This window comes from Nothobranchius furzeri, chromosome 12, assembly GCF_043380555.1.
Source record: "Nothobranchius furzeri strain GRZ-AD chromosome 12, NfurGRZ-RIMD1, whole genome shotgun sequence".
Taxonomy (NCBI): domain Eukaryota; kingdom Metazoa; phylum Chordata; class Actinopteri; order Cyprinodontiformes; family Nothobranchiidae; genus Nothobranchius; species Nothobranchius furzeri.
In genome coordinates this window covers 52,578,006-53,008,005 of record NC_091752.1, presented here as the reverse complement: position 1 = coordinate 53,008,005, position 430,000 = coordinate 52,578,006, and the positions used below count along the sequence as shown (strand labels likewise).

General features: G+C 42.3%; 1 protein-coding gene and 2 long non-coding RNA genes across 5 annotated transcripts; 1 reads left to right on the top strand and 2 right to left on the bottom strand.

The window, feature by feature from the left end:
- Positions 1–10,238: 10,238 nt before the first annotated feature.
- Positions 10,239–389,149, bottom strand: cacna1ia (calcium voltage-gated channel subunit alpha1 Ia). 3 transcript variants are annotated; one of them, XM_054750503.2, is made up of 37 exons: positions 388,949–389,149; positions 284,664–284,927; positions 193,417–193,529; positions 169,518–169,651; positions 153,744–153,841; positions 146,501–146,660; positions 133,982–134,330; positions 133,776–133,868; positions 125,699–126,023; positions 123,458–123,843; positions 108,246–108,397; positions 107,629–107,814; positions 104,626–104,743; positions 104,376–104,531; positions 104,002–104,092; positions 102,974–103,128; positions 101,101–101,757; positions 100,694–100,794; positions 95,991–96,114; positions 95,741–95,809; positions 94,204–94,382; positions 91,615–91,741; positions 90,824–90,949; positions 89,210–89,299; positions 88,880–89,072; positions 87,324–87,475; positions 85,054–85,163; positions 76,956–77,089; positions 76,646–76,716; positions 68,842–68,920; positions 64,023–64,144; positions 60,413–60,868; positions 26,364–26,513; positions 20,347–20,484; positions 12,292–12,508; positions 11,891–12,135; positions 10,239–11,171 (listed from the first exon to the last, which is right to left on the bottom strand). In XM_054750503.2, the coding sequence occupies exons 2-37, from the start codon at positions 284,908–284,910 to the stop codon at positions 10,446–10,448; spliced, it is 7,029 nt and encodes a 2,342-aa protein (XP_054606478.2). In that variant the 5' UTR covers positions 284,911–284,927; positions 388,949–389,149; the 3' UTR covers positions 10,239–10,445. The 3 variants fall into 3 exon arrangements, with proteins under 3 accessions (XP_054606478.2, XP_054606479.2, XP_054606480.2); XM_054750504.2 differs by having other exon boundaries at positions 20,347–20,481; positions 388,949–389,081; XM_054750505.2 differs by lacking the exon at positions 20,347–20,484 and having other exon boundaries at positions 388,949–389,081.
- Positions 52,305–52,973, bottom strand: LOC139062168 (uncharacterized). Its single transcript, XR_011515754.1, has 3 exons — positions 52,915–52,973; positions 52,638–52,731; positions 52,305–52,516 (listed from the first exon to the last, which is right to left on the bottom strand). It is a non-coding gene; the product is annotated as an uncharacterized lncRNA (long non-coding RNA).
- On the top strand, positions 53,111–53,856 carry LOC139062167 (uncharacterized). The gene is made up of 3 exons (XR_011515753.1): positions 53,111–53,246; positions 53,430–53,523; positions 53,645–53,856. It is a non-coding gene; the product is annotated as an uncharacterized lncRNA (long non-coding RNA).
- Positions 389,150–430,000: the final 40,851 nt, after the last annotated feature.

Sequence of the window (430,000 nt, the reverse complement as noted above, 5' to 3'; positions counted from 1 at the left end):
TATAATTAGTTTTTTTGATTCTTCACTTACTTTTTGTGCTTTTTTTTGCTTCTTTGTGCTTTTTGCTTTCACATCTTTCACTACGTTCAGCTCATTTAACAGTTTAGCTTAGTTTCAGCTTACTTCAGCTATTCAACAACTTCAGCAATCCGTTTCTGAATTCGGCTTATGCTACTCATTTCACAGTTCAACTAAAAATTAAACTGTTAAACTAGTCCTACTCAAACAACAAGTGTTTAGACCTTTTTGCTGTCCAGATTTTTAAATAATGTTCAGATTTCAGTTTTCTGCTGTTTAGGATTGATTTGTCCGGTCTTCACTTTTTGTGATTTATTTACATTTTGGTGCTTTTTGCTTCTAAATCTTTCAAAACATTCAGCTCATTTTAACAGTTTTGCTTAGTTTCAGCTTCAGCAATTAGTTTCTGAATTCAGCATATGATGCTAATTTCACAGTTCAGCTAAATGTAAAAATTAAACTGTTGAACTAGTCCTACTAAAATAACAGGTGTTTAGACATTTTACCTGTCCAATTTTTTTAGACAGTGTTCACAGATTTGAGTTTTCTGCTATTTAGAATTAGTTTTCTTGATTCTTCACTTACTTTTTGTGCTTTTTTTGCTTCTTTGTGCTTTTTGCTTTCACATCTTTCACTACGTTCAGCTCATTTAACAGTTTAGCTTAGTTTCAGCTTACTTCAGCTATTCAACAACTTCAGCAATCCGTTTCTGAATTCGGCTTATGCTACTCATTTCACAGTTCAACTAAATATAAAAATTAAACTGTTAAACTAGTCCTACTCAAACAACAAGTGTTTAGACCTTTTTGCTGTCCAGATTTTTAAATAATGTTCAGATTTCAGTTTTCTGCTGTTTAGGATTGATTTGTCCGGTCTTCACTTTTTGTGCTTTATTTACATTTTGGTGCTTTTTGCTTCTAAATCTTTCAAAACATTCAGCTCATTTTAACAGTTTTGATTAGTTTCAGCTTCAGCAATTAGTTTCTGAATTCAGCATATGATGCTAATTTCACAGTTCAGCTAAATGTAAAAATTAAACTGTTGAACTAGTCCTACTAAAATAACAGGTGTTTAGACATTTTACCTGTCCAATTCTTTTAGACAGTGTTCACAGATTTGAGTTTTCTGCTATTTAGGATTAGTTTTCTTGATTCTTCACTTACTTTTTGTGCTTTTTTTTGCTTCTTTGTGCTTTTTGCTTTCACATCTTTCACTACGTTCAGCTCATTTAACAGTTTAGCTTAGTTTCAGCTTACTTCAGCTATTCAACAACTTCAGCAATCCGTTTCTGAATTCGGCTTATGCTACTCATTTCACAGTTCAACAAAAAATTAAACTGTTAAACTAGTCCTACTCAAACAACAAGTGTTTAGACCTTTTTGCTGTCCAGATTTTTAAATAATGTTCAGATTTCAGTTTTCTGCTGTTTAGCATTGATTTGTCCGGTCTTCACTTTTTGTGCTTTATTTACATTTTGGTGCTTTTTGCTTCTAAATCTTTCAAAACATTCAGCTCATTTTAACAGTTTTGCTTAGTTTCAGCTTCAGCAATTAGTTTCTGAATTCAGCATTTGATGCTAATTTCACAGTCCAGCTAAATGTAAAAATTAAACTGTTTAACTAGTTCTACTAAAATAACAGGTGTTTAGACATTTTACCTGTCCAATTTTTTTAGACAGTGTTCACAGATTTGAGTTTTCTGCTATTTAGAATTAGTTTTCTTGATTCTTCACTTACTTTTTGTGCTTTTTTGCTTCTTTGTGCTTTTTGCTTTCACATATTTCACTACATTCAGCTCATTTAACAGTTTAGCTTAGTTTCAGCTTACTTCAGCTATTCAACAACTTCAGCAATCAGTTACCAAATTTAGCATATACTGCTAATTTCACAGTTCAGCTGAATGTAAAAATTAAACTGTTAAACTAGTCCTACTGAAATAACAGGTGTTTAGACATTTTAGCTGTCCAATTTTTTTAAACAGTGTTCACAGATTTGAGTTTTCTGCTATTTAGGATTAGTTTTCTTGATTCTTCACTTACTTTTTGTGCTTTTTTGCTTCTTTGTGCTTTTTGCTTTCACATCTTTCACTACATTCAGCTCATTTAACAGTTTAGCTTAGTTTCAGCTTACTTCAGCTATTCAACAACTTCAGCAATCAGTTAGCAAATTTAGCATATACTGCTAATTTCACAGTTCAGCTAAATGTAAAGATTAAACTGTTAAACTTGTCCAACTGATATAACAGGTTTTTAGACATTTAAGCTGTCCAGATTTTTATACAATGTTCACAGATTAAAGTTTTTTTTTCTTGCTATTTAGCATTATTTTTCTCTATTCTTCACTTACTTTTTTTGCTTTATTTGCTTGTTGGTGCTTTTTGCTTCTACATCTTTCAAGACATTGAGCTCATTTGGACAGTTTTGCTTTGTTTCAGCTTCAGTTAAGCTGTTCAGCAGCTTCAGCTTACAGTTTCAGCTATCCAGCATTCAAACAGCATTTGTGCAATAAATGCAATTTTTCTAGTTTTCTGTTTTGTTTACCTCGGCTACAGGGGTTTTAACAGGAAATGAAGTGCGTTTTTTTTCTGCACGTGACTTTTATTTTGAAAGTTTCTGGATGCTTTTGTGTTTGACTTCCTGTCTGGCCTGATCTAAACTGTGCAGTTTGATGTGTAGCGCTTAGAAGTAGACTTGAAACGTAATCTCTTCGCTTCTGGGACAACGTTACACTTTGGTGCCGGTGGAAAGGAACCCGAATGGCTTGATACAGTAATTCCTTTCATTTTCAGTTTCTATCTATCTATCCATCTGTCCATCTGTCCGTCCATCTCCGTCCATCTATCTATCCATCTGTCCATCTGTCCGTCCATCTCCGTCCATCTATCTATCTATCTATCTATCTATCTATCTATCTATCTATCTGTCTGTCTGTCTGTCTGTCTGTCTGTCTATCATCTATCTATCTATCTATCTATCTATCTATCTGTCTGTCTGTCTGTCTGTCTGTCTGTCTATCATCTATCTATCTATCTATCTATCTATCTATCTATCTATCTATCTATCTATCTATCTATCTATCTGTCTGTCTGTCTGTCTGTCTGTCTGTCTATCATCTATCTATCTATCTATCTATCTATCTATCTATCTATCTATCTATCTATCTATCTATATCTATCGATATCTATCTGTCTGTCTGTCTGTCTGTCTGTCTGTCTATCATCTATCTATCTATCTATCTATCTATCTATCTATCTATCTATCTATCTATCTATCTATCTATCTATCTATCTATATCTATCGATATCTATCTGTCTGTCTGTCTATCATCTATCTATCTGTCTGTCTGTCTGTCTGTCTGTCTGTCTGTCTGTCTGTCTGTCTATCATCTATCTATCTATCTATCTATCTATCTATCTATCTATCTATATAAATAAATTGCTTTTCATCTTGAGTTGACTACGAAGCTCATGTAAGACTTACCCCGGCTTTCCACCAGATGTGTAAACGCTGCATAATTTCCGCAATGTTAAAAGGAACCCGGACTATTAAGTCAAGTTTGCTCTAAAACATATACAAGTAAAAATGTGGCATACAAACAAACCAAATGTTTGCCCTTAAAGTAATATTTAAATAAAGTCAATTCAGCGGGAGGCCACCATTATTATTTACTTACCAAAGAATTCTGGGTAGTGATGTCACATGGTCGCAACACTTAGCTGGTTCACACGGCTGACAGTGTAGAATACAATGAAAGCAGCTTTGGTTCAGCCTTTCCAGTTTGAACCTGAGAGGCAAGTGGGTAGCGAGGAAGAAAATAGCCAGTTGACAGAAAAAAAAATGAAGACCAGAGATGTAAGGATGCAAGAGTGGGGCTCAATCACTGGTGCACTTGCAGCGAATGGATGCCTATGCTGACGAAGATAGAGAGAGTTTGTTGCAAAGGGCTCAATTTTATAGTAGTAGCTATCCACGATATTACTGAAACACATAAAACATTCACAAAGCTACCTTCATTATATGTTATCACAAAACCCCCAATGTTCTTTATCATAAAGTGAAATAACGTTATTCCACTATGTTCTGATACTCCGTGCATCACTGTGCACCAAACCTTTCAAGCAGTTTGCCTCATTTAAGATGTTCTTTAGGCAGCAACTGCAAGCCTCCATGGGTTAGTGCAGGGCTTCCAGATGCAAACCAGCTGACTAATAGGCAGAGGTGTGGACTCGAGTCACAAGACTTGGACTCGAGTCAGACTCAAGTCAGTATTTTAATGACTTCTGACTTGACTTGATAAATTCTATAAAGACTTACGACTTGGCTCGGACTTGAACGCCAATGACTTGCGACTTAAATTGACTTGCTTCTGTTGACTTGATGATGACTTGAGCAACATTTCATATTTTAGCACAAAAATGGCTCGACATGGACAAAAATCATAAATTATTCTTCGTTCTGGGTTTGATCTTGTTCTGTTAAATGCAGCAGCACTTTGTTTATAATCAGTTCCAGTTGCACTTCCTGCTTGTTTGAGCAAATAAATGAAGCTTTAAGAAGCTTTATTTCTGGAATTTATTTATCATCATTGCCATTAAATTGAAGTTGGACAGATGACTTGATAATGACTTGAAAATTCAAAGTTAAGGACTTGGACTTGACTTGGAATTCCACATCATTGACTTTGGACTTGGTTGACTTTGACTTAATACGAGACTTGACCGGAAAGACTTGTGACTTACCTGTGACTTGCAAAGCAGTGACTTGGTCACACCTCCGCTAATAGGCAAGTCAAAGACAGCAGCTACACTATGAAAATCACAAGTTCAGTGAACTTCACCTTACTGTTTTATAAATCTAAATATATATAAATTGCTGCAGTCTACATTTTTATTTATTTATTATGGTCTTACAGGTATGCATCATATCACCAGTTTACGTGGTGGATGCACGGCTGGCTAGGGAGAAGAATCCGCTGAGCCATCCCATCTTGTGATTTTGGTCTATCCTGAACCAAGTGGCATGTTTACAGGGTTTGACATGGAATATTGTTCATGTAGAGGTAGATGGGCAAATTTTAATGACATGTAGTTAACAGTTTAATTTTTTGTTCTACCACATTATCAATACCTTGACAAGTCAGATCTTCAGACTAAACGCTATATTAGAAGTGGGCAATACAGCAAAACATAGCAGTTTCTAGCCAAGATTTTTTTTCACATAAAACTACAGAAATAAGTGTCCTCAAAATATGTTTCAACTAGTAACTAATACATCCAGTCTAATAATAATAAGTCATAATAATATTTAGTGATACAGCTTTTTTTTAAATATTGTGAACACTGGCATTGTTACAATTCTAAAGTAGAGCACAGCAAAAATTAATATATTATCAGCATATAACATGCTTTCCAGATCTCATATTTTATATTTTTTAGCCCCATTGACATCTTGTTTGTTGTTTATTAAATGTTTTTGCATAACGATCTTCTCGTGAGGAAAGCTGTGGACACTTATCACAACCAAAAGCAGCACAACGTGTCATTGTAACACTTCTCTGTAACAACAGCTAAGCTAAATGAGAACGCCAAAACTAATGTCTGCAACCAATTCGTGTCATCATCCCACAATGCCCTGTGCGCTCGAAAACATGGCTGCCCCTTTGACTTAAAAGTAGTTTGAAAACAGCTAAGATTGAGTGACTGACAAAGCATTTTTTAAGTTTATAACTGTGTTTTCATGTAGCAGAGATACTTTGTAACATCTTTAAAGCAATGTGTCTTTATAGTCGGTGTTCCTTTTAATATAGCTAATAGCCACGGTTATTTTGGATGGGTGTGTTTCCACTGGTCAGGAAATGGCACATCTTGGAAGTGTTCCAGAAGTGTAGCGTTGGCTCGATTCATTACATTTAGGCTTTGGATCTGATTTTTATGTGCCAAGCCTCCAGAATGAGAGCTGTTTAGCTTAGTCGAACGTCAAGGTATATTGGAAAAACAATGTTCGACCGTCTCCTATGTATTGCCCTGACATCGTGGCCCTACAGATTTAGCAAGTATGCCATCTGAAAACAGAGTGATGTCAAACAAAAGTTTTTTTTAGAAAATTTCTGTGGATATTTAAAGTTAGTAACATATATAATTTGTTGTGAGTCAGGTTTTATCGATTTTGTTATTGTTACTCAGGATCGCGTTGTGTTGAGGCAGCGCAAGTCCTCAAAAAAAACTGTTTGATTTTACTGTTGTCTTTTGAATATCTGACAAATTTGGTGAGAAGGTGGCTCTATTGTGCTGCTTCTTTCATCGTTGTGATGTCTAGATCTCACCCGTAGCACCGTTCATGACATGACACTGAAGGAGAATTTCGCCATAGAAGGCAGAATTGCTTTGAGGATATGAATGGTCTCTGAAATTATTATATTATTATACTTCATTAATATATTTACATTAATATTTTCTAGCTGTAGTATAAAGCCAAAACTTTAGAAACAAATCATAAAGCAACTGCAGTTATTGGTGAATTTGAAATTAACTTTGGAGAGCTGTAGCACAAATGTACTGTACAAAGGCACTCTATCCCACACACAGTCGTTGGTTCGGCGCATTAATGTGTATAGACACAGTGCAAAAGAAAAACAAGAGGCAGTAAAAAAAATCTTCTTTGCATTTTGTCTGTGCACCACCAACTAGTACACCCCCCCCCCCCCCCCCAATACACCGGAGTCCAGTAACCCATTTGCTCAAGATGTACAATTGGAGTCGATCTCTTCTCCCACTGATCTCCGAGAGGGCAGGGGTGCTACCCAAATACGAACAAACTCTTACAAGTTAAAGAAAAATCAGACAGTAACAAATTCTGTTGTGGTCGGGGAGATAAAAATCACATTGACATCACTTTCTCAGGGCATGCACATAGAACATTTATTGCTGAGTAGTCAGGTTTAACCTTTGATGCCATATTCATTGACACAAGGATTTGTCTCAGAAAGATTGGTTGATATATCTTTGAAGCTAAACAGCCCTTGGTTGCTTAATGTTTTCATCTTTAACCTTAAAACATCAGGAAACCTCGTTGACAAACAAGACACTTCAGGAAAAGGCAATCACTTCACCTGAAGCTACTAGCGCACACACACACACACACACACACACACACACACACACACACACACACACACACACACACACACACACACACACACACACACACACACACACACACACACACACAAATATTAAACACCAGGTGATCAAACATAGTCATCAAAGTGATTTTGCATGATAAAAGAGGTCAACCCCTAAAACTTTCTCATATCATTTCATATTTAAGCAAAAGTTTAAAACTAAGACAATGGTCAAAAATCTAAAAGTCAAACTTTACAATGAGCACTCTTTTGGATGGAGTAATTCTTTCAATGGCTGCAACAAAACTATTTTCTTTATGGCCCCTTCACACAAGAGGAAAAACTTGATAAGGCATAAATACTCATCCGGGATTTGGACAATGTTCGCAGGGTCATGGATCTTCACTTTCATATTAGGAATACAGTGGGCTCCCATTACATGAAGTTTGATGGGTCCACATTGGCGTTTAGCATGCACAAATCATTGGTATCAAGGTTGTAGTTGTTTATTATGGTAGCAACAGTGTCTAAGGATCCTTGGTGGAGAATGAAGGTTTCCATGACACAAGACCCATCCATTGGCATTTTTTTTGGTCGTAGAAAGTTTAAATCAGTCCTGTCAAGGCTACACCCAATCACATCATCAGAGCCATTATTGTGGTATGATCGTCTAGTCCATTGGTTCCCAGAGTTTGAAAGTTGAAAAGTTTTGGGACCACTGTGCTAGTACATAGCTGCATCCTGATATGGTACAAAACGTGGCATGATTGTTGTTGTACTGCTGACATATAGAGAATGGGGAGGGCTCAATACAGCATTCCAAGGAAGCAGAAATAGGAAGCTAAGACTGTGTGTGCTAACAAGCTGTGTCATGATTGTTTTCACACTGAAGGAGGCTTTTTAAAGATGTGGGACACTGAAAAATAGTTTTTTGATTATTTTGTCTGATTATAATTGGTCACTCTGAGTTGCAGGCCGAACATGAAAATAGTCTCCTACACCTACCTGCTGCATTAGCTTCTGATAGAAAATAGACGGTGAAATGCTAGGATTCGACAAATTGATGTCACGCTATCACTTAACATTCACAGACTCACCCAGTCTGGATTGCAACCGGTAAGGCTGTTGTTGGTTTAGGAAAGAAACCAGTAAAGAGAACATCTCGGCTCATAGAAACTAACCATTGGCATTAGCAACTCCACCACACAGCAGAGCTCCTCCAGGCTTGCGGTATTTGTGGAGATAAAACATACACAAAATAAGGTTCCAAATCCTGCCATCTGAAGCTCAACTATAATGTGGCTCACCTCTACTTCCTGAAAATGGCACAACCCCCCCTGGATGACTTACAAGGCATTCGTACTAAAGACCACTGCAAATTCATTGAATAAACGAGTGTTCCAAGCCTTAAAAAAACTGCTACTATTCATTCACATTTTAACAAGTCATACAGGTCGCGAGGAGGGTAGCGGGGTCCTAATCCAACATGAAGGGGCCCTTAAATGTTGCAAAGCTTTTATAAATGTTAATTTTGAAATAATGAAATATGAATCAGTTGCTACGACATCTTGTGTGTGTGTGAAGAGAATGGAGAATTGATGTGTGCATCAAGGTATCATTTTTAGATTAACCATACCGTATTGCAATCCCAGAACCATGCTTAAGGAACACTAAGGTGCCCATGATCGATATGTTGTGATCTAAAGCTTTCATTGTGATGATTTACGTTGCTCATTGTTTTCAGTGACAAGGCTACGAGCAAATAAAGTTCCCTGTGTGCAGGAATGCCTGTGAGCAAGTGCTGAGTGAATATGGCTGTCCCCATCTCTGGTTGTCCACAGACTCAACAGCTAGAAAACAAGCAAACAAACAAAAAGAAAGTCCAAGTGTTCCCATAGAGAATGTACCACAGGGAACAATCACCCAGTGCACATGTCTCTTTGAATTTTTTTTTGCTTTGTTGTTTTATACAACGTCTTTGCCTTAAAAAATGTTATAAAACTGGAAGCCATTTGCAGACAAAAAGTCCCTAGACCACAAGTCGAAGACACTGCCTGGGTTAAATAAATCAGGACAAACTAATGCAACAATTGCATGTGCCTATTCTCTTTTCTACAAAAATAGTTGGAATAGGAATCACGTGGTTTATCACCCAACATTGACATCTTGTTACACATCTGTATATAGATTAAAAATCTTGGTTAAATGCAATCCCATCATGCAGTCAAGCTCTCTTGCAACACTTGGTTTTGTCCGTTCATTTAAAATCCATAAAGATGGTGATCGGAAGTGCAGTAAAAAAAGAAGTGTGCTTGAGGTCTCACCGGCTGTGAGTCAAATTTCAGTGCACAAAAATAGTTGCCCCATGCACACACAGCCTTACCTTCGGGTCAAATGTATTAAACTCTATTCACTGTCCCTCTTCTTCACACTAATTTCTCTGCGTTCGCGAGTTAGAGATGATGGAGAAAGAAAAAAATAAGCAATTTCACGACTCACTCCATGCACGGTTATACCTCCTCTGTCTTGCAATTTCTTTTCATTTTCCGCTACCAAAGAAGTTGACAGACCTCCAGCGCTGAGACCTCTCTTCTCTTTCAAAAACACTGAGGTATGATGCAGTGATGAAAATGATTTAATTCATGCCTGTGATACCTGAGGCTGTGCTCTCACACAATGACTATGAACTTACATTCTTGAACTCTCCCCCACCTGAAATAATGCTTCAACCTCAACAGAAGGTCTTTGCAAGAGCTTAAGGAAACTGTTGTTTCTGTCTGCCAGAACAGATGGACATTAGATCTACTTTCTGCTTTTCCAAAGAAAAACAGCCACATTTCCTTCTAGCTTACCTTCATGCATTACCTTTCAGAAGTCCCTCATGACAATTGTGAACAGTGTGACTTTCTGTTCTTCTGTTTTTTATGTTTTCAGTCACACTCAACTTCAGCTCCTTCAAGCTTATTGTATCTACTTCTCCTGACTTCCTGATTGGACCTAACCTCCTGGTTTTCCAGTTTGAAAAGGACCTTTTGGGGGTCTTTCAAAACTAGAAGGTAGAAAGGTCTCTCTTCTGCTCGTCGGCCTTAAGTAGGTAGGCCACCATAACCATCATCAAGTCAATTCCCCTAGAGAGCACAAACAGGACTTGTGAGAAATGTAAATAAAGAGGGCAAGATGAGGGCTTGGTTTTGGAAAACAGAGCATTGTGTCAATAAACCTCTCTCTCACTGATGGAGCAGAGAGGGTCGAGGAACAGCAATGGGTTTAGTTCCAAGAAAGTAAAGTAGAAAGAGAAAACAATAGGTTTCATCTATTTTTTCGACAAGACCCTATTGTTGTTTGGCTTGAGCTCTTTCCTTTCAAACCATGATCTCCATCCTCTATCTCCCCTCTTCTTCCTCCTCTTCTGGTATCAACTATTACTCCTGTCCAAGGGTTGGCCAAGAAGCCTTGGGGGTCCATAAGCTCCAGGCCAATTATTTCTCTGTGGCCCTCCCTGACCCGTGCAGACAGCAGCATTCCTCCTTTGTCAAGGCTACCTGTACTATTGCACTTCTTTACTGGCCCTCCAAGGCACACAAGAGAGCTGGGTGACAGCAGGGATGTCAGTGACAAGCTGCTCAGTGCCTCTGACAAGTGTTCACTGTTACCCGCCTGGCTGGAGCCACAACCACCGATAGACGATCCAATGCCTATGCCCAAGTCTTCATCTGAGGGGTCGATGGAGTCGTCACGGTTGTACCCAGGGCTTGTACTGCCACGCCCGCTGCTCTGGCTCCGTTGGTGACCCCTGGTGGCCAGAAGGGTTACAGTAGACTGGGAGTTTGGCCTTGGCTTCATGGTCTGACCTGAAGAGGAAATTATAATTTCTTCTTCAGGCTGTGAGTTAGGCTGTTTGGTTGACAAAGAAGCTGTTGGCAACTCCAGGTTCTGTGGTGGTGAGACACTAAAGCTCAGTCCTTCTTCCAGGGTGGTCTGAAGGCTACCCTCAGAGCTACCAGTGGCAAGGGATGAATCACTGTGGGATGGGAACTAGAAAAAAAAAATACAGAAAGAAGGAGAAGAATGAAGATTAGCACATAATCTCAATGCTTTTCTAATATTCAAAGTAAATTCAAAATACTTTATTAACTCATTCGCTGCAAGCCGTTTCCTGATCGCTAACGGCCTTCGCTGCCAGCGTTTCTCACCGTTTTTACAGTTTTTTTAAGAGTCACAGAACTTTGCACGCTAGGATGATGTTGACACCAAAACAACCAACACAAAGAGGAGACTCATCAGGAAGAATCCGCATGGTTCGAGCGTTATCCGTTCTTTCATAATCCATTGTTGAATTGTGATCGGCAGACGCTTTTCCAGTTCGAGCCTCACTTTTTTTTACAGGAACGGCCCAAAACGATCTCCTAACACATGGATGTTCTGCTTCCTGATCACGTGACGTGTGACATATGCGGATGAAGATCGGCTTCAGGGCTGAGATGATTGTTCACTCAGCGCAGGGGCTTGTTCCGATGCTCAAACAGTAACAAAATGCAAATGACGACTTTAGTCGTCATTAGCAGTGAATGGTTGGATTTAAAATGATGACTTTAGTCATCAGTGGCAGTGAATGAGTTAATCTCATAAAGAACTTAATCATGAATATAAAAGGTGCAGTAGCTCTGTCCTTTATGTGAGCATGTGATAAACCACATTTTTGTGTGTGTTTTCTTTTGTATTTCCACTGTTGTTTAGCATGTTTTCTTGCTTACTTGTGCACAGAGCATCTTCTTATGAGCTACATGGGAGCGGAAGGAGGCCCACGAGTATGGGGAGGTCAGCCTAAGGCCTCTTGACAGACGTAGACTCCTGCTGCGGGCAGGTGTAGGGACGTTTGCACCTGAAGAGTGAAAGAACTCTGCAGGCAGATGGAAGAGGGTAGAAATACCACTTGCTACGGCTCCTCCTCCATCTTCTTTGCGGCTTTCCTTGTTGTTAATGCTGGAAACACCACCTTCTGCAGAGAACCAAAATGCTTCATTAGTCTAGAATTTATGAATAATTGTTGCAACACCAATATACATTTAAATGTGATTTTCTTTGCTAACACATTTTAAAGAGTATTCAGTTATTTGATTCCACTGGAAAATTCGATTTGCATGGATTCACTAACCAGGGCTGCTCTGGGGTGAGCACATCTGCCGTTTGTATGTTTGCATTTCCATTTCTTGTAGAACAGTCTCCGTGTCAGTACCAGTGCCATAGGATTTGTTATGTAGGCTCGTCCCCTGCGGCTGGTTCTGTACCACGCTTTGAATCTGATGAATTCCACCGTGACCCGCTTCACCATCAGCCTCTTCAGAGCTGCGAGAGTCACTGCTGCATCTTCCCTGCAAAATTTGATTAGGGAAGGACTGTATATGTTAGTAATTTCCCAGATGCAGAAAAATGTCAAAAACTAGAAGGGTTAAAAAAATCCTGTTTGAAAAAGCCACCACAAGGAGACTGATGTCCAACAATGTCAGTGCAACTAACATCTAATGGCCCTTAAACATCAGTATCAGCTCCACTCCGTCTGGACCAGTGTTCTCATTTAGTAGCCTTAGATTTTCCCAAGTTCATTGTGATGTCACAATAAGGGACATTTTCAAACAGCATGTAGATGCATATGGTTCCTGAAACCAAACTCACATAAACAGAGAGACAGTTTGTCTTCATGTTTGGAGTGTTTGTAGGCATAGATCCAAAGCAAAAAAAAAAAAATGCAAAAAGTAAATTTTAAGATAGAATAAAGACATAACTACAATGTGAATCCTCAACCAGAATGTGCATGATTCTTGCAGAGTCTTTTTGAATAAGTTAGGCAGGTACTAAGAACACAGTTGACTCTACATAAGGTGTAATAGCATTAAAAACATTTGTAGGAAAATTGTGTTTGACTGGGCGAAGCTAGTGGCAATTAATATATAAGGGACTGATGTGCACCAGCATGGCTCAGCTGTTAAGAGTTTAAAACATGACTGTGCATTTATGTGCAGCCCTGCACCTTCTGTATTTTGTTAGCATGTCATGATCTTCATGCATATGCATGACACACCCTTGCAACAACAGTGCTTCATGCCTCAAATCAGGCAGTTTGTTAACTTAAAGTGGACTTTATCCATTTTCCTTAATTTACCGGAGATTAACCTCAAACTTATTTTCACTAAAATTATTGATTGCAGATACTTGCTTTTTGTCTTCAAGAAGCAAGATCAATCACGACAATTTGATTCTGAAAACTGATTTTCTTCAGGTGCACACCCAGATGACAAAAAACTAAACTTTGATTAAATAAATGAAAACATTTGAACATCTTTTTTTTCAGACTTTAATTTTCTTTTGTGCTGACCTTGATTTACAGCCACAGATAGTGATTTTTAAGATTACTACGGCAATGTAGAGCCAAGAAGCTGGAAGAAAGACGGATTATAGGGGATGGCTACAGGGAAGCACGGATCAGGTGTGTAATTATTGTAGAGGTAACACTGAGAAAGGTGAAGCAGATAAGTTCAAAAGGGAGAAATTGAGTTAAAGAAAAAAACTAACTGGGAGTCAATAGTGACTAAGGAGAGCAGAATGTAAAGATTTATTCATGAGGTGGTTGAAAGAGACCGTTGCTTCTTCAGAGACAAGATAATTACCCCGATGCCCAGAGAGAAAGACAGGATGAGGCCTTTGGACCATAAAGCTTATATCTGTAAATTACAGAAGAGCCTACAGTGTGGCCATAAAAACAATTTAACCTTTCGCTTCTCTGGGAATGAGATTCAGTCTGTATGCCAGTTATATTGATCTCTTTCCTGAGTCTAAAACTAATGTTCACACCCAGATGATCAAGTAGTATCTTTAATTCGTCATCTGATATGTAACATAAAAGGGAGGAATATTTTTTTACATGCACATTTTAGGTATTTAAAGGGGACATATACTGATTTCAAACAAATTAGAATAGTTCTATGATCAATTAAAACATAGTTTTTTGTATAAAATCCCAAAACACTTTCAGCAGTTCTAGCATTTTTGGTGCCTTCCAGAATGAGCCATTTCAGGGAAACAAGCTGCTGGCCACGCCCACTTGAGCCCTAATCAGTGCAGAAGTGAAAAGTTTGGACATTAGGGAGGGGGTTGGAAAACCTCTGCTCCTCGCTACGTTCTAACAGGTGGTGATGGTGGTGGGGGGGGTGCTCTATGCTAATTTTCTTCGTCAAACAGCTCGTAGAAACATACGATTCCTGAAACCAAATCTGACAGAAAACAGATAGATGTTTTTGTTCACGTTTGAAGTGTTTACAGAGGCAGAAGAGACCCACATGGCTGCACAAAAAGATGCAAAATGTGAAATATGTCTCCTTTTGTGCTTTTTAAATACTTGCAACATTTGGGGGTAGTTCCTGTTTTTGGTTTAAGAACAAATGGATTTGACCTTTGAATGAGAAAAAGACATTAATAAGCTTCAAAAATGCTATTGACCTTTCACCCTGCTTTGTTCTTACGTACTGTCATCTAAAGCCCCTTTTAGAGGACACACCATGCCGGCAAATCAGCATAATACTGCCGCCACGGTGTGTCTCATGAATGCACCGTTGCAGCATGGCGATGTGGGAACTTTGCGGCATTCGTGCCACCGCGCTTGGAAGTAATTGTAACGTGATGAAGGAGCCATTTCTATCCTCTAACAACTGTTCCCTTTTGACACAGTGCCAGAGTGCATGAAACAGCCTCAAGGTCATGCATTCGCTTCTAAACTGTTTACGTTCCAGCAATGAAGACAGAAGAACGAAGAATGAACTCTTTTCTTTTAATTAATCAAAGAATTCTATTTTAATAAAGCTAATCCATCAAAGTGTTAGTCAATATAATAAGATGTGACCAACCTGTGAAATCAAAATATTAAGTACTTTATTATGATCCTATAGAAATAATAAGTACTGTGACTTTAAGTGTTCCAACATGACTCATTTCACGTAGTGTTAAAAGGACATAACACATTCCTTTCACTGATCCAATCAGAATCTTACAGATCTGACGGAGGTGTGCTTCTGACGGTGTTTGGTAATTTTCATTCCACAATAAACCATAACATCCGAGGTATAAAACTATGCCACGTCAACTCTAACGCCAGTTCAAAGTGTTCCAGAGCAAGCAACGGAGTGGCCAATCCGACCTTTACCTCTTCAACCGAAAGAACCCATGACAAGCTGGAAAATCCAGTTGCTATAACAACCAGCGGCAACAACAGCTCCTTTCAGAATAAAAGCTCCACCGACCCAGGCTGGGTCTGAACAGACACCAATAAAAGTGTTGTGTGCCGGAGGTAACTCAAGACGGTCCTGGTCGGAACTGCGGCTTCTTCTATCGGCCCGGTTTCCAGAGAGGGTTCGCTGGACCTCGATATTCCTGATCTACAGAGGACTTCCACAAGGGAGGTAGACCCGACTTGATGGTGTCTCATGCGTTTCTGAAACTAACCAAAGCTTATTTCAAAACAACATCTTCAGTTCCCGTCAGAACTAATCGCTTCTTCAGATTTGCTGGTTCTGATTGCATCACACGTCATCCATTCACCGTCTCATCCATTTTTAGTTACACTATACATTTAGTTTAAAGTAAGTCTAGTTTAATTGTTAGTAATAAAATTCTTAACTTTTAAACTTGACTCTCTCTACTCTGTGTCTCTGAGTGAATACATAACGGTTACATATTCTCTGCAATAAAAGATCCCATCTTCTGGTTTAAATAACCCTCGATCCGTAAGGAGGATTTCATATATACTATGGAATCCCACGCCGTACGGCTCATCAAATAAAATGTAATAACCTCTTGTTACCTTACATAATATTACTGCAACGCTGGACTTGTGAATGCATTTTATGCCTTGGCGCAACAGAGGGCAGTGTCATGATCACGTGGGGAGTTACTGCTGAGCTCCTGATTGAAATGTATTAAAAATGAAAGTAAACATGGGGCGTACGTTTTGTTTTTGTAATCAGAACCAGCTGAGATGGAAAACTGGAGCAATACAGCACTTCCAGAGCTTTTCTCCGTTATAGCTGGAGCTCAGATCACCAGAGAATGCACAGGGACTGTGGAGAACAGACACCTTTAGGAGTTGCTTGTTAAAATACCTTAATGAGAGTGGTTTAAATTGCAAAACAAAGCAAATTATGTCTAAGCTTCTTAAAAAACCGAGTCTTGACCCCTCTCTCCATAGCAGCTTCAAACCCATCTCTAAGCTTCCGTTCATCTCAAAGATCTTGGAAAAAGTTGTGGCTAAACATCTCACAGCTGCTCTTGATGAACATAACATCAATGATAGCTTCCAGTCAGGTTTTCGTAGAGCTCATTCTACTGAAACAGCTCTTCTTAGGGTCTCTAATGACTTTCTGACTCACAGTGATGCTCTGTTCTGGCCCTGCTGGACCTGACTGCAGCATTTGACACTGTTGACCATCACCTGCTACTGGAGAGGCTGACAGACTGAGTAGGCCTATCAGGATCTGCTCTGGAGTGGTTCTCCTCTTATCTCTCTGAGCGCTCCTTTTTCTGTGGCCGTCTCCAAGTTTAGGTCCTCCACCACCTCTCTTACCAATGGTGTCCCACAAGGTTCTGTGCTCGGGCCTCTGCTCTTCCTCCTCTATCTGCTTCCTCTTCAGCACATCCTGAGCTCCTTCAAAGGAATCTTCTACCATCTTTATGCAGATGACATCCAACTGTACATCTCCTTTAAGCCCCATGAGATGTCTAAGCTGCAGCTGTTACACACCTGCTTAGACTCTATCAAAACCTGGATGGCTGGGAGCTTTCTTCAGCTGAATGAAGATAAGACTGAGATCCTCATCTGTGCCCCAGACAAGCTGGTTCCCAAAGTCAGAGACTCTCTTGGTCAGCTTGCTTCTCACACCAAACCTTATGTCAGGAATCTTGGCGTGACCTTTGACCCAGCTCTCACCCTGGATTCTCTTTTCACGTGTCTGAGCAGAACCTCCCTGAATAGTCTACAGGTGGTTCAGAACGCCTGTGCTCGGCTTCTGACCAAGTCCTCCAAACACACCCACATCACCCCGCTTCTCCTCCAGCTTCACTGGCAGTCAGTCAACTTCAGGGTCCATTTCAAGATCCTGGTTCTGGTCTATAGGGCCTTACATGGACAAGCACCATCTTACATAGATGATCTTCTTAGTCCCTATACCCCCAGCAGGTCCCTGAGGTCCAGTGATCAAAGCCTACTGGTTGTGCAGCACCAGGCTAAAGACCAAAGGCGACAGATCATTTGCTGCTGTGGCCCCCTGACTCTGGAACTCTCTCCTCCTGAGCCTGAGATCAGTGGACTCAGTGGTCTCCTTTAAAAAGCAGCTGAAGACTCACTTGTTCAAGCTGGCTTTTGTATGACCTTCTTCACCACTCTCTCTTTATGCTGCTCTCCCCACCTATTCCACCTTCCACAGGATCCACTGATTTCCCTCTTTCCTATTCACTCTCTCTCTTTATTCTGCTCTCCCTACCTATTTCACCTTCCACAGGATCCACTGATTTCCCTCTTTCCTATTCACTCTCTCTCTTTCTTAACATAATTTTTAATCACAAGTGTCTATTTTTGCTCATTTTTAAATATATTTTTAAACATTTTCTAAATGCTTTTTTATATTTTTACATTTTTTGTTTTTGTGAAGCGCCTCGTGATTTTTATCTTGACAGGGGCTATAGAAATGATATTTTCTTCTTCTTCTTCTAAGATAAACAGAAGTCTGAGACCGCCCCCATACCACCTTCATGCTGCCATCACCTAATCTTTTGTAAAAAGGACAGGATTTCGCACAATTACCGTCACAGTCTGACCACTTATAAACAAGCTAAGGATCTCTGTTGCGGCAAATTGGCGGCATTGTTTTCTAAAAGAGGCTTAAAGAGACAATGTGTAGTTTTTACAATTAATTTCTGGAAATATCAATCAAAATTTTGTTGAAAAATATTGGTGGCTTCGTAACATATAACAATAAAAATCAGGTCTAAAATACATGGGACTGGGTCTAAGTCTCTGGATGACGCCATGTTTCCTTCTATCGGAGCCCATGGGGACAAAATGCTTGTAACAAACAGTTACAAAACTTTCGCCGTTCTTAAACGTTTTTCTATTACACATTTGCATCCACTTGTTGCCAGTGATGAAAGGGAATCTGATGTGCTCGTTATTTTGCTGAAGTTTGCACTTCCCTGGGCTTTTTGACCCTAATGGGCATCCATTGGTAAGGTCTTACTCCAGCACAAAAATAATGCTTGCTTGCAACAATTTAGGTATCTACTCCCCCCTATCTCCAGGAAAAATACACACTGTCACTTTAAGAATAGGCAGCTTCCAGTTGACATAGGTAGACAGCTCAAGTTCCTAGGCAACATAACAGCTCATCCTGGAGCTGACAGTCCCCTGAGAAGATCGTACTGAAGAGGCCCACGAGTGCAAGAGGGCTAAGTATGCAGAGCTCAGGTCAGAGTACCAGAACAGCGGCTGGAGAGTTAGCCTTGAACTAATCGTTGTCAGGTGCAGAGGCTTTACAGGCCACTCACTGCTGCAAACCCTCAAATTCCTTGGAGTGAGAGGACTGCGATTGAAAAAAAAAAAAACTCACAAGCATCTTAGAGGCCACAGATAGGGCCTCTGGCTGTGGATCTGAAGGGGGGATTCGTGGAATAACAGGCCACTTGGACACAAACTGGTGACTGATCAACCCTGGCTGGGTCACCTGAGTGAGGGTGTATGGAGATTAAAGACCCGAAACACCCTATGTGTTCTTCACTGATGACGAGTTGCACCAAGTAGCACAAGTATATGTATTCAAATTCAAATTCTCTGTGCAAATTTAAAGGCGCCTGAAGTTTGAATCGCGGTTTTTTGCAGATGATGTGGTCCTGTTGGCTTCATCAGAGGGTGATCTCCAGCTCTCACTGGAGCAGTTCACAGCTGAGTGTGAAGCACCTGGGATGAGAATCAGCTTTGTTAAATTCAAGATCATGGTCTTGAGTCGGAAAAAGGTAGAATGCCTTCCATGGGTGAGGGGCGAGGTCCTGCCTCATGTAGATGAGTTGAAATATCTCAGAGTCTTGTTAATGAATGCAGGAATGATGGAGCAGAAGATCCATAGGTAGTTTAGTACTACGTCTGCAGCAATGTGGGTGTTGTGCTGGTCTGCCGTGGTCAAGAGAGAGCTGAGGCAGAAAGCAAAGTTCTTGATTTACTGGTCATCTACATGCATTCACACCCTGGTGGTGATGAGCTACATTGTTGCCACATCTGCCCTACGGCGCACTAACAGAGGCGAGGCTGCTGTACACAGGCACCACCGGTCCCTCCGAACACCACCAGCAGGCAAGGTGCGTAAAGTGTCTTGCCCAAGAATGGTGACAGACTGAGCAGGGCTCGAACCTGCAAACTTCTGGTTACAGGGCGAGCACTTTTGCCACCGTCGCCTAATTTAGACGAACCCTCCATCATCCCATATGTTTCTGTAGAGCTTAACTGAAGCCCAGCGAGCAGTTCCAACCACCACCATCTTGTCTGGCTGGGGAGAGGAAATCTGGGCATCTCTGCTTAGGCTGCTGCCCCCGCAACCCGACCCATGATAAATGAAGGAAAATGGATGATGAATGAAGTAAGAATTGTGGTCAAATTTGGGTACTGCAGTCCCTCTATCAAAATACTGTACATGAGCCGCCTCCCCAACTTGAGTTTTGTGAATTTCATGGTGGTTGCCAGTTATGGATCAGTGCCAGGAGATTCTAGATGATCAGACACAGCAAGTTGATAAGTAGAGAAAACAGTTCACTAATATAAAGCTGCTGGTAATTAAAAAGTAGCTAGAGATATTTTAGAGCCAACCATTTTATTCTAATTCACTGTTAGCATTGTTAGCTCAACATTAGCATCTTGCCTCCTTAAGCCTATGGAGTAAAACAGTCTAAAACTTTTACTTGCTTTTACTTCATTCTTATACTCTAGGGCCACTCATTCTACACGCTTCCATTCTTTCTACAACCATGCTGCTTTTTGCCAGCGGGTGTCGATTTACAATTGCTGGCGCAGCAGTGCTTGCTGGTGCTGATTTAGCAATCTTGTAGCAGGACTACGACCACCTTTAGCCTTTTTTAAAGGATAAAAGCATCTGCCGAATTCATTATCATAAACAAAGCCCACCTTGCCCTCCTGGGCCAGCAGCTGATAGATCGAATGTTCATCCAGGCTGAGGTCATCTGGCAAAGCGGGTGAGGAGGACTTGTCTGAGAGTTGCTCCGACTTCAGCGACGCCTGCTCAATCTCTGCCATTCTGATCTGCTACAAAGAATTCTCTTCAGTTATTAGTGATTGTAGAAGACATAAGAGTACCTCCAGATTACATCAATGCACAAAAGGGTGATTTTTAGGACATAATTCAATTGTCTGTTGTTCAAACTGAGGTTATTCAAGGGATATCTACAAAAAGAAATATATTGTTCATGTTTGCACATAAACTCATTTCAAAATATAATTAAAGCTTTGATGTAGGGACACATCTGTCCAAAAGGCATGGGTAGAGTTCACCACTGGCCACTAGGGTGTGCTGTGATCAAACCTCGAGGGAAAAAGGTGTCTTCAGGTGCCTGAAATCACATATATGCGGCTATCCCTGACTACACTACTGCTGCTTCTCATTTGTATTGCTGCTGCTCAACCATCACACTGCTGTCCACCCATACTACTGTTCGACTTGTATCTGTAAGTCTTTGCATGCCTATTAAGCTAATGTAACGGTCACATTGTCAGTATGCATGCTAAGCCGCACTGCATTTGTTTACGTGTTTTATCGCATTGCTTAGCTTTAGCCTTTAGCCCATGATGCTGCTTCACGCTGCCGTTAGCTTCTGCTCACTCAGCTTTGTATGTCGCCATTAGACATTGAGGAGTGCATTTCTTCAGCATGTTGAGGTATTTAAAGAAAAAACTATGTTGCTCGCAAGCTTTGGAAAAATAATGACATCATAGTAAATCCAATATTTCAACATATAGGTTATTGTATGCATGTTTCAGCAAACACAATTTGGACGCATAATGTGATTTGTCCAGTAACTATTGAATTGTTTATTTTCAATGACGACACATTTTCTTTCTCTCTCGAGCAACGGCTAAGCAATAATCTAATATCAGGTCTCGTGTGCCATGATGCATTTCTGAAACGTTACTCTTCAAGAGTCTGAGCAATAAATAGCAAGAGAAAGATAATGTGAAAGGGGTATTTAAATGGGGTGAAGTGGGAATCAATGAGCCAAGGCCAGCTAACAATAGATTAACACATGCCGATAGGCCAAAAAGACAAAGCAGTTCATAAAACAGGATTCACGGCTGATGTGAGGCAGCAAATCATCACTGCCACAAGTGCTGAGCTAGAAGAGAAGTGATGAAGCAAAACTCAAAAGCAAAGCAGAAGCACAGCAAAGTAGCTAATTACTTTAAAACAAAAACTGTCTAGTGTTTTTATTTTTATTTTGAATCATTCTCTCATGTTCACTTACGCTACTGTGTGCCATAACCCTACCTGTGACTTCAGTCTCAGAGGTGTGATATAAATAGCCTCAACAAAGGTCACCAACAGGTATATTTATCAAGAGGTAATGGAAACTACGATCTATCTCCCTGCATTCTTAGCTGTGCCTCTATCAGCAACACAATGTGGAAGGAGATTCTGCTCCCAATGTATCTGCAGACATATTAACCAAGGGAGGTACGTTTACAACCTTCGCCACTCTAGAAATATACAGATTTAACCAATGACAAAATGTCAAAATGGCTGAATTAAAGGCAACTGTTTCCTGCATACTCAGGTGACGTCTGCAGGAAAAGATTTTATGTTCAGACTAGTGGTGTAATGGTACAGTCAGTTCATGAGTTGAGCTGATGCACATTATTAGGTTGACAAAAATTGAATAGCTACAAAAACTGACTGGGTTTTGTAGGAAAGCAGTGACCTTGACAAGAACTTTCTTAGCATTTTAAAGATGCAACGTGTAAGAATGAAGTAAGAATGCCATCATGTGGTCAAATTTGGGTACTGCAGTCTTTTTCTAAACAGTCACTTTCTCACCCCCGTTCAATGAGTTTCATGATTGTTGCCCGTTACAGAGTCGGTACCAGATTGGCTTGAGGTCCTGCGCCTGCTGATGATGTCACATTATGGCAAATGCACTCGGCTTTCATACATACGTTTTGGAAAAACATCAGCAGTTTTGTTAATAAATTAGTGTTTGTTACCACCTAAATGTTTTCTTTATAGTTGTGATTTGTTAATAAAACACCATATTATTCTTGTTTCGTCACCTGGTTACATAAAGAATGTGAAACTACATTAAACCAACATCAGACTGCCAAAAGAGACAACAGTTGTTATATGTGAAGCCATATATGTTTGTATACATGTGCTATTTGTCTGTATATTTCCTTTGTTGTTATGTAAATACATCCATTCGTTCATTCAAAATGTTGCCTGCTGTCTTTTCAAATAAAGTTCTTACATTTTATTTTGCCTCATTTCATCAAAACCAAGAGCTTTTGACGGTCACCGTTTATCAGTTGATATCTTTGCTTTTATTTTACATTTACTTTGGAAATTCAAACATATTTTCTATGAAAAGTGTCGATTTTTGGACGACATGACTACAACCGCAAAGACTACAACCATAAATTTGTTCTGATCAATCACAATTTTCCTTTTTCAACGTGCTAACATATCTTTTACGAACGTGGTATTGTAACTTCCGTAAGTCTTATGTTGAGCCAATCATCTACTGTGACGTAAATGGCAGACACAGGACCCCGAGCAGATCTGGTACTGACACCGGATCAGCGCCAGAAGCATGTAGATGACAAGCAAAGACGAGTCAAACATAGGAAGTTGATAAGTAGATAAATGCATTTTCATATCTGGTGAGAGCACTCGAGTCTTTTACGATAATGAGCACACTTACTATGGTAGTATGCCTCAATTAGAGGGAGTGCGGTTGTTTGCCGACTCATTAAAGGAAGTCAAACTCCATGACTCACTCATTATTAACTTCACACATACATTTCACTGTAATAATGAGTTTCTAACTCACCGTTAGAATTGTTAGCTCAACGTTAGCCTTCTTCACCCGGTGTTAGAGTAAAACAAAAAGATGTCGTGGCTTCTTAGGGGTACAAGAAATAATCTGAAAGAAGAAAAACTGACAACCCCCCAGAAAGCTAAAAAAAATCCGTTTCGATGTAACCTTCCTTCCAACATGATTGAGACCTTGGACTGTTTTGTGATTATTTCACTGTAAAATTCTTACATATTGCTCCTTTAAGGATGTTCCATGAAACCAGACTTTTAGCAAAAACCTTATTATAAATGATAGTAACAATTTCAGCCTTGCATGCACGTGGAAACTGCTTTTCAAGAGCTTTCAAAATTATATTTATCAAGAGCGCGTTCCGCAGCGGGAAAAACTTCTTGAAATGACATTGTTGTGTTTTCATGTAGACAGCGATGACCCAGTCCTTTAAAAACTTCATAGTTCCACACCTAACCTAACCCATGACCTATTTTTACTCTCTGTTTACAGTTTGTAGCTGCGTGCATGCTTTGCACAAAGCCTTCTTTTATTTTTAGTACGTGTTCATGGTGGGGTTACAGTACCTCATACAGGCCTGACATGGCTGACAGTTTTGCATGATGCGTTATTACTCTTTTTAGTGAATAAGGCTCTTTTTAAACACAACAAAAAACTGGATGAATGTTTTATTTGAACCCATAATGTACAATGCCCCCCCTTTAAAACAAAGACACCTCCATTAAAGCTTAAGCAATGAAAGGCTGATGTGGCTCTTTGACTCACAAACACACCTCATATATGCAAGTCAGAGAACATGGGGAATGGGCACAGAACCACAGAGAATCAGATGCAATAAATCAGCAACTTAAACAGCGGTAGGCAGAGGAGTGAACGTCCACATGGAGAGAGGACACATGTAAAGGAGAGGAGGAAGACGGATGGTTTGACAGCGTCTGCAGACATGCAGAAAGCACGGCTGACAGGTGAGGAGTTGTGGATTCCAGTTACCTCTTCCTCTGAGCTGACCCACTGCACTTTGTCATTGTGAAGAACAACACTTGCACAGGACAGGATGTTTCTGAGAGCATGTTCAATGACGTACTTCCTTGTTTAACAAGACTCTTTAGAAAACAAGTTCAAGTGAAGGAGATTGTTGGCGTGCTTTTGCAGGCATACATTATCCAGAGTGGTTGTGTTTGTGTATGCGTGCAGAGGGCCTCATTAATCCACAGCAATCTACTTATGAAAAGCTGATTTTATCTCAAGCTGATCAGGCTAATTGGGGGTCGTCATTACTGTAAAATAACGGATGAGCTGACCCATAAAATAAAACAAGAACTTTCCGTACAGAGTGCTCTGCAATGAACGAAGCCCAGCAGAACCTGGGGCAAAAGAATGTTCATATGTATGACCCTCACCTGCAGGCAGTTGGATCTGACACATCCAGTTTAATCAAGTTTATGTGTTTCTTCTTTCATGAGTGAGTTTGTTTAGAAAAAAATGTGTACGTGTTAAGAATGCAGCAGGGTTTAGCTCCACGGTTTCTGATGCAAGTGTATCCTACATATGCATCCTCTTGTTCCGATTTTTTTTTATATCTATTCAAATATTTCAGATAAGCAAGCAAATAACAATACAAACGAAGATAACACTGACCCGAATAAACACAAAAGACAGTTTTCAAATGATTACTTTATTTAGTAAGGGAACAAAACTACCTAAATCTAACAAAAACAAAAGAGGTTTGAATTTAGAAGTGGCGATTGTTGTTTAGTGCTCTCTTGTTTACAGTGGAGATGCACATTCCAGTATCGGGTGGGCGTGGCCTAGGGATGATAGCCTACAGGAGGGGTCGGTGTTCACTGACAATGTTTCTGTTTTAAAGCTGGCTTGTTTTATAGATTAGCCAATGCATCTTTAAGTCATTTATTTTTAAAACAAATTTAACTGCTTCTCCTTCTTCAACAGTGTACTGCGGACTACTAGCCTGGCAAGCCAGACTAAATAAATGTATTATTTAGTCTGGCCATGCTCCATTGACGGCTCTCGGTTGTGGGGCGGGTTCTACTGTTGTCTTTCAAATGATCTCCGCATTCCACTGGACAATGAATGTGACATACTCTTGTTTCACTCTGTTGCATCATCCCACCCACCAGGCATATAGAGTGCCCTGATTGGCCCACAAAGCGGATAAAGCTCTGTGATTTGTTCACTAAGCAGATAGAGCACTATGACTGGCCCACCATTATGGACCAATCACAGCTCTTTGTGTGTTTGAAACCCCTCTAGAGAGCTGTGATTGGCTAGCCAGAGTCCTGGTAGGAGCTGCTGAGGTTCCCATGGAGCATGCCTACCAAACTTTGCAAAGCAAGAATTTGGTCTAGTTCACTAGGCTAGTGGACCACCCTTGCTCGTGATGTCCACCCATGCTTGAGCTGTCGCACACGGTGTCACAACCTGTCCTGTCTCCCTACTCTGTTCAGTCCTGTCTAATTCCTAATTGCTCCCACCTGCCTCTCGTCTCCCAATCATTTTAGATCCCAGGTCCTGGTGTATTTGAACCCTCCCAGTTCTGTGTTCCTTGTCTGTTCATCATTTCCATGTCCTGTGCGCTTCTCATTAAAACCTCTTTTCATGATCATTCTGACCTGCTGGCCTTTTTCCCCATGCATTTTGGATCCTCACCGCAGCTGCTCGTCTCTACTTCACCTGTGCGTTGTGACACATAGCCAGATGAGATATTTGCATATAGAGGAGGGCTTGCCAGGCTGATGCTTAGCTTCTTTAATAAAAATGAAGGCTAAACAGACTAATACATATATCTTACAAGTTATGCAAAACTAGGGGGTTACATGATCGCCTGCAAGAATGTAAATTTTAAAAAGAAGGGGAAAAGTCAAAGATCTTCAGAAATTTTTGGCAAACTTCTGGGAATGGCCTATTTATAAAAATGCTATAAATTTTGGTTTCATGGAACAAAAGACTGAAGAAGTAAAGCAAACCTCCAGATTTAATCTGTAAGCCACAGAAGGCACTGAAAAATGCAACTCTAAACGTGAGGATGTGTCTCCTGCATACATGTTTGTGTTTATGTGGTCAGGATGGTACCTCTAGGGGCTTCCCTTTGCAGTCTTTGCAGACAGGTGGAGGAGAGGAGTAGTGGTGGAAGACAGAGCCGGAGAGGTTGTCGATCATCAGCATCTCCCCCTCTAAAGTGTCCTTGATAAGGAGAGATACGCTGTCCAACCACTGGCTTTCCTGAAACACATACACACACACGCGCATACACGCAAACACACACACACAGGACACAGGCCGGCAGACCAGGATGCACAAACATGTGCACACGCGAACATGCGAGGACAAAAAACACGCAGGGAAATGCATACACCATTGAAAGGGTTATTAAGTGTTCTGTGTGCACAAGAAAGTAGGCTTCTGGCATTTCCTATCTGCCCACAAGATACACAGTTATTGATAAACATAGTTACACCTGAAAAAACACATCTCTAAAAATCCTGCACAAAATATGAGAGGCACCAAACAACAACTAATTCAGCTGTACAAATATATTTAGTGTACCAAAGTGTGTAATATGTTGCAAAGGACTACCGGTACTTGAGTAAATGTTCTGTTTTCATAATCATAACAGTGTTAAACATTCACACTCTGCAAATATTTGAAGAGTTGGGAAGCACCTCACTACCTTTGATTGCTGATTTTTTATAGATGAAAGCAAAAACAAATAACTGAGGATTTAAACAATTTAAAGAGAAAAAAAAAGAGCTTTTATGCAGTCACAACAGCCACATAAATCAGGACACGCTCATCTACCATCCATTATCCTGGTTTAAGTTACTTAAATGCAACAATCATTGCAACAAGGGTTGGGAGGAAATATAAAAAATAAAAGCAATGCAGTTTTAAATATTGTCCTTTAAATTACTGTGAATTACACACACACACACACACACACACGCACTCACACACACACGCACTCACACACACACGCACTCACGCACGCACACACACACACACACACATATATATACATTATGTATATATATATGTATATATATATATATATATATATATATATATATATATATATATACATATATATATATATATATATATATATATATATATATATATATGTGTGTGTGTGTGTGTGTGTGTGTAGTGAGAGGGTAACTGTAGTGCTTTTAAGCTTGATATGTTACCTTTACTTATGACCAATGTGATGTGAATTTCCATATAAATATGGAAATCCAGTCTGATTGGTCTTGAATGTTTAACCAGAAGATTTAGAATTCTTTGTTTATTCAGGGATTGTAGAACACTTCATCTTGCTTCAAGAAAAGAGTCAGGTTTATAAAAAGTAAGAATTTATTTTCCAAACAATTAAAAACACGACAAGTTCACTAATATTACTGTGATGGATGGATCTAGGTGGATGGAATGTGATGTATGGTGACTATATGTGAATGTGATGTTATCAGAACTTTCATATCTAGAAGAACTGAGTTCTCGGAGTAAAAAGGGAAAACATTTGGTTTGCATTAAGCTATGAAGTTGATTCTTATCAAAAAGGCATCAGACGCTATCTGTGTGTCTACCTCAACCTTCGGAAGCCCTCTTCAAGGATCTGAAGGTCAGGGAGGTCAGATGACCTCTGGGCACCGAGGTGTGTAGAATAACCGCAGCACCGACTCCAGTCCAGAGATATTTTCAGGTCACAACAGATGGATGCCCAAATTGCTCTGGGTTAAAGAGGCTTCGCTCCGCACGGCCGTTCCGTAGCGTTCTCTAGAACTAACTCACCGTCTCGTGAGCTCAGTTTTAATATTCTCATGTTAGGAATTCTTGTCCAATCGGAACGTGCCCTGTTGAGGGATATTTCCAAGAAAACCTCAGAACATCACACCGTCTTTGAGATACCGGATGCTCTGATTTGGGATGAAGAAATATCTATGTGTCATGAGTTTAACTTAAATTTTTCCTTGTGTCTGAGTGCAGGTAATGATTGCCTTGTCATATCAAACATGACTGATTACCATATTTATAAATCATTCAATGTAACAATTCATTTAATTTCACTTTCAGTAGTTCAAGCACAGATCAATTACCCTTATTGATTTAAGCACAGATTAATGAAGACATTATTATTATACGAATGATTAACTCATATAAGCTGAAAACAGCCACTCTTATAACAGTCCAGTCCGGCCTAGTTAACCAAGCAGGCATGGCACAGAGTAGGTTGTTAGCTGGAAGACAAAAATTGCACTGCACCGTCAGATTTCGTTAGGGTTAGGGGTACATTGTTTAGGGCAGTGGTTCCCAACCGTATTTAGCCACGCACCCCCTTCTATGTCCCGACCATGTCGACTCACCCCCCGGCCCCCACATCAGGGCATGGCTATATGTATATGTATGTATATATATATATATATATATATATATATATATATATATATATATATATATATATATCAGACGTCAAGCTAAACAGACAGGGTTAAGAAAATATGATCGACCTTTTCTCCATCACTTTCATTTTTTAAATAGTAATTAATAAACATTCAATACCATTACAATTTCCTTTTATTTAATTTTAAATAAATATTTAGAGTGCCCAGGTAGCACATAAACAATGCAATTTAACGGTTTTCTTAAAGTAGGAACGTTTAACCTGTGCGGCCAGAGCGCTCTCCTTTCTTCTGCTCTGCGTAAACCTGAACTGATCACCTACTTGTGCGTAATCAAATGTCTATAGGGGAAAATATGGAAAAGCCATGAGGTTCACTTTTGCCTCAGACCGACTTATTGCTGTTTTATGGTGTTGCTGAATCTGTGATCCGCTGCCACGCGGACTGGAATAACAAATGCTGCAGTAACATGAGCTGTAGTCAGGTTCATGACTGGCTCCACTGGCTGGAGCAGACCCGACTTTAATACGTCATCCCAAAATAGAAGCTAATAGAAGGCAGTAGGAGAAAGAGACAGGAGAGATGCGCATGCGCTGACGGCCGATTACCGGACACAGCAGCGTTTGAAGCTGATGGCAGCTCGTTAGCAAACATTCACAAACAATTCAGATGCATTTTTGCCTAATTTAAAAACTGACAACGCAAAAAAATAATCTGGTAAGTATAACTCGCTCAATCTGGAGGTAAGTGAAGAAAATTTAGAAAGTTTACAGAACTTTATTGACGGAGTTTTCGAGTTATTTGTTATGGGTCCGAAGAAATCAGCAGGTGAACCTGAAACACCTGGGACGAAGCGGAGCCGCCCTCAGGACTCGCCTGAGGCCTCATCTCCCCGGAAGGACATATTGGAATTATTAGAATCCATAGATAAACGGCTTCTGGGATTTGAGGGGCGTCTTCATCTGCTTGAGGTTCTGCACCATGAGTTTCAGAACCTCCGCCAGTCCCTGGAATTCAGCCAGGAGCAGGTGGAGCGGCTCGCTGCTGAGAACGCGTCTCTGCGGGAGTCCGTTTCTTCCCTGGAGGAGGGAATGACGCGGATCACCCAGGACAACAAAACTCTGAAGGAGACGGTTTTGGACCTTCAGGCCCGTAGCATGAGGGATAATTTGGTGTTTGCAGGTCTGTCGGAGGAGGTGGGAGGGGCCGAGGACTGCGAACGCACTGTTAAACACTTTCTCCAGACCCAAATGAAGATACCCGAAGAAACGGTAAAAAACATCACCTTCGACCGAGTACATCGCCTTGGAGCTAAAAGAGGGGACAGCAGACGACCTCGTCCCATCGTGGCTAAATTTGAACATTTTAAGCAGAAGGATCTGGTTAAAAGTCACGGAAGAGAGCTCAAAGGCAAAGACTTCAGCGTTAATGACCAGTTTCCTAAGGAAATCCTGGATCGGCGCAGAGTTCTCTTTCCGCTGCGTAAAAAGTTTATCCAAGATGGGAAGAGAGCTGTCATCTCAGTGGATAAGCTTTATGTGGATAATAAACTTTACAAGGAGCGAGGAGTGACAGACTGGCTGTATTAGCCCAACATCAGGTCAGACCTTTATTTTTCTTATCAGATTCACTGGGTTTGAGCACGTCAGTAATAAACAGCTGCTAGATCCGTGTTTTAGATGATGAGTTCACCTGTTCATCATCACCTCACACCCCATCACCTTTTCTTTTTAGTTCTTTCTTCTTTTTTAACCTGTTTCTGTATTTTCCTTTCCTCTTTTTATCTGCTTCTTTACACCTGTATGGCACAACCACACAACTTTCCAACACTGCGTCAGACTCCACACACACACACACACGCACACGCACGCACACACACAGACACACACATGCACACACAGACCCACACACACACACACAGGAACACGCACACACACACACACACACACACACACACACACACACACACACACACACACACACACACACACACACACACACATGGATATATTTAAGTCACAACACAATATCATAATTTATGCGTCAAATAATACAACCACAAACACTGTTGAATCCTTATTATTATTTACTTTTCTGTTATTTATTAACATACTATTTTATACATTTAGATACTTATTCCATCTTATTCACATGAAGGCGTCATATTTTAGCTACTCACACACACATCTATGGGTGCACTAAGATTTGTCTCATGGAACGTACATGGAACTGGCTCAAGAGATAAAAGATTAAAGATTTTTGATCAGTTAAAAAGAATGCAAGCAGACGTAATATTATTACAGGAGACTCATAGATCTGCCACATCGGCAGATGAACTTAAAACACCTGAGTTTCCCAGCATGTTCTCTGCCTGCTATAACTCTAGGCAAAGAGGGGTAGCTATTTTAATACACAAAAACATCAATTTCACAGTACTGGACACAGTTTCTGATCCAGAAGGTAGATTTATAATGTTAAAAATAACTATACAGAACCAACGCTTATGTATTGTGAGCATATACTGTCCAAATATTGATGACCCTCCATTCTTTCATAATTTTTTCTCTGTACTCTCCGAACACTTGGACTGTCCACTTATACTTGGAGGTGATTTTAATTTTTGGATGCATTCCTTAGACAGGCTCAGTACAGCTGGGACTCGGCGCAATTGGCAATCCACTTATATAGTTAAACAGTACATGAGTGATTATGGGCTTTGTGATGCATGGCGATCTCTTCATCCTAACCGTAGAGAGTATACTTTTTTCTCACACGTCCATCACTCTCACTCACGTTTGGATTATTTTCTAGTCAGCAGCTCATTGCTGGCTGACATTTCAGACACTGAGATACACCCTATTGTTGTCAGCGACCATGCTCCGGTTTCTTTAACTCTAGTAAACAAGAAAGCAATCCCACCAAGCAAAAACTGGAGGTTTAATACATCACTGCTTAAAGATGAAGGTTTTATAGATTTTTTTTAAAAAGGAGTGGGCTTTATATTTAGAACATAATGACCTGCCTGGAACATCAGCATCTATTCTCTGGGAGGCAGGAAAGGCAGTGATGAGAGGTAAAATAATCTCTTTCTCATCACATAAGAAAAAAACAGAAAATAAACGTATCCAGGAGTTAGAAGAAATCATTAAGTCTTTAGAGACATCCACAGAAGAAGAGTTACTGAGCAAATTACGTAAAGCTAAATTAGAACTTCATGGAATTATTGACAAAAAAACACAATTTTTAGCACAAAGACTACGAATAGAAAACTTTGAACATAGTAATAAATCCGGTAAATTTCTGGCCAGCCAATTAAAAATTAATAAAGAGAAAACTACCATATCTGCTGTTAAAGACTCAACTGGGAATATAGTTTATGACCCTGAAAGAATAAACAACACTTTCAGAGACTTTTACCAAACTTTGTACTCACCACAGATAAACCCATCAGATGACGAGATCGATGAGTTCCTTGATAGGATAACACTTCCTAAATTAACAGACAGCCAAGTTGCAGTCCTGGACTCGCCACTAACATCAGCAGAGCTCCAGGAAGCCCTTAAATCCATGACTAATGGGAAAGCTCCAGGTCCAGACGGGTTCCCAGCAGAGTTCTACAAAGAATTCTGGACCATTTTGGCTCCAACATTTTTCAGAATGGTGAGGGAAATCGAAGAGAGCGGCAGATTACAGCCAAACATGAACTCAGCCAATATTAGTCTCTTGTTAAAACCAGGCAAAGACCCAGCATTTCCAACCAGCTATCGCCCAATTTCTCTTATTAATGTTGATCTCAAAATAATTTGTAAAGCCCTGGCAAAAAGATTAGAGAAGGTAACCCCCTTCTTAATACACCCTGACCAAACTGGTTTCATAAAGGGTAGACAGTCGTCCACTAATTCGCGTAGATTACTTAATTTGATAGATTTCTCTTACAGTAGAAACATAGAAACTAGTATATTATCTCTAGATGCAGAAAAGGCTTTTGATAGAGTTAACTGGAAGTTCTTATTTGCAACTTTACATAAATTTGGTTTTGGGAACTTCTTCATAAACTGGCTACAAACATTATACAGTTCGCCAATTGCACGTGTTAGGACGAACGACCAAATATCAGCTAGCTTCTGTCTTCAGAGGGGGACCAGGCAGGGATGCCCACTCTCCCCCTCACTGTTTGCTATCTTTATCGAACCACTAGCAGCAGAAATTAGGCAAACAACAGGTATTAAAGGGATAAAGTGTAATAAAATAGAACATAAGATCAGTCTTTATGCAGATGATGTTTTACTCTTCCTCCAGAATTCTCAATCGTCTCTGTCTCATTCAATAGAACTGATAAACTCTTTTTCAAAAGTTTCAGATTACTCTATAAACTGGTTAAAATCAACAGTTCTACCAATTAATTTCTCTTTTGTCAATTTACTTAATACTCAACTGGAGTCAGGTAATATCACATACCTGGGAATTAATGTCTCTCCCAAGTTAGCAGATCTAACCAAATTAAACTACATCCCACTTTTAAAGAAAGTGGAGGATGATCTTGCTAGATGGAAATCCTTACCAATATCACTGATGGGAAGAGTTGCTACAATTAAAATGATGGTCTTACCCAGAATAAATTACTTATTTTCAATGATCCCAAACAAACCACCAGCTGACTGGTTTAGATCTCTGGACTCCTCAATTACCAAATTCCTCTGGCAGGATAAACCTCCACGAATTAGCTTAAAAACGCTTCAGAAGAGCAAAGACAGAGGAGGACTGGATCTACCCAACTTTTATTATTATTTTTTAGCCAACAGGCTGCAATATATACCAAGATGGTTGCAAGATAACCCACTAGATGAGTCCTGGTTAGACATAGAACAGACAATTTGCAATACGATAGAGCTTTCAGACTTACCATTTATTAGCTCAAGCGTAAGAAAACATGAAGGCTTCAAAAGTATTAGTATCAGCACTTCTCTGACAGCATGGTGGGAGTATCTTAAAATGACAGAGTCTTCACTAGTACCATGCAGACGCACACCTATCTGGAATAATCCTGATATTTTGCAAAATAATAAAATGATGAACCTTCTGGACTGGAAAAATAAAGGAATCCTATACCTGGAAAACATATATGAAGGATTGGACTTCATCCCATTTAATAGAATAGTCTCCCAATTTGGAATAGAAAAGAATAGCTTTTTAGAATACCACCAAATCAAATCTGTAGTCAAACAAAAATTTAAGCTCAATAAAATAGAATTACAAACCCCGCCAAGGGTTTTAGACTTCTGCAATCTCAAACCCCCTAAACTACTGTCTAAAGTATATAAGACACTGTCCAAAATAGACGATAGAATAGCAATCCCTATTGAAAAATGGGAGGTGGATCTATCAGTCAGCTTTGACCAGAACTTCTGGTCCCAAACTTGTTTAAAAACTTTTAAAATGATCAGACACCCCAATTTACAATTAATTCAGTACAAAGTTCTACACAGAGTACACTATACAGGTCATCGGATGTTCAAGATGGGGTTTGTGTCGTCTGACATCTGTACACACTGCACAAACAACATTCCTGACAATTACGTTCATGCACTGTGGTCCTGTCCACCTGTCCAGGAATTTTGGGGTAGAGTATGTGAAGACCTGTCAAAGTCTCTGAAATGTCATATCCCAATCACCCCCTCTCTTTGTTTACTGGGAAACCTGGATGATGTCCCGATTGAAAAATCTTTGGTTCACATGGTTCTGACTGCCATATGCATCGCTAAGAAAACTATCCTCTTGAATTGGAAAAATAGAGAAAATCTCTGCATTAACCAGTATAGAAATCTTTTGTTAGATCATATTGCACTTGATTTAGCCTCTGCTTCCACTTCAAATAAATCTCTCTGGGCTCCTTTGATCGGTTCCATCACATAGCGGTGATGGGGGGCCGTTGATGATGTCCTGCGGGATGATGTGGGTGGGGGGGTGGAGGGTCTGAGTTTGGAGTATCTGGATGTTCCCTGGGGATGGGTTCACTGGGGATGTCTGGCACTGGGGGGCTGTTCCCCCCCTCTGGAGGTGCTTGGGTTGCCTCGGGGGGTGTACTGCTGGCGGTTGTGAGTGGGGCCCCTTGGAGGTCTTGGCGGCGGCCATGGGTTACTGCCTGGCGGCTGCATTGCCCCTGGGTGGGTCTGGGTGGGGGCCTGGGGGCTCGGGGTGTTGGGGTGGCCGGCCCCGTGTGGGGATCTGGGCTGGGCCTTGGGGGTCGGGTCCCTACATGTACGCTGCCGGGAAGAAGGCAGGAATACGCAGAAGTACCTGGCCCGGGTTCGGGGGCGTAGGGCAGGCCCTGGCTCCTCTGTTGTCCCATCACAGGGGAGGGGGAGGTCCAGGAGGGGGAGGACCCAACCTTACCTGGATGTCTTATGTCTTATATATTCTGGAAGTTGTGCAAATGCAGGGATGGGCATAGATATTCTGCTGGGGTGGGGCTGGGTCGGCTCCCTCGGGCTCTGTGGGGCTCTGTGATGCTGCTGCTTTGGGCCCTGGCAGGATGGGCTGGGGTCTCCATGCCCTGGGCGGCGGTATGACAACGGAGGTGCCTATTGGGGTCAGTGGGGGAGCTGGCTCCCTGGAGGGCTAAGCCCTACCAGCCATTCCTCCCCATCCCCGTTTATTTCTCTCCTCCTGCTCCCTCACATCATCACACAAACATGCACATAGGACCTTGGGGGGTGGACAAGTCGAGGAGTGCGGGTATGGACCCCATTTCCGCATTCCTGTGGCTTCCTGCCCCCCAATTTTATTTGCACCTTATGCACTTCCACCGACGACATTCCACGCAAACATACACTTAGGGCCTTGGGAGTGAGCACATTCAACGGCACTTGGCAGGGGGAGTTCTCAGCCTCCTCCCGAGTGCCGGTGCCCACTTCGAATTTTAAACTGCATTTAGACACCAAGGGCTGTGGGTGCAAGTAGGGTGGTGCAGTGGCATCAGCTGGCATAGGCCAGAAAATGCCCGCACTGCCCGCTCACCACAGCAATAGAATACACCTCATTAACACACAACACTATGTTGGAGCAGGTGGAGGGAGACCAGGGGGTCTTAGCACACCTCTGTTGTTGCTTGGCTGCCTGGGGCTGGAGACTAGGAGGGAGATCTGGCCGTCTGGTTGGGGTCTGGGGTGGTGGGTTGCTGTGCTCGGCGGTGGGCGGGGGAGCCTGCTCATCAGCACCCCAGCAGAAAGGGTCAAACTCTGGTAACCGGTGGTGGTTGTACCCCATGTGCAGCATTACCGGGACCAGAGTGAATAGGGTGTGTATGGGGAGCATGAATGGGTGTCCGGCGTGTATTTTTGTAAGTCTTTGGTTGTATGTGCATGTGTGAGCATGAGGGAGGGAGTGTGTGACTGTGTTTGTGTATGACTGTATATGTCAGGTGGGGCCTTTGACTCCTCCCTTCTCCTGGGACCTCCTTTGATGATATAGATCTTCGTCTCCCCTCCCCCCTGTCACACCTGGTGGGGGTGTGATGCCTTGGTCTGCCTGAGTGTTCGTGGCTCCCGGGTCAGGGAGTTTAAGATTTTTGGCATCTGCCTGATCAATCCCGGTGGCGGCCTGGGGGGGTCTGGGTCCCTGGGCTCTGCTGGGTCCCCGGCGGGGGTGGTCGCCCCTGGGTCCCGGGTCGCTGGGTCCCGGACTCGGCCGGCTAGGGGGTGGGAGGCTGCGGGCAGGCCTGAGGACTTGCCGCTGATATCTCCCGGGGCTCTGCCGGCTGCTGGTTGTGGCCCCCCGGGGCGATCCTCTGTGCCTCTCGAGGGGGGCGGGGGCCTTTCTGGTTGCGGGCTCCTTGGGGTTCCTGTGTTCTGGGGCAGCGCCTGGATCTCTGGGACTTGGAGCTCCCCCCCGTCTCCTACGCGTCTTTGGGGGGCAGATCTGTGGTCCCTCACACTCTCTATTGGACGCTCCTATAGATAAACCTTACATAAACAAGCGCGTGTACACACACAGGTGCTCACATGGTGCTCTCATAAGTATGGGCTTGGGCACGTTCAACACATGTCTTAAGACTATGGTGGGCACTCAATGCACTGTGGTATATTATCGTGTGACTGTTTAGTTAAACAATGATTGATTATATATTTCTTCATCAAGTTGACGCAGTGATAGCTTGATTTTGTTATATTGGTGTTGTGTCCCATTTTTTTGTTATGTTTTGCTTTTTTCTCGTCTCATTTTGCAGGTCTAGAAGCAGACTCTTGTTCATTATTGTTTATTTTTGTTGAATCCCCCCCCCACCTAACCCCCTCTCTCCCCACCTTTTCTCTTTTCCTTTCTCTTTCACCTCTGTCTCTGTGTCTGGTCGAAATTACAAAGCATTCAAAAACAATAACAATAAAGTTTTAAATATCAGGTGCGACATTAAAAGCAGACTCTTTGATGCTCCACCTGAGACATTAAAAGCAGATGCTCTGATGCTCCACCTGAGAGTAAAACTGTAAGGCTTGTTACCAGCATTCAGACATCAATTCTGCTTGCTTCACAGCCAGACAGGACACGTTAAAAAAAAAAAAAAAAAAAAAAATAGAAGCTAACATCTTAATTTGACCTGGAATGAAAAACGTTGTTATAAAACCTCCTAAAAGTTTTTATCACAGAGGAGGCAGCGCTCATTTCTGTCTTCAGTCTGACGGCGCGTCTGAGTTTGCGCAGCGTGCACGCTTATTGAATCTGTGTGTGTGTGTGTGTGTGTGTGCGGCACAGCTCCATGAGCCGCTCCAGTCACCGCGTCTCGTTATTGGCGCTATTTAAACCAATGTTGTAAAATTACTTCTGCCCAGCCCAGATGTGCTCACTTGTGCACCCGTGAGCCATGGTTCCGCTGGAACACGTCTGACCTCTGACAGACGCACTCTGAACTTCAGATCTTCAGCGCGCTGTTAATAGCCTGAATGGGAATCATTTCTTGATTTATTTTGTTACATCCACAATGTTCTGTGTGTGAGGTTTACAATGTCAGAACACCTGCATGAGACAGGTGTTAATTACAATCTGCCAGAATGACTCACCACCTTCAGATTTTTCCAACACAGTTAAAAATGATCAAATACGGAACATATCGGCGTGCGCAGGCCAGAGCGCTGAAGCTCGGCGCATTGTTATTATGAAGCTAGGGCACATGTGGAGGACACGCGCGCAAAAATATACTTGTTTTCAATTACATTTACTGGGCCCACTTACGTTTTCTTAGGCCCACCCACAAATGAGTTTCTGGCTACGCTAATGGTGACATATGACAGACTTCTCTGAGCTCCGCAGCTATTACACTTTTCACCTCACGCACCCCCTAGTGGCAGCTCGCGCACCCCTGCACCATACTTTGGGAATCCCTGGTTTAGGGGAATTATGGGATAGATAGCCAACATAACGCAGAGACACACATTGCCCGAAATTTATTTATTCATCTTTCGAGTGAAAAGTGGAAAACAACCAAGTATTCCAATGGTATTATGAAAGTAGCTGTATTCTAAAAACCATGTTTTAAAATGGTAATTAACTGAATACAGTTACTAATCTTTGGTATTCTAAATACATGTTTTCAGTTACTCCTCAACACTGTACACTGTAAACTGTACATACAGATATATATATATATATATATATATATATATATATATATATATATATATATATATATATATATATATATACATACATATATGTGTGTGTGTGTATATACATGTATATATGTGTGTATATATGCATGTATATATAAGTATATATGTATAAATGCATATATATGTATATATGTTTATATATAATATATATATATATATATATATATATATATATATATATGTTTTATATATAGAGAGATAGATATATTAGTGGTGTGCATCTCTACCTGCCTCACGATTCGATCCGATTCCGATTATCTGCCCAAAGATTCGATTTGAGTCTGAAATGCATCACGATTCTTCACACAAAAATTTTCATTACTTAATAAAAGCAGTAGAATAGTTTTCAATTTCTTTTTGATTTTGACATCCCTGAAAAACAGAACATTCATCTATTCACTATAGTGAGCAATAATTTTTAAAGTGTGCTGCCTATAATTACTTAAATAATATAAGAAATAATGTTTTCGGTAGAGCAGCTTTAAGATAGAATATTACTGAACTTAAAAATAGGAAACAAATACTGTGTTAAGTGATTCTTTCACATCCAGGATCCCAAAACCAAAATTAGCCCAGACATCCGATTTAAATGTAACGGGTACATCTTTGATTACTGGTAATGTTGGCCCTGTATCCCTGTCTGCCTTTTCTGTTTTAAATTGGCGCTAGGGCAACGCAGTGCGCATGTCATTGCAACTCTGCCCCCAGAAGTAATTATAAAACCTCAAAACTTTATTGTCCTGCATAGACATAGACCAGGGGTCGGCAACCTGTTCCCATCAAAGAGCCATTATTACCCGTTTCCCACAGTAAAGAAAACACTGGGAGCCACAGCAGCTGCAGCGTTGTGGGCGGGGCCTACCCTCAGACAGCAGAGAGCTGCTAACAACAGGTGACAGCAGCCGGTACCGGTCGCTCGTGTACATCAAAGTTATCTTTCATAAGACGATAATCAATAAAATGATTTATATAAAGAGGATCCAGAAGTTGTGCCTACAGTATTTTGATATTTTTCACCCTGTTGGTGGTTTTACTGAGCAGGTGCCACTTTTGTCATACGTTTAGTTTAAAACATGTTTAGACTGTTCAGAATACAAATCCAGGCTCTGTCACGTTTTATTGTTGTAATTAAACTTTGTAGGTGGGGAAGGTCAGAAAATGATCCGATCCATTTGTTTTTCCCTCATTTACAGTGACGGAGATAACGGCACAGTGCGCCTGGCTCTGGTGTTAATCAAGTTTAATTTTATCTCTTTGCAACAATTTTCACAAGAAAACAGAACAGTTAAAAGTGGGGCTTGTGTTGACCAGACAGTTCCCGTATTTGACCGTTTATTTTGAAGGAGAAAGAATAGAAAGAATTACCCCGACGCATGCAGACGAACTGACATTTTATTCGTTATGCACATCGCAGATGTAGCTAAATCACCCAAGAAAAGATTCCCATATGAACATCTGAGCTGGACACTGCTCAGTGCAGCTCGCTGTCAGCATGTACTACATAAGGTCCACAGCGAGCTGAAGATGTGGAGAGGGGCTCGGAGCGCGTCGCAGAACCAGAGCGCATGCAGGAAGATTCCTCCGACTGAAGCGAGACTTGTCTCTTAGAAAATGTTCCCTGATGATGAAACTTTGGCTGAATAGCGCTTGTTCCTGTCTCCAATGTGGCGACACATCCAGGAGCCGTCTGAGGAGAATCCCAGAATCTCACATCCTCGTTAGCTCAGAATGCGCCGATATGATCACGCACAAGCGTGACACATCAACCTGGTCTCACAGTAAGATTAGGTTGGAACTGTTCAGGTTCACGCAGACAATCTTTACATTTAGAATTAGCATACAGATGTAAATTTAATGCAGTAAAGTATAAAGCATTTTATTTAAATATCCATTCATTATTTTTACAAGCACAGAGAGCTGTATCAGATGGATGGAAGAGCCGCATGCGGCTCCAGAGCCGCGGGTTGCCGACCCCCGACATAGACATAGGGAGAAAATCTCATTATGTCACGTTGCTGCATCGATGCGGAATCGTGCACGGCTGAATCGTGATGCATCTTAGAATCGATCATTTTTCCCACCTCTAATATATATATATATATATATATATATATATATATATATATATATATATATGTACACACACACACACACACACACACACACACACACACACACACACACACACACACACATATATACATATGTATATGTATATGTATATACAGTGGGGCAAAAAAGTATTTTGTCAGCCACCGATTGTGCAAGTTCTCCCACTTAAAATAATGACAGAGGTCAGTAACTTACATCATAGGTACACTTCAACTTTGAGAGACAGAATGTGAAAAAAAAATCCATGAATTCACATGGCAGGATTTTTAAAGAATGTATTTGTAAATCAGGGTGGAAAATAAGTATTTGGTCACTTCAAACAAGGAAAATATCTGGCTCTCACAGACCTGTAACGTCTTCTTTAAGAAGCTTTTCTGTCCTCCACTCGTTACCTGTATTAATGGCACCTGTTTGAACTCATTATCTGTATAAAAGACACCTGTCCACAGCCTCAAACAGTCAGACTCCAAACTCCACTATGGCCAAGACCAAAGAGCTTTCGAAGGACACCAGGAAAAGAATTGTAGACCTGCACCAGACTGGGAAGAGTGAATCTACAATAGGCAAGCAGCTTGGTGTGAAAAAAATCAACTGTGGGAGCAATTATCAGAAAATGGAAGACATACAAGACCACTGATAATCTCCCTCGATCTGGGGCTACATGCAAGATCGCATCCAGTGGGGTCAAAATGATCATGAGAACAGTGAGCAAGAATCCCAGAACCACATGGGGGGACCTGGTGAATGACCTGCAGAGAGCTGGGACCACAGTAACAAAGGTCACCATCAGTAACACACTACAACGGCAGGGAATCAAATCCTGCAGTGCCAGACGTGTTCCGCTGCTGAAGCCAGTGTATGTCCAGGCCCATCTGAAGTTTGCCAGAGAGTACATGAGAATGTCATGTGGTCAGATGAAACAAAAGTAGAACTTTTTGGTATAAACTCAACTCGTCGTGTTTGGAGGAAGAAGAATACTGAGTTGCATCCCTAGAACACCATACCTACTGTGAAGCATGGGGGTGGGAACATCATGCTTTGGGGCTGTTTTTCTGCTAAGGGGACAGGACGACTGATCCGTGTTAAGGACAGAATGAATGGGGCCATGTATCGTGAGATTCTGAGCCAAAACCTCCTTCCATCAGTGAGAGCTTTGAAGATGAAACGTGGCTGGGTCTTCCAACACTACAATGATCCCAAACACACCGCCCGGGCAACAAAGGAGTGGCTCCGTAAGAAGCATTTGAAAGTCCTGGAGTGGCCTAGCCAGTCTCCAGACCTCAACCCCATAGAAAATCTGTGGAGGGAGATGAAAGTCTGTGTTGCTCGGCGACAGCCCCAAAACATCACTGCTCTCAAGAAGATCTGCATGGAGGAATGGGCCAAAATACCAGCTACTGTGTGTGCAAACCTGGTAAAGACCTATAGTAATCGTTTGACCTCTGTTATTGACAACAAAGGTTATGTTACGAAGTATTGAGTTGAATTTTTGTTATTGACCAAATACTTGTTTTCCACCCTGATTTACTAATAATTTTTTTAAAAATCCTGCCATGTGAATTCATGGATTTTTTTTCACATTCTGTCTCTCACAGTTGAAGTGTACCTATGATGAAAATTACTGACCTCTGTCATCATTTTAAGTGGGAGAACTTGCACAATCGGTGGCTGACTAAATACCTTTTTGCCCCACTGTACATATACATATGTGTATGTATGTATGTATATATATATATATATATATATATATATATATATATATATATATATATATATATAACGTATAAAACTACAGCCTAGAGGCTCTTTTATGCAATGTCAGGAATTCAGCACTGTAAAGTACACATATGGCAGGAATGGCCAGTCACATGTTAGCAAGTATCAACAGAACCAACAGATATGCTTTTAGATTGTTCTAATGGGAAACAGGCTTCAACAGCAGCGGTTGTTTTCCGCTTGGTCCTAGTGCTCAACCAGTGTCTGTTTCATATAGCATAATGTAGGTTTTGGATGATAACAAGTGCAGGAACAAAAATTGGCTTTGGAAAACGTGAGGAGGACATGTCCCCCCAACGCCCCCCACCAAAAAATACAAAACTCTTTCCATGGAACCAGATATTGCCCTTTATGAATAAATAGATCCTTAATAATAAAACTCCAAATACTCATTAGCCATGTAATATAATAATTTTACTATCAAAGCACTGAGCACTGAGTGTGGAGCAATTATGTTTGATATATCACCTCAATTAGGCTGTTCAATACGATGTTGAAACAATTTAAGATTTAAGCATTTGCCATCCGCTCTGAGTAGAATCCGGTTTAAAGTAATTTAGATGGAATCACTCAGGGCTTTTCTGAATGAATTATAGGATTTCTGCTTGCTTAAATCTCATCTGCCAGATTGGTTTCTGCAATAAATAAATAAATAAATAATCTGGAAAAGGCAGCTACTTTTAAAATATTATCGTGTTTGTTGCCGTGACTTTATATTTCCAAGTGAATTTAACCCACCATGCCTGGCTGCAACACATTCCTAACAGCCCAAATAACTGTATTACATCAGCAGATATTTCCCAACAGATGCCGCAAAATAAGGTCACTTCTCTTCAATCCCCACATAAAGCCTGTTTTCATAACACAATTGTGCAGCGCTGCGTTTTCAACTATACTTAGATCCGTTATGCAAACACACATCTCATATGACTCACATGGCTTTATTACATTTAGTCGTGACTTATGTGTTCAGATACGAAAGGGGTGAGGAATCCAAGAGCCGACTTACTGTACATAAATATACAGAAAATCCTTCTGCAGAAACGGACTAAATAAAAGCATGCACACACACACACACACACACACACACACACACACACACACACACACACACACACACACACACACACACACACACACACACACACACACACACACACACACACTTCCTGTCTCACTCCTACAGACAAGCCTGAGATGGTCTGTTATGTGTAGGTGGAGAGCTTAATATAAAAATAATGTTTGATTGACTGTGGTGGCCTGTGTGTTGGCCCCCATTAATAACTGTATTAGTGGACAACAATAGGGCTCGTCTGCAGGGAATGGAGGCTGAGAGAGAGAGAGAGGAGAGCTGAAATTAATTACTGTGTCTATCTGACTGTCACTGGCTCAGTCATTATCTCTTCTCTTCTGTGTGTGTGTGTGTGTGTTAGTGAAATTTTCCCACATATTCTTCTTAACTGCATCTGCAATACATTCTTAGTACTTCACCAAACAGCTAAAAGACCTAAAAAGCCCCAATAAGAATATATTAGTCACAACTAGGGGCAGCAGTAGCTCAACAGGTTGAGCGGGTTGTCCAGTAATCGGAAGGTTGCAGGTTCGATCCCGGCTCTGGACAGAGAATTCTGCTGTTGTGTCCTTGGGCAAGACACTTAACCCACCTTGCCTGCTGGTGGTGGTCGGAGGCGCCTGTGCTCGGCAGCCGTGCCTCTGTCAGCGTGCCCCAGGGCAGCTGTGGCTACATTGTAGCTCATCACCATCAGTGTGTGAATGTGTGTGTGAATGGATGAATGATACACTGTAGTGTAAAGCGCTTTGGAGTCCTTACTCTGAGAGGCGCTATACAAGTGCGAGTCATTTAATAATTTAATTTAGCCCCGACACTGCTAGAGCGACCCAGTCACCTGACCTCCACTCTTTCTCTCCTCATTTAACATCCTCCGCTTCAAATCTGGGAGTAAAAATGGACCCGGTTATGAAGATGGACGCTCAGGTCAACAGCACAATCAAGTCCTGTTTCTACCACCTTAGGCGAATTTCTAAATTAAAGCCCACCCTGAGTGTCCGTCTTCTAGAGTCAGTGATTCATGCCTTCATAACATTCCGGCTAGACTACTCCAACTCCTGTTCATACGGAATCTGCAAAGTTGCTCTGTCCAGAGCTCAGCTCATCCAGAATTCGGCAGCACAGTTTCTGACTGGAGCTGACAGAAGACAGCACATCACACCCATTCTTAAAACACCACATTGGTTGCCTGTTCTGTTCAGGATTAACTTCAAAATCCAGCTACTTGCATTCAAATGTTTGAACAGGGCATCGGTTTGACCACTGCTGCTAACCACTTAAACATTCTCCCTCTCCTGATAATAACATTTTACTTTCATTAACATAGAATGTGCTACTACTAGTTTACCTGTTGAATTAACTATAAATTCACTCAGAAAAGACAATAAATCTCTTACTAAGAGATCACTATGGCCCATCTTACTATGACCCATCATCCTAGATAGATTTGCTCGTGTTACTTTCCCTGAGTTAACCAAACTAGTTAACTCTATGAAGACCTCTGCATGCCGCCTCTTCATCTTACCCTCATCTTTGTTTAAAAGTGCATTTCAGTCCATCGGTCCCAGCGTGCTCTCCATAATTAATGCTTCTCTGGTTTCTGGTCAGGTCCCTGCTTACTTTAAGAACGCTGTAATCCACCAACTTCTTAAAAAAACAAGTCTCGATGCCTCTCCCCATAGCAGCTTCAGACCCATCTCTAAACTTCCGTTCATCTCCAAGATCTTGGAAAAGGCTGTGGCTAAACTACTCACAGCTGCTCTTGATGAACATAACATCTATGATAGCTTCCAGTCAGGTTTTCGTAGAGCTCATTCTACTGAAACAGCTCTTCTTAGGGTCTCTAATGACCTTCTGACTCACAGTGATGCAGGGGACTGTTCTGTTCTGGTCCTGCTGGACCTGATTGCAGCCATTGACACTGTTGACCATCATCTGCTACTGGAGAGGCTCAGAGACTGGGTAGGCCTATCAGGATCTGCTCTGGAGTGGTTCTCCTCTTATCTCTCTGAGCGCTCCTTTTCTGTGGCCGTCTCCAAGTTTAGGTCCTCCAACACCTCTCTTACCCATGGTGTCCCACAAGGTTCTGTGCTGGGACCTCTAGTCTTCCTCCTCTATCTGCTTCCTCTTCAGCGCATCCTGAGCTCCTTCAAAGGAATCTCCTACCATCTTTATGCAGATGACATCCAACTGTACATCTCCTTTAAGCCCCATGAGTTGTCTAAGCTGCAGCTGTTACACACCTGCTTAGACTCTATCAAAACCTGGATGGCTGGGAGCTTTCTACAGGTGAATGAAGATAAGACTGAGATCCTCATCTGTGCCCCAGACAAGCTGGTCCCCAAAGTCAGAGACTCTTGGTCAGCTTGCTTCTCACACCAAAACTTCCGTCAGGAATCTTGGCGTGACCTTTGACCCAGCTCTCACCTTAGATTCTCATGTCAGTTCTCTTGTTCACTCCTCATTCTTCCAACTCAGGAACATTGCTAAGCTGAATCCCATTCTGTCCCGCTCTGAACTTGAGACAGTTCTCCACACCTTCATCTCCTCACGCTTAGACTACTGTAACTCTCTTTTCACGTGTCTGAGCAGAACCTCCCTGAACCGTCTACAGGTGGTTCATAATGCCTATGCTCGGCTTCTGACCAAGTCCTCCAAACACACCCACCTCACCCCACTTCTCGTCCAGCTTCACTGGCTGCCAGTCAACGTCAGGGTTCATTTCGAGATCCTGGTTCTGGTCTATAGGGCCTTACATGGACAAGCACCATCTTACATTGGTGATCTTCTCAGTCCCTACACCCCCAGCAGGTCCTTGAGGACCAGTGATCAAAGCCTACTGGTTGTGTAGTGCACCAGGCTAAAGACCAAAGGTGACAGATCATTTACTGCTGTGGCCCCCAGACTCTGGAACTCTCTCCCCCTGAGCCTGAGATCAGTGGACTCAGTGGTCTCCTTTAAAAAGCAGCTGAAAAGTCACTTGTTCAAGCTGGCTTTTGTGTGAGCTTCATCACCCTCTCCTTGTTCTGCTCTCCCCACCTATTCCACCTTCCTCAGGATCCACTGATTTCCTTCTTTCCTAATCACTCTCTCTCTTTTTTTACATTTTTTTAATCACAATTGTCTATATTTTGCTCATTTTAAATATATTTTTAACGATTTTCTAAAGTCTTTTATATATTTTTACATTTTTTTGTTTTTGTGAAGCGCCTCGTGATCTTTATCTTGAGAGGCGCTATAGAAATAATATTTTCTTCTTCTTCTTTCTTCTTCTACTAAATAGGGCTTATGCACATCCCACTTCCGCATTATGCTAAATGGGTTGCACCACTTTCTTCCCATCCACAGCCCAGTTTGAGCTACGATAGCGGTTGCTAACCATGGCATTGTGTTATACACGTTCTCCAAAAATAAAAGTTTCAGATGTCCATAGGATATGCCGAGCGACTTCTAAAACTCCTGCCACAAAAATGGATAAGGGATTTAAGCTGTACGCCTCATCCTATATTTGCAACTACAAAGGTATGTAAAATTAATGTTTATGTTAGCTTTGCAGCTAGTAACTTAATTTACCAATTCAGTTAGGAATGTCGTAACAGATCAAAATTTTCATCAATCTGTGTTTGTTATTTTCTTGAAAAGACTCTTGTATAAGCACATTGTATGCTTTTAAAGTTTTATTTCATTTTTTCCAGTATCAAACAAAGACAGGGTGACCAGAGCTGTCAGTATCAGAGCAGAATGTCACAGAACTATCCACAAAAGTGAAATGAACCACAAGCTGAGAGTATGCTAGATGTTAGGAATGGTTGGGTGCTCGGTTCGGTTCCAGTTCCTACCTGTTCCAGTTCGGGGACAGTATTAATCAAGCCTCATGTTCTATATCCATATTTTTCACAAACTGTCATCTCTTGGGAAGTGATGAAATCTTACGGAAGGGTTGAATTTGCCAGACATTGGGGTGTTGTGGCACACAGCAGAAATGGTGTTATCGTGCTTCAAATATTTAGTCGGCTGAGATGAACTCATGTTAAAACAGCTGTTAAAAGTCCAGCTAAAACTCCTAATACTAGCTAGCAGTGTTATCGGCAAGCAAACCGTAAGTCCTCTGTAGCGTTTTCCGGTTTGTTTGAGTGTCTTTCAGCATAAGGCCCATAGCATATCTACTAGGAAATTGCAATGCATGCAGCCCTAGAAACACTACTTGGTATAAATTGTATTTTGTGTGTGTGTGTGTGTGTGTGTGTGTGTGTGTGTGTGTGTGTGTGTGTGTGTGTGTTCTCCGCTCTGTCTTCTCGATAACCAGTGAGTCGTGGTGGATGGCTGCTTATACTGAGCCAGGATCCTCTGGAGGTTTCTTCCTGTTAAAATGAAGTTTTCCTCTCCACGATCGCTACATGCTTGCTTGGTATGAGGATTGCTGTAAAGACTCTTGACACAACAAGTCACTGACTTGATGCAATCTGCATGTTTCCTTATACAGGAGATGTTTAACTAATTCACATTTTGCAATGAAATAATTGGAATGTTTACTTCGTGAATTGCCTCGAGATGACCCGTCATGATTTTGTGCTATATAAATAAACTGAACTGAATTAAATTGATACACTGCTTTAGATATTGATTCAGTGTCCTAACACAAACATGTCAGCGTATCGATATTTTCTTACATCTCTAGTAAATAAACAAATAATTCCATGTAAATCATGTGATGGAGATCTGAGGCTGTTGACTGGCAGCAGTACACTTTGGCCTTAGCTTCTCTCTGACTCAGCATTGTCCTGGTAAAGTATTATCTTTTATGCAAAGACCGTTAAGAAAGCAATCTATGAGGGGGATGGTAATTATTTATAACTTTACACTGAAACACGCTTTAAAATTAATGAAAAGTAACCAGAGCAGGCAGAAAGCAGGAGAAAACTAAAATGAACTCTGGCTTTTAGGTAAGTTTATTCTGCAGATTTTACTGGGATGGAGACATAATTTACTGCTACAGAGGATGTCAAGTTAGGGTTTGAAGGTGCTAAAAAAAACTTCCAAGAGATCTGCTCTGTAGCATTGCTGGGAAGGCAAATTCAAACTCCTGTTGGACTGCAAATCAGGCTGGGGAATGCAGCACAGACTGTGGAGTGGTTGTGCGCTGCTGAAGCGTGCAGCAACACCTGCACATACATGACTTTCATGGAAAAGCCATCAAAGGAAAACCTGCATCCCTACCAGAGTTGAACTTGCGAAATCAATCCCAGGCAAAGAGGTATGCACACTGAGATCAAAAGCTAAAATGCGGTCTTGTTAAGAAAAAAAATGTTTCTGTTTCCTTCATCTTCTGATCAGGACGTTTCTTCTCATGCAACGTTTTAAAATGAAGAAAGAATTTGTGCCCAAGTTTTTGCATGCCATGAGAAATCATCAGATCATATCTAAAGAACTTAGTTTTCGTTTTAACGGTTTTAGTTATTTGAAAACGTTGAAGAAACCATGAATTGTGAAAAGATGATGGCATAAATGTGTAGATAAATGGATAGACTGATTTTAGGAATCCAAAGTATTTGTTTGGGATCCTTTATAATAGTTGGGTAGAAGGAGCCAGATTACTGCAAACACATGCACATAAATATTATTGAAAAATAAATGGTAAACAGTGTTGGGAACGTTACTTTTAAAAAGTAATTAGTTATAGTTACTGATTACTTTGTCAAATAAGTAACTCAGTTACTAACTGAGTTACAAGATCATAAAAGTAACTAATTACCAACTAAAGTAACTACTTAGTTACTTTTTTCATTAAAGAATGCAAGAATTACTACAATAGTAAAATATAAATGACTAATGACTGAACATAATAAAATGTATGTCCAAATGTTTTATATAAATCTGAATAATTTAAATAAATAAGCACTTAACAGGAGGAACTACTAATAGGAACATTACACTAATCTAGACTATTAAAAGGTCACTGTGTGATATTTAACAAGACCCCAATCAGCTAAAATTTAAAATTGCAAATAGAAACACCCGTAAAGGTTCCTGAGCCTTTAAATGGTATCTCGGTCTAGTTAAATTACAGAAATAAATGTAATTTTGCACAGTATTCTAATTTTTCCAGCTTCACATAATTGTGTGTTTTTAGCAGCATTTCATTTGCTGCTAATCTAGTAATGGTTAAATAAATAAATAAATAAATATCCTTTAAAATGACACTAGAAGAGGCACAAGCCTGATGGAGGACTTAAATGTACTAACTTGGGTCAGACCCAACCACAGAAGAGCTGAAGCTGGGTGGTAAACACTCACAGGTAGTTCTGATAACACCTGAGCTCCATGTCGTCTGAGACTGATGCATCAGTGTTACAGCGGGACTAAAGACATGATCAGAAACAGGTTAAATCTGGATGATCTAGGAAGGTAGAAGATCAGGACGTCTGAGCGGTGAACAGGTGAGTGGACCTTCGGGACGTCCCGCTGTCACGCTAAGAAGGGCACGGCTGCAGATCCACACCTGCAGCCATAGATATTCATCACGTCTTCCTCGTTCTTCACGGGCCGTGATGCTCTTAAACATCTGCCTCTTTAGCTCCTGATCAGCTGATGACAGCTTCAACACACCGCGCTGCTTAATGCACGCATTTTCTTATCAGTAACAAACGACGTTTTGATAAAAGAAGACGTAATTAATTAGTTTGCTCGTTACTGAAAGAAATATTTTTTATTAAAGCGGTTATTTTAAACGGAGCTATGCCCGTCATTGCTTTGTTGTGTCTCCAGCAGCAGCGACTGAGACAGTGAGAACACTGAGGGTCTCCGCCCACCCGGCCAATCATCATCATGCTTGTAAGTGCGTTACCGATACCTCTCTCTCCCTGGCTGCAGCTGAAGTGTGCCGGTCAGAAAGCCTCACACTGCTGCTCAACGTTGGACAAGCACATAGTAACGCACAACCTTCCGTCCCCAGTAATGGTAACGGCGTTGCAACGGCGGGAAAAGTAATTAATTAGATTATTCCGTTACCTATAAAAGAACGCCGTTAGAAACGCCGTTATACTTAAACGGCGTTACTCCCAACGCTGATGGTAACGTATTTGCTTAATTCACCTTTGCCTGAACATAATACGATTACTTATTTAAGGAATCAGGACTTTCACTGCATATAGAGCAAATGTGAAATATGTTTCTGAATCTCTCATCAACAGCTGATGAACCACAACAGATTCCTTTACCTGACAACACAGACCCTGTACAACCTTATGCAGAGGCAGAAATGACTTCCCTCATTAACCTTGACGTTTCTGACACAATGGAAAGGCTCAGAGGAATCAGTGTTCCTGATCTGCTGACAGAGATGAACCTTCCAGACTCCTATCAGGGTCCAACAGCCAGATTCTGTCTGTGTGGGGCTCATCAGAAGCATTGGAGCTCATTTAAACTTGTTTAATGGCAGAAGAAATGCATAAAGGCAAGTCATCCTTTAAGTTCACATCTTTCTAAAGAACATATGTGCATTTTATTTAGTTTCTTCTAAAAAAAAAAGAGGGAAGACCACTTTTGGTTAAGTCATAGCAGGAGGAGAAGGGGTTTATAGGTTATGCTAGACATATCAGTGTAAAAATGTTCATCAAAGAAATGTATTTTAGCTCTCCTCAAACCAGCAATGCTGACACATTTGTACCTTTGATACCTTTGATGTGATGAAATCCAGACTTAGCTTTTTGTGCATGAATATAAAATAATGAAAGGCTATTGTTACCATTGGCTCATCAACAACTATCCCATCAGCATGCTGCCATTACAGTGGATGAAGAGCCCCGTTATAGCAATACTAAAGAGTTTTTAACACTTTAAAGAGACGATGTGTAATGTTTACCATTTAACTCTACAAATATCTATCTAAGTGTTGTTGATGCCCAGTTGTTGAAAAATATTGGTGGCTTCGTAACATGTAACCGTAAAAATCAGGTCTAATTTACATGGGAATGGGTCTAAGTCTCTCGTTTGATTTGATTTGATTTGTAACAAACGGTTACACAACTTTCACCTTTTATAAACGTTGTTGTAAAAATTTGCCTCTTCATTCGTCGCCAGTGATGAAAGGGAGTCTGTGTTTTGCTGGAGTTTCAACGATCTGAAAATTGCTCTTCTGGGGATTTTTGACCCTAATGGCCAACTGTTGAAAAGGTATAACATTGAACACAAAAATATCGCTTGCTTGCAGTGATTTAGGTATGTACTGCTTCTGTCGTCAGGGAAAATACACACCGTCATTTAAAGTTGTATCAGTTGGCTCGTGTTAGCTCTTTGTTAGCGCTAGCTACACCAGGCTGCAACAGGGGCTGTGTCTCAATTCAGGGTCTGCATCCTTCGAAGGACCCAGCCCACCCGGCCGACGTGGGCTGCGTCCTCCGTCGGCCGGGTAGACCGGATGTTAACGGCTGTGAATTTGGACAGGCCTAGCCTTCATGAACTCCCTCGGCGAACGTTCCGTCGCCTAGCAACCGTGGAACTGCTGGGCAGAAGGAACCTTAAACGATGGAGCTCGACGTTTTATTTAGCTTTTTAACCCCCAGAAACCCAAATTTAGAAAACAACTGCAAAATATTTTTAACCTTTCACATGTTGTTCTAGGAGGCCAGATAAACGGGCCTATTTACACATTTTAACAGCCAATAGTGTTGCAGAACTGAATAGGACCTATTAGCAATGTAAATGTGGTTTTAAAAAGAAAAAAAATGGGGAAGGTTTATTTTTGTAGACTTAAATCTGATGTTGTGATACTACAACCGTGGGTCTCTGGGGGTTAATCATTTCCTTGACTGTTGGAGAGCTAATTCAGAGAAAATACTTTAGACTAGCTGAGCCTGAGCAAAGATGTGATAATAGTTTTTAATACTTTCTAAGGGTCTTAATTTGACCAAAACCGATTTATCACCTTTTAAGACTTTTCAAGACCCAGCGGATACCCTCTAGTAAACAATTCTCATTTGTAAACAAAAATAAAATTCAAGAGTTTAATGCAGAACTGATTTTATTTAGATATTTCTTTTATATGTACATGTTTAATCTTCATTAACCATTTTTTTCTAGCAAAGTAAAAAGCTGTCAAAGTTCTTCCTTCTCTCCTGTGCTCTCTGCTGCTCTGCAGCCTCATGTCCTCCCAGATCAGCTCCAGAAGCTCATCGCTGGCACCTTCCCCTGGATGCCCATTTTCTCCAGAATAGTCTTAACAAACATGTAAGAAAAGAAACAGGAAGAGAAAAGAGGACAACGGGTTATTCCTTTCATGTTTTCGCAGAAAAAAATATACTCAAACGAGTTTTTAAAATATGAGATGTTATTGTACCTCCATGCCACAGCTGCCGAATACTTTGCTCCGGTGATCATGTGGTCCATCTCCGCCCTAAGCTTAATAAATTCCCTGGTTTTCTCTTTTGGTCCTAAAATACAAACTTCTATTAAAATCAGGGGGAAACGTAGTGGGAGAAGTACGACACCGAGCGCGGCCGAACATACGAGCCGAGACCGCAATACAAGCACTTTTACTGTAACATTTCTAACTAAAATAACGTTCATGTATCACAAAAAGTCCTTAAACTGACAGTTTTCAAGTTTATACTTACATTTATATGCGCAATCCTCTCCGACAGCTCCCGCTTCACTGTCCGCCATTGTTTTTAAGGCTGTGTCTCAATTCAGGGTCTGCATCCTACCTCGGCCGGATTCGTCGGCCGGTTACGTCACAGCGCCGCGACTCGGCCTGTCCCAATTCGAAGACTCCTTCAAATGCGGTCGACGAATGCGGCCTTCTTTTCGCCTGAATGAAGGATGGGTCGGGTGTATCCTTCAATAGGTAGCATTTCCCAAGATGCCTTGCGGGCCGGCCGGCAGAAAAACTTAAAAACAATGGCGGACAGTGAAGCGGGAGCTGTCGGAGAGGATTGCGCTTATAAATGTAAGTATAAACTTGAAAACTGTCAGTTTAAGGACTTTTTGTGATACATGAACGTTATTTTAGTTGGAAATGTTACAGTAAAAGTGCTTGTATTGCGGTCTCGGCTCGTATGTTCGGCCGCGCTCGGTGTCGTACTTCTCCCACTACGTTTCCCCCTGATTTTAATAGAAGTTTGTATTTTAGGACCAAAAGAGAAAACCAGGGAATTTATTAAGCTTAGGGCGGAGATGGACCACATGATCACCGGAGCAAAGTATTCGGCGGCTGTGGCATGGAGGTACAATAACATCTCATATTTTAAAAACTCGTTTGAGTATATTTTTTTCTGCGAAAACATGAAAGGAATAACCCGTTGTCCTCTTTTCTCTATCTGTTTTATTTCTTACATGTTTGTTAAGACTATTCTGGAGAAAATGGGCATCCAGGGGAAGGTGCCAGCGATGAGCTTCTGGAGCTGATCTGGGAGGACATGAGGCTGCAGAGCAGCAGAGAGCACAGGAGAGAAGGAAGAACTTTGACAGCTTTTTACTTTGCTAGAAAAAAATGGTTAATGAAGATTAAACATGTACATGTAAAAGAAATATCTAAATAAAATCAGTTCTGCATTAAACTCTTGAATTTTATTTTTGTTTACAAATGAGAATTGTTTACTAGAGGGTATCCGCTGGGTCTTGAAAAGTCTTAAAAGGTGATAAATCGGTTTTGGTCAAAGTAAGACCCTTAGAAAGTATTAAAAACTATTATCACACCTTTGCTCAGGCTCAGCTAGTCTAAAGTATTTTCTCTGAATTAGCTCTCCAACAGTCAAGGAAATGATTAACCCCCAGAGACCCACGGTTGTAGTATTACAACATCAGATTTAAGTCTACAAAAATAAACCTTCCCCATTTTTTTTCTTTTTAAAACCACATTTACATTGCTAATAGGTCCTATTCAGTTCTGCAACACTATTGGCTGTTAAAATGTGTAAATAGGCCCGTTTATCTGGCCTCCTAGAACAACATGTGAAAGGTTAAAAAATATTTTGCAGTTGTTTTCTAAATTTGGGTTTCTGGGGGTTAAAAAGCTAAATAAAACGTCGAGCTCCATCGTTTAAGGTTCCTTCTGCCTTCTGCCCAGCGGTTCCACGGTTGCTAGGCGACGGAACGTTCGCCGAGGGAGTTCATGAAGGCTAGGCCTGTCCAAATTCACAGCCGTTAACATCCGGTCTACCCGGCCGACGGAGGACGCAGCCCACGTCGGCCGGGTGGGCTGGGTCCTTCGAAGGATGCAGACCCTGAATTGAGACACAGCCTTTGTTTTTCTGCCGGCCGGCCCGCAAGGCATCTTGGGAAATGCTACCTATTGAAGGATACACCCGACCCATCCTTCATTCAGGCGAAAAGAAGGCCGCATTCGTCGACCGCATTTGAAGGAGTCTTCGAATTGGGACAGGCCGAGTCGCGGCGCTGTGACGTAACCGGCCGACGAATCCGGCCGAGGTAGGATGCAGACCCTGAATTGAGACACAGCCAGGGTTGCTTACAGCAGCTGTAATCCTGCTTTCGACCAGCAGGGGCAGAAGCAGATCATATGACCATCAAATGTCTGAAATAACTCAAGTTACTTTATCAGTTTCAGTAAATCTAAACATAAACTAATGTTTAACTAGAAAAACTGAAGCTAAACTAAATAACTAAGAAAAGTCATAAAGACTGACCGACAGAGCAGAGACTAAACCCTAACCCCGATTTAAAAAAAAGGGGTTTATTTTGTAAAACTTAAAGCTTAATCATATGAGCGCTGGGTGGGATTGAGAGAGAGAGAGAGAGAGAGAGCGAGAGAGTGTGTTTTTCATCCTAATCTATGTAATGATTGATGGGAATGACGTTGACACGCTTGTTCAAAAGCTCCAGAACGTTTGTTCTGTTGAAATGTGTTTTGATCCCTCGCTGCATCACTAGACAGTACAGGATCAGGATAGGAAAAGAGGGGGAGGACAGTGCCTGAGTGTTCTCCCTGGTCCGCATTAAGTTCCTTTTGTCAGCTAACACTGGACTAAAAATGGCTCCATGCAGCCAAGATTAGCTCCAAAATGGTGAACGACCTCCCGACAATGGGTTGAGTCATCAGCATGTTGCTATCCATGTGAAAATCTCACACCATCATTACAAATCTCATAAACGAAGCATCTACTGCTGAGTGGCATAAGGATTTACCTAATTTGTAAATTCACTTGATCTGATATAAGCTGAGCAGCTAAAATAAAGCATAGATGACCAAAAAGTGGCTGTTATGGCTTCAAACATAAATAAATAAATAAACAAGTGAAGCTGGATAATATTAGTTCAGCAGTTAACTCTTTATACCTTCTTAATGCAATTTTGTTAATAGACCTGCTTTTATGCAACATTGCAGCTACGGTGCAATCAATTCCTTTGCCTTTTACCTCCAACACTCTCAAAGATCTTAAACAAAATAAAGTTCATAAGATAGTAACTATATTAAAAGTACTAGCTAAGGGGAAAGCCTGTAATATGGAACTTTCTGTGGATGAACTAAAGCGTTGCTATCATGTAAAAACAGAACCCACTCAGGCTAATCCATTATAGAGTTACTGAATGATGTCAACATTACATTTACTGTAAATTAGATAAATTTTCTATGATGAATGCTAAATCCATAAGCTAGGTATTTACTCACTAATGTTCATCATAAGATGAAGTCTATATGAATCAAGTGTGTCATAACTGCTAATAATACATTTTTAATATTTTTGTTATTAATGATTCTAAGTAGGACAAATACTCTTGACTTAATACACCACATTTCTACATTTTATGGGGAACACACCCTGTTGAATGGAAACTTGGTGTCAATAAGTGAGCATGCCTTTCAACGTAATGCTAGCAGATACACTCGAATACGCTCCTGATGCTGAAGTGATGGACAGCTTTGTTTTTTGCTGGTCTGGGCTGATAACGTGTAATTAACATAATCTGTCTCTATAATGCCAACACGCAATTTATTTACTCATATCTGTTATTACTTGTTCAGCCGCTTGCAAAAGCTCACACAGTTTTGAATGAATACGGCATCATAAAGGCCAAGGAATGCTGCTTTACTCAGAGTTGTAGTATTTATGCAAACAATTTTAAGTGAACTTTACATTTAGCCAACCTTAAAGAGCAAGTCACCCCCTACTAGATTCTTACTCCACTCCCTCTTCATGCTTGAAAAATGCAACAAATTATGTTGCCTAGCAGACCGAGAGGGCAGAGCCATAAACAAACACACACACATGGTGTGTCTGAATCCAGGGGCAGGATGCTTGTGAGGAAGTATTTTGAGGTCGATTACATCACAGCACAGAAAGTGCGTGTGTGTGTGTGTGTGTGTGTGTGTGTGTGTGTGTGTGTGTGTGTGTGTGTGTGTGTGTGTGTGTGTGTGTGTGTGGTGAATTAAACTTGTCATTTGTTTTAGGGACAACAGAGCATTTTTATTAAGCTTAGAGGTGAAGAGTGAAGTTGTTTACTCATGACTTCAATAGTTTATCGTGTGTTCTGCAGTGAAAAGTATTGTTACATTCAGGGATTTACACAATTGACACGTTTTTAAACAACAATCAAAAATAGTTTGTGTGAAGAAAATACATTTTATTTTTTATCTTTTTATCTTTTTATTGCCTTTTTGCCACTTATGACCTCTGATTTTCTCTTTTTAGGACTGCAGGTGTCCAAGGTCAGGAGAGGCTTTACCTAGTGGTCCTCCTGGGAGAGAGGCCTTCTACTGTTAAGTTAATGTTATTTAGTTGTTTGATATTTGAACACATTTATTAAAAGAAATACTGACTGATAACTCATTTGATCATTCCTTTTATCACCAGTTTTATTATTACAGATGTTTTTGAACATGTTACATGAACAGAAAATGAAAATATGGTAAGGAGACAAGATTATTGGACCAGTTATGTACAGTTAAAGGAGGATTAACCTGAGTGACTCTTGCTGGATCATTTATTTGAACTGAGTGAGTACGAAGTCTTTAACAATGCAGCTGGATCTGCTGCAGGAGGATCCAGGTGTGGATGGAGGGCTGGAACAGACCCGTGGCTGGACGTTTTTGGTCAGAGGAACATCAAACAGGACGGTCTGCAGAGAGAGCTTTGGGACGCTTCCTCTCACTGTCCACTCCATCGTCCATCTACAGGGACTGCTGGGCTGGCTCAGACGACGGCTGTTGCATCTCTAAGATGTATTCAGAAATATGAAATGTGGAGATGGTTCATGGATCCACTGGTATAACAATTGTGACTCTTCAGCAAATAAAACCACAGTGTTGTTTTTAATAGAGGTTCCTACATAAATGACTTGCCTGTTAACAGTAGTGGTGGTTTACTGGTACCTTCTCCAGGACAGAGCACCGCTGACCTCCTCCACACACGTCTTCCTCAGGCTCATTCTCCAGACCCACAGCTTCACCAGCACAGATGCAGATGTGCAGAATAGTGCATGCTGACCTGTAAAAAGGGTTTTTAAATTGAAAAATATAAAATAAAACATAACCTACAGTACACTGGTTCTGTTCTGTTTAAAGAAAAGCAGCAGGGAATAGTTAAATAAAAACTACAGAGAATTCACATTTTTAAGACAGATCTAATCATTATTAAGATAAGATAAGTCTTGATAAGAACAACTTTATTTATCCCGAGGGAAATTGTTGTGTCATGTACATGCTCAAAGCAGTAGGAGAGACAGATGAACAGGTGAAACAGATATGAGATATATGATATATACAGTAAAAATAGTGTACAGTAGTATACAATAGGATAGTGCAAGAGAAATACTCAGATAACTCAACAAAAAAAATACATGACTGTATTAGGCTTAAGTTGAATAAACAAATGCACATTGAAAACACTTCAATGCTATTTCATGAAAAAACCTGTTTTTAAAACATTTTACCCTCATTTGATGCAAAAGTAGTAAGTAGTTCTAAGGTCCAATTCACATTAGAAAACATCCTACTGCATTCAACATTTATAATGCATTTGGTTTCTATTAATTACCCACATATTAATACTCTGTAGTAATGTGTTGTGTACATTTAACCAGTTCAGTCTGTAGCTTTAAACATAAATAAAACTATCTAAAGTTAACATGTAAGTCCTGACAGCTTCTAGAATAAACTAAATGACTTTACCTGAAAACGGTTGTGAACAAACACTGGTGATGGAGGTAAGCTGCTGTAGCTCCTTAAAGATTCCATCTCAATTTTCGCCAGCTTTAGCATTTTTCCTTTGCGTGTAGCTGCCGCCACGGCTGTGACGGGACCTACGGGCTACCGTAGAGGTGAAGGCTAGACTGTCCGAATTCAGAGCTTTTGGGTTCTGGTCTTAGCGGTCGAAGGACCCGGCCTTGCTAGACAGGTGAGGACCCGTCCTCACAAGCATCCTGCCCCTGGATTTGGACACACCCACAGACTCACAAAGACATTGTGACATCATAATGTACCAGCTAATGCCATAGTGTACCTCTTGGCCAATAGCAATGGCAGATTTAAATTCAAATGCAGTGCAGAGTTTTTACCTGAAGAGGGCGCAACACTGACAATGTTAGGCAGAATATTTAAATTTTAACTTCGATGCACTAAAGTGCCAAATTATTGATGACACTTGTCTACAGCATGATTAGACACTTTTACCGTACATAGATCATCAGGAAAAAGAAATGCTGATTTGGGGGTGACTTGCTCTTTAAATGTTTTTATTGGTTAGGGTTAGAGTTAGGTTGGGGTTTTGACCTCACCGTGGGGCATTAAACACCAGGTAACGGGGTCATGAACAGTTCTACAGAAAACAACTTTACTTTTAAAAAGCCTGTCAATGGCAGAACAGCTACTAACAGCAAAAAACTGACGTCAATAAATAATATAAAGTAATATAGCCAAATGATGGACCAGGCTCAGGTAAACGATTTATTAGCTATGCTAAAATAATTAATTGGAAACCTGCAGGTAACCCTTTCATGCATGAATTATGAAATCTTAAACCAGGATTTTTCAAACAACTTTTTCATTAATCTTTAGGTATGAGTGAAACAAATTTAGACGAAAACGTTTAATTTACTAGTTAATTAACTCGGTGGACAGCATATATTCTGAACATAAAATATGTTGGCTTGACTCACTAGAGTCCAAAGGGAGGGCTCAAAAGCAACAGAATCTTCAACAGCTGTGCTTAATAGCAAAAATAAACCCGAACTATTTTGAGTAGCTGTCCACTGTAGTGGCCATTATGCATTAAAAGGGTTAAGTCCCGCCTCCTCCGTGCATACAGTCAGAAAAGTTACATATTTAAAAACTATGATATGATTGAAATAATCATTTTTTTAAGTGTTGAGTTTGTATGATTTACATAGCTTTTGTGTTTGTGCTACATGTTCAAATGTTTGTATTGTGTGTTATTTGTGATTAGCTATAAGAGTCAAAAGCTGAAAGTTTTAAACCAATGGTCTAATTTGTTCCATATAAAAGTGCTTTCCAAATGCATGAACATGAATAAATGTTTTCATTACAGTTTAATATCAAAATTTACAAGTAATTTCTAGAGACCAACAGTTTATGCAGAGGAAACGAGCTGCTGCACACTTAAAATGTTCAGAAAATGTGTCTGAAAATGATCAAATGAGCTGTGGAAGTCAGCATTGGCATGCTCCACTGGCTCATGCTGCATTGCATTATGGTCTATTTTAACTGCTGCAGCATATGACATTTGTTCATTGTAGTTTTCAAGGTCTGGATAAAGATTACGTAGGTTAGTGCACTAGATAGTGAACATTTCAAACACACTCCGCCGTTACCGTGTTCATGCTCTTTATCCCTAACAAGCAGCTTCTTATCTACATGTTTTCTTCAGAGGAGTCACATAGCTGAGTGAGCTAAAATAGGTGTCCTGTAGTTTTACATTATACCACATCTGAAAAGAGACTAACTGTTGAGTGTTGTCACTTATAACTGACTACACAATCATTTGAAATCAAATAAAAAAAGCCCAACAGAGCTGATTAAAAACCATACCTGTGTACGCGTCCTTATCTACTGACCAAAAGCATACATGACAGGCCTTTCACACTATCATAAGCATTTCACTCCAAAATACTCACACACACACATAAACAAATACTCACTTGTGCTGGAGAGTACGACGACCTGTTGGAGTCACAGGGGTTGTATGGTCCCCTGTGTGCAGTGGTGACTACGTGTTGCAGCCTCCTTACTTCTTCTCCCATCTCTCCTCTGGGACCTCCTCTCTCTTTTCTCCTGGCCACACCTCCAGGCGCCGTTCCAACAGTGATTAGTCCTTTGTCCACCCCCCCACCCCCACAACCGGGGGCGCCCATGCAACAGAGGGTGCCCTGGGCCAGCTCCAGCTCAATTTCTGCATCCATCTCCGCCTCCTCTTGGGCCTCCTTGTTGGAGTCGTCCAGGTGCTTCATCAGCACGGCCACCACCACATTGATTAGCACAAACTGGGCGGTGAGCACAAAGGAGACAAAGTACATGGGCGAGATAAACTGAAGGCTCGGATTGCAGGCATAGTCCACATCAGTGTTATGGTCAGGTGGGCACTCCCGCAATGTGTCCTGGTGGGGGGAGAAGATGGGAATGGATTAGAGGTGCTGCAGTAATATAAGAATAAGAGTTACATTCAGCAGATCATTTGAAATGGTGCAACTAATATGAGGCTATAGTCTTGTTCTTAAATTCAAAAGTTCACAAAGTTCCAAGTGTGCGTTTTTCTGAGTTACATAAAGAGGTTGGACTGTACTCTCTGCAATTCACCATATGACAGATGCGTGTCATGGCGGAACACAATACTGCTATACGAAGCAGGAATGGCACTAGAAGAAGAGTTGTGCTCCAGAAGTAAATCCTTCAAACTAAAACTTAAGATCTCAGGTTATCTATAGTACTCTGAGGCAGTTGTTGAAGTTTATATAACATCTATGATTGTTACCTCTTGTCACTTAGATGTGTCAACTGATACCTTTATAGACAGCATTGCATTCTGGGAACGTTCCAACTGCCTGCATCGACTTATAAAAGACATGCAAATATAACAAAAAAAAATCGTTTTATGATGCATGAATGGGTTTGTAGTTTGGAAGCTTGAAGCTCTCCTACCCACACACCGGTGTAATGCCATACACTCCTGTCCACTCTATGTTCAGAATCTGTGAACAACCGCTGTGAACACATCTGCTTTGCTCTTGGGTCAGCAGTGGCGCAATGGGAAGAGTAGTTGCCTGACAAGCGGTCAAGAGGTCGGTGGTTTCATTCTGGATTCCTCACCACATGTTTGAAGTGTTCTTAAGACACTGAATCCCACGTGACCACCAATCTGCTAGTGTGTGTGTGTGTGTGTGTGTGTGTGTGTGTGTGTGTGTGTGTGTGTGTGAATTGGTCAATGTGACTTGTAGTGTGAAGCATTTTGCAGCATGTAATGCCCTAACATTGAGAATCACAGGTTCCCAGAATGAATTACGTCACATTCTTGATACAAAGTCAATAGAGCTTGTGCAAACAAACCATCCTTGTTGTTCTTCTCGTGTAAATGACACTGTGTAGGACTACTTCTATCAAACACTTAAGCAAGGTGTTTCCTGTCAGATAATCACTGGCTTGTTTTTGACATCACCACAATAAAGGCTGCCAAACTTTCAGTTTGCTCAGCCTGCTGCAGTATCACAGAGGTTTCATATAAAGGGGAGTTATTATGAATTTTATCTTCAGGTACTTCTAAAGTTGATACAAAACATTTTCATGAAGTTCTTTGCACGAAATCCCTCTCACATGATGCTATTTCAGCAGTTTTATTCTTGACATTTTTCCTTCCATAATGAGTCGTATCAGGGCTCTGTCACTGAGAAAACAAGCTGAAACTGGCCATACCTACCCCTCCCCTGCTCAGGCTGCTATTAGCTGAGAAGCTCCGATATCTGGGAGGGGCTTGGAGCAGAGCCGTCGCTGTTCCTCCAGCAGCAGCTGTCTTTTACCCAAGAGGTGGTTCTATTCTACTTTCCCTGTTTGTGACATCACAAATGGGGACGTTTTTACATGGCTTGTTTTAGGCAAATGGTTCCTAAAATGAAACACTGACATGGCACCACAAAACGATGATAAAGGGGAAGTTTGCACATCTATGTTCCTTTAATAGTGCAGTTTTTTTGTCCATGTTGAAATACTCCTTTGACACTGAGTTAGTCTGAAGGCAGGTGAGTTTCTCGTCACAGCTGACATGACCTAAGTCCAACAGCTCATTGTTATTTAATAAGAACCTAAAATAATCAGTAAAACTGCTTTATTTTATCACAAAGCCTAATCTATTAATTTAACTTCAAGAATTTTTAGTCTTCAAATAATTTGACTTATTAAATGAATTGTTTAAAACTTAATAAAGGGTTGCAAAAATCATGCCGTGCACATCTGGCTGAAACGGCCCAAACCCTCTGGCGATGCGAGGTAAACCGTGAGCTACATAGCTCTTAGCTGGACACCACATGACCATGTTTTAAAACACGCGATGCGTTTTAGGCTAATTTGGCTTTCGATTATTCTAGATACACGAATCAGGATCTAAACAAAAGTCTATGTTTACATAATGAAGACAACAGCAGTTCCTGATTTATAACAGCATGTACAATTAGCATAGATTAATGCAAACATGTATCTATGCTAATGACATTAACACTGATCTATTAGCATAAATGAATGTTTACCTGATATAAATACGTCATTTTTCTCTTTCGTGCCAGAGAATGAACTGGTTTTCCACTCTGGTTAACATCCACAGTGGACTTCTGTCACAGTAAAACTAAAGTGACAAGAATTTTCTGGAGGAAGAAAGCGTATCTCACCCGGGCTGTGACCGCACATAACAATTTTATCTCTCCGAGCTGAAGCAGGTCTTTTTTTATCTAATTTGACCTGACATGTACACATTGTGCTCCTTCTCAAAAACATCTCCAATTTTGGCAAACATGCCCTCTCTCCATCTTATTTCTTTACACATTTCAGTTCTTTCAAATAAAGCAGACATTTTCTTACACTCAACCCCCGTTTCTTTCTCTCTTGTAGTGTTTTCCCATTATGTTTTTCATTTCTGCCTTCATTTTCCCTCTGGTTAGGAGAAAGCATACTAAGTGGCCCTTTTAACCCCTCTCCCCCCTCTTTTATTTCCACTCTTGTTACAGTTGGCTGGCGCTTTCCTTCCTTGTCACTGCACTTTCTCTCTATATTTCCCCTCTTCTCCATCATAGGTGCATCACTAGTTCTCACTGAGCATTACTTGCTTTTTACAGAACCTTAGCAGGTTCCTCTCTCACTGCTAAGGTTGTATTTTAGGTGTAAAATGGCAGAAAGTCTCTTTGAAGGGAGCATCTGTGGCCGGCTGGGCTTCTGGGCGTTTACTACTATCTGCTCTGCATGAATTCAGTATTTTCCAGCCGCTTCAAGCATAATCTCTATTCCTTACATAGCATAGATATATGGAGAAGAGAGAGTAGTTGCTGATGGATTCAATATGGAACAGTGTATTTACATACCAGGCAGCCATCTCGCTCCGCTTCATTGAGGAGGGATTCTTGCCTGAAACCACCCAATTTTTCCCACCATTACGTTTTACTGAATAGCAGATTCCATGCCATTGTTCTCGGATCCTTTCGGATCCGTTTTTCCCAATCAATCAAACTAACACGACACTGCCTGCCATCAATTCTTGACGGGATGGGCATGTACCTTCATGATGCCATTCCAGTTGTCGCCCGTGGAGACTTGAAACAAGGTAAGGAAGGCCATGCCAAAGTTTTCAAAGGTAGCGTGACGACTCATACCTTCACATGGGTAGTCTTCATTGCAAACTGTGAAAAAAAGAGAAAGAAAGGTTGGTCAGCTTACAAAGAGGAGCGATATGGGGGAGATAAGAAAAAGGGAGGATTAAAAGTTGTAGCGTTGTGAAGTTTATAATGGTCTGCCCTTAACAGCTGCCCCTTCATACAGTAACATCACCAAGGTCGGACGCTTGGTTCAGTATGTTTACATTCCAGGCGAAGAGACAGAAGAACAGAAGAAGAACGCTTTTCATTGATTAATCAAAGTACTTTATTTGTGATAAGCTAATCAAAGCATATGTTGATCATTAATAATCAGGTGAATGATCTGTGAAATAAAGATGTCATGAATTATGTGTTTAAATGAATAAACAGGGCTGCACCAGACAGACTGATATACATTACCATGGAAACGCATGACACATTATTCTCAACCAATCAGAACTTTTGTCTGTCGTAGAGAGAATCTGGGATGTTTACTTAATGTGTCCAATCCGGTTTACTAAGATCGGTAAACAATTAGGAGATATAAAAGAAGGCAACACCATTTTATATTCAGTTCCACGTTAAGTTCCACGTTAACATCAGCTCTGTTCGATCCGAGCTCCCAAGGAGTTACATCATACTCTCACATTGTTTTCAGCCAGCTCTCAATCCATCACCGCAAAGAGGAGTACAGGCTGGCCAGCTGTATTTCCTGTTTTAAGCTGAGAACTGTCAAGCTGGAGATTTCCGTTGTTTGAATCAACGAGACGACATTCCTTCAAAATAAGAGTGAACTTGCTGACGCCTGCCGACTACTACCGGAGCTATCCTCAGACGGGCGTTGTGTGCTGCGACCGCTGTTTCACCAGCTCCAGTACAACCGAGGTCTTAGGACCTGGCAATTCCTTATCTACACGGGAGACTCCATATACGGTACGTGGTCACGGCAATATGGCGGCTCATGTCAGCTTCTAAAGCCTCGTGGTAGCCTAGTCATAACAACCAGATTCGCTACGTCAGCCTAGAGATTCTGAACAAAACACACACACACACACCAACACGAAACATCTAAATCCATATGCATTCATCATTGAGACAGTCCTGGTAGATTGTAAGAATTTATAATTATAGAAATTAAAGATTCTTAAACGATCCCAACTCTCTCTCTTTTCATGTCTCTCAGTCAATACAGAGTGTTTAAGTAAACTCCCTGATGATAAAAACAACCACTTCTGATTGATTACTTAGATCTAATTACAGTGTATAAATATACAAAATCAGATAATTAAATTATCTAATTACAGTGTATAAATATACAAAATCAGATAATTAAATTATCTAATTACAGTGTATAAATATACAACTTCAAATCACTACAAAGTCAAAAGAAAAGGAACTGAAGACGTGTGAGTTTTGATGGTTAGCTTTGAAACAACATTGTTCTCCAAATCGAATGAATGTGTGAAACCTTTCAGCCGAGCCAGCAGACACAATCTGTCATCCAGTCAATAACAATGTATTTGTTTTGGAGCTCTTATCAAGTTAAAATCCTGAGATCTGTGACACCAACAGGTTGCTTCCTTTAGCTTCTAAGCAGCTGCGGCTCTAGAGAAAAATGTTTGTTCATAAGATTCACTCTTTGAAGTTTAGTAGGAATGTTTTAAGACAGCTTTTATAGCTTCAAAACTGTGACGGTGGTTTGAAATGCAAATTAATGACAGTGGCTTTTAAAGGACTTAAAAGTACAGGAGGAAATTAGAAATGTTTTTTGTTTCTTAATGCTCTGATTGAACTGACAAAACTGAGGTAAAAATATTATTATATTCATCAGTATTGTCTAATTAATGCATAGAAAAATATTTCATTACATTTCCGCTCTTCTCACTTTTTCACACTTAACCGTCTCAGGCTCAAAATAAGTTTTGATAAAAGGACGAACAACTAAGTCCTTCAGGGGTACTTCTGAGTTAAAAAATGCTCATGACATACGTATGTGGAGTAACCAGGTAGGTTTTAACGATGCAAATTTGCGACGCCTGCCTCCAGAGGGTTAAATGTTTCTGATGAGTCAAGAAATTATAATAGCATAGAAAGTCGGAGTAATTACAAAAAGCTGCTTGATATAATTTACTACAGCTAGGGCAAATCTGCAAAACAAGCTAGCTTGAAACTTTTTTTCAAACAACATAACATACAGCTATAAATATTTTGTGGAGTATTTTGACCATATTTGTATTTAAAAGACACCCCATGGACCAGTGCTGTCTATTGGAGCCTGGTTCAGGAAGTACAAATCAGCTGGAGGAGAAAGCAGCTTCAGACATCTGGAGTCTTATTTGCTGATATTATTTCGCCTCTGATTGGATAACAGCAACGTGACTCTACCTCTGAATCCATTTGGTGTGCAACGTTGATGTTATATCTCCACAAATAACACCATCCTGAAGGGGTTCTGCAGTGTGGTGGAGTTGCTAATGCTAATGGTTAACGTCTCCTAGCCAAAACGTCCTCAGCTGTTTCCTAGATGCTAAACCAGCGACAGCCTTCTCCGTCGCGAGTCGAGATGGGTCAGCGCAGGAATGTTAAGTGACAGTGTGATGTGGATCTGTATACAATAGATGTAGTGACTATCAAATCCCACTTTTAGTCACCTTCGGGTGCGGGTGGAGGCAATGACTCGCTTCAACAATATTGTCCAGGCAGAAAGCGGGTTTGGGTTTATTGTCCCATTTATTGAATATGATGATGATCACAAGCTGGGTCCACAATGGCTATTTCTTGTCCAGGTTTATTTAAATGATGAAAATTATAACGGCAAATTAGATGTGGCGTATGGAACCAAACGAAGCGGTAAAAACCGTGTGACCTCCCGTCACCCAGAAAACGCCAGTGCACTGCCACCTCAACACCTTTATAGGCTCCGCAGTGCCACCAGTGGTCAAAGGAAATACAAACCATAGTGCAATAAACTGAAATGTACATAAAACATTATCAAAATAAACTTAGACCATAAGATAATCTAAACCAAAACAATATTGGCTCCTACAATAGATATACAAGACTATAGATAATAAGTGAAAGGAGATGTTACATCTCAATTTTCAGTGTTTTAAAAACTGTTAGGTTTAGTGTTTTATTAACGTTTACATATATATATATATATATATATATATATATATATATATATATATATATATATATATATATATATATATATATATTTACTGTTGGAATAACTTTGAAGTGACAATGTGTAGTTTTTACCATTAATGTCTGGAATTATCTATTGAAATGTTGAAAATGAATTGAATGATGCACAGTTGTTGAAAAACATTGGCGGCTTTGTAACATTTAACCATAAAAATCTAAACTAAATGGGGGTGGGTCTAAGGGTGTTTTTCAATGCCTAGGAACCTTGCCTTGATGTCTTGGCTCTGCCACGGTTGCCTAGGAGATATGTCATCAGGAGCAGCCAAGACGCGTTCCATTGTTCATGTTCTACCGAGGCATGTGTTCTCCGTTTGTTAGCCGTGTAGCTAGCTGAGGAAGGATGCATGGGAGGTGTCTTGTAGCCTAGCCTTGGTCAAAAATTTCCCAGAATACACCGCAGTATTTTCAAAAGGATGGCAAATGAGAAGCAAGCAGCTACTTCTGGGGCAAATTTCAAGTTTAAAAGGAAGTCAATTAATTTAAAATATTTCTTTTAGTTCCAAAGAAGTTATTTTGGTTGGTTAGTTGCTTAGTAGTAGCATCTTCAGTGGCTAGTGAGTAGTAACTCGCCTATATATTTAATTTAACAAATATATACACAATTTAAAAAGTTAAAGGCTTGCTATATATTTATATTGAAACTTATACGTATAAAATATAACATTATCTCTAGTGTCACGTGATGTTAAGTGACCGCCGTGGAAGCTGCGGTCACGTGATGGAAGTCTGTTCCATTTAACCGTTTTCTTTGACCAAGGAAGGACAGTGTCCTCATGAGCAAGGCACCTGGCCTCACAAGGCCAGGTGCCTTGACATTGAGAAACGCCTAAGTCTCTGGGCGACGCCATATTAGATGGCACATTTCCTTGTACGTGAGCTCATGAGGACAAAACATTCATTCACGGATTTGTAACAAATGGTTGCAAAATTTTCGCCACTCATAAACATTCTACACATTTACCTCTTCACTTGTTGTCAGGGATGAAAGGGAGTCTGATGTGCTTGTCATTCTGCTGAGGTTGATTGATCCGATAAAGTATTCATTTGAAAACTACGGTCCCAGGGATTTTTGACACTAATCGTTGGCAAGGTCTTCCTCGAGCACAAAAAGATTTAGGTATGCACTGGCCACTAATTGCCAGGAAAAATATACACAGTCGTTTTAATTATTAAATGTGTTTTTAATACTGTCAGAATAGCCTTTTGTTATGCATTATTATTAATACAGGGTAGCATATAAATTAGGTGTTTTTAGTTTTGTATAGGATATCTTCCATTTTCAAATGTTTTTTTAATATTGTTTTGTTATTATTTTCTAATACTGTGCAGAAAAACCCAACCAGGGACAGGAGTTGTAAATTAGCTATAAGCTCTGAATGCATTGCATCAGATGCAACTTGCTCTATGTTGGTCAGTAATGTCCCCGTCAAGTAAAGATTCAGTCAGTAAAATTAATTTACCAATACTTGAACAAATGGACACAGTGTGTACTGAAGTAACAAGCTTTTCAACAAAATGTCACACAAACTCACCAAGTTCTCCAAAAAGCTCTACTCCTAAGGCGGCGTAGATGAAAAACAGTAGCATGAAGAGCAGGCCCAGGTTACCCACCTGCAGCACACAAACACAACAGGAACAACTCTTTTAAAATTCTCATCCTAAATTATTTTAAAAACACACAAATCACACAAAAATGTTTCTAACAGCATTGTGACATGGTCTCATGCTCTGGTTATTTTACGCACATGACATGCTTTTAGTACAAATAAATAGTCTATTGAACCGTCCTTATTGCTGGTTAATTTATTGCTCAATGGATCTGCAATAAATTATGTATGGTAACATAAAATGATGCTTTCTATTAATGAAAAAAGCAGTTTAAAAACATACAGGTTCAAATTCCTTTTTTGGAGATATAGCGGCCACACAACTGAATTTGACAGTTTATTGCAGATATGAATTATGATGAGTCCTTTACTGGTTAATACTGAACAGATCAGCTCAGAGTGTTTTCATCATGCTGCTCTTGTCTTATCCAATTTGAATCTGTAAACAGCAGCGCTGCTTCTTGAGAGGCTTTAACAACCCAACCGCTCGTGCTTTTATGAATTTTTGAGTTTGGGGTTTTGGGATTTGGCTCAATTCCACCACGAAACTGACTTCTATTAACCCAACTTAATGGAGATGAAGATGTTAGACAGCAAACACTCAGGGCAAAAACTAATCCCATTACAGGGAAATGAAACATTCTGCCAACGGCGTTGTTATTCTCCGCTGAGAATGAGGACAAGCTCTGACCACAAGTGCTGGCTGCTTCTACCTATTCAAGAAAACAAAGGTTTAAGATTTCACCTAATTTTACAGGCAAATATGCTGGTTGATTATTACTTTTCATTAGTACTGAGATACTTGTAATCTTGATATAGATTCCATTGTGTCAGTGCATGGCATCTGTTTAGCTTCAGATACAGGAGTTGCCATTAAATGAATATAGAAAAATGACCTTGTTCATCAGCATCTTTAAATTAGAAGAAATAAAAAATGTTTTCTGGCATATAAATAAGCAAATACGGCATTAAGATGTCTCAATTGGGGGGATACAAAGAGCAAAATCAGTTTATACTCAGCAACAATGACAATAAAATCACCTAAAAGAAATGGTCTGATTTTGACATGTTTATGTTTATGTATTTAGCAGACGCTTTTGTCCAAAGCGACTTACAAGTGATAATCGGCATTTTGCCCTTGAGGCTAACAACAACAATAACAACAACTTGACATCAATCACGGAGAGGAGGGAACATAATTTGGTACACATGAAGACCAGTTATGGGTATGGGTATAGAACTGGCGCTTTGTGATTTATATCTGTGAAAGGCGCTATATAAATAAACTTTTACTTACTTACTTACTTACTATATAACTGGGAAGAGACCACGAGGGAAGACTAAGCTCTCAATTTACCGGTCGATACGTTCCTACCCTCACTTATGGTCACCGGCTTTGGGTAGTGACCGAAAGAACTAGATCGCAGATACAAGCGGCCAAAATGAGTTTTCTGCGCAAGGTGGCTGGGCTCTCCCTTAGAGAGGGTAACATGAAGAATTGATTCGGGAGGAGGGAAGAAAGGCACTTCATAGCTACTCTCCCACCAGGAGGGCAGATTTGCTCTGCAAAAAAAATAAATAAATAAAACACCTCAAACAGATAAGCAACAGACAGCACAACACAACATCACATGATAATAGGAAGGTGGGGGGTGGGGGGTGGGAGTGGCTGGGATCCTGTTTCCCCAGCGAGAGCAGCCATGTACGGCGCTCAGCCACTGTAGCCACAGGTGGGAGGGAGATCTTGGGAGGAGCGCAGAGCACATTGACTCCTGCAGGTGGATGACCTTGCCAGGCTGAAGTCCACCAATCCGAAGGCGGAAGCATCTGTCTGCATTTGTTCGTGGGGGTTGTTGTTGGCATCTCAAGGCTGCCATGGCATCAGATTTGGATAACAAGACTTTGTTAGGGTCAGGCTGAGATAATTTTCCTCTCTGCCTTCGGTCTTTAACCGATCATTCCAGTCCTTCAGTGAAGCCAATTTAGGTTTTTAAACAGGTTTTCTGCTCCAAAACACATGACTCGAATGATTGCATCACCTTCACAGTGTGTTGTCAGGTTCACGGTATTACATAATACCCAGAGTATTGAAGATGGACCAACCCAGGAGAGGACTGTCAAATGGTACCATGTTACTAACTCCATTTGTTTACTGGTATGAAACTCTTTGGAATGAACTATGAATTCACTGTTTACATAAGCTGCCATTGACACCATAGCATGACTCACACTTGTATAGCACCTTTCAGAGTCTGAGGACTCCAAAGCACATTACACTACAGTGTATCATTCATCCATTCACACGCACATTCACACACTGATGGTGATGAGCTACGATGTAGCCACAGCTGCCCTGGGGTGCACTGACAGAGGTGAGGCTGCAGAGCACAGGTGCCACCGGTCCCTCCAACCACCACCAGCAGGCAAGGTGGGTTAAGTGGCCCAATGACACAACAGCAGAATTCGATATCTGGAGCTGGGATCGAACCTGCAACCTTCTGATTACTGGACAACCTGCTCAACCTGTTGAGCTACTGCTGCCCCCCATAGTGTTTTATTGCCCGGTTGTAGTGGTGATGGGTTACCTCCTGAGGCAGCTGAAGAAATTCAACCAGCCAGAACTGCTCTACACGACAATCTTCGAGTCCATCCTCACCTCCTCAATCACCATGTGGTACGCTGGAGCTACCACCAGGGACAAGAAGAGGCTGCAGCGTGTTGTACGCTTTGCTGAGAAGGTTATTGGCTACAAACACCCCTCCATACAGGACATGTACACCTCCAGGACATTGAGGCGTGCAGGTCGAATAACAGCTGACCCGTGTCCCCCTTTTTGACTTGCTCCCATCTGACAGGAGGCTCAGATCCATTCGGACTAGAACCTCTCGCCACAAGAACAGTTTCTTCCCCTCTGCTGTTGGACTCATGAACAACAATCCTAGGGCTGCCCACTCCAGTTGATGACCCGGTGTTGTGCTTGTACCTGAACTGATCCGCTCTGATTAGTACCTTTACCTTCTTGCATGTAGCAGCTATTTCTCTAAGTATTGCCACTTTATATTACTATTTTGTCATGATTATATCCCTATTTCCTATTTTTTCTTATCTCTTATGTTTATCTTCCTTTTTTTGCACCAAGTACCAAAGCAATTTCCTAATGTTATGATTCTTGCACATATGGCAATGAAACTGTCTGATTCTGATGGCTTCCTGTAGACTGGCACCAAAACTGAGAAACATGGACCAATGATAAGTGGTTTTAGATTATTTACTGTAATGGATATTGGTGGTGCATTACTACAGGTGACCATGGTGCACATGTATGACCTGGTCAAGGGGAACAGGTGCAGCTCATGATATTATGATATTAAGACCCCCTAGGAACAACTCAGTATCTTCTCAATAGATCCTTACAGCACAATGACATCACTCGTTCATACCTTGGTACAGTCCATCCATCTATCCATTTTCTACACTAGTTAGTGTTTACTGAACAAGAGGTACTGTTGACCTTAATCATCATCATCACTAATGTTGTAGAAGTTTGTTGCTGAGTGCCACTAGTCTTCTCACATCAAGTACTGTATGTGGCCATTTTTTCTGTGGGAGTTTTCTGAAGCCGTTGTTTAAATATCAATGCCACCCAGTCCTGTTTGTTGGAATGAAACACATTTGCCAGGTTGCCTTTTTAGTTTCACCGTTCTGTCACCGAAGGTAAAGCTAGTCACCAGGTATGACGCTTCTGCTCTACTTTTCAGCATCTCTACATTCACACACATCCATTTAGATACAAAAAGACCTCCTGGAACTTTTTAATTAGCCTTAGATTAAATTACCTCCTTGCATGCCCGTGGGACAGAGCAAAAGACTGGGTGTTAATGAGAGAGGGATCAATAGAATGGAAAAGACAAGGAATCTGCTCTTGCTCACCACTGACTGCCCTCTTCTCACCTCACCACCTGGTTCCATCTGTTTGATTTATGTTACTTTTGCTGGTCAGTGGATAATCTGTGTGTGTGTGTGTGTGTGTGTGTGTGTGTGTGTGTGTGTGTATGTGTGTGTGTGTGCCTGTATAAGAGCTTCTGTGTCTTACATGTGTCTTTTCTAGACAACATCTGGTGTTTAAGGGCTTGTTATGATTTTCTCACTTGCTTTTCTCTTCGGAGACAAAGGTGAAAGGATTCACCTGCCTGTGGAGGCTGTCCAGTGTGTTGTAAAAAGACCAAAGTCCTTACGCTTTTTGTTGTGTATATGCAAGAATGGTGTCCTAATTACTGCTAGTGCTCTACAAAAACGTCAAAAGCTCTAACTTCAGCTATGTAGATTGTTTGCTTTATGTATTCACAGGCAAATCCACGAGAATGTGAGTTAACACGGTGATCGTTTACAATAAATGTGTGAGTGGAGTGATCCCAGATGTTTCTATCGAGGGGCATTTTTTGTCAGAAAACCAACTGCTGAGAACCTAGTTGTAGTTTGCTTAACTGACAATCAGCTGAAACATGAAAGGCAGGTGATAATGTTTTTGCCTGGGGTTGTGTGTATGTCTATAGAGGTTTAGAGATTTTAAACCACTGGACACATTTCAATAGCTCTTTTTACAAAGTGATGCTGTAATTTTTCCGCAACGCTGTGGCGGCATCAGGGAGCCTTAGGTTGTTTTGGTCAGATCGTGGCGGTAATGTGGTGCAACCGTGTCCTATTTTACAAAAGATTAGGCAATGTTGACATAAAGAGGGTATGGGGGTGGTCTCTGAGCTGCAGCAGACATCCGTTTATCTTAAACGTAAGATGCTTTATATTCAGATTGAAACCGTGATCGTTAAAGAGACAATGTGTAGTTTTTACCAATAATCTCTGGAAATATCCCTCAAAATGGTGTTGAAATGAATGAAATGATGCCCAGTTGTAGAAAAATATTGGCAGCTTCGTAACATATCTCCATAAAAATCCAATCTAACATACATGGGAGCGGGTCTAAGTCTCTGGACGATGCCATATTAGATGGCATGTTTCCTTCTACGGGAGCCCATGAGGACAAAATGCATTTACTGATTTGTAACAAACGGTTACAAAACTTTTGTCATTCTTGAATGTTGTTTTTCACATTTACCTCTTCACTTGTTGCCAGTGATGAAAGGGAGTTTGATGTGCTTGATCTTTTGCTAGAGTTTGCACTCCCCAGAGCTTTTTGACCCTAATGTCCATCCATTGAGAAGATCTTACTCCAACACAAAAATACTACTTGCTTGCAAGGATTTAGGTATCTACTGTCCCCATCTCCAGGAAAAATACACACTGTCACTTTAAGTATTTTTGACAAGCCGCTCCTATAGGTGTCTGTTTCCCACAGTCCCGGTGCAGCCTCTGGAGATCTGAGCTCTAGTTGTAACAGAGAGAAGCTCCTGGAGAGCTGCACCGCTACAGTTTATCATTTCAGCTGATTCTGTTTACAACAGCAAAACTTTCGACCCTTGTTTACTTTCATTTTCAATATACCATATTGACCCGAACATAAGATGAGGTTTTTTTCATTGAAAATAATTTTAAAATGTGGGGTCGTCTTACAATCGGGGTCCAACCATTACATGCCCGTAACAGCAGAGGGCGCCAGGCTGCGTGTTCTCAACAGGAGAAAAAAAATGGAGACGAGAGTTCCGGAGAAGAGTGGACCAAAAGTGGGGCAGGTTATCATACTAAGGCAGTTATGTGCATTTTAAGATGATGGTGGTCAATTCAGCAGAGCCGTGAAACATTGAATACATGGATGAATTGGATGGCAGCGAGGATGACGTTCTGGGAGGAGTCGGCAGGTGTAGCGATCTGATGGCACACCGGGACCGCAGCAGCATGAGTGAGTACATCGAGGCAGTGGGCGTCTAAATAAAAGCCTCATTTGACTTTTGATTTCACATGTCAGCAAAGTTCTGATAATCTGCATTAAAATAGTATTAAATAATAGTATAAAATATAAATCAGTAAAATAGTTTTTCTGCTTTTTTTTCAATAAAAATATTTAATATAAAAAGTGATTTTTTTATTTTTTTGTCCTTTCCTGAAGATTAGCCTTGGAAAGGAGGGTCGTTCTATAATCGGGGTCGCCCTATTTCCGGGTCAATACGATAGTCACCGGCCGGAGCTCGACAGTAACTCCCCACGTGATCACGACACCTCCCTCTTTTCCGCCAAGGCCTAATCGCCTTTTATAAGACAGACAATTACCGCAATTTTACAGAATGAATGCCGCAAAAGTTCGTGTATCACCATGTTGGCATTGCGAGCTTATAAGACACACGGTTGCAGTAATAATAGGCTGATTGGTGTGTCCTGTAAAAGGGGCTTCTGAAACAACTTTTGGAGTATATCCAATTCAAGACTGCTGCCACAGTTAATTAAACATAGTTGAATATAGTAACGATCCTTTTTCAACACAGTATGATTGAAAACGGATTCGTGAAGTGACGTTCACAAACAAATGTTTTGAACAGCTCTTCAGAGTGAACGATGAGAGCTAAGCTGAGTCCTTCTAGTCCACCCCACTTGCTCTAACGGACATCGGGAGGATGCTCCGCTCATCCAACCCCCTCCCGGGCCTAGAACTTAAAAACCACATTTCCTGTGTTGTTGTTGAACATAAGTTGCTTGTGATGTCTAATGTGAAACACAGAAACGCCTGTGCCATCTCTGACCTGCTTTCATAAGTAAATTAGTAATGTTGTAATTGCCGCTGGGATACATCTTGTTCTGAGAAACACTGAATTAACTGCCTTGCATTTGCATGTCCAAAACCTGCTTTAATGTCAACGATATATAAACATTAGTCAGGGTAATGCTAACCCGAGCTACTCCTAACATCCTTGTTGGACAAGATGAAAACAACAACGAAGGATGTTGGAGCAACACCCACATTCCAGGGTGAACTGGTGACACCCAGGCAATGAATGAGTGCCAGATAGACCCATAAGTTGTGGTGCTTGTCATTGTAACCATTCAGCACACAGCTCATTTAATATTCATGTGCTGGCTGAGTGGGCGGGGCATGTTTTCACTCACATATAAGCACAGGTCTAATAGACAAAACAAAGAAAACAATCCAGGCTTGCTACTGCTTATAGTGCTACGCCCCACTTCGGTTCACGCAGGCTCTTCTTTGGGGCACTGCTGACAGTTTAGATCTTAGATCGCAGTGAAACAACGCTGTCATAAATCCCAACCAGGGAGGGATAATCCGCTGACGTCTCTGCTGCCCGTCGGGAACTTTGCTTGACTTCACAGTGTCCCCTCAAGGAGATTACAAGAGATTTCACCACTAAACCGTTTTGTTTGATCAAAACAAAAGCTCTAATATTCCTCACAAAAGCGAGCTTAAGCTGAGTCTGTTTAGCAGATGAACTTTAAGTGCACCGGAATAAAAGGGGATGGCCTAGAAACCAAGACGCCGAGGACAGTTCACCGCCAAACGACCTACAGACTGGCTTAGGAACGGTTTCTCACACACTCTGGTCACAGCGGGAGTCTGGGTACTTCACACAGTGCTGGAATTTAAAACAAGACAAACGATGTGCTTGTGCATGAGGGTGAGCGTGTGCACATGAGGATCCATTAGAGTCGCCTGAAGGCCAACAGAAAACGAGAAGTAGGGCACGTGTCTCCTGACTGAGATGGGTAAACTTCCTTTTGAGGAATGAGGCCTGTGAGAGACGGACAGGTGAGAGGGTAAGAGTTGTACCTGAGGCAGGGCTTGGACAACTGTATCCAGTAAGGCTCTCATTCCTGTTGCCATCTTCAGTAGCTTCAGCACTGAGTCAGAGAAGAGGAAGATTCAAACAAATTTACAGGGAGAATCTATAAATTCTAATTAAACATAAAACATTAAATTGAGAAAAAATGTCTTTAAATTGCAACCTTTTCAACATACTTCCATACAGGTAACTGACCTATAAAAACACCCATTTTATCACACTGCCAAGTCCAAATCAATTTTCTATTTATAGCAGGTGGGGTGTGAAAAGGACCTCCAACGCGAGCAGCGGTTATACCTCGTGCTATCCTCAGAACTCTCATGATCCTGATGATGGTGGGGTTGATGGGCAGGGCAGCGCTGATCTCAATCTCCTCCAGGGTGATGCCCATCACTGACAGCAGAACAATGGCCAGGTCCAGCTGGTTCCACCTATGAACCCAGATTAGAACAGTGCTGAAAAAAGGCCTCAAACCCAAACATGGCAAATGGAGACAATAGCAACAGAGCTTTGACACGTTTTTAGGCAAACATGAAAAAAAAAGAGGTCAGAGGTGATGGAGTTTGTTATCTTGATAGCTTTTACCATAAATCAAAACCTTTTGTGTGCATCTGATTGTTCATGACCTTTTCACATTTCTATACAGCAGTGTATGCGTAACGTTCTGCTATAGAAATGAACTTTTCATTGACTTTTTAATTTTTTTATTGTACTGCTGTTACATTTTTTGTTCATTCATATTTTTAAAGAAAAGAAGACAAAGGATATTTCTGCAACTCGGCTCAACTCAACAACAACCGTCACCAGGTAATGCTAGTGATGTCCCAACCAAGCCCCCACAATGCAGCTCTAAAATTGAGGCAAACCCGGAAATGAAATAAATTGCAGTTCCACCCTCATCCACTAGGGGCTGGTGTCAGAAGCGAGCAAATCCTCATTGACTCCCATGTTAAAAATACCAATTTCACAGCAGTAATAAACATGTTTACAGCCTGGTACCAAAACATGTTTTTTGTTTAAATTATCTAGTTTATACTCATGACAACTCTGAGGGGGGTGAATTTTTTTCTCACTCTTCTGTTTAAGTGTATTAAAAGCCTAAAATTCTGTATAATTAATGAGCATCAGACCCACGTGACCACTGAGTTAGCTCCGGGGAAAGGCCTCAGTAGAGCCTCGGTCTGGCTTGGAAACTGTTCCGGCATTTTGAGTCTCTGTGTTTGTGTATTCTTTTTTGGATATTTTTTGTGCAAGTGTTGGACAAAATGACTTGCTGTGGCATTAATTGCATTAATAGAGAGTCCAAGGAGTCTCCACTTCATTTTTTTCGGTAAGTAAAATTATATTTATGTATTTTAGGTCACTGCCGAGCTGAGCTTAGATTTTAACATGTACTGTTTAACCATAAAATTTAAATGTAATAGGGTAAAACCCAGTGCATTTAACATAATACTGCACTTTAGAAAATGGGTTAGAAATATAACATGTTGGTGGAGCTGGGTTCCGACTATCGGCTTGTGGAGCTCTCGGGAGACCGATGTTTTCCACCCGGTACTCCCCTCCCCGCAGCTCGGCGCATCTCTGTCTGATCGCGGCTTCTGTTTGATGCGCGGGCTGATGGTTTGTGGAGCTCTGGGATGGAAACCTTTCCACCCGGTTGTCCCCAGCGGCAGCTCTGCACAAGGGCGTCAGTTTGTTTTCTCAATTGCTGGGGACAATAACCATACACTTGAGTGGGGTTTAAAAATTGCTGGGGACAATAAAGTAGGCTAGCACAGGGGTCGGCGGCTCTGGAGCCGCATGCGGCTCTTCCATCCATCTGATGCGGCTCTCTGTGCTTGTAAAATAATGAATGGATATTTAAATAAAATGCTTTATATTTTACTGCATTAATTTTACACCTGTATGCCAATTCTAAATGTAAAGATTGTCTGCGTAAACCTGAACAGGTCCAACCCGGTCTTACTGTGAGACCGGGTTGACGCGTCACGCTTGTGCGTAATCATAGGCGCTTCCTGAGCTGGAGGATGTCAGATTCTGGGCTTCTCCTCAGACAGGTTCCTGGATGCGTCGCCACATTGGAGACAGGAACAAGCACTATTCAGCCAAAGTTTCATAATCAGGTGAGGCAGTGTGAGTGTCCTGTCACAACGTCCCGATAAATAATGCACCCTGGCTACTTGGCCAAGGGGTTGTCCCTTTGGCTGACTGGTTAGAGCGTATGACTCTCACCCGGGAGTCTGGTGATCGAATCTCGCTCGGGCCCTCGTTTCTCCACCTTGCCACATATTGACGGATAAACTCAAGGATGTTGGTTGTTTTGAAAGAATTACCCCGATGCACATGGATGAGCTGACATTTTAATCTTTAACGCACATCGCAGAGGTAACTTGATTCCCATCAGAACATCAGAGCTTTATACTGGACACTGTATTCAGCGCGGCTCGGAGCGCCCACGGTGGACAGTGAGCTGAAGATCTGAGGGGTTCGCAGCGCAGTACAGAACCACGGTGCATGCGATAAGATTTCCTCCCACTGAAGCGGTCTGGAAACCCGGTCTCTCTGAGGGATGTGTCACTTGGAAAAATGTTCTTTTTATGAAATTATGAAACTTTGGCTGAACAGTGCTTGTTCCCGTCTCTAATATGGAGACGCATGACGCATCCAGTCTGAGGCAGAATCGACTCTTCAGCTCATAAAGCACATGTAGAGACATTTGATTACGCACAAAGTTTATGTGGAGCAGAAGCGGTCGGGCCACGGCAGGTGAAATGTTCCTAGCCTACATGAAGTGTAACATTAATATGTTACTGGACACGCTGGTCTGGTTGGTTAGACCATTGTTTGAAGTGGAAAACACACACACACACACACACACACACACACACACACACACACACACACACACACACACACACACACACACAAACACACACATACACACACACACACACACACACACACACACACACACACACAAACACACACACACACACACACACACACACCAATTAAAATAATGCTGATAGCGTGGACTAGCAGGTGATGGTTTACGTATTTAAATGATGATCAGGCTGCTGTAAAATGTAATCTCCATCCACATCCAGGCACAATTATCCTCTATTCTTTCTCTATTTGCTCTGCTCTTGTCTGGGCTGATGCGCGGTGCGCCTAACTAGCGGCTGTGATGCACATTTTACACATTTGGAGAGCTGGGCTGGATGCTTTGCTTTTACTGGAAGATGGTCCACTTAACGCACGGGTGTAGACTACATATTAATGACAAATGAATGAAAATTAAATTGTGGGGTTTTATTTCATATTTTAGAAATTAAAATGACGGGGGAAAACATTTATGACGTCTTTTTAAATGAAATTTTCTAGCGCGACCTGCCTGCTTCACTTAAGTCACTGCTTATTAAGGTCCATCCAAAATGACCGTGGCCCACCCAAAAATGAAAACCTGGCGCAGCGCCTGTTATTAACCTCTGCAAATTGTTGTTCTTCACTTTATCAAACTTAGACTTTGTACAGCTAATGTCAAGATGTAAAATTATGAATTCAGTCGAGCTCTTCCGTCCCTCCCTCTCCTGCTCTCCTGGAAACCCGACATCGGCTGTCAGAAGCGGGAGGTGAAGAAGGAGAGGAGGCAAACAGAGTGAGTGCCACGTAAAGAAACCAGACTGGTGTGGAGGTGAGCAAAACAGAAGGAAAAGTGAGGGTGTTGAATCTCCCACGGGTGCGACGCCCATGCGAGCGACCGGTACCGGCTGCTGTCATCTGTTGTGAGCAGCTCTCTGCTGTATGAGGGTAGGCCCCGCCCACAACGCTGCGGCTCCCAGTGTTTTCATTACTGTGGGAAACGGGTAATAATGGCTCTTTGATGGGAACAGGTTGCCGACCCCTGGTATAAGATCTGAGCTGGTAAAACAAAAATCCTCATCAGCAGGCATTTTTTAAAGTGGGGGGGGGGGGGGGGGGGGGGGGGACACAGCTGCCAATCACAAATTTTGCCGGGGACATGTCCCCGGCGTCCCCGGTTAAAATGACGCCTATGGCTCTGCGCATCCCAGATCGCAGCGGCGCTTGTCTGCTGTGCGGCTGCCGGCTTGTGGAGCTCTCGGGAGACCTCTGTGTTCCACCCGGTTTTACCCAGCGGTCAGCCCGGCGTTTCTCTGACTCAGAAGCTCTGGTGTTGTGCACAGTTAACTCCGGTTGTAGCTAGGTTGCTACCTCTATTAGCTTAGCTCCCACTTCCGCGTTAGCTTTGGGTTAGCCAGGGTTAGCTTCCGGTTAGATTGTAGCTAGTTCGACCGGGTGTCGTCAGTTGATCACAGCCCTACAGCCCCACCCTCAGCTCCTCCTCTCTTCCCTTTTTTGGAATTGTCTGGGCTTGACCCTGTAACACGGTCAAAATGGCGGTGGTGGCCACCTCCCATTTGGCCTCAAAAATGTGATATTGGAGCCTATGGAAAGGAGATGTCCAGTATATTTATGTCGATGGTCCCAACCTCATCACATATGATGATCAGGGTCCTGAACACAGTACTTACATATCAGATCTGTATGGTGACCCTATGGGAATCTCTATTGTTGACCTACTCTCTCCGGTATTGCGTTAGTTTCACCCCGACTTCACACTGGAGGAATCAGCGGTGTGGAATAGCAGTGGAGTGGTTTAAATCACGTGCACTGACACAGCTGTCTTTTATTTTGAAAAATACTGGACGTTTTACGCTGAAACCGTGTGGTTTCCTGTCTAGTTTTATGATTACGGGAATTGACGTGTCCCAGAAGGAGCTCGTGGCAAAAATAGAACATAGAGTTTGCATGGGATTTGTTGTCTCGTTGAACATCATCAGACGACCTTTCTGGATCCTGGTCCCATGTAACTCCTGTTTGCAGCAGTGTTTAAAAAACACAGATCAAAGGATCCATAAACCACATTCAAGAACACAAATAATGTTTATAAAACTCAGTTGTGATCTTTAGAGATGTGTTTTCTGGAGAGATACACTTTTTTTCTGTGCAGGATTCCACAGAAATTCGGTGACTGATGTGAATAGTTTTATTGAGCTTGTGGTTTGCTGTCTGCAAGTCTGGGCTGTTTGGGTCACAAATAAGGATTGAATAAATAAAATAATGTACTTGATTCATAATCTTAAAAAGTTGTCATCCATGGATTAGAAGGAGAGCCGTTCAATCTCTCAGCAGGATGCTTGGGCAAAATACTAAAACCCCAAAGCTGTCCCCCAGGATCCATGCAAATGAGAGCTCACTGCTCCTTATGATTGGGTCAAAGTGTCTATTATTTGTTTGTTTTAATCATGATGGTCACCCATTTTACATAAGTTTTTCCCCCATAGAATGGTAAAAATAAAAATGTTACAGTAGTTTGTTGCAAGCACTTAAAGCAGCAGCTAATGACCTGAAACCTTTCCAAGTAGTCTGAAACTGATATCAATGTGTAAATGTTTATAATATTGTGTTAGCAGTAACCACAAAAAATTGGATGGCTCCACTATAGTCTTTGCTCTGCTGTGACTAGATGTTAGTCTATCAGTCCAGTTGGAATTAAAGAGCTATAGGCAGTTTTGCTAGCTTTTAGCGCCCCCTAGTGTCTATTATTAATTCACTGTTGTTATACCAGCAATGAAACTTATCTCCTCACTGTGAGTTTGTCTTTTTACCACCTTAATCTAACTGCTGAAATGTCTCCTCAGCCTCCATTAGATTCTACAGGAGTAATACATCACTAAATCAAACAAATCAGCTGTGTTCACAATCTAATACACGCAGGAAACGTGCTGGAACCAGACTGCTGTGTCACCATTTCAAATCCATTCCACTCCACACTCCCTCCACCAAGAGACCGACTGGCAACTCTGTGTAATATTCTGGCCACAGGGTGCGGAGGGGTCTGAGTGACATTTTATTAACCTTGTAGATGGTGAGTTAAGCACATATTGGCTCAAGAAAAGGATTTAAACATGTGAAATAAGTTGCTTAGTATCTCTTTAATCTCTATCCTAAACTGAGGTCAGTAAACGTCTACAACAGGTGAGATATTCATTTATTAGAACCTTTCCAAAAGGTGTGGGACACATGTTTAATAAATAAATTTGCAGTGGGATAGTAGGAATGAATGCCTTGCAAGTCTGATTCAGGGATAAAAATCTCAGATGCGCTTGTTTCAGGAACTAATAGAATGCCACATCAGAGGAGAGCTTCAGACGTCAGGTTTTGGTGTCTTATTTCCTGATCTTTGGACATCTCACCTCTGATTAACTAACAGCAACACCACTCTACAACTGACTCCAAAGTTGATGTTTTATCTTCACAAATAACACAAGCCTGGAGGAGTTCTGCTGTGTGGTGGAGTTGCTAACGCTAACAGTTAGCTTCTACTAGTCAGGACGTTCTCTGCTGTTTCAATCAACAACAGCCTTCCCCGTCATCAAGATGGGTGAGTCCATGAATGATAAGTGACGGTGTGATGAGATCTGTCAGGCTTCTCAAATCTATATAGGGAGCCCAAGCCACGCCCATCTTCTGGACCATGGGTCCCTGGAAGAACAAGGAAATAAATGCAAGTAAATGAAGTAAAACACTATTTTCTAATCCTGTTAGTTAAGTGCCATGGATTTCACTTATGATGTCCGTGAACTTTAGGTTTTGTGTGACTTGTGACTAAAAAAGAACCAGATATGGTGAGGGGCACAGGAAAATTGTCTGTAATTTCAGCAAACTTCAAATCCTTCCTTCAGGAGGAAAGAACCATAAATCTGGCCACAGGGTAAGTAGCAGCTAAGCTAAGAGATTCTGTGCTGACATCATATATGTAACGTGCTGACGTCTGACTTTTAGTCATGATAATTATGAACTTTTACAAGCTGATGAATTTCCAAGTACGTGACAGAAGTGGTTGAAACACATATCATTACTTTTCATTTAAAGTGAAGTATTACATATATGTGATCCGGGGCATAAGGCAAAGCGTATTAGAGAACAACTATTTTAGCCCCATTCACTTGCATTCATTCATCTTCCGGGGACCCATGAGACGGTCGGAAAGGGAGGGGACTTAAGATCTCAGTCTAGCAGAAGCTAATTCAGGAGATAGGTGTAGGAGACCATTTTCATGTTGAGCCTGCATGTTAAACTCAGAGTGGCTGATTATAATCAGAAATAATAAATAAAAATGTTTTTTTTTCCAGTGTCCCACACCTTTAAAAGGACTTTAATTATGATCTCAACAAAATGTATGCAAAATAATGAATATAAAAAAGGAACACAGCAGTAGTTTAAGAAAATGTTCTATAACATTCCGCACTATACTGGAAAACCTTTTGACATTTAATATGAACAACCCTGCCATATTTGCCTCTTCCCAAACTGTCGGACTTCTGGCAAATCTCGCATTTTCCCCTTTTCTTTGCTCTGGAAATCACATCACCCGCCTGTTCAGGAGAGCAAACGGAGAGAGCAACATGTCCGTGGCCACGTTCTCCATCATACCAAGAAGACACACATACCTGCGAACTAGCGTTGCCTGTAGCCACACAGGTCACACAGCTACTGTGTTTGTGTGTTAATCTCTACTCCATTGACCCAGTTCCAAAGCAGAAAGTGACCCCAGACTATAAATCACACCATGGGCAAAGATGGTTCACGGCTTCTACATAAAAAAAGACAAAGCGCTGGCAGATAACTGATGGATTCTCATGACATCATCCATCCATTTCTCACTCATTCGTCCACCTCTTTTATCTTTGATCAACCCTGCTTCCCTGTCATACAGCGTCTCGTTTACTAACCATTTCTTCTCATTTCAATTACGCAACTAAAATGTGTCAATGGAATGAAACTATCATTATAAAGTGTAAATTAAATGTGTTTTCATCTTAATTAGACATTTCAGATCCAAAATATATACAGTATATATATATTTTTGTGTCAAACTGGTGTGTTTTAATCAGGAAGTTTAAACAAAAATGGGTATTATGTGAGTATGATGAAGGAATTGGAGGTGTAGAAAAAACACATGAAGAAATAATGGGATTAACCAACAAATTTGAACAAAATTATTGGAATTACTGGATGCATTAAGGGCAAAAAAAAATCACTCAGACTGATTCAATGCCTTTTGTGATGCTTTTCATGTATGAAGCACTCGTCTAAATTTTTATTAATGTTTTTATTGCATCTGTGAGTGCCTATAATTAAAAAATACTCATATTAGATTGTATGAATAGTAGAATCATGAAAAAACAACAACATAAAATCCTTCAGATCCAATGTAATCTATGTGTGTATTACAGAGGGATCCTGAAGCTTTGTTGTGTCTGAGACATGCTTGTGTAAACACTTCCACAGGTGGGGACACACGCTGCACCTGTCTTTGAAGAAGCGTCGGAATCCAAACGCGATGAGCTTCAGCACCGCTTCCAGCACGAACATTGAGGTGAAGAAATAGTTGCAGTACTTGAGGGCGAGATCCAAAGACTGAAAGGAGAAGCAGCGAAAAGGAAGCATTTGTGAGTGTTTGTGTGTATTTAACTGTGCTAGCAGCATCAGCGGGAAGAAACGGCAAACTGGAATCCTTCCAGTTGTTTCTGGAGTCAAACCAGAAGTGCTTCAGGCCAAATCAGTGCATGCAAACCCTCAGACATCAGGTCGCCTCACAAACAGTTGTTTTAAAGGTGAGCATTCAAACATCAAAGAGGCAAGCATGCTGTAACTGTTTTGGAAAAATAAAATCCCATGTTTGGATCCTGTTCCTGCAGAGGAGACGGCGCCTTCTAAAAAGCTGTCTTGTAGCACGTGGGAGGCTGCCAAATGTCAGGATCATGACAACCACAGCCAGACCTGTGATATTTATCTGATGCTTGGTCAGTTTGAGAAAGCACGTCCTGTTTTAAAGGTCAAATGGGTGTCTCGTCTCTAGATAATCACTTTTCTCTCCTTCACCAAAGTGCTGTCAGGCTTTGGAGCCTCCCTTCGCCACACAGAAACAGACGGATGAACAGCTAACGCACCTCTGTCAGAAACAAGAGAGCAGTCACCGCTCTGTGTGGACCAGAGTGACTCACGGCGCTGGGCCTGGATGCTGAGTTGACTAAGAAGGAGTATCGTGCAACGATATGGCTCAATAAAAACCATGACCTGGTCACACTGACACCTGCAAAATGCAACCTGCTGAACTGTAACGGGAGCTGAAGGGAAGTGTGTTTCTGCATAAATCTTATAAACAAGCATCATCTTATCTGTTGTAGATCGCTCCCTGAACAGCCTCTGTTTGGTAAAATAGCTTTTACTCCCCTCACGACTCATGAACTCATGTTGAAACCAAATTCATCCTTTCATGTATTGCTGATGTTTCCACCAGCTACACATGTTCACAGCATTTAATTCAAGAGTTAATAAACGTTTGTCAGACATGATAATACTAAGACATGCATGCTAAAACTAACCGATGCATGAACTGCTCTTGCTCCATCCTACCATCGCTCATGAAAAAGACAACAAGATATTTTAAAGTCCACTTCTTGAGGCAGAGACTCACTGACTGGACACAACCTGGAGAAAGGATTCCACATTTTCCTGTCTTATGATTGAGAGCAGCTGACTCATCCTAGCGGATCTGTGAACCGTCCCAGTGCATGCTAACCCCACTGAACCACATTGATCTGCACAGAGTTGAGATCTTGTCTTAAAGAGGGCATAAGCTTCTTCTCATTTCAATTACGCAACAAAAATGTGTCAATGAAATGAAACTATCATTATAAAGACTTACAGACTTTCACTGTCTTTACAAAGATTCATGATGCAAACATCTCACATCTGATTGGCTAACAGCAACATGACTCTACCACTGACTCCATTTGCTTTGCAACATTGATGTTTTATGTCCTTAAAAAACATGAATCCTAACCCTAAACAACACAAGCCTGAAAGAATTCTGCAATGTTGTCGGGTTGTTAATGCTAACAAGTGGCTTCTATTAGCTGAGACGCGCTGTCCTCTGTCCTGGATGCTAAATCATCAAACGCCTTCTCTGTCACGAGTCAAGATGGTCCAGGATGAGACCATGATTGCTAATGTTCATTGTGATGTAGATCTGAGTAGCTTTCTCTAGTCCAAGCATTTCTCGTCTATTTTCTTTCAGCAGCTATGCAAGAAATAGGGGCAGAGGACCATTTTCACGATCCGCCTGCATGTGAAACTCAGAGTGACTGATCATATTTGAAAAACAACAAATTTTATATGTTTCTCAGTGAACCTCACCTTTACGATCCAGTCCATAAACCGAACTGGTAACAAGGGACAGCCCTGCCTGATTCCAATCCAAACTGGGAACAAGCTCAGCTTGCTTTAGACATAAATGCTGCTTTAGTTGTGCAGGGACTTGATAACAGGGACACCCTCTACAGAATGCTTCATGAAACAAGGCTGTGCTGTCCAAGCCCACTAAACACACAATAGCCAAACTGTCAATGTTTACTAGTCCACTGGCATACCTAAGAGACATCTGCACCTGGTAAAAATCATAATTATTAAAGACCTTTAAAAACAAAAACTTTCTCCAAAACAAGCCAAACGATCCTCCTAGAATCACACCTAGTCACCAAGCACATGTTGTCACAGCTAAAGGGGTGTCCTTACCCGAGGCTGATTGTAGTGCTCCAGGGACATTGTGATCACGTTGATGCAGATGATGAAAGTGATGATGAGGTCCAAGTAATGGTTTGTGCAGAGTGTGTGGATCATCAGACGCATGTTGCCATAGCTGGAGTAGTAAGGCAGCTTCTGAGCCTCTGTTGGAAAAACACATCATCACTATTATGATCTCAGTTAGAGATGGTTCCAAACTCTCCTGGCTCTGCTTTTTCATAAATATTTAGGGGTCGAAAATAAAAGAAAGAAAGAAAGAAAACAATCTTATATATATATATATATATATTGATATATTTACATATGTATTACGGGGGCAGGCTGCACAGTGGCACAGTGGTTAGAGCTGTTGCCTTGCAGCAAGAAGGTCCTGGGTTCGCTTCCCAGCCTGGGATCTTTCTGCATGGAGCTAGCATGTTCTCCCTGTGCATGCGTGGGTTCTCTCCGGGTACTCCGGCTTCCTCCCACAGTCCAAAAACATGACTGCTAGGTTGATTGGTCTGTCTAAATTGTCCTTAGGTGTGTGTGTGTGTGCATGATTGTTTGTCCTGTGTGTCTCTGTGTTGCCCTGCGATGGAGTGCACCCCGCCTGATTGCCTGTTGACTGCTGGAGATAGGCGCTGTAGATTTTTTTTAGCTGTAGTCAAAAGTAGCGTCTGGCAACAGCGCAAACATCTTTTATTTTTTAGAAGAGAGGTTTTTAGCTCTTCTACTTGCTGTTTTAAAGACATTCAAGTCATTTAGAACAGAGGAATGAGCCGCAGCGAACTCCGCCGCTGTCTTCATTGTTTATGAGAAACTGAGCGTCGCCGTGTGTGATGTCTGCGACCGTGTAGTTTTTCAGCTGTTGTCAAAAATGGCGTCTGGCGACAGAGCAAGCACCTTTCTTTAGAAGAAAGGCTTTTAGCGCTTCTACTTGTGGTTTTAAAGACGTGTTCAAGTAATTTAAAACAGAGAAAAGAGCCACAGCGAACTCCGCTTCAGTCACCACGTTCGATAAACTCGGCATTATGGTGTGTGACGTACGCTACTCAGCACTGATTGGCTTGGTTAGAGTTCCCAGACCCTTTCTCCGTGCAGAATGAAACAGGACGAGTCTGGCAGGCCAGGCTAGAGACTTTCAGCACAGGAACCACAGTTACTGTGAAAGACGTACGGAAACTGGACTGTGTCTGCTCCGTACCCGATGTAAATGGGAGGTGAGCTGCTGCAATATTTAGTTTTGTTTTTAGATGTAACACTGATCCTCTGCCTACCCCTTTCATTGTACCATTACTAATTTTGTATAATTAAAGTATTTAGGCTCATTTTGCTTGTTCTTTGGAACTGACCTGGAGTGGTTACAGTTGGATATTATTGATTGGTTGTTTTAATGTTTTGAAACAAAATGTGGACCATTTGAAAGCCCTGCAATTCTTTTATTAAACCCATTTGATCAGTTTACCTGTTGTTGTTTTCTTTAAATGCAAAATCAGCTTTTAGTCATTTTCATCTAAATTCCCCATCTCCTTTCATTTCTAATTTCTCCCCGCTCGTCTCTCTCTTACTCCTCCTCTTCTTCTCCATACGCCGTTGCCGCTTCTCCTCTCGCCTCTTGGCCTCCTCCACCTCCTGATGCTGACGGCACTTGTGGAAGTTTTCCACGACCACGCCGACAAACATGTTCAGGACAAAGAAGCTGACGATGAGGAGGAAGGAGATGAAATACAGCAGCATCCATGGGTTGTTGTTCGTTATCGGCTGGAGGTGGTTTTGTGTTAATTTAATGTTAAATGATGTGATGAAAAGGAGAAAGAAAAGACATTAGAAATCACAGGAAGTTTAGATTCTTACCAGTGAATGGAAAAAGCTTTTATTTTAATTCAGCAGTTTTTTACCTGTTGGTCGACACCAACTGCATCCAGTCCGTGGTACATGATGTTGACCCAGCCATCTTTGGAGGCGAGTACGAACAGGGACATCAAAGCCTGAATAAAATATATTGGACACAAAATGTTTTAAAATTAGTTCCAGAAAACAGATGAAAAAAGAAATCCAAGTTTCCAAGGCCAGTATGTACAGTGCACTATGATAAGTTATGATTTCCTCACAGATTCCTCCTGTTTCTTTTCCACACATTTAAATATTTCAGATTAAAGGTCGACCAATGTTGACTGTTTTCTTTAATTGCCGATACCGATATCTAGGAGACATGGGCTGATATGTACTGCCAATTTTTATGGGCAGAATTTCACGACCGATCTTTGCGCACTGCTCAGTGATAAAGTCAGACACCTAAATAAAGTTAATGCTGAGCATTTGTTATGCATTTTATTAGTGAATGTAAAAATACATTTAAATGAAATACTGCAACAGCACTGGGCTGCCTGTGGATGTGCCTGACTTTAAATGGGCTTAACCAATGACAAATGTATAAAAATTGGTAAATATTATCGGTCTACCCCCATTTCAGATCAATAAATGAACTTCAGTATCAGACGAATAACATTTCAATAAATTCTCTAATAAATATAATTTTGTTGTTTTGGGTTCTTTTGCTCTTATATACCTTATAATATAATACATTTTTATTTATTCATTTTTGAAAAACAAAAAACAACAGAGGTTAGATAGGGCAATAAGAACAAACAAGATACATAAAAATTTGAAACAATTCTAAAGTCTAGGCCTAAAGGGAATAAACTTGTTTAAATAAGTGGGTTTTGAGGTGTGCCTTGAATTGTGGAAAAGAGTCCGTATTTCTAATGGCAGAGGGAAGTGAGTTCCAGAGCCGGGGAGCAGAGCAACTGAAAGCTCTGCTCCCCGTGGTGGTAAGGCGAGCTCGAGGTTGAACCAGATGAAGTGCAGATGAGGATCTAAGAGATCGGGAAGTTGTTGCAATAGTTAGTAAGTCACGTAGATAAAGTGGAGCCATGCTATGTATAGATTTAAATGTAAGTAGTAGGATCTTGTATGTGATCCTGGTTTCTATTGGCAACCAGTGTAGGTTTTTCAAGAACAGGAGTGATGTGATTTCTTGAGGGGGGTCCCAGTAATGATGCGTGCTGCAGAGTTCTGGAGAAGTTGGAGTTTATGAAGGGATTTAGTTGGGAGACCAAATAGAAGGGGATTACAGTAGTCGACGTGAGAGGTGATGAGGAAATGACGAAAGACGTGTTGCTTTTTGAGATCTTTTGGTTGACTTGTTTGAAGTCGGACAGATTCTATATTCAGGTGATATTATCAGACTTGGGTGTGTCCAGTGAAACCAAACTTACCCTTCCAGATAATGTACTTCATTATGGTTAATTAATGAATACCACTGGTCCACATTGGTTGGGATAGTTTTTATTACTTAATAAAAGATCATTTGAAAACGGTATGTTGTATTTACTTTACTTATCTGGGTCTGAAATGGAAATGGATCTGAAATATTGAAGTAATAATACTACTACTACTACTACTACTACTACTACTACTACTAATAATAATAATAATAATAATAACTTCACCTGCCCCAAGTTGTCAAAGTTGTATTTGTGATGGACCCACTTGTAGTTTACTTGCAGACAATCAGATTTGTTTGTGATATTTTTGACATCAGGGCCAAGACAGTAAAAGAATTTGCCTTTAAACAGCTGTCAGGAAAAAAAAAACAATATTCGATTAGATCATGTAACTTATGCAAGACACATTCATTAGTTGCTTTGCGCTACTTTAAGATCTAAAACTGAAATGTTGTGATATAAAAAAGCAGAAATTTAATTAAAGACCAAGTTCACTTATTGTTTCAATATGCAGTGGACTCTACCAGAAGACAGCAGCATTTTTACTTCCTGAAATTTGGATATCTGTGTTCTGATTGGCTAACTCTACCACTGACTCATTTTGCTTTGCAACATTGATACTTTATCTCCACAAATAACACCGGCCTGAAAGAGTCCTGCCGTGTTGTTAGAGTTGCTAATGCTAATAGTTAGCTTGTGCTAGCTGAGACATGCTCTGCTCTTTCCTGGATGCTAAACCAACAACAGCTTTCCCCGTCTTAAGCCGAGATGGGTGAGTCCATGTATGCTAACTTGACATAACAACATTCAAATGTCAAGCTTTTATAATTGGAGTGTTTCTCCGGCTTTTTTCTATCAGAGACTAATGCAGGAAAGAGGGGTAGAAGACTGTTTTCATGTTCTTCCTGCATGTTAAACTCAGAGTGACCGATCATATTTAAAAAATAACAATGTTTTATCAGTGAACTTGATCTTTAACAAAACTTATTTTTGTTAAAGCTAGTTGTTCCTCTCACCTGAACTCCCAGAATACCAAATATGATGAAGAATGCACAACAGATGAGGACAATGTTGCCAATAGGTTTCAGGGAAGTGATAAGAGTCTCCACCACCAGCTTCAGCCCCGGCGCTCTGCTAATAACTCTAAGGAACAGAAGAAAAAGACCGTAACAATCTATAAAAATAAACAGAGCCCTGTAGAATCTAATATTTTACTTTCCCCGTCTCCACACATAGTTCGGATTGATGTGTATCATTGGTCTGTTATCACAGCTTTCAAACGGTGCTGATTAGATGAATTATTGTTCGCAGGGGAAAACAAAGCTTTAGGGAGAACACAGTTATTCAGTTAGGGCTAAATTACGTGTTTGCTGTTGCAATTATTAAATAAACTGATAAATAAATGGATGTTAGGGAGTACTCTGTCACAGAGTCGCACCCTGCTTTCATTTCTGAAAAAGTTTAAAATTTCTAAGGATCAAACTGCAGGCGTTGAGGCCATAATTCAAAGGCAAGTTTGAATTAATGACTGAAAAGCCTGAATGAATGATCGTAAATAGGGACTGTTGTTACCGTCTGTGTGGACTCTAACGTGGGTTCACAGCTAATTCGTCTTCAACCGCAGACATATTCAGAGTTTTGATTTACTTACAATATGTTCATAGATGTGTTATTTAGTTAAGCGTCTTCGATAATTAGCTTTAGATTTAAGTGACGATGTGTATTTTCCCTGGTGATGGATGGAAGTACATACCTAAATCATTGCAAGCAAGCAGTAAATTTGTGTTCGAGTACGACCTTACCAACAGATGCCCATTAGGGTCCAAAATCCCCAAGAGTGCTAATTTTGAACGAGCACTGCGTCAGATCGTTCAACCTCCAGCAAATCAGACTCCTTTTCATCACTAGCAACGAGCAAAGTAGTAAATGTGTAAAATGATGATTATGAATGGTAAATGTTTTGTAACCGTTTGTTACAAATCAGTGAACACATTTTGTCCTCATGGACTCCCACTGCATCTAATGTGGCGTCGCCCAGAGACCTAAAACTGCTCCTATGTATTTTAGACCCAATTTTTGTAGTTGTATGTTGCAAAGCCGCTAATTTTTTAACAAAAGTGCATCGTTTTATTCATTTACAACAACATTTTGCGGGATATTTGCAGAGATTAATGGTAAAAATGCCACATTGTCTCTTTAATATAAAAGTTTGCCAAAATGTAATCCAGTTAGGGGATCCAGAGCTTCACTCGTCAAACGTTCGTAGAAATATTCCTATAATCCAACCTATGAATGACATTTAGACCTTGATTTATGAAACAGCGGTGGACACTCGTATGCATGTTCTTCTGCAGTCATCTGATGGTGAAACCCATCTGTGCATACGCAGGTGCTCGAGTCCTTTTATGCTAATTTGAATACAGAAACGCCCTCCATTAACCGTATTTGGTCACACCATGTCCTCAGCTCATGACGGGATTCCCTGGGTTCTTCCCGAAAAAAAAAATTAACAAAAAAAAAAAAAAGAAAACGTTTTTGACAGACAGATCAAGCAGAGGACATTCTGGAGGGTTCTCATAGTTGTAAAATAGAAAATGGACTGGAAGTGGATTTGTGCGGTTCGTCTGATGCTCCACAAAGGTCCCAAATCACAGCATAGCTCCAGAAGGGTCTCCTTCGGGAAGCAGATCAGTGTGCTCACGGAGGACATGTTGCCTTTGAGTTCAAGTTCTGCCAAAACCTCCAATAACAATAATAAGTAGAAACGATCTTTGATATAACACCTCTCAAAATAAAAATCACAAAGTGCTTCACAAGGAATAAATAAGCTACAAATGATTAAAATATCATGAAAAAATGGGAAGAGTAAAACTTGTGATTAAAAAATAACACAATGTCAGCCATGCTGTAATGTCCGATTCCCGTTGGTCACACGTGTCTTTTATAGGCTTTAGCACCAGTTATGTTACACAGCTGTTTTTCCTCTCATATAATTGTTTATTGGGTAAAATACTTTGTAGATGAAGAACATGTGTGGATGATAAATACCACACAATGTGTAACATAGTTCCTACACAGAACATACGCACAGATCTGTGTGTGAGTACGGTTGATAAATGAGGGCCCCGAGAGCGGCTGTGTGACGTGTAAAGCGGCGTCCAACGACCAGAGGATGCATCCTTTTTCACGGCGCTCTGTGGGACTACAAGGTGGCGTGAATGATATCGTCGTTGGGGGATTTCTGCCACATTTTTCAGCGTTGGAAAAAAGTATGAGGTTAAAGCAGCAACAATACTGTATTTTTTTTTTTTTTTTACATTTTGCTTCACAGGCAACTCTTCTGGTTTTTACAAATGCAGTTTTTTTTTCTTACGTGTGCTGATGTCATTTCCTACTGAGTTACAACCAATCAGCGTGTTTTAACCACAAGTCCTCTACCAACCTCGAGAACAAACCCTGGTTCAGTTCCTCCTTTGGTCCCTGAAATGGCCTGTAAAGTGGTCTATCAAGGTTTGATAAAATTACCCTAAAGTCATGAAAATGGCCCTGTTGTTTCACTTGAGAAAAAAGTTAAAGAGTTCAAAATGCCTGGCATTTATGTGTACCTGAGGGGACGCAGCGTTCTGAGCAGTCGGAGAACTCGGAGCACACCCAGGATCTTTGCCCCTCCCGCCATGGACACAACAATGTCAATGAGCGACACAAAAACCAGGAATCCATCCAGAACGTTCCAGCTGCTCCGTAGATAAGCCTTCTCACCCATGTAGAAGCCCATAGAAACAACCTGCAGAGGAGAGCATGGTGAGTAAGAACGATACAAAAACACAGACCGCACATGGCAAATTCACATATAACACAATGTTGTGGGTTGTCAAATGCAAAACATAGAGTTGGAAAAATCATGAGGAGAGGCGGTGATAGGTGGACAAAATGGCCGAACGACTCGGTCATAGAGGATCCAAAACTATTTCCTCCATGTGTATGTGTGTGTGTGTGTGTGTGTGTGTGTGTGTGTGTGTGTGTGTGTGTGTGTGTGTGCACATGTCAACATGAGCAGCACATAGATGCAACACTTTCAACACAGATTTTATGTCACACTCACACATGCTGCAGAAGAGTTGTAGTTTCCTCGTTCACAGATGGACATTTTTCTTGGAAAAGCAGCAGTGGGAGCATTATGCCTGCTTAGGCAGAAATCCGCCACTGACATTTCAAGCTGTTTGCCAAGTGTTCAGTAAAGCTTAAAGGGACCTTTGGGGTGCAGGGGGGTGGGGGTACTGCAAAACGGTGAAGGATCAGTGCCTGGACAAAATGCCAGGCACTGATCCTTCACCATTTTAAAATTAAACTGAGCATGGAGCATCTTTTTCAAGCTTTGTAAATATGATTTAGCATTAACAGCTTCCTGTAGCATCTGCATGACATTTACTATCAGAAACTACTCCTTACATTTAACAAAGGACACGCTTTGCATGAAAAATGTTTTCAAAGAGCTGACCAAATCTCCAACCCTTGCTGCGTTTGTTTATTCGGCTCCATCTTGTACACAACCCTAAACTCTGAGACAGAATCCTGCAGAGGAATTAGCGCTACTCAAACAAATGCTTCAGCACACATTATGGAGATACACATGATTCAGACACGAGGGGATACGTGTGCTGCTCGGCCAGGGGGCCGACAAGTCCGTGACTGGTTAATAATTGATTTTCAGAGCGCATAATTGATGGCCCACTTACGCCAGAATCTTTCCCAGAGAAAACAGACAGTGAAGGAAGCCGGGAGGGGAAAAAAAGATAAAAGGATGGTGGAAAGGACTGGTGAGAGGAGGGGTGCCGTGAAAAAGCAGACTTAAAAAAACCTTTAAAGGAGATGGAGTGTTGGGAGACTGCTGGACTACATCTATGTAAGGCTAGCTGCTAATTAGTAACATTGCCCATTCTCCAGAAGAACTGAAGGAATGGAGAGATGGGAGGAGGGTGAGCTTTGAGGAGCAAAGACCAGCCTGGCAAAGAGCAACCTGGACAACATGGGTGGAGATGTAAAAAACAAAAAACAAACAAACAAAAAAAAAAACAGGCAAAAGGCCTCTCGGCGTGGGGCCGGTGTCGGCAGTAAAAAAAGAGACAGGTGGTAAAACGTTACCTTGAGAGTCATCTCGCCCACAAATATGGCAGTAAAGATGTAGTTGGAGATGGTGAGAAAGACTCGTTCCTGTACAGAACAGAATGGAAATGGAGAGACGTCTGAGTGTCATAAACGCAAAATGAGCCTATCAGGTCTTTTAAACCTTCTTTACTCCACCTTTTAGATAATAAAACTGAATACAGCCTCTGTGGACAACCCGTTATGACATGAGAATTCACACAGAGACAAGTATTTTAGGTGGATTTACCAAGCTGCCTTGTAGTATCTTGGGTCTCTCCAGAGCCACTGTGATGCAGTTGGAAAAGATAAAAACCAGCACTATGTAGTCAAAGAGCTTATGGGCGATGATGGACTGACACATCTGTCTGAACCTGAAAGGAGAGAAGAAGCATTCAAACAGACAATAAGATTGTTTATAACCAAAAGAAAATGACTGTAGATGAGTACCCTGCTTAAAGAAATGTTTGGATTGATTAAAGTGAATTTCTACGTTAATTAAAAACAGTTTTACTGCCTGCTTCACACTCGGCTGCAAAACGCTTCAGCAAAAGTTAGAGATCATGGTACGATGAAGCCAACAGGACCACATCACTTGCAAAAACCAGAGTCCCGATGCTTAGGCCACCAAAACGGATCCCCTCACCACCTTGGCTGCACCTAGAAATCAGGTTCATAAAAGTAACGAACAGAATTGGAGACAAAGGGCAGCCTTGACAGAGTCCAACTCTCACCAGGAATGAGCCTGGCTTACTGCAATGTTGACCAAGCGCCGACACCGGTCATACGGGGACCTAACGGGCCGGGTAACCCATACTCCCAGAGTAACCTAACAGGATCCCCTGAGGGACACGGTCATCTGCCCTCTCCAAATCCATAAAACACATGTAGATTGGTTAGGCGAACTCCCACGCACCCTCCAGGACCCTCCTAAGAGTGTAGAGCTGGTCCAGTGTTCAATGACCAGGATGAAAACCACGTTGTTGCTCCTGAATCTGAGGTTCAACTATCCGGTAGAGAACCTCCTCTCCAGAACCACTGAATAGATTTGATGAGAGAGGCTCAGGAGTGTGATCTCCCCTTAGTTGGAACACACCCTTCAGTCCCCCTTATTAAATAGGGAGACCGCCACTCCAGTCCACCAATTCAGCAACACTTCCCTCAACTTTGTAACTAGTTCTCCTGAGGAAAAACACAGGTATACTACAACTTATTTTGGAACACACACAAGCCACAGTCAAGGGGACAACAGCACAGATCTGCACCCCTGAATGACTGAAAGGCTCTGCTTTTTAAAGGCTTAAGCTGTCTGGTTGCTGAGTTGTTTCAGCTGCTGCTGAGCAGCAGCATGCCTCTCTCCAAGGTGCTGAACGGGAGAGCAGGTAACAGAGTGGCAGTTTGCACAGGCACTGTCCAACGTGCTGATCTCAGGAGCAATCGCGGGGGCCATAACACTGCGTCAACTTCTGCGGGTCTGTCGCAGAGCCCTTGCGTCGACACATAATGCCATTGCTTTGTACTGACGCAGATGGAGAAGTATAAATCAGGCATAAATTCCACAGGCAGCACCATTAATAAGCTAGCTGCTGTTAGCTCCTCACCTTCAGAAATATGTGTCTACAACTGCAAAACTCACTAACTGTCAGGTTCGTTGGCAGATCAGAAGCGTGACTGAGAGTTCTGTTGCCCAGACGCGGAGAGACGGAGATAACCGGCGTGGTTATCTCCTGAAGGTGTAGTTTGGAAGGTTTTGAGGGCTGGCAAGCCTGGAGACTCGATACAAAGTCTGGTGAGAACGATGACTGAGCAATGAATGAAACGCCGGCACTTCCTTAAGTAGTGTCGGCGTGATGACGTCAGTCGCCACGTTGGTGAAAGGAATGAATGGAATGCAGTCAGCTGGAGGAGTTCGTGACACTAACATGTTTTTTAAATGGTATTGGCATCAACAACTTGTACATTTTTATTTAGGGAATGCACAGCTTAGCCTAACTTGAGCTAGCAGTTTGTTTGTTTCTACAGCACAAGTTAATTGTTGTTTCTATTTAAATAATTAACATGTTAGACAAAAAATTACTCCTGTTTACGTTAATCTAGTTCAAAACAAATTATATTAACATCCCTCCCAGAAGCCTCCAGTGTGCAATGCTGTACTGAGACTGCAGAATAGTGGGATTTGAGACAAATCCACAAAGAAAAAAGGGAGCGGGAGGGCCGATGGCACAAAGAGATGGGATATCCAGAAGAGATAGTGAATATGCATTAGAGCGAACTGAGCATGTGATGTGTGTGCTGCCAAAAAGCAATTAAATATCTCCAGTTGTGTGTTTATTGGAAGGGTTGAAAAAGAAAAGAATGAAAATGGCCAAAATGAAACAGAGAAAACACATTTAAATGTTTTATATTAAAACACTCAGATGTGTCTAATTTATCCTTTACTTGCAGGTTTGAAGTCATCGCTATAAAGTAATCCATAACTTAATGAATATTGGGTTATTATAGATTTACCCCCTGAGGCCTGTTTGGCTAAAAGAAAATAAACTTGTTGAAAAATGTTATTTTCTGGGAGAAAAAACATAAAGCTAATGGAACACATCTGTGGAAGCTTAGCAGACTGTTTATTCTATTGATGAGGTTAAAAATACGAGGTGGTAATCCATCATTTTAATGGTGTGAAATAAATGTTCAATGTTTCAAATCAGCAAACGAATCTGGATATCAGACCAAAAAAATTACTGGCTAAATACAAAATTTTGTAAGGATAATTACATTTATTAAAGGAAATACAGCATCCAAACCAACCTGGGTCGATGTGAAAAAGTAATTGCTTTCTAAACCGGTAACACCCTTGAGTGTAAACACTGCAATCACACACTTGTGATAACTGGTAATGAGTGTCTTACTCCACCCACACTTCCTGTTTGAAGAATGCACCAAAAGGAGGTGTTGCCTGGCAGACTGAGAGGGCGGCAGGTACACAGACAATGCTCTTCTTGGTCAACAGTGGTTTTAGAATCCCCTCTGATTTTAACCAGGGGCTGCACAGCAAAGGGACAAGGCTGCCCAATTCCAAATAGTACTCAAAATGTGTCAAAATTGTCCTTGCTTTCCCCGAATCATGAGGACAGATCTGATGTATCCTCATTGACAAAGGCTATCCCAGCATTCTTTCGAACATGAGATTATTTATTTTGTGTAATGCTGGCATTAAAGGCAGCACAAAATTAAGGTTTTAAATGTTATATAATAATATCTGTGGGTAAAAAAAGTAAAAAAAACCTACAGTGCTTGTGTTATTGGGGGTTCTTTGTTGAACATTTTTGTTCTTTGAATACATATTTTTGTCAAAAAACACCAGAAAAGTACTTAACTTCTGTTTAGCACCATCATGGTTGATAGGCAACAAGATGCTGAGGTGGAAATAAATCAAAAGGCTAGACTACCCAAATTCAATTTTGCTCTTTTCTGGTTCAGGAGTCAAGAAAACACCTAACCTAGTTTAACCGGGTAGGATGAGTTCTCACGATGGCCCTGAATTTGGACGGAGCTGATAGCTAAGTGAGCTAGGTCAAACTTTTTTCTAACTTTCTTCTGGGTTCTTCCATCCTTGAAATGTCCTAGGAGGGGGCTACTTCATGCCAGGTCGATGCTTTTCATCTAAATGTAATCAGGTGTGGCTAAGAAAGCTGAACTCAGCTTTCCAAGTAATGTGAAACAACAGGTAAGTCATGAATTAACAATGGGGCCAGTTAGTATTTCACACAGATCCTTGGTGGTTCGGGTAGCTGCTTTTGCTTGATCATCATTATTAAAACTAGGGAGTTTTTGCTCTCGATCCGATTCTGAGTCATTTGATTTTGATCAATACCGATACCGAGTCCCGATCCCATAGTTTTCATAAAAGCATTAACATAATAAGAAATAAAACCCAAATTGGGGGGAGTCCAGGGGGTGAAGAAAGCATCAAAATAAGAAGAAAACACATCAAAATTGTCTTAAGTTTCACTTTCACTTTTAAAAAGTACACCGATTTAAATAAAAGTTTATATTGTGAATATACTTAAAAGCAGCAGCATTGCTCTTATGTCAGGTTGTTTACTCCCTCAGTATGCAGCTGTGAACAATGTGTGTTCATGTGATAGAGTAGGCAGGCGGAGTCTTCGGCAGGCAGGGTCACTTTTCTCTGCATAACACCTGTAGCTCCAGTGCGTAGCTCCAGTGCTGCAGAACTAGAGACCCAGATGTTTTGCAGTTTGTTGGAAATTTCTCTTTGTTTATCAGTGTAACCTTCTGTCGGCGGGCTCCACGTTTTGGTCTGACTTCACTGTGGTCTGTGACTGTTAGAGGTAAACTGGGGATTAATAGAGACCGTTGATTTGCTTTGTTGATGCCCGAAGTGAAAAGCCTACAGTGAATGTAGCTTGTTTGAAGGCAGCAAATCATGGTGCTGTCCTTTCCAGCATGTTAAACACCCAGTTTGGATACATTACAAGTGTCTGTAGCTCAGCCTTTGCTGTCCGGTTTAAAATACCACCAAGCTGAAGATACTTCAGCTCTCGTGAGGAGACACGGTAGCTGAGTACTTGCCTGCTGTAAATTGTGTGATGTTACGGTGTTGTTTTCATACAAGAAACAAAGATTGCCGATGTAGAGGGACTTATTGAAATTAAAACTAAGCCATTTTTATTCAATTTGAAGATCTGTATCTAAAGATGAATTTAAAAAGTCATGTTTGTTTTAAAAGGTTCAATCCGATTTATTTCTCTCATTTCGGATTCTTTCAAAAACATGATCGGGCCAGATTTCCGATCACGTGATCGGATCGGAGCTTCCCTAATTAAAGTACTTTCTTACATCAGCAATCAGTTCGACCCAAACTTGACACTACATGATGCGAGAAAATCGACCCTCATTAACGTAGTTGTTGTAGAAGAATCAATAACAATGTCTCACTTGTTCCGAGGGGAGAAGAGGAAGATGGACCAGTCCTCTCTTGTCTCGCACCAGTCGGGTCGGTACACTTCTAACATCTTCTGGATGCGAAAGCACAAACTCTGCAACAAGTAAACATCATAACATATCACGAAACGTCCATCTTGGCAGAGACGCTCACAACTACTACGTCTAATTAACCTCATTTTACTTGTTTGCAACGAGAACAATGGGAGTTTTCAATGGAAGCATGCTTCTTATGTAGAGCACATACAATCCTATACAAGAGAGCGAGGGATTATTGTTTGTGTTCAACGTTAGAGCTAATGGTTTGTTTGTAGCTAAATGTGTTTACAGATGCTCTCATCTGCATCAGTGAATTTGAAAATGTAGTCAGGAGCAAGTTGCTCTTGCTTATGCCTACATACGTAGTCAATGTCATCGTCCAGGTCCTCCTTGTCCTTGCTGCGTGTGTTAACCTGGGGGAAGACGTCAGTAAGCAGGCGGCTCTCTGGGGTTTCCCCTCTAGTTTGCTGCCGTTTTGGAGGTAGCGGGAGGTGTGACAGTGGGGTCTTCCCATTACAGTCCTGGTGAACCCTCTCCAAGTCCTCACTGCTGCTGATTACCAGTCCCCCAGAAAGGCTCTTCTTCCTGCGGTGGAGTGGGTGATGTGGATCAACTGGAACCTGCAGCACGTGAGGTAGCTCCAGGGAAAGAGCTCGGCGATCCCTCCGTGAGGCTATGCATCCATGGAACTCCGGATGGGGAAGTCGAAGACAGTTTGGAGGAGATAGAAGAGACTCCTCCTCATCTGGCTGGATGTGATGGAAGAGGTGATGGTGAGGTGACGAGGAGGCACGAGGACCACGGACACGAAGGCTTCCTCCAACCACCCCTCCAAAACCCCCGAGCCCGTAGGCGTAGAAAGGCCTGGTGGAAGTGGGAGTGTAGCCAGGACTCGCAGTGGGAGACGAAGAGGAGCAGGGTCGGCCTCCGAGGCTGCTCCAGCTGGAACGGCGGGTCCACAAAGGGTGAGGCTGGGGAGGGAGCGGTCTGCCCCAGTTGTGATAACCTCTACCTGGATACTGAGAGGCAAAAGCTTTGAATGCTCATGAAAATCATTTCATACAATTACAAATAATAACAGTGTTTTTTAAAGAGCAAGTCACCCCCTACCAGATTCTTACTCAGTTCCCACTTCGTGTTTGAAAAATGCAACAAATGCTGTTGCCTAGCAGAACGAGAGGGCAGAGCTGCTAACAAGCACACACACTCACGACATTGTGACATCATAATGTACCAGCTAACATCATAGTGTACCTCTTAGCCAATAGCGGAAGTATGAATAACACTGATGTGTCAAAAGAATGTGAGACAGGTCTAAATCAGGCATGATCAAAGTGCGGCCGGGGGGCCGTTTGTGGCCTTCTGACTGACTTTGTGCGGCCCCAGGTTGATTTCTAGAGTGGTGGAATTTTATCAATCAGGCAGTCTGTTTAAAGTAACACTAGTTTTTAAAACTTTAGGCTATTAGTGGGTTCTAGTGACTGTGTAGGTAGAAACATGGCTTGCAGTTAGCTTTTTCATTTTGCCGACTATCAATTAAAAGCACAAGAAGAAGAAAAAGAAGAATTTAGCTTTTTTTGGCATCATGGCAGAGCCTGGAAGTAAGGGTAATTAGGGTAATGTCTTTGGAGATTAAGCAAAGAGCTAAAACAGAGTGAACATTGGCACAACCTCCATTAGTTTGAGGAAGCTAAAGGAGGCTATAAAATCATGGACTGATGGTGACCTGGCTTTGTTGCTACTGGACTTGTAAGTAATACTATTTTTTTGCCAAACAGTGTGGATCTTCTCACTTTGTGGTTTATTTTAGGATTAGTTAGTTGTGTTACCATTAGCTCATTTTTAGCGCTAGCTGCAGCAGCTTGCAGCACAGTTGTTTACGGCAGTTGTAGTTCCGCTTTCAACCAGTAGGATAACAAATTAGGAAGCTGTTTAGTGTTACTTTAAACTTGATTTTACATTTTAATGTCCAGAGTTTTACTGTCTAACTTAGACATTATTGAGCATACAGTTAAAATATGAATTTTTTTGTGGCCTGTGAGGACTTTTAACTTTCAGATTTTGGCCTCTGTCTTGAAAAAATTGGACCTGTGAAAATGCTTGCAATTCCAATTAAAACAATTGCTTTCTTAGTCACTAAGCTTCGGCCAAATACGTAAACATCTCATTATTTCACTTTTAAATGCACCAAAGCTAATGTAGTTAGTAATTATCTTTACAATCCTTTTTACTTACCACAGCTCTCCTGTCCAAATCAGCCCTGCCAAGAGAAATAACGCTATTCTTCCTGGAGCCAAGCGAAAAGGTCAACTTCTCCCCAGGAAACAGACCAGCGGGTAACATGGATGGGTCCAGGTGCCCATTAGGGGTCAGGGTACAAATCTTTGGGTCTGCAGGAGAAGGAAAAAAGGTGGGGAGGCAAAGAAAGAAAAACAATGATTGTGTTTAGAGACGGTGAGTAGAAAGTGGAAAGAAGCTGTCAAAGCAAGAAAGATAGATTATTAAATAAGCCCCTTGCCTCCCTTTGTTTGTGTTTCCTCTGCTGCTGGAGTGAAAATGGAAGTCTCTCCATCACTGTACACAATAAATGTCCTAAAACAATGTTACAGCCACTTCCAAGGGCCAGAGGAAGGTTTAATTTACAATAAATTGCCTTTCTGAAGGCAAAGAGAAACTCATAATAGCAAAACAGGGGGATATCTGCCCGTGGTTTACCCATTCTTGAACATATACCATAGTTTATGAACATTAACGTTCCAATTGTGCTTTTCTTTTGTGCACAGTGACATTTAAAAGATGCATTTTGAGCTGAGGAGAACAGTGATCAGACCTCATCAGACACCTCCCTGGTGAGTGGCTGAACGCTGCTCCGTGCTGCAGAAGTTGGGCTGATTCTGAGTGTTTAATTCTGCCACCACAGCAGATGAGAAAGTTACACACAACATGAATTACATAAAGTTTGTTGGGCTCATAGTACAGCTTGGTAAAAAGAGCTTAATAAGATTAGCTGTGAAAATGTTTGTTCCTCTGAAGCTTTAGATGGAAAATGACAGATTAAAATGTTCTGATTAAAATAACGCAGAAATGGAGGCAAATAGGAACATGAACATACTAAATTGCTCGGTCTGGTTGGTTTAGAGATTTATGCAAAATACTGTCTTTTGTAGTGAAATGATATATTTGATATTCTGAAGTATTTAGAGTACGTCGTTGAAAAGTGGCAGTCTTTATTCTGCAGCAAAAATCCTGCAAAGCTTTTATACCTGAGAGGTGCAGGGGGTCCTTCTGCTTATCATTCTCGTCAAAATTACAAGAAGACCTGTCATCGTCCGAGTAAGAGCGGTTTGCATCACCCTGTTTGAGTGACAGCAAGAGAAAACGAAATGGGTGAGAGTGAGAGACGGTGGCATCAGGACAAATTAAAAAGAGTCAGAGAAGGAAAAAAGTGAGCAATTACAAGATAACTTAAGCAGGAACTGCCACTCTTTTCCTCCTCTTATTACAGAATTATCTGGAGGACCAGTGCCACCTGGTTTACACACACTCCTCTAAAACACGTCCATGCACAGAGAATAAAAATAAAAGAGCACATTGCAGGAAAAGGTGGACATCTTCTTGACACATTTTCAGTGCACACCTCAGCTTGGAAACCTTCAACCAGGATGGCAACCAGTAAGTTGAAGAGCACATAGTTTCCAAACGTCATGAGGGCCACAAAGTAGAGAGCAGCGAAGGGAGAGGTGGACGCCATGCCATTGTACAGAACCATGTTCCAGTCCTCCTGAGTGAGAATCTACGACCCGCACAGAGTGGAGAACATTTTGTTTGTTGGTTTAACAGAAAGGCAACATCTTCAGCATATCCCTAAAGTGGGTTTATGTCGTTACCTGAAAGACTGTGACGATTGCCCAAAGCAAGGAGTCAAAGTTCTTTCTGTCGGGAACTGTGTCTCCTGCCTCAGTCTTCAAACTGAACTTACAGCCAAATATGTGCATTCCCAGGATACTGAAAAACCGTAAACATGTTCAGTAATCACAGCTGAAATCACATAAAAACAACCAGCGATTGTTTTCAGACTGTAAGTAATATCCCAAAAAGTTTACATTTTGGATTAATAAAGCATTTTTACTGCAAGCATTAAAGGGATATTTCACCGCTTAGTGAAATTCAATCTGTTGCCAATATTCCCGAAAGTTAGATGAATGGGAAAAAGCACCCTGTAGCCAGCCCAGTCATTCCCTAATCTGGCAGAATTTGGTTAGCTTTAGCTTAGCATAAACAATGCGAGTGAATGGTAACAAGCTAGCATTTCAATAATTCAAATTCAAAAAGACACCTACTTCCATATACACAAATGGGTGACTATCAGGCTAATCCAATCCAATGCAATCCGCCTTTATTTGTCTATCACTTTATACACTGTTGACCAAAGTGCTTCACACAGATGAAAACACACCGACATAATTAAAAACTGTAAAACATGGATATTATATTCAAACATACAAAACCATTGTAAAATAAATAAAACATAACACTGCTTAAAGGCAGGAATGGATACGAATAATCAGTCAGTGTTAAAAGCCAGGGAATAACGGTGACTCTTGAGGAGCGACTTAAAAACGACCAGAGAAGATGCCTGTCTAATATTGCCTGGAAGCTGGTTCCAAAGTCCAGGCGCGGCAGTGGAAAAGGACCTATCTCCTCTTAGCTTTAGCCTCGTTCTTGGAACCACCAACTGCTGCCGGTCAGCCGACACTCAGTGGTCTCCTTTAAAAAGCAGCTGAAGACTCACTTGTTCAAGCTGGCTTTTGTATGACCTTCTTCACCACTCTCTCCTTATTCTGCTCTCCCCACCTACCACCTTCTTCAGGATTCACTGATTTCCCTCTTTCCTATGAACTCTCTCTCTCTCTCTCTTTACATTTTTTAATCACAATAGTCTATTTTTCTAATTTGAAACATATTTTTAATCATTTTCAAAATAATTTTTTATATTTTTAATTTTTGTTTTTGTGAAGCGACTCGTGATTTTTATCTTGAGAGGCACTAGAGAAAATATCTTTTCTTCTTCTTCAACTGGTGATTTGGCTCATACGGCACGAGCTTGTCCGATAGATAGGAAGGAGCCAGTCCATTCAACAATGTGTACGCCAACACCCGTATTTTAAAATAAACTCTAAAAGCAACTGGAATCCAGTGCAGAGAATCCAACACCGGGGTGACATGCTCATGCCTGCGAGAGCCAGTAAGCAAACGAGCCACAGCTTTTTGGACTAACTAAAGTCTATTGAGACAACTCTAACTCACCCCAACATAAAGACTATGTATTATGCTTGGTGCATCTTTGTGATGTCCGTTCTGTGTTTTCATTTTTTGTGATTCTTCATCATACAAAGGTCAAAAAGAGCTTATTTTATCCTTTGCCAGTTTTTTGAAAGAACAATGTAGTGAGTTGCACTAAAAATGGCAGAGCACATGAAAGGCATGAATTTTACATGACTTTTGAGGGAATCACAGTAGCAGGTATCTTTAGAGCCTTGTAGCAGTAGCTTACATCCATGTTTTGTAGCAATATCATCCTACATCTAAATCAGTTCCTGTCATTTCTTCATGTTTCGTTTTATGTCCAATTGCAGTCACAATGATTATTTAGGTCACCAAGTAAAATTAGGATCAATACGGAGTGATTTTTTTTAGTATTTTTTCCAAATGAAATGCTAGCTGTTACCATTCACTTACATTGTTTATGCTAAGCTAACTCTAACAGAATACTGCCAGATTAGGAGAATGACTGGGCTGGTTATAAAATGCTTTTTCCCACCGATCTAACTCTGGAAAATATGACAACAGGATACATTTCACTTAATATCCCATTTAACTAATTCACTGCCATTGACGACTAAAATGATCACTCGCATTTTTTCACTGTGTGGGCATCGGAACGAGCCCCTACACCGGGAGGACAAACATCTCAGATCTAAAGCCGATCTTCATCCATATACATCACACGTCACGTGATCAGGAAGCAGAAAAGCCATGTGTTGGGAGATCGTTTTGGGCCGCTGCTGTAAAAAAAGTGAGGTGCGAACCGGAAAAACACTCAAAAAGCACGGATTCTTCTTGATGTAAGAGCTGAGTCTACTCTTTGTTTTGGTTGTTTTGGCGTCGACATCATCCTAGCACGCAACGTTCTGTGGCTCTTAAAAAAAACAGTAAAAATGGTGAGAAATGCTGGCAGCGAAGGGCTTTACCGATCAGGAAACGGCTGGCAGCGAATGAGTTAATGTTATGCTCACAAATGTCATTTTTTCAGAATGACTTTTTCTGGCACCAAAAGCTTTGTAGAATTTAGTTGAATGATGGCATAAATTTATTAAAAAAAACACAAAAACATAACAGCTTAATATCAAAATTACTATAATGTTCACTTTAAGCCAGTATCTCACGGAGATGCAACCGTCTGAGACAAAATATGAACAACTGTAAAAGTCTGAAAACTGGTTCCAATAATTTCTGATATTGAATTTTAATGCCAATTTCAGCCGATATTAATGGTAGACTGATAACATCGAGCATCTGTAGTTTTAAGCCTTCCTCTTTGTGACTTTGAATGAAAGGCCAGGATGAGGGGTAAACGTGTGAGTCGGGGTAATTCTAGAAAATACGCTCAGAGATCAAAGTATTAATTAGAGCTTAATGCACAACGGTAAACTAACGGTAACCAGTTCCAGTTTAACTAAATGTTTAATGACAAAAACCATTTATCTCCAGATAAAACAACAAAGACACACATAAACTCGTCCTGTTCTCTGTATTTAATTTCATCCTATCTCTGTACCATGTTAATGGATTTTCTCTCTACTGTATGCTACCTGGGAACATGGCGTTACCTGAATATGAAGATAAAGAGCATAAGCAGCATGCAGAAGGTGGCCACGTTGTCCATGGTCTTCATCAGCACCACAAGCTGCCGTCTCAGTGCAGGCATGAACCTCACCAGCTTAATGACCCTCAACAGCCTGAACGTCCTGAGCACTGACAGACCGCCATCTGCCTGGCCGATGATCTCACACACACTGGGTTGTGGGTTATCCAACGGGTAGTTACATGCACACAGAGACATAATGGAGGATGTGGTGAAATTGTTAAACTTGGTGGTGATAACTGGTGGAAATAATATAATTCCTCATTATTCCACATAGATATTAGTCCTACACACAGTCAACATTTAAAATATCTCCAAAATCATTTTAGGACGAACTATTTTATATTATTTTAACTTCTGTTAGCTGGTAAGAGTAACATTATTGGTTCTAGGAAGACTGCTGTTTGGAAAACATTTTAGGTTTTATAGAGAAGAAGAAAGTTATAAAAATAATAAATGTTCTTTGTGACTGACGAAAACAAATGATGGGTATTGGTGTTACGTAACCAACCGGGACAATAGCAAAATAAATAGCAACAGCAGAAATTTAAAGTAATAAAAGTCAAGTAAAAAAAAAAAAACCTGATGATGACAATGATTCCATCAAAGATGTTGTAGGGGTTCCTCAGATATTCAAAGAAGCCAAAAGCGGTGAGCTTAAGTATCATCTCCAGGGTGAACATGCTGGTGAAGACGATGTTACAGATCTCCAGAACATTGGTCAGCTCCTCAGGCTTGGTGGGGAAACAGGAGACAGGAATCAGAAAAGGCAATTATTAGTTTGGTCCTTTAGAGTAACTTTGGTCATTTATTAACAGCTGTGATTCCAGAACAAGGTCAAAACTTACAGCTATTGCTGCAGATGTGCGCGTTTACTACATGGAATCAGGTGATTATTTACCAGTGGGGATGAAAAAGTTGATTGAATAATTTAATTATAACATTTCCCAAAGCAAACTAAAAGATTCCATCCTTGGTTTAAATCATACATGCCGCTCGATGTGATGTTTCACAGAAACAACTATTACCTATCCAGGTCATCACAACATGACAGCTTTGTACAGATGACTCAGGAGTTCCTGAATAACGTTTAATTTACACCGAGCGCTGAACGGACAGGGCTGGTTGCTGTACAGCTTCTGGACTGACTGCCATTCACACCGACTGCAGTTCATTTACTGAACATAGTTTGCCCCCGCAGGAGCTCTAAGTAACTAGAAATTAAACACAATACATTTAAAGATATATCATACATTGATTTTATAGGCCGGTAAAAAAAAAAAAAAAACACAGGCTTTATTTTGAAATATACAGATTACACCTTGCTGACACACATCTGGCTTCTCGTCTGGTTCATCTAATTTCTTTAACTTTGCGAAAATCTGCTTCTGGTATTCAGAAACGATAGGATCCTTGTGGAAACAGCCTGGAGCTCCAGATATGGAGCCACAGCGCACAGCAGCTGGCGAGAATGCTCTGATTGGTCTCTGTGTTTTTTGGTCTTTGTGAAAGCCGTATGCATTCTGGACCAAACCCGTTCCACCAGGGCCAGATTAACACTTTGTTGTGCCCTGGGCAACAATATTCAAGGGCCCCATCATCACGACCCAAGGATCACCATAATGTGGTCACATACAGAATATTTTACTGTAATATGCAGTAAATATACTCAATACTTAAATGCCTGACATCACGTAACCCGCTCAGGGTAACCTTTGACCCACCTCGTGTGGACTGACCAATGAGGAGAGGGTCTTAACTTGAGGCCCTCTCTTCATTGGTCAGTCTGCATGAGACTGACTCTCAACTGCTCTCAACTGATGTTCAAAGTCATAGGCAGCGAAGCGTCTCTGTGCAGCGCAAAAGCCCGGGTGGACAGTTTGTTGAATATAGGGTGATCATATTTCCATTTCCAAAAAGAGGACAGGGGATCTGTGCCTATGACGTCACACTATGGTAAAGCCACACAAACCACGTTGGGACCCATTTTTTTGTAAGAACTAAAATTAATATCAGATTCTGCCAATAAAAGGGCTCTAAAACAATTCATATGTAAATATTTAGCATATTTATTGCAAAATCTCATTTTTCTGCTTTAGTGCTGCAACAAGGTTTTATTAATAATAAATAATTATACCTTTTGTTTTACTACAGCATCGGTAAACTTTCTGTGCACAGATTATTAAGGATGCTTGTTTCAGCTGTGAGATTAGACGATAGGGCCACTGAAAAAATAATTTGTCACAGACTCCATGGAAACTTTCAGATAATCCACAAATAGTGGCTTTCAAATGGTTTTGTTACTTTTTGCAAGTTTATAAAAGAAGCAGATGAGACAGCGTGTCTGATAATTTAGTTTTTCATCTGATAATATTAGAACATGTCAGCGATGTCTGAGGAGCTTTTATAAACACTGTATAACTAACACTCCTGGAGAGGGTATGGATTACACAGATGCTTCTGGGGAGGGGGGTGGGGGGTCATTTTGCCTTGGCCCCCAAAATGTCTTGAAACGGCCCTGGGTGTGTGACTGAGTTTTGAATTGTATCAGATGTATAAATATGACATGTGTATAACTTATTGTTTTATACAGGTAAAAACGTGTAGTGGAGATAAATCTACCTACATTTTACTTTTCAACACTTTGTTTTGTTTTCTTGTTTTTATTTAACTATTTCCTGTCCTGTCTGTCTCTCATCTTCCTGCATCTCCTCTAAACTCTCCAGAAAAACTGCTGCCTGGATTCTTACTTTTTCACCTCACAAGTTACTTTTGAGCAGATCAAAGGGATCTCCTGACCGCAAAGCGGAGAGCGCGTTTCGATGCTGCGTCAGTGAGGTGAAATCACCGCAGCACAGGTGATGAGCTCCGCAGTAGCAGAGCGCTTCAGGCGTAAACAAGACAGAAAATAGAGAACATGTGCGGACATGAACGATTGTGTGCTAATTATAGTTTTTTGGTTGCGCCACTTTGAGAATGGGCCGTGCGCTGGAAGCAGCAGCCTGGAGCGCTGCGCAACAACAATTAGCGCTATATGTGCTCTCTGCTCAGAAGAGTCCATGAATGATGTAATAAAACTTTTTTCCGGCTCCCCTGGATGTGTAGGATATACAGCTCCCCCATAAATCGATCCCTGCTCCTGGATGAAAAGCCGGACATTTTCATCAATACAAGAACCCCCAGTCCGGACGCCCGGACAGAGAGTGAAAAGTGGACATGTCCAGGGAAAACAGGACGTACGGTCACCCTAGTTTAATATAAAGCGGGAGATTACAGATACAGTATTTTGCTCGTGCCCTTGCTGCCCTGGGCCCTTTAGAGTTCGTGGGCCCTGGGCAATTGCCCAGTTGCCCATATGGTTAATCCGGCCTTGCGTTCCACATGCTGTAAAAACGAGGGGTTAGCCATGTTTCTTTCTGCTGAAACAATTTTACAATGAGACCAACTGATGCCAGTTCAAGCTTCACTGGTACCAGCCATCAGTTCCTCAATAATCATAATTTGGTCATTGTTTTAAAGATTTACACAGCAAAATGATCCAAACCTCTCTTTGACGAATGTCTGAACTCAAAGAACTCCAGGTTAAAACTGACTGTGAAAACAACACAATGAGGGTTAAATGTCTTACAAATAGATCTGCTGCAAACGTTGCAGAAACCACAGAGGATAAAAAAATCAATAAAAATAAAACAGACAATTGTGATGCATCCCATCTCTGAGCTGAAAACACTCTGCCACTCAAACTGCCAATTAGTGGATGAGAATCCGTCTCCACCTGGAAAAGCAAATGAAGGATATTTTCACAACAATCAAAGGAGAAGAACAGAAGAGAGAGGGGTGGGGTAGAAAAATGTTTTCTAGCACATGTTATGATATGAAACACATCAGCAGGAATGAAAGGAAATGAGCTCGGAGAGTGCGTTTCATCTGTGTTGCATATGAAACATGAGGAGAACAGAAGAGCTGCTATCTGGCACTTGGCTTCAAACTGCATACATATAGAAGCAGCAGAGTGCATAAAACAGAAACGCACACTCACAAGTCACTTCTGGGTTTAGGTCTATTCGTATGTGCCTCTGCATGATAAGACAGGCTTTATTCAAGTGTGCTTTCTGTATGAATGTTGTGTTTGCACAATATGGATTCGGAAAAGGGTAGAATGCCTTCTCCGGGTCAGGGATGAGGTCCTGCTCCAAGAGGAGGAGTTTGAGTATCTTGGGGTCTTGTTCACGAGTGAGGGAAAACTGGAACGGGAGATCGACAGGCGGATCGGTGCTGCATCTGCAGTGATGCAGGCTTTGTACCGGTCTGTCGTGGTGAAGAGAGAGCTGACTCAGAAGGCGAAGCTCTCGATTTACCGGTCGATCTACATTCCTAACCTCACCTATGGTCATGAGCTTTGGGTAGTGACCGAAAGAACGAGATCGCGGATACAAGCGGACAAAATGAGTTTCCTCCGAAGAGTGGCTGGGCTCTCCCTTAGAGATAGGGTGAGAAGCTCGGTCATTCGAGAGGGGCTCGGAGTAGACCCGCTGCTCCTCCACATCGAGAGGAGCCAGTTGAGGTGGCTCGGGCATCTGGTCAGGATGCCTCTTGAACACCTCCCTGGTGAGGTTTTCTGGGCACGTCCAACCGGGAGGAGACCTAAAAGGAAGACCCAGGACACGGTGGAGGGACTATGTCTCTCACTTGGCCAGGGAACGCCTTGGGACTCCCCCGGAGGAGCTGGCCCAAGTGGCTGGGGAGAGGGAAGTCTGGGCCTCTCGCCGTAGGCTACTGCCCCCGCGACCCGACTCTGGATAAGCAGATGAATATGGATGGATGGATGGATGGATGGACAGACGGATGGATGGATGGATGGATGGATCAGATGCTTTCACTGATACCCCACTTTTCCTCCTGTTGGTTTCCATTTCAAAGCCAAGAGAAAAATAGCCAGCATGCGCTGCCAAAGTTAGTGAACCATGTCAGAGAAAACAACATTTCCAGCCCCCTCCCCTCCTCTAATCCGCTTCTGCTTCCAATCTATCTCCATTTCCCTCAGTTCTCCAACCCGCCTTTTCTTTCCTCTCCGTCTTTTTCCGAGTCTCATTATCAGGCTGACCCATCTCATCCCAGTCAATACCGTCATGTCAATCAGAGGAACAACAGGAGAAGAAGAGATGAGAAGACAGTGGGCAATGTTAGAAGGGGGGCGTGGGAGGGTTGGGGGGGGGGGGGGGGCTGGAGACAAAAGTTATCTGTTAATCTAAGAACTGGTTTTAATCCTACAATAAGAAGCAGGAAATTAAAAACAGATCTAGAACACGTCCTAAAGCTCTGACAAAGGACGAGTGATGTTTTGTTATTGACAAACCTGTCACAACTCTGGCTATCTGAGTGTAACTCTGACAAAACGCCATCATCACTCCCTCATCTAGCATTATTCGTTCTGTCTTCTCGACCATTACCCGTCGTTCCATGGTTATTCCCCCACCGTCCTCTCCCGTAAACTTTCTAATCTCCCCAAAGTTTTTATGTCCAACAGAGGTTTGGTCCTCTCGTTCTTCCACGCAAACACTCAGTCAGCATCATGTTGCTTTGATATGAATGAACAACCTGGTGAGATGCAGTCTAGGAGAAACTTCATAAATCATCGCACTATTGAGAAGAAGTCGATGTCAGAGACTCGTGAGTTCATTTCTTTAATGAGCCGCTGTAGACTACATCCAGCAGAGGTTATGAATTCTGCTAAAGGGATAGCTCAGAGCTTCTCCGGAGGGCTTCTGTGGGATGGTAATAATGGCTTGTAGTGTTTTTTTAACATATTTTTTATAGTTTAAACCTGTAAATTACTAATTTTTTAGGATAAAAATGAAAAAGTCTAAACTGAAATTTCTAAATCGTTTTTCTTTATGCGAAGCCTTAGGGCTGACACACGTCTCCTACAATTTGAATGAATCTTGTGCTCAAACTTGGGCTGGATGACATAAAAAAATAGTATATCAACAAAAAAAATGTTTACGTGCTTTTGTACGTGCAGCCCTGGCCATTTTATTTTTGGCATTTTTATTCTTTCTCTGCCTCTTCTCGCTGAGACATCTTGCTGCCTCATGCTCTGTTTTGGTTTGAGAGAGGAGGGCCTGGTGATGTAGCGTGCCGAGTCTGCGGTTTTGATTGATTAGGAGTAAGTAGTGAGTCTAGTATGCTGCTACCTGATAGGTTATAATGAAAAAATGTTATATTGAAAATAGGAAACTTTTTTATTGAAGTTTTATCGACCCACAGGTCTATTGACAGATATTGAACAATTGAATTATCGTCCAGCCTACTCAATCATTAAATTATTCAGCTAATGTTGAATTAATGCGAGACAGGAGGTAAGTCCAAATTCAGAGTGTGCACCCTTCTAAGGGTGCATTATGATACAGTGAAGCGACAAGGCTTTTCTCCAGATTTGAAGGACGTATCTGGTGCATCCTTCATGTCCTTTCCCAAGATTCATTGCCAGCCAGACAGGAAATGTTTGTTACTGCGGGAGAGGATTAAAGTTTCATATATTAGAAGTCTGGCATTACAAAAGTTAATAGATAAAAGCCGTCGTGTTGCAGATCCCCCGTTGGTATATCTATCCAAGGGGAGTTTGGATTAGGGTTAGGGTGATATGATCAGCATTTATGTCCTCTATGCTTAGAATATTTACATCAGATTTCACTGCCGAAGACAACTTTATGTATTGACATGACATGTGACAACCCTACAAGGTGATGTGGCAATCTTAAAAACACTATTTTGTAAATAGAATTTGCACGTTTTGGTCATATCAAATTAAAAAATGTTTGTTCATAATTAAAGGGGACATATTACACAAAACTCACCTTTTGCATCAATTTGTGAAAATGTGAAATCAAAAATCTTTCCATCCATTTTCAGTCCGTGTTTGTGTTTAGGAATTACAACAAGCTGTTAAAACAAATTCCAGTTTGTGATGTCACAAATGGGGGAATATTTTATAGTGGCAAGTGTATGAGAGAGCTGCTCCTGGAGGAGCAATGATTCTACTCTGAGCTCCTCCCAGATATTAGAGCTTCTCATCTTATAGTAGCCTGAGCGGGGGAGGGGTGGGCATGGTTTAACATAATGGCTCATTATGGGAGGTACTGGAAATGTTGAAATAAAAACTGCTTATACGTGAGAGGGATTTAGTGCAAACAACTTCATAAATATGATTTTGACCATTGGGTTTTTATAACTTATTAAATTCATATCATTATGTGTTTTCTACAGTTTAAAATCGTGTGAATTTAGAAAAAAAAAACATGAACAATTAGAAAAATAGTTCTGTGAAAGTTCCAGGCACATACAATAATCAACTACTCAGATTATTAAGTCAAATAATAAAAAGATGATTATTTTTTATATTGATATGAGTAAAAATACACAAGAAAATTAATGTAAATTACAACTTTAAATGTTATATTCTTCATTCCTGTTGAACTGACTGGGATTTTTGGCATTCTCAGTTTCTTTTAATTTAATATTTCACACATTTTCAGTATTTTTTTCTCTTTTTGTGGAAACATTAAAGGTAGAAAGCCCAAATAAACTAAAATAGTGTGTGCCCACAAAATCCAATGTGTGTTTCTGCATACAAACATATTTTGATATGCAAGCAGCCAAAACGGTGGTAAGAAAACTGCTGTGTAACTGCCATTGCACCGCCGATCTCTCCCCCACCTTCCACTCGTTTATTTTTAGTCTTCGGAGATGAGAGGAAGAGAAAGCAACTACTCTGTACACTGTCAGAGAGTGACTGGGTGGATGACAGAGGGAGAAATGGGGAGGCGGGTGTGGAGGGGGGTGTTAAACTGTGGGATGTAAAAACAGATTCAGAGAGTAGATGAGCCTCTTGGGGTAAGGAAGGAAGGATAGCAGGAAGGAAGACAATGAGGAACAAAGGGATGAGTGGGGGAATTGCAAAGGAATGGTGCACAAAGGGGTTTAATGGAGAAAATAGAGAAAGTGAGACAGAAATAAAATGAGAAAGAATGGCGTATTCTGAGGGAGGGAAATGAGCTGTCTTATGTAACAGCTTGTGAGGCTTTGCCTGCATGTGTTTCTGTTGGTGCATTATCGCAGCAAAAAAAAAAAAAGACTTTGGGCTCGCACTGATTGGACAAAAAGAATTCTGCTTGAACGTGAATTCTTGGCAGGCGTGTCCCACTCTCGCTCGCAGACACCTGCCTCGCCTGCTTCGGAGGCGCCTGGCCAGTGTTAAAGAGCCAGTTCTGTTTTCTCTGCTGCTAGGCTAAATGTTTATACCTCTGAAAGGAAAACGCGTGGCACTCATGCTCCACTCCCACGCTCATCTGTGAGAATTTCATCTGCCATTATATTTCTTTCATGTGAATTTTGCTGGAGTGAGAGGGGAGCAGGAAGCGATCACGCCAACACACTCTGTTGACACTGTGGTACTGTATGCCAATCTAATTGACTGCAGTGCTCCAAAACAATCAGTCTCTCTGCTGGTTCACAGCTTTCTGAGTGATCACACAAATAAATAGCAATACTGTCTCATAGAAAAAACACGCTGCAATAAAACCAAATGTAACGGGTCAAAAACTGAATCTGGAGCGTGCGTATCATCACTCTGCACAGTCATTCTGAAAAGTAACAAGCTCTCTGTATCAATAAAGGACTAAGTCAAATAGACTCTCAGTAGGCCTGGCGTTCAGAACATTATGAAGGCAGAACAAAAGAAAAGAGTGAGGAGAATAATGTTTACAGTGGGTACGGAAAATATTCAGACCCTGTCGATTTTTCACCCATGTTACATTGCAGCCGTTTGCTGAAATCAATTTAACTCATTTTCCCATCATTAATGTACACACAACACCCCATGTTGACAGAATGTTAGAAACTTTGGCGGATTTATTAAAAAAGACAAACTGAAACATCACATGGTCCTTAGTATTCAGACCCTTTGCTGTGACACTCATGTATTTAACTCAGGTGCTTTCCATTTCTTTGATCATCCTTGAGATGGTCCTGCACCTTCACTGGAGACCAGCTGTGTTTGATTATACTGACTGGACTTGATTAGGACAGTCACACACATGTTTATATAAGATCTTACAGTTTATGATGGATGTCAGAGCAAATGAGAACCATGAGGTCAAAGGAACTGCCTGAAGAGCTCAGGGACAGAATTGTGGCAAGGCACAGATCTGGCCAAGGTTACAAAGCCATCTCTGCTGCACTAAAGGTTCCTAAGAGAACAGCGGCCTCCATAATCCTTAAATGGAAGACGTTTGGCATGACCAGAACTCTTAGAACAGGCCGTCCAGCCAAACTGAGCTACCTGGGGAGAAGAGCCTTGGTGAGAGAAGTAGAGAAGAACCCAAAGATCATTGTGGCTGAGCTCCAGAGATGCAGTCAGGAGATGAGAAAAAGTTGTAGAAAGTCAACCATCATTGCAGCCCTCCACCAGTCAGGGCTTTATGGACCATCAGAAGTCTCTCTTAAGCATAGGCGTCATTTTAACCGGGGACGCCGGGGACATGTCCCCGGCAAAATTTGTGATTGGCAGCTGTGTCCCCCCCACTTTCAAAAAATCCTGCTGATGAGGATTTTTGTTTTACCAGCTCAGATCTCATACCAGGGGTCGGCAACCTGTTCCCATCAAAGAGCCATTATTACCCATTTCCCACAGTAATGAAAACACTGGGAGCCACAGCAGCGCAGCGTTGTGGGCGGGGCCTACCCTCAGACAGCAGAGAGCTGCTCACAACCAGGTGACAGCAGCCGGTACCATGGGCGTCGCACCCGTGGGGGATGCAACACCCACACTTTTCCAGCTGTTTTGCTCACCTCCACTCCAGTCTGGTTTCTTTAGGTCGCACTCACTCTGTTTGCCTCATCTCCTTCTTCACCTCCCCTATTCTGACAGCCGATGTCGGGTTCAAGGAGAGCAGGAGAGGGAGGGACGGAAGAGCTCGACTGAATTCATAATTTTACATCTTGACATTAGCTGTACAAAGTCTGAGTTTGATCAAGTGAAGAACAATAATTTGCAGAGGTTTATAACAGGCGCAGCGCCAGGTTTTCATTTTTGGGTGGGCCACGGTAATTCTGGACGGACCTTAATAAGCAGAGACTTAAGTGAATCAGGCAGGTCGCGCTAGAAAATTTCGTTTAAAAAGACGTCATGAATGTTTTCCCCCGTCATTTTTATTTCTAAAATATGAAGTAAAAACTCCCAATTTAATTTTCATTCATTTGTCATTAATATGTAGTCTACACCCGTGCGTTAAGTGGACCATCTTCCAGTGAAAGCAAAGCATCCAGCCCACCTCTCCAAATGCGTAAAATGTGCATCACAGCCACTAGGCGCACCGCGCGCTCCGTCAGCTGTCAGCCCAGACAAGAGCAGAGCAACTAGAGAAAGAATAGAGGATAATTGTGTCTGGATGTGGATGGAGATTACATTTTACAGCAGCCTGATCATCATTCAAACACTTAAACCATCACCTGGCTTCTAGTCCACGCTATCAGCATTATTTTAATTGGTGTGTGTGTGTGTGTGTGTGTGTGTGTGTGTGTGTGTGTGTTTTCCACTTCAAACACTGGTCTAACCAACCAGACCAGCGTGTCCAGTAACATATTAATGTTACAATTAAACAATTTCACTTCATGTAGGCTAGGAACATGTCACCTGCCGTGGCCCGACCGCTTCTGCTCCACATGAACTTTGTGCGTGATCAAATGTCTCTACAGGTGCTTTCTGAGCTGAAGAGGCGACTGGATGCATCATGTGTCTCCATATTGGAGACAGGAACAAGCACTATTCAGCCAAACTTTCATAATTTCATAAAAATAACATTTTTCCAAGTGACACATCCCTCAGAGAGACCGGGTTTCCAGACCGCTTCAGTGGGAGGAAATCAACCAACATCCTTGAGTTTATCCGTCAAAATAAACAGTCAAATGGAAATATCTGTAACCTGTCATTTAACTCTTTTGCCTTCTTGTGAAGATTGTTGCAAAGAGAAACAATTAAACCTGATTAACCCCAGAGCCACGCACACTGCACTGTAGTCCGTGACTGTAAGGGGGAAACGATTTAATCGGATCAGTTTCTTTTCAACATGGTTTAATGTAGTTTCATTCAGTACAAACTTTAGTTGCACCAATCTAATGAGACAGAGCCTGGATTTGTATTCTGAACAGTTTAAACATGTTTAAAACGGAGACATGCGTGACGCGTCTAAAATTCGCACCTGCTCCGCTATTATGGAAATTAAACTAACAAGATGAATAACATAATTATTTTAGGCACAGACAACATCCCCCACACTTTTGAAAAGCTTGCAACGCGCCTGGTCGCTCGTGTACGTCAAAGTTATCTTTCATAAAAAGATAATCAATAAAACGATTAAATAAAGTGGATCCAGAAGCTGTAGCCCGTCTCTGCCTTCAATAATATTTTACTGAGCAGGTGCCACTTTTGTCATACGATTCTTTTTAAAACATGTTTAGACTGTTCAAAATACAAATCCAGGCTCTGTCACGTTTGATTGTTGTAATTAAACTTTGTAGGTGGGGAAGGTCAGAAAGCAGCTCAGAAGCGCATATGATTACGCACAAGCGTGACGCGTCAACCCGGTCTCACAGTAAGACCGGGTTGGACCTGTTCAGGTTTACGCAGACAATCTTTACATTTAGAATTGGCATACAGATGTAAAATTAATGCAGTAAAATATAAAGCATTTTATTTAAATATCCATTCATTATTTTATAAGCACAGAGAGCTGCATCAGATGGATGGAGGAGCCGCATGCGGCTACAGAGCCGCAGGTTGCCGACCCCTGTGCTAGCCTACTTTATTGTCCCCAGCAATTTTAAGCCCCACTCAAGTGAATGGTTATCGTCCCCAGCAATTCTGACAACAAACTGACGCCCTTGCTCTTAAGTGCAAGACACATGAAAGCTCGCATTGGGCTTGCTTAAAGACACCTGAAGAACCCCGAGACTGGGAGAAATAAGATTTTCTTATCTGATGGTCTGATGAGACCAAGATAGAACATTTTGGCATAAATTGTAAGGTAAGTGTGGCACTGCTCATCACTTGTCCAGAAAAGTCTCCATGGTGAAGATAGAGGGTGAAGCATCATGCTGTTGTGGTAGGGCTGCTCAATTAATCGAATTTTAATCACAATTACGACCTGAGTTTTGAACGATTATAAAAACAAAACAAGCCGATTATTTGCTCCTCCCGCTTGCGCTGCCCTGAGTTGCAAATGAAGCGCTCCTCCACAGTGTTGCCAACTTGGCGACTTTGACGCTATTTTCATCAGCTTTTCAGATCCCCTTCTTGACTTTTTAAATCTTAAAAGTACCTAGCGAACGCCTCAGAAACATCTCTGGTAACCCTTAGCTACTTTCTGGATAACTGTCGTTGACATTTCCTGCAGGTTAGCTAAACACTCCGCCTGTGCTCCGGACCGTTCTTCAGGACATTAGGAAAGGGAATGATGTAGTGATGTGTCAGTCGCTAAAGAAACAGATCTCGGAGCCGGCTCCTTGTTGATGTAACCAGAGCGAGTGACACACACCGCACCTGCGGGCTCCTGAGCCACTAAAAACAGCTAAATGTGCGCATGCGGCACGCTAAACACACGTGCAGCTTGCCCCTGATTGCTGTGAGACCGGGTTGGGGGGGTGGGGGTGCAGCTGTGGTTGGGACAATTATTACATTAACTGATGGACCTGTAAATAAATAGTTTATAAATAAGGTAGAAATAAGTTCCTCACGCTGATAAATAATAACTAATCTCTCTGAGGACACGGTGCTAGTGCACGCTCCTACAGCACCTTGACACGACTCAATAAATGTTACACAAAATTTAGTGAACATCAATTTGCATGTATTTGTTATAAATGCCACTGTATAATTCTTGCTGTCAGTATTTGCAAGATATTGGTATTTGGGTCTGTACTGGTTAGACTTAAATGAGTTAAACCAAGGTCTATAGCCCTTGGGTCATAGACTATGAGCTATAAGTATATTGGTCTTTTTATACTGGGAATCAGGAGTTATTTTAGTGATCATCTTGTTTCTTATTTATTTTTGCCCTGATTGTGCCCTGAGCAATTTTATGACTGAATAAAGACAAATAAAATCAACGTAAATTGAAAAATCATCCTAAACAATCGAGATCTCAATTTCAGTCACAATAATCGTGATTATTGTTTTTGCCATAATCGAGCAGCCCTATTTTGTGGGGTTTTTTTTTAGCTGCAGGGACAGAACGACTGGTTGCAATCAAGGGAATGAGGAATGCAGCCAAGTACAGGGATATCCTGGACAAGAACCTTCTCCAGAGTGCCCAGGACCTCAGACTGGGCCAAAGATTTCACTTCCAACATGACAATGACCCTAAGCACACAGCTAAAATAACAAAGGAGTGGTTTTACGGCAACACTGTGACTGCTCTTGAATGGCCCAGCCAGAGCCCTGACTTAAACCTAATTGAGCATCTCTGGAGAGACCTAAAAATGGCCGTCCACCAACGTTCACCATCCAACCTGACAGAACTGGAGAGGATCTGCAAGGAGGAATGGCAGAGGATCCCCAAGTCCAGGTGTAAGAACCTTGTTGTATCTTCACCAAGAAGACTTGTGGCTCTAATAGCTCAAAAGGGTGCTTCTACTAAATACTGATCCAAGGGTCTGAATACTTAGGACCATGTGAGTCCTTCAAGACTGATGAAAACCATTTCAGGTGACTTCCTCTTGAAACTCATCAACAGAATGCTAAGATTGTGCAAAGCAGTAATCAGAGCAATGTGTGGCTATTTTGAAGACATTTGAATGTAAAACATGTTGTCAGTTATTTCACCTGTTTTGGTTAAGTACATAACTCCACATGTGTCCATTCATAGTTTGATGCATGGACGTAATTTTGGGGGGGGGGGGGGGGGGGGGCGGGGGGGACATGTCCCCCCCACTTTTTCCAAAGTCAAGCTTTGACCCCTGCACTTTTTACCATACAAAAACAATATTACGCTATATTAAATTGACACTGGTTGAGCTCTAGGACCAAGCAGAAAACAACCATTTGTGTTGAAGCCTGTTTCCCATTAGAACATACTGTAAAGATCCCCCCCCCCCCCCCCCCCGTGTCCCCCCCACTTCTAAAGTGAAAATTACGTCCATGGTTTGATGCCTTCAGTGAGAATCTACCAATGGTCATGAAAATAAAGAACACGCATTGAATGAGAAGGTGTGTCCAAACTTTTGGCCTGTAATGTATACATACAGTACGCAAGTGATGCACGTTCACGAACGAGTGGTATTGTAGCTGTAATCATGGAAAAAGGGAGGGGGGCTTAGTTGCAACACTTTTCCTACCTCTAGATGGTGCACTTTGAAAAAATACTCCAGATTTTTGCTTTAACTGAGGTATTGGGAGTCAAAAAGTGTGTAAAAGGGATGTGGTGGAAATCTATAAAACAAAGTTGTAATTCAATGGAGACCAAAAAAAAAAAAGACCCACACTTCTATAACACCTTTCTCAGCAATGACTTGAGGTAAGTCATGGATTTGTTGGAGTATTGTCCTGTCCCATGAGACATTGCTGGTCCAAGCTGCAGCTACAGAACAAACAACATAACATTTGACTCTAAAATACTTTTGTTTACAAAAAAGTTCAACTTAAAGAAAGATAAGTAACTTTGCAAACCCAAGCTGTGATAAAAATGTCCTAACCGAGAGAAGAGGCTTCCTCCAGGCCACCCTTCCAAATATGAAACGCTCTTTTTCCAACTAAACTGTCATGAACTTTAACATTCACCATGCTAACTGAGGCTTGTAAGAGTCTGAGATGTAGCTCTTGGGCTTCAAGCAGTTTTCTGAGCTGTACATGATCTGACCTTTTGGGTAAATTAGCGCTATATTTGTTAAATAAAAAAATAACATGGAATCACATGTCTTATGACTGCTGTTTTAGTTATATTTTAATCTATCCGATTTATTTCCAGATAGCACAGTGCTGTTACACGTAGGGTTATGAAAAATTACAAAGTAGGTGGCCAGATGTCTACTGATTTTAGCTTGTGTGTATGACAAGTCAGAAAATATACTGCATCCCAAAAAAAATTACCGCTAGGAAAAATCTGATCTGGATTGATTCAAGATTGTAAAAAAATAGAGAAATAAAACAAACTTCCACTTCCTTATACTGGAAAATTGTGACCTGTTTATTACATTATGGGATGTGTTTAAACATTTCCAGACAATTACAGGTAAACTACATTTTCCAGATATCTGAATGTTACTCATTATGAATTTGTGAGTCGATGTCTAACGTTCTCTACTGTTCCATGAGCCAGTTTCTGTGACCAACAACCGTGCAAACCTACGGTGCCCGTCTGGTGACATTGAGGAAAAGAAAATAACTTGTGGCTACGAAATACTTGATGCGTGATGTTGCTAAGTCATTGCCACGACTTATGAATGCATTCCCACAAGATATTAATGCGTTCCCACAAGCTATTAATGTGTGGCCACGAGATACTTAATGCATGGGAATGAGTTATTAACTCGTGGCCATGACTTATTAATGTGCTCCTACGAGATAGTTAATGTGCAAACACGATTGCACCACATTACCGCCACGGTCTGACCACTTATAAACGACCTAAGGCTCCCTGATGCCGGCTCAGCATTGCGGCAAATTGGCGGCATCGTTTTCTAAGAGGCCTCATGAAATGAACTCTAAAGACAATAGTTGATGAGAACATTGAGTTTCTTACCTGGTTGTGATGCTCAATGCCCATGCTGATGGTGTTGATGAGAATGGCGATCATAATGCCCCGGCTGAAGTACTTGCTCTCAACAATGCCCCAAAGTTTCCTCCTCATACCTTTCCAAAGGTCTCTACACCGTCCAAAGCACGTCCTCCTCTTCTTTCTCTGTCCACTGTCCTTTTCTAGGCGATCCTTCTCTTTGTCAGTTTCCTTCACAGCATCCTCTTCACTTTCTTCACCGTTAGCTGAATCTCCTACGGTCTGTGTACCTTCTTTCAAAGATAAAGCACAGACGGAACAATCCTCTGGGTTGTCAGGGACAGACAGACTGATGGAGTTGGCTTGTGTCTGAGAGCTGTGCTCCTGTTTGTTGTGATGTGGACATTTGCTTGCTATGGGAACACAGCAACAGAAAAGTGTAAGTCTTTTCAAATCATGTATCTCTTTTTTTTACTGTAGAGCAAAGCCAATAGAGGATAAAAGGTGTTTTTAGGTACAGACATGTTCAACACAATATTTTAAATCATCCTAGGTCTTTGATAAAGCAAGCTAACTCAAATAGCCCCTCTCCTCTCCCTCGTCTGAGTCAACAGGGTCTCTGCTGGCCTGGCCCTCAAGTGAGAAGTTATGGTCACATGCCAGAAAGTGTGAATTGGTGTGAAACTGTCCGTCGAGTTGAAGCTCGAGACCTTGTTTTCTGCACTTTTTCTCCTTTTTTTTTTTGACGAAAATGGCCTCTTGTATTCTTCTCAAACTACTGATCATCTCTTAAAGGACAGTACAAATCAGAGGCGTGGACTCGAGTCACATGACTTGGACTCAAGTCAGACTCGAGTCATTATTTAAGGACTTCTGACTTGACTTGATAAAATGTTATAAAGACTTACAACTTGACTCGGACTTGAACGCCAATGACTTGTGACTTAAAATGACTTGCATCTGTTGACTTAATGATGACTTGAGCATATTTGACATTTTAGCACAAAAGTGGCACGACATGGACAAAAATCATAAATTATTCTTCGTTCTGGGTTTGATCTTGTACTGTTAAATGCAGCAGCACTTTGTTTATAATCAGTTTCAGTTGCACTTTCTGCTTGTTTGAGCAAATAAATGAAGCTTTAAGAAGCTTTATTTCTGGAATTTATTTATTATCATTGTCATTAAATTAAAGTTGAACAGATGACTTGATTATGACTTGAAAATTCAAAGATAAGGACTTGGACTTGACTTGGACTTCCACATCATTGACTTTGGACTCGACTTGGACTTGGTTGTCTTTGACTTGGACACTACTCGATACTTGACTGGAAAGACTTGTGACTTACTTGTGACTTGCAAAGCAGTGACTTGGTCACACCTCTGGTACGAACCATATACACAAAGTAGTCTAGTGCACGATTCAGACCAACACAGGTCTAACAACCCCAAAGAATGTAAGAAAAGAGTTAGCTTGCATTAATGACGCACTCAGCTAAACCAAAAGTTTAAATTAAGGGTCCTTTCCACTAGAATTGACAAAGTCCCATGCAGGAGAAGTCTTAAAAGTCAAAAAACCTTAAATTGCACCACGACCAGCATACCCTGCTTTACTGAGAACCTCCAAAAACACATTTGATGACATTATATAAACTTATAGCCCATGAATTAAAGTGACAATGTGTATTTTCCCTGGCGATAGGGGGGGCAGTACATACCTAAATCATTGCAGGCAAGCAGTATTTTTGCATTCGAGTAAGACCTTACCAGTGAATGGCCATTAGGGTCAAAAATCCCTGAGAGTGCAATTTTCGAACAAGTACTTCATCAGATCCTTCAACTTCCAGCAAAATGACAAGCACACCAGACTCGCTTTCATAGCTGGCAATGAGTGAATGTGGTAAATGTGGTAAATGTTTAAAACAACATTCATGAATGGTGAAAGTTTTGTTATCACTTGTTTTAAACCAGTAAATGTGTTTTGTCCTCACGGGCTCCTGTAGAAGGAGACATTGGGTTTAAAATGGCATCGCCCAGATAATTGAACCCACCCCCATATATTTTAAACCTGATTTTTATGGCTTGGTGTGAGAAATATTTTTCAACATCATTTTATTCATTTTCAACAACATTTCGAGGGATATTTCTGGAGAATAATTGTAAAAACTTCACTGATTCTCTTTCAAAGATTAAATTCATATCCAACATTCACACACTTCAGAGCATTACCGGTGCTAGACATTACATCCACGAGACATTCCAACTCACATTTTGGATGCCTGTAATGATGTTGCTCTCTGTTCACATTCCCCCCTCCTCTCCTGTTCCCTCGGCCTCCGGTAGGCGGTGGGGGCTTGCCCCTCAGAGTGTAGTAGAGAGCCGCTGATCTCCTCTTTGCCTTGCGAAGGACATGGCAGACGAGCTGGAAGAGCTCCTCATAACAATCTCCTGGCTCTGTCATGCTGGCCAAGGTGGAGGAGGACAGGCACTGTGCCCTTTGCTCCTGCATCAGCTGGTGTTCTCGCTGCTTGGTTTCTGAGAACTGGGTGGCGATGACCACCAGGCACAGGTTGATCATGAAGAATGAACCAATCTGGTAAAAGGATGAAAAGTTAGATCATGTTTGACGGTAGAACAGTAAATAAATAGCCGGCGGATAAAGCAGCATGTGCTTTATCCAAGAAGCATGGAACTCGAGAGGAATTGAGATTATCTAATGACAGATTTGTGCATCAGATTTACACAGCATACTGATTCCAGTTATATGTCTCAACGCTCAATAAGAAATGTTGCACACATGCTAAAGGTCTCAGAGGTCTGGCCTCCCACCAACCAAAGCTGATTGGAGCAGAAGGAGAGACAGCACATGTCCACAGCTTATCAGCGTCTGGCTCTCTTTTCTTTTATTTGGGTTAATTCTTCGACTTTCTAAATAGACGGTCATGTGGGAGAATGTATAATAGACAGATTACTTCTGCAGTTGTTTCGTTTCTTTCTGTTGGTAAAAGTAACAGATTTGATTAAGTGGTCGCACACAACTCAAACTAATCAGTGTCTTAATGAAGTCCCACAAATTCTCTGGTAAACCAGTGATTTTCATAAATGACCAATGGGAAAGCTCTTTAATAGACCCACCCACGTTTAACTAATGAAAAAGAGTAAACTGAATTGATTTGTGGCAGCTTGTCTCTGGTTTGGTTATGGTGGTAGCCAAAGCCTGACACTGTTAAGCTATGTGTTAGTTTACATTTATTAGGACTTGGAGCTCCCCCCGTCTCCTACACATCTTTTGGGGGGGGGGGGGAGTGGGGGGGCGGCAGATCTGTGGCCCCTCACACTCTCTATTGGACGCTTTTATAGAGAAACCTTACATAAACAAGCGCGTGTACACACACAGGTGCTCACATGGTGCTCTCATAAGTATGGGCTTGGGCATGTTCAACACATGTCTACAAAGCATTCAAAAACAATAACAATAAAGTTTTAAGTATCAGGCGTGACGTTAAAAGCAGACACTTTGAAGCTCCACCTGAGAGTAAATCTGTAAGGCTTGTCACCAGCATTCAGACATCAATTCGGTTTGCTTCACAGCCAGACAGGACACGGTAAAAAAAATGTTTACATTCATTTTTCTGTGAAAGGAATAGGGTTTGATTTTCAGTTTAGAACTTTTAGTTATTGAATTTTGATCTGATTTTCAACACCTGACCTATCATCACACAGCAAAAAAAGACAAATACCTGAATAATTAACAATATTGTGCAATCTTCAAATCACACACAGGTTTATGGTTGCTGTGCCCAGCTATTTGAAAAACAAACCGACATCCTTGTGCACACCTGTTCAAGCGTGAAACAGCTGGAGCAAAAGATGCATGGATACAAAAACCCAAACCTAATGGCCTTGGACTTTCATCCGTGGTGATCAAAGGTACATGGCAAGGTGGAGGGCAGAGTGGGCAACTCTTAGATATTTATGGTAAGAAAAAGAGAGAAAACATCGGCGGGAGGCTTGTGACGGGAGGAGAGATACCCATCTGTGGCGTGTGGGTCAAAGTGGGTCTGCAGGTGCATGAGGCTTTGATTTCCCTCCAGGGCTTGCATCTGTGTGAATGTCTACTCTGTGATTCTGATCAGCAGACAGCTTAATGCATAATCAGATGAAGGGGGGGCAGTCGAGTCATCATCAGGTGATCAGAGCATTATGCATGCACACACAAATCAAAATGCCAAACCCAGCATAGAGCACATTGCTGGTATGAACTTCATCATTGCTTATGTCACACGTATCATTTAGTAATGTTCTTCTTCCTAATAATTGCCCTCTCAGAAGCAATGCAGCACTCAGACGGACACTTCTTTTCAGTCTCACTCTTCATTGTGCCACCGATAAAGGAACTCACTGTAGATAGCACACTTGCTTTATGTTTGACATCGGTGGAGGTCAAACTTCTTTTTCGTCTCACAATTTTTGTAACTGTAGACTGTACCGGCTCAATTACCAGTATTGACAGTTTGTACTGTTCAGGAAACATCTTGAGCCTCTTGTGCACAAGTTGAGAAGGTTTCTAAGGGTCTAAAAGATGTTTCATTTCATTATCAAAAAGCAATTGAGAGCCATTTGCCCAGACTCCTTAGGCAAACATGTATAACTGTAACCAAAATGTCCAACCAAACCACTGTCACTGAGTTGGGCTAAAGGACATTGAGACTCATTGATAGTCATGAATTTCAAGATTATGAAAGAAAAAACTAAATAAGTAAAACTTAAATATCCTGTAAAATATACTGTAAATGGAGTCTGCTCCACCGAATGCAATAATTACATCTCTGTGTTACAACACAGATGTTTGTACTGCCCTATTCATTCTTTAGAAATCTAAAATATGATACTGAACACATAAAAGTGTTTTCATTTTTCATAAAAAAGGATACAAAAGAGATTAGTGCAGTCAAGGTCATCAAACTCTCAAAAATTTCTCGGCGCTTCCAAGGCGTTCATTTAGGACTCCAGAAACTGAGTAGCCAAAAATCCTGGAGCTTTAACTCATTAACTGCCATTGACGATAAAAGTCATCATTTTTAATTCCAACCGTTCACTGCCAATGGCACAGTCTCAATACTCACACTGCACCCTGCGGTCTTTAGCAAAGTGCACTTGGAGAAACTGTGCAGGAAGGCTTCGAGTGCATAGTACACAAGTGTGCAAATAATAGCCAAATTGAAACAGGGAGCATTGAGTCATTGATCGCAAGGCATGCCGGGATGCTGGTCGCTGTGGTACTTTGTTTAAAAAACCTTTATTAACAACTTTCAAACAACCAACCAAACAATTATTTGAAAAAAAATTACTTTTATTGCTGCTTTGTCTAAAAGTTTTAGAGCATCAACTAATCGTCCTAAAATGAACTAATTTCATTAGAAAATACATGTTTTCAGAAAAGGAACTTGAGCCTTTTTTCCCCACAGCAATGGGCTGTGGGTAATACACTTCATCCAAGTCGCTGCAGACTTAGATGAAGTGCGGATCGCTGGTGCAAGAGGTTCGTGATCAACTTCCACACTTGTGAATTGGGACACCCTATGCACTCGCACTCCCGGTCGGGATCACGCAATTTAAGGGCGCAAGGGTGGAAGTGCGAGTATTGAGATTGGGCCAATGACTCCATTTGCATTTTTTTCTGTCTGGGCATTGGAACGAGCCCCTGCACCGTGAGAACAAAACCCAATCCCAATACTCGCACTTGCACCCTTGTGCCTATCAATTGCACGTTTCCGGCCAGGGGAGCGAGTGCGTAGGGTACCGATTCTCAAGTGCAGAAGTGTACCACGCCCCCATTAGACCCTTAATCTGCACTTCACCCAAGTCCGCAGTGATGCGGACCTCGGGCAAGGGTATTACCCACAAGTCATTGCTGCAAGAGAAAAGGGTCAAGTTCCTTTTCTGAAAATATGTATTTTCTAATGAAAATTAGTTAATTTTAGGATGATTAGTTGATGCTCTAAAACTTTTAGACAAAGCAGCAATAAATGTAAATTTATTTCAAATAACTGTTTGGCTGTTTGTTTGAAAGTTGTTAGTGAAGGATTTTGAAAAAAATAAAATAAACCACAGCAACTGGCATCCCGGCATGCGTCGTGATCGATGACGCAATGCTCCCTGTGACGCCTCAAAAGGCATTTATGTCATTTATATTTTATGTTTCATTAAAAGTTATTCATTTATGTGTATTTAAGTTATAAAGAACAGTGACTAGATTAAAATGTTAAATGGGAAGATTTTATTTTTAAGGTGAACTTACTAATAACCTCACTTCCTGCTGGGTTACCTTTATAGAGCTCCGGACTCCACGTGACTCTCAGTTAGTAGACGCCATATTGGCAGTCAAAAAAGGTAAACAAACACGGATCGTAAACATGAAAATGAACGGGATTGGCTTGGATTTTACTTCGTCGGAGTTTACTTCACACTTTAAAACCGAAGAAATCGTTTTATATAGTCAGAAATTAAATAGACTAAACATCTCCGACTCTTACCGTGCCCCTGGGATACTTTTAAAAAATGCTAGAAGCTGTTGGAGCGGACTTCTTACCGGACCTGGCCAGGGAACGCCTTGGGATTCCCCCGGAGCTACTGCCCCCGTAACCTGACTCCGGATAAGCGGATGAAAATTGATGGACAAATAACAGATTTACATGTAAGTAGTTTAAATCGAGTGATGTTTGAATGTATAAACTGAACACCAAGAGAAATCACTAGTCTGATTGTTTTCCGTGAATAAAATAAATTTGTCAGGCAGGAGCGTCTCAGGATCTGTCTGAGATTTGTCTCGGTGAGACAGATAATAGCAATCCAAAGTGCTTTTTATGTGTGATCTGACAACTGATCAACCATTGCTTAAAAATTAAATACAGCTTAGCCGTTAATTGCTGTGATCATAAAACACGTAAACGGCAGCACGCAGAACTCACGAGGCAACGTTTTACGTGATGTTTACTTGTTGCTATGAGTAATAAGACAGAAAAAGCCACGCCAAAATAAGTTTAGGAAGCCCACTAAGATTCGTAATAAAAGCATTTAAAATAAACACCATACACATTTGAGGAAACGTTGGTTTAAGTACCTGATATGAAGTGGTCGCTGCATAAGCGAAAACCTTTACTCTCGGGGTCCCACAGTTTCATTTTAGCCCGGTCACTAGCGAGTTTTATTACAATGATCCAACATTTGCGGCGCTCCGGATCTTGGGGAATCCTGTAGATGGCTCATTCCTTATGTCGTCTGCGTCTGTTCTGCATTCTGGGGCACAACAGGAATCTACCATATTTCCCATTTGATTGAGTTTTCTGACAATAACAAATAGTCCAGCTGCGGGCTTCTGCATGCCAATATGGCGCCGTTTCGATTTGAACTGTTGCATGCCGGGAGAAGTGACGTCAACTCCCGGAGATCTATAGGTTAATTTCCTGTTTACTTCCTCTTCCTGGCTGCTCTGAGAGGGAGAGTGGCATGCGGTCATGCTCTGAGGCTTATCCACAGCCATCCACTTGGGAATATTGTTCAGGCAACGCCGTAAGTGTTTATACTCCATGATGAAGATGTTAAAAAAGCATAAATGGCTGTAGTTGTTAAAAAAACAAAAACAAAACATGTTAAAAGAGGTATTTGTCTGATGGTCATTTTCTTTGCTCAGGTTAATACAAGTATGTAAAGTCGTATTTTGAGTTAGTTTGTGAGGCAATATTTATGCAAACATGATCATTTATTCTATTCTGTATTTCTTTTCAATTACAGTTTTCATCGCTTGTCAAATGAAGATTCCAAGAGTAAAAGGTCAACCCTACGCTGACTCCTGTATTATTTGGCAAATGTTTAGCTTGGTGTTTACTCAGAGTTGCTACACTCTGCAACAGGACACTACACTCCCTGTCTCAATTCTGCAATTATTTGCACACTTGTGTTCCACGCACTCGAAGCCTACTGCACTGTGTGAGTATTGAGATTGGGCCCAAGCATCTCAGCTCTAAAGCCGATATTCATCCGCGTACGTCCCACGTCACACAATCAGGAAGCAGAAAATCCATGTGTTAGGAAGTCGTTTTGGGCCACTGCTGTGAAAAAAAAGTGAGGCGCAAACCGGAAAAGCTTCTGCCAACGAATTATGAAAGAACAGATAACGCTCGAAACGCGCAGTTTTTCCTGATGTAAGAGGTGAGTCTTCTTTTTGTTTTGTTAGTTTTGGCGTTTACATCATCCTAGCGCTCAATGTTCTGTGACTTTTAAACAAACTGTGAAAATGCTGGCAGTGAAGGGCTTTTCTGATCAGGAAACGGCTGGCAGTGAATGAGTTTTAAAGGAAAATCAAGAGAACTGGTGTATTTCTGTCGAGTAAATGCAACTGCTGAGGAATGGATCGTTTGCAGCACTGAAGCAACAGTTCTGGAAAAAGGTTAGAGAACCATCAAGCTTCGTGGGTCTCATGCTGAGATTTGGATGCCTTTTGTCTTATTAATATGAGATCTGTCTCTAGATCAGATCATTCATTGGATGTAGAGTCTATATGAAGCTGATTGCAGGAAAAATCAGGCAAGACTGACTATGCTGTCATGTGACATACTGCCAAGTCTAAGATCAGATCAGTCAAAATGTGAATTCAGGTCATAGGAGTTGACTTGAATCTGGATTCATAATAAGTTCACATCAGACTTTATTTCAAATAAAAAAATAATCCTAGAGGGAAATTAATGTTGCTGTAACTCATTCTTGGGCCATGGCTTGTCCCATCGAACCCGGTTTCTAATTTAAATTAGCATTTTAGACCCGGGCCCTTTTAAAAGTGATTTATAATAAACCATGTACTCCTTGTATAGATTTCAATGAGGGAACAATACCTACCAAATCCTTTATATTTAGACAATAATTTGATGAACTTGTCCCCTTTGAAAGTTTTTTTTATTTGCACTTGCATTTCTGCGTTTCACCTCCTCTTGCACTGTTGTTTAGCTTCACACTTCTCTCTCGCATGTTCTTAATCTCATTTTCAAACTTCATTTTTAATTTACAGCAGCATCTCTATTTGTTCACCTGTTGGAAGTAAAGTGCAACATTTGGGACCTCAGCTGTATTTTCTGTTGCTGCACAGAGGGACTCGGTTCTTTTACAGTCAAACAGAAACAGATGAAAGCTCCATGAAGTAATATTGAAATACGATCAAAGGTGTTGGGAAATTAAAGTAGAAGCTGTGTAAATATGACGTCTTTATTTTCTCTCTTTATTTTAAGGCATATTACAAGTTGCTAGCACTGAGATCCATAATCATTCAATGCTGTCCTGGTTCAACTCTTGATCCACATTGAAACCTCATTGGAACCTCTGCAGCCCCTAGCAGTGATCTGGCTGGCAAATCACAGCTCTCTAGAGGGGTTTCAAACACATAGAAAGCTGTGATTGGTCCTTAATTGTGGGCCAATCATAGCGCTCTATCTGCTGTGTTAACCAATCATGGCGCTTTATCTGCTTTGTGGGCCAATCAGGGCCCTCTATTCGTCTGGAGGCCGGGATGATGCAACACAGTGAAACAAGATGGCGACAGCTCATTTGAAATATTTTTTAAATCAATTTTTGACTATTTGGACTTGGGCTTTATTAGAAGCAGGAGCAGACAGATGTATTAAAGTTATTTTGTTAGAAAAAAGGATGCATTTTCTTCAACTGCAGACCGCCTCATTTACTGAAATCTATTGCCGTGAGTATGTCACGTTGTTCGTTGTCCAGTAGCACGCGGAGATCGTTTGAACGACAGCGGTAGAACCCACCCCACGATTGAGAGCCGTCAATGGAGCATTACCAGACTAAATAACATATTAATTTAGTCTGGCTTGCCAGGCTAGTTTTATGATATATCAGGACTTGATGGGTTTTCTTCAAAAAACACATTTATTTATTCGACTTCTTGCCTCTGATTAGACAACAGCGACGTGACTCTTCTACTGACACAACATAGATGTTTTACCTCTACAAATAACACAAGCCTGAATGAGTTCTGTTCTGTTGTAGAATTGCTAATGCTAATAGTTAGCTTCCACTTGTGGATATGCACTCTACTCTCTCCTGGATGCTAAATAAACAACAGCGTTCCCTGTCACAAGCCAAGATTGGTGGGTCTATTAATGCTAATTTTATTATGTGATGTGCAACTGACCGGTTTTCTAATCCAACATTTTTTTACAAACTAAAAAAAGTAAAACATGGTTTCTTAGTGAACTTGGTATTTAATGTTTAATCCTCTAATCATGCTCATGCTTTAACAAGTAAAAGTATAGTAGAGGTTTACAAGTTTACTTACAATAATGAGTAGGATGAAGTAGATGAAATTGTAGAAGGAGTGTGCATCCATCACATAATACATGATCTCCACCCAGCCTTCTAAAGTAATCACCTTGAAGAAAATAGAGTAACAGATCACTCACAAACTTCTTTAAAGCACCACAGATCAACACATCATGACAAATACTGGATTTTAGCAAATATTCACATGTAGTTGGAATGTACCTGAAAAATTACTATCCAGGCATAGACTATGTTGTCAAAGTTAATGGCCCCTTTGTGCGGGTTACTGTTCCCAGTGTGGCACCGAGTGTAATACTGGTTCCAGTTGATGCACAGACCCAGTGCTTCACCAGCACCGCTGCCGTTGGCCACCATCTCAGGACTCAGACCCAAAGACTGTCTGTGCAGAGCATCTTCCTTATCCAGACAACAGACACGTCCTCCTTCACGCCTTGCTGGTACGTCAGAACATGACATGATGCCATTGTCTGAAGCGAGGGAGCAGATGAAGGGACGCTCATCATCTTCCTCTGGTCTGTAGTACGGAGCCGGAAGGGTCATACCGGAGGGGCTGGGGTAGGAATAAAATACTAAGTCAGTCAATGTTTAAATCAATAATCATAAATGTCGTAATTCAGGAGTTTCATAAAGATTTCAGCACCAAACAAGCAGGAAAAATGAAAAGGAGAAAGTTGACAGAGTGCTTTCATCTGAGCAAAACCCCTAAAGTATGATGAATAATGAAGAAAGTGAAAATGATCCAGAAAGTCCTGGGACTGGATCTCTCACTCAGACATGGATGTTCCTCTTTTTCAGTTTTACAGCAGTTTACGACACTCTCACTGGATGCTAGAGTATTTTTGGATTTGGGCTTAAATCTCTGTGTGTTTGAGCGTTTTGTTCAGTATGAACAAAAATAAGTTGATGATTTTGCTACAGCTGATACTGCACAGAGTTTCAAGGTATGTGACGACTTCAGAATGGAACTTTTATCAAAGGGGCCATATCATGGAACAATCCGCTTTTTGGAGCTTTTTACCATGTGGTATTAATTCCTCATGAGAAAACAATGTTTTTTGGGGGGGCTGCATTCATGCATTTTCCTGTTTCAGCTGCAAATTTAGAGTTTTACTTTGAAAATTCTGTAAAGAGTTAATGGAAACAAATCTCATCACCACACCCAGCTCCTCTCCCGGAAGCTAGTTTCTGATCTGATACCTGTTTCTGCTGGCCAGCACACGATAAGTGGCTTAAGCTGGATTTATACTTCTCCGTCAGCTCCAAAAGGGAGAGACACGCACGCACGGAAGGAGACATTTTGCCCTCATACTTCTGTCTTCTGGGGAGTGTGGCAAAGCAATTCCCCGCCAGGACAACAGAGGGCGTAGCGCTGTTCTGTGGTATCCTGTCATGCATCGGTCCAAGTGCGTTTATATTGTGTTTTTTTGTATATAAGAGACTTTTTAACACGGACAAATTTGTCTCTCATCCTCCTCCACCTCTTCATGCGCTCGCCACCTCTAAACCCACGTTTCCTGTCATTTCCGTCCACAAATAAAACGGTTGCTGCGCATCTTTTCACTCCCCCAGTCACGGGGGAATTAAACATTCCTATTTTTAGAGTTTCTTCGCGAGGTATTCTTCAAGCTGCTCCATGTCTGTCGCTAGTTATCCTCAGCTCTGTTTATGTTTTTGAGAGTGCAATGATGGCGGTGGAGACGACAGCGGTGCCCTGACCAATCACAAGCTTGCATTCTCCATCTCGACGGACGGATGTTTAGAAAAGAGAGCTCGGCTCTGTCCGTTCTTGCGAGGGCTTTCCAATAGGCCCGCAAGGACGTATAATGGCGTTGCGTGTCCCCGCACTGACGCAGATGCATGACTCAGGCTTTAGGCGACTATTGCCATGTAGCAGACTTGGTCCAGTGGTTCGATTGCTGGGCTTCCATGCAGTATTTCACATCCCGGTCCGAGCAGTAACTTATTTTTCTTCCTGTCTTTAGCTACATTTACCCGTATTATGTTTTCAACCCTTTCTTGGTAAACTGTTTAAAAATAAAGACTAATCTTATTTTTTTATACTTTATTTGGCCAGTGTGAGTCAATTTCCAAGCAGCATTTTAGTTGATTTGCTCTGCTTACCTCAGTAAAAGATAAATGACATCTCAGTAGGGCCAATGGCAACCTTTACACAGATTCAATACACACAAATCTATATTGAGCACAGTGTGTTTCAAAAGGACTTCTAAGTAAATATTTGGTCTAGTCTCCTTCAAGCAGAAATAACAGGGGAGTTCTGTCACTTGAAGCAATGACAGCTCAGCTATGGTGCCCCCCCACCCCCCCCCACCCCCCACCCCCCCCCGCCTCTATAGAAGATGCAGACCTCACTTGTCTTGGACTGTGATGGGCAAAGATAATCACAGCACATCAGCACACCAGTTCCTCAGCTGCAGTGTGTTCAGAGTTGTGGTTTTTTAATGAGTGCCAAGAAGTCGTGCCAGAGGGAAATCTGCACTGAACTTGGACACCAACTGTATATTTCACATTTTACGGTCAATGCCCACATCATTCTGGTGCCTTCTGAGTAAAGATGATGTATGTTAAGAGTTTTATTAGCATAGCTTTATTTATGTGTAGGCTGTAAGGAGATGCAGGAGAAAATAAATGAACCCAATGGGGAATTTCAAGATAAAACAAAACGAAAAACAAAAATAAATAAATAAATAAATAAATAAATAAAACTGAATTCATCACTCAGCTGGTCAACAAAGCCTAAAAATCATTAAAGGGTGTTTACGGTCATACAAAACATTCTTAATTAGCAGAGCCATTGCTGAGCATACACGTTAGAGCTAGAAGTGAAACCTCTGTTTCTTACTTTAGCAGAAATGTGTCAGGCAAAAGGTGAAAAAAAAACCATCCCAGCATTTATTCTGGTTCACTATCATTCACTTCAGGGAATGTACACATAAACATAATCAATACAAATATTATCAATTAATGTTTGAATGGTCTCAGTTTGGAGAAACAGCGAATTGTTCTGACCGGACTGATGAGCTAACAGCTAGTCATGCTAGTGCTAGATACCAAAAGGATTACTTTAATATTAAAGCAACGTCAATCCTGCACAAATCGTTGTGCGTTATTTGAGTGGTTTATAATTAGCATTTACATGAGAATATAATAATAATAATAATAATAATAATAATAATAATAATAATAATAATAATAATAATAATAATAATACATTTTATTTATAATGCACTTTACATTACAGAAGTAATCTCAAAGTGCTACAGAGCATAGGGGACAGGTATAAGGTACACAGCTAGTTAAAAACAGTTAATATTTCAGAATGCTACCAAGTAAAAACAGTCCCCAGAAATAGATAAAACCCATCTAAGAAGTTATTACAGTGTGTGTGTCTCTATATATATATGTGTATATATATATATATATATATATATATATATATATATATATATATATATATATATATATATATATATATATATATATATGGCTGCACGGTGACGCAGTGGTTAGCGCAGTTGCCTTACAGCAAGAAGGTTTTGGGTTCAAATCTTGCGTTTTGAAATTGCAGTAGAAACTAGCTGTTAGACAATCAAACCAGTCAGTCTGTTTCTCCAAAATAAAGCCAGTTTAAGTTTAGTCCCACATATATTCCAGTCAGGTTTGTTTTTTAAATATAAAAAGACTAATAACAAAATGTACGAACATTTTAATTTTGAGCATGCAGCAACGGGCTAGGAACACGATTCAATGGAACATCTGGAAGAACTGATCTGAGATGATTTGCATATAAACAAGGAAATGATTCGATTCTTTACATGGAGTGGGCAAACTAAACGTACTTGAACCAGCTACAACCTTAGTTGTGCGCTCTCTGCCTCTTGCTCCATTTCTCATTTTGTTTGTTCTCATTTTTCCCCAGATGCTTTTCATCTCTCCCTGATTTATACATCAAGACAAATATTGCTGATATACCCGTCTAATCTACTACAGGCACACATACACTGCAGCTGTAACGGCTTCCTGTCACAGTGGGATGGGCATTCATGAGAAGCTTACAAATTGTGCACTAATTTGCAACACAGCAAGAGTGAACTAAGTATGCCCTACACAGGAGTTACTGCCAAACAAAGGGTGCACTAAACAGAACCTCTCTCAAAAAAGATTGCTGAGTAAATTTCAAGTTCAATTCAGGTCTGAAAGAGAGAAAATGAGAAAATAAGTAGTGGAGCATGAATGAAGGTTGTTGCCCCCCCGCTGATGGCTTGGCATTGCACAGCGTGGCACGGCGCAACCTGGCATCACACTGAGAACACACCTGCCAATGGAGAGTGAGGTGGAGCTAAGGACTGAGAGATGAGTGCTGAGGGAAAAAGGATTTTCAGAGATACGAGGGACAGACTCGTCAGAAACACCCGATGGATAATCGGGGCTTATGCTAACAGGTTCAAAGACGTATGCTTGGTTTTAGAAGGGAATGAACATAAAAATGTCTGTGAAACCTCATTTAAATTCTGTTAGGTTTATACAAACGTATAGGCAGTGCATGAATGTGCACTGATATCCATAAATACTATGTCTGAAAGGAAGTTGGACAAAGCAGAATTATAACAAGGTTCTTTCTCCTCTAGTCATGTACATAAAAAAAACGCTGTCGTCCTCTTCATCTATTATAGCACGGACTTTGGCCGTATACACAAGTATATTATTACACTCCATGAACATTATTGTGAGACTAAAAGTGAATTTGCATTTATACTAATGCAACACCCATAGATCAGAAAACTAAATCTGACATCAGACAACACAAAGAATGTTTTTGATTCTAAGTGGCTAAGCTGCTCAAACTGGCCCCCCAAAAATTAGATGACTTATAAACACCCTTGGCAGTAGTAACTGCAACCAAGCACCAGGGGGCGATGGTGGCAGAGGGTTGCAGTTTCCCACCCAGTCTGTCGCAGTTGTTTTGTCCTTGGGCAGGACACTTCTCCCGCTTTGCCGGCTGGTGGTGGATGGAAGGATTGGTGGGAATTGATTGGAACTTTTTCATGGATGTCATTTATTTTATATATTTCTTATTTTTGCATTATAATTGATGTCATTAAAGCCATACTATGCAAATATTTGTATTTTTTAATTTATTTTTTTTTGAGCCAGTATGTGCTTAAATGACCCTTTACAATGTTAATGAAATGTCACTCAGAATAACACATTTGCAACTTCAGAGCGCAGGTGCTTTCTGTTTCACATACCTGGCACTGCAGTCTGGTCCTGCATGTTTTCTGCTTGTTTTAGATCATGAACACAGCTGATCTGTTTTATTTTTTTCTCTTTTTTTATTTCATTCAAAATAAAAACAAATAAAACATATAAACAATAAGAAATACATAAAACAAATCTAATTTGAACGAAAAGGAGCAGAATGAAGAAAAAACTTCGTATAATTTCTGCCCTCTTTTCCAGAAGAAATAATCAATTTATATACAATTTCCATTTGTCAGACACACACACAGATTCATTTAAAACCTTTTCCTGTTCTAAATTCCAGTGTGATCATGATCATTGATTTAATTTACATTTTCATAATTATTTAGCACACTCAATTTGGTGTTTGTTTGCTTTAGTGATGAACCACTTTTGCAGACACTAATGAAGGCCGAGGAGACATTTTAGCTGTTAGACTAAGGTGTTAAAAAGACAAACGCACAGCGAGGAGATATGTTTTCCTTTTGGTTATTAGGAAGCGCTGAAAGCCAGCCAAAATATTTTGTGCCTTTAACAAAGAGTCCAGCAGTGTGTTTGTTCTTCTTCACTTCTTGAATCTGATTAGAACAGAAGCCTGATTTATGCTTCTTCGTCTGCGTCAGTGCGGAAACACGCAACGCCACTATCCGTCCTTGCGTAGAGCTCCGGCAGGCACGCAAGTACGTACAGAATCGAGCCCACTTTTTTAAACATCCGTCGAATGAGACGGATTACGCAAGCTTGTGATTGGTCAGGACGCCGCTGTTGTTTACAGCGCTGCCATTGCAAAGAGAGCCGAGGATAACTAGCGGAAGACACGGAGAAGCTTGAAGAATACCTCGTGAAAAAACTTTAAAAATAAGAACGTTTAATCCTCCCGTGACTGGAGGAGTGAAAAGATGTGCAGCAAGCATTTTTTTGTGGATGGAAATGACAGGAAACGTGGGTTTAGAGGTGGGGAGCGCATGAAGCGGTGGGAGAATGAGAGACAAATATGTCCCTGTTAAAAGTCTCTTATATACACAAAAAACACAATATAAACAAACGATCTCGGACCGATACATGACAGGATACCACAGAACATCGCCACACCCTCTGTGGTCCTGTCAGGCAATTGCTTTGCAACACTCTCCAGGAGACGGAGAAGTGTAAGAGCAAAACGCTTCCGTCAATCCGTGCGTGTCTGTCGCTTGCAGAGCTGACGGAGAAGCATAAACCAGGCTAGAGTGTGATGTGTTGTTTTGGTGTGCCTATGTTCAACCAGTGTATTTAGTAAATAGTAAGCAAGTTAATTTTATTTATTTAGCACTCATCGCAGACATAGAATCACAAAGGGCTTCACATTGATCAACACAAAATAAAACATAAAATCGTAATGATCTTAAAACTGAAATTTAATAAAATCAGAAAAATTAAGTGATAAAATATAAAATTTCATAAAACAGATTAAAGATTATTACACATTTTAGTTAAAAATAAGAAAATAGAAGGTTTAGGTAAAAGCAGCTTTAAATAAAAGGGTCTTTAGCTGTTTTTAAAGGTGTCCAGACTGTCAATGCTACGTAAGGATAAAGGAAGATCATTCCAAAGTCGGGGTGCAACAGTCTGGAAGGAGCGATCACCTCGGCTTTTATATCTTGACTTTGGAACTTCTAGAAGGTTCTGGTGTGTAGACCTGAGGGCTTGGGTTGGAGCATAAGGCTTTAACAGTTCAGTAATATAGGGAGGAGCTTGACCATGTAGAGACCTGAAAATTATAATCAGGACTCTAAAATGAACTCTAAAGTTAACGGGTAACCAGTGCAGAGACATTAGAATAGGAGTGATGTGAGCTCTTCTCTTTGCTCCGAATGGTAAATGGCCTGTATTTGATATAGCGCCTTCTAGAGTCCTGGGACCCCCCAAGGCGCTTTACAACACAATCATTCACCCTTTCACACACATTCACATGCTGGTGGGGGGGAGCTACAATGTAGCCACAGCTGCCCTGGGGCGCAATGACAGAAGCGAGGCTGCCGAGCACGAGCGCCGCTGGTCCCTCTTACCAGGCGCACAGATAGGGTGGGGGACGGGGGGATCTGCCCCACCCCCCCACCCCCGATTCAGATCGACCCCGTTCCGTCTCCGCACTAAGGCCAGAAAGAAAACAAAATCGGAGGTTAAGCGCTTGAAGCTCCTTTTTCCAGTTACACTGAATGCAGCATGACGTAAACAAACACCGACACCAGAGGCACAAAGGTGGTTTCTGCTAGGATGCAGGATGAAGCGAAAAAGGCAAGCAACGATTACTGCGTATTCAAAAAAGACCAACAGTGTAAGTAGGCGGGACCGATCTGTGTGTTTATGCATGTTGGTTATAATTTCAGTACATTGTTGTCAGTGTTGGGACTTACTCGTTAAAAGCGCCAAAGCCTCATTGCTGACTTTAACAAGTCTCATCTACAAATATGATCCTTCATGAAGTTACTACTTTACATCAGAAGATAGTGGAGATGTGGAACCTTCAGGCTGAGCAAAGTTTGGGAGATCTGAGTTTGAAAAACGCCTCCCGCCGTGAGGCTCGAAATCGGGGAGAGGAGGAGATGTGCGCAGCATGAAGAGCACAAATATTAGATAAAGTGTATAATTGCTGGCAGGTCTGGTCTTTGTTGACTGATCACTTAAACGATAAAAACACGGCTAACGTGACAGACGTAGCGACAATGTAAAAAAAAAAAAAGCCGTAAAAAGGGGCAAATGCCGATGCGTTATGTATAGAAGTCAAAGTGTGCCACATAATTATAAAAATAAAAAGTTAACTATAAAATTTAAAAAGAGCTTCATTTATGTATATATAAATTAAAACTTTCCAAATATAATGAACATTTCTAAATAACGTAAAAATACGAAGGAACATCTGTTGGTCAGGCTGAAAAGTTTGGGAACTACTGCTCAAAGTGATATGTGAATATCGTTTTTCTTATTATATTATATGTGCAGTTTTCTAGGGCTTTTATGTTTTCTGTAAAGATTGGTACGCTTAAAATCATTTACTGGTTTGCATAAAGCATGAGGTTTTGGTTAGTAATTGATTGGGAGAATAACAAATGACTGATTTGGATAGTGTTGATCAGCCAGAGCTTTGTTGCCAGCGTTCCACTGCATAATGGCTTCTAACTCTTATATAAAAGTGTTAGTTATTTCGTAAAACATTGGATGAAATGACAAAAACTGACTGAGCTCTAGTTAAGGCTCTTGCAATAGTTTGTTTGTGCATGTGTAATTGCGTGTGTGTGTGTGTGTATATTGGGGGCTGCACGACTTAATTTTTTTTAAAGTCGACAGTCAAGTAATCGAGTCGACTTTGACTAGTCATTGATGACGTCATACATCTGAAGCAGCATGGGGTGGGGGGTCGGTAGGTTCGTTGGAGTTTTTGACTATTAAAATTGCACCCACATTTTCAAAGTTAAACACATCTCTTTTAACAACGGTAGTTTCTGCATCTATACTGCTCCGCTTCAGCCCTCTCCCCCCTCCCCCTGCGCAGCGGCCGCAAACTCACTGATGCGCCTGCAGCCTCTCAGAGTTGCTGCTGCTCTAAACATTAAAATAATTATTTCATTTTCTGTTCCTCACTTCTGATTACCCTCAATGGTGTCTGTTTGTTGCAACCACCAGGTACAAAAACTAACTTGTTTTTATTTGACTATTTTTCTGTCCTGTCTGTTTATTATCTTCCTGCATCTCCTCTCAATCCCAAAGAGAAACTGCTACCTGGGTTCATTTATATTCACCTTATGAGTTACCTTTGAACTGCAGTTCTAAAAGATCTACCGACCGCAAAAACAGTGGAGTGCCGCTGCTCGTCGGCTGCATCAGTGAGGTGCGTCACCGGAGGACAAAACAGGTGATGTGCTCTGCTCCACAGCAGCGAAACGCATCAGGCACAAACAAAAGACAGAAAACATAAAAGGAAATGAGCCGACATGAACGATGGCGTGTTGAATTTGTTTTTGAGGTGGCGACACCTGATTTGATAATGTTACTGTAGCCGTGCTCAGGACGCAGATGTCTGGAGCGCGTCAACGATCAGAGCTTTGCATGCGCAAGCTGGTTAAGGTTAGGATGGGGGTGAGAGGAAGGTTAAATTGCAAGAGGGAAAATGTCACAATTTCATTAAATGTCCGTTTTACCGCGGGTGTCTCGTCACCTGCTGTCTTTTCCGAGGACTGCATCTTGTCGGTCATTATCACGTGACAGCGACTAGTCGATGAAAAGCCTAAAAAGTCACTACAGCGCAGTGAAGTTGACTAGTCGACTAGTTCATACAACCCCTAGTGTATATGTGTTTGGAGGAGGGTACATTGGAACTTTGTCCCCCCAGTCTGAAAATCCTATCTGCGTGCCTCCGACCACCACCAGCAGGCAAGGGGGGTTAAATGTCTTGCCCAAAGACACAACAACAGCGACAAACTGAGCGGGGCTCGAACCTGCAACCTTCCGATTACAGGGCAAGCACTTAACTCCTGTGCCACTGTCACCCCTGCCTTGGTCCAGAGTTCTGGACCAACTGAAGGTGGTTAAGTGCTTTTTGTTAAAACATGAAGAGTGTGTTACAGTAATCTAGACAGGAGGAGATAAAGGCATGGAGAAGCATTTCAAGTTCATGTTTAAAGCAGACTGTTGTACGAATACACACAATGACTTATTTTCCTGAATCAATATTTCTGTAAAGCTTATATTTAAAAATTTAATTTAAATGTTTGCATGATTATTTCTTCTTATTTCTTTCTTATTTAAATTTTTATACTTTTTTCATCCAGGGCGAGCAGCAAATTAAGAATTTTATTGTATGGGAAAATGCGTTTCTACTGTTCAGATGACAATAAAGGCTTCTTGAATCTTTTATTTTTATATTTAATTCCACAAGTCTGGTATTAATCAGGCCCGGGTGTGGTTGGTAATCTCCAAATCTAGATCATGTGGTTAATCACAAGTTATGGTTTAACTTCAATGACTTTTTCGACTTAAGTTTAACTCAGAAAAAGCTAAAACAGAATAAATTCGTAGGGAGTGAATATTCTTTACGGTGCACTGTGTATAAGGACGCTTATCAGACTTGTTAAAAAAATCTAAAACTATGAGATCGATACTGATGAAAACAAATTATTAGGTGAAGTAGGAGGGTATAAAACTGAGTAGAAAATGCTGCAGCTAATGGCCTCAAGACTCTTAGCCCACTCCATTATCACTCCTTAAACATAAGCCTGTTACTTAGCATAATAGTCCTCAAGCACCAGCACCTTTCTAATGAAGCACTCCAGCCCCATTGATTATCCAAAATGATAGGATTAAATAACAAGCTGCGAAGGTCTCATTGTGAGATGAGTGCAAACATTCAAAAACACAAATCAAAAGTAGGAGTGCATGCCGTCACGCACAGTAGAACTAAGGAAAATACTTTTTTAAACTGACCCTCGTCTTTCATCACATCCATGATGAATGAAGAAAAGTGATCAAGTAAAGAGCACATCATAAAGTACTTTTGAGAGGAAGCATTAGTTCGGTCTTGTACTTCTAGACGGAGAACATCCACAGCTCGTGGACGCGTGTCTCCTTTCTTCTGGATATGTGATCTGCGTTTTGTAGAAGCAACATCAGCAAAAGCAGAAGGCTCCAAAGTACAGAAGGCTCATACGCGTCTTAAAGCCTGATTCGTGCTTCTCCGTCAGCTCCACAAGCGACAGACACGCACGGATTGACGGAAGCGTTTTGCTCTCATACTTCTCCGTCTCCTGGAGAGTGTTGCAAACCAATTCCCCAGCAGGACAACAGAGGGCGTAGCGCTGTTCTGTGGTATCCTGTCATGTATCGGTCCAAGATCGTGTGTTTATATTCAGTTTTTTGTGTATATAAGAGACTTTTAACAGGGACAAATTTGTCTCTCATTCTCCCACCTCTTCATGCGCTCCCCACCTCTAATCCCCCATTTCCTGTCATTTCCATCCACAAATAAAACTCTTGCTGCGCATCTTTTCACTCCTCCAGTCACGGGAGAATTAAACGTTCATATTTTTAGAGTTTTTTCGCGAGGTCTTCTTCAAGCTGCTCCGTGTCTGTCGCTAGTTTTCTTCGGCTCTCTTTGCAATGGCAGCGCTGTAAACAACAGCGGCGTCCTGACCAATCACAAGCTTGCGTAATCCGTCTCGTTCGACGGATGTTTAAAAAAGTGGGCTCGACTCCGTACGTACTTGCATGCCTGCCGGAGCTCTACGCAAGGACGGATAATGGTGTTGCGTGTCTCCACACTGACGCAGACGGAGAAGCATAAATCAGGCTTAAGTCCACATTACAACAGACACACCCGGAATGGGCCTTTAATTCAAGTCAGCTGAAGCAAGCATAAAGAAGAAAAAGGCAAATGCAGGAAAACACTGGTGAATGTCACTCAGGTACACGGACACTGTGGGTGATGTTATGAGGTGGCATAAATATTAAGGCATGCAGCTGGGAGCTAATCATGTTCATGGCTGGAAAAGGAGGATCTCCTGTCACAGTTTCTTTGTGGTTTATGAGACGGATGCAAACACAGGAAGCTGGAAACGAGATGGATAAAAGCGGAGTTCACACTCCAGTAAAACTGTAAGCATGTCTGGATGGATTGTTATAACTATTTAATATGGTGTAGTAAACTAAAGAGGGAAAACCTTTATGTTTACATTGATATTGACACTCTTTAAATAACTTCTGCTTGGGGGAAACAGTTAACATGGGGGTCTAGAGTTAAATGTTACCAAAATTTGCTAATAAATAAAATTGTAAAGAGCCAAAAAAAATCAATAGTAACCATAAAATTATTTGTAATATAACCTATGTATAAATGCATACATCTAAATTCATGTGCTGAAGTTTATGTTGCATTGTAAGAGTTTTAGGGTGAGACTTTCTTCTAAAAACATCAACAGACTTTTTCTTAATTACTTATTAAAAAATATTAGAATCTTAAAACCCATCCTCCTCTGTTTCCGACTGCTTGGATCCTTTACTATCTTATGCAACTGAACCTCAGACCCTAATAAATCAGTCCAGACATCTGTTTTCACACAACGTTTTGATGTGGTGATGCTGCATTCAGGAAAATGCAGATTTTAATGAAGGCACACGGGGCAATCCTGTATCATGAGGGGTGTGGGGCGATCCTAATTCAGCCCAAGACACTTCCAGAAGAAATGGGATCACTGCTCAGCAAACATGTTGATTTCATGTAAAGTTGGTGTCAAGGTTTTAAAAAATGATTGGGCAGGAACCTCAGCCGCAAACTCCTTCAGTCTTGGGCATGATCAAACTAGCTGTTAGCATGTCAATCCGGCAAAAACGTAGGTAATTTAAAGGGCAGGTAGAAAAATCTGTTATTTATTGTCAATCTTTTTTTTTCCAACAGAACATCAGGCACACACAGGCTGACATGTTTTGACTCACATGGTAAAGTTCTCTTCCGTGTAGCACCGGTTTCTCAGAAGCCCCGCCCACAACTGCACGCCGATGATGCCAAAAATGAAGAAGACGAAGAAGCAGAGCAGCAGCACGTTGCCCAGCATGGGAAGAGTGTCAAGCAGCAGGTTCACCAGGATCCGCATGCCTGTGAGGAGCAGCGGGTGAGTTGATTAGAGGCAGGTTAGCACTTATGACTCCACCAATGAATCAGGCATGTTGAAGCAGAGAAACAACTAAAACATGCATTCTCAGCAGGTCTATTGCACACACTGGTTTTGTGGTAAATATACGCTTTCAGTATATTTATGTAGCCCTGGATGTGAATTAAAAGAAACATCTGGTCAGTCTTGAACTTTAAGATTTGATTTATTTGATTCTACACCTGTTTAAGAATCTTCAAACATCTGTTTTGTTCCTAAAATTATTAGATGAAATACAATTTAGCTAAAACTTAAAACTCGTGCTCTGTGTAATAACTAGCCATAGCGGAGTTTTGGAGGCGACATAAAAAGGTTGTTTTTGACGCCTTTTTGAATTCATGAGCGACATACCCCAAAGTTCAATCTTTAGGCCGCAAACAACTTTTAAGATCACAGACTCACAGAACTGCAGTGAAAACAGATCAAACGGTAGCTGAAGGCCGGTAGGGAAACAAAAACACAAAACCCACATCTGACGCAACAGTTTGAAATGAGATCAACAGCTTCAGAGCAGATAAATCAGTGACACTGACGTGCAGTCAGGCTACAAGAAGTAGTGGTCCTGATGAGATGAAGCTCAGCGGCAGAAACAGGAGCTCATTCCCCGTTGAATAATGATGACCTCATTTCCTGCTGATGAGCCTGTCTCACTGTGATGACATACTGTATTGTGATTAGAGGAACATAATGGTACCTGATTGGACTAATGAGAGAGCGAGGTGAGACCTTTTGATGAGATCACACACCGACATCTAAGAAAGGTGGGTCTCCTGTCACTGTGACAGTTCATATTTAGGTGTGTATGTCTTTGTTTGTGTTTATGTGTTTTAATTCATGTAGAACAGCTCAGTGGTTGGTTAATGTCACAGCAACCAACCTGAACCATAGCAGGGTGAATGACAGAAGAACGGCTGAGAGACAGAACAGAACAGAACAGGAAAGATGGTGGTGGTGGCAATGATGATGATGATTAATGGATGTTGATGATGATGATGATGATCATGGAGGTGGTGATGATGCTAATGATGATGATGCTAATGATGATGATGCTAATGATGAATGATGATCATGGTGATGGTGATGACGATGGTGATGATGATGGTGGTGGTTGTTGCTAGTGGTGGTGATGATGATGATGATGATTGATGATGATGATGATGATGATGATGGTGGTGATGATGATGATGATATTCATGGTGGTGGTCATGATGTTGATGGTGAAAATGGTAATATTGATAAAGATAATGGTGAAGATGGTGGTATTGATGATGATGGTGGTGGTTGTTATTATTGCTGGTGGTGATGATAATGATGATGATTGATGATGATGATGATGATGGTGGTGATGATGATGATGATGGTGGTGGTTGTTGTTGCTAGTGGTAGTGACGATGATGATGATGATGATGATGATGATGATGATGATAATCATGGTGGTGATGTGAGGATGATGAATACAGTCATAATGATGATGATAATTAATATTTTGATGATGATGAGGTTGTTTATGTTGGTGATGACGATGTTCCTGATGAATGATGATGATGATGATATTCATGGTGGTGGTCATGATGTTGATGGTGAAAATGGTAATATTGATAAAGATAATGGTGAAGATGGTGGTATTGATGATGATGGTGGTGGTTGTTATTATTGCTGGTGGTGATGATAATGATGATGATTGATGATGATGATGATGATGGTGGTGATGATGATGATGATGATTGATGATGATGATGATGATGGTGGTGATGATGATGATGATGATGATATTCATGGTGGTGGTCATGATGTTGATGGTGAAAATGGTAATATTGATAAAGATAATGGTGAAGATGGTGGTATTGATGATGATGGTGGTGGTTGTTATTATTGCTGGTGGTGATGATAATGATGATGATTGATGATGATGATGATGATGATGGTGGTGATGATGATGATGATGATGGTGGTGGTTGTTGTTGCTAGTGGTAGTGACGATGATGATGATGATGATGATGATGATGATGATGATAATCATGGTGGTGATGTGAGGATGATGAATACAGTCATAATGATGATGATAATTAATATTTTGATGATGATGAGGTTGTTTATGTTGGTGATGACGATGTTCCTGATGAATGATGATGATGATGATATTCATGGTGGTGGTCATGATGTTGATGGTGAAAATGGTAATATTGATAAAGATAATGGTGAAGATGGTGGTATTGATGATGATGGTGGTGGTTGTTATTATTGCTGGTGGTGATGATAATGATGATGATTGATGATGATGATGATGATGATGGTGGTGATGATGATGATGATGATTGATGATGATGATGATGATGGTGGTGATGATGATGATGATGATTGATGATGATGATGATGATGATGGTGGTGGTGATGATGATGATGATATTCATGGTGGTGGTCATGATGTTGATGGTGAAAATGGTAATATTGATAAAGATTATGGTGAAGATGGTGGTATTGATGATGATGGTGGTGGTTGTTATTATTGCTGGTGGTGATGATAATGATGATGATTGATGATGATGATGATGATGGTGGTGATGATGATGATGATGATTGATGATGATGATGATGATGGTGGTGATGATGATGATGATGATTGATGATGATGATGATGATGGTGGTGATGATGATGATGATGATTGATGATGATGATGATGATGATGATGGTGGTGATGATGATGATGATATTCATGGTGGTGGTCATGATGTTGATGGTGAAAATGGTAATATTGATAAAGATTATGGTGAAGATGGTGGTATTGATGATGATGGTGGTGGTTGTTATTATTGCTGGTGGTGATGATAATGATGATGATTGATGATGATGATGATGATGGTGGTGATGATGATGATGATGATGGTGGTGGTTGATGTTGCTAGTGGTAGTGACGATGATGATGATGATGATGATGATGATGATGATGATGATGATCATGGTGGTGATGTGAGGATGATGAATACAGTCATAATGATGATGATAATTAATATTTTGATGATGATGAGGTTGTTTATGTTGGTGATGACGATGTTCCTGATGAATGATGATGATGATGATATTCATGGTGGTGGTCATGATGTTGATGGTGAAAATGGTAATATTGATAAAGATAATGGTGAAGATGGTGGTATTGATGATGATGGTGGTGGTTGTTATTATTGCTGGTGGTGATGATGATGATGATGATGATGATGATGATGATAATGATGGTGTTTATGTTGATGATGATGATGTTAATGATCATGTTGACGAGAACCATGGTGGTGGTGATGATGTTGATGGCGAAAATGGTGATATTGATGATGATGATGATGATGATGATGATGATGGCGATGGTGGTTGGTGTTGCTGTTGGTGATGATGATGAAGATGATCATGGTGAAGATGATGGTGGTGAAGATGATGATGATAACCATGGTGGTGATGATAATGATGATGATTGATGATGATGATGATGGTGGTGATGATAATGATGATGATTGATGATGATGATGATGATGGTGGTGATGATGATGATGATGATGATTGATGATGATGATGATGATGGTGGTGATGATGATGATGATGATTGATGATGATGATGATGATGATGATGATGGTGGTGATGATGATGATGATATTCATGGTGGTGGTCATGATGTTGATGGTGAAAATGGTAATATTGATAAAGATTATGGTGAAGATGGTGGTATTGATGATGATGGTGGTGGTTGTTATTATTGCTGGTGGTGATGATAATGATGATGATTGATGATGATGATGATGATGGTGGTGATGATGATGATGATGATGGTGGTGGTTGATGTTGCTAGTGGTAGTGACGATGATGATGATGATGATGATGATGATAATCATGGTGGTGATGTGAGGATGATGAATACAGTCATAATGATGATGATAATTAATATTTTGATGATGATGAGGTTGTTTATGTTGGTGATGACGATGTTCCTGATGAATGATGATGATGATGATATTCATGGTGGTGGTCATGATGTTGATGGTGAAAATGGTAATATTGATAAAGATAATGGTGAAGATGGTGGTATTGATGATGATGGTGGTGGTTGTTATTATTGCTGGTGGTGATGATGATGATGATGATGATGATGATGATGATAATGATGGTGTTTATGTTGATGATGATGATGTTAATGATCATGTTGACGAGAACCATGGTGGTGGTGATGATGTTGATGGCGAAAATGGTGATATTGATGATGATGATGATGATGATGATGATGGCGATGGTGGTTGGTGTTGCTGTTGGTGATGATGATGAAGATGATCATGGTGAAGATGATGGTGGTGAAGATGATGATGATAACCATGGTGGTGATGATGATGATGATGATGAGGATAAAAATGATGACGATGATGATGACGATGATGTTGATGATGATGGCTGTGGTTGTTGCTGTTGTTGGTGGTGATGATGTTTGTGGTGATGATGATGATGATGATTACTTTGCTGCTGCTGCTGATGATGATCATCATCATCATGGTGGTGGTGATGATGGTGATGTTAATGATGATGATGATGGTGAAGATGGTGGTATTGATGATGATAGTGATGATGGCTGTGGCTGTGGCTGTTGTTTGTGGTGATGAAAATGATGATTACTTTGATGATGATGATGATGATGATGATGATGATGATGATGGTGGTTTTGGTGGTGGTCGGCAAACTTCATGTGATCATCACAACATTTTCTATCAGACTGAAGCATCGATGAGCTTCAAACGGCACAGACTAAACAGGTTCGTGACCGTGAATTGAGTAAAATTTTAGCCCAATGGGGTTTTAAACTGGAACATGAATACTCAAAAAGACGTTCTTCGTGGCTTTTTTCTGCCATTTAACCAAAAATCTAACTTATAGAAAGGACATTTAGAAAGATTTTACCTTGTTATTTTTAGGGTAAACTTAAAAAAACTGTGAATTTTATCTTTTAATTGAGTTTAAACCTGTCCTTCATCTTTAGCTGATTTATCTTGTCAAATGTTAATGGAAAAGCAGCAGCAGCACTTCTAGAGTCTACGTGTCACCAGTAGTGGCTGGAGGCCAGTCTAAATGTCTTTGTCCCCCTGGGGTTCTTGTCGTTAGGCCCTTTGCTCCATTAGGCCTAATTGGCTGGAGAGAGAGAGAGAGAGAGAGAGAGAGAGAGAGAGAGAGAGAGAGAGAGAGAGAGAGAGAGAGAGAGAGAGAGAGAGAGAGAGAGAGAGAGAGAGAGAGAGAGAGAGAGAGAGAGAGAGAGAGAGAGAGAGAGAGAGAGAGAGAGAGAGAGAGAGAGAGAGAGAGAGAGAGATGGAAGGATATGAAGGGTGAGGCTATGCTGGAAGTAGTTGTTAAAATAAAGCAGAAAAAGCACCTAAAACGTATTTGTTAAACCTAACAAAGCACCCAAAAATAACTTAAAGCTGTTTGCCCGTCTACTCTACCCATCTTGATTTCTGTCCAGCCCTCGTGACTGTCTTGTTTGCCAACTACTGCTGTTGTCAAATAAAGATGGATGCCTCCTCTTGCGCCACAGTAGTAACACATTTATAGCTCCCTGCCAGTGCGTTTCACTTAAGATCTCCTCTCTTCTCTACCATGTTTGTTGTCTTTCCTCCAACTGTTCTGTCTAGCACTGCTTCCACATTGCACCAATTTCCTCAAAAACAAAATCTAACACAGCAGCATGCATGCTCACACACGCGCCACACGGCTATTATCCACCAGTTTTGAGGCAGGGTTACAAATTGAGGTGTGTGTGGAGGTCAGGATGTGTTCATACTGCCTTTGTACTTGTGGGCAAAGCATCAACCGAACTAAACTCAGAACAAATAGCCTTATCCCCTCGTTTCCTCACCTCAAATGGGGTCACAAAAAGAGGGACAGACTAAGAGTGGCGCACAGCTAACTGATAGCAACACAACAGTATGAATAAGGTAGCAGCACAGCATAGAAATACATGAAAACATTATGCACATGTCTGCTGCACGTCAAATATCCTTCTACACACAAACCGGAGCATCTAGAGATTCATACTGTGATGCATTACCATCTTCAGAAGAGCAAAATTGTTCAGAGCCTGGACAATTTTCTCTGGAACACCAAACACACTTTGCTGCATCCAATCCAACCACTTTGCTAAGTGCTTCTGCTGCCTCAAATATTTGACTGAACAGGTTCCTCCTTATTGGCTCTTCAGAACGGAGGTCTGTTTAACGGAAGGGGGTGGAAAAACAAACTATTTATATTTGATTTAACCAAATCTGCTGAAACAGCCAGGAAAATAAACACACAAGTGACAAATGTTCTAGTTCTACCATAAAGAAATTTGAACTAACATAATAAGATGCAAGCAGCATTAGCTGACAATATTAAAGCAATGAGTCGAGTTTGAACTTTGCCCCACCTGGCTAATTGCAGACTTGAATGATTCCAAGCTGCCAATTACAGCAGTAGGACAAATGAATCAATGAGCCTCAGAAAGTTTGTCCAGGAGCTGAGAAGTAAATGAGAGGGATGGGGGTTCAGTCACATGCTGAGCAGTGAAGCAGCATTAATGGGTGGTTTGTAAATATGATAAAGCTGTGACCCAGGGTTTGAGCTCACTTGGTGATTAAGCACATTATGAAAATTTAATCAGGCCCACCAAGAAAGGAAGTTGGCTCGAGGACGCAGGAAGGCAGAAATGTTGTACGAATGAAATTCATCTGCATGAGCTTTCATGAATTTGTAGCTGATGTGAAATGACAGAACGTATGAAAGCACATGTTGGGGTGATGAATCATGACAGAACTCAGAGTAAGGCATGGTTTGGATTTTCTGCAGTGGTTTTCTGGGAAGTAGCTGAGTAGTTATTAGCTTACCTGAAGACAGAGTTTGAAAGAAACATTCACTTGTACAAGACAAAACACACACACACACACACACACACACACACACACACACACACAAACACACACACACACACACACACACACGCACAACTCAAAACAGCAGAACTGCTCTTACTCGGGACTCTGTTGATGGCTTTGAGGGGCCGAAGGACTCTCACAGTTCGGATGGCCGACAGGTTGATGTTCTGTAGATCAAGTGAGTACTCTACCATCCTGGATTTATGATGAAAAAAGACAGAAAGAGAAAAGGACAACATTATACACAGGGTCATTGCCCTATATGATCCCCATGACATAAAATATAAATTGAATTATGACTAATTAGAAACATTTTCTAATGTAAAAGGCAATCATGACACTAACTAAACCCCAAAATAACTCTTTTTTTGCTAACTAACTGTACAGTTAGGTCTTTACAAATGCAATCTTTCTGTTTCTGTGCATTTTTGACATGTTTGTGTGAACTTGATTAAATCTAGAATCTAGGTCTAAACCCGTCTTAGTGCTGCCCCCTGTGGCAGAACTGCAACTACTGCATTTTAAACTTGTGATTGACTGGGGCTGGAACAATTTCACTCATCGGTACAGTCTCCTCCCACTCCCCCTCCCTCCCAGGATGGAAACGCCCCACACTTGGCCATGCCACTCTGTGCTTCCTGGCAATGCCCACTTTCATAGCATTTTTCAAATCTTGACTGGGGTGGAGTTACACTTTCTGATGGTGCACAGTACCTCTTTAAAGCTGCTTTTACCTAAAGCTTTAATTTTTTTTAACTCAAAATTTGTAGTCATCTTTGACTTGTTTCATGGTATTTTAAAATGTTATGACTTAATTTTTCTGATTGTAATTTATTTCTGTTTTAAGATCACTATGATTTTATGACTTTATGATTTTTTATCTATGTATGTAAGTAAGTAAGTAAGTAAGTAAAAGTTTATTTATATAGCGCCTTTCACAGATATAAACCACAAAGCACTCTACAACATGATAAGTGAAGCACTTTGTGATTTTCTGTCGGTGATGAGTGCTATATAAACAAAATTTACTTACTTACAACCTTTAAACCCACATTTTCTGTAATGTCCTGACATGAAAAAAATGTTTCCTGCGTATCTTTGTACTCCTTCAGCCACAGGTGAATAAACGTTTATATTGTCAGATTTTTTTCGCGAGATGTTCTTCAATCTGCTCCGTATCTGTCACTAGATGTGTTCATAAGTAAGCTGTTTCCTGATCTCTGTCGGATATTTAGAAAAGTGGGCTGTCCTCGCCCGTCCTTGCAGGCCTGTTGGAGAGCCCTTGCAATGATGAATAATGGCATTACATGTCTTTGTACGGACGCAGACAGAGACGTATAAACCAGCCTATAGAGAGACTACTGCATGATTGCAGGACTGGAATTTTTGGGATAAGACCAGTGGAACCAGTCTGGTTTCAAATTATTTCTAACCATGCCATGCCTCTGAGGTTAGCCTCCATGGCATGGATACACTGCCCCCACATCCAACCAAGGACCCAGAAATAATACCCCTTTAATGATAAACTGCCAAGACCTCTCAACAAATGAAAGGCTTGTTTATTAAAAAAACTGTTAAAATGTTTTAGTCATGCTAAAGGATGACCTTGCCAAGACCCTGCAGACCATCCATGCTCTGTGGGAGTTTTTACGTTCTATAGGATCACCATCCAACAGGAAGGAAGCCTAAATGGCTTATTCAATTCAAGATGACATTGAATTCTCAACTAAAATAGACACACAATTTGAAATCAGTGGTCAATTTGAAAACTGTGCCCTGCCAGAGTGAAATAACAAAGTATCATGACGGTGAATAACATGAAAGAGATGAGAAAAGAAAGCCATAAAACGAGATTCATTCTATCTTAAGTGTTGCCTGCAGGATGATGTGTCTCAGTCAGAGCCTGGCATCTGTTAGCAAGTCATTTCCACAACACAGCTAAGCTGTTTGTGCCCCAAAACCAGAACCACTTTCACAGGAGAGCAGTCACAGTCCGCCGTGTGTGTGTGTGTGTGTGTGTGTGTGTGTGTGTGTGTGCGTGCATGCGTGTGTGTGTGTGTGTGTGTGTGTGTGTGTGTGTGTGTGTGTGTGTGTGTGTGTGTGTGTGTGTGTGTCTAAAAGTGTCTCTTCGAAAGCGCCGTCAAACATCAACACAGTCACAGCTCAAGTGCACGAAGGAGTCGGTGTGTGTAATGAATGACAGAATAAACGGTACTTTTTGCACGTTTGGAGTTGCAATTAAGCACAAAACGTAATGTGCCGAGCATTGTCGGGGCAGCAGGATACCAACAACTGTCACGAGCTAATGACACGGAGAGCTTGTCGGCCAGCCTTGACAAAACAAGCTCACAGAGGCAGCCTTATGAACCATGTCATTTACAGTAATGTGATGCTTTATTGATCCCACAGGGAAGCTCCTTCCACTTGCCCTTCACAACCTGCAAAGAGACACTTGAGTAGGATTAGTTCATCATTGGCACTTTCTTCATGTATAGTAGAAAAATATCATAACATTGGGATGAAACCTAAAGGTGAAATGCTCTTTGATTCCCCCACCTACACCAACAGTCTTCATTTAATTTAAAGAAAATAGTGGCGAAAAAAGCTATTTTGTTGGGATGAAGAAATGCAATAGACCATTTTCTACATTTCCTTTCATCCAGCATCACTCGAAGGTACAGATTCGCCACACAGAAGCCTGATGAAAATGTCAAAAAGAGAGACGATCACAACAGTTGTTTGGGGCTGGGCTTTCCTGTCTGGGTGCTGTAGTCTTATAAAACCTGCATAAAAGACACAATGATCTTTATCCGATGTAATGGTTATGTGTGGGTTTCTGGGAGCACAAACAGGATGTTTAAATGTTGAAAGGAAACTTTCAGGCAATTAAATCTTTCACTTTAAAACAATATTTGATTGTTTATATGTATTGGCTGGCAACATTTTAAAGTACAAATCCACAAAAATCAATATAAATGTACACAGGACCTGTGCTTTTCAATTCATTTTGTGGTTAAATGCGTGTGTTACTCTCCAGGGGTGTCTCTTCCTGTGCACATCAATCACACCACTGTGTTTAGGGAAAGTAATTAGTGGACTGCCCCGAGTGTCTTTTTCGTAATTGGTCTCCATTTTTCACTGTTTTTTATGACACTTTTTCCTGCTCCTATACGACAACATGTCTGTGTGTTGAGTGTGTGTGTGTGTACAGGTTTACAGGGCAACGCTTGAGGGTAAACCTAAGGCAAACCAAGTGAGGAGAATGAAGAGACACCTTGTCCAGGAAGGGAAAAGAAATTGGGTTGTGACTCTGGAAACAGAAGGTCTGTTGTGCCCTAACATCAAAATCAGAAGCTTCAAAGGCTTATTACTGGTTTTGTGGAAAAACTTTCAACATTTGATATGTTAAGTGATATACCTGAATGTTGGCATTGATTAGATATGTTTTAACCTTGAAGTGACTAAAGGTCCCTGGTTTGTTCCTGGGTTTTGGCACCAATTGTTGAATTCTTGGATCCTCAGGGTCTGTAGCTGGCTGCAGGGCCGACCCCTAGTCCTCCCGCTTCCTATGTATTCCAGGTTAGGTACGCCCAAAACACAATTCGACATTTTACAGTTACTTTTAATTTTATTTAATCAACAATCAAATAAAGACTTTAAGTCAGTAGTGTGTACAGCAAAAGTACAGAGAAGTGGTACTGGTAAATCACACGGGCCTGGGCTCCTTGAATAACATTCAAAAAGTAAGGACAGTTTATCCTACTTAATATTGAATCCTATACTAGGCCTCACCCACTTACAGAGTTGCCCTTCCCTTTTGCATCGGTGTAAAGTGTCACGACGTGCTGCGGAGTGGAGCGAAGGGATGAGGATCCAGACGCGGGAGGAAGACAGGCAGACAGGTAGGAACGTGTAAACAATAATTTTTTAAAGAGCACGCTGGACAACTGAAACAATGATCCGACATGAAACACAGAACAGAAGGGGTTTAAATACACGAGGAGCGGGAGCTAGGGTGATTGGGAAACAAGAGGCAGGTGGGAGCAATTAACGGAGACAGACTAAAACATAAGGGGAGACAGGACAGGGTGTGACAGTACCCCCCCCCCCCATCCCCCCCCCCCCCCAAAGGGCGGATCCCAGACGCCCACAGGAACAAGGAGCAGGGCGGGAGGAGGGGGACCCGGAGGGAGGGCCCAGCGGAACCGAGGGACCGATGGAGAGGGGGCAGGGACCAGCAGAGTGGAGAGAGCATCGACCTCTAGAGTGGATAAGGCGACTTCAGAGACGACTTAAGAGGCGACTTCAGACGAGACGACTTCAAAGGCAACTTCAGATGAGATGACTTCAGAGGCGACTTCAGACGAGACGACTTCAGAGGCGACTTCAGACGAGACGACTTCAGAGGCGACTTCAGACAAGACGACTTCAGAGGCGACTTCAGACGAGGCGACTTCAGAGGAGACGACTTCAGACACGCCGACTTCGGACACGTCGACTTCAGAGGAGACGACTTCAGACACGTCGACTTCAGAGGAGACAACTTCAGACACGTCGACTTCAGAGACGTCGCTTCAGAGACGTCGGCTTCAGACATGTCGGCTTCAGACACGTCGACTTCAGAGACGGCTTCAGACACGTCAACCTCAGAGACGTCTACTTCAGAGACGGCTTCAGACACGTCGACTTCAGAGACAGCTTCAGACACGTTGACTTCAGAGATGGCTTCAGACACGGCGACTTCAGAGACGACTTCAGACACGTCGACTTCAGAGATGTCTACTTCAGAGACGGCTTCAGACACGTCGACTTCAGAGACGACTTCAGACATGCCGACTTCAGAGACGTCAACTTCAGAGATGGCTTCAGACACGTCAACCTCAAAGGAGACTTCGACCTCAGAGGAGACTTCGACTTCAGAGGAGACTTCGACTTCAGAGGAGACATCAACTTCAGAGGAGGGGTCGACTTCAGAGGAGGGGTCGACTTCAGAGCACGAGGAGGGGTAAACTTCAGAGCACGAGGAGGGGTAAACTTCAGAGCACGAGGAGGGGTAAACTTCAGAGCACGAGGAGGGGTCGACTTCAGAGCACGAGGAGGGGTCGACTTCAGAGCACGAGGAGGGGTCGACTTCAGAGCACAAGGAGGGGTCGACTTCAGAACACGAGGAGGTGTCCACTTCAGAAATGGAAGGGGCGTCGACCACCATCGACTTCTGGTCCGGGGGCGTCGGCTTCTGGTCCTTCGATTTCTCAACCAACAACCTCTGGACCGCCAGCCTCTGGACCGTAACCGTAACCGTCTGCTTCTGGTCCGGGGGCATCTGCTTCTGGCCCGGGGGAGTCGGCTTCTGGCCCGGGGGAGTCGGCTTCTGGGCCCGATCCGTCCGCTTCTGGGCCGGAGGCAGAGCCGCTGCGGGAGGAGCTGCCTGGACAAGCTGGACCGGATGCGGTGTGACCTCCGGGACCACTGCTGGAAACCGTGCAAGCAGGGAGGACACACCATCCAGCTGACGCTCCTGGAGGCTGAAGGTCCGGTGGAGCTGGGCCAGCTCAGCCCGGAGACCGGCGAGCTCCGCTGGGTGGACTCGGGGCTCGCTCTTCTGGCTCTGAGATGAAGGAGCTTCCGGCTGGATGGAGGCCCTCTCCTGGTGGTCCGAGGATGTAAGAATGTCCAGGTGAGACTCCTGATGGCTGACAAGCTGGCGGATCCGGCCAAGCTCCGCCTGAAGCTCTCCCAGCTGGGCTGCGGATGCTGCTCCTCCACCTGCAGACAACGGGGGTGCCAATGGGACCGGTGATGGGACTGCTGACCTGGCCGGGGGCGGGTCCAAGGCGCTGCGTCGGGCAGGGGCAGCGGCGAGTCCGCAGCTCCGCGCCGGGACACAGGGCTGCGGTGGAGCTCGACGTTCTTCTCCACGCCGCGGACCAACTCCGAGGGAACAGACCGCCAGGCTCGTGCCCATGAAACTGGAGCGATCTGGCAGCGGCTCCCGGTCCAAACTCGCCTCCGGTTCTGGGAGGACAGGGAGGAACGCTGCGGCCGAAGGTCGGCGATGGCGTCTTCAGCGAGGCGAAGAAGGAGGGGGGGAGACCGGAGTGGAGCGAAGGGGTGAGGATCCAGACGCGGGAGGAAGACAGGCAGACAGGTAGGAACGTGTAAACAATATTTTATTAAGGAGCACGCTGGACAACTGAAACAATGATCCGACATGAAACACAGAACAGAACGGGTTTAAATACACGAGGTGCGGGAGCTAGGGTGATTGGGAAACAAGAGGCAGGTGGGAGCAATTAACGGAGACAGACTAAAACATAAGGGGAGACAGGACAGGGTGTGACAGTACCCCTCCCCCCCCCCCAAAGGGCGGATCCCAGACGCCCACAGGAACAAGGAGCAGGGCGGGAGGAGGGAGACCCGGAGGGAGGGCCCAGCGGAACCGAGGGACCGATGGAGAGGGGGCAGGGACCAGCAGAGTGGAGAGAGCATCGACCTCTAGAGTGGATAAGGCGACTTCAGAGACGACTTCAGAGGCGACTTCAGACGAGACGACTTCAAAGGCGACTTCAGATGAGATGACTTCAGAGGCGACTTCAGACGAGACAACTTCAGAGGCGACTTCAGACGAGACGACTTCAGAGGCGACTTCAGACAAGACGACTTCAGAGGCGACTTCAGACGAGGCGACTTCAGAGGAGACGACTTCAGACACGCCGACTTCGGACACGTCGACTTCAGAGGAGACGACTTCAGACACGTCGACTTCAGAGGAGACAACTTCAGACACGTTGACTTCAGAGACGTCGCTTCAGAGACGTCGGCTTCAGACATGTCGGCTTCAGACACGTCGACTTCAGAGACGGCTTCAGACACGTCAACCTCAGAGATGTCTACTTCAGAGACGGCTTCAGACACGTCTACTTCAGAGACGGCTTCAGACACATTGACTTCAGAGATGGCTTCAGACACGTCGACTTCAGAGACGACTTCAGACACGGCGACTTCAGAGACGTCTACTTCAGAGACGGCTTCAGACACGTCGACTTCAGAGACGACTTCAGACACGTCGACTTCAGAGACGACTTCAGACATGCCGACTTCAGAGACGTCAACTTCAGAGATGGCTTCAGACACGTCAACCTCAGAGGAGACTTCGACCTCAGAGGAGACTTCGACTTCAGAGGAGACTTCGACTTCAGAGGAGACATCGACTTCAGAGGAGGGGTCGACTTCAGAGCACGAGGAGGGGTAAACTTCAGAGCACGAGGAGGGGTGAACTTCAGAGCACGAGGAGGGGTCGACTTCAGAGCACGAGGAGGGGTCGACTTCAGAGCACGGGGAGGGGTCGACTTCAGAGCACGAGTAGGGGTCGACTTCAGAACACGAGGAGGTGTCCACTTCAGAAATGGAAGGGGCGTCGACCACCATCGACTTCTGGTCCGGGGGCGTCGGCTTCTGGTCCTTCGATTTCTCAACCAACAACCTCTGGACCGCCAGCCTCTGGACCGTAACCGGAACCGTCTGCTTCTGGTCCGGGGGCATCTGCTTCTGGCCCGGGGGAGTCGGCTTCTGGCCTGGGGGAGTTGGCTTCTGGCCCGGGGGAGTCGGCTTCTGGGCCCGATCCATCCGCTTCTGGGCCGGAGGCAGAGCCGCTGCGGGAGGAGCTGCCTGGACAAGCTGGACCGGATGCGGTGTGACCTCCGGGACCACTGCTGGAAACCGTGCAAGCAGGGAGGACACACCATCCAGCTGACGCTCCTGGAGGCTGAGGGTCCGGTGGAGCTGGGCCAGCTCAGCCCGGAGACCGGCGAGCTCCGCTGGGTGGACTTGGGGCTCGCTCTTCTGGCTCTGAGATGAAGGAGCTGCCGGCTGGATGGAGGCCCTCTCCTGGTGGTCCGAGGATGTAAGAATGTCCAGGTGAGACTCCTGATGGCTGACGAGCTGGCGGATCCGGCCAAGCTCCGCCTGAAGCTCTCCCAGCTGGGCTGTGGATGCTGCTCCTCCACCTGCAGACAACGGGGGTGCCAATGGGACCGGTGATGGGACTGCTGACCTGGCCGGGGGCGGGTCCAAGGCGCTGCGTCGGGCAGGGGCAGCGGCGAGTCCGCAGCTCCGCGCCGGGACACAGGGCTGCGGTGGAGCTCGACGTTCTTCTCCACGCCGCGGACCAACTCCGGGGGAACAGACCGCCAGGCTCGTGCCCATGAAACTGGAGCGATCTGGCAGCGGCTCCCGGTCCAAACTCGCCTCCGGTTCTGGGAGGACAGGGAGGAACGCCGCAGCCGAAGGTCGGCGATGGCGTCTTCAGCGAGGCGAAGAAGGAGGGGGGGAGACCGGCCGGTGATCTGAGGAGAGGAACCGGAGCAGGCACTCCCAAGGTAGAATCTCCCGGCTGGATCCATCAATGGGTTCTGGTCGGATCATTCTGTCACGACGTGCTGCGAAGGGGTGAGGATCCAGACGCGGGAGGAAGACAGGCAGACAGGTAGGAACGTGTAAACAATATTTTATTAAGGAGCACGCTGGACAACTGAAACAATGATCCGACATGAAACACAGAACAGAAGGGGTTTAAATACACGAGGTGCGGGAGCTAGGGTGATTGGGAAACAAGAGGCAGGTGGGAGCAATTAACGGAGACAGACTAAAACATAAGGGGAGACAGGACAGGGTATGACATAAAGACTGGCTCAGACCAATCCCATTCCCATTATTCATGGAAAAATGTGGATTCCATGGATGCCTAATTTGGGTGAAAAACAGTTCCACCCTCTTTAAAATGGACAGATTGTCCTCACAGTCTGATAGAAAGTTGAAATCCAAGGCTGTGTCTCAATTCAGGGTCTGCATCCTTCGTCGGCCTTCTTTTCGCCTGCAAGCAGGATGGGTCCGGTGTATCCTTCAATGGTTTACATTTCCCAAGATGCCTTGCGGGTCGGACGGCAGAACTTTTAAAAACAATGGCGGACAGTGAAGCGGGAGCTGTCGGAGAGGATTGCACATATAAATGTCAGTATAAACTTGAAAACTGTTAGGTTAAGAACTTTTTGTGATCCATGAACGTTATTTTAGTTCGAAATGTTACAGTGAAAGTGCTTGTATTGCGGTCTCGGCTCGTATGTTCGGCCGTTCTGTGTCGTACTTCTACCGCTACGTTTTCCCCCTGATTTTAATAGAAGTTTGTATTTTAGGGACAAAAGAGAAAACCACGAACTTTATTAAGCTTAGGGTGGAGATGGATCACATGATCACTGGAGCAAAGTATTCGGCAACTGTGGCATGGAGGTACAATAACATCTCATATTTTAAGTTTAGTTTTTTTCTGCGAAAACACGAAAGGAATAACCCGTTGTCCTCTTTTCTCTATCTTTTCTCTTCCTGTTTTTTTTTTCTTGCATGTTTGTTAAGACTATTCTGGAGAAAATGGGCATCCAGGGGACGGTGACAGCGATGACCAGCTTCTGGAGCTGATCATGGAGGACATGAGGCTGCAGAGGGAGGCAGAGCAGCAGAGGGCACAGGAGAGAAGGGAGAAATTTGACAGCTTTTTACTTTGCTAGAAAAAAATGGTTAAGAAAGATTAAACATGTACATATAAAAGAAATATCTAAATAAAATCAGTTCTGTATTAAACACATGAATTTTATTTTTGTTTACAAATGAGAAATGTTTACTAGAGGGTATCCGCTGGGTCTTGAAAAGTCTTAAAAGGTGATAAATCAGTTTTGGTCAAATTAAGACCCTTAGAAAGTATTAAAAACTGTTATCACATCTTTGCTCAGGCTCAGCTTGTCAAAAGTATTTTCTCTGAATTAACTCTCCAACAGTCAAGGAAATGATTAAAGATCTAAATAAAACTCCAAACTCCATCGTTTAATGTTCCTTCTTCCTTCTGCTCAGGGGTTCCACGGTTGCTAGGCGACGGAACGTTCGCCGAGGGAGTGGCGGGAATTCATGAGAGCTAGGCCTGTCCAAATTCACAGCCGTTAACATCCAGTCTACCCGGCCGACGGAGGACCCAGACCACGTCGGCCGAGTAGGCTGGGTCCTTCGAAGGATGCAGACCCTGAATTGAGACACAGCGTAAGTGTAGTGACCCAGCTCAGCATTCTATCATTACATTAAATAACAACCTCTTTCATTTTAATTCACTCAATTTACAGGTGACACCCCCTACCAGAGTCTTATTCCACTCCCATTTGAAAATTTCAATAAATGCTGTTAACTGGCAGACCGAGAGGGTGGAGTCGCTAACAAATACACACACACACAGGCTCACAACAACATTGTGATATCATAATATGCCAGCTAACATTCTAGGTTACCTCTTAGCCAATAGCGGTGGGAGATTAAGGCCCTGTCCACACGTAGCCGGGGATCTGCCAAAACGTAGATATTTTTCTACGTTTTGGCCAGTCATCCACACGAAAACGGAGTTTTTTCACACGAAAATGGATCTTTTTAAAAACTCCGGCCAGAGTGAAGATCTGCGTTTTCTCTGTTTTGGGTGTCTGCTTGTGGACAGACAAAACCGGAGTTTTAAGGTCCGCAACGTCACTTTCCGTGACAAAAAATGCTGACATCACGTGTGCGACCTGTGTTTACACTAGCCAACATCATGGAAGCCCTCAGAGCTGCGCTCACTTTATCAATTGTCCAAGCGCTTTTTGCTTGTTTGTTTCTGCAAGCGGAATTACTGCTCCTTGCGGAAGACCACAGACGAAGGACGAGGTTAAGAACGGGGGAAGTACTGCCGCCTACAGGTCTGGCATGTCCTTAACAACGTATTTATCCGGTTATGTGTGGACAGAGTTTTATTTTTAAACGAGGTGGTGTGGATGCAAGTTTTTGGAGGGGCGGACAGTCGTTTAAAAAAAACCCGGCTACGTGTGGACTAGGACTTAAATTCAAATGCAGTGCAGAGAGTTTACCTGACGACGGCACAAAACTGACAGTTTTAGGCAGAATGTTTAAATTAGAACTAAGATGCACTGAAGTGCCAAATTATTGACTACACGTGTCTGCAGCACAATTAGACACTCATTTTTATAGTTAATCAGCAAAAAAAAGTTGATTTGGGAGACTTGCTCTTTAAAGACTTTTTTATGACTATGTCCAGGCAATTCAATGTTTGGGCCTTTTTCATTTAATTTATATCCACAGACAAGCTTTTGAAGTCAATTCATTTAAAGATAACAACCACAACCTATCAAACTTAAAAAAACACAGAAATGTCATTATGTCTTTATTGTAGTCAAAGAAACCAGCAAGAACATCACTGTTAGTCAAAAAGACAACCTCTGACCAAAATATTTTGTCTGTCTTTAACATGAAATCCATTTTAATGAAAACTTACACTGATTTAGAAAAAGTCAGTGGCTAGTAAGGCTGTACGTTTTTATTTTATAAAGTATGAAAATTACAAAACAGTCCGAATGACTGTCAGGGCAGTTCTACTGAATAGTTGAAACCATTTTTTTCTCAGACTTTGCCAAATTTACCCCTTAAAGTATGCATATACAGCCCTGTCCTGCTCGTTTCTCGACATTTTTCCTCCATAGGCATACATTAGAATAAATATGGATGTTACGACTGACTCTGAGTTAAGAAGAATCGTGATTTATAAATGGAAGCATCTCAGTGTCATATTCAAGGAGATATGCAGCAATATTTCAGTTTTACTGCAGAAACCAGAGATGGAAGGAAAAATAAGCCTCGCTCTGCTGGATTAGGCTGATATAAATACATGCAAGACAAAATCAAATAGATCTCAGAGGCCAGTTTGGATGGCAGAAGGGTGTGACGGGTACATGACGCGACAGGAAAAAAAAAGAGTCGAAGAAGGACAATGAAAAAAATGAGGTTACAGACCAAATGTTTATAACATAGTGTCAGCTGTGATTTGGTCTGGCCATGCTGATGGTACCCTTAGCAATTAGCTAAAATGGTAATCTAATGTCCACCGGCGAGGGAAAAACAAAGACAAGAGATGTTCACACAGATGCAGACATGTTTTAAACAGTCTAAAGTAATAAACAGAGTCTGATACGTTAAACACACACATTCTCACACACACACACACACACACACACACACACACACACACACACACACACACACACACACACACACACACACACACACACACACACACACACACACGCACACACACACGCACGCACACACACACACACACACACACACACACACACACACACACACACACACACACTTTTTAATTCAGCGGTTGATTAGGGCCTGTTTTGGGGCCTTGCATCAGGATGAAAACCAAGGGCCAGCATGTGTTTTTTGACTACTGGTCCTGCTCTTTGGAACGCCAAGCCAGTAACTCTAAAGTCAAAATTTCTTAAGACGTATCTATTTACAACTTCTTTTAAATGATTGTTTTACACCTATGCTGTTTTATTGTGCCTGCTTTTTTTGTACAACATTATGTGATTCTTTTCTTGAGAGGTGTTTTATAAGAAAAGTTTTACTCACTTACACTTTTCACAAGCAATTCAATTCATTCAGATCATACCATACTATACCATACACTACCATACAAAGCACATTTAAAAACCGAATGACAGCTGAGCAAAGTCCTGAACATAAAAATAGAGTACAACAAAGAAAAACAACCCAGTAAAATCCAACATAGTAATTTCAACTGTCAACTGCAATGAAAAAATAATGGGCTTTGAAAAGGGTTTTGACTAGCCTGGCCTGCCAGACTTGTCCTCTGTTTAATTCTACACAGAGAACCAGTCTGATTACCAGAGGTGGAAAGTAACAAATTACATTTACTCACGTTACTGTAATTGAGTAGCTTTTTTGTGTTTTTATACTTTTAAGTCATTTTTAAAATATGTACTTTTACTTTGACTTCAGTATGTTTTTTAAAAGAATTGTAATTCTTTTGTCTGGCGACAGCACAAACATCTTTCTATAGAAGAAAGGCTTTTAGCACTTCTACTTCTACTCAAGTAATTTAGAACAGAGGAAAGAGCTGCAGCGAACTCCGCCATGTTTATGGCAAACTCAGCGTTGTGGTGTGTGACACATGCTGCTCAGCGCTGATTGGCTCGCTTAGAAGTCTCAGGGGCTGGGGTTATTTGAAAAGGAGAGTTTCGAGAATAACTCACTCTCACACTCGAAGCGACGGAAACTGACGATGGGAAACCAAGCGTTTGGGGCTCCCGACGCGTCGGAAACAAACGCTGGCTCAGCTGGAGGTGATGTGCTGTGCCAGAGCCTCAGTTTCCAACGCCCGCAGTAAAATGGAGATTTCACAGAATTGTGACCTTTACCTTCTTGCGTAACTTCCCCCTTAAACATGGTTAACGGGAAGTTTTGAACAAGAAACAGGGTTAAGGTTAGGATGGGGGTGAGTGAAGGTTAAACAGCAATAGGTTGGAGGTTAAATGTTGATGAAATGTGTGTTTTACCGTGGGCATCGGAAACCGATGCTCTGGCACAGCGCGTCGCCTCCCGATGCGATGCGGCTCCCAATGCATCAGAAACAAAGGCTTGGTCACCCATCATCAGTTTTCGCTGCTTCGGTGTGTGAGAATGTGTTGCTCAGACCCATTGTTTCCCATAAGGAAGCACGGGTACCCCCCACAGGGCCTCTCGCGTCCCTCGGGGGGCCCTGTGGGGGGTATTCTGGGAGTATGGGGTACCAGGCCCTCTGATACGGGCTGTTAGGTCCCTGTATGACCGGTGTCAGAGCTTGGTCCGCATCGCCAGCAGTAAGTCAGGCTCATTCTCAGTGAGAGTTGGACTCCTCCAAGGTTGCTCTTTGTCACAGATTCTGTTCATAACCTTCATTGATAGGATTTCTAGGCACAGCCAAGGTGTGGAGGGCATCTGTTTTGTTGGCCTGAGGATCAGGTCTCTGTTTTTTGCAGATGATGTGGTCCTATTGGCTTCATCAGAACGTGATCTTCAGCTTTCGCTGGAGCAGTTCGCAGCCGAGTGTGAAGCAGCTGGGATAAGAATCAGCTTCTCTAAATCTGAGACCATGGTCTTGATTCGAAAAGGGTAGAATGACTTCTTTGGGTCAGGGATGAGGTTCTGCCCCAAGTGGAGGAGTTTAAGTATCTCGGGGTCTTGTTCACGAGTGAGGGAAAACTGGAGCGTGAGATCGACAGGCGGATTGGTGCTGCATCTGCAGTGATGCGGGCATTGTACCGGTCTGTCGTGGTGAAGAGAGAGCTGAGTCAGAAGGCAAAGCTCTCGATTTACCGGTCGATCTACGTTCCTACCCTCACCTATGGTCATGAGCTTTGGGTAGTGACAGAAAGAACGAGATTGCGGATACAAGCGGCCGAAATTAGTTTACCCCGAAGAGTGGCTGGGCTCTCCCTTAGAGATAGGCTGAGAAGCTCGGTCATTCGGGAGGGGCTCGGAGTAGACCCGCTGCTCCTCCACATCGAGAGGAGCCAGTTGAGGTGGCTCGGGCATCTGGTCAGGATGCCTCCTGGACGCCTCCCTGGTGAGGTTTTCCGGGCACGTCCAACCAGGAGGAGACCTAAAGGTAGACCCAGGACACAGTGGAGGGACTATGTCTCTCACCTGGCCAGGGAACACCTTGGGATTCCCCCGGAGGAGCTGGCCCAAGTGGCTGGGGAGAGGGAAGTCTGGGCTTCTCGCCTTAGGCTACTGCCCCGCCACCCGACTCCGGATAAGCAGAAGAAAATGGATGGATGGATGGAAGGAAGCACGGGGCTGGCTGGTCAGGCTAGGTTTTGACAGGAGTAGAATATCTGGTTAAAGATCAATGTTATTTTATAGGGACCTGATATGAGTCTGTCTTCTTCATCAGTCTCTTGGTATTGCTGCTAAACCTTAGGACTCACATACTTTGGAGGTTGATTTTAGTAATTTTATGAAACTCTAATATTTCAACAGATTTTTTTTACACCCTAAAATCTTCAGAGCATCCCTCTTTTATTTCAGTAACTAAATAAAAATTCTTCCTTTTTACTGAAGGGTTAAGACTTTGATTTTCGCTGGAAAAAAAAGCAGTGCTGCACTATCCTATGGCAGCAACTGATTTACATCTTCACATCAAGACTAATAAACTCACTTAGACACGACCGACTGTCTCATTCCATTAGATCATAGCAGGTGTTGGAGCAGATGTTTTCTTGTGTGTGTGTGTGTATGTGTGTGTGTGTGTATGTGTGTGTGTGTGTGCGTGCGTGCGTGCGTGCGTGCGTGTGTGCGTGTGCTCATGCATCAGTCTCTCATGGTAACAGAAACGAATGCACCAACGTTATGCTAGCACAGCATGTGACTGTGAGTTCCTTCAAAAACTATTTCACTTTTTAGTTGGATTACACGAGTAATAATACACCTGGTAATCAACTTTTAAACCCACACCAACCAAATTCTGTTGTAATAAGAACACAGTTTATACAAATCAGAATAAAGAACGTACTGCCTTTAACCAGTTTATACAAATCATACAACTCAACTTTTGATTTCAGAAGGTCAGAAGGCAAAATTTGAAGCAGACCCTTCATAAATGCAGCAGCATGAGTTTTTATGCAATATATTCTATAAATTTAGTTATTAATCTCAACTGAGAACAAACTGTTATACATATCTATGCTCTTCCAGTCTTGTTTTACGCTCTTAAAATTTCCCAAGAGACGAGAACAAAAGATGGGCCATTGTTCCAAACAGCACACATTTAAAATGAACTAATTTAAATCTAACCATGTTGACCAGAAAATGTAATCAAACAGCCTTAAACATCAGAAGCAAGGTCCCTGCAACCAGAAATGAGCTGAAATGTGCAAGGAGGACGGAAGACTAATAATTAAACAGTAACGTCGTAAAAACGCTGAGATGAAACACTTACCCTGCCATGACGATGAAAAAGTCCAGTCGGTTCCACGTGTCTCCTAGGTAACAGCGACGACCAAAGATCCCAAGAGCCACCATCTTTATCACCATCTCCAGTGCAAAGAAGATGTAAATAAATGCATCAAAGGCCTGTGGAATCACAGAGGGAGATAACTGAAGTCAAACTATTGGCTCAAAACATGTACAGAACTCCTCATTTGTTTCATTCTTCTGATTTAATTTAGATTATCTGTAATTATTAAAAGAAACATACTCAAAACTAACATTTGACTGACTAAATCTGAAAGCTGTGGCCCTCTAGCATCCTGAATTACATGTCTATATCCCAAGGCTCTTCTCTCCCCCTCCTGACCTCATATCAATTTAAAACAAACCTCCAGCTACCATTTTCGACATATTCAAAGGCAATTCTAATGCTTGTAGTACAGCAGATTTAGGGGATTTACTCTTAATTTCACAGGCGCTGTCGAGTTAGTTCTTTTCCAGAGAAGTGCCTCGTGAATCACTACAGATTGTCCTCTAAAAACACCCTAACAAGCTGTTGGATGATGTTCCAGAGTGATGTGCTTTGATGTGTTTGTTCTCTTTGGTAGTGCTCATAAAAGCGTTGTTGTTCACCGTTAATCTGATCTGAGTAGCTCATGTTTCTCTGTAGCCAAGCATCGAGAACTGTTTGCAACCAAACTATTTTAGACAAAACAAGCGGTGCTCTGCCTGATCTGGTCCACCAGCGCAATGCTCAAATCACGAAAGAAGGAAGAAATGAAGATAAAGGGAATTGTCCAAGTCAGACATTAGAGTTTCGTGAGCGATGGAGTGAGACAGACGTGAACAAATCTTTGCCTTGTCCTGCACTGTCAGTCGACTAGCTAAAGAGACGATTGTATTTATGGAACCAAATATTCTGGGTGCTTTGCCCTGGGCTGAATTACTGCATTTGCTGCCTTGTTACATATTCCTGCATCAAATTATTCAAACTGCTACCGCTTGACACAGTCATTGTCGAGGCCTACGGATTCAAATGAACTCATAGCTGCTTGGTGAAAAGCCATTTGTCAGAGAAAAATACACACTGTGCAGCGGAGCACTTCAAAGTGGATCATTTATTCAGTCCTGAAGTAGCATATGCTGTGTAATAAATGTTCCCCCCTTTACATTTTGAATCTAAATATTACACATGCCCAAAAAGCATATCCACATAATAATAAGAAATAAAATCAGAAACTTTCTGAAGAGATTAAGACCTGCATCTGCCTGAAATAAAAAAAAAACACTAACAATAATAGAGTTTAGAAATTAGGCCCCAAACAATTTTTTACTGTGCAAAAAAATAAGGTTCACAGATAAAATTCCTTCAAAATTATTTCTTTCCACCCCACGTGTCAACCTCTTTGAGTCTGTTTGATGTAGGAGGTGTGACAAGTTAAGAAGTTCTTTTATTGCCAGAAAATATTAAAAAATAAAAAGTACACATGCATCAAATATCAGTCAAACAAAACAGAAATGCCTAAATTTTGATGTATGAATTGTATGAAAATGACATATAATTGAATTAAAAGTGTTTGTGTACCAGAAAATTTCAAATAAATAAGTACAGTTGAAGCACCTTAAATTAGAATGGACAACATAATCACACTCAGATTGATATTTTATTGCAAAAATCTTTAAAATAGCTCTGGTGCTCCTGTTTCAGGAAGTCTAATTCAGCCAGAGGGGAGGCGATCAGAACACGACAGGATCTGGAGTCTTATTTCCTGGTATTTTGACATCTTGTCTCTGACTGGATGACAGCAACACGTCTCTACCACTGACTCATAAATATAGCCAACCTGAAGGAGTTCTGCTGTGTGGTAGAGGTTGTAATGCTAATGGTTAGCTTCCACTAGCTGAGACATGCTCTGCTCTTTCCTAAATGCTAAATCAACAACAGCCTTCCTGTTGTGAGCCAAGATGGGTGAGTCCATGTATGTTCATTTCCAATGTGGCAGGCAAGTGTCAGGCTTTACTAATCCGAGTGTTTCCTCATCTATCTTCTATCAGTGGCTAATGCGGGAAATAGGGGTAGAAGACTATTTCCACATTTAGCCTGCATGTGAAACTCTTTGTGAGTAATCATATTTAAAACAATAACAAGTAAAAAACATTTTTTTCAGTGAACTTGGCCTATAAAAATGTTGAAATCCAATCGAGTAATGTAAGATTCATTCATTCAATAGCCTCAGGTTGCTTGCATGTAGGGAACATAAAACCACTGCTGGGTTTTAAACCTGCTACTTTTTTGCAGAATTGGCTTTTCCATATGTTCCATTCCAGTCACTTATGATGTGGACAGTCATGCACCCCCATACTTTTACAAATGCTGACTTTTGCACCTTTCCCTATTTATAGAAGAGCTGTCTCATTTTTACAAGCAGAACCCAGAGTTCATTCTCTCCCAAAGCAAGCTAAACCCCTAATGTGCAGCAGCAATATGCGACTTTACATGACTTTGTGATAATGATGGAGGATTTTCAACTCCTAATTGGGTCACAGGTGGGTTACAGTGACTGGAGCGTGTTGGTTTGCTACGCAGAGTCACTCACAGGTAGGAAGGTCGCAGACATCCAACAGTTTTTTCCAGCTTTTGCCTTAGTTCACGAAAATTTTGAAGACATTTTGACCCTCCCACTGTCCTAATAGGTGTGTCCCTGCAAGGAAAGTACACCATTGAGCAGGGTCGATGGTTTATCCCTTGGGTCCATGTGGCAGGGGTGAGGAGTGAGCACCACCTCACCCTTGCCACGTGGACCCAAGGGATAAACCATCAACCCTGCTCAATGATCAACTCTCCTGGCGGGGTCACCCATAAAGACAGTGGGAGGGTTAAAGAAATATATATATATATAAAAATGATACATCTCTGTCTGTTCAGATCACTTATGGATGGGATGGGTGTTACATCCACACCCAAAGTCTGGTGGGAATACTCCAGCACCAACCTGTTAACCATGGGATTCCTAACAGGTCTTGATAATAAGAACAGGCTCTCATCACAACAATATCCACACCAGACAGGACCAAAGATGCAGACTGTCTAAACATCCCGACCCCTCGTTGACACTGGATGTTTGTTTGTTTTTATTAAGATCCCCATAAGCCACTGTTAAAACAGTTGCTATTCTATCTGGGGTCATATCGTCAAATTAACATGAGAAATGCATCAACACTGGGCTCACAAACAAACAATCAATTTCCATCTACAAAATTCATCTCCACTATTAGAATACACAACAATACAATAACAAAATATAATATATCTCACAGCAACATATAAACACAATTTCCCCATGCACAATAGACAACAAAATTTACAATTAAACCATAAAGTAAATAAATCATTTAATTCATATATTCTTCCAACTCGTGTCAAACGGGTATGAATAAATAATCTCCACTCCACTCCTCCAAATCACTCCTTTGTAACTGACCCCTCAAGAATTGCGGTGAACCATTCCATTCCACCGTTGCTCTATAAAATACTGACCTTTGAATAAAATGATTTTGACTAGCTGGCAACGTAAAACAACCATCAGCTTGGCATGTAGCGTGATGGTGAACATCCTTAAACAATGTCAGCTGATTAAAAAAAATATCTGGTGTTTGTGTATTTGTAATATTCCTCCTTACACACATCCATGCCAGTTCAGTATGCATATCCTCACAGCTCTTACTAAATGAACAGTTCAGAATCAGCCGAGCTGCCTTATTTTGTCGTCGTCGTCGTCTTCCTCCGCTTATCCGGGTCCGGGTCGTGGGGGCAGCATCCCAACTAGGGAGCTCCAGACTGTCCTCTCCCCAGCCACCTCCACCAGTTCCTTCGGCAGGACCCCAAGGCGTTCCCGGACCAGATTGGAGATGTAACCTCTCCAACGTGTCCTGGGTCGACCCGGGGGCCTCCTGCAGGCAGGACATGCCCAAAACACCTCCCCAGGGAGGCGTCTAGCAGGCATCCTGACCAGATGCCCAAACCACCTAAACTGACTCCTTTCGATCCGGAGGAGCAGCGGTTCTACTCTGAGTCCCTCCCGAATGTCCAAGCTCCTCACCCTATCTCTAAGGCTGAGCCCGGCCACCCTACGGAGGAAACTCATTTTGGCCGCTTGTATCCGTGATCTCGTTCTTTTGGTCATAACCCAAAGCTCATGACCATAGGTGAGGATTGGGACGTAGATCGATCTGTAAATTGAGAGCCTGGCTTTCTGGCTCAGCTCCCTCTTCCCCACGACAGATCGGCTCAGTGTCCGCATCACTGCAGACGCTGAACCAATCTGCCAGTTGACCTCCCGATCCCTCCTACCCTCACTCGTGAACAAGACCCCGAGATACCTAAACTCCTCCACTTGAGGTAGGACCTCTCCCCCGACCCGGAGTTGGCAAGCCACCCTTTCCCGGTCGAGAACCATGGTCTCAGATTTGGAGGTGCTGGTCCTCATCCCAGTCGCTTCACACTCGGCCGTGAACCTACCCAGCAAGAGCTGAAGGTCAGAGCTGGATGAAGCTAGGAGGACCACATCATCCGCAAAGAGCAGAGACGAGATTCTCCTGCCACCAAACCCGACACACTCCACACCATGGCTGCGCCTTGAAATTCTGTCCATAAAGGTTATGAACAGAACCGGTGACAAAGGGCAGCCCTAGCAGAGTCCAACCATCACTGGGAACAGGTCCGACTTAGGCCCTGTCCACACGTAGCCGGGGATCTGCCAAAACGTAGATATTTGTCCACGTTTTGGCCTGTCATCCACACGAAAACTGAGTTTCTTCACACGAAAACGGATCTTTTTAAAAACTCCGGCCAAAGTGAAGATCTGCGTTTTCTCCATTTTAGGTGTCTGCGTGTGGACAGACAAAACCGGAGTTTAAAGGTCAGCAACGTCACTTTCCACGACAAAAAAATGCTGACATCACATGTGCGACGGCACACGCTGTGCCAACAGCATGGATGCCCTCAGAGCTGCACTCGCTTTATCAATTGTTCAAGCGCTTTTTTCTTATTTGTTTTTGCACGCGGAATTACTGCTCCTTGCGGAAAACCACAGACAAAGGACGAGGTTAAGAACGGGGGAAGTACTGCCACCTACAGGTCAGGCATGTCCTTAACAACATATTTATCTGGGTACGTGTGGACAGATTTTTTTTTTAAACGAGGTGGTGTGGATGCAAGTTTTTGGAGGGGCGGATATTCATTTAAAAAAAAAAACAGCTGCGTGTGGACTAGGCCTTACTACCGGCTATGCGGACCAAACTCACGCTCCTCTGATAAAGGGATTGAATGGCCCTTAACAAAAGGCCACCCACCCCATACTCCTGGAGCTTCCCCCACAGGGTGCCCCTGGGGAAATGGTCATAAGCCTTCTCCAAATCCACAGAACACATGTGGATTGGTTGGGCAAACTCCCATAACCCCTCCATCACCCTTGCTAGGGTATAGAGCTGGTCCACAGTTCCACGGCCAAAATGAAAACCACATTGCTCCTCCTCAATCTGAGATTCAACTATTGATCGGACCCTCCTCTCCAGTACCTTGGAGTAGACCTTTCCAGGGAGGCTGAGGAGTGTGATCCCCCTATAGTTGGAACACACCCTCAGGTCACCCTTCTTAAAGATGGGGACCGCCACCCCGGTCTGCCACTCCACAGGAACTGTCCCCGATGACCAGGTAATGTTGCAGAGACGTGTCAACCACGACAGCCCTACCACATCCATAGCCTTGAGATACCCAGGACGAATGTCATCCAGCCAAGGGGCTCCGCCGCTGTGTAAATGTTTGACTACCTCAGCAACTTCTGCCCCAGAGATTGGACAGTCCATCCCCAGGTCTCCCGGCTCTGGCTCGCCCACGGAATGCGCGTGGGTGGGATTGAGGAGCTCCTCAAAGTATTCCTTCCACCGCCCGACTATAGCCCCAGTTAACGTCAGCAGCTCCTCATTCCCACTGTAAACCGTGTGAGCGAGTTGCTGCCTCCCTCTCCTGAGGCACCGAACAGTTTGCCAGAACTTCTTTGGAGCCAATCGATAGTCTTTCTCTATGGCCTCACCAAACTCCTCCCACGCCCGAGATTTTGCCTCAGCAACTGCCACTGCTGCACCCCTCTTTGCTATCCGGTACCCATCTGCTGCCTCCGGAGACCCATAAACCACCCACGCCCTGTAGGCCTCCTTCTTCAGCCTGACGGCTCCCCGAACCTCTGGTGTCCACCAGCGGGTATGGGGGTTGCCATCACGAGTGGCACCAGCCACCTTGAGACCACAGCTAGCAACAGCCGCCTCAACAATCACAGAGTGGAACAAGGCCCACTTGAGCCCCATTCCCACCTGTACCGGGTCGGCCCGGGCCAGGAAGCGTAGGTTGTTTACATATCTGGGTGGCCTGGAATTTTCCCGGGCCAACCAAGGCTCATTCTCAGCCCTCTTCTTGAGGGGGTCTGCTTCAGGCCGACCAGGGCCAACACACCCACTGCTGACAGCAAATTCTCACCTTCCATTAGAGCAAGCCTCTGATTGGTGGGTAGAATAAGCCCACGTGGGCTTAAGGCATGCTCAATTCATTATCATTCATTATCATGCTGATTACCCAGAAGCTGAAAGTGTCTCTGACTGCATTCCTTGCATACCTAAGCAAGGATGTGTGGAAACAACCGGGCCGGGCTGGGGCCGACTGGGGCTACCCGGCCTGGGCCGACCCGGTACAGATGGGAATGGCCCAATGAGTCGATGTCCTCCACTGCTCTCGGGATGTGATAAAAGCTCTGCCGGAGGTGGGAGTTGAAGACCGTCTTGACAGGTTCTTCTGCCAAGCGTTCACAGCAGACCCTCACAATGTGGTTAGGTCTGCCAGGTCTACGCGGCATCTTCCCCTGCCATCTGATCCAACTCACCATTAAGTGGTGATCAAATGACAGCTCCACTCCTCTCTTCACTCGGGTGTCCAAAACATTCGGCCGCAGGTCAAATGATACGACTACAAAGTCTATCATCGACCTGCCACCTAGGTTGCCCTGGTACCAAGTGCACTGATGGGCATCCTTATGTTCGAACATGGTTTTCGTTATGGCTAAACTGTGGCTTTCACAGAAGACCAATAACGAAACACCACTCGAGTTCAGATCAGGCAGGCCGTTCCTCCCAATCACACCCCTCCAGGTCAAGCTGTCATTGCTCACGTGAGCTTTGAAGTCCCCCAACAGGACAATGGAGTCCCCTGCTGGAGCACTATCTAGCACTCCTCCCAGGGACTCCAAAAAGGGTGGGTAATCTGAACTGATATTTGGTGCATAAGCACAAACAACAGTCAGAACCCGTTCCCCGACCCGAAGGCGCAGGGAAGCTACCCTCTCGTTCCCCAGGGTAAACCCCAACGCAAAGGCAGAGAGTCTTGGGGCTAACAAAAAGTCAACCCCAGCCCTCCGCCTCTCACCCGGAGCAACTCCAGCAAAGGAGAGTGTCCAACCCCTCTCAAGGACTTGGGTTCCAGAGCCAATGCAATGTGTCGAGGTGAGTCCGACTATATCTAGCTGGTACCGCTCAACTTCTGCCACAAGCTCCTGCTCCTTCCCCACCAGTGAGGTGACGTTCCATGTCCCAATAACCAGTTTCCTTGCCTGGGGACCAGACCGCCAAGGCTCCCGCCTCGGTCTGCCACCTGATCCACACTGCACCGGACCCTTCATGTTCCTCCTGCGGGTGGTGGGTCCACAGTTGGATGAGCCCATATATCCGGTTTGGGCTGGGTCCAGCCAGGCCCCATGGGCAAAAGCCCGGCCACCAAGCGCTCGCTCATGGGCCCCAACCCCAGGCGTGGCTCTAGGGTGGGACCCCGGTAACCCTCCGGGCCGGGTACTCCGACTATTTGTTTTTACATCCATGAAAAATCTTCGGAACCATTCTTTGTCTCACCCTTCACCTAAGACCCATTTGTCATGGGAGTCTCTACCAGGGGCACAAAGTGCCCCAGACAACATAGCTCCTAGGATCAATAGGTCACTCAAACTCCTCCACCACGATAAGGTGACGGTTCAAGGGGGAGCCTTGTTTTGTGCTACCTGTAATTTGTTTAAGTTAGCTTCCATAGTAGCCACCCAAATTACTGCACAAATGTCCAAGTGACACATAACAATTGATTCAACCAATAATCTTCTACTTAAATATGGAATACATTCCTAAATATTACCTTGTTTTCCCCCATTTTAATTAAAATCTGTTTCACTTGACTATTCCAGCTGAGCGTTTCATCAATTATTAGACCAAAACGGATGTGCGGCTTTCGCAAAGACCAAATTTGCTGAGTCCAATCAGAGCATTTGCACCAGCTTTGGTGCGGATCTGGAGCTCTGAAAAGTTTCTGCATGGAGTCTAATTTTTTGGATGGTGCATGCATATTATCATGAAGTAATTACAAGGCAGACAGGAAGTGAGATGTGCGCTAGTGTGCTAACCCTAACCCTACTTCAAAATAAAAGGTGTTACAATTATTCTCAGGCTTTTCTTTATTATTGACAGGAATATCATAGTTCATGGTATTTCCACAGGTATGTTTAGTATTATGTAAAATTTCTAACATGAGCATGATATTTGTTGCTCTTCCATCCATCCATCCATTTTTAGCCGCTTATCCGGAGTCGAGTCACAGGGGCAACAGCCTAACCCAGGATACCCAGACTTCCCTCTCCCCAACTACTTCAGCCAGCTCTTCTGGGGAAATCCCAAGGCCTTTCCAGGCCAGCCGAGAGACATAGTCCCTCCAGCGTGCAGGGGCGCCTCCAGAAAATTTTGATAGGGGTGGCCAGAATGGGTCAAGGAAATTTTTTGGGGTGGCACACTAAATATGTCCTTGTGGTAACTCTGGGAGAGTTTAGCCTGTGGCGATGTATTGCATTGTTCCTTTATTCGTTTTTATTCAAAAAACAGTACGTATCTGTAATGATTACACCTTGTCCTACCATGCCTGTCATGTTTGTTTTTTTCCTTTCTGCCAGTCCTCCTGTTAATCAGCTTCACCCAGTTCACCTGAGCCCTGCCTGAGTGTCTCCTTGCTTCACTTGTAGCACCTCCTTTTAAGCAAAGCTCAGGCTCTGTCTCCATGCCAGATTATGGACAGCCTTGTGCCAGTAAAGACTCCAGCGATATTTTCAACCAAGCCTTTTGACTTTTGACCACGTTTTCTGTCCACAGATTCTGCCTCCCTTACCCCTCATGGACACTCTCGCCCATCTGTCATCTGGACCCCGACCTTGGCTCTAACTTTGACTATTGATCCCTGCTCAACCCCTAATAAGTATTGCTGATTTATGCCTGTTTGTGTATGACCTTGCCTGTATCTCACTCTGACAATGGATTTTTGGATACTTGAACAGCAATTTTCTAGGGGTAGCTATGGCCACCCCTTGGGGGGCGCCCTTGCCAGCGTGTCCTGGGTCTTCCTTTGTGTCTCCTCACAGTTGGACATGCCTGGAAAACCTCACCAGGGAGGCGTCCAGCAGGCATCCTGACCAGATGCCCGAGCCATCTCAACTGGCTCCTCTCGATGTGGAGGAACAGCGGGTCTACTCCGAGCTGCTCCCAGATGACAGAGTTCCTCACCCTATCTCTAAAGGAGAGCCCAGCCACTCTTCAGAGAAAACTCATTTTGGTCGCTTGTATTTGCGATCTTGTTGTTTCAGTCACTCCCCAAAGCTCATGACCATAGGTGAGGGTAGGAACGTAGTTCGACGGGTAAATCGAGAGCTTTGCCTTCTGGCTCAACTCTCTCTTCACCATGACAGACCGGTACAACGCCCGCATCACTGCAGATGCAGCACCAATCCGCTTATCGATCTCACGCTCCAGCTTTCCCTCACTCGTGAACAAGACCCAGAGATTTTTAACTCCTCCACTTAAGGCAGGACCTCATCCCTGACCCAAAGAAGACATTCAACCCTCTTCCGACTTGGTGCTCTTGCAGGAACAACATTTCAGAGAGGTTCAGCACAAAATCCACATTTGGTGTAGGCAGTTGGTTCATTTGCTCTACACTCGATGTAAAGGGATCAGGTGGTCCAGCACGTAATAGCAGGCTCTAAGAAGCTGGCAAAGCCACACATAACACCATAAGTGTTTCTATGGACCAGAGGTTCCACAGGTAAAGTGGGAGGGTCCACCAAGAGAAGTGGGCTAAGATGCTGTGGGACTTCCAAGTTCTGATGGACAAAAAGGTGAGGGTGGTTGATAAACTACAGAACAAGGCAGCAGTGATGGAGGTAGCAATTTGAAATGAGAGTAACATCAAGAAGAGACACAAGAAGCTGGAGTGATGCCAGAAGCTGAAAGAGGAAAAAAAATGAAATTGATGAAAATCAAAACCTAAGTGGTCCCATCCTGTGGTCCCAACTGGACATTTAGCTTAACTCTAGTGAAAATCAACCATGCCTACTAGTGATCAACTGCAGAATAAAAATACAAAACCAAGATAAAATAAATGCAACAACTTTCTCATTTTAATTCTACTTTGAGAAAAGAACTAAATGGCAAAAAGCATTTTAAAAGGCCTGCTAGTGAGGAGATAATTTCACTACCAAGTCTTTAAAAAGTCAAATCTACCTCAGTCGGAGTACGGTTGTGTGTAAATAGGAGCGATGTTCCGTAAACTCTACCAGACTACGTGGAATTCGATAAGAGAGGAGAAAACCTGTTTCACATGATGTTGAAATGATGTTTGGATAAATAATGCATCCTGCATGCTTCATGTGTAATCTGACATTGACGGCGACAGTCAAATTCCCATCATTCTCTGCTCACCGTAGAGGGAAATGAATTCATCTTAGTTATTTTGTCACCACCGCCAGCTTCCTCTTCAGTCAGGTTTCATCATCAGCGTGATTTGTAAAGAGGATAAGGGCGTCTCATGACGGACCCTTTCATGGTTTGATATACGAGTCAGTTGAGAAGCTACTTTACATGCTGTCATTGTGCTTCTTATTAGTCAGGAGGAAAAGGACGTGGTAAGTGGGTCACAAGGACAGCAGTGGTGGGCCATTTCCAAAAGGAAAACAAGGTTTTTGATGTGTGTCTCACTGTACTCGAGACTGACAAATTAATGATACCCCGAGGGCACTCGCTTCGTTCTCCTAGACGAATAGGACAGGAACAGGAACTAAAAAATTCCTGATTAAAGCGTTAATGCAGCTGATGTGCAAAATTCAAATTTCCATAGAAGTTCATTTTGCTATAACATTACAGAAAAGGCCTGTTGTAATGTGTAAACTATAAAAAGTCTAATGAAGAAGAAGAAGAGAATATCATTTCTATAGCGCCTCTCAAGATAAAAATCACGAGGCGCTTCACAAAAACAATAAATGTAAAAATATAAAAAATAATTTAGAAAATGGTTAAAAATATATTTAAAATGAGCAAAAAATAGTCAATTGCGATTAAAAAAATGTAAAGAGAGCGAGTGAATAGGAAAGTGGGAAATCAGTGGATCCTGAGGAAGGTGGAATAGGTGGGGAGAGCAGAATAAAAAGAGAGTGGTGAAGAAGGTCATACAAAAGCCACTTTGAACAAATGAGTTTTCAGCTGCTTTTTAAAGGAGTCCACTGAGTCCTCTGATCTCAGTGTTACCCCGAGTTTCCACGGGAGCCGTCAGCAGCACGTTACTGCAGCAGCACGTCTTGCTCGCGTAAGCTGCTGCTTGGCCCTTCCCACGAGACGCGAAGCAGCAGGGGAGCAGCTGTCACCGACCGAGCACGAAGTCACACGAGTGAATTCGTCAGTAAACACGACAACAAGCAGGAGAAAACTACAACATGGTTTGTGTTTTATGTTCTGTCCGTTTCATAATCGCCAATACGCAGTAGCGGTTTTAGGCACGGGCAGACAGGGCAGTTGCCCGGGGCGGCATTTTTTCATGACACAAAAGGGGCGCACAAGCGCTGAGTAAAACCAAAAAAAAAAGGAAATCTGCGCCGCACCGAGGTTTTCTATTATCTGTCATATGACAGTGTCTGGATTGGAAACAGCAAGTTGGCGCCCCCTGCAGCTGCAGGCGCTCCTGCTGACTGAGAACGTTCACGTGCACCGTGTGTCTATGAAGAACAGGAAGGGGAGGGGTGCGGCGGGGGAATTCACCTCTGCGTCTTTCCCAAATGAAATGAGCGTGAAGGGGCTGAATCAACTGTATTAACATGGCTAAAGTCAATCACATCACATCTTAACGTTCTTCCATATTTCATTCATAATATCATAAACACAGGCCTATCATTCTTTCAGGTTTCTCTGAATTGTGTGAAATGGCCGAATAAAAAAAGGAAAAACAAAACGATTTTGTGGTCCCCCCCCCCCCATCAAGGTCAAATAGTTTAGTCCTGACTAAAGGAAACTTATTGAGTTAAGAGCCAAACAGAAGAGATGAACATAAAAAGGCTAAAACCACCAGGTGCCCCATTCAGGGGGAAAAAGGAAAAAAGAGGAGAAAGATAAAGGTATGCTCTCATGATGCATGTTTTCAATTTTTTGAACCAGTTAACTGGGATTTTATTGGTTAAATGTGGTCAACTAATTGCTAACAGAGCTAATAGGGCTGAAATATTGAAACGCATATTCAAATGGTTTGAAAAAAGTCCTTGAATCGTTTTTTACTGATTCAAGATTTGTTAAATGCTCACTGCAGCCTGTGGCCTGCCTGAACAACAACAAACACATGTTGATCATGTTCACATAATAATAAATAAAACAACTGTACAAGCAGAAGAAAACTCCCCAGTCACCACTAACTATCCTGTTTATTTATTGCAGATGGCTGCACTGATTATTTTTACATGATTTGTTCTGTAAAAGTTGGCATTTTTGGTAGTCTACAGTTTGTTATGTCAGTTTAAATTACAATTTCAGAGGCAATTCTAAAATATTATGGATCATGAGATCTATTGGAGATCTACCCCAACTTTTGGACTGCTCTGCCAGTCACTGTGGCTCAAGCTGAGAGGAGCTTTTCAAAACTTGATCAAGTCATACCTGAGGTCAGCTATGTTTCAGGGGCAGCTCACTAACCTGGCTCTGATTAGTATCAATCACTCAGTAGGGGAGCAGATTTCATATGATGACATTATTGATGACGTTGCATCAAGGTTAGGTTTTAATTTTAGTTTGTGTTTTCTATTCTAAGTTGTCTTTAGTTTGTTATGTGTGAAATATTTTTGCTATTTAGAATATTTATTATCTATTATGTTCATATATTCTTAATATTTAGTTATTGTTTGCTTTTGTATATTTGATTCTATATATTTTGATACAGTATATAATGTATAGTGCTTTACATTCTGACAACTTCATAGTAATTAATGTAAATATGTGCAACTTAGAAAAATGAATTTTCAATAGTCGTTCTAATAAAACATGCCTGTTTGTAGAAAACATGCGTGTGTTCGTGCAGGTGGTGTGGTGTGGTGGGGTGGTGGTGGTGGTGGGGGGGGGGGCGCTCAAAGGGGGCCTCGCCCGGGGAGTAATTCGATGTAGAACCGCCACTGCCAATACGGACCTGAAAAACAAAGGAGACCGCTAGCTAGGTGATAACTTCTCACGGGGCCGCACAGTTGGTAACCTTTTTTAAAGTAAAGCAACCGGAAGGCAGTACGTTCTTTATTCTGAAAATCCCGGAAGCTTCTCTCAATTTCCGCGTCCGATTTCCTGTCTTTCCTTCACCAAAAATGTCGAACTTGACCCGTTTCAGAGGCGTCGCGCGTAGAAAATAGAACCGGCGCGTAAAGGCCGCGACATGCTGCTCCTGAGACGCAGCCGACTCGCGCTGCTGACGGCTCCAGTGGAAAAGGCTCTGTTGACCACAGCGGTTCCTATCAGCAGCTATGACGTGCTGCTGCAGTAACGTGCTGCTGACGGCTCCTGTGGAAAGCCGGGGTTACGGTTACCAGTCTGGCCAGTGAAAAGCAGGAGCCAGGATCATCCAGCCCTAGTGGCTGCTGAGGAGCACAGCTGAGCTGCATCTGGTTGATTGCCAACACCTGTATAAAAAGGCTGTGCCTTCAGTAGTCTGGGAGGCAGCAGTGCAGGGGTTCTGCTGTCCTCCCGGTTTTGTTTGTTGGCAACCCCTTTCGTTTAGATTCGTGTGGATGAGTTTTAAACTTTGGTTTAGTTTTTAACTCTTAAGTGAGAAGTTTTGGATGATCCAGTGGGATCTTTTTGCTGTTTGGTTTTAAGGTTAACTTTGTTTGTGGCAATTTTACTGACCTCGGTTTTAAACACCTTTCGTTGTGGTAAAGCTTTTAAAATAAGGTTTTACCAGGTGTTTATAGTCAGTGGATTGTTTTGGAACTTTAATCAACATCAGGATTTTAAAACATCTTCTGTTCGGTTAAGCTTTTAATACAAGTTTTAACCAGGTGTTTTATAGTTGATCATTTGCTGTGTAATGTTAACCTTTTTCAGAGTTTTAGGGAGTTCTGTTTGTTTAGCATTATTTTTACAGTGCACCGTCGTCATCTGTTTGCACGTTTTTAAAATCTTTTTGTTACAATAAAACCCTTTTAATATCCACTGTCCAGTCTTATGTTACCCCCATCCTTCACTTTTTAACAACACCTGTCGGGGACGTAACACTCAGGCTCAGGGGGAGAGAGTTCCAGAGTCTGGGGGCCACAGCAGCAAATGATCTGTCACCTTTGGTCTTTAGCCTGGTGCTGCACAACCAGTAGGCTTTGATCACTGGACCTCATGGACCTGCTGGGGGTGTAGGGACTAAGAAGATCACCACTGTAAGATGGTGCTTGTCCATGTAAGGCCCTGTAGACCAGAACCAGGATCTTAGAATTCAATTCTATTCAATTCAAAGATACTTTATTAATCCCAGAGGGAAATTAAAGTTTCAGTACACACAATTCAGAGATCAGACATACATGGGCAAGACACATGACAAGAATTGGTAACTGTGCTCATTCGCAACCCTGAGTCGCGCTACCTTAATAGAGATAAGAGGGTTACATGAGGATTGGTTCAGGTGGAGGGGGAAAAAGGCACTTCAGAGTTACCCTCCACCGGGAGGGCAGCTTTGCTGTGCAAAAAAAAAAAACACCTCAGACACATATGCAACAGACTTCAGACATCACACAACATAAGTGTTCACTAGGTGGGGTGGTGGGTTTGGGACTATCCACACTTCGGCTCCTGCAGGCACTAAAAGCAGCACATGCCACCTCAGTCTGAACAGGGGGAGGAGCATTGAGGGTTGGAGGGTTGCAGTGACCCTGGAACGATTCTGCAGCCTTCCCGCAGTCCCGCCCAGGCTGGGATAGGAGACAGAGTTGAGTTGCCATAGTGACGGCACATTCCACATTTCTTCTGAGGGGGGAGTTTTCGTTGGAGCCTTGCAGGCTCAAGGATGCCAGATTCTGATTAGAACTTGTTTTGGGGCCAGACAGAGATAATTTCCTGTCTTAAAGTTCCTTGGTCCTCAACCTCTCAAAATCCCAATAATGGACATTAATCTATCCCAATCCGTGCTGATTCGTCCCCTCTATCCTTTGTGCCAATAAATGAATCTCGGCCAAATTTCCAAGCTTAAGATTCATCTCGACAATTATGGGAGTCTGTGAATTCACAGCACGGTGCAAACCATCTCTGAGCTCCTGGAGCAGGCCAATATTCCTCGACAGCTCGCAGCTGAACCCTGAAGTTGACTGGCACCTAATGAAGCTGGAGGAGAAGCGGGGTGATGTGGGTGTGTTTAGAGGACTTAAAGGACTCTAAAGAGATCAAGGATCAAAAGAAATGTTTGTCTCACCATACCAGTCTCATTAGGATCCACAAGATCACCACATCGGTGAGACAAATGCACAAACAGGCTTAGGTTTAACCCAACGTCCATATTTAGACACTTCCACTCACATCATAAATGATGTCGATGTGCCTTTTCACAAACTCGTAGAATTACAGGATTTCACCCAAACAATCATCAGAGATCAAGCTAGTCATGATTTGCACCATGGTGCCATTTAACCAATCAGTGGGAGGCTATAACGCGCCATCTTGCCACAGGAGTCCCCCAGGACTCTGTACTAGGACCTCTTCTCTTTGCCATATACACCACCTCACTGGGTGAGATCATTCGATCACATGGCTTCTCCTACCACTGCTATGTAGACGACACCCAGCTCTATCTGTCATTTCCACCGGGCGACCACACTGTCTCTGCACGAATATCAAACTGTATCTCTGACATATTAAAATGGATGAAATCCCACCATCTCCACCTCAAGCTCTCTAAAACTGAATAACTTGTCATCCCAGCAAAACCATCCATACAGCACAATATCTCAATCCAAAATGACTTCCTATCTCTGGCTCCTTCAAAGGCAGTTCAAAATCTGGGTGTTGTGATTGATGAACACCTGACCTTCAAAGATCATGTTGCCTCTGTTGCTCGTTCATGCCGCTTTGCGCTGTATAACATATGAAAGATCAGACCATACCTAACACAACATGCCACCCAGCTTCTGGTGCAATCTACTGTCATCTCCCGCCTCAATTACTGGAATGCCCTTCTAACTGGTCTTCCAGCCGGTACGATGAGACCTCTTCAAATGGTCCAGAACGGAGCAGCACGTGTGGTCTTCAATCAGCCAAAAAGAGCACACGTCTCCCCTCTGTTCATTGAGCTCCACTGGCTACCGCTAGCAGCACGCATCAAATTCAAATTGCTAACACTAGCATACAAAGTCTGAGATGCTATGGCTCCCATCTACCTGAATCCTCTTGCAAAGGCTTACATCTCGGCCCGGCCGCTCCGGTCATCACAGGATCGTCGGCTAGCAGTGCCTACACCACGCTCAGGACAATCCAGACTCTTCTCATGCATCATTCCACAAATGCGGAATGACCTTCCAAGAACTACCAGAACAGGGGCTTACTTTTCAATTTTCAAGAAATTCCCGAAGACCCTGCTTTTCAGAGAGCATCTTCTAAACTAGCACCCTCCCTGCACCCGTCCCCCTCTCTACCGTCCACTCCTTGTTCCCTCCTCTCCATGATTGATGTCAAGTTGTTGTTATTGTTGTTGTTAGCCTCAAGGGCAACATGCCGATTATCACTTGTAAGTCGCTTTGGACATAAGCGTCAGCTAAATACATAAACATAAACATATTGGTGTGTCTGCAGATCCAGAAAACTACTCAGTCTCCTCTCATGTTTATGGTCATATCTCTAAAACTAACAATGGTAGGTTTATGAAACTCTCATATCATCAGACTGTCTAGTTGTGCTAAATAAGGATGCATGTGTAATAAATGGTAAACTTAATAAAGATGGTGAAATCATTGCATGAAATCAAATCTGCCCTATTTGAGCATACACACTGAACAAATAAAAGAAATTATGAATTATTTGGGTAAAATCTGTTGTTTATTAAGACATAATCTTAATATTGATAGTAACAGTAAAAATAACAATTCTGATATTTAATATATTTTGCAGTTTTAAACTAAGATTTCTGTGGGAAATGGAGGACAGTTATTGCGCCAACCAATCTCGCCATCAGTGATGATGATGAACAGGAGGAAGATGACATTGAGGCAGATCCTCAAATTAATTTTTTTAAATAATCTATATTTGATCAGAAATAGTATTATGGCAATCATGGCAAATTGGCTAATGTTCAATAAATTTTCTGTAATATTCCGCAATAATCTGTTTTCATAAAAAATATACTATATTTTTTTATATATTCTGTAAATTGATTGGTAATATAATATTCTAAAATGAGCTAGATTATCCTGAAGTGTCTTATAATAATATATACTGTTTAAAAATAATGTTTATTTAAATTGTTTTGTATTTATTTGGGAATTTCTTTACCAGGACAGGGCCAACGTCCATATTTGACCACTTCATTTTCTCAGATTTTCTGCATGACAATTTTTTTTTTTGAAAAATACAATTTGGTTATGGACTACAATAATACCCTGGGGTTGAAAATATTTAAAAAAAAATGAAATACTTAAATGAGTGTCCGATAAAGGGTTAAGATCAGTAGCCTCAAATCCAGTTTTACTGTGCAAATAAATAACATTTGAATCAAGAAGATTCTTGATGTGTAACCAATGAAAGGCTCTTAACGTCACACACCGACTTCTGTGTCTCTTCGGTGTTTTACAGTAAAGATATGATAAGTTATAAAAATCCTTCACTTCCATTTTGAAGACAAAACTCAAACTCTTTTTAAAATTATGGCAAATTGGAGCTTTAGAATGCAAACGCAGCACTGAAATATCCCCTGGGACCAAATACATTTCTTCTTCTCCGTTAGCCATCCACCTAGTTTGCCATTTGTTGACAAGTGATGATGACAATGGGCGTGTTGGAGATGAGCCAGTTCTGCGCAGATTAGATCACCAGTGACCGATGCGCAGTGCATGACGGTTAGATTTGTGTCCGACTTGACGCCGACTTGCTCTGACGTCATGCATACGTAGGCAACAATAACCTCATGAGATCAAGGCGGCTGCTGATTTTGGAGCCAGGCGCTGCAGTTGCTCTCCACCGGCTGCAAAACCTGGGGCATGACGGGAAACGCCTGGCTCTCACCTCACCTAAGATCTGATTGGTTCACATTTTGATCCAAACATCCGGTGGTAGAATGCAAAATGTTAGTAGGTCACATGTATTCTAAAAAACATGTTAAGTTAATGATGACAACTATATAGGCCATAAAAAGAAATGTTGATTTGTGTTCTTTTGTCATGTTTTCTATGAGCGCACTAAACCTACAGCTGATAACCTTTACTTATTATTATAGTCAGGTCTCCATATACAATATATGATATCCACAAGCACGTGAGGATGTGTTTTGGTTGCTAACAAGCACCAGAATTAAAATGAAAAATTAAACAAGTATGAACTCTAACGCGATATCTTCATCCATCGTCACCCGCGAGCTACACATGTAGGGAAATCTGTCCGACTTAAACGCCGACTTTCAGCCACCCCCCCCTGCTGCGTCCATCTGCTCCCGTCTGTTTTCCAGGCGAGGCGCTGCTCAACTCGAACAAGCCTAATGTTGGTGGACGGCTGGTGATGAGTTTTACCCATAATGCACTTGGAGATGATTTTGGAGATCCTCTTGGAAATTTGCAGGTCATAAAGCTACATGTGAGAGTAAAAGTGAAGCCTATCATGCAGTGTTACAACCCCTACAGGTGTTGTTAAAATGTGAAGGAGGGGGTAACATAAGAAACATGACAGTGGATTAAAAATGGGTTTAGTTGCAAAAAAAGTTTTTAAAACAAGCAAGTAAACAGATGGGGAGCCTTATTAAAATAATGCAAAATGGAAAATTCTCTATAAGGTTAACAGTTAAAAGACAACTTATCAACTATATAAAACACCTGGTTAAAACTTTGTTAAAAGTTTCATCGAACTGAAGGTGTTTTAAAAACACAACAGAGTTGATACAAGTCTTAAAACCAAAACAGTCAACCAAGTTGACATCAAACAAAGAACCCTGTGGATCACTCAGAGTAAAACTTTAGAAATTAAAACTCATCAAAACCGAAGGGGTTTAAAACAATCTGGGGCCTGGAGGACAGCACGACCCCTGCACTGCTGCCTCTCAGACTTCTTCTTCTTCACTGAAGACGACAGGCTGTACGCCCAAAGGGCGCATTGCTGCCACAGCAACCTTAAACCGACAGCCACTCCCTTCACAGCCTCTCGTACACCCCAGCTCGAAGAAAACGAAGCAGAGCCCCAATCATGACCCGGTCAGACACTGCCAACAGGGTCCGTAAGCAGGGGCGGCGTTAGGCCCAGCTACTTGGGCTCAAGACCCGAATGTTTTATGAAAAGCCCCGGATCTAAATCATGGAAGTAACATGCAGTACCAAAGTCCAACAGAGAGGGAGCAGCTGGCAGTAGTTTGTATACAGCCTGCCTGAGCCTCCACCACTGAAGAAGAAGCCCTTCAGCAGCCGGCTTCTTCTACACTCTGCCTGAAGCGCATGTGTGAAAATGGACATAAGGACGTTTTTTAGACAAAAAGTACAACGACAGAACCCCAGCTTTGATGAGACTGGTGTTGACTCAGGTTTGTGAGTCTTATTTGAAAATATTTGTTGTGCTGCTGGTTTGCCTAAAGTTAGCTTACTATCAGGTAAAGTTGTTGGAGAAAGAAAGGGAATATTTACTTTCATCTCACACTAAACACTAACATGAACAATAATCTGCCCTGAATATGCTTAATATGTAGCTTCAGATTAAAAATTATGTGGTACAAGACAAATATATATGATGTTGACTAGTGCGTGTCACGTGTGTGTGTGTGTGTGTGTGCGCGCGCGCGTGTGTTAAGCCCCTGATCTTCTTCAGTCCTAAATCCGCCCCTGTTCGTAAGCCCAACACAACCGTCCCCGCAGCCCCTAGACAGCCGAAAGAGGACCTCCTCTCCTCATCAAACAACCAGCACCGCAACAGAACATGATCCACTGTCTCCCATTCCCCACAAGCAGAGCAACCGTCTGGATGCCTTCCCACCAAAAACAAGCCTGCCTTCAGGCAACTGTGGCCCAGCCTCAATCTTGTTAAAACCACCGAGTCCCTCCGACTACACTCAAGAGTCAACCCACCAACCCCTACCCAGCTCTGCAGCCTATAATAAGAGCGCCCTGTATGCTCAGCATCCCAGGAGGCCTGCCACATCTCCATGGAGACTCGGCCAATCACACAGTAAATGTCCGACAATCCAGCCTCCACCTCCAGGTCCACCTCAGCCCTGCCAAACGCATCCTTGGCTTTGCCTCCCAGACTGCTGAAGGCACAGCCTTTTAATCCCAGGTGTGGGTCATCAGAGAGAATCAGCTCAGCTGTGCTCCTCAGCAACCTGGAAGAGAGGAGGAGGAGGGGCGGTGTCAGGCTGACCACCGGGGCTGGGTGATCCTAGCTCCTGCATCCAAAGTAGCGGTAGGCTGGTATCAAAGCACCAAAGAGGACTCAAATGCAGAGCTCACAAAGTTTAATAAGCTGAAGGGATTCCTGGCAGTACAGCACAACTGAACAAGTCCAAAACTAACTGACTACACTCACACAAAGTGTTACTGAGAGCAGGTTCACTTTACTCAACTGAAGAAGACAAACTGGCAAAGGAATCTGTTTGCAAAGAAGCATAAATGGAGAAGCCAGGACACAGGTGCAAGACATAAGGCTGATTAGTGAGGAGCCTCAGGTCGTGAAGCTGCCTGTAATGAGACAGGAAGTGAATACACAAAATAAAACAGGAAGTACCAGAAGTACAATAAAACCAGAAACATGACTGCAAAGCATTCAACCTACAGAACCACCCATGACAGGCTGTTGCCCATAACATGCAGCACAACATTTTCTTTAATATTTTATACAACAGTTTATACCTACAACATCACTAAAGTCAGCTGGCCTTGTAAAGTTTTTAGCAAGACCAACTGAATCCTGACTGGTGCAACCTACATTAGCCCGAAATTAATCGGCATTAGAAGAACTTTTAAGAATTCGTCTCTGAACACAAATTATGGAAGTGTTTGTTTTTTCCAGCATACTAGGTTAGTGTCAGAGGTGCCGTTCCCTCTCATCTGCCTCATTGCAGCTGAGCCCCCACCCCCAACCCCCACCCCCCAAAGCTGGAGCTGGCAACCCACCCTGATATAAGCTGAGAAGCTCAACTATCTTTAAAAAAAGCCTTAAAAATGACTTGGCAATATTTCTACAGATTCATCTACAAACCTGATTGTTTCTAAGTATTGACCAAAGTCCACACCTCTGCAGATTCTCAGCAGTATTGAGAACTTGGCCCAGAGTTGTCAAAGTTTCAAAAACAAACAAAACCTCATCCTGTAATAATGTACACACAAACTGTGTCTGTTGCTTCCAAAATGGGAATATCAGATTTCTCCGCGGACCATAGATACATTTTGGACCAATGCTAACTATCCAAGCTCTGTCAGCAAAAATCCCTCCTGTTGCCATTAGCAACCACCAGAACAGGACCTCTCATACCTCCTGGGGAGATAGTCTGCTTGTTAGAGAGACAAAAATTGAAGGAGGAGATTTTGGTGAGCATTTCAAAACCGAAGCAGAAACAACAATTGCAAACTGATGGTGCAGCAGTAGTGAATCATTCAAAGTCCGTTCACTGGGAAGAGAAAACTGGATAAGATAAATGATCCCTTTTGTTGTTTAGCCTGGAGGGCTTTATTTGGTATTATAATCCACCCTAATGTGCTGTAGGCGATGAGGTGTGGCGGAACAACAGCTTCTGAAACAAAGCAGCCACAGAAGCATTTACAAGCAGGTCACAGCAGAGGGACTTTTAATGCCAGTGGAGGTTAAACATCGACAACCAAAAGCACACGCGGCAGAATTAGGTCATCTGTGTCACACCCCTAAACATTCTGACTTCTATGAAAAGCAATTACGGTCCCAGAGGGATAGAGACTTTCCTCGGCCAACTGGCAGGAACACATTTCCCACATCAGCTAAACGTGGCTTAGCAATTCAATGGGGAGAAATCAGCAACAGGAAAAATAAAATTGTCTAATTTTTTTTTTATATTATGTGGGTTTTGGGATTCAATACCAATTTGTTGACGACTTATCCCCAGTGATGCTTTGATACATAATCATTTATGTTAAAAACCAATACTGAACCATGAAAATGAGCTTGTGTGAAGATAATAGTTTAGATATTCCATGGTGGGATAATGAGAAGATGTTAACAACTGTCTTAACTGTTCCCAGAAGCTGAGGTTTAATTCTGCGTGGATTAACAAGCTATTGGCTAGTTCAAGTTGAGTGAATTCCTGGCATCAAAAATATACAGCTGTACATTTTCCTAATACACTTTTATTGAGAGTACAAATTAGGAACCCTGCTCCAAATGGCCTGAGCTGCAACACGTGTTCCAACTAGCTCCCGTCCTACCAACAAGCTCAGGACAAGAGGTCAACTTTAATGTGCCGGCCCCCATGAGACTTGAGCTGGGTGCTGCAGGACTCAAGGATCCCAGTCCTAATGGAGGGCTCTAAAAATAGCATCCACTCAAACTTGGTGGTGGTAGAGTGATGGTTTGGGACTGCTGTGCAGCATCAAGACTTTGCTGTAACCACAAATTCTACCAGATCCAGCTGAATGGGAAAATCTGACTTTTAGTCCATTTGTGCTGAAACCCCCCCCCCCCAATGAGGCTGGATTTGAACAGATAGAGATGAAAAGACACACACATTCTTCGTAGCAGTTGTTACCTGCAAGGGTGGAATGCCCAGTTAGTTCTTTCATCATTTGAAAACAGAATGTTGTATTTGCTCGTGTTATTTGGGTGTGACGTAACAAAGCAAAAATAATCTGTAATGGTGAAAGTACTTACAAAATGTGGTTGCTCCATAAGAGAGCTACATAAACCAGCTTCAAATGATCCTCACTACGTCTGTGATATCCAGGAACAGCTGTTGTGGAGCATGAAAGGCTCTGGCTTAGATCATTCCTAATTAGAAAAATAATGTGCAGCAGAATCTAAACTTCAGCCTTAATCTTGACTAATTCTGTGGCAAGTTTGAGTTACTGAGTTACTGTTCCTCCTCTGCAGGTGACAAAAACCACACGGCAGACTTTATTAATACAAACCGAGCTCCAATTCCCTCCTCAGAGAGCCGGAGAAACATATATAAACATTCCAGGAGGGAAAAGTCTATCTGAAGTGTGTTTGAATCACAGCTTGAAGACCACCGACAGGAAGAGGAGTGTGTTCCTCTGTAATCACTTGGTTTTGTTCTCTCTCTTCTCTGTGGGGTGATGTGTTGCTCTGCACACACACACACACACACACACACACACACACCTAGAGGTCCGCCTTACCTGCAGGATCTGGCAGCGGTCCGAGGTGCAGTCGATGTTCTCACACGGCTGGTACATGCCCAGAGTCACACAGTTGAGCAGGATCACCATGATGCTGATCCTCTCGAACCACGTACTGACAGGACGGGAGTTAAGGAGGAATTCAGGTCATGAAATACAACACAGGGTTAACGAGTGCAGAAATGTCTGGTTACATTAATTTTTCTCATCTCTCTGAAATATGATGCTGAGTTTTCTCACTTTGGTAGATTTGCTGCACTGGGATTACACAACATATGAGCCAAAAGCACTTTAGATTGTCCCCTTGAAGTATAACATACATTTATTCTGCTGATGTTTTGAGATGTAGCATGTGGAAATGTAGCTTTTCAGATGATCAATCACCCATCCACTGTTTTCTACTTATTCAGAGTTGGGTCATGGGGGCAGCAGCCTGAGCAAAGAGGCCCAGATTTTCCTCTCCCTAGCCACCTAGTCCAGCTCTTCTGGGGGAATCCCAAGGTGTTTCTTGGCCAGCTGAGAGACATTGTCCCTCCAGTGTGTCCTGGGTCTCTGTTTAGGTCTCATCCCAGTTGGACGTGCACGAAAAACCTCACCAGGGAGGCTTCCAGGCGGCATCCTAACTAGATGCCCTCGCTACCTCAACTGGCTCCTCTCAACATGGAGGAGCAGCAAATTTACTGAGCCCCTTCTGGATGGCCAAGCTTCTTGCCCTATCTCTAAGGGAGAGCACAGACATCCTGTGGAGAAAATTAATTTCAGCCGCTTGTATCCACAATCTCGTTCTATCTGTCACTACCCAAAGCTTGTGACCATATTGGGGTGGTCTTCCGGCTCAGCTCTCTCTCCACCATAACAGCCCGCTACAACGCCCACACCAATACAGACGCAGCACCAATCCGCCTGTCAATCTTGCGCTCCAGCTTTCCCTCACTCATGAACAAGACCCCAAGATACACACCTCCACTTGGGACAGGACCTCATTCCTGACCTGGAGAAGGCATTCTACTCATATCTGACTTTTTTCAAGAGACCCAATCCTCAGGCCAGCAATATGAATCCCCTCAACACCTTGGCTGCATCAACACTGCTAATCCTTCTGAGCGTTGAACATTGGACATCTAGCACAACAAATGGTTTGAGAATTTACTCAGTAATTGAAACAAGGATAAAACAAACTGTGACATATCTGGGGTTGGCTTTTTGTTAGCCCCGAGACTCTCTGCCTGTGTGTTGAGGTTTACCCCGGGGGACAAGAGGGTAGCTTCCTTGCGCCTTCGGGTCGGGGAACGGGTCCTGACTGTTGTTTGTGCTTATGGGCTAAATATCAGTTCAGAGTACCCACCCTTTTTGGAGTCCCTGGGACGAGTGCTAGATAGTGCTCCATCAGGGGACTCCATTGTCCTGCTGGGGGACTTCAATGCTCACGTGGGCAATGACAGCTTGACCTGGAGGGGTGTGATTGGGAGGAACGGCCCACCTAATCTGAACTCGAGCGGTGTTTTGTTATTGGACTTCTGTGCAAGCCGCAGTTTGGCCATAACGAACACCATGTTCGAACATAAGGATGCCCACCGGTACACTTGGTACCAGGGCAGCCTAGGTCACAGGTCGATGATAGATTTTGTAGTCGTATCATCTGACCTGCGGCCGTATGTTTTGGACACCCGAGTGAAGAGAGGGGCGGAGCTGTCAACTGATCACCACCTGGTGGTGAGTTGGATCAGATGGCAAGGGAACATGCCGCGTAGACCTGGCAGACCCAAACGCATAGTGAGGGTCTGCTGGGAACGCCTGGCAGAAGAACCTGTCAAGACGGTCTTCAACTCCCACCTCCGGCAGAGCTTTGACCACGTCCCGAGAGCAGTGGGGGACATTGAGTCCGAGTGGGCCTTGTTCCACTCTGCGATTGTCGAGGCGGCTGTTGCTAGCTGTGGTCGTAAGGTGGCCGGTGCCAGTCGTGGTGGCAACCCCCGTACCCGCTGGTGGACACCAGAGGTTCGGGGAGCCGTCAGGCTGAAGAAGGAGGCCTACAGGGCGTGGCTGGTCTGTGGGTCTCCGGAGGCAGCAGACAGGTACCGGATAGCCAAGCGGGGTGCAGCAGTGGCAGTTGCCGAGGCAAAATCTCGGGCATGGGAGGAGTTTGGTGAGGCCATGGAGAAAGACTATCGATCGGCTCCAAAGAGGTTCTGGCAAACTGTCCGGCGCCTCAGGAGAGGAAGGAAGCAACTCGCTCACACTGTTTATGTTCATGTGACATCGACAGATGCAATACGACTAGAAGAAGGAAAAACACACTTTGTTGGTTCTGTCTGATAAACTGAGATTCTGAAGCAGCGATTAATTCTTCGCCAATTCAGATGGATCAAAAGTGCTTCATACTAAGCCCACCAGCAGGTACCTTCAATTATTAAAAATGAAGAATAGAAAATCCTCCTTGAACCGTCACCTTATCGTGGTGGAGGAGTTTTAGTGCCCTAATGATCCTAGGAGCTATGTTGTCTGGGGCACTTTGTGCCCCTGGTAGGGTCTCCCATGACAAATTGGTCTTAGGTGAAGGGTGAGACAAAGAATGGTTCACAGGATCTTTCATGGAAGTAAATTCAAAGAGTCGGAGTACCCGGCCCAGAGGGTTACCGGTGTACTACCCTGGAGCCAGTCCTGGGGTTGGCGCCCAAGAGCGAGAGCCTGGTGGCCGGGCTGTCGCCCATGGGGCCCGGCCGGGCCCAGCCCGAACTGGATACATGGGCTCATCCAACTGTGGACCCACCACCCACAGGAGGAACATAAAGGGTCTGGTGCAATGTGGATCGGGTGGCAGACCAAGGCGGGAGCCTTGGCGGACTGATCCCCGGACAACGAAACTGGTTTTTGGGACATGGAACGTCACCTCACTGGCCGGTAAGGAGCAGGAGCTTGTGGCAGAGGTTGAGCGGTACTGGCTAGATATAGTCGGACTCACCTCGACACATTGCATTGGCTCTGGAACCCAAGTCCTTGAGAGGGGTTGGACACTCTCCTTTGCTGGAGTTGCTCCAGGTGAGAGGCGGAGGGCTGGGGTTGGCTTTTTGTTAGCCCCAAGACTCTCTGCCTGTGTGTTGGGGTTTACCCCGGGGGGTGAGAGGGTAGCTTCCCTGCGCCTTCGGGTCGGGGAACGGGTCCTGACTGTTGTTTGTGCTTATGGGCCAAATATCAGTTCAGAGTAGCCACCCTTTTTGGAGTCCCTGGGACGAGTGCTAGATAGTGCTCCATCAAGGGACTCCATTGTCCTGCTGGGGGACTTCAATGCTCACGTGGGCAATGACAGCTTGACCTGGAGGGGTGTGATTGGGAGGAACGGCCCGCCTGATCTGAACTCAAGTGGTGTTTCGTTATTGGACTTCTATGCAAGCCGCTGTTTGGCCATAACGAACACCATGTTCGAACATAAGGATGCCCATCGGTACACTTGGTACCAGGGAAGCCTAGGTCACAGGTCGATGATAGACTTTGTAGTCATATCATCTGACCTGTAGCCGTATATTTTGGACACCCGAGTGAAGAGAGGAGCGGAGCTGTCAACTGATCACCACCTGGTGGTGAGTTGGATCAGATGGCAGGGGAAGATACCGCGTAGACCTGGCAGACCCAAATGCATAGTGAGGGTCTGCTGGGAGCACTTGGCAGAAGAACCTGTTAAGACGGTCTTCAACTCACACCTCCGGCAGTGCTTTGACCTCGTCCCGAGAGCAGCGGGGGACATTGACTCCGAGTGGGCCTTGTTCCACTCTGCGATAGTTGAGGCTGCTGTTGCTAGCTGTGGTTGCAAGGTGGCCGGTGCCAGTTGTGGTGGCAACCCCAGTACCCGATGGTGGACACCAGAGTTTCGGGGAGCCGTCAGGCTGAAGAAGGAGGCCTACAGGGCGTGGCTGGTCTGTGGGTCTCCGGAGGCAGCAGACAGGTACCGGATAGCCAAGTGGGGTGCAGCAATGGCAGTTGCCGAGGTAAAATTTCGGACATGGGAGGAGTTTGGTGAGGCCATGGAGAAAGACAATCGATCGGCTCCAAAGACGTTCTGGCAAACTGTCCGGCGCCTCAGGAGAGGAAGGCAGCAACTCGCTCACACTGTTTACAATGGGGATGGGGAGCTGCTGACGTCAACTGGGGCTATAGTTGGACATTGGAAGGAATACTTTGAGGAGCTCCTCAATCCCACCTATGTGCATTCCGAGGAGGAACCAGAGCCGGGAGACCTGGGGATGGACTGTCCAATCTCGGGGGCAGAAGTTGCTGAGGTAGTCAAACAACTACACAGCGGCGGAGCCCCAGGGGCAGATGAGGTTCGTCCTGGGTATCTCAAGGCTATGGATGTTGTAGGGCTGTCATGGCTGACACGTCTCTGCAACATTGTGTGGTCATCTGGGGCAGTTCCTGTGGAGTGGCAGACCGGCTTGGTGGTCCCCATCTTTAAGAAGGGTGACCTGAGGGTGTGTTCCAACTATAGGGGGATCACGCTCCTCAGCCTCCCTGGAAAGGTCTACTCCAAGGTACTGGAGAGGAGGGTCCGATCGATAGTTGAATCTCAGATTGAGGAGGAGCAATGTGGTTTTCGTCCTGGCCGTGGAACTGTGGACCAGCTCTATACCCTTGCAAGGGTGATGGAGGGGGCATGGGAGTTTGCCCAACCAATCCATGTGTTTTGTGGATTTGGAGAAGGCTAATGACCGTGTCCCCAGGGGCACCCTGTGGGGGACGCTCCAGGAGTATGGGGTGGGTGGCTTTCTGTTAAGGGCCATTCAATCCCTTTACCAGAGGAGCATGAGTTTGGTCCGCATAGCCGGCAGTAAGTCTGACCTGTTCCCAGTGAGGGTTGGACTCCACCAGGGCTGCCCTTTGTCACCGGTTCTGTTCATTACCTTTATGGACAAAATTTCTAGGTGCAGCCGTGGTGTTGAGTGTGTCGAGTTTGGTGGCAGGAAAATCTCGTCTCTGCTTTTTGCGGATGATGTGGTCCTCCTAGCTTCATCCAGCTCTGACCTTCAGCTCTTGCTGAGTAGGTTCGCAGCCGAGTGTGAAGTGGCTGGGATGAGGATCAGCACCTCCAAATCTGAGACCATGGTTCTCGACCGGAAAAGGGTGGCTTGCCAACTCCGGGTCGGGGGAGAGGTCCTACCTCAAGTGGAGGAGTTAAAGTATCTCGGGGTCTTGTTCACGAATGAGGGTAGGAGGGATCGGGAGATCAACAGGCAGATTGGTTCAGCGTCTGCAGTGATGCGGACGCTGAGCTGATCTGTCGTGGTGAAGAGGGAGCTGAGCCAGAAAGCCAGGCTCTCGATTTACCGGTCGATCTACGTCCCAATCCTCACCTATGGTCATGAGCTTTGGGTAATGACCGAAAGAACGAGATCGCGGATACAAGCGGCCGAAATGAGTTTCTTCCGTAGGGTGGCCGGGCCAAGCCTTAGAGATAGGGTGAGGAGCTCGGACATTTGGGAGGGACTCGGAGTAGAACCGCTGCTCCTCCGGATCGAAAGGAGCCAGTTGAGGTGGTTTGGGCATCTGGTCAGGATGCCTCCTGGACGCCTCCCCGGGGAGGTGTTTTGGGCATGTCCTGCCGACAGGAGGCCCCTGGGTCGACCCAGGACACGTTGGAGAGGTTACATCTCCAATCTGGTCCGGGAACGCCTTAGGGTCCTGCCGGAGGAGCTGGTGGAGAAGGCCGGGGAGAGGACGGTCTGGAGCTCCCTAGTTGGGATGCTGCCCCCGCGACCCGGACCCGGATAAGCGGAGGAAGACGACGAAGAATTGAAAATAATCTGTTTATTACACTGTAAATCACTGTTCGTATAGAAGCTGTTAGATCAGAAAACACCGGATTCAATGATCATATCTCGTCTTGACCAGACTCAAATGCTAACGGCTAGTCTGAGTAAGGTAACACATTTTATATTAAATATTTACTTAAATTTTATTTTAAAACGATAAAAGATTGTTATTGGTTGCTATTTTTTTTCAATGGTAGTGGTTTCCTCTGAATTTATTTATATTCTATTCAAAATATGCTTACATGCTAAAAAGGTCCTATGACTAATTTGAAATTACACAAATTAAATAAAAAACAAACAAAAAAACATCCTTATCTACTTTATTTTACTCTAAGTCACGGCTGTTAGTGAAAATGATTTCAGTTCTTATCTTTGTATTTTTAATCCTTCCAGTGCTATTTCAGCTGTTCAGCTCTATGATCTTCTCATTAGTGATGTAACGGAATGAAATGACTGTGTTTTTTTACGTCCTCTGCACAAGACTAGTCTGCATGAGATATGGTCTCAAGGTCTCATGCATTCCTTCTAACCTGCTCATTTTCAGCTCAACAGAAGAATGAAGAATGAACTATTTTCTTTTAATTAATTAAAGAACTCTATTTTAATAAAGCTACTCCATCAAAGTGTTAGTCAATGAATAAGATGTTTCCGATCTGTGAAATCAAAATATTAATTACTTTACTATGATCCTATAGAATATAATAAGTAATATGACTTTAAATGTTCCAACAGGACTCTTTTCACGTAGCGTTAAAAAGACATAACACATTACTTTCACTGATCCAGTCAGAATCTTACAGATCTGATGGAGGTGTGGTTTTGATGGTGTTTGGTAATTTTTCATTCGACAATAAACCATAACATCGAAAGAATAAAACTATGCCACGTCATCTCGAACGCCAGTTCAAAGCGTTTCAGAGAAAGTGACGGAGTGGCCAATCCTGATCTATACTCTTCAACCGAAAGAACCAATGACCAGCTGAAAAATTCGTTGCTATTCCAACTGAGGCAACAGTTCCTTTCATAATAAAAGCTGAACCATCAAGACCCAGGCTTGGGTCTCACCAGACGCCAACAAACTGTTGTGTACCCGGAAGTAACTCAGACGGGACTGGTCGGCAACCGCTGCTTTTCCTACCAGCTCGGTTCCAGAGAAGGTCCAAGCTAGACCTCGACATTCCTGATCTCCAAGGGGACTTCCACGAAGGGTAGGTAGACCGGCAAATGGTGTCTCATGTGTTTATGAACCTCCTAACCCAGCGGTTCCCAAACTTATTTAGCCGCGCACCCCCTTCTACGTCCCAACCATGTCGATGCACCCCCCAGCCCCACATCAGGGCATGGCTATATATGTGTATACATGTGTGTGTGTGTGTGTGTGTGTGTGTGTGTATATATATATATATATATATATATATATATATATATATATATACATATATATATACATATACATATACATATACATATATATATATATATATATATATATATATATATATATATATATATATATCAGATGTCAAGCTAAACAGTCATTCGACAGACAGGGTTAAAAAATATGATCACCCTTTTTCCCCATCACTTTCATTTTTTAAATAGTAATTAATAAACATTCAATACCATTACAATTTCCTTTGATTTAATTTTAAATAAATATTTTGAGTGCCCAGGTGGTACAAAAACAATGCAATTTAACGGTTTTCTTAAAGTAGGAACGTTTAACCTGTGCGGCCAGAGCGCTCTCCTTCCTTGTGCTCTGCCTAAACCTGAACTGATCACATACTTGTGCATAATCAAATGTCTATAGGGGAAAATATGGAAAAGCTATAGCCATGAGGTTCACTTTTGCCTCAGACCGACTTATTGCTGTATTATGGCGTGGCTGAATCTGCGATCTGCTGCCACGCGGACTGGAATAACAAATGCTGCAGTAACATGAGTTGTGGTCAGGTTCATGAGAAGTCACTGCTGGAGCGGACTCGAATTTCATAAGTCATCCCAAAATATAAGCCAATATCTTAATTTGACCTGAATGAAAAATGTTGTTATAAAACCTCTTAAAAGTTTTTATCACGGAGGAGGCAGCGCTCATTTCTGTCTTCAGTCTGACGGCGCGGCGCGTGTGCTTATTGAATCTGTGTGTGTGTGTGTGTGCGTGCGTGTGTGTGTGTGTATGTGTGTGTGTGTGTGTGTGTGTGTGCGTGCGTGCGGCACAGCTCCATGAGCCGCTCAAGTCACCGCGTCTCGTTATTGGCGCTATTTAAACCAATGTTGTAAAATTACTTCTGCCCAGCCCAGATGTGCTCACATGTGCACCCGTGAGTCCTGGTTCCGCTGGATCGCGTCTGACCTCTGACAGACGCACTCTGAACTTCAGATCTTCAACACGCTGTTAATAGCCATCATTTCTTGATTTATTTTGTTACATCCATAATGTTCTGTGTGTGAGGTTTACAATGTCAGAGCACCTGCATGAGACACGGTGTTAATTACAATCTGCCAGAATGACTCACCACTTTCAAATTTCAACACCATTAAAAATGATCACATACGGAGCATGTCGGCATGCACAGGCCAGAGAGCTGAAGCTCGGCGCATTGTTATTATGAAGCTAGGACACATGCGCACTCGCAAAATGTACTTGTTTTCAATTACATTTATTGGGCCCACTTACTTTTTCTTAGGCCCACCCACAAATGAGTTTCTGGCTATGCTAATGGTGACGTATGACAGACTTCTCTGAGCTCCGCAGCCATTACACTTTCCATCTCGCGCACCCCCTAGCGGCAGCTCGCACACCCCCTAGCAGCAGCTCGCGCACCCCCGGGGGTGCGCGCACCACACTTAGGGAATCCCTGACCAAAGCTTAATGCAAAGATATCACCTTCAGTTCCCGTCAGAACTAATCGCTTCGGATTTGCTGGTTCTGATTAACATCGCACGTCATCCATTCACCGTCTCATCCACTTTAGTTACACCATACATTTAGTTTTAAAGTCAGTCTAGTTTAAGTGGTTAGTAATAAAATTCTTAACTTTTAAACTTGACTCTCTCTTCTGTTGTCTCTGAGTGAATACGAAGCAGTTATCCAATTCCTGCAATAAAAGTTCCAATCTTCTGGTTTAAATAACCTACAGATCCGTAAGGTGGATTTCATATTTTCTGTGGAATCCTACCCCTTATGGCTCATTAAATAACCTGTAATCTAATTCATTACAGTGACACCTACTGTTCAAGAGGACAACACAAGCAAACAGTATGCTCTCTAATCATTTTTATTTCTATTTGATAACTAAAGCAATTTTTTTTTTCATATTATAAACGAGCCATTGCAGAATTTTAGCATTATACCTGATTGTTGTGCGTGGTGAGTCAGGTCGTATGAAAGTGTTTAGTTCTTTCATTAGTTTGGTCATAATTTATCTGCTATGTCATATAATTTCCCTCTGGGATTAATAAAGTATCTTTGAATTGCGTTGACTCTGGATGAGTTTGAGCTGCTTGTGTATTTCACAGTCAGATCCTAGTGGCCACAAAACACAAATGTGTGAAAACATACAACCTTGGAGCCCAGCATAACCTTCACCTCACAGTACAGCCGGATGAATAATAACAACCACTGTTCTGCTTGAAATATTAACACAGCAAAGTCCGCCAATCAGTAGGTTCAGCCAGGCTGTAAGATATCCATGAATTCACTCTATATGAACACATTTCTGATTAAACAATGCTAAGAACAGAAAGATGAATGATTTCAGTCTGATTCAGAAAAAAAAAAAGTTTTCCTGGGGACATTTTTCTTGTTTGTTTGTTTGTTTGTTTTTTGGCAGAAGGCGGAAGTGTTGTCTAACAAAAAACACCCTGAGACAAAAAAGAAAACTTTCATCAATCGCTGTCTCTCCATATTCCTCTGAGGTGAAACAGAAACAAACAGCCAGCCTGCCTAGCAACCAATACCATTCTTTAAAGGGACACAACCTTTTCTTATCTTTAAATCGTTTCCTTGAGCCAGTATGTGCTAAAATTACCCTTTACATGGACAATTAAAGGCCACTTAGACCCCCGCCATCCTCTGTGGCCAGAATACGCACTTGCCACTTCAGAGTTCTGGTCCGGTCTGTCGGATGTAGAAAAAAAATGAGCTTACATACCTAGCACTGCAGTCGGCTTCCAGCATGTTTTCTGCAAGTTTTAGCTCACAGCTGACAGTTATCAACTGCTCCTGTAGACACTAATGAAGGCTGGGGAGACATTTCAGGTTTCAGATTAAGGTGTAAAAAGATTAACACAAAGCGAGAAGATAGGTTTTGCTTTTGCTTGTGCTAAACAGACACTAGGGGGTGCTAACAACAAGCCAAAATAGCTTCTTAATTCCCTTTAAGTTACATGTACTTTTACAGTTTTTCATGTTGGTCCTCAATGTTGTTTCAGTTTCCTTCAGCTCACGTCACACACACACACACACACACACACACACACACACACACACACACACACACACACACACACACACACACACACACACACACACACACACACACACACACACACACACACACACACACACACACACACACACACACACACACACACACACACACACACACACACACACACACACACACACACAATTTTATTTTGTGAGGAAATGATGGACAGTTTCACCCTGATGGTGCAAACAAATGCAGAAGTGCTTTAGATAACTTCAGCAAGCAATGATGAATCAATCACGGTGAAAAACGAGTGTGCATGTCTGTGTGAGGGTGGTGCAACACAAAGCATGAACAGGCAGGACATTTTAGTGAAATCTTAATGTTGCATGCTGCAGATCTTTACCACCTTGCACATCCCCGGTGTGATCCCCACCTCCATCCTATCTAACTCAACAGTCTCAACAGCATTTGCTCTGACACGTGACGTGACTCAGCGCCTGTTTGAGTCCACTTTCTTTGTCATACTGACCCCAAACTGTTCCCTCCCCCAGGAAGCCAAAGCAGCAGGCGTCTGACTCACGCCCAGCTGACTCCGGAGCACCGGCTGATGCACGGTCATGTCACTCCCTAATCGTGTGGTGCCGGTGTTAACAGAGACTGACATTAAGAGCACTCTGAGAATGAAGTCAAGGGAGGCATGCTGTTATTAGCCTTTTATTCGCTTGTTCTTTTAAAGCTATTAAAACATTATCCACCTAAAGATGCCTTCCACATGAAAGCCAAATGTTTTTAACATCTTCTTCCCTAGCTGTTTAGTCTGCTCAGACAGAATCCCCTTCTGTCTTTGTTCCCTTCTCAACTTTCTTCCTGTCTTTTTCCTGACGTCTTCACCTATTTCTAGGCCCGTCTTTCCATGTCAACAGAGATTTAGTCAGAATCCTGACCTCCTCTTTCAACCCATTTTTTTCTGCATGGGGCCTCTGATTCTATCAAACTCACCATCTCCCCTTTTGACAAAACATTTCTGGATTCTGACTTTATCTTTCTGTCCACCGACGTGAAACAAACAAATGGGAGAAATGCAAAAAGCAGAAAAGCATTTTTGTGTAGACAAAAAAATCAAAAACTGGAAAATCTTGGGCTCTGATCCAAGCACAATTTATTACCTGAGTGCATTTTTATTTATCCCACCTTGATGAAAATCCCCTGCTGTCTGCAGCATCCTCATGTCTCCCAACGCTGTAGAGCTTGATGAGAATCTGTAAAAGGCTCCCGGGGTATGATGTACCAGGCCCTCTGATGCGGGCTGTTAGGTCCCTGTATGACCGGAGTCAGAGCTTGGTCCGCAATGCCGGCAGTAAGTCAGGCTTGTTCCCAGTGATAGTTGGACTCTGCCAAGGCTGCCCTTTGTCGCAGATTCTGTTCATAACCTTTATTGGCAGGATTTCTAGGCACAGCCAAGGTGTTGAGGGCATCCGTTTTGGTAGCCTGAGAATCAGGTCTCTACTTTTTGCAGATGATGTGGTCCTGTTGGCTTCATCAGAATGTGATCTTCAGCTTTCGCTGGAGCGGTTTGCAGCCAAGTGTGAAGCAGCTGGGATGAGAATCAGCTCCTCTAAAACTGAGACCATGGAAAAAGGGTAGAATGCCTTCTCCGGGTAAGGGACGAGGTCCTGCACCAAGTGGAGGAGTTTAAGTATTTCGGGGTCTTGTTCACGAGTGAGGGAAAACTGGAGTGTGAGAGCGATAGGCGGACTGGTGCTGCATCTACAGTGATGTGGGCGTTGTACCGGTCTGTCGTGGTGAAGAGAGAGCTGAGTCAGAAGGCAAAGCTCTTTATTTACCAGTAGATCTACGTTCCTACCCTCACCTATGGTCATGAGCTTTGGGTAGTGACCGAAAGAACGAGATTGCGGATACAAGCGGCCAAAATGAGTTTTCTCCGAAGAGTGGCTGGGCTCAGCCTTAAAGATAGGGTGAGAAGCTCTGTCATCCGGGAGGGTCTTGGAGTAGATTCACTGCTCCTCCACATCGAGAGGAGCCAGTTGAGGTGCATCTGGTCAGGATGCCTCCTCAACACCTCCCCGGTGAGGTTTTCTGGGCACGTCCAACCAGGAGGAGACCTAAAGGTAGACCCAGGACACGGTGGAGGGACTATTTCTCTCACCTGGCCAGGGAACACCTTGGGATTCTCCCAGAGGAGCTGGCCCAAGTGGCTGGGGAGAGGGAAGTCTGTGCCTCTCGCCTTAGGCTACTGCCCCGTGACCTGACTCCGGATAAGCGGATGAATATGGATGGATGGATGGATGTAAAAGGTTTAACCAGATAAAAAAAATGTATGACTTCTGTTTAAAATGTATTAAAAAGCCATTAAAAGAACAATAACACATGTATGTGTGTGTCAATTAAAGCATGTTTCATTTAGTGAAATAAGTTGTTTTAACAAAGTGAAGAAAATAAGAATCCCACCAGCTTTGTGATTCTTCTGATTTATAATGCAGTGGAGGATTTTTGCAAAACATAAATGTTGCATAAAAGTTTAACTCTGATTATTTCTATTGATGATGTCATTGTGACTAGGGATGGGTACCGAATTCGGTACTTTTTAAGGTACCGACCGAATTCCATAGAGCTCCAGACCCCACGTGACTCTCAGTTAGTAGACGCCATTTTGGCAGGAAAAAAAAGGTAAACAAACACGGATGTAACCATGAACATGAACGGGATCCGCTTGGATTTTACTTCGTCGGAGTTTACTTCACACTTTAAAACCGAAGAAATCATTTTATATAGTCAGAAATAAAATAGACTAAACATCTCCGACCCTTACCGTGCCCCTGGGATACTTTTTAAAAACGCCAGAAATTGTCGGAGCGGACTACACCGGACCTGGCCGGGGAACCCCTTGGGATTCCCCCGGTCGGAGGAGCTGGGGAGAGGTCTGGGACTCTCGACGCTACTGCCCGCTCCGACGCCAGAAGCTGTCGGAGCGGACTTCTTACTGGACCTGGCCGGGGAACCCCTTGGGATTTACCCGGAGGAGCTGGCTCCGGCGGCTGGAGAGAGGGAAGTCAGGGCCTCTCGATGCTACTGCCCCCGCAACCCGACTCCGGATAAGCGGATGAAAATGGATGGATGGACAAATAACAGATTTACACGTAAGTAGTTTAAATAGAGTGCTGTGCTGTTTGAATGTATAAACTGAACGCCAAGAGAAATCACTAGTTAGATTTTTTTTCGTGAATAAAATAAATATGTCAGGCAGGAGCGTCTCATGATCTGTCTGAGATCTGTCTCGGTGAGACAGATAATAGCAATCCAAAGTGCTTTTTATGTGTGATCTGACAATTGATCAACCATTGCTTAAAAATTAAATACAGCTTAGCCGGTTAATTGCTGTGATCATAAAACACGTAAACGGCAGCACGCAGAACTCACGAGGCAACGTTTTACGTGACATTTACTTGTTGCTATGAGTAATAAGACAGAAAAAGCCACGCCAAAATAAGTTTAGGAAGCCCACTAAGATCCGTAATAAAAGTATTTAAAATAAATACCATACGCAGTTGACGAAACGTTGTTTTAAGTACCTGATATGAAGTGGTCGCTGCATAAGTGAAAACCTTTACTCTCGGGATCCCACAGCTTCATTTTAGCCCGGTCACTAGTGCGTTTTATTACAATGATCCAACGTTTGCGGCGCTCCGGATCTTGGGGAATCCTGTAAATGGCTCATTCCTTATGTCGTCTGTGTCTGTTCTGCATCCTGGGGCACAACAGGAATCTACCATATTTCCCGTTTGATTGAGTTTTCTGACAATAACAAGTAGTCCAGCTGCCTGCTTCTGCCTGCCTAATGGCGCCGTTTCGATTTGAACTGTTGCATGCCGGGAAACGTGACGTCAACTCCCGGAGCTCTATAGTACCGACTGAGCACCGATTCACGTAGTTTCAAACTGTGCCTCGTTTCGGTACCCGTCCTTCATAACGAGAACTTGCCAAGACAGCTGCACATGCGCAAGAGCGTTATGTCGTCGCTCACTGCGAGCCAGTTGTAAACAGAGCAGCATGGTAGAAAGAATGCACGCTAAAGCTTGGGTCCACTTCACTAAATGTGATGGGTAACTGGATGATGATGAAACCAGCAACAACGATCTAAGTGAGACATCCTCATCTTAATCTGCTCCGGTAGGTAAATAAAATGTTTAAGATAATGTTAGCTTGATATGCTAGCTTCTGTTTCGCTAATAGTGTGTTCGCTTTCTCCTCGGAACTCCGAATTTCTGACTGGAAGAACATGAACGCGCTCTGAAGTTCGGCTTGACTTTACTAAATGCGACGGGTGATTGGGTGAAGACGAAACCAGCAACAATGATCTAAGTGTGAGGCATCATCGTTTTAATCTGCTCCAGCAGTTAAATAAACTATTTAAGATAACGTTAGCTTGATATGTTAGCTTCCATTGCCACCATTGTTATCAGCTAATGGTGCATTCGCTTTCTCCTCGGAAATTCATCATATGGTATTTCTTTTGGTGTGACTGCAAAGTTTAAACCTTTCTTTAATATGCCCTCTTCTGCTTCTGTTAGTTTGTATTGTGAAATGTTACATACCCATGAGTTTGGTGTGGAGTTATCTTGTATTTCCTCCCTCTTTTTCTTGTTTATGAGTTTGTTTAACTTCTTTATGTGTCTTCCTTTTATTTTGTGAACTCTTTTTCCTGTTTTTCCATCATGTGTCCTTTAATTAGTTCCTCCATTTGTTTATCGAGTTTCTAATTTCTTTTTAAGTCCAGGTATCTTCTTTCCAGTTCATCTTCTACTTGCTTCTGTTTGGTTATGACGTTTCTTATCCTCTCCTTGAGCAGTGCTCTCTGTGCTCTTTCGATTACATTTTGTGCTGTCTTGGTCTGGATCGGTGTTTTCAGCTGTAGGCTTGTGGGTGTGATGTTTTTGTCCCGGCATCTTAAACAGAAGCGAAGGTGGTTTCTTAGACGTGCATGTTTCTGGTGTAATCGCTCTAAACGGCGGAAGTCCTTCGTTCCTTGTTGTCCGTATTTCTCTTTGAACATCTTAGGTGTGTTCTTGCTGTGTCTTGTTTCTAATTCCAGGTAACAGGTAACAAAACCGTTTCTGTGTTTTAAAAAAAGAACAATAGCATGGAATTAGAAACAAGACACACCAAGAACACACCTAAGATTTCAGGAATTGTTCATTTAAGAGGGCATCCCTGCAAGAAATGAAGATTGAACCAAATTTGTAAGCTCTGCTTTGGTGTTTGCATCTGCATGTTTACTCATTGTGCGTACATGTGTGTGTGTGTGTGTGTGTGTGTGTGTGTGTGTGTGTGTGTGTGTGTGTGTGTGTGTGTGTGCGTGCGTGCGTGCATGTGTGTGTGTGTGCATGTGTGTGCGCGCGCGCGTGTGTGTGTGTGAACCCCCTCGGGAACAGTCCCATTCAAACTGAATCAAAATGACATCCAGCTTCTAACTGTGGCGGCGAAGCCTTTCCCTGCCTCTTCTCCTAATGAGAACGCAGCATGATAGGTCACACGCTGTTGCACATATTCACACACACTCCCGTGTACTCACCCTAAACCTGGACTTGTAGCACCGTTGTCCTTTATGCAACCGACAGTGGCACACGCATCCTCATGCTCTTGGACTTATTTAGACAGCCACTGTCCCATCGAGTTGGGTGCGTTTTAAAATTTTGTTTTTGTTCAAAGTGATAGAGCGCTTGAGTGTCCCACCGCCGACATCAGACACTAACGCTTCTCTTTTTACTCATAAGTCCTGGATCTTGCCCTTCCTTTTCTCCTTGTCACTCCCTATCTACCTTTCCACAAGTAATGTGGAACTGAGGCAAATTGCCAGAGAGCTCCACACCCTTTGATATTTTTTGAGATCACATTTTTCTTTTATGCTTCTAATTTTCTTGTATCTTTCGGAGCGTTGATCGATGTTTCTGTCTGGGTAGCCACAAGCTGATTTTCTGTTTGGCCTTCTCTCCACTTGGCCTTGTTAATGCTGCTCTCTCCTCCCTTCTTCAGACTATGCCAACTCTCTTTCTTTTTTTTTGCATTTCAGATTTCCTTTTGAGTCCTTGCTCTGCCTCATCTCTCTTCTTGTAATCACAGGATTTAACCTTTTCCATCAACTGTAAGTCGTCACGTGCTGAAAGCGAGAAACTTATTGTCCAGTGCTCAACGTTACTGTATCCACGCAACCAACCATGCAAGTACTTACAGTTAACCTTTAATAATGACAGGGAGCTGTGTTCAAATTGTTCCCAACAAACCCTTTCCTCTGCATTTCCGTGAGATAAAAAAAGCTCCCCTGCCAAATGAGCACCATCTGAAGAGCTTGGAGTGAAACGCAGCGTATTGGTTCTGTAAGTGCTGCAGTGCTTGTCTCAGCAAATGTAACTTTCACATTCTTTTCCCAAGAAAAGGCTCGACTTTCTCTCGCTTAATTTCAAAATTCAGCTGGAGTTTTGATAAGTTGCAATTTAGCAAATCCTACCAGAATTAAAAAAAAAAATCCTTGCAGTGTGCTACACACATTAATGTTTTCCAGAACAATAGCTTTGTAGGGTCACCAACTGTATACGTGCACTTTGACTCGGAGTAAGGATATCCTAGAAGCAGCAGTGTATCAGAAACATGCTGGCAGTTTATCCATGGTGTGAAGCCCATGCACATCAGTCTGAAAGGTCATCCAAGCCATGTTGGTCTCATGCCTAATCCACCACTCCATCATGCCATCCGTGTCATGTTAGCGCTGTGTGATCCTTTAAAATGTAACTGTTCCATTGTGACACATCCGAACTAGTCATGTCAGGATGGAGCCTGTGGCGTGGTGAGATTGTTGGGATGCATGATCGGATTGCTATGGTGAGGGTGCCGCAGAGCAAACATGAAAAATGAAAGAGAAATATACTATACATGTACTTGAATATACTACAATCTTATTGCACTTGCCTTCATTCTAAAGAAGTTGTTCCAAATTTGCCACAGTCCTGCAGTCGAAACCAAACAGTAACATCCTGCATCACTTAATAAGCTGCAACATGTACACGAAGTGGTATGGTAAGTGATTTAATAATGATGTTTTCTAAGACTTGTATCATATTTTCATTTGAGCCCAATGGACCTAATGGACACTGGACGTTTGCTACTTACAAGTAGTGTTAATAATCATTTATTTGTCTTGGACTGTCATTTATCTTTAATGTGGTGAGCCAGGTCAGACTTTCATGATGATTCATGAAAAACTTGAAGGTTTGAGAGAAAAAAAAAACTCTTGATGAGGGTGTGACAATTGTTCAAGCTAGCTGGTCCTAGATTTAAACCACATTTACCTCTTTGCTGTTTAAAAAAGGCAGCTTTGGGTGTCTAATGTAGCAAAACAAACGTCTGGGCCATCTCCGATCTGCTTTAGTGAGATAATAACCACAGAGCAACGATTTGTTCTGAGAAAAGCTGGTTTAACACGATCAGTCTCATCACATCCGCATTTTCCAACACACTTCAGCATCTGCAAATGTTGGTGGAGGTTATGCTAGCCGCAGCACCACATTAGCCTGAGTTGTTGCTGTAGCAGAACGTACAGGCTATATTCTGTCTGAAGAAATTCCACACTGATCCCTCCTATTGAGTTGTGTGGATTCTGTGCAGTCTCTTGCTTCAGGCTGCATCATAGAGCCATCAGGGTAAACTAGCCAATCAGCATGAAGCTCATTTAATAATCATGTCCAGAATGAGTGAGCGGGGTTGAAACATCTTACCACTGCTCTTCCTCCTCTATCTGCTCACTCTCCAGCACATCCAGAGCTCCATTAAAGGAATCTCCTACCATCTTTATGCAGATGACATCCAACTGTACATCTCCTTTAAGCCCCATGAGATGTCTAAGCTGCAGCTGTTACACACCTGCTTAGACTCTATCAAAACCTGGATGGCTGGGATGAAAGTTTTCGTTTTTGGATTCTCATGTCAATTCACTCTTCCCATCTTCCATCTCAGGAACATTGCTAAGCTGGCTTTGGTGTGACTTCCTCTTAATTCCTCCCGACTACCTTCTCTTCATGCTGTTGTTTTTACCAGCTGCATGATTCTGATACAAATCAAGACCCTCATGAAACACAAACCTTTGTCCTGTAACCAAGGCAACGGGAACAGACAGGTTTCAGAAACCTCCCATGTGTGTGTTAATATCTGCTTATCTGGTCAAATCAGGCAGATGAATGTCACCCCACTGATTATCTGCATTAAGTTGTTCCTGTTGCAGAGATAAACACGTCACTGATTCAAACCAATGTTTCTGCACATCTAGTAAACTTTTAGAGCACTGGTAGCAAAAATCATTGGTACCTGGCAGAAACTCTTTAGCAGCAATAAAGAAAAATCTATAAGCAGTGGTAGCTGTTAATTAGACCTGCACGACACTAAAAAGGATTTCCTCGAGTATAACTCTGCCTCAGCTCAAGCATGTTATTAGACTGGCCTGTGTAAATAGCTTGAATTCATTCATCATTGTCATCAGATGAATTGTCTTATTATATATTTTTTAAAACACCTAAATTATCCTCTTTGTTGTTTTTAGAGGAGCATGATGAAGGGCTGACATCTATTGGTAAAATGTGGATAATGCGGTCCATGTATTAAAACAAATGAGTTCGCCCTCAGACCTCCCCCATCCCTATCGTGAGTTTCATGGCTTGTTGCAGTTATGAATCAGCACCAGAAGACACTGGATAGTGAGCAAGAACGTGTAGATAAGTAAAAAAAAGTAGGGGTACTAGAAATAGTGGTGCGTTTGATTTACCTCTGAAGTCGGAACTTGGAACCGGGAATGGCGTCACACCCGAGTTAACTGCATTCTGGTCAGAATGCCAATATGGCGACACACACCTCCCAAGTAGCCATTGTTTGTAGATTTCTCTCAACATATTTTCAAACTGTACATTCAACATGCAAACACATCTTTTAGTATGTTCAGTTTAGAGTTGCAAGCACTACATTTAACATTGCTTTTAAACACACTCTTTTAAGTGTGTTTTGTAAAACAGACACATTTCACCCAAAGTTGCTGTCGTTGATAAAGAGAGCTGCCATTTTGGATGTCGAGGTCGGAGTTCTGAAAATTTTCCAAGTTTTCCGCCTGGGAGGTCTGACTTGCGTTTCATTTGATTTTCCCTGCTCGGAAGTCGCCATTTCCGAGTTCCGTGGACAAATCAAACGCATCATAACTTCTGAGCTGCTCCTGTTTACTGGCTTTGGTTTTTGTAACAACTCTGATGCTTTTTGCCGACCAGGGTCAAATCACACATGCCAGCGAAAAAGTGTTTTCTGGCGCAGACTTGGCAACTCTGTGGGTTTACATTTGATTAGCTCTGGAACCAGGAAGTATGGCGGCAGAGCAGATAATAAACATTTACTACTTCCCTCTTCTGTTTTTTTAAAGGAGAAAAACTGACAACTCCTCAGCTCACTGAGAAAAAAATCTGTTTCAATGTGACCCTCCTTCATTAAACTGTATTTGTTATTTTCACTATAAAATTCTTACATCTTACTTACTTTAAACTTTAAGAATCTACTCTTACTAGTGCTCCCGTTTAGAGTAAGCATACAGACCCACTGCAATCACACAACTATAGCAAAAATATTGTATTTGTTGCAAGGGAGATGAGGTTTAGGAAGCTGAATTTACACTTTTCTTTCACAGAAACCAGAAACATAGTGGGAGCTCATAAACCAGTTGTCACTATAGATCCAACTTATTTGACAGCAGGGCCGCCGTTAGTGATCCTGGTCTGCTTGAAAGGATCTTTTTATTTTTCATAACGTATAACCGGCGCCCTGTAAGTCTCGGGCCCTTGAATCATCCTAAATCCTGGGGCACAATGGAGGTGGGCACTCCGCGTTGTGCCCCAGATTTGGAGAAGTGAAGTGATCACACAGGATGTGATGTGACGTGATGTGATGTGACGTGCTGTGCCACTGAGCGCTTCTTGGAAAGTCACACGATAGTCACAACATCACGCGGGACTTGAGAACAGGGAGCAGGAAGTGACTATTGTTTAGACGTGATCAGACTTGCCGTCGTGTTTTGTGAGACTCTAATTCCAACACATTCCACGCATCCCAATGCAGCGTTACACTGACGCGATGGGATGTCCGCAGCCAGGGCACCAAACAAGCTCATTGTATCTTACCCTAACCGTATCCTCTTATGTAACCTTCCCCTCACCCCTATCCTAACCTTTACCATCTTGCTAGCGAACACGTTAGTGATGTGTCGATCGCTCTAAAAGCCGGCTCTATGAAGTGAACGGTGGGAGCCGCCTCGTCATTGGTCGGGTTTGGACCGAGCCAACGCGAGGGGGAGGTTTCAACTACCACGGTGGAGGTTAAAAGCAGAGGGTATGTGTAACCTCCCCCTCGCCAGATGGTATGTTCTAACGTTCCCCTTGGGCGGCAAATACAAACATTCACAGTCAGAATGCATGGGAAACAAACGCTTGATCACAGTGAGAGTAACGTTTTAGGTAGCAAGAGGGTTAAGGTTAGGGTGAGGGAGAAGGGAAGGTTATGAATAGTAAAACGTTAAGGTTTAGGTGCGGTTAAACGAGCTGGTTCAGTGCTGCATCAGCGGATATCTAATCACATCAGTTTTACGCTGCATTGGGATCTTTACATTACTGTATTTTTACAACTCTGTTGCTGTGAAGCTCGCACACAAGAATTTCACTCGCATGTACTGTACCAGTGTACCTGCACATGTGACAATAAAAGTGATTTGATTTGATTTTGATTTGCAGTTACAAAAGGGAAAAAACCCTTTTCGCACATAAGTTACGAAAAAGGGCACTTTTGGCGTCAGGGGTCTGACGTGGAGGGTGGCTGACCAAGCGTTTGTTTTTGACACGCTGGGAGTGAGAATGTGTTGCTAATTCATAAAAAATGGGGAAGTAAGGTATTTATTAGAATATTTAAAGATCATTAGTGCTTTAAAGTTATCAAAACTGCGGCTGTGTTCGGGCGGCCGGTTGAGTTTGTGCTGTAAAGCTGTTCTACGTTGTAAAGTATTTCACAACATTGTAAACTGCCGCGTCACGGTGCTTGAGATAGAACTGGCGCCCATCTACGGTGCCTAGACACGGCTCAGCGCAGCGTTTCTGGGACGCGGTGCCCCCTGTGTGTCCACTCTAATTAACTATAATAACTTCTATTTTAAATGACAGTGCGGGTGCGACACATCTGCCTCTGGTGTGCCCCAGACTTAACTCTTCCCCGCTCTACAACGCTCATGGCTGACTGTCAACGGGGATGATGGGAAAATGCTACTTTTATAGCAACTCTGAATGTTTCAGGCAAAAAGGTGAGAAGATACATTTTTTCCCTGACTAGCATGATTTCTTCCTCTTGATAATTTGAACAGAGCTTTTTACAACAATATGTTGTTGTTGTTTTTCTTCTTCTACTTGTATTGCCCTCGTCTATTTACATCTCAGTTCTGTGTTTGATAGAAATCATTGGAATCTGAGACATTTTTGTTTAGAGCACACTGAACTATGCTCACGTCTGTTATTTTGTGTGTCTGTCTGTTTATATACTTATTGGCTACTTTATCTATTTGTGGCGTAGATTCAACAAGCTACTGGAAACATTTCTCAGAGGCTTTGGTCCACATTGACATGATAACATCAAACAGTTGCTGCATATTTGTCGGCTGCACATCCATGATGTGAATCTCCCATTCCACATCCCAAAGATGCTCTATTGGACTGAGATCTGATGACTGTGGAGGCCATTTCAGTGCAGTGAACTCATTGCTATGTTCAAGAAACCAGTCTGAGATGATTAGAGCTTTATGACATGGCACATTATTCTGCTGGAAGTAGCCATCAGAAGATGGGTACGCTGTGGTCATAAAGGGATGGACATGCTCAGCGACCCAACTCAGGTAGGCTGTGGCATTGCAACAATGATCAATTAGTACTAAGGTGCCCAAAGTGTGCCAAGAAAATGTCATCCTCACCACACCACCTCCACCACCAGCCTGAACTGTTGACACAAGGCAGGATGGATCCGTGCGTTCATGTTGTTGATGCCAAATTCTGACCCTACCATCTGAGTGTTGCAGCAGAAATTGAGACTCATCAGACCAGGGAACATTTGCCCAATCTTCTATTGCCTAATTTGGGTGAGCTTGTCTGAATTGTAGCCTCAGTTTCCTGTTCTTTGTTGACAAGCGTAGTACCAGGTGTGGTCTTCTGCTGCTGTAGCCCATCTGCCTCAAGGTTCGACACGTTGTGTTCAGAGATGCTCGTCTGTAGCTTAGTGAACTAGACCAAATTCTTGCTTTGCAAAGTTTACATTTATTTAGTCTGGCTTGCCAGGCTAGCTCTTCTGCATACCTTGGTTGTAACGAGTGGTTATTTGAGATACTGTTCCCTTTCTACCAGCTCGAACCAGTCTGGCCATTCTTGCCTGACCTCTGACAAGGCATTTTCGCCCACAGAACCGCTGCTCACTGGATGGTTTTTCTTTTTCGGACCATTCTCTGTAAACCCTAGAGATGATTGTGTGTGACAATGCCAGAAGACCAGCAGTTTCTGAAATACTCAAACCAGCCCGTCTGGTACCAACTACCATGCCACCTTCGAAGTCACTTAAATCACCTTTTTACTCCATTCTGAAGCTCGGTTTGAACTGCAGTGGATCGTCTTGATCATGTCAACATGTCTAAATGCATTTAGTTGCCACCATGTGATTGGCTGATTAGCAATTAGCATTATTATTTATGTATTTTAAATTTTTTTTAATAATTACAGACCTGAACTGATTTTTTATTCAGCTAGCCCATCATTGAATGGATTGTGTGTTTTTCTGCAGCTGTCACTTATAGAGTGAACTTCAGATGCTGTTGCTGTTTAATCAAGTGTTTCATGTGTTATTAAAAAATACAGCTTTGCGGATTAAAATTCCAATCAAATATTGAAATATATTTTGCATAAATATATGTAATTCTCTAAGGGATTACAGATTTTTTTTCTGGCTATTGGTAATTGTGTTCAAATTTCTACTTATGAGCTGTATTTGTCTGCATTTACTGACAGAGGAGGATTACATATTCCATCCACCATATGAAAGCTAATGGTATCTATCCATGCGTGTGTGTGTGTGTGTGTGTGTGTGTGTGTGTGTGTGTGTGTGTGTGTGTGTGTGTGTGTGTCTCACTGTCTCTCTCCTCTCATATCAGCTCAGCACAGCAGGTGCCGTACTCCAGTACATTGCTGCTGCTAGTGAAGCTGAATGCATTGCAGATACCATGGGAAATACAAGCCACTGGTTTCTGTGCCTGTGTGTGCCTGTGTGTGCAAGTGTGTGAGAGCCAGATAGAAGAACATGACTCAGTGAGATAGAAGGGGGTAAGTGAAAAACCGAAAGAAGGAATCCATCATAAATGCAGAACATACTTGTAAATCAGGGATTTTAATGTAGAAGAAGGGTTAGGGTTAGGGTTAGGCAGAGACTTGAAAGCAGGGACACTGAAAAATATTGGAGAGTTCCACAGGTTCGGAGGACAGTTGTTCATGTAATATACTCACCAGGCATTAGTTTGGATTCGACACAGGGTCACATGTTCGGAACAGAATGATGGAGAGCAAGAGGAAGAAAAAGCAAAGTGATGACAGGAATGTGCTGCTGACATCCTCAGAGACGACTCAAGGCAATGATCTGACAAGCGGCCATCCTCAGCACCTCATTTCCCTCCAGCCATCTGTCTCCATGTCTGTAACGTGTTTGAAAACCTATCTCCAGTAAAAGCCTTGTCTTTTTAAATAAATAAATGAAGGAAGAGTCACTTTATGATTAATAACTCATGAGTTTTCAGGAAACACTGGTGTCAATCATACAGCATGCATCTCCAAACTCAGGAGCATTTTGAATCGCTTTAGTTTTGTATAACGACTTGACGGATCTCCTGCGGCGGAGCCATCTGCTCTGTGATCTCTGCACTGTTTCTCGCCACCGCCGTACAGCTGCCAGGACAAGAGGAGAATGTCAGGAGAGCAGCTCTAGACATTGTCTGCTCATCAACAGACACTAACAAGTAGCCACACTTCATGAGCTCTCCTCAGAGAAAAGACAAACCAGTTGCAGAGAAAAAAAGGAAAAATCAAACCTGTAATTCATGCAAATACTGGTCAATGAACTGGGAATAGCCATCAATTGGGTTTTTTTTTTATTTTAATTTTTTGCAGCTAAAATTTGCAGCAAAGCTACCTAGCTGTGCACTTCCAAATGAGCAGGTACTGATCCTCTCAACCTTTAATTCTGCCAAAATAAACTGTCTAACATGTAAAACAGTTGCATGAACCAGTGTCCTGCTCTGAATATTTATTGGCTTTTTAATTTAGTCAGAACTATCTGCAACAAGTAAGATAATAATACAGGTGCTGGCCAGTAAATTAGAATATCATCAAAAGGTTGAAAATATTTCAGTAATTCCATTCAAAACGTGAAACTTGTACATTATATTCATGCAATGCACACAGACCAATGTATTTCCGATGTTTATTACATTTAAATTTGATATTCATAAGTGACAACTAATGAAAACTCCAAATTTGGTATCTCAAAAAATTAGAATATTCTGAAAAGGCTGAATATAGAAGACACCTGCTGCCACTCTAATCAGCTGATTTACTCAAAACACCTGCAAAGGCCTTTAAAAGGTCCCTCAGTCTTGTTTTGAAGGCACCACAATCATGGGGAAGACTTCTGACTTAACAGCTGTCCAAAAGACAATCATTGACACCTTGCACAAGGAGGGCAAGACACAAAAGGTGATTGCTAAAGAAGCTGGCTGTTCGCAGAGCTCTGTGTCCAAGCACATTAACAGACAGGCGAAGGGACGGAAAAAATGTGGTAGAAAAAAGTGTACAAGCTCTAGGGATAACCGCACCCTGCAGAGAATTGTGACGACAAACCCATTCAAAAATGTGGGGGAGATCCACAAAGAGTGGACTGCAGCTGGAGTCAGCGCTTCAAGAACCACCACGAGGAGACTCATGAAAGACATGGGATTCAGGTGTCGCATTCCGTGTGTCAAGCCACTCTTGAACATGAAACAGCGCAAGAAGCGTCTCGCCTGGGCCAAGGACAAAAAGGACTGGACTGATGCTGAGTGGTCCAAAGTTATGTTTTCTGATGAAAGCAAGTTCTGCATTTCCTTTGGAAATCAAGGACCCAGAGTCTGGAGGAAGAGCGGAGAAGCACAGAATCCACGTTGCATGAGGTCCAGTGTAAAGTTTCCACCGTCAGTGATGGTGTGGGGTGCCATGTCATCTGCCGGTGTTGGCCCACTCTGTTTCCTGAGGTCCAGGGTCAATGCAGCCGTCTACCAGGAAGTTTTAGAGCACTTCATGCTTCCTGCTGCTGACCAACTTTATGGGGATGCAGACTTCACCTTTCAACAGGACTTGGCACCTGCACACAGTGCCAAAACCACCAGCACCTGGTTCAAGGACCATGGTATCCCTGTCCTTGATTGGCCAGCAAACTCGCCTGACCTTAACCCCATAGAAAATCTATGGGGTATTGTGAAGCGGAGGATGCAATACGCTAGACCCAACAATGCAGAGGAGCTGAAGACGACTATCAGAGCAACCTGGGCTCTCATAACACCTGAGCAGTGCCACAGACTGATCGAGTCCATGCCACGCCGCATTACTGCAGTTATTGAGGCAAAAGGAGCCCCGACTAAGTATTGAGTGCTATACATGCACATTCTTTTCATGTTCATTCTTTTCAGTTGGCCAACATTAGAGAAACAAACATTTTTTCATTGGCCTTTAGAATATTCTAATTTTCTGAGATACCAGATTTGATGTTTTCATTGGTTGTCACCTATAAATATCAAAATTAAACGTAATAAACATCGGAAATACATTGGTCTGTGTGCATTGCATGAATATAATGTACAAGTTTCACGTTTTGAATGGAATTACTGAAATATTTTCAACCTTTTGATGATATTCTAATTTACTGGCCAGCACCTGTAGTTCCTTAAAGAGGTCCTTCACTCATGTTTTAATATATCTGCAGTGGTGTCTGGTGGGAAGAAATACCTTGTAAATCATACTCTAGGGAATAAAAGCTCCGGTGCGCCTGCTTCAACAAGGAGAACTCAGCCAGAAGAGAAAGCAGCTTAATACGGCAGAATTTGAATTCTTTTTTCCTGATGTTTGGACATCTCAATCCTGATTAGATAACAGCAAGATGACTCTACCTCTGACTCTCTTTGCTCTGCATCGTTGATGTTTTATCTCCAAAATTAACACAAGCCTGGAGGAGTTCTGCTAATGGTTAGCTTCTACTTGTCAAGACCATAGACATCACAAATGTAGACTCGATGTGAACTGGTGCTGCCTATTGGAGCTGCCATAGTGGCCGGCCGCCATATTGGATGGGTCTCCATTTGCCCCTAGTGCCTTTGTTTCTACTGGGGAAGGTGTTTACTAAACTAAAAAAAGACATTTGTGATGCTTTTTCACAAACATATCTTGTATGGTATTATAGGTAAAATAGATGCAAATAAGTAAAACAAATAAAAAAATTGAAAATACCAACAGGTAGGCTAGAAAAGTCAATGGTAATCCTACGTGTTCTATTTTCAATAATAAGTGTGCTAGTTGTTGCAACCGTAGGCTGCACGGAAAAAAATAAAATAAACTGGCATAGTTGCTTACTCTGTGTTGACACTAGTGGGGTTTGAAGAATGAGGAACCCATCCAATATGGCGGTGATGTTACGCTCTCCAGCACCCAATGACACGTTGACATACTCATGTTTTTGGACAAGAAGTTCTCTGCTGTTTCCTGAACACTAAACCAACAACAGCCTTCCCGTAGAAAATCAAGATGGGTGAGTCCATGAATATTAAGCAGTGTGACGTAGATCTGTCAAACCTTTCAAAGCCTACCGTTTCACGCTCTTTTTCTATCAGAAGCTAACAGAGCTAGGTGTAGGACACAATTTTTCAGATTCAGACCTCTTTAAATATTCAGAAGGATGAAGTGAAAATATATTTTGCTGTAAACACATGAAAAAAAAGACTTTAAATGCACCTGTGATTCAAAAGGCTGGAACAAATAATTAAAACTTTGATTAGAAAATTAATCCTCAAAAGCAAATGCAATCATTTTTAGGCCTTGTTTAAACAGTGGCTGCATTTTACACCATGCGTTTCAAAAGACATTTATTCCATAATTAGTTCACTACGTCAGAGTAATGTTGGGAACTTACAAATGATTAAAGCTGTATGACATCACCAGATGTACCCTTCTCAATCTGAGGTGTAGAGAGAAGAAAGGAAAAGTCTAAAGGGAGCTAGAATCTCAAAAATAAGTGTGGAGACACATTTTCTCTAAATCTTGGTTTGGTTTAATAAATGTTTAATATTTAATACATGTTGAAGAATAAATGTAGTTCTGATAAGAACTGGACTGAAGGCAGTTCCAGTCAATGATTTCACCACCCCAATGCTGCGTTGTACTGCACCAGCCACTGTTCACTATGACGTTTTCACAACAACTGCACAATCTTGACAGAAACATAATAATAACACTACAAAGTCTTTGTGGAAAGCTCAAGACACACACACAGCTCCTCCGGAGGCACATAACACAACTCAAACCAGCATATAAATCTGAATGATGTCATAATCTCTGCTCTGAGGCTTCATTTATTCCACGCTTCCTGTCTGAGGCTAAATATAAGTGGAACTGAAACATGGTCCCTCAGTAGCCCAACTGTTTTAGCTAAAAGGAAATAAACTGCAAGATGGGAAATTAAAAACAGTTTTCTTCTTTTCATGGTTTGTTTCAAAACGTGACCCATTTTTCACTCAACCTGTCGACGTTTTAACGGAGCGGCTGATCGCTGAACCCGTCTGAACTGACAAAGAGGAAGGAGGATTCCCAGATCAGTGAGAGGAGATAGGGATGAGGAGGATCCAGCTGTGAGGAGAACGCTAAAGCCTTCATCTCTCTCATCTCTTCATCCATATTTCATCAGGGGTCTAATGGGCTGACATGATCTTTACCACAAACATGAGAAGAGAAGGGGAAAAAAAGATGGAAACTAAAAAGCAGGAAACAAGATTAGACTGACTGTGACCGATTTAAATAAACTAGTTTTTATCAATAATATTCAGCATTCATCAACTCCATGTGGCTTGTAGGTAGATATTAGCATGATGCATGTTTACATTTAAAGAAAAAAATGAAATGTGAGGAAGAACAGTGCATTTTTACTCTTATTATGTACCAAATGAGTCCTTTCTTTGATGTATACATACAAAGAAAGACTTTAAGGCATTCTAGATGAAGAATCTGACTCGTACACTAGCCTGCTCTTCAAATCTCTGGGGTTTGACTTGAACTTTTAGATTTTCTTTCTGCTCTCTCCGTCCAGCAAATCGATTTGCTCATGATGAGGCTCCCTGAATGTGTGGCTCTAATTGCAGGCATGGCGAGTGGATCCCTGAGCTTCACGTGTGTTTCATGAAAGGAGAGCAAACAAGCTGAGAGAGGCAGAGCAGACGAACAAGGTGACACAGACGAGGAGGTTTTGCTGAGAATTTAAGATCCAGCGTTGTCGGAACAATCTTCTAGTAGAAAGATGGATGGTATTCTTGTTGTTATGCGTTTCATTCTCATTTTAGTTTGGTTATTTCATAAGATCTGCAGCTCTTTGTTTGTTCTCCGCACATCTGTAGGATCATGTCAAAGCACTTCTGAGCAAGTGTGTATTACTGTGTCCAAGAATGTGCGTGTTAGGCCTAACCCGTACCGCACACACAAACAACTAGCCTTGTAGCGCTAACATACAAGTAGTGTTTTTGATTTGTTGCTGCTCAGACACACCTGGTTGTAACTGCTAAATTATCACCTCAGCCTGCATCAGGCCCTGCAGGAGCTGCTAATCACTCATTTGAATCCAATCTGCAGTTTTCAAGCGAAGAAACATCTAAAGTGGGCAGGAATCTGGCGCTCGTGGTTGCAACATGGAAATAGCATCTGAAGAGATCTGGAACAGATGTAACAGCGGTACTGTGTACATTTGAGAACGCATCATCAGACCAGAGAAAAAAGGTTCAGGTTTCATTCAAAAGACTATGACTAAAAATGTGTCAGAAACAAATGGCAACAAAAAACATTCACAGATACAAGTGCCTCTGAGAGAAGCACCCTGCAGGTGGAACCAGATGTTTCAAACAGGGGATTCACCGGGATAACTGCTTTTTGCCATTCCTCTGCAGACCAATCCTCTGACTTGTTTAGCACAATATTATCCTGCTCACAATCATTGATTTGAAAAGAAGTGGCCTCTTTACTGTCCTTCTTAACAGGTCATTAGTTGCCATTACTGAACAAGCTCTCCAATGGTGTTGCTCCAGTAACACATCTGGCATCTGTACAACAGAAATTTAGTTTTATTGCTAATTGTCAAATCGTTCTTTTGAGATGTGTTCTTATTGCCATCATGAATCTTTTTTTGTGACAAATAATTGTTTGCAGATGAAGACGAAAAGGAAAAGAAGAGAAAAGTTTCTAAAAAAAAATGAAATTATGACTGAAATAGACAATTCCATCAATGGATAAAAGACAACAACAAAAATCGTCAGTAACGAAAATCCTATCAGAAAACGAGAATGTTGGGGAGGAGCAGACGAAAGACCCAGCCAGCAAATGGAGGAAGGGCTAGATGAGGAAAGACCCAATAAGAGTCTGGAGCTTCTGGAAACAGTTGGATGATTTCTGTCAAACAGGATAAAATGCCCACAGCTGGGAGGATAAGCATTAAATCTGAAAATATTTTACTAGGTGAGTTCACATCTAGGGTTTCCCCTGGTTTTGAAGCCACAGTTAGCAACTTTTTCATATTTTTAACTCATTCACTGCCAATGACGACTAAAGTCGTCATTTGCATGTTTTTACTGTGTGGGCGTCGGAACGAGCCCCCGCACCGTGAGAACAAACATCTCAGCTCTAAAGCCGATCTTCATCTGCATACGTCACACGTCAGGAAGCAGAAAATCCATGTGTTAGGAGATCGTTTTGGACCACAGCTGTAAAAAAAGTGAGGCGCGACCCGGGAAAGCTTCTGCCGATCACAATTCAACAACAAATTATGAAAGAACGGATAACGCTCGAAACGCGCGGATTCTTCCTGATTTAAGAGGTGAGTCTTTGCTTTGTTTCGGCGTCAACATCATCCTAGCACGCAACGCTCTGTGACTCTTAAAAAACAGTAAAAATGGTGAGAAACGCTGACAGCGAATGAGTTAAAACATTTTCTTTAGCCAGAATATACTAAAATGACCCTTTACAGGGTTAATGAAACGTCACTCAGACCCCCACCGCCCCCTGTGGCCAGAACGTTGCACTTGCAACTCCTGTGTGGTGAGCTGCCACCTGTTGGACTTAGAAAAAAATTGACCTGACACACCTGGCGCTGCAATCAGCTTCCAGCACGTTTCCTGCATGTTTTAGATCGTGAATACAGCTGATTTGTTTGACTTACTGATGAATCACTCCTGTAGAAAGTAGCAATGGCTGGGGAGACATTTCAGCAGTTAGATTACAGTGTTAACATAGACGTCGTTTTTGCAAAGTAAATTTTTGGTTGAGCAATCGGACCAAGCGGAAAACAGCAGCTTGTGTTGAAGCCTGTTTCCCCCCTGGCCCTCGTGCCGGTTGTGTCCCCCCGACTTCTAAAGTCAAAACTACGTCCATGGGTGTTAAAAATAAAAACGCACAGCAAGGAGATAAGTTTCACTTTTGGTTCTACTAAACGGACATCAGGAGAAGCAGTAAACGATATGGCAATACACTGTTGCATGACCTTTGACCTTGGTCTATGACATCTGCTGATTAACATAAAACAAATAATGTACCAGCAGAGAGATTGCCACAAGCAGCAGATTTAAGACCTCTCAGTGAGAGACTAAGCTGTAAAAGGTTTCATTTACATTCTATGAGATCCTATGGCACAGCTCTTGAATGGAACAGTTAGTAATGCAAACATGTCCCACGATCCGTCTCAGGGTGATGAGGACGTTAAGTCTCTTTTGACACTTTCCTATTGATGTGCAAAATCTCCAACACCAAATTTCAAAGCTTAACGAATAATACAGTCAGAATTGCATTGCAATGATCATTTTTGGTAAGATTGTATGTAAATGCTGCCCATTGCCGATGCTAAGAGGCATCGCTCAGCATACACAGTGAATATGTTCACCAACACAACAAACTTTTCCTGCCAGCTCATTCCTTGTCCTCTGTAGTCTCTGACGGCCCATAACACCCAAGCAGCCCATTCCTCTTCCCTCTGTTTAAGCCAGAGCGGCTCAGAAGTATGGAATGACTGGCATCTGACATGACAGACACATTAAATCCTCCAATTTTATCCCTGATTCATTTGAACTTTGATTCCTAAATCCAGAAAAAGAATTAAAAAGTGTTTTTTATTTAGAATTTTTAGACACCGGGTGTTTTTAAACATGCCTGTAGTCATCACTTTGATGTTTTATGATTATTTTATAGAACAATTTTTTTTAAATTAAGAATATTGTATTTTAAGGTGTTTTAACTTTAAAGGTTGAATATGGAGCACAGACACCAAAACAACATATAGTATTTAGAGGTTGTAGTTGCAACCATAGGACAATGTTCCCAGCCATTGGTATGTCAGGTTTACTTCAGATACGTGAAGTGACAAGCCAGCACCCTGTTAAGCAACGAATCGTGCAAGGTAAGGACTAATTTCTCCTAATACGTTTATTTCACAACAGCATTAACATTAGAACATCTTCTGGGCTTAGAAGCAGCTATTTGACTAGCATTTTCCACAGAACCAGCCTCACTTGTTTTACCGCAATGGTGCCCTCTGTTGGCATGTAGATGTAAACATAAACCCAATGTCGTGCTCGTCAAAAATAATATTCGGTTTTTCTTTAATATAGCTTTTAACCCTCCCACTGTCCTATGGGTGTGACCCCACGAGGAAAGTGTACCATTGAGCAGGGTTGATGGTTTATTCCTTGGGTCCATGTGGCAGGGGTGAGGAGTGAACACCACCTCACCCCTGCCACATGGACCTCAAGGGATAAACCATCAATCCTGCTCAATGGTCAACTTTCCTCGCGGGGTCACCCATAAAGACAGTGGGAGGGTTAAGGAAATACTGTATCTTCATTCTGCAGACCTCTAAACGCCCTGTGGCCGTAGTATTTTGTTAACGGATTGCTTTTTTGTTCAGTTGCTACATATTCAACCTTTAACATCCTGAGAATTAGATTTAATGATGATCGTGACATGTTAGCTAATAATCTGGTATTTTCATGAATCAGAATCTAAAAACTTGCGTAGACGAAGATCATTCAAGGATTGTTTATCGTTATTGTTTACAGGTGTTATCTTAGTTGATCAGTTCCAGAAGGTGTTTCTGGTTTGGCAATCAGAAAACACAACCCTTATTGTTCAAACGACTTCACAGTGGATTTAGAGTTTTAAAAGCTTAGACTATGGTTGCCTAAACTGGGAGAATACCATTTCTGAATCAAGCCAAACCTTTTAATCGTGACCCTTCATTCTTACAACCAACAGAAGAGAGACACGGAGTATAAAAATTATAGAACTGCTTAAAATTCCAACAGCAATAAGCTTAACATTGCATTAACATAAAATCCCATTACTTTTGGTGATTTCCCCTCTTTCCTTTTCAGCTTCTTCCTAAAGTATTTGGTCTCTTCAGAGCAGCAAAATGCTGGTAATACAAATGCACATCCTCATTACATAAGAACAGTATTTCCCATTACATTTGTGTATCTTGGTTCATGCCCGAGTATTTGACTAATTTTATTCTCTGTTTTTTTATAAGGATGCAGAAACTCGGGGCTTTAGGACTCACCCAGTGAATAAATAATTTCACCTAACTTTTAAGTCGACAAAGCTGGTTTATTCTCTCTTTCAATTCGAACCCTCCGTTTTAGTCCTTGTTTGACTAATGCAATATTAAAATACATTTGCTGCAAGACTGAACAGAAGCAGACGAAAGAAAAACTCAATAATGCATAGCACTAGCTTCAGGTGGAAGCTGGTATGAAATTAAAACAGTGAATTTAAATGCATATTTCACATCTTTCGAGGTGTTTATTTTAAAGTTCAGGAACAGTAATGTTGTTAAGACCATTTGAGAATAAGCAATTAGCAAATTTCCCCACTGTGGGATCCATAAAGGTTAATCTATTCCAGGGATTCCCTAAGTGTGGTGCCGCTAGGGGGTGTGCGAGGTGAAAAGTGTAATGGCTGCGGAGCTCAGAGAAGTCTGTCATATGTCACCATTAGCGTAGCCAGAAACTCATTTTTGGGTGGGCCTAAGAAAATGTAAGTGGGCCGAATACATGTAATTGAAAACAAGTATATTTTGCGAGTGCGCGTGTGTGTCCTACGCATGTGCCCTAGCTTAGAGGTCTGCATTGGAATTGGGACCCAACACAAATCGGGAAAGGTCGGCTAAAAGAAACAGTGCGGGATCGGGATGAGTATTATGGAGTCGGCAACTGATGTTGAAAAGAAGCTGAAACAAGGTCTTTATTACACAAAAACCAAAGCAAGGCAAGTCAGACATTTGGAGGAGTTTCTCTGTGTTAATATTTCTCATTCAGGTCTCTCTTAGAAAAGCGACCTCGATCACTGCCTGATTACAGAGGAGAATAGAATATGAAACGTCCTTGATTTCATTACCCCTTTAAGCACCACACAGTAGCTCCTTTATGTATTTTTTAAGAATTTTATGGTGTAAGTAGTGAGGAGTTATTTGAAATCACATGCGCCGAGGCGTCACTGGTGATCCTGGTGACGCATCTGCGTTAAAGGGTTAAAAACTAAAAGAAAACAAAGTGCGTCAATCCTGACCAATGTGTTAAAAGACGTGCAGGATCTGATCAATTTGTTTTTCCCTCATTTACAGTCACGGTAAAACAGTTAAAAGCAGGGCTTGTGTTGTGTTGACCGGACAGTTCCCGTATTTGACGGTTTATTTTGACGGAGAAAGAATAGAAAGAATTATCCCGACGCATGCAGACAAACTGACACTTTATTCGTTTCACAAATCGCAGATGTAGCTAAATCACCCAAGAAAAGATTCCCATCTGAACATCTAAGCTGGACACTGCTAGCGCAGCTCACTGTCAGCGCGTACATCAGGTACACAGCGAGCTGAAGATGTGGAGAGGGGCTTGGAGCGTGTCACAGAACCAGAGCACATGCGGGAAGGTTCCTCCCACTGAAGCGAGCGCTTTCCAAACCCGGTCTCTCAGAGAAACTTGTCACTTAGAAAATGTTCCCTGATTATGAAACTTTGGCTGAATAGCGCTTGTTCCTGTCTCCAATGTGGCGACGCATCCAGGAGCCTGTCAGGAGAATCCCAGAATCTCACTCTTCAGCTCAGGAAGCGCCTATGATTACGCACAAGCGTGACGCGTCAACCCGGTCTCACAGTAAGACCGGGTTGGAACTGTTCAGGTTTACGCAGACAATCTTTACATTTAGAATTGACATACAGATATAAAATTAATTAAGTAAAGTATAAGCATTTTATTTAAATATCCATTCATTATTTTACAAGCACAGAGAGCCGCATCAGAAGAAAACAGAAACTGTAATGGTATTGAATCTTTATTAATGACTATTTAAAAAATGAAAGTGATGGGGAAAAAGGTTGGTCATATTTTTTAACCCTGTCTGTCGAGTTGGTCTTGGGGGTGCGTTGACATAGACATAGAAGGGGGTGCGTGGCTAAATAAGTTTGGGAACCACTTATCTATTTTATAGGAAGCCTAAGTCACTTCCGCACCATGGGGTAGGGTTAGCTCCCTGGAAGAATGAAAATATAATGCAAATCAATGGGGTTAAAAACGCTATTTTCTAATTCCGCTTTTATTGTGCCATGGATTTCACATCTGATGTCTGTGAATTTTAAAGACACATTTTGATACCAAGAACGCACTAATTTTAGAACGGGGAGGAACGCTATTTTAGGTTTTGTGTGAAAATAAGTCCAGAACTACAAATGCGCTTCACGAAAGTAACATCATCGAACCAGACACGGAGACAACTGAGGGAAAAGAGCTGTAAGTTCAGCAAACATCCCACAAGAGGAAAGAACCACCATAAATCTGGTCATGTGGTAAGTAGCAGCTACGTCAGGGGAGAGGACATTATGTGGTGACGTCACATATGCGCCGTACCGATTTCTAGTGTGTAGTCATGCTAATTCCAAACTTTTACAAGCTGATAAATCTCAAAGTACATGACTGGCATGGTCGAAACACCCATCATTATTTTTCATTTAAATTGCAGTACAACATATGTGTGATCCAGGGTCTAAGGCAAAGCGGATTACAAAATAGCGTTTTTAGCCCCGTTGACTTGCATTCCTTGTTTTTGTTCTTCCGGGGACCCATGATGCGGAAGTGACTTAGGCTCCTTATTGTTATGCCTGCTGCTTTCCTGCTAAGGGGTCAGGACCATGGACAGCGCCATCTCCTGGAAGTTCAATGAGGAGCAGTTAAATTACTCCTCTATGGAAACACAAACAAAACTAATCTACATTTTAAATAAAGTGAAAGAAATGTCAAGGGTTATTTAAACAGAACTAACTTGAAACTAACTCAAGGAGATGCAATGTAAAATAAAGGAGAACATGATCCACCAACAACCAATTGACTAGATTAATGAAATGCTATTATAAGCTGGACTCTCACATAATCTAATGATTAACCCACAGGTTAAATTACTTAATGAGCAAAAGAGAGGTCCAACTAAACTAAAAGTTTACAGAGTTGATACGTCTGAAGCATAGGTTCAAGTAGACCTTCTGAGTGTCAAGCTGCCATCGATGCTGCTAAAACGTTGACGTGTCATGCCCCAGTGCTTGCAGATCCAGATTTAAACTAGCCCTTCATGCTTAATCAATGTCCCTCTGGGATTAATAAAGTATTTTTGAATTTAAATTGAATTGAACTGAATTGAGGTGGACACCAGCATTGTGGGCGCTGGGGTTGTGTTACTGCAAAAATATGGGGATGATGATGGCCATCATCGTCAGGCTTCTTCTTCTGGCTCTTGGAGAGTACAGACGCTTTTTTCTCCTCTCCCTCCCTGCTCCTCCCAAGGCTCTCTGTCCTGGCTGACCGTGCACTGTGCTTCTCTGCATATTTTCTGGAAACTGAAAAGTATTAAAATGGATCTGGTCAGTTGGTCTCTCAACGCGATTGACAAAATCTTTTCAACAGTGAGAATGGGAGAAGAGGCTCCTGGATGCCCCTCTGGGACAGAGCCAGCTGGGTATATCATGGACTCCAGGAAACAGTGGAACTTGATCTGCCTGTCTCAACTGTCTGTAGAGGATTCTGAAGATGTTTGGATATTCGTCGTTTTGGTGTCGGGATTCCTGCTGTTTGGCCTGAGCGGGTTACCATAAAATTAACGAGCTTTCGAGGAATATTGACTTAATCACAGAGCTCAGGGATGAAATGCATCATACTGTAAACTTACAAACTCTGAAAGGCCATTTTTCCCTCCCCCGACTCTGTCCTCATATAAACCCTCTTGATCTATAAAGATAGCGTGACTCGTGTTGCGAATGACCACAGTCACCAATTCTTGTCATGCGTCTATGTATGTATGTCTGATCTTGGAATTGTGTGTACTGAAACAATTGAATTTCCCTCTGGGATTAATAAAGTACTTTTGAATTGAATTGAACTTGAATCCAGTGTGTTACTCCTCTAGGAAGTGCAATAACTTGTAACATCTAATACCACACCACACCATCCCGCCTCGGTCTGCCTTCCACACTGCACCGGACCCTTCATGTTCCTCCTGCAGGTGGTTGGTCCACAGTTGGATGAGCCCAGGTATCCGGTTCGGGCTGGGCCCAGCCGGGCCCCATGGGCGAAAGCCCGGCCACCAGGCGCTCGCTCATGGGCCCCAACCCCAGGCCTGGCTCCAGGGTGGGACCCCGGTAACCCTCCGGGCCGGGTACTCCGACTCTTTGTTTTTACGTCGATGAAAGATCTTCTGAACCGTTTTTTGTCTCACCCTTCACCTAAGAACCATTTGTCATGGGAGACCCTGCCAGGGGCACAAAGTGCCCCAGACAACGTAGCGCCTAGGATCATTAGGGCACTCAAACTCCTCCACCACGATAACGTGACGGTTCAAGGAGGAGCTTGAACTTCATCTGAAAATATCTGAGCTAATATTTTTAGAGCAAACTTACTTCGCTAAATAAAGTCCTGTAGCCACGTCTGATTCACTTTGTGAATGTTTCAACTGATGAAAATTTCCTTGTGGGGATGGTAGCACAGCAGGAGATTGTGTTCCTTTCTTTATTAATTACTGTGTGGCACTTTCAAAACTGTTATCACACACACACACACACACACACACACACACACACACACACACACACACACACACACACACACACACACACACACACACACACACACACACACACACACACACACACACACACACACACACACACACACACACACACACACACACACACACACACACACCAGGAGACTAGCAATTTGTCCTCATATACCCCTTACTCATGATTGGTTTGGGCCGGAGTGGGCATGAGGCTCAATGAAGAGCCAAGACATAGACTCACCTTAAAGGTGATGGGTTTAGTAAAATGCTAAGTGCTCTAGAACTCGTATTTGCAGGATTCAAATCTGTTCTATTTTGGTCGGTGGAGCCCACTCACATTTCAGAATTGAGATTTAACTTCCATTATTCATTCACAACACTTAGCAATGGCATTTGCTACCATTAAGCAGCTCCCACCTCTCACAACTATCATTTGTTTTAATTTGAAGCTTCCCACAGCGCTGACCCTCATTCTCAGTTTCATCGCAGTCATTATAAGAGTCAAGCAGCCATTTCCTTATTTGAATGGCCCCCAATAATCAGTCTTCTTGAGAAGGGCACAATATCAGAATGTTTCCAAGTTTCTAGACCAAACTGCTGCACCAACATTTTCAAAATGGAGAGAGAAGGTTTACTCACCACACACAAGACCACTATCACTTCATTTACAATTAGATAGCAAGAGCTCAGAGCGAGAAGGGAATAAACAGAAAGGAGAGTGAATATAAGATGCCATTTCTCAGTCGTCAAGGTGCCCTTATAAAATGTAAACCTCTATTGCTACTGCGGTGTCATTCAGTGGTAATCAAAACTGGAGTGTGTCGGCATCAGGCAGCTGTCAAAATATTAAAAAATAATAAAGCACCAATGATATTTCTTGATTACATTTTCTATGTAATAAAAGAACAAATAAACCTGCATTAATATTAATCAGATGTTGTGTCCTGAGGAGCCCTCTATGATGGAATCAACAGTTATGTTAGGACTAATATGAATGAATGTACACTCAATAAATGCCACTAGTAAGAGCATTACCACTAACAAATGCCTTCAAATCCCAATTTTGCTTTAAAAAACCCACCTGAGCATAGAAAGGTTATGATATGTAACTTGAACAATTTGTATGATGTTACGTTACACTGTTTCTTCTTAGACTATTTCATGTTATGTTACACCTCATTACGTTATGTTACGTCACATTATGTTGTTATTTAATTTAATTCCATGTTACATTACGTTATGCTGTTATGTTGTGTCAAATTATGCAATGTTACGTCACATTACGTTATGTTACGTCACATTACGTTATGTTACGTCACATTACGTTATGTTACGTCACATTACGTTATGTTATGTTACATTATTATACGTAATTTTATGCTGATGTGACAGGGCGAGTGTCACCGTATCCCGATTGATCACGTGCCCCGGCTACTTGACCAAAGGGACGTCCCTTCTGCTGACTGGCTAGCACGTGTGACTCTCATCCGGGAGCCTGGGGATCGAATCCTGCCCGGGCCCTCATTGCTCCACCTTGCCACACTGCGTTACATTATGTCATGTTGCATTACGTTATTTTGTGTGAAGTTACGTTATTTCATCTTATGCTATGTTACATTACGTTATGTTATGTCACATTACATTGTGATATGCTATTCCATCTTATCTTATCTTATGTTACATTATGCTACATTAAGTTACTTAATGTTACATTATGTGATGCTTAACGTTACTTTCACAGCAAAGTAATTATTAGAACTCATATTCTATAGATGGTTGGAGTTCCGTTTTTACTTCTGTTTTTAAAGCATTTGTGTTCTATAGCAAACATAAGTTAGGGCCCAGACCCCTTTAATGGGTCATGAAACATAGAGTCGGGTGTTGGCATCATGGCTATGCAACTATCAAGCAACAGATAATTACGTATGAACAAAACCTCACTTTAAAATGGGGAAAATATTTTTGCTCATAAGTCATTAAGTGACTGTTGGTTTGGCTTTATTAAAACTTGGAGTTTCTTGTTTAGTTACTTAATAACAGAACATATTTTCTGGTTATTTGCAGAACAAATATTCCCCTTGAATTACTTCTTTATAAGCCACGTTGTCAAGATCTGCTCCTTCTCCCTCTGATGTGTTGTCCTGGCTCTCCTCGTTAAGTGTTTATTGAACTCACCTGCCCCTTGTTATCCTGCCCACCTGATTTCTCTTGTGTGTTTAAACCCTCTTTTTGTGCTCATCTTCGTCAAATCCTCATCTTGTCTTCCCCTCATGTCATCCTACCTACTATTATTCATGTTAAACATTTTGCCAGTTTGCCTCTTGTTTCTGCTCACCTGCATTTGGGTCCTACTGGAACCAGCTCTACATCATGACAGTTTCATTTTGTTTTATGTTCTGCCTTCTCATCAGTTTTTTCAGTTCACTCAGAATGACTTGCATCCCATTCATATATAATTTGTTCTTTTATTATTTGTAGCCCTTAGCTTTCTATGTTCCTTGTCAAACAGCCTCTTGTGTTCCAAAGATTTTCAAATGAATCTGCTAAGATTTTCATTCTTAGAATCACAAAACATAATGACTTTGTATATTTTGGACTTGGTGAAATTTTTGCTGCTCTGCATTTTTTGTAGTAAATCCAACAAAGTTCTCTGCTTTCTCACCATAGACAGAGACATCATCGCACAAACTATCAGCCCACATTTTAGCTCCAGCAGATCCAAGGTCAGTGACTGCAGCTCTACTGGTTCCACTGACATTGATAGGCAGTGGCAGTGACTGCACCCTGTGGGAGCACAACTATCCAGGATGCCAAGTTCAGGTATGCACAAATGAGACATGCACATGCAATGTTACACATGCCTACAAAGACCTGGTCGCTAGGAATACATTTGCTCAAGCATCCTTTTATATGAGAATACTGACATTCAGGATGTGTGCAGATAAAATATCTGCATTGAATTAGTTAAATTTGTGGTTGATGTGAACTGAACTCTGATGAATGTTAAAGTGAGCGCGTTCATTCTAGCGTTTGTGAATGAGTTTATGATGGGAGCTCTCCCACAGTTTGAGAGTTGTGGACTGAAATGGTAGCAACAACTAGAAAGTGCCAGAGTTCTGAGGGTAATACCTCGTTGCAACATCTAGAAAACAAACTATGGATTAGTTCCTTTTTGGAAATGTGACCTTAGTTAAAGGTGTGGTTACTCATTTATTCAATACATTTGCAATGTTCTCTAGTGTAAACGAGTGCCTTATGAGTCATTTAAACAAATAAAAAAGCTTTGATGCTCCTGTTCTGAGATGGAGAAGTTTGCTGGTGCAGAGGAGGGCTGAACACAGCAGGATTACCCCAAAATTCCACTACCTCCGCTCCGCCCCCACCTTCCGCAGCCGCTCGCTTGTGAACTCAATTTTTACTGGTACCCGCTCTACAATGGCTCCACTCCGGAGCGGAGACCTGAGGTGCGCAAACAGGCATGCGCGGGATTTTCGAGATCTTGCGATACAGTCCGAGCAATAAACGTGGAAGTTGTATCCAAACACCCGTTGTGTGGGAGAAGCATCGAAATGAACTGTTTAATCTGCCCATCATTTGTGTTGACAGATCAGCAGTGTTTGGATCAGGTTTGGATCAAGAAAGGGCAACTACTTTGATAGTGAAAACTGTATTGATGGCTTATTTTTGTGCATTTAAAGTTCAGCCGCCATTGATAGTTGTTAAAATTTTTAAACCTGTGCATATGAAACAAAAAACGCTTTTTGTTTATCGATTTATTGTGAAATAACGGAAGTTGTGCTTGCTCCCTTTCCTGTTGGGCGGTTGTGATTTCTGTCCATTGACTGCGGAGGTGCTCTGGCGTCCGGCAAAAATAGAATCGATCCTATTTTTGCCAGATGGCGGAACGGCGGGTGGCGTACTGCGCCGCACGGCCGCAGTAGTAGAACAGCTCTGATTGACTACAACAGAACCGATTTTGCTGCGGAGTTCGTGCTGGAGTGGAGCGGAGGTAGTGGAATTTTGGGGTTACTCATTATTATTAATGATATTCACACACCTCGTTTTTGATTGGCTAACAGAAGGTGTTCAGCCATGTTGCAAAGTCACTATCACAAACACACTCCGCTCTCTCCTCACTGCAAATCTTCCTGTGGGTGGGCGCAAACCATCATGGGCGGAGCCATGAATGCAAATTTACAGTGTGACATAGATATGTGAGGATTTTCAAATCCTAGTTTTCTCCAACTATTTTCTATCACAGGCTAATGCAGAAGATTAGTGTAGAAAACTGTTTTCATGTTCAGCTTTAATGAAAAACTCAGAGAGACTGATTATAATCAAAAATAATAATTAAAAATGTTTTTTCTGTGAATTACACCTATAAAACATATGGATAATGAACTATGAGCTGAACAAGTAGTGCTTTGGTCTACTTTATATATAAAACACGCATTCCCAACACAAAAAATAACTATTTTCTTTTTGACACTGTTGTTAGCCATCCGATCATCTCAGCTAGTGCCACATTATATATAAACTCAACACATGCAAAAAATAAATAAATAAATATATAAATAAAAACGTTTACGTCATTTCAGAATGTATAGTTCTTTTAGCTGTGATAGCCAACTTGACTGGGGTTGACTCCAACAACAAATAACAATCCAATGAAGAGTTTTCTAAAAGTTTCATTAAAATTCAGTTAGCGGTTCAAAATGTATTTTTCTAAATGACAGACAGTTAGCTCCACTGAAGATTGTTTGATTCAGTGGCAAGTTTGAAATAGGGATTGGCAATACGGTCCAGAATCAATATCACTATATACTGAGAATTTAACCTCGATAACAATAAATGGATAATAACTACATGTATGTGCAAAAAAAACATGGGGCTGTCACGTATATTATGTTGAGTCATGTTGTCGTGTGACTGGAGGTGGTACAGCTTCTTAAAGGGACATGAACCCCAACACAAACTCATTAAATCATTGGACATTTAAAGTAATTAACCATTAACATGCTTATCAGTGATCAAACAGCATTTTTTGTCATTACTAGCACCAAAGAAATAGAATGCCTCTATTCCCATTGCACCGATTTGACCAACAGCTTCCTGATTGATTTATGTCATGCTGACACTTTCTCTTTGTCAGTAAATCGCCTTCCATTTTATTGACTTTTTCTTGAAAAGAGGAGCTCTGGCCAGAGAGCCCAACCAACACAACTGTGTAGGAAAAGAGAAGCAGAAAGCAATGATGTGTTCTTTTAATTGCATTGATGTGGAGGGAAATTTATAGGTCAGTGTCTGGGATGCCACTCAGTGTTCATTTGGTTTTGTGTTTTATGTTATGTCATGATTGCAGGAATTTGTATGCAACCACTCTTGTTTAAACCAAATTTGCATAAAAATATTCATCACTAACCATATGCTACATATTTTCTTGTTTTAATTTCCTCTGGCATAAAAACGCACTTAAAATATGCTGTGGGCATGTTTATTGACAGCAGAATTAGATTAGATGTAAAACATTTTAAACATGTTCAGGAAAAGAACTTATGCTGTGCATTTCTATCACGATTCCATTATCATCACTGCACTGAAAACAACAAGGACACAGGAAAAGTGTGTGTTGGGGATACGAATGCAGACAAAAAAAATGCACCAGTACGATTTACATAGACATGTACTTATTGTTTACTACTGATTGAGTATCTAGTACTCAGAAAAACAAGGTCAGTCAAATGTCCAAGTGCTATGCATTTTATGTTGTGAGTATTAGTAGCTCCAACACATGATAACCGCTAGGCTGGTTTAAGTCCTACCTGTCTGATAGATTTCATTTTGTAAATGTACATGACAAATACTCCAGGGTTACTTATGGAGTACCACAGGGTTCAGTGCTTGTAACAATTCTTTTTACTATATAGGTATATATATATATATATATATATATATATATATATATATATATATATATATATATATATATGCTTCCAATTGGTAAAATCATTAGACAGCATTGGATATACTTCCACTGTTATGCTGACGATACTCAGTTATATTTATCCATTAACCCTGATGAACCTAATCGGTTAGGTAGATTACAGGCTTGTCTTGAAGACACAAAGAATTGGATGATTCAAAACTTTCTGCTTTTAAATCAAGACAAAACTGAAGTTCTCATCTTTTGACCCAAAATTCAGAAAAGGAAATTGCTTTGTCAATCACCTGACCTGAACAGCATTAAATTAGTCTCCGAGAACAAAGTAAGGAACCTTTGACCATGACATGTCATTCAAATCCCACAATAAATAGGTTTGTAGGATTTCCTTCTTCCACCTTTGGAATATTGCTAAGATTAGAAGCATCTTTTCCAGCTTGTGGCTATTGGTTAAAATCTGATGTTAGCCCCGATCTGGACAAGTGGGGGAGTAGACAGAGGTGGAGTGTACAGTCGGTAAAGACGGCTTTCCCTTGCCCTGCCTCCAACATGCTTCTACCTAAAAGGTTACGCTATCTAGAGTAATCTCTGTAGTTATGCTGGTATAGGCTTAGACTGCTGGAGGACATACAGACCACTTTCTTTAACTGCATTATTTCCTGCTATTTCAGATGTTAACTTTATTTTTCTCAAAGTATTTTTCTCCCCACAACAAGCTACAATGGTGTTCTGCTGAGCTGTGGCAGCCTCATGGTGGGGGACATCGGCTTGAACACTGCTACTAACCACTTAAACAATCTCCCTCTGCTGATAATAACATTTTCCTTTCTTTGACATTGAATGTACTACTACTAGTTTTCCTGTTCAATTAATTGTAGATCCACTAGGATAAATACAATGAAGTTGATCTCTTACTAAATAGAAAATTTACTATAGTAAATATTTCTTATAAGAAATCACAATGTAACCATAGAAACACCACTTTGTATCTATGGTGTGTGTGTGTGTGTGTGTGTGTGTGTGTGTGTGTGTGTGTGTGTGTGTGTGTGTGTGTGTGTGTGAGTGTGTGTGCGTGTGCGTGCGCGTGCACATGCGTGTGTGCGCGCTCTGTCTTCTCGATCCCCAGTGAGTCGTGGAGGATGGCTGCTTATACTGAGCCAGGATCCTCTGGAGGTTTCTTCCTGTTAAAAGGGAGTTTTCATCTCAACCTTTGCTCAATGCTTGCTTAATATGAGGATTGCTGTAAAGTCACTGGCGCCAATCAGTGACTTGATGCAATTTGCTGGGTTCCTTATATAGCAAACTTTTTACTGATTGGCTTAATGAACTGACCTGTTTTGGACTGTTTACTATGTGAAGTGCCTTGAGACGACTCTTGTTGTTATTTGGCGCTATATAAATAAACTTGAATTCAAATTGAATTGAATAATGCCTATCACTGTGTATTTATTATTATGAGTGCAATTAGTTAAACGTTTTTCTACTAAGGTGAACTAGTTCGACTTTAAGAGGTCAACTACATGCCAACAGTGAATACAAAAAGTCCACAGGACGAAAAGTGCTGCTTTAACGTAGATGTTGCACCAGTAAAGTGCTGAAAGATGCAATCCTGGACCTAATCCCACTGAATGCCTTGGGTTCTGGCCTAAATCCCACTAAAATCTGTAGAGGTCAAATGTGTCACTATAAAAAGACTTCAGTAAGAGTTTATGCTTACACAAATAGGAAAAAAGATAGATAAATAACTAAATTATATATATATATATATATATATATATATATATATATATATATATATATATATATATATATATATATATATATATATATATATATATATATATAAAGTATTTTGATTAAAATTGAGCAAAACTATAAAATTAGCATTTCCTTTTAGTTTAACTTAATTAATTGAAATGCTCTACCTAGAAATAGTTTTAGTTTGCTTTGGTATGAAAAAAAGTCAACTCAATTTTGTTATTTTACAAACATTAACAGCAAAAGGCGGGGCTGCGCAGTGGCGCAGTGGTTAGAGCTGTTGCCTTGCAGCGAGAAGGTCCTGGGTTCGATTCCCAGCCTGGGATGTTTCTGCATGGAGTTTGCATGTTCTCCCTGCGCATGCGTGGGATCTCTCCGGATACTTTGGTTTCCTCCCACAGTCCAAAAACATGACTGTTAGGATAATTGGTCTGTCTAAATTGCCGTTAGGTGTGAGTGTGTGTGTCCCTGTGGTGTCCTGCGATGGACTGGCTCTCTATCCAGGGTGTACCCCGCCTTCTTGCCCATTGACTGCTGGAGATAGGCACTCACTTCACTTACCCCCCCCCCCCCCCCCCCACACACACACACACACACACATGTGACACCGCGTGGACAAAGCGGGTTCAGAAGATGGATGGATAAAACCAGAAGGCAGTTTTAGCTCGATTGGTGATGATGTAAACTAACATGTTAGTGTGGCATTTTGAACATTTATGTAGAACTTAAGTTAGGACAGAAGTGTTTCATCTCTTCTACTTTTCAGTTTGGGAGCTACGGTCAGTTTCGTATTAGAACAGGAAGAGTTTAGGTTCACAGTGGCTGTGTGGAGGAGCAGCAGCTGTCCCACAGGGAGGAGGTGGGTGGAGGGGAAGAAGAAGGACATTTAGTGGTAGAGTCCTGTTTCTGTCAATCAATCAGAGGAGAGTTGTCCAAATATCAGAAATAAGACTCCAAATCCTGCCGTGGCTTTCTGCTAGTTCCTGAAACAAGCGCATCAGAACTTTTTTTCCTCCAAAGTATGACTTGTCAGGCATTCGTTTCTACTGGAGACCACTGCAAATGTATTGATTAAAAGGGTGTCCTTCACCTTTAAAATTTAGGATGGTTATCTATTGGGGTAATTGCATATATACCATGATTAGCTGTCCTAACTTAAGTTCTACATTAATGTTCAAAGTGCCACAGGTACTAGAAAAAAAGAAACACAAAAAGAGAAAGAGGTTGTTGATGATTCAGGGGCATCCAGCAGGCTGTTGACAGGTGTCAGGAGATCTTTTACTTGGTAGTGGTGGAAACAAATAAGCCGATCTCACTGCCAGTGCTCCATCAATCTCTGGTGGAGAAGGGAGCATCTTTTTACCTAAAATCTCACACAGCATTCTGGCAAAAATAAACAGTCAGGCACCCATCTTCAGTAAACTCAGCTAGCCCCAGGATTCCCAGGTTCTGTCGCCAACTGCATCCCTCCAAATCCAACAAGTTTAGCCGTGAATTTAGCATTAGCTTTGCTAGTGCTGGGGCAGATTTCTTCAAGGTCCTTCACATGCTGGCTTAAGGTTGGTTGATGCTTGATGCGTCTGCGAGGTCCGCACTGCTCCGCGCGGCCCAATTGCGTCATTTTAACAACCACGCCCCTCCACCGCATCTCCGCACGGCCCAAAATTTCCGCAACGCGCACCTAGGAAAATTTCTAACCACACGGACGGACGGACGCGGAAAAACATGGCGGACCGGCAAGAACTAGTGTGGCAGAGGTTCGTAAATACAGACATTTGTATGATTCAGCTCTCAGAGATCACCGTGATCAACATGTTAATAATTCTTGGAGAGAAATAGCTCGCACTGTCGGAAAAGACGAGGACGCTGTTAAAAATGCTGGAATGCCATGTTGTAAACAGTAATTTCTACTTCTACTATGGTGTAGTGTTGGATGTATGCTGTAGAGCTCCATGCTGCCCCCTACAGTTTGGGAGAATATTGGCTCACCGCAGAGACGAGCCGCACGGACCATAAACGCTGCGAGTTGTGAAGCGCGTTCCATCCGCGAGCCGCATCACCAAGCGGAAAGTGAATGCGTCAAGCATAAACCAAGCTTTAGGTCCTCTGTAGCTAGTTCGATTGAGTTTAATCACCATCCATGTTCCTCCACAGCTGATCGGACATCATCTATTTTAGTTCCCAATGTGGTAAGGGAAGACCTAAAATTGGCTGCAAGTTTTTCTCGGTGTTGCTCCAGTTGCTTGGAGATCTCCGCAATTTTCACAGCTGTTTCTGGTTTCTCCCTATCCCCGGTTTTACCCCGCTTCAAGCTCATTTCCATCAACCAAGTAGTGGAAGAAAAGGCAGAGTATCACACCCGAGCTGGGTAGAGAAAACGTCACCGTGATTATCGAATAAATATTTAGAAAAGACGAACGGGAGCTACATGTCTCTGTCTGCTCTCGCATCCTCCTTTTGCTGGAAGTCGGGCAATTAATTGAAATTTAGGGACAGTAACACAAAACGACCTGCAAAACCTGGTGTTTGGTCAATGAGCCAGTGTAACAGATGGTCACAAATGGACAATGTCCTCGGAAATTTACAAGTTCCCTCAGTACAGTAGGCATTTTCTGATCAATCACTTATTGAGCCACAAAATGGCCACAGCCCGAAAAAGGTGTTGAGGCAAGAATCTTGTGTGTGGAGGATAAGAAGGGTCACCGTGTCCAGGATTCACCATACAGAGTGTGTTTAGTATGTTCAGTTTCCACGTGTCAACTAGAACTTTATTCATGTGAGATGTTTGATCAAAAAGACCTTTTGGTGCACAGAAACAACCCAGGTAAAAAAGCATGTTTGAAATTACTCAGAGTCTGAAATTTAAATGAGAAAAGAATCACAGAAATATTTTTTAAATAATGTTTTGCTTTCTGTTGGATTTGCAATCATTCTCATTTAAATGTGGGAAAATGTCCAACAGGACACAAGCAAGTGCCTTTATCACCCCCACCCCCTTCCCCATCTCCCTTGTGTGCCAGGATACGAAATTGTAAAGAACTGAGCTGTCAGGTCTCATTTGTTGGAGAAATGGTGCACAGAGTTTTTTTTTTTTTTTACCTGCAGAAAGCTGGTTGTTTGGTGAGTTTTGATGAATCATCACGCAGGTTTTTTTTGTAAAGGGACACAGAAAGTGTGTGCATAGGTTGGAGGTTTGTAGAGAGAGTATTTGAATCAGTTGAAGCATTTTTAAAACTTTAATAAAACCTAAAAACTGAACAAAATGTTTGCTGAACAATTTAGAGGTAACCCCAATGCTCCAGACAGAACGTTTTGGAGTTTGACCTATTGAGAGTATTTTTCTAAAACTCCGGAGAAATCATTTTGTTTCCTTCAGCAGACAGAAACATCTCTTACAACCAAGAGATTGTGTCTGTGTGTCACTGTGTGCTCGCCAGAGTGCCAGGATAAACTACCATCTTCTTTCCAAAGTGAAGGGGATGGACGGAGTAATGAAGAGCTGAGGGTAAGTACATGTTGTCTGACCTGCAGAAATAGTCATGCTGTTTGTGCTCGGCAGCAGACGCCTCTGATCACCGCCAGAACCACAAAGCGGACTTTTCCTGACACTTATTTAGAGTTCAGGCAAACCTTTAGTCTTCCCCACAGCCCTCATTACTAGATCAGTGTTCATCAAACAAATCATCAAAGAATTATCAATTTATAATAATAATAATAAAAGGAAGTGCAACTAAAATTAGGTTTTATTTGAAGTGGAATTTTTTAATGTTGAGTTCAAACCAAATGTACAAATGACTCAGACCATCTCTGAGTGTAAAGCACAGGTGTCAAACTCCTCTTACTCAGCGCCGAGTTTAATTAGCAATTTGCCTACTTTGAAGCCCAGAAATGGATGTTAACTGCTCGGTAATCTGTTCGCGGCTGACAGAGAAAGTGCACCAACCAACTTCCAGACCGAGATGATTTAACTCCAGTTTAGCGACACGCTCAAGTCAGAGTCTGACTCTGTAGCTGCTGCAGTTTTTATTTTTCTCCCCGATACACCGACCCAACTGTGTGGTCAAGCTGCTCAGATTCTCGTCATGTTCAGCAGCACAAACCTATGTAAGCAACTCTTTCCTCTTTGATGAAGATGAACAGAACAACACAAGAGTCTCACTCAGAGCCCAACTCCAGAGATGCAGGTGTCTGGTTTGAACAGGTGAGCATCAGAGTAAATCAGAGTTGAGCAAACTGAGCTTGAATTGTTCTGGTTTTGATACACTTTTTCTGCTCAAAAGCATGAAAGTTAAAAGATGAGATATTGCATTTTCATTTATGAGCTGCTGCACAAGTGATCCAACCAATGAATGTAGTGTGTTGGACTAGAGAAACCACTAAAACGTGCCCTCGAGACCCGGGATTGAATAGTCCTCGTATACATGGTACCAGGGCAACCTAGGCTGCAGGTGATTGACTTTATAGTTGTATCACCTGACATGCAGTCGTATGTTTTGGACACTCGGGTGAAGAGTGGAGCGGAGCAGTCAACTGATCACCACTAGGCTGTGAGCTGGATCAGATGGCTGGGGACAATAGCATGCAGACATGGCAGGCCCAAATGTATAGTGAGGGTCTGCTGGGAATGCCTGGCAGAAGAAGCTGTCAAGATGATCTTCAATTTCCACCTCCGGCAGAGCTTTGACCGTGTCCCAAGAGCAGTGAGGGACACTGAATCCGAATGGGCCCTGTTCCACTCTGTGGTTGTTGAGGCAGCTGTGGCTAGCTGTGATTGCAAGGTGGCCAGTGCCAGTCGTGGTGGCAACCCCCATACCCGCTGGTAGACACTGGAAGTTAGGGGAGCTGTCAGGCTGAAGAAGGAGGCCTACAGGGCATGGTTTGCCTATGAGTCTGCGGAAGAAGCAAACAGGTACTGGACGGCCAAGCGGGCTGCAGCTGTGGTAGTTACCAAGGCGAAAACTTGGGAGTGGAAGTAGTGTGGTGAGGACATGGAAAAAGACTATCGATTGGCTCCAAAAAGGTTCTGGCAATTCATCCAGTGCCTCAAAAGAGGAAGGCAGCAACTCACTCATCCTGTTTTCAGTAGTGATGTGTTGCTGATGTCGACTGGGGCTGTAGCAGTATGGGAAGGATGGATTTTTGCTAAGGGCCATGTGGTCCCTGTACCAGAGGAATGTGAGCTTGGTCCGCATAGCCGTCAGTAAGTCTGCTTTCAGTAAGGGTTGGACTCCACTAGGGTTGCTTATCACTAATTCTGTTCATTAACTTTATGGACAGAATGTTTAGGCACAGCCGTGGTGTGGGGGTGTCGAGTCTGGTGGCAGGAGAATCGCCACCTCCAATTCTGAGGCCATGGTTCTCAGATGTCTTGCCAACTCTGGGTCGGGAGAGTGCCTCTGCCTCAAGTGGAAGAGTTTAAATATCTTGGGGTATTGTTCACAAAAGAGAGAAGAAGGGAGCAGGAGATCAACAGGTGGATTGGGACAGTGCCTGCAGTGATATGGATGCTGATCTGATCTGTCGTGGTGAAAAGAGAGCTAAGCCAGAAGGCAAGGCTTTCAATTTACTGGTTGATCTATGTCCCAACCCTCATCTATGGTCATGAGCTTTGGGTAATGACTTAAAGAACAAGATTGTGGATGCAAGCGACCTTCCTCCAGAGGGTAGCTGGGCTCAGCCGTAGGGATAGGGTGAGGAGCTCGCACAGTCGGGAGTCATCCAAAGTAAAGCCAATGCTCCTCCACATCAAGAGGAGCCAGCTGAGGTGGTTTGGGCATGTTGTCAGGATGCCACCTGGATGCCTTCCTGGGATGGTGTTTGGGGCATGTCTGGCCAGCAGGAGGGCCCTGGGTCGACTTGGCATTCTGCAGGAGGAGGTGGTGGAGGTGGCTGGGGAGGAACTGTCTGGGATGCTCCACTTGAGAAACTACCCCCATGACCCAAAACCAAATAAGCGGAGGAAAATGAAGGAAAGAAGGACTCATCAATTTTGACTAATGACAGGGAAGGCTGTTGTAGTTTAAGTGTCCGGGAATCAGCAGTGCACATCTCATTTAAGCTAACCTTTAGCATTAGCAATGTCACCACACAGCAGAACTCCTCCAGGCTTGTGTTATTTGTGGAGATAAAAAAAATAATCCATAGAAAAGTCACGGGTAGAGTCACGTTGTTGTTGTTATCCAACCTGAGGTGAGATGTCCAGATATAACCTCAGCTGTGATGTGGGAAACATTTAGGTCAGAGAACCGATAATTTTCTTCTCCCAAAGAATGACATACAAAGCATTCATTCCCACTAGAGACAACTGTATATGTATTGATTCAAAGAGTCATCCACAAGTTAAAAAGAAACTCATATACACTGTAAAAAAAGATTTTCAAGAAAGTAAAAAAACAACAACTTTGTTTTAAAATTTTTATCATAGTTTTAATCCCAAAAATACATCTGCAAAAACAACACGACTTGACACAAAGGTAAATATTCTTAATATTCTTAATACTAGATATGATTTAATATAAAATATTCTTAATCCAGCAAATAAATTTGATTATTTTGATAGTTTTGAGATTTCCAGCCAATCAATTTTTGCTTACCCCATGGTCAAAAAGTTATTGTTGTTGTTTTTTAACATTTTTTTTGCTTAAAACTAGAATATTTGATCATATTCAAGAACATTAACCTTAATTCCAGAATTGTTGTTTTTGCATATAAGGCTATCTTACTTTCATGTGTATCTATTTTTGCTGTGTAGTTGTTCCATCAATAAAAAAACAAAAAGGAATTCCATAATTTAAACATTATTGAATTAGTGATGTTTTCTGCTGAGCTTTTTTATTAGGTAAGAATTATTATTATTATTATTAGATTTAGAATTGGATGAAGGAATACAACTAAAGTTAGAATTAAGAATAAATGTAGAATTAGAAATAAAATTTCAACTAGATTGAAGAACTGAAACTGGAACAAAATGTGGAAGAAATAGTAAAACTTCAAACACAACTAGAGGAAAATTGCAGTTAAAGTTGTAAATAGAATCAAAAGAAATAATATAACAAAAAATGGGAACTAGTACTACCATTAGAAGAGTAAATTCTACAATTGGAAAAAGGACAATGAAGCAGATTTAGAAAAACAAAGTCCAGAGGAAACGTCTCTGTCTGTCTACATTGCTTGGTTTTTTGTAGACATTTCATTCTAGTTTTCTTGGTACCTGAACGTGCTAAACTCCACTTCTGCTGTTGAGAGATTAAAATGACATCAGAGTTCAAATGTTGCCTCCAAACAAGGAGGTCCACTTCTCTAGCAGGCTTTGTTTGGTGTTATTGTTTCACTTTCACGTCACTTTATGGCAGCTTAGTTATTGCTGTTCCTTCCTGTTTGGACTTCTTCCAGATCTATTTTACCCTGAAAACAACAAGCCAGTATCTCTTTTCCTGCCACCTCTATTCCTTCACATCACTCCTCCTTTCTTTTTGTTCCAGACCTGTTCGTCTGTTCAACAATGAGCCGTCTGAGCTGGTATCAGGGAACTTGTTGCTGTTTCGCTAGTGGCTCAGGCTCTAACTTGTTCAACGGAACAAGATGGCGAAGTTTCACAAGAAACTTACCAAGTCAGCTGCTGTGTGTGTGTGTGCATGCGTGCGCGCGCGTGTGTGTGTGTGTTTAAAGCTGTGCTTTAATGACCTAAGCCTCAAGGCTCATTGGAGCAGCAGATACCAGCAGTCAGCTAATGTACAAACATCTGAGTGCTCTCTCTCTCTCTCTCTCTCTCTCTCTCTCTCTCTCTCTCTCTCTCTCTCTCTCTCTCTCTCTCTCTCTCTCTCTCTCTCTCTCTCTCTCTCTCTCTCTCTCTCTCTCTCTCTCTCTCTCTCTCTCTCTCTCTCTCTCTCTCTCTCTCTCTCTCTCTCTCTCTCTCTCTCTCTCTCTCTCTCTCTCTCTCTCTCTCTCTCTCTCTCTCTCACACACACGATTTTATCATTGGCCAGAGGAGGGGCTTTAGCATCCGCCCTGACAGATGCCACCCACACATCAATATCAAAGCTGATGATGAAAGCAAAAAATACACCAGGGAAGGATTTGTGCTGAGTATAATCTATATGTATGTAACATATATCTGACAGTACGGCTTATATGTATATATGAGCCCAGGAAAAGTGTGAGCTGTGTTTGTTTGTGTGTGTGAGACAGTGACGAAGCGTGGTCATTTCATATGGTCCTCTAGTGGCCACTCAACCTTTCCTCCTTCTTTGATCATCTCCCTCTATTATTTTACCCAAACATAATGCCACTCCCTTTGTTTTCATCATGTCCCTCTACCCGTCGCACCTCCCCAATCCATCTGATTGTCTCAGTCCCTCTCCAGCTGACACAGCAATAAAAGCAAATCAAGGTGAGAGGTCACGATAGAAGACTTAGAGGAGTTGTCATGTGGTGAGTGTTGAATGTGTGCACTGTGGATACATCACATGTCCAGCGGGTCAAGGTGTGCAGATACAATAACTAAATCACCAAGGTGTGAAGCGAGTCTGCATGTATAATCTGACACTTTAGTGCAAAATCCATCTGGCCTTTTAGTAACACACACACACACACACACACACACACACACACACACACACACACACACGCACGCACACACACATGCATGGACAAATGGAGTAGATGGAGTGTTTTTTTGTTATGTCTCTACTAAATAATTAAAGACTATTATTGTTGTTTATTTTTCTTTTATAAAAAGCAAGCTGGAAAGCACATTTACATGCCCGCCGTGTAAAATAATTGCATTTACTCTGAACCGCCTGCTGCAGCTCACTTTGATGTTGACAAATTGTATTTTTTATGCATTCACAAAATGTACCAGAATAGCCTGAAAGCTTCTGAGGAGTTTGAACACAAGTGCAATTATGCAAAGATACAACATTAAATAACACATGTAAAATACGACAGAAGGGAGTATGACAACTAATTTAATTAAATGGACTATTATTATACAACCATGAAATTTTAGTTTCATTCTGAATTCGGTGTGCTCCTTCTATTAGATATAACGCAGGTTTGTCAAAATAAAAGACCCAATATTATAGTGTAGAGACGTTCAGCAGCTTTGAAGCGTCTTGCTGTATAAAAATAATAAAATACCATCTTACTTATCGTGGCTAGTTTCTCAAATGGTCTCAGTCTGGAGAAGTTGCAATAGAACTGATGAGCTAATGTCTAGTCGGAGCTAGGGTTGTCACGGTATGAAAATTTAACCTCACGGTTATTGTGACCAAAATTATCACGGTTTTCGGTATTATCGCGGTATTTTTTAAACGGTGTTGCATATGTTCAGAAAGCATTGATAGTCCTGTTCTACACAAACTGAAATAGTTCTGAAAAGGTTTAACAGTGTTTATTAAACCTAAAATAACACAAAGCCTTAGCAAAAGTGCAACTTTTCACAAGTAAAGGAACAAATAGCTTATTTTTCTGGAACTTGTTACAGTAGTCAGTGCAGGTTTAAATTATACAAATCCAAACATTCAAAACATAAACAATATGTAAACAAATCAAAGAAACACCACTTGTTTTCTCATATACTTGTTTTCTTCATTATCAAAATGAAAATCTAAAACTCCAGTCCACACTTGACTTGAGCACTGTACAAGTCAACCTTAAAAAATATGTATTTAAAATAAATATCCACTTTAAACAAATTACTAAAATAACTACTACACTATGTAATCAAATCCAAATGTTCAAGTATAAATGGCATTGAATAAGTAAACAAATCCATGACAAGGAACTAATTGTATATTTCTCTTCATCATCAACAAATAAGATGCTTCATCCAGCAACAGGGTGTCCGTGACACGGTTTAAATGCTGGCAGAGGGCGCTGCGGCTGCAGTCTATAGTGACTCGTTGCATTCTCCCTCAACCAAAAGTCCTCACGTCATGCATTTCAGCTAAAATGCTAATGTTATCTTACCTTGCACTGGCTGTGGAGACGTGGGTGATCGTCACGCAGATGTGCCATGAGATTTGAAGTGTTGCTGCCTTCTGCAGACACTTGTTTCCTGCACGTTCTGCAAACGGGATAGCCGTCTTCTATTAACTGTCCCTCAGCATTTTTCAGAAATCCCAAATATGCCCATACTTCCGATTTAGTCTTCTTTGAGGGCTGATGGATGTCCTGGGCGCTGCCGTCGCCTCCTTCGGCCATTATTTCAGCTTCAAAGTTTTGGTGCCGTTGCAAATTAAAAAGTGCGTGTGCGCGCAGCGGGAACTTCAGCTGAAGCGACGGTGGCTGGTAAGGGTCATCGCGCCGAAACCGCGGCCACGGTAAACCCACCGAGATAATATAGTTTTTTAAAAACTGGACGGTTATTTTTATTGTCAACTTTTTTACCGGGGTTTACCGCTATACCGGTTACCGTGACAACCCTAGTCGGAGCACAGAAAATGTGAGATGAGATGAAAATGCATGAGAGTTATCTTAAAGCAACTAAAGAATAAAGAGTTGTAACACTTTAAGCTATTGCTTTTATTCTGGTTTCAGTGGTTCTTGAGCCATAAACCTGCTGCCCTCTGCTGACCAGAAACAGCACTTAACACTTTTGTGTTTTGGGTAGGAACACCATGTGGGAGGTCTCTACCTGCTTTACGGTAATAGCTGTTTACTGGGCGAGTAGCTAATATAAAGGCTAGCAGTTAGCTTTTTCAGTTCACTGACTGTTAATAAAAAGCACAAGAAGAAGAATTTAGCTTTTTTGTTGGCACCATGGCGGAGCCTGGAGGTCAAAATATGAGAGTAATGTCTTTGGAGGTGAAAAAGAGCTAAAACTGGGGTAAATATCGACATGGCCTACACTCATTTGAGGGAGCTGAAGGAGGCTATGACATCACAGGCTGATGGTGACCTGGCTTTGTTGCTAGTAGACTTGTGAGTAATAGTAAGTTGTATCCTGTAGTGTGGATCTTTTTACTCTGTAGCTTATTTAGTAGTTGGCTTGCATTAGCATTAGCTTGTTGTTAGCACTAGCTACAGCAGGCGGCAACAGGGATGTTTATGACAGTTGTAATTCAGCTTTCAAGCAGTACGGAGACATGGGAAATGTGTTGAGTGTTCCTCAACACCACTACTCTCCATAACTTTACAGAGGTTCATGCAATGTCACCACTTTTGTTTCAAAACGACTTGTTTGTTTACAAATATAAATATGAACAACAGCACCTAATTGAAGCCGGGAGGATGAGCAGGAACGGGTGTGCTGAGGAGAAACAGGTTTACTGCATGGACACCCTCCTCGGGTGGTGTTTTGGGCATGTCTGGCCGGCAGGAGACCCCCGAGACAACCCAAGACATGTTGGAGTAAGTACATCTCCAATCTGGCCTGGGAAAGCTTTGGGGTTCTGCCGGAGGAGCTTGTGCAGGTGGCAGGGGAGGAACTGTCTGGGATGCCCTGCTTGAGATGCTACCCTCGCGTCCCGGACCCAGAAAAGCAGAGCAAAACGAATAAAGGACTCACTGATTTTGAATCACGACAGGGAACGCTGTTGTTGTTTTAGCATCTGGGAATCATCAGCAGACATCTTGTTAAGCTAACCGATAGCATGGCTAGTGACTGGGGAGCCGAGGGAAAACCAAGAACGAAACTAAAGAAAAACACGTAATAATGGCATGTTTGTTGAAAATCTAAGGCAGTGAAAAGATTTCTAAAATATTCTTTCATGAACTATTACATTCTGTAAATTCTAGCAGCCCGGCGGTTGGCTTTGAAGTACTGAATGATTTAATGGTATTTCTCAGAACAGAGGATGTTCTGGAAAGATTTAGATTGGACTCCCATGATTGTTTGTTTTTGAGAATCCATCTACCTTATCAGCTTCTGTTGGATGAATATACCCATCAGCTGCGTTAAACATGTTAGATACTCACAGGAACATGGATTAAAGAGAATTCACAAGGCTCAAGACTACCAGTTTTGTTTTTAAGGATTTCAGCAATTTGGCCTTATTTCACAACAATTAGAATTTTCTCCTATAAAAAAAGTTCCTTTTCTGCCTTTTAAAGGATTAAATGTTATCCTTTTAATTTATAACTTATTTAAAGATGACAATAAAATCTTCTTTGTTTCAATTCTAAGACAAAAACAATTAGTTATAAAACAAAGTTGGAATTTTAACGTTTTACAGTATTTTCAATTAATTTAATTAATTTTCAATAATGCATCAGTCATGCAGCTTTTTCCAGAAAATCCACATTTTCTTGTTATGCATCACTTTTCCACTTCAAAATGTTTCAAAAAAGTATTGAAATGTGTCTTTTTTTCTTAATTAAAAGAGAACATAAAACTTGTTGTTGCAGGTTCATTAGAAAACAAAAAAAAATTTATTTTACTTAATTTTTTCCACCACAACAATATCTGCTCATACAATAAAATATTTCTTCAGCTTCTCTTGTATTTATACTTCATTTAAACCGCGTCATTGGAGAATACTGAGGGGAAACCCTGGTATTTGATTAGAGCCAGAGGAAAGAAGGGTGTACGCTAGTTTTACTAAGACCTTTTGTTTCTTTAGTCCTGATCTCTGTGTCCCTCTGCCCTCCCTCCCACTCCACGTCCCTCTCCTTCAGGTCTGAAGCTGCAGTCACCAGAGCAATTAGAGACTTCATGTTCCTCTTCACTGTCAGGAGGAGGCAAAGGACACACACACACACACACACACATGTTTTAAGCACACTCCATTCTCTGTCATCCTGCTCTGACAGGCACTGGGCTAAAGTTCCCTCTGCCACTCTGCTAACTATCTCCCTTTTCTCCTCCGATGTCTATTCTGCTGCATACTGTCTTCTTCTCAAGCGCTGCCTTTTCAAGAAAAGTGCTAACTAGCAATCTCTCATTCCTGCCCTGTTTCTCTTTTTGAGCAGCTCTCCAAGGGCTATCATCTCCAACTTCTGTTTTACTTATGTCCCTGTCTCAACTGTATAAGTTGCTGCCTTGCCCTTCATTCAGTGTCTTGCTTTCAAAAGCTTTTCACTCAGTCTTCCCTCTGAATCTGCACAGTAATTACTTCCTCTTATCCACCAGCTTCATCGGCTTTCTTTAAATTGGTCCCTGCTAATTACAACCCTACACATTTACCCAACTCCTCATCCGTACTCTTGCCATGGTTACATTGGCTGTTACCTCGTGTGTTATCCCCCGATATCGCTGTGTAGTTTGACTCAAGTGAGCATCAGTAAGCTGCACATATTGTGTTTCATGTAGATATGTATTTAACGCCTCCTGGTCTGTGATCCAACTTCAGTCAACTCTGAGTCAGATTAGCTGGAAACGCAGAAGAACATTTAATAACATTTGTTCTTTGCTCATGCCTTATTAGATCATTTTCTTCCAACCATGATTTCGGGGGGCAGCAGTAACTCAACAGGTTTAGCGGGTTGTCCAGTAATTGGAAGGTTGCAGGTTCGATCCCGGCTCCGGACAGAGAATTATGCTGTTGTGTCCTTGGGCAAGATACTCAACCCACCTTGCCTGCTGGTGGTGGTTGGAGGGGCCGCTGGCGCCTGTGCTCGGCAGCCTTGCCTCTGTCACTGCACCCCAGGGCAGCTGTGGCTACTTTGTAGCTCATCACCATCAGTGTGTGAATGTGTGTGTGAATGGATGAATGATACACTGTAGTGTAAAGCGCTTTGGAGTCCTTACTCTGAGAGGTGCTATACAAATGCGGGTCATTTATCATTCATTTATCATTTAGATGTGATAACATGTCCTAGCTTCATCATTCTTTGAAGGCATATGTATTTTTTCTTCAGTATAGAAAACACAGTGTCTTTTAATCTCTCAGGTAAATATCAGCTATAGACCAAGCGCACTCTACATCAGTCTCTGCCTTTACATCTAAATAAATGGAGACCTTTCATGAGTCTCATTCTCTGCTGTCCTTTAGTCAGGCGGCTACACAAATACGAAAACCAAACCTTTGGCAGGATTATAGAAAAAAAAACGTCCTGATAAAACGTTATGATGACGTTATATTGACTGATTACTTGATGTATTTGTTTATATTTTTATTTTTGACCTTTAGTATTTGAGCACTTACTGATTTTCACTTTTAACTTGTATTTGTTTAATTGATTGATTTGTAATTTTAACTTGCTGAGGACTGTTTTATCTGTATTATGCAATTTCTGTAAAGCTACCTTGAGAGTCCTGAAAGGTGCTACAAATAAAATGTATTATTATTATTATTATTATTATTATTATTATTATTATTATTATTATTATAGAATGACTGTGTTATAAAATACCCCCCCAAGTTCTCCAAAGCAAACTAGCTTCATTTAGCTTTAAATGTTTGTTGTAATCCCATGTAGCCGGGTGTTTGGCCTGCCATCGAAAGATAGATGAAAAGATAAAGATCACATCCAAAAAAAGTGGAGATTTAAGATTTACTCATGGGCGTGATAAAACCGGGGTTTTAAGTTTGATAACGTCACTGCTTGTGCCAAAACTGCTCTGACGTCATGTGTGTGACTTGTTCACACCCTGCTGAAAAAACCCACAGTAAACCAACATAGGCATATGTTAGTATTTGGTGCTGGTTTAGATGGCAGACTGGCATACAATGTTGGTCCAGTATGCTGGTCCAACATCCCATCACCAGTGCCTCATGCTGGACGAGCATACCAGCACCAAACCACAACATATGGTGGTACCCAGCTATGCTGGTTTTTCCAACAGGGCTCTCACTTGTTCTTCTTATCCAAATGGGTTCGAGTGAAGGTAACAGGACTTCTTTGGTTTCTTGAAGACGTTTTGCTTCTCATCCGAGAACCTTTGTCAGTTCTGACTGGAATATGGATGTGTCAAGCCTATAAACTGTAGCTATCTGTTTTTGATTAACAAGTTGAAACTACCTATGAAAACCCCTCCTGCCTACCCCCCTAGGAGATGTTGATATTATTAAGTCCTATTGTGTTTGAATGATTACATGCAGCTGTCTTTTGTTAATTATGTGCTGAAACTACCTATGAATACCCCTTTTCCCTCCTCCCCGAGGAGGAGGGGTATTAAGCAACAATGTTTTAATCATTAAGTAAATTATTTTCTAAAGGTGCACTTGATATGAAATCCTCACCCAGTGTTTGATAACCCAACCACCCAACCTGTGTACAGTAAATAAACTATTGATGTCCTTTCATTTAAATCATGTGGAACAGCACAGACAAAAATAATTAAACATTTGAAGAAAGGATGGTGTAAAAGGCACAGGAAATCATGACTTCCTCTGGTATCTATCAGCAATTAGAAAGCAATTCTGCCTCTTGGTGCAAATCAATTCCTGCTCATTCAGTCCCAGCTGATATGGGTGTCTCATCACCAAGGAGTGACACAAGAAATGATGGGTCAAACCAAAGATCTCCTTTCTGACCTTCACAGCCTGTTTTTGTTGTGAAACAAACTAATGCCACTGCCTACAGAAAAGTTTCTAAGCAAGAAAGCATTCCAGTGAGCACTGTTGGGACCATCGTCAGGAAGTGGAAAGGACATCATTTCACCATGGACCAGCCATGGCCAGCTGTTAAATGCTAGATTTAAGACAGAAGACTGAAAATAATCACTATAGCAGGTACAACTGTTTTAGAGAAAACAGTAATGCACACAGCGTGGCCCATGTGGAAGCAAAAGAGTCCATCACAGGAGAAAAAGCATGTTCAAGTACTTTTCAAATGTACTGACCAACATTTTGCCAAGCCTGGAAAATACTGTGATGGTGTGGGCTCACGCCAGCCAAAAAGTTTGGTGTCGGTAACATCATGGAGGGGTAAAAGGGAAAAATGTACCAAGATGTTATTTACCATCTATTTATCAAACAAAGCAAAGACCAGGGTAAAGGTTTTGTTGAGACTCTGAACCCAAAACACAACTAAAGGGACTTTCAGTAGATTTCAGAGAAAGAAAGCTAAGCTACTTCAAAGGCCTCAATCAATCACCAATCAGGAAGGGCCTATATTTAACAATGTTTGTGTTGAAAAAATTGGTCAAAATCACACCTGAGCAATACACATGACTAGTTGCTCAGCACATGTTGAAGCTTTAATTACCAACCAAAACTGTTGTACAAAGTATTAAATCCATTTCAGTTAGCGACTAAAACACCTTTTCCTTGTCCTTCTGTTTAATTCATTGTTGGACATCTTTGCGTGTGAAGATTGCATGGGTTGCTACCATCATCTTAGAAGAATTTCATGTGAGGTTTTAGAAAAAATTAAACAAAACACACATTTGTGTGACTGATCGGTGTATTTTTACAGATTTTTTTTACAGTGTAATTTGGTCTCATTTGACCTGTAAAGACTTAATAGTTTGTATTCACATTGTGACAGAATGATGTGAGCACTAGTATATACTGAAGCCTTTAGAGAAAGGGTCCCTAAAAGTCTGAGGGTGTATGCAGAGCCACCTCCTCCACTAAAGAGGGGGTTTCTGGCTAGTTGCATAAGTATGCTCATTTAATGTCTTATATAAGGCTCAGGCATCACAGCTGGGTCAGTGAAGTGACAGATTCTCTAATCAAAAGGACTAAAAAGGCCATGCGATTTTCTGGCCTCCTTGATATCGTAATGAGTCTTATTGGTCCCCTAATGCACTCATAAGTATTCATTACCAAAAGGTAGACCTTAAAGCCCACAGAGCAAGCAGGAAAGTGACTCAGTAGAAAAACATACTGATGATCTATCAAAAAGATGAATATTCATAAACATCCCTGAGTGACTCACACCGTCCTTGCACTTCCTACAAGTCTGAAAGTGTTTCCAGGGTTTATAATCACTGTTTGTTCTCTTTCATGGGTGATTATGTTTTGTGACACATCCTCACTCGTTTTCATTCACAGTCAGTGACTGTACAGCAAGGTACTGTTATCTCGACATCATAATTTAAAAGATAACTCATTTTATTATCAAACTTTCTCCTCCTTCATGGATTCAGTCTGAATCATCTGATGATTTTTTTTATATAATCAGAATTTTAAATGAATTTTTATCTTTAAGGCTTTACAGACGGATGAAACAAGAAAACAAATTCTGAATGGTAAGGACAGACTGAGCTGTCACGTCTGATTCATTAGTAATTCTGTCTGTTGGCAATGTAGCTTCCAAGCACAAGCTTAGGCTTGTTTCCTTTTTATGAGTTTATTTGAATAATGAATATCTTGTTAATAGTTTGCTGTTCTTCTTGGCTGCCTCAGGTAAAACCCATAAACATTAAATTACAAACTAATATAAGCTTTAACTGATTTTTCTCAGATTCGTACCTCAAATTTAAAGTTTTAGTTCTGAAGAAGCAAAATACATTTGGGTTAAAATTATACCTCACAAACTGTCTTTTTTCAGTGTTATAGGAATTAGGTGCTAACGTTTAAATTTACAAAAGCTTTTTGCTCCTAGAGAAAAGGCCATAATTACACATACAGCTCAAATACAAATGTACCTTTGCCTAAACACACTAGTAGATGGTGCAAAAGGCTCTAAAAGGTCTTTAAACTGGACAAAACTAAGGGGATATAAATATCCTGATCAAATCTGACTGCAGCTGATTGTTACTCTTTGCCAGAATAGAAAAAAGGATTTGATTTGTCTGTCTCTCCATACTTCCTGGTTTCTGAGCCAATCAAATCTGAGCCTGCGGGGCTGCCATGTCTGTGTCAGCATTTGATATTTGGCATTGGCCAACAAAAAACAGCAGCATCATGGAAATAATGGAAGCCAACAAAAGGAGCGGACCACAAGTAATTTTCTGTACTCCTAAGAAGCTATGACATTGTTTTGTTTTGCTCTAATATCGGGTAAAGTAGGCTAGAGGCTAACACTGAGCTAACAATGCTAACGGTGAACTTAAGGAAATAGTCAGCTCTAAAACTGTCTCAAGCTAGTTTTTAAATCACTAACATATTATATTAGAATGAAAGTATTAATCTACTTATCAAGTTACCAAATAAGACTCATTGTCACTCATCTTCGAATCTTCTGGCGCTGATCCGTAACTGGCAATGGTTGCTCTGAGTGGACTCTTTTGTTATCATACATAGACTGCAGTACCCTAATCTGAATACTGGATTCATTCTTACTTTATGCACCTTTAAGATCCGAAAACTCTTCAAACTAAGTTATTTTCTTTGTGACCACATAACCAAGTCTGGAGGAAGACAAATTTGGTAAAATTATCCCAAAATGTCCAAGAAGTACCAGCAAAAATCAAGCTTACCATGAACCTGCAAAAATACCAAACTGACTGTCTAGACTCTATGGGCTGTGCAGTGGCACTGCACACATTGAATGGAATAAAAAAATAACAGTTTCCTCCAAAAGTCGTTATTTTAAATCCAACCATTCACTGCTAATGACGACCAAAGTCGCCATTAGCATTTTTTTTTACTGTGTGGGCATTAGAACGAGCCACCGCACCATAAGAAAACTTACCTCCCAGCTCTAAAGCGTACGTCACACATCATGGTGTGTTTGGTGGCATAACTGAAGCGTCAGCGGAAGCATAAGCCCCTGTGTCTCAGCCCCTCTGGTGTGAAGACACTCCAGGGTAAAGACATAACTGTCTACCTGCGCGTGTCCACAGAGCAGGTACACAGAGCAAACAAACTTGACCCAGACCCTGCTCCATCGACACCTTGCAAAATGTGCCATTATCCTATACCTGTGATCACTGGCTTCAGAGGAAGGTCACACAGAGAAAACCGCTTTCGCAACCTTCAAAACCTCTGCTCACTAAAACCAACTCCCCCCGAAGACATCCACCTGTCTATGGAACTGTGGAACTGCCAATCAGCTGTAAACAAAGCAGAATTCATTACCGCATATGCAAACCACCTGTCACTTGATGCACTGGCTCTCACTGAGACCTGGATCAAACCATGTGACAATGCTACCCCATCTGCTCTCTCAATTAACCACACTTTCTCCCACACTTCTCGTGCATCTGGCCGAGGTGGTGGAATGGGCATGTTAATTTTCAACAAATGGATATACAGTCAGTTGCTACCCATCACTGAATACAACTCCTTAGAATACCATGCAATCCAGGTAACTGTACCGAAAAAATTATTTTTGGTTGTCATATATCGCCAACCTGGTCAACTCGGAGACTTTCTTGATGAACTCGACACCCTGCTCTCCTCCATTCCTGAGCACAACTGTCCCACAATGGTCCTTGAAGACATGAATATTCACCTGGACAATCCCAGCTCATCAGGCTTCCTGTCAATAATGTCACCATTTGATCTAAAACTAGTACAAAGTCCACCAACTCACAAAGCTGGAAGAGCACTTGACCTCATTTTCACCAGAAACTGTGTCATGGACACAATCTCTGTCACACCGCTGCATCCTTCCGATCATTACTTCATCCGTTTCAGCTCGACTCTACAAGGGAGGTCCACTGCTTCCTCCCCAATGGTCTCATTCTGCTGCAATCTCCACAATCTGAAACCCAACCACTTCTCATTTCTTGTTGCCTCCACTCTTCCATCTCCCAGCACATTCTCTGCTTATGAAGTGAATGATGCCACCGAGTCACTCTGCTCCACACTCTGCTCTTGTCTGAACAACTTGTGCCCTTTAGCCACTAGACCTGCTAAATCCTCTCAGTCGCACCCTTGGCTAAATGATACCCTCCGGTCTCTACACACCAATCTTAGAGCTGCGGAACGGAAATGGCGCAAAACAAAAGATCCTGGTGATCAATTGAAATTTCAATAATTACTGTCCTCATTCTCTGCCAGCATCACTGATGCAAATAAAGCTTTCTACACTGACAAAATTCTCAGCTCTACTGACTCTCAGAAACTATTTTCAACATTCAAAACTCTGCTCAACACTCCCTCTCCACCTCCAACCAACAATCTATCAGCTGACACCTTTGCCTCATTCTTCACTGACAAAGTGGCAGCTATAAGCAAACAGTTTACTCAACTGGCCACTCCTGAACATTCGCTACCACAAACCCCTTCTAGCCCAACCATCTCAAGCCCTACTGCTTCATTTTCCTCTTTTTCCCTTGTCAGTGAGAACTGTGTGTCCAAGCTTCTCACGTGCAGCCGCCCTACATGCCCACTGGACCCCCTTCCGACTAAGCTGCTCCAAGCTATGGCTCCTACAGTTGCCGCAGCAGTCACACATGTGATCAACGCTTCACTGACATCTGGTACATTTCCCACCTCTCTCAAGCATGCTCAGGTTAAACCGCTGCTAAAAAAACATCTCTTCCTCCAAATCATGTGGAGAACTACAGACCTATCTCTCTCCTCCCTTTTCTGTCCAAAATCATTGAAAGGGCGGCTTTCAAGCAGATCACAGAATACTTCTCTCAAAACTGTCTGCTTGACCCTTACCAATCTGAGTTCAAAAAGGGCTCCCCCACTGAAACTGCTCTGCTAGCAGAGACGGAATCCTTAAAAGAAGCTAGAGCAACTGCCAAATCCTCAGTGCTTATCCTGCTCGACTTATCGGCTGCATTTGACACTGTCAACCATGGCTTCCTTTTGTCCACACTCTCTACCATGGGCATCACAGAGAAAGCACTTGCCTGGTTTGAATCGTACCTCACAGGATTATCATTCAGTGTATCTTGGCTTGGACAATCCTCTACTGTGCACCATCTTGCCACAGGTGTCCCCGAGGGCTCTGTACTAGAACCTCTTCTCTTTGCCATATACACCACCTCACTGGGTGAGATCATTCGATCACATGGCTTCTCCTACCACTGCTATGCAGATGACACCCAGCTCTATCTGTCATTTCCACTGGACGACCACACTGTCTTTGCTCAAATATCAAACTGTCTCTCTGACATATCAAAATGGATGAAATCCCACTATCTCCAACTCAACCTCTCTAAAACTGAACTACTTGTCATCCCAACAAAAGCATCCATGCAGCACAATATCTCAATCCAAAATGACTTCCTATCTCTGGCTCCTTCAAAGGCAGTTCGAAATCTGGGTGTTGTGATTGATGAACACCTGACCTTTAAAGATCATGTTACCTCTGTTGCTCGTTCATGCCGCTTTGGGCTGTATAACATACGAAAGATCAGACCATACCTAACACAACATGCCACCCAGCTCCTGGTGCAATCTACCGTCATCTCCCGCCTCGATTACTGCAATGCCCTTCTAACTGGTCTTCCAGGCTGTCCTGTGAGACCTCTTCAAATGGTCCAGAATGCAGCAGCGCGTCTGGTCTTCAATCAGCCAAAAAGAGCACACGTCACCCCTCTGTTCATTGAGCTCCACTGGCTACCGCTAGCAGCACACATCAAATTCAAATTGCTAACACTAGCATACAAAGTCCGAGATGGTACGGCTCCCATGTACCTGAATGCTCTTGCAAAGACTTACGTCTCGGCCCGGCCGCTCCGGTCATCACAGGATCGTCGGCTAGCAGCGCCTACACCATGCTCAGGACAATCCAGACTCTTCTCATGCATCGTTCCACAAATGTGGAATGACCTTCCAAGCACTACCAGAACAGGGGCTTCCTTTTCAATTTTCAAGAAACTCCTGAAGACCCTGCTCTTCAGAGAGCATCTTCTAAACTAGCACCCTCCCTGCGCCCGTCCCCCCTCTCTACTGTCCACTCCTTTGTTCCCTCCTCTCCATGATTGATGTCAAGTTGTTGTTATTGTTGTTGTTAGCCTCAAGGGCAACATGCTGATTATCACTTGTAAGTTGCTTTGGACAAAAGCGTCTGCTAAATACATAAACATAAACATAAACATCATGTGATCAGGAAGCAGAAAATCCATGTGTTAGGAGATCGTTTCGGGGCACTGCTGTAAAAAAAAGTGAAGCGCGAACCGGAAAAGCTTCTGTCGATCACAATGCGACAACGGATTATGAAAGAACGGCTAACGTTCAAAACGTGCATATTCTTCCTGATGTAAGAGGTGAGTCTCCTCTTTGTTTCCGTAGTTTTGGCGTCTACATCATCCTAGCGTGTAACATTCTGTGACTCTTAAAAAAAAACAATGAAAATGCTGAAAAACGCTGGCAGCGAATGGCTTTTCTGATCAGGAAATGAGTTAAAGAGCAAATCACCCTCAAATCAAGTATTTTTTGCTGATAAACAATAATAAATGACGGTCTAATTGTGCACTAGACACGTGTAGTCAATAATTTGGCACTTAAGTGCATTTTAGTTCAAATTAAAATAGTCTGCCTAAAACTATCAGTGTTGCACCATCTTCAGGTAAAAACTCAGTGCACTGCATTTGAATTTAAATCTGCCATGGCTATTGATTAATAGGTACAGTATGATGTTAGCTGGTACAGTAAGATGACACCATGTCCTTGTAAAAACAGTGAAAACACAGAAAAACGGCTGGCAGTGAATGAGTTATTTATTTAATACTTAAAGAAATCATTCACTGCAAAAAAAAAATAAAAAATTACTCATTATTTGGAAAATGATTAGTAAATCTGAGTTTTAAAAAAATCTGAGGTAAAACACCAAACATTGCAAAGCAAACAGTCAGTGGGTCATGTTTCTTTTAGCCAGTCTGAGGTGAGATGTCCAAGAATCAGGAAAAAGATTCTAAAACTCCAAGTCAACAGAAGCTATCTCCTCCAGCTGATTTCTCTGTGCTGAAACTGCTGCATTCATTCATTCATTTCTACTAGAGACCACTGCTAATGTGTCTAAAATTTGAGTGCCAGACAATTTTCACATTAAGCTTGATTGTAAGTGACTAATCATGTTTCAAAAATGACAATTAAAAAGCCTGTTTCTCTGTGGACTAGGTTTTTTAATTCAACTCTGATGCCACAGCATAAATATTCTCAGCATCAGCCTGTTTTTTAAATAGCTTTCTATGACTAACATGTGTGTGGTCAAACCAAAAATAAGTGTATCTCCTAAAATGGGCACAACTCACAATATTGGAAAAAGTTGTGGCAGATCAACTGATTACTTTTGTGGACTACACAACAGTTTTGACAAATTCCAATGTGGTTTTCGTAAAAAGCATTCAACAGAAACAGCTTTGCTTAAAGTTTCCAGTGACATCACGATGGCCGCAGACAACGGGGGAATTCATAGTAGTATTGTTAGAACTTTCTGCAGATTTTGACTCTGTTGATCACAGCAACCTAATTAACAGACTGCATGACTCAGTGTGGATCTCTGGAACTGTTCTAGACTGGTTAGATCGTACCTTTCTTAGGCTATGTTCACACTGCAGGCCTTGATGCTAAATTCTGATTTTTTGAGTAAATCTGATTTTTTGGTGTGGTCTTTAAAACCATGACTAAAATGAGACATCAAACTCTCTCAAGTGTGAACGCTTCATGGCCCCAAAGTGATCCGTGTGTGCAGAAGACAAGAAGTCACACTTAGTGGAGCCAAAACCAGCAGCAGCGGAGTTGTGACGTAATCCTGATCCTGTGGTTAAACTGTCAGTGGAAACTTTCACGCCTGTTAATCCTTCCGTTTTGGGCTGGAAACTGTTTTAAAAACTGTAATCTATTTTACTCATTGTTCCCGCCATTTCCCTAAATTATTATTCACCAAAAAAGTTCCGGTATTAATTCATTCACGGAGAATCGCCTTCTCACGAAGACACCCCCCCCCCCTTCACAGACATGGAGACCGGTGAGACGCTTCACTCCAGCAGCACCTCCCGTTCACATTATTTCTTGTATTTTTAATTCCTAAACTTAAAACAGGATGTCCAGACAGACTCCTGAACCCTTCTGTCGGCATTTATCCTCAGAAACATCCACACACGAAGCTCATCTCTGCTGACTCAGTGACGTAGGAGATGGATTTAATGCGACATGACCGTTCAGACTGCAGTCGCTTTCAAAAACATCAGATATGTGTCGGAAGTACTACATATTCAAGTGGCACGGATCGCTTTTTAAAAAATCAGATCTGTGCCGTTCAGACTGTCAAAATCAGATACGGATCGCATGTTGGGAAAAAAGCTAATTTGAATGCGCTTTTGCCTGCAGTGTGAATGTAGCCTAACAGAAGTTACAGTGTTTGTATAAACCAAATCATGTCAGATTCTACCGATCTGTTTTGTGAGGTACCCCAAGGCTCTGTTTGGGTCAACTGTTGTTTCTACTGTACGTACACTCTCTTGGACAGATAATTGATTCTTGTCATGTCTCTTATCTGCATATGTCTCCCATATGCAGATGACATTCAACTGTACTTTAAGGATTTTGAGTTCTATAAACTGTCTGAACTGCTGTCAGCTATCACCAGCTGCCTGGAAGATAACTTCCTTCAGTTGAACTCTGAGAAGACTGAATGTCTGATCATTGCCCCTGAGAGCATGGTTCCCCTGATTAGTCAAAAACTTGGTAATTTATCTTGTGCTGTCAAGATGAACTTAAGAAATTTGGGTGTTGTTTTTGTCCAATCAAAATATCTTGAAGGTCACTAAAAAACATTGGTTCGTAACAGTTTTTATCACTTAAAAAATATTTCCAAACTATGAATGTTGGTGTCAAAACATGAAGTTGAAATGGTTATCCATGCCTTTATCTCCCCCTGTCTGGATTACTGTAACACATTCTTCGCATGTTATAACAAAAAAAAGCTCTTGACCGCCTTCAGTTAGTCCAGATCTCTGCAGCGAGGCTCCTAACTAGAGCAAACAGAAGAACACACATCACTCCCATTCTAATGCCTCTGCACTGGTTACCCGTTATTTTTAGAGTTCATTTTAGAATCCTGACTATAACTTTTAATGCTCTAAATGGTCATGCTCCTCGCTATATTACTGAACTGTTAAAGCCTTATGCTCCAACCAGAGCCCTCAGGTCCACACACCAGAACCTTCTAGAAGTTCCAAAGACCAGATATAAAAGTTGAGAATCAGAATCAGATTTATTTATTGCCATGTAGGTGAGAGGCTCATGTTTCAGTGGCAAGGTGTAAATATACATTCAAGGTACAAACCTGCACTCAAGGTACAAACATACATCTTTTAAATCACTCCTTCCAGACTGTTGCACCCGGACTTTGGAATGATCTTCCTTTATAGCATTGACAGTCTGGACACTTTTGAAAAACAGCTAAAGACCCTTTCATTTAAAGCTGCTTTTATCTAAATCTTTTATTTTCTTATTTTTAACTTACATTTGTAATAATCTTTCATCTGTTTATGAAATGTAAAAATTTTATGACTTTATTTTTTCTGATTTTAATATATTTTTGTTTTGAGATCATTATGATTTTATGACTTTATGTTTTATTTTGTTTTGATCAATGTGAAGCACTTTGTGATTCTATGTCTGTGATATGCTCTATATAAATAAAATGTACTTACCTGTTAACTTACAACTCAAACAAAGTAAATGGTTTACATGTGTCTTTGTGGACATTTAGGTCTGTTATTGTGCTTAATGCAACTTTTACAAAGTACCAGGCCACAAATATGAGTAAAGCTGCATAATCATTTTGAAGTCTATAATGGTTGACATGGTTGTACAGTGAGTTTTTGGGATGAAACCTAAAGTCCTGGTAGGCTTTACATGGAAATTTGAGATCCGCTCAAGAGTTCTAAAGACGATGAAGGCAAAGAACAGCCTCACCGCCGAATGATTCGTACAATTTATATAAGACTTTGTAGATAATAGATGAGAAATAGCAAACTACAAAGCACTCACTCGGATAAAACGAGCCCGCAGTAAGTGATGATGGAGACATAAAATGACTACTACATTATCTTAAGAGCCCCAGTTTTTGCAGAGCAGTAGGTCTGAGTTAAACAGACATTAAATGAGTCTCTTAATATCATTTCAAAATGTACATCCACAAGAATCTGATTCTTGCAGAAATGTATTTGTTCCTGTTCATATGGATGTGAGCAAAGTTAGCCTCAAGAATGCATCGAAGAGTGATCATTTTTGTCCTGTTTTAAACAAGTGCTAAAAGTTTCCTTTTCACCATTTGAATTTGGAGGATTAAAAAAGTAACCTTGCAAATTCCCAATCTTTAAACTATTTTATCATTGGGAAAAAATTCAAAAGAAGTATTTTTTTTAGCTTAGTGATTTTAGACTTGTTCATAGCAGATTAAAGCTAACTGATGCAAATTACTCATCAAACAAGCACTGTAATTTTGAATTGAAAAAAATTTAACCCAACAAAGTGTTGCGTTCCATTCCCTGCTCCTGTGTTGGTAGTCAATTAGTTCCACCTGCCTCTTGTCTCCCTGATTACCTGTCCTGTATTTAAACCTTATTTGTTCCTGAGTTAGTTGTCAGCTTGTCTGTTTTATCCTCCATTTACCCTTGCTCTGTATTTGTCCTGGTTGTTGTCAGAGAACATTAATAAAGGACTTTTATTTTACCTCTACAGCTGGCTCTGTGTGCTCCAACTCACTCCTGATTTTGGATCCAAACACCCCACCTCGAGATACAAAAGTGCTTTCTCATGGAAACATAGAGCTGCAAACCACTCACAATACAATTTGAGCGATAGCACATAATATGATCATTAATTTTCACATTTGAATGCAGGAGGCCCCTCGGGCTGATTCTATCTGCCAGTCAGTGGCTCTCCCTAATGGTAGATGTGATTTTAAACCGGCCAATCAGCCGGCAGTGGGGTGTGTTGGCCATGTTCAGCTCCAGGCAGACTGCCTCGGGAAGAGGGCTGAAAAGACGTCTGGTTGCATGCGGAAAAATCCAAGGTTGAGAACACTCCGAACCCGGTCCAGGCGGAGTGGAGCCAACCCGGTCCAGGCGGAGTGGAGCTGATTCTAGTGTGAAAGTGCCATGAAGGTAGAATTCTGTACTTGTGGCAGCTCTAAGTTTCCGTACCTTCATTTTTCGTTATTTAATTTATAAAACAAAAATTCAGACTGAGGCCTGGATGACCGAAACAATCCAAGAGAATTGTCCACAAGAAATAAAAATGAAATATATATTTGACAGGTCCTCACACTTCTTGTTAGCATGATGTAACGGAATGAAATGACTGTTTTCCTCCTAAAAGTCATTTCCCCCCTCTCCTCAGGAAAAACTAATCTGCATGAGATATTGTTCAAGGTCTCATGCATCTGCTTCTAAACTCTTTTCCTTTCCAGCGCAAGAGAAGAATGAAGACAAAGGACTCTTTCTTTTAATAAATCAAAGAACTCTAGTTTTAATAAGCTAATCAAAGTGTTAGTCAATAATAAAAATGTGAACCTATTTGTGAAATGAAAATATTAATTACTTGATATTATAATCTTACAGAATATAATAAGTAATATAACTTTAAATGTTTCCACTAGAGACTGATTACACAAAAGGTTAAGCCACATCACACATTGCTTTTACTGATCCAATCAGAATATTCCAGATCTGACGGACGCGTGGTTTTGGCGGTGTTTGGTAAATCTGTCATCTTTTCATTCGACCGTAAATCAAAACATCCGAATTATAAAACTATGCCCACGTCATCTTTAACTCCAGTTCAAAGCTTTCTAGAGAAGTTGTTGGAGTGGCCAATCCGTAACTTTACTCTTCAGCCGAAAGAACCAATGACAAGCTGGATAAAATCTGTTGCTGTTCCAACTGCTGCAACGGTTCCTTTCAGAATAAAAGCTGAACCATCACGACCCTGTTTTGGGTCTTGCTAGATGCCAATAAACTGTCGTGACCTGGAAGTATCTCAAGACTGGTCTGGTCGGCGGCTGTGGCTGTGCTACAGGCTTCGGCTCCAGAAAGGTCCAAGCTGGACCTCTACACCTCCTGACCTAGACGGGGACTTCAGCCAAGGGTACGTAGACCAACAGAATGGCGTCTCAGTGTGTGTTATGAATCTCCAAATCAAAGCTTAGTGCGAAGACATCACCTTCACTCTCATCCAAACTAATCGTTTCTTCGGATTTGCTGGTTCTGAACAACATTCCACTCTACACCATTCTCCGTCTCACTTCACCTTAGTTACACCGTACATTTAGTGTTTAAAGTTAGTCTAGTTTTATTTTGTTTAGTAATAAATCTTTAAACGTTTTAAAACTTGGCTCTCCTTCTTTTGTCTCTGAGTTAATATGAAGTTGTTACATAATCCCTGCAATAAAAAGTTCCAGTCTCGTCTCGTCTTGTCTTCCTCCGCTTATCCGGGTCTGGGTCGCGGGGGCAGCATCCCAACTAGGGAGCTCCAGACCGTCCGTTCCCCGGCCACCTCCACCAGCTCCTCTGGCAGGACCCCAAGGCGTTCCCGGACCAGATTGGAGATGTAACCTCTCCAACGTATTCTGGGTCGACCTGGGGGCCTCCTGCCGGCAGGACATGCCCGAAACACCTTCCCAGGGAGGCGTCCAGGAGGCATCCTGACCAGATGCCCAAACCACCTCAACTGACTCCTTTCGAAATGGAGGAGCAGCGGTTCTACTCCGAGTCCCTCCCGAATATCCGAGCTACTCACCCTATCTCTAAGGCTGAGCCCGGCCACCCTATGGAGGAAACTCATTTTGGCCGCTTGTACCCGTGATCTCGTTCTTTCGGTCATTACCCAAAGTTCATGACCATAGGTGAGGATTGGGAAGTAGATTGACCGGTAAATCGAGACCCTGGCTTTCTGGCTCACCTCCCTCTTCACTACGACAGATTGGCTCAGCGTCCACATCACTGCAGACACTGAACCAATCCGCCTGTCGATCTCCCGATCCCTCCTACCCTCACTCGTGAACAAGACCCCGAGATACTTAAACTCCTCCACTTGAGGTAGAACCTCTCTCCCGACCCGGAGTTGGCAAGCCACCCTTTTCCGGTTGAGAACCATGGTCTCAGATTTGGAGGTGCTGATCCTCATCCCAGCCGCTTCACACTCGGCCGCGAACCTACCTAGCAAGAGCTGAAGGTCAGAGCTGGATGAAGCTTGGAGGACCACATCATCCGCAAAAAGCAGAGACGAGATTCTCCTGCCACCAAACTCGACAGACTCCACACCACGGCTGCGCCTAGAAATTTTGTCCATAAAGGTAATGAACAGAACCGGTGACGAAGGGCAGCCCTGGTGGAGTCCAACCCTCACCGGGAACAGGTCCGACTTACTGCCGGCTATGCGGACCAAACTCACGCTCCTCTGGTAAAGGGACTGAATGGCTCTTAACAGAAAGCCACCTACCCCATACTCCTGGAGCGTCCCCCACAGAGTGCCCCTGGGGACACGGTCATAAGCCTTCTCCAAATCCACAAAACACATGTGGATTGGTTGGGCAAACTCCCATGCCCCCTCCATCACCCTTGCAAGGGTATAGAGCTGGTCCACAGTTCCACGGCCAGGACGAAAACAACATTGCTCCTCTTCAATCTGAGATTCAACTATCGATCGGACCCTCCTCTCCAGTACCTTGGAGTAGACCCTTCCAGGGAGGCTGAGGAGTGTGATCCCCCTATAGTTGGAACACACCCTCCGGTCACCTTTCTTTAAGATGGGGACCACCTCCCCGGTCTGCCACTCCACAGGAACTGCCCTCGATGATCACGCAATGTTGCAGAGACGTGTCAACCACGACAGCCCTACCACATCCATAGCCTTGAGATAAGTTCCAGTCTTCTGGTTAAAAGTACCCAAAGTTCCATAAGATTTATTTCATATTTACTATGGAATCTCATGTCTTATGGTTCATTAAATAGATTTAAATTAAATTTTCACACATGACCATATACTATTTGATTATGTCAGTATGTCTGCCCTGATAAAATTTGGCTTTACATTGTAATTATGGTTACATGATAATTTCTAAGACTGCTAAACTACATGTTTAGTACATTACTCAAAAAACAGCTCTTTGAAAGCCTCTGTCATAGTGCAGGTGGTTAGTTCAACTATAATAATAATAATAATAATAATAATAATAAAATGATAATAATTATTATTATTATTATTAGTAGTAGTAGTAGTAGTAGTAGTAGTATACATATTGTAATACGTGTAATATAATTGTTAATAATAATATAATAATAATAATTGTTATTATTTAATTGTTGTTATTATTATTAATAAACTTTTGACCATTTCATGATTTTATAAAATTTTAAATCAATCATTTTCAGTAAGTGGTTTGATTGGATAAAACCAGATTGCATTAACTTGCATTCTTTCAGGGCTTCAGAAGGTTAAGCATCAGGATCTTCTGCCAAACTTGTTTCAGTTATGAACAGTAAATATTCTGTGGGTAATGTCATTTATGTGAATGGCATTGTCCTCTAAGAATGTGACACCGAACCATCCCATAACTCAATTAAGGTCCCAATTCAAAAACTGTGTCCTGTAAGTCTCCAACACCAGCGAAAAAGTCAAATGAAGCAAAACACACATGCTCTTCAGTGTGTGTGTGTGTGTGTGTGTGTGTGTGTGGACATGTGTGCATGCAATTACTTTGTAAACCTACAGCAGTATATAGTCCGTGAACAAAGGGGAGAAACATGTATTTGCTTTAGCACCATCTTCACCATTTCCATGTTATTTTGCCCACCTCAACATTGAACATGTGTGAGGGCTGCCGAGGTTCATGTTCCTTTAAGATATTAACGGGTTGGGGTAGAGTCATGCAACTCGACTAAATCCAAAATATTACGTGGTTGTTAGGGTGGATCACATTTAGTCAATAGATGGGGGGTGGGGTGGGGGGGCACTATTTCTCTGACCTAAAATTTGCCCACATCACAGCTGAGCTGTAGACGGCAGGTTTTGGAGCCTCATTTCCTGATATTTGCACACCTCCCCCGGACTGGATACCAGCAACACAACTCTACCACTGACTTGCAACATGGATGTTTTATCTCACAAATAACACAACCCTGGATGAGTTTCTGCCATGAGGTGGTGTTGATAATGCTAACTGGTACTAGCCGTCTGCTGTTTGCTGGATGTGAAAACGACAGCCTTCCGTGTCCTGAGTCAAGATGGGTGAGTCTGTGAACGTTCCATCACAGAGTGATGTAGATCGGTCAGGATTTTCATTCCCTAGCGTTTCACTGCTCAATATATTGGGATGTTGATTTGAGACCACATCACCCAGTCCTAATCTGAACATAAATCAGCAAAGTAAGAACTTAGTGAATACTGTTTCATTTTTGTGTGTGTGTGTTTAACTTTGTTCCTTTTTTCATGCAAATTTCATCCACTTATTTTAGTATTGAATAGTTGTTGTTTTTTGTGGTTCTCCTGGGTTTTTTTATTGTTGGGCAGAAAATTGATGCATGCTTTCTCTTCAATGATTTTGGTAACATTTGATATTTAGTTAAAGAACACGGTTTTGAGGAATGCTGGGAATCATAATAATTTCCAAAGTCTGTGATGGACTGGTGAACGGTTCAGGGTGTACCCATTGACTGCTGGAGATTCTCCAGCCCCCTAAAGAGCAAACGAATATCGATAACGTGACGACATGATCTTCGGCATTCGCTGGAGCGGTCCGCAGCCGAGTGTGATGCAGCTGGGATGAGAATCAGCTTCTCTAAATCTGAGAACATGGTCTTGATTCGGAAAAGGGCAGAATGCCTTCTCCGGGTCAGGGATGAGGTCCTGCCCCAAGTGGAGGACTGTAAGTGTCTCGGGGTCTTGTTCACGAGTGAGGGAAAACTGGAGCATGAGATCAATAGGCGGATTGGTGCTGCATCTGCAGTGATGCGTGTGTTGTACCGGTCAGTTGTGGTGAAGAGAGAGCTGAGTCAGAAGGCAAAGCTCTCGATATACTGGTTGATCTGCGTTCCTACCCTCATCACGAGCTTTGGGTAGAGACCAAAAGAATGAGATCGCAGATTTTAAGCAGCCGAAGCGAGTTTTCTCCGAAGAGTGGCTTGGCTCTCCCTAAGAGATAGGGTAAGAAGCTAAGTCATCCAGTAGAGGCTCGGAGGAGAACCGCTGCTCCTCCTCATCGAGAGGAGCCAGTTGAGGTGGCTCGGGCATCTGGTTAGGATGCCTCCTGGACGCCTCCCTGGGGAGGTTTTCCAGGCACGTCCAACTGGGAGGAGGCCTAAAGGGAGACCCAGGACACGTTGGAGGGACTATGTCTCTCACCTGGCCAGGGAACGCCTTGGGATTACCCCGGAAGAGCTGGCCCAAGTGGTTGGGGAGAGGGAAGTCTGGGCCTCTCGACATAGACTAATGCCGCCGAGACCCGACTCCAGATAAGCTGAAGTAAATGGATGAATCGATGAATGAATCGATGGATGAGATGAGATTCCAGATGTTGCATCACAAGTTCTAATTTATTATTGCATCTTAATTTTTCACATAACATGAGCGTCAGGCTGCAGCTACATAAAAAGTACATGTTAAGTGCAAGCTACCGTAGAAGATGGATGTGAGAGAGGTCACACAGTAAATGTCACTCCAGTCCCTTCAAGCCTTCCATCTCCGTGTTGCTGTCTCTCCTTTGTCTCATTCGGACCCCAGAGAACTGAAACCCAAGGAAGAGGAGCGAGAAAAGGGAGGAAGACCAAAGAGAGAGTGGAGATCATTAGTATTAACATTAGTGCTGGGATTTATTCTGAAACCAATATCTTTAGTATCCTATTGAGATGTGTTTATTTTAAGAACCGTTTGGCTCACTAATGTTTGCACCTCTTTTAAATTCCCTGAGGTAAATGGACAGCAGTTTGCTTTCTGTACGAAGCAGAGGCTCATTAAAAAGTGGAACACTTGAATTATTGCACAACATAAAGACGCGACTGCAGATTGTGGAAGACGAGAAAAGGGAGGAGTTTGTTTTTCTAAAAAAAAAACGTGAATGAATAGAGGAACGCTAATAAAACAGGCATATACAATGAAATGTCAGACAACGATTAGGAGAATAAGCATGAGTTAAAAGAAAATTGAGTCTTACTGTGAAATAAATATTTATTTTTTATGTTTTTTTTTAATGAAACATCTGCAAAGACATCAAATCAAGTGAAACACAACAAAGGCACCTTGTGGCCAAATTTGACAACAGAAAACAGAAAAGGTCAATGAAATGGAAATAATTTAAAAAAAATATCTGCAGGAAGCAGAAACGGGAAGCTGAGGGGCAATAAGTGATGTGTCCCAGGTGTGAGTCCTGTCCTCAGCTGTTGTTTGGAGCAAAGCCCAACAACACCTCAGCTATCCGTCACCATGGAGATAATAAGCTGTCAGGGCCAGAGAGGATCATGGGCCACAGATACTGGTCACTCCACTCAAACACCGCCAGAACCAATCAAGGAGGAAGGGAAGGCGGCGAGCTCATGTGAAGAGAGATGGAGTTTATGCATTAAACAGTTTGGTGTAAAAAGGGCTGGCAGGAAGGAAAAGGTGATCAAATGATACCAATTAAAAAAAAACTGAGCGTAGGAAGGAAATGTGCACACAAATGCAATCATGTTTAGATGATGAGCAAGTGCCTTGAGCCAGACATCAATCAATGTTCTTCTTCTACACGAGTCGTGCACACATCTGAAGTCTTTTACTGTGTCTGCCGCTGCAAACTGGAAGTGATTTTACGTATTTGATGAAAGAAACTGAATTGTTAAGAAATACTCTCACTTTACAAATGTAGCCACAAGTTCAAAGTCTTGGCCTATACAGCCAGTGCATCTCAGGGTGCATGAAAATGTCTACGACTCGTCAATTTCTCGAATACCGAGCTGAGAGTCGATGTCGTTGAACATGAGAGTCAATCACAACACATAGTCTGCATTTGAAATAGCGCCTTCTAGTGCTCTGCAGCTCCCCAAGGTGCTTTACAACACATTTAATCATTCACCCACACACACATACATTCACACGTTGGCAGGTTAGGGTCAGCTACAATGTAGCCACAGCTGCCCTGGGGCTCACTGATGGAAGCGAGACTGCCGAGCACTGGCACTACCGGTCCCACCGACCAACACCTGCAGGCAAGGTAGGTTAAGGATGTCTAAAGACACAACGGCCGGGACACATGGGGCTCAAACCTGAACATGAGTCAGGGCGAGCATTTACTGGGGCCACCATTGACCCAATTAATGTGCAAGATATTTGCTTTAAAGTGAGAATAGCTATTTATGGCTTGCTTTTAGCGCCCTCTAGTTTAATAGAAACAAAACATGTCTCCTTGCTATGCGATCGTTTTTTTAACACGTTAATCTAACAGCTGACATGTCTCCCCAGCCTTCATTAGTGTTTCCAGGTGTGATTCATCACTAAATTAAACTAATCAGTTGTGTTTACAATGTAAAACATGCAGGAAACGTGCTGGAACCAGACTGCAGCACCAGGTATGTAAGCTGAATTTATTTCTAGATCCACAAGGACTGGACCGGCACTCTGAAGTTGCAAATGCAGTATTCTGGCCACAGAGGGCGGTGGGGGTCTGAGTGACAGTTCATTAACCCTGTAAAGGGTCATTTAGCACATTCTTGGACAAGAAAATTATTTTAAAAAATTAAAAAGTTGCATAGTATCCCTTTAATATTTAGTACTGACTGTCGTAGTCAGTCATGTTTATTTATTGGCCAATTATCTCAGGAACCACTGATTAGATGTTAATGTAAATCCTGGAGAACATCAGTGTCTGCACAGACAACATGACCAGGGACAGCTGCATCAGACGAGAGAGGTTCAGGCACTGTTGACCGGTGTGGCAGGGCATCCAGTACATCACCCGCTATGGTTTCAGCAACTTATCAGCTGCTGCAGGGGCTTGTTTCTCTGGCAGAGGAGTTTGAACATCTCTGTCCACCTTGAGGCGACACCAAAAGCAGCTCCATCACAGCCGCATTTCCACAACAGCAACACCCTCATGGTAAAAAGAGTGTAATTTGAGGCAAGTGAACCCGCCGAGGAAGGCTGTGGACAAATGGGGACAGATCAACTGGATGGAATTTTCCCAGATTTTTAACCATTCCCTGTCCTTCTGTTCCCATATTTTCCCCAAACTCCTCTTACCCTTTCCCAGGTGGCATTAGAGGCTCCAACACTGTGTCTTGTGTCTATTTAGAAACATTTCATAAATTGTTTGATTATAATTTCTGTCTTTTAGTATGTGTGCCTCACGCTGAGTCGACAGTACATTTAATTTTGACAATGACAATAGGTTTGATTTGTGTTTAGTATGTATAGTTAGTTTATCCAAAGGTATGTTCTGCTTTCATGTGCAAGTGTAGGAGTTAGGATCACAGAATCACAATAAGCACTGTCCAGGGTCAATAAATCAAGATATTCATCTGTTCTGATGAAGATATTAATGAGTCGGTTTGTTGTAGAGGAACTTGACTGACATTGAATGGTTGATTTTAAATGGTCGCTTGTAAATAGTTATGCAGTTTATGAAACAAAAACAGTGTCCTCTAGCTGTGTCTGGTCTGTCCGTGAGCGCTAACAGATTGCACAAAAATATTTTGAGATCATGCATGAAGTTTTCCCAAAGCAAACTTCAACACCATCATTTTTCAACACTAAACATGTTTAGTTTTAGATTGCTGGCAAGTAGGTTTGGGTGATGCTATTTCAATAAAATATGTATTATTGCAGTTTTTTTTTTCAAACAAGGAGGCTGGACCAAGTTCACTTGTTTTTTTTTTTTAAATACATCTGCAGTGGTCTCTAGTATAAACAAATGCCTTGTGAGTTGAACTCTGTAGGAAAAACTTCTGGAGCTCCTGTTTCTGGAACTAGATGTTGGAGGAGAGGTGAGCAAAAGACGACAAGATTTGGAGTCTTATTTCCCGATATGTGGAAATCTCACTCCTGATTAGCTAACAGCAACGCGACTCTGTTACCGATTTGTTTGCTTTGCAATGATGATGTTTTATCTCCACAAATAACACAAACCTGAAGGAGTTCTGCCATGTTGTTGAATTGCTAATGCTAACAGTTAGCTTCTACTAGCCAAGATGCACTCTAATCTCTCCTAGATGCTAAATCAACAACAGCCTTTATCATTATGGACCAAGATGGATGAGTTCACGAATGCTAATTTACATAGAGATGTACTGGCTTTTTCTGTCCCGAGCGTTTCTCCATCTATTTCCTATCATCAGCTAACACAGGAAATAGAGTTAGAAGGGTTTTTTTCACATTCAGCCTGCACGTGAAACTCAGAGTTAAATCATGGTTTCTCAGTGAACTAAATCTTTAAATGTACCAAAAACACAATGCCTTAAAAAAATAAATTATAATAATAATCTGAATTACAAGCATGACCTAACAGAAAGCATGAATCTCCATCATGAGTAAAAGTCAGGTTATCTGAATGAAGGTAATTGTGCTTTCTGAGGCATAATGATGTGAGTGAAATGTCTTGTTATCAGCCGGACTTTTGGAATAAATCACTGATGAGGGCTGATCTTCTCTGCATTACTGAGAAACGATGCTGCAGGCAGGCTGAAGAGCACAATAACTGTTATTCTCCGCACCCAGACTTCGTTTTTCTTTCCATTCAGCAGATGGATCAGGTGCAACCTTTAATAAGAATTGCACTTTAAGAAAGACCGTGATGTGTCATTAAAGCTACATCTGAAATGGTGAACATACTTTTGTTTGTGATCAGTGACAGTGTAAATTTAATCAAAAATTAAAATAATAGTAAGTAGAAGTTTGAGCAGCGTGAATTAAACAGCAGTTTGCTGGTTTGCTAGTATCACAGCTAATGAAAGGACTTTTAAATCAGTCTTTAATGTTTGTTTCCAGTGTTGGGCAAGTTACTTCAAAACTGTAATGCATTATTTATTACTTGTTACCCTCATTTTAAAGTAATTCATTACATTACAATATTACTGATTTTAAAATGTAAGGCATTACACTACTTTTGCATTACTTTAAGTTACTTTCACCAAAACAACTTCAGTATGAATCTAGTAATGTGACGCTCAGTGAGCTCATGACATATATGTGGAAGGTGATGTGGTATCTGAGCTAGGATTGCTGTTAAAAACAGTCAGATATAATAAAGGTTCTTTAAAATGATTGTTTATTAAATAAAAGCAACAACAATCTGTACTCTCAACACGCTGCCATCTTATATTAACTGAGCAGGGAGTGAGGTGGTGGGGGCTCCAAGCCTATATTTGCCTTGGTCCCCAAATGCCTTGATACGGCCCTGGATGTGGGACTCACTTCTGGGGTGATCTGATTCTATCACATGTATAAATATTAAATGCTTACATATTATTGCTTTTCACTGGTAAAAATGTGTATTGGGGATAAATCTACCTACCTTTTTCTTCTTTTTTTTCTTGGTTTTATTTGAATAATTTCCTGCCCTTTCTCTCTCTAACCTTCCTGCATGCTGCATGTTTTCTCCGTCTTCCAGAAAAAACAGTTTCCTAGACTTCCTACTTTCTAACGATCAGCCAAAGGGATCGTCACATGCGCGGCGCTCCAGCAGTAATGAGTTGAAATCACCGGGGCACAGATTATGAACTCAGCTGAGGCAAAGCACGTCCGAAAAGCACAAGATACCAGAGAATATGCGCTGATATGAACGATCGCAAGTGAATTATTTTGTTTTAGTGGAGCGATTTTGTGAATGTTACAGCGGCAGCGTGCAGGACGCAGCTGGAGTAGTTGAGCCGTTACCGCTGCGTCCTCTCTGCCCACAAAGCTGAGTCCATAAATGACGTAATATATGCAGGTCCTGGATCGTTTTTCAGGTTTCCCGCAATTTGAATTTTTAAGGAACACATCTTGATTCTGGGTTTAAAAATGCATTGTAATTACCACGTTACTGACAATTGTACCGAGTAAATATTACCATTTTCTTTCCCTGTAATGCCTTACATTACCACATTACAGCAAAAAGCAATGCATTACAGTAATTAATTACTTTTGTACCACATTACTCACAACACTGTTTGTTTCATTTGTCCCACTTCTTTGCAAGGCTTCATAGCAGATAGCCATTTTTAAGATTCAGTCACAGACATCTGATCATTTACCATAGGGAGAATGTGACAACAGCTGACATATTGAGGTTTATTGTGGGGATGTACTGGATTAATAAGGAATGGTCTGCATCTGAAGACACTTTTTTGCTTTCTAACAAATATTCTGATATTTGCCTTTAGGATGGGTTATTTATTTCTCTCAGGAACACTGTCCCAGCCGAGAGGCAGGTTACACAGGACCAAAACAAACAAGATAAGCATGCACGTTTCTGCAGGGCACATGTGGTATTTTCACATCTGGCTCAGCCCCGTATGCCCTTGGTTGGGTTGGCCCGCCAAGTAACCAACCAGTAGTCTTTCCAACATAAAGATATATTTGTTAATTTCATTTTAAAAGTTGTTTCTGATCAGATGTAGTTGAATTTTGAGTCTTTCACTACTGTTACTGACAGCAAGGGTCCCAGTTTGAACCCTGCGGTATCCCCAAAGCAGATGTGAGAAGCCTGATGAGAAACCACCCATCCGCACACAAACCATTCTGTCACGTAAATAAGATCAATTTAGGGCTTGCCCAGAAATTCCCACATAATGCTGAAGGCGATGGAGCAACACTTCGTGGTCTACAGTATCGAAAGCTGCTGTAAGATCCATTAGGACCAGTGGCACTGGACTGCCACCATCTGTTGCTAGAAGAATATCATTAAAGACCTTGATTAGGGCAGTTTCGATACTATGCAACATTTTAAAACCTGATTGGAGGGTCTTTAAAATATCAAAGTCCTTAAAGAAGTCCATTAGATGAGTATAGACACATTTTTCAAGCATCTTACCCAAAAAAGGGAGTTTGGAGATTGGCCTAAAATTCACTGGTAATGAAGCATCCATCCCAGGTTTTTTTAAAAGTGGGTGAATAACTGTTTTTTTTTTTCTTTTTTAAATCTGTCGGTACAAAACCAGAAGCCAAACTGTTGTTGATTATGTGCAAAATCAGTGGTGCAACTGTTTGAAAAACTTCCATAAACAAACGCAGGGGTAAAATATCTTCTGGTGACCCACTAGGTTTAGCCTCTTTTAACAAACTGGTGAACTCTGCAAGTGATACTGGATGAAAAGAGACCAGTCGTTCCTCAAAAGACATAGAGGAGCTTAGCACACTAGATTTAGGCAGGGCGTCTCTCAGCATATACACCTTGTCGATAAAAAATTGAAGACAACTGTTACACACAGAATTAGAGGCCTGTACAGGTGAATAATCTGCCACATTCAGCACAGAGTTTATAGCTGCATACAAAACCTGTGGTGTGTTGGCATTAGCATGCACAAGGTTGGAATAATAGGCAGTCTTTGCGGATTTAACAATTTCCTGATAAGATTTCCAACTTTATCCAAGGGCCATTAAAGATACTTGCAGCTTATCCTTTTTCTACTTTCTTTCACACCTCCTGCATTTCCTTCTCGCAGCCCTGGTATATTCAGTAGACCACACATTAGCACCATGAGTTGCCTTTTTGGGTGGAGAGGCGCAATGGTGTCCATAATGTCCTTACAGGACTAATTAAAATAACAGAGCAGATCATCCAAAAGTGACCAGTAACCTACATAAGGCTCAGCTTTCTGGGTGTCACCTAGGCCTGACAGGTTTAGCCACAAGGCTCTCTAACCCGAAACCGCCAAACCCATCACAGGTCCACAGCCCTGGACTGCTCCTCTAGAGGAGCGCAGGATGAGATCATTCACCACAGATTTCATCCCATAAAACTGGGTTAGGCGCCCCAGAGTCCAGCTGATGACCCATTACCTCCAGGATTTCTCCTTGATAAGCTGACTAGAGAGTAACCGCGTTGAGGGAACATACAGATTGGCCAGCATATTTGTACATCCTCTGAAAAATGGATGCCGTGAGACGATTCGTTTTAGATGGGAGAGAGATGCTGGATGGTGCTGACAGGGATCTGTGGTTGAGGTGAAGGTGGTATGCCACTGAAGGCTCCACCGTTGGGGGTTTGGCCAGCCCCAATTCCCCCATCCCATGCACCTCCAGTTTAGAGCATCCCTTGGTGGGGAGTTTGCTCTTAAATGGGCTAGACCAGTAACGGCTCATTTCTCTCATGCATGCTGGGACAGCCAGCAAGAGCTGCTTGGGTGAAGTGGAGTATAGTGGGAGCCTCTTACCATCATACAGGTCTCGTTCCACACCCTCTGCCCATTGGGCTGCCGGCCACTGAATGTTGAGCTTTGCCGCTGCTTGTCTGCAAACCTCGTACAGGTCGGCATCCCCCTGTCATGCCACCAGTGCCGCTAGACCGCCTGGAGTGTTGAGCTGGGAACGTGGAATCCTCTTCCTCCCCTTCCATGTCCAAGTCGAGGAGGTCTGAGTTTGCATCACCTCCAGCCTCGTCATCACCCACATCGAGCAGCCTGCTGTCAACCAGCCCCTCGAACAGAGGTGGTAGCAGGGGCTCCTCTTCCATCATATCTGCCCAGCTTGTGGAGGCTCTTGGCTGATGGTTGTCACCTGCATCTACAGGCATGGCCGAGCCGAGGCCTGGGTCCCGGCCTTTAGCCACTGCCACTCTAAGCCTCCTATCCCTTATCTTTTCCGGCATGGAGGAGCAGTGAGGGCATGTCTGTGGGTTAGCCAGCAATGCCTGGGTATGAGCAGCACCCATGCAGGCTATGCACATAGGATGAGGGTCCCTGCCTGAAATAGAAGCCCCACATGACGGCGGGCACAGGCAGGATGCAGCAACTTTAGACTTCGGTTCCAACCCATCAGTCGGGGTAGGGGTGGAGGCCATAGCTGGAAATCTGACTTGTCGTGACACGTTAGCCTGAAAAGCGTTAGCAAGCTAGTTAGCAGGTCTAAGTATGCAACTAAAGCTATATTTTATATGTAGGGCAACTCGTCATGACACATTAGCTGCAACAAAGTAGCTCATTAGCAAGTAAATGCTAAATAAGCACAGGACAAGCTCACCTCAACGCGTTAGCTTGAGCCACACTCGCTAATGCTACTCTGTCAATGACAAACGAGTCGCCGTGGGAGCAAGTCGCCGTGACATGGTGGCTTTTCCTAGTGAAGTGTGCCAAGTAACTTAGAAGCACTTACTCAGCTCAAATCCAGACTGTGTTGGGACTGCGTTCGGCGATGTATCCTAACGGTACGCCCGGGAACAGTTAAGCAGCTAACCAAAGATAGCCTGAAAATCGCTGAGGGAGCAAAGTGAAGTTTTTCACGGGAAGAAAGCGAGAATGAGTAGGAGGGGTTGGTTGACCATGTATATACTGGGTGGGCGGAGCCTTGGAACGGCGCAACCGTTCTGTCAGGGACAGATGTGTTGTCATTGGAGCTTCCGTAGTTGGTCACGCCAGGGCGATTCCCCATAGTGAAACACCGAACGAAGTTAGAAAAAGAACTGGATTATTAATAATCACTTTCGAATTATGAGGAATAAAGTAAGCCTGACACTGGGTCTTATGCTCATCATCTAAAAAATAATCTGGATTTTTTTTAAATGATCACTTTATTTAGTTTCATTTGAGGCACAAACATCTCAATGTGGTGTACAAATAACAGCTGTAATTCCTGCAAGGCTGGGGTAATCTTTTCAGTTTTTTAAGCTCATAAATAAGCGTCAGCTTGGCATTTGGTTTTATTCCAGATCTCTAGTGATGGTGTACTGGGCCAGAGCTGTGGAAACTATGCCACTGCCAAGGAATTTCTGGACTGTGCTGTAGATTTATGTCTGTGCAGAGACATACATCTGTTATTTAGTTGGCCCAAAAAGACATGACACAAACAGTGTAAAAAGGAACCAGCTCATTGGGTAACACTTGGAACAATTCCCTTATGGATTAGATTGCATTTAGACAGGTGATTTTTAAACACAAAAATGACAAAGTTGATCTAACTCAAATTTTTAGATGAAAGTGATTACATCAAAAATTTTGAGTTAATGAAACTCAAAAATTGTTGAAAAAACACACCTTATTTAGTAGCTTTAGATGAACATTTTTAGGTGAAGTGAATACTTTATTGTTAACACATTCACTGTCATTGATGACAAAAGTCGTCATTTGCATTTTGGAACCGTCAAAACGAGCCCCTGCACCATGAGAACAAAAATTCCAGCTCCAAAGCCCCACGTAGGGATGAGGGAGTACACCACTATCTGTAATTGTATCTGCATCTGTTCAACCATCTAAATTATCTGTATCTGTAGCTGTACTCGGAGTGGGCGTGACCTAACCCAGAAGTGGGTGTACTGTAACCGGAAGTGGGTGTGGTTTACATAAAAACATTATTTTAAGTCTGAAATTGATATGGATTGATCGGAAGTTGCTATGTGTATTGTTTATTTGAAAACTATTTACAGAGCAGCCTCAGAACTGAGGTTAAATGTTTTTGATCACAATAGTAAAGGAACTATTACAGAACAAGTTTTTCAATAAAGTCAGAACATTAATATATAAGTGCATGAATTAATACATCTGAACTCATGCAGTAGGAACTAGGAAATATGAAATACTAGAACCAGACACATATTTTTTTATTAAACAGATTTTTTTCTGACGTTCTTGACATTTTCCCCACACAAAGTTAAACAACACAATGTTGATTAAGGGGTGTGTGTGTGAGAAAGAGAGAGAGAGAAAGAGAGAGAGAGAGAGAGAGAGAGAGAGAGAGAGAGAGAGAGAGAGAGAGAGAGAGAGAGAAAAAAAACCCGAGCCGAGCAGAGGCAGTGACCGACGCAGCACGAGCCATTTTCAGCTCTGTCTTGTCAAATGCACCACGTATGTTACGAAGAAAGTAACTTTCAGTATTAAACCGAAAAAGAAGCGAGCTGAAGAAAACCTAGGGAGTACTGAAGAAACGTGAGCAACAGTGAAGCAAGCACAGAGAAATCCGTTACTGTATGTGTGTGTGTGCGTGGATGGGCCGGACTGAGACTGCAGAGTCGTATGTGTAGGGAGGGCATGATTACAGATATTTACGAGTTTTACTCCTTTCATGCTCGTATTCGTCAAAACTGCTTTATCCCTCATCCCTACTGCGTACGTCACATGATCAGGAAGCAGAAAATCCATGTGTTAGGAGATCGTTTTGGGCCACTGCTGTGAAAAAAAGTGAGTCGCAAACCAGAAAAGCTTCTGCCGATCACAATTCGATAACAGATTATGAAAGAATGGATTAAGCTCGAAACGCGCGGATTCTTCCTGATGTAGGAGGTGAGTCTACTCTTTGTATTGGTAGTGTTGGCGCTGACATCATCCTAGCTTTCAACTTTCTTTGACTCTTAAAAAAACTGTAAAAACACTGACAAATGCTGACTGCGAATGAGTTAAGTACGTACATTTTACTGGGTATTCTCTACTTTGCATTCTTAGTTTATAGTACTAATCTAAATCACTTCTGGTGCAAGCCCCTAGTGGATGAGGATGGAACTGCAATTTTGGCCACTTCTATGTTGGCTTCAGAACATGCAGAACAAAATGGCCCTTTAGGTATAAACTACAAAATAATTAATAACAGTAGATCGGCACAGCTTGGTCATTCCTTTGACCAACCTACTCACCTATGACAACATGACACAACAAAAATTACCCCATTTGTACCACTGAACAAATTACTAACTAAGAACAACACAACACCCCACAGAAAACATGCTTAAACAAATACAACAAAATAACTAAAAGCATGACTACCCTCAATGCACCTCACCCACCAGTTATTTATTGTTCCTGAAATCCACCAAAATTGCTTGTCCTTGGTTGCTGTTTTTATAGGTCCACTAAACTATTAGAAAAAAATGTATTTCACCTACTCAAAATATTTCATTATTTTCATCATCATTTGGTTTACAGTGTACTTGTTGAATCATGATGATGATGTTCAATGATCAAAAGTATTTTTTTATATATTTTCAAGGGATTATATCGTGCAAATTTAGAGATGTACAATATATCAGCATCAATATTGGTATCAGTAAATGTTAGCCATTTTTTAACATATTGATCCGATAAGTAAAACTGAGCCAATATTAACAACCACACATTTTTTCCATCTTGTGTCTGTTTGTGCATCTGTTTCAGAGAGTAAAGAGTGTGATTATGTGTAATTGTTTAGTCATATGACATATAATACACACACACACACACACACACACACACACACACACACACACACACACACACACACATATGCACGAACAGGCCACACACAGGACATTTTATTGGGTACACCTGTCCAACTGCTCATTAACGTTAATTACTAATCAGCCAATCACATGGTGACAATGCATTTAGACATGATCAAGACTATCCACTGCTTCAAACTGAGCCTCAAAACAAGGAAGAAAGGTGATTTAAGTGATTTTGAACGTGGTATGTTTGTTGGCGCAAGACGGGCTGGTCTGAGTGTCTTAGAATCTGCTGATCTTCTGGGATTATCACACACAACCATCACTACGGAAGAGCCAGTCTACTGTTTTTCATCACTATTGTAGCTACTGTGCTGCACACAGATGGAACCAGCTTCCTTATGACCTCAATTGTACTCCAGCTTTAGTAACTTTAAATAAAAATTGTAAACTTTCATGCATTCATCAGACTTTGATTGTTTCCTATGCTGCACCTTTTGCACTGTCAATGCTCACCCTTTGTTTTTTTTTTTTCAGATTTTTTAAAATCTAAATTTTTTTGTGTATTTTATTTGTGCTGCCACATTATTTTAATGTTCATGCTATTCACGCTAATTGAAAGAACACTGAATTGTCTCTGTGTGAGAAATGTGCCATACAAATAAATCTTCCTTGCCTTCTGATATTGGTCATTAGAGAAATATCTGCTTATTAATGTCTTTACTTTTACAGCAAAGCATTTAATGTGTCATATCATAAAAGCTAAATCTAATCTCAGTAGACTAGTTTAATCTTCTCTTCTCACCAGCTTATTTTTTAAATGTTACTTTAAAAATGCTCGTTGGTCAACATTTGAAACACACAGCTGTGTGTGACAAGGATCTATAAACACCAGCAGGTGATAATAAAAGATCCAACAATAAACCGTGTTTTGAAGGTTGTGAATGCAGCTTTGTGCAGTGCCCCGCCTCACTTTAACTACCTTACTGCTAATTAAGAAACACATAAATCGGTACATGAGCTCATGACATTAAACTAATCATTTGACTCTTTCATGTTGAAGCAGAGAATTTTATTGGAAACTGAGCACACAACGTTTTTATCGGTTGTTGGTCTCCCTGGATCCAATTCCACGTTTTACTCACCCCCGACCAAAGAAATGATGTCAAATTACAGCCCAGCCACTTTAAACCATGGAAAGTAGGTCAGGAGCTCAGTGTGTCCATACCAGTCAGACAATGATTAAAAAAAAGGCAGTGATCAGATCCTCGATCCAATACCCGAGATCTGTATTCCAATTCACAACACAAACATCAATTTGAGCAGATATTAATGAATATCTCTCTCACACACACACACACACACACACACACACACACACACGCACGCACGCACGCACGCACACACACACACACACGGAGAGAAAACTGGCACACCCAAATGTGTCCAAGCATTGCTGACTGTACGTCTAACAAACTTACTTTGAGCAGATTCAAGGCTGACCGCTGTAACAAGGTTGCAGAGCCACAAGATAAAAGCTGTGATTTGATGGAGGTTTGGTGAGAGGGTCAGTGTGAGGGATGATGGTGCAAATGGAATATACTGAAAACGTTACACACGAATACAATTTTAAAAATGTATGAATTATCTAACCAAAAGGACACTAAGGGTTAGTGAATAAGAAAACAAAACTAGAGGGGTGGAATGTGAAAAAGGAGTGGAACCCCTCTAAGTCTATGGTGATGCAGAGGCTCTGTTTAACGCTAGCTGGGCGCGTTCCAATGGTGGCTGAAAGGATATGGGCTGGAAACCATGCGAATGCACCAGTTTCGAGGACAGGTGGTCTGCTTGAGGCAGAAGAAGACCACGGGGGCCAGCTCAGGGAAGGGCACCACAAGGGTGCTGAGGTCACTGCCGATGCTGGCATCATCACCTGGCCCCACTTCCTCAATGATGTCATCAGCCTGCGCCGAGCAGTACTCCTCGTTCTGCCCTGGCACTGCCGAGGAAATGATCATCAGCGGCACAGGACACTCCTCGGTCGTCATTGCAACCCAGATGAGATCTGAAAGGCAAGGTAAATTGAAACTGGTTATAAGATTTAGACACGCTTACGTGTGCATCTCAGGTAAAACATCTGAACCGCATTCTGAGATGTCAGAAAACTAAGAAATGTTTTACTCCTGTAGAAGCAAACAGACATTTAGCATAACCAAGAAGAAACTTAGCACTTGTAAGTCGCTTTGGACAAAAGCGTCTGCTAAATACATAAACATAAACAAAAAACACCACACACACACACACACAAACACACACACACACACACAGAGAGAGAGAGAGAAAGAGAGAGGTACAACAGCTGAGAGTAATTCAGTGTCAACAGTCATTGCACATTCATTGACGACTCATTTAACCCTGTTGCAGAGTTGTTTCCAGGAAATAGCTTTCCATGTCTGACCACTTAGCTTATGAATGGATTCACATTTATCTATGAGTACAGCACACACACACACACACACACACACACACACACACACACACACACACACACACACACACACACACAAGTACATACTGTCTGAGATCCAGTCTACAACAGCGGTTGTCGAGGGGATTTGCTCACAAGGACGTGTTTGTATTTGACTGATTGTTCAAAGTATGAAAATGACAGCGGCTGTGTTATTTTGGCTCAGCGATCTGTCAAGCAGGTCAGACTAAGTTAATATTCACCACCAACCTGGACTTGTGTTTTTTTTTCTTTTATCTGGCAGACAACAAATGCATAAGGCAAGCAGCCAAAGGAAGGTTGGACATATGCAAAATCTTACACTCATACCCACACACCTTCTTGCTTTCTCCTACACAAACAATTGTTTGCCAATATCAAAAAGATGCTGCATTACCATCATTCAGCGTTGCAGATATTTGCTCTACAAATCCAAGCAGATAACAGGCGTAGGTGTGGTTTCCTTCTGCAGCACCAAATAATAATGCACTTAATCACATTTAGTACCAGTGGGAAAGCGGACTCGGTTTTTGTAGGCTAATGATATTAAAGGCTATTCATAACAAGCTAAGGAAACACGACAGCCATGATTTAATGGAGCATATTTCTAACAGCTTCAGAGATAATCCTCTGATGAGATGTAGAGCTAGGTGGATGTAGTGAAACTGAGAAAGTCACCCACGGTAACACACCGATACATTAACTGCCTTGTAATCCCTGCCTAGTAAAAGGCTCCATCCATTTATTACCTCACGTGTTGTGTTTGCGCTAATGAACGCCCGTTTGGTCTTTTAAATGGGCTTCACCATGACAACAGCTGCTTCCTTTGGCGGCAGGAAGTTTATTCTTCCTCTGTTGTGCTTTATTTCCCCTGACAAACCTCTTGGTGAGACCCTGCAGCTATTACTAGCAACAATAATTTATTGGGAGACAGCTTTACACAAAAGGTTGTGTGCATTCCTGCATGTATGTCATTGCTTTTTTTAACGTTACAAGATGAAAAAAACAATAAAAAGATCAGATTTTCATTGAAAAGTCTTCATCTAACTTCCTGTCATTTCAGTGAAAGTGCGTGACACTCTCTGAGTGAGATAGCTTTACGCAGAAGGCTCGAAAAGATGTCTCAGCACTGACACACGCACGCCGAAGACATTCACACCTTCTCAACATGCACACTCTCACACATTAGCACCCATAATTAGGATAGCGGATATACAGTCACTCATTTAGCTGCACTAGCAGCTGAGGCCTGTGATGAGCCCCGGAAAGATAGGCTTCCCTCCTCCCACACACGTTCACTGCGACAGTCGCGGACAGACACCGGATGTAAAAACAACAAAAAGAAAGCAAGCACGGTCTGAGAATTGCCCTCCTTATTGATCATTTCATACAGCTAAAATGCATGCAAATGAAAAGATTTTTGGTTCTGAATTTTTGCTCGAAAACATCAAGAGCTTGAATTCTTTAGATTAGAAAGGTTAAGACTCGGACTCAGCATTCATTGAAGGACAACTTTCTTCATAGTTTTAAATAATTTTCTTGAGCCAGAATGCGTTAAAATGACTCTTTACATGGCTAATGAAACTTGACCCAGACCCCACCGCCCACTGTAGCAACAATAACGAACTTGCAACTTCAGAGTATCCGGACCAGTCCCTGTTAGTCTTAGTAAAGTGGCTAACCACCATGCTAGCACTCCAGTCTGCTTCCAGCACATTTCCTGCATGTTTTAGATCGTGAACACTGCTGATGCAGTGATGAACCTCTCCTGTAGAAACTAATGATGGCTGGGAAGACATGTCAGCAGTTAGAACGCACAGCGAGGAGAAGAGTTTCACTTTCAGTGTACAACAGTAAATAACTGACTCCAGAGGGTGCTATAAGCAAGCCAAAACTGCATAAAATAGATTTTATTTAAAGGAATGCATACCATTCAACCTTTTTACGTGACAGTGTGTATTTTCCCTGGTGATAGGGGGCAGTAGATACCTAAATCATTGCAAGCAAGCATTATGTTTGTGTTCAAGTAAGACCTTACCAACGGATGGCCATTAGGGTCAAAAATCGTTGGGAGTGCATCCTCCAGCAAAATAACAACATCAGACTTCCTTTCATCACTGGTAATGAGTGAAAAGGTAAATGTGTAAAAGAATGTTTATTAATGCTGAAAGTTTTGCAACCATTTGTTACAAATCAGTAAATGCATTCTGTTCTCACGGGCTTCCGTAGAAGGAAACATGGCATCTAATATGGCATCGCCCAGAGACTTAGACCCACTCCCATGTATTTTAGACCCGGTTTTTATGGTTATACGTCATCAAACCACCAATATTTTTAAACAACTGGGTATCTTTAAACTCATTTACAACAACATTTCAATGGATAATTCCAGAGATTAATGGTAAAAACTACACATTGTCACTTTAAAGAAGTCATATGCTCGGGTTTTTCAATAAATGTGCTGAATGAATGCCTTGAATTGTTTCCAGTGGACTTTTCTGTTTCAGGAAGTAGAAGTTAGTTGGAGGATTAGGATTTGGAGTCCAACTCATTAATAATCATGATATGCAAATGTATCACCTCTGATTGAATAACAGCAGCATGACTATTAACCTTGCAATGCAAGATGAATTCCCTTGTGATTTGGAGTTTTCCAAACTCAGGAGAATCCTTCTTGTACCACTCCACTTGAAACTGTCCGACTTCCGGTGCAAAATATGCCGATCCAATCGTGTGTCAGCACTGTGCAGTAGGGTGGGAGTAAGTTTTGACAATAGCATCTAGCGCCCGGCTGAGCAAAACCAACACGGCCGCGCTGGTTGTTGCTCGCTTTAGCAGGTTAAAATAACATAACAGTGTGATTTAAAACACCCTTCAGGGTTTCCCCCAGAAAACGTCATAAGCCTGGTTGCCCAGACCACGAGGGTGGTTGGGAGGTAGGGCTACCATCCCTTGTCCGTGAGAAGGGGGCGTGGCTACACATAGAGATCTGGCTGCTGCCAGGTTACATGACTATACCACTGAACGACCTTCAGATTATGGGACAACCGCTCAGCCATGATTGCTTTGTCTAATTTTCTCTCAGTGTGGCTTTTTCTGACCCAAGTGTTTCTTTTATCTATTTTTTTTGGTGGCTACAGCAGGAAATAGGGGGCCAGACCATTTTCATGTTCAGCATGCACGTGAAAACTCATCATCATATTTTGAAAATAACAAATATAATTTGTTTCTTATCTCTTATATTCAACACTAATTTGAGGTATGGTTGTTTTATGAAAATCTTGAAAACAACACATTGTGGAATCACCCAAAATATTGTAACATGTCAGATCAGGTATCACTTAGAGAATATGTTCTAATTCACCATAAATTACACCTCTGCAGTATTTAGCTCAATTCCAGTAAACCTGACTGTAGGAAAACCAGTTTTACATTTGCTAAAGTCAGTTAATTGTGGTTTTCATCTTGAACTTGCTCCATAGTTTTTAAAGTTTTATATAAACAGTTGATGATGACCTTTAAGTGGTTCAGTAGTATGACTTACTCATTAGGTCAACACGATTAACTTTGACATATAAACAACAAGCATATGTGATCAGTTCATGGTCAGAGTTTGTGTTTAGGATGACTCTTGACTAGTTTGATGTTTTGAACTCAGGATAAGTGAAATAGTTGTAAGAGCTGTAGCATTTGGCCCTAAAGGCTAAGTGCAAGTTTAAGGTTCCTGTGCAATCTTGTTGCATCTAAAGAGTGTGTTCTGTTTAACTCTCAACTTCAACAACTACAAACTTCAGCACTAAATTTGTACACTTGACAAATGATTTTAGATCAGCTGCTGTAGTCATTTTCATTTGTGTCGACGCCAAAAGGTTATGAATGTAATATAGTTATCACTTTCTGCCAGTGCCAGTAAAATCAATTAAAACTATCACACGCGCGCATGCACAGACTCACACACACACACACACACACACACACACACACACACACGGAACAGAAAAGAGAGATGTCAGTGATCTGAGAAGCCATGCAGACCTGTTTGGCAGTTTTATGAGTCTACTCATTTTAAAACACCAGATTTCACCAAGTTCTAGAAATGAGATTCTCAGGTTATAAATCAGAATTATGATTCTGGTCCTCATCATTTTGACTCAGTATCGTAGGATCTTCAGAAACATCAAAGGTTATTTCTGTACATCATTTCTTTCTGCGTGACCTTCTGCTGAGGTTCACTTCTCTGACACTTGACTGATGGTTCTGGGTATTTGGCTCTAAAGAACTGAAATAATCCAAATGCAGCAGACCAGGTCCATCTCATGATGTTTCTTAGGCAGATGAGCACCAACTAACCATACAGCAACAACCGTTTGGTTAGGTATTTTAAGCAAACTGTCATTAATGCATGTTTTTTTTACCATTAATAACATACTTTTATGTTTATGTTTTTAACAGACACTTTTGTCCAAAGTGACTTACAAGCAGTGTTGGGAGTACCGCGGTACAAAAGTAATTAACTACTGTAATGCATTGCTTTTTGCTGTAATGTGGTAATGTAAGGCATTGCAGGGAAAGAAAATGGTAATATTTACTCGGTGCAATTGTCAGTAGCGCAGTAATTACAACGCATTTTTAAACCCAGAATCAAGATGCGGGTTTCCTAAAAATTCAAATTGCGGGAAGCCTGAAAAAAGATCCAGTATCTACATATATGACGCCATTTATGGACTCAACTTTGTGGGCATTCTATGAGCAGAGAGGACGCAGCGGTAACGGCTCAAATACTCCAGCTGCGTCCTGCGCGCGGCCGCTGTTATATTCACAAAAGTGTTCCACCAAAACAAAGTAATTCATTTGTGACTGTTTATATCAGTCCATATTCTCTGGTACTTCATGTAATTTTCAGCTGAGTTCATAATCTGTGCCCCGGTGATTTCAACTCATTGCTGCTGGAGCGCAGCGTATATTAAGCTTTTATTATTTATTTTTTATTTTTTTGCGTTTGGTAGATCCCTTTGGCCGATTAGTTAGAAAGTAGGAAATCTAGTAAACAGTTTTTCTGGAAGATGGAGAAAACACGCAGCATGCAGGGAGGTTAAAGAGAAAAAGGGCAGGAAATTATTCAAAATCAAGAAAACAAAACAAAGTGCTTGAAAAGAAAAAAGTAGGTAGATTTATCCCCAATGCACATTTTTACCAGTGAAAAGCAATAATATATAAGCATTTAATATTTATACATGTGATAGAATCAGATCACCCCAGAAGTCAGTCCCACATCCAGGGCCGTATCAAGGCATTTGGGGACCAAGGCAAATATAGGCTTGGAGCCCCCACCACCTTACTCCCTGCTCAGTTAATATAAGATGGCAGCGTGCTGAGAGTACAGATTGTTGTTGCTATTGTTTAATAAACGATCATTTTAAAGCACTGTTATTATATCTGTTTTTAACAGCAACCCTAGCTCAGACACCACATCACCTTCCACATATATGTCATGAGCTCACTGAGCGTCAGATTACCAGATTCATATTGAAGTTGTTTTGGTGAAAGTAACTTCAAGTAATGCAAAAGTAGTGTAATGCCTTACATTTTAAAATCAGTAATATTGTAATATAATTAATTACTTTAAAATGAGGGTAACAAGTAATAAATAATGCATTACAGTTTTGAAGTAACTTGCCCAACACTGCTTACAAGTGATAATTGGCATGTTGCCCTTCAGGCTAACAACAACAATAACAACAACTTGACATCAATCATGGAGAGGAGGGAACAAAGGTGGATGGTAGAGGGGGGGATGGGTGCAGGGAGGGTGCTAGTTTAGAAGATGCTCTCTGAAGAGCAGGGTCTTCAGGAGTTTCTTGAAAATTGAAAAGGAAGCCCCTGTTCTTGTAGTGCTTGGTAGGTCATTCCACATTTGTGGAACGATGCATGAGAAGAGTCTGGATTGTCCTGAGCGTGGTGTAGGCACTGCTAGCCGACGATCCTGTGATGACCGGAGCGGCCGGGCCGAGACGTAAGCCTTTGCAAGAGGATTCAGGTAGAAGGGAGCCGTACCATCTCGGACTTTTGAACATGAACACTGTCACATGTGAGCTAAAAGCCATCCAAGGGTATGTTGTGACTTTAAAGAGCAAGTTACCCCCAAATCAACTTTCTTTTGCTGGTAACCTATATAAATGAGTGTCTGATCGTGCTGCAGACACATGTAGTCAATAATTTCACACTTAAGTGAATCTTAGTTAAAATTTTAATATTTTGCCTAAAACTATCAGTGTTGTGCCATCGTCAGGTAAAACACCCTGCATTACATTTTGTTATAGAAATTTTATATTTCATTACTTTAGTCCTATTAACAGATTTATTAACTGAATGCCCAGAAAGCATTCACGAACACACACACACACACACACACACACACACACACACACACACACACACACACACACACACACACACACACACACACACACGCACACACGCACGCACACATACACACACATTCTTGTCCTCCCACACATACACACACATTCTTGTCCTCCCACACATACACACACACACTCACTCACACATGATCCACTCCCATTCCTTTCTTATCTCTTTGCTTAAACAAACTCTGTGACCAGCTGTTCAGCAGTGTTGGGCAAGTTACTTCAAAACTGTAATGCATTATTAAAGTAATTCATTACATTACAATATTACTGATTTTAAAATGTAAGGCATTACACTACTTTTGCATTACTCTAAGTTACTTTCACCAAAACAACTTCAGTATGATTAGGGTTGGGTACCGAATTCGGTACTTTTTAAGGTACCGACCGAATTCCATAGTACCGACTGAGCACCGATTCACGTCATTTCAAACGGTGCCTTGTTTCGGTACCCGTCCTTCATAACGAGAACTTGCCTAGACAGCTGCGCATGCGCAAGAGCGTTTTGTTGTTGGTCGCTGCGAGCCAGTTGTAAACAGAGCAGCACGGTAGAAAGAACGCAGGCTAAAGCTTGGGTCCACTTCACTAAATGTGATGGGTAACTGGGTCATGATAAAACCAGCGACAAAGATCTAAGTGAGACATCCTCATCTTAATCTGCTCTGGTAGGTAAATATAATTAGCTTGATATGTTAGCTTCCGTTTCGCTAATGGTGCGTTCGCTTTCTCCTCGGAACTTCGAATTCCCGACTGGAAGAACGCGCTCTAAAGTTTGGCTTCACTTTACTAAATGCGACGGGTGATTGGGTCAAGATGAAACCAGTGACAACGATCTAAGTGTGAGGCATCATCGTTTTAATCTGCTCCAGCAGCTAAATAAACTGTTTAAGATAACGTTAGCTTGGTATGTTAGCTTCCATTTCTACCATTGTTATCAGCTAATGGTGCGTTCGCTTTCTCCTCGGAAATTCTAACTTCCCAGTAGGAACAATCAAATGAAAAAAGACGGCAAGATTAATGAAGATACACAGTAAATTTAGTTCACAGTAAAGATGTTTGCTTCAGTTTAATTACCAGTTTAAAAAATACAAACAGTTGAATGTTATTTATCGTGATATATATCAAATATTGTTATATATTGAGAAAAATATATATTTAATTATAAAAGAGAACTAAAATAATAAACACTCAAAAGTATCGAAAATTGGTACCGTTAAGTACCGGTATCGATTCATAGGTACCGGGAATTAGTACCGGATCGATTCAAATGTCAAAGGTACCCATCCCTAAGTATGAGTTTGGTAATCTGATGCCTGGTGAACTCATGACACATCCGGTGGTAGGTGATGTGGAGTCTGAGCTAGGATTGCTGTTAAAAACAGTTCTTTAGAAGGATTGTTTATTAAATAAAAGCAACAACAACCTGTACTCTCAGCACGCTGCCATCTTATATTAACTGAGCAGGGAGTGAGGTGGTGGGGGCTCCAAGCCTATATTTGCCTTGGTCCCCAAATGCCTCGATACGGCCCTGGATGTGGGACTGACTTCTGGTGTGATCTGATTCTATCACATGTATAAATATTAAATGCTTATATATTATTGCTTTTCACTGGTAAAAATGAGTATTGGGGATAAATCTACCTACTTTTTTTTTCTTTTCAAGCACTTTGTTTTGTTTTCTTGATTTTATTTGAATAATTTCCAGCCCTTTCTCTCTCTAACCTTCCTGCATGCTGCACGTTTTCTCCATCTTCCAGAAAACCCGTTTCCTAGATTTCCTACTTTCTATCAGCCAAAGGGATCTTCACATGCGCGGCACTCCAGCAGCAATGAGTTGAAATCACCGGAGCACAGATTAACTCAACTGAGGCAAAGCACATCAGAAAAGTACAGAATACCAGAGAACATGCGCTGATATGAACGATCGCAGGTGAATTATTTTGTTTTAGTGGAGCGATTTTGTGAATGTTACAGCGGCCGCGCGCAGGATGCAGCTAGAGTATTTGAGCCGTTACCGCTACGTCCTCTCTGCCCGCAAAGCTGAGTCCATAAATGACGTCATAAATGCAGATACTGGAACTTTTTTCGGGTTTCCCGCAATTTGAATTTTTAAGAAACGCAGCTTGATTCTGGGTTTAAAAATGCATTGTAATTACTGCGTTACTGACAATTGTACCGAGTAAATATTACCATCTTCTTTCCCTGTTATGCCTCACATTACAGCCAAAAGCAATGCATTACAGTAATTAATTACTTTTGTACTGCGTTACTCCCAACACTGCTGTTCAGGGCATTTGCCCTGGGCACTTGCCACTAAATCATGATTTGGTTGTATGTGTGCCTTATTGATTCTTGTCTTTCTCTCTAGCTGCAGGAAATGGGTTTATTGGTAAATATGTTGATAAAATCCATGACACATTTTAATTCAAATCTGCCCCCGCTATTGGCTAAGAGGTACACAATGATGTTAGCTGGTACATTGTGATGTCACAATGCTGTTGTGAGCCTGTTTGTGTGCGTTTGTTAGCAGCTCCGCCCTCCTGGCCTGCCAGACAACCGCATTTGTTGCATTTTTCATTGTGAAGTGGCCTAATCTAGATCCTGTTAAACATCTGAGGAAGGAGCAAAAACATCAAGAGAAAAAACTCTACAGACCTCAAACATGCTGAACATTTTACTCACACATATTTTTTCACTTTATAGCAGTGGCCATTGTGGGTTTAGCTCTCTTTAACAGAAGTACACTCACAGTGTTGTCATTGTAAATGTAAATAACAAAGATGAAAAAAATCAAAACAGCAAATACATTTGTGTAAGATAATGCAACTCCTGCATGAATAATCCTCTGTATGAATACGAGTGAAATCATTATGGAGATGAGAAATTAAATTCTGCACACCTGTAAAAAAATCATTGAGTTTTTCAAAGAAACTTTGAGAGATGAGTTGTTTCGGGAAATCTAAATATAATTTATTTTTTGGTTCTAACAAAAAATGGTATGTGTGTGAGTTTTCTCTGGTTCTCTTTACTTCCCACAGACCAAGTAGGTTAAGTTAGGCTAAGTGGCAAATCATCTTGTCCCTAGATGTGCGTGAGTGAGTGAGTGAGTGAGTGAGTGAGTGAGTGAGTGAGTGAGGGAGTGAGTGAGTGAGTGGCTCAATGTTTGAAACAGACACTTGCTCCCCATGACTTTATCAAAGATATAACAGAGTAAATGGATGAAGACACAAAACCAGTGCATGCACTTTGCTGTGTACGAATTCCTAACACATCTCACCCAGACAGCCAACTTAATGTACAGTACCTGGCATTAACTCAACCCTCCCATATTCCAGTCAGAATTGACAACGTTACTCAGATGAGAAGTGAAACATCTTCAAGAAACCAAAGAGGTCCAGTTGGCTTTGAAGCTTTTGGATTACCATGACCTGGATGACTGAGAACCTTCACCTCCATGGCTTTAATTAATTTTCTCACTTTATGAAGGTGACTCGGTTTTATTAGCTGTGAATACACACACCTGACTCACCTAACTACACATAGCTCACTAATAAAAAAAAAACAAGAACGCTGAGTGTGTGAGAAAAAGTGAGCCATGTCCCTGAAAGTTAGCAGTGTCCCAAAGGTTGTGTGTGTGTGTGTGTGTGTGTGTGTGTGTGTGTGTGTGTGTGTGTGTGTGTGTGTGTGTGTGTGTGTGTGTGTGTGTGTGTGTGTGTGTGTGTGTGTGTGTGTGTGTCAGGAGATACATGACGCACAATTGGTTCCTCTGACTGCAGACAGTACTTAATGCTGTTAGAGTCACTCCTGGCCAATAATACCTGAAGAACAAGAAAACTAAAAGACCAAGTTCACTTGGTTTCTCAACATGTGTGCAGTGGTCTCTAGTACAAACGAATGCCTTATGAGTCAAACTCTGATGCTCCTGTTTCAGGAACTAGAAATGAGACGGATTAGATTAGAGGTGAGCTGAACACGGCAGAATTGTGATTCCTATATTCCTGATATTCTGACATCTTGCCTCTGATTGGCTATCAGCAACACAACTCTACCACTGACTGGGCAGCAGTAGCTCAACAGGTTGAGCGGGTTGTCCAGGTTGCAGGTTCGATCCCGGCTCCGAACAGAGGACCCTGCTGTTGTGTCCTTGGGCAAGACATTTAACCCACGTTGCCTGCTGGTGGTGGTCGGAGGGACCGGTGGCGCCTGTGCTCGGCAGCCTCACCTCCGTCAGTGTGCCCCAGGGCAGCTGTGGCCACACTGTAGCTCACCACCATCAGTGTGTGAATGTGTGTGTGTGAATGGATGAATGATACTGTAGTGTAAAGCGCTTTGGAGTCCCTACTCTGAGAGGCGCTATACAAGTGCGGGTCATTTATCATTTATCATTTATCTTCTCTGCAACGTTGATGTTTTATCTCCACAAATAACACAACCTGCAGGAGTTCTGCCATGCTGTGGAGTTGCTGAGGCTAACAATTATCTCCTACGAGCCAAGACCAGCTCTGCTGTTTCCTGGACACTAAGCCAACAACAGATTTTCCCATCAAGAATCAAGATAGGTGACTCTACGAATGCTAATTAACGCTGTGACCTAGATCTGACTGGCTTTTCTAATCCGAGCAATTCATTATTAATTTTCTATTGGTGGCTAATGCAGGAAATAGGGGTAGGAGGCAATTTCACACCGATCACATTTAAAAATGAACAAGTAAAAATACTTTCGTAGTGAACTTGGTCTTTAATGATAAATGTTGAACGATAATGATGGTTAGTCTGACCATCTCTCTCTCCTGCTCTCCCCAGCCTACACCCCCCTCAGGCACAGTGCCAGGCCCACCATAAGGACTGTTACAACCTGGCCAGAAAATGCTCTCAACAAATTACAAGACTGCTTCACAGAGACAGACTGGGACATTTTTGGACACCCGGACCTAGAAACTTTCACAGGATCAGTACTGGACTACATCAAGTTCTGTACTGTAAATGTGACAGTGGACAAAAGTATTGGGTTTTTCCAAATCAAAAACCCTGAATGACCAGCGAGGTCCGCTCACTCCTCAAAGTCCGTGATGCCACCTTCAGGTCAGGTGACAGAGCTCTGTACAGGGCTGCTCGAGCTAACCTGGAAAGGGGGATTAAAAAAACCAAGTCAGACCACAAAAGTAATATCGAGTCCCACCTGTCCAGCAACAACACACGAGTGGTGTGGCAGGGAATGCAACATCACCAACCACAGAGGCAGCACTACGAAAACTGAAAACCTGAGTGTGCAGCTGGCAGAGGAAATAAACTGCTTCTTTGCCCACTTTGAAACACCACAGCAGCAACACTCATCTGTTTCAGTCCTGCTACCATCCTCATCCTCACCTAGTTCTTACACCGCTCCACTCACTGTAACGGAGCACGTCAGACGTGTGCTCCTAGCAGTGAACCCCAGGAAGGCGGCCGGTCCAGACGGAGTACCTGGCAAAGTACTAAGAGCATGCGCACAACAGCTCAGTCTCATCTTCACCAGCCTCTTCAACCTCTCACTGGATCAGGCAGCCATCCCGTCCTGTCTAAAATCAGCCACAATCATCCCAGTACTGAAGAAGTCTCCCATCTCCAGCTTGAATGATTACCGCCCTGTGGCCGTCACACCCGTAATCATGAAATGCTTTGAGAGACTAGTCCTTCAGCACATTAAGGATCACCTCCCCCCAGAATTCGACCCCCACCAGTTTGCATACCGTGCAAACAGATCCACAGAGGACGCCATTGCCACAGCCCTCCACGCTGTGCTGAGTCACCTAGAGCAGCAGCAGAGCTACGTCCGAATGCTCTTTGTGGACTACAGCTCAGCCTTTAATACAATCATCCCGGACATCCTCATCAACAAACTGGTCACTCTTGGCCTCCCTCCTCTCACATGTGCCTGGATAAAGGATTTCCTCACAAATCGGCCCCAGACTGTGAGACTCGGCCCTCATCTCTCCTCCACTCGCACACTGAGCACCAGCTCCCCACAGGGCTGTGTTCTGAGCCCCTTCCTGTATTCTCTGTACACCCACGACTGCAGTCCGACCCACAATAACACTCTCATCATCAAGTTTACTGATGACACCACGGTGGTCGGACTCATTTCGAAGGGAGACGAGGCAGAGTACAGAGAGGAAGTCCTGAAGTTGGCAGCATGGTGTTCAGAAAACAACCTGTCCCTGAACACCAAGAAAACAAAAGAGCATATTGTCGACTTCAGGAGACACAGCACCGACTTGGCCCCCCTTTACATCAACGGGGAGTGTGTGGAGAGGGTCCACATTTTCCAGTTCCTTGTGTCCTCTCTCTGCTGACGTCTCCTGGGCAGAAAACATCTCAGCGGTCATCAAGAAGGCCCAACAGCGGCTGCACTTCCTGAGAGTCCCCGGGAAGTACAAACTGAACTCCAACCTGCTGCTGACCTTCTACCGCTCGTCCATTGAGAGTCTGCTAACCTACTGTATCACGGTATGGTACGGCAGCTGCACCAAGGCGGATAGAGTGAGGCTTCAGAGTATGGTAAAGACAGCACAGAAGATCATCGGCTGCCCTCTCCCCTCCATGATGGACATTTATTCCTCCCGCTGTCTCAGTAGGGCAGCAAACATCATCAAGGATAGCTCCCACCCTGGCTTCAACATGTTAAGACTGCGTCCCTCAGGGAAGCGCTACAGGTGCATTAATACAAAAACCCACAGACTCAAAAACAGTTTCTTCCCCAAAGCAATAACCACGCTGAACTCACACATGCACCGATAACACAGCCCCCCACTTCCTACTTCCTCCATTGACCACCACTATTTATACCAATTATATGTGCAATAATTGTATATACATAACACTAATACTGTCCATATGTATATAGTGCTGCAGAACTGTACCCCTCACCCCCACCCCCAAAGATGTTTTTTTACACTGAGTAGGAGATGCTCTGTATCTCACTTTACACCTGTATAGTGGCAATAAAGGCATTCTACTGTGGGGCAAAAAAGTATTTAGTCAGCCACCGATTGTGCAAGTTCTCCCACTTAAAATGATGACAGAGGTCAGTAATTTACATCATAGGTACACTTCAACTGTGAGAGACAGAATGTGAAAACAAAATCCATGACTTCACATGACAGGATTTTTAAAGAATTTATTTGTAAACCAGGGTGGAAAATAAGTATTTGGTCACTTCAAACAAGGAAAATCTCTGGCTCTCACAGACCTGTAATGTCTTCTTTAAGAAGCTTTTCTGTCCTCCACTCGTTACCTGTATTAATGGCACCTGTTTGAACACATTATCTGTACAAAAGACACCTGTCCACTGCCTCAAACAGTCAGACTCCAAACTCCACTATGGCCAAGACCAAAGAGCTTTCGAAGGACACCAGGAAAAGAATTGTAGACCTGCACCAGACTGGGAAGAGTGAATCTACAATAGGCAAGCAGCTTGGTGTGAAAAAATCAACTGTGGGAGCAATTATCAGAAAATGGAAGACATACAAGACCACTGATAATCTCAATCGATCTGGGGCTCCATGCAAGATCTCATCCCGTGGGGTCAAAATGATCATAAGAACGGTGAACAAGAATCCCAGAACCACATGGGGGGACCTGGTGAATGACCTGCAGAGAGCTGGGACCACAGTAACAAAGGTCACCATCAGTAACACACTACAACGGCAGGAAATCAAATCCTGCAGTGCCAGACGTGTTCCGCTGCTGAAGCCAGTGCGTGTCCAGGCCCGTCTGAAGTTTGCCAGAGAGCACATGGATGATACAGCAGAGGATTAGGAGAATGTCATGTGGTCAGATGAAACCAAAGTAGAACTTTTTGGTATAAACTCAACTCGTCGTGTTTGGAGGAAGAAGAATACCGAGTTGCATCCCAAGAACACCATACCTACTGTGAAGCATGGGGGTGGGAACATCATGCTTTGGGGCTGTTTTTCTGCTAAGGGGACAGGACGACTGATCTGTGTTAAGGACAGAATGAATGGGGCCATGTATCGTGAGATTCTGAGCCAAAACTTCCTTCCATTAGTGAGAGCTTTGAAGATGAAACGTGGCTGGGTCTTCCAACACGACAATGATCCCAAACACACCGCCCGGGCAACAAAGGAGTGGCTCCGTAAGACGCATTTCAAAGTCCTGGAGTGGCCTAGCCAGTCTCCAGACCTCAACCCCATAGAAAATCTGTGGAGGGAGTTCAAAGTCCGTGTTGCTCGGCGACAGCCCCAAAACATCACTGCTCTCGAGAAGATCTGCATGGAGGAATGGGCCAAAATACCAGCTACTGTGTGTGCAAACCTGGTAAAGACCTATAGTAGTTGTTTGACCTCTGTTATTGCCAACAAAGGTTATGTTACAAAGTATTGAGTTGAATTTTTTTATTGACCAAATACATATTTTCCACCCTGATTTACAAATAAATTCTTTAAAAATCCTGCCATGTGAATTCATGGATTTTTGTTCACATTCTGTCTCTCACAGTTGAAGTGTACCTATGATGAAAATTACTGGCCTCTGTCATCATTTTAAGTGGGAGAACTTGCACAATCGGTGGCTGACTAAATACTTTTTTGCCCCACTGTGTTCTATTCTATTCTATTCTATATACAAGCATAACAAGAACTTAAACAGGACTTGTAAAATTTCTATTCTGTGATTAAATTGCATTCAGTAAATCAAAAGATGCATTTTATCGGCAGCCACACACAGGGAAGCCAACAGCAATGTCTGGCTTTTTGACAGCACTATAAAATCACCCTCTAAATGTGATAAATGCTCCTCTCACATATCGGACAAGTTCATAATCTCCACCTCTCTTCTTTACGTTGCCAACACCTTAATGTTTGAGCCACAGCTGTAATTATATCTACATAATTCTGTCTAAAAAGCCTTTGAGGCATTTAGAAGTACCTCCACAATATGGCTGCTGATACACTTCAAATGAGAGTCTAAATAATTATTAGTTTTTGCTTTTTTCTGTTGAAAATTAACAAATTTAAAATGTGGGCTTCAAAATTTTAACAGGGTATTTAATCAGGACCAGCTCAATTAAATTCTACAAAATATGTTCAATAATTAGACAACCACACCCAAAAAGTAAAAGTAAACACAAGCATATTTTCTGTAAATTTGATTTTTTTATTTTTTATTTTTTGCTGTTTATTTTTTTAACATTGTCTAGAGAGGCATTCGTGGGGTTCAGTGAATCGTAATCTTTGTGATTTGTTAGATCACATCTTTCAAACAAAAACAAACAGAATGGTAATGATTAAAACACTGATTACACTGAACAGAAATCTGTGGAAAAATATGTAAATTATAGACTGAGATTGAAGCTGTGCCCTCCATAATCCTCTCACAGATTATTCTGTTCATCGTTAGCTCATTCTTGAAATGGTGACAAAGCAACCTTGGGGAAATGTAGCTCCTCACTGCTGAGTGTTTTAAACTCAGGCTGTTAACATCTAGACTGAAACAAAACAGTTTTTTTTAAGGGGACACATTAAGACTTTTTCTCGTGATGAAACTGTACAGTTTCTATAATAAAAATGTATTCTGCAATTCTCATCTATCCTGAGTAATGTTGTGACATTGGACAGTTATGTTCATGAAGTCATAATAAAAAAATGGGCTGATTATTATCTCTTTTTTCAATAAATCAGTTATTTGTCAAGATTGCATAATTTAAAAAAGTACTCCTTGGTTAGGCACTGAGTAAGTAATCATCAGTTCCTCAGGACATACTTGGAAGGAGGCTTCACTTTACTTTAGGGGACACAAAAGTAGTAGGTAATGGGTAAGTACTCAGTAGTGATTTGTTCCTCTTCTAACTAACCATCTTCTATCTAACCTTTAGTCATTGGTTTATTACTCATTACCTCCTAAATTGTTTCCTAGTAAGGAAGAAGGGTTTTGTGTCCTTTATTGTAAAGTGTTCCTGAGTCGTCTCAGGGCTCTGTCACTTTAAGAAAGACAAGCTGGAGCTGGCCATGCATACACATTCCCCACTTAAGCTGCTATAAGCTGAGAAGCTCAGACATATAGGAGGGGCTCGGAATAGAACCGCTGCTCCTCCACCATGCACCGTCTTGCACATATGAAGTGTTTCTACAGGGAACCTAAGTCTCCTCCCTTTCCGGTTGGCTCATGGGTCCCCGTAAGAATGAAAAAAAAAATGAATGCAAGTCAACGGACCTATGAGAGCTATTTTCTAATCCGTTTAGCTTTATGCCCTGGATCACACGTGTGTTTTACTTCAATTTAAATGAAAAGTACCGTGTGTTTCGACTGTGCCAGTCACGTACTTAGAGATTTATGAGCTTGTAAAAGTTTGTAAATAGCATGACTGCAAATCAGACATCAATATGTTGCATATATGACGCCACCAGCTAATCTCCTCTCCTGAAGCATAGCTGCTACATCTCAATTAGCCAGACTGATGGTGGTTATTTCCTCCTGAAGGAAGGATTACAAGTTTGCTGAACTTCATTTTTCCTATTTGTTTTTAGCCTGATTGACTTACATACATTTTTCCATTCTTCCTGCAGATGGGCGTGACTTAGACTCCCTATTCTATTTTCCTCGTTTTTGTGGCGTCACAATAGGAGACTTTTTGAAACGGCTTGTTTTAGGCAAATCATTCCTGAAAAAACACACTGACAGAAAACAGGTGGACTGATTTTTTTATGGTTTGGAGTGTTTCTAGAGAATAAACAATAATATGTCCCCTGTAAATTGGCATCTTATTTTGTAGTTCAGTTCACAGAATGTTTTATAGGGCATCTGTAACCTTACATCTAAATTATTTCACTAAACACCAACAGCACAATAGAGTGGTTTATAATGCATGGTTTATTTATTATTTTTTTGTCCAGAAGAGACAAAACATGTCAAAAGCATTTCATTAAAATGGCAGGTTACGCCCGTGAAGAGACACTTAAAGATATTTCAGTTATTAAGTGACATATGGGTGTCTAAACCATCTCCTTTTTCCAGCAGCATTATCCAGACTCTGCAGCGGAGCCATATTGGACCAGACATTTGTTATGGATCACAGACCAGCCAGTTGGGCACAATTATTCTCACAACCATATGGTCCCTGTGTAAGAAACACTATATTCGTTCATTCTGAAACAGCAAGTGAAAAAGGTAAAATGGATTTTAACAAGCTGTCATTTGCATAAAAAAATGTGCAGTGTTAATTTAAAGATGAGGACATTTTTTGGCACAGAGATGACACACTAAATCTGTCCAGTACAAATGACAGTAAACTGTGGGAAATGAAGTGAGTGATGCAAAAGTTTTCTAAAAGAAATGTGATGAAGAAAAAAGCCTCTCTTTTAATATTAAAAAAAAAAGTCAAGTAGAACAGTTAATTAAGTTTCTAAACCAATGCATGAATTAAGGATTCCCTTTGATTCCTCTTTCAAACATTTTCCTTTGGAAAGGTTTTACTTCCTGTTTTTGTTTGTCTTCCCCGTCTCCTTTCACATTTCCGTTACTTTAGTTTTCTCTCACCTCCCTCTCATTTTGTGATGAAAAAGACACTGAGCATGTGTCAGAAAGCATCTTTGGAGAGTTGCTGCCAGTGGATTACACTAAAGCAGAGTCTCCATCAGTTTAAAATGTTTTAACAGCCTCTGCTCTAATATATGTAATGGCTGACTGTGAGTACCCGAACAGAACACCGTACACAATGAAAAACGTTTAAGATTTTTATTAAAATCCTTAAGTAGTGGAGGTAGGGATATAAGAGCTGGTGGCTCAGAGATATTACCCAATGGTTGACCCGAGTGGTTGTGCAGGAGGATGGTCAGAGGAGAGGCCAGGGTCAGAACCAGGAAGACAACGAGCAGAGTAATCCAAAATGGGGCAGCCTGAAGCAGGAGTCAGGAGACAGGTCCAGGGTCAAAATCCAGGAATCAGAGATGGGCAAAGGTATCCAGATGGGGCGAGGCAAGAGGGGAAATCCAAGGAGCAAAAACGTGATCAGGAACAAGGAGTCAGGCTTGAGAGGAATGCTGGATATTTACTCACACGAGGCTTTCTATAATATGGCAGGGAGGTGGTTGGCTTGGGTATATTTAGCAGGTGAAACAGGTGAGTAGCATGAGCTTGATTACTGGGAGCAGGTGTGACGGATGAGTCTAAGGAGAGCAGGCTGTGGTTGTCATGGAGATGAGGGCGGACAGAGCTGGATCATGACAATATACTGGACATTTAATTTCCATGGGCACGAATTATAAGATTTTGTTTCCAAATGGGAGGTTCCCACCACCGTGGTTTTGACCATACCACACGTCTCGACACGCCCAGACAGTGTGGTCTGATCAGCTCATGCTCTACGGTCGTAGATCAGTGGGACATTAGCTTCATGCTAACATGAACAGAGTTTTCCTAACCTAACAGATTCAAACTGAAGGTACCTCTGGCCTGCTTATTAACTAAATAATAACTAGGTAAGCTGACCGAGGATATTGGGCGTCCCTGATCTACAGCGGTCAAAGATCTGCAAGGCTGCTGTTGTCGACGCTCCCAGTTCTGGCTGTCGATACAGAGCCGGGAGCCAAATGACCTAGCGGCTTTACGGTAAACGCATTGAGTTTTCCCCCATTCAATCAGCAAACTAGTAGCGAGAAAAATGCGGTTGAGCGACTTTAAAGTGAAGCAGTGTCAATTAAAAGATCTGCGGTGTGTCTGTGGTCTCCCTCAGAGATCCACATGTGACCAACATGACCACAAACCTCTTATCGGAGCGGTCCGCAACGCCTGGCTGCACAGAGAGATGAGCAGCAGACAGGAGAAGCCCCACTAACATGTTTGACACAGCATTTCCTCCCATTCAACCAGCAAAATAAAGTACAGAAATATACTTTTACTTACTGATAAAAGAAGCAGAAACTGTTTGGATGATTTGTTAGTGCAGTCAATAACCACAGCTTGCCCTCTTCTTCCAAATAATTCCATGATTAACAATCAAACACAAACAAACACACAGACAAAAATTAACATCAGAAAGACTAAATGGTCGAGCTTCTATTAACGTGAGGCCCGGTTTGAGGCCTTTCCCCGGAGCGAGCTCTGAAGTCACGAGGATGCTCATTAATCATTCAGAATTTTAAGCATAAAATTATACAAAAACAGAAAAGTTATAAAACATTCACCCCCAGAGTTGTCATGAAGGTAAACTAGATCTGTTAAACCTGAAGTGGCTTTTTGAACCAGGCTGTAAACATGTTTTTTTATGCAGTGAAACAGACATTTTTAACATGGGAGTCAATGAGGAATTGCGCGCTGCTGGTGTCAGCCCCTATTGGATGAGGGTGGAACTGCATTTATTGCCACTTCTGTGTTGGCTTCATGTTCATCCCAGGATTATGGGGGCCTGCAGCAAACGCAAAAACGATGTTTCAAACAAACACAAGTCACGCGAGGCAGCCATGATGAAAAACGCATACACATAAATTTAAGCAAATATGTTCTGGCCCCAAAAACATGACTGTTAGGTTGATTGGTCTGTCTAAATTGTCCCTAAGTGTGTGTGTGTGTGTGTGTGTGTGTGTGTGTGTGTGTGTGTGTGTGTGTGTGTGTGTGTGTGTGTGTGTGTGTGTGTGTGTGTGTGTGTGTGTGTGTGATTGTTTGTCCTGTGTGTATCTGTGTTGCCCTGTGATGGACTGGCTCTCTGTCCAGGGTGTACCCCGCCTAATTGCCCGTTGACCGCTGGAGATAGGCTGAGCTTCAGACGACAGGTTGTGGAGTCTTATTTCCTGATATTTGGGCATCTCATCCTGGATTGGATAACGCGACTCTACAACTGACGCAACATGGATGTTTTATCTCCGCTAATAACACAAGCCTGGAGGAGTTTCTGCAATGAGCTGATGTTGATAATGCTAGCAGTTAGCTTAGCTGAGAGGTCTGCTGCTGATTTCCAGAGGTTAAAACACCAACAGCCTTCCATGTCATGAGTCGTGATCAGTGAGTCCATGAATGCTAATTCACAATGTGACTTAGATTTGAGGGGACATACATTTTCAAGTAACAGTCTCTTTTCTATGAGAAGCTAATGCAGGAGATAGGTGAGGGAGACTATTTTCATGACCAGCTTGCATGAAAAAACTCAGTATGACTGATTATAATAGAAAATAAATTATTAAACATTATTTAAATAATTTTCACTACAATACCGTGGACAGCCCTCCTGTGATGATCCTACCATCTTGAGTCTTTTCTCAGTTGAATGTAAAACCACCTAAACCCTGCAGAGGTGCAGAGTAGGCACTTGTGAAAAAGAAGCCATCGATGATAAATGAACACTACAAAGCTTAGAATGAGAGACCATCTAAAGCCTCAGGAACCGTGTGCAGGTGTTTTGAATTCATTAGCTGGCTTGAGTCACTTTGAGCCTAGAATATATTACGGTAATTATACTAAATAAACTAAAAAACAGCCACTAAGGCACTAAATACAGCTGCAGTAACTGCTACAACACAGGACGATGGATTTGGAAACTTCTTAAAAACACATTTATTTTACAGTGTTGAGTCCCTTTTGTATCCTCTAGAGCATGATTAAAGATCAGACTAAAGCATTTTAGAGAGCATGGGGACAGAAAAAGACTTGACACAGACACTGATCAAAACAAATTCTGCTCATGTCAGAGATAAATTTACAGCTCATCCATTATGACTGCTGCTGTATATGTATGAGTGTAAACAATGCGGAAAAGAGGAAGCGGGAGGGGTGCTGCCAGTACGATGTGGAAGTGTTTCTGCAAATATCTCCACGCATTATTGACTGATTTATTACAAACTCTCCCAGTTTCCCAACACAAATCCATATTGGCGAGGGAGGGGAGGTCCAATAACGCAGCCAATGATTTACCATTAGAGCTCTTGCTGTCACTCGTTCATCCTGATAAATGACATACATTCCCCTCTGGCTGTCGGCATGTGAGGTAAAGAGAGAGAGAGAGAGAGAGAGAGAGAGAGAGAGAGAGAGAGAGAGAGAGAGAGGTAGAGAGAGAGAGAGAGAGAGAGAGAGAGAGAGAGAGAGAGAGAGAGAGAGAGAGAGAGAGAGAGAGAGAGAGAGAGAGAGAGAGAGAGAGAGAGAGAGAGAGAGAGAGAGAGAGATACTGTTAGTTGTTCAAAATAAAGCAGACGGCCAATGTCATGTGTGCCAAAGTGTCTTCTGTGCTTTCAAAGCTGGACTGTGTGTGTGTGTGTGTGTGTGTGTGTGTGTGTGTGTGTGTGTGTGTGTGTGTGTGTGTGTGTGTGTGTGTGTGTGTGTGTGTGTGTGCATGCTTCTAAACAGATCAAGCAGTTGTCTGATCTTCGTTCTGCACACTAACGCTGGCAGGGTGACTGAAGACAATCAATTCTAATTAGGGGCAGACCGCGACACGTGCTGCAGGTGCACGAATAATACAGTCCGACCGTGTGTGTAAGTGGGCTTGAAATGCTTCCCTCCATCACACTTTTATTGCACAATGCCCCCTTGCCTCACACAGCACACAGATATGCACCAGTGATGAGGACTGTGGAAACTCATTGGTGGAAATTATTTCCCTTATTCAAATCATAACTGAGGCTTTGTGGCTCTTGAAACTTCAAACTTTACCTGTTGGGTATACATCCGCTTTTATCTCACTGTGTGAAATGAAAAGAAGCATTAAAACCTAATTGCCATCAAATTAAGGACGTTAAAAGTTATGTTTCAAAAATCTGGGGAGAAACAGGTTTGATGGAGGAGGAGGAAGGGATACAGGAGACGTAACGACAGATCCAGACCTCTTTTCCCCTCTGAGAAGCAAAAGGCATTGAGCAGAACACCTGTCAGCACCCCTTATCTCTTCTCGCCCCCTGTCTCTTCACCGACTCTCTTTCTCTCCTCTCAGAAACCTCTTTCCCATTGCTTTCATGCCCTGACAGGAAGCTGACATCCAAAGTTTGAAAACTCAGGGAGAAAGGGCAGGAGGTGATGTGCTTGCAAGAAAGCCAGTGTTTTAGTGTGCTATTTTGTGCCTGTGTGAGAGAGAAAACGCTCAACACAAAGAAAAGAACAGACAAAGCCTTGATATCAACCCCGAGGTGGTGAATTTGAGAAGCGAAAGCTGCCTCAACAGTGTGCGTGAGTGTGTGCGCGTGACATCCTAAAATTCCTCTGTATCTGATGTATTGTGTGTGTGTGAGCACAGCATTCACATTGCTGCTTGGAGGTCTGACCCACCAATGAGAGAAAGGTCTAACAAACGCAAAACAAAGGTGTGCAGAAGGCTATCACCATGGAGGTAGAGAGAAGTTAAGACGATGTGCGTAATGGAGGAAAAACATCTTGATTCATCACTTTACACATTCGAATCAGACACCCTGCTGCATCCTGAACCGCCTCAGCTAGCAAGCGACTCCATCTGGTTTTGGTGGAATACACAATTGAGTGGAACATTTTATATGATACAACTGTACACGATGACGCCATTTTATCAAGCTCCATGCGTACCGCCCATCTGCTGGGTGACATCACTTCTATGAAAACAGGAGGAGAAGCTGAAAAAGTTCTGTCAGCAGCTGATGAAAATGCTCCAATTTAGGAGACTTCAGATTGCAGTGCTGCCTTTTGGAAAATAGGTGCTCCTTTAGATTCATCAAGGGGACTTTAACAGACATTGCAACAGTTGGCAGCTGAGTGTGAAACAGATCAGCTCCCCCAAGCCTGAGGTCATGATTCCCAACCAGAAAAGAGTGACTCACCAGGTTTGGACTGGGAACATGCATTTGCCGTGTTTCAGATGAAATGGGTATAGAAAGGATGGTAAAAAAAAACAATGCTAATGGTTACAGACGTAGTGGGAATGTAAAATATTTTTAAAAAGCCGTAAATAGGAGCTGACATGGTAGAAGTGAAGTTGAAAGTAAATGTACGTCACAGTAGACATGAATATTCCATGCAGTCCAGCCATCTGGTCCACATAAGGAACTTTCCTTGGATCAAATAATCTTTACATGAAAGGGAAGGTCAATCCTAAAACTGAAAATATGACCTGACAAATATGGCTATGAAGCATTTCTCTTGCGTAAGGCTAATATAAATATTAAAAAAGGTAAACATTAAATTAATATTTCAAAAGAACATTATATATGTATGTATAAATTAATTTTTTTCTAATTATAATGAAAGTTTCTAAATAATGTAAAAATTAGAAGGAAAATATGTAAAAATGATGCATTCCAATATGGCAGCCTGTTGTTGCTCCCAACACAAATTTTGGGTCCTACTGAAGAAAAAACTCTGGCCCCCAAATGGTTAATCTCTGAAAACATCCATCGAAAGGTTGTTGGAAATGAAGTGGAGGAGTTTAAGTATCTCGGGGTCTTGTTCACAAGTGAGGGTAGGAGGGATCGGGAGATCGACAGGCGGATTGGTTCAGCATCTGCAGTGATGCGGACGCTGAGCCGATCTGTCGTGGTGAAGAGGGAGCTGAGCAAGAAAGCCAGGCTCTCGATTTACCGGTCAATCTATGTCCCAATCCTCACCTATGGTCATGAGTTTTGGGTAATGACCGAAAGAACGAGATCGCGGATACAAGCGGCCGAAATGAGTTTCCTCCGTAGGGTGGCCGGGCTCAACCTTAGAGATAGGGTGAGGAGCTCGGATTGAAAGGTGTTAGTTGAGGTGGTTTGGGCATCTGGTCAGGATGCCTCCTGGATGCCTCCCTGGGGAGGTGTTTTGGGCATGTCCTGCCGGCAGGAGGCCCCCGGGTCGACCCAGGACACGTTGGAGAGGTTACATCTCCAGTCTATTCCGGGAACGACTTGGGGTCCTGCCGGATGAGCTGGTGGAGGTGGCTGGGGAGAGGACGGTCTGGAGCTCCCTAGTTGGAATGCTGCCCCCGCGACCCGGACCCGGATAAGCGGAGGAAGATGAAGATGACGAGACAACAACAACGATGAATAAAATGATGTCCGATGAAAAATATTTGTAACACATAACCATAAAAATCAGATCTAACGTATATACCGTAAATCCTCTAATATTAGCCTGTATTTAATTAACTGCCGGTTATCATATTTTGGCCGGTGTCGGAGTCGGCGGAGGTGAATAATGGCCGGTTTATTATTATTGGGGACGGGGGAATGTGGTAATAAGCAAGTACGGGGGGGGGGGGGGGGGGGGTGGGGGGGGGGGTTGTGTCATCCGTCTCACTTTTGATTTGCCAGTGATAGAAACGAAGAGGAAGACGAAGAGGAGGCAAAAATTTGATATCAAGTTCAAAGAGAATGTGCTGATTATGCTGCAGAACACTCTGGGGAGCAGTAGGGGTTGTATGAACTAGTCACTAGTTGACTTCACCGCTCTATAGTAACTTTTTATGCCGGTCATCGACTAGTCGCTGTCACGTGATAATGACCGGCAAGATGCAGTCCACGGGAAAGACAGCAGCCTGCTGTCAGCAGGTGACAAGCTCCTGCGCGTCTGGAGGCAACGCGCTGTGCCAGAGCGTCGGTACTGACACCCGCCGTAAAACGGACATTTAACCGAATTGTGACGTTTACCCTCTTGCAATTTAACCTTCCCCTCACCCCCATCCTAACCTTAACCAGCTTGCGCATGCAAAGCTCTGATTGTTGACGCGCTCCAGACATCTGCGTCCTGAGCACGGCCACAGTAACATTATCAAATCAGGTGTCGCCACCTCAAAAACTAATTTTACACGCGATCGTTCATGTCGGCTCATTTCCTTTTATGCTTTCTGTCTTTTGTTCTTTTATTTGCGCCTGATGCTTTTCGCTGCTGTGGATCGGGGCGCATCACCCGTTTTGTCCTCTGTGACGCACCTAACTGATGTGGCCGGCAAGCAGTGAGCACTCCGCTGTTTTTTGGTCGGTAGATCTTTTAGAACTGCAGTTCAAAGGTAACTCATAAGGTGAATATATATGAACCCAGGTAGCAGTTTTTCTTTAGGATTGAGAGGAGATGCAGGAAGATAATAAACAGGCAGGACAGAAAAATAGTCAAATACAAACAAGTTAGTTTTTGTACCTGGTGGTTGCAATAAACAGACACCATTGAAGGTAATCAGAAGTGAGGAACAGAAAATGAAATAATTATTTTAATGTTTAGAGCAGCAGGAACTCCGAGAGGCTGCAGGCGCATCAGTGAGTTTGCGGCCGCTGCACAGGGGGAGGGGGGAGACGGCTGAAGCAGAAACTACCGTTGTTAAAAGAAATGAGTTTAACTTTGAAAATGTGGGCGCAATTTTAATTGTCAAAAACTCCAGCGAACCATTAGTTAATTTTTCTCAAATAGAAATAGAGGCCTGCCTCTAATTCTGGTCCTCCTTCCAATAAAGGCCTGGAGCTTGATGAGCTTGAGTCAAATACAGGCCCGGGCCTTTATTGGAGGATTTACGGTACAGTGGGCCTAGCGTCTTTAACGGACGCCATATTAGACACCATTATTCCTACTAGCTGGCTTGGGATCCTGCACCTGTTGATGACATCACACTGCATGTATGACTTACGGAAGTACATTATTACGTTAAAAAACATTTAGGTAGTAGAAAACATAAATTTAATAACAAAACTTTATGTTTATTCATTTAGCAGACACTTTTATCCAAAGCGACTTACAATTCATAACCTATAGGGAATGTTGTGATCTGTGGGGGAAACCGGAGTACCTGGAGGAAACCTACGCATGCATGGGGAGAACATGCAACTCCAAGCAGAAAGGCCGCAGCCGAGTTTCGAACCTGCAACCTTCGTGCTGCAAGGCAACAGTGCTAACCACTGCGCCACCATGCAGCCCTGCTAAAAACTGCTAAACTCTTTCCAAAACCTATGTGAAAGAACAGAACTGAAAAAAATGATGCAATATATTTTGGCCGAGTGGTATCAACGTAGAATGATGATGTCATCGGCAGGCACAAGACCCCGAGCAGATCCAAAAACTACAGCCCCAAATTGAATTAACTGAAGGACAATCAAAGTCTGAGGAGTCATGTCAAGGTCGCATGCTTTGAGCTCCACAGGTAACAACATTTACCGTTATGGTTTTTTAAAGTAGCGACTGTCTCGGTGATGTAGGGAGCCTAATTCCCTTCCGCATCATGGGTCCCCGGAAGAGCGTAAAAAATTAATGCAAGTCACTGGGGCTGGGGACCCATGGTGCAGAAGTGACTTAGGCTTCCAATCGTGCAAAACTACACTGAAATGTATGTACTGCCCCGAATTGCCAGGAAACTGCACACTGCCACTTTAAAAGAGAATCTCTGTCACCTCTGGAACATTCAAGCAATTTCAATTCAGTAGACCTGTACTATTAAAGGGGCAATATGACATAGTTTTTCATGCTATTCAAGCAAGCTACTTAAAAAAAAAAAATAACATAATTCAAAGCAAAGTTCCTCCGTCCTCTCTCTAGGCTTACATCCACAGTTAGGACCTCGACAACCATTTGGTTCTAACTGTAGGAGCTGCTTCCCCCACCCTGCGACCTGAAAGGGCATCTGAGCCTGTGACTCGCAATGGTGACTACTGTTCATTTCAATTATTTCGGTCTGGAGCACACTCGCAGGCCCAGAAATCTAATAAGCCATCCAAGCCATCCATCCATCTATCCATTTTCATCCGCTTATCCGGAGTCTGGTCGCGGGGGCTGTAGCCTAAGGCGAGAGGCCCGGACTTCCCTCTCCACAGCCACTTGGGCTAGCTCCTCCAGGGGAATCCCAAGGCGTTCCCTGGCCAGGTGAGAGACATAGTCCCTCCAATGTGTCCTGGGTCTACCTTCAGGTCTCCTCCCGGTTGGACGTGCCCGGAAAACTTCACCAGGGATGTGTCCAGGAGGTATCCTGGCCAGATGTCCGAACCACCTCAACTGGCTCCTCTCAATGTGGAGGAGCAGCGGGTCTACTCCAATCCCCTCCCGGATGGCCGAGCTTCTCACCCTATCTCTAAGGGAGAGCCCAGCCACTCTTCGGAGAAAACTCATTTCGGCCGATTGTATCAGCAATCTCGTTCTTTCGGTCACTACCCAAAGCTCATGACCATAGGCGAGGGTAGGAATGTAGATCGACCGGTAAATCGAGAGCTTAGCCTTCTGACTCAGCTCTCTCTTCACCACGACAGACCGGTACAACCCCCGCATCACTGCAGATCTATCACCAATCTGCCTATCGATCTCACGCTCCATTTTCCCTCACTCGTGAACAGGACCTCGAGATACTTAAACTCCTCCACTTGGGGCAGGACCTCATCCCTGACCTGGAGAAGGCATTCTACCCTTTTCCGAATCAAGACCATGGTCTCAGATTTAGAGGAGCAGATTCTCATCCCAGCTGCTTCACACTCGGCTGCGAACCGCTCCAGCGAATGCTGAAGATCACATTCTGATGAAGCCAACAGGACCACATCATCTGCAAAAACCAGAGATCTGATCCTCAAGCCACCAAAATGGATGCCCTCCACACCTTGGCTGATCCTAAAAATGCTGTCCATAAAGGTTATGAACAGAATCGATGAGTCCATCTCTCACTGGGAACGAGTCCGACTTACTGCTGGCAATGTGGACCAAGCTCTGACACCAATCAGGGACAGACCAGTCAAACAGCCCGTATCAGAGGGCCTGGTACCTCATACTCCCGGAGTACCCCCACAGAGCTCCCTGAGGGACACGGTCAAAAGCCTTCTCCAAATCCACAAAACACAAGTAGACTGGTTGGACAAATTCCCACGCACCCTCCAGGATCCCCCAAGGGTATAGAGCAGGTCCAGTGTTCCACGGCCAGGACGAAAACCACATTGCTCCTCCTGAATCTGAGGTTCAACAATCTGACGGACCCTCCTCTCCAGAACCCCTGAATAGACCTGACAAGGGAGGCTCAGGAGTGTGATCCCCCAGTAGTTGGAACACACCCTGTGGTCCCACTTTTTAAATAAGGGAACCACCACCCTGATCTGCCAGTCCAGTGGGACTGCCACCGATGTCCATGCGATATTGCACAGCTGCATCAGCCAACATATCCCCACAACATTCAGAGCCTTAAGGAACTCCGGGTGGATCTCATCTACCCCTGGAGCCTTGCCACAGAAGAGCTTTTTAACCACCTCAGTGACCTCAGCACCAGAGATTTGAGAGGCCAACTCAAAGTCCCAAAACTCTGCTACCTCACTGGAAGACGTGTTTGTGGGATTGAGGAGGTCTTCGAAGTATTCTGCCCACCAATCTACAATGTCCTGAGTAGAGGTCAGCAGCACACTGTCCCCACTATAGTGTTGGTAGCGCACTGCTCCCCCCCCCCCCCCCCCCCGAGGCGCCGGATAGTGGACCAGAATCTTGTCGAAGCCGCACGGAAGTCTTGCTCCATGGTCTCTTCGAACTCCTCCCATGCCCGGGTTTTTGCCTCAGCGACCACCTGAGCCGCGTTCCGCTTGGACTGCCGGTACCTGTCAGCTGCCTCTGGAGTCCCACAGGCCAAAAATACCTGATAGGACTCTTTCTTCAGCTTGACAGCATCTGTAACCGCCGTGTCCACCAGCGGGTTCGGGGGTTGCCACCACGACAGGCACCAACGATCCTGTACCCACAGCTTCGGTCGGCCGCCTCAACAATGGAGGCACGGAACAGGGTCCATTCAGACTCAATGTCCCCCGCCTCCCCCGGAACATTTTGGAAGTTCTGTTGGAGGTTGGAATTGAAGCTCCTTCTGATAGGAGACTCTACCAGACATTCCCAGCAGACCCTCGTGATATGTTTGGGCCTGCCTGATCTAACGGGCATCCTCCCCCACCATCTGAGCCAATTCACCACCAGGTAGTGGTCAGTTGATGCCCCTCTCTTCACCCGAGTGGCCAAGACATGCGGCCGCAGGTCAGATGAAACAACAACAAAGTCGATCATCGAGCTGTGGCCTAAGGTATCCTGGTGCAAAGAGCACATATTGACACCTTTATGTCTGAACATGGTGTTCATTATGGACAATCCATGACAGGCACAGAAGTCCAATAACAAAACACCACTCGATTTCAGATCGGGGGGTCGTTCCTCCCAACCACACCTCTCCAGGTCTCACTGTCGTTGCCCACGTGAGCGTTAAAGTCCCCCAGCAGAAAGAGGGAGTCACCAGAAGGAGCGCTCTCCAGCACCCCCTCCAAGGTCTCCAAAAAGGTGGGTAGTCTGAACTGTAGTTTGATGCATAAGCACAGACCACAGTCAGAACCCATCTACCCACATGTAGGCAGAGGGAGGCTACCCTCTAATTCACTGGGGTAAACCCCAAGGTACAGGCACCAGGATGGGGTGCAACTAGTATGCCCACCCCTGCCCGGCGCCTCTCAGTGGGAACAACTCCAGAGTGGTAGAAAGTCCAACCCCTCTCAAGGAAACTGGTTCCAGCGCCAGAGCCATGCGTTGAGGTGAGTCCAACTGTATCTAGTCGGAACCTCTCAACCTCACACACCAACTCAGGCTCCTTCCCCACCAGAGGTCACATTCCATGTGCCAAGAGCCAGCTTCTGTAGCCAAAGATCAGACCGCCAAGGTCCGCGCCCTGGACTACGACCCGTCACACACTGCACCTGACCCCTTTGGCCCCTCCCACAAGTGGTGAGCCCATGGGAAGGGGAACCCGGTTCCTATTTGGGCTGTGCCCGGCCGGGCTCCATGGGTGAAAGCCCGGCCACCAGGCGCTCGCCAATGTGCCCCACCTCCAGGCCTGGCTCCAGAGGGGGGCCCCGGTAACCCACGTCCGGGCGAGGGAACACGGTTTCCATTTATATAATTCATCATAAGAGGTCTTCAGGCTGCTCTTTGTCTGATCCCTCACCTAGGACCTGTTTGCCATGGGTGACCCTACCAGAGGCATAAAGCCTCAGACAACTTAGCGCCTAGGATCATTGAGACACTCAAACCCCTCCACCATGGTAAGGTGGCAGCCCAGGGAGAGGCCATCCAAGTCACACCTCCAAAATACAAGAACGTGCAGTGCTTGTTTTCAAGAGTTCTGTTTCACAACATAATGCACCTAAAGAAACATACATATCTTTCATTTATTAGCTAATATAGAGAAGGGATTTAATTGGTGAGAAACAAAGATGGCTTTAGCTTTCTTGGTTTGTTCTTACCTTCAAAATTACAGCAGCTCAGTGCCACCGACAATCACGGAAAACCCAATGGGCAACGGGGTGAAAACTTCAAAAACCACCTTGAACATCCAAAGGGATTCAAATGAAGGCAACTGGTCGCTTTTGGTTTCATGAAGATGTTTGGCTTCTCATCCAAGGAGCTTTGTCAAACATCTTTAAGAAACCAAAGAAGTCCAGTTGCCTTCATTTGAACCCCTTTCGATTACCATGACCTGGATGACTGAGAACATTCACCAGCACACCTTGAACCTCCTCTGACTCCCTCCTACAGCTCCTGACACACACACACACACACACACGCACACACGCACACACGCACACACACACACACACACACACACACACACACACACACACACACACACAGCTCTGCCAGCCAGCAGTTGTCTTCACTGTCAACAGGTCCATCACATAAACAATTCTCTACAAAAACAGAACCAGACTTTAAACTGGACCTTTTAAACCACTCCTTTGGGTTTGCAATTTGTACTCATAAACAGAATGTGACATTCCATACCTATGTGTTCAGAGAGTGTTGTTCGCAGGGCGGAGGTGGGGGTGAGTGTTCAGAGGTGTTTTTTTCATAGATGACCCCCGATCCAATCATGTAGAATGGGGCATTCAAAACAACTGGATAAGGATTTTCTACACTTGTGAGCGATAAAAGTAATTTATTTTTAATAAAACGTTGTGATGTGAAGAGCATTCATGGGACAGAAAGGCTCAGAAAAACATATCTTACCGCACGTTTAAGGATTCATGGGTAGAGTTACCAGGATCATAAATTAAACAACCTAAAAAAGGCCCTTTTTAATTCATTCAATTCAACTGCTTATTAATGGATTTGTTTAATTTCAGCATTTTGTTAAGAAGTGAGGTTTTTTTTTGGGTGCCTGACATTTATTCTGAGCTGCATTAGGGTTTGTCCACACGTTTGGAAAACAATATTATTAAACAACTTGATTTTTGTCTCCATTTGATCCAAAACTCCTTTTTTAGATGTACACTCTTCTTTTAGACAAAAGACACTGACAGGAAATAAATAAGGCAAAATATATAAAACACTGAGTCATCACTTGCTGCTAATCAGAAAAAAGTGAAGAATATAGTGGAGTCGAAGGAAAGGATGGAGAACATGCGGCTAAAAGACGAAAAAAGACATTGGAGGGCTAACCGTTAAACGTGGGGACAAGGTGAGAAAGACAAGAGAGACAGAAGAAAGAAAAAACAGCACTGCAAGAAGAGAGAGAGGGTAAGTGAGTGAGACAGAAGGAAGGTAGAGCTATAGAGCTGAGGTCAGAGGCAAAAACAAATGGACAGGGAACATGAAACGGCTTTAGGACAGTTGTGTCTACATGTCTGTGTCTAGCTTTTCAGGAGACTATGGGATAATGTAGTCCTTATCCTCCCTCCAATCTGTCTCTCATTCTCTCTTTTTGTTTTAAAATTTCTTACTGCTTAAATCAAACTGTGCAGCTCTCATTTGCATAAACATACACAACGGGCAACACAGAACGATGCAGCCTGCGAAGAAAAGAAAGGGAAAGAGAGGAGGGGCAGAAACTCACCTGCAGAAACAGAAAGGTGTGTGCAACAAATATAAAGCTTCTGTTCTAATGATTACACACAAATACCATTCTCTTCTTCTTTCAGACTGTGTGTGTGTGTGTGTGTGTGTGTGTGTGTGTGTGTGTGTGTGTGTGTGTGTGTGTGTGTGTGTGTGTGTGTGTGTGTGTGTGTGTGTGTGTGTGTGTGTGTGTGTGTGTGTGTGTGTGATGTTTGTTTCCTCATCCTCCTCTCCTATTTTTGCTCACTTTGCCATCCTGTAGGTAGCTTACTGCCAACAGCCATTATTCTCCTCCTCCTCCCCCATGTCACGTCCCTCACTCTCCTCCTCCACTTCTAGTGCTGTCTCCAGCATCATCTCCTTCTCTATCTTTCTCTCATGCTCATCCTTCCTCTCTGACTCTCGCCCTCCCTTCATTTTTTCCTTGTGGAGTGCTGTGTCAGGTCTTTTCACCCTCAGCGGTGTGAAATGAGATTTGAATATGGCTCTCGGAGCATTTGCGGCTCGCCTCAACCCCCACCTATCCACACATGCACACTATGTACTGTACAATCACAAACACACACATACACACACACACATCCATCCATTGTCTGAACCCGCTTGTCCATGTAGGGTCGCGGGGGGGCTGGTGCCTATCTCCAGTGGTCAATGGGCAATCAGGCGGGGTACCCCCAGGACAGATAGCCAGTCCATCGCAGGGCAACACAGAGACACACAGGACAAACAACCATGCGCACACACACTCACACCTAAGGACAATTTAGACAGACCAGTCAAACATTCATGTTTTTGGACTGTGGGAGGAAGCCGGTGCATGAACATGCAAACTCCATGCAGAAAGACCCCAGGCCGAGAAGCAAACCCAAGACCTTCTAGCTGCAAGGCAACAGCTCTAACCACTGTTCCACTGCGCAGCCCCACACACATACAATCTTTCATAAAATAAAGGAGTGTGATGCGGCGTTACATGCCAAGCACAGGAAGAGGGGAGAGATGCACACAGGAAGCTTGAAGCGACAGCAAGGATAGGAAGGTGAGGAGTTGAGGGGATACAAAAAGGTGAGGAGGAGGGGGGACTGTGCGGGAGACAGAGAAGGCCAGTGTAGAGTTAAAGAGTGAATCAGCAGGAGAGAAAAAGAATGAAATCAGAACAGATTGTGGGTCAAGTGGAGAGAAAAGAAGGTATTTTGTAAACTTTGCATTTACAGCTGCCTCTGAAAGGCTAACAAAATGAGCAGAGTACACATGATGCTTCAGGAGTCAATTCTGCTAAAAACTAAGCTGCCTCCATTCACTGCATTGTTGATGCTTTATCTCCACAAATAAGGAGTTCTGCCAAGTTGTGGAGTTGCTAATGCTAATGGGTAGCTTCTACTAGCCGAGACCTGCTCTGCTCTCTCCCAGATGCTAAGGCCTGGAATATTTTCACTTTGTAACCTTTCTTAGATGCAGCTGCATCTTTGTTCACATATTTGCTGCTGCACTGCACGTAGTACTGGAGGGTTCCACAAGAGGGCACAATAAAGAACTCAGACTGGATAGAGTCCGGGGTTTGTAAGGTACAAAAATAACAAACCTGGTGTCAATAGAAGAAGTCTGTATACCAGACAGCAGCGGTATCATAAATAGTAGGAAAGACCTCTACACCAGAGATGGAGTACCTAGTGGGTGTATCTTGCTCATTTTGTCCACTCCACCTACTTGTTACTTCTATTTTGCAACATTTGAATAAGTTGCATTACTTTCAGGGGACACACACAAATGACAAAACTGTTTAAAAAGTTATGGGCTCAACACACAGGAGGTGACATTGCCTCTTCTCCACTCATTTTCAATGAGACATGCATGACTAAGCGATCATCGCAGGTCTCCCTCTTGCTAAGCGAAACGCGAAAAACATGCATGTGAAATTCCGCACTAGTGCATGTGTCATGCACAGGCGAGCCAGCGATGCGATCCCAAGAAAGTTTTAAAAAGCATGCCCATTGCAAGTGGCAGCCATTTTAAACATGCGCACACATCGTTAAAAATCAAGTATATTCCCGGTTTACATCAACAACTCCCCTCACCGCCATGAGCTATTTGACAGGCTTTTCTAGTCTGAGCATTTCTTTTTAAATCAGAGACTAATGCAGGAAAATGGTGTAAAAGACTATTTTCACCTTCAGCCTGCATGGCAAACTTAGTGAACAATAATATATAAGTAAAATAAAAAAGATAACAAAAATATGGTTTGTCAGTGATTGTGGTCTTTAAGATCCATTTGATTGACTGACAAAAGGTGTGTAACAACGTTTATCGTGCAAATGTATGTTGCCTGCCTGTTTGTTACCAAATCCTCTCATTTTAATAGATGTCTAAGAAAATAAACATTGGAGGTACATCACCCTAATTCAAGATGGCTCCCACAGCCACCGTAGCTTAGCAAACACAAGCATTGGTATAACCAAGTACCCCCCAAAAACGAGGTCACCTAGGTGGTCAAAAACTCCCAGGTGGCAAGGCTCTGGTGGTGGATGAGATCCACTCGGATTTCCTTAAGGCTTTCGATGTTGTGGGGCTGTCTTGGTTGATGTACCTCTGCAATATTGTGTGATATCAGGGAGAGTGCCACTGGATTGGCAGACTGGGGTAGTGGGGGACCCAGGGTGTGTTTCAACTACAGGGGAATAACTCTTCTGAGTCTCTCTGACAAGGTCTATTCTGGGGCTTTGGAGAGGAGGGTCAGTCGGACTGTCAAACCTTGGATTCAGAAGCAATGTGGATTTCATCCTGGCCATGGGACCCTGGATCAGCTATATATGCTTAGGGGGGTCCTGGAAGGTGTGTGGGACTTCGCCCAACCAATCTACATGTTTTTTTTAGATTTAGAGAAGGCATTTGACCGCGTCCATCGGGAGGGTTTTTGGGGGGTACTACAGGAGTATGGGGTACCAGGCCCTCTGATACGGGCTGTTAGGTCAGTATGTGACTGGTGTCAGAGCTTGGTCAACATTGACGGCAGTAAGTTGGGCTCATTTCTGGTGAGAGTTGGACTCCGCCAAGGCTGCCCTTTGTCACAAATTCTGTTGTTAACTTTTATGGAGAGGGTTTCTAAATACAGCCAAGTTGGTGAGGGGTTAGGGTTTGGGTTAAAGTGTAGAATACCTTCTCCAGGTTAGGGACGAGGTCCTGCTCCAAGTGGAGGAGTTCAAGCATCTCAGGGTCTTGTTCACGAGTGAGGAAAAGATGGATTGGAAGATCAATGGGTGGATTGATGCTTCATCTGCAGTGATGTGTGCATTGTACCAGTCTGTTGTAATGAAAAGACAGCTGGGTTGGAAGGCGAAAGTCTCGGTTTCCCGTTCGATCTATATTCCTACCTTCACCTATGGTAACAAGTTTTGGGTAGTGTCCAAAAGAATGAGATTGTAGATAAAAGTGGCCCAAAAAAGTTTTGTTCGCAGGATGGCTGGGCTCTCTCTTAGAGACGGTGAGAAACTTGGTCGTCCAGAAGAGGTTTGGCATGGACCCGTTGCTCCTCCACATTGAAAGGAGCCAAATGGGGATGTCTCGGGTATCTAGTTAGGATACCTTCTGGATGCAGGTGAGGTTTTCTGGGCATGTCAAACCAGAAGGAGACCCAAAGGAAGACTCAGGATACGCTGGAGGGACTATGTCTCCTAGCTGGCCAGGAAACACCTTGGGGTTCCCTCCGAGGAGCTGGCCCAAGTGGCTGGGGAGAGGGACGTCTGGGCCTTTCTGCTTAGGCTGCTGCCCCAGCAACCAACTCCGGAGAAGCAGAAAAGAATGGATGGATGGATATACAGTGTAGAGATTTAAGAACAGGAATGATGTACTCGGCTCTCTTTGTTCTTAGTAAGACTCTTAACAGCAGCAGTTTGAATTAGCTAAAATTGCTTTAAATCTTTTTTGGGAAGACCAGCCAAAAGACTATTGCCAGCCTGCTGGATATGAATGTATGAATGAGTTTCTCTAGGTCCTGTCTGAATATGAGACTTCTGAGCCTTGTTATTTAAAATGCCAATGTAGTTATAGCCTTAGTGTGACCAGCGATGCTTGGGTTTGAATCAATTATGACACCACGATTTTTAAGCTGAGTCTTTGTTTTTCTTCCTCTGGAGCCAATTTCACCAATAATCTCCCATCCTTCTTGTTTCCAAGGTTAATAACTTCAGTCTTTTCTTTGTTTAAGTGGAGGAAGTGTGACTGCATCCAGTCATTAAATTGTTCCAAACATTGACAGAGTGAGTCTAGGGGACCACAGTCACTAGGTAAATCTGGAAGTCATCGACATAACCATGAAAGGTAAAGTTTTTATTGTGTATGACTTGAGCCAGGGGGAGCATGTAGCAAATGAAGAGCAGTGGTCCAAGAATTGAGCCTTGGAGAACCCCACATGTCATGGTGACCTGCTTTGATTGGTGATCACCACTAGAGACAGCATAACCCCTGTCTTTGAGAAATGATTGGAACCAACTGTGCCAAATAGTCCCACCCAGTTTATGAGCCCATCAAAAAGGATGTTACGGTCCACAGTTTTAAAAGTTGCTCTGAGATCGAACATCATCAGGAGAGATGTTTTCCCTGAATCTGTATTTAGATGAACATCATTTAATACCTTAAGATGTTGTTAGTCTCCAAAACATTCACCTGGATAATAACAGCTTTTTCAATAATTATTCTAATGAAAGGGAGATAAGAGATTGATCTGTATTTATTCATCACTAAGGGATCTAATTTGTTTTTTTTTCTTTAGAAGAAGCATAACAGCAGCAATTTCTAGTGATTTAGCAAAAAATGCCTGACATTAAGGAGCAATTAACAATTGTCAGTATATCAGCTGTCAAGCAACTAAAAACTGTTTTAAGGAAGTTAGTTGGCAGGTTGTCAAGACAGCAGGTAGGTGAATTTAAGATCTTTACTATGTCCTCCACTGGCGTTCTAGCCAGATTGTTGCTGTGTGGCCTGATTGTGTTGGTTGACAAGGAGGAACGAATGGTCAATCTGACATTTATGATTTTCTCATTTAAAAACAATGCTAACACATTACAATTATTTTTGGATATGAAATCAGGGTTTAACTGTGTTGGGGGATTAGTTAGCTTTTGACAGTAGTAAACAGAACACAGGAATTGTTTATATCATCATTAATAACTTTGAAGAAGATGGCTTGCCTTGCCTCATTTAATTCAAGTGTTTCAGAGCACACGTGTGCACTTAATAAAGACTGAATGTCTACAATGTGCATGCATTTGGTGAGTGTGGAAGAAAAGCCTTTAATTAACAGTATTCTCCAAACAGGTGTCATATCAAATCCATGGAAATGGAAACTGAAGCTAATTGAAGACTACATCTGCCAATCAAATGTCTTTAAGATGTTTTAATTCTTATTTTCTTGATCAGTTTGAACCTAATTTACACATTTTAGAATACTCTGCTGACGTAGACTGAAAACACTCACAAAACTCATTAGTGGTGTTTACTGGTGCAATAAATCAAGTGAGAAGTAGAGTTTAGATTGCTTACTTCCATTCTAGCCATTGAGGGAAGAAAATATGCAAACTATGGGTTGTTCCATGGAATTCAGCAATTAATTATAACTCCTATAAACACTCAGTGGCTGATTAAAGATATATTAGTTTATCATTGTGTGCTGTCAAACCAAAACACCAAACACATGTGTGCTAATTGATTCAATTTGTTTCTGTTTGGAGAAGAAACCCCTGAGAAAATCCAGCAATCTCACACAGTGAAGGATCAAATTCAGAAAAAAGACATTCTCCAAATTCTTCTTGTAAAATCCCAACCATTAACCCTCTGGAGGCAGGTGTTGCGGATTTGCAGCATTAAAACCTACCTACCCGGTTACTCCACATGCATATTTCATGAGCATTTTTTTAACTCAGAAATACCCCTGAAGGACTTAGTTGTTCATCATTTTATCAAAACTTATATTGAGCCTGAGAGGGTTAAAATGACTTGGATTTTGTTTCCTCATCAGGCGGTCACTTGTATTTTTGGCAGAAAAAGCTAGATTTATCCTGCACTGTCGACAGGGAAATCAATTTTTAAAGTCCTAAGTTGCTCATCTGGTCTTTCATTTCAGTGGATTCTATGTGATTGACCCTTGGCAGTGAGGCAAGGTGCTCCACATGCAAATAAATTGACTTTAATGATCCCATCTACACCAAAATCCCTTTCCCACATCTCAACACTTATTGATATGCACTAAATTATTTACATTTGCTCTCTCTAACTGCTTCACCCTTTCTCAAGTCATTACTTTTTCTTCCTCAGTTGTTCAGTTTGTTTTGTGACCTACTTTCCCCCTGTGGAAATTTTCATTCATCAAAGTTGATTTTCACACATTCCTCTGTTGTTTTCATTTAAGATACTGAAAAGTAATGAAATCATCTCTTATCTGGTGTCTAGCTCAGTTAATCATTTTAGCAGTTTATTGTTGCAGTGAACCAATTTGGAAGTTCTGTCTCAATTATTACTCAGTTATTTCTGACATTGGGCAATGTGACACAGCATTTCAGGGCCTGCCTCATAATTGGAGAGTTGCAGGTTCGCAGCTCGCTCAGTCTGTCGTGCCCTTGGGCAAAACACTTCACGCTCCTGCCTGCTGGTGGCAAGGCCAGTGGTGCCTGTGTAGAGCATCCCACCTCTGTCAGCTGTGGCTACATTGTAGCTCCAGAGTGTGAATGGATGAATAATTGTTGTTGTAAAGCTTCTGGGAGAGGTTTGGCCACACCTTTAGTCTACAACCACATTACACCGTTCATATCATGCTAGCATGTTGTGATCTTCTCATCCCTACATCTTGATGTGGTTCAAATGCCTTTTTCCTGGATGTCCTGTCATTTATGGACCTATGTTTCTAGGATTGTCAGGTGGACTTACATGGTGCAGGGCATCATCTCATAACAGAATGACATTTGACTTCACAATGATGTCATTTTCCACATTTGCTTTTATCTACCAATGTTAAAGTATTAAAGAGACTGTATCATGCAGAATCCACCATTTGGAGTTTTTGACCTTTAACTGTTATATTGGTTTTTCCTCATGAAAAACATCCCAAAGCAGCTTTTTGCTTCACACACTCATCTTCCTGTCTCAGGTGCTTCTTCCCTTCAGCCCTGCTAAGCTACTGCATTGGGGCTGGATGGTAAATGTTAGCATCATTATGCCCTGCTCCTCCCCATCCAGGTAGTGTTGAACCTGGATCCCTCCTGCACTGGACTGCAAACACTAACGCCCACTCTCTCTATGCAGCTAGTGGCGATTTTAAGCTCTACATAGTTTGCAAATTAAATAATGCCTAGAACCCAAAAATGCACTTGGCAAACTGTAAGTGGGACATGTCGGTGCAAATCTGCAGCAAACGCGAATCTGTTATCTCAGTGTTTGTAGCCGGATATTATGTAGAATTCACACAAGTGAAAGTGGGGTTTCATCGACTCCAAGCATCTTATTTCTGGATCGAAGGAATGTCTCACAAAAAAAACTTTTAATTTATAAAAATCTACATCTCCAATAGTGTCAAAGTTAATATTTTATTATACGTATAATGGATCTGTGCAAGGCTCCTAATTTTGAGAGAAAGGCAGGTTTTGAAAAACAGATATTAGCTGCAGTTTCGCTGGTTTCTGGGGAAAAAAGCTGGTATTTTCAGTCAGACAAATTTTTGGTAGACTGTCTTAGGAATGTTAAATCTCCATAACTGCTGCACTTCTTCTCTAAAACACTTCAACTATTTAGTTGCTTTCTTTAGTCTTTCAGAAGAAGAATGGTGCTGTTGCTCACTTAGCCCATCTGCTGCCCATGCAGTCGTTTGTCTACTCCAGATAAGCCTTCTGTTCAGATAGTGGCATCTTGCTTTATAACTTTGATACTGTTGAGCAAAACAAATCTCCATCTCCTGCACACCAAGGTTACATTATTCCTCTGGTTAATCTAAAAATGATAAAACTGCAAAAATGCAAATCCACACTTGTATTGTCTGCTCCAGCCTCTCACAGCACTTTGAGCAAGACACTGCGGTCTTACGAGAGGAGATTGAAGGTCAGTCTGAGGTAAGGAAATGGAAAGATAAATGAAGAATTCTGGAGACTCTGGAGAGACCAGGATCAAAAGTAGTGTAACTGAAGTGCAGAACTACTGTAGATACAGAAACTGTGAAAGCTGCAGATGCAGACTGATGGCACACAGCTGGAGGGACAAAGACGTGATGTTTCCAGCTTCAAAACCCCATTTTATAATGTTTATGTGACTGAAACTTGCACTGTGAGGAAAGTCTGTCATGCTGCCCACTCCTAGCCCAGTTTTATCCTGCACGCTGTAGGCAGAGATTTTAGAAACAACTTTTTCTTTTTCCCGGTAAACCAGCACAGCACTGATCTGGCTGGAATGTTGTTGCAGTGATGCAGTCCAGTGGATGTAAATTTGCTTATCTGCAACAACAAATGGAGAAAGATAAATTAGATTTTGCACAATGCTGTGACTCCCCGATTTACATGATAGAGGGGATGCAGAATTTTTGTTTATTTTGTGTGTGCATGTACTCTGAAAATGAAGCAAGAAAATAACTGAAGGGTGAACTAGGATAGAGCATTATTTAAAGTGAATGATTGTTTCTTGGTTTTGTGCTTATGAGGAAAAATCTGTTAATTAAAGGCATTTAGTTTTTTATAACTCACCCACTAGTTCAATACACCACAAGCAACCATGCCATGTCCAGGTGCTTATTCAGATCAATTGTGTGTGTGTGTGTGTGTGTGTGTGTGTGTGTGTGTGTGTGTGTGTGTGTGTGTGTGTGTGTGTGTGTGTTGCATAATTTAAATAAAACAAAGGCTGTTGTGGTGACTGAAATAGAAACACTCAAAGTGAGATTCACACGGCGTAGCCACAGAGTCAGTGAGCAGAACATTTTGGACCCGCACAATTATTCTATCTCATCAAGGTCTAATTGACCCGGAGATTTTACTGTCCAAGCTAAGGATATGAGAAAGATGGTGGTAATGAACGCTTACAGTAGAGAGAAAAGGAGGAAAACATATTTAAGTTAGACAGATTAAACTCAGCAGTAGCTGCTTTGTACTAGCATTAATATTTAGTAACAGCATCATTGTTAATGATAAAAAAAAATAAAACAATATGAAAACTAAGCTGTCAGGAAATGGTGGATGGGGATGCAGGATCCAAATGTAGAGAATCCAGGAGGCAGCCAGGTGAAGTAGTACAAAAATCCTTTATTGGATAAACAGGATTAGTGTCCCTTCGAAGCGTGTGTCGGGTATCCAGGAAGATTTTTTTGTAAAGCACGTATCGAGGCTTGTGTTGATTACGTAAGCAGTGACGTTAAATAAAGGGGCCAAATGAATAAACAGAAGACAAGAAGCAAATAACAACACTGGAGAAAACCAAAACAGGTAAATAAATTAGGATGAATGAGTCTAAGGCCCTGTCCACACGTAGCCGGGGATCTGCCAAAACGTAGATATTCTTCTATGTTTTGGTCTGTCATCCACACGAAAACGGATCTTTTTAAAAACTCCGGCCAGAGTGAAGATCTGCGTTTTCTCCGTTTTGGGTGTCTGCGTGTGGACAGACAAAACCGGAGTTTTAAGGTCCGCAACGTCACTTTCCGTGACAAAAAAATGCTGACATCACGTGTGCGACCTGTGTTTACACTAGCCGACAGCATGGATGCCCTCAGAGCTGCGCTCACTTTATCAGTTGTCCAAGCGCTTTTTGCTTGTTTGTTTTTGCAAGTGGAATTACTGCTCCTTGCGGAAGACCACAGACGAAGGACGAGGTTAAGAACGGGGGAAGTACTGCCGCCTACAGGTCTGGCATGTCCTTAACAACGTATTTATCCGGGTACGTGTGGACAGAGTTTTTTAAAACGAGGTGTTGTGGATGGAAGTTTTTGGAGGGGCGGATATTCGTTTTAAAAAAAACCCGGCTACGTGTGGACTAGGCCTACGAAAACTAGCTGAAGACCAAAAGGATAAAGCTAAACATAACACTAAAACAGGCTAAAGGGCACAGGGACAGTAAAGCCTGATTCATGCTTCTCCGTCTGCGTCAGTGCGGAGACACGCAACATCCTTGCGGAGCTGCCGGGGAGCTCCGCAAGGACGGATGGAGTCAAGCTCTCTTTTCTAAACATCCGTCAGTCGAGACGGACAACGCAAGCTTGTGATTGGTCAGGACGCCGCCGTCGTCTACACCGCCGCCATTGCGCCCTCAAAAACATAAAGTTTGCCGAGGATAACTAGCTGCAGACACGGAGCAGCTTGAAGAATACCTCAAGAAAAAACTCTAAAAACATGAATGTTTAATTCTCCCGTGACTGGAGGAGTGAAAAGATCAAATCAAATCAAAGCTTTATTTATAAAGCGCCTTCTGCAACCCTGTCAGGAAGCCCAAGGATGCGCAGTAAGCGTTTTATTTGTGGACGGAAATGACAGGAAACGTGGGTATAGAGGTGGCGAGCGCATGAAGAGGTGGAGGAGGATGAGAGACAAATTTGTCCGTGTTAAAAGTCTCTAATATACAAAAAACACAATATAAACACACAATCTTGGACCGATACATGACAGGATACCACAGAACAGCGCTACGCCCTCTGTTGTCCTGCTGGGGAATTGCTTTGCAACACTCTCCAGGAGACAGAGAAGTATGAGAGCAAAACGCTTCCGTTAATCCGTGCGTGTCTGTCCCTTGCGGAGCTGACGGAGAAGCATGAACCAGGCTTAACTCAACTGAAGGGTGAAATAAATGTAAGGGGACAATGAAAGAGGAATAATATGGGGGGGGACAACAGCTAAGAGAAACATAGGGGTCAAAGGTCATTGACACAAAAGGAGGCTAAACAAACAGGGACCTGACAATACTAAGATACACAAAAAGGGGAAGGGAAAACTAAAGGGAAATAAAACACTAATAGGCTGGGGAATGGAAAGGACAGGACTGATAATAAATGATAATTTAAAAAAAAAGAAAAACAACGAATAATAAATGAGGGTACTGGAGACTATGAGTTGGGGTATGGAATGGACTAGGGCAAGGATTCCCAAAGTGTGGTGCGCACACCCCTGGGGGTGCACGAGCTGCCGCTAGGGAGTGCGCAAGGTGAAAAGTGTAATGGCTGCGGAGCTCAGAGAAGTCTGTCAAAAGTCACCATTAGCGTAGCCAGAAAGTCATTTGTGGGTGGGCCTAAGAAAATGTAAGTGGGCCCAATAAATGTAATTGAAAACAAGTATATTTTGCGTGTGTGTGTGTGCGTGCGTGCGTGCGTGCGTGCATGCGTGTGTGTGTGTGTGTGTGTGTGTGTGTGTGTGTGTGTGTGTGTGTGTGTGTGTGTGTGTGTGTGTGTGTGTGTGTGTGTGTGTGTGTGTGTGTGTGTGTGTGTGTGTCCTCCGCACATGCCCTAGCTCAGGGGTCAGCAATCCGCGGCTCTGGAGCCGCATGCGGCTCTTCCATCCATCTGATGTGGCTCTCTGTGCTTGTAAAATAATGAATGGATATTTAAATAAAATGCTTTATATTTTACTGCATAAATTTTACATCTGTAAGCTAATTCTAAATGTAAAGATTGTCTGTGTAAACCTGAACAGGTCCAACCCGGTCTACTGTGTGACCGGGTTGACGTGTCACGCTTGTGCGTAATCATATAGGCGCTTTCTGAGCTGAAGACGATGTCAGATTCTGGGATTCTCCTCAGCTCCTGGATGTGTTGCCACATTGGAGACAGGAACAAGCACAATTCAGCCAAAGTTTCATAATCAGGGAACATTTTCTAAGTGACAAGTCTCCCTGAGAGACCGGGTTTGGAAAACTCTCACTTCAGTGGAAGGAATCTTCCCGTGTGCGCTCTGGTTCTGCAACGTGCTCCAATCCCCTCTCCACATCTTCAGCTCGCTGTGCACCTTATGTACGCGCTGACTGAGCGGTGTCCAGCTCAGATGTTCAGAAGGAAATCTTTTCTTGAGTGATTTAGCTACATCTGCGATTTGCGAAACGAATAAAGTGTCAGTTCGTCTGCATGCGTTGGTGTAATTCTTTCTATTCTTTCTCCGTCAAAATAAACGGCCAAATACGGGAACTGTCCGGTCAGCACAAGCCCTGCTTTTAACTGTTCTGTTTTCTTGTGAAAATTGTTACAAATTTAACTTGATTAACACCAGAGGCAGGCGCACTGCGCCGTTATCTTCGTCGCTGTAAATGAGGGGAAAACAAAATGATCGGATCCTTTTCTGACCTTCCCCACCTCCAAAGTTTAATTACAACAATCAAATGTGACAGAGCCTGGATTTGTATTCTGAACAGTCTAAACATGTTTTAAAAAGAAACGTATGAAAAAGTGGCACCTGCTCAGTAAAACCACCAACAGGGTGAAAAATATCTAAATATTGACGGCAGAGACGGGCTACAACTTCTGGATCCACTTTATATAAATCGTTTTATTGATTATCTTCTTATGAAAGATAGCTTTGGCGTACACGAGCGACCGGTACCGGCTGCTGTCACCTGTTGTGAGCAGCGCTCTGCTGTCTGAGGGTAGGCCCCGCCCACAACGCCACGGCTGCTGCGGTGTTTTTTTTACTGTGGGAAATGGGTAATAATGGCTCTTTGATGGGAACAGGTTGCCGACCCCTGGTTTAGCGTGACGTCTGATATATATATATATATCAACATGATCGGGACATAGAAGGGGGTGTGCGGCTAAATAAGTTTGGGAACCTCTGGACTAGGGGAACAAAGGACACAGGATATGACATAACCTATAATGTCGTGACCTGCTTGTCTTCAGTTCAGTTAGTTGAAGTTGTCCCTTAGCTCCCCAGTCACTCAATCCAGTCCACAATCCTGCTTCCATCAGCGCACCTGTTCCTGCTCAGTAATTACCCCCCCCCCCCCCCACACACACACACACACACACACACACACAGTCTAAAATTCCTAGTTTAGCCTGTTTCCTTGCCCTTGTTTTATTTGACTTTAATTTCTTTATTTAATTTTTTTTTTACTTCAAATGCCTAACTTCTGATTATTCACCTGCACCTTGGGTCCGACACCTACAACCCCGGCATGAGACAGACAAAGTGGTGCATAAAAGCAGATAGTGATAGGTTGTTTTTGCTGGTATCAGTGAACATTAGCTACTCCAACCAACAGAGAAAGAACAGACGAAACAATGGACAGCACTTTGTTTAACCTTGTTGTAATTTCAAGGTGCTTTACAAATAAAATGGTAATGCAAAGGAAGCCAGTATGGCTTGTATTTAGTCATAATTACTTTTCATTTAGCTTATCACCATTTGTTACTATAATCGTTAATCCCGTTTTATGTTTTCTAATTCCATCCATCTGTTTTTGGCCGCTTATCCGGGGTGGGGTTGCGGGAGTAGCAGCCTAAGCAGATAGGCTCAGACGCCCTTCTTCCCAGCCACTTGGGTAAGCTCCTTCGGGGAAGGCGTTCCCTGGCCAGCCGAGAAACTATAGGCCCTCTAATGTGTCCTGGGCAGTGGCGGCTGGCCAGTAGAGGGCGATAGGGCGCCGCCCTCCCAGTTTCCCCACTGTCTTTAATTTTTATTTAAAAAAATAAATAAATAAAATTAACAATAATCACATATTCTAAGTTAATTGTGTGTTTTGTAACAAAAATAAATCATATATATATATATATATATATATATATATATATATATATATATATATATATCTATGTTGGTCTCTGCCGGTCTCTGCCGATCTCTGCCGGTCTCTGCCGAGCGGTGGAGGCTGTGTGCTGTTTTTCAATCGCCCAAACAGGACGAGACCAGCTGTCCAATTGCTGACAAGATAATCAAAGGGCAGGAATGGGAATGTATCCAATCAGCGTCGACGTTGTTTCAGAACGTTTCAGAAGCATGATGGGCGATAGAGCTACCGACAAGGCTTTCGTTGGTGTTCGGTAGAACTTGGAGAGTCTCGACTCCAGCACGTTTTTGGTCGTGACTCGTGACATGGAGCAGACGCAGACATGGACGCCAGTGAGACTACAACCAGCATGGATACCGGATCTCAGCAGCCACTGAATTCAGTTCGGTCTCTTCTCCAGTATCCGTTCGAGAGGAGAACTATGGTGGAAAAACTTAATGTCAAAGAGCTTGGACCAGATCAGCCCGACGTAAAGATAAGCCAGCAGGAGAAGGAGAGAGGTAAACTGTACACACGACGCTTCTCCCAAAATTGGTACACCAGGAAGCAGTGGCTAGCTGGATGCAATCACGCTAATGCGTTATTTTGCTTTCTGTGTTTGTTATTCAAAACGGCTGGGATCCACAGAAGGTGGATGTGGAACTTGTGTCTCATTGGGGACTCCATTCATTCTCTGACTGAGGAATGCAGCGCATCAGTGCAGCAGCAGCCAACAAAGAAACGGAGGACGTTTGGACAGGGAGAACAGCAGCTGGGTGCAGAGGTAAGCTGTACATTACATTTCTGTAAACAAGACAATCAGAATCAGAAATCCTTGGTTGTCCCACAAACCGAGACATTTGTTTAATAACATGTACATTGTTTAATGTGCAATAACTGTAAAAACTAATTTCAACACACATACCTATTATACATATTTAATCATGTAAATGTGTATTTCAAGTAAATTTGTACAATAAAACATTTCTGATTCTCAATGAGATGTTTTTACATTTGAAGTAAAAACATCTCATTGAGAATCAGAAATGTTTTATTGTCCCAAAAAGTGGGAAATATGACATTTGTAAGAGGATACTGATGACATTATTTCCTATGAAAGTGTTTCCACTTTCCATAAGTCTGTAACTGTACTGTAACAGTGACCTGCTCATAATTTTTCGTGTTCACTCAAATGTTGAAATTAAACAAAATGTTTTTGTTACTTGCCTCTTGCATTGCCTATTTAACATTTATGGTCATGTTATTTTATGTGCAATTTAATGCAGTATTTTTCAACCTTGGTCCGCAAGGCAGTGTGCCAAAAGTCAGACACACCTGGATTAATCAGTTTGTCCAATAATGTAAGACAGGAAATAAAAGAGCTGTGCTTAATTCAGGAAATAGTGAAGTTGTGCACAAAGCTCAGAAAGCACAAGTTTGTTTTAAAAAAAATAGCACAGCCCCACCAAAAATATTTTTCACCAGCCGCCACTGGTCCTGGGTCTTCCTTTAGGTCTTCTCCCATTTAGATGTGCCCGGAAAATCAGGGAGGCATCCAGCAGGCATCCTGACCAGATGCCCAAGCCACCTCAACTAGCTCATCTGGATGTGGAGGAGCAGCAGGTCTACTCCGAGCCCCTCCCGGATGACCAAACTTCTCACCCTATCTTTAAGGGAGAGCCCAGCCACTCTGTGAAGAAAACTCATTTTGACTGCTTGTATTTGTTTGTTTTCTAATTAATTCAACCATTTTTTTTTTTTTTTACAAATTACTGCTACTAGCGAACTTTCTAATAACTATTGCCAACAGCTGTTGTCAACTGCAACTATTTATTTTGGTTTACTAACACAAAACAGCGATACAACCCCAAAACAAAGCACTACAATGGAAAGCTCACAAGCACCAGTGGTCTCAGTAGTCTGCCTTTAACACAAGGAAGCAGTTTTGCCATAAACCTTTCAAGATGCCTGTCCACAGAACAAAGCAGAATGTTGATTCCATTTAAAGTTTCTGTAATTCAGTTATTGTGATCTAATTTACTTAACAAGTTGTGTGTGTATGTGTTTAAAATGGTGCTTTAGATGTTAATTGTAAGAAGCCTCAACTGCTTGCTTATCAATTTATTAACCACCTCACACATATGCATTTGTGTCATTAGGCATTCATCTCTGAGTGGATCTATGTGGAAGCCTGTGCCACATCTTCCATCCCGAAGCTAAGATGAGCTAATCACCTCGCTCTCTCCCACTGGATAGTCCTAATGTGTTTAAGCAGTCCTGAGGGAACTGATGCTTGACAGCGCAGAACGGCCTCTCTGCACGCTGTCACAATATCTGCGCCTTCTTCTTCACAGTTCCTTTTCTTTCTCTTTCCAATTTCACCGCTTCACTTAATCTATGTCTGTTTTCCTCTGCAGTCTCCTTTACATTTCAAATCAAGACAAATAAAGCAAACAACTGATTCAGTAAGAGAAAAATGTATCAGTGAGATGGATCAAAAACATTTCTTTATGCATTATTTTTACATATTTTGTGCCTTGTTGTAAAAGACTTGATATTTGGTTTTGTGATTAAAGGGGTTCTAGAATTTAGAAACCACATTTACCTTGTTTTTAAATCCAGGCAGCTTGAAGTGTCAAAGTTAGCATAAGGCCTTTGCGGTGCCTGACCTGCTTCCCTATGTAAATTTGTGATTTTGTAATGGGGCAATAAGCAGTATGAATGAATGAATGAACAAATGAATGAATGAATGAATGAATGAATAAATGAATGAATGAATGAATGAATGTTTATTTATATAGTGCTTTACACAACCCAAAGGGTGACCAAAGTGCTTAACACTAAATATGGAAAGAAAGAATAAAAGACAATGAAACAACAACAAAAAAAAAAAACTATAAAAAAGTAAATAATCAGAGTCAGTTTTAAACAGTTTAGGACAAGTTTAATAGTAATAAAAAAATAAAACCAATATAAAATTATTTTCAAAAACCAATTATAAAATAGTAAAAAGAATAAGCACAAGTTACAACACTTTAGGATTTTGAAAAGCCATGCGTAAGAGGTGCATCTTTAATCCAGACTAAAATAAGGTTACATCAATAGTCGTGCATAGGTAAAGTGGGAGTTTGTTCCATAGCTTCGGAGCTACCACTGAAAATGAGCGATCCCCTCACTGATTCTATTTAGATCTTGGAACATGAAGATAAAATTTAACAGAGGACTTTGATTCTCTACTCTACTCACTTTTGCAATGAAAGACTGTCACAGATGTAGGATGGTACAAGCCCATGACTACCTGCAAACATTGTAACCTTGAATTTAATTCTGAATCTAACAGGGAGCAAATGAAGTGATGACAGAACAGGAGTGATGTGTTGACGCCTAGGGATGTTGGTGAGCAGACGTGCAGCTGCATTTTGGACTAGTTGTAACCTGGTAAGATGTTTCTGAGTTAGACCTGTATACAAAGCATTGCAGTAGTCCAAACGGGAGCTGATAAAACACATGGCTCTTTCTAGACCACTGCGACTTAAAAATGGTTTTCCTTTAGCTAAAAGACGGAGCTGAAAGAAGCTAGTTCTGACAACCAAATCAATCTGCTTGTGGAAATTCATGCCGCTATCAAATATGAGACCCACATTTTTGACATGATGTTTCAGCTCAATGCTAAATAAGCACAATCTGACAGTGTGACATTTTGCATGTTTGGTGAGGAAAGAAAGAATACACAAAGTTTTGTCATTGTTGAGGTGTAAGAAGTTTTCTGACAATCAAAGCTCAATGTCATGCATGCAGTGTAGTAAGGAAGTTGTTATACAACAATGTCTGGAATTTACTGGAAGATAAATTTGGACGTCATCAGCATAACAATGGAAAGACAGGTTATGTCTTTTAGTGACGTTGCCAAGCGGTAGCATATTTAGGGAGAAAAGTGTTGCCCCTAAAATAGATTCTTGGGTTATGCCAAATGGGTGTCACGATCTGCCCCTGCCCGCCTGACTGTGTTCCTCTCCTGCCATGATTACCCTTATTGTTCTCACCTGTCCCTCGTTTACCTGCCCATGTTTCCCTAATTAGTCCTCTGTATTTAAACCACCTGTTTTGCCCCTGTCCTTTGTCAGTTCATTGTTGTTGTTTGTTGGTGTTCCTGTTCATCCCATCCTGCCATTAAACCATTTTTACTTTTACTGAAGCCTGCATTTTTTCCTCCTGCTCAGCTCATCCACACATGGTCCGCCGTCTCCACCTCCTACACTGTGACAATGGGAGGCTTGCCCTGGAAGAATAAGTTTTTTCCGATCATCCCAGAGAAACCTCTGCTTGACAAAAAGGATCTAAACCAGGTTAATGCTGTGCTACAAATTGCTACAACATTTTCTAAATGAGAGATGAGAATTTCATGATCTATAGTGTCAAATGCTGCAGTGAGATCATGATCTCACTGCAGCATATATACTGTATACTGGACAATTCCTGTTCATAGGCTTGTATTATAAGTTGTGTGAATATATAATCTGGCCATAATCAATAGACACAACTCAATCATGGGGCAGAATATTTGTCTTTCAGGTTGTCTTTGCATGCTATTGGACAACAAGCAACATGATGTACTCACCACTACAAATGTCTGTCAACGAGGCAGTCTGCCATACACTGTTGAAAAAGATGCAAACACATCCTTTTTCTAAATAAAGAACTTCAGCACCTCTATCTGCTCTTGATTTAAAGTAAAACCAAGTCTAAATAGTTCAAAGTTGATTCAAAAGCCATTTTAAATGAGTCGCTGCCATCTTTTTTGTACCCTGTTGAATCATCCCACTCACCAAACCGACAGAGCGTTGTGATTGGCAAAACACAATACTGATCACGACTTGCTGAAGCTCCTATAGAGGGTGGCCAGACCAACATGTCTAGATTTAAAGGTTAGAGAAGCAGTTGATTCTAAGAAAAGCTGGTTTAACATGTCTTAATGCATAAAATACCTCCTTAAGTATATATGCCCCAACCCACTTCAGCATCAGCAGAGGAAAAACATTTTTAGGACAGTTGGTCGTTCCCAAACACAGACTGAAATCTCGAGGGGGTCGTGCTTTCTCGGTGCTGGGGCCGAGGCTCTGGAATGAGCTACCTACATGTGTTAAACAGGCCAGCATGCTCGGCAAGTTTAAGTCAGCTGAAAACACACTTTTATTCTTTAGCTTTTACTCAAGAAGAGTCTCGTTAACGGATGGCTTTGTACTTTTTTGCTGTCCCACCTAGATTTTATCTACATGTTTTTGTTGTTTTTTAAATGGTTTTATATGTTTTTATTTTTTATGTTCATTTCTACTGTGCAGCGCTTTATTTGGTCCTTGGGCCATGTGAAGGTGCTATATAAATAAAGTTTAGTAGTAGTCAGGGGCGGATTAAGGACTGAAGAACATCCGGGGCTTAACACACGCACGCACACACGCTCGCGCACACGCACGCGCACACACACGTGACACGCACTAGTCAACATCAAATATGTCTTGTACCACATAATTTTTAATCTGAAGCTAAATATTAAGCATTTTCAGTGCTTATTGTTCCTGTTAGTGTTTAGTGTGAGATGATAGTAAATATTCCCTTTCTTTCTCCAACAACTTTACCTGTTAGTAAGCTAACTTTAGGCAAACCAGCAGCACAACAAATATTTTCAAATAAGACTCACAAACCTGAGTCAGCACCAGTCTCATCAAAGCTGGGGTTCTGTCGCCGTACTTTTGGTCTAAAAAACGTCCTTATGTCCACCTTCACTCATGCGTTTCAGGCAGAGAGTGTAGAAGAAACCAGCTGCTGAAGGGCTTCTTCTTCAGTGGTGGAGGCTCAGGCAGGCTGTATACAAACTACAGCCAGCTGCTCCCTCTCTGATGGACTTTGGTACTGCATGTTAGTCTAATGAGCTTTGAAAGAAACAGACGTACTGCATGTTACTTCCGCGATTTAGATCGGGGGCTTCCTATGAAACATCCGGGGCTTCAGCCCAAGTAGCCGGGCCTAACGCCGCCCCTGGTAGTAGTAGTAGTTTTTAGCAGTAATGCTAACCACAAAACAATGCCACCCAAGCTACTGCTAATGCTAGCCCAAGCTACTGCTAACATCCCTTGTTGAACAAGAGGAAAGCAAAGAAGTATTTTGGAGCATGAGTGTTTCAGGATATACTTGGAATATCTGGACTTTGAATGAGCCCATTAGATCCATATGTTGAGATTATCCGAACACACAGCTGTACACATAATTTATAGCTTCATGGAGCCATTGGAGTAAACCAGCCAATCAGCATGTGGCTCATATCCTGCACTTTTAAAATGCCAGAAACAGTATATTGATGTGTGCATTTGCTTTAAATCACTGTTGAAAAAATAAAGTTCAGAAACAGATATCGACATAAACAGCAGCAAGTAAAGCTCTATTTAACTCGTACAGAATTCCTAGGAACAGTTTTGAATACATCACTCCAAACACATCACTTCCAGTATTTTGGAGGAGACTCTGACCGACCATGGCAGTCATAGAAAAGAGGGCCGTAATTTAATTCAGCTTTTGGGTTGTAGAAGAAGCCATGTCTTCACTCTGCACACCACCTCAGCAGACACGATGCAGACCTAGGACTGGTCGATATCGCAGAAAGAATGATCAAGTTATATTTTTCCATCTTAATCATGCTTTTTAAAGTTGTCAGGCCTTGAATTGTAAACATCATTATTATCTGGGACGCTACAGGGCATATGGAAATGCCATCCACGCCATAGCCAATGGCAATCGTGCTTTATTTTAAATAACACCAAAAGGCATCCATGGAAAAGTTTTAATGTGTCAAAGTACGCGTTTATTAATCCATTCGGGGTATGTGAATAGCCACTGTGTGATATAAAATGCAGCATTATGTCACCAGAACAATCGTCCTTTTTTACAGCGCTCTGTTGGAGACCATAAAGCACTGTGACTTATGCCAGTGTGGGAGTGGATTTCTGCCACATTTTTTGGCATTGGGAGTTTAGAAATGGCATGACCGCTGCTAAATTTCTTTTACTACTATTCAATTTAACCAGCAACTCTTCCAATTTTACAAATGCCAATTGTTTGGCAACGTTTGCCGATATCACTTTCTAATGAGTAACTACAAGTCCCACTCATCACCTCGACCAGACCATTTCGATCAGCTCAGGTACTCTTTTAGTACCTTAAATGGTCCAAAAAGTGGTCCATCTGAGCTGACCCAATGAAATGGAGACCCACGCATCCTGCTAAGGTCTGGTATGATTACCTGGATGCTCCAAAGTGGAAATAGGCCTATCTTTTGCTCCAATGGAGCAGTAAAATTGGAATCTAACCATTTTCTCACATGCTTCTTTTTCTTCTTCTTCTAGTTTAATGGTAGCGGGTAACTAAAGTATGTGGAGCATTACTGCCTCTTACTGGTCTTGTTCACATTGTCGTCTTGCTCCAGTTGCCTAGGAGATACACATCAAGAACCGCCAAGGCGTGTTCCAGTGTTCATGTGCTACCGAGGCATCTGTTCTCTGTTTGCTAGCCCTTTGGCTATCTGACCTTGGATACAGAGGAGATGTCTTGTAGCCTGGCCTTGGTCAAACATTTCTCAGAATACAACATGGTATTTTCTAAAGGATGGCAAACTATTATCCAGTTTAAGTGTAAGTCAACTAATTGTAGCCATCGAGCTGATATCTAAAATGTTTTTCTTAGATTCAAAGCAGTTTTTATGGTTGGTTAGTTGCTTAGTAATTGCAGCAGGTACTAACTCACTTACGTATTTAATTTTAACAATATATGCACAATTTAAAAAGTAAAAGGCTCATTATGTATTTATGTTAAAACTTATACATATAAAATATAACTTTTCTGCGTGTAACATGGCGTGCTGCCATGTTCCTTTTTAACCGGTATCTTTTACCAAGGAAGGACATTGAGAAAACACTGTCGCAACATTCATAGACTCACCCACCTTGGCTTGCAATGTGGAAGGCTGATGTTGAGTCCAGGAAACAGCAGAGAACTGTTAACTCATTCGCTGCCAGCCGTTTCCTGATTGCTAAAGGCCTTCGATGCCAGCGTTTCTCGCCATTTTTACTGTTATTTTAAGAGTCACAGAATGTTGTGCGCTAGGATGATGTCGACGCCGAAACAACCAAAACAACCAAAACAAAGAGGAGACTCACCTCTTACATCAGGAAGAATCTGTGCGTTTCGAGCGTTATCCGTTCTTTCATAATCCGTTGTCGAATTGTGATTGGCAGAAGCTTTTCCGGTTCGCGCCTCACTTTTTTTTTACAGGAACGGCCCAAAACGATATCCTAACACATGGATTTTCTGCTGATCATGTGACATGTGATGTATGTGGATGAAGATTGGCTTCAGAGCTGAGATGTTTGTTCTCTCAGCGCGGGGGCTCGTTCCGATGCCCAAACAGTAAACAATTTGCAAATGGCAGTGAACGGTTGGATCTAAAATGTTGACTTTAGTCGTCAATGGCAGTGAATGAGTTAACATTAGCAACTCGACCACACAACAGAACTCCTCCAAGCTCGTGTTATTTGTGAAGATGTCTAAATATCAGGTAATAGGACTCCAAATCCTTCCATGTTCATCTCAACTCTGATCTCGCTCACTTCTAGATCCTGAAACAGGTGCACCCGAGTTTGTTTGTTTTTTTACCCCCGGAGCACGACTTCCTTCTAGAGACTGCTGCAAATGTATTATAAATGTGAGTGTACCACTTTAAGTTATTATTATGCTACAGAATGAACAGGGGCCTGATGCAACCCATAGGTATTACCTACATAGAATATGAACAGCCCAAAACCTGTGCACAATACTTGATGCCATTTATTATTCATTTCATAGAGTCTAAACAAGCACTCAGGGCCACTGGTGGTCGGCGGTGTGTGGGTGTATGCTTTGCAGGCCTTGTAAGTAATCAATGATTGGCTGTAGTCAAAACAGCTTCCTAAATCCAATTACCACAGACTTGGCAGAGAAAAGCATTGAGCAATGACCTTAGAAAAAATGTCAAAGTTTTATTTAACGCATTATTTAAATCTCCCAATGGACCACATTCATCCTGCACCCTATTTATCAAGGAACCCTCTTAACCAGAGGTGGAAAGTAACAAATTACATTTACTCACGTAACTGTAATTGAGTAGTTTTTTTGTATATTTATACTTTTTAAGTCGTTTTTAAAATCTGTACTTTTACTTTTACTTGAGTACGTTTTTAAAAAAGAATTGTAATTCGCTACATTTTAAATCATATCTGTTACTGAGTAAAAATAAATTGTAGGCTTAATACATTAAAAATATTGCGTGTTGCAGCATCGGAACAGAAAGAGAAACCTGCATGAGCGCCGCCTCTAAACCGGGGGGTACACTTGATAACGAGGACAAACGGCCATTTTTACTGCAGTTTTGCTCAAAAACATCAGTTCAGTCCCTGTGATCCACTCCCTGTTTACCTCCTCGCCCTCCTCTCATGGGTTGGAACCCGCACCTTCGCGTACCGGTGTGACGTCATCAGAATTCTGCTCGGTTCGGTAGCCGGACTCCGTGTCTGAAATGTGTTACCCTACCGCTCCGCACGGAAGCGGCAAAATAACGTTTAGCGCTCATCAAGCAGATTCTCTTAAAACAGAAGACCTGCAGGCCTCTGCGAGTTAAACATCCTGATTCTGTTCAGATGTAAACATTGTGCTCCATCCCTGTGTTTGAACTCAGAAGATGCTTCTTGATGCCACAGATATGTGATGATTTCGCTTGTTTCTTTATTTTACTCCAGAATAAGAGATTAAATTATTACTAAAGCAGTTCAGTGTAGTTAAATTAGTCATTCAAAGGATTCTAACATGCTGCAGTGTGTGTGTGTGTGTGTGTGTGTGTGTGTGTGTGTGTGTGTGTGTGTGTGTGTGTGTGTGTGTGTGTGTGTGTGTGTGTGTGTGTGTGTGTGTGTGTGTGTGTGTGTTACACATGTAGGACTGCATGAGACAGCATGGTTCAATCAAATCCATGCATCTTATTTCTTGGTTAAAGTAATGGTGAACAAAAATAACTTGTATATGACGTCTCTGCAGTGTTTATGATAATATTTTATCTTATATTGGACCTATCTTTGGTCTGGGAGGTGTAACTTATCATGATACAAGCCTTTTAAAACATGTTAAAGTGTTACAAGAAGAGATAAATGCATGAATTTAAAGTTCATGTTTGGAGACCAACCTTCACAGTTTGGAGGCTCACGCTGGTGAGGAGACACCATTAGTTCTAGTAACACCTGGGCTCCCAAGGCCTATTCTGACAGGATGGACGTTACGGGACCCTTAAGGATTCCAGTTGGATGGTTGGAGGATTATTTAGGAGGATTGGAATGAACAAACTGATTTCAGTGGTGAAGGGTTAAATGAGTGAGTGAACCCACTACCAAGGATGAACTCATGCTAACTTTAAAAATCAGCTGCTCTAAATAAGCATGAAGGTCAGAGAGGAGCTCTAGGATGGACATGGATAAAGGAACTGTAATGTAGAGGTGAAGTAGGGCAGGGCCAACATTAGCAGCTGTCATACGGTCCATCTGAAATGTTAGACTTTCATTTAGCTTGTTACGTGACAGGTCAGAGCACAGTCTCATGTTAGTTTTGTCATGAGAACATTGAGATACCCCACATGCTGATGGCATCTAAAAAATATTTTTTTCTCAAAATAAAGAATAATTTTAATCACAACTGAAACCTACAATCGTAGAAAAACCTCGTCAAATCAATGTGCACGTCCTGTTCTCACTGATTGTATGGAAATCGCTCCATCAAATTGTGTGTGTGTATGTGTGCCCGTGTGCATGCGCACGAGTGAATAGTGAACTGGCGTTGTGATTTTGCACTACTTAGATGTAGCCATCCTTACGCTGACAAAAATGTAACTAAGTAACTTTTACTTTGAGTACATTTTGTTTACGATACTTTTTACCTTTCCTCGAGTAAAAATTTAGGCAAGTACTTTTACTTGTACTTGAGTAAAAAATTATCAAAGTATTGGTACTCGTACTTAAGTAGGAAATTTTAGCACTCTTTCCACCTCTGCTCTTAACTAAGTGAACTTTGTGTGCTTTACAGGTAATGTGAGAGCTAACTTTTTTGATGAAGTACAACATTTTCTTAAACCTTAGTGTCCTGAGCTAATGGTGTCTACAGCATACAGTCTGCTACTTGTTCAAGCAAAGAATGTTTTATTCAAATTTTTTGTTTCCAGAGTTCTTATTCAGGAATCACATTGGGTCGATATCATACAAAATACTAAGTTATTCTATTAGAAGTACCTTTGCTCAAGGGCCTTTGCTCAGGTGGTGTGTCCAAACCTTTTAAAATGGGGTGGCCCAGAGGGGACACTTCTTTGTGCCTGGGTGACACCTATGGTTATGCATTGTTTAATACCACAAGCTTTTTGTGGATTATGTAAAGTTTATTTGAAGGGAATTCAGTGGGGTGGCACCTGGGGTGGCCAATCAGATTTCAAAGGTGGTATGTGCTAGCCCAGGCCACTCCCTGGACACACCCTTGCTCAGGAGTTTATAATCACTGAACTAAAGGGCTAAACATGGTGAAGAACACTATATTCAAGCCAATTCAAGGCGGTGTCACTAATCAAAATTATCAGTTGCAAAAACTCTGAATTTCTGAGTTTACATTTGGTGTGACAACTCGTGTGCTTATGGGTAGCTGTGGCTACAAAGTAGTTCATCACCATCAGTGTGTGAATATTTGTGTCAACAGGAGAATGATTCAATGTAGTATGAAGCATTTAAAATCACCACTCTAACTGGAGAGGTTCGCAGCCGAGTGTGAAGCAGCTGGGATGAAAATCAGCTCCCCTAAATCCGAGATCATGGTCTTGAGTCAGAAAAGGGCAGAATGTCTTCTCCAGGTCAGAAATGAGGCCCTGCTCAAAGTAGAAGAGTTTGAGTATCTCGGTGTCTTGTCCACGAGTGAGGAAAATATTTGGATTGGTGCTGCGTTTGCAGTGATGTGGGCATTGTACCAATCTGTCATCGTGAAGATAGTCGGAAAGGAAAGCTCTTGATTTACTTGATCTACGTTGCTACCCTCACCTATGGTCACGAGCTTTGGATAGTGACCAAAAAATGAGATTGCGGATATAAGTGGCCAAAATGAGTTTTCTCCACAGGGTGGCTGGGCTCTTCCTTAGACATAAGGTGAGAAGCTTGGTCATCTGGGAGGGGCTCGGAGTAGACCCGCAGCTATTCCACATTGAGAGGAGCCAGTTGAGTTGGCTCAAGGTAGTGTGCCTCCTAGATGCCTTTCTTGTGAGGTTTTCTGGGCACGTCCAACTGAGAGGAGACCTAAAGGAAGACCCAGGACACGGTGGAGGGACTATGTCTCTCGGCGGACCAGGGAACACCTTGGGATTTCCTGGGAGGAGCTGTTAAGAGACTGAAAACCGAAATTTTCAATTGAACTTTGAGAAAAATACATGTGCACCTACATCTAATTATCTGTCAATCAAAAGGAAACCACTGCTAATTCGACTAACTATACGAAAGCGTTCAGTTTTACATATTTCAAACTAATATTTGATTTGATGATAGCTGATAGATTTGAACATGATATGCTTTGTTATGGCATTTGATAAAATCTTTGCTTAAAACTGTGCCAACCATCATTGTAGTCAACTTTGTTTGTCTGTTTGGCAAATATGTAATAAATCAAGCAACTCGACCAGACCACCTTTGATTATAATCAATCAGTTATAAAGCATAAACCTTTATAACTGATTGATTTAACAATAAATGAGTGTATATGTGAATGTTACAGTTTTTGAGCTACTATTCTTCTGGTTTGACCAAAGAAAGTTGTTGTAATAATTGGCAGCATGAGATTATCTTAGTTTAAAGCTCTGGCACGAAAAGGAAGGAGTGATTTTCATTCCTTCAAGGAATTTTTGACCTTTAATTCATTCATTTTCCAAACTCAATTGAGGTTAGAACCTATCCCAGAGTTCCCTGTAGAAAATTTTATTTCTTATAAAAAGATTCTTGCGGGGTCAAAGAAAACATGTAAATATGGAGTCTACAGTGCTTAGCACTGTAAAACATTTTGTATTCTAAATGTCAAAGAAATAGTGAATTCACACTCTCACACACATAATTCAGCATGACTGTGTGAAATCAGCCACAAAACCAGGACCAAGATAACCTTTGAAATTCCCCAAAGGCACATATTAGTTCTCTACACTATATGCCACAATGATCTTTGACACATAATTTGTCAGAAGCAATTGCAAATAAAGACAAGCATATGATGACGTCGGATAGAATTACTTCTATGCCACTGTATGCACTCTGAAAGGCCTTTGAATGTTCTTCCAACTTCATTAAGGTTTGATGATGTAGGCTTCTTTGAGTTTCTGGTGATGACCTATGACAGTATTCACAAAAAAGCTGTTTTGACCTGAAGCATAATTATACTGGTATTAGCTGTCAGAACGTGTGAAACGAGGAGCACACAGTAAAAAATTCCCTATGTTGCCTCACCAGCAGCAGACTGGTCTATTGACACATGGGTTCAGTTCATGGATTCAAGCTGTTTACACTAAATTTAGCTCCTACCATCTGTGAAGCTCAACAAATCAGGTCAAGCTCTTCTGTCATGAACTGTCCAGTTTGGGTCATCTCGTTCCCACTCTATCCTCAGATTTATCTTCTTGGGAACATAATCTGATTAGGGCTCCTGCTTGCATAAACCCAGTCTTGGACAAGTTTTTCATTCTGAAAAGATGTTCACTCAGTACTCATAAGATCAGTCCAGATCGAACACGTGACTATTCTTTTCACTGTTTCTATTACCTGAACGGGTCTACAGTGGATGTTCTTGTTTTTGGTGTTGCTGTTGCACAAAAAGCTGCTAATGCTAGCCAAAGCTTCTGCTAACATCCTTGTCAAACAAAAGACAAAGGTGGTCTGGTCGAGTTGCTGAGACAGACTTGCAGACTCCTCCTTGAACCATCACCTTATGGTGGTGGAGGGTTAGGGTTAGGTGCCCTAATGATCCTAGGAGCTATGCTGTCTGGGGCACTTTGTGCACCTGGTAGGGTCTCCCATGACAAATTGGTCTCAGGTGAAGGGTGAGACAAAGAACGGTTCAGAGGATGTTTTGTGGATATACAATCAAAGAGTCGGAGTACCCGGCCCGGAGGGTTACTGGTGTCCCACCCTGGAGCCAGGCCTGGGGTTGGGGCCCGTGAGCGAGAGCCTGGTGGCCGGGCTTTCGCGCATGATGCCTGGCCGGGACCAGCCCGAACCGGATACATGGGCTCATCCAACTGTGGACCCTCCACCCGCTGGAGGAACATGAAGGGTAGGGTGCAGTGTGGATTAGATGGCAGACCGAGGCGGGAGCCTTGGCGGTCCGATCCCCGGACAACAAAACTGTTTTTTGAGACATGGAACGTCACCTCGCTGGTGGGGAAGGAGCAGGAGCTTGAGCCAGAGGTTGAGCGGTACCAGCTAGATATAGTCTAGACTCACTTTGACACATAGCATTGGTTCTGGAACCCAAGTCCTTCAGAGGGGTTGGACACTCTCTCTTGCTGGAGTTGCTCCAGGTGAGAGGCGGAGGGCTGGGGTTGGCTTTTTGTTAGCCCCAAGAGTCTCTGCCTGTGTGTTGGGGTTTATCCCGGGGGACGAGAGGGTAGCTTTCCTGCACCTTCATGTCAGGGAACGGGTCCTGACTGTTGTTTGTGCTTATGGGCCAAATATCAGTTCAGAGAATCCACCCTTTTCGGAATCCCTGGGATGAGTGCAAGATAGTGCTCCATCAGGGGACTCCATTGTCCTGCTGGGGGACTTCAATGCTCACGTGGGCAATGACAGCATGACCTGGAGGGGTGTGATTGGGAGGAACGGCCCGCCTGATCTGAACTGGTGTTTCGTTAATTGGACTTCTGTGCAAGCCGCAGTTTGGCCATAATGAACACCATGTTCGAACATAAGGATGCCCATCAGTACACTTGGTACCAGGGCAGCCTAGGTCGCAGGTCGATGATGGACTTCGGAGTTGTATCATCTGTTATGCGGCCGTATGTTTTGGACACCCGAGTGAAGAGAGGAGCGGAGCTGTAAACTGATCACCACCTGGTGGTGAGTTGGATCAGATGGCAGGGGAAGATACCGCATAGACCTGGCAGACCCAAACGCATAGTGAGGGTCTGCTGAGAACCCCTGGCAGAAGAACCTGTCAAAACGGTCTTCAACTCCCACCTCTGGCAGAGCTTTGACCGGGTCCTGAGAGCAGTGGGGGACATTGACTCCGAGTGGGCCTTGTTCCACTCTGTGATTGTTGAGGCGGCTGTTGCTAGCTGTGGTCGCAAGGTGGCCGGTGCCAGTCGTGGTGGCAACCCCCGTACCCGCTGGTGGACACCAGAGGTTCGGGGAGCCGTCAGGCTGAAGAAGGAGGCCTACAGGGCGTGGCTGGTCTGTGTGTCTCCGGAGGCAGCAGACAGGTACCAGATAGCCCAGCGGGGTGCAGAAGTAGCAGTTGCTGAGGCAAAATCTCAGGCGTGGGAGGAGTTTGGTGAGGCCTTGGAGAAAGACTATCGATCAGCTCCAAAGAGGTTCTGGCAAACTGTCCGGCGCCTCAGGAGAGGGAGGTAGTAACTCGCTCACACTGTTTACAGTGGAGATTGGGAGCTGCTGACATCAACTGGTGCTATAGTCGGACGGTGGAAGGAATACTATGAGGAGCTCCTCAATCCCACCTACACGCATTCCGAGGATGAACCAGAACCGGAAGAACTGGGGATGGACTGTCCAATCTCGGGGACAGAAGTTGCTGAGGTAATCAAACAACTACACAGCGGCGGAGCCCCGGGGGCGGATGAGATTCGTCCAGGATATCTCAAGGCTATGGATGTTGTAGGGCTGTCATGGTTGACATGTCTCTGCAACATTGCATGGTCATCTGGGGCAGTTCCTGTGGAGTGGCAGACAGGGGTGTTGGTCCCCATCTTTAAGAAGGGTGACCTGAGGGTGTGTTCCAACTATATCCGTCCTGATCCTCACCTATGGTCATGAGCTTTGGGTAATGACCGAAAGAATGAGATTGCGGATACAAGCGGCCGAAATGAGTTTCCTCCGTAGGGTGGCCGGGCTCAACCTTAGAGATAGGGTGAGGAGCTCGGACATTCGGGAGGGACTCGGAGTAGAACCGCTGCTCCTCCGGATCGAAAGGAGTCAGTTGAGGTGGTTTGGGCATCTGGTCAGGATGCCGCCTGGACGCCTCCCTGGGGAGGTGTTTCGGGCATGGCCTGCCGGCAGGAGGCCCCCGGGTCGACCCAGGACACATTGGAGAGGTTACATCTCCAATCTGGTCTGGGAGTGCCTTGGGGTCCTGCCGGAGGAGCTGGTGGAGGTGGCCAGGGAGAGGACAGTCTGGAGCTCCCTAGTTGGGATGCTGCCCCCGCGACCCGGACCCGGATAAGCGGAGGAAGACGACGACGACTTGCAATTAACTCCTGCTCAGTTGTAACTCAAAAGAAAAGATGTCGGCAGATGTTACCAATCAATTGACATTTGTAAAGTTGGAAGAGTTTCTGTCAAAAGACAGAAAAGAATGTTGGAGCACCACTGACATTCCAGGAAATTCCACAAATATCCAGACTAAATGAATGCTAGATAGATCCATGGCTAGTGGCCCTTACCTTTGTAACTTCATCCCTTGCTTATTCACACTGTCGACACTCCTGCATCACCCCAACCCACGGACATTTGCCAGCTAGACCCTCATTTCCTCGTTTTCATTTGTTTACATGAAAAATTAATGTACAGAGTTGTTTTAAAATATTTGAAGATTTGGATCCATTCTGACTTGCTGATATCTTCTCAGTCTGATCAGATTTAATTTCACTCACTGTCTTTAACCACTTCTCCCCACTTAGGGTTGTGGGGAGCTTGTCTGTCTCCAGTAGTCATCTGGCAAGGTCCCCAGTCCATGACCGGGCCACACAAACAGACAGTTTAGTTTAGAGCTGAAACAGCTAATCAATTGAATAAATTATAATTGATTATTATAATTGATTATTTGAATAGTTGACAACTTATTTAGTCATCCATTAGTTGTTTTATAATCACGTTTTACTGTAAGTAGCTTTAACACAATTTGTTAAATTTGCGGCCAGTGTGTGGCAGTAACGAGCCACCGATCTGCCAGTGGAGCAGTAGAAGAAGAAATCAGCCAATAGGTACCCTTGTTTTTCATGACGTACCACACACATGGCTGACGCACATGCTCACACTGAGGAAGATGGCGGAGCAAGAAAAGGTACATGAGAAAAACAAAAACAGTAAAACTGAAGAAAAAACCCGAACAAAAACATCAAAAGTATGGGAGCACTTCACTCTAGATGCTGTGAAAACACAGGTGACCTGCAAGATATGCAACAACGATCTAGCATGGCACGGAAGCACGACTTCTCTAAATCAGTGGTTCCCAACCTTTTTCCCAAGGGACCCCGTTTTTTACCAGTCAAATTTTTGACAACCCCCTCCCATTCTCTCTTCCAGTACAAACATTATTAATAAATGATAAAATTGTTCAAGCATATTTTAATATGCTTTGATTCAATAGATAACAGTAATAGTAGGCTCCAGTACAGAACAAAGTCATTAACAAAACCAAACAGAGCATAATGCGCTTGACAGTTTGTCTTACTTTTCTGAACACATTGTTTCTTATAAGCACTGATAAACCAATCATTCCTTTCAATAAACGTTTGACACATAAAAAATACACTGAGCAAAATGTACATAAACGTGTATATTACTGTTTATACTAGATTATTTACTGTAAACGCTGTGATTGATCAACCAGTCCTATCTGTAATGAACTTTTGACACTTGAAATTAAAACAGTGAGCTGAGCAAAATGTTCTTAAAAGTGTGTTACTTTTTCTGTACTAATTATTTCCTGTCTTAATATCAGTAAACGTTTCACTCATGAAAAAAAAATGTGAGCAAAATGTAGGCTATAAACAAGTAATAAATGAAGTTTTAATCCCTTAAAGTGGAAAGGTCCTGGTGACCCACTGAGAGGCTTTGGCGCCCCCTTGTGGGGGTTGGGACCCCCAGGTTAGGAACCACTGCTCTAAATGAACATCTGAGATGAAAACATTTCGACTTGATGCAGCAGAAGACCCAGCCCGGTAAGTAACTTACAGCTAATAGGAAAAAAAAAACACGCTAAATACAATCGCCCCTCACTATAACACTGATCACTTTTTGAGACTTTGTTATTTCGCTGAGTTTGTTATAGTACAATTTTACACGGTTTCTTTGTAGCGTACAAACATTCATTGTGTTCTGCTGATTGACTAGATGCAATTGTAAATTTCCTCCGTGTTGTGTATCCTTGTCCAATTTAGCACGTCTCTTTATAAGAACATTCTCGTCCAGAGATAAACAGCACAAACCCATAACTATGTTCCTCACTCAAAAAAGGACAACTGCGTGGAAAAAGATGTAGGTGAGCGGGGTGCGGATGAGTAAAACGCGCCAACATCTAGATCTACAATTGTTTTAACTTTGAGAGTGCTTAAATGAGCAACAAATATGAGAAACATTTATTTTGTGCAATTTTGTCTAGGAAATATGTTTAAAGTGTGTTACAAGGTATGTTACAGCCTTAAAACATATAAGTGTAAAAATGATGATGACTTCTTTCCGGATTTCTCCTGCTGCGTGTTGCGGCAGTGGCACAGGAGTTAAGTGCTCGCCCCGTGATTGGAGGGTTGCAGGTTTGATCCCTGCTCAGTCTGCCACTGTTGTTTTTGCCCTTGGGCAAGACACTTAACCCCCCTTGGCTGCTGGTGGTGTTCGGACGGACCGGTGGCGCCTGTGCTCGGCAGCCTTGCGTCTGTCAGTGTGCCCCAGGGCAGCTGTGGCTACATTGTAGCTTATCCCCACCAGTGTGTAAACGTGTGTGTGAATCGTTGAATGACTGATTGTGTTGTAAAGCACCTTGGGGGCTTCCAGGACTCTAGAAGGCGCTATATCAAATACAGGCCATTCAGTTTAGCCACACTTTATTTTAACGTCAGCAGGCCCAACCCGCTTTGTGTCTTGCCAGTCAGCGCTCACTTTGGTGGATGTGGGATGTTACTGCAACTGAGGTGGCTCACGTGAAACTGCTTTGGCATCCACTTTAGACTGTTTAGACATGGGCTTTTCTTTCAGTCTAAAGCAGATGGAGGTCCCTTGTCACCAAATAACACAGTGACTACCTTGAGCCCTATATAGGCCCACTGACTGAATTAACACGTCCCTCTTGTCGCACTGTTTTCGGTCTTTTCTAGGGGTGCTGCTTTTTGTCAAGGCCGGTTCCATGAGTATACTTTTTTTGAATATTTCAATTGAAATAACCTGTGGGCTTGCCTCTGATATCTCCAGGGACTCTGCCGGCTGCTGGTTGTGGCCCCCCGGGGCGATCCTCTGTGCCTCTCGAGGGGGGCGGGGGCCTTCCTGGTTGCAGTCTCCTTGGGGTTCCTGCGTTCTGGATCTCTGGGACTTGGAGCTCCCCCCGTCTCCTGTGCATCTTTGGGGGGCGGATCTGTGGTCCCTCACACTCTCTGTTAGACGCTCCTATAGAGAAACCTTAAATAAACAAGCGCGTGTACACACACAGGTGCTCACATGGTGCTCTCAAAAGTATGGGCTTGGGCACGTTAAACACATGTCTTAAGACTATGGTGGGCACTTAATGCACTGTGATTTATTATCGTGATTCTTCAGTTAAGCAATGTTGATTATATATATATATTTTTTTTTCTTCTCATCAAGTTGACGCAGTGATAGGTAGATCTTGTTGTATTGTTGTTGTGTCCCTTTTTTTGTGTCCTTTTGTTTTGTTTTTTTTTGTCTTTTTCTACAGGTCTAGAAGCAGACTCTTGTTCATTATTGTTTATTTTTGTGGACCCCCCCTCTCTCTCTCCCCACCTTTTCTTTTCCTTTCTCTTTCACCTCTGTCTCCTTGTCTGGTCGGAATTACAAGCATTCAACAATAACAACAAAGTTTTAAGTATCAGGCGTGACATTAAATGCAAATGGTTTGATGCTCCACCTGAGAATAAATCTGTAAGGCTTGTCACCAGCATTCAGACATCAATTCTGCTTGCTTCACAGCCAGACATGACACGGTAAAAAAAAAAAAAAAAAAAAAAAAAAAGAATATTTCAATTGAAGCATGGTTTAAAAGCAATGTCTGACTTTCATTGGTTAAATTGCGTATATTGTTTATTTATTATTACTTTTGTCAGATTCAAGTTGTTTCTGTAACCACTGCGGGTTTTTCTTTCATTGACCGAAGTGTACCAACAATTTAGTTCAGGTCTATATTAGTGCCTTCGTCCACAGTGTATGGTGGACTGCCCCGCTCACTAACATCTGTAGCGTTGAGTACGTCACATTGCTCTGATTAGTCCTAGCGCTGTCCAATAGCATGCAGAGACAGTTTGAAAGGCAACCGTAACTTCTGTCCCATGACTGAGCTCTGTCCATGGGTCTTGGCTAGACTAGTCACATATATAGGGTGGCAAAAAGACACGACTGCAATCTGAATCTGCAGATTTGTCACTGTGAGGCAACAGTGCTGCACACTGCATGACCCCGTGGCCCCAGAATGACTCCATCTCTCCAGATTGAATCATTCAAACCACTATCTATCACAGGTGAGATTAATTGTTCGCAAAACCAAACATCGAAAGATCAGAACTGTGACTTTAAGTGTTGTCCCTGATTGAGTAGGATGACGTAAACATACAATACAGGCACTAAGGGATCCTATAATCCAGCAGCAGGCTGAAAAGCTGATACAATCATCAAAGGAATGATAGCTGTGCTGATCTTCGAAGGTCTCCCCACTTTTTACTTCATGTTTTTTCTCTTTCCTGCTGCATCTCCACCTTCTTTTGTGAATTTTGATACTTCTAAACCCCGTTGTTGTTTTTTTCTTTAGTTTTTTTGTCCTCACAATCATTCTTGTATCTTTTAGTGAAGTCTTTGTCGTCTCTCTGACATTCTTGGTGTGAGTGCTTTTTGCATCTTGGTAGGCTGGATTTTTCTGAGCAGCGCACTCGACGACATTATTGGCAGTGTCAGTGATTGCTTATTCAGAAGAGAATGAGCATTCAGAGAGAGGAAAAAAAGTGATAAATTGATTTCACTTCTCTTAGTCTGCCTATGCTCCCATCTTTCTCCTTCTCGCTTGTCATTAGAGTTAAAGTTAGAGCCACCTCCTACTGAAATCTCCCACTGCAGCACTCTGCACCACATTTTTCCTTTTCCAGGCTTCTTTGCAGCCTGTTATTTTCTTCTCCCTCTATTTCAAAACATCACCTTGCAAATCAGAGCACTGATATCTAGTAAATATTGATAGAATGTCCTTGTTTCAACAAGGTAAAGATGATTAGCTTGTGTTAAGTAAGATAAATGTTGCAATACAAAGTAACACAGGTACATGCAAGGATAAGAGTTTTTTTTATTCAGGGTTTTAGACAATTTTAAAGGTTTGTTTCTTGTTCTTCTTTTTTTTTTTGCACCGCTGATATGGTGGAAGAGTGGAGCAGTGATCGAGAGCACTCTATAAATGCTTAAGCTCACAGCATCGAGTGTTCATCGTAGCACCACCACAACAATCTACAGGCAAGACCTTCACACTTCTGTAAATCACTCCCTTAAAAATTGCCACGAGGCTACAGTGCTTGTCAGATTTGGCTCATTTCCTCCATGCACTTCACTGTCTGTCTGTCTGAGCGGTCGTTCTCATCCTCGTTCAAAAGTTTCCTTCTCTTCTTGTCATCCTCACCTGCCTCACCTCTGCTGCAGTTATCCCTAACAAGCAGAACAGACCAAAAGGCAGAGCTTAGGAGAACTTATCATTCACACACACACACACACACACACACACACACACACACACACACACACACACACGCTGCTAAAAATACTAATGATTGTCTGCTCCATCCTATTATTGAGGTGGTCTGAAGTTACAATCACCATCCCTCTGCACACTGCACACCTAAAACTCCATATGTTATTATATTTCTACTAAAGAATGCTCTACAGAAGGAGTTTATTTAACATAATGCATCCATATAGAGAAATAAGAATTCATTTTCTGAGGTGTTAGAGGAAGCCAGATTAGAGACAAACAGAAATCTGGTTTCTCCAGCATTTAGGATCTGCAAAGATATTTATCTGGGCATTCGGATAAAACAATTGTGACAGTAATCAACTACAATGGAAAAAACATGTGTATTTTATCACTAATGGTTTTTTATAAATATGTGCCTATAACATCCCATTTTAACAAATGACATTGACCCAGCAACTCTGGTCAGTGGTGCTTTGATTCAGCATCGTCTTCGTCTTCGTCTTTCTCTAATTATCCGGGTCCGGGTCGCGGGGGCAGCATCCCAACTAGGGAGCTCCAGACCGTCCTCTCCCCAGCCACCTCCACCAGCTCCTCCGGCAGGACCCCAAGGCGTTCCCGGACCAGATTGGAGATGTAACCTCTCCAACGTGTCCTGGGTCGACCCGGGGGCCTCCTGCCGGCAGGACATGCTCGCAACACCTCCCCAGGGAGGCGTCCAGGAGGCATCCTGACAGGCCCGGAGTGGCTAATCGGGAGGGTCTGGAGAATTCCCGGTGGGCCGCGCGATGTTTGGGCCGCATGCGGCCGGTGCTCTCGTTTTTGTTTTTTATCATTTTATTTTTATTTTTTGGTGCCGGTGTTCAGTCATGGCACTGAGGCCGCCGGGCTGATCACATACGCTCCTCCCGGCTGTCTCTACCTGCAGGCTGCAGCTCGTTGTTTTTTTCCCCCGTATGCGCCTGTGCGCACCACGTGACCACGCAGTTGACGGAAAGATGGAAAGTAGAAAGAGCAAGGGTGGCGCGGAGAAGGCAAGAATTAAAAAGAGGAAAGCGCTGGAAACAGATGCAGATAAATGTGCAAAAATGAGCACCTTTTTTTTCTCAAACAAGCTCGCGGTCTTTAACTTCAAATGAAGATAAAACGGGTAAGGCAAGTCAAGATGTTAAACTTTACCGGCTGCAAATCACCATTCAAGTTAATTAAGCATCAATAATGAATTATATGGCGTCATGACATAACGTTATGTAATATAGTTAACAGTATGATGTGACTGATGCCACCAAACTGCCTTGTAGCCCCTCAGAGTCAAACACAAGATCCAGTAGGCCTAATAAGCACCAGGCAGAAGCCCACCGTTCCAGAGCGGGCATGTACAGGTAGGATTACTTATTGAGTCAGTGAACTGAATATTATTAAAATTTATATGATGAAAACTATCCTGACTCTATATGAAAGTGTTCTAAAATACTAGATGAATCAGCATTGATCAGAAAGTGTGTAAAAAAGGAAAATGAATGCTGAATTGTGACCATTTTCACACAATGTAGTGTCAGAAGAAGAGCCAGGAGCCAGCAGTGAGGGTATTGCTCCTGTTGGGATAGAAAGTGAGCCAACTCATGTGCAAACAAGCAAACATCAGTTTCATTATAATAATTTTAATGTCCAAATAATAGTAGTGACCTGATGTATTTCTGTTAGTAAATGCACAAAGCCCACAACAGATCGCTATTAGAATGAAAGTAAAATGAAATAAGCCTGCATATTTTGCCATAGAAAATATTTTAATTGGTTACAAAAAATGTGATTTCCATATCAAATTTGCTAAAGCTTTACAGATGATTATTTTAATTGTGTGCAGGTGAGTCTAGGGAAACTGGAAAAAGTGTGAAAGGGAGTGCTGAGTCATTTCATTTTAAAGGTTTGAAAATCTCAGAACAGCTGTTTTAACAGAAGGTAGATTGTTATATTGTTAGAGAATGTGTTGTAAAGAACAATGTTGGAGATGTGCACTGATGTTCAAATATGCATTGTAAAGCAACTCTTTCTTGCACTGAATTACAAGGCTTTACCGAGTAGTGTGCTTTTGTAGACTATACATATAAAGTTCTAACATGATTTTAATAATAATTCGTTAAGTGGGCCGGTCTGGGGTCTGAAACTCCAGGGCTGAAAATGTGTCCCACTCCGGCCCTGCATCCTGACCAGATGCCCAAACCACCTCAACTGACTCCTTTCGATCCAGAGGAGCAGCGGTTCTACTCAGAGTCCCTCCCAAATGTCCGAGCTCCTCACCCTATCTCTAAGGCTGAGCCCGGCCACCCTACGGAGGAAACTCATTTCGGCCGCTTGTATCCGCGATCTCGTTCTTTCGGTCATTACCCAAAGCTCATGACCATAGGTGATGATTGGGACGTAGATCGACCGGTAAATCGAGAGCCTGGCATTCTGGCTCAGCTCCCTCTTCCCCACGACAGATCGGCTCAGCATCCGTATCACTGCAGACGCTGAACCAATCCACCTGTCGATCTCCCGATCTCTCTTACCCTCACTCGTGAACAAGACCCCGAGATACTTAAACTCCTCCACTTGAGGTAGGACCTCTCTCCTGACCCGGCGTTGGCAAGCCACCCTTTCCTGGTCGAGAACCATGGTCTCAGATATGGAGGCGTTTATCCTCATCCCAGCCGCTTCACACTCGGTCGCGAACCTACCCAGCAAGAGCTGAAGGTCAGAGCTGGATGAAGCTAGGAGGACCACATCATCCACAAAAAGCAGAGACGAGATTCTCCTGCCACCAAACTCGACACACTCCACACCACGGCTGCGTCTAGAAATTCTGTCCATAAAGGTAATGAACAGAACCGGTGACAAAGGGCAGCCCTGGTGGAGTCCAACACTCACCGGGAACAGGTCCGATTTACTACCGGCTATGCGGACAAAACTCATGCTCCTCTGGTAAAGGGACTGAATGGCCCTTAACAGAAAGTCACCCACCCCATACTCCTGGAGCGTCCCCCACAGGGTGCCCCTGGGGACACGGTCATAAGCCTTCTCCAAATCCACAAAACACATGTGGACTGGTTAGGCAAACTCCCATGCCCCCTCCATCACACTTGCAAGGGTATAGAGCTGGTCCACAGTTCCACGGCCAGGACGAAAACCTCATATTGAGGAAGAGCAATGTGATTCAGCATCAACAACCTAAAACTCTTAAAACTACAAAAACTCCTAAAAGTCCCATAATCATAAAAGAAGAAACTTTCTGGAAGAACAGTGAAACGTCTTTAAGCATGAAACAAGAAAGCAACCCCAGTATCTCACCGGGTTGTAGTAAATATTAACAACAAATAACTGTCAGAATATGCAAGACGCAGGGGCCCCCAATCCTGGTCCTGGAGGGCCGGTATCCTGCATGTTTTAGTTTGAACTTTTTTTCAACACACCTGATTTCAATCAGCAGCTAATTAACAGGCTTCTGCAGAGCCTGATGAGCTGATGCACAGGTGTTTCAACCACTGAATCAAGTCTGTTGGAGCAGAAAAAACACAAAACCTGCTGGACACCGACCCTCCAGGACCAGGACTGGGGTCCCCTGTGCAAGAGGATTGGGGTGTGGGCCCAGAACTGGTCAATAGGGTTCTCTGTTTCCTCATAATTGCAGGGCCTTGCTCTTGTGCAACTGGAAATTTGAACAACTATAGAATGATTGGTGTCTAAGAATCTGCAGCATTTCTTGGAACTTTTTTTTCCACATGCTAGAACATTAAAGGGACTGTACAGACTTTTGAATTTTTATGCTAGCGATTGACCCCTCAGGCCAAAAGCATAACGGCAGCTTCAATAGTAGGCTCGTGCATGAGGTGCGCATGCTGTACGTGCACACTCCTTAACGAAAATAACAGCTGAGACAGTCCCTTGTGTGTGTGTGTGTGTGTGTGTGTGTGTGTGTGTGTGTGTGTGTGCGTGCGTGCGTGTGTGTGTGTGTGGCCCGGAGGACAGAGGACAGGAGAATGGCAGCTGATCAGTTAAATAATTTGGTTCTGTACCTTTCTCTTCAGTACAGCCGACAAAGGTTTATGATGGGTCAGTCCTCCTGCATGCTCAGATCATTCCCTTCCCTTGCTTGAAAAATTGTTCCAAAATGAAAGTTGAACCCACATCTTTTTTATCTGTGAATTCAATGCAGTTCTGTGAGTCTGAAATAAAAATGTGGGCATCTTACTGTAAAAAAATATACCATTAATGTAAAAAAGAAACTAAATTAAATATGTTCACACTCAGAATCAAACCCAGATCTTCTGCACGAGAGTCCAACATCTTACTAGGTGAGCTAAAGCACCAGTGACATATTTTATAACTGTATCATTTATATCCTTGATGACACCTGAAACAACGTCAAACCAAAGAACGGTTCAGAGCAAAAATGGCTATTTTTTTTTTTTTGCTAATTTGCAGGAAATATCTAGAAGAAAGTTCTACAGAATGTAGTTAAGGGTCCTCAGAAATGTAGCTAGCTTTGTCACTAGGCGTTAGGAACAGCGACAAAGTGGCACTGCCTCTCTCTCTGCTGCTAAAGCTATGGATAGCAAATGCTACGGGTGATGCCTGAGCGTGAACGCGCATTAAGCAGCCTGCTCGACCCGAGCAGCTCTCTTTTTCTGTGATTTTACAGAAAAATGGGCAATCACAGTAAAAATGCCAGGGCTCATTCTACAGGACCAGGGCATTGCAGGAGAATGAAGAAGACATTCATTATTTCTATACATGTTTTGGCTTTCAAACTTCCATAATGTCCTTTTAAGTAGTAGCCTAACCTGGCTGATCAAATTGATTAAGCTAAAGCCAAAACATTGGTTAAAAGCAGATGTGAAATCAGAGATCTCTGCTGAAGGATGATTTAAAGGGGACACATTATGCAAAACTAACTGTTTCTTTTTGTGCTGTCATATGGGTCTCTACTGCCTCTTTAAACTCTCCAAATATGAATAAACATGGGTCATCTGATTTCTGACAGTGTTTCTTTTCACACATTTTATGCCTAAAATGCCTCGATTTACCGATCGATCTACATTCCAACCCTCACCTATGGTCATGAGATTTGGGAAGTGACCGAAAGAGCGACATTGCGGATACAAGCAGACAAAATGAATTTTCTCTGCGGGGTGGCTGGGCTCAGGGGCGTCGGACTGGGGGGGGAAAGGGTACCGTTTACCCAGGGCCCACTGCAGGGAGGGGCCCTGAGACAGCTTTGAATAAAAATGTTTTATTGTTGTTGTTTTTTCCCCCAACTTACTTAATGTCTTAATAAACTTCCCTTTACCTGGATAAAGAGGTTAAGAAACAAAATTTCGCCTTAAAAATAATAACTGAATAATCTCTGAGGCATCTATCACCCCTTAAAAATGTGCAAAGTGGTTTAGTCCACACCAGCGGCCAGGGGCTGCACAGCCGCATCATGTACAGCTATGAGACATCGCAGATGCCGACAGCCAGAGCTGGAGGCAGGAGAGTCAGTCATGTCTTTTCCCAAGAAAGGGAAATCTGGCTTCCAGAAAAGAAAAGAAAAGAAAAGAAGGAGAAAAAGTTAATTGAACAGAAGCAAGTAGAAGGACGGTGAGCAGCAGCAGAACACAGTTAGCTAGCTCTCAGAAGCTGCATTCATGTTAGGTGTTCAGTGTTAAACGCCTTTAGTTTCACCATCAAGATCAAATATGAATTAATTAGTGTTATCAGTGAAAACACTAATTAATATATAAATATTAATCAGAATTATTATCGCGGGCGACCTCGCAGTAAAAACAGGTTCACTCTGTGTGGATATTTCAGCTCCTTCCCAGTCATGGACCAGGACAAACTTGGTATCGATGGATTCGTGGTAATCTCAGGAACGTGAAGCTGCCACTGTTTTTCGTATAGCATGATGACACGGGTGTTAGAGGATTGTTATTGACTTGGTTAGATATTTTAAGCCTATTTTAAATTTCTTTATATTTGATCTTGAAAACGGACAATCTTATAATTTGGCTGATAATGCAGGGATTATAAAATTTAGAGTACATTACATTCACAGAGAGAACCTGGTTTATTTCATGTCATATGTATTTAATATATCAACATATATCAGTATTAGCAAAGCTTAACATCATGCACCATGACAGACATGACTGAAGAGCAGATGAAGATATCGTGCCCGGCACTGATGAGAAAACATTACAAGGATCTCACAGCTGAATTTGAGAATGAGATGCTACACCTGAGAACAATATATGGTGCCACATTTCCACACATTCAGTCTCCTCTTGAGCTGCTTAATGCCATCTACAGGATGCAATTACAGAGCATTTTTGGAGAAGTTTGTATTAAACTGAGGATATTTTGCACACTACCTGTGACTGTTGCTGGGGGTGAACGGGCTTTTAGCAAACTGAAACTGGTGAAAAATTATTTGAGATCAACAATGTCCCAGGATAGACTGAACAGCCTAGCTCTTCTTTCTATTGAAAGCCAATTAGCCAAAGGACTGGACTTTAAAGATCTCATAAGTGATTTTGCTAACATGAAGACCCGTCAGTGGGCATTTACTGGAAAATAAATTCCAGGATTTTTGTTTGAACACATTGTTTGCAAATAAAAATAATTATATGTGAAGTCTGGGCATTTCACTTTTATTATGCTGGCATTTGTATTTGCTCAATATAGAGGTTAAACTAAGATCATATTTATTATCTTGTCTTATAGCATGACAAGAAATGTGTAAGAGAGATATTAAACAATTGAGCATGGGGGCCCACCTAGAAGACTTGTACCTAGGGCCCAGAATTTGGTGCTACGCCCCTGGCTGGGCTAACCCGTAGAGATAGGGTATACAGTCAAAAATAGGGGTACTAAAAGGGTACATTGTTGTGCCCCAAGGGACAAAAATGACATTAACTTAGGCCCTGTCCACACGTAGCCGGGGATCTGCCAAAACGTAGATATTTTTCTACGTTTTGGCCTGTCATCCACACGAAAACTGAGTTTTTTCACAAGAAAACGGATCTTTTTAAAAACTCCGGCCAAAGTGAAGATCTGCGTTTTCTCCGTTTTGGGTGTCTGCGTGTGGATGGACAAAACCGGAGTTTTAAGGTCCGCAACGTTACTTTCCGCGACAACAAAATGCTGACATCACGTGTGCGACCTTTGTTTACACTAGCCGACAGCATGGATGCCCTCAGAGCTGCGCTTGCTTTATCAATTGTCCGAGCGCTTTTTGCTTGTTTGTTTTTGCAAGCAAAATTACTGCTCCTTGCGGAAGACCACAGACGAAGGACGAGGTTAAGAACGGGGGAAGTACTGCCGCCTACAGGTCTGGCATGTCAACAACGTATTTATCCGGGTACGTGTGGACAGAGTTTTTTTTAAACGAGGTGGTGTGGATGCAAGTTTTTGGAGGGGCGGATATTCGTTTTTAAAAAAAACCCGGCTACGTGTGGACTAGGCCTTAGTCTAAGGACTAATATTGGACCTCAGGGTATCTTTCTGTACTTTTATTGTTGTCTGAACCGTACATATATGTTCCTTAGTAGTAAAAGGTCCACATTTGTACCAATTATTTCAAAAGGTACAATTTCTGGTTATGATCTCTTTCACTAAAAAACATCCATCAGCAAAGCTGTACTTCTCAAAATAGATTTCATAGTTCCACTGTTCACCATTTTGTGAGAACTGAAAGGTTAAATGAGCAATAAATTAAAAAAAAATGTGTTAACTGATTCATTGTTTTTGAAAAGAGACAGTGTGGCTCAATTTTGTTTTGAAAGCATAAATATTGGGATAACAAACGTCATTCTAATAGCATTTGATAGCCTATGACAATATTAATAAGTTTAACAGGTCAGCATCATATTTGAAAAGTAAATAATTGTAGCAAGTACTTTTGAATTTGTATCTGTGTTCTATTTTTATGATCTTGAAATGAAAACTCTCACACACAGCTTCACAGTGGTGTTGTGGTTTGTGTAGATGCCTTTTAAGCAGGAAGTCTCAGGTTCACATCCTGGTCTACAGCCTCTCTGCATGTCCTCCTATTTTGTATTTTAAATTAAGAGTACAAATTTGTTCCCTAAGGTATGGACTTGGCATGTAAAAAGATACAAATTGCAAGGGTACAAATTTGGACCCACAGTTGATGGTACAAAATGGTACATTTGAGGGTACCACCCCAGTGACAAGACATTGTTTTCCTAAAGGCACAGTTGTGTGCTTGAATGAAAGTGTGGGAAGCTTGGTCATCAAAGAGGGGATCGGAGTAGATCTGCTGCTCCTCCACATCAAGAGGAGCCAATAGAGGTGGCTCGAGCATCTAGTTAGCATGCTTCGTGGATGCCTCCCTGGTAACGTTTTCCGGGCAAGTCCAACTGGGAGACCTAAAGGAAGACCCAGGACACGATGGAGGGCCTATGTTTTTTGGCTGGCCAGGGATAAACTGGCCCAAAAGGCTGGGGAGAGGGTGTCAGGACCTCTCTGCTTAGCCTGCCAGTGTTAGATTTGTTTTATTGTGAAATTACATGTAAACAGTCATTTAATTTATTTTGTGTGGTGCAATTCAAACTCCAACTGCTAGGGGCAGCAGTTCTAACCACCTTCAAAAACATGTTGCAATATCACCGGATGTGTCTTGGAACCATTTGGCTTTTATAAGTATCAACCCTCACCTGTTGACGCTGAAGAAGCAGTGGCTCTCCTCCAAGCCCTTTCTGGATACTTGAGCTTCTAAGCTTATAGCAGCCTGAGGGCATGGCCAGCTCCAGTTTATTTTCCTTTTAGAGGACATATTATGCAACCTTCTGCATTCTCTTGTGCTGCCATGTGAGTCTCTACTGCCAGTATACACAGTCCAACTGTTAATAAAAAACCATCCGACTATTTTCTGTCAATGTTTGGATTCAGGAATTAAGGGCTGAAAACGAGCCATTTGAAAATGTTCCTGATTGTGACATCACATTCAGGGAAATTTGCATAGAAACTCCTCTCACCTCTACAAGCTGGTGGAGCAGTTGCTTACTCTGTGCCCCTCCCGAATATCAGAGTTTCTTATAGCAGAGCTAAAAGCAGCCAGAGCGGGGGATGAATGGGCATGGCCAGCAACAGCTTGTTATCCTTAAAGTGACAGAGCCCTAAAACAGCTCATTCTGGAGGGTACTGAAACTGTGAAGAGTAATGGGCTCGATACATGGGAGGCGACATCGCCTCTCCTCCATTCACTTTCAATGAGACATGCACGACAAAGTGGTAGTCGTGGGTCTCCCTCCTACTAAGCAAAACGCAAAAAATGTGCGTGTGAAATTTTACGCTCATGCACATGTCGTGCACAGGCGACCCAGCGACGCGATCCCAGAAAGTTTAAATATTTTCAAATTTTCGTCGCTGTCGCTCAATCAGGACCAATCAACGGAGGTTTCACTCACTGACCAATGAGAGGACAGGATGCTCCGTACATGTCCGAGCAAACATGGAGCAGAAGCTGATACTTGCTGTGATGGATTTCCCAGAACTGTACAATATTTCTACCAAAGAATATAGAGATATTCACAAAAAGGCTGCGGCATGGGAAATTGTTGGTGCCAGAATTAACACATCAGGTAAGTGTACTTTACAAACGCAAAACGTTTTTGTAAGTTTACCTAGTCCAATAGCAAACCTAACAAAAAATGTTTATGTATTTAACATCATATCTACCGTTTTTTTTAACTCTTAACCGCTTAAATAACCTTAATTCCCTTCAACTTGACAGAGCCAATCAAAACAACGGAAGATTTGATTTCGCCATGGAACAGAATGTGTCGACGGCTTTGCCGTTGACCACTGCTGCGGGTCGCCTCCCGTGAGCCAGGTAATAAAAGCGACAGCGACGAATTTCGCTGACTGCGGTTGTTTGTCACCTCCCGTGTATCGAGCCCATAAAACTACTAAAATTGCTCTATCTGGGAGGGAAGTAGTGTTTTCTGTTAGAGCCTAATACAAAAGGCATAATGTTTCCTGTTTAAATCAACAATATAGCACAGGCCTATTCAAATGGCGGCCCGTGGGCCACATCCGGCCCGCGGGCCCTACCCAGCTGGCCCACCTCACCCAATCCCCCAACCACCAACGGAAAAAAAAAACTGTTGAAAAACTGTTTAAGCATGCAAGTTTCTAAATTCCCACACTGATATTGCACTTGAGCACAACACCATTTTAGCAATCAGGGACATATATACGTAGATGCCCTGTGGACTGGTGCTGTCTATTGGAGCTGCCATAGTGTGGTTTCTACATATTCATGACTATGTTAGCGGAGACCCAGGCCAGCAATGACCCAGCCCAGCTTGTGGAGCAAACAAGCGCCTTTCAGACAAAACTTAACATGTTCGCAACTGACTTGACTGGTGAAAGAATGCTACATTTTCCCACACTCCGTAAAGCCACCTCTCCTCCGAAAGTCACGGCAGAAATGACTGGTTTAGTCGCGAAACTGAAGGACAACTTCACCAGTCGCCTGGACGATCTGTCACTTCCTACAGAGGCGATGCAATTAACGAAAGATCCATTTGCTGCCATCGCTGAGGAAACATTGTCCATCAAAGCTAAGAAAGTGGTCTCTTCTATCGATGAGGGACAGTTCTTGCTGGAGTTGGTGGACATGCAGTCATCACTTACGATGCCACAAGAGCTGCGCACAAATGGCCCCGCTAAGTTTTGGAGTCAGATCAATGCCCATAAGTTCCCAAACCTCAAGAATGTAACTGTGACTGTTCTCAGTATGTTTGGATCCACCTATATTTGTGAATCCAGCTTTCCCCATATGAATGCAATCAAAACAAACCTGCGCTCCTCTCTCACTGAATCCTTTCTGCACTACTGTCTGCGCATTGCACTCAGCTCCTATGAGCCAAATATTCCATATCTTGTTCAAAACAAAAAGTGCCACCTCTCGCACTAAAGTTGCAAGAATAACGGTCAAGTTATTGTAAATATTTATTTAGTAGCTGCGACTGAGTTATTCGAGGTTAATAAAACAAATGTTTGTATTACCAGCTCTGCAGCTGGTAAATTAATACAGATCATTAAAGCAATAAAAGACATTGTGCATTGCTTTTTTTTTTTGTCGTTGTATTAGTGGTAGAGGTAATAGCAGTCAAAATATTAAAATGTAATATTTGAACATTGTCCGTAAAATACATAAAGATTTGGGTATCCGGCCCAAAGCTGATCCACGATTTTGAAATCTGGCCCAGCAGGGAAAGTAATTGAATAGGCCTGATATAGCAGATGATAACAGTTGAGGCTGAAGCTTGACCATCACTTGAACACCTTTACAAAGGCTATAGATGTATGAGACAACAGTAAGCGTGTCCCAGGATGACACGTGTCTCCCCAGGGAAGGCTTTTCATGGTCTACTTCACTTCCTTGTGTGTGCCTTAACAACAGTTTAGGATCAGTTCTGTAAATGGTTTCTTTGGTTATTTACTTCTGTTCTCTCCATCCATCTATCCATCTGTCTGTCCGTCTGACAACCACCCATCCTGCCCTTTTCTCTGAGTCTGTGTGTTTGTGTCAGTGTGAGGAAGGGGAGGGATCCAGTGACAGATGGTCTCTGGTCAAAGTCCCAGTGGAGTGAAGACTCTACAGATGCTGCAGCGATGATGTAAGCAAGGTGTCAGAAGTAGTTTTTCCACTCATTCTCTTATATTCTCATTGAAGGGTAAATAAATGAAACTAAAATCCATGCATTCTGTTCTACTGCTTTTGCAGAAAGCAAATGGAGCAGCTGGTTAATCTTCAATCATCCAATAAAATCCCAAATGATTTTTCTATTTTATTTTGTTTTCCGTTAATGACATTCATCAAATATCAAGCTTTGTTGCGAACGCAACATGACACATAAATACATCACAAAATTAATCAACATGAGGTTCTTTTTACTTTACTCTTTGAAGGACAGTTTCTTTACAGCGGCATCCCAAAATGCTTCACTGGAGTCGGGTGCACCAGAGCTTTTAACCCTGCAGAAAGCTCTGGGCTGACATGTCAGTGCCAATCAGCTTCATATTATTCAGAGAACACAGTGTGTGTCTTTTGACGCACCTGTCTCTTTTTTTATCCCCCTCTCTTCTGACACATCAGGGTGCAAACCTACACGCTGACTCTCCTAAACACCACCCATCAACGGCCCTTAGCATGCAGCTCAGTGCTGCTGCGCAACAAAAATGCAACAGTAAGACATCCGTCTTTTGTTTCAACCTGGGAGAGAGAGAGAGTGTGTGTGTGTGTGTGTGTGGAGGGGGGGGGGGGGGGTGATTTAATAAAACAAAGGATTGATTGGTAAATGAGGCATGTGGGGGTGGGTGGGAGCAGTCTGGGAATTAATTATTAGAGTGGCATAGCCTCAGCTTGTGATCAACAACCCTGGACCTGTGGAGCCGAGTGTGTGTGTGTGTGTGTGTCCTTGGGTTTTTGTATGTGCGTTTCCAATAAAACACGGTGAAATTGAGAGACTCGGCCAGTTGGAATCTAATTACCTGAATCCTTGAGGGGAAGGAAAACGTTGCACCTTCAATGTGTCAGTGTATCTTCCAACTGTGTGTGATGAAGTGTGTTTTATATATTTATAAATGGTGTGAATCATTAAAATATTTCTGCATCAGTGACTAATCGCAGGTAGCACCTCTACAGGTTTTATTATGAAATACACCCAAATGCACATCCGCACCTTGCATAACATTGGACACGTGCATCCACACATTTCATCTTTATGTCAGTGTGCTCATTTGTGAACTCCTTGTGCTTGCGTGTGAATGAGGTCATTGTCTTTATGAGCAACCCGAAGCAATGAATCAGGATTGAAGGGCTTTAGAGGAACCACAATGTTATATCCATCAAAAGCTGCATATGTCTGTCAGCCTGGCCACCGGTACTTAGGAAAACACACCAAACATTAGAGAGAGTTATGGCTGACAGATAAGGGGAATGTAAGATAAACAAATCATCTGTGTGATGTCATTTTTTATCTTAATCCGTTACCGGAAAGAGGAAGCTTTACCATCACAATAAAAAGAACATTTGATGGGAGCCATAAACAAGACCGCTCTACTTTCCTATTTCAACCTAGTCTTAAAAGTCTGGTCATGGTTCTCAGTTGGAATAAGCCGACCAGGTAAAAGGTGGGAGTCACCCTTTATGGGTGATGCTGGAGCAAGAAGTGGACCCCCTAAATCCTACTTGGCCTACACTGACCCTCAGTTGTGGCTCCTTTCAGATTCAGAGGACTCGAAAAGCGCTTTACACTACAGTGTATCATTAATGCATTCACACACACATTCACACACTGGTGGTGATGAGCTACGATGTAGCCACAGCTGCCCTGGGGTGCACTGACAGAGGTGAGGCTCCCAAGCACAAGCGCCACCAGTCCCTTCAACCACCACCAGCAGGCAAGCTGGGTTAAGTGTCTTGCTCAAGGACACTACAGCAGCCTTCTCTGGCGGAAGTTGGGATCTAACCAAAAACCTTCCGATTGCTGAACAACCAGAGGCGTGGACTCGAGTCAAAAGAGTTGGACTGGAGTCAGACTCGAGTCATTATTTTAATGACTTCTGACTTGACTTGATAAAATCTATAAAGACTTACGACTTTACTTGAATGCCAATGACTTGCGACTTGAATCGACTTGCATCTGTTGACTTGATGATGACTTGAGCATATTTGATATTTTAGCACAACAGTGGCACGACATGGACAAAAATCATAAATCACTCTTCGTTCTGGGTTTGATCTTGTTCTGCTAAATGCCGCAGCACTTTATTTCTAATCAGTTGCACTTTCTGCTTGTTTGAGCAAATAAACGAAGCTTTAATTCTGGAATTTATTCATCATCATTGTCATTAAATTGAAGTTTGACAGATGACTTGATTATGACTTGAGAATTCAAAGTTAAGGACTTGGACTTGACTGGAAAGACTTGTGACTTACTTGTGGCTTGCAAAGCAGTGACTTGGTCACACCTCTGTGGACAACTCACTCTACCTCCTGAGCTACTGCTGCCCCAAGCAATGAGGGAGCTGTTCTGATCTGTAAACAAAGAGTTGAGCCAAAAAGAAAAGCTTTCGATTTAATGTTGTGTCAAAATTCCAATGCTCACTAATAGCTGGGTCTTTTGAGTCCAAACGTAACGAACAAGATTCTGGATTAAAGCAACTGAAATGAGCTTCCTTCATAGGTGGCCAAGCTCAGCCACAGGCAAGGCGAGGAGGTCGGTCATCCAGAGGTTTTCCAGGCATGTCTGACTGGTGGGAGAATCCTGGGGCGGATCCAGAACTCTATCATATATCATCTCTGGTCTGGGAATGTCTGAAGGTCTTCCAGGTAAGCTGGAAAGTGTTCATGGGAGAGGAATATTTGGTACTTTCTTTGGCCTGTTACCTCTATGACCTGGCCATAACTAGGTGGCCAAAAATGGATAAATGGATGGAGTGACTGATGAACGGACATTTAGACATCATTATTCTTTCAAAGAGACACATTATGGAAAACTCAGTTTATGCATCTACTTATGTCAGTTTCTACTGCCTCCATAAATACTCCAAATGGGATGAAGATGTGCAGGGTTTAGGAATTACATGCCTAATTTCAAAGAGTCCCAGATTGTGACATTATAATCTGAGACTTTGTATGTAATAAGCGTATAATTCCATGAGCCTAAAAAAGTCCCGGTTAATGTTCAGATGATGCAGATCACACTTCCTGAAGACCAGATTAATTGTTTTTATGGATCAGGAACAAACGTTTGACTACAAGGTTTCATTCTTGACCTTATGCACGTCTGGAAACAAGACCATATCTTCTTATATTACATGACGATCAATCCTTCCTTCAAGAAAATGATTAATCTTTTCTCTTCAAAGCTTGCTGCGACACAAGGAGATTTACTTACCAAGTCACAGAAACACGAAAAAAAAAACACATGAAAGTTCATGTTGAAACAAATAAACGCAAAGAGAAGCAGGTGGGAAATGCAATGGCTCCTGACCCAAGGCTACACTTGTCAAACATCCTGGTATTTTTGTTTTGACTCTGTTATGTAAGGCTGTTGATCAAACTGCCATTTTCTAAAACTTACTGACCAAGGAAACAGAATAAACCTGGAGAATTTTACTAAATAAAAGAAAAAATAATTGCTTGTGGATTTGCTGTTGCGTCATGTAAAATCTGGATTGGTTTAAATAATTCTGACCCTTCGTTCTTTCAACACATCTGCAGTGCTCTCTGGTATGAATGAATGCCTCGTGAGGCAATTTATGTGGAAAACAAGCTCTGGCACCCAGTTGAGTTTGAGCCGAAGAGTCTTATTTCCTGATATTTGGACATCTTGCCTCTGACTGGGTAACAACAACGTGACTCTACCACTGAATCTGCAATAGCTCTGTGAGCAAAAGCAGTTTGTGTGTAATGTGGAGTTTTATGCAGAATTGCTGAAATTCACACACTGTAAGACCAAAAGTCCACATTCATTATAACCACGTGTTCTCCCATGCTTTAAAAATTGTCACACGATTTTGAAATTTTGCTGTGTGAACTGTCAGACTGGTCAGCTGGATACGGGAGTTGAGCTCGTAGAGAGCGTGGTCTCACAGACGCGGAAGTGATAGTGTCGGTGAAACACCGGCTCACGGTTTAATCTAGGAATCCCCGAGCGTTCGAGCGTCAATGAAGTGACACGGAAATGCTGGGTTTTCCAGAAGTAAGTAAGAACACTTACTGTGAGCTGAGAGTTCGTAAGATGGATCGGTTGCTTGGAAACTCTGACCATAGATTCGAAGAAACGATGACTGAGTGGTGAGCTGGGGAGGCAACTTCCTTTTATAGTCGCGGTTCGTGACGTAGGTGCGACGTGGAGGGAATCCCCGCGAGGGGCATGCTGGGAGTTGGGGGTCCATGGTGGAGGTCGGCTAGCTGGGAGAGGCTGGTTTGGGGACTTGGGTTCTGACATGAACTGTGCTGTTGTAGCGTGATGATGAACTACATATAAAATAATTATGACCAATAAGGTGTGGTGATTCCATACAAATATGAAATATCAGCCTGATTGATCTTTGAATGTTTAATCAGAAGATTCTAGGGCTCTTTGCTTCTTTAGTGACCATAAACACACTTCGTATTAGTTCAGACAGAGTCAGGTATATAGTTTATAAAATGAATTTATTTATTTTTCCTAAACTAATGATTATACATGGCAAGATATGAATAGTGACATGTAATGTAGTGGGTATGAGGTGATGTAATGTGATGTGTGAACTGTTGTGATGGAAGCTAGAGGTTTTAGCAAAACTGTTCTTTGTATCTGTGATAATTTGTGAAGTTTGGGTTGTAAAATAATTTGGATGTTTGTTTGGTGAGCTAAGGATTGTTTATAAAAGTAATCCAACGCAATCTGTTAAGTCTACAATACCCTTTAGTGGAGATCCCCTTTTCAGATCCAGGGAGTCACGAGGTTCGGGTGGACAGGGAATTCTCGGTACCAGGAGCCCGTAGATTAGCTCTGATATGACTCGTCTAGTCTTGAGATGTCTCCAGGTCACAACAAGAAGCTGGAATGCTTGTTTGCTTCTGAGGCTGTTTGCTTAGAAGAGCCGTTTGGTGTCAGCATCAGCTTGCAGAGTGCAAAGAGGCTTTGGACTGGATGTCAAAAGAGATGGTTTCAAAAATGCTTGTTTCTCCACAGATTATTCAACCATTTGAGTTAAACATCTTGTTTATTCAACACATATGATAATTGTAACTTATAACTGTAAAGTCACATAGGAACTTTGAGTAGGCTCACTTTATTCAATGAGGAATGCAGCAGCCAGGCTCCTGCGTCAGACATAGGGTGAGAATGTCTTTCTGAATGTTATGTCTTCTTGTACGCAAGCAAGAACTGAGCAGAACTTTCTGGATTTGGAGGCCAGACAGATAGTGGGTTTATGTCTGCAAATGAGAGGTTATCTCGTTTGGTCAATATGTAGGTGAAAACTGACCCCTGGGTACGTTACATCTGTACACTTTCGCCAATCTGAGGCCACTTTTCCTTCCAGAGCAGAGAAAAAAGTGTTTAAATGGCTATTTTGTGTCTTCTTCTAAACCCCTTTTGCCATAAGAGCTGTGTGACACTTAGATTTCTCATTCGTAGGACAATAAAAGTTTCTTTCTATTCTGTTCTGTTCTAAAGAGCAGGCAGGTTTACCTTGCAACAAAAAGGATCCAGAAACAGACTTAAAAGTACGGCTCAGCACGGTACTTTGTGAAATTCTAAGATAAAAGTCTTTAACCATAGACTACAAGAGGCACTGGTGGTGTGTTGTATAAAGTTTTACGTTGCTACAATGTTTAATGTAGGTAATATAAAAAAGGGCCTAATGTATCTAGTGAAATAGCTCAAGGTTAAGGCCCTTATCTTGTGGATGAATGACTTTTAGTAGTTTTCTTGGTATTTCCTATGATATCTAAATCGCAGAAGCAAAGATTTTCACAGAGGCAGAGGTTTCCAGGAGAGTGTGAAGCTATGGCATCATGCACAAAGCAACTACTTTGTGCATGATGGCTTCTTTGTGTGTTTGACCCCTAAACTCTGCACTCACAGGTTGTTGAATTTATGCATGAGAAATGCAATTACGTGAGTGGCAATGAATACCCGCACTCATGAAAGTAAATTATATATTTGTGATGCATTTTCTGTTGTGTGCATCTTCTGACATAAATGTAACTCCATACTTTTATGTACATCATGTCCAAAACTGTTTAGAGAAAATATGGAAACGTCTCAGGAGGAAAGACATTATGTCCTAACAAAACTACCCAGACGTGTGATCTGAGTGTAAACTGAAGCCACCAGAACTTATTCAAAGGTCCAAAACTTACTGAGTGGAAAATTTTGTGGAAAGGTCAACAATTCATCAGCTCCATGTCTCTGCAGTGGTTCCCCACCTCTCTCTCTCTGATGCTCTCATAACTCAAGTACACACACACACACACACACACACACACACACACACACACACACACACACACACACGATCAATCAAATCTATCAACAAATAAACAGAGTAAGGGCTGACATTTACAGCCCTGCAACTCCCTGTATTGTTTATGTATATGTATGTTTCCCTGTGTGTGTGTGTGTGTGTGCGTGCGTGCGTGCGCGCGCGTGTGTGTGTGTGTGTGTGTGTGTGTGTGTGTGTGTGTGTGTGTGTGTGTGTGTGTGTGTGTGTGTGTGTGTGTGTTTGCCTAGAAAGAGGCTGCAATGTTCGAGCTTTTTAATGAATAAGGGAAGTTGGAATATGTTACAGGGCAACTGACATTAACACCAAACTAAGTTCAGTTACTTTAGTCTGCAGCTGTGGGTGACTGGATGTGAAAAGAAGATGCAGTGGCTGCGATCCCAGTGATGATGACTAAATCATTTGTTCTGATGAAATGGACACTGATCATTAAAATGCCGCGTACGTAACACTGTTTTCAATCATGATGGAAAAAAGTAATTACTTTGTGTAAAGGAGGAAGGCAACATGGCAAACTCGTTTCTGTTTAAACAAGGAGCAGGGTGAGCTAAATGTGGCAAACAGCAAATGAGACCCAGAAACTCGACTGTGTTTAATATTCAGTCATCTTCAAACACTAAATCTTCTGAACTGTGAAAAATTGATAATAATACACACAGAAAGCATTCTGCTACACATAGCCCAATGTTATCACTGAATAGTTTGAAATCAGAATGGATTTATATTGAACTGATTGGCTTCTGAGGTCAGGATGATTCAAGATGGCCAACCCAGTTAATCAAACAACAAAAATGGCTGGAACTGAGTCAGTTTGGCACAGATTATGCCAGGGGCTGGTGTCATTGTAGTCAAGAGAGATCTTCAACACTCTCTGGATTAAATGTGAGATCATTTCTTAACAGCTGGATTAAAACTTCATTAGCAAGAAGCCTCATGAACCACTGGTGAGATTTAAACGATCAGTTTCAATTCAGTTTATTTATATAGCAACAAATCATAGCAAGTGTCATCTCAAGGCTCTTCACAAAGTGAACATTTAAACTGATGCTACCTATCAGTGCACCAAGTTCAGTTCATTGGTTTTCTATTTAAGGGAACCCAGCAGAATGCACTGAGTCACTGACTTGTTGTGTAACCCCACACTAAGCAAGCATGTAGTGACAGTGGAGAGGAAAACTCCACCTTAACAGGAAAAACACCTCCAGCAGAGCCGGCTCAGGATGGACCATCCTTCCAGACAGCCATTGTTTCTCACCATAAGATGAATCTGATTTAATTTGCATTACTTCACTCACTGCTATAGGACTTTACCCTAACATAAGATTAAACACAGATTCTAAAATGTAAAGAAATAAATCATATTTAAATCTAAAAAAAAAGAAAAACTGAGATTGACTGCTGGCAATTATTTTGGACATCCATGTTCTTTAACAAATCTGAGCAGAAATGCACTAAAACGTTTGATCATTTATATTTAAAAGCAATTAACAGGGACTGAAGGGAAATGAAGCATGTGTGTAATAATGTCTGTATTGATGCATGACTGATTCTTCATTACCAATGATTCTAAAGCATTGCTGAGCTCATTTCTTGTGAAATGTGGAATCACAAGTTCAGATTGACTTCTCAACAAAAAGAAATCTGTTTTATTTTTGTGTGCATCTCCCTCTTATACAAATGCAGCCCTGGCTATATTTGTGCTCAATTAGCACAACCACTAAAAGTAATTGCATCATTGGATTTTATTATTCTCTTATACCTGGTTTAATTGTATTGCAGTGATCCTTAACTGCACAAACACATCCGGCATGCAAGACCTCTCCACCCGACCCCCCAACCCTTTGGGTCCTAACGCCCAACTGGGCAAAATTCATGTCCCAAATATCAATAATTGTTTACATTTTCCAAACACAACTAAAACTAAAATCAAACCAGTTTAGAATGACAACAAAGCCATTTGAAATTTTTAATAAGTTACGATACAATAATTCTTGAACTTTACTTTACAGGATGTCTGGCCCTTATGGTGTCTGTTGGAAAGAATCTCTGGCTCGTGAACAAACGTAGTTGAAGACTCGTGTTGTACAAGATGGCTATGTTATCTGATTATGGGGTTTATGTAATCAAACCATGCTCCATGATGAGGAATGAATGAGTTGTGATGTTGATTTATTGTTTATTACTGACTTGTCCTTTTATCATTCATTTTAATCAAATGATACAAATTTCCCTCTGGGACAACAATAAAGTTTAATTGTAATTGTGTTTATTAAAGGAATGGTCAATAAAGTATTAAAGCACGGGGAGAATCTGATTAATAGTAATTTTATTTTATTTATTTATTTATTTGTTTGTTTGTTCATTTGTTCATTTATTGCTGTCTAACCTGTTAAAGGACACTTATCTCTAAGGAAGTACTGCAGCTCCCTTTGTTGAGATATGTGCTCTGATGCGCTAATTAGGTACATACGGCATGGGACTTTTATTTTGGAAAACACGGGTAGAGGATTTGACGTGTGTTGTCATGTGTTGTGTTATGTGCCAATCAGAAATGTTTGTAATGAACTCTGAACCCTTCCAATCTACCAATAAATGCAGAAAATGCAGTCAAAGTTGACTTTGACTAAATGCAGAATTTTGGTGACAGGTTACTGCTGCTGCTGCTGCACGCGCCAAGCTCTAACGACAGCTCATCTCGGTGTCTGTGAGAAAGTTATTGCTGCTGCGTACATTGTACTCTGCCAACAGGTTATGGGCCCAGAGTCTTCGGAAGCCATAGAATTACACAAATCGCTCGATGACAGACGACCAGAGACGCACCAGTTAAAACGACGAGACGCCAGTCCGGTGTTTGTAGCCTGTTAAGCTACACGTGTCACGAGTCGGAGAACCATGGATTCCAGTACCTGCTGGACGAGGCTAATGTTTGATGGAGACGAAGAGAAGTATGAATTGTGGGAGACAACGTTTCTCGGTCACCTCTGCCTCCAGGGACTAAAAGACGTGGTCCTGAAAACTGAGGATGAAGATGAGGAAAATGAAGATGACGCATCGAAAAATGCGGACGCTTATGCAGAGCTAATACAGTTTTTGGACGACAACAGCCTGTTACTGGTGATGCAGGATGCAGCAGATGATGGACGGAAGGCCCTGGCGATCCTGAGAGATCATAATGCAGGTAAAGGAAAACCTCGCATTATAAGCCTGTATACGGAGCTGACGTCGCTGCAGAAGTTGGACAGCGAGAGCATTATGGATTATGTTCTGGGGGCGGAATCCGCCATTTCCGTACTAAGAAACACCGGTGAGACACTAAGTGATGGCCTGCTGATTGCCATGGTTTTGAAGGGATTTTCTGCATCCTATAAACCCTTTCCCATCCATGTAACCAAGAGTGATGGCACCATGACTTTTACAGATTTCAAAAGCAAATTAAGACGTTACGAGGAGACAGAAAGGACCAGAAAAAGATGATGTCATGAAGGTACGTGTGAAGCCAAAGGCTCGTTCTGCACAGGCATGGTCAGACTCAGGAGAACAAAGCACTGATAGTACAGGAGGCACAGACCTAGTGTGCTACAGGTGTGGCAAAAAGGGGCATAAAGCCAGAGAGTGTTATCGCACGAAGTGGTGTGGCATCTGCAAGAACAACACACATAATGGAGACCAGTGCAGGAGAAAGAACCGGAGGGACGATGCACGGACTGCTGTGAGTGAGGACACCAAGGAGTACGCCTTCCGACTGAGCGACGCGGACGGAGATACCCGGACAGACGGAGCGATAATAGCGAGGGGTCTATTGGTGGATACTGGAGCGACATCTCATATCGTCACGGATCTGAGGAAGTTTTGGGCATTCGACGATGACTTTGAGTCCGAGAGGCACAGCGTGGAACTCGCTGACGGAACTAGGTGTAAAGGTGTTGCGGAAAGAAGGGGAGAAGCAATTGTTTATTTGCTGGACAACAGGAGGAGGCAGCACAAAACAGTACTCAAGCGGGCCTTGTATGTACCTTCATTTGCCCGGGATATTTTTTCTGTGAAAGCTGATACAACAAATGGAGCTACAGTCATGTTGAGAAACAGAAAAAGCATGCTGGAACATGCCGATTACACTCTCCAATAGACTATGAGATCTATTTGGAACAACCAGAAGGCTACGAGGATTCCCTATTCATGAGAGCGGCAGACTATATTATCTAAGAACCGTGAATAACGAACCTTTAGATCACTGTAATGGTACTTACGATGTACAGACTTGGCATGAAATAGTGGGACACTGCAATTATGAAGATGTTCTTAAACTACAAGATGTTGTTGATGGAATGAAAATTAAGGACAAAAATGATCAAGGTCCTAGACAATGTGAAGTGTGTATCAAGGAAAAGTTTGTGCAAGAGAGAAACAGGGAACCAGACGATAGAGCTAAAACGGTTAGAACTTGTTCACACTGATATAGCTGGACCAATAAGTCCAGAATCTATAGACGGACATAAACATGCAATATCGTTCACTGATGATTATTCCAGCACAGTATTTGTGTACTTTTTAAGACGGAAAAGCGATGCTATAGTAGCAACTGAGAAATTACTTGCTGATACTGCACTAGATGGACAAGTCAAATGCTTGCGTTCTGACAACGGGTCTGAGTGTAGTGGGAAAGAATACCAGTCACTGTTATGGAAAAATGGCATAAGGCGTGAAACATCTGCACCATACTCACCACACCAAAATGGCACCGCTGAACGAAACTGGCGTATATTATTTGATATGGCCAGGTGCATGCTTATTGGGAGTGATCTACCAAAGTCATTGTGGGTCTACGCAGTACAAACTGCAGCCATAACGAGAAACAGGTGTTTCAATAGACGCATAGGACAGACACCAGTCCAAATGATGTGTGGAAAAAGACCAAACCTCTCACAAATGCATAAATATGGTACTACTTGCTATGCTTATAAGCAAGATAAAAGAAAGCTTGACTCAAGGTGTGAAGGTTTCTTCGTAGAATACGACAAAAACAGTCCCACTTACTACATATATTTCCCAAAAAAAAGAAAGATACAAAAACATAGACTGGTAGAATTCGTTATGAATAAAACTGAACAACAAGTTGTAGGACCATCTGAGGACGAGTTTGTAATACCAAACCGAGTCAGAACAGAACAACTAACGAACCAAACCACAAAGCAGGAAGAAAGCCCAGACGCTATAGCCAAAAAGGAAGAAAGTGAAAGTGAGACAGACGGTCAAGAAAGTAGGTCAGAACAGAGCCAACCACGATACTCTACTAGAATTAGGAAGAAACCTAGTTACCTAAATGACTACATGACAGAAGTGGTCAACGATCATTCTTCGTTAAACCTAGACTACTGTTACAGGCTCCTCAGTGGGAAACCTTTAAGCTTTGAAGAAGCTGCGTCATCCCCACAGGTTAAAGAATGGAAAAAGGCGATGGATGAAGAGATGACCTCATTAAAAGACAACAACACTTATACCTGATCTACTCTTCCTGAGGGCAAAAAGGCAGTGAGGGGGGAAGGGGGGGTGGGGTGTACACGGTGAAAAAGAATATAGATGGGACTTATCAATATAAAGCCAGATACATAGCAAAAGGTTACAGTCAAAAGAAAGGTGTGGATTATGATGAGACCATCTCACCTACAGCTCATCTAACTAGTATTAGTCATGCAAAAAGCAGCACAAGACAATCTTATCCTACACCAAATGGACGTAAAGACCGTCTATTTACACTCTCCAATAGACTATGAGATCTATTTCGAACAACCAGAAGGCTACAAGGAAAGCATACATGAGAATGAAAGACTTGTGCGTAAACTAAATAAATCAATATATGGTCTGAAGCAAGCTGGTTGAAACTGGAATAACACACTACATGACTATTTATGTGAAAATGATTTCATAGAGAACCATGCAGATCAGTGTGTATATTCCAGAGTAAACGGAAAAGACAAAATAATCGTCATTGTTTGGGTAGATGATTTAGTCACAGCAGCGTCAGATCAAAAAGTACTGAATGGTATCAGGACCGTCGTATCTACCAGATTCTAAATGAAAGACCTAGGACAGCTAAGATATTTTCTTGGGATTGATTTTAATCAAAGTACTGACTGTGTAAGTATGTCTCAGACAAAATATGTTGAAAAGATTTTGGAACGATTTGACATGCAAGATTGTAAAATAAGAACCGCCCCATGTGAACACAGACTAGACTACAGTAATGATCATACAAAGATGATGGATGTTAGAAAATATAGAGAGGCAGTGGGTAGTCTTATCTATTTGTCCCCATGTACTCGACCGGATTTAAGTTATGTTACAAGTAAACTGTCTCAGTACTTCTCTGAATCAACCGAACAACAATAGACTACTGTTAAACATGTCTTAAGGTATCTGAGAGGTGCTACTGATAAAGAACTGTGTTTTCAAAAGTGTGTAGACCACAAGCTCGGGCTGCATGCATACAGTGACGCGGATTGGGCCGCAGATGAGACAGATCATCGAAGTGTGACAGGTTACTGTATTAATCTTTCAGAAGGGGGACCTCCTATCTCATGGAGAACCAGAAAACAGCCCACAGTTGCCTTATCTACTTGTGAAGCTTAATATGTGTCACTGGCTGTTACAATCCAGGAATGTTTGTATTTGATGCAACTCCTTGAGCATATGGATAAATATGAGTAAGCTACCTGAGATTTTTGAAGACAACCAGGGCACTATTGCTATAGCAAAGAACCCAGTGAAAAACAACGTTGTAAACATATAGATGTAAAGTATCACTTTCTCAGATCTACGCTGAAACAGGGAAAAGTTAACTTAAACTATTGCCCGACTGATGAACTGGTTGCAGACATTATGACTAAGCCCACAACCCTGTGCAAACTAGCAAGGTTTAGTAATTTTTTGTTCGGTGGTAAAGGTTAAATATTTTTGTAGTTTTTTAGGAATGACAAGGGTCAGAGCAAGTGGGGCTGCTGAGATATGTGCTCTGATGTGCTAATTAGGCCCATACTACATGGGACTTTTATTTTGGAAAACAAGGGTGGACGATATGACGTGTGTTGTCATGTGTTGTGTTATGTGCCAATCAGAAATTTTGTTATGAACTCTGACCCCTTCCAATCCACCAATAAATGCAAAGCTTTGGTGACAGGTTTCTGCTGCTGCACGCGCCAAGCTCAAATGACAGCTCATCTCAGTGTCTGTGAGAAAGTTATTGCTGCTGCGTACATTGTACTCTGCTAACACCCTTGCCTGCATAACGAGTCTGAACTGAGAGCACGGAGGTGTTTTCCTGCAGAAAACTCAGTCAAATGTCTCCCTGACTCCAGTCCAACGTGTCTCCAGGTCTCTAAACTGCTTATTGTAAACTGTTGCTGCTTCAACAGACTCCATAAAAACTGTTTGACACGAGTCCCGGTGGCACAGTGTGTTGAAGGGTGTGACTTCATGGTACTTTATCTCACAAGTTAAAGCTTCAGCCTGCCCTAAATGACTCATTTGTATACACTAAATTCAGGATTTAGAAGTATTTTAAAATAACATTACGGATAATGTTATTCTGATACGTTATGGGCAGGTGTGTGTGTTTAGTTTTTTTATTATTCCAGAAAATAGCTAAGCTAACAATAGCATCAGTTATCAACTGCCCTTTAAAAATACCACAGAAGCTTAGCTAGCTTCTGCAGCATTCCTCTGACAACAACTCACAAAACAATTAGTCAGGTACTTAATCAGATTTATACGATTCCTGCAGTCAACTAATCAAACATCATGAGGCATTAGGCCTGCAAACACCAAAAGGTCACAAATCTTTAAAGGATAGGCAGCTCTATTTATCCACATCACTGGATATCAGCAGAGTGCATCTGAATGTGGGGATGTGGTATCCGTCCAAGTGATTTAGTGATGGCAGAGTGGCTCTGAGATGGCCCACCTTACTGGTGTCAGTCCTGACAGGTTACAAAACAGCTGCCAAACGGGCTCGTCCAGGGAGCACAGGCTAGGGAGGGGGCCTCTGTTAGTGTAAGAGGTTCAGATTCAGTGCTTCTGATGTGTTAACCCACACATTTGGTCATTACACGTATGTGCGTTAGTAGCAAACACCCCTGAATAAATGTGTCATAGATGTGTGTAAAGGTGTGTGTGTGTGTGTGTGTGTGTGTGTGAGGTGGCTCTGGAGATGGTGTGTTTTTGACGAAGTGCTCAACAAAATGTTGAAAAACTGTTTGAGTAAAATATTTAAAGTAAGTGCTATCAGTACTGCAGAAACATTTACTATGCCAATAGTAGTTCAGTCAGTAAGAGCCACACAGATCATACACTCAAAAAAGAGTCACGGTTTTAGTAAACACAAGCTTAAACTTTAATGTAAGGTTTAAATAAAAATTATAAAATCACAACTGTTATTTATTACACTAGTTAAATGCAAGTCAGACAAGCATAAGAAAAGGCTATCTCAACAGTGGCTCTTTTATTGTCTTTATGTAATTTAATAACATGGAAAACTTACAGATTATTAAACAACACTAATTCTACTTTTAGGCCAACCCTTTTTTCAGTGTACAGATGAAACAGCAAAAATTAGAATCTGCTGCAAAAGTCAATTTTTGTCAGTGATCCAACTTAGACTGAGAGACCATCTAAAGGCACTGGAACCCTTTGCAGGTGTTTTGGATTTGTTAAATGATTAGAGTGTGACACTTTGAGTCTAGAATATTGAACCTTTTCACAATATTCTAATTGAGATTTTGAATATGGGGTCTATAAGCTGTAAACCATAATCATCCCAATGATAACAAATAAAGGCTTGAAATATCTCACTTTGCATCTAATGAGTCTATTTCATATTGTAGTTTCACCATTGAAGTTGAAATATTGACATAGACGAACTTTTAAGCGGTATCCTAATTTTTTGAGTTTCACCTTCTAACCAGCAGTTCCCAACCTCTTTTCCTTGAGGTTGGGAACTTGGAATGTGTCCAAGACCCTTAATTCCTAGACACACACACACACACACACACACACACACACACACACACACACACACACACACACACACACACACACACGCACACACACACACTTTTATTTGGAAAACATTACTAGATTAATTAGTTAATAGAAATGCTGTCAAAAAATCATGCAAACAAAAATTGCGCCCTCCCAAATTTTTGCTTCAGATGATCTAGTTCAAACAAAAAAGATGCTGCTTTGTTTCGGAGTCTGAAGCTACTTTCACATGCTCTCGTGTCACACGTCCATTTTCTCACACAGGAAAAGAAATTCACAGCAGAACAAACCACAAAAGAAAACTGAAACAGTGTGTGGAGATTATAGCAGAGCAGCACGGAGGAAAATCAACATTTTAACAACCAGTCAGGGAAAAAAGGTCACTTTCTATGACTGGCTCGTTCTTAAACATGCAGAACTACAGTGAAAACCATCAGTTATAAAAATAAAATTATGTTGCCTCAAATAAAACGACATTTAAGCACATTATGATTGAGTCTGTCAGGACTGCAACACCTTCATGGGCAGATTGAAACGGGTTTTCTCCTGCTTCTTATTCATCTGAACAAGTTGATTTCCGTAAAAATAAATTTCACACACTAAACGATGAGAGGATGTTGAGCAGCTGTCACCTCCATGACAACTAAAAAGACATAATCTTGTCATAACACCTGACATAAATATATACACACTCAGTTACCATAAATCCACACCTTTGCATGCTGAGCGGCACACAGTCATCTATGATTAGGACGTCGCTGTGAAGGGTGAGTCTTGTCAACAGAGATTATCTGCTGACAAGTGTGCATATATTTGGCGTTTTTCTGAGCACACAGACGGAAAGCACCTGGATTAAATGTGATACGGTGGTTATGTGTGTGCACTAAAGAAGGAAGCTGAGACGTTAAAGTGATTCCTCATTAGGAGGTGGAAAATCTTCCGAATTTGTTTTTGTTTTTTACTTTAATGAAGTGATTATTCTTCATCTTTGAAAAGTTTAAATTATTCCTTTATCAGACCTGCAGCCATGGCCCCTACCTGTATAAAAGTATAAATATTATCAAATCCAATAAAAAAAGTTCCAGGACTATTCCCATGTGGAAAATAATTTGTGTGACAGCACACACTGTTTCCATTTTAGTGTCATTTAGTCTCCCTTTGATAAAAAAAAAGTAAACAATATGGTATGATAGACTGAAAAAAATTTTTTTAATGATTACCTCTGATTATAATCAGTCACTCTGAGTTTTTCATACAGTCTGAACCTGAAAACAGTTTCCTACTCCTATTTTCTGCCTTAGCTTCTGATAGAAAACAGATGGTGAAATGCCAGGATTCAAAAGTTCTCACACTGTGATGTCACAATGTGAATTTGCATTCATAGACTCGCCCATCTTGGCGTGTGCCTGCCCACAGGAAGACTTTTTTGCAGCGAGGAGTGAGAGCAGAGAGTGTGTTGGTGATAGTGACTTTGCAACATTGCTGAACGCATTCTTTTGGCCAATCAGAAGCAAGGTGTGTGCATATCATAAATATTAATGAGCAATCCTGCTGTTTTCAGCCCACCTCTGCACCAGCAAACTTCTGCATCTCAGAACAGGAGCATCATAGCTTTTTTTTTTATGAATCATAAGGCATTGGTTTACACTAGAGAAAAGAGCAAATGTATTGAATGAGTAAACCCCAACTTTAAAACTAACTGACAAGTTATAAAGTTTTCATAGCTTTTATATGTCAATGAGCTGTTATTTATATCAAAACGCCTAATGTGTCAATATACTAAAAATGTGTAAATTCATATTTTCTGAATTAATACCATCAGGATTTTCTAAAGTTAAAATTAACACAGCCAACCATTGTTGTCTATGTCACCTGATACATGGTGTTGGTCCACTAGAGGTGTGATTGAGCATGTTCCTGCATAAGTACAGCTGTATTGCAGGTTTAACCAGTTAAGGAATGGGTTTTCATGCAATTTTACAGCTTTGGTGAGTTCTCATCACAATGACACCAAATGCATGTAAATGGACTTAAAGAGGACAAAAAAACAGAAATGGTGGCAGCAGGCACCAATACCACATCCTCTACACAGATTTGTCTAGTGTGTTTTCTACCACTCGTCTATGTGTCAAAACCATGTGTGATAAGAAAAATAAAGATTTTTGATAAGCAATTTACAAAGAAAATAATTTGTGTTGCATTCATATGAGCCAAGAATTTCCCAACAGCTATTTTATAAAAACATACACCACCAAGAAAGAGTCTGGACGTCCCTTAAGCTATTGCTTTCAAACAGGCTTCAATGGTTTTTGTGCCATAAACCTGAACAACTTCACATTGAACAGCGCCTCTTCTGACCAGAAACTGCACTTAACAACTTAGGTAAGCACTCATGGAAACCTGCATTATAGGAACTGCTGTTTGCTGTTGCTAATATAAAGGCTAGCAGTTAGCTTTTTCAGTTCACGGGCAGTCTATATAGAGTTTACAAATAAGGAGTAGAAGAAGTTTGTTGTTGGCATCATGATGGAGTCTGGAAGTAAAATGTAAGAGAGTGATGTCTTTGGAGGTGAAGCAAAATGCTAAAATCAGAGTGAACATTGGTGTGGCCTACACTCGTTTGACTGAGCTAAAGGAGGCTATGAAATCACAGACTGATGGAGACTTGTTGCTACTGGAATTGAAAGTAATATTCGTTTTCTCCAAGTGTGGATCTTTTTACGTTGTAGTTTGTTTTGTATCATTTGACCGCATGTTAGCATTAGCTTGTTAGAGCTAGCTACCAGTGGAGGAGAGAAGCGTGAAACTTCCGCAGCATTCAGTGTGAGACCAACAGGTTCCTTAATAGCTCTGTTCCATGTCCCATCAGATTACTGACTTCCACATGATCATTGCTCCTCTCGTGGAAGTTTTAGATGTCTAATTTTTTAAGTACTCAGTGTTATTTATTTACTTTTTATGTGCTTTCTGGTAGATTTTTTAAGGTACCTTTTACTTACTCTGTGTTCGTTTTAAATTGTCCTTCTTATCTCTGGTTTTATTGGTTTCCCCTTGCTGCATTAAGCTGCTTCAACAACATTTCATTCCTGTACACTTGTTGCACAGAAATGACAATAAAAGGAATCTGAATCTGAAACGTAAGTGTTCCTTTAAAGGGGCCATATCTTGGATTTTCCACTTTTTGGAGCTTCTTAGCATGCACTGTTTTTGTTTCCTTGTGAAATATACCCCCAAAGCCGTTTTCGGCGCCGTTCATTTCCTGTTTCAGCTGCAAATTTTGAGTTTTATTTTGAAATTCCTGAAACAAATAAGTTGTACATCATTCCATCTTCCTGCCCCCAACACCAGGCCCTGCTTGTCCTCCAGAAGCTAGTCTCCTAACCTGTCTCCCCTGGTCAGCTCTGGATATGTAGCATAGGTGACAAATGTCATGTAGCAAACTTTGTGGTCTAGCTGAAAGTGTGCTCAGGCAGCCTTTACCACAGGACTCCCATAGTCAGTGCAGTCACCAGTTTTAGGCATGTTTGCAAATCAGGACTTCGTGGTGACACACTCATGAAGCTCATGGAGAGAAAGCCAAGAGTGTGCAAAGCTGCAACCGCAGCAAAGGCTGGCTATTTAGAAGAATGTAAATGGAATGTTAAAACATGGACTGGAGTTATTAGAGTTCCAGGAGATCTGATGTCTCGGTCCTCGCAGCCATTGTCTCTCCATACAAATTCAGCCCTTTCAGGTCTTTACTAAGATATCAGCATATGGCAACTGCTTCAGCAATTAGTGATGTTTTCTTCTTCTCCTGTTATAACATTGGCAGCTTCTTATTTCTAACGGTCATTTAAACATTTGGTGATGTTGGAAGTTTTAGTGGTCGACTGAACTCATCTGACCAGCTATGCCTCGGACCGCCGAGCACGTTACAGCAAAAGATTTTGGGAGATTTATTTTCTATATATTGTTTTATTCTGATTCTGTTGCTAATAAACTTTGATTGTGTTAAAATAACAGAGATAAACGTATAACAGAGTGAAAAGTACAGAAGTGTCAAGCTCAGAATGTTCTTTCCTGAATGCTGGCATTACTGGTGCAGCGTCGGTGTTTCAGCTTTTTTTTTTATCCTGTCTAACGCAAAAATTATTTATAAATACACTGAGAAAAAAGGTAGTTAAAAATGTTTACACAGGGTGTAGGGCTGACAGTTTTGATGACTATTGATTTGTCTTTTTTGTAGTTTTTTCTGCGTTTTGAGCACCAGCTGTAATATTTTACCAACACTTTATTGTTCTCAGTAAAAGATATAACAATGTTATCTTTTAAAAATCTACTCTGATGCCTGCTACAAAGGAAAACTCATCCATTAGGAGATACATTATGCTATTGGGTTTGTGCCTTTGTTCATCAGATTTCCATATATGTGGGTTTGGTCTGTCCTTTACAGGTTCACCAACACCACATCCGTGTTACAAATGCATACCTTTCAGCACAATCACCGTCAGCATGACCAAAAACTAAAATAATAACATAAACAGAGCCTGTGGGTGAGTTTTCATGAGTCAACGGCCTTACCTGCCGGTGGCATTCACAGTGACTCACCTTTTCAGGAGGAAAGATAAAGACACACACAGGGACACAGATAGGTGGGCCTGGAGTCACTAATATCTCATTTCTATCCTCCTTCCTGGTTAAAGCTCTCTGAGTGTTGTCTCAGATGATTACCTATGCTTTATTGAATTCAGAGGAATTCACTGAGGTGGAGAGAAAGAGGAGTAATGTTCTTGGAAAGCAGCAACCTTCTTATGATTCAGCTGCATAAATCAGCTCTTTAAACACTTTTTCTTATACTGTTTTTTGCTTTGACTCATTTTTGTGATGTGTCCCATCCGTCTTTCCATTTTCTTTGTTCTTCTTAATAGAATATCGACTGTCACCGCCGCCTAACCACTTCTCTGCTGCCCCCACCTCCCCCCTTTCCTCTCACACTTGTTCTGGCCGTCGCGGGAGGCTCTCACAGCGCAGTATGTGGCTGCCCTCGCTGCACCATTGTCAAGCATAAACCGATCGTTTCACCTAACCTAATAATACCAGCATTCAGCTCAGACGCACCCGTGTCCTGCTCACAGTCATCCTCCGTCCAGCTTTGTGGTTTTCTTTTTTCTCCACATCACTCCTTCCTGTTCATCTCATTCTCCATATTAAAAACATCCTGGTCCTTCTCCAGGGTTTTCTCTATCCTGTTTTATCTCTGAATGCTGTGTCATCTCTCCCCACTTTAGCTTTTTTTTTTTTTTTGCTTCACATCATTCTCTTCACACACACCTTGCTTCTCCATTTGTGAATCCTCCTGTCACTGTTGGGTCACCCGAACATGAAAATACATAAACAAGTGTGTTTTCTTTCCATTTGTCCTGGTGAATCGTGGTGTGTGTGTGTGTGTGTGTGTGTGTGTGTGTGTGTGTGTGTGTGTGTGTGTGTGTGTGTGTGTGTGTGTGTGTGTGTGTGTGTGTGTGTGTGTGTGTGTGTGTGGAGTAGAGTGGATGCATTAGAGATCACCTACAGGTCTCAGCCCTTGTTCAGAAGCCAGGTTTGGTGCTGGGAATCAGCTCTTTGTTGCCAGCAGTAGGGTCTGTGACTGTTGTTAGGCCTTTGAAGTAGCTTATCTGGCATTAGATAAAAACATGTAGCGCTTCATATTTTGGATTAAATCACGAATTGAAGTGAAGGAGGTTGAGTATGTTGTCATCTTGGTGATTTGTGATGAAATGATAATGAAGGCTTTGCTCTGGACGGTCATGGTGAGCCAAAAAGGAAGGCTCTTGGTTAAGTGGTCCATCTACATTACCACCCATATTCAAGGTCAGGAGATGTATAACATTGCCAAGTTTTGAGATCTGAAATACAGCTGTAAAGACCTTCCTCCCTAGTGTGGTTAGCCGAGCCTTACGCTTGATTCCCATCGAGCACAAAACGAATGCTGACTGGAATCCCCTCAGCTTCTGGAAAGTAACTCTCATCTGCGGTGCAGATCTCTATGAAAGTTTCTGCAGGGAGTCTATTTTTATGGACGCCGCATGCAGATTTTCATGAAGTTAAAGAGCAAGTCATCCCCTACCAGTCTTTCTCCACTCCCACTTCCTGTTTGAAAAATACAACAACTGCTGTTGCCTGGCAGATCAAGAGGCCGGAACCACTAACAAATATACACACACAGGCTCCCAACATTATTGTGACATCATAATGTACCAGCTAATGTCATAGTGTACCTCATAGCCAATAGTGATGACAGATTTAAATTCTAATGCGGTGCAGAGTTTTTACCTGAAGAGGGCTCAACACTGACAGTTTTAGGCAAAATATTTAAAGTTTATCTAAGATGCACAAAAGTGCCAAATTATTGCCTGCACATGTCTACAACATGTTTACATTTCTGAATTTGACCCATCTCCGTGGGGAGTGGTGGCTGTACTCGGAAACTATTTGGTGGATTATGATCGGTCGCTCTGAGTTTTTCATGAAGGCTGAACATGAAAATAGTCTCCTACACTTAACTCCTGCATTAGCTGCTGATAGACAATAGACGATGAAAGGCTAGGATTCGTAAAGCCTGACAGATCTACGTCACACTGTCACTTAACATTCATGGACTCGTCCATCTTCACACACCATGGGAAAGGCTGTTGTTGGTTTAGCATTCAAGAAAGAGCAGAGAGTGTCTCGGCTAGTAGAACCTAACCGTTAGCATTAGCAACTTCACCACACAGCAGAACTCACCTGGGTTGTGCTATTTGTGGAGATAAAACATCAGTGTTGCAAAACAAACAGATTCAGTGGTAGATTTGTGTTGCTGTTAGCCAATAAGAGGTGAGATGTCCAAGTATCAGGAAGTAAGACTCCAAATCCTGTCGTCCGACACTCTCCTCTGACGTGGCAATCTACTAGTTCCTGAAACAGGCGCAACTGAGTTTTTTGTCCCCGAGTACGACTTAATTTCTACTAGAGACCACTGCAAATGTATTTAATAAAAGCGTGAACCACAACTTTTAACATTTTGTTAAAAATGTTAAATCACATACGTAATTGTTAGAGTGTGAACTCGTGTGAACCCCAAGACTCTGTGCTCTTGCAGGAGTAAATCTCCAGAGACCTTCAGCCTACGAACCGCATTTGGTGTGAATAGCAGCCCATCCGAAAGCCTCACAGATAGCTGATTACATTAGTTCCAGAGTCAGCGTAAATCATGCATTAGAGATAATGTAACCCAGGCTAAGCTTGAGTTGAGCTGCTGCTCCTCCTCCACATTGAAACAGGTCAGTAGAGGCTTCTGGTCGTTACCCTTTGGAGGTTTTCCAGGCAGGTTGGGAATCGTGAATAAATGGTGGAAAACTCTAGCGAGTATAAGCTGCAAATAACACCAGAGGGGAAAACCCAAACCATCCCATTCTCCCTGATGGAATGTGGTCAATTTACAGTCCCAATCTTTCTAAAAAGATTATGGGATTCGAACAACTCTGAAGCTTTGTACAAAGTTCTCCAGTGAGACCAAAATGAATCACAAAGCTCTGCCATGAAGGCCAGTTCTGGGCTGTGTTTAATTTGACCAACTGCAGGTGCATTTGTGTAACAATGATCTCCAAAGATTCGTCATCTGTTACTCGTTGCAGTAACACTTGCCCTGACTACTCCTGATGCCCCTGTGTGGCAGCAAACACCTTAACCAGCTACGTGTTCTTTAAATTTCATCAGAGTAAAAAAGTGAGTAATTTCCAAACAGAAACTTTGATCCTGTTTTTTAACAGTCAGCATATTTTGGACTGAATGCAGGCGTTTAACCTCAGACCACAGCCCAGCTCATGCAAACCAACAGCCTCAGGTTAGACGCCACTGCAAAGGCAAATCTCAATACAAGGGAAGGTGAAGTGGAGGCGGGGACGCTGACATATATGTGAACTTGCCGAGTCTGTGAGGTCAAAGTGAGCACATCGCCGCACCTTCACACCAACCAGAGTTCTGCTGTCAACAGCAAGGACAGAAACATCACTAATTTGAACCTAATTTTAAAAAGGACAGCTAAAACACTGCTTTGCATCACATGCATGGATTGTTTTTCTTGTAAACGACACAGGTGGAAGCTTCACCATGACACAAGGACTCCATCAGAGAGGCCATGTTGGTGGTGTTTTAACCAAATTTGTCTCTCGACAAAAGATGAAAAGATATTTAATATGTGTTAATTTTAATGTGCTGATTCTTGCCTATAGTCCCCTGTAGCCAAACAGACATCATTTCAAATGTCAATTAGAAATTCTTTGAGTTAATTTTTTTTGAATATTTTAGTAGTAAAATATAGTTTTCAGGTTTGCCTAAATGAAGGAAATGAATTACAATTAAATAAATATTTAGCTGTGATTTTTGCTGGAGTGGTTTATATTATTGCACACTCTCTGGCAGATCTGCTGGCAGAAACTGCACAAGATGTCCTTTACTTGAAATAAATGAAATGAATTTATTTTTAAATATAAATTGATATTTTCATTCCAAGCAACATGGAACAGAATTTAATGGAAAAAGCTTCACATGCTGCAAGTTTGAAAGGAAAAAGCAACATTTAGGCTCCGTTTCTTCTTCCCTAACACAACTCAGACACTTTGCAGCAGCGTGAATTGGGTAACTTACCTTGCCTGGCATTAAAATAGGTGTGTCCGGGATCCGCTGAACCGAACAGCCCCGGTTTCTCCGGTGAGCACCATCGAGAACCACTATCCACCTTATGGAATCGGTGTAAGCGCAGACATTTCTGCCACAACTGCGGTACAAATCCTGATTTCTTGGTGAAATGTTTGAGTTCTGCGTTGAAGCCTCGGTGTGAATTTGGAACGCACCGAACTCACATCTCCATAGAGCTAAAAAAAATATAATAATAATATTAAAATCCAAATATCAGGATTTTCCTTGAGCCAACTTTTATTTTATGACTCGGGTGTTTCGGAGCAGAAAGATGATCAACAATCAGAGTTCCACTTTAAACCGAATGCGCAAAGGAATTTGGGAAGACTTTTTTTCAGCATGGTCACGTTGACTGAGCACACCGCGAAGAAAAAAAATCCTATTTGGCAAAAAAGAAAACGTGAGACTCCAAAATATTTAGAACGATCTTCTCCGGTCTTACAGGTCCCGCTCAGTCTTGCCATTTGGAACGTTTTCTCTCGTTTTTGTCCAAAAAATCGCTTCGATTGTGTTGGTCAACTTCCCAAACGCGTTTTTTCCAAAAAATAAACATTATTCTTAGGGTGCCTGATGATGTTTTTAAATCCCCAACAACAACAGGTAAATCCCCGCAGGCAGCGACGGAACAATTTCCAGGAGAGTGTCGCCTTCACTCCGTCATGCGCCCAGACTTCCTCCCAGTGGAATATCCGCGACGGAGGGGCGCATCTGCTCGAGCCGGCTCTCCACGCAGCCCAGATATCTCAGGAAGGGTTTCGACTTGCTGAATAAATGTCTCAAACTGTCCTTTTAAGGGCCAGACATGAAAAACTGTTGGCTTTCCTGTCGCTCCTGTCGTTGTGGCGCATTAAAACCTTATCTTGTGGTTGAAATATCTGCGCAAATGTGCGCGCGCGCGCGCGCGCGTGTGTGTGTGTGTGTGTGTGTGTGGTGGTGGTGGGGGGGGGGGGGGCATAAAAACATTATTTTGTCTTCTTCTGGAAAGTAGTTGTTTCGTGGCAGTATACCCCTTGCGTATCTAATGATCTACCCGGATGTTCATCCATCCAGCCTCCAGAGGAAGAAGAACCGGCGTCTGCTGCGTTTTCCCCCTTATTTCTTTTGGGGATGCGCGACCACATGAGGGGGTTTCAGTATCTGACGAGGCGTGTTTTACACAATTACAACCACCAGAATTGTTCTTAGGCACCAAAAGTGATGTGGCATTAAGCGGGTACGCGCGTGTACACACATATGCATGGTCAGACACGCGCCGGGAGACGGATGATTGGGGTTCAACGTATCTGTAAGCTCGCATAAACGAGCATGGACCTGAATCCGGGAAGTGTGTGTTCACACCAGTGAGGAACCGCGGTAGTGAGGAGACATGGAGACACGTTACCTGGAGCGGTTCCTCCTGGAGATTAAATAAGAAAGATAGCATGGCTACATCATCGTTTAAAACAAACAAACAAATGAACAAAATAAATAGCAACCCTACAACAAAACTGGACCTCAGCTCAGTTTTATTTATTTCAGCACCACGGACAGTTATAGATCCTGCAGGGTGCGTTTGTGGAGCTCTCTTTGGTCCTGAAAAGATGTCCTTATAGCCTTTTCTGCATCAACAATATTTTACCTCCTCAGAAGTGAGTTTCTGTGGACAAGTTATAAACAATAAAACATTTTACCTTTCTCAGAGAGCTCTTTGATTAGTGTTAGTTTTGTGGATTTAAATTTTATGCTGACCTGTATGAATAGAGCCAAAACGGTCGAGTTTCTACAGTTTTTAAATTACTTTAATTTCACATTTAAACCTTTGCAAAGTATTGTGTATTCTTGTTTGTTTGTTTGTTTGCTTGTTTTAAAATGAAAGAAAACAACAGAATATAGATAAGAACACAAAAATGGCTGATGCAAAAGCAGAATTGAGAAGATAAAATCTCTTTTTTCTGCTCCTTTATACAAAGTAAAATCATCATCATTACATTCCTCTACAAACTCTCCAACATAAACACTTTAACTCTATTTCACCTCCCTGGTGTGATTTTCAAAGTAAAATATAGACTATGTTAGTTAACATTTTTATGAATACCTAAACACCTTTTGAATATATTTAATGACCTTGAATACATTGAATATTTTGTTTCATGTTCAGGTTGTTCCATTTTGCATCATAAACAATTAAACTTAATATCTTCATTTTGTTTCTAAATTTAGTTATTTGAAGACTTCAGTTCCTTCTTAGATTGGAACAACTTACTCTTTTTACAAATATTAAAGAAAAGACACGAATTTTAAATTCTGTACTCAGATATTATGAACAGTTGGCTGAAAGTGCAACAATCAGCAACAGGATTCCTACAGTCTGTTACTGCAAATAAATAACTGTGGATAAATAACTATATGAAATGAAATATTTAAAAATGGCGCTTGCATGATTTTCTACAAAAATTGTAAAACTGTGGATGTTTAGAAATTGTAAGTCTCTTTTTCTCCTTTAAGAATAAAATTCCACCTGGAAATTTTCTAAACCATCTTCTTGTTACTCGTTGCTCCATAATTCTGGGTAAGTTCAGTCCCAGATCCACATGGATCAGCAAGGATGCTTGCTGCCCCAAACCCCAAAAGGAACCTCCAACCCAGATCTCCAACACAACAAGCCTAAACTATAATTACAAACAGTCGGTTCTTAAGGTTTTTAGTTTTGTTTTTGTTTTTTAATTAAAAAAATAACAGAGGCCCATGAAGGACCCACAACCCCAGCAGCCTGCTCCTGGATCAGTCCCCCCAACATAATTGATGATGTCTGAGATGATGGCGAAAAATACCAAAAATGTGAAAGTGATGCAAAGTTATCTTAAACTCCCATCCCCATAAAGACGCTCACTAAAATGAAACAACAAACATATTTAGGATATAAAAACTGCTCAAACCACTGTTTGGTTTTTGGCTTGCTTGACTAGCTTAGTTGTCTAGCTCAGTCCTTTAGCTTCTGTCTCTGAAGTCATTCAAAGAGATAAACTATTATTTACATAAACTCACTACAGAAGATCAAACTGATTACTTAGACTTCTCCAGAGAGGAGTCAGAGCACTCAGGTCACATTTCATTTACTGGTTTTGTTGGTGCACGCCCCTTTGTTGTACCTAAATGACTTGTAGGACCCCCAAATACCATACCATACCACTTTATTTATATAGCACTTTCAACACGGCATTACAACCATACAAAGCGCTGCACAAAAAATAAGCAAGAAAACACAAGTAAAAATAGTCAGGTGGATGGAAAACATAAAAAGGAGCAAAAGAAATATAAACAACAGACTATAAACAGTAAAAGCAAATATAACCAGAATATAAAAACACAAAATTAAAATTGAATTGTTTAGGTGGGACAATGGATGAGCAAAGGAGTTATGGAATTAGGGATCGAATGCGTAAGTAAAGTAGAGGGTCTTCAGACGAGATTTAAAGATGGCGATAAAGGAAGCTTGCCTAACCTGCAGTGGTAATGAGTTCCATAACTTTGGGGCATAGACTGAAAAAGCACTTTCCCCACGAGTCTTCAAACGTGCCTTAGGGACAGTTAAGAGGAGTTGATCTTCAGACCTAAGAGCACAAGGAGGGTGGTTGTAATGAAGGAGATCACACAGATAGGGAGGCACTTGACCGTTCAAGGATTTGAACGTAAGAAGTAAAATTTTATAATTGATCCTGAATTTAACGGGCAACCAGTGAAGCGTTTTAAGAATAGGTGAGATGTGGTGTCTTCTTTCAGCTCCAGTCAAGAACCTTGCTGCAGAATTCTGAACAAGCTGAAGCCTAGACAAAGCCACCTCACTGATACCGTACAAACAGGAGTTTGAATAATCCAACCGAGAAGTGATGAATGCGTGAATCACAGATTGTAGAAGACGGACACTCAGGATGGACTTTAATTTTGAAATATGTCTAAGATGGTAAAAGCAGGACCTGACCATGCTATTGACCTGAGCATCCATCTTCAGAGCAGAATATATTCTTATTCCAAGGTTGGAAACAACAGAAGTGACATTAGGCGACAGATAGTTGAGGTCTGGTTGCTGGGCTGCTCTAACACTAGTTGGACTAAAAACGATTACCTCTGTTTTGGAGTCATTCAGATGTAGGAAGTTGTCAGCCAACCATTGCTTGACTTCGTGAAGACAATCGAACAGAGGTTTAGTGGAGTCTTTGGGTTTCAGTGAAAAATAAATTTGACAATCATCTGCATATAGATGGTAAGACACTGCATGCTGTTTGAAAACAGCTCCCAAGGGCATAATATAAATACAGAACAGTAACGGGCCGAGGATGGAACCTTGAGGAACCCCCCAGGGAAGGGAGAGTGTTTGCAAGCCACTTCCTGAGTTGGACCTTTTTCTTGTTCTGTTGGCTCCAGAACCTTTTATTTGTGGATCAGCATCAGCTTTGATCATCAGCTGCCATGTGGCTTTTACATTTAGAACCGTTTCAGTTGTGATCATCCTTTTATGTCCCCAGGCGAGCTAGATGCAGATGTTGATGTCCACTCACTCCTGACCTCCAGCCGCATGTCCTCCATGTAGATATGATTGGTGAAGATTGCTCTGCTTCTCAGTATGAAACCACTCTGTGTGATAATTTGACTCAAGATAAGTTACCATAATCTCCTGTAAGCTGAGCGGCTGGTGTGACGATTGTTTATGGTGGATCTAAGATACTCTGTCACTGAGGAAGGTTAATAATTCCAGGATCAACTCAGGTACGTTTCCAGTCAAACCAAAAGCCCTGAAATAATTTGCAGCTTTCCAATGTTGCAACATGTATTGACAGCACAATACTCATTTGAGTGTCTTAATCTGCAAAGAAAATGTTAAAGGCATGAAAATTGCATGTTTTTCCTATTGTGCAGCCATGACTAATTCAAGGCACTATGTGCAAAAATACCCCCACTTGCCAGCTTTAAGTAAAGTGCATTTTATTCATAAGTTGTGAATAATTAAGGTCTTGGGAGCACAGTTGGAAAAAGGGGAATATTTGCTGACTGTGCTGTGTCTGGGTTTGTACTTCCGAGGAACTACAGGCCACTGGATTAGATGATGAGCAGGCGGAACGATCCACAAATGTACATGACGTTTGATGCTTGTTTTTATTTAAATTCAGTTTGGACAGCAGAGTAACCATGGTGCAAGTGATTGTTCAGAAAGTGGTTCTAATGTTATAGCTAGTTTCTCTTTGGAAGTGATGTGACTTGCATTTGCATCACATCATGAAACATCATGTCACCTAACACCAAGACACATGTCATCACATTGGGTCACATCCTGTCACACAGCATCACAACAGAGCTGAACATGAACAAAACAAGCCATAAAAGCAGCAAAGTCACGAGCCAGGAAACATTCCTGGCAGAAACCTGAAGATATAAAATGACTCCACAGCTGTCCGTCCTCCCAGAGACTCAGACATTTTGAATATTAATGACAACACTGAGCGGTAAAAGTTGATTTGGGGTGACTTGCTTTTCAAAAGAAATGCCACATTTTTACCTGAATCTACATTCCAGTAGGTCTGATTTTTCCATCCATGCTCATATTTCTCTCCTTACATGAAACCAATCAAAGTGGATTACCATGACATGTGGGGTCCCCCAAGGCTCAATTCTTGGACCACTACTTTTTAATCTCTATATGCTCCCCCTGGGGTCAGGTCATGCTTAATAACAATATTGCCTATCACAGCTATGCTGATGACACCCAGATATACCTAGCCCTATTACCTAGTGACTGTCAGCCACTGGACTCACTCTGTCGGTGGCTGGAACATGTAAACGACTGGATGAAGTCGAACTTCCTTCCTTTGAACAAAAACAAGACTGAAGTCATTGCCTTTGGCAAGAAGAATGATAGGATCGATGTAATTGCTCAGCTAGACTCCAGAGGAAATAAAGACATGGACCCAGGCTAGAAATCTAGGTGTTATAATTGACTACAACCTGAGCTTCTCTGGACATATTAAGGCTACAAATAAATCAGTGTTTTATCATTTTCATCAAATATCAAGAGTCAGAGGTCCCATGTCCAGACCAGATTTAGAGAAACATATCCATGCTTTTATTTCTAGTCGGCTGGACTACTGCAATGGTCTCCTAACTGGTCTTTCCAAAAAAGCTGTGAAGCAACTGCAGCTTGTTCAGATTGCTGCTGCTAGAGTCTTAACAAGAACTCAGAGAACGAAGCACATCACTCCTGTTCTTAGATATCTACACTGGTTACCAGTAAACAACAGAATAGATTTCAAGGTGCTCCTACTAGTTTATAAATCACCTAATGGCATGGGACCAAAATACATTTCCGATCTCATTCCTGTATATACACCCAAGGGGGCTCTGAGATCCCTTGGAAACAATCAGCTGGTAGAACCTCGGATCTGAACAAAACATGGTGAAGATGCATTTAGTTACTATGCTACTCACATATGGAATCAGCTTCCCCATGACCTCAGATGTACCCCAACCCTAGTGTTGTTTAAATCAAAACTAAAAACCCTAATGTACTCATCGGGTTGATGTGGATGCTGCATCATCTCCACTGTAATCTGCGCTGTAACTTTGGCTTCTCCTTTAGCTTCTCCTTTAACTGTAAACTGTAATTCTATCTATGTGTATTTTAATTTGTGATTTTATGTGTTTTCATATCATGTCCTGATAATTGTAAAGCACAGTGAATTGCCTCAGTGTTTGAAATGTGCTCTATAAATGAAGCTGCCTTGCCCTTTTTTGGCTTATAAACTATATAAATGCATGTTAACTCGAGCTGTAGACACGGGAAGTCAATAATTTGGCACTTTAGTGCATCTTAGTTAAAATGAAGATTTTCTGCCTAAAACTGTCAGTTTTGCACCCTCTTCAGGTTAAAACTCTGCACTGCATTTGAATTTATATCTGCCATCGCTACTGGCTAAGAGGTACACTATGACAACGTTTCGTTTGTGGCTGCAAACATCATCAGGCCGACGCCGATGGTGGCGTCACTTCCTTTGTTATGAATTTGGAGTGCATTAAGCTTATGAAGTCCTTATCATTAAAATGCATCCAGACGCAATCTCTCTGTGTGTTCTACTTGCCCTTTTGATGACCCTTGACAGGATCCGGAGGTCGAAGGAGGTCGGATGACCTCGAGCACCCAGGTCCAGGAGACCAAAAGGTAGCGACTTTCCCCGGTCCAAAAGATGTCGATCCGGCAGTACAGGATGGAACCAGCTTACGTCGGGAATAACTCTTAAGGAGTGAACAAATCAGCTTTGTTCTGCAGGAAGTTTTTCTCATCAGCTTTGCGGATGCAAAAAGGTTATTTCTTGACGTGTAAAAATCTGGGATGTTTATGGAGAATTTGCAACAGGTGGCCAATCTGAGCTTTCTCCAGAACTTTCCAGTACTCTCCAGGACTGACCAGAACTGAAGATCTCTCAGTCTGCTTTAGTTTTATAAGTTATTTGTTATGGTTTGATCAGCCATTTAGAAGCTGACAGGAACTTCAGATCTTCGTCTCCCCTCTCCCTGCCACACCTGGTGTGGAGTGCGGTGTCTTGGTCTGCCTGGGTCGTGGCTCCGGGATCAGGGGGTTTAAGATTTTTGGCATCTGCCTGACCAGTCCCGGTGGCTGCCTGGTGCAGCCTGGGTCCCTGGGCTCTGCTGGGTCCTCGGCGGGGGTGGTCGCCCCTGGGTCCCGGGCTCGGCCGGCTAGGGGGTGGGAGGCTGCGGGCGGGCCTGTGGGCTTCCCACCGATATCTCCCGGGACTCTGCCGGCTGCTGGTTGTGGCCCCCGGGGTGATCCTCTGCGCCTCTCGAGGGGGACAGTGGCTTTTGTCGTCGCAGTCTCCCTGGGGTCCCTGTGCTCTGGGGCAGCTCCTGGATCTCTGGGGCTTGGAGCTCCTTCCATCTCCTACACATCTTTGGGGGGGCCGATCTGTGGCCCCTCACACTCTCTATTGGACGCTCCTATAGAGAAACCTTACATAAACAAGCGCATGTACACACACAGGTGCTCACATGGTGCTCTCATATGTATGGAGTTGGGCATGTTCAACACATGTCTTAAGGCTGTGGTTGGCACTAAATACACTGTGATTTATTACCGTGTGATTGTTCAGTAAAACAATGTTCATTATATATTTCTTCATCAAGTTGACGCAGTGAGAGTTTAATCTTGTTGTATTGTTGTTGTGTCCCTTTTTTTTTTGTTTTTCGTTTTTGTTATTTTTTTCTCTTTCTGCAGGTCTGGAAGCAGACTTTTGATCATTATTGTTTATTTTTGTGGAAAACTGATTATAATCAGAAATAATCTTTGAAAAACGTTTTTTTCAGTGAACCACACTTTTAAAACAAGCATGTCTGAAATGTTTTCTGTTTTCATGTCCTGTAAGGAAGTCGTGTTTAGTAAATCCCAGTGAACGTCGTTGTTTCTTATGCTAATTTCCTTCGTTCACTCCTGAGCTGCATTGTAACAGCAAAGGAAAGTGATAAGCATTGCTGTGCGTGTGTGTGTGTGTGTGTGTGTGTGTGTGTGTGTGTGTGTGTGTGTGTGTGTGTGTGTGTGTGTGTGTGTGTGTGTGTGTGTGTGTGTGTGTGTGTGTGTGTGTGTGTGTGTGTGTGTGTGTGTGTGTGTGTGTGTGGAGGTTGCAGTGTCTTCACCCTTTCTTAGCCAAGATAAGTGACATAGAAGATTTCTGTCAAGTGTCCAACTGATGGTCCATCATGTCTTTTGTTTCTGCTGTAAACTCCATGTCAGCTATTGTTAAGCTTCTCTCGTTTTAAGTTTGCAGCTTTAATTGCCCCCTTGTGTTGGAACAACTTCACCGAGCACACGAGTGGGTATGTGCTGGTGAGTTTCACATTAGTCACAACTTTCCCTTCCTTAGACATTTTTACTTTAGAGCCACTTCTCTAAAATTAAAACTCTCTATGAGAAGAAGAATACAAACATAAAAGAAAAGAAACGATGGAAGAAGGAGTTGAAAACGGTGAATGAATTTGAGTTTAATTTGTTGAGAGAATGGAACATGTTGGTCAGGCTAATGAGTAAATAAAAAAGCCTAAAGTGAATTTGTAGAAATGAGAACATGAGCCTCATCTCAGGGAAGAAGTCCATCCTCGGCTTTGCTGAGGCTGCTCCACCTTCTGAAACCATGTTTGTGTGGAGAACAGGTGAATGAAACTTCCTTAAAATCAAGACCCATGGATCACTACGGGTCCGTTTGGTCAAGCCACTCATTCATTCAATTAAATTCAGCTTATATACGTGAATATATGTATAACCCAAATTCACAACAAAAGTCACTTTTGAAACTAAACATAATCCAACCTACTTATCAATGCATCAATTCACTAAAACCCCCTTTTAAAGGTACTGGCCAGACTCGGTGTCTTTAACATCTACCGGTATATAAATATGAGCTGGGTTCAGTTTTTCATTTTGTTATAGAATTTAGTCATACCGTAAATCCTCTAATACAGGCACGGGCCAGTATTTGGCTCAAGCTCATCAAGCTCCAGGCCTTTAATGGAAGGAGGACCAGAATTAGAGGCAGGCCTCTATTTCTATTTGAGCAAAATGCACTAATGGTTCGCTGGAGTTTTTGACAATTAAAATTGCGCCCACATTTTCAAAGTTAAACACATTTCTTTTAACAATGGTAGTTTCTGCTTCAGCGCCGCCCCCCCACCCCGCGCAGCGGCCGCAAACTCACTGATACGCCTGCAGCCTCTCGGAGTTCCTGCTGCTCTAAACATTAAAATAATTATTTCATTTTCTGTTCCTCACTTCTGATTACCTTCAATGGTGTCTGTTTGTTGTTACCAGCAGGTACAAAAACTAACTTGTTTTTATTTGACTATTTTTCTGTCCTGCCTGTTTATTATCTTCCTGCATCTCCTCTCAATCCTAAAGAAAAACTGCTACCTGGGTTCATATATATTCACCTTATGAGTTACCTTTGAACTGCAGTTCTAAAAGATCTACCGACCGCAAAAACAGCGTGCTAACCGGCCACATCAGTTAGGTGTGTCACCGAGGACAAAACAGGTGATGCGCCCTGATCCGCAGCAGCGAAACGCATCAGGCACAAATAAAAGAATAAAAGACAGAAAACATAAAAGGAAATGAGCCGACATGAACGATCGCATGTTAAATTAGTTTTTGAGGTGGCGACACCTGATTTGATAATGTTACTGTGGCCGTGCTCAGGACGCAGATGTCTGGAGCGCGTCAACGATCAGAGCTTTGCATGCGCAAGCTGGTTAAGGTTAGGATGGGGGTGAGAGGAAGGTTAAATTGCAAGAGGGTAAACGTCACAATTTGGTTAAATGTCCGTTTTACGGCGGGTGTCAGTACCGACGCTCTGGCACAGCGCGTTGCCTCCCGAAGCGCAGGAGCTTGTCACCTGCTGACAGCAGGCTGCTGTCTTTTTCGTGGACTGCATCTTGCCGGTCATTATCACGTGACAGCGACTAGTCGATGACAGGCATAAAAAGTCACTATAGAGCGGTGAAGTCGACTAGTGACTAGTTCATACAACCCCTGCTACTGCTCTTCAGAGTGTTCTGCAGCATAATCAGCACGTTCTCTTTGAACTTGATATCAAATTTTTGCCTCCTCTTTGTCTCCGCACGGTTAAAGTTACCCTCGCGGTCTATCACTGGCAAATAAAAAGTGAGACAGATGACACAACCGCCCCCCGTACTTGCTTGTTACCACATTCCACCCGGCCACAATAAAAAAAACGGCCATTATTCACCTCCGCCGACTCCGAAAACCGGCCAAAATATGATACCCGGCAGTTCATTAAATACAGGCTAATATTAGAGGATTTACGGTAAATCATTACAGAAAATCCAAATCCACCCCTCCAGACCGTGAAGAACTGTGTTCCACATACATCACTCCAACACGTAAAACAAAGTAGCTGCTGTTATTTTGAAAAACTGTATTTTGTTTATTGCCGTGCTCTTAATTATAAAAGAAAATTGCGTTTACAGCTGCAGTAAAAGGTCTGAGCCATATGTCCATGTGCTACACACATTTTAAAATAGCACAGGTCTGATCTAAAATAATAACCTACTATAAATCCATCCTGAACCGATCCTTCGAGACTCTCGTTAGCATGACTGCAGCAACACTGCGCCGGTAAAGAAAAAGCAAGTAATTTGGGAAAGCTACGACACACACACACACACACACACACACACACACACACACACACACACACACACACACACACAGATATGATCTAAAAGACGACACCAATATTTCAACAATATATCCTCCTGTGACCGATAGAACACCCGTGCCATCCAGGATTAGTGCAAACAACGAGTCAAACTAATGAGTTACTCCAACATCAAGAATATTTATTCTGGTAAGCTATCAGTTAAATATTTTCTGGAGTTATATCAATATATACATGCAGCGGTAACATTATTTTATTTATCTGTAGATTATTGAATTATATTGGGACAGATGATGGAGCTAAGACTTATGGTAAGCTTAGAGCTCCTGTTGGAAGCGCTACGACCACAGAAATTACATATTTGACAAAAGTAAAACTGTATCAAATTTGGTTCTGAAGACAAACAGAATCCTTCCGTAGTACTTTCTACATTAAATGAAGTAAAAGTTGGCAGGAGAGGGAGCATATTCAGTAATTTCCCTTTCTTAATGTGTTCTGAATCCATCTACTTCCACAGAGAATCGATGTTTTAGAGATTAGAGCTATTTTAGGATGGCAGCATTCAATATGATTGTTGGCTGTAGAGAAATAGAGACCCCATCATTATTTTTTTTGTAATTAGATCTGTAACTTCTCTGTTAAAGTCCTCAATGTAATTTCAGTTGTTTCAGTGCTATTCCACATCCAACCACTAGGGAGAGCACCCGTCATTTTGGTGACAGAGTACGGTGATGAGTACACAGAAGGAGAATAAACCATGTTGATTCTAGAGTCAACTGATGTGTCAAATGATATGTTGAAATGAGTATTTTGTAGTAGAAAACGGGGCTGTTTACTGTATGCTAACTCATGCTAATGCTAGCGGACTTTGGTTAGAGATACAAAGCTAACTGTGGAACAACTGAAGATCTGGTAAAGTTACTGTGAAACTTTTACTATATACAATGTTTGATCGTTTTATGCTGAAGGACATGTCAGTATTGTTCACAACGTTAATGTTTATTTTATGGGTTGAGGCAGGTATATAGGAAATAAATATTGCAATGAGATAATGAGGAAGTAAAAAAATAAACCTCTTTAAAGTAAAGTTGAGTAAGAAACATTACACTGTTTTTTTGTTGTTGTTGTTATCTTCCAGTAAGGAATAAATATAGTTGTGTCTTGTTAAAGCTAAGGGCATATTTAGAGGTTAAAATGCTTAAATATTGATGTTTATTTCATTTGTTCAGAACAAAACTGTGAAAGCTGTTAAAGAGAGCTAAAAGTAAATATCTTTTTGTTATAACTAAAAATGCAAGAGTTCTTAGACTAGGAATCAGAGTAATATGGCCCAAATGGAAAAAGTTATCAGTGAAATCCTGATTGTGATATGGTCTTGCATGTTTATTCAGTTATGTGTGTACACAGAAGGAGAATAAACCTTCATGTTGAATGCTAATAGAAGCTCAACGTGTGTGTCTCATCTTTTCTCTGTTACAGCACCACACGTTGAGACGTTAACTATCACTTACCCTCAGACTTCCATAGGCTGACGGGTAACATATGCACAATGACTACGTTTACATGCAGCCAATATCCGAGTTATGATCGGGTTAAGGTCGGTATTCGGGTTTCTGAGTTGATCAGAATAACCCGTTTACAAGCATAAATAGAAAGAGTTATCCCTAACTTGCATAACCCGATTTAAATGCGGATGTTGGGGTAGCGTCAGGACGTATGGACTACGTAAAGACGCAAAATGCGTCATAATTCGCTGTCTCTGTACTTTCGGCCATCAACAAAAGACATAATGTTCATACTTTTCACCAGACCGATGAAGACAGAGGTTTCCTCGTCACTCCAAAAGTGTGGTGCTGTGCCGCGACTCGCCATGTTACTCCCAACTTGTTGTTTACTTCTGGTGTTCTGGCGCATACAAGACGTCTCGCTACTCAAAAGACCAAGATTCCTTGCGAACAGAGCATGCGCAGAACACACGCTTTGATGGGGATATCCCGATATGCGTTTACACGACCAAACATTCGGGTTAGAAAAGGGTTACCCCAGGTGTAGTAACCGGGTTTTTAAAAACGCGGTTAGGAGCATATCCGGGTTTTTGGCGGTGTTTACATGGTCGTGCGGAACCGGGTTATTGTGAGTATTCGGGTTTTAAAAGGGTTACTGGCTGCATGTAAATGCACTCAATGTTACCCATAAAGGTAATGTTTTACATTTTTTGCACAATTTGAATTGCTTTTATATTCATCATGTTTCACATTTCTCATGTACCATGTTCAGCGCCTTTGGCTTCCCGACAGCGTCGCGGAAGACGCTTTATAAATAAAGCTTTGATTGATTGATTGATTCATTCATTGATTGACAACCACAGTCTCTTGTGGCAGTCTGCTCTTTACCCACCACAAATCCCCCTGGAGGGATTTAGTAAATAGAAGGCTAGTTTGTACTTTCCATTAGAGGCTAATTCTGTTACGCAGTTGGCTCTTATTGAGCTTAACATTCAGGGAGACATGCAAGAAAAGTAGCAAGTGGAGCCCAGCGGAGTCTCCACGGAGAGTTTGAGGTAAGAGCATGAAGAAAGGTGGGAAAGTGACCATGAAATTAAGAAAAACAAAGGCTGAGGAGAGACGGAGTGGGTGGTAGATCCAAACTCACCTCTCACAATCACAAATATGATGCCACATCTTTTGGTTTAATTAAATGCATCAACTAACAGATGCATTTTGCTGCTCATAAATATTCAGTTGACTCAGACACAATGCTGCGTGCATGTTTTGATGCTCTGTGCGGCTGCTGCACAAAACACTGATTCAAACCGACAGCCCACATGTCCCTTGAATATGTTGGCAGCTGAAAATTCATTACACTCAAAACAGATCGGGAAACGTACACAACCTTCTCTGTGGGAGTGCATGCTGCAATGTAAAAGTGGCCAAAATACAGGAAAACACAGCCATTTCTGCAGAAAATGCTCAGTGAGAGAGCTCTCTGAAGTGAGGCTGCAATTGTGAGGAAACAGGAGTGTCAAGAGATCTGACTCATCCTACCTGAGGGCCGAGTGTAAGCAAACCTGAAGAAGAAAGGAGGGTATTATGAGACAGGCACTTCTTTAGAGACACGACAAGATGGACGGTGTGAGAGAACGATGCTGGTGCGATGGACCTGAGTGGATAGAGGAGGTGATGAGCTCACAGAGGTGTCTGAATGACCCGAGGCGATAAGGGACTGGGATTAAACAATCCAGACGTTACCACTATCTGATCTGTGTGGAAGTCCTGAAAGGAAACAAGAAAAAAAATATTTTTTTTCTTCAGGCTTTTTTTCTGAGTTTCTAAGTAAAACTTTTTTGTGTTTTCTCTCCTGTAAGAATTCTAAGAGTAAGGCAAACAAAAAGTGTGTTTTTTGTTATCATAAAATTTCTGTTTGTTTTTTGTAATACCGTTTCTGTCCACTAGTTGGTGCTACAATGAAGATGAGTTCAGAATGTAAGAATAAGAAGGCCGTTTTACCATAAATCTGGCTCGAAAATATGGGGTGTTTCTCAGTGCCAAGGAACTTCGCCTTTATGTCTTGGCCCAGCCCTTGTTGCCTAGGAGATAAGCCATCAGGAACCGCCAAGACATGTTCCAATGTTCATGTTCTACCGAGGCATCTGTTCTCTGTTTGTTAGCTGTTTAGCTAGCTGAGCAAGGATACATGGGAGGTGTCTTGAAGCCCAGCATTAGTCAAAGATTTCCCAGAATACACAGCGGTATTTTCAAAAAGACAGCGGATCAGAAGCCGGCAGCTACTTCGGGTACAATTTTCAAGTTTAAAAGTAAGTCAACTAATTTAAAATGTTTTGAAGTTATCTGCAGCAGCGAATCTGGTGTGATCTCCAGCCTGATCACAACTTTCTCGTTCCTCGCTGCCCCTGATACACTTTAGCATCCGCCTCTTAGCTGATGACAGCTTCAACACACCTCGCTGCTTAATGATAGTAATGCATGTGATGTTTAGACAGTGACTCATCTCAGAAGCATATAATTCCCCGACAGAATTGTTTAGAAAATCATCAGAAAAGTTTTAGAGCGTTTCTGTTTGAACTTAAACGTCTGTTTTCAATGTTAAGACACGTTGTTTGTGATTGTTTACAGAGTAGTGAGAACACAGAGCATTCTCCCAGCGGCAGCCAGGTGCCTCTCGTTTGTCTGACTACTTTCATAAACTACTGTTGGGGCACAGAATTATTCTGTCTGGTGCTTTCAGCGCTGCACAGATGTTACGTAAATGTTAAAAATATAGCTTACCGCAACTTTTGTAAAGTTTCCGGTGCCACCGGGCAGCCGCAGCAGTATCGATCTCTGAAAGATCTCTGCGACACGCACTCCGTTGTTGTCTGGAAGTTTTTTTTCCAAGTTAAAAAAAAAAAGGCGGACGTGTTTCCTAAATCTTGCATCAGTCCAAGCAAGGCAACTTCTTTCTGTTTTTATTCCGTTTCAGTAGCCATTGGCACTGTGCATTGTAGTGTGTGTCAGTGATATTCAGTCTACGAGGAAGTCGTGCAATGACAAAGGTTCTGCCTTTCTCAAAATGCAAGCTGCAATTAAATAAGTGAATTTTGTTTTAACGCGTCATTTTTTTTCTAATTAATTAATCATAATTAACGTGTTAAAGTCCCGGCCCTAATATTTAATTTAACAAATATATGCACAATTTAAAATGTAAAAGTCTCGTTATATATTTATATTGAAACTAATATGTATAAAATATAACGTTATTTCCCATGTCACGTGATGTTACGTGACCGCTGTGGAACCCGCGGTCACGTGATGCAAGTTTGTTCCATTTAACCGTTTTCTTTGACCAAGGATGGACAGTGTCCTTGTAAGCAAGGCGCCTGGCCTCGCAAGATATCGCCTCGCAAGGCCAGGTGCCTTGACATTGAGAAACACCCCAGGAGACCTGGTAAATGGTCAAACACAACCCCATTAGACACCGAGGGCTGTGGATGCAAGTGGGGTGGTGCGGTGGCATCCGCTGGCATAGGCCAGACAATGCCCGCACTGCCCGCTCATCACAGCCATAAAATACACCTCATCAACACACAACACTATAATGGAGCAGGCGGAGGGAGACTAGGGGTCTTAGCACACCTCTGTTGTTGCTTGGCTTCCTGGGGCTGGAGGCTAGGAAGGAGATCTGGCCGTCTGGCTGGGGTCTGGGGTGGTGGGTTGCTGTGCTCAGCGTTGGGCGGGGGAGCCTGCTCATCAGCACCCCAGCAGAAAGGGTCAAACTCTGGTAACCGGTGATGGTTGTACCCCATGTGCAGCAGTACCGAGACCAGAGTGAATAGGGTGTGTATGGGGAGCATGAGTGGGTGTCCGGCGTGCATTTTTGTAAGTCTTGGGTTGTATGTGTATGTGTGAGCATGAGGGAGGGAGTGTGTGACTGTGTTTGTGTATGACTGTATACCGTAAATCCTCTAATACAGGCCCGGGCCTGTATTTGACTCAAGCTCATCAAGCTCCAGGCCTTTATTGGAAGGAGGGCCAGTATTAGAGGCAGGCCTCTATTTCTATTTGAGCAAAATGAACTAATGGTTCACTGGAGTTTTTGACAATTAAAATTGCACCCACATTTTCAACGTTAAACACATTTCTTTTAACAACGGTAGTTTCTGCTTCAGCCCTCTCCCCCCTCCCCCTGCGCAGCGGCTGCAAACTCACTGATGCGCCTGCAGCCTCTCGGAGTTCCTGCTGCTCTAAACATTAAAATAATTATTTCATTTTCTGGTCCTCACTTCTGATTACCTTCAATGGTGTCTGTTTGTTGCAACCACCAGGTACAAAAACTAACTTGTTTTTATTTGACTGTTTTTCTGTCCTGCCTGTTTATTATCTTCCTGCATCTCCTCTCAATCCTAAAGAGAAACTGTTACCTGGGTTCATTTATATTCACCTTATGAGTTACCTTTGAACTGCAGTTCTAAAAGATCTACCGACCGCAAAAACAGTGGAGCGCTCCCTGCTTGGCGGCCGTATCACACAGTCCGAGCAATAAACGCGGAAGTTAGATCCAAACACCCGTTGTGTGGGAGAAGCATCGAAATGAACTGTTTAATCTGCCCATCATTTGTGTTGAGAGATCAGCAGTGTTTGGATCAACAAAGGGCGACTACTTTGACAGTAGAAACTGTATTTATGGCTTATTTTTGTGCATTTAAAGTTCAGCCGCCATTGATAGTTGTTAAAAGTTGTTAAACCTGTGCATATGAAACAAAAAACGCCTTTTGTTTATCGATTTATTGTGAAAAAAGGAAGTTGTGCTTGCTCCTTTTCCTGTTGGGCAGTTGTGATTTCTGTCCATTGACTGCGGAGGTGCTCCGGCGAAAATAGGATCGATTCTATTTTTGCCGGACGCCGGAACAGAGGGCGGCGCGTGGCGCCGCACTGCCGGAGCACGGCCGCAGTAGTAGAATTGCTCTGACTGACTACAACAGGACCGATTTTGCTCCGGCGTTTGTGTCGGAGCGGAGCGGAGGTAGTGGAATTTGCGTCGGAGGACAAGGTGATGCGCGCAGCGCCCCGCTCCACAGCATGCAGCAAAACGCATCAGGCGCAAATAAAAGACAGAAAACATTAAAGGAAATGAACTGACATGAACGATCGTGTGTTAAATTAGTTTTTGAGGTGGCGACACCTGATTGTGGCCGTGCTCAGGAGGCAGATCTACCGACCGCGAAAACTGCGGAGCTCTCCCTGCTTGGCGGCCGCATCAGTGAGTCGGAGGACAAGGTGATGTGCCCCGCTCCACAGCAGCGAAACACATCAGGCGCAAATAAAAGACAGAAAACATTAAAGGAAATGAACCGTGTCAGTACCTATGCTCTGACACAGCGCGTTGCCCCCCTGAGCGCAGGAGCTTGTCACCTGCTGACAGCAGGCTGCTGTCTTTTCCGAGGGCTGCATCTTGCCGGTCATTATCACGTGACAGCGACTAGTCGACGACAGGCGTAAAAAGTCACTATAGTGAAGTCGACTAGTTCATACAACCCCTGCTACTGCTCCCCAGAGTGTTCTGCAGCATAATCAGCATGTTCTCTTTGAACTTGATAGTGTAATGACCTGGCTGGGGTTGTAAGCCAGGTGCATTCTGGGTATTGTGTTATATGTGTTTCCTATCATTCTGCTAGTTCCTATGTGCTGATTTGCGTGTTGTGTGAGTGTTATGTAAGCCTCAGGGAAGGTGATGTGTGTTCTGTGGAGTGGGTTGAATTCGCATGGTTAACTGACACCGTGACTCTGTGTGGTAGGAGCATGATAGAGGATCCATGCTTTCGTTCTTTTTTAAACACAGAAACAGTTTTGTTTACCTGTTTGTAGCTACGGTTTCGCCGACAGCTGCCGGCTTCTTCAGGCTGACGCTGATGGTGGCGCGTCACTTCCTTCTCCGTTTATCTGCGGGCAGCAGAGGGCGACAACGTCCTCTGCTGCCCGCAGATAAACGGAGAAGGAAGTGACGCGCCACCATCAGCGTCAGCCTGAAGAAGCCGGCAGCTGTCGGCGAAACCGTAGCTACAAACAGGTAAACAAAACTGTTTCTGTGTTTAAAAAAGAACGAAAGCATGGATTTACAAAGACACAGCAAGAACACACCTAAGATGATAGAGGATCGTGTCTGTAGCGTTATAAAGCATAGAAGAAAAAGCCTAATAAAGGTCTGTGTGAACCTCTACTGCCTCCTGCTGGTTGATTTGGGGACTATAACCCTGCCGCTGAGACGCTCATATTTGCTTGTTACTACATTCCACCCGGCCACAATAGGAGACCGGCCATTATTCACCTCCGCTGACTCCGACACCGGCCAAAATTGAATACCGGCCTGTATTAGAGGATTTACGGTATGTCAGGTGGGGCCTTTCACTCCTCCCCTCTCCTGGTACTTCTTTTGATGATATAGATCTTTGTCTCCTCTCCCTCTGCCACACCTGGTGTGGAGTGTGGTGCCTTGGTCTGCCTGAGTGTTCGTGGCTCCCGGGTCAGGAGGTTTAAGATTTTTGGCGTCTGCTTGATCAATCCCGGTGGCTGCCTGGTGGGGTCTGGGTCCCTGGGCTCTGCAGGGTCCTTGCGGTAGTGGTCGCCCCTGGGTCCCGGGTCGCTGGGTCCCGGGCTCGGCCGGCTAGGGGGTGGGAGGCTGCGGGCGGGCCTGTGGGCTTGCCGCTGAGATCTCCCGGGACTCTGCCGGCTGCTGGTTGTGGCCCCCCGGGGCGACCCTCTGTGCCTCTCGAGGGGGGCGGGGGCTTTTCTGGTTGCAGTCTCCTTGGGGTTCCTGTGTTCTAGGGCAGCGCCTGGATCTCTGGGACTTGGAGCTCCCCCCGTCTCCTACGCATATTTGGGGGGCGGATCTGTGGTCCCTCACACTGTCTGTTGGACGCTCCTATAGAGAAACCTTACTTAAACAAGCGCGTGTACACACACAGGTGCTCACATGGTGCTCTCAAAAGTATGGGCTTGGGCACGTTCAACACTTGTGTTAAGGCTGTCGTTGCCACTAAATGCACTGTGATTTATTATCGTGTGATTGTTCAGTTAAACAATGTTGATTTTATATTTCATCATCAGGTTGACGCAGTGATAGCTTGCTCCTGATGTATTGTTGTGTGTCCCATTTTTTTTCTGCTCTTTCTCTTTCTGCAGGTCTAGAAGCAGACTCTTGTTCATTATTGTTTATCTTTGTGGAACCCCTCCATCTTTTGTCTTTTCCTTTCTCATTCACCTCTGTCTCCATGTCTGGTCGGAATTACAAAGCATTCAAAAACAACAGCAATAAAGTTTTAAGTATCAGGCGTGACATTAAAAGCAGACGCTTTGATGCTCCACCTGAGAGTAAATCTGTAAGGCTTGTTACCAGCATGCAGACATCAATTCAGTTTGCTTCACAGCCAGACAGGACATGGTTAAAAAAAACACAACCCCATGATAAAGCCCTACAATGGAAATGCTGGTTTGTCCCACCTACTCATCCTCGTAAGCAAGGCGCCTGGCCTCGCAAGACATCGCCTCGCGAGGCCAGGCGCCTTGACATTGAGAAACACCCATGGTTTCAGATGTTTAAGGTGAGAAATTAGACAATAAAAGTCCATGAATGAAGTCATTTGTTTAGAAATTAGCCCACTTTTTAATTCATTGTGGTGGTTTTGCAAACACAGATGTCATATAATGCACCTGATTACCAATTTAAAAAAAAACTTAGAAGTTTTCAAAGAAAAAAAAACTTTTTGCTGATTGTTGGATCAGAGGTAAGAGAAAGAAACCCCAGAAACATGCCACAAAAATATTTATAATTTCCTTGCCTTTGGGGCTTCCGGAGGTCTGAGCTGTCCACTCTGTCAGAGGTAAAACACAAAGGCAGACCCTGACCAAGATATCCGGATGTTTCTGACATCAGAATATTAAAAACTTGTTAAAAACCAACACGACATCTGACCTTTGTAAAGACTAAAAAAATCAGAGTTTGTGATCACACAATGTGTCGCTGATTTCCTATTAAAGCAAACCAGCTGGGAGATAACAAACAAGAAAAGATAAATAAACAGGATTTTAGATCCAGAAGAGGGAAAATGTCAGGTTAAATTAATCTTAACAGCAAGGTTTAATAGCAAAGGTCACAATTAGGGTTGTCACGATAAAAGTTTCCGGCGCCGTCTCGGAGGGCAGCCTGTCTAGCATGCTCTCTGCAGTTGAAAAACTACTTTCCCCTTTCTTTCTTTTTTTGTGTTTATTTAGTTACTTCTTTTGTAGTCGAGAAGTTTTTTTTTCTTTTTGTGCCATGTTTGGATGCGAAACTCGGCGCAAAACAACTGAGATGACCGCAACGCCACGCTGCCCCTTTGTCTATAGCCGCGACCAGTTGCTGGGGCTAAGACAGCACAGCCATGCCGGTGTTCAGCATGAGATTCCCACGGTGATCAAGAGGAACTACCGTGGCTGCAGAGCGGGTAAAACACAAAGACTGAGGAGGAAAAGATTCCGTCCTGCTCTCCCGTCTGTGGTTACTGGCAATGTCAGATCGCTGGATAATAAGATGGAGGAGATTGCAACGCTAACAAGGACTGAGAAAGTTTTCCGAGAATGCAGTGTTATGTGTTACAAGGAGACATGGCTGCACCAAAACATCCCGGACCAGGTGGTGGATATAAACGGATTTATGTGTGTGAGAGCGGACAGGGAGGTGGACTCACTCTTTATGTTAACAACCGCTGGTGTTCCCCCGGTCACGTTAAGGTGAGGATGACTGTGTGTAACAAACACATAGAACTGTTGGCGGTCGGTCTCCGACCATATTATCTACCGCGTGAGTTTTCCCTCGCCATTATCATCATTGTTTACATCACTCCTGATGCCAACGCGGCGCAGGTGTATGACGTCATCAGCTCTGCGACAGCGGATGTACTAAAACGTAGTCCCTCTGCATTTGTGGCTATAACGGGCGATTTTAACCACACGAACCTCTCCACTGTTCTACCTACATTCAAGCAGTATGTGGACTGCAAAACAAGAAACAATAAAACACTGGACCTGTTTTATGCCAATGCTGTTGAGGCATACACCTCCAGCCCTCTCCCTCCCCTGGGCAGGGCTGATCACAACCTGGTCTTCCTCCAGCCCCTTTACAGACCTGCCATCCAGAGACAACCTGCAGCCACAAAAACGGTTACAACATGGACAAGGGAGTTGGAAGAGACTCTGCAGGGATGCTTTGAGTCAACGGACTGGGATGTTCTTTGTGATTCCAATCAGGACAATATTGACAATCTGACAGGCTGTGTTACAGACTATATCAACTTCTGTGTTGACACGGTAGTCCCCCAAAAAAACATACTATGCTTCCCCAACAATAAGCCCTGGGTTTCCAAAGACATAAAAGCAACCCTGAACAAGAAAAAAAGAGCTTTCAGAAATGGTGACAGAGATCAGCTGAAACTGGTGCAGAGGGAGCTGAAAGCCAAGATTGCTGAGGGGAAAGAGTCCTACAGACGGAGGCTGGAAAACAAACTGCAGGGAAACAACACCAGGGAGGTGTGGAATGGAATGCGGGCTATCACTGGCCTGAGACAAAAGAGAGGTGTTGGGATGGAGGGGGATGTCGAAAGTGCTAACAACCTAAATCTACACTTCAATAGGTTCGACTGCCCTGCGTCTCCTGTCTCCACAGCCAGCTCTTCCCATCATCTCCTTTCACCCCCCCCCCCCCCACCCCCCCCGCCCCCTCAGACTGTCTCACCCTGTCCCTCTCAGCAGATGACATCAAAAAAGAATTGGGCAGACTCCACCCCGGCAAAGCTGCTGGTCCTGATGGTGTCAGTCCAAGGGCCCTTAGGTGTTGTGCTTCCCAGCTGTCTGGAGTTTTATAATGGATCTTCAACATGAGCCTGGAGATGCAGAGCGTTCCATCACTCTGGAAGACATCCTGCCTGGTCAGGGACGAAATTTTGATTTCAGAAGTGGGGGGACACAGCAGGCTTGTGCGGATTTGGGGTGGGGTGTGTTATGTAAAGACCCCTTGACACGTCACGTGCCCATCTCAATAATTTTTCCATCCTCTCTATATATATATATATATATATATATATATATATATATATATATATATATATATATATATATCAAAGTTCAAAAATTTACAACTCAATTATTATTTTTATTTATTATCATTATTGAAGTGCAGTTTTGGCTGTTGACAATGGATAGGCCATTGTATTTATTGTTTTGGGTCTTTTTTATTGTTTTTGGTGCAACATTTTCTAACAGGGAGTGAGATTCCTTTTTTATTTAATTTTTGTTTGTTATTTTTATTCATTTAGAAGTTCTGGTTCTGGACATTTCAATGTTAAATGAAGGTTTCTTTGTTGCATTTTAAAGGGTGTACTTGCATTATTATGATATATTAACATTATATTAGTGGTTATTTTGGTCTAGATAATGTTGACAATATCGTTTATCATCAACAATTTGTTGGACAAAATATCGTCCAGCAAAATTTGTTACTTTCCCAGGCCTAGTCAAAAGTATAAAAATTATTTATACATAAACGGTCCCTCCTGAGATCTGGCCGTTTGTTCATTTGCTGTGTTAGAGGACATGCTGAACTAATGTTTTACACATGATCATCACCCTAACATTTGAGTGTATAAAAACATATTAAATATGTTTTTCCCCTTAAAAGTGTTTAAACAACTGTTGCATTTCAACACACAAAAAATAAATGGAAATTAAAGCTGCAAGCAGCGTCGTTCGGCCCTCGCAGCTCCGCGCCGCTCCGGCCTGGCCGGCAGCCCGGGGCACCAGGGCACGTCCGCAGAACACAAACGTCGACCACCCCAACACCAGAAACTGCTAACGGCCACCTTGTCCGCAACTCACCCTGACTCAGCATCCCCTTTGAGCCCACCATTATATTTTATGTCTCACCACTAGGGAATCCTCTATCTTTACCACACTGGTGGTGTGATGACAGTGACCAACTTTAATGCTATTCTGACCATGTTTTTTAAAGTTATCGAAGGATAACGTTATCTAGGTGGCGCTGTGACCAACTACAGAAAAGTCCCATTGAGGTCAGCTTTGGTGACATTATATAACATTCACCAACCGTTTGTGCCTCATTGGCTAAAGGGCATGATTGTTCATTGCCATATTCAGTTTCGGGCAAATCGGAGGCCGTTTGTGGAAGTTACAGTCAAATGTAAGGTCATGGCGTCACGCCAGCATTCACCATGGCATCAAAGCCCCTCCCTTTCTGGAAAGCTATCAGATCTGAATGGTCTTTAAAACATCATGAAGACACTGTATGACCTGAGTGTCATTTTCACTAAATTAGAGGGGAAAAATATGGGCATTTCACCATAAAACAATAGACTTCCTGTTGTCAGGGGGTGGGGCTTAGGTGATGTCAGCTGTCCACATTGTCGTTGTCTTGAGATGTGGTCAGTGATCACACAGACAAAGTTTGAATTAGATCTGATCATGCACATGGGAGTTATTAAGTCCTTTGTATCCTCTTTCTGTATTCCAAGCAAATTTAGTAAAGTTGCTTGATTGGTTGGAGCCTCAAAGTGAGAACGTATTGCTGATGGGGGATTTTAATGATGACATTTTAAAGTCATCTGCCGTTTTGAAAATTGTGACTGACAGAGGCTATGCCCAAATAGTCACAGATCCAACCACAGAAAGGGGCACTTTAATAGATCACGTTTATATAAAATCAAAGGTTTATGAAATGGAGGCAGTTGTTATGCCAACATATTTTAGTGACCATCAGGGAATTTTTTGTGGATTTAAACAGTTGTAGCTTTTTTTTCCCGATCGGGTCATCATGTATGTCGTAAAATGGTTTTAGTACTTTGTGGTGATAATAGTGATGTGTCATTGGAAATGGCTGTAGTGACTTTTATAGGTAATCTTGGAATCATGTGTGGTGTTAAATGCTGTAGGGAATTTTGTAGGTGATCTTGGAATCATGTGTGGTGTTAAATGGCTGTAGGGATTTTTATAGGTAATCTTGGAATCATGTGTGGTGTTAAATGCTGTAGGGATTTTTGTAGGTAATCTTGGAATCATGTGTGGTGTTAAATGGCTGTAGGGATTTTTATAGGTAATCTGGGCATCATGTGTGGTGTTAAATGGCTGTAGGGATTTTTATAGGTAATCTGGGCATCATGTGTGGTGTTATGGCTGTAGGGATTTTTATAGGTAATCTGGGCATCATGTGTGGTGTTAAATGGCTGTAGGGATTTTTATAGGTAATCTGGGCATCATGTGTGGTGTTAAATGGCTGTAGGGATTTTTATAGGTAATCTGGTCATGTGTGGTGTTAAATGGCTGTAGGGATTTTTATAGGTAATCTGGTCATGTGTGGTGTTAAATGGCTGTAGGGATTTTCATAGGTAATCTGGGCATCATGTGTGGTGTTAAATGGCTGTAGGGATTTTTAAATAATATATTATGTGCTTTTTACTGTGTATATATAGTTGTTGTATATTGTATTCATATGCATTATACAAATATGTACCATATGTTCTGAAATGTAAAAAAAAAAAAACCAAAAAAAAAAACAAAAAACAAAAACAAAAAATATATATATTGTTTATGGTTTCGTTACTTGCAATAAGACAGCATTGCATAGCATAACATCTTAGACAATAGAACATAATGGACATAAATATATTTGAATGCAATTTGAATTGAAATTGGACAATGAGTCATTAAATTTTTTTCACAACTAATGAAGTGTAGTGGTCAAAGCTTCAGTGGCTTACTGTGATGCTGTTCTTAATGCAGGGTTTGCTTTACCTGGTCATATTGCACAAAAAAAGCAAAGGCAATAGTACAGGTACTCCCACTTGTTGGGACGGGGTTCGACTCCCTGTGTTGCCCTGCTGATAGTGCAGACTACTTTATCAAGTATGATTTTATAAGAAGACAAACCTTATATTATTTAAATACGTCATTACACTTAAAATTCCCAATAGCCTATTAGTCATATACAATTTAGGTAAAACCTGTTAGTGTTTTAATTGTTACGACTATAAATTACATAAAATAACAGATTGTAATGTATAATGCTTGAACTTGAAAGTACGAACAGTGGCAGCTTATCCAAAAGAGGTTCTGGGCCAAACCCAAAAGGAAACTATATTGATGTGTGCTTGTGTATATTTTTTGTGTCTGTATTTACAATATAGCTGTCAAGTATATATTAATAATGTCTTACATGCAGTCATAATAATATTAACTGGCTGTCTCTCGTTAAAGACTGAATGTCCCCCAGAAAATGCATATTGACACATTAAGTCATGTATGATTGCTAGAGAGAATGGGAGAATGGTTGACAATTGGGAGTCTGAGTTTAATGTTGATAGTCTGTAATAATTTGTTCTGTAGAGAAGATGGCACAGTGGAAGGGGCTGCATTTTCCTCTTATGTGACTCCCTCATTCCCTCACAAATATTAGACAGAAATAAATTTTAGTTTGCTGCTTTTTGGCTGCATCCTGCAATACGTGTGTCTTGTCCCTTTATCTGGGGAACAACTATTTGTCCTCTGCCACCATTGAATATGAGCAGGTCAGCTGGAATAGTAATTGGCAGTAGCTATGACTTAGTGATTTTGTTGCAGCTGTCTTAGATACTGCTCCGTCTGTTGCTGCCTCAACTACATGTCTCGCTCGCATGCTTGCTCATCCCATAGCAGCACCACATTGCAGTATTGATGTCGTCTAAGGTAGGCAATGATGGTTGTGTGTTAGTTTGGCGCAATTCTGGTAAGGTCACAGCGTCACTTCAGAATTCGCCATGGCATCAAAGCCCCTCCCTTTTAGGGAAAGCTATCAGAACTGAATGGTCATTACATCATCATGAAGACAGTGCTTGACCTTAGTGTCATGTTCACTAAATTAGAGGGGACAAATTTGGGCATTTCACCATTAAACAATAGACGTCCTGTTATCAGGGGGCGGGGCTTAGGTGATGTCAGCTGTCAAAATTGTCATTGTCTTCACATGGGGTCAGTGATCACACAGACAACATTTGATACAGATCTGATCATGCACATGGGAGTTATTAAGTCAAGTAATGTAATGGCGAAAGGTCAAAGTTTGAGGCTTAGCCACGCCCACACCTTTCAACTTTTGAAAAATCCGACGGTTGAATTTTCCCCCCTATATCTTAAGAGTATATAGCAGAAGTTTAAAGGCGATTGGTTAAAAGGGCGACGGAGCATCATTCTCCAAACAACGTGTGCAAAAACCACTAAATCAAGTACTTGGACCAAAATGGCCGACTTCCTGTGCGACTTAGCACTTGGCTCCTAGATACTTTTTTGTAGGCCCTGAGACACTACATAAGTGTACCTAATTTTGTAATTCTCAGTCAAACCGTTGCGTGGGGCTGACAGTATTAATGTCTCTAGGGGGCGCTATTTCAGAAAATAGGTCACGCCCATTAACTTCAGCTATCTATTTCTCTTGGGGGTCAGACTAGGATCACTCACCAGAAGTTTCGTAGCGATATCACGATAACTGAAGAAATGAGAAGCAAACGTATTTCCATGGCGTGATGGGGATTTTCGCCATGCTCCCAAAGCCCCATCTTTTTTTTAAAAACCTGCCAGTACTGGATATCAAGTGACCTCACCTTGTCTACTGCTATTTGCCAGAGATTCCTGCTGATTGGGTAAAAGGAGTCCAGTAGGGAGCTGTGAAAATAAGAGTGGTGTGGCGACAGGTCAAAGTTTGAGGCTTAGCCACGCCCACACCTTTCAACTTTTGAAAAATCCGACGGTTGAATTTTTCCCCCTATGTCTTAAGAGTATATAGCAGAAGTTTGAAGGAGATCGGTGAAAAGGGCGACGGAGCATCACTCTCCAAACAACGTATGCGAAAACCACTAAATCGCGTACTTGGACCAAAATGGCCGACTTCCTGTGCGACTTTGCACTTGGCTCCAAGAGACTTTTTTGTAGGTCCTGAGACACCACATTAGTGTACCAAATTTCGTAATCCTCAGTCAAAGCATGGCTTGGGGCTAATAGTTTAAATGGTCCTAGGGGGCGCTATTTCAAAAAATAGGCCACGCCCACAAAATTCAGATGTCTATGTCTCTTGGGGGTCAGACTAGGATCACTCCCCATAAGTTTCGTAGCGATATCACGATAACTGAAGAAATGAGAGGCAAACGTATTTCCATGGCGTGATGGCGATTTTCGCCATGCTCCCAAAGCCCCACCTTTTTCTGAAACCTGCCAGTAGTGGATAACAAGTGACCTCAAGGTGTCTACTGCTATTTGCCAGAGATTCCTGCTGATTGGGTAAAAGGAGTCCAGTAGGGAGCTGTGAAAAAAAGAGTGGTGTGGCGACAGGTCAAAGTTTGAGGCTTAGCCACGCCCACACCTTTCAACTTTTGAAAAATCTGACGGTTGAATTTTTTCCCCTATGACTTAAGAGTATACGGCAGAAGTTTGAAGGCGATTGGTGAAAAGGACGACGGAGCATCACTCTCCAAACAACGTGTGCGAAAACCACTAAATCGCGTACTTCGACCAAAATGGCCGACTTCCTGTGCGACTTTGCACTTGGCTCCAAGAGACTTTTTTGTAGGTCCTGAGACACCACACTAGTGTACCAAATTTCGTAATCCTCAGTCAAAGCATGGCTTGGGGCTGACAGTTTTAATGGTCCTAGGGGGCGCTATTTCAGAAAATAGGCCACGCCCACCGGATATTCACATCAGATCTTTTGGGGGGCCAGACTAGGATCACTCACAAGAAGTTTCGTGACGATATCTTTAGAAATGACGAAACGGGAGGCAAACGTAAGGCCACGGCGGTACGCCTGACTTCGCCGCGCCGCCACAGCCTCGCCCTCTGCCGAAAACTCCCATAAAGTGACGCCAAGCAACCCCCACTTGTCTTGAGTTACCAGCTACAAATTTGTGGTGATTAAGTGAAATGGGGCAATTTGGGACCTTTCACAGTAAAACTTGACCTTTTTGGTCTTGAGGGGGCGGGGCTTGTGTGATGTCATCATGCGACCATTCATTTTACTTTGTGGGTGGATGACGAATGACCACAGAAAGTTTGGTAACTCTATTCCATTCAGTTATGAAGTTATAGCAATTAAAAAAATTTTGGCGAGTAGTCAACCTTCGAGGCCTGGCCCCGCCCCTTCATCATATACGAAAAGTCAGAATCCTTGTCTCATTTTGTTCGCCCATCTCTTCTGAGCAATTTTGCACAATTTTTGAGACGATCGTGCGAAAAATGATCGAGCAATCCAATCAGAAACGGACCCTAAAAACGGCAAAAACGGCAAAAAATCGCCATTTCAACCCAAAATGGCCGACTTCCTGTTTTATATTGACCATGCTTGCAAGAGACTTTTCTGTGCGGACTGTTGAGTACTACAAGTGTACCAAATTTCATAACTGTACGATAAACTAAGCTTTATGGAGAGGGGTATTTTTCACCTTCTAGGGGGCGCTGTTCAGCCATTTCCTTTGCGATTTTTTTGGGACCTTTAAAATATCAAATTTTTCACCAGGCCTGATAAGTATGCAAAGTATTGTGAGTTTTGGGGTACGTTAACGTCCCCAAAAAGCCATTCAAAGCGGGCTAAGAATAATAAATAAAAAGAAAGAATAAACAGAGCAAAAACAAGAGGCCTTCGCAGCGCTTTCGCTGCTCGGGCCTAAAAATAAGATAAATCTAATGAATAGTGTCCATCTTTGACATTAAGCTTAAAAAAATCTGTTGACGATGATGATACTGTTCATTTTTCAGAGCTTTTTAATGTGAAAATATGCATTGCAATAGATAAGTTTACAATAAAGTTAAATGATAAAAGTTTTGAAGTTACACTTCTACTACTACTACTACTAGTAATAATAATTATGATGATAATAGTAATAATAAAAAAATAATAATTATAATAATACAAATAAATTGTGTCTGAGGAATCAGTTATGTGGAGGAGATGAGTTTGTAAAAGTTAGTTTTGAGTATGTTTGTGAAGGAGGAGGTGAGTCTGAGCTTAATGCAGGGGTGTCACATGTTCCAACTTACGTTTTGACTTTGAAAGAAGTCTCTTATATCCACTTTTCGTTTTCTTGACATGCTGCCTCCTGGCTGTGCCTAACTACCAAAGACTCACAAATGAACACTTATTCAAATGTTATGTAATGGAAGCTGAGCTGAGCTCTGATATTACACAGCGTCTAGTTGACGATGTGACTCAGTACCGGTGTTCCCTAGCGGCTCCAAACTAGCAAAACAACGTGAGCACGTTCTGACTGTTTACAACTTGAGTGACAGCAGCAACAGCCAATAATACGTTAGCAAGTATCAGCAGAGCCAATAGATTAGCTTTTGGGCGGGTCTAATAGTAAAGCGGTTTCCGTTTCGGTCCTAGTGCTCAACCAAATCCATTTAATGGAGCGTAACATTGTTTTTGGACGGAAAAAAGTGCAGGGGACCAAAACTGCCTTTTGAAAAAGTGGGGGGGACATGTCCCACCCGTCCCCCCCCAAAATTACGTCCCAGTGCCTGGTCCCTGTCCCTAAAAAGATCAACCCATCGACCCCCAGTGACTACAGGCCAGTGGCTCTGACCTCACATGTCATGAAGACACTGGAGAGACTCGTCCTAAAACATCTGCGGCTGCTGGTGGAGCCTTGGCTGAATCCCCTGCAGTTTGCTTATCAACCTCGTATCGGTGTGGAGGATGCCCTCCTCTACCTGCTGGACCAGGCATATTCTCACCTGGACATTTTTGGGAGCACTGTGAGGGTCATGTTTTTCGACTTCTCTAGTGCCTTTAACACAATCAGGCCATCACTGCTGGGGAACAAGCTCACGGAAATGCAGGTGGATGCCCCACTTGTAGGTTGGATTACGGACTATTTAACAAGTAGACCACAGCATGTCCGACTGATGAGCTGCTGCTCAGATAAGATCCTGAGCAGCACGGGGGCGCCGCAGGGAACAGTCCTATCACCCTTCCTCTTCACCCTTTACACATCTGACTTCAGGTACAAGTCTCAGTCTTGCCATCTGCAGAAATTCTCTGATGACTCTGCCATCGTGGGCTGTATCAGGGATGGTCAGGAGGTGGAGTATAGAGCTCCGGACCCCACGTGACTCTGAGTTAGTAGACGCCATTTTGGCAGGGAAAAAAAAGCTAAACAAACACGGATGTAACCATGAACGTGAACGGGATCGGCTTGGATTTTACTTCGTCGGAGTTTACTTCACACTTTAAAACCGAAGTAATCGTTTTATATAGTCAGAAATTAAATAGACTAAACATCTCCGACCCTTACCGTGCCCCTGGGATACTTTTTAAAAACGCCAGAAGCTGTCGGAGCGGACTTATTACCAGACCTGGCCGGGGAACCCCTTGGGATTCCCCCGGCCGGAGGAGCTGGGGAGAGGTCTGGGACTCTCGACGCTACTGCCCGCTCAGACGCCAGAAGCTGTCGGAGCAGACTTCTTACTGGACCTGGCCGGGGAACCCCTTGGGATTTACCCGGAGGAGCTGGCTCCGGCGGCTGGGGAGAGGGAAGTCAGGGACTCTCGACACTACATGCCTCCGCAACCCGACTCCGGATAAGCGGATGAAAATGGATGGATGGACAAATAACAGATTTACATGTAAGTGGTTTAAATAGAGTGCTGTGCTGTTTGAATGTATAAACTGAACGCCAAGAGAAATCACTAGTTTGATTTTTTTCCGTGAATAAAATAAATATGTCAGGCAGGAACGTCTCATGATCTGTCTGAGATCTGTCTCGGTGAGACAGATAATAGCAATCCAAAGTGCTTTTTATGTGTGATCTGACAATTGATCAACCATTGCTTAAAAATTAAATACAGCTTAGCCGGTTAATTGCTGTGATCATAAAACACGTAAACGGCAGCACGCAGAAATCACGAGGCAATGTTTTACGTGACGTTTACTTGTTGCTATGAGTAATAAGACAGATAAAGCCAAAATAAGTTTAGGAAGCCCACTAAGAATCGTAATAAAAGCATTTAAAATAAATACCATACACAGTTGAGGAAACGTTGGTTTAAGTACCTGATATGAAGCAGTCGCTGCGTAAGTGAAATCCTTTACTCTCGGGATCCCACAGTTTCATTTTAGCCCGGTCACTAACGTGTTTTATTACAATGATCCAACGTTTGCAGCGCTCCGGATCTTGGGGAATCCTGTAGATGACTCATTCCTTATGTCGTCCGTGTCTGTTCTGCATCCTGGGGCACAACCGGAATCTACCATATTTCCCGTTTGATTGAGTTTTCTGACAATAACAAATAGTCCAGCTGCCGGCTTCTGCCTGCCAAATGGCGCCGTTTCGATTTGAACTGTTGCATGCCGGGAAACGTGACGTCAACTCCCGGAGCTCTATAGGAGTGTGGTGGACAGCTTTGTGGAGTGGTGTGAGCGAAACCACCTACAACTTAACATCACAAAGACTAAGGAACTGATTATGGACTTTAGGAAGCAGGCCCCACCTCCTACTCCTGTCACCATAAGAGGGGCTGACGTTGAGATCGTTGAGGACTACCGGTACCTGGGGGTTCACTTGGACTGTAAACTGGACTGGACTAAGAACACCAATGCTATCTTCAAAAAAGGGCAGAGTCGGCTTTTTCTTCTGAGGCGGCTCAGGTCCTTCAATGTTGGGAGGAAATTGCTGACCATGTTCTACCACTCGGTGTTGGAGAGCGTTGTGTTCTTTGCAGCTGTGTGCTGGGGCAGTGGGGTGAAGATGGCTGATGCCAACTGGCTGAACAAGCTGATTAGAAAGGCTGGGTCTGTCCTGGGTGTCAGACTTGAGACCCTGGAGAAGGTGTCTGAGAGGAGAATGCTAAAAAAGCTTCTCTCTATCATGGACAACCCCTCCCACCCCATGCACGCCCACATGATGGACCATCGACGCAAACGCAGCAAAAGACTCATTGCCCCGAAATGCAGAACTGACCGCCACAGGAAATCCTTTGTACCGGTGGCAATAGGATTGTTTAACTCTTCCTCACCCTGTAGGTGATTCTCCTAATACCTTTACCTAGGTTATTCTGTTCCATCCCAGACTGTGCATGTTACTCAAGAGTTCTTATTGTAAATATGTTTTTATCCCCCCATCATATCATATGCTGCTACTACCCCTAATTCTATTACACAATACTTTAATCACTTTTGTGAATCGCCTGCACCGACGGCTTAATTACTTATTCACAAGGATACAGTCATGTATTTATTTGTTGAGTTATCCGATTGTTTGTTTTGCATTATCCTACTGGGTACTACTGTAGATCATTTTTTACTGTATATGTTGTATATCATATTACTATTTCACCTGTTCCTTTGTCTCTCCTACTGCTTTGAGAATGTACATGACACAAGAATTTCCCTCGGGATAAATAAAGTTGTTCTTATCTTATCTTATCTTATCTTAACCGGTGTAGCGGTAAACCCCGGTAAAAAAGTTGACAATAATAATAACCGTCTTGTTTTTAAAAAATATATTATCTCGGTGGATTACCGTGGGTGCGGTGTAGGCACGGTGACCCTTACCAGCCACCGTATCATCTGCTGAAGTTTCCGGCGGCACATGCGCATTTTGTTGTTTACAACCAAAACTTTCTTGAAGCTAAAGCTGAAATAATGGCCAAAGGAGGAGACGGCAGCACTCAGGACATTTATTATCCCTCAAAGAAGACAAAGTGGGAAGTACGGGCATTTTTTGGATATCTGAAGAATGCCGAGGGACAGTTGATAGAAGACGGCTATCCTGTTTGCAGCACGCGCAGAAAAAGTGTCTGTGAAAGGCAGCAATGCTTCAAATCTCATGACACATCTGCGTGACCATCACTCACAACTCTACAGTCAAAGCAAGGCAAGTTAGCGTTAGCATTTTAGCTAAAATGAGTGATCCGAGGATTTGGGTTGAGGGAGAATGCAACGAGTCGCTATATAAAGCAGCTGCAGTGCCGCTACCTGCATATAAGCCGTGTCGCGGACACCGCCATATTGAAATGACGCTATGCATTACGGGGCTCCCAGGGGCAGATAAGAGTTGGTCTCTCTCCGAGAATAATTATGAATTTAACAATGATTACTGCCTGATGACATTTTCCCACATCTGCAAAGCTCACTGGAAGGACACAAACCGAGGACAATATTTTCCTGATATAGGGTTTATTACTCAAGTAAGGGTAAAAAAGTAGTATCATCTGATCTAATATTTTTAAAATGATGACCTCAAACAGACAAAAATAAAGAAGTTATGGGCAAATATTGGTATTTTAAAGACTAAAGGGGAAAATGTAAACAAATAAACAACATCATTACAAAATAACACATTTTAGGCAAAATTTAGACACAAACTGAGGACAATATTTTCCTGATATACGTACAGGGTTTATATAGAAAATGTAACACGTTTAAAAAAATACTGCGATAATACCGAAAACCGTGATAATTTTGGTCACAATAACCGTGAGGTTAAATGTTCACACCGTGACAACCCTAATCACAATCAGCTTACAGGTAAGCAAGACTGCAGGAAAGAATTACATATGCCGGTTCAAAAAGGAAAAAGCCCCTATCCAGCATGTTTTGGTTGTTTCCCTGTTCCAACACACCTGATTGAATGGCTGCATCACCTGCTCATGAAGCTCTGCAGAAAACTGTTAATAACCTGTTATTTAAATCAGGTGTGGTGAAACAGGGAAACCACTAAAACATGCTGGATAGCAACCCTTGAGTGACCAGGATTCCTCACCTCAGCTTTTGCACCTACAGCATCCTCAAGCTGTCCAGGTGAAAGTCACTCACCTGAAACTGGAACTGCAACACACATGGCAGCCAGTGGCGTGTCAAGATCTTTTAAAATGGGGTGGCCCAGGTGAGGCACAGCTTTGTGCATGGGTGGCACCAATGGTTATGCTTTTTTTGTTTTACCCCCAAGCCATTTGTGGACAACGAAAAGCCTATTTAAAAGCAAATTAGTGTGGTGGCACCTGGGGTGGCCAATCAGATTCCAAGGGTGGCATGTGCTACCCCAGGCCACTCCCTGGACACGCCCCTGATGGCAGCCAGTCATGAAAATCATGGTTGCAGGAGATAACCAAATGTGAGCAATAACATGCAGGCTGCTCGACAAAATAGGAAGGCAGAATTTAAAATGTCCTGTTTCACCAGTCAGCTGCAAGCTAGATTAGAACTGATGGTTTCATATGCTTATTTCATCAGCGGCACACACCCACAGTCACACTGTGTTTCTTGTCATCTCCCTCAGTGTAGTGTTGACATTTAGAACAATGCTTCATTTGACAGCTTTTGACTCACAAAAAGCAAGAAAACAGCTCATGAAGCATGCCGTTTGATGCTGTTTGGATCAGAAAAACATGTCACTTTTCTGAACAATATAAAGTTCTTCAACACAAACATGCAATCTGAATCGTAAACTCCCACCATGTGCCAACAAAGGACACAACAAAATCAGTCTTTAATTATTTGTTTAGCATGTGTTACCTGGTGGTTTATTAAGTAAATTATAAATTAATGCTTTGGCAAAGCTAAATGGTGAAAAGTGATTGAAAATGATTGTACGGCTGCTAAAAATAAAGCTAGTTTTTCTTATAGGTTGGTTTCTGAACTGCATGAAAATGTATTGCAGGAGGGTGTGGCCTAGACTGAAACTGTTTTGGAATTGCAATGCAGCTCTAAACCCAAGTCCAAAACAGTTTCAGTCTAATTCACACCCTCCTGCATCTAATTAAACAACCATTCCAACACAATAAAACTCATCAAAATCAATGACTCCTTGGGGTAGGATGGAGGGTTATTCATAGGTAGTTTCAGCTCATTAAAAAACAACAGAAAGCTACAGTTTATAAGCTTGACCCTCCCATATTCCAGTCAGAATTGACAAAGCTCCTCGGATGAGAAACAAAACGTTGGACTCCACTTGTTGCTTCTGGTTATGTACAAGCTAGCACCAGCACAGCTAGCTGTTGCAAGAAGCTAAAGTTTAAGCATTTTAAAGGGGCATTATGTAGAAATAAAGTAAAAATGACATCCTGCAGTAAAATCTGACTACTGCAACCACTTTAAACAACTCTAATTCAATTCAAGTTTATGTGTATAGTGCCAAGTCACGACAAGAGTCGTCTCAAGGCACTTCACATAGTAAACATTCCAATACAGGTCAGTTCATTATGCCAATCAATAAAAAGTTTCCTATTTAAGGAACCCAGCACATTGCATCAAGTCACTGACTAGTGTCAGTGTCTTTACAGCAATCCTCATACTAAGCAAGCATTTAGCAACAGTGGAGAGGAAAACACCCTTTTAACAGGAAGAAACCTCCTGAGGATCTTGGCTCAGTATAAGCAGCCATCCACCACGCCACGCCAGACCGGAGCTTTTTGCCACCCGTCATTAAATTGTAATTGTGGGTACAGCAGTGTTAGCTCGCAGGAGACTTGGCAACCTCACACTCACTGATGGTAAACAGTAGTTACGTCACTCCATCCTTTGTTTTGAAAGGAGAAAAACTGAAAATCCCTGCAGCCAGCTGGATATAACATATGTTTCAGTACAACCTTACTTTCAAAATGACTGAAACATTAAACTCTTAGGATTTTCTCACCGTAAAATTCTCACTATATTCTTAAAATGTTTATGCATCCAGTGGTTTTCAAATGATGATTTATTTAGGGAACAAAGCTGGTCTTATGTGAATATTTTAATTTAATAACTGGATCTAACACCCTTGGTAGCAGCAACTGTAATCAAGTGTTTGTGATAACTGATAATGAGTCCCTCACATCCAGGGGTGGACTGGCCTATCTGGCATTCTGGCACTGTCCCGGTGGGCCACTTAGCCAAGTGGGCTGCTTGCCCAGCTTGGGCCGACACTACTCCACAGCTGGTGATCTGCAGAACATTAGCTACATGGTAACCCGAACCTAACAGAGTTTTTCCAGGCGTTTTTAGCAAGAAAAACGCGGTAGAGCGATGACGTAGGACTAGTTTTACCGTGTTAGCATGTAGCTAATGTCCCGCTGATCTCCGCCCATGGAGAAGGAGCTGATCTGGAAGGCCAGGGCTCCTGGTCGCAGCGGTCTGGCCCTGCTTGTAATTTAACAGGCCCTGTCCATATTAGATCTCACATTTGGCCTAGAGACGAGTCCGTGGGTGGCAACAACCCCCACCCCCACCGCTCTCCCAATGGGGAGAGCCGACGATTTGTAAAAATGCCAGGGCCGTATTTTGGTCCCAGTCCACCCCGCTCACATCTCAATGAGGGCATTTTGTCGAACTCTCTTTTACATAATTGCTTTATTTTTGCCATACTTGAGCATTTTCTAGCACAACTAGCCTGTTTGAGATCAAAGGTCAGGCATTCTTGCTTGATCTTATGGATGAGGGGGAAATCCCTGGTTCCACCAACAGCAGGTCCTAAAGCAGCAAAGCAGCCCCAGACATTTTTTTTATTTTGTGTGTTCATTGTATTTTTTTTATTGCTTTAGAAGGGAGCTTGATGTGTTACTTTTTTAGCTCTTTTAGCATTTTTTAGTGAAGCGGTTTCGTAATTCATAAATCTTTTTCCGTGATCAGGCCTGAATTTACCCACAGATCCTCCTTACATTTGTCTTTCAATAAAATTAAAGCTTTACATGGATCATCCTATCTGTAAAGAAAAAAACATACCATTTCTGTCATAGTGGGTCGGATCGGAACACTGGTTGTCACTTGTGTCCTCGTGGTGCAGCTAAAGAGGCGTGCTTAAAGTCGGAGAGGGTTCACCCTGTGGAAAAGGCCACCTGTGCTGTCATGCATGCACATGTCTACACACACACACACACACACACACACACACACACACACACACACACACACACACACACACACACACACACACACACACACACACACACACACACACACACACACAATCACACACACAGGTTGTCACTGAAGGGCAGGTCAATGACAGTGTACTCCCCAAGCTGTCACGCTTATTCTGCAGTTTGTTCAGGACAAAACAGAAAATTCCCCGAAGATCACACCTCTGCAAACTGTCTTCAACATACAAATAAAGAAAAGCATGCAAGATGGCAACTAAAAAATTCTACTTTTTGTATCCTTGATTCAAATTAAGCATATTTAGCAGGTTAAGCTTCGGTGTCTTCCCTCATTTTGTTTGTTTGGTCTAAAATCAAGAGATGTGCAAAATACCCAGTATGTGATTTCAGGGGAAACATTCAAAAACATCGCATTAAGTGGTGTTTTCCTGGTAAAACAAATAAAATAAAATAAATTTAGGGGGATTTACGCCTCTAATTCTTTTAAATATGAAAACAGTTTTAGATGCTACATGTGAGTACAACACATAAATTGGCAATGTTTAAAAAAACATGAAAGGCTGTTAATTGGAAAATCACTAAGTAATTATTATAGTGTAGTGTAAACTCCACTGTGGTTTTTGACAGAATGATTATACTGTGCTGGCTTGGTCCATTTTACACTTAGCTGAGTATCCGTATAAAATAGACTCAGCAGGATTCTGTTGCTGCATACATGTTGCCAAGAGATCAGCAGCTGTGCAGAAAACCATGTGACTTCTTTAATGCTGGTGTGTAAAACACTGTGTGTGAAAGGTAAATGATGTGTTTAACATTGAAAAACAAGTTTTACTTTAAAGATCAAATTAAATTGACATTTTCTCCAGGATAACCTTTATTGTAGTTGTTTGTTCCCAACACTCAAATCACCAAAAAGGGCTTTTTTTATTTCCATCATTTCAACCATACAACAATTTGTTCTGTTTTTGGTCTCTGTCAGGCTACACCCCAATCCCACCACTAGGGCTCAATATGGTTTGTTTCTGTTTAACAATAAAACAGGGTGTGTGTGTGTGTGTGTGTGTGTGTGTGTGTGTGTGTGTGTGTGTGTGTGTGTGTGTGTGTGTGTGTGTGTTATATTTGAACTTCTGCTATGTGGCACCATAGGGTGAATAGGAGTTTGCACAAATAACCTCTGGTCCTGATCTTCTGGTTGATTTCACACTGCAAACATTTACATCAACCCCACACACTCTTAATTTCGTTGATACATAGACCATTCATTGCATTTGCTTACTTGTTGAAATGGCTTTTCTATTTTTTAGCTTACTTCCTTGGGTTGTTTCTGTTTTTTAAGTATTTTTTAGTTAGACTTCAACATGTGGGAGCTTGTCCAGGATTTCAACCCTGGAGCTCTTACTCATAACTAAATCCAATGATGTAGTGATCAGCAAAATACTTGTTTTTTCATTAACCTGATTTCACATTGTGAGATTTTTGGTCATCATAAATTGGGGTTTTCAGTGACATGTATTTATCAATAAATAGTTAAAGTCACACTTAGCAAGTGTAACTGAGCCTTCCAGAAAGAGACGGGAGAAGATATAGGATTGTGGTTGCTCAAGAAAAGGTTGATAACCGTGAACTCTCAGGGTCGCTTTATTTAAACAACACCATTAACAACTCCGCTCCAACTTCTGTCATTTTTCTTTCTTTTTAAACATCACATCCTGTCAGCAGCACCTTCAAAATAAAAGTCCCATAAAAGTGGGTTACACAAGTTTGCCGCTTGTCCTTCTGCTGATTGAAACCGGAATTACAACTGCCATACAAATTCTTGCAGCAGCCTGCTGTAGCTAGTGCTAACACTAACATGAGCCAACTGACACTGAACAAGCCACAAAGTAAAAAGATCCACACTGTTGGATAAAAAATATTACAAATCCAGTAGCAACAAAGCCAGGTCCCTATCAGTCTGTGATGTCATAGCCTCCTTTAGCTACCTCAAATGAGTGTAGGTCGCTCTTGTATTAGCTCTTTGCTTTGCCTCCAAATACATTACTCACTTACTTTAACTTCCAGGCCCCGTCATGGTGCCAAAAAAAAGCAAAAATTTCCTTGCGCTTTTTATTGTTGGTCAGCAAACTGAAAAAGCTAACTGCTAGCTAATATATTAGCTGCCAGCACAGTAAACCGCTATTGCCTTAGAGCTGGTTGGGACCTCCCAGTAATGTTCCTACCCAAACTAAATAAATATTCAGTACACTTTCTGGTCAGCAGAGGGCTACAAAGTGCTGTCTCATGTGACGTATCTCAAATTTATGTCTCAAGAACCACTGAAACCTGTTTCAAGCTAAAGTGTCAAAACTCTTCAGTGTTGCTTTAAATATGTATGTATGTCTCTAACATCTGTTTCCTTTTTCTACTGCTGATCTCCTGACAATCATGTCATTACAGGGTAGCAGTAGTTTAGGAGATAGAATGGATTGTCAATGTAATCAGAGGGTTGTAGGCTCCATCCCGGCTCCTGGCAGAGAAAGCTGCTATTGTGTCTTTGGGCAAGACACTTAACCCACTTAGCCTGTTGGTGGTGGTTGAAGGGGCCGGTGGCACCTGTGCTCGACAGCCTCACCTCTGTCAGTGAGCTGTGGCTACATTGTACCTCCCCACTAAGGTGTGAATGTGTGTGCGTGAATGGATGAATGATACACTTTAGTGTAAAATGCTCTTAATACCAGTGCTAGCTTTTCATGTCCTGATGGGCTCTGCTGGGTGTTTGGGACGTAGTCTCAGCTACACAGTGCAACATGAGTAACAATGCAGATTTCAGCACACACAGTGTGACATATATCAATCAATCAATCAACACTTTATTAATCCCAGAGGGAAATTAGAGTTTCAGAACACACAATTCAGAGATCAGACATACATGGGCAAGACAAATGACAAGAGTTGGTGACTGTGATCATTCGCAACCCGAGTTGTGCTACCTTAATAGAGATAAGAGGGTAACATGAGGAATTGGTTCAGGTGGAGGGGAAAAAGGCACTTCACAGCTACCTTCAGCTACTAGGAGGGCAGCTTTGCTCTGTAAAAACACACCTCAACAGATATGCAACAGACTTCAGACAACACAACATGAGACTCCAATAGGAAGGCGTGGGGGGGCTGGGATCCTGTTTCCTCCAGTGAGAGCAGCCATCTACGGCGCTCAGCCACTGTAGGGAGGGAGATCTCAGGAGAAGCGCAGAGCACATTGACTCCTGCAGGTTGATGACCTCGCCAGGCTGAAGTCCACCAATCCGAAGGGGGGGGGGGGGGGGGGGGTAGATCGGGTTCTCTCAGCATCTGTCTGCATTCCTTCGTGGGGGTTTGTTGCTAGCCGCTCAAGGCTACCAGGGTGT

Bases quoted from the DNA above. Each gene is read 5' to 3' on its own strand.
- cacna1ia (XM_054750503.2), bottom strand. From the start codon at position 284,910: ATGACGACCGAGGAGTGTCCTGTGCCGCTGATGATCATTTCCTCGGCA. The intron at 85,164-87,323 runs GTAAGGACACCC...TTCTCCTTTCAG, and splicing joins AGCACTACAATCAGCCTCGG to TCTTTGGATCTCGCCCTCAA. The intron at 26,514-60,412 runs GTGAGTATTTGT...TATGTGTTTCAG, and splicing joins CGTCGTACTCTCCAGCACAA to GAAAGCCAGTGGTTGGACAG.